This window comes from Hemitrygon akajei, chromosome 2, assembly GCF_048418815.1.
Source record: "Hemitrygon akajei chromosome 2, sHemAka1.3, whole genome shotgun sequence".
Classification (NCBI taxonomy): Eukaryota; Metazoa; Chordata; class Chondrichthyes; order Myliobatiformes; family Dasyatidae; genus Hemitrygon; species Hemitrygon akajei.
Window position 1 is genome coordinate 60265153 of NC_133125.1, and position 576716 is coordinate 60841868.

The following is a 576716-nucleotide window of genomic DNA, read 5'->3' on the forward strand; positions in this document are numbered from 1 at the left end:
AGCTTCAAGTTACAGAGTGTCAGCATCTCAGAGGATCTGTCTGGAGACCAACACACTGATGGAATCATTAAGAAGACATGCCAGTGGCTCTGCTTCATTAGAAGTTTGAGGATATTTGGTATGTCACCAGAGATATTACCAAATTTCAACATATGTATAGCAGAAAGCATTCTAGCCCGTTGCATCACCATCTGATATGGAGGTTCCAAAGCACATGATCGCAAGAAGCTACAGAAGATTGCAGGCTCAGACAGCAACCATCAAGGCCATCTTCCAGGAGCAGTTCCTCTAAAAAAAACAGCATGCATCACTGAGAATTCTCACCATCCAAGACATGCCCTCTTCTCATTACTACCATTGGGGTGGAGATATAGGATACTGAAAACCCAAATTCAGCAATTCAGGAGCAACTTCCCCTGCTCTGCTATCAGATTTCTGAATGATCCATGAACTTGTGAACAATACTTCATTATTCCTGTTTATTTTGCACTATTTAATATTTTTGAAATTTATAGATTTGTATGTAGTGCATATCTTGGACTGTACTGCTACTGCAAAACAAAAAATTTCACATAACATGTCAGTGATAAAAAATCTAAATCTGAATCTAATTTCAAGGAGATCAATGTACAAACGTTTGTACTATGTGGCAGAAAATTGGATGAAATCCATTTCTGTTGCTTTTTCTCCCTTTAAATCTCTTCACAAATATCAACCTCCTCCCTGCCACTATCACCACCGTGACCACTTTCCCCTCTCCAACACTGTACAACCTCCTGTAATTTGTTTACTCTGTAATTGCATCCTGTTTAAATGCATGATGTGCCATTTGAGAGAGGGATGTGGGGTTTCAGGATGGTTAAAGTTGGTGAAAAGGACAATATGGAGCTCGTGTTGGGGAAACCAGAGGGACTACAGAACCAGAGCACTCTGCTTAGATCAGGGACAAATTAGATGTAATAGGCCAGCCTGTGGAAATTGAGTCAGTTGCCCATTTCTATAAACGAGCCTTAGCTATACTGTAGATGATACTTCTTACATTAAGCACCATTAAGCACAGGCACATTCTTTTTTCTCTCCATTTTACAAACTTTGTTTGCTCTTAACTTTCTAATGTTTTTGCTTTGTCCCTTCTGCTCCTTTATGCCTTCCACTAAACCAGTTTAAACCCGCCTCAAGAACACTAACAGACCTACCCATGAAAAAGCTGGTCCCAGCCTTGTTGAAATGTAGCACATCTGACCTGTATATCCCCAGCTTCTCCTGAAGCTGTTGTGAAGGCTCAAGAGTCTAAAGCCTCTTTCTTAAATTCCTGCTACAAATCCAAATGTAACTTTTTTTAAAATTTCGGTTCTTCCTCGCACGTGGCACTTTTTGTAATCAGGAGATGACTGTTCTCGTGTTTCTGCCTCTATCAATTTCCCAACTCATTAAAATCTAAAGCAACACACCAGACTGTTGATACTGGAGGAACTTAGCAGTATCTATGAAAAAGAGCAAACAGTTAACATTTTGGGCCGAGATTCCTCATCGGGACATTAAAATCCGCCTGTGCTTCTGCCTCATCACATTTTCTCATGATATACTTTACTTATTTAGACGCGCACCATGCCCCTGCCTGCCTGTTTAAAATAAAAACAGAAAATGCCGGAAATACAGGTCAGGCAACGTACACATGTGGAAGAAGAGTTAATGTTTCAGGTTGATGATGAATCCAGGGCTTTGAGTAATTTGTTTAACAGATAAACAAAAGAATTAAAATCCTTCTTTGAGAAACAGGAAATGGCAGATGCTGGAAATTGGCAGCAACTCACAAAATCTTCGGGAGAAACTCAACTGTCAGACAGCATCTAGGATGGGAAATTAATTTTGGGTCGACTCATCAGACAGAAAATCCTGGTATTACTCTTACTGTGTTTCAAAAGTTCAAAGTAAATTTATTACCAAAGTACATATAGGTCACCACATACAACCTTAACAGTCAATTTTGTGGGAATACTCAATAAATAACAATAAGAGAATCAATGAAAGACTGCACCAACTTCAGCATTCAACCAGTGAGCAAAAGACAACAAACTAATGCAAAAAGAAATAAATAACAATAATAAAGAAACAAGCAATAAATATCGAGAACATGAGATGAAGAGTTGTTGAAAGTGAGTCCAGAGGTTGTGGCATCAGTTCAATGATAAGGTAAGTGAAGTTATGCCCTTTGGTTCAAGAGCTTGATGGTTGAGGGATAGTATCTGTTCCTAAACCTGGAGGTATGAGTCCTGAGACTCCTGTATCTTCATCCTGAAGGCAGCAATGAGAAGAGAGCATGTCCTGGGTAGTGGGGACCCTGGTGATGAATGCTGCTTTCCTGTGACAAAGCTGTGTGTAGATGTCCTCAATGGTGGGGAGGCCTTTACCTGTGATATACTGGGCTGAGTCCACTACTTTTTGTAGGATTTTCCATTCAAAGACATTAGTGTTTCCATACCAGGCTGTGATGCAGCCAATCAATCTACTCTCCACCACACATCTATAGAAGTCTGTCGAAGTTTTAGACGACATGCCAAACTCCTAAGGAAGTAGAGGCACTGCTGCGCTTTCTTTGTAATTGCACCTACATGCTGGGCCTAGGACAGGTCCTCTGAAATAATAACACTGAGGATTTTAAAGTTGTTGACCCTCTCCATCTCTGATCCTCCAATGAGGACTGGCTCATGGACCTTGGTTTTCCCTCGTCTGAAGGTTAATTGGTCCTGCTGACATTAAGAGGTTGTTGTCATGGCACCACTCGGGCAGATTTTCAATCTCCCTCCTATATGCTGATTCATCACTACCTTTGAGTTGGCCAACAATTGTGGTGTCGTCAGCAAGCTTGAATATGGCATTGAAGCTGTTCTTGGCCTCACAGTCATGTGTAAAGTGAGTAGAGCAGGGGACTAAGCACACAGCCCTTTGGTGCACCTGTGCTGATGGAGATCATAGAGGAGATTTAAACCATCTCTTTAACCTCACCAACCATCTGTTTCCCAAGATCCTTTTAAACTCTTTAAATAAGTAATGTTCCACATATGCCAATGAACAACAGGAATATCTTGGACCAAAACAGGTGAATATTTTATTGTTTAGTATAAGAATGAATTTAGTCAGGCAAAACAGGATGGTGGTGTAGGTTAGTCCTGATGAAGAGTCTCGGTCCAAAATGTCGACTGTGCTTCTTCCTATAGATGTTGCCTGGCCTGCTATGTTCCACCAGCGTTTTGTGTGTGTTGCTTGAACTTCCGTCATCTGCAGATTTCCTCGTGTTTGTGGTGGTGTAGAAACATGGCTTGGACCATGATTCAAGAAAGAAGCAGGAAAAAATCAAGCCATGCTGGGTATGTAGTAGGATTGGACGTCCATGTTGAAAAGAAGTTGATTCTAATCTAAAAGACCAAGACAAAATCTATGGCCAGATCGGGACTGAAGGATCAGATTTCTGATAATTAATTCTCCTAAATTCTCAGCCCACTTTTCTTTTATCATAAGTTCCAAATGATGTAATCAATGCATACTCCAAGGACAACACAACTCTACTCTGGTGTCTTTCATCCAAGTCTCACCATCAAGACAGCAAAAAAAATATTCTTCTCTTGATCTGATACCCGCAACTACCATCTCCAAATCTGGATGTAGTAAAGACAAGAGTGGTGTGTGAATCATCAGACACAAGTGGCTTGCAAGTGGAAAGAGTAGACTGTGCAGAGATCAAAGAAATTTGATGCTACGGATTCAGACAAGGAGGTCCATATTATATCCTACAGGTGAAGGCTGGGGGCATGTGGATTGATTGGTTTAATGGATTGACAGTCCTGCCAGAATACATATCTGTGATGTCAATCAAGCAGAAGCTGTGATTGTCAGCAACAAAAGGAAGATAAGAAGTACCAGGAGATAGGGGATTATGATTTCTTGACAATATGATCTGGTGTCCAACTAGAAAGGAACTCTCTACATTGGTTTCTTTCTTCTTTCTTGTCCTCCTCTTTTTCCCTCTTCAGCTCCTTCTTCAACAGTTCCATGGCTGGTGGCAACAACTGTGGCATCTGTATGTCAAATTCCTCTGCTCATCCATCACACTGTGATTCTTATATACCAATATGAAACATCCTTATATCTCTTATCAAGATATAATTGTACATACTGATACTTATAGAAATAAGCTTGTTGGTTATACTCCCAACAAGTTTATTAGTATCTTGTAATTTGCTGAGCTATATGGTCTAACCTCTCAACATGAAAGTATTTTTACTTGATTCTAGGAGAAGTTGGCACATTTAGTAGGGATGTGAAATCACAAGATCACAAGATGAAGGAGCAGAAGTAGGCCATTCGACCCATTGAGTCTGCTCCGCCTCTCCACCATGAACTAAACTATTCTCCCATTTAGTTCCAATTTCCGGCTTTTTCCCCCAAATCCTTTCTGATGGATTTCCTTTTCAGTCCTTGTCCAATAGAGTGCTTAACAACAGAGTGCAAAGGACAAAATATAACTCCATTATCAATAGTAACAACTATCTGAAGGATCTTAACATGTGTATTGACATCCAAACCGGGATGGAAAACACTATTATCTTCGTCAACTTTATATGAAACCTGAACTCTCCAATACACTCCCTACTGATCTTCAGTGTGCTGATGACTGTGCCATTCTAACACTTGCTGAGGATGGCCTTTAGTCTACATTAAATCTTTTAGTACAAACTTTCCACAGCCTTGGATTCTCACTTAAGACTAAGGATATCCAATCAGCCAAAGTTGACTTTGCACACAGCCTACCCTAAAGCACCATCAAGGGACCAACATTGGAAATAACCACTTGTTTTGGCAACCTACTGAAAACACATCAACAGTCTGGAGAAGTACCACCACAAGATTCCTTGTATGAAGTAGAAGATCACCAGCATTAAAAAGGGAAGATCCCTGACACCAATCCAATGGGCCAGACTTTAAGAGCAGATACTAGGTTTGCAATTTTCCAGGCAAGCCTCAACTCTCAGCTGATCATTATTCAGATATATTACAGTGATCAGTGGAAAACCTACAAGGACACACTAAAAGGCCTGTTTTGGAGTATTGTGCCAAGTTATGGTCACTTACATACAGGAAGATATAAATAAGACTGAAGTGTACAGAGAAAATTTACCAGGATGTAGCTGGAACCTGACGATCTGAATTATAGGGAAAGGTTGAATAAGTTAGGACTTTATTCCCTGGAGTGTAGGAGAACAAGGGGGTATTTCAGGGGTATAGACAGGGGAAATACAAGCAGGCTGTTTCCACAGGTTGTGTGAGATGGATTATACAGATTAATACATGGCTGAGAGGATGGTGCAGGAGGGAGGGCTTCAGGTTTTTAGATAATTGGGCTTTGTTCCAGGGAAGGTGGGATCTGTTCCGACGGGACGGTTTACACCTGAACTGCAGCGGTACTAACATTCTTGCAGGGAAGTTTGCTAGTGCTTCTTGGGGGGGTTTAAACTAAATTTGCAGGGGGCAGGGATCCAGAATGTGAGAGAGGATAGCGAGATGAAGAATAAAGGACAGGTGGGGACTACACGGTTCCGGAATATTAAGTGTGTAGTAGAGAAAGGTGAGGCGGAACAAGTGATAAGGAGGATACATGTACAGAGGGATGGTCTGATGGAACATGGAGTTAAATGTGCAGAAAGAATAAGTAAATTTAGGAAGGGCAACAAAATTCAAGGGGCGTATAGCCCGATGGGAGTTCGGGGAGCTGGGTTAAGCACAATAGGCAGCGATTCAAACAGAGAGAGGAGAAATGGGCTAAAAATTCTATATCTGAATGCACGAAGTGTCAGAAATAAGGCGGATGAGCTTGAAGCCCAAGTGCAAATGGGTAACTATGATGTTGTTGGGATAACGGAGACATGGCTGCAGGGAGATCAGACCTGGGAAATGAATGTACAAGGGTATACGTGCTATCGTAGGGACAGAAATGTGAGCAGAGGGGGTGGGGTGGCCCTGTTGGTAGGGAATGAGATTCAGTCCTTTGCAAGGGGGGACATAGGATCAGGAGAAGTAGAGTCTGTGTGGATAGAACTGAGGAATAGTAAGGGCAAAAAGACCCCAATGGGTGTTGTCTACAGGCCCCCAAACAGTAGCATGGATATTGGGTGCAAGTTGAATAGGGAGTTAACATTGGCATGTGGCAAAGGTAATGTCGCAGTAGTTATGGGGGATTTCAACATGCAGGTGAACTGGGAGAATCAGGTTGGTGCTGGACCCCAGGATAGGGAGTTTGTAGAGTGCCTACGGGATGCATTCTTGGAACAGCTTGTATGAGAGCCGACCAGGGACAATGCTATTCTGGATTTAGTGTTGTGTAATGAACAGGATTTGATAAGTGAACTTGAAGTAAAGGAGCCATTTGGAGGTAGTGACCATAATATGATAAGTTTTTATCTGCAATTTGAGAAGGATAAGGGCAGATCAGAGGTGTCATTGTTGCAGTTGAACAAAGGAGACTATGGAGCCATGAGGGAAGAGCTGGCCAAAGTTAAATGGACGGATATCCTAGCAGAAAAGACAGTGGAACAGCAATGGCAGTATTCTTGGGAATAATGCACAAGGTGCAAAATCAGTTCATCCCCCGGAGAAGGAAGGATTCAAAGGGGGGAAAGGGGCCACAGTGGTTGACAAAGGAAGTCAGAGATTGCATAGCATTAAAAAAAAGGAAATATGACAGAGCTAAGGTGAGTGGGAGGACAGATGATTGGGAAATTTTTAAGGAACAACAGAACTTAACTAAAAAGGCAATATGGGGAGAAAAAATGAGGTACGAACGCAAGCTAGCCAGGAATATAAAGGAGGATAGCAAAAGCTTTTTAGGTATGTGAAGAGAAAGAAGATAGCTAAGAACAATGTTGGGCCCTTGAAGAATGAATTGGGTGAAATTGTTATAGGAAACAGAGAAATGGCAGAAGAATTTAATAAGTACTTTAGATCTGTCTTCACTAGGGAAGACACAAGCAATCTCCCAGATGGATGGATGGGCCAAGGACATAGGGTAACAGAGGAAATGAAACAGATTGACATTAGGAAGGAAACGGTGATGAGTAGACTGATGGGACTGAAGGCTGACAAATCCCCAGGTCCAGATGGTCTGCATCCTAGGGTACTAAAGGAAGTGGCCCTGGAAATTGCAGATGCATTGGTAATCATTTTCCAATGTTCCTTAGATTCAGGATCAGTTCCTGAGGATTCGAGAATGGCTAATGTTATCACACTTTTTAAGAAAGGAGGGAAGGAGAAAACAGAGAACTATCATCCTGTCAGCCTAACATCAGTAGTGGGGAAGATGCTAGAGTCCATTATTAAAGATGAAATAGTGGCATATCTAGATAGCAGTGATAGGATTGGGCCGAGCCAGCATGGATTTGTCAAGGGCAAATCATGCTTGACTAATCTATTGGAGTTTTTCGAGGATGTAACCAGGAAGTTAGACAAGGGAGATCCAGTGGATGTAGTGTACCTCGATTTTCAAAAGGCATTTGATAAGGTCCCACATAGAAGGTTGGTGGATAAAATCAGAGCTCATGGCATTGGGGGGAAGATATTGACATGGATAGAAAACTGGTTGGCAGATAGAAAGCAAAAGGTAATGGTGAATGGGTGTTTCTCGGAATGGCAGGTGGTGACTAGTGGGGTGCCACAGGGCTCGGTATTGGGACCACAGCTGTTTACGATTTACATCAACGATTTAGATGAAGGCATTGAGAATAACATCAGCAAGTTTGCTGATGATACTAAGCTGGGTGGCAGTGTGACATGTGATGAGGATGTTAGGAGAATTCAGGGTGACTTGGATAGGCTGAGTGAGTGGGCAGACACTTGGCAGATGACGTTTAATGTGAATAAGTGTGAGGTTATCCACTTTGTGAGTAAGAACAGGAAGGCAGATTATTATCTGAACGGTGTAGAGTTAGGTAAGGGAGAAATACAAAGAGATCTACGAGTCCTTGTTCATCAGTCACTGAAGGTGAATGAGCAAGTGCAGCAGGCAGTGAAGAAGGCTAATGGAATGTTGGCCTTTATTACAAAGGGAATTGAGTACAAGAGCAAGGAAATCCTTTTGCATTTGTACAGGGCCCTGGTGAGACCACACCTGGAGTATTGTGTACAGTTTTGGTCTCCAGGGTTAAGGAATGACATCCTGGCTATAGAGGAAGTGCAGCGTAGATTCATGAGGTTAATTCCTGGGATGTCCGGACTGTCTTACGCAGAGAGGTTAGAGAGACTGGGCTTGTACACGCTGGAATTAAGGAGATTGAGAGGGGGTCTGATTGCAACATATAAGATTATTAAGGGATTGGACAAGATAGAGGCAGGAAATATGTTCCAGATGCTGGGAGAGTCCAGTACCAGAGGGCATGGTTTGAGAATAAGGGGTAGGTCATTTAGGACAGAGTTAAGGAAAAACTTCTTCTCCCAGAGAGTTGTGGGGGTGTGGAATGAACTGCCTCAGAAGGCAGTGGAGGCCAATTCTCTGGATGCTTTCAAGAAGGAGCTAGATAGGTATTTTATGGATAGGGGAATCAAGGGATATGGGAACAAGGCAGGAACTGGGTATTGATAGTAGATGATCAGCCATGATCTCAGAATGGCGGTGCAGGCTCAAGGGGCCGAATGGTCTACTTCTGCACCTATTGTCTATTGAGACTAGAATTAGAGGTCATAGGTCAAGGGGGAAAGATGAATGTTTAAGGGGAATAATGAAAGGCAAAAATCATAAAGGCAAAGAATACAGGACTGATGGTGCTGTATTTAAATGCACACAGCATCTAGAATAAGGTGGCCAAACTTGTGGCACAATTAGAGATTGGTCGGTATGACATTGTGGGCATCACTGAGTCAAGGCTGAAGTAAGGTCATAGTTGGGAGTTTAACATCAAAGGACATGCTTTGTATCAAAAGGACAGGCAGGAAGGCATAGGTGGTGGTGTGGCTCTGTTGGTAAGAGATGGAATTACATCTTTAGAAAGAGGTGACGCAGGGTCAGAAAATGTCAAATCTTTGTGGGTGGAGTTAAGAAACTGCAAGGGTACAAAATCCATTATGGGAATCATATACAGGCCTGCAAATAGTAGCCAAGATGTGGGGCTGAGATTACAAAGGGAGCTGGAAAAGGCATGTAATAAGGGCAATGTCACAATTGTAATGGAGGACTTCAACGTGTAAGGGGATTGGGAAAATCAGGTTGGCATCTGATCATAAGAGAGGGAAATTGTTGAATGCCTATGAGGTGGCTTTTTAGAGCAGCTTGTGCTCGAGCCTACTCAAGAAAAGGCTATCTTAGATTGGGTGTTGTGCAATAACCCAGATCTTATTAGGGAGCTTAACATAAAGGAACCCTTAGGAGGCAGTGAACATAATATGATTGAATTCATACTGCAATTTGAAAGGGAGAAGCACAAGTCACATGTATCAGTATTGCAATGGAATAAAGGGAATTACAGAGGCATGAGAGAAGAGCTTGCTCAGGTGGATTGGAGGAGGATACTGGCGGGGATGACGGCAGAACAGAACAGGCAGAAGTTTCTGGGAATAGTTCACAAGGCACAGGATAGATATGACCCAAAGAAGAAGTAGTTCTCAAATGGCAGAGCTAGGCAACTGTGGCTGACAAAGGAAGTTAAGGACAAAATAAAAGCCAAGAAAGGGCATATAAGGTAGCAAAAATGAGTGGGAAGTTGGATGATTGAGAAGCTTTTAAAATCCAACAAATGGCAACTAAAATAGCTATAAGAAAGGAAAAGATGAAATATGAGGGCAAACTAGCCAATAATATAAAGCAAGTTAAAGTTTTTTTTCGGTTATATAAAGAATAAAAGGGAGGTGAGAGATGAGGTTAGACCACTGGTAAATGATGCTGGTGAAGTAGTAATGGAGGACAAAGAAATGGCAGATGAACTTAATAAGTACTTTTACTTCAGTCTTTACTGTGAAAGACACTAGCTGTATGCCATAAGTGTCAGGGAACAGGAGTGAGCACCATTGCCATTACAAAAGAAGAAGTGCTTGGGAAACTGAAAGGTCTTAAGCTGGATAAGTCACCTGGACCAGATGGTCTACATCCCAGAGTCCTGAATGAGGTTGCTGAAGAGATAACAGAGGCATTGGTCATGATCTTTCAAGGATTACATGATTCTGACTTGGTCTCAGACGAATGAAAAATTGCAAATGTCATTCCACTCTTTAAGAAGGGAGGAAGACAAAAGAGAGGAAAGTATTGGCCAGTTATCCTAACCTCAGTGGTTGGGAAAGTGTTGGAGTCCATTATCAAGGATGAGTTGGAGACGTAAGATAAAATGTCAAAGTCAGCATGGTTTCTGTAAAGGGAAATCTTGCCTGATAAATCTGTTGGAATTCTTTGAAGAACTAATTCACAGGGTGGACAAAGGAGAGGTAATAGATGTCATTTATTTAGTTTTTCTGAGTGCATTTGATAAGGTGCCTCACATGAGGCTGCTGAACACAGTAAAATCCTGTGGTGTTACAGGAAATATACTGGCATGGATAGAGGAATGGCTGACAGGAAGGAGTTAGTGAGTGGAAATAAAAGGAGCCTTTTCTAGTTAGCTGCCAGTGACTAGTAGTGTTCCTCAGGGGTCAGTATTGGGACTGCTACTTTTCACATTGTTTGTCAATGGTTTAGATAATGGAATTGATGGCTTTGTGGCAAAGTTTGTGGGTAATACTAAGATAGGGGTAGGTAGTGCTGAGGAAGCAATGCGATTGTAGAATGACTTAGACAAATTAGAAGAATGAACGAAAAAGAAACAGATGGAATACAATGTTGGGAAATGTATGATAATACATTTTGGTAAACAGAACAATAATGCAAACTATTATATAAATGGGGAGAAAATTCAAACATCAGAACTGCAAAGGGACTTAAGACACCTCATGCAAGACTCCCAGAAGGTTATTTCATAGGTTGAATCCATGCTAAAGAAGGCAAATTCAATGTTATCTGTTATTTCAAGAGTAATAGAACATAAAAACAATGAGATAATGCTGAAGTTTTATTCCACACTAGTCAGGCCACACTTGAAGTATTGTCAACAGTTTTGGTTCCCTTATCTCAGAAAGGATGCATTGTCATTGGAGAGAGTCCAGAGGAGGTTCATGAGGATGATTCCAGGAATGAAGGGGTTAACATATAAGGAGGGAGCATATGGCAACTTCGGGCCTGCACTCACTGGAATTCAGAAGAATGTGTGGGAATCTTATTGAAACCTACCAAATGTTAAAAGGACTAGATAAGGTGGATGTGGAAAGGATATTTCCTCTGGTGGGGATATCCAGAATTAGAGGGCTCAGCTTCAGAATTCTTTTATAACAGAAGTAAGGAGGAATTTTCTTAGCCAAAGAGTAGTGAATCTGTGGAAGGCTCTGCCACAGGCAGCGGTGGAGGCCAAGTCCGTGGGTATATTTAAAGCAGAAGTTGATAGATTCCTGATTAGTCAGGGCATCAAGGGATATGGTGAGAGGGTAGGTGTATGGGTTGAATGGGATCTGGGATCAGCCAGGATGAAATGCTGGAGCAGACTTGATGGGCTGAATGGCTTAATTCTCCTCCCATGTCTTATGGTCTTACGGGAGGGGGGGAGGGGGGCATTTTGTTCACTTTGAGGATGCTGAGAGTGCGGAAGGAGCTGCCAATGAAGGTGGTGGGTGCGGGTTCAATTTCAACATTTAAGATAAATTTGGATAAGTACTTGGATGGGAAGAGTATAGAGAGTTATAGTTCGTCCAGGTGCAAGTGGATGGGACTAGGCAAAATAACAGTTTAGCACTAGATGGGCCAAAGGTCCTGTTTCTCCGCTGTAGTGCTCCATGTTGACTATCCCTAATCAGGCCCTCTCTATCCAAATACCTATACAGTATATGCAGTTCCTTAGATTAGACCTTTGAGCCTAATGTCAATAGTGGTTAAACGTGTAATTTTCACTGACAGTGTATACATTTCTTCCATGTATATCTTTTTCCTTTTTCTTTCTTTTGAATATACAGTACTTAGATTATTTTAACAACCTCTTGGTAATATCCCAGAGCTACAGATCACTAATGTGTTAATCTGCCATTAGGTAGTCAAGTCGCATCAAAGTCTAATAGATAGGATATGAATTTATATCTGTATTCTTTGCGAGCATGACTCATCTGCGTTACTGAATTAAGCTCCATTTACACAGAAAATAAATTAGCAGTCAAAACTATTGTCAAGTAATAACAGTTGGATTGACCATTCTAAGATCAGAACATTTAAATTAGTGATTTATTTTAAATGGATCATTATTTCCTCAGAATATGAATGATCCTATTATTTTTATTTTGGACATCCAAGAGCTCTGTTAATGAATGACTCATCTTTTCTTCCCCTGAGTGTAATATGACTCATGTTAAAAACTGTTCGAATATAATTTTTCTGCACTTATTAATTTAAAAAATAAAAGTGAACTATGCAGGATAAAGAAGAATCTTCCTTTGAGTGTAGCTTTTGCTTTAGATAATTGTCCCATGACCAGAAAGGACTTGTTTGGTCTTCTTGCTGTCTGACAGTTTCAGTGGTGTCACTGATAGAGAGGTATCCTTAAGATCTTCAAAGCCTCTGAGAACTAAACCACACCCAGTATACTATCTGCAAATTTATGTCCGACTTAAAACAACTCAGAAAGGAATTTAAATATCATAAGGTGGGCGTTGGGAACGGACCCGAATGCAAGACACTGAAGTACTAGGGAGGGGAATAGCTGTATCAAGAAAGGAAGGGAAGAAACAATGCTTGACAAGACACAGGCCCTGGACAAGACTAGGAGACAGGGCATGGGCTAGGACTAGAGTAGGAAAGTGGGACCTGGATGAGGAACTAGGAAGCTGGGCAAGGACTCCAAGCCAGAGACTGGACAGGGACCCGGGACCTGGGCCTTGACTCGGGCTCGGAATCCAGATCCAGGCGAAGACTGGATGTGGGGGCAGGACACGGGACTCCAAGGCTGGATGAGGACATGAAGCTCAGACTTGGTCTTGATCGAGGGAGAGCAGGAACGCAGAGCCTAGGTCGAGGGAGAGCAGGAACGCAGAGCCTAGGTCGAGGGAGAGCAGGAACGCAGAGCCTAGGTCGAGGGAGAGCAAAGCAGAAGTGGGGAGAGGCGTAGCTGGACACAGACACTAGCCCTGGATGAGACCAGAACTCAGGGCCTAGGCTATGACTTGGACTTGGACACGGACTGGAACCTCCTCAGAGCCTTGGACACGGAGCACAGGAGCACTGAACACTCTGAACAAGGGACCCCTCCTTGGGGACAGGACATTGGGCCGGGACTCATAAACAGACACTAACACGGGGACACAAAGTGACAGTTCCAAGCTCAATGATAGATAGTTCCTTCTATTGGCTCTGGTCTCACTCCAACAGCGATACAGGTGAGGACGCAGGCGAGGATGCCAGCAAGGCTTCAGGCATGGGTAGCCAGCAGAGCTTCAGAGGGAATGAAGGGAACAGTCCAGCCTCAGGGTAACAGCAAAGTCAGCCAGACTTACCCCACAGAGGCAAGGACAGGAAGGGACAGATCCCACCATAGGGTAACAGCAAGAACAGCCTAACTTACCCCACAGAGGCAAGGACAGGCTACCAACAAGACAAGCCAGCCACCACACTTGAACCCAGGGCCACTTATATTCCAGCCCCAATATGAGAATCAGGTGCCTGTGATTAAGTCCAACTGAAACAAGGGACAGCCAGAAGACCCGGAGTCCGGAGTCCACCAGAACATGGACTTCACGGACCAGACCATGACATTAAAACCATGTTTTAATTTTAAAATGCTCAAGATTTTAGGAAAATGTATTTAAAATAGAAAATGGGCACGGTATATTAATTATAAAAAGAACCTTAATTTGTATTCCATTTTAAATGTATAACAAAAGTAATTTTTTAACTGTAAAAAAATAAAAAAATACTGCTGGAGGAATAATGGCACTTTCTCATCACCAATTTGTGGCTAAAAAAGGACTTACTACAAAGTTACAGGAGTATTTCTGTTCCACTGTTAATCTTGCAAAAGTGGGAGTTCACCACCACTAATTTTGTTTTAACAGATATTACTTTATTTGCTTTATCCTTGCAAGTGAAGCATGCAACATTCTTGTTGTCAGGAATGTATAATTGATATTATTAATGGTTCTTAAACTCAACCTTGGCCCAGATAAGGAAAGACTGAAGCTGAGAACTTTCACTTCTACAGACAATATTTATTTCATTGAGATATTTTAATTATTTTCTTATTTTTCATTACTTCCCATTTGTCTCTTTATTTTACTTTGTTCATCACAAAAGGACAAAATGCTGTTGAATAATAATTATCCCTGCTGCATTTTTTCGCTTGCAATAAAAGAGCCTTACCATCTTAACCAACTAAAAATGCACAAATTCTTTAAAACAGTTTGAATTTTAGCAAACACAAGGAAATCTGCGGATGCTGGAAATTCAAACAACAACACACACAAAATGCTGGTGGAACACAGCAGGCCAGGCAGCATCTATAGGAGCTCCCTATAGGTGCTAGCTGGCCTGCTGCGTTCCACCAGCATTTTGTGTGTGTTGTTTGAATTTTTGCATATGCAATCATGAGATACAAGTAAAATAAAGAAATCAAATGCCAAATAATTAAAGCATTGCAATGATTTGAAATGGTATTGATGTAAATGTATATTTATCTGTCAACATGTACTAATTGTAGGACAGTGTGGTGTTATATCTGTTGAGTTTCATGTAATAGACTTTGTAATATATCAAAGTATGCAAAAAGTGTTTGCATTTACACCACCAGTTCAAGACATTCTGAAGTACTTTACAGCCAATGCAGTTGAAAAGAGAGTTAGAAAGAAAGATGAAATGCCACCCTGCTGACGTACAAGGAAATACTTCTTCCTTCACCAGGTGAGTTTATAGTTCCAGAGTCGGGACTGGTGTGCAAAGCTGTCCTTCCGTCCCCCGCCGGGTGCCCCCCTTTCTGTCCGGAGGAAAGCGTTCTCGAATGGACATACCCTTCAGGGTTGCGACTGGCTGAATGGGGGATTTCCAGCTGTCAATGTCAATGATCTAAACTCAACAGTTAGGTTGAAATCATCCACTTAGGATAAACTATTCTCCATTCATCATTTAAAATGGTCACAGGGCTACCGGTGATATTTTTGAAAAACAGAAGTGCTCGTGTAATCCTTGTTTGAACGCATATACGGCACGATCAGTGCAGGCAATATTTCTTTTTACCAGTTCGGACTTGCTCACTCATAGCGTATTGGGGTTTCTTTCTTCCGCTGATCCAGAGCTGTCTACGGAGACAATTCTCTTCTCCTCCTGCCGTTGCCAATGTTCACACAAGTCTAGAATGCTCAGCCAGTATACTAGTGGTCACCAAAGAAATACGATAAAAATTGATGATCAGGTAACAGTCTTGTGTTTTTGTCTGTCCATTTAGTTATATCGGTGGTCGGCACAGAATTGTTGGGCCGAAAGCCCTTTTTCTCCGCTGTATCTCTGTGGTTTTATGACACCATAACAAATGCACAAAATAGTTAAAATATCATCATCGTGTAATGTTGAGTTCAGATGTTCAAAGACAACGTCCGTGCTGCATTTACTAGTCAAAAATAGCCACATCAGCAGCCTTGTTTCTGTTACTTGCTATTTTGGTGGATTACATTCTTGAGAAAATATAGTTATGAATATTTTCTCTCTGAACCCTTCAGACACAAGCGCGAAAGTCCTCTGATGTTACCATTTATATTGGCCAGATGTAGCCAGCCGATACCAGCTACATACGAATGTGGTCATTCAATCTAAACATAGATAAAAACTAGAGTTACTGTCTCATCTGAGATAAGGCAATTTCATTGTCCGTGGTTTCCTATTTGCTACATTTTATTATATCTACTTAAACAACATCGCAAATTTAATGTGTGTTGTTTTCATTGTTCTACAAATATCCTTTTCAAATAAGTTTCAGTAGGAGAAATCATACTTCAAAGCAACCAGAGAACTTCCGTTATTCCATTGATAAATTAGCTTACCTAAGTATTCCCCAATTTAGAGCAAGCTTGAAGTGGCGCAATGCCATTAAGATTAAATCTTCAATTCTTCCTCAAAGAAGTCCACATTAAAGACTAAGTCCTTCAGAAAACACACTTCTACCATACGTTTACAAGCAGGACTGCGCGTCCAAGTGTCCCCGTGTGTAGGAGCCAGAGAGTCGACCCTAATCATTCGTAAATTCGGTTGCCCTCTGTAATCTACCATAGTTTGCGACACAATAACGTACAAATTGTGATCGTAATCAATGCATCCACGACATACTCCACCCGATGCAAACTGGGATTAAGCAAGGATGTGTTGTCGCACCAATGCTCCTCTCAATCACACAAGAAACTGCAGGTACTGAAACATGGAGCAGAAAGATTAAACTGCTGCAGGAACTCGGCGGGTTAGGCAGCCTCTGTGAAGGACCACACACAATCGAATATTCATCGAGACTATTCATCGGAGTCCAGTCCATTTCACTCCAAATTTGTTGCCTTCAGCAGCTTGTGTTTTTTTCCCGCTTCCCCGTCTTAATCATTTCAATGTTGCACCTTACCTCCAAGGAACTTTTGCTGGAGTGCAGTTAATCTGCCAAACGAATAGGAAACAGTTCAACTTGGTTGTCTCCAACAACTCCACCCGACCTCAGTCACCAGTTTACGATCCACAGATTACACGGGTACATGCACTCAACTCTCAATCATCGAGGACTCCCTTAATGCTCCTTTTATACAAGACTATAAAAGTCAGGCGGTAACGTCGCAGCCCTTAGTTAGACCACTTTTGGAATGTTTGTACAGAAATGATGAGGAGCCTTCAGAAAGGGTGCAGAAAAGGTTCACCGGAATGCTGTCCGGATTGGAATGTAGGTAGGTTGGATAAATGTGGATTGTTTTCTATGGGACAACCTGAAAGAATTATGAGATAGTGGATAGTCAGCGCCTGTTTTTCCCAGGTTGGAAATGCCAAACAATACAGAGGATGGAAGTTTAAAGGAGATTTTCGAGATAAGTTTTCTTACGCAAAGACTTGAAGGTTACTGGAATGAGGAATGCGTGGCCAGTGAAAGTGTGAGAAACAGATCAGGTAACGACATTTAGGAGGCATTTAGAAAGGAACATGAACGGACAGCGAAGGGAAGGATATACTGTACTTTATTAGGTATAACTGTACATTTGCTTGGTATCTAATCAGCCAACCATGATGCAGCAACTCTATGCATAAAATCATGGTCGAGAGGTTTAGTTGTTCAGACCACACATCAGAATGGGAAGAATGTGATCTTAAATTATTTTGACCGTAGAATGAATGTTGGTGCCAGATGGGGTGGTTTGGGTATCACAGAAACTGCTAATCTCCTGGGATTTTCACGCACGACGGTCCCTAGAGTTTACAGAGAATGGTGTGAGAAACAAAAACACACACAAAAAAAAAGATCCCGTAAGCAGCAGTTCTGTCGGCGAAAACGCCTTGTTAATGGGGGAGGGCAGAGGAGAGTGGCCAGACTGGCTCAAGCTGACAGGAAGGCGACAGTAACTCAAATGACCACGTGTTACAACCGCGGTGTTGCGGAAGAATGCAGAACACGCCGATCCTTCAAACATTGGATGGTCACTGATTGCAGATCATGAGCAGGTAAAGGTGATTGGTTAAACTGGCAGCATTGTCGCCACAAACTTCCCGTTACTATGTTCGACAGTTCTACGTTCTAGACTGGATCTTACACAAATCATCACCAGATGTAATCGTCATATTGGTTGGGGGGGGGGTGTGCAGAATTTCGAAGCTCTTTATTCAGACATTCAACTGAATATGTTACTTCCATTCGAAATCGAGTTGGGACCTCCATTTAAGTTCTTATCTGAGGGACGGCGTCTGATGGTGAAGGAGATTCACAGCATTGCACGGAGTTACCAAATTCGATATAGAGTTTTAAAAAATCTCTGCTTGAAAAGAATTTCCTTGACAATGGCAAGTAAAGATTGCAATCGATTAATAGTACAAATAGTGTAATTTACAGTGCGTGTGAACTTTCAGTTGTTCCCCGTACCTCGCAGTATCTTTCGATAAAAACTGGATTTCGGATGTCCGAGAGATTCTGCAGTGACTTTTAAACGAGCATCGACGGCCATCTGGCCACGATTCACTACACTACCAATTTACCGGCTACATTTCCAGTTCCAGCACCAGAATGAAATGGGTTTGCCCCATTCGTCCACACTGAATTACATTTGAAAAGTAACGTGTGTCTTTTATTTGACGTAACTATAATTATTTCAAAAAATAGTGCAACGCAGGACCTCATTAAAGGATGACAATGAGCGGTGCCTATACAAGAAAATGGGGATTCAATCCTGTGAAAATGATGCATTGATTCGTGGTGGCCATACCATAATTCCATCGCAGAGCAGATTTAGTTAAAATGGGAAGAAGCATAGCAGTGGAATATCATGTATTTGCATTCCGGCTATTAGGGATTGGAAATATTCTTCAGTATGAAGAGGAAGGTGACACCTACAGATAATAGCTTGACTTTCCAAAACCAATTTCGCAAATTACAGATTACAATGTCGGGTCAAGTCATCCGGGGCCACCAGAGTCAGAGACTGAGCTATCGCCACGGTGTGCGCAGGGCTCTTAATGATTACGGGCCACCTTGGTCAATTCAGAAGTTTTTGTTAACAGGCATTTCCAATAAAGACTACAAAATTGCCCAAAGCAGGAATTGCTCAGAATCGCGTGCTGGGAGACCTGTGCGTATTTTAAAGGTAACGAGTATCGTGTGAAATGGGAGTATGGAACTGGTGAAGAAATTTTAACTGAAGTTTTTAACGATCAAAAGAATGAAGCTTGGACTGGTCCTTAAAGCTTTCAATGTTGCATTTGCCAGTACGGTTAGAACGAGGCTGGAGTCGAACTTTTGGGAGTTTTAAATAACACACGAAGTGCGTCAGGCAGCATCTATGGAAATAAATAAACAGTCAACGTTTCGGGCCGAGACCCTTTTCAGGATTGGAAAGGAAAGGGGAAGTCGCCAGAATAAGAAGCGGTGGAAAGGCTGGGGAGGGGATAGTTAGAAGGTAATAGGTAATACCAGGCGGGTAAGAAAGGTAAAGGGCTGGAGAGGAGAGTGGACCATAGGAGAAAAGGAAGGGGTAGACCCTAGGCGGGATATAGGCAGGTGAGAAGAGGTAAGAAGTGGGAGAGGGGGGGATTTTATTTACCAGAAAGAGAAATCGATATTCATATCATCAGATTGGAGGCTTGGGTGTTGCTCCTCCACCCTGAGAGTGGCCTCATCGTGGCACAAGAGGAGGCCATGGACCAACATGTCGGAACGGGAATTGAAATCGAAATTAAAATGTTTGGCCACAGAGAAATTCCGTTTTTGGCGGATGGAGCGGAGGTGCTCGACAAAGCGCCCCCCCCCCCTCAATTTACAACGGGTCACACCTGCATCGGGAGCAGTGAACACAATAGAAGACCCCCAGCAGATTCGCAGGTGAAGTGTTGCCTCACCTGGAAAGACTGTTTGGGGCCTTGAATGGAGGGGAGGGGAGTTTTTATCAGTGTTGAGGAAATCCGACGACGTTTTTCATTGGTCTTGCTGGGCCCTGAGGGAACGTCCACAGGGCACTCAGCTAAGTTCCAGTGAAATTGGCTGAAGGAGGCAGAGTTAGTGGGCACGACGACCCACCTTGATTCCTCCGCTCTAACCCGAAAGGACGCCACTGCCGGGTTTCAGTGTGTCGACGTCACCCTCCGGACACCTTCCAAGATCCGGGGCGCAGAGAGCAGCGGGAACCTGGCCAGTTTCCTGTGCAAGAATACTCAAGGGCAGGTGGAAGAGACACCTCCCTCTCCCTACCATCGCGTGGAGGTGGGGTGCTACATCCGCCGGACAGAAAGGGCAGTGCTTGGTAGAGGAGGAAAGGACAGATTCGCTTTCTGAACTAAGTGTATGGGATTTTAAGTTCAGAAGATTCGGATATAACCCCTTTCACTTCGTTTTTGATTTGATTCCACATATACCTGGAGAGGAAATTCCTGCTTTCCAGCGAGCAGAGATGAAGAGAGCTGTGTCTGCAGGCAGACTGAAGGTGCAACAAATGAGCAGAGTAAAGCTAGCGAGTCCTTAGCATTCACACAAAGACTCGTTGAGTGTAAGTAAAGATCATTTTAATACCAATCGGAAAAACGCTTCGGTTGTGGTCTCATACGTTTTAAAAATAGCACGGCCAGGAGAAGTTACAACGCGCCACAGAAGTTTGGGTCGCAGGTTCACACCGCGCAGGATTAAAGGTAGGTTTTCTGAAATCTGCATTTCAGATCTGAGGCTTCAGCTGAGCTGTGCCACTGTTTTGATCGATCTGCAGAGTCTCTTGTGTCAGCGATTGTTAAATATTGAAATGGCCATTGAGCTAAATCGCGTAGCGCTGATTTTAGATTCAGATTCGGGTTCAGGTGTAGTTTTATACGTATATTACCGTTTATAGTTCGAAACGCATTTGATTGCAAAACATGGGATCGTGAGATTGTTTTAGTTTGTAGCTTTAACCAGGTAATAATAAACTGAAATATTTAACTCTAAAATTTGAAAAACATCAGCCCGGACGTAGGTACGGTGTCTCAGGTGTGCTCTGAAGTGTTGCGCCGTTACTCAGTGGAGTTCGTATTAGTTTTGGGATGAACGAAGCATTCATACTGACCTAATCAAAGACAAGCCTCGGTTGTACAGTATCCAACGCCCACCAAGCTGTCCGTTTCAGATCAATGCACCATTCACTTTTCACATACTTTTTAAAACTGGTGGGAAAATCGGATTAAGGAATCGGTTTATAGATACCTACCCGCCGATTTTCGGCTGCAAGCACACAAAAAAAAACATGAAAAACTGTCTTCTTTATTACAATATTCTGTCGATTAAAAAATGAAGGATTTCGTGCGCTACCTGCAACACCGACCAATAGGAGCCCCGGGGTCTCCACCCGAAACGTCAACTACTTCTCTCCTCTCCCAGAGGCTGCTTGGCCCGCTGAGCTGCTCCAGCAGATAGTTGCTCCAGATTCCAGCATTTGCAGTCTTTTATGTCTCCGTTGAACCAAACATGGCTGAAGCCTTTGGTATCGGCACTTCGGGCGTGTGAAGGAATTTGCTTGCCGCCTTATTTTTTTTTTAAAAATGACGTGTTGCATTTAGTTAACAGACTCAAAACCATCATACAGACTTATGAAAGAATGTAGGGACATTTGCTGAAGTCAGCACATTTAAGCACTGATGTCTTTTGAGCTCTTGAAGTAATTGCATGGAATCTGAGGCATAAAACAGGGTCAGGGATTCCTGGCAGAGATGAAATCCATCAGGGCCAACCCCTTCGTCATCCACTTTATTCTAGCAATTAATCCCTCCGTTCCAGCATTTCCAACAACTTCTGTTGTTGTTGATCTGCCTTCTTCAAATGGTGGTTAGAGCACCTGATATCTACTCCTCTGTCTTCCTTAATAAAAGTTTTTGTTTCGTTAGGGTAGTTGACTTATTTATTCCTGCTACCGAAATACACCACATCACACTCCAAAACAATACCCTTTGCCATGTTCGCAACTATACAATGTCATCTCTTGAGTCACAATATTAAATATTATTTTCACCATTACAAGAAATTCAGAGTAATTCTTAAATTGTGATATGGAATATCCAGATTATCAACTGAAACTATAATAATAGCTGCCCCACCCAGCACCAGTCCTGCCAGTTCACACCCCCATCCATCTGTAACCGTTTTTAACACCCCGCATTCCATATTGTTTTGTAAATAATTTATTGTTCATGACATTGCTGTTTCTGATTCTACTGCATAAGCATCTTTAATTTTTTGTCCAAAAGTGAATTCAGTTATTAAAGTTATTGTATATAGCTGCCATTTCCTCAAATTAGTTTTGCTTTGACTGAAGCTTTTCCTCTGTTCTAGATAACACGGGACTGAGATACTTGACTTTTTAATGGTCAGTTTACGGACCAAGCTTTGTTGTTGTAACAATGGCATACAAATTGATAGAAATCGTTTTAAAATGATCATTGCCAGATTCATACCAGTCACCGACAATATGTCTGCCTACAGCAAAAGTATTTTAACAAAAAAGGCTCAGTTACTGTTAGTTCAGATGCCCTTTCTTCACCCAATTTTTAGAGTTTGCAGTTTTCACTTATCTTAGTTCTGAATAAGCACCTTAAGTGTAACAATGGCATCCAATTGACATGTAAGGCACAATATTGTTAAGATTCATTTAATCTTAAAGGCTAAGAGGAAATGTAATATATTGTGATTCACTATCCAGGATGTGGATTCCATAAGAGATTAGAGCTCTGCTTTCCATGGTACAGGAAGGAACATCCAAAGAACATTACAAGGACCCTACATGACTGACAGGAACTTACAGATAGTTTGCACTTGGGTTCATGTTGAAGAGGAAGTCGGCAAATTTCCACACACAGGAGGAAAGTAAGATGACAAATTTCCTGCTTTTTTTCTATAAACCTCTATTTTGCCAGTTCAAGTTGTATGTAATGTGGTTTCAGTTTTGAACAAAATATGAGATTAAATAATGCAAAAGTACTTTGCATATGCATACAAATGGCTCATTGTCTTGTCGGCTAGCATTTTAATATCTTCTTAATGTACACTTACACTTAAGGTCAAATTACATTCAACACAAATAAAGCAGGAGTTAAAGAATCTGTTAACTGTGATGCTGAACACACATTTATATGTTATGGAAGAATAGTGTTCTACATTATACATTACAACCAAGATGAAAAAAACTTATCATTTAACAAAAAATATAACATATAACAATTACAGCATGGAAACAGGCCATCTCAGCCCTTCTAGTCAGTGCCGAACGCTTACTCTCACCTAATCCCACTGACCCGCACTCAGCCCATAACTCTCCATTCCTTTCCTGTCCATATACCTATCCAATTTTGCTTTAAATAACAATACCGAACCTGCCTCTACCACTTCTACTGGAAGCTCATTCCACACAGCTATCACTCTCTGAGTAAAGAAATTCCCCCTCATGTTACCCTTAAACTTTTGCCCCCTAAGTCTCAACTCATGTCCTCTTGTTTGAATCTCCCCTACTCTCAATGGAAAAAGCCTATCCACGTCAACTCTATCTATCCCCCTGATAATTTTAAATACCTCTGTCAAGCCCCCCCTCAACCTTCTACGCTCCAAAGAATAAAGACCTAACTTGTTCAATCTTTCCCTGTAACTTAGGTGTTGAAACCCAGGTAACATTCTAGTAAATCTTTTCTGTACTCTCTCTATTTTGTTGACATCTTTCCTATAATTCAGTGACCAGAACTGTACACAATACTCCAAATTCAGCCTTACCAATGCCTTGTACAATTTTAACATTACATCCCAACTCCTATACTCAATGCTCTGATTTATAAAGGCCAGCATACCAAAAGCTTTCTTCACCACCCTATCCACATGAGATTCCACCTTCAGGGAACTATGCACCATTATTCCTAGATCACTCTGTTCTACTGCATTCTTCAATGCCCTACCATTTACCATGTATGTCCTATTTGGATCATTCCTACCAAAATGTAGCACCTCACACTTATCAGCATTAAACTCCATCTGCCATCGCTCAGCCCACTCTTCTAACTGGCCTAAATCACTCTGCAAACTTTGAAAATCTACTTCATTATCCACAAAGCCACCTACCTTAGTATCATCTGCACACTTACTAATCCAATTCGTGATAACTTCACTGATGCACGGTGTTATGTTTGTCTGTACCAGAAATACAAATTAATTCGACGTTACTGGTTAGACCTGTAAGTAGGTCTGATATTCCTTGTGACCTGAAATTGAACTCTAACTGCCACGTGGAATGATATAGATGATAGAAATCAGTAAGCATGGAATGGATTATAAATCTATGACTGAAAGACACAAACTCCTCTCCTTACATGAGATTGAAACACTATCAAATAAGACGAGATAGTTTCAAACCTGCTTGATTTATTTGATTAAACATTACAAGGTTTCACAATGTGAATAGTCCTTTTTATATATTCCAAGTTTAGCTGTTTTTTGTGATCTATTGCTGCTAGACTATACATCTTCTCAGTTTGTGAGTGTGAGAGAGAACAAGAGAGAGTGTGAGAGTGAGAGTGAGGTAGAGTGAGAGAATGAGGGAGAGTGAGAGAGTGAGAGAGAAAGTGAGAGAGAGAGACAGGCAGACAGACAGATAGAGAGGCTTCAAGTAATTTAAGGTGCACTGTTTCAACCACATCAGTGAAAGTTGCCATTATGGCTGAAAGCAGACAATTGAAAAATTAATTTATTTTCAGGTAGTTATGAGGGAATAATTATTATGAAATGATAAAATTTTAGACAAAGATTGAAACTGATTTAGTGTAATTTGAAACCTGAGCCTTAAATTAGAATAAAGAAAATTATGAAGAATAATTTGCTTATGGTAGATTCAAATACTAAATTAGCTATTTAAGCCTCTGATAACTAACTTTTGAATAATTGATATGTAGCTCACATATTTTATATAACCCTTTGAGGCAAAAAAAGCAGAAATAATCCAGCAGCAGCTATTAAAAGACAACGTTACATCAAACAAAAGGAGTAAGCAGAAACAGAAGCTGTTCAGAATTCAGCAAAGGAGAACTAATACGTTGATGAAGAAAAAGAAAGCTGAGGATGAGTCTAGGCCAATGACAAGCACAGAAACGCATTGTAAGAGCTAGAAATGTGAAAATATAAACATTGAGAGAGGAGAAACTATATTGGGGGAAATAAGGATATTTTAGAGAAATTAAACAAACATTCACAGTAAAAGACACAAATTATCTCGAAAATAGTAGAGACGTGTTCTAGGACATATGTGCAGCTTGAAGAAGTTAGAATAAATAAACATTTTATATTGGAAATGTTGGTTAGACTGAACGCCAGTAAGCCTACTAGGTTTACATCTTAGATTTTTTGAACGAGGTGACTACGAGGTCAGTAGACACAGTGGTTGACATCTTCCATAGATTGTGGACTGGATCCAATGGACTGGATCCAAATGTAATCCTGTTATTTAAAGAATAGGGATAAAAGAAAACGGGGAACAATTACATCAGTATTAAGGAAAATGCTGTGAGACTTTTAAGCTGCATTAACATGGCACAATGTAAAATAATAATAAAATTGAACAAAGTAAACTAGAATTTATAACAGAAAACCATTTTGACAAATCTCTGAGTTTATAACTAGCAGAAAGGGTCAGAACAACACGGATGATATGGCGTAAATAAACTTTCAAAACACCCTCCAAATGCTGTCACACAAGACGTTATCATTATGTCTCATTAACATAATGAGAGTGTATGGTATTGTGTCTGTGTGTGTATGTGGGGGGGTGATATCGGCATGGACAGTGGATTAACGAATGACAGAAAAGAGAACATAGGGAAAATTAGTTATTTTACAGGTTGGGAAGCTGTGAAAATAGGGATGAGTGCTGGGACACAGCTGTTCACAGACTCTTTTAACTTGTATGAGTAAAATATTTGCATTTGATTACAGTAGTAAGCTACGTACCATTGTGGGCTAAGATAAGGACACAGCGAAGCTATAAGGAAGAAATAAGGTATAGGGAAGAAAGAGTAAATAAGCAAAGCAGTCATAAGGAGGACAAGAGGGAACATGAAAATGCAATGGCATTTCCCAAAAAATGTCCCAAAAAAAATTGACTTTAATGTGAGAATAATCAGGGAAAGGTTGGGGCCCATTAGTGACCAAAGTGGCTATCTGTGTGTGGAGCTGGAAAATGTATGTGAGGTCTTAAATGAATACTTGTCAGAATGGAGAAGGGTATGGTGGTTGCAGAATTCAGTGGAATCAAAGAACAAATTATCATAATAAAAGGAAGTGTTGGCCTTGGCTAATCTGTTTAGGATGCCTTAGCAAGTTTAAAGCTAGATAAATCCTCAAGGCCTAGTGAGACGTAACCAGGCTGCAATGGGACGTAAGGGAGGAGCTTGCTGGGGCTCTGACAGAAATTTCACAGAACAGGTTCTAAATAACTGGAAGGTAGAAAATGTGGCATCGCTATTCAAGGATAGACAGGTCATTACAGGTCAGCAAGTCAAACATTAAAGGCAGAGAAGTTATTGAGGAAAAAAAAACTGAGCAACAAGATTCAACTGCATTTAAGGAGACAGGGAGTAGTCAAGGGCTGTCTGTGTGGCTTTGTGAAGAGAGGTTCCTACCAAACTAAATTGATTGAATTTTTCCAAGAGTTAACTGTGCCAGTCAGGGTAACAAAATCAATGTAGTTTACATGGATTTCAGAAAAGCCTTTGACGAGTCCCACAGGAGAAACTGGCCCATGAAATCCAAGGGAATTTGGCAAGTTGGATCCTAAAGCTTCTTGGAAATAGGAGGTAGAAGGTATTGACTGATGGATTGACTATTGATTTACAATTGGAAGCTTGTGTTCAGCGGTATAACGTAGGGATGTTGTTGGGACTCTGCTGTTTATTTACATTATGGTACAATAGGGTTCTGAAAGAGGTGGCTGAAAAGATTGTGGAGGCATTATTAATGATCTTTCAAGAACCACTAGATTCTGGCATGGTTCCAAAGGAATGGAAAATTACAAATGCCACTCTGCTCTTCATGAAGGCAGAGAGGCAGAAGAAAGGAAATTATAGGCCATTTAGCCTGACCTCAGTGGTTGGGAAGATGTTGGAGTTGATTTTTAAGGATATGGTTTTGGGATACTTGGAAACACATGTTAAATAGGCCATAGTCAGCATGGTTTTCTCAAGGCAAAATCTTGCCTGACAAACCTGTTGCAATTCTTTTAAGAAATAAGCCCATGGTATTACGAGAAAGATACTAGCAGTGATAAAACAGTGGCTGATTGGCAGGAGGCAAAGTGTGGGAATAAAGGGAGCCTTTTCTAGTTGGCTGTCGGTGACTACTGGTGATCCACAGGGGTCTATGTTGGAACCAGTTTGTTTTATGTTATATGTCAATGACTTGTATAATGGAACTGATGGGTTTGTGGCAATGTTTGTGGACATTATGAAAATAGATGGAGAGGCAGGTAGTTTTGAGGAATTTGAGAGGCTACAAAAGGACTTAGATAGATTAGGAGAATGGGCAAAGAAGAGGCAGATGGAATATAGTGTTGGGAAGTGTATGGTCATGTACTTGCCAGAAGAAATAAAAGGGTAGACTATTTTCTAAATGGAGAAAAAATTCAAAAGGGACTCAGGAGTCCTTGTCATAGAGTCATAGAAAGGTACAGCACAGAAATCTAGTTAATGCCAAAACCTTTTAGACTGCCTACTCCCAACAACATGCAATGGGACCATAGCCCAACCATTCATGTACCTATTCAAACTTCAGTTAAATGTTGAAATCAAGCTTGCGTGCACCACTTGTGCTGGCAACTCATTCCACACTCTCACAAACCTCTTAGTGAAGAAGTTTACCTCATGTTCCCCTTAAATTTTTCACCTTTCACCCTTTACCCATGACCTCTAGTTGTAGCCCCACCCAACCTCAGTGGAAAAAGCTTGCTTGCATTTACCCTAACTATATCCCTCATCATTTTGAATAACTCTATAAAATCTTAACCTATTCAATCTTTCCTTATAACTCAGATCCTTCAGAATCGGCAACATCCTTGTAAATTTTCTCTGTACTCTTTCAACCTAGTTTACATCTTTCCTGTAGGTAGGTGACTGAAACTGCACACAATGCTACAAATTAGGCCTCACCAACATCCAGAGGAAACCTACATGGCACAGGGAGAAAGTACAAAGTCCTTACAGTCAATAGTGGAATTGATCCCGGGTCACGGGGACCGTATTAGTGTTATGCTAAGTGCTCTGCTACCAAATTGCCCCTATGATTAGTAAGTTTGCAGATGACATGAAAATCTGTGGTATTGTTGATAGGTATAAGAGTGGTTGTCATCTGCAGAATGATATTGATGAGTTTGATTGATGGATAGAGAAAAGGCAGATGCAGTTTAGCATTGAAATCTATGAACTGATGCATTTTTGGAAGGACTAGTAAGACTAGGATACACAAAATGAATGGTAAGAAACTTGGAAGCTCTGAGGAGAAGAGGGACCTTGGAGTCCTACTTGTCTAAACATTCCTGAGGGTAGCATCATAGTTAGATAAGGTGGTTAAGTAAACCTACAGGATAGCTGCTTTGAACAGCCAGGGCACAGAATGCAAGAGCAGGGAGGTTTTGGCACAGCAATATAAATCAATAGTTAGGGCATAACTGCATGTACTTGTGATGATCACACAATGGGAAAGATGTGATTGCACAAGAGGAAGTGTAGAGGACTTTCACCGGGATGTTTCTTGGGAAGAAACATTACAACAATAAGGACAAACTGGCCAGGCTGGGTTTATTTCTCTTGGAGTGGAGGAAACTGAAAGGGGACTTGGAAGAGTTGTAAAAAGTGATGAAGGTCAGAGGAGGGATATGTTCAGAGGGCTAAGGTAAGGGATAGGAAATTTAGAGGGGATTTGAGGAAAAATGTTTTTCACCCAGAAAATGGATGAAATTTGGAACCGGTTAGATGTGCATTTGAAACACATTAACATAGAGGGCTATAGCTGAGTTATGGAGGTGAATAGTAGGGACAAGTACTTGTCGGCCAGCATAAACACAGTTGAGCCAATGGTTTCTTTCCATGCTTTATTACTCTATGACTCTATAATCTGGAAGATGAGTTATCATTCACATTGTTAGAAAAGAAATTGAAAAGTGGATTATTTAATGCCAAGAGATTAAAAACGTTGGTGTTCAGAGGAACCAGAATGCTGTTGTTCACAAATCAGTGCAAGTTAAAATGTAGAATAACCAAGTAATTAAGCAGATAAACAGTATGTTGCCCTTAATTGGAAGAGGATTTGAGTACAAGAGTCTAAGTGTCATGTGTCATACTTGACTTGTATAGAACCCTAGTGTGACCATGTCTGGAGTATGTGCACACAAATATTGTGATAGAGAGAGTGCAGTGAAGGTTCACCAGTTCATTCTTTTAATGACAGATTGTCATCTGCAGAGAGACCAAGTCTGTACCCTCTTGAGGTTACAAGAATGGGAGGTGATCTCGTTGAAACATACAAAGTTCCTACAGGGCTTAACAGAACATATGTGTTGATGTTTCCCCTGGCTGGATATTTGGAATCAGAGTAACACACACAAAATGGAGGAGGAACTCAGCAGGACAAGCAGATCTATGGAGATGAATAAAGAGCCAACACTTCTGGCCAAAACCCTTCATCTGGACTAGTGTTTGGAACCAGGTTGTGGTTTCAAAATACAGGGTCATTCATTCATGGTTAGAAGCTCAAATAAGTGTCTTCACCCAGTGGGGAGAGAATTTACCCCGCCCCCCAGGAGAACTCTTAAGGTTTAGTGGCTGGATATATTCAAAACAGGGGTCAAGTTGCTTTTAGTCATTAAGGGAATCAAGGCATATTGAGTTAATGCAGGAGAGTGGACTTAAAGTAAAAATCTGCTATGATCTTATTGAATGATGGAGCAGTGTGATGAATTAATTGGCCTACAGCTCCTTCTATTTCCGATACTACATTTTTTCTTAGCTGAACCCATGTTGTTAAGTATCCATTAAGGCATCACCCATCCACTGAGGAGGCTAAAAGATTATTTGAGAACTGCAAGACAGTATTTAACAGTACTAGCATACTGATTGAAACAAAATTTAAATTAATGTTACAGGCATAAAACAACATTACCCAAAATACTCAGACTATTGGAATGAATTGTATGATGTCTAAGATTCCAGAATGAATTTAAGGCTAGTTTCTAATCACAGTTCAAAAAAAGTTTTGTCATCAGAAACTTTCTATTATTGCAACTAACTACAAACATCATCTCAGGCAGACTGAATATTACTTCATTTACACCACAAGGCTGTTTTGACACTTTATAACATATCCAGGGCTGTCTGAATCTCAGGAACTTATTTGCTGCTTAAAGTACTGCAAGAGTATTGTAACAACTTAATACATTAGAGATGAACCTACACACATACTATGACATTGCATGTACAGACCTCTCACAAAAATTCATATATGATGTGCCTTCAAGTTTTAGAGCCTTTTATTCTTTCTTTAACTAGAAATACATGTTGTAGTTAGCATCCCTAGATTTTAATCAACTGGAAGCTAATATCATTCCAAAATAATCAAAATGGACATGAGCTGGTGGATAAGCATAATTCATGTCAAAAACAAATGGTGACAAATACAAATATGTGTAATAAATGGTGCCCCATTCATTATGTGTCTCAAGCCCATGTAGAAACAATCTCAGCTTCATCATCTCTATGTCCTCCCTGGCTAAAGTTATCCACATGATGTTATTGAACTTTTGCAGTGATGGGGAGACATATTGGAATACTTCTTGAATCCAGCTTAACTGCTCTAAATTGATCAAAGTTAACAATCTGTGGAAACACATGCAAACATTCACTACAGGGACTTAAGAACTTGCGATGCTTTAGGCTGAAAGGTATTTTGGAATTCCTGAAAAGAACTGGAAAAGAAAAATACATAAAGAATATTAGACAAATAAACCCTTTATTGTATTAATTTCAGTTTCTATTTTGAAGCTTAAGAGCTAAACAGATTTTTTTTTAAAAATTGCATAAACTGAGGATACCACAAATTTCTTCATAGCCATTTAGTTATAATATTGTAGTTAGCGATGTCAGAGTGTGCACAGACCTCCCCAAACAACAAATGAACAAATAATCTGTTTTTAACTTTGTAGTTTGAGGGATTGGTAGTTTGCTGAGGCAATAGTGTGATCCCTCCAGCTCTCTTTCACAACAGTGCAATGAGAGATCTTTTATACCCATCTGACTCCTAAAAGATCTTCGGTTTAATACCTCATCTAAAATATGTTGGTTATCGGTTTACTCAAGTCCACTATCGACTGAACTTAACCCAGAGTGTGAAATACATTCCGAAGACTACAGAGGAGATGTAAGTGTAACTAACCACTGGTAAGGGTCACAGTGACCAGGTGAATATAAACTCACATCCAGTACACACATTCCTTTCCTCTTTTGTACAACTCTATCTCACCAAACATCAAATATTTTTCAGTGATGGATTTAGAAATGTAAATGCTAACTGCTTCTGCAAATCAATCCTTTTGAGCAATTTTTTAAAAACAATTTTAAAATTACTTTACACTAAGAGTGTATTTGTGGGAAACATTTTGCTCATGAGTTCACATGAAGATTGACTTTTTTATTTATTAGTATATTAAAATTCGCTAAACTGAGTCTGTTATTGCTTGGTTATATAGTAGCTAGGGTGTAAATAGAATGTACTGGTTGTATTTTATATGATCTTCTAATGAAGATGTTGTGTTTTCTCTTGCTCTGAGCTTCAAAATGCAATAACATTTGAATACATGAGTGACTTCAGTCCATTGCTGGGGACATGATTACTTTGCTCACAAATGTTTTTTCCAAATCAACTTCCAGTGCATGTATGTTAGAAAAAATGCCAGCGTTTTAATGTTGGCATATTCTCAGTGCTTTAATTAAACCCTTGCAGTTCAGTTTAGTGTGGATAATTTCTGAAATGACTCCAAGCTGAATGAAAACTCTGCTGAGCTCCATTGTGTTAGTCAGTGTCATTGCACCCAGGGAGCCTTTCAGTCTAAAAAATCTGATTTACAGCAAAACATGCAGTTTCCATTGTAATTCATACAAAACAAAAGGAAAATGGTCAGTAGGTAATCCCAGTGAGAAATTGTTCCGCATATTCCTAGGCGTGTCTTCCTGATCAAAAGTTAAAATAATCTGAATTTATCCAGAGCCCTTAATGAATTTAACAACAAGACATGCCACAGCTGATGGTCACTGTGGAACATCAAAGCCACACCAGCTGGAGCTTGCATCCATTGTCTTTCTCTAGACTTTGCCCTGTTTGTCCTGAATAGCTTCAGAAGAATCTTTCAGAGATACAGAAGGTTCGGAACGTGAATGAATGAAAAGGCAGAATTTCCTTAAAACCCCATTAAACATTGTTTCAATGGAGAGCAGGGGGAAAGAATGGGAGCAAAATGGAGTTAATGCATGCCTTAACTTGGGGAAACAGATACAGCTGAAGCTGGAATGTGAAGCAGTGCACAGCCTGCTGGAGGATCTCAATGGCTGAAGGAGCAATGGTGGGCAGAAAGGAATTGACAATGGTTTGGGTCAAAAACACACATTCAAGATGGAGATTGGGAACTTGGGGATTGCTCTAATGACACCAGTGTATGAATGTTGTGTTGTGGAACAGACACTCCTGAGCCCTGTTCCTGGTTATCTCTACATGCTCTTATCGCCTTGCAAGAGTTGTACACATCTCACTCTTTACTGTCCTTCGCAGTTTCCAGGGGCCCCAACCTGCTATCATCCTGCAATAGTTATTGCTACCTTACTCCCACTCCCACCATCTTGCTCCATCTGGCTTTTTTGTTTTGTCTCCCTCCATTTACCATCTAACTGACACTCTGTCTTCAAACTGTCAAACTCTACCCCCACCCCCGTCCCAGCTGGCTCTCTTGTCTGCCATCCTTTACCCCACCCCAACCTTGTATTCATCCTCCTGGCCCCTGATACTGCTGTCTGCTTTATACTGGCAGTGGGGGTGGGGGGGGTGAAGGAACTTAACCTTTTCCGCTGGGGATTCTCCAGCTTCTTACATCAACCCCTCCCTCACTACATCTTCCCTCCTCGCCTGGTCTCACCTATCACCTGCCAGCTTGTATTCCCCTCTCCCCCACCTCCTTATTCTGTCTTCTACCCGTTTTCCTTCCAATCCTCATGAAGGGTCTCAGCTCAGAACATCCCCTCCATAGCTGCTGCCTGACTTGCTGAATTCCTCCAGCATTTTGTGTGGCAGGATGAGTGTGGCTCTGACAGAACTCAGGAACTCAACATTATCCAGTACACCCAGCTAGATTGATCAAAACCTCATCCCCACACTCAGCTGCTGACACAAATGGCTGTAGCCTGTATGGTCTACAAATTTCTCTGCACAAGACTTCTCCCAAACCTGCAACTTTTACCATCTGCAAAGAATTAAAGAAGTTGCATTGAAGTTCTGCGAGTTGCTAATTCTCTAAAGACCCTAACACATAGGAGCAGAATTAAGCCATTTGGCCCATTGAGTCTGCTCCACTATTCCATCATGGCTGATTTATTATCTCTCTCATCTCCATTCTCCCTGTAACCTCTGCTTTACATGTCCCCAATGACTTGGCCTACACAGCTGTCTGTGGCAATGCACACAGATTCACCACCCTTTCTCTAAAGAATTTCCTCCTCATTTCCATTCTAAACGGATGATCCCTCTATTCTGAAACTGGTCCTAGATTTCCCCACTATAAAAAATATCCCCTACATATCCACTCTATCTAGGTATTTCAATATTCAATAAATTTCAGTGAGATCCCCCCTCCCCCCAATTCTTCACTGAGTACAGATACAGAGCCATCAAACGCTCCTCTTAACCCTTTCGTTCCTGGAATCATTCTTGTGAATCTCCTCTGGACCCTCTCCAATGCCACCATATCTTTTCTTACATAAAGGGCTCAAAACTTCTTGCAATACTCGAAGTACAGTCTGACCAATGCCTTATAAAGTCTCAGCATTACGTCTTGATCTTATACTCTAGTCCTCTCAAAATGAATGTTAACATTACATTTGCCTTCCTCACCACCAATCAATCTGCAAGTTAACCTTTAGGGAATCTTGCACGAGCACTCCCAAATCCCTTTGCACTTTGGATTTTTGAAATTTCTCCCCATTTAGAAAATAGTCCATTCCTTTATTCCTTCAATTAAAATGCATACCAGTACACTTCCCTACACTATATTCCATCTGCCACTTCTTTGCCCATTCTCTCAATCTGTCCCAGTCCTTCTGCAGACTCCCTGCCTCCTCAATACTACCTGCACCTCAAACTACCTCCGTATCATCTGCAGACTTGGCCAAAAAAATTCTGTCATCCAAATCATTGATATATAACATGAAAAGAAGCACTCACTATCACCCCTGCAGAACACCACTAGTCATTGGCAGCCAGCTAGAAAAGGTAACCAAGTAAAGTCAACCTTTATTGCCACTCGTTGCTTCCTGCTAGTCAACCATGCTAGTATATTTCCTGTAATACCATGGGCTCTTATCTTGTTAAGCAGCCTCATGTGTGGCAGCTTGTCAAAGACCTTCTGAAAATCCAAGTGAACAACATCCATTTACTCTCCTTTGTCTATCCTGTCTGTTATTTCCTCAAAGATTTGACAGACCATATTTCCCCTTAAGGAAACTATGCTGACTTTGCTCTATTTTATCATGTGCCTCCAAGTGCCCTGAAACGTCATCCTTACTAACTTCTTCCCAACCACTGAAGTCAGGCTAACTGGTCTGTAGATTCCTTTCTTCTGACTCCCTCTCTTTTTAAAGCATGGAGTGACATTTGCAATTTTCCAGTCCTCCGGAACTAATCCAGACTCTAGTACTTCTTGAAAGATTGGTACTAATGCTTCCACAATCTTTTCAGCTACCTCTTTCAGAGCCCTGGGGTGTAGCCCATCTGGTGACTTATAGAAACATAGAAAACCCACAGCATAATACAGGCCCTTCGGCCCACAAAGCTGTGCTGAACAGCTTCAGATCTTTCAGCTTCCCAACCATCATCTCCTTAGTAACATCAATTACACTCACTTCTGCCCAATGATGCTCTCAAATTTCTAGCATACTGCAATCTTCAACACTGACGATTGACACAAGTTTATCCTCCATTATTACCTGTCCAGAGTCATTTTCCAGAGATCCAATATCCACTCTCGCCCCTCTTTTACTCTTTATACATCTAAAAAAATAACCTTTGGTATCCTCTTTTATATTATTGGCTAGCTTGCCTTCATAATTCATCTTGTCTCTCCTTATGGATTTTTTAGTTGCCTTCTGTTGGTTTTGAAAAGTTTCCCAGTCCTCAAACTTCCCTCTTACTTTTGCCATATTATATGCTCTCTCTTTTCCTTTTATACTGTCTTTGACTTCCCTTGTCAGCCATGGTTCCTCATCTTGTCTTTAGAATACCTCTTCAACTTTAGGATGTATCTATCCTGTGCCTTCCGAATTGCCCCCAGAAACCACAGCCATTGCTGTTTTGCCATCATCCCTGCTGGTGTCCCTTGCCAATCAATTTTAGACAGCTTCTTGCTCATGTCTCTGCAATTTCCCTTTAGAACTTTGTAATACTGATACATCTGACTTTCTCTTCTCCTTCTCAAGCTGCCAAGTAAATTATGATCATTGTCTCCTAAGAGTTCCTTTACCATAAACTCTCCAATCAAATCTGATTCCTTCCACAACACTCAATCCAGAATTACCCTCCCCTAGAGGGCTCAACCACAAGCTGCTATAAAATGCCATCTGGTAAGCATTCTACAAGTTCCTTCTCTTGGGATCCAGCACCAACCTGATTTTCCCAATCTACCTGCATATTGAAATCCCCGATGACTATCATAACACTGCCCATTTCACATGCCTTTCTATCTTTCATTGTAGTGTGTATCACACATCCTGTCCTTTCAACATAATGGTTATTTATTCATTGAGAGGCAGCACAGTGTAGGCCCTTCCAGGCCTTCGAGCCATGTCACCCATACTACTACTTATTCACTCTTATTCTTATTCACTTATACTACTCTTATTCACTCTTCCTGCAGGCAGCAGCAGGAATTGAACCCAGTTCACCTGTACTGTAAAGTGTTATGCTAACCACTACACTACCATGCCACCATTATCTTTGGATGTTAAACTTCCAACTATGATCTTCTTTCAACCGTGACTTGGGGATGCCCTCAAAGTCATACCTGCCAATTTCTAACTGTGTTACAAGATCGTCTACCTTATTGCATATATTGTGTGCATTCATATATAACACCTTCAGTCCTGTTTTCATCACCCTTTCGATTTTTGCCTCAATGTTACACTTCAAGTCATCCCACTACTGCAATTTTATCCTGTCATCTGTATGTAATTTCTCACAGTCTCACTACACACTGCATCTACTTGTATACCAACTCCTCTGTCCTCAGCCCTATCACTCTGATTCCCATCCTCCTGCCAAATTATCTTAAACCCTCCCCAACAGCTCTCACACACCTGCACACAAGGATATTGGTTCCCCCTTAGGTTCAGGGGCAACCTGTCCTTTTTATACAGGCCATGCCTTCACCAGAAGAGATTCTCAAGTCACACAGCAACCTTACTTGAAAATCTATCATTATTCTGTAAATTGTTTCTGAGTAAGAACACTAAACCTCCCTGTGAAGATTATTGTTACAGGACCTTAATAACAAAGGCTACAGTGACTCAAGAAGATAGCTCACCAATTAGGGATGTTTTCTGTGCTACCTTGCAAAGATTGCCTAGATCTGGGAAATAATTTTAAAAATATAAAATACAATATTTTATATTATTTTCTTACTTGGGAATTATAAAATAGCTTATTAAAATGCATAAAGTACAATAATTGTAAAATATCATCTGGTAAAAATATTTTATTCTTCAAGAGTCAATCATCTGACAAAGGTTATATGACTATATGTATATTTGTACACTAATGATAATTGTCACATCACTATTGCCAGACTGTCAGTTCAACACGGCCAGTTACTTCTATTTCCTACATTTTTTCTGCATGGGTTACCACTGCCCAACGTACAGACACCCTTTTATAAGAATGAGCTGCCATCACATTATTAGATTCAAAAGACTGACTTAACGTACATACAGAGATATTTTCTGAGAAACAACAGAACTTATTTTCTCTCTTTCTCCACTTTTTCTTATTAGCCTTATATGCTTTTGATGTCATTTATTACAATTTGTAGAGGTTACCATATTGAGTGATTTTTGTATACTTTCTGACTTATGGACGAAATTAACATGGATGTGTGTAAAAATGGAACCCGTTTGTTGACCAGGGATGGCCTGTATTAGGCTTGTGTTTCTCAGTATGGCCACTTTTCTCTTCATCCGTGCGAACATCATCCTCATTTGCCTTAGTCTATTAACTACTTATTCACTCTTCTTCTCAATGGTTACAAGAAACAATGAATTGCAAAATACCCACCATTTTGATGCATATCAGTTTATTCCACTTGATGAATTGCCTGTTCTGTACAGATGTCAGAATTCCAACACAGCACTTTTACATTAAGAGCTCGAGGGAAGGCAAGATGTTGGCATAGCAGTTGTGTTCATAACCTGCTATGCCTACATACTGCCATCTTTCTTGTCTAAATGCTACTAAAGCAAGCAGTTTTCAGTCTCTCCAAGAAAACCGATGTAACTTCATCACTTTCATACCTATTTTTAAAAAGAAATGGATAGAAGGTGAAATAGAATATAATGAAATATAAGATTGAATGTTCCCATATTCATTAATATAACCAAGTTTATTTGACTGTTTGTAATAATTGCTGTAAAAGTTTACATTGTATAACTTTGTCTTGAATTAAAACTCGTTCCAAAACTGAGACTTCTTTTCATCACTTCCAGAAAGGAATATTTATTTTCTCAGTTCTGTCCTTATGAAAGCTGTCCACCTGGATGAGTTTAAGGAACTGAGAGCACTGAAAATGCTGTTGAAATTATTGGTAGTTTAAGGAAGGGCTGCCAGTTTTCTGTGACTAACTACAGAATGAGTAAATCATCCAGTAAATTGCAGCAATGAAGAATTCACAGATCAAGATTCCAATTTATAAAGTTGCTGAACAACTTGCATTTTAATAATGGTGTCATAATTTGCTGATGATTTTGACCTATTGACGCAGCACTCAATGCTGTTCATAGCAAACATCGAAAGGTGACCAAACAGAACCTTTTCTACTTTATTCTCGTTAATAAAATGAATGGAAATTTGCAAAATGTTTAGCTTAAATTTATTAGACTTGCAATAAAAGGAGCCAAGTGCTAGGACTGTGTAATTGTGTAATGATTGAAAAGCTGTAGGAAATGGGGGTGGGCAGTTAATCATATTAAAATCATGCTATTAACAAATACTTAAATATTACTCCTTTGGTTCTTTTGACTTGTTAATATTGAAGTTTGAAATTAACAGAAAACTTCTACAGATTTCAGCGACATGAACACTTTAAAGCTAAGCATAGCGTAGATGCCTTTAAAGGTGCATCCATCACTTAACTTCTAAAGGCTTCGAGCGATTGTTAACTTAAGTGACAATGAGCTCTAAGTTCTGTGCTATCCTATTCAGTGTACAATGAATTCAGTACAAAATCAGTCTTAAGTAGAACTGCCAAGGCACAATTTAGCATTTGTTTAATACTATTCCTGTAGATTTCATCATTCATTAATTTACCACAAAAAAGTGGCATCAACGATCTTAAGGTGGATAAGTCACCTGGACCAGATGGACTACATCCCAGAGTTCTGAGAGAGGTGGCTGAAGAGATAACAGATGTATTTGTCATGATCTTTCAAGAATCACTTGATTCTGGCGTGGGTCCCAGAGGACTGGAAGATTGTAAATATCACTCCACTCTTTAAGAAGGGAGGAAGGCAAACGAAAGGCCAGCTAGCTTAACCTCAGTGGTTGGAAAAGTGCTCAGGTCTATTATTAAGGATGAGATTTTTGCTGTACTTGGTCTTATTATGATAAAATAAGTCAAAGTCAGCATGGTTTCTGTAAAGGGAAAATCTTGCCTGACGAATCTGTCAGAATTCTTTGAGGAAGTAACCAGCAGGATGGACAAAGGAGAGGCAGTGGATGTCATTTGCTTGGATTTTCAGAAGGCATTTGATAAGGTGTCACACATGAGGCTGCTTAACAAGATAAAATCCTATGGCGTTACAACAAAGATACTGGCATGGATAGAGGAATGGCTGACAGGCAGGAGGCAGAGAGTGGGAATAAAAGGAGCCTTTTCTGGTTGGCTGCCTGTGACTAATGGTGTTCCTCAGGGGTTTGGTATTGGGACCACTACTTTTCACATTGTTTGTCATGATTTGGATAATGGAATTGATGGCTTAGTGGCAAAGTTTGCAGATGATATGAAGGTAGGTGGAGGGGTAGGTAATGTTGAGGAAGCAATGCGATTGCAGCAGGACTTTGACAAATTGGAAGAATGGGAAAAAAGTGGCAGATGGAATACAGTGTTGGGAAATGTATGATAATGTACTTTGGTACAAGGAACAATAGTGCAGACTATTATCTAAATGGGGAAAAGGTTCAAACATTAGAAGTGCAAAGGGACCTTGGGAGTCCTCGAGCAAGACTCCCAGAAAGTTAATTTACAGGTTGAGTCTGTGGTAAAGAAGGCAAATGCAATGTTGGCATTTATTTCAAGGGGAATAGAATATAAAAACAAGGAGATAACACTGAAGCTTTATAAGACACTAATTACTCTGCACCTGGAGTATTGTCAACAGCTTTGGGACCCATATCTCAGAAACTGGAGAGAGTCCAGAGGAGGTTAACGAGGTTGATTCTGGGAATGAAGGGGTTAACAAATGAAGAGCATTTGACAGCTTTGGGCCTGTACCCACTGGAATTTAGAACAATATAGGGGATCTCATTGAAAACTACTGAATATTGAAGGAGTAGATAAGGTGGATGTGAAGAAGACGTACCTGTGGTGGGACTATCCAGAACTTGAGGAACAGCCTCAGAATTGAGGGGGTGACCATTTAGAACAGAGGAAAGGTGGAATTTTTTTAGCCGTGGAGTGGTGAATCTGTGGAATGCTCTGCCACAGACTGTGGTGGAGGCCAAGTCCGTGGGTATATTTAAGGAGGAAGTTGATCGCTTCATGATTGGTCAGGGCATCAAAGGAAATGGCAAGAGGGCAGGTGTATGGGGTTGTGTGGGATCCAGGATCAGCCATGATGGAATGGCAGAGCAGACTTGATGGGCTGAATGGCCTAATTCTGCTCTTAGGTCTTATGGTCTTATCTGGCATTTACTATATTTAACATAAGCATTCAGAATTCAAATGTTAAAGTTAATTTATTATCGAGATATACATATGTTGCCATATACAGTACAACCTTGAGATTCATTTTCTTGCAGGCATTCACAGTAAGTACAAGAAACTCAGGAGAATTGATGAAAGACCGCTCCCAGCAGGACAAACAACCAATGTGCATAAGACAACAAACTGTGCAATACAAAAGGAAAGAATAAAAAATAAGAATAAATATCAAGAACATGAAAGTGAATCCATATTTTGTGGGAGCAATTCTGTGATGGGGCGAATGAAGTTGAGAGAAGATATCCCCTCTGCTTGATGGTTGAGGGGTAATAACTGTTCCTGAACCTGGGGTGTGGGATCTGAGGCTCCTGTACCTTCTTCTTAATGGCATCAGTGAAAAGGGAGCATGACCTGGATGATGGGGGTCCTTGCTGACCCTCTCCATCTATGATTCCCCCAGTGAAGACTGGCTGATGGACCTCTGGTTCCCTCTTTCTCATCAGCACCTTGTCCTGCTTTCCTGCAGCAGCACTCTGTGTAGATGTGATCAATGGTGGGGAGGGTTTTACCCGTCGTGAACTGGGCCATATCCACTACTTTTTGTATGCTTTTCCATTCAAAGGCATTGGTGTTTCCATATCAGGCTCTGATGCAACCTGTCAATATACTGTCCACCACATGTCTATAGAAGTTTGTTGAAGATTTAGATGACGTGCTGAATCTTTGCAAACTTCCAACTAAGAAGAGGTGCTGCTGTGCTTTCTTTCATATGGCATTTACATACTGGACCCAGGACAGATCCTCTGAAATGATAACACAAAGGAATTTAAAGTTTCCGACCCTTTCCATCTCTGACCCCCCCCCCCCCCCCATGAGGACTGGCTCATGGACCTCTGGTTTCCTCATCCTAAAGTCAGTAATCAGCTCCTTGATCCTGCTGACGTTGAGTGAGAGGCTGTCGTGGGGTAACAGTCAACCAGATTTCAACCTCGCTCCTATATACTGATTCATCATCATCCTTGATTTGGCCAACAATGGTGGTGTTGTCAGCAAACTTAAATTTAGCAATGGAGCTGTACTTAGCCACACAGTCAAAAGTCTAAAGTGAGTAGAGTGGTGGGGGGTGGTAAGCACACAGCACAATGGTGCACCTGTGCTGATGGAGATTGTGGAGGAGATGTTGGATCCAATTGCATAAGAGTGTTTGAGGCCCAGGACTTAAAGCTTAATGATTGGTTTTGAGGGAAAGATATTGTTGAATGTTGAGCTCTAGTTGATAAAGAGCATCCTGATGTATGCACCTTTGGTGTCCAGATGTTGCAAGATTGAATGAAGAGCCAATGAAATGGCACCTACTGTTGTGCCTGTAGGCAAATTGGAGCAGATCCAATTTCCTCACTGTCATTGAAGCAGAATACCGCATTCTTCTTTGACACTGGTGTAATTAAAGCCTACCTGAAGCAGGTGGTTACCTCAGATTGCAGAAGCGACTGATTAAAGTTATCAGTGAACACTCCAGTTAGTTGATCTACACTGGTCTTTAGTACTTGGCCGGGTACTCTGGCTGGGCTGAATGCTCTCTGCAGGTTAACCCTCTTGAAGTTGCTCTCACGCTGAGACAGAAATCACAGGCTCATTGGGTCTGTGGGGGGGGGGGGGGTTAATGAATGTGTCTCCATGTTTTGATGGTCAAAGCAAGCTTAAAAGTTGTTGTGGTAGCTAATGGGTTAATCCTATGCCACTTACACATAGGAGTTCACATAATGTTGCAAAGTACATAGATGTCATCACATACAACTCAGATTCATTTTTCATGCAGGAATTCACAGTAATATACAACTACACTTTTAAAAATTATAATTAAATAAGCGATAAAATATTGAGAACATGAGTTGAAGAATCCTGAAAGTGAGTCCATAAAGTTGTGGGAACATTTCAGTGTTGCCGTGAGTGAAGTTATCCCCTTTGGTTCAAGAGCCTGAGGGTTGAGGGTATTAAGTGTTCCTGAACCTGGTGGTGTGAGTCCTGAGGCTTCTGTACCTCCTTCCTGGTGGCAGCAGTGAGAAGAGAGCGTGGCTTGGACGGCAGGGCTCCCTGATGATGGATGCTCATTTTCATCATGCGAATAAAATGTATAATTCAAATTCCTAGCCAATCAGCTGAGGCGTTCCAAAGCCAAACAACATATTACAAAGATCTGGAAGGAGAATGGGAGACTTTACATCGGATCATTTAGAAATTAATGACGCATTTAAAATTTTTTATTCTCGGCTCTATTCCTCTGAATCCTGAATGACAATATCTCTGTGGATCAATTTTTACAGAACCTGAATATCCCCTCACTTTCATCTGATTTCAAAGCCAAACTCAATGCGCCTATATCACTAGAAGAAATATCTTTTGCAATTTCTGCACTGTCCTCAGGGAAATCTCCTGGACCTGATGGGTTCCCTGTGGAATTTTATAAATCATTCTCCTCACTTCTTTTCTCCTCAGTTACTTTCAGTATTATCTGACTCGTTTAACTACAGCAAATTGCCACCCTCTTTCAATGAGGCATCTATTATTCTTTTAAAAAAGGGCAAAGACCCAACAGAGTGTTCCTCGTACAGGCCGATCTCTCTGCTCAATGTTGATGTAAAGATCTTAGCTAAAGTGTTGGCTCATAGATTAGAAACTGTTATTCCCTCCATTATCTCTGATGACCAAATAGGCTTTATTAAAAACCGTCTCCCTTTTTTTAACATTCGGCGTCTATTTAATATCTTATACTCAGTTCCAACTGGGACTCCTGAATGTGTTATCTCCCTTGATGCGGAGAAAGCATTTGACCGTATAGAGTGGAACTACCTTTTGCAGTCTTAGAAAAATTTGACCTCGGCCAAAGTTTCATCTCTTGGATCCAATTGCTGTACCTGTGTCCTACTGCTTCTGTTCTAACTAATTTTCAAAAAATCCCAAGTATTTAATCTCAAACGTGGCACCCGTCAGGGATGCCCCTTAAGTCCCTTTCTCTTTGGTTTGGCTATAGAACCTCTGGCGATAGCATTTCGAAATTGTCCTGAATTGACCAGGATTTGGAGAGGTGGAGTGTTGAGCATAAAGTTTCTCTCTATGCTGATGACTTATTACTCTTTCTCTCAAATCCGTCTACATCCTTACCTCTAATGTTTTCACTTCTTGACCAGTTTAGCCAGATCTCTGGCTATAAACTCAACTTACATAAGAGTGAACTTTTCCCAATTAATAAGAAGCACAAGAACTAATATTTCGTGATCTCCCTTTTAAAGTAGTCCATAATCAATTTACTTATCTCCGAATTACAGTCACAAGGAAGTTTAAGATCTCTTTCGTGAAAACTTTGTCAATCTTTCATATGCTATAAAACAGAGTCTGGTACAATGGTCACCTCTATCTATGTCCTTGGTAGGTCGTATTAATGTTGTTAAAATGTATGTTCTCCCCAAATGTTTATACTTATTTCAATCTATCCCAATTTTTATTCCTAAATCTTTTTTTGATTCCTTAGACTCTATTATTTTGTCATATCTGTGGCAGAATAAGTGCTCTAGAATTAATAAAATCCACCTCCAAAAATCTAAAAAAGAGGGTGGCATGGCTTTACCTAACTTTCGCTTATATTACTGGGCAGCTAATATACGTTGTGCTGCCTTCTGGTCTTTCTTCCACGGTCAACCCGAGTGCCCTAACTGGGTGGCAATGAGTTGAACTCCACTAAAGAATTATCTATATCTGCACTTCTTGGCTCTGCACTCCCTAGCAGTCTGCCCAGATCAATAGCTAATCCTCTGGTCAGACACACTTTGCGTATATGGGCTCAGTTCAGGAAATGCTATGGTTTCCAGGGTTTTCCGTTTCTAGCCCTGTCGCACATAATCACCTTTTTTACCTACTACATACGATTCAGCATTCCATGTTTGGTACAGGAAGGGCATTAGACATTTTGAAGATCTCTTCATTGATATTGCTTCACTTCTTTTCAGCAGCTCTCCATTAAGTTCAACCTGCCTAACGCTCACTTTTTCAGATATCTCCAAATCCGACACTTTACTGCTCCTTTAATTCCTAACTTTCCTGAAATGCCTGCGAAAATGCTATGGACCTATTTTTTTCCATTAATCCACTAGGTAAAGGTTTAATTTCAATTATCCGAGATAAACTAGCAGCCTTATGACGGGCCCCTGTGGATAAAATTAAAATGACCTGGGAGCAGGATTTAAATATCTCCTTATCCGAGGAGAGCTGGACTCAGTTCTCAAATCGGTTAACTCAACCTCCCATTGTGCTCGCCATTGCCTCAACCTCCCTTTGTGCTCGCCATTGCCTCTTACAGTTTAAGATTGTTCATAGAGTCCATATGTCTAAATCTAAACTATCTCGATTCTACCCTGGCATTAGTCCGCTCTGTGATAAATGCCAGAGGGGCGTGGCCTCTCTCATCCACATGTACTGGTTCTGTTCTAGCTTGGAGAAATTCTGAAAAGATGTCTTCACTACATTATCGGGTATTCTGAATCAGCACCTAGAACCTAACCCCTTAATTGCTCTGTTCGGTTTTTGGGGCGAGACAGATTTATGTCTGGGTCCGACCAAATGCCGAATACTATCCTTTGCCTCTCTCCTGGCGAGACGCTTGATCCTCCTCAGATGGAGAGATGTTGCCCCGCCCACTCATGCACAATGGCTTAACGACATTATGGCCTGCTTGGACCTCGAAAAAATTCATTATTCAGTTCTTAATTCGGATCTAAAGTTCCATAAGGTCTGGGGACCTTTTATCGAGTACTTTCATAACCTTCCTCTTGACTAGGGTTTTTTTTTCTTTTTTTTTCTTCTTTTCGGTCCCTTGCTTCAGCTCCCTTTTTTTTCTGGTAGTAGGCATTATTATCCTCTGTTGCTAAGTGTATTCACAGTCTGGGAGTTTGACTTATACTCTTTATACTGTGTGGTGGTTGGTCTGGAGTTGTTTTTTTCTTGTGTTGTGGGGTTTGGGGAGGACACTAAGCTCACTTGTCTTTAATTTAGGTGCTTTTTTGTTAAATTCTCTTCGTTTGTAGCATATTGTTATTGTATGCTTAATCTTGCAATGTATTAATGCTCCCCACTGGGATTTGGGGTTTTAATTTTGTAAAATGTTTTGAAAAACTAATAAAAAAAAAAATTTTTTTAAAAATGTATAATTCCAGCAGAACAAGGTAAACTTAAATAAGTCCAAAAGGAATTTGGCAACTTTAAAAAAAGAATGATGAAGAAACTAATGGGGTTTCAATATCATGCAGATCCTTGTGGTTTACATCCAGAGACACAGGAGGGATATTTTTAATTTAAAAATCATCATTATACACATCTCTCTAAAATTGCCAGTCACTGTATTTTTGAGAAGAGGAATAAAGAGACTGGTTGAAAATAGGCTAAGTTGTCAATTTGTCATCTTTTGTGGGGAAGTAACCAGAACTTAATTTCAAAATTGAAATGACCAAGGATTTGGCTAAGAGGTGGTGTAAAGTTCTGGAGGGTGGGCCATGTGTGAGGAGTGGGAATTATTTAATTTTCAGGAGTCAATGCAAAGAGCAGCATGCCAGAGGTTAATTATCTGGGTGGGCCTCCAGAAGGCTTTTTGGTAATTATCTACCCATGGGATTATCAAAACAAAGTCAATCTCCCATTATAGACTGGAAAGTGACAGGAATGGGGGGGGGGGGGTGTCAATAATTGAAAAAAGTAATCAGGGTTCTGCTGATGGATGTAACTAACAGTATTCTTCAGATGCTTGGTCAATTTGAAATTCACGACTTGAGATGAGTGGGTTTTTTTTGTTGTAATGGTACCAAAGGATATGGGGAAGATATGGATAGTTTTTAGCTACAGAGCAACAATAAAAGAATAGATTGATGAAGTAAATGTTGCTAGAGAATACTATCAGGTCCAAGTTCCTGATCATGACACTACCCAACCTCCCAGCTTGACACATATTGCTTTTCTTTCATTGTTGCTGGGTCCGAGTTCTCCAATTCCCTGTCTCACATTTTGAGAGTCCCTTCATCAAGTTGAGCACCGAGACTATATGCCCCTGCCTTCAGATTAAGGACCAGGATGGATATTATTCACTCTCTCCAACAAAGCCTGCACCCCAATGACAATAATTAGAAATTGTGATGTGAGGGTCTGAGCAATCCACCACTATTCTTTTTCTTATATATTAACTTTTAAATGTGTTGTAATGAGACAGAATTTGTCATGAAATGCTGGTAGCACTGTGTTGAACTGTTGACAATCTAGCTCCTCTCGCTTGGGAACTGTCAGGAAATTTGCAATCTGTAACTGACTGCTTCACCTATGACTAACTTGGGACTCCAGTGAACAGGGGAAAATTAATTAGTTGAATTCAGCCACAGTTCCATAGAGGGGAGTCTGAGAATCAACAAAGTAAACCTATGCCAGGTCAAACCTGGTGTAAGAACAACAAACCTATTTGAATGGAGAAGAATAGCTGCATTGGTGTCCAGATGCTGGAGCAGGGATCCAATCACAGATCCAGTACTGTGCACACAGTGATACTAATTGAGTAACAAATCCCAAGGTGCAAACAAAATCAGCATCAAAGTTCAGGCAGAGATCAAAACATCCAGAGAAATCCAAAAAACAAAATCAGGCAGAGTATAAATACAAATACTAGAAAGGCTCAGGAAAATTCACTGGCATGATTCAGCAACAAACAGGTGAAAACACAGGACTGAAATACACTGAGCAATAAACAGAGAGGCAGATGATAGGTGGAGCACAATGAAACACAGGTGGCAGCAATACAGGTAATGATGAGAAACAGGTGAGAGATGGAGTACTCAGTAATACAGGGGCCAGAGTAGAGCAGGAGAGGGGACAGGAGCACATGGCAATACAAAACCACAGACCAACAGCTAGGGGGAAAACACACAAAAAGACAGAGTTCAACTGGAGAAGTGCAGGTGGATGGTAATTTGTGTTTATATTTATGCAATCTTCTTGGATTTGCTGTAGTATTTTAATTGTTTAAAAATGCTATCAAGTGATTTTTCTCAAAATATTATTAATTTTTTTTTAGAATACTTTAATAGTTGTTTAACCGATTTGGAGCATTTGGAAACATTTGATCTTTGACAACTTGCAAAGCCCAGAGGTGTCGCTTCATTAGCTGTCAAGATTGTTTTGGCTATTTTATACCAGCCATACATTATATATTGTATCATGCCCTGTCATCCTGCATAGCATCCCTATTCACAACCGAAATGATGCTCAGAAGCAAGTCAACTTTTGTGCAAAAGGTAAAACTGCACATTAATCTATGTCTCCAGTGAGGACATGTAGCTTGCTGATTGATGGTAGCAAATTCTGATCTGTTGTTTGCCTGATCATGGGCAGGTGATTGTAGCACCTCCTTCTCCCATATTTGCTGTTGAATAACTCAGGTGGTTTTAGTCATTCATAAATATAATTCTGCCTGTTGATATATACCAAGCTGTTTCTAACTCTCTCACTGCTCGACATTGCCTGTGTCTGGTATCATGACATCAGCATGCATGGCAATGGGCCAACGGTTGATAAGTAATTCATGTATTAAAATCTGAATTTTAATCGAGGGATTCATACTGCATCAGGAATAATCCCTTCACTGAAGCCCCACAGACTGGTAGCAGACAAAACTCTGTTCAAAATCCATTTAATTACTAGCCTTAACAATGCCAATAGATTTAGCTTGCAATTATAAACCCACTGACTCTCACAGCGACCTGGACTGTACCTCTTCCCACCCTGTTGCTTGTGAAAGTGCAAACCCTACATTTTTGGAGATGATGAATTTAAATAGACTTTAGATCAGCTTTTTGTTCTTTTTCCAGTTGTCTTTCTCACAATGCTGAAGGAATACTAGTCAGCTTCCCTGGAAAGTTCGGCTTCAGAGAAGAGAGGGAAGGTAGTTTGGGGCCTGTGATACCTGTATAATCTGTGGGGCAATGATGATTTTTCTGTGGATGCCTCTTTCTGTTGTTCCAGCTTGCAGTTTCAGCTCCATACAGTATACTCCATCACAATTAGCATCCTACACTCCTTCCTTCCACCACACTGGTTAAACTTTAACCACTTCACTCAAGGTGCACCCAAAAATCAAGAAAGCTGAGCCTTTGAAAGCATGTGTTGAAGTTTTAAATTTCTCCTAGTACCATCCTGAAACTGCAGAAAAGCAGGATAAATATTGCACACTGTTTATTTACAAAAGTTGGCAAAGTGTGATCAGACTGCATTGGTGCTGCTTCCTGCACCTATGCAGAGCTCGTCAACTTCATCAACTTTGCCTTCAACTTCCACCAACTTCCACCTTGTCCTCAAATTTACCTGGTTTATTTCCAACACCTCCCTCCCCTTTCTTGATCTCTCTATCTCTATAACTGGAGACAGCTTATCCACTGATGTCTATTATAAACCCACTGACTCTCACAGCTAACTGGACTATTCCTCTTCCCACCCTGTCTCTTGCAAAAATGCCATCCCCTTCTCTCAAATCCTCCGTTTCCACTGCATCTGCTCTCCAGATAAGGCTTTTAATTTTAGAACGAAGGAGATGTCCTTCTTCTTCAAAGAAAGGGGCTTCCCTTTCTCCACCATCAACGCTGCCCTCAGCCACATCTCTTACATTTTGTACACATTTGCCCTCACCCCATCCTCCCACCACCCCACCAGAGATAGGGTTCCTCTTGCCCTCACCCACCACCCCACCACCTCTGCATCCAGCGCATAATTCTCTGGAACTTCCGCCATCTCCAACAGGATGCCACCACCAAGCACCTGTCCCCCCACCCCCCCATTTTCTGCTAACGCAACTCCCTTGTCCATTTGTCCCTCCCCACTGATCTCCCTCCTGTCACTTACCCTTGCAAGCAGAACAAGTACTACACCTGCCCCTACACTCCTCCCTCACCACCATCCAGCGCCCCAAACAGTCCTTCCAGGTGAGGCAACACTTCACCTGTGAGTCTGTTGGGATCATCTACAGTGTCCAGTGCTCCTGATGTGGCCTCCTGTATATTGGTGAGACCCAGCATAGACTAGGAGACCACTTTGCCAAATACCTACACTCCGTCTACCAGTAAAGGTGGGATCTCCCAGTGGCCACCCATTTTAATTCCACCTCCTGTTCCCTTTTAACCTGTCAGCTCTACTGTCTTGATGTGGCTACACTCAAGTTGGTGGAACAACACCTATATTCCATCTGGGTAGTCTCCAACCTGATGGCACGAAAATCAATTTCTCTAAATTCTGGTATTGACCCCCCCCCCCCCCAACTTCATCATTCCCTATTCTCTTGTCACTTGCACCTTATTTCCTTTTCTTCCCATCATCTCCCTCTGGTGCTCCTCCTCCCCTTTTCTTTCTTCCATGGCCTTCTGTCCGCTCCTATTAGATTCCCCCTTCGCTGGCCTTGTATCTCTTTCACCAATCAATTCCCCAGCTTTTTACTTCTCCCCTCCGCCCACCACCACACCCCCCCCCCCAGGTTTCACCTATCAACTTGTGTTTCATCCTCCCCTCCCCCCCCCACCTTCCTACTCTGACTCCTCATCTTTTTTCCCTTCAGTCCTGATGAAGGGTCTCGGCCCAAAATGTCAACGCTACTCTTCTCCATAGACGCTGCCTGGCCTGCTGAGTTCCTCCAGCGTTTTGTGTGTGTGTTGCTTGGATGTCCAACGTCTGCAGATTTTCTTTTGCTTGTTATCAGAAATAAGAAATGTGCAGGAAGAGGTCATGAAGCTAAGCAGATCTGCTCCATTTCTCAGTTTGGGGCTAATCCTTGGTGTTAATTCAACATTCGCAACAGAATCCAATTTATTTCAAATTATTCGATCTCAGCACAGAATATAGCAGAGGGCGGCATGCAACATTCCCTCTAGTTTTCTTTTCGCAGCTGTGCAGACCAACTCTGAACAGGAGAACGTGCAGCACTGGAAAATGTGCGGCACGTTAAATTGACATTACGTAAAAGAAAATCCCAGCTGCACAGCAATAAAGCCTGTCTGCTTGGGAGCATTTCAGTTACCCCAGCGTAGCTTCAGGGGAACAGTGGTGGCTCAGCAGTGCGACAGGTTCAGTTCCCACCATTGTCTGTTAGGAGTTTGCACGTTTTCCCTGTGACTGTATGGGTTTCCCCTGGGTGCTCCGGTTTCCTCCCACATTCCAGAGATGTCCCTGGTCACATGGGTTCAATTGGGTGGTGCGGGCTCATTGGGCCAGAAGGGCCTGTTACCAACTGTATCTCTGAAATAAGAATAAATAGTTAGCAAGTGACCATCCACATTTCTCTAACCCGGAGAATTCTCAAGAATCATCTTGGTCTAGGTGACCGATCTCTTTCCTGTGACAATACCTCCTTGTTCTAGGTATTTCAGATTCAGCTTTCTGCTGTTTGACCACTACATTTTATTGTAGCCATAACCCCAGTCTCTTTAAATAGAGTCATAAATCTGTATTAAAAAGTTAAGTGAAGATTAAGTTACAAACAAGAAGATATCTGCAGATGCTGGAAATCGGAGCAACACTCGCAAAATGCTGGAGGAACTCGGCAGGTCGGGCAGCATCTATGGAAAAGAGTATAGTCAACATTTTGGGCTGGGACCCTTCAGCAGGACTAAGTTTAAGTTAATGAAGTTTAAGTTAGTTGCTTTTTTCCCCTTTATAACTCTTGATATTTACTTTGGTTTAATGTATTTTGAATCATTTTAATTTTTCTAATTAATTTCATGTACTTCCTTCATTCATAATCCGCTCTTACCATTTGAGACATGTAGAGCTAGTTGGCAGCTACACTACTCTAAAGACTATCCGGATGATTGGGCTCTTGGGCTCTCAGGTTTGACCAGCTGTGCTCTGATCATGAATCATTGGCCATCCCAACTTGCCGTTTCTTCATGGCAATGAGGTCTGGTGCATTTTGAAAAGAAACTAAGTGTCGCCACAAGACATGTGTTCAGGAAAAAATGGAGGCAGTGGCCACCTCGGGCATGATTTACATCAACATATATTTGCATAAATAACTATTGATTGAAATCAGATTAATTTGATAATTTTTTCCCAGAAAAGTGGTGCGGGCATTTCTATAGATATTCTGTGAATCTTTGATAAAGACAAACATGTAAAGCACATCATAGTGACTAACAGCCACAATGCAGGAAAACGGCCAATGCAGTTGTGGGGACAAAATGGCGGTCAGTATTTCTGCCAAGATCATCAGACAATAGCAAATCCAACCAGGATTAAAAGATAGTTCTATGTTTATTTAAACTGACCACAGCTATCACCTGTCAGCCTCTAGGGAGAAATGTGCATGGGAATTTTGGTTGTGTCCTAACACATCCTGTAGCAATCATCTTCAACCTGCTAGAATGTTTAGACCCCAAGCCCAAACATCCAGACTGAACCCTGTGCATGTTAGAATGAGAGCTCATGAAAGTTCCAACATATCTTGAGTCACAAACAAGAGACTCAACTTCCCAACTAGTTACTTCATCCCTCCCGAGTTCACCTATCACCTAGTGTTTCTCCCTCCCCTCCCCTACCTTTAAAATCTACTCCTCATCTTTTTTTTTCTCCAGTCCTGCTGACGGGTCTTGGTCCAAAATGTCTACAGTACTTTTTTTGCATAGATGCTGCCTTGCCTGCAGAGTTCCTCCGGCACTTTGTGTGTGTTGCCTGCCCCTTTGTGTTAGCCGCTTCAGCTCTGGATGAAAGCCTCCGGCTATCCACATGATCAATGCCTCTTATCATCTTATAAACCTCTATCAGGTCACCTCTCATCCTGCATGGCTCCAAGGAGAAAAGGCCAAGTTCACTCAACCTATTCTCATAAGGCATGCTCTCCAATCCAGGCAACATCCTTGTAAATCTCCTCTGCACTCTCTCTATAGCATCTACATCCTTCCTGTAGCGAGGTGACCAGAACTGAACACAGCACTCCAAATGGGGTCTGACCAGGGTCTTGTATAGCTGTAACGTTACCTCACAGTTCTTTAAACTCAGTCCCACAGTTGATGAAGGCCAATGCACCATATGCCTTCTTAACAACACTGTCAACCTGCTCAGCAGCTTTGAGTGTCCTATGGACATGGACCCCAAGATCTCGCTGATCCTCAACACTTCCAAGAGTCTTACCATTAATATTCTATCTTCAAATGTGACCTACCAAAATAAACCACTTCACACTTATCTGGGTTGAGCTTCATCTACCACTTCTCAGCCCAGTTCTGCATCCTATTGATGTCCCGCTGTAACCTCTAACAACCTTCCAGAATATCCACAACATCCTCAACCTTTGTGTCATCAGTAAACTTACTAAGCCACCCTTCTACTTCCTCATCCAGGTCATTTCTAAAAATCACAAAGAGGAGGGGTCCCAGAACAGATCCCTGTGGAACACCGCTGGTCACCGATCTCCATACAGAATACAAACCCTCTACAGCCACCCTTTGTCTACAGTGGGCAAGTCAATTTCAGATCCACGAAGCAAGGTCTCCTTGGATCCCATACCTCCTTACTTTCGAATGAGTTTTGTATAGGGAACCTTATCAAATGCCTTACTGAAATCCATATACACTACATCCAGTGCTCTACCTTCATCAATGTGTTTTGTTGCATCCTCAAAGAATTAAATCAGGCTTGTAAGGCATGACCTGACCTTGAAAAAGCCACACTGACTATCTGTAATCAGATTATGTCTCTCCAAATGCTCATAAATCCTGCCCCTCAGAATCTTCTCCAACAACTTGAACACCACTGAAGTAAGACTCACTGGTCTATAATTTCCTGGGTTAACTCTACTCCCTTTCTTAAACAAGGGAACAACATTTGCAACTTTGCAATCCTCCAGTACTTCTCCCATCCCTGTTGATGATGCAAAGATCATTGCCAGAGCCTCAGCAATCTCCTCCCTCGCTTCCCACAGTAGCCTGGGGTACATCCCATCCGGTCCCGGTGACTTATGTAACTTAATACTTTTCAAAAGCTCCAGAACATCCTCTTTCTTAATGTCTATATACTTAAGTGTTTCAATCTGCCATAAGTCATCCCCACATTCGCCAAGGTCCTTTCCACTGGTGAATACTGAATCAGAGTATTCATTAAGTGCCTCCGCTACCTCCTCTGTCTCCAAGCACACGTTTCCACTATCGCACCTGACTGGTCCTATTCCCACACGGCTCATCCTCTTGCTCTTCACATACTTGTAGACTGCCTTGGGGTTTTCCTTAATCCTGCTCATCATCAAGGCCTCCTCATGGCCCCTTCTAGCTCTCCTAATTTCATTCTTCAGCTCCTTCCAGGCAACCTTGTAATTTTCTAGCACCTGATTTCTTGAATCTTAACTAGGTTTTCCACATCCTTTGTATACCATGGTTCTTTTTACCTTACCATCCTTTCCTTGTCTCAATGGATGCCAGGTAGTCTCAGACAACAGATCTTCAAATCTGAGTTTAGGATGAAGGATAGTAGATGGGAAAACAAACTCCTATCTTACTGACAGAAAGTTATCAGTGGGATAAAGGCCATGACAGTGATATGCGTCCCTTTTCCTTCCCTGTCGCTGCCACAGCAGACATGTTGGAGGAATGGGACGCCTGGCTGAGGCTAAATGAATACTAAATGATGAGCTTTGTGAGTGATTCTATAATCTTGCAATAATGAGCAGTTCATAATTAACTTTATGATTCCCTTAATAGAACTACAATTGTTGTTAAAAATTGATTATTAATCACTATTTTCACAATGATATTTTGCCCCATCAGAGAATATTTTCCAGTGAAAGGCAAACCTCACAAAATAACATAAATACTTTTCAGTCTTCCTTGATGATCAAACTAGTTTGATATGACATAATTGAAATAAGCTTTCACATTAACTTTGAAGTGATAAAATAATTGTATCTCTTCCTAGGACTGCTGAACATCATTCCGTCAACTCATTTTAAAAAAAAAAAGATTGAACAGAAGGATTTTAAAAACCCATTGCATAGAAATTAAATTTCATCCTCACTTAGTGTGCTAGATCTGTTTTGGTTACATCAGTGGTGGATCAGCAAATCAAGAATGTAAAACTGGGATGTATATTGGTTGAAGGAATTATCTGTGTGGTTCTGGTTAATTTAGAGTTGCTGAAGTGCAGCCCGTACTTAGCAGGAATTTCATCCTTATTGAGAAGGAGTTCAGTTCAGTTAAAGTGCACAATTATGCAGCCTGGCATGGAGATAAGGGGAACGGACTGGTTTGGGAAAATATGGGAAGAAGGGGTCAATAGGGCAGAGAGACCACGGAGCAGCCCAACTGTGCCCGGCATTCCAAGTGGCTTCAGGCAACAGTGGATGATGGGACTAGTGGGGGATGCGCACAGTTCCCACGTTCTTGTACTAAAGTGCACACCACATAGGTACTGTCCCCTGTACTGAAGTGAGCAATAAATAAAAGTTAAAGTGGGTGAAATCAGTGCTTATCAAAATAATAAAAGTTTCTTCAGATACATAAAGTGTAAAAGAGAGGCAAGAATGGATATTGGACCATTGGAAAACAATGCTGGAGAGGTAGTAATGGGGGACAAGGAAATGGCAGACAAACTAAATAAGTATTTTGCATCAGTCATCACTGAGAAAGACACTATCAATATGGTGGAAGTTTCAGGCATCAGGGGGCATGAAGTGTTAGCATAAATATAGAGAAGGTTCTTGGGAAAATGAAAGATCTGAAGGTAGATAAGTCACCTGGACCAGATGCTAACATCAGGGTTCTGAAAGAGGTGGCTGAAGAAATTGTGGGGGCATTAGTAATGATCTTTCAAGAATCACTAGATTCTGGAATGGTTCCAGAAGACTGGAAAATTACAAATGTCACTCCACTCTGAAAAAGGGAGAGAGGCAGAATAGAGGAAACTACAGGCCAGTTAGTCTGACTTCAGTAGTTGGGAAGATGTTGGAGTCGATTATTAAGGATGAAGTCTCAGGGGCACATGATAAAATAGGCCGTAGTCAGCATGGTTTCCTTAAGGGAAAATTTTGCCTGACAAATCTGTTGGAAATTCTTTGAAGAAATAACAAGCAGGATAGACAAAGGAAAATTGATTGATGTTGTGTACTTGGATTTTCAGAAGGCCTTTGATGGGGTGCCAAACATGAGGCTGCTTAACAAGGTATGAGCCCATGGTATTACAGGAAAGATTCTAGCATGGATAAACCAGTGGCAGGTTTGCAGGAGGCAGAGAGTGGGAGTAAATGGAGTCCTTTCTGACTGGCTGCCAGTGACTAGTGGTGTATCACAAGGATCTGTGTTGGGAACAATTTTTTTTATGTTGTATGTCAATGATTTGGATAATGGAATTGATGGCTTTGTTGCCAGGTTTGCAGATGGTATGAAGATAGGTGGAGGAGCAGGTAGTTTTGAAGAAGTAGAGAGGCTACAGAAGGACTTAGACAGGTTAAGAGATTCGATAAAGAAGAGGCAGATGAAATACAGTGTTGGGAAGTGTTTCGTCATGCACTTTAGTAGAATAAATAAAAGGGTTGAATGTCTTCTAAATGAAAAAAGCAGGAGTGTAAAGGGACTTGGGAGTCTGTGCGCAGGATTTCATAAAGGGTAATTTGCAGATTGAGTTGGTGGTGAGGAAGGCAAATGCAATGTTAGCATTCATTTCAAAAGGACTAGAATATGAAAGCAAGGATGTCATGTTGAGACTTTAGAAAGCGTTGGTGAAGCCTCACTTGGAGTATTGTGAGCAGTTTTGGGCCCTTTACCTTAGAAAGGATGTGCTGAAACTGGAGAGGGTTCAAAGGAGATTCACAAAAATTATTCCAGGATTGAATAGCTTGTCATATGAAAAGCTTTTGATTGCTCTGGGCCTGTGTTCACTAGAATTCAGAAGAACGATGGGTGACCTCATTGAAACCTATCAAACGGCGAAGCACCTTCATAGAGTGGATGTGGAGAGGATGTTTCCTATGCTGGGAGAGTCTAAGACCAGAGGGCACAGCCCTAGAGCCCTAGAGGGGTGTCCTTTTAGGGCAAAGATGAGGAGGAATTGCTTTAGAATGAGAGTGGTGATTATGTGGAATTCTTTGCCACAGGCAGCTGTAGAGCCCAAGTTCATTGGGTGTATTTAAGGCAGAGACTGGTAGATTTTTGACTGGTCAGGGCATGAAAGGATACAGGGAACGGGCAGGAGATTGGGGCTGATTGAATCAGCCATGATAAAATGTGGAGCAAACTCGGTGGTTCAAATGGCCGAATTCTGCTCCTATATCTCATGGTCTAATAAACCTTAGGGGATCTTTTTAATTCAAGTATTGGTTATGAATGACTGCATAGTCTGCTTTTCAAAAATGAAGAAGCCAGAAGATTATCTGAAGACAATCCTAACAATGCCAGTGACCCAGCTTTGATCCTGACTTCTGTGTGCAAAGTTTGGATGGTCTACCGGAGACAGTGTTGGTTTCTCTCACGTGTTCCTGTTTCCATCTACATCTCAATGATGTGATGATGTAGGTGGGTGGGGAGTTGAAGGACATGTGATAAAGGAAAAGCCTGTAAGCTTCTATGTTTCTCTGTAACGCAGCTGTTGCAGGTTGTTCAAACCTCACGTTTCTTCCAACTCTGGGCACTTATGTTGCAGTCTTATGTGCTATGGTAGTTAATTCAGGTTGACAAATCAGAGAACACTCATATGAGTTGGGCAGTAAACTGCATCGGGAACGTTCAAGCAAAGAATTTTGAGATCAATGGATATATCACTACGGTAAAACTGAAAACAGAAATTAAGAAAGTAACTAGCCAAAATTATCTCCAGCTTGTGCACACTTATGATTCTGGATATATTCTAAACTGGTAACAAAAGAGTTCTGTCCTTGTTTGCTTTATACAATGGCTGAGTATGAACTGTGTGGAAGAATTGCTGGCACTCCTAAATTCAAAGTGATCATAAACCATTATGATTTAAACAAAAATATCCCTGAGTGAACAAAAAGGAATAGAGAACATTTTCAATTTCATCTTCTTCCTTGGGGGCACATCCTTCAAGTGGCTACTAGTCCATGTCAGTCGCTCTGTGTATTCTTTTGTGCCATTAGGCAGAGGTTAGGTATTTTTCACTTTGAAGCACCTCCAAAAGTCTTTCAGTCATATCTTGTTTCTTCACCTGAATGCAGTCACCTTAACACAACTAACCAAAAGACTATTTAGAATACATGTCACAAGGTCTAGAATCAAGTTCTGACTGGCTTAATCTAAGTCTCTATTCATAAGCTACTTTCAAAATCATTATTGACACGCTCATAGTAGGAGTGAATGATGTGCATGAGCACTGAAGCAGTGACTAACACATAAAATTTGCAAAAACTTTTTAATCTCCCTCTAAAACTGGTCTTGAGGCTGCCTGATTGACAACTGCTTCCAGAAGAGAGCTGGCAATTGTCTCTTCTGGTTGCTTTGCCTCCACTGGGTTGGACTGAGCTGTTTTTCCTACCCAGTTGCAAAGTCAAATGTCTCACATTCCCTGGCAGGGGTGACGCATACAACTGGAAGCTTATGATCAAGAATATCTTGTCCTCTATAGGTGCAGGCACGCAAACCACAGGAAAACCAGCTGCATGAATAAAGAACATAAAAGTAATATAAATAATGAACAACTTGGTCTATGAAGTCTTCAGCACTAGAAGGACACATTATACAAGTAGTGTGTGGCATGGAATGACTATTGCAAATCCCTATTGTTTAGAATGCCTAAAGAGATTGTGGACCGTGGGGAAGACAGACTGGGGTTGAGAGAGCATTTGGGATCAAGTCCATATGTGGGTGGAATGTACGGAGAGGGAATTTATGATCTGGAGATTTGGGTTACGCCATGGGAGGGTGGCTTGCAACCAGCTGCTGGCGAGGAGGGGTCAATATTTGACATGATGAGGTTGGGGAAGGAGTTGAGCTTGTGGGAAGCTGTTGGGAGAAGTTAAGTTTCTATACCAGACTATGAGACCATGGTTTTGTTGACGACTTCATCAGGACCAGAATCAGGCTTAATATCACTGGTGTATACCATGAAATCTGTTGTTTTTGTGGCAGCAGTACATTGCAATATATAAAAGTTAAAAACTGTGAATTACAGTAAGAGTGTATCAAATTTGCAAGTGTCTTTAGTGACATACCAAATCTCCTCAAACTCCTAATGAAATATTGCTACTGTCATGCATTCTTTGTAGGTACTTCAATAAACAGGATAGATCTTCATAGCTATTGACACCCAGGAACTTGAAATTGCCCATTGTCTCCACTTCTGATCCCTCTTTGAGGATTGGTGTGTTCTCTCATCTTACCCTTTCTGAAGTCCACAATCAGTTCTTTGGTCTTACTGATGCTGAGTGCAAGGTTCCTGTACACCTTCTCGTCACCATCTGAAATTTTGCCAACAATGGTTGTATCATCTGCAAATTTATAGATGACATTTGAGCTGTGCCTGGCCACACAGTCATGGGTGTAGTGAGAGTTGAGCAGTAGGCTAAGCATACGTCCCTGAGGTGCACCAGTGTTAATTGTCAGTGAGGTGGAGGTGTTATTTCCGATCCACACAGATTGTGGTGTCCCAGTGAGGAAGTTGGGGATCCAGTTGCAGAGGGAGGTATAGAGGCCCAGGTTCTGGAGCTTTTGATCAGAACTGTAGGAATGATTGTGTTAAATACTGACCTGTAGTCAATAAACAACATCCTGACATAAGTACTAGTCTTGTCCAGGTGATTCAAGTTCGTATGAAGAGACAATAAGATCACATCCACAAATTGCAGTGGGTCCAGGTCCAGGTCCAGGTCCTTCCTGAGACCAGTTAATAACTCTTATAATAATAACTAACCTCTCAAAGCACTTTGTCACTGTAGATGTGAGTACGACTGGATGACAATAATTAAGGCAGCTCACCCTGCTCTTCTTGGGCACTGGTATGATTGCTGCCTTTTTGAAGCATGTGGGAACTTCTGACTGTAGCAGTGACCTGCCAGTCAGTTGGCACGGGTTTTCAGAGCCCTACTCCATTGGGGCCTGTTACCTTGCAAGGGTTCATCCTCTTGAAAGATAGTCAGACGTCTGGCTCCGAGACAGAGATCACAGGGTCACCGGGTGCTGCAGGGATCCTCATAGGTTTAGTTTTATTCTCCCTTTCAAAGTGAGCATAAAAGGCGTTGAGCTCACCTGGGAGTGAATCATCACTGCCATCCGTGATGTTAGGTTTCGCTAGGATGTAGGAAGAAATGGCCTGTAAACCCTGCCAGAGTTGACGTGTATCCGATTCCGCCTCCAACCTTGTACAGAATTGTTCCTTTGCTCTTGAGATCAGATCTGTGATTTATGAAGAATCTTTCTGCTTGAACACATAGTAATTACATTATGTGATTTGGTCTGAGATGTTATCATTGAATAATTATGACACAGAGGAAGCTCTGCGCCCAGTGAGTCATGCAATGGTATAGTAATACAGTGTAGAAACAGGCCCTCAGCCCAATGTGCATCCACCCACGTTCAGTCCATAATCTTTCAAGTATCTCCACCCGTGTACCTATCCAAACGCTTCTTAAATGTTGCAATTATAGCTGTGTTCTCTAGTTTTGGACTCCTCACCCTCTGAAGAAAAGGCAAAGGCCACCCATCTTATCCCTATCCCTCAGGATTTTGTAGTTTTCTATGAGGTCAGCTCTCATTCTCTTACACTTCAAGGAATAAAGATCCAGCAACAATGGAACGACATTAACCAACCTCCAGACTTATGGAAATTAGTCAGTGGCTAATAATGAAGCAAATATTACTACAAGGGACACCTTGATTCCCCCCACCCACAGGTCGATGGGTGCATTTGGTTAGGCCCTGGGGACTTGCTCACCTTAATACGATATGCCTTCCTCATACAGATCGACTGTCCCTTATCAGGAATGCTTGAGGCCGGAGTGTTTTGGATTTCCGATATTTTCTGATTTTGGATTATATAATGAGATAACTTGGGACTGCCATCATTTTCAACTCTGAATCTATTACACCTCTGTACTTAACAGTAAAAAATACTACATACCATTAATAGAATGAAAATATAATGTGTGCAGGGTAACAAAATCAGTACAGCAGCATTGGGAGAATACCTGAATCAGCTGTTGAACAACACTAGGCTCTCAATCTCCACCTACAATGCCGTGTTTTGATTAAAAGATCACAGTACACTGTATTTGTGTGTTACATTTTTTTTAGGTTTTATGTAAGGTATAACAACCAATCAGCATTGTAGACTTGCTCTGGTGTTAGATTTTCATCAGCAACGATCTTCACAAATTCATCAATGAATTTCTCTGCTGATGCTTTAATTTTTTTTTAAATCTTTAAGAACTCTACCAATATTTGTGTCTTCTGCAAACTTGCTAATCAACCCATTTACAATTGCACCCAAATCATTTATATTCAGAGTTGGAGGCGGGGTTACAATGGCGTTCAATGGCGACTCCTTTGTGTCTATCTATGAAAGCAGCTTATGATGCCTGATGTCTCTCAGTGGATGGGGCTGAAGACCCTGACTTGGAGTTTCACTGACTTGGGTTCTTTGCGCTCTTGTGGGCTCACGACCAGCCACATTTCAATATCACAAGGATGCGGCCTAGAAGACAAGTGTGCTCTCGGGGTTCTGAGCACTTGCGGCACTGGGGATGGGCCAATTCTAAGCCAGTGCCGCAGACTGAAGCATAGGGAGAGAGAATGGAACATCAGGAACAGCAGATCAGTTGTCGGAGGCTCTGTACTGTCCTTGGTGGGGGAAAGGTTGTTGCCAATCATCCGGGCAGAAAACTCGGGGGGAAAAAAAGTGCGACAAACTTTTAACACCATAAATCAGCAAGTGGTTTTGTTATGTCTCCCCTCTCGCTGTGAAAGGGGACACCGCTTTCTCCCTTTATTAGGGAGAGAGAGGGCCTGTGTAGGATGGCCATTTCCAAATTTCCACAAAGGAGGACATTGCATACATTGTCATTGGTTACCATATATACCATGCATTTCAAAAAAAAAAAAAAATTTTTTATAAAATTTAAACCATATTGCAAAAACAACAAATACAAACAGATGTCTACTTTAGATATTTTATTAAATAAAAATTTTAACATGATACTTTTTTTTGCCTACATAAATCCAGCAGAAACCTAGCTATTTCATCGTTAATCAGTGATTTTCTGCCAGAGCCCTTTTTCCTATTCAATGATTCATCATTCTGCATACATGCATTCATACAGTATAAATAAAGAACTGAATGAAATGAATATTCGGTTTTACTCCTGCTGAAGCAGATATGTTAACCAAATTAACTTCACAAACTAAAGGAAGTAGCTTACTTAGGCCTACCATGGACTGCCAGGGATGGATGTCTATTCTTTGTATTTCTGCCCTTTACTTCCCATCTCCAGCAATTGGCCAGGATGTTTTCGTACGTGGCCGGACACTCTTCTGAGAAGTTGTTACATATTTGGAGCTCTGCTTTGACCGAGCCCACTTGCAGACAGTTTCTCTCGTCTCTCCAAGCTGAGGTCATCATAGAAAAAACTCGTTCTGTGTGAGCACTGCTGCATGGAATAGAGAGGATATAAGCACTCACCTTCTTCAGGTTTGTAAAAGAGACCTCAGATTTACCGAACAGCTTGAGATGACGTTCTTCACTCATCTACCATCTACCACCTCAGGAGTATTGATAATTGCCTCCACAATCCCTTACTCTTCATATAGTTCATCCATCTAAATATCTCGAAGGTTACAGGCCTTGACTGCATCACAGAACTCTCCAAAAGGTATGGTACTTGTTAGGCTCAATTTTGACACTTTGTTATGTAAGCTGGTTTCCGAGCAGTCATACCTGTCACTTAAGTACTTTATGAGTCTTTCATAGAAAACAATGAAGTCTGCTTCACATTTCTTAGACACTTCAGGGGTAAGCTGGCTAGGCTTGGTGTTCACTGCAAAGCCAGAAAAGCAGTCCCTTACTCTTCTCTCGTTTGCTTTTCGGTTCAGCCATTAGCTCAAATACTGAAATTATGCTGAATGACTTGGTTTCTAGTGTTTCAATAGTGTCTGAAAACAATTTAAGAGAGTAACTGAGGAAGAAGAAATGGATCTCTGACGATTCACAGGCATTTCCTTCATCTCCAAACCACTTCCACAGTACCTTGGGACACTCCTCCTTGCCTAGACTCTGAAAATAACTTTTTAGGACTTCCCAGCACTTAAATATTCTGTCAATAGATGGCAAAAGAGAGAGCCATCTAGTCACAACATGCCGTAAGATTACAATTATCAACATCCACAAATTCACAGGATTCCCTTAACTGTGCTGTTCTTTAAGCTGAGATGCTGAAATGGTTGTACACTTTGAGCACAATATTTTCAACATCAATTTCCAGTTTTCCTGTAGCAAATCTTGTTGCATTGTACAAAATATGGGCCAGACAATTTGCAGCAATAATATTCTTCTGAGCCATTTTCAGTCTTTGATAAACACTGTTGTGCTTTCCATAGTTTACAATTGCAGTGTATGCAGACCCTTTATTCAGATCCAGACCTGACAACTCTAACCAGTAGCTGATTTGTTAAGTCCTCTGATGATTCATTGTTATCGCTGTAAAAGTCAAGTAACACATGATGCACTCCCTTCTCAAAAAGAAGATATCTCAGAAATATTGGGAAACACTTTTGTTTGAAGCATCAATTGCTACTGAAAAGGGCAAGCTGTGTTCTTTGGTATACTCCACATACTTTTGTACAGTGCTAGAATATTTTCACACAGAGCTTTTGCTTTAATTTTCCCACACATTACACCTTTTACTATCAATGAGTCACTGTATGTTTCTTTGTCAACTTTTACTCCACAATCAACACTTCTGTATGACTGATGATGCTTCAAGCATGATACACTTTACATAGTTCTGCAGCCAAGATTTTGTCATCTTGAGTTGATTGAGCTGGGGAGAAAAATAACATTGATGGTGTACCAGCAGTATGAGTGTTAACTTTATGTTCATCTGTGGTAGCATGTTGTTCAACTGCACTTATTCCCTTAATCTCCACATCACAACGGCATAGTGTACGAAAAACATGAAAGTCCCCTTTTCAGCTTTTAGCAATAAATCCAAATTCTTTGGCCCATTCATGGTTAAATACAGTCTTTCTTAACAGCATTTCTTTAGGGGCTTGAAACAAGAACAAAAAAGTCAACTACTGCGGCAGTGGCCTTGGGCAGACTGACCCTCTCGGACGCGCTGATGTGACTCGTACACTGCATCATCAGCAGTGTTGACAACGGCAACTACATATAATAAAAATACATTAACGGTTGTTATAACTTTCAGTTCCCACTGTTTAAGTATATATGAGGTAATTTATGTAAGTTTTTTAGTCTGACCCAAAAAAGGAGGACAAATTAACGTCTGGCTCGAGGTGGCACCGGACGGAGGACAGGGTGTTCAAAAGCCGGAGTGTCCGGCCTAAAGCCGGACATCTGGCCTCCCTAGGCTTGTGGTAGGTCAAATTGTTGGGTGAACAAGTAGATTTTGTTGTACTGCAGATCATGGCCTTTACTGGGGGCCTTGCTATTGTTTGCTTGGTGGGTGAAGGGTGCTGACGATTTTCTGTGGAAGTGGGGGAGGGCTGATGCTTTGCTGCTGCTTGTGTCTTGGGGGAGTAGGGGGGCTTCGGGGTTCTAACATTTTAACTGTCACTCACTCATTGGGACACTCTTCTGTTTTCATGGATGTCTGCGGAGAACAAGTATTTGAGGATGTATATTGCACACATTTCTCTGATATTAAATGTGACTATTGAACTCTATGTATCTGAAACAAACAACAAGGTTTCAGAACTGATTCCAGCATTGAATCCTACAGAACTTCACTGGCCACAGATCTCCAGTCACAATAATCTTCTCCTACCGTTACCCTCCATTTTCAGCGGCCAAGCCAATTTTGAATCCAACATGTACAGCACTGCACCAGAATGTCAGAGATCAAAGTCAAATTTATTGTCATATGCACAAGTATAGGTCCAATGAAAAACTTACTGTCCTTGCCAAAGTTTCACAGGCACATAGCATTAAATAAGAAGCATTCATAAGAAAATCATCAATTAAACATAAGTTATACACAGTTTTTACAAGAAAGAACACAATTAGAACAAATTAATTCAATTTTAGTGCAAAGCGGTCAGGGTTTTGCCCAGTGGTTCAAGAACCAAAGAGTTGATGAGAATTAACGTTCCAGTGTAGGACTTCAGGCTTCTGTACCTTCTGCTCAATGGTAGATCCAAAGAGATGGTGAGGATCTTTCAGAATCAGATTAATTATCATCGACATACACTCATTGCTACTTTATTAGATACCCCCTGTATCGAACAAGGTGGCCACTGAGTGAATGTTCACAGACGCCTGATGCTGTAGCCCATCCACTTCAACGTTCAATGTGCTGTGCATTCAGAGGTGTTGTTCTGAACACCACTGTCGTAATGCACGGTCATTTGAGTTACTGTCATCTTCCTGCCAGCTTGAACCAGTCTGCCCATTCTCCTCTGACCTTTCATTAACAAGGCGTTTTCACCCACAAAACTGAAATTTTCTCACAATTCTCTGTAAACTCTAGAGACTGTTATTTATGAAAATTCCAGGAGATCAGCAGTGTCTGAGATACTCAAACCAACCCCATTTGACACAAACAATTATTCCATGATCAAAGTCACAGATCACATTCTGATTTTCGCTCTGAACAACAAGTGAACCTCCTGACCATGTCTGCATGCTTTTATCCAGTGAGTTGCTGCCATATGATTGGCTGATTAGGTATTTGCATTAATGAGGTGTACATATGTACCGAATTAAGTGGCCACTGAGTGCATGTCATGAAATTTATTGTTTTACAGCAACAGTACATTGCAAGATATAAGTTACAAAAATAAATGCTACATAAGATGAATAGCCAGTCAGTATTCAAAGTTTCATGGGCCATTCAGAAATGTGATGGTGGAGGGGAAGAACCTGTTCTTAAGAAAGTGAGTCTTCAGACTCCTGTACCACCTCCTGATGGTAGTAATGAGAAGAGGTGATGTCCTCGATGATGAAGGTCTTTAATGGTGGATCCACTGCCTCGATGGTGGGGAGAGTTCTGCCCGTGATGGAGCTGGCTGAGTCTACAAACTTCTGGGGCCTCTTGTGGTTCTGTGCTTTAGAGGCTGTGATGCAACCAGTCAGAAATCTCGTCAATGTTCCCGAACTGCACTTCCTCCGTAGCTTTTACACTGCGTTGTTATTGTTCTACCTCAGTCCAGCTCAATGTACTCTGTAACGATGTGATCTGTTTGAGCAGTAGGAAAGACAAGGTTTCCATCTGGCAATAATAAACCAATAGCAATGCACTTCTCGCTGCCTCAGTAAAGCATCCAGCCTAAACAAAGACCTCGGCCACCCTGGACATTGTCTTTTCGTCCCCCTCCCATCAGGTAGAATATTCAAAAGCTTGAAAGCATGTACCACCAGGCTCAAGAACAGCTTCTATCCAGCTGTTGAATGGTCTCCCAGTACAATAACATGGACTCTGGGCCTTACAACCTACATCGTTATGGCCTTGCACCTTAGTGTCTGTCTGCACTGGACTTTCTCTGCAATATTCTCCGTTCCGTTATTGCTTTTCCTTCATACTCCCTCGATGTACCAATTTGATGAAACAATCCATATGGATTGCACTCAGAGCAAAAGATTTTCACTCCTTCTCGGTGTGTGTGACAATAATAAACTAATTTACCGATTTACATCTGTAGTAATTTGCCGCGGTCTTTGATGAGATACCAAATCTCCTCAGACTCCCAGTGAAGCAGAGCCACTGGGGAATCCTCTTCATGTCTGTGTCAATGTGTCATCTTTGATGACAGGTGTTTTGTCTTACAGGCATTACCAGTGGTGGGGAGGATGTGCCCGAGATATATTTGGTAGAATCCATGACTCCATGCAGCTTCCTGCTGTCCTTTGCTTTCAAGTTGTTCTACCAGATCATGATACAACCAATCAGGATATTTTCTACAGTACATCTACAGAGTCTGTTCGAGTGTTGGATTACAAGCTGAATTTGCTTAACCTCCTAAGAAGGTATAGACACAGGCGTGCTTTCCTTGTAGTTGCATCTATATGCTGAGCCCAGGCCAGGTCATCTGGTATGTGAACACCCAGGAATTTAAAGCTGCTGATTTTCTCCTCCGCTGAATCCCCAGTGTAGGCTGGCGCGTGCTTGTCCTCTTTCCCCCTCCTGAAGTCAACAATCGGCTCTTTGGTTTCGTTGGCATTGAGTGAGAGGCTGTTGTGTGGCACCGCCACACCAGGTATCCGTCTCACTTCAGAAGCCAACTCATTGCCACCTGTGATTCATCCAGCAACAGGACTTCTCGACATCGGCAAATTTGTTTTTGAATTTGTCAGCCTGAAATTCTGTGCTCACATACCTGGAGATGCTGACTCTTGAGAAAGAAGCACTATCAGCTCAGCCCGGAGACGCCTAAGTGGGGTGGCATGGTAGCGTAATAGTTAGCACAACGCTTTACGGTACCAGCAACAAGGTTCAATTCCCGCCACTGTCTGTAAGGAGTTTGTACGTTCTCCCCATGACCATGTGGGTTTCCTCAATGTGTTCCTGTCTCCTCCCACTGTCCAAAGTCATTGTAAATTGTCCTGTGATTAGGCTAGGGTTAAATTGGGGGTTGCTTGCATAAATAAATAAATGGAATGTCTAACATACAGCTGGCCGGCTGGTGGTGTAGTGGTATCAGCACTGGACTTCAAGGCAGGTGGTCCTGAGTTCAAACCTGGGCAGCAGCAGTATCTGTGTGGAAGAATGGCCTGGCAATCTACTTCCGTATCTTGCCATGAAAACCCTAACCACCCTATGGTCCATGAGGTCATGAAGAGTCAAACTCAACAAAACAAACATCCAGCGTCTGTGACAATAACTTTCTGAGACTGCGGCTGAACTACTCAGTTCCTGTAGTGAATCAGCGAATTCACTACACCAAACCTCGAATTTGCTCAGTATTATAATCATCTCATATTTATTACACATCTGATGCTGTGTCTGGTTGAGGTGGATAGGACAAATATAGAACACCAGGCAAAATAGCTATAGGTCAGATTTATGTTCAGAGAAGCTGAAGGAGGACAAAGGTTAAAATCACCTCACTGCGGGTAGGAAGGAAGCTGAACTAACAGTGTAAAGTCTCCGAGAAAAACACTGTCATCCTGTGAAACTCTGGATAAGGTAACTTGATAGAGGTGTATAAGATGATGCGAGGCATTGATCGTGTGAATAGCCGGAGGCTTTTTCCCAGGTCTAAAATGGCTAACACGGGGGGGCATGGTTTTAAGTTTGAAGTAGGTACAAGGGGGACGTCAGAGGTGGGTTTTTCACACAGGGAGTAGTGGATGCGTGGAATGCACTGTCAGTGAAAGTGGTAGAGGTGGATAAAATAGGGTCTTTTAAGAGACAATAGACAAGACCAGCAGATTCACAGGTGAAGTGTTGCCTTACCTGGAAGGACTGTTTGGGGCCCCGAATGGAGGTGAGGGAGGAGGTGCATGGGCAAGTGGAGCTCTGAGGCCACTTGCAGGGGATAAGTGCCAGGAGGAAAGGGAATCACAGGGGGAGTGATCCCAGTGGAAAGCGGTGGGGGGGATGGTAAGATGTATTTAGTGGTTGGGATCCCTTTGGAGATGGTGGAAGTCGCAGAGGATGATGCATTGGATGTGAAAGCTGATACGGTGGTAGGTAAGGACAAAAGGAACTCTATCACTATAATTTTTCTATTTTGGTAACCTCACAAATAGGGCCAATTACTTTGATAGTGATTAGCCAAATATCAATAGGATCAATCTAAGTTACCTAAATAATGGAAGAACCCCACTGAAAAGACATCGCCATCGCCATCATCATCTTGGATACTCGGATGTGGCCTGAGACCGTGTTTCTGAGCAGCTTCAGTGCCTAATGATCAAGAAACTGACAACAAATCATTAAAGCTGTTGCATTCCTATTAATTTAGTAAGAGTATCATTGCAATTAGAATCATTAATGATTAGAATCAACAATTTTTTTTCTCTATTATTGATATCTTACAAAAAATGTAAGGCTATGTGTTAAAAGTATGAAAGCATTAAGACAAAAAGTAGAAAACAGATCAGGACACTTAGCCCTTCAATAGATCAGTAACAAGTGAACTTTTAGTGATGCATGTACAAGTACTCTCAGATGCACCTAAACAGCCCAATCGTTCAATCTTTTATCTTTTAGAAGATGCTCTGGTTCTGTTTCTCTTCTCTACATATATTTTCTGTGTTATATCTTATTCGTCATGTTTATATCCCTTTGAAGCCTCTCTGATTCCTTCTCACAACTCGTACCACCATCACGTTGCAAAGAGGAACTGGATCAGACTTGCCAACTCTGCTGATCTGAGCCCAAGTAAAGGATGTTGCTGTGTTGTCTCTGTTGACACCTCATTGCCTCTACACCACCTTAGTGCCACTGCAGCCACATACAGGAAACCAATCCCAGCTACATACCCTGGGACTTCTAAAGGCCACGACAACAACATACCCATTGGCTCCTCAGGGCCACTACAGCCACATTCAAAGAAACTAGAGGATGGATTACTGAAGTGCAGTATGCCCAGACTGAATGACGGTGAAATGTGTTCCATCAGTGAAAAACACAGGAAGATAGAAACAAAGACAGGAAGTCCATAACTTAAACATATTCCACTGTGCCCTCAAGTCAGAATGACTTGAAAAATAGTCCAGAAACAACCTAATCATGTTTTACTTTCTACCATTCATGCACATTGGTAAAAATATAACTCCAATTGGAGCTAGAGGTGGAATCAGAAGCACGTTAGCTTTGGCTGGGTTTGCAGGCCATTCCTTCCTACAAGGCAAAACCTAACATCATGAGTGGCAGTGAAGATTCACTCCCAGATGAGCTCAATGCCTTCTATGCACACATTGAAAGGGAGAATAAAACTACACCTGTGTGAATCCCCACAGCATCTGGTGACCCAGTGATCTCTGTCTCGGAGGCCGACAGAGATCACAGATCAGAACATCGTTCAAGAGGGTAAAATCATGGCTAGAATTAGATCCTGTTTAAGCAAGGACCCGGACCCACTGCAGTGTGCCTATCACCACAATAGGTCTACAGCAGATGCAATCTCACGGGCTCTCTACTTGGATCACCTAGAAAACAGTAATATCTATGTCAGGCTACTGTATATTGATCACAGCTCAGTGTTCAACACTACCATGTCCTCAGTACTAATCAATAAGCTCCAAAACATGGGCTTCTGTACCTCTCTCTGCAACTGGATCCTTGACTTTCTCATCAGATGACCACAGTCAGTGTGGATCAGACATAATACCTCCTCACTGACAATCAACACGGGCGTGCCTCAAGGATGCCCACTGCCCTACTCTCTACACACCCACGACTGTGTGGCTAGTCACAGCTCGAACGCCATTTGCCAATGACTCAACTGCTGTTGGCAGAATTTTAAATGGTGACAAGGAGATGTATAGGAGTGAGATAGATCACCTGGTTGAGTGGTGTCACAACAACAATCTTGCTTTCAACATCAGTAAGACCAAAGAATTGATTGTGGACTTCAGGAAGGGAAGACAAGGGAACACACAACAATTTGCATCGAGAGATCAGCAGTGGCAAGGCAGTTTCAAATTCCTGGATGTTGACATCTCTGAAGATCTATCCTGGGCCAAACATATTGATGAAAATACAAAGAAGGCATGGTAACAGCTGTATGTCATTAGGAGTTTCAGGGGATTTGGTATGTCACCAAAGACTTGCAAATTTCTACAGATGTACCATGGAGAGTATTTTAACTGGTTACATCACTCCTGGTATGGAGGGGTCATTACACAGGATCAGAAAAAGTTGCAGAAAGTTGTAAACTCAGCCAGCTCCATCATTGGCACTAGCCTCACCAGCGTTGAGAACATCTTCTAAAGGTGATGAGTCAAAAAGCTGGCATCCATCACCCAGGACATTCCTTCTTTTCTTTGCTACCATCAAGGGGAAGGTACAGGAGGCTGAAGACACACTCTCAACATTTTATGAACTGCTTCTTCCCCTCCACAATTAGATTTCTGAATGGACAATGAACCCCTGTACATTATTTCATTTTTTCCCTCTTTTTGCTCTCTTTTTGGACTAATTTTATTTCTTTTTATATGTATTTCTTATTGCAATTTATAGTTTTTTAAATTATTATGTATCGCAATGTACTGCTGCCGCTAAGTTAACAAATTTCACAACATATGCCAGTGATATTAAACCTGATTCTGATTCTGATTCTGACATCTGCTTCCAAGAACATTTTCAAACAAGGGCAGAAAATGCAGCAAAAGCAGATGATTGGCAAAAAATACCCACTGACAATCTGGAAGTGCTTGTAAATAATCACCTTAAAAGGTTAATGCGGCCACATCTTAATGTTATCCTTCAGCGTGGATCTGCAACCATTTCAACAGTCTCCATTTCAGACCATTTCATATTCATTAAATTTGCTCTCATCATTTCTTCCATTTAACAGTAAGGTTTTCTTTTTTTTTGCTCAGCATAACAAAACTTCCAATTTCCAGATACATTTACATTTACATTTCTTCCCCTCGCAGATATCAGCTATCAGGACACTTCCATCAAAGTACACCAACATCCATCACCACAACATCCTATACAAAAGCCCTCATTAGTATAGCAGACAGGTTTACATCTACATACTGTAGAAAAGGTTGCCATGTTTTATGAAAACTATTTGTTTTTGAGTGTACCATACATGTCAAAAAGTCCAAAGGAATGTATTCCATGATTAATTTACGCCAACCAAAAAGTCCAGGGGCCTTATCAGATATCCAACAAAGTAAAAGGTTCTTCCTCGCAAAAAGTTTTTTCTGATATGCATTAATAATATGACTGCTGGGTAAGCCTAAGAGAAAAGACACTGGGTCCAGTTCAAGCTCCATCTTCAGAATCTTTTCCATTTCTCCCAAAATATCACTCCAATATTCCTGAAGTTTGGGACAAGTCCAAAAACAGTGAGTGAAAGTTCTAGTATTTACTTTACATTTAGAACACATTGGAGAAACACCCGTCTTAAATTCTGAGAGACAGTCTGGAGTCAGATGGGCTCTATGCAGAATTTTGAGTTGCAATGCTTTAGTTCTATTACAAACTGAAATCTTCTTTTCATTATCACAGTTTGCCCTGGATTTGAACTTTGAGCATTGGTGGTGCTGGAAGACCAATCCTGTTTTCCTAGTTGTGATTTTGGCTAACCAGAATTCACCATCATTAAAACAAAACACTGAAAGCAGCCTCTGGAGTCTGCACACACAATTAAGCTTCTCTTCTCGTCTACAGATGTGCCGTTAAAGCCTTCACACTTCTGAACTTATGTGAATTTTACACATGTAAATATTCTTTCCACAAGACCTGTTTGTAGAATGATGAATAGCTAAATTTTAACACATTGTACAGCAACCACTCTAAACTTAAAACAAGTAATAAAATCAAATTACTTATTAATAATTCCATTCCATGCTAAAGTTGTAAAATAATATTTTATAACTATGTTTATAATCCTGCTTTCTGTGTGGTGACAGTTGAGTTGTTTCACGGTAACTCAGTCAGGACTGCCAGTGCTGCAGATCATTCATGAGCTTACTATTTAATACAGGATGAAATTCATCCTCAGACAAGTGAACTAACTGCAAGATATCGTTGTTGTGACTGTGATCGAAGTCACCGGGAGGCACTGAAGCTGGTGATTCAGAAGTCTTTATTCAGCAGAGAAGCAGGCTGAGGAGAGTGGAAGCTATGACCCCCATGGATGGAAGGGGATGTGGGAATTGGGAAGGCAGTGAGTGAAAGGGGAATACAGGAGCCTCCGCTCCACTGAATAGAAAGGAGCAACGAAGTGTGTGGAAGGGAATGTAGGTACCGTGGCTCCACTGCGGCAGAGGGGAATGCAGCAAACATTACCTGGTGCCACGCCAACAGTATTTGCAAATAGTCAGAAAGCGAATGATCAATTATCTCCACTCTGCTCTGTTGAAATCAATGGAATCAGATTTTACATATGTCATACAATGGACCACTGCCACCACACTGAACACTTATCACTCCCACCAGAGTATTTCCAATTCCATATTTTCACTATGAATCAGTCCCTTGTTGTACTGGAATGAAGAACAGATATCTCAAGAACACGGGCCCTATTTTAGTGTGGTTAATTAAACTTTGCAGGACCTCCAACACCAACAGTGCAGATTTTCTCACACGGCAAATGTTGCCCTCTCATTCTGTTGATTATATCAGTGATGCTTTCATTAACCTAGATCTTCCCAGCCCTGATATTTCTGCTGCTGTTCACTTGCTCATAGGCTGTTGAATACTTTGGGCACTAAAGTGTTTTGGAGTATTGTGAGAGTTTTAGGCCCCTTATTTAAGAAAGAATGGGCCAGCGTTGGAAAGGGTTCAAAGAAGGTTCACAAAAATGATTCCTGGATTGAAAGGCTTGTCATATGAAGAGAGTTTGATGGCTCTGAGCCTCTGCTCACCGAAATTCAGAAAAATGAGGGGAATCTCACTGAAATCTATTGAATCTTCAAAGGCCTTGAGAGAGTGGATATGGAGAGGATATTTCCTATGGTGGAGAAGTCTAAGTCCAGAGGGCACAGCCTCAGGACAGAGGGGCATCCTTTTAGGATGGAAATGAGGAGGAATTTCTTTAGGCAGAGAGTGCTGAATCTGTAGAATTCTTTGCCACATGCAGCTGTGGAGGCCAAATCATTGGGTATATTTAAGGCAGGGTTGATAGATTCTTGATTAAGCAGGGCATGAAGGGATATGACGAGAAAGCAGGAGACTGGAAATGGATCAGCCATGATGAAATGGCAGAGCAGACTCGATGGGCCAAATGGCCTGATTCTGCTCCTATACCTTACGGTTTTATGGTCTTATAACAAGCCCAGTTGCAGAAGCTCCTGTGGCCACCCCGAGCGGCACTATTTAGTCTGTTTCAAATCATCAGGTAGTTGCTGGAAGCACTGGAGACAAAAGGGGAAGCTTTGAGAGCTACATAGAATTTATGTTAGAAAGAGTATCTCAGTTTTCTAGGCTGGGAGGTACAAGGCCGACTGAAAGAACTGGGGAATTTAGAGACCATTGGGCATAAAGACTGGACTTGGAAATAGGCTGCTAACTTATCCTTGGACATATGAGCCCTATGAATCACCTTAAATTGTATCGAAGCGTTACAATTTACGATAAATTATCATTTATCCTCATCAGATTGTCGTCTAATTGCATTTGTTACATTAATAACCAGAAGATCCATTTTACTTAAATGGAAAGATTCCAAACCCCCTACCACATTTCAATGGTTTTCCCAAACGACAGCACGTTTAAACTTGGAAAGAATTAGGAGCGGTACCATGGATGCTTCGGTTAAATTTGAAGAAACTTGGAGGCCATTTATTCAATATTTTCATGTGATGTAAGTTGACCCTCTCTCAATCCTTTTTTAGTCATTTTTTGCTCATGTATACAGGAGCGAAGTTAACAACAAATTATAATTTTAACCAATGAAATGTGGCAGCCCAATTTTTGTTTGTTTTTTTTAGGGGTTTTTTCTTCTCTCTTTATAAAGTAACTTTTTCATGGTTAGTCACTAAGAGATTGGGAGGCTAAACTCCATTTGTTACTTGGAATCTGTGTTTGTACATGTTAACTGTTATTAATGTAATCCCAACCTCTACGTATTTTTATCAATATTGCTATGTTTATTCATTTGAAACTTAATAAAAAGATTGAAAAAGGAAAGGAAACAGGCTGCACTTGCCACTGTCAGTAATCGTACAGCAAACTTTCTTCAAACCAGGTAGAGCACAGGCCAGGAATGGAGTCTGGCACCTTCATGCTAGCAAAGCATCCAGAATAATGGGTGAATCCATCACCCATAGTCCTGCAGACTTGGTGGGGGGGGAGGGGGGGTGGGCTGCTATGCCGGGGGAAGGCCTCAGGTGATTCTGCATGAGAAATGGCATTTAGACGAGATGAACTGAGCAGCTGGAGCCCTCAATATCACTAGGAGCTTGGAGGAACAACACTGCTCTCCCTGGCTTCACATTTAGCAGGACATTTGTAAAAACATCTCCTTTGGTATTGTCTCTCAACAATCCCCTTTGGAGGAAGTGATTTCCAGTTTATCCCCTTGATTAGTATTTCATTGCACTAACTTGCAACCAATGCCAATTTACTTTGGTTTCTTTGATGCTAATTATGTCACCGTCCACCAATGGTACACAACAAGGGATATTTCAGTTCAGTCTGTGCGTTGCCTACACTGGCATCTCCCTTCCTGTACTTGTTGGAAGCAAGCTCCCAAATCCGTCTACAGATTGCCAATACCCAGGACTACATACAGCCTTCCTGCTACAAGCTTCCAGGCCTGGGAAACACCTCACCCTGGTAAGGTTTAAGCTTCACCCATGGCTTACAAATTGTTTAAACCATCAAACAGCCAGAACGTTAGAGTGTCTCCAATAATTAGACAAACTGAAGGGTATTCAAACAATATTCAAATAATAGGACGATTAACTTTTGAAAAGCGCTTGTATTTTAAGATATTTTTAAAATATTTTAAACAAAAGACTTTTAAAATTCATAGTTATAATGAAATATATTTAAGTTAATTAATTTAAACATAAATTATATGAAATATAATTGTCTTTGCAACATTCCCATCCATTGAATTAAATGGAGTCTCTGAACTTGTGCCTCATCCAACTTGCAATCAGTGCCCAGATTCCCTTAAAATTCTGTGAATTCCTTCATTCATTCATTTTTGTCTGTCGCTTCCTGAAGTACAGATAAGCTTTTTTATTTCAGTTTTGGAGTCTTATTCCAAATGACCTCCATTGTGTTCCATGATGTGTCTGCATTTATTTTAATCAAGAGATTCTAAAGCCTTTTCTGCAATGAACCAGTAATGTCACAACAGTAAGATTGTTATGGAATGGATTTGTTGAGACATTACTGAATTCAATCACCTATTCCATAAATATAGATGTCTATATAAAAAAAGATGAGTATTGAAAATGTAGTGACCTATTATGAAATGTTCTTTTCAACATATACCTACTGACTGTAGAAGACTCAGCTATAGATATATATTCTTTACTTCAGCAGTTAAAGTAACCAGTTCCTTCTGAAATACAAAACAAGAATTTTGCAAACACTGTTCTAAAACTGGGAATAGAGATTCTTGTTATCATGTAGTTGCTGTTTGAGATTGTCCTCACAAATTGTAGGAGTGCTGTATTTTATTTTGCTTTTGACTCATTAAATTATTTATCAAGGCAGATATTGATGGATATATCTGAGTGCCAGGAGAATCAGGGTGAGTGAGGGGTGAGGCAGGGGATCAGATATGATCATATTGGATAGCAATGCAGGCGTGGGCAGCCTTCTGGCCCTCTCCTGTTTCTTATGCTCTAAAGCTCATTTGAGCTCATTAGATCATAGCGTGAAGAGAGAAGTGAGCCTGATTGTTATGGCTGCCACACGGATTTCCCCATCACCCACAGCAAAGGGGCAGAGACACAGCTCTCAGCCATCCGGGCAACTCAGTTCATATTACTGAATCATCACTGTTGCTGTAAGCACTTTTATATGTTCTCTGGTATCCAGAAGACAACCTTCCATTTACAAATTTCATCTAATTAATGAAAATACCTGGCTCAGAAAGCTGTTCATCTGCATTACTTCTAACCATTCACCCATGCACTATCTTCTTATTTAACGCGTGTTTATACTGGCTTGAGGAAGCGACCGGTAAGTTGCAAGAAAAAACCTGACTGTTTGCATTACACCTGGCTGCTATCTGCATTAACAACTTCAACATTATCTGCAGAATATTAGGGGGGAAAACTGGGTCATAAGATGGACCAACTGGCACAACACTGTGTTCACTTTGCACTAAAATAGACTTCTTGTTCTAATTGTATTCTATCTTGTAAAACAAATGTGCTTAATATATGGCATATGTTTCCATGCAGCTTATATAATGCCATATGCTTGGGAGGCTGCTGCAAATAAGTGTTGCATTGCACCCATGCATGCATGCACTTCTGCATATGACAGTAAACTCAACCCTGACTTTGACGATTGGGATGTTCAACATAAAAACAGCAAGTGCTCAAAAGCTCAGCAGGTCAGGACACATCTGAGGAAAGAGGTGTCCAACCGGTTTACACTTTGTCTTTTTTTCTGTTCTGGGACTGGGGGGATAGAGTCATTCAGGACGGAAACAAGTTCTTCGGGACCCACTGTCCGGGCCAAACATGGTGACTACCAGTCTAATCCCATTTTCCTGCCTTTGGCTGATATCCCTCGAGTTGGGGGAACTGAAATAAGCCACATAGCCGACCATAACATCGAAACAGTGAGCTGTTGGTCTCCGTCTCATCTGCTGCAGAAGTGGTCTCTCTCTCTCTCTCCCACGCTAGTGAGAGCGAGGGCATGTCTGAGATGTAGAAGTGCTGGGGCAGACAGTAGTTTTTAATGGACTCTATATCATGGTCTGGGGGGCTTTGCCATGTGCACAGTGGAAGACGATCATACCTCATTTTGATCTCAATGGAGATTGAGGAAAACTGTAGCCTCTGCCTATGGCTGTCTCACCTAAATTCCCCTTGTGCAAATGGATCCTGGATTTCCTCACTTGCAGACCCCAGTCAGTTCAGATCAGCAAAAATATCTCCTCCACAATCTCCATCAGCACAGGAGCACCACAGGGATGTGTACTTAGCCCCCTGCTCTTCTTGCTTTGTACCTATGACAGTGCGGCCAAGTACAGCTCCAACACCATATACAAGTTTGCTGATGAAACCACTGTTATGGGCTGTATCAAAGGGGGAGATGAATCAGCATACAGGAGGGAGACTAAAACTTTGACTAAGTGATGTAATAACAACAACCTCTCACTCAATGTCAATAACACCAAGAAATGGATTGTAGACTTCAGAAGAGGAAAATCAGAGGTCCATGAGCCAGTACTCATTGGAGAATCAGAGGTGGAGAGGGTCAGTAACTTTAAATTCCTGGGTGTCACTATCTCAGAGGACCTGACCTCGACCCATCATATAAATATTATTGCAAAGAAAGCACAACAGCGTCTCTACTTCCCCAGGAGTCTGCAGAGGTTTAGCATGTCATCTAAAACCGTGGCAAATTTCTGTAGATGTGTGGTGGGAAGTGTGCTGACTGGCTGCATTACGGCCTGGTATGCACTTGAGTGGGAAATCCTACAAAAGGATGTGGACCAGTGGATTCGGCCCAGACCATCACGGGTAAAACCCTCCCAACCATTGAGCACATCTACATGAAACGCTGTCATAGGAAAGCAGTATCCATCATCAGAGATCCCCACCACCCAGGCCATGCTCTTTTCTCACTAATGCCATCAGGTAGAAGGTACAAGTGCATCAGGACTCACACCACCAGGTTCAAGAACAGTTCCTACCCCTCAACCATCAGGCTCTTGAGCAAAATGGGATAACTACACTCATTCTATTACTGGTGTCCCCACAACTGATGGTGTCACTTTAAGGATTCTCTGTATTGTTATTTCATGCTCATTATTTATTGCTATTTATTTAAGTATGCATTTTCACAGTTTGTTATTCATTGATCCTGTTTACAGTTACTGTTCTATAGATTTGCTAGGTATGCCGCAGAAAAAGAATCTCAGGGTTGTATGTGGTGACATGTATGTAATCTGATGATAAATTTTACTTTGAACTTTGTATTCTCTTCCCACTGTCCATCCCAGTACAACTCACAATCTCCATCCCTGGGCAATATGCAAGCCATTGGGTACCAAAGGGATTTTCTTCCTTCCCACCCCACTTATGAGACTTCCTAGAGACACTACTAGCTATTTGACAGTATTCCTGAAAAGTAAAGGTCCTCGTCGAAGATCAAAGAGCACATTGTGGTTTTCTCTCCCCATAGTCAGCTTCAGACACAGATGGCCCACTTACTACACGTTCTGTTGATTGTGATTTCTACTAAACTGGGTGAAGAGTAAAAAGAGATGAAGTAGGACCAGTGGTTTCCATCCTTTTCTTGTCTGTGAGCAAAGGTATCAACAGCCACAAAGTTTATTAATTTTCCAATTACTGACAAAGATTGCATTAATCTTCTGCTGAATATTCAGTAACTTCTCCAAAGTTACCGTACAAGGACAGGAAACAAATCTCCATGTATAGCACGGGCTGGGATTAAGATTCACCTCCCCAGCCACAATTAATAGATTTTGTCACCCTCAAAATTGTGAACAGGACTCTTCGGTTACACAAATCATAACTTAATCTTCATTGTTAAAGCTCTCCCAAACACAGTAAAACACAATTCTAATCTTGACATTTGATTATAGTAATACACCATTGATAACTAGAAAGTCTTTAGAGCAGCACGTAAATCTTGCTGGTTTAGGGATGAAAATAATGCAATGGCAACAAAGAATATTTTATATCAGAGGTTCCTAACCTGGGGTCTACAGGTCCCTCAGTTAATGATAAGGCTCTGTGGCATAAAAATGGTTGGGAACCCCTGTTTTATATGAATAGTAAGCACAATGAGGTGAAAAGATTTTGACATTTGTCAAGGGGTAAGTTTTTAATCTTCTTTAAAAGACTAGGAGATAACTAAAGATAAATCAAAAGAAATCAGTCTAATTTACGTAATTCTAGAATTCATTTTCAACCGGGGCTCAACACAGTGGCTGCGCCATATTAGTCATACCAGTTTTACAGAGACCAATATGACAAGGACCTGCTCCTCAATTTAGGCAGCAAAATCCTTTAAAAATAGGATGCATGGGGTCCTGATTTCCATTTTAGGACAGGGCACACTTTGCCTAAACACATTATTGCCCCATAAGAAATCAGCTCTAGAAGCAGAAGCAAGCCATTTGACCCCTCATTCAAACACATCATTGTGACCATTCAAAGGCTGATCTTTTACCTCAGCTCTGCTTTCTTACACTATAGTTCAATAGTTCCATTTAATATCAGAGAATGTAGACAATATGCAACCTGAAATTCTTGTTCTTTGCAAAAGGGCGTGAAAGCAGAAAGTTGCCCCAAAGAATGAGTGACCGTTAAAATGTTAGAATCCCAAAGTCCCCCCCACTCCTCCCTCCCACACACAAGCAGCAGCAAAGCATCGGCCCTCCCTCTCCCCCACCCACTTCAGCAAAAAATCATCAGCACCTCCACCCACCAAGCAAGCAATAGCAAAGCTCCCCTTAAAGACCGATCTGCAGTACAACAAAAACTAATCGTTCACCCAACAATTCAACAGAAAGGGACAGAGAGGTATCACCCATTCACAGTGAGAGGGGAGACCAACAAAGCCAAACAACTCCCGAGTTCTCCCATTCGAGAATCGGCAACAAACTCTCCCCCACCAATGAGGGAAAGAGAGGGAGAATGCACAGACCGCGTACAGAGCCCCCAGTAGCTGATCCGCTGTTCCCGATGTTCCGTTTTCTCCCGCAGCGCTTCCGTCTGTGGCACTGGCATAGATTTGGCTCGCTCACGGGGCCACAAAGCCTCAGAACCCTGAAGGCACACTCGTCTTCTAGGCTGTGTCCTGAGCTTATTGAAAAGCAGCCAGTCAGTGAACCCTGGGACCGAGGCCCTTCACCCCAAAGAACGGAAGATTGGCTCTAGGTTCCGGGTCTTTGACAGAACCCCATCCACCTTGAAAAGGAAAAAGAGAGACATTAAAGGTAGAAATTAAGTTGTTTCCCCAGATGAGCTTGAAGGAGTCACTGTCGGGCATCATCTTAGCTCCACCCATCTGAGAGCTAGTCCCATATTGCTTGAATCCTTCACTATTAATCTCTGTCTTGAATAGATTTGGAGATTGGACCTCAACTGCCCTCTTGAGTAGAAAATCCCAGACAGTCCCCACTTCTAAATGAAGGAGTTTTCCACAGACCTCATCCTGATTGCTGACTCCTGGTTACAGCGACCTCAGCCAGTTTAAACATCGAGCCCACATCTATCTTGTCAAGGCTTTAAACATTTATTTCAATCAGGTCATTTCTTATTCTTCTACACTGGAGAGCATAGGCTTAGCAGTGAGGAAAAGCCGTAGAGGCACAAGAGGCTGCAGACGCTGGAATCCGGAACAACAAGCTGCTAGAATCAGCAGTGGGTCGAGCAGCAGCTGCGGGAGGAAGGGAGTTGTCGACAGATCGGGTCAAAATCCTGAATCAGGGAAAGCTGTGTGTTTTTTTTGGAAAAGGAGCTACGTAGATGTACTTCTGGATCTCATGGCTGGGACCTTACTCGCTCACTTCTTGCCTGTGGAGAAAATTTACCTTTTGTGCATCTCATGATGTGAACTTGAGCTCAGGAGTTCACACTGCTCAGGTAAATCTGATTTCTTTTTAATTGTTTGCACGATTAGATCTTTTTTTCACACTTTGAATATTTAGCAGTCTTTGCTGTGTGGGTTTTTTTTAAAAAATGGGTTGGATGGTGTTTCTTTGTTTCGTGGCTGCCTGCAAGAAGAAAAATCTCAAAGTTGTATACAACATAACGCACTTTGATAATATACGTACTTCGAACTTTGAAATTAGTTTTATGTGCATGTCATCAAATACCCTCAAAACTTACTTCAGATTAACATATGATTCAAAATAATAAAAGGTATATTTTACCAATTTGATCCATGTGTTTGCTATATTTTCTTCACTCATAAAATGGTTTAAGGAGTTACAAAACAGAGGTTTTGCTTCTCGATTTGATGTCTGTCAATTCTTTAATTTGATGAGCCACACACCTAGCTTAATGACATCATTGTGGACAGCTGCCTCAGATCCCCTGAAGCAGGCAACAGATTTCCAGTATCTGCCAAATTTTCTTCTCTAACTACCAAAATTATACTACTTTACATGGGTTGCAATGCCTTTTTTCTGGTGTCCAAATGTTCATGAGCGTTCTTACAATCCTGGAAGTTCGACTAATGAATTGAGGTATTTTCCTGAAGCGGTCAGAGCCTTCATCGCTAACATCTCATCTGCATGAAGCACGTCAGCGATGCAGCCCCCCAGTACTGCTAGAAGCGAGTGAGATCAACTGAGCAAAATCCAACCTGTTTTCTGTCCTGCAATCCACCCTCAGTTCCTGTACTGAGAAGCAACATTTGGCATCCACAGCAGTCTGCCTAATGGTAAACATTTTGTGGATTATAAACCCCAAAATTGAAATGATATCACTGGTTGCTCAACAAATGCTTCTCCCTCCCTCCTTTCTTTTAAATTGCTCTAACATCAGGTATTCTTTGCCAGAACTCCCACTCACATACCTATCGAAAGAGGCCCACTTCTAAAAGCTCTCAGAACCATCATTGCTTTAAATTGTCACTCTCTCTGAGAGGTAAATTCCTGTAATCACACAAGAGTCACCAGATAACTCTATAATTCTGCTATTTTATTCCAAATCATTCAAGCATTGGAATTGCAGCTGTTTTAACTTAGCATCTTATTGGCTCGGACATTCCCAGCAGTTTGCTATCATATTTCCATAGGTTGATAAGAAGTTTTAAATGCCTCCACGTGTAATATTTTCAGTGTTTTTTGACTGGCAGACTTGTATGTGATTTTCACAGCTCAATACATTCCAGTTTTATAAACAAAACCATGCTGTGTGCAAGAAGCAAGTTATTTATTTAAAAGTGCATTAAGTTCTGACAAGTGACACTGTTGATTCACACTGCAGGATTAGGGATACTGCTGGAGAACCAGCTAAATAAACACTAAACACTTGAAATGAAATTTGCTCGAGGCACACAGCACAGTTGCAACGACTCTTTCCTGGTGACCCAAATGTTAGTGAGCTTTCTTACAATTGAGTGGCACAGCAGCGTAGTGGTTAGCACAACCCTTTACAGTACAGGAATAGTTGTAAGTTCAATTCCTGCTGCTGCCTGTAAGGAGTTTGTACGTTCTCCCTGTGCCTCCGTGGGTTTCCTTTGGGTGCTCTGGTTTCCTCCCGCAGTCCAAAGATATACCAGTTAGTAAATTGTCTTGTGATTAGGCTAGGATTAAATCATTAAATTGCTGGGCAGCATGCCTCAAAGGGCTGAAGAGGTTTATTCTGTACTGCATCTCAATAAAAAGTTTAAAACAATCTGTAATGGAGAGAATGAAGTGTAAGTTTTGCTTGTAATCATCAGAAATGTTTTAAAGAAGTGCTCACATATGATAAAATAACTCCTCACACAGATACTGTCTCATTTAAATATTTGATACTTTCAGTATTTAGGTTTCTGACAATAAAAATAGGAGCAGAATTAGGCCATTCAGCCCATCGAGTCTGATCCACCATTCCATCATGGCTGATCCCAGATCCCACTCAACCCCATACACCTGACTTCTGGCCCTATCCTTTGATGCCCCGACAGATCAGGAAATAATCAATTTTCGCCTTAAATATCCCCAGGGACTTGACCTCCACCGCAGAGCATTGCAGTGATTCCCGACTCTCTGGCGAAAAAACTTCCTCCTTACGTCTGCAATGCAACTCTGCTGGAGTAGCTGGGGGCGGGGGGGGGGGGGTGGGGGTGGAGTAGCATAGGGGGGAATTGCTGACATTTCAGCTCAACATTCTGAGGCAGGTTTGAACCCAAAGCATTGACAATTCTTCCCTCCTCTCACTCACATGCTCTTCCTGCCGTAGGTTTATCACTCCAGATTTTAGCATCTGCAGTCTCCTGTGTCTTCATCTCCAATTCTTTGTTTTTATTCATGTTTTCAATTTTATAAAATACCAGGACAACAAATTTAAGTGGTAAACTCTTAGTGTCAGTATATGCAGAGCAGTTTCACAACCTACACGAACCTGGGGATCAGACCAGCGCTGGTAAATAAAAAACTGAGAAAATGGTAAATATTGCCGAATCAATTTATTAATGGTAAGTGAAATATTGTGCCGGCAGGACAAAATAAAATCCTTTCCCAAATGACAAAATGAACTACGCTCTGGCTGAATACAAGCCCACTTACACAGGATTCCACTTTCCAGACAGCGCAGAAACCAGTATAAATCAGTGCATCCAGGATTGAAATCGCTGAGTCGGGTGCGGAAGCGACTGGGTGGCCAGCGCCGTCTGCCAGCATGTCGCCGGCTGGGGTCGGGGGAGGTGTCTGCGCCCGACGGAGGGTCCTTCGGGTGATCGCTCTCTCCCTGGACGCTGTTGGAGAAAGGTGCTGGAGCAAGGTTTAATCGACACGGATTGTAGATTTAATCAGGTTTTAAAGGAGTTCCAGTTCTAGTCCCTCTTATTTTGATCAGACTTTTTGGGTTATTTTTGAATCGGGGCGGCCTGCGGATAACGAACTCTGCGCGGAACTGTACTGAAACATGCCTGTGTGTTTGTTCGTGTATTATTTTGTTGCTATTTGCGCGATTCTTTGTGCATTCAGAGGAGGGAGGTTTAGTGTTTGATGTGTTTCGGGTTGATTCCACGGTTCTTTATTTCGTGACTGTGGGAAGACGAATCTCGGCTGTATACTGCATACATACGAGAATAAACGGATTTAGAACCTTTAAACCTTTGAATTCAGCACAGTGCCATTCTAAGCCTAGGAAAGATGGGAAATTAGCAATTTCACTTCAAAAGGGTCTAAGGTTACTGCAAATTCTTGCTGTTTCTTTCCAGTGCATCTCACTCACACCCCTGCAGTGCGGTGGCTGGATTATTTAGTAAACGTTGATCGGAGAGTGAACAGCAAAGCGTCATCGCTCAACCAATGCCAAGTCCTGTTGTTATATGCTGGCGTATTTAACAACACGTATGCGTGTCTGGCACTTCGTCATTTGACAGGAGGAAAACGACATTAATTAATTTCAAACTTTTTAATTTTTATTTTACTTAAGTATCTTGAAGAGATACCAGTGTTTATGTATATTTCAAGTGCAGTTTATGGGATATTTGTAGATACTGTATAACTATTGTAAATATAACTAAAACCAAAGAGAAAATCAGCTTCCTGGTAACATATTCATGGGCTTCTAAGTGACCTGGGTTAGATATTGATGAAGGAAGACTACCAATGCATCATGAAAGATGTGTGTAACCATTATAGCCATCTTTCACCTAGGTAACTATCATAACCTATGTGATCTTCTTTCTAAGTGCTATGTTTTGAACTTTTCCTCAAACATTTTATATGAAAAAATTTTAAACTGTCCTGAAGTGTGCATGGCCATACACACAAGATGCTGGAGGATCTCAGCAGGCCAAGCAGCATCTATGGAAGGGAATAAACAGTCAGCATTTTGGGCCAAGACTGGGGAAAAAGATGAGAAGTCAAGAAGAGGGGGAGGGGAGGAGGAAATACAAGGCAGAAGGTGATAGGTGAAACCAGGAGAGGGGGAGGGGCACCAAGATCTGAGAAGCTGATTGGTGAAAGAGATTGGGAGTGGATCTGAAATATGCATTGTGGTTGTTTCTTGTATGTGGGTCCGAAAAAGTTACAGTAAATATCTAGAAGAGCAAGAAGAAAACCTACTAGTCTTTTGGTCTGTACTTACTCCTTGCTCAATATTTCTAGGCTGTGATTATACCCAACCACACCAGCACAGCCCAATACTGACAGTAATGGCAATTTACTCCGCCTGGGAACAAGCTCCATTTATTTTCAGTGGTTTTGAACAGAGAGAGGTGGCTCTAGGAAGTGAAAACAGTGGTTAGATATGAAATACAGTAGATGAATGATCGCTCAGCATTTCACTGCAGTTTTCACTCATACGGTAAGTACATCTTGCAGCTTAAACCCTTGTGAAACAGCTTTGCTGAGAGTATCTATAAAATGTCGGTAGGAAAGTGTAACAGTTTTCAACGTATCATTTAAGGCACTGCAGACTGGTGTGTGTTTTTGAAACCAATGATTTTCTTAGTGTTCATTGTGCTGTTTAATATAAATCCTGAAACAAAACTAAAACAGCTGAGAAGCTTTGTCCATTGCTTTGGTTTAGCAATGCTGCCTACAATCATCTAGCCAGACATCCTTTAATTATTATCTTTTATTTTCTATTCAGTTAAAGTAGATCCATTGTTAGCAACAATTATTTAGCATATTATGTTAAATATCACACATATTTCATTACTAAAATAAAGACCTCCACTGCTGAGCAGGATGCATTGTGTCCAGAACGGACCGATTCAACATCAGTACTGACCACCTATTTCCTATTTTCTTGTAAGTAGGATCCTGGTATCTACTCATCAGTGTAGAAAATGGCCCAGGCTCACCCTGTTCACAAAATACAGGACAAATCCAATATTGCTAACCGGTCTACCTTTCAATCCTCAGCAGGTGTTACAGTGGCATTGATCAGATTTTACTTAGCAATAACCACTGGCCATTTTCGATTTACTCAGGTGCACTCACCTTCAAGCACATCACGTTCCTGTTCCAAACACAGACCAAATGTCTGAACTGTAGACGCGAGGTGAAGGTGACTGAAGGCAGCATTTAACCAAGCATGCATCGAGTTGCCCTGGTAAAACTGAATCAATGGACAGCAAAGGGATAACACTCCAGTGGTTAGAATCCTACATCACTGAAAGGAGGATGATTGTGTACATCAGCATTGCAGGACTTCCCCTGGGCAGCATCCAAGTCCCAACTATTTTCAGCTGCTGTGTCAGCGATCTTCCTTTCATCATAACGTTTGAAGTGGGGATGCCCAGTGTTCAATTGGATTTGCAGCTCCTCGGCAAAGGAGGCCGTCCACACCTACAAGCAGCAGGACAACATTCAGGCATGGGCTGCTAAGTCATAAATAATACACAGGTCCAGAATCCCATCAAAGGCCATCTTCAACAAGAGAGAGTGTAACCACCTAGCCTTGATGTAAGTGGCATCACCATGTATCCCAATATCAACAGTCTGGGGTTCACCATTGACCAGAAACTCAATTGGACCAGCTACATAAACATTATAGTCAGAAGAGCAGGTCAGGAACTGTCTATCCTGCAACAAAGACTCACTTCCATGACCCAAAGATTTTCCACCAACTACAAGGCATAAATCAAAACAATGATGGAATACTACCCATTTGACTGGATAGTTTCTTGATTATCAATTCTCAAGAAACTTGACACCATCCAGGATGAACTAGTCTGGTTGATAGGTGCCCAGCCAACTACCCAACATATCTGGACCTCCACTCCATATACAGAGAGGCATCTGCAAACTGGACCACAAAGTCACCTTAAAAACAAGCCCACAAACAAAACTAGCCTAAGGTAAAAGCCAACAGGCAGATGAGACAACCACCAACAAATGCAAGTGCCCCTCCAAGATGCATACCATCCCAACTTAGAGTTCATTCATGGTCATTATCTCCAATTCCTGAAACCCCATCCCCCACATCACTGTGGAAGCACCTTCACCAACATAACTTTAATTCAAGAAGACAGCTTGTCACCACCTTCTCAAAGACAATTAGCGACGGACACTAAACACTGGGCTCAACTGTAACAGACCGATCCTGGAGCCTGGGTTCAGGGAGGGGAAGAGAATTTTTTTAAATTCCTTAAGTACCTTAAATTTGAAAATTCCACCAAAAATATAAGCAGCCACAAATCCCTGCATGAACACGCATTCCCCGCATGACAGTTGACCCCACCCCACTTCCTATGCACAGGGCATGTGAGTTACTCCTGTGATAACTGATTCCGGGAATTTCTTGTCATTCCTTGCGAAAGTGCTTCAGATTATGGATATGGGTAGCAACATTCCTAAAATGGCAACATTCTGTTAAGCCCTCTCCAACAGTGATATTCAATCATGAACATGGCCCAAGGCACCAGGGAAAAGTCTGTGAATAGTGAACAACCTGCAAAGTCTTCCCTGAGTGAGCCCTGCCACTGGGGAGAGTGGAACTGATGAGGGAAGTCAGCCTGGTTCTAGACCAGGGAGAGAACAGGTGTTTACAGGAATGAGAAATCAACAGGAGACAGAAGGTTGCCAAGGAACAACAGGTACAAAAAGGAAATGTACTTGGGGGGGAGGAAGTCAAGATTCTTGTGTTCAAGGAGTAGATTAGAACCTGAATTATAGGGAAAAGTTGATTCAGTTAGGACCTTATTCCCTGTAGCACAGGAGAATGAGAGGAGATCTTATAGAGGTATACAAAATTGTGAAGGGTTCACTCATGCGCGTTTTTTTCCCCGAGGTTGGGTGAGACTATAACTAGAGATCAAAGCTTTAGGGTGAAAGGTGAAATATTTAAGCAGATCCTGAGGGGGATCTACTCCACTCAAAGGGTTGTGCGAGTGTGGAACAAACTGCCGGAGGAAGTGGTGGATACAGGTTCAATTGCAACACTTAAGAGAAGTTTTGATAGGTACCTGGACAAGAGGGATATGGAGGGTTATGGTCTGGGTGCAGACAGATGGTACTAGGCAGAAAACAGGTCAATATTGACTAGATGGGCTGAAGGGCCTGTTTCTATACTGTGGTGCTCTATGACTAAAGGGATTGAAGACAAGACTGTGGAAGTGAGGAACGACCCTGAGGAAGGGGTCCATGGAGAGAATTTGGGGGAGAGGGCCAGTGATTGGGTGGGGAATGAGTGAACAAGCAATCACCAGGAAAGAAAAACTTCCTGGAAGAAGATTAATGCCGTGTGTTCCTCACCAGTGGTCTAGACACAATCAGATATAAAACACACTTTAATGTATGAGACTTGCCCCATTCATATATACTACTGTTCAGCAAAGTCCAGTTGCACATATATTGTATGCAGATACGACAAAAACAAGAGTAGAGAAGTCCACTGCCACACAAATACATAATAACATTTAATGTCAAGAATTTGACATGATATGATAAATATGTTCTGTGTTATATTTCTTAGCATCTTTATCATACCTACCCTTCTCCAATCTGTCCCTCACAAAGTTATTGAGTTACCAGTTGCACACTAGGCTGGTAACTTGCTATGAACATTTAGCAAGCCAGTTCTAGAGGAAATTGCATCAATATGGGGTGGAGAACTTCCAGCAAGAAATTAGCCCACCGCCCTATTTGTGTTTCTAAGCCGCAGGCCACATTCTCTTCACAATTCCACTGAATATGATAGTTTGAACAATAAACATGAGGGACGTCACGTGGGTGCCGGGCAAGATGGCTGCATTATAGTGGAGCTCCGACAACCCACCATAAAATTCTATCAGTTAGAGCATATTTATCCCGCCTTATTCGGATACAGCTGTTCTACAGTTAAAAACTGTTTGTTTTGTTTGCCTCTAAAAAATAACAACTTTGTGAGGTAATTCGGTACGATGCCAAGACCTTCGAAGAGCGCTACAGCGAGCCACGTGGCTACAAGACAGGGCCCGCAATCCGAAGCTAACGACGCAGACGGACCAGGGCTCCAACATGGACAATTTACTGGCTGAGGTTAGTCGTGTAAGTTCCATTCTGCCCGGGGTGGCTACCGATGTATCTACAATTAAAGAAACGACAGCGGAGTTGAGGAACTCCGTCAATGCCATTCGAGAGAGGCTGACGGAAGCCGAGGGTCGCCACTCCAGTGTGGAGGACACCACTGTGGGTGCCAGCCAGCAGAATAATAAGCGCTTGGAGCTGCTGTGGAACCGTGTCGAGGAGCTTGAGAACAGGAGCAGACGGAACAACGTCAGGCTGGTCGGTCTAAAGTGTGGAAACGGGCGGTCTGATTAAGTGTGTGCAAAGAATCATGTCCGAGGGATTTGGCATCGAACTGAGCGCAGAGTTTGACATTGAGAGGGCACACCGGTTCCCGGCTCCGGGGCCCCCCAGGCTGGTCTTAATACGATTCCTGCGCTCTTCGGCCACAGACAAAGTGCTGCAAGTGGCCAAAGCAAAAAGAGGAGTTGAGTGGGAGGGATGCAAAGTCTCCTTCTTTCCGGATATGTCCAGAGAATTGGCTGAAAAACGGAGAGCATTTACTATGGCTCGGAAAATGCTGCAAAGAGTCAGCGTGAGGTATACACTCGCTTATCCAGCAGTTCTACGCTTCACGTGGAAAGGAAAGAATAAGTTCTTTACTACTGCTGCAGAAGCAGTGAAATTCATTCAGGAAAAGTGCGGCGCTGGCATTGACTGAGAGACAGTAATAGGTGGAGATAACCTTTTAGGTACAACAGGGTGGGTGGGGAGCTGGATAAAGCGGTCTGTTTAGTGCTAGGCTTACTAGCTGGCACGGTACTTCGCGGACCATATCATGTGTCTTTTTCTTTTCTGTTTCTTTGTAGAGTTTATCCTGCCTATTTGTTTTTATTTGTTAGTTAATCTGGCAGGAATATATTATCGTTATGTTTTTGGGTGATGTTGGTTGTTTAATTGTTTGAAAGCGCTGCATTTGCAGTGTTTCATGAAACGTCTCATTTTTACTATGCACTGTACCAGCAGTTATGGTCGAAATGACAATAAAAGTGACTTGACTTGACATTTTTGTTGGTAATAATTGAGCATGAGGATAGAGTACGACAGGTTTTTCTTTGGATTTTTTTTTGAATTATTGCATTCCAAATTCAGTCATCCAAGAAAATGTATATTTTTGCACATGTGTGCATGAAGTTTAGGACATGAAAATGGTTAATTTCGTATCATGGAACATTAATGGGTGTGGAAACCCAATCAAGAGGAAAAAGATTTTACCATACCTTAAAGGTAAACAAATTGATGTTGCATTTGTCCAGGAAACACATTTTAAAGATGTTGAAGCACTGAAATTTAGAAGAGATTGGGTGGGCCAGGTATTCTATTCATCATTTAATAGCAAACAAAATGGGACAATGATTTTAGTTTACAAAAAACTTAATTTTATCTTAAACACAAAGTGCACTGCAGATGCTGTGGTCAAATCAAGACGTACAAAAAAGCTGGATTAACTCAGCAGGTCGGGCAGCATCCGTTGAAAGAAGCAGTCAACGTTTCGGGTCAAAACCCTTCGTCTGGACTAAAGGAGGGGGCAGGGGCCCTATAAAGAAAATGGGGAGAGGGTGGAAAATCAATCAGAGGAAAGATCAAGGGGTAGGGGAGGGGAAGCAGGGAGGGGATAGGCAGGAGAGGTGAAGAAGGAATCTAAAGGGATAGCACTATGGGCAGTAGAAGAAGGCAGAGTCATGAGAGGTGATGGGCAGCTAGAAGAGGAGACAGAGTGAAGGTGGGATGGGGAAGGGAGAGGGAGGGAATTACCGGAAGTTGGAGAACATCAACATGAACATTGAATTCTCCAACTTCCAGTAATTTCCTCCCTCTCCCTTCTCCATCCCATCTCTACTCTGTCTCCTCTTCTAGCTGCCCATCACCTCTCATGACTCTGCCTTCTTCTACTACCCATGGTGCTTTCCCCTTAGATTCCTTCTTCACCTCTCCTGCTTCCCCTCCCCCATCCCTTGATCTTTCCTCTAATCGGTTTTCCACCCTCCCCCCACCTTTATAGGGCCCCTGCCCCCTCCTTTAGTCCTGACGAAGGGTCTCGACACGAAACGTTGACTGCTTCTTTCAACAGATGCTGCCCGACCTGCTGAGTTCATCCAGCTTTTTTGTACGTCTTAATTTTGTATTGCTTGGAGTATTTAAGGACAAGGAAGGCAGGATAATTTGTATAGATGCACTTATTAATGGGGTGAAGGTAGTATTTTGTAACTAATAAGGAAGACCTTATTCACCTTTTCTTAACAAGGTGAACAAAATTTTAGGTGCCAAGGAAGGAAAAATAATTTTGGCAGGAGCCTTTAATCAAGTAATGGACCCTGTTATTGATAAAAGCAAATTTCAGACATCACCTTTACCTAGGGACAGGGCAGCCTTACATCAACTCATTGAGGATATCGGTCTGGTGGATATATGGCGATTGGTGAATCCATCCGGAAAAGAATATACGTTTTTCTCTCATCAACGTAAGTCCTACTCTAGAATAGATTTTTTTCTAATATCCAACTCCATTGTTGAACAGGTGATACACTGTAAAATTGGCCCAATAGCATTATCAGACCATGCACTGGTTGAAATTCAAATTGATTTAAATACTGAAAGGGGACGGAGGGGTAGATGGCGAATGAATATTATGCTGTTAAAAGATGAGGATTTCAGTGATAAGTTGGCTGAGGATCTGACTTCATGTTTTGAATTGAACGTAGGGAGCACAGTAAAGCTGTCCTTGGTATGGGAGGCATCCAAGGCTTATGTAAGAGGAAAATTAATAGCACAAGCATCTAAAAGGAAGAAAGAAAGTATGGAGCAAGTAAAAAATCTGGAGGCAGAAATAACCACATTGGAAAAGGTCTTATCGAGACAATATACCGATGACTTATACAAAGATCTGTGTAATTTGAAATTCCAGCTAAATAACATATATAACAAAGAAGCAGAATATGCATTATTTAGATTAAAAACAAGTTTCTACGAAGGCGGTGACAAAACTGGTAAGCTGCTGGCACGATATTTAAAGCAGCAGAATACAAATAGTGTTATACCTGTAATTAAGAAAGGGGATACATTAGTGTCATCATCTAAAGAAATAAACGAAGTCTTTCAACAGTTCTATGAACATCCATATGCATCACCATTTAATCATGACCAGGAGGAGCTGAATCAGTTTTTTGCTAACATAAAATTGCCTACATTATCCCCACAACAAGCTGAGTCCTTGGATGCCCCAATTACTGAGGATAAGGTCAGATGGGCTATTGCGGCTATGAAAATGGGGTAATCTCCAGGTATGGATGACTTCCCAGTTGAATATTATAAGACATTTCTGGACATATTGGCTCCTATTCTAACAAAAATCTATTCAGAAGCATTTAATTTGTAATCTTTACTTAATACATTTAATGAAGCATTAATATCGTTGATCCCAAAAAAAAGACAGGGATGCAATAGACCCTTCCAATTATAGGCCTATAAGCTTAATTAATGTGGACTGTAAGATACTGACTAAAATACTGGCTTCGCGATTAGAGAACGTATTGCCATCTATAATTAACACTGACCAGGTTGGCTTCATTAAAGGCAGATCCCCAACTGACAATTTAAGGAGATTACTGCACTTAACATGGCTGAACTCCCCAAGTAGTATCACAGTTACTGCCATCTCCCTGGACGTTGAAAAGGCCTTTGACAGGGTTGAGTGGAGATTTTTAACCACAGCCTTGTCATTCTTTGGGTTTGACTCTATCTTTAAATCATGGTTTAGAATTTTGTATAAAAACCCTAAGGCTGCAGTTATTACAAATGGTATCATATCCCCATTTTTCAACATTTCACGGGGTACACGCCAAGGCTGCCCCCTCTCCCCACTCTTATTTACAATTTTTTTTGGAACCGTTGGCAGTCATGATTAGAGCAGATCCAATATTAGAGGGGTGAAGGGAGGTGGAAAGGAGCATAAGTTGATGCTATATGCTGACGATATTACTGATTAGTGACCCTACTAATTCCTTACCTCCACTAATGAAAACAATTCAATTATATTCTGAAGTGTCTGGTTATAAAATCAACTGCAATAAATCTGAGGCTATGCCAATGTCAAAATTGTGTTATTCAAATTCAGTATCTCAGTTTAATTTCAGATGGGTGCCAGTTGGAATGAAGTATCTAGGGGTCAAACTCAGTCAGAATGTGGATGAAATAGTTACTTTATGATCCATTATTGAGTAGGATAAGAAATAATCTGGATAAGTGGGGGGCACTGAGACTGTCACTCTGGGGTAAAGTCAATGTGGTTAAAATGGTCATAGCACCTCAGTTTAACTATCTTTCTATGATGCTTCCTTTAAATATTTCAGATTTGATCTACAAGCAATACAACAAAATTATTAGTGACTTTCTATGGGATAAGGAGAAGCCCAGAATTAAAATGAGTAAGATGTGTATGTCCAGGGACATGGGTGGGCTCAGTCTACCAGATGTCAGGGCATATAAATTATCCTTTGAAATGACCAAGTTAGCTAAACATTGGGATGGGGCTGATGTTGATTTAGACTGGGTAGTTATGGAACATAGCTTGGCTGCACCACATTCTCCCCTTAACATTCTCTCACAACATGTGGAAAACAAGACTAATCTAAATCGATTTCACTCAAGGAGTGTGTGGAGTTCAATTCATAAAGCTTGTAGAATGTCACATTTAAATCAGTTATACTCCTTGCTCTGGAATAACCCTGCAATACGCATTGAGAAAAGAATGGTGTACTGGAAAGAATGGAGGGTTAAAGGTGTAAATACAGTAGGTGATCTCTATGAGAATGGGATTTTTATGTCATATGTGGATTTGCAGAGGAAATATAACTTTGTAGATAAAGGGAATTTCTGGAAGTATTTACAAATAAGACATTGTGTTGGTAGCATATTCAAGAATGGTGGCCCACAAAGTAACCCTTTAACTGAATACACTACCACAGGAAGTTCATAAAGCATCAGTGTTTTATAAAATGTTCAAGCACTCTGTGGGTGAACCGTGTAACAATCACAAAGCAGTATGGCAGAAGGATCTTGGAAGTGATATTGAAGATAATGAGTGGTCAAATATTTTATCAAATGTGGGTAGACATATTAGGGAAGCAAGAGGGAAATTTATTCAGTATAAGATAGTACACAGATATTATTGGACACCAGCTAGACTCTACAAAATGGGGATTGTTGATAATTATTTATGCTGGAAATGTAAAAATGAGGTGGGCACATATTTTCACATGATTTGGGAGTGTTCCATGGTTCGACCATTTTGGTGTAAAGTTCTTGATTTGTTGGTGAATTGGTCGGGTCCTACACTGCCCTTGTGCCCACGGCTTTGTCTCCTGGGTGACAGGACAATGATACCTAATGTAAACAATGACAAATTTACTATTTTAAAGGTGGGTCTCATCACAGCTGCAAGAATTATATTGCAAAACTGGAAAAAACCCAGATGTCCCACTGTGAGGGAATGGACTGAGGAAATGGTGCAGATTTCATCATATGAACCCATGTTGGGAAGAATTAACAGTGAGGGAAAAGTGCAAGACGCGTGGGATCAATTTTGGTTGTATGTTAATTTAAACTTAAATTAGAAGTTTTTTTCTGTTTCTTAGTTTTATATGTTTTCCTGTCATGGGATGGCTGTGTAAATATGCTGTACTGTATCTGCTCTATGATATGCTGTGCCGCTTTGTAAAATACGAATAAATAATAATAAAAATTTGAATTACAAATAAAAACATGTACCATTGCAGCTAGATCCTGGAAAACTCGAACATGGTGGAATTGTGGATCAGATTTTGTAAAGTTCCCCTGTATTGTTCACTTCCTTTTTCTCCCTCTATATCTGGTTCTGAAAGTCTCATAATTCAGATGATCTGAAGCTTGGAATAAGCAAAAAAATTTAAAGCAATTCAATACTGAAATTTGTACCATGAGTTACAGCTGACCTGTCTTGCCAATCAGTTAACCAGCAGCCTCATCAATGATAATTTTTCAATGAAATACCTTCCATACTACCAAAAATGGCTTCCATATTGACTAATACATTTTTTAAAAAAATTAACCATTAGTTACCTTGGATTTTGAGGAGTAGTTCCCAGAATCTCTAACTCCTCTGAACAGCAAGAACATTGTTCCAAAGTCATCTAGATTTAGAAGGTGGCCACTGGGAAATCTCATTTGTTCTGGCAGATGAAATTCTGTGAAACAGTCTCCCAGTCTACATCGGGTCTCACCAATAGACAGGAAGCCACATGGGGAGCGCCACATACAGTATATGATCCCAACAGACTCACAGGTGAAGTGTCGCCTCACCTGGAATTACTGTTTAGGGCCCCAGATGGTAGTGAAGGAGGAGGTGTAGCACTTGTTCTGCTTGCAAGGATAAGTGCCCGGAGGGAGACCAGTGGGGAGGGGTGAATGGACAAGGGAGTTGCGTAGGGAGTGATCCCTGCCGAAAGCAGAAAGTAGGGAGGAGGAAAAGGTGTGCTTGGTGGTGGGACCCTGTTGGAGGTGGCGGAAGCTGAGGACAATTATGTGCTGGACGTGGAGGTGGGTGGGGTGCTAGGTGAGGGCAAGAGGAACTCTATCCCTGGTAGGGTGTTGGGAGGATGGGGTAAGAGCAGACCTGCGTGAAATGGAAGAGATGTGGGTATGGGTAGTTAGTTACAGAAGGTGGGGCCACACAGGAAGGGCCATTTCACTGCCTTTCTTTTATTTTGTTCTGTGAACCTTAGAAAGTCAGACACAGTCTGTAGTAAAGAAATCTGTCAGTGGTCTTAGCCACGTTTGAATCTGTGATTCATAACTCAGTGCAGTTTGTGAAACAGCTTGATCCCCAACCTTTGGCCAGGCTTTCTGCTTGTGTGAGACACTTTGGCAGTTCTGTTACACCTTATCCGATGTCCACAAATGCAGGGAAACTTAGAAAGACAGCACAGTAATTGTTAAAGCATTACTGGGCACCAAACGCTTTCAGTTAGGAAGCATCTTCCACCTGGCCAGCAACTTTGCCAATGAGATAAAAATTCTGCAAAAATATCAGAAATGAAAGCAATGAAAATTGATATCAAAAAGATAATGACTACTTAAAATCAGACTCGGTGAAAATCACAACCTTTTCACTCCCAAGGTAAGAGGGAAAGCCTTCCTGAAATTTGATGGTGTCACCAGTGCGCCATCTTGAGGTTATATTGAGCTAAAGCTAAAGTTGCTGTTCAACTGAGCACCAAGGATTCCCTCCTACTGATAATCCAATTATTAATCTCAGTTATTGGAACAGCTGGTGATCTCCGTGGGATAGTGCTCATTATATTCATGTCAAGTTCTCCCATTGTCTGGTTCCACCTCAATACCTGCAGACCTCACCATGATACCATCTTTAGTAACCAGGATTTCAGCTTTTCCCTGTAGCACTGATGAAGGAACCAATGTCTGAGCATTACAGTAGAAACACATTCTTCTGTCAGAAGCACTCAGCCCTTTGCCATACCAACAATTCAACATTCAAAGGGCATTTGAGTGCAGCAGTTCAGCAATCCGCCTTCCTCGCAGACAACCACAACTCCTCCCAACTGCCCTCGGAGAGGAGCATTGGCAGCTCTATACAACAAGCACTGACTGCCCTCTCTCGGTGTGCTGGATCCCACCACTGCTTGACTACCAGCTAGCCCAGCTTGTGGCAGGAGGATGCAGTCTGCCCTGGGCCAACTATAACTTTTTTAAAAAACTTTTACTTTTAGCTGTTTGAGGTCAACTTCCAAAGTCATCTGTAGCCTCCTCTGCCACAAGTGAGCGGTCTTCCACCAGCCTGGCTCTGGTATCCGGACTGGCTAAGGCACATGGTAGAGCACGAGGACTGTCTGCTTTCTCAGCAATAAATGTGTTTTATAACATAGACATGGTTGTGCCTTCTGTTCATGCTTTGTGGTTGAGCAGAGGATGTTATGATCAACTGTGGAGGGAAGGAAAGGCAGAAACTGTGGTGCAATGGGGACCTGGCTTCCTCTTTATTTTCATATGGTAGATACGTATCTCCACTTGGATGGAGATACAGCCTCACCAAAGGAGGTATAAAGCAACTCTTTCCCTCGGCTAGCCTGCAGGTCACCCTTAGGCAAGGTGTAGCACTCGCTTAGCCTCCCCTCCCCCCCCCCAATCAAGGTCATGTGAAGCCATGGGAGTAGGTGGTGGATGGTCGTATGAGCAGCTGGTGCATATCACAAGTCCTGGTTATGCGACCACTGATGCCAGGCAGACAATCTCTGAAGAGTATTGATCATGGCTGGGGTCACCCATCTTGTAAAGGCACCACGAAAACAATGGCAAGCCACTTCTGTTGAAAAATTTGCCAAGACCAATCATGGTCATGAAACCATGATCGCCCATGTCATATGACAAGGCGCATAATGATGATGGTGATATTTTCATAGACTCTTGGGATTTCCATATAGCACCAGGTCATCATTTTCAGATTGGTCTGAACTGTCCTTCATGTCACGAGATGGTGAGGGGACGTACACTCCTCCCATGGCTGTGTTTATAGGGAAACCCAGTGGTGTTGGGTAGTAGGATGTTCCAGGATTTTGACCCAAATGGGAATCAGTCTGAATATTTCCAAAAGGTTGGTGTGTGACACAGAAATTACAGTAACTCCAGTGATTATGTAATTTCACCCAGTTCCCAGGGGCTTGGATTATTGATCTGGAAATCAAAGCAAAAATGCAGACAACACACACAAAATGCTGGTGGGATGCAGCAGACCAGGCAGTATCTATTGGAAGAAGTATGGTCAACGTTTCAATAGACAATAGATAATAGACAATAGGTGCAGGAGTAGGCCATTCGGCCCTTCTAGCCAGCACCGCCATTCACTGTGATCATGGCTGATCATACACTATCAGTACCCTGTTCCTGCCCTCTCCCCATATCCCTTGACCCTGCTATCTATAAGAGCTCTATCTAACTCTCTCTTGAATGCATCCAGAGACTTGGCCTCCACTGCCTTCTGGGGCAGAGCATTCCACATATCCACCACTCTCTGGGTGAAAAAGTTTTTCTGCATCTCTGTTCTAAATGGCCTACCCCTTATTCTTAAACTGTGGCCTCAGTTCTGGACTCACTCATCAGCAGGAACATGCTTCCTGCCTCCAGTGTGTCCAATCCCTTAATAATCTTATATGTTTCAATCAGATCCCCTCTCATCCTTCTAAATTCCAATGTGTACAAGCCCAGTCGCTCCAATCTTTCAACATATGACAGTTCCGCCATTCCGGGAATTAACCTTGTGAACCTACGCTGCACTCCCTCAATAGCAAGAATGTCCTTCCTCAAATTTGGAGACCAAAACTGCACACAATACTCCAGGTGGGGTCTCACCAGGGCCCTGTACAGCTGCAGAAAGACCTCTTTACTCCTATACTCAATTCCTCTTGTTATGAAGGCCAACATGCCATTAGCTTTCTTCACTGCCTGCTGTACCTGCATGCTTGCTTTCATTGACTGATGTACAAGAACACCTAGATCTCGTTGTACTTCCCCTTTTCCTAACTCGACTCCATTTAGATAGTAATCTGTCTTCCTGTTCTTGCCACCAAAGTGGATTACCTCATATTTATCCACATTAAACTGCATCTGCCATACATTTGCCCACTCACCCAACCTGTCCAAGTCACCCTGCATCCTCATAACATCGTCCTGACATTTCACACTGCCACCCAGCTTTGTGTCATCAGCAAATTTGCTAATGTTACTTTTAATCCCTTCATCTAAATCATTAATGTATATTGTAAACAGCTGCGGTCCCAGCACCAAACCTTGCGGTACCCCACTGGTCACAGCCTGCCATTCCAAAAGGGACCCGTTAATCACTACTGTCAGCCTGCCAATTTTCAATCCATGTCAGTACTCTGCCCCCAATACCATGCGCCCTAATTTTGCCCACTAATCTCCTATGTGGGACTTTATCAAAAGCTTTCTGGAAGTCCAGGTACACTACATCCACTGGCTCTCCCTTGTCCATTTTCATAGTTACATCCTCAAAAAACTCCAGAAGATTAGTCAAGCATGATTGGATATATATTATGATATATATATATATATATATATATTCATAAATCCATGCTGACTCAGACTGATCCTTCTACTGCTATCCAAATGTGTTGTAATTTCCTCTTTTATAATTGACTCCAGCATCTTTCCCACCACTGACGTCAGGCTAACCGATCTATAATTCCCTGTTTTCTCTCTCCCTCCTTTCTTGAAAAGTGGGACAACATTAGCCACCCTCCAATCAGCAGAAACTGTTCCTGAATCTATAGAACATTGGAAAATGATTACCAATGCGTCCACGATTTCTAGAGCCACCTCTTTAAGTACCCTGGGATGCAGACCATCAGGTCCCGGGGACTTATCAGCCTTCAGACTCAACAGTCTATCCAACAACGTTTCTTGCCTAATATAAATTTCCTTCAGTTCATCCTTTACCCTAGTTCCTTTGGCCACTATTACATCTGGGAGATTGTGTCTTCCCTAGTGAAGACAGATCCAAAGTACCTGTTCAACTCGTCTGCCATTTTCTTGTTCCCCATAATAAATTCACCCGTTTCTGTCTTCAATGGCCCAAGTTTCGGGCCGAGACCCTTTGTCAGGACTAACTGAAAGAAGAGATAGTAAGAGATTTGAAAGTGGGAGGGAGAGAGGGAGATCCGAAAAAGACGCAGATGTTGGTATTCTGAAATAAAAACAGTTAGTGTCAGAAATGTTCTGCAAGTTAGGTAACATCTGTGGAAGGAGAAACAGAGTTAGTGTTTCAAGAAGGGTCAATTATGTCTTCAACAGGAGACACGAGTTTGAACCTTGGTGTGGCAAGTGAGGGATTGATAGAGTCATACAGCACAAACAGCCCTTCAGCCCATCTAATGCTTATCTATACTAGTCCCACTTGCCTGCATTAATTCCATACCCTAATTCTAGTAATTGTCTTAATGCCTCTTAAAGGTTGTTACTGTTTCTGATTTCACCACCTCCTCTAGCAGCTCACCCCGACTTTGACTGCTCCTTGTGTGAGAAAAGTACTCCTCAGATGCTTTAAATCTTCCCACTTTCACCTGAAACCCATGCCCTCTATTTTAGACGCCCTTTCCATGGCAAACATAAACTGTCTACGCCTCTCATAATTCTACACATCTCCATCACGTCACCTCTCAGCTGCCTACTCCAGGGAAAATACATCCAATCTTTTCACTTGCTCCTTATAATTAGAACTCCCCAAACCAGGCGACACCCTAATGAATCTTCTCTGCATCTTCTCTAGCTTAATAACATCATTCCCATAGTGTGGGGACCAGAGCTACACAGCATACACAATCTGATTTGACCAACATTATGAACAGCTGAACAGGACGCCCAGCTTTTGTACCCAATGAATGCAAGCACATCAGTCGGCTTCTGCATCCCCAGGTCTACCTGTGTTGCCACATTCAGGAACCTGTTTCCCAAGATCTCTCTGTTCATCAACGTTCCCCAGGGCCCTGTAATTCACTTTATAATGTCCTGCCCTGGATTAACCTCTCAAAATGAATTATAAGAAATAATCATAGGCATGCAAACTCTGCTAGAGCTGACTTGAATCCGATTCCATTTCTAACTTCACACAGAACTGCTTTTTCCCTCTCACTAAGGCTGCACCTTGACTTCTTGTAGGGTTCTGGACCACTGGCCTTGAATCCACAGACCTAGCCCTCAGCAGATAGCAAATCTCCTGATTCCTCAAGGGATTTTAATTTGGGAAGACTTTGTATTTTCTTGAAGGCACACACTCATCCACACAGGTCTCGGCGAAGGCAGTGACAATTGTGGTGTATTCATTCAGATCTGAAGATGAATTCCAGTCCAGTCCACCAATTCGAAGCAGTCCTGTAAGCGCACCTCAACCTCCCTTGGCAGTCCTCACCACTGGTGCTCTGGTCTTTTGTCTCTGTCTATGTGGCAGGACTAGAAATACAGCCAAATGTTTAGATTTGCCAAGGCTAAGCCTTGAGGAGTGTTGTGGAACAGATGGACTAGGAGTACATGTGCATAGTTCCCTGAAAGTGGCACCAGAGGTAAACAGGGTGGTGAAGAAGGTGCTTTGCATCTAGCATTCATCAGTCAGGGCATTAATAATGGGAACTGGAACATTAAGTTGCACTTGTACAAGATATTAGTGAGACTGCATTTGGAGTACTGTGTAAGGTTATGATCACCCTGTTATAAATTGGGGCTACCAGGGGTGATTGATAAGTTCATGGCCTAAGGTAGAAGATGTCAATTTTAGAAAACCTAGCACATTTATTTTTCAACGTGGTCCCCTCCTATATTTACACACTTATTCCAGCGGTCATGGAGCATCTTGGACCTCCAGAAAGTGTCCACGGCATGGGGTGATTGATAAGTTTGTGGCCTAATGTAAAAGGAGATGAGTTATACAGCTCTCGTTACATGCACGTGCAGTTCAACTCTTTGAGGGATTATGCAGAAAGTTTGAAGTTATTAACTCATCAGGGGTGATTGATAAGTTCTTGGCCTAAGGTAGAAGGAGATGAGTTATTAACTTCAAACTTTCTGCATTTTCACTCAAAGAGTTGACCTGCATCTGCATGTAATGAGAGCTGTATAACTCATGTCCTTCTACAGTGGGCCAAAAACTTATCTATCACCCCTGCTGTGGACACTTTCTGGAGGTCCAAGATCTGTATGCTCCACGACCGCTGGACTAAGTGTGTAAATGTAGGAGGGGACTATGTTGAAAAATAAATGTGCTAGGTTTTCTAAAATTGACTCCTTCTGCCTTAGGCCATGAACTTATTAATCACCCCTCGTATTGGGCCTCAGGGGTCTAATACCCCTGAGTAGATGGGTAGATGGGTAGACCCCAGGTTACTAGAGGAAGGAAAGGAAAAGATTGCTGAATCTTTGTGTCCTCACTGGCCACAGGAGTTGTACCAGAGTATTGTGGGATTGATTCCAAGAGCCGTGAGTTAAGGTTACAGATCTATAAAATTCTGGTTAGATCACATTGGTATTTTGTGTTCTGTTCTGGTCAAGGATGTGGAAGCTTTAGAGAGGCTACAGGCCCTTTGGCCCACAATGTTGTGGCGACTTTTTAAGCTACTCCAAGATTGATCTAATACAGCCCACCAAACACAAGCACAGCCCACCAAACTTCTTTTATTCACAAGTCTCTTAAATATTCCTAATGTCAGAATCAGGTATTTTATCACCGGCATGTCATGAAATTTGTTAACTTAGCAGCAGCAGTTCAATGTAATACATAATCTAGAAGAACAAGAAGAAAATAGACTAATAACAATAAATAAATAAATAAATAAATAAATAACTCAATTACAGTATACATATATTGAATAGATTAAAAAACATGCAAAAAAGAGATTATATTAAAAAAGTGAGCTAGTGTTCAAGGGTTCAATGTACATTTAGGAATTGGATAGCAGAGGGGAAGAAGCTGTTCCTGAATCACTGAGTGTGTGCCTTCAGGCTTCTGTACCTCCTACCTGATGGTAACAGTGAGAAAAGGGCATGCCCTGGGTGCTGGAGTTCCTTAATAATGGACACTGCCCTTATGAGACACCGTTCCTTGAAGAAGTCCTGGGTATTTTGTAGGCTAGTACCCAAGATGGAGCTGACTAAATTTACAATCCTTTACAGCTTCTTTCAGTCCTGTTCAGTAGCCCCCTCATACCAGACAGTGATGCAACCTCTCAGAATGTTCTCCATGTATTTCTATAGAAGTTTTTTGAGTGTATTTGTTGACATACCAAATCTCTTCAAACTCCTAATGAAATACGGTCACTTTCTTGCTTCCTTTATAGCTGCATCGACATGTTGGGAGCAGGTTTGGTCCTCAGAGAACTTGACACCCAGGAACTTGAAACTGCTCACTCTCTCCACTTCTGATCCCTCTGTGAGCATTGGTGTGTGTTCCTTCATCTTACCTTTCCTGAAATCCACGATCGGCTCTTTCGTCTAACTGACGTTGAGTGCAAGGTTGTTGCTGTGACACCATTCCACTAGTTGGCATATCTCACTCCTGTACACCCTCTCATCACCACCTGAGATTCTACCAACAATGGTTGCATCATCAGGGAATGTATCTATCTCTTCCACTACCCCTGGCAACATGTCCCACACACCCACCAAGCTCTGTGTAAAAAAAAATACAACTGACATCCTCCCTGATACTTCCCTCCAATCACCTTAAAATTGTGCCCTCTCGTATTGTGCCATTTCTGTCCTAGGTGAAAGGTCCACTATCAGTGACCCTTATACACATCTATCAGGTCATCTCTCATCCTCCCGTGATCCAAAGAGAAAAAACCCAAACTCGCTCAACCTTTCCTCATAAGGCATACTCTCTCATCTGGACAGCATCATGGAAAATCTCCTCTGCACCCTCTCTAAAGCTTCCATATCCTTGACCAGAACACAACACAACACACTAAGTGCGATCTCACCAGAATTGTATAGTTCCGTAACATTAGCTCACGGCTCTTGAAATCAATCCTCCAATCTTCAGGTAGTACTCTTGTGGCCAGTAAGGGCAGAAGGATTCAGCGATCTCCTCCTTCACTTCCTCTAGTAACCTGGGGTATATCCCGTCCACCAAGTGCCTAATAGCTCCAATGTTGTGAAGCTCTGCAGAAAGTCCTGACGGCCCCACTCACTGACGGCAGTAGTCACCTCCAGCAACAACCCCTGTGACCTCAAGCTGTTAAGGGAAAGAATAACATTCAACTGCAAGGAGTTCAGAGAAGATTTTTGAGGATGCTGGCAGGACTCGAGGACCTGAGTTATCGAAAGAGATTAGACAAGCTGGGACTTTATTCCTTGGAATATAGGAGGAATGCTGGAGTGGTGACCTTAAAGAGGTGTGTGGACCAGAGGACAATTGGGACTAACATGGTGGGCACCTTACTTGGCTAGGAAGAGTTGGGTGCTGTATTACACTGTGACTCTATGGTAAGATAAAGCTTCCAGTGCGTGGATGATATTGTGTTTCACCAATGTTAGCTCATGACTAGCAGTATCGACAGTCTCCCCCGTCTAAACACAGAACTACATAACTCAATGTGTAATAATTATAACCACATGACTGAAATTTTTGAATAAAATTGCAAGCAATTTGCCATTGGTAACATTAAAATCAGGGCATTCTGTGATCAGTTCAGGGCCAGTGAATCTTCATACCTTGCATTTATCGTACATTAGTGCAGTTACACAAGACAGTATGAAGATGAATTATTCCCAACACTCCACTTCATACCAAGTAGTGACAAGTTTTGAAAAATTCAGTGACTTACAAGTCTTGGCTTGATAAAACTAATAAAATTCAGATAAAGGCTTTACTACTGGTACTCATTTATAGTTCTCAATGTTTAGTGCAATTTACAGCATTGTTTTCAAAAAATATTTTGTTATCTTTTCCACTAAAGCAATGAGTGAGAGACCCTTTAATTGCTGCAACTACTTACTCTTCTCCCTTTTGACGATTGTGGATCATATCCATCTTTGATAAAAGAACACCAAATATTTTTTTAAATTAATTTTGAATACCAAAAGGCAAAATAGTTTCTGTATTTTTTGAAGTTATCAGATTTTATATTGAATAATAATGTTGGGAAATACTGAAATATTTTATAATAATTCCAAATTCTTTATTCTAGTGACTTTCTTAAGCAGCTTTATAGTTGTCTGCCATTTGGAAATTCATCCCCAGTCAAGACTCTGGATGCATAGATAAGTATGAAATATGGACAATTTTCAATGCTCCAAGCCCTTCCACCACTTAACAAGGAGCATCCGCTGATGTAAAATTGCTCTTTCAGGAATCTTAATGCAGGTTATTCATGTTTTTCTTTCTAGTTTTAATCCTTGCTCCATAACCCAGCTATTAGAATATCATCAAGAACATTGGGCTCTGTGAAAGGCAGTGCTGTGAGTTCTTTCTGCCTCTGGCTTTGAATGCCTGCCAGATTCTAAAGTGGGTGTTGTGGTAAGAGACCCTTGTTGTTTAAAATTTAGTTTGAAAAGTTCACATAATGACTATTTTGAAATAAGAACAACGACGGAAGGATCCACTGATTCCAAGGACAGCACAGCCAACCCACTCTCTGCACCTCTATGGGAATGTACATGAATCTATCTCCAGTATTGTGTAGGCTGAACCAAACTGAAAGCAGCCCCATGCTATGGGTCTGTACTGGAATTACAATTGAAGCAGACATCACCACCCCCTCTGCCCTGCATTACCTTACTCAACCATTCAATAAGACCATGGCTGATCTTTCACCACAGCACCTCTTCCCTCCACTAGCCTCATATCCCTGGATTCCCTGATTATCTGGCTAAAGAAATTTCTCCCGATCTCTGTTTTAAATGGAAACCCTTCGAACCTGAGGCTGTACCCTCTTGTCCTAGACTCCCCCACCATGGGAAACATCCTTTCCACATCTACACTGTCTAGGCCTTTTAGCATTCAAAAGGTTTCAATAAGATATCCCTCATCCTTCTAAATTACAGCAAGTACAGACCCAGAGCCATCAAATACTCCTCGTTTGATAACCCTTTCATTCCTGGAATCATCCTTGTGAACCTCCTCTGGACCCTTTCCAATGCCAGCACATCTTTTCCTAGATGAGGAGCCCAAAACTGTTCACAATACTCAGGGTGAGGCCTCACCAGTGCTTTATAAAGCCTCAGTGTCATATCCCTGCTCTTGTATTCTAGATCTCTTGAAATGAATGCTAACGTTGCATTTGCCTTCCTCACCACTGACTCTATCTGCAAGTTAACCTTCAGGGTGTTCTGCACAAGGACTCCAAAGTCTGTGCAGAAGTTTGTTGTCTTGCAGGTTGGTCCTCTGTCATGCGTGATTTTTCATCAATTCTATTGTCTTAATTGTTATTAATTGTGAATACCCTCGAGAAAATAAATCCCAGGGTAGCATATATATACTCTGATAATAAACTTACTTTGAACTTTAAGATACTAAATGTGCAGATTGGTGAGTTTGAGGAAGTATTGTGAAAAGTGGAAGTGGCAAGTTCTAAGAAATACTTATTCTAAATACTTTTATTCATGATTTTAAAAAAGAGCTTAAAGCATCCAATGCCATAAGTTAATGAAGAGGAAAAATACTTAATAATACTTAAGTTTTTTTTATTATTTTGGGTAGACATTTCCAAGTCAATTGAGCAGATAAAATTTTACAAAAGCAGGAAGTCCAATGAAATTAAATCCCCCGGCACTCTGAAGGAAATTTCTGGCCCTTGATTTAAACGATTCAAGTATTTGTTGGAAATATGTAATTGAAATAATTTATGTCAGTGGCACAACTTTAACATACAATGTTTCAAGACAGAAAATTATACAGACTTCCTGCGTGTGTATTTATTTAATTAATAGTGTGTAGTTCTTGCACGTCCATATTCCCACACCTTTTGAAAGCTGTTACAGAAGGAGATCTGCCAGATTAATTCCTGGGATGAGAAGCTGTTCTAGCAAGAGAATCTACTTTAAATGCTTCTTGCAATCAAAAAGGAAATAAGAAATTGTTTGGACAACACACACAAAATGCTGGGGGAGCTCAGCAGGACAGGCACCATCTATGGAAAAGAGTACACAGTCGACTCCTTTCCACAGATGCTGCCTGGCCTGCCGAGTTCCTCCAGCAATTTGTCTGTGTTACTTAGATTTCCAGCATCTGCAGATTTTCTCTTATTTAACAAATCATTTGGGAAAGCTTAATATCATCAAACCAAGTCAAAATGGTTATAAGACACTCCAGGCCAAAGTGTCTTACTCAGTCCTGTCACACACCTATTGGGCAACACACCAGATTAAGTGCATAGGCATGTGTTGAAGTAACTGGGCCACAAATATTAAACTTTTCATATGGAATTTGAAAGTGTGGGTATTATGTGACATACCAGATAGACAACAATCAAATAACAACTGAGATTCAGATTGTACACAATCTGTAAAGGAGGGCTGGCAGAGAGACAGAGCAGAATAAATCTGCTAGCTCACAGCACCAAGACCCTGTGATTGGGTGCCGTGTGGAGTTTGCGTGTTCTCTGCCTGATCACCTGGGATTCTATTGAGTGCTCAAGTCTCCTCCCACACCTCAAGGATAAATTATTGTAGGCAGGTGGCATAAAGAATCAATGGATGTGTGCGAAGGAGAAAATGTTGCAGAGGTGCTGAGAAATAAGAAAGGGGAAATGAGATTGATGGGTATTCTCTGGGAACAGATACAGGACAAAGGACTGAATAGACTACTTTGTCATTATAACATGAGGCATTTTTATTGTAACTGGTTAAAGTCATTCGATGAGAATGTTAGTCAAGTGGCAATTCCACAGTTATGGAATAAAAACTGTTATCTGCTGGTATTTGCCAGCCAATCAACCAGTTAAAGCAAAACAGGATAATACCAATAGCTGGCACTAGCAGAACTTGAAGGAGAAAGGAAAAGACAAATTCTTGGAAAAGCCATAATGAGTAGGTTTTTTGAAGTGATGTTTATGTTACGTACTGAAAACACAGCATTCCACAGTCTTACAACACAATTCTACACATGAGTACATGAACATAGGCAGTATTCAGCAAACACAATGGATGTGTTCTTCCTATCAACTATCTGGGGGAGACTGCAGCCCATCCAAGAATGAATAATCACACTTGTGCCCAAGAAGAACGCGGTAACCTGTCTCAATGACTATTATCCAGTAGCACTTACATCCACTGGTATGAAACGTTTTGAGAGGATGGTCATGAAGCAGCCAAAGCAGTGACCTGAATCCACTCCAGTTTTTCCACCGTCACTACAGGTCAACAGTAGACACCATTTTGTTGGCTCTTCACTAGCTCTGGAACACCTGGATAGAGGAAATGCCCATGTCAGGATGCTCTTCATTGACTACAGTTCATTCAGCTCTACTATCCCCCTGAAGCTAATCACCAAGATGCAAGAACTGGGCCTCGATATCTCCCTGTGCAAACGGACCCTTGATTTCTTCACTGGCAGACAACATGACCCCCACACTCACCATCAGCACAGGTGCACCACAGGCGGTGTGTTTTGCTCATACTGCTTTACCCACTTTATACCTGTGATTGTGTAGCTGAGAGCAGCTCCAACACCATATCTTAGTTTGTGATGACATCTCTGTTGTTGGCCAAGTCAAAAGTGGTGATGAGTTGGTAGATAACAGGAAGACTCAAATCTGGTTGAGTGGTGTCACTACAACCTCTCACTCAATGTCAGCAAAACCAAAAAGCTGATTATCGACCACATGAGGAAAAAGCTGAAGGTCCATGAGCCAATTCTCATTTGGGGATCAGAGGTGAAGGGGGTCAGTAGGTTTAAATTCCTCGGAGTTAACATAGCAGAGGATTTGTCCTGGGACTAGCATGTAAATGCTGCCACGAAACAGTACCTCTACTTTCGTAGAAGTTTGTGCAGTTTCAGCATGTCGCCAAAAACTTTGACAAACTTCTACAGACCGGAGAGTCTCACGTCAGTTGTGGGGAAATTGTTGGAGAAAATTCTTAGAGACAGGATATATGAGCGTTTAGAAACCTATGGGCTAATTAGGGAGAGCCAGCGGGTCAAGTTGTATCTTACCAACTTGACTGAGTTTTGGTCAAGGTGACGAGAGAGATTGATGAAGGCAGGGTAGTGGATGTTGTCTACATGGATTTTAGCGAGGCACTTATTTTGGGCTGAGACCCCTCAAGGGTCTCACCACGAAACATCAACTGTTTATTCATTTCCATATATGCTGCCTGGCCTGCTGAGTTTCTCCAGCATTTTGTGGGTGTTATTTAAATGTCATGTTGATTTTATTGTGTCTGTGAATGTTTATGTTAGGACGGTGGTGAATATTGGTAACTTGTGTTGAGGCGTTTAATATTACGGTGTTCACCAAGCTTGACAATTAGCTTGCACACATTTCATTGCCAGTCAAAGTGACATATATATGACCCTGTTCACTTGCCTTGGTCCTGATTGGCTATCCCTTCAGTTGACCTTGAATTCTATTGGCTCATGTTTCTTTTGCTCTTAGGGGTTGGTAGATGACATCTATTTTGCTGTGCTTGTTTACAGAATTATCAGAAGAGAACCACACTTATAAAAATTCTCGTGCCTGTTTTGTGTTTGTCTGTGCCAGAACCTCCACAGGTCCCAGTTAAAGTGATGTCCTTCTCAAAGGTTCCAGCACAGGCAGGCAAGAATCAGGCACAAGAATTTTTAGAAGGCTGGTTCTCTTCTGATAACTCCATCAACAAACATATCAAAATAGATGCCATCTACAAACTCCAAAGAGCCAAATAAATGCAAGCCAATAGAATTCAAAGGTCAATTGAAAGGGTAGCCAATCAGAACCAAGGCAAGTGAATGGGGCCTCTATAAACATGAGCACTCCCAGAGAGAAACACCAACAACTATGCACTGGGGATGTCACTTCTACTGGTGATGAAACATCTGCAAGTTAATTGTGAAGGTCAGCAGATGCTGCAACATCAGTGTTTATATTGTCTGAGCCCATTATTTAAATTTCTGCTTCTAAACTGAAGATTTTTAAATACAGTCATCACAGTCAGTTCTCAGCATTTCACTATTCTGATATATTTGTTTTTGTTTAGGGTAGATATTCATCACTGGTTTTGCTGTAAAAAATCCAAACTTAAAAAATAAATCAAAATAGCACAGGAATGAGCACAAATGGAGCAGGGCATTTTTAAGGATTGATTGGTTTCCTTAGGAGTTCTTTGATTTTTTTTTTTGAATTTTGAACAGATAAGCAGAAAACTAAGTTTTCTTTCCTGTCTTAACATGATAGAAATTCCACTTGGTTAAATGTATACATGTTCAGAAGACTTTTTGATATGGTCTGCACAAGACTCCTGAACGAGGTTCAGAAATAAGAACTTGAAAAACTTAAAATATTGAGTAAATTAGTCATTCATAATACCTTGGGGAAATTTGGCACCACTATCTACAAAAGATAAGATTAAATATATAGGTCCTTTGAAGATAAAATTATAGTAATTGGGGAAAGTGAAAATAAATATCAAAATTATTTTGAACTCCATGGAGCATGAGGGGATCCTCCGATATCCAGGCAATCCTTCTTTCTTTCTTCTTTCTTGCTTTTTTTTCTTTTTTCTTTTTTTTAGATAGGGATGTTAAGGGGGGAAGGGTTAAGGGGAGGGGGAGGGCTAATATTAATTTTCATTACTCTATTATTCTATTCATTTTATGTAATTCTCTTAAAAATTTAATAAAAAATATATATTAGAAAAAAAGAAATAAGAACTTGCAGGTATTAAACTAGTGTCGATTCAGAGTTGGTTTACAGATAGAAAACAAATCATGGGAATAAACAGGCCCTTCAAAGGCAGGGTGGCCTTTGACTAATAGGGCACCACAGTGATTGCAGGTTAAGGTCCAAATGTCAATATCACCACTTTTCATGTGGAGGCAAGTTCAACACTGGCAATAGACAATAGGTGCAGAAGTAGACCATTCGGCCCTTCGAGCCTGCACCGCCATTTTGAGATCATGGCTGATCAATTCCTTATCAATACCCGGTTCCTGCCTTGTCCCCATATCCCTTGATTCCCCTATCCATAAGATAACTATCTAGCTTCTTCTTGAAAGCATCCAGAGAATTGGCCTCCACTACCTTCCGAGGCAGTGCATTCCAGACCCCCACAACTCTCTGGGAGAAGAAGTTTTTCCTTAACTCTGTCCTAAATGACCTACCCCTTATTCTCAAACCATGCCCTCTGGTACTAGACTCTCCCAGCATCTGGAACATATTTCCCGCCTCTATCTTGTCCAATCCCTTAATAATCTTATATGTTTCAATCAGATCCCCTCTCAATCTCCTTAATTCCAGCATGTACAAGCCCAGTCTCTCTAACCTCTCTGCGTAAGACAGTCCAGACATCCCAGGAATTAACCTCGTGAATCTACGCTGCACTTCCTCTACAGCCAGGATGTCCTTCCTTAACCCTGGAGACCAAAACTGTACACAATACTCCAGGTGTGGTCTGCAAGTTTGGAAGTAACAAAACTGAGCAGGAACTAGAATAGCGATGAGCATATAAAGAGTGTTCAAGTGGACAAATACAGGCCAAGTTAGTAGGCAACAACATGACAGTAGATGTTGGGGAAGAAATTGAGGTTACCCACTGAGACAGAAAAACAGAAATGCTGAGTTTGAGCTGAAGTTCAAGTAAAACTTGGTGTCCTTGTATACGAGTCATTCAAAGTGGGGGGGGGGTTTATGGTTCACTCTCCTCTGCTATCAGATTCCATCTTCACCAGCGCTTTACCCTTCCCACCCACCTGTCTCCCCCTATCACCTTCCCCTCCACCCCCATTTTTATTCTGACATCTTCCCCTTTCCTTTTCAGTGCTGATGAAGGATCTCGGTCCAAATGTCGACTATTTATTCATTTCCATGGATGCTGCCTGACCTGCTGAGCTCCTCCACCATTTTGTGTGCGTTGTTTTGGATTTCCAGCATCAGCAGACTTTCTTGTGCAGATAGATGGTATGCTGACTTTTACCGCTGGCAGATTTTAGTATAAGAGTGAAGAATAATTACTATATTGAGTATCGGTGAGTAGTTCTGGTCTTATCTAAGAAAGGATATAGAGGGGGTGCATAAAAGTTCACCAAATTGGTTTCTGGGGTGGCATGTCTGCCATATGAGAAAAGACCGGGTTTGCTACAGCTCTATTTTCTAAAGATTAACAGAATGAGAAGTGCTGTCAGCATTGACCTCTGGCTAAGGAACTGAGAACATGAGGTCATGTTTGTGAAATAAGATGTAAGTTTGAGATGAGTGAAACATTTCCACTCAAAGTATGGTGCTTCCTTGCACACTTCCACCCAAGGAGACCACAAAGGCTCAATCATCCAAAATAGAGAGTTACAGATTTTTAAATATTGAACAAGTCAAGACATTTGAGAGATAGGCCAAGAAAATAAGGTTGAAGTAGATCAGTTATGTTCCCATTGAATGACAGGCTGCAGCAACAGTGATGAGGAGAAGGTATGGCCAAGGGAGATTGGAAGTATTTACAGGACGGCTTTGTGTCAGTGGGCTGGACAATATGAGGGATTTATCTTCAAATACGCATGTTACGCCACAGTTGTCACCAACTTCATCAAGACCCATGAGGAGGAGTGTGTGCCTTTGGAAACATACTGGACATACCCGAACAAAAAAGCCATGGATGAACCAGGAGATTCATGGTCTGTTCAGGGCTAGATCTGTGGCATTCAAGATTGTTGATCCAGAACTATACAGGAAGTCCAGGTACAACCTATGGAAGGCTATTTTAAGAGTAAGAAAACAACTTGTTGAAGTTAGAGACAGAATTGGATGAACATCTGCTCTAATAGGGTTTGCAGGCCATCACTTCCTACAAGGCAAAACCTAACATCATGAATGGCTGTGATGCTTCATTCACAGATGAGCTCAATGCCTTTTATTCACTCCTTGAAAGGGAGAAGAAAACTACTCCAGTGTGAATCCCTGCAGCTTCTTCTGGTCCTGTCTTGCAGGCTGGCATCAGAACATCTTTCATGAGGGCAGATCTTCACAAGACATCGGGCCCTGAAGATTTACTTGGTAGGGCTCTGAAAACCTGTGCCAACCAACTGGTGGGAGTGTTCAAGAACACCATCAATCTCTCCCTACTGCTGTTGGTGGTCCCCACCTGCTTCAAAAGGGGTGACTCACATCTACTGTGATGAAGTGCTTTGAGTGGTTGGTTATGGCCAGAGTCATCTCCTGCCTAAGCAAGGACCTGAACATATGAAGTGTCTAAAATTTATAGCTCAGTTACTTGAGGGACAAATACTTCCCATTGGGCTTAGGCATATGAGTAAGTTATCTTACATTACATAGTCTTCCTGCTGATAAGAGTGAAAATACCAAAGCAGAACTTGGTGCGTGGTATCAGTTGCCTGCACGCCTGCAGTAAGTGTTTGCTTATTGTTATAAGTGGCATCTGTGTCCGAGGCGATGAAATGGATGACGAATGATGGCTAGAGAACAACACTTACAATGTTATAAACACACACGTTTTTAGTCTCAGCACCGAATTCAGGTGGGGAGCAAGTCCAGCTTCAGGCACTCGCTGCCTGCAAATGGCTCCGTTCCAACTACGTTTAAAATGGTCATTCTTTTATTTTCAAGATCTGGGCATTGTCAGTAATGTGGATTTGGTTGAGCCACATGGAGACCAGAGTTACTGATAAAACAAGTTTTTACTCAGCTCAGCAAACATGCAAATCCTGGTGTAATCTCCCTGAACTCAAAGCACATTGAGTTTCTACGATATCTATACCAATCTCATTAATCAGCACTCGGTCCAAAGCCTACTAAGCCTTGGAGATTCAAACGCTGCTTAAATCTTGTGAGAGAACCTTCTTCCGCCATCTTCATGCAGTGTGTTTTAGATACAGCCACCATCTGGTGATGGGATCCTCTCTAAACCCTGAACTCACCTTGCACCCTCTAGTCTTAGCTATATCTATCATGAAGAAAATTTGCTTATTATCTGCCCATTTATGCCATTCATAATTTTGTACACCTCTATTAGGACTCCCCTTAGTTTTCTCTACTCCAAAGAAAACAAACCCAGATGATTCATCTTCTCCTCATAATTGTAACATTTCACCTCAGGGAACATGCTGGTGAATCTCCTCTGCACCTTCTCCAGTGCAATTGCATTCCTTTCTATTGTGTGGACCAGAATTGCACATGACGTTCTAGCTTTAGCCTAACCAGTGGTTTATAAAGTTGTACCCTGCTTTAAAACCCTATGTTGTGGCTAATACCAACTTCAGGGATCTTTGGACTGAAAATTGAGGTGCATTCATTCCTCAGTACTCCTTAAGGCCCTATAGTTCATGATATATGTGCTACTTATTTAACCATCTAAAATGTATCATCTCATGCTAATCAGGATTAAATTTCATCTACCATTGTCCAATTTATCAGTGATTAATATCCATCTATAATCTAAGACCATTATCCTTGCAATCAACACCAACTTTTGCATCATCAATTTACTAATCATAATTTAACATTCACACAGAAACTGTTGACATAAATAATAAAGGCAAAGATCCCCACACCAATTCTTGTGGTACACCACTGGTCAACGTCTTCTACTCTAAATACAATCCATGACCACCACCATCCATCTCTCATTACCAAGCTAGCTTGTTTAGCATCTCTTGAGTCTATAATGGGTCCCACTCTTTCTCTGGCTCCTCTCCTGATCTTAATATACACAAAATGCCTTGAGGTGATCTTTAATTTTGTCTGCCAGTGATACTTTGTAGTTGCATTTTGTCCTCCTAGTTTTTTTAATACTCCCTACACAGTCATTCTACTTCTGATGTTCCCAGAACCAATGGTCTCAATTTAAGAACTTTTATCTTGTTACTTAATGCTCATTATTTATTGCTATTTATTTATATTTTCATTTGCACAGCTTGTTGTTCATTGATCCTGTTTACAGTTACTGTTCTATAGATTTACTAAGTATGCCTGCAGGAAAAAGAATCTCAGGGTTGTATGTGGTAATATGTATGTACTCCGATAATAAATTTTACTTTGACCTTACACTCCCCCATTCCTGAAAGGTTTCTCCCATTTGCAATGCTCTATACTTACCATGTGCTTTCCTCATACGTATCTTTATCAAACTCTCTGATCTTTAATGTGCAGAGTTCCTAGACTTGTTACCTTTACCCTTCACCTTTACATTGGCCTTGCGCTGTCACTTTTAACGGATTCCACTTCCTGAAATAGATCTACCTCATTTGCCAGGTCCTATCTAATGATATTGAAATTGGCCTCCCCCCTCCATTCAGACAGTTAATTTCTGCCCTCTTCTTAACCTTTTCTGTAACTGCTTTGGAACAGCCCAAGTTATGATCATTGTTCTGTAAATGCTTTCTCACTGACACTTCATCCACTTGCCTGGCTTCATTCCCTTGGATTCGGTCTTGGGCTGCCCCAGCTCTCAAGACCATCTATAAACTGGCACAAAATGCTCTCCTGGATGCTCTTTAAAAAGTCCACCCTTATCAGCTTCCCCAATTTTGTCTTAGTGTGAAAGGATTAGACCGAATAATCTTAGTGTCTGTTCTTTTCACACTAAGACAATCCCAATTAATATTGTGGAGGCTGACATTCCCTATTACTAGAACATAGAACAGTACAGTGCAGAATAGGCCATTCAGCCTATGATGATGGCCTGACGTTTTCAACATCAATCTAACCCTTCCCTCCCACATAGATGTCCAATTTTGTTTCATCCATGTACCTATCTAAGAGTCTTGTAAATGTCCCTAGTATCTCTGCCTGTACACTACTCCCAGCAGTGCACTTACTTCTCTCTCTGTTAAAAATCTACCTCTGACATTCCCCCATACTTCCCTCCAATCACTTTAAAAGCATGTCCTCTTGTACTAGTGCCACCCAGGGGAAAAGGCACTGGCTGTCCATTCTATCTATGCCTCTTATCATCTTGTATGCTATTGTGCTATCAAGTCACCTTTCATCCTCCTTGTTCCAAAGAGAAAAAAACTCTAGTTTACTGAACCTTTCCTCTAAGGCATGTTCTGTAATCTAGGCATCATCCTGATAAATCTCCTCTGCACCCTCTCTAAAGCTTCCACATCCTTGAGGCAACCAGAACCAAACACAGTACTACAAGTGTAGTCTAACCAGAGCTACAACGTTACCCTGTGGCTCTTGAGCTTAGTCCCCCAACAACTGAAGCGAACATACATACACTTTACCTTTCCCTGTGATTTGCCCACAAATCCATTCTTATATCTCTTGTTGAATGTTCAGAAGCTTGTAATATAATCCCAACAAAGTGATCACCCTTTTGTTTAAGATCTATTAATATAGCCTCAATTGTAAAACCTTACCCTCCCTCATTATTGGAAGAAGGGCCACCTCGATTAATAATGCAACTCCCCCCTCTTACATCCCTGCACATTATCATATCAGATGACTTGTCCTGGGCTCAGCATATAGATGCAATCGCACGTTTGATACAGCAATGTAAATGTACAGGAATGTAAAATTCTGCAGAGAGTAGTGGTCTCGTACATTAATATACATCACAGACTCCACCCTCTCCACTGTTGGTACTATTGTCTACAGCAGGTGCTGCCTCAAAAAGGTAGCATTCATTATCAAAGATCTCCACAACCATCTTCTGTCAGCTACCATTGAGCAGGGGATACAGAAGCCTGAAGCTGCTCCACCAGGTTTAAGAACAGCTATTTCCCTTCTACCATTCAGTTCTTAAATCAGCCTGCAGAACCTTGATCACTACAGATTAGTAACATTATGACAACTTCATTTTCTCTTCTCGCTGCTACCTTCTGATGGAAGGTACAAGAGCCTCAGCAATCACACCACGAGGTTCAAGAACAGTCACTGCCTGTCAAACATCAGGCTCTTGAACAAAAGGGGATAACTACACTCATTTGTCCCATCATTGAAATGTTCCTACAACTAATTATCTTACTTTAAGAATTCTTTATCTCACATACTCATTATTTATTGCTATATTTGCATTTGCACTTTCTCTCTCACAGAAGAGAAAGTTTGTTGTCTTCTGATCTTCCACTGATCCTATTGTAGTTACTATTCTATAGACTTGCTGAGTATGCCCAGAGGAAAATGAATATTGAGGTAGTATGTGGTAACATATATGTACTTTGATAATAAAATTTACTTTGAATTTTGAACTTTGATCACTTTGCCCTTTTTTGTTCTAACTACATTCTGTCTTGTTAAATTTGTGTATAGTTTATATTTAGTTTGTTTTTCTTGTGAACATTGCTTATGTGATGCAACGTTCCTGGTATGCTGCTGCGTCAGTCTTTCATTGAACTTGTGCATAATATACTTGTGCTTATGACAAAAGACTCTGACTCTTGCCTAAAGTGTCTATACTCCAGAATGTTGAGATCTACCCTTCATCCATGTATCAGTGGCTGTCACACTTTCATATTCCCACCATGAAGGGCTTTCAACCTGAAATATTAGCTGTTTCTCTTACCAGACATGCAGCCTGTCTTGCTGAGTAGTTCCAAAAGTTTGTTTTAATTTCATAATACCATGTGTTGATCTTCCTCACCACTCAGTTCCTCACAGTAAAATGGATGCAATTTAACATTCCACCCTCTCATGACCCTCTGAGTGAAGAGTTTTCACCTCATGTTCCCTTTAAGCTTTTCGCCCTTAATCCATGACCTCTAGTAGCAGTCCCACCCTACTTCAGTGGAAAAGCCTATAGCCCTCAGTTTTGTATATCTCGATCAAATCTCCGCTCAATCTTCTACATTCCAAGGAATAAATTCCTAACCTATTCAGTCTTTCCTTGTAACTCAGGTCCTCCAGTCCCAGTAACACGCTTGTAAATTTTCTCTGTAATCTTTCAACTTATTTACATCTGTCCTGTAGGTAGATGACCTAAATTGCAGACAATACTTCAAATTAGGCCTTACCAACATCTTACAAAATCTTCAACATAACATCCCATCTCCTGTACTCAATACTTTGATTTATGAAGGCCAACATGCCAAAAGTTTTCTTTATCACCCTATCCACTTTCAATGAGTTATGGACCTGTATTCCCAGATCCCTTTGTTCTACCACTCTGTTCAGTGCTCGACCGTTCACTGCATAAGACTTGACTGGGCCTACCAAAGTGCCCCTTGCAATTATCTGCATTAAATTCCATTTGTCATTTTTCAGCCCACTTTTCCACCTGGTCTAGATTCTGCTACAAGCTCTGATAGTCTACCCTGCTATCTACTATGCCCCAAATCTTGATGTCATCAGTAAATTTGCTGATCCAGCTAACCTCATTATCATCCAGATCATTGTATAGATGACAAACAGCAATGGACCCAGCACCAATGCCTGCAGCACTCCACTAGTCACAGGCCTCCAGTCAGAGAGGCAACCTTCTACTACCACTCTCTGGCTTCTCTAACAAAGCCAATGTCTAACCCAATTTACTATTTCATCTTGAATGCCGAGCGACTGAACCTTCTTGACCAGCCTCCCATGTGGGACCTTGTCAAATGCCTTGCTAATGTCCATGTAGACAACATCCACTGCCTTGCCTTCATCAACGTTCCTGGTAACCTTCTTGAAAAATTCCATAAGATTGGTCAAACATGACCTGTCACACACAAAAGCCATTCTTACTATCCCTAATCAGTCCATGTCTGTCCAAATACTCATATATTCAATCCCTTAGAGTACTTTCCAGTAACTTTCCCACTACCTATATCAGGCTCACTGGCTATCATTTCCTGGTTTAATTTCAGAGATTTTCTTTAATAGTGGAACATTAGTTATCATCCGGTACCTCACCTGTCACAAAGGATGATTTAAATATTTCTGCTCGGGCCCCTGCAATTTCTGTACATCTCCCATAGGGTCCAAGGGAACACCTAGTCAGGCCCTGGGGATTTATCCACCCTGATTTGCCTCAAGACAGCAAACATCTCCTCCTCTGTAATCTGTATAGGGTCCAGAACCTCGCTGCTGCTTTGCCTCATTTTTATAGACTCTGTGTCCATCTCCCAAGTAAATAAAGATGCAAAAAAATCCATTTAAGACCTCCCCACCTCTTTTGGCTCCACACATAGATTAACATTCTGATCTTCCAGAGGACCAATTTTGTCCCTTGCTATCCTTTGTTTCTTGCAACAGTCATCAATCTCTCTGAAAATGTGTTCCTCTAGATCCTGCAGACTACTGTATGGTCTAGAATATAGCCCCATTAACATGGTCACACCTGTCTTATTCCTCAGTTCTTCCCATAAAGCCTCACTAGAGAAATTCTCCAGTCTGTCCTGACTGAGCACTGGCATGACATTTTCCCTGACTAACTCCACTCCTCCCCCGTTAATCCTTCCTGTCTAAAACAATGGAACCCTGGAATATTGAGCTGCCAGACCTGCCCCTCCAGCAACCAAGTCTCACCAATGGCTACAATATCATAATTCCACATGTTGAACCATGCCCTAAATCATAGTTCCTTAGTGTTATGCATTTGTAATCAGAGCATAGTCAAATAAATTCACATCAACATTCTGAGAACAAATCCCAACAATCAAGTATTTTTCTTTTGTTACAGCATTGCAAGGAATGATTCTCTGGACACACAAATGCTCCAAGATTGGACTGAGAGAACAAAAGTAATAGTGAAAATGTTTAATGCTCCAAGTAGCAAAGTAGCAAGTTTGAAACTTTTCTCAATCCCTGTCGCACTGGTGAAAAACGCCTTAGTTCAGGACATATAATGCCTGTTTGATATAGTTTGATTAAGATAGCCCATTGTCTGTACACTTGGCCAAGTCTATGGCTCATGATCATGCCAGTTTCCAAACTGAATTTCACATGTAGTCCTCCACTGTTAGTCAGTGGCCTGGTCAGCTCACAGGCAATGCTGATTTGTTTACAAAACTGTTGTTGGTATTTCAAGACTGATTAACATAGAAAAAAAACAGAAAGCCTACAGCACAATACAGGCCCTTCGGCCCACAATTCTATGCCGAACATGTACTTAATTTAGAAATTGCCTGGGGTTACCCATAGCCCTAAATTTGTGAGATTACCCTAAGATTGATAAATTTGTGGCCTAAGGTAGAAGGAGTCGATTTTAGAAAACCTAGCACATTTATTTTCCAACATAGTCCCCTCCTACATGTACACACTTAGTCCAGCGGTCGTGGAGCATACGGATCCACGATAGATAGGTACATGGAGCTGAGTGAAATAGAGGGTTATAGGTAAGCCTAGTAATCTCTGAGGTAGGGACATGTTTGCACAACTTTGTGGGCCAAAGAGCCTGTATTGTGCTATAGGTTTTCTATGTTTCTATCCCTTCTTTGTAGAAGTGGTCCACAGCAGGGGTGATAAGTTTGTGGCCTAAGGTAGAAGGAGATGAGTTATACAGCTCTTGTTACATGCACATGCAGTTCAGCTCTTTGAGTGGAAATGCAGTAAGTTTGAAGTTAATAACTCATCTCCTTCTACCGTAGGCCACAAACCTATCAATCACCCCTGCTGTGGACCACTTCTGGAGGTCCGAGACACCGACGTCTACAAAGAAGGATCTGTCTGCTCCACGACCGCTGGACTAAGTGTGTAAATGTAGGAAAAATAAATGTGCTAGGTTTTCTAAAATTGACTCCTTCTACCCTAGGCCACGAACTTATCAATCAGCCTTTGTACTTGATTACAATTACTTCTCCCAAACAGCTGGCTAATAATACCCATTCCTGCTTCACTTGCGGAGGAGTTGTGAACATTGTGCGAGTATTTGCAAACAGCCCTACCTCTAACCGTATGAAGGAATTTACGTCACAGGTGAAGCAGTTGAAGATGTTAGTGTGAGGACACTGTCCTGAAGATTTCTTGCAGTGATAGCTCGTCTTCCACTAGTCTGCAATTCCTTCAGCCCCATTATCCAAAATCTCCAGGTTTTGCATCAACACAGTATGTTTTTCTCTAACTCTCATACACAGAGAAAACACCAGAACTGAAAGATACTTCATTTCAAAATAGTAACTTGGCAAAATGTCAGTTGAAAAAACCTTTAGAAATTTGAACTCTAGCTTTTCTTCAGTCTATATTTGAGTGTTAACTGATTAGAAATGGTTAATAGTGACATACCGTGGCATGCAGAAGTTTGGGCACCCCAATCAAAATTTCTGTTACTGTGAATAGCTCAGCGAGTAAAAGATGACCTGATTTCCAAAAGGCATAAAGTTAAAGATGACACATTCCTTTAATATTTTAATCAAGATTACTTTTTTTATTTCCATAGAACATTACAGCACTGAAACAGGCCTTTTGGCCCTTCTTGGCTGTGCTGAACCATTTTTCTGCCTAGTCCCACTGACCTGCACCTGGACCATATCCCTCCATACACCTCTCATCCATGTACCTGTCCAAGTTTTTCTTAAATGTTAAAAGTGAGCCCGCATTTACCACTTCATCTGGCAGCTCATTCCACACTCCCACCACTCTCTGTGTGAAGAAGCCCCCCCCCAATGTTCCCTTTAAACTTTTCCCCCTTCACCTTTAACCCATGTCCTCTGGTTTTTTTTCTCCCCTAGCCTCAGTGGAAAAAGCCTGCTTGCAGTCACTCTATCTATGCCCATCATAATTTTATATACCTCTATCAAGTCTCCCCTCATTCTTCTACGTTCCAGGGAATAAAGTCCTAACCTATTCAACCTTTCTCTGTAACTCAGTTTCTCAAGTCCCAGCAACATCCTTGTAAAGACGTACAAAAAAGCTGAATGAACTCAGCAGGTCAGGCAGCATCCGTTGAAAGGAGCAGTCAACGTTTCAGGTCAAGACCCTTCGTCAGGACTAAAGAAGGAGGGGGCAGGGGCCCTATAAAGAAGGTGGGGGGAGGGTGGAAAACCAATCAGAGGAAAGATCAAGGGGTGGGGGAGGGGAAGCAGGAGAGGTGAAGAAGGAATCTAAGGGGAAAGCACTATGGGTAGTAGAAGAAGGCAGAGTCATGAGAGGTGATGGGCAGCTAGAAGAGGAGACAGAGTGAAGGTGGGATGGGGGAAGAGAGAGGGAGGGAATTACTGGAAGTTGGAGAATTCGATGTTCATACCAAGGGGCTGGAGACTACCCAGACGGTATATGAGGTGTTGCTCCTCCAACCTGAGTTTGGCCTCATCATGGCAGTAGAGGAGGCCATGTATGGACATAACTGAATGGGGAATGTGAAGGAGAGTTGAAGTGGGTGGCAACCGGGAGATCCTGTCTGTTGTGGCGGACGGAGTGTAGGTGCTCGACGAAGCGGTCCCCCAACCTGCGTTGGGTCTTGCCGATGTAGAGGAGGCCGCACCGGGAGCACCGGATGCAATAGATTACCCCAACAGACTCACAAGTGAAGTGTTGCCTCACCTGGAAGGACTGTTTGGGGCTGTGAATGGTGGTAAGAGAGGAGGTGTAGGGACAGGTGTAGCACTTACGCTTGCAGGGTTAAGTGCCAGGTGGGAGAAGTGCGGGAAATGGAGGAGATGCGGGTGAGGGCATCATTGATGACGGCAGAAGGGAAGCCACGATTCTTAAAGAAAAAGGACACTTGGGATGTCCTGGAACGGAAAGCTTCATCTTTGGAGCAGATGCGGCGGAGATGGAGGAACTGGGGATAGGGAATAGAATTTTTGCATTTGGCAGGGTGGGAAGAGGTATAATCAAGGTGGTTATGGAAGTCAGTGGGTTTATAGAAGATGTCAGTGGACAGTCTGCCTCCAGAGATGGAGACCGAGAGAAATTTCCTCTTTCTTTAAGAATCGTGGTTTCCCTTCTGCCGTCATCAATGATGCCCTCACCCGCATCTCCTCCATTTCCCGCATTTCAGCCCTCATCCCATCCTCCCATCACCACAACAGGTATCGTGTCCCCCTTGTCCTCACCTATCACCCCACCAGTCTCCGGATCCAGCATATTATCCTCCGCAACTTCCACCACCTTCAACAGGACCCCCACCACTAAGGACATCTTTCCCTCTCTACCCCTCTCTGCTTTTCGCAGGGATTGTTCCCTCCACGACTAGCTGGTCCACACGTCCCTCCCCACAGATCTCCCACCTGGTACTTATCCCTGCAAGTGTAAGTGCTACACCTGTCCCTACACCTCCTCTCTTACCACCATTCACGGCCCCAAACAGTCCTTCCAGGTGAGGTAACACTTCACTTGTGAGTCTGTTGGGGTCATCTATTGCATCCGGTGCTCCCGGTGCGGCCTCCTCTACATCGGCAAGATCCGACGCAGATTGGGGGACCGCTTCGTTGAGCACCTCCGCTCCGTCCGTCACAACAGACAGGATCTCCTGGTTGCCGCTCACTTCAACTCTCCTTCACATTCCCATTCGGATATGTCCATACATGGCCTCCTCTACTGCCATGATGAGGCCAAACTTCGGTTGGAGGAACAACATCTCATATACTGTCTGGGTAGTCTCCAGCCCCTTGGTATGAACATCGAATTCTCCAACTTCCAGTAATTCCCTCCCTCTCCTTTCCCCCATCCCACCTTCACTCTGTCTCCTCTTCTAGATGCCTATCACCTCTCATGACTCTGCCTTCTTCTACTTCCCATAGTGCTTTCCCCTTAGATTATTTCTTCACCTCTCCTGCTTCCCCTCCCCCACTCCTTGATCTTTCCTCTGATTGGTTTTCCACCCTCCCCCCAACTTCTTTATAGGGCCCCTGCCCCCTCCTTCTTTAGTCCTGACGAAGGGTCTCGACCCAAAACGTTGACTGCTCCTTTCAACGGATGCTGCCTGACCTGCTGAGTTCATCCAGCTTGTTTGTACATCTTGATTTGACCACAGCATCTGCAGTGCACTTTGTGTTAACATCCTTGTAAAGCTTCTCTGCACTCTTTCAACCTTATTAATATCCTTCCTGTAATTTGGTGACCAAAACTACACACAATACTCCAAATTTGGCCTCACCAATGCCTTATACAACCTCACCATAACATTCCAACTCTTATACTCAATACTTTGATTTATAAAGGCCAATGTGCCAAAAGCTCTCTTTACTACCCTGTCTACCTGTGACACCGCTTTTAGGGAATTTTGTATCTGTATTCCCAGATCCCTCTGTTCTACTGCACTCCTCAGTGCCCTACCATTTACCTTGTATGTTCTACCTTGGTTCATCTTTCCAAAGTGCAATACCTCACACTTGTCTGTATTAAACTCTATCTGCCATTTTTCAACCCATTTTTCTAGCTGGTCCAAATCCCTCTGCAAACTTTGAAAACCTTCCTCACTGTCCACTACGCCTCCAATCTTTGTATCATCAGCAAATTTGCTGATCCAATTTACCACATTATCATCCAGATCATTGATATAGATGACAAATAACAATGGACCCAGCACTGATCCCTGTGGCACACCACTAGTCACAGGCCTCCATTCAGAGAAGCAATCCTCCACTACCACTCTCTGGCTTCTCCCATTGAGCCAATGTCTAATAGAATTTGCTACCTCATCATGTATACCTAGAGACTGAATCTTCCTAACTAACCTCCGATGCAGGACCTTGTCAAAAGCCTTACTGAAGTCCATGTAGACAACATCCACTGCCTTCCTTTCATCCACTTTCCTGGTAACCTCCTTGAAAAAGTCTAATAGATTTTTTAAACATGACCTACCACGCACAAAGCCATGTTGACTCTCCCTAGTAAGTCCCTGTCTATCCAAATGCTTGTAGATCCTATCTCTTAGTACTCCTTCCAATAATTTACCTACTACCAACATCAAAATTACCAGCCTATAATTTCCCAAATTACTTTTAGAGCCTTTTTAAAACAACAGAACAACATGAGCTATCCTCCAATCCTCCGGCACTTCACCCGTAGATACGGACGTTTTAAATATATCTGCCAGGGCTCCTGCAATTTCAACACTAGTCTCCTTCAAGGTCCAAGAGAATACCCTGTCATGTCCTGGGGATTTATCTACTCTGATTTGCCTCAAGGTAGCAAGCACCTCCTCCTCTTCAATCTGTATAGGTTCCATGACCTCACTATTTGTTTGCCTTATTTCCATTGACTCCATGTCAGTTTCCTTAGTAAATACAGATGCAAAAAACCCATTTAAGATCTCCCCCATTACTTTTGGTTCTATCTTTTACGGTTTCAAAATAACAAAAAAGGAAAAGGGCCCAAAGCAAAAGTTTGGGCACCCTGCATGGTCAGTACTTAGTAACACCCCCTTTGGCAAGTATCACAGCTTGTAAACACTTTCTGTAGCCAGCTAAGAGTCTTTCAATTCTTCTTTGGGGGATTTTCGCCCATTCTTCCTTGCAAAAGGCTTCTAGTTCTGTGAGATTCTTGGGCCGTCTTGTATGCACTGCTCTTTTGGGGTCTATCCACAGATTTTCAATGATGTTTAGATCGGGTGACTATGGGGGCCATGGCAAAAGCTTCAGCTTGCGCCTCTTGAGGTAGTCCATTGTGGATTTTGAGGTGTGTTTAGGATCATTATCCTGTTGTAGAAGCCATCCTCTTTTCATCTTCAGCTTTTTTACTGATGGTGTGATGTTTGCTTCCGGAATTTGCTGGTATTTAATTGAATTCATTCTTCCCTCTACCAGTGAAATGTTCCCTGTGCCACTGGCTGCAACACAAACCCAAAGCATGATAGAACCATTGAACCATAGAACACTACAGCACAGTACAGGCCCTTCAGCCCTCCATGTTGTGCTGACCCATATAATCCTTAAAAAAAAAGTACTAAACCCACACTACCCCATAACCCTCCATTTTTCTTTCAGCCATGTGCTTGTCCAAGAGGCTCTTAAATACCCCTAATGTTTTAGCCTCCACCACCATCCCTGGCAAGTCATTCCAGGCACTCACAACCCACTGTGTAAAAAAAACTTACCCCTGATGTCTCCCCTAAACTTCCCTCCCTTAATTTTGTACATATGCCCTCTGGTGTTTGCTATTGGTGCCCTGGGAAACAGGTACTCACTATCCACCCTATCTATGACTCTCATAATCTTGTAGACCTCTATCAAGTCCCCTCTCATTCTTCTACACTCCAAAGAGAAAAGTCCCAGCTCTGCTAACCTTGCTTCATATGACTTGTTCTCCAAACCAGGCAACATCCTGGTAAATCTCCTCTGCACCCTCTCCATAGCTTCCACATCCTTCCTATAATGAGGTGACCAGAATTGAACACAATACTCTAAGTGCAGTCTCACCAGAGATTTGTAGAGTTGCAACATGACCTCTCTACTCTTGAACTCAATCCCCTGTTAATGAAGCCTAGCATCCCATAGGCCTTCTTAACTACCCTATCAACCTGCGCAGCGACCTTGAGGGATGTATGGATTTGAACCCCAAGGTCCCTTTACTCATCCACACTCTTAAGTAACTGACCATTAATCCTGTACTCAGTCTTCTGGTTTGTCCTTCCAAAATGCATCACCTCACACTTGTCCGGATTGAACTCCATCTGCCATTTTTCTGCCCAACTCTGCAGCCTGCCTATATCCTCTTGTAACCTTCGACCACCTATAGCTCCATCCACAATCCTCCAATCTTCATGTCATCCGCAAACTTACTCACCCATCCTTCCACCTCTACATCCAGGTCATTTATAAAAATCACAAATAGTGGGGGTCCCAGGACAGATCCCTGCGGCACTCCACTAGTCACCGACCTCCAGGCAGAGTATTTTCCTTCCACAACTACCCTCTGCTTTCTTCCTTTAAGCCATATATGTCAAACTCAAGGCCCGGGGCCAAATCCGGCCCGCGGTGGAATTATCTTTGGCCCGCAAGATAATATCTAATTACTATTAAAGCTGGCCCCAGTAATCGAAGTGCCTATGGCGTATGATATGGCTAATGCTGAGTTTATTCAGGTACCAGGTTTATGACACTATGAAACGAAACACCACGACAAATACAAGCATCTGGACAAGAAACAGAAGCTCCGGAAGGTAGAAGAGTTGAAAAGAAGTCTGGCGTCACAGCAGGCTATGTTCACAAAAGCCAAAACACAAAGTGAGGCTGCTGTAAAGGCTAGTTTTATTGTGGCAGCAGAGATCGCTAAATCAGCCCGGCCCTTTACCGAGGGAGAGTTTCTGAAGAGCTGCATGATGAAGGTGTGTGACGTTGTGTGTCCAGACAAAAAGCAGATGTTGGCTGATGTAAGCCTGAGGAGAAATACGGTTGCTGATCACGTTTGTGAGATAGCCACTGATTTACGAACACAGTTGATTGAAAGAAGCAAAGACTTTATTGCATACTCGCTTGCTGTGGATGAAAGTGCTGATATGACGGACACTGCACAGCTGGCTATCTTCATCCGAGGAGTGGACTCCAATTTGTGCGTTACAGAGGAAATATTGAACATTAAATCGATGCACGGGACAACGTTAGGTCTACATTTGTGTTTGCTAATGCTTGATTTCAAACGGTTTATTAATGGAAAAGGTATGGCTCCCAAAACAATCTTAGCCGAAATAGCATTGTTTCTTTCTCGTTGCCTACTTTCTTGTCATCTACAACTGTAAGTTAATACCAATCATAAAAAGAATGCTTGCTAGGCAATCTGCTTCACAAAAAACAAAATTCGTAAAGTGAAACAATTTTAGATATAGCAGAGACTGAGATACATGAGAGCAGGTTGAAAAAATGAAGGCAACGAAAACTGTGGGAGCACGCACGCGTGCATTCGCGCGTGCACAACTGATCCGGCCCGCATGAAGTCGCATTTTTCTCAATCCGGCCCGTGACCTAAAATGAGTTTGACACCCCTGCTTTAAGCCATTTTGGTTCCACTTATCCCATGCCACATGACTTTCTGGATGAGTCTCTCATGGGGGACCTTGTCAAATGCTTTGTTAAAGTCCATGTAGACCACATCCACTGCCCTACCCTCATCAATTTCTTTTATTACCTCTTCAAAAAACTCAATCAGGCTCATGAGGCATGATCTTCATGTTGACTATTCATGAGTAGACTGTACTTCTCCAAGTGCTCATAGATCCTATCCTTAAGAATCCTTTCCAGTAGTTTGCATACCACCGATGTAAGACTCACCGGTCTATAGTTCCCAGGTTTCTCCCTATTACCTTTTTTAAACAAGGGAACTACATTTGCCATTCTCCAGTCCTCCGGTACTTCCCCTGCAGCCAAAAGGATTCAAAGATCATGGCTAATGCTCCTGCGATCTCTTCTCTCAATTCCCACATCAACCTGGGGTGTATCATATCCGGCCCTGGGGATTTATCAATCTTAATGTTTTTAAGAAGATCCAGCACTTCTTCCTTAATCTCCACATTGTCCAGCACACAGGCTCGCTCTACTTTGACCTCATCCTGATCGAGATCCTTTTCACTTGTGAATACTGAAGCAAAGTATTCACTTAGGACCTCCCCAACCTCCTCCGCTTCTAGGCACATGTTGCCCTCTTTATCCTTTGTTCTCGTCATCCTCTTATTCTTCACATACGCATAGAACGCCTTGGGGTTCTCCTTAATCCTACATGCCAAGGCTTTCTCATGCCCCCTTTGAGTTCTCCAAAGTCCTTTCTCTAGCTCCTTTCTGGCTACCCTATATTTCTCATAAGCCCCTCCTACTTCCTGCTTCTTATATCTAACATATGCTTCCTTTTTCCTCTTGACGAGTTGCCTCACATGTTTTGTCAGCCACGGTTCCCTTTTCCTACCATTTTTTCCTTGCCTCAGTGGGACAAACCTATCCTGAACCCAGCTCAAGTGGTCCCTAAACTTCTCCCACATTACTTCTGTGCTTTCCCCTTTGAACATCAGTTTCCAATTTACTCTCGCTAGTTCCTGCCTCATCCCTTCAAAGTTAGCCCTTCCCCAGTTAAGCACTACCATTTCATCTGATTTTATCCCTTTCCATAGCTATGCTGAAGCTAAGGGAGTTGTGGTCACTCTCGTCAAAATGCTCCCCCACCAAAAGGTCTGTCACCTGACCAGGTTCATTACCCAGAACTAGATCCAGTTTAGCCTCTCCTTTCGTCAGCCGGTCCACATACTGTGTCAGGAATCCTTCTTGAACACACCTGACAAATTCATCCCCATCTATTCCCCTTGCACTCAGGAGATCCCAGTCAATATGAGGGAAGTTGAAATCACCCATAACTACTACCTTGTATTTCCTGCTCCTTTCTAAAATCTGCCTGCTTATCTGCTCCTCGGTGTCCCGAGGGCTATTTGGGGGCCTATAGACTACTCCCAGCACAGTGATTGATCCCTTCCTATTTCTGACTTCCACACAGACTGACTCCATGGACACTCCCTCTGCAGCGTCCTCCCTTTCTATAGCCGTGATACTATCCCTGACCAGCAATGCCAACCCCGCCTTTTCTACCTCCCATCCTATTCTTTTTAAAACACCTGAACCCCGGGACCTGCATCATCCAATCCTGCCCTTCCTCCAACCAAGTTTCAGTAACGGCCACAACATCGTAGTTCCACGTACTAATCCATGCTCTAAGTTCATCCTCCTTGTTCCTAATACTCCTAGCATTGAAATAGACACATTTCAACCCCTTTAACTGGCTACAATTATGTTCTGTCCCCTGCCCGTCCTTCCTCATCAACTCAGAACTCTTAGCATCATGCCCTTGTCCTTCTACCTTAATCCCTGAACTCACATTCTGATTCCCACCCCCCCCCCCCGCCAAACTAGTTTAAACCCTCCCCAACAGCTCTATCAAACCTGTCCGCCAGAATATTGGCCCCCCGGGATTCAAGTGCAACCCGTCCTTTTTGTACAGGTCACATCCGCCCCAAAAGAGGTCCCAATGATCCAGAAATCTGAATCCCTGTCCCCTGCTCCAATCCCTCAGCCACGCATTTATCCTCCACCTCATTCTATTCCTATTCTCACTGCCGCGTGGCACAGGCAGTAATCCCGAGATTACTACCTTTGAGGTCCTGCTTTTCAACTTCCTTCCGAAGCCCCTGTAGTCTGCTTTCAGGACCTCCTCCCCTTTCCTACCTATGTCATTGGTACCAATATGTACCACGACCTCTGGCTGTTCTCCCTCCCACCACAGGATATCTTGGAGGCGATCTGAAACATCCCGGACCCTGGCACCTGGGAGGCAAACTACCATCCGAGTATCTTTCCTGCATCCACAGAATCAGCTGTCAGAACCCCTGACTATAGAGTCCCCTATCACTACTTCCTTCCTCTTCCTTTCCCTACCCTTCTGAGCCACAGGGCCAGACTCTGTCGCTTCCCCCAGGTAGGCTGTCCCCCCAACAGTACTCAAACAGGAGTACTTATTGTCAAGGGGTACAGCCACAGCCACATGATCAATCCAACCCCGTGCTTAACAGTTGGAGAGGTGTTCTTTTCATGAAATTCTGCACCCTTTTGCTCATGAGCAAACATACCTTTGCTCATTGTGGCCAAAAAGTTCTATTTTAACTTCATCAGTCCACAGGACTTGTTTTCAAAATGCTTGTTTAGATGTTCCTTTGCAAATTTCCTATGCTGAATTTTGTGGTGAGGACGCAGGAAAAGTTTTCTTCTGATGACTCTTCCACGAAGGTCATATTTGTGCAGGTGTCACCGCACAGTAGAACAGTGCACCACCACTCCAGAGTCTGCTAAATCTTCCTGAAGGACTTTTGCAATCAAACCGAGGTTTTGATTTGCCTTTCTAGCAATCCTATGAGTAATTCTCTCGGAAAGTTTTCTTGGTCTTCCAGACCACAACTTGACCTCCACCGTTCCTGTTAACTGCCATTTCTTAATTACATTACGAACTGAGGAAACGGCTACCTGAAAATGCTTTGCTATCTTCTTATAACCTTCTCCTGCTTTGTGGGCATCATTTATTTTAATTTTCAGAGAGCTAGGCAGCTGCTTAGAGGAGCCCATGGCTGCTGATTGTTGGGACAAGGTTTGAGGAGTCAGGGTATTTATAAAGCTTTGAAATTTGCATCACCTGGCCTTTCTTAATGATGACTGTGAACAAGCCATAGTACTAACAAACTAATTAAGGTCTGAGACCTTGGTAAAAGTTACCTGAGAATTCAAATCTCTTGGGGGTGCCCAAACTTTTGCATGGTGCTCCTTTCCTCTTTTTTCCACTCTAAAATTACACAAAGGTTGTTTGACAAACCTTATTGAATTTTTTGAAGTAGTTACGAGGAATGTTGACGAGGGTAAGGCAGTGGATGTAGTCTATATGGACTTCAGCAAGGCCTTTGACAAAGTTCCACATGGAAGGTTAGTTAAGAAGGTTCAGTCGTTAGGTATTAATGCTGGAGTAATAAAATGGATTCAACAGTGGCTAGATGGGAGATGCCAGAGAGTAGTGGTGGATAATTGTTTATCGGGATGGAGGCCGGTGACTAGCGGGGTGCCTCAGGGATCTGTTTTGGGCCGAATGTTGTTTGTAATATACATAAATGATCTGGATGATGGGGTGGTAAATTGGATTAGTAAGTATGCTGATGATACTAAGGTAGGAGGTGTTGTGGATAATGAGGGGGGTTTTCAAAGCTTGCAGGGAGATTTATGCCGGTTAGAAGAATGGGCTGAACGTTGGCAGATGGAGTTTAATGCTGAGAAGTGTGAGGTTCTACATTTTGGCAGGAATAATCCAAATAGAACATACAGGGTAAATGGTAGGGCATTGAGGAATGCAGTGGAACAGAGAGATCTAGGAATAACAGTGCATAGTTCCCTGAAGGTGGAGTCTCATGTAGATAGGGTGGTGAAGAAGGCTTTTGGAACGCTGGCCTTTATAAATCAGAGCATTGAGTACAGAAGTTGGGATGTAATGTTAAAATTGTACAAGGCATTGGTAAGGCCAAATTTGGAATATTGTGTACAGTTCTGGTCACCGAATTATAGGGAAGATATCAATAAATTAGAGAGAGTGCAGAGACGATTTACTAGGATGTTACCTGGGTTTCAGCACTTAAGTTACAGAGAAAGGTTGAACAAGTTAGGTCTCTATTCATTGGAGCGTAGAAGGTTGAGGGGGGATTTGATCGAGGTATTTAAAATGTTGAGAGGGATAGATAGAGTTGACGTGAATAGGCTGTTTCTATTGAGAGTAGGGGAGATTCAAACGAGAGGACATGATTTGAGAGTTAGGGGGCAAAAGTTTAAGGGAAACACGAGGGGGTATTTCTTTACTCAGAGAGTGATAGCTGTGTGGAATGAGCTTCCTGTAGAAGTAGTAGAGGCCAGTTCAGTTGTGTCATTTAAGGTAAAATTGGATAGGTATATGGATAGGAAAGGAGTGGAGGGTTATGGGCTGAGTGCGGGTAGGTGGGACTAGGTGAGATTAAGAGTTCGGCACGGACTAGGAGGGCCGGAATGGCCTGTTTCCGTGCTGTGATTGTTATATGGTTATATGTTATATGGTTAAAACAAAAATAATACACTAATCTTGCTTAAAATGTTGAAAAGAATGTTTCACCTTTAACCTTACGACTTTTGGAGATCAGTTCATCTTCTGCTCACTTAACTATTCACAGTAACAGAAATTTTGACCAGGGGTGCCCAAACTTTTGCATGCCACTGTATCCTAGCAGATAAAGTATACTACATGATCCCAAGTTAACTCCTGTCTCACAGATGACAGCCAAGGCATAACATCCAAATACAGGTCTACAGAAGGAGATGAATGCCCAATGGCCACCATAAAAATTTCATTTTTTTTCTCTTTTAAAAACTTAACTCCTGTTACTCTGTCATTTAGAATTTTAGAGAACATAGTTACTGAATAGTGAATGAAAGTTTCTTCAGAACCCATTTGGTACAACTTAGAAAGCCAGTAACAAGACAGAGAACAATGCACCTGAAAGTACATGAGATGCCCTTCAGCGAAAAAGAGCAGGGTAATCAGGTAAACTGGTAGTTCAGCAGCCGAGATCAAGGCCAAAACAGCTGCAAGTAGCTTACTTCATATACATGGTCCAGTTCACTACAACTAAATCCCACCACCTGCACTTAAAGCCCCACATTAAAAACACTGCTCAATTCACCCGACTCACATCACCAGCAATCTCTGTCAATCACAGCTGACATTCATTCATACCTCGTGACTTCTCAGCCTGTGTCACAGGCTGAAAATATGATCAATCCTGACCTCCATATCCCCTCAAACAGTAAATGTGTCACTCGTAGACAAGTCCTGTTTCAAAGCTGCTTCTCAGTGGGAAGTGACAAGATCTGACCAAGTGGAGAGAGTATACCCTCTGGAGAAAGGATGCTGGCCATCAAGGTGGCCATAGCTGAGGATAGCATCCTCATATCTAATCTCACCTCCTTCTCAAACTATACTCTCTCATCAGCTTTATAAATTGAGCTGTAAGAATGTATCACTTCCTTTCCCATCTTCCTTGTCCCAGAAGCACATCATTACATCTTTTCCATTTCAGATACCAAATAAATGCAACTGGACAAGAAATGGAGGGATGACAGGAAGACTGAGAAGATGAAGGTTCATTGTCACTCGATTTCTCATTCTCAGGTGCTGATACCACATATGATTTGGCGTGTGTGTGTGTGTGTGTGTGTGTGTGTGTGTGTGTGTGTGTGTGTGTGTGTGTGTGTGTGTGTGTGTGTGTGTGTGTGTGTGTGTGTGTGTGTGTGTGTGTGTGTGTGTGTGTGTGTGTGTGTGTGTGCGCCCTGAGCCAACAGGCTGGTCCTGAACTTACTTCCACTTGGCATAATTTACTTATTATTATTTAATTTTTTATGGTTTTATATTGCTATATTTCCACACTATTCTTGGTTGGCGCGACTGTAAGAAAACCCAATTTCCCTCGGGATCAATAAGGTCTGTCTGTCTGTGTACGGTAGGGCACTGAGCATGAGTGGCCCACAGATTGGGCAAAGAACAAAGGCAGTGCGAGTATCTGCTTCCTAGAAGTCAAAATCTCTGGCAAGGTGAGGACTTTAATGAGGCAGGCTACTAAGGAAAGCTGATTGGTTTGCATAATAAAAGGTTTGGTCTATTGGAAAGCTTGCTAGAAAACCCATGTCTAAAGTCTAGGACCATGGATGAACCCAGGTACAAATTGGTATGCCAAGCCCAGAGCTTTCCAAGGCTGAAGTGGAGGCCATGTCTTGTCATTTATTTGTTGGCCCAACCATAATGCAGCAACATATGACTGATATCACATCTTCTACTGCAACAGAAGTACCAGCCACACATTCAAACTTTGACAGAAGCTCAGATGCCATCTGAGTTTATGTTGCTGCTGGCATGGCTCGGGTCACTAAATATTTTGATGGATTCCTAACACTGAGTATGATATCCACCACCAGATTCCCTGCTAGAGTACTCATCTCGGAGGTCTCGAGACCTGAATCGTCCTTCAAGGTCACTTGTAGCTTCTTCCACTGAAGATTAAAAATCCAGTGGCCTCTGAGGCAAAACTCCACAGCAGGTAAAAGTACGTGTAAGATAGCACTAGCAGTATAAAGGTGGTTGACAAGCTTTTGAATACAAAGTTATAAAATTATATTTGTTATCAATTTGGAATAAATACTTTGTGGTAGGCTATTTATTTCTTCTATGGTGGTCTGTGACAGAGGGATAGTAACACTTTGAACTTCAAATAAATGGGGAATTAGTGCTACATTTAGACATATCTTTATGAACAGTTCTGGCACAAAATAAATATATTATGTTCACTCTCAGGATATAATGTAATGATGAGTGCAAAATTTTTTTAAAAATGTATATACATATATATACACACACAGAGTATGCATGTGTGTAGCTAGGATTCACTTCATTTATTTGGGATACTATGCTGCTTAATTGGGGCAGGAAACTGGTGACGAATACTTTCTAACTCGTATCAGATGGGTGCACTTGTGTGGACATTAGGAACAGCACCATGCCTAGAGTGACCCATTTTTAAATAGCATCAGTTGCGTGTGCTTGTCTTCAAAAATCTGTGATTTTTCTTTCACTGCTTATTATTGACAAATAAGTTGTAAGAACTGTTCTGCTCATTGCATTTTTCAAGCATTCAGACTTGGAGATGCCAGAAATGGCCGGGAGTGAAAATGAAATGATTTCACTGCTTCAACAAGTTAGGAACTGTGAAGAATTTGAAGGAATCAACAATCATCTTGAACATTACAATGAAAATGAAGGTTTGGAGGATGCATTCGTTGATAGCACTCAAGGCAGTGCATTATCTACACTGGGTGTATGTACTGATTGTACTCACTTACAGTCAATCAAAAGACCAGAGTTCAAAGTAAATTGATTATCAAAGTCCATAAATGTCAATATATACAACCAGATTCATTTTTTGTGGGCAAACTCAGTAGATCCAAGAAACACAATAGAACCAATGATAACCACACCCAACAGGAAGGACAAATAGGCAATGTGCAAAAGACAAGAAACTCTATAAATACTAAAGAAATAAAAATTAATAATAAATAAATAAGCAATAAATATTAGGAACATAAGATGAAGAGTTCTTGAAAGTTTGTCCATGGGTTGTGGGAACAGTTCAGTGATGGAGTGAGTGAACTTGAGTGAAGTTATCCCCGCTGATCCAAGAGCCTGATGGCTGAGGGTAATAACTGTTCCTGAACCTGGTGCTGTGGGTCATGCGGCTCCTGTACCTTCTTCCTGATGGCAGCAGCAAGAAGAGAGCATGACCCGGGTGGTGGGAGTCCTTGATGATGGATGCTGCTTTCCTGAGACAGCACTCCATGTAGTTGTGCTTAATGGTGGGGAGGTTTTACCTGTGATGGACTGGGCCATATCCACTGCTTTTTGTAGGATTTTCCATTCAAGGGCTTTGGTTTTTGTAGGATTTTCCATTCAGCACCAGGCCATAATGCAACCAGTGCCTATATAAAGTATTCACACCCCTCCCCGGAAGTTTTCATGTTTTATTGTTTTCCGACATTGAACCACAGTGGATTTAATTTGACTTTTTTTTGACACTGACTGATAGAAAAAGAAAGTGAATCTCTACAAATTGATCTAAATTAATTACAAATATAAAATATAAACTAACTGATTGCATAAGTACTCACCCCCTTCAAGTCAGTATTTAGTAAATGCATCTATGGCAGCAATTACGGCCTTGAGTGACATGGGGATTGTGAGTGAACAGCCATTTTCAAGTCCAGCCACAGATTCCTGTGTAGCTTTGGCTTTACGCTTGGGTCATTATCTTGCTGGAAAACAAATCTTCTCCCAAGTCACAGTTCTATTGCAGACTGTATCAGGATTTCCCTGTATTTTGCTGCATTCATTTTCCCCTCTACTTTCACAAGCCTTCCAGGGCCTGCTGCTGTGGTATCCCCACAGCATGCTTCACGGTAGGGATGGTGGGTTTTTGATGATGTATGCCAAACATAGCATTTAGTCTGATGGCCGAAAACTCAAGCTTGGTTTCATCAGACCATAGAACCTCCTTCCAGCTGACTTCAGAGTCTCCCTCATGCCTTCTGGCAAACTCTAGCTGAGATTTCATGTGAGTTTTTTTCGACAGTGGCTTTCTCTTTGCCACTATCCCATAAAGCTGTGACTGGTGAAGAACCCGGACAACAGTTGTTGTATGCACAGTCTCTTCCATCTCAGCCACTGAAGCTTGTAACTCCTCCAGAGTTATCACAGATCTCTTGGTGGCCTCCATCACTCATCCCCTTCTTGCACGGTCACTCAGTTTTTGAGGACGGCCTGCTCTAGGCAGATTTACAGCTGTGCCATATTCTTTCCATTTCTGGATGACTGAATTAACTGTACACCAAGGGATATTCAGTGACTTGGAAATTCTCTTGTGTCCATCTCCTGACTTGTAACTTGTGCTACCAGAGACCCAAGATTAAGGGAAAAATACAGATACACACCACCACAAGGGGTGAGAAAACAATATAAAGATTAAAAGTAAGGTTTATCTATTCGCTACCTTATCATTTTATAAATGAATGCCAACCCTCATGCACACCCCCCCCCCCCCCACACCATCTTCCACAATTGGGACTTGCCAACTCTTTTGTCCAGCGATAAGGGACGATTATGGGTGCGGCTGTAAGAAGCCCTGCCATGTGAAATAAAAGTTCGTGAGATCAAACAGGCTTGAAGAAGATAAGCAGGAAGCCTTTCATAACTGCCAGATACTCCGAGACACTTTACAGTTAAATTGACTTCTAGCTCAGTGCAATCATGGTTTTAATACCAAAATTAAAATAGAGCATTAACTTGTGTGTCTCATACTCAAGTCGACAAAGGAGCAAACGTTTCTCGGGATACCGGATAGTTAACTCTAATCTTCTCTAGGATCGTGCTGTGTGATCTTGTATATCACCTTACAAATTTAGGGGGATAGCTTGCATTTCGCCCAAAAGGCAGCACCTCCATCAACTCCGAGGAACCACCTCTGCAGGCGCGTTCGCCTCCTGTCCAGTGCTAGAGTGTCTGCGGAGACAAAAACCTTCCCCTGATATAGGAAAAGGTGTTTCCACCAATAAAGTACACCGGGCTTGGAACCATTTCACCCCATCGAGCACATAGACTAATTTGTCTCAAGTCTTCAGTTACGACTTGTTTTGTTATTTAAAAAAGGACTTCGTTCCTTTCAGGCAAAAGGCAGACAACTATAAAACATTAAGCTATTCGCAGGACAAATTAGCTGTACCAGCAACTTTATTTTCACTGTTATTTATTTTTTTTTATCTCTTCTGCAATTTCCTCTGCGTGAATTCTCGCCCTGGACCAACATTGGTTCCTTACATGGGAGTCCTGACGTCAGGTTGCCTGCAAACTGAACAGCCCGTACTTCCTCAAACGCTTCAGTTCAGACAACAACTTTGCTTGGAGTGTGGAGCCGGGAGGTCCCAGCGGAGCGTACAAATGGCCAAGAGTTACATTCCTCCCGAGACAAGGTAAACACCAAGCGTCTGTGTGACACCTCGGTAGCCTGCCCCGTTATAGGCAGCTGGGCACATTTGCTGTGCTTAATCCTAGAAGAATATCGTCGGCGGTGGGTGAGAAGGGGGCGGGGATGATCCGATGTTACCGTCTATCATGTTTCCTGTTATTGACGAAATCAGGAAAAGGAACGCGCGGGTGGGAATGAAGGGAAAGACAGCTGAGCAGACAAATTTAAAGATGCGGTGCTTGTCCGTTACGTCTGAAATCCAACAACTCGTCACAGAGCAACACAATCTGGAATTCTTTGAAAAATGTATTAAAACAAAATAAACACGAGTCATATAAAGCGCCACAACTAATTTATTATAAAATATTACAAGAAACTGCAAACTTAACTTTACCCACACCTATGTACGTTGCTTTAATTCCCAGTAAATTTTAACTGGGACTGACGAGTAATTAATTTGATTCTAAATGCACAAGGCCCTGACGATCACACAAAGCAGACCATTTCTGACTGGGCAGCCGATAGGTTCTGTCTGCAGTCCCTTGAAAGTTGCCTTAAACTTTCACGGAAATGATTCCAGGATTGAATGGCTTGTCATATGAAGAGCATTTGATGGCTCTGGGCCTGTATTCACTAGAATTCAGAAGACTGAGGGGTGACCTCATTGAAACACATGCCTTTTGTAATATAAAAATCATACTCATGGCAATTGATTATATTGTTGGTGTAGTTTCTTCCTTCTGTCCATGCATAGACAGTCCACTTTCACAGAAAGAAGTTGCTTGAGTGAACAAGAAATCTGACTTCATTGGCACCTTTGAAGCATTCATTCTCCACTGAACTCTTGCCTGTTGAAAACAATGTACGTAGCACAGAAGCTCGGTGGTGTCCAAATGAATAAGTGAATGTGCCCTTGTCTTAGTCTTGTAACAAATTCTGACAATCTTTCTTAAGTTTCTTTAATGAGTTTTTTATAGAACATAGAATATTATAGCACAATACAGGCCCTTTGGCCCAAGATATTATGCCTAGCTTTTAGATCAATCTCACCCTTCCATCCTACATAGCCCTCCATTTTTCTATCAACCATGTGCTTGTTTAAGAGATTCTTGAACGTCCCTAATGTATCTCTACCAGCACCCCGGCAGTGTGACCACCAGTCTCTGTGTAAAAATACGATCTCTGACATCATGCCTATACTTTCCTCCAATCAGCTTAAAATCCTGCCCCCTCAAATTAGTCATTTTCGCCTTGGGAATAAATCTCTGGCTGTTTACTTGATATATGCCTCTTACCACTTATTAAGTCAAGTCAAGTCAAGTGAAGTTTATTGTCATTTAACTATATACATGTATATAACAAATATATAGAAATGAGACTACTTTTCTCCAAACCAGGGTGTAAAATACATAACACACATAATACACGACAACTAATGATGGTAAGGATAAAATGTACAGATAAATCATACATAAATAACAAACTATAGAGTATTAATATTAAAAATTGTAAGGTACGGAACAGGTTAGCCAGAGACACTTTGAATATGATGTGGTCGGGAGTTCAGAAGCCTAATGGCCAGGGGGAAGAAACTGTTTCTCAGCCTGACCGTTCTTGTTTTTATGCATTGTAGTCTCCTGCCAGTTGGTAGAAAGTCAGAGAGGATGCTGGATGCATGGGTGAGATCCTTAATAACACTAAGGGCCCTGATAAATGTCCCTGATGGATGGTAGGGAGACCCCTATGATCCTCTCAGCTGTTCTCATAATCCTTTGTTGATGCTTGACTGCCCCCATACCAGATGGAGATGGAACTTGTCAGGACGCTCACAATGGTGCCCCTATAAAACGCCGTTAAGAGGGAGCCTTGCTTGCCTCAGTCTTTTTAGGAAGTGGAGGCGCTGCTATGCCTTCTTGTTCGAGTCACCTTGGTTCCATATGGGAAGGTGGAAGAGAAATTTCAATTAACATTCAGTCATTGATGGTTTACCATGCAGATTTGGTTACAAAACGTAACATCACTGACACGTAGACCAGGAGGAGGTTTCAGAAGTGGAGGGATGGGGGGAAAGGAGATGATGTAACCTATTAGAACTTCTTATCATAAGAAGATAACGTATGAATCAGGACAGGAATAACCCATCTATTCCTTTGAATTTACTTCCCATCTAGTGTAATCATCGCCGATGTACCTGACCGTTTCCCAGTACTATCTTTAATCCGTTCATTCCCTTAATGTCCAGAGATCCATTGACCTTTGCTTTGAATGAACACCACTGAGGCTCTGCAGCCACCTGAGGTGTACATCTTAAAGGTTCGCCATTTTCTCATTGAAGAAATTTTACCTTGTTTCAATCAAAATGGCTCATCTCTTATACCCAAACTGCATCTTTTCCCCATTTTCCAAAAGCACAGCTCACTTTGCAGAATAGCTGGGATTCATGGACAATGATGTATTTATGTAAAGTAATTGCTGAAATGAAAAGATTTAACAGAAACCTCATCAAACAAAATCTGCCACTGGGCCAAATTGCAAAAAAGACAAAAGTTAATTTTTGGAGAAAAAGGAGGGGAAGTTCAAGTGAATTCCAGATCTTTGGGCATTTGAAAATATCAGACCTGTGCATTTGTACAAGAGAGAGAGAGATTGCCAAGAATGAGTATACATGATGTCATAGAGTTGCAAAGGTGAATCTAATATTATAACTTAATTTCACAAAAGAGTTTATTAATTGTAATGAACTAAAATATGCACAATTAGATTTAATGCACATTGATAAATAATCCAAAACAGTGCCATGATCATTAGTTATAGTTTTTAATAGTAAAATACAAGTATGATGGGAACAAACATTCAATTGCATTTATTACTAAGTATGATAATTAAAAATGAACTTTAGTACTGAATAATGAAAGAGATATTGGCTTACATTAGAAGTTAAAATGGATTCAAAGTGTCGTAGCACTTCAGATATTTTGATGTGATAAAAGTGCAGTTGTTTTGCTGGTGGTATTATCATTTATTAACATGGATGATAGACTAATAAAATAAGCAATTTAGTCATTGTAACAATGACATCAGAATCGATCCTCCTTACAAAAAGCTGCATTGTTTCCTTTTCATGCAGTTGGTTAAAATTCCATCTAAATGAAGTTTGTATTTGAATTACGTTTAGATCATGAGATCTTATTCATGGTGACAAAGTTCAGCTACGCCCACAACGAGGGATGCTAAACAGTTCAGGCGTATAATGTGAGCTAGTCCTGACAAAGATTGCCTGAGAGAGTATGTTGTCATGCACAAAAGGCTCCTTCTGGTACATTGAGAGTTGCGTAAGCACAGGATCCAGTCTCTCACGTGGTATTCATTTATCAGTTCAAGAAGGGCTGAATTACACCTCACATTTGGCTATAGAAAGCTTTGTAGTAGTTTTGCTTTAACTCAGGGGTTCTAGGTTCATATTCTAAGCCAACATTTCAGCTGACACTTCAGAGTAGAATTGAGGGAATACTCCACTCTGGGAGGAACTGTTTCTGTACGGGATTTTTTTCTTTATTTGATGATACTGAATGAGTAGCAATTATTGCAGTTGGTGGTGAAACACCTTTTTGAATTACTCTTCTTCTGGTGGCCGTACCCCCAGTGTTGTAGGGGAGAAAGTCCAAGATTTTTACATAGTCGTCACGAAGTACCGAGGGCCCCAGATAGTGTGGGACTGAAGGGAACCTGCTGGTGGTGGTGTTCCCATGTGCCTACCACCCTCGTCAAGATAAAAGCCCACGGTATTACAGGAAAGACACCTGCATGGAGAGAAGATTGGCTGACTGGAAAAATGCAATGAGTGGGAATAAAGGGGGTTTTTTTCTGGTTGATCTGCAGGGGTCAGGGTTATTGCTTCTTTTCATGTAATATGCCAATAATTTGGATGACAGAATTGATGACTTTGCAGACAATACAAAGATAGGTGGAGGGCCAGGTAGTGATGAAGAAGCAGGAACTCTGCAGAAGGACTTGGGTAGATGAGCAAAGGAGTGGCAGATCAAAGTTCAAAGTAAATATCGAAGTACATACATGTCAACACATCTTCTTGTGAGCATACTCAGTACATTGAAGAACCATAATAAAGACCACACCCAACGGGCAGACAAATTACCAACTTGCAAAAGACAACAAACTGTGCAAATACAAAAGAGAAAAGTAATAAGAGGAAATAAAGAAATAAGCAATAAATATCGAGAAAGTGAGGTGAAGAGTCACAAGATCACAAGACAAAGGAGCAGAAGTAGGCCATTCGGCCCGTCGAGTGTTCTGCCACTCCACTATGAGCTAAACTATTCTCCCATCTAGTTACAATTTCCGGCTTTTTTCCCATATCCCTTGATACCCTGACTAATTAGATATCTATCAATCTCCTCCTTAAACACCCTCAATGATTGGACCTCCACAGCTGCATGTGGCAACGAATTCCATATATCCACAACCCTCGGGCTAAAATAATTTCTCCTCATCTCTGTTTTAAATGGGTACCATCTAATTCTAAGATTGTGGCCTCTTGTCCTGGACTCACCCACCAAGGGAAACAGCCTTTCCACATCTACTCTGTCCAAACCTTTCAACATTCAAAATGTTTCTATTAAATGCCCTCTCATTCTTCTATACTCTAATGAATACAATCCAAGAGCAGACAAATGCTCCTCATATGTTAGCCCCTGCATTCCAGGAATCATCCTCGTAAGTCTGTGAGCTCTCTCCAACATCAGTACATCCCTTCTAAGATAGGGAGCCCAAAATGGCACACAGTATTCCAACTGAGGTCTCGCCAATGCCCCATAGAGCCTCATCGACACCTCCATACTCCTTTTGAAATGAATGCCAACATAGTATTCGCTTTCCTTACTGCCGATTCAAACTGGTGGTTAACCTTCATGGTATCCTGCACGAGGACCTCCAAGTCCCTTTGCACTTCAGATTTTTGAATTTTCTCCCCATCAAAATAATAATCTGCCCGATTATTTCTTCTTCCAAAATGTACAACTGTACATTTTTGAACATTGTATCTCATCTGCCATTTCTTTGCCCACTTTCCTAAACTAACCAAGTCTCTCTGTAATCTTTCCGTTTCTTCAACACTTTCTGCTCCTCCAACTATCTTGGTGTCATCTGTAAACTTAGCCACAAAACCATTTAATCCATAATCTAAATTATTGATATACAGTGTAAAAAGAAGCGGCCCCAACACCGACCCCTGCGGAACACCACTAGTAACCGGTAACCAACCAGAATAGGATCCCTTTATTCCCACCCTTTGCTTTCTGCCTATCAGCCAATGCTCCACCCATTCCAATATTTTTCCTGTAATTCCATGGGCTCTCATCTTATTAAGCAGCCTCTTATGCGGCACCTTATCGAAGGCCTTTTGAAAATCCAAATACACAACATCCACAGCCTTGTCAATCTTATTGTAGGTCATTGAAGGTGAGTCCATAGGTTGTGGGAACAATTCAGTGAAGTTGAGTGAGCTACCCCCCACTGGTTCAAAACCCTGATGGTTGAGGGGTAGTAACTGTTCCTGAACCTGGTAGAGTGTATCTTGAGGCTCCTGTACCTTCTTCCTGACGGCAGCAGTGAGAAGAGAGCATGGCCTGGGTGGTGTGGATGATTATGACAGTGTAGGAAAGTGTATGGTTTTGCACTTTGGTAGACAGAATAAAGACATAGTCTATTTTCTAAATGGGTAGCAAATTTAGAAATCAGAGGTACAAAGGGACTTGAAATTCCCTAATGGTTAAATTGAAGGTAGATTTGGTGGTAAGGAAGGCAAATTTATTGTTCCCTTTCATTTCGAGAGGACTAGAATATCAAAGCAAGGATGTAGTGCTGAGTCTTTATAAGGCATTGGTCAGACTGTACTTGGAATATCATGAGTAAGTTTGGATCCCTTAACTAAGAAAGGATGTACTGTCATTGGAGAGGTTCCAAGCAGATTCACAAGAATGATCCCAGAAATGAAAGGGGATATGAGGAGTATTTGACTGTTCTGGACTTGTACTAGCTGGAGTTTAGAAGAATAAAAGATGGATTTTATTGAAACCTATCAAATATTGAAATGCCTAGATAGAGAGATAAGGCAGGGAGAGGATGTTTCCTCTAGCGGTAGAGTTTGGGACCATACAGCACAGCTTCAGAATACAAGGACGTTCCCTTGGAATGAAGAGGAGGAATGTTTTAGCCAGCATGTGATGAACCTATGGAATTCATTACCACAGATAGCTGTGGAAGCCAAGTCACTGGGCATATTTAAAGCAGAGGTTGATAGGTTCTTGATTAGCCAGAGCATCAAAGCTTATGGGGAGAAGGCAGGTGAATGGGGTTGAGAGGGATAATAAATCAGACTTGATGGAATGGCAGAGCAGACCCGATGGGCAAAATGGCCCAATTCTGCTCCTATGTCTTATGATCAAACACTCTTCATTTTATAAGCATGCTGTAGAAACTTTGAGATAACAATACGGAATGATGCTGAAGCGAAGAAAGGCAAAAGTAAATGTTAACCATCAGACTGTCGGGTTGATTGCTTGCTTATTAATTATAAAAGTTTTGCTTCAGACTTCTCATTATGTTTCAAACTTAATTAGCTTGGAAGAAAAGTCTAGAAAGTAAAGGAAGAAAAACAATCAACTTCTACTTTTATTGCATTTCTTGTAGAAAAGCCCAAGTTACCAAGTGGCAGAAAATACTACAATTTATGAGTATGTCTCTTATATTTTTCTGGGATGTGATGACCACTGTATTATAGTTCCTTGAAAAGATGGCAACGGCTGCTTTTCTGAACTGTCATGGTTTCTGTGGTGACACCATGTTGTTCTGTGAAGAATGTCATTGCCAACGAAGGAAGAATTATATTCTTCCAAATGTGTGATTTGAATAATAGCTTGCAGGAGTTATCAATCGTAATCATCTACTGCCTTTGTTCTTTAGCGATGGTGGAGGACATGGCTTTAGTTAGCACTACCAAAGAAGAGTCATGAGTTGTTGCAAAGGAACTTTGGCTATAGGTGGGCAATGTATCTTAAGATGAAAATCAAAAAAGCTTCAGTTGATGAAAACTTGAAATAAAAAGAGAAAATGCATCTCAGCTATTTTCAACATGCAAAACCTGTGATAGTTCTTGGATGCCCAATCTCTATTTTTGACAGTGTGATAAACAGCAGGCAACAGTCGGAAGAAGTATAACTTGAGAGTTTATCTTTTTCCTGTCAGTTCCACTACCAGCTATTTGATGATTAACCCTTGTGTTGTAAGGATGCTGCTGTAACCCACACTGCTGCCCCTTACTCCGCCATTGTTACTTTGCCAAACCTGAACTTGGTAACACATTTTGTTGAGTTATTTCACCAAAAAAATACACAGAATTCATATGATAGAAAGCTAAATTTTTGATCTTCAAATTACGCCAGGACAAGCTTTTGGAAAATATAATCTTCCCAATGCTTGTTCAGGCTAACTCATGAATCAGTATTCATTTATGCAAGGTTCTGTTGCACAAAAGGTTTGTATTTTTTTTTAATTACAAAAAGAATGCCAGTAAGACTATCTTGTGGGATCTGCAAGGTAAATGTCCAGTTCGCATCAATTCCAGTGGGCAGTGTAAATAGTTTCTTGTTGGCAGCAAGTTTTGGCCCATTTTGGGCCAACTTTGTATTTGATCTGAATAGAATTCGCCTTCATGAAAAGGAAGTTAATTTTACAAAATCCTAGTTACTTTTTATTATTCTTATTCATATTGTTTGAAAATGTGCAAAACATTATACTGGATGATGTTGAACTGGAATTCCTTAAATGATCTTTGAAATATGTGCTTTGCTATTCATTCCTTTCCATGTCTTTGCTATTGAACTTTTTCTTCCGGAGATATCCTGGGAAACGTTAACCATTGCCTGTTGAGAGTGCAGACACAATTTATTGTAAGGGTGGATAATCTCCAATCTTCCAAACAGCAAGGAAAACTTAAGAGTTAAATAGTGAACCATTAATTTCACCAGTCAAGCTTCAGGCTGCTGTGAGACAACTTTTCAACAGTTCAGATGCTAATCTTGTAATTTGGCTTCTCGTATTCAAATACAACAAATAGGCAGTTTTGGCTGAATCATCACTCCAGTACTCCAGAATGAAGGTATTAGAACCAAGTCCAGAATAATTGGAAAAACCCACTTTCTGATTTTGTTTCTAAGATGTTGCCTTAGCCATCTTTGAGAAACCGTAAATTAGTTTCACCAATTCCAAGGACAATTCCACCCTTTTATCTGAAAGAAAATGGATTATTAAGTTGGTTATGCCAAAGGTATTAGAATATGTAAATAATAGTCACAATATGCCAATAATAATAGGTATTTTACTATCACTGTGAAGAAAGGAGTCAATGCCTAACTCTACTATTCCAGTCCCTAGCCCTATATTTTGCTGAATGAATTTAATGGCCAGCTTAAAGGTATCTTTGCTCTGTTTGCTGCAAAATGCAGGATCTCGAGGTGGCTAACATTTCAGTTCAACTTCCCATTTCCATTCTGACACGTCTATCCATGGCCTCTGTCTACTGCCATGATGAGGAACAATACCTCATATTCTATCTAGGTAGCACCCAACCTGATGGTATGAAAATTGATTTCTCTAACTGCTGATAACTTCTCTGCTCTTCCTCCATTCCCCATTCTGGTGACCCTCTCACCTCTCTTCTCCTCACCTGCCCATCTTTTTCAAGTTCATGTTCATTGTCCTCTGACCATACATAGAACTGTACAGCACAGAATCAGGCCTTTCAGCCAGCAATGTTGTGTCACACTAGCTAGAACACAAATCAAAAAACACCCAAACATCAAACCCTCTTACCTACTCAATGTCCATATCCCTCCATCTTCCTCACGTCCACGTGCCTATCTAAATGTCTCCTAAAAGCCTCCAATGTATTTGCCTCTGCCAGCACACCAGGCAGTGCATTCCAGGCATTCATGACTAAATAAAAAACATACCCCTCACTTCCCCCTTGAACCTATCCCCTGCCACCTTCAATGCATGCCCTCTGGTATTAGACATTTCAACTCTAGGAAACATACTCCCTGTCCACTCTATCTATGCCTCCCATAATCTTATAAACCTCTGTCAGATCTCCCCTCAGCCTCCGGCACTCCAGAGAAAACAACCTAAGTTTGTCCAGCCTCTCATGATAGCACATGCCCTCTAATCTGGACAGCATCCTGGTAAACCTCTTCTGTACGCTCTCCAGAGCCTCAACATCCTTCCTATAGTGGAGCGACCAGAACTGTACGCAATACTCCAGACATTGCCTAACCAGAGTTTTATAAAGTTGCAACATAACCTCTTGTCTTCTGAACTGAATGCTTTGACTAATAAAAGCAAGCATTCCATAAGCTTTCTTAAACACCTTATTAACCTGCGTAGCCACTTTCAAGGAACTGTGAACTTGGATCCCAAGATCTCTCTGCTCAGCAACTTTTGACGGTTTTACCCTTAACAGTGTACTGTCGCCTTGCATTTGCCCTACCGAGATGCAACACCCCACATTTATCTGGGTTAAACTCCAATTGCCATTTCTTGGCCGATATCTGCAACTGATCTATATCATGCTGTATTCTTTGCCTATCTTCTACACTATCCACAACTCCACCAGTCCTGGTATCATCTGTAAACTTACTGATCCACCCATCTATATTTTCATCCAGGTCATTTATATTCATCACAAACTGCAGTGGTCCCAGCACAGATCCCTGTGGAACACTATTAATTACAGACCTCCAGCTTGAATAGGTCCCTTCAACCACTAGCCTCTGTTCTCTATGCGCAAGCCAGTTCTGAATCCAAACAGCCAATTTGTCGCAGACTCTGTATATCGTAATCTTCTGGATTAACCTCTCATGAGGGACTTTGTCAAATGCCTTACTAAAATCCATGTAGACAACATTCACTACCCTACTTTCATCAATCTCTCTTGTCACCTTGTCAAAAAACTTAATCAAGTTGTTAAGACACAACCTGCCCCGCACAAAGCCGTGCTGGCTCTCCCTAATTAGGCCATGGATTTCCAAATGCTCATATATCCTATCTCCAAGATTTTTTTCCAGCAATTTCCTCACAACTGATGTGAGACTCACCAGTCTATAGTTCCCAAGGTTTTCCCTTGTTCCTTCTTGAACAGAGGAACAACATTAGCAACTCGCCAGTCCTCTGGGACCTTGCCTATGGCTAGGGAGGACACAAGGATACTTGTCAAGGCCCCAGAAATCACATTTCTTGCCTCCTTCAATAACCTGAGGTAAATCCCTTCAGGCCCTGGGGACTTAACAACTTTAATACTCATTAGGAGACCCAACACTTCCTCCTCCTCGACCTCTAAATGCCCTAACACATTTATACACTCAGAACAGATCTCCTGATCCTCCCTATCCTTTTCCTTGGTAAACACAGAAGCAAAGTGCTCATTAAGTACCTCACTCACATTCTCCACATCCAAGCAAATGTCCCCCCACCCCCACTTTATTCTTGAGTGGTCTCACCCTGTCCCTAATTATCCTCTTGCTCTTGATGTATGTGTAGAATGCCTTGGGATTCACCTTAATGCTACTTGCAAAGGACATTTCATTGCCCCTCCTGGCTTTCCTAATACCCTTCTTTATTTCTTTTCTGGGTTTTTCATACTCATATGCACTGTTTGATACTAACTTCCAAAACTTTACAAACTTTTCCTTTATCTTCTTGATTAAATTCATCACCTCTCTGTACATCCTAGGTTCTCTTATCTTTCCATCCCTGCCCTTCCTTCTAACAGGAACATACTTTTCCTGTTCTCTGTGCAATCGATTTTTAAACATCCTCCACGTCTGATGTGGACTTGCCAGAAAAAAAGACGTCCCCAATTAACTCTTCTTAGTTCCTGCCTAATGCCCTCGCAATTTGCTCTACTCCAATTTAAAACTCTCCTGCAAGGACCAATCTATAGCTGTCCTGAAGGTTAAGGAGTTGCAGTCACTGTTTCCTAACTGTTCACCCACTGAAAGGTCAGACACATGGCCAAGCTCATTACCCGACACAGGGTCCAATATGGCCCCTCCTCTCATTGGGCTGTCCACTTATTGCTTTAAGAAACTCTCCTGGATACACTTAACAAATTCTGCCATCTAAACCCTTTGCACTGAGAAGGTCCCAGTTTATATTAGGAAAATTGAAATCCCCCATGAACAACAACCCTATTATTTTTACACATTTCTTTAATCTGATTACATATCTGTTCCTCAATGTCGTGGTGTCTATTACGGAGTCTGTAATACAACCGTTGTGGTGGCACCTTTCCTGTTCCTGAGTTCTACCCAAATGGACTCAGTGTCTGAACCCTCCATATTGTCTCCCTTGAGTGTAGCTGAGGTATTGCCCCCCGATTAGTAGTGTAACCCCTTCCCTCCTCCTTTTACCTCCTTCTCTATCTTTTCTAAAACTTTGAAAACCTAGTACATGAATCACCCAATTTTGCTCCTCACTCAACCAAGTTTCAGTAATGGCCTCAACATTGTAGTTCCACATATTAATCCATGCTCTTAAGTTCATTGCCCTTACCCATAATACTCATTGTATTAAAATATAGGCTCTTCAAACAATCCAATCCATCATACCTGTTATTTTGATTTTGCTTTTCAATGCTTTCCCTGACATCCATCTTCTGGTTCGATCCTTCACTTACTGACCTGGTGCTCCGGTTCCTAGCCCCCTCAAAAACAAGTTGAAACTCCCCTGAGTGGCATTAGCAAACCTCCCAGATATTTGTTCCCCTCCAGTTCAGGTGCAACCTGTTCCTCTTGTACTGGTCACCCCTTCCCCAGAAAAGGTTCCAATGCTGCCAGAAATTGAACCAAATAAAATGTTCCTCCGCACCCACAAAATATATATCACACACAGCACATAAAGCAAAATATTACCACAAATATGTTAAGAAAATATAATTCAAAGCGCATGTAGAGCGCAGCACAGGCAAATAGTTCACTGTTTTACTGGTGAGACCTCAGTGGTGGCAGGGTATTCATTACTCTCACAGACTTGAGGGAAGGAGCTGTTACCCAGTCTGGCAGTCCTAGTCCTGATGCCCCTGTACCTCCTTCCTGATGGTAGTGGGTCAAAGAGATTGTGGTGGAGATCTTGAACAATGCTTCTGGCCCTTTGTAATCAATGCTGTAAGTAAAGGTCACTAATAGGAGGGAGGGAGACTCCAGTGATCCTCACGGCAGGTTTTACTACCCTCTGTAGGATCCTGCAGTCCGATGACTTGCAGCTTTCTTAACATAATAATACAGCCAGACAGCACACTCTCAATAGTGATCCTGTAGGAAGTTGTTGAAATAAGGGCGAGGAGCCTCGAGCTCCTCAGTCTCCTCACAAAGTGTCAATGCTGCTGTGCCTCCTTGAATAATGAGGTGTTGTGGGTCAAGGTTCCCCTCATCCTTCACTTCCTTCCCCAGTCCACTGTCCTCTCCTATCAGATTCATTCTTCCTCAGATTTTTACCTCTTCCATCTTTCCCCTCTCAGTTTCTTACTTCATCCCCTTCCCCCACCCATCTTTCCCCTCACCTGGATACACCTATCACGTGCCAGCTTGTGGTCCTTTCCTCATCTTATACTTCCTCCCGCCCACAACATTCTTATTCTGGCTGCAGCTCCCTTTCTTTCCGGTCTTGATGAAGGGTCTCGGCCTGAAACATTCTCTGTTTATTCCCCTCCATAGATGCTGCCTGAATTGCTGAGTCCCTCCAGCATTTTGTGTGTGGTGCTCAAGGTATCTTACATTGCTTTTGTTTTCTTTTTCTCAGGTATAGATTGAAGATTTTGTATCTTTTCACATATTACTTGATACAGTTCTGTGGACACTCGTGGATATCTTCAAACATAATTGCCAGGTTCTTAACATTTGGGGAAGGTAAGTTTTTTTCTGGTGCAGGTACAAAACAACAATGCATTTGGTGATTCTATTTTCCGGAGAGGGTGGAGCTTCCTTTTGACAGGGGAAGAGATTTCCAGTTGTTGTCTCACAAGTGATAAAATAAATCCTCAATGTCTTCAGGCAATAGCACAGACACATACAAGTGGAACACCAAGTCTAAAAGGTCAGACACAAAAGATCTGGGAAAATGAGGTAGTGGGGAGGGTTGCATGCAAGATTGTTGGTAAGCCAGCTCCTCCAGTGTTTGAACTTCTGGTTTGAAATAGAGTGTGTTAGGGACATGCATATTTCAGTTAGTGACAGGAGTTTCTTACTAATATGTCATTTGCAGCAACACTGTAAACACAGTTTGATAACCCCTCCCTAAGCCATTACCTCAGCCACCAAGGATGAAAGAAGCCTAAAACTTGCAAGAGGCAGTACCTACAGTGTATATTGGCTGTGTTTCTTGGGATGTCAGACCATGAACACTTCAATTGACTGAGTTTCTCAGGAATGATAGTGCTGATGTTGGTGCCTCTGACTTGAAAACAGTGTTGACCTGTTGTACCTGTGGCCACAAGCGGTCACCATTGCCCCTGATATTTTTCACTTGTGAATCATTGTTGAGCTCTGCCAGAGTCACCTCTGGGATCTCCCAGCTTGCAGCCTGCAAATGCACAAGACAGGCTTACTTTGCCGGGTAGGCAATTACTTGAATTTCACCCTGGTGAAGAAAGGCCTTCACTACACGCTGTCAGATCAATTTGCAAAACCAGGGGTTTCCATCCATCCTGGTGTAAGGAGATATTTTCATAGGTATGTTTAGGGTTTCTGAAGAGCCACCATTAAACACTATCATCACAAAGAGCCAGGAGATGAATCATTCATCCAATCTTGCTCTGGATCATAGTATTTAACTTGCTGATAGTCTGATGAATGTGTAATCATAACGAAGCCGGTCTACTTTGACCCCTATAGAGTGCAGCCTATTCATGAAACAGTTGAACGTGGTTCACCCACCAGATCTATGCCATTTTCCAGCAGATCAATCTCATCTATTCCCCTTTTGTTTGGTTCCCTGGTTTACTCCCTCTCTCCCCTGTAATTATCTTGTCACAATATATAGCTAAGTTAACCACTTAGAAATCAGCTGACATCACTGAGTCAAGATGCCATCAGAAGACCCAATGTGCCATTTTAACCTTCACTCTGTGCCTATAACGAGATTGTCCACTTCAGATAGTGCTTCTTCACAGGGAGTTTCTCTGCCGCCTGACCTCTGTGAGCACATTTCTGTAACCAAAGGTTCAGAGCATTGGTTTCAAAATTTATTTTTGACTCTAGCCACAGTTGAAACCGGAAAATAACATTGTGTCTTTATTTAAGACAGTCTCGTGGACACGTATTATGCCATAGGAGCTGTGATGTGTTCCTGTCAATTGCTTTCGAATCTGGAGTTGATCCATCTAATCACTGGCATTGAATGTGGCCCATTCCTTCCCCGATTCTTACAGGTAGGAAGTGAAGCTGATATACCTGCTTGTTTGCTTTTATCAAATCCATTGAAAGACTTTGCTGAAATAGTCACTTTGGACAATGTGGAAACCACTATAAACTATGTGACTTTAAATTCTTATCTGTTAAAGTAAAACCAAAATATTTTGCATGGTGAAAATCTGAAGTGAAACAAATATGCTGGAAACATTCAGAAGAGCTGAGCTTTTCTGAAAGGACTTTATTCCCTGGATGTAGGGGACTGAGGGAAATCTGACAGAGGTAAACAAAATTATGAGGGTTATAGATCGAGGGTTATACATGAGATTGTGTGACTAGCACTCGAGGTCATAGGTTTATATTGAAAGGTGGAATATTTAAAAGAAATATAAGGGAGAAATTCTTTACTCAGAGGATGGTGAGAGTGTGGAACGAGCTGCCAGTGAAAGAGGTGGATGAGGATTCATTGCAGCATTTAATAATTTATTTATTTATTGAGATAGTTGGAATAGGTCCTTTCAACCGTTTGAGCCATGCCAACCAGCAACCCCCCATTTAATCTGAGCCTAATCACAGGACCAGTTACAATTTGGATAGATATACGGAGGAGTGGGGTATGGAGGGCTATGTCCAGGTGTGGATAGACGGCAGAAAGACAGTCTGGATGGGCCGAAGGGCTTGTTTCAGTGTTGTAGTGCTCGATGACTATAAAACTTCAAGGGGGAGAACACTTCCAACATACAGTCTCCTGGAATAGCACAGGATCTTTTTCTTCCTACAATGGTGTATATCATTGAACCTCCAGTCTTTGAAAAAGCAAGACAGTTTACTCTTTCCTACAGTTTATCCTACAAATCCCATTTGAAGCTACAGTCGCCTTTTGAAGGATCTTATCCATCCTGCTTCATTCTTTAGGCAGTACATTCCAGAATCATCATCTTACGTTCTGTCTGCTTCAGTGATTTTGCCAACTAACTTAAATGTGTGTCAGGTTACTGACCTTCCTGTCAACAGAAATAATTTCTCTCCATCTATCCTGCCAGAACCTGCTCAATATGAAGCTGTAACTGTTTGTTTCAGACAATGGAGATATCCAGTCAATCAATTCAATTACCTTTCCATCACTGGTTTAAAGTAACAGTGAACTTCAATTTGGTCCTTTATGGCTGGCCACACTTTAAGTACAATTCTTACTGATGAGGTTAGGCTAATTTGTGAATAAAATGTCACAGCAAGGGAAGCAGGTCTGGGATAACGCTCTCATTTAACTCATTGAATGTTACTCTAGTTACTTCTCCAGACAGATTGTCGTAACAAGCTTTCACAGTACTCTCCCAGCTGGTACCACCCCGTTTACATCCTTGAACTCTGTCTCCACTCCATCACAAACATGACTCTGCTCTCTCCACCTCTCCCCCTTCTCTGCAACTTAAAAGCACAGTTAGCCATACAATCATTGAAAGCTACAGGACAAAAACAGGCCCTTTGGCCTACCGAGCCTGCGCCAACCATCAACCACCCATCTACGCTAGTCCTACCTTCACCCCACTTTTTTATTCTTCTCACACTCTCATGAACTTCACCAGATTCTACCACTCATTTACATATAGGGGCAAATTACAGTGGGCAATTAACCTACTGACCCACTGTTACGTTCCCCAGTAACCAGGTAGTTTTCCAGCAAAGATAGATGGATCCACCGAAGCCTGATGCTACTATTTTCAAACGTTTTTATTTATAAAGGGGCACAAACGTATGGTTAATACAAAACATTCAGATCGTATACGTCGTCACAACTCAATCTAAAGCACAGGTATAGTAATAATCAATCAGAAATAAGCTCTACAGTTGTCTAGGGGTAATGTAGATATATACTGTTTACTGGATATTTAAAAGTCTTTTTGCGGTCACTGCAATTTCACCCGTTGCCGTCGTTGTGGTGTCGCGTTGGTGCACTTTTGTTAGAAAGAGAGAGAGAGAGAGATGTCATTAAACAGCTTCACCTGCCCGGGTCCCTACGGAGCACCGCCGTGGAATCAGAAGAGCAGGCTTCCCGGTTGTTAGTTAAAAGCGATTGTCCGTGATTTCATCCACAGACTCCCGATCCGGAGTCTAACGCACGTGGCTTCCTTCAGAATGGCGTCCCGCTCCGACGGGAAGCACTATCGTGTCTTCCTTGTGTCTCTCCTTGGTGCGTCTGGAGCCCCGCCTCGGCAGCCCACCTTTTATCTGGACTGGCAGGGTTGTAGATGTCCATCAGGGTAGGGGGGGCGAGGCAATCCTTCCCCCATCACCCATCTCACATTGCCCTGAGATTTTGCACATAGGCCAATTCCTTATCCCACAAAGGTGTCTCCCAAGACAATGGCTATGTCCGAGGCTTTTGTCTTGTTGAGCGACCAGCCCACCTTGCCCAAGGGCTTTACACGTGGTTTTCATGAGACAATAGTCAAAGAGTCGCTTTATTCTGCTTCCCTGGGGAACGTGGTCTTCAGCACGTCTCCCTCTCTCTCTTGGTCATTTGACCCCCCCTTGACGAGGGCTCTTGTGAATCTCACAAAGGAGGGGGCTGGGGTCATAACACCCACTCAACTTTGTGATGCAGAGAGAAACTGGAGCACCTGCGAGAAACGCATGGTCACAATGCAGGCACCCCTTAGACAGCACCTGAAGTCAGGTTTTAACCCAGCTCTGTTAGACAGCAGCTCTATGAGCTGGGCCACTGTAGTATTTTTCCTAGTTCTGATAAGATGTCTAAAGAAACTCTCTTTCTCTCTATGGACGCTACCTGACTGCTGAGTATTTCCAGTGTTTCCTGGTTTGAAAAATTGTCTTCATTTCTAATTGCTTGATCATTAATGTAAACTTCAATTACAAGCTCAATGAAAAGACAGATTCGTTAATGCAGCTGTTTTCTGTTTTCAGATGACTGAAAGGAATGTGATCCTTTATGTGGTTATAGCTAGTCAAGAAGAAATGCAAAACAAGAGCATTGTTTGGGCCTTGTTTTTCTTCTGGAACACTCTGGATCTAATCAAGTGAGTAATTGGAGTACTCGTTTGACCATCAGCACACTTTGCAAAATCTCTATTTGTGTTTCCACAAGCAAAATTCATAGCTAGCAGATAGACAGAGCACAGACTCCAAAGGAAGATCCTCGTTTGCCTTGTAGAACTGACAAATCATGTGATTTTTTTTTGTAATTTATTTTTTATTGAAGTTCATCATCAAACAAACATTTCCATAAGATGTATTTCAGACATTGTACATATATATCATATAATCATATATATCACAAATCTCCACAATTTATCTGAGGTATACACTTATAGAAAAAAGTGGAAAGGAAAAACAAGCGAAAGGAAAAACTATGTACAAGTAGGGAGTGATTTTTTTTTTACAACAGATTCATTGATTTGTGAGAATAAAAATCAGGCCTATGAGGCATTATGTAGTTAAACCATTTTTCCCAGTATGAATCAAATCGTTCCAGCTTATGATTAACAGATGCTGTTATCTTCTCTATTTTGTAAACGTCCATTGTAATTTCCATTCATGCATTTAAAGTTGGGCTCTCCTGTGATAACCATTTCCTAGTAAGAGTCTTTTTACCAGCCACCAACAGTGTATTCATTAAATATTTATCTCTTTTCAACCATTCATGAGGTATATATCCAAAATATATGGTCTTACTCTCTAAGAGTATTTCACATTTAAAGATGTCTTGTAGGGCATTGTGTATCCCCCTCCAATAGTTTTTAATAACAGGGTAGTCCCAAAAAATATGATAATGATTTTTTTTTGCACCAATGTCTTGGAAACCAAGTCAAAATATCCACTACTATACCTGAAGAGGTACAGGATACTTCCTTCATTAACCCCAGAAAGTGTTGCAAACACACAGCAGGTTAGGCAGCATCAGAGGGAGGAAGAGCTAATAGTTCAGAGCCAGGGCCCTTCTAGACCTGAAATATTAAATGTCTCTCCTTCCACAGATGCTGCCAGACCTGCTGTGTGCTTCCAGTATTTTCTGTTTTTAGTTCAGATTTCCAAGTCTGCAGGTTAAAATATTTTTAAACTATTCTTCCTCTAATAGTTTTGTCCCATATTTGCCTCCACATGGGCAAATGGAGCATCACAGTAGGTGTCATCTTATCTCCATTGTGGTAATGGATAATGAAGAAAAGGGAGATAGTGAATTAATATCAGTTAAATCAAAGGAGTAAAGGTTCATGATGGTGAAAGACAGGAAAGAAGGGACAGCAGTGTGGACTACTAATGAAATACAATGAACAGGGAATTCGAGTTCAAATGAAGGGGCAAAGGAGTGGAAACAATGATCTTGGTAAACGAGAGAGGAGGATTGTAATGGAAGGAGCAACACACACAAAATGCTGGAGGAATTCAGCAGGCCAGGCAGCATGGAAAAAAAAAGAGTACAGTCGACATTTCGGGCCGAGACCCTTCATGAGTCCTGATGAAGGCTCTCAGCTCAAAATGTCAACTGTACTCTTTGCAGTTGTTTTGGTATATTCACCCCGTGACCATGTGGGTTTCCTCCGGGTGCTCTGGTTCCCTCCAAGAGTCCAAAGTCATTGCTTGGATTTCCAGCTTCTGCAGATTTTCTCTTGTTTGTAGTGGAATGAGAAGTGAAGAATCTGAATGTGTGTCGAGGGAATGTAATTGTCAGCATGAAGTGAAAGATGTGGAGACTGATGACTGGATTAAGCCCATTAAAGGAGTGGGCCGGCTGGACATTGGTAGTAAGGAAGGCTAAGGCCAGCAGTTCCCTAATGAAAGCTGAAGGCATCCTTGAAAAGCTGAGTAACAGCAACCCTGGTCTGTTGGGAGTCCAGTCCTAATAGTACTAAAGCAGCCACTGAATCCTTTCGCAGATCACTTGCTAGGAACCCCACTGTTTGAGCCTCTCTTGCTTGAAGCCACGTGCTGTTATCATCATCAAATTCTGCCTTTTATGTGTTAATTAGGTCCCTTGTGACTTTTGTGGGAACATTATCCATGATCTTACTTCAGTACTGTAAAATTTAAGGGAACAGGAGTCACATTGTGTTAACCTAATTTTTTTACTAACCACGTCCTGTCTGGAGAAAGGACGATCATTAAAACCAGGACAATGGTGGCTTAGTGGTTAGCACCACACTTTACAGTACTGGTGACCCATGTTCAATACCTGCTGCTGTCTGAAAAGTGTTTCTATATTCACCCCTGTGACCACGTGGCTTTCCTCCGGGTGCTCCGGTTCCCTCCCACAGTCCATCATTGTACAGGCTGCTAGGTTAATTGGTCATTGTAAATAGTCCCGTGATGCTGGGGTTGCTGGATGGCTAGGCTCAAAGGGCCAGAAGAGCCCAAACCATGCTGTATGTCAATAAATAAAATATTAAATAAACAGTGCTGTTTCATGAAATTCCTTCATCACGGATTAACTGCCTGGCAAATTTTGACACTATCCACAGTGGAGGGAATTTAACCCATTCCACTGTAAGTCATCTCTTGTTCTATTTAGAGATACAGCATCGAATAGGCCCCTCTGGTCCTTCAAGCTATGCCAATTAAATTCTAGCCTAATCACAGACAATTTACAATGACCAATTAACCTACTAACCGGTACATCTTTGGTCTGTGGGAGGATACCAGAGCACCCGAAGAAAACCCACACATTCCACAGGAATTTTCCACAGAAAACTCCTCACGGAGAATGCAGGATTGAACTCCGATGTCCCGAGCTGTAACAGCATTGCACTAACCCCTACGCTACCCTGATGCCCTTAACCAATGCTATCTTATATTCCCATTCTTTCTAAAGTTTATTTATGATTCACAACACAGGGAAGTCCACTTAGTACATAATCTGTTTGATAGCTCTTTCACTGAACTTTTCAATAATCTTCCTTCTGCCCTTTCCCTTAATTCTGTAAATAAAACATGCTTATCTGCATAAAAGTATGAAGGCAAGTTTCTTTTGGAAAATTATTGCATCGCCTACCATCTGCTTCTGAAAAAGTGCTAAATTTTTGTGATCTGGAATGCATATTTATAAAAAAAAATCTCAAGTTATCTCTACTTGTATATTAGTTACCTTAAAGCAATGTGGAACCTTTCAGAGAAGATCGCACATAGAGGAATAGAGTATTGAATATTGGCAAGTTCAATGAGCAAGCCATATATTAGAACTTCTTGCAGTATAGAGAAATGTTGAGAAAAACACTTCATTCAGAAATGCTTAAAGGAGTTAACTTCATAATTACTACTTGATTACATTTTTAGAATGTTCATTTTGCTTGCTTAAGAGACTATTATCTTTGCACCAAAATAATGTTTTAGTACTGTTAGTATGAAGCTTTGTCTAAATACAAGTGCCTCTCTTCTGAGTCTATTATAACAATGATTTTGGAAAAGTGCAAGATTTTCAAATCACACTTAACTGTACAACACATTGAAAAAAAATATTTTTGTTACTTTGTGAGGTAGGCTGCTCAATTCAATCATCATGTCCTTGTAAAATTTAAGAGGAGAAATTTCAGCATTTATGTTAGTGTTTGCTTGTTACTGCCTGTTTAAATCAGGGGGCTGATATTTTGTGTGACGTCTTCTGCCCACTTAAGCCTCTGCTTTAATTAAGTTACCATGACTAGTCAATAATTTGTAAGTTACTCATTTGGGCAAAATATTAGCTGCCAGCCTATTAAAGGAGTCATATTCCAAAAAGGATCATTTTGAGATTTGAACACAGAATCAAGCTCAATTAAAATTGTCACTTTACTCCATTGGAATCTGTTCCAATATCTCTTCATTTTACTGTATCAACACCTCTTTCCATTCCCTCCCCTCTCTTGTACTGATCTAGCTTCCTATTACTATGCCTGTTCTCATACAAGTGTTGTCGTCTTCACCTCCTCTGTGCAGCAGTAAGTTTCACGTTGTAACCACTCTAGGTTAAAATGTTTGTCCTGAATTACCTAATGGACCACAGAGACAATAACTATTAACTTCCACTTAGTGAAAACATCTTCTCTTTGACTACTCTATTAAACTCCTCAACTTGAATATGTCCTGGGTACTTCGTAGGCTAGTACCTAAGATGGATCTGACTAAATTTACAACCCTCTGCAGCTTCTTTCCATCCTGTGCAGTAGCCCCCCCCCCCCCCCACCCCATAACCAGACAGTGATGCAGCCTGTCAAAATGCTCTCCACGGTGCAACTACAGAAGTTTTTGAGTGTATTTGTTGACATGCCAATTTTTTTTCTAATGAAGTATAGTCGTTGCCTTGCCTTCTTTATAACTTCATTGATATGTTGGGACCAGGTTTGGTCCTCAGAGATCTTGACACCCAGGAACTGGAAACTGCTCATTAGTGTAGACTTTTGGTTCTGTTGAAGATATGAACAAATAACAAAGAGGAAAATGGGCAGAACAAAAAAAGGGAACTTTTAATGTTTGTAAAAAAACAAGGGCCACAATTTACATTTGCATCATTTGCAATTTACCATAATTAAATCTGCTCTAGCACAGTAAGATTTCTTTTAATCTTGCAAGCTGATGAACATTTGAGGCAATCGTGTCAAAGTAAATTTGACATCTAGAACTGCATGAACAAGATGTGCAACTGGGTATTTCTTTCATCAATCAAACTGAAGAGTACAGCTTTTAACAGAACAGGGGCTGGTAAGGATCTACACATTAAAGTGTATGAATTAAATATCAAAGTCAGTACAGACAGAAAATGGGAAGTTGAGTGGAGACCTAATTTAAGACAGAGTAGACAAAAGACACAGAATGGACAAACATATTTGTAAACAGTTAACTGTCAATGCAAATAAGGACTATTAACAGTAATTAGCATACATAATTTTAATGGTAGTTGCAAATTAGTTTTTATAATGCAACATGTTATTCAACAGATTTCAATGATAATGCAAATTATACAAAAGTTGATTAAAAACTAATAGTAAAATGGTGCAACTTAGACAAATTCTTGTGTTTTGAGTTTCATATTGTAACTACCTGCCACTGAAAATGTATCTTTTCTGCTTAATTAACTGCAAGTGCCATTATCTTTACTGTATGCATGAATTTATTTTTTGAAGTTATTTTAGGCGATGAAAACAAAAACATATCAACTAAACAGGGAGAAGGCAGGAGAATGAGGTTGAGAGGGATAACAAATCAGCCATAATGGCAAGGAGGAGCAGACTCAATGGGCTTATTCTGCTTCTACGTTCCAAATACTTAATTAGATTAATGTCATAAAATGTGAAGAAAATTCAGATCAAATTAATACAACTTTCTAATAACATTCTTATGAATCTTGTATTGTTTCCCTGTGAAGATAGAGGTGCTTTGAAATTACATTATAACCTGTGATTGGTCCACTGTTAAATTTTGCATTTAAAATACATTTTGAAATAACTTGTATAATTTTCTTGTAATTAACAGGTTTACACATAACATGTTAACAAGTATTGGAAGTGATTTTTATATTTTGTCATGGATTCATCATTCCCTTTGGGCGCCACTTTACCCTTCAATAGTCCTGGCTGAAGGTATATTTATAAATATTTGTCTATTATCTTTGGTTACATATAATTGCTGTGGAATTTAATTTGGGCCTATATTGAAATTGAAATTGTTTTCATCTATCAGTCATCAATATTTTATGCTATTCTCTCCCTACTTTACCATGGGCATATCTACTCCAAAATCTTTGGTCTTGCTGAAGAACCAGTTATAACTCTCCTGAGGGAAGATCCTTAAATTTTCAAATAAAATAGGATATTTCTCTTTAAAAAACTTAGTTACTTCAATAAACAGATGGAACTGTAAACAAAAGTGTGACTTCAAGTCTATAAGATAATGTAGGGATGAAATTGTTTGTATAGAATTGAATTGAAGTAAATTATTGGGCAGTAAATGGTTCCTCTAGGACAGGGGTGTCAAACTCATTTTAGGTCACGGGCCGGATTGAGCAAAATGCAGCTTCATGCGGGCCAGATCAGTCGGACGCATGCGAACGCAGCTTTCGTTGCCTCCGTTTTTTCAGCCTGCTCTCATGTGTCTCAGTCTCTGCTATAACTACAAAGTGTTTCACTTTACAAATTCCGTTTCTTATGAAGAAGACTGCCGAATAAACACTAAAAACCCTGAAAACCTGGTACCTGAATAAACTCAGCATTAGCCATATCATACGCCATAGGCGCTTCGATTACTGGGGCCAGCTTTAATAGTAATTAGATATTATCTCGCGGGCCAAAGATAATTCCACCGCGGGCCAGATTTGGCCCGCGGGCCTTGCGTTTGACATATATGCTCTAGGACATTAGGCAGTGTCGTTGGAAATGGCAAACTATTGAGACTGATTTTTCCATAATCAAACTCTATTTATTGATTGTAAATTTAATGGTGGATTAGGAATGTGTGCCTCATTAGTAACATCTTGTGCCACTGGTAAGGATGTCAAAGGTGATGGGGAGAAGACAGGAGAACAGAGGTGGGGGGAGGGAATAAGTCAGCTATAATTGAATGCTGGAGCAGACTAGGTGGGCCAAATGGCCTAATTCTGCTCCTATGTCATATGGTCTTATGGAAATCAAAAAAAGTTTGAAAGATATGGAAGAGATTAGTTATGCTTTAGACCTATTTGCAACAAAATGGCAAATGTAAATTCAATGTTAGGGGAAAAAACCTAAAAAGTTTTAAAATTTCACAAAAATATTACTTTTCTCCCCATGCATCAAATGAGAAAGTGGCAGAATTTGAAGGTGAAGTTGAAATGTGGCACCTGGACCACAATTACAAGCAGCAAAGGGAAAACTGCAAAAGAAAAGGGAGTAAATAAAACCAAACTAATTATTATTTTATTTACTTCTACTGCTGATATCTTAGATTTTTTTTTGTGTGGTTGGCCTCAGTTGCATTGCCCTGACCTATCAACGTGATTGCTTTTCAACTTATGCTTCAGAAGAGTACCCTCTACTATGCAAGCATGACATTTCAATTCTCCACAGTCTGGGCCTGTCAACTGAGACTTGTCATATTCAACAGTCAGTTCTGTAGTGTGGATTTATACTGACTGGAAACTGGGTGGAGTCTGTCACAATTCATTTGTGACTCCGAGTGACAAGACTTTCATCCTTTATTTCTGGCCAGGATCTCAACCAGCGGTGAAAGGCCCTTTTAAATACGCTGTGTTGCTCAGTAGCCATAAAATGCAAAATGGAATTTGTACAAATCCTTTAACTTTGCTCTGCCCAGAACTCTAAATCAGATTACTGCAGCCAACCGAGGGTGGCTATCCCTCAAATTATTTTAGTGTCTCCCCTGCAGGGAAATGGTGAGCAAGTTCTTTGTACATATCTCAGAGACATATAACTATTTGGATGGGGGTGGGGAAGAGGTAAGCAAAAGCAGTGCAGAAGTGAACCTATATCCAACCACTTTGCACCATAGTATACTTTGCCTCCAGAACCATAAATTTTGCATGAGCCCACTATTTTCTTTATTCCATTTTATCAGAATAAGCTGGGAGATCTTGATAGCCTGTGGACCACAAATAATAGTTTCACTGAATCTGTAAAAGATGCATCTTTATTTAAAAAGGCAAAATATAGACTATTATTACAGAACAGCCTGACTAAACTTGCTGTCACTAAGTTATTGGAAACACAAAAATCATTTGGAAGGGCAAAGATTGATCAAGACAGTGAAGGTTCTGTGTGATGAATTTGTTTAAATTTTTTTGAGAAGGTAACAAGATAATGGGTCATGCAATTAATGTGGTCAGTATGGATTTTAATAGGATGTTTGGCAAGTGGCACATGGGAGATTGATCAATTAAGCAAATGGCCATGTGATCCAATGGATCCAAAATCAGGAAGCGAAGGATAATAATGAATTACGGGCTCCAGTGGTTTCACTTGTCTTAAGCTACTTCCCTTTAATTATTTATGTCAATGAAATAGCTTGAGCCTAATAAAGAGAACTGGCTAGACAATGATACAAAAATTGACCTAGAGTACATAGGAAAATATCAGTGCACTTGGTCATGTGATGAGAAAAGTGACAAATGGAATTCAATATAGGGAAGTGTGAGGTACAGCACTTGAATGTATGGGATGGTCTTCAAACAGGTCAAGCAACTAAACAAAGGTTACATGTCCAGGAACAGAGGGCTCTTTCAAAGCATAGTAATAGAAGATATCAGGAAAAGTTAATAAATTTGCTGTGGCACAGAATAAAGCTCAAAGGTGATGCAAGAACTGTAAAGGAAAACTCATACGGCACAGTAGTGATAGTACGCATCGGTTTGGTCTTTACAATAAGGGAAGGAAAGTACTGCTCTGGAGTACGTACAGCAGAGACATGAGAGGCTGTTGCTAGTGGAGGAGTATATTAGGTGAAAGGTAAAGTGAAAAGGTGCATTCTTGACTGCAAGATAAGATTTAATTGAGGTGTACAACAATTTAAAATGTTCTTTGTAACAGATTGGAAAATAGGTGCTTTCTTAATAGGGAGATCCTGAGTCAGAGGCATAATTTTACAGGAATTGGGAGAATGATCACAGAAGAGCAAGAAGAAATCCAATGGAAATGTCAGTGATAGTCTGGAATTCTAAGTACAAAAGGATATTGGAAGCAAAAACTCATTAGTACCCATCAAACTGATCCAAATAGGACTTGACTACACAACATGAGTATAGGGCAAGTATCAAAAATAAGTTCTTGGGAATGAATTGGATTCTAATTTACATTTGAGCAGTTCTTTAATCTTTGTTACATTTAAAATGATGTGGATATGAGTGAAACCTTGTAAAATACAACCAGCTGAGAACGAAGATGTAGTTAGCATATTTATTTCTGCAGCAAATGGGCCCAATGGTCTCCTACTGTGCTACAGACCTCTAGGAATTGAAGATGTGTAGGTCTTTACTACCCAAGTCAGATCCGGTGTTCGGGTTACTAACAGACTCTTTCTTTGTCCGTAGTAATTGCCATTTATCAGTCACTGCCCTATTTTGAACTTTATGGAACTTACTCCTTTGAATTACCTGGACCCATTGGCATTCCAGTGCATTTTCCTTATGTGTTGCAGCTCTACTGTCTAATCCTTGTTGCTGGTAAGTGAGAATTTATCCTCCTGTCTAACATCCGTATGAAAATAGCATAGTATCAAATAAAATGCACAGGCAGTGAATTCTGGTACTCAAAATCCTGTGTCATGGAGTAATCTCACTCTGGATTAACTGCTTTTCTCAATCTGATGGCTGTGTTTTGGAAATATAAAGATAGGCTAAAGAGCTTCCTTCATTCATTATTATCCCAAAGGAGAAATTGTGACCAGAAATCGCAGAACAGGAAACATTCATATCTTCTTTGCATGCCAGAAAACAGGAACTTCTTTCACTGCAACAATTACCAGATTATTTTAATAATTTAAATTAGGCATGAGGGAAAGAAACTGATGGAAAGTTTAATTGACAATCACCCACACTCCCCACTCCTGTATCTGTCTTAAGCCAATGGCCTAAATGGCAGAGACTGAGGTCCAGGTGTTTGGCTCTATAAATTGATTGAAATTCATAATACTGGAGAGCTAGAAATATAAATAATATTTTTCATTGTCACATGTTCCATACTACTCAGAAACCACCACATAGAATGAGACCAGTCAATCCAATTCACATCTATAGGATGTGCAAATTCTGGCGACAAGTTACCAGGTGAAAACAATGCGAAGAGGCTGAACCAATACTTAAACTACATTTCAGCTTGTTGGGTGTTTCCAGCCTTACTACACATGCACAATTATTTGGCTACCACTGTGGTGGTGGCATAAAAGTATTTATCCTTTTTAGTGTATTTGTTAACATTTCTTGGCTTATCTGTGTTTAGGTATGTACAGCAGCTGCAAACAATTTTATGAAGAACGAAGGCAATTCACAGGAAAATACAAAATTAAAGAGCAATAAAATTAAATGAAACCGATTCAGATCACCATTCACCTCCATCACAGGAATCTACAATACTGCTGAAAAATTGAGTTAATGCTTCTGTATGCTCATATAACATTTGAATGCAATTAAACTAAGAGTAAAGCAGAGCTCAGTATATGGCAGAGTCACGTACAAAGGGTTTGATCTTAACTCCCAAAGATGAATGGGTTGCTGTCAGGTCAAAGGTAAAAATTAAAATAGCATGAATCAAGAAGCCAAGTCACCTCGAACCAACACATTTCCAGTTTCACTACAAAACGGGGTATTGTTTGGATGACCAATCTGCTCACAAAGAGCAAGGTAATCACTTTAATATTTATAACACATTCTGGGATTTTAAACCACAGAATGCCACATTTCCCAGGTCCCACGAAAACCAAAAAGTTGAAGAGATGTGTGACGTAATTCCTTTGCAGAACAGTTTATGGGCTAGGAAGAGCAGGAATGCTTTCCCAAGTTCAATAAGCAATCCATATTTACCCTGCCCCCCCCCCATCACTATCTACTTCTCCTGCTTGTCAATCAGATAGGCACTCCTTCCACTACGATGAAGAAGTTTCTGACCATCGCACCTTTTCCCCAAATTTCACTGGACACCCCAACCACAGATCACCTCAGTGCCTGTCCTGTGATCTACATCCTTCAGGTACAAACTGTGGGCTTTTTCAATTGCGGGATGCTAGTATCTTAATCAGGCTACCTGGGAAAAGAAACAACATAGAAATTGCAAGAGACAAAGCAGGAAATTTGGGAGAAGCATTCCTTCAGCTTTCCAGACCTCAGGTGAAATCTGAAACCTGGAAGCAGGACAATGGACCAAATAGCAAACCACACTTTTAAAATAACCTAATTTTAAAGAATCTGAAATATAACCATTAGCTATTACAATAAAAATTACAATAAAGCTATTACAATGTTTCTATAGTGCTCTTGAGACACTAAATATATAATTGTTTAATGTGACTATTATATAGCAAGGTGCTGTTATATAAGGGCATCAGTAAAGTCTACATGCAGGAGGGAGTTAGAAGCAATTAAGTATTTCTCATAACTGGACAAAGTTGTTAACTGAATTGAATTGTTTTGTTTGCACACACATCGTGTGAAGCATTTTGCCATCCTGGACCGCAGTGAGGTGCTTTTTGGATGCTTGTCTTTATTTTTGAAGAAATTGGTTTATTATTCAACAGGATCTGAATATATATTGAAGTCATACTAGCTATAAATTAAGTTCAGTTATGTCATGTCAAGATGAACAGTGAGATTCTATCGGTAATATCTGGTTAACTCAACAGCACCAATATTTAACATCATTTTGTTGAACATTCATGCAATACTCTCCAGATATATTTGTTGTTCTGGTCAGTTTGACTGGCTTTCATTAGAATGGAAATAGTTAAGCAGTCGGACAGACAATAGTTAGGCCTCTACATCCCACTTATACTGGTTTAAAGTCCACAAAATGAAAGTTGCAAATTTGCCAGTTTTGGGGGAGGGTGTTAAAGCAAGCAGAACAAAATGAAGTGGTATGTGAGAATATTCAGTTCAAAAAACATACATTGTTTAATTGATTCATTGAACAGGTATGGGAAGTGACTATAATTCCACACCAAAAGTGATACAACAGCTGAGAATAGAGAACCAACAGACTTTATACATACAACAGCTAGTGTGAGGCATGAGGTTGCACACTGAACAATAGTTGGAATGATCTTGTTTGCACTGCGTACACAGGCTGCATTTCAAAATGCACGGTTCATCAGGAAAGAGGTCTCTATTCCTGCCTGGATACTTATACATACAAAACTCTTGATATGTTGCTGAAAATACAGTTCCACAGAAAAATGTTCCACACGCACCACTTATCTCCACTTCCCCCACATTTAAACTGGCAAAACATTTTTCAACAAAAATGCTTTGAGGTTCCAACTAACTTCCTTCTGAGCACTTGATATACAAAGTTAACACCACATGAAACTTGCACTGTGTGCTACCACATCCTGTTATCCATCATGCAAATTCATAAAATAAAGTATAAAATCAGCGGCAAATTTTATGTTGAGCCAAACTAAAATAAATGGGAAAATGTCTCAGAAAAAAACCAGAAGATTTATGGTTAATTTGCTTTCTCATTGGAATGCCAACCACAGATTACCACTAACTCACAGTAATTCTCACTGAAAGCATGTATTTGCTGTATTTTCTTTTCAACTCTGTAGTTCTGCCTTGTATTTTATTTTTAACCCGTGCAAAATAGAAACCAGTAAATAAAATATTTGTATTATTAAACTTTTGACCTAATGGATACTTTACCTAATATGTGTGTAATTCAGAGTATTTTCCAGAATGCAGAGTGGATCCAGAAGTGATTAGAGTCTTGAATGAGTCTCGTCATCAATTAACATCATGCTTTGTAGTTCTTTTATAGAAATATTGTTATCTCTTCAGTTCAAGTTTAATTGTCAATCAACCATACATAAATACTCATGAATACAGCCAAATGAAACAGCATTACTCCAGGGCCAAGTTGCAAAACACAGTACCAACAGTCACACACAGCAAGCACATATTGGTATCACAGCTATGTAATAAGATTCCAAACTCTAGCCATCAATCTACAGTCGACCACAACAGAGCTTGTCTTCTGCTGAGCGAACACTGGGGGCGGCACCGACTCTAGCCTGGACACCACTCCCCCCCCAGTGGAACGCACCAGTTTTGACGCCTCTCTCCTGGCAGCTGTAAAATCACAACACCACTGCTTGAAGCCTAGTCCTCGCATATACAAGGCAACAAGCACGTATAGAATATCAGTAAATTATAAATATATAAATAATCAGACCTTTCAGTCCATTGAATGGTGCAGGGATCAGCAGTCAACCACAATAGAGCTTGTCCTCTGCCGAGTGAACTCTTGGGGGGGGGGGGGGGGGGTGAATAGCAGCACTGACTCCAGCCTGGCTGCTGCCCCCATTGGAGTACACTGGCTCCAGTGCCTTCTCCTGCCCGCTGTAAACAGGCAACACCCTGATGCCAGGTACATATTGGTACTAACAACATGGGCAGAAAAAGGGAGAAGGTCCTGAAAACAGACTACAGGGAGTTAGGAAGGAAGTTGAGAAGCAGGACCTCAAGGGTGGTAATCTCAGGACTGCTGCCTGTGCCACACGGCAGTGAATGTAGGAAGAGAATGAGCTGGCAGATAAATCTGAAGAATTGGAGCGGGGGGCAGGGATTCATATTTCTGGGTCACTGGGATCTCTTCTGGGGCAGGGGTGACCTGTACAAAAGGGATGGGTTGCACTTGAATCCGAGGGGGACCAATGTACTTGTGGGCAAGTTTGATAGAGCTGTTGGGTGTAGTTTAAATTAATATGGCAGAGGGATGGGAACCCCAGTATGAAAGAGCTGAGGATGAGCGGGCTGCTTTACAAGTAGATGATGGTGTAACATGAATGTAGGAAGGACAAGTCAATGATTGGGTACAAATGCAGACAGTGCAAAGAGTTAAATTGTGCCCCAATGGCAAAATTCAAAAGGGCAAATAATGCAGGACTACACGTGCTGTACTTAAATGCACACAGTATTTGGAATAAAGTGGACGAACTTGTGCAATTAGAGATTGGACGGTATGACATGAGCATCACTGAGTCGTGGCTAAAAGATCATAATTGGGAGCTTAATATCAAAGGATATACTTTGTATCAAAAGGACAGGCAAGAAGGCATAGGCTGTGGTGTCATCTGTAAACTTTTCCACAAAGTCATCAATTCCATTATCTAAATAATTGACAAACAATGTGAAAAGTAGCATTCTCAATGGGCTGAATGGCCTAATTCTGTTCCAATGTCTTATGGTCTCAGACATCGTGGCTTGAAGCCCTGAATCCATTGGGTGCCACCAAATCTGCAGTCGACCACAATAGGGCATGACTTCTGCCGAGCGAACACTGGGAGGGCAACACTGACTCCAGCCTGGACGCTGCACCACACCGCCTCTGGTGGAACACACTGGCTCTGACACCCCTCCCCTTCTGACACAGTGGCTTGAAGCCTACTCCTCACTATGACTGAGGCAACTCAGCTCCCCGCCATCTGTCAATAAATCAATTAATCAAACTTGCAGCATTCCACATTAACAACGTTCAAAAGAGTCTTGCGATTCCAAGATGGTCACTCGCTATTAAGACTGTAAGCCTCCCTCGACTCAGGCAGCAGCACAATGTGCAGGTCCTTCATGTTCTCCACCAACAAGCAACTCACTGATGGTATAGATCTGCAGTACTTTAAGTGCTTAATGTGTAACAGGATCTTGCGATTATTAAAAATACATTTAAATAGGACAGCAGCACCTTTTGTTGACCCCATAGAAGCCGCTGTGACTGAACACACCACCATCTTACCGGAAGTTCTCATCTCTGAGTAATGCATGAAACCTAAACAGTTAACTTGTTTAGGTTAACTGTTAACTTGACGATAATACGATAATAATAAGTCAAACTTTTAACTTGTTTCCAATGCCAAAATAACAAAAGCTAAAGTTTGAAAAGAGTTTGAAAATATGAATGAAATTCAATTTCTCCTTACTGGACTGTGAACACAGGCTGCATTTCAAAATGCATTACCAGCCTGAGGGAAAGACATATGGTTTTGGATTTCATCCAAGCTAAGAAAGGAATGTAATTCAAGTGATTTTGCCAGGTGGGTGCTGTTGGGAGTCAGAAAGTAATCGGTATTGGATAAAGAGGCAATTGATTATGAAGACAGTACCAGATGAGCAAGTTACCTCCAAGTGCACACAGGGGTCCCTGCCACAAACTCTGGCCACTAACCACCAACTTCCTCCCTCTCCTGGCCACAGTTGAATGCGGAAGTTGACTCTTCAGAAACTTAGAACCACGTTGAACCACAAGATGAATTTTTGCTCCCATCTGTTCTATCTGAGCCTGCTTCACAATTCAACTCTGCCTTGCCCTCTGCCGATCTGCTACTGGAAACCCTAATTTATGCCTTTGCCTCAATGGGTTCTTGGCCAGCCTCCTATCTTCCACAAACTTAAGATTATCCAAAATCCTGTTGCCCATTTCTTAGTTTATACCTCTCCAGTCGCGAAATCTGCTCTACTCTATATCTGATCTTTAGTACACTCTTCATTTTAATTACTTTATCATCAACAGTCATAACTTCAGCTGCCAAGGCTCTAATTTCTGGAACACCCTCTCTCACCTTTTACTTCTCTACATCTTTTTGCTCATTAAAATCTTAATACAAGTTGCCCCAAGAGAGGTTCAGAGTTGAACATCGATAATAACACTTCTGCAAAATACCATCTGATGTGGTCTTGTGTTCAAACTAATATACAAATGCGGGTTTTTAAAAAAAACCCATCTTATCTGTAAAGCACTGAACACAAAACTTGAAAGGTCCAACCTGAAACACTATATTGCACAAAATTTTTGGGGTTGAGATGGTTTTCAGTTACACTGAAACAAAGCTAATGATACAAGACCTTCAAGCGTACATTTTCTGGAAATGAACTGCTATTTTTATTTCATCAATTTTATTTGCAGAAGCAGTTTTTTTTTGTAGTACACACATCTTGTCATGACATAACAGAACAGCTCTTCCAGGAGCTAATATCGTAAATGACAATCAGGATTTTATGAGGTCAAGCAACAAATCTTCAAATCACAAGGTAAATTTGTCCATTTTCAAGTGTATTTCCTACACACTTGTGAGGCTTCAGGTGGATTACATTTACATCATTTAAGTTATATAAACTGTTTAAATATCTCTTCCATACATATCCAACTTACATATGACAAATGTGCAGTTTTAGTACCAAACAGCTATGGCCTGGATTGGCTTTATGCCATTTAACAGCATCATCAAAAATCGATACTTCCTCTAATTTGCACCCACAGAGCCTTAACTTGCTGGCAAAAAAAGGCTAATCTGATCAACTTCAAACAAGAGACTGTGAAGAAATTAGCAGCTACCAGCCGTATGTGCGGGTCCAAACCGCCTTCTTCTTGTACTCAGGCAAAAACCGCAGAGCCAAGAGCGTTGCTATAAAAAGAAGAGGACACTTATTAGAATGTATTAAAGATAAAAGCCCCAAATGAACATAAAATCATCTCCCAAGGCAGTATTGCACCAGCTTGAGAATTTAAGGGAAGTGCAGTTAACTAGTTAACATAAAGATTTCTCATCAATTTGCAAATAAGAGCTATACTGCAAATTTGGAAAAGAGATTTTAACCAGTTTTTAAAAAATACAAAATGCAATTAAAACCATTTTTATTTTATACTGATCAAATTATTCTTAGCCCAGGCATACTTCATATAGATCTATTTAGTTAACTTCCTCCTGCAAATGCATCGCTATTTTTTGATTTACTCAATTTGGTTGAAATACCTTGTTAAACTTCATAGCCTTATACCAGGAAAAATCATATAACAGCAATGATGTGTACCATCAACAAAGGATACTGCATTAACTTGCCATGTATCATTAGGTATCATCTCCCTCACCTTCACCTTTTTGCATTAAGAACAAGTGTAACACACGGAGGGGAACACCACCGTCTGCAAGTTACACACCACTTAGAAATGGAAACCTATTGCTGTTCCTTCATTGTTGCTGGGTCCAAATCTCTCAACTCCTTAAACAATATTATTGAGTACCATTACAACGAAGGACTGCAATTTTTCATGATGGTTCACCATAATCTTCAAGCATGATGATGGAGGAACAATGGAAGTACCTCATGGATAACAAACAAAATGTTACACTTTTAACAGTTAATGTGCTACAGTCAGTATGCATAGAATATAGGTCCAGTAACATTCTGATAACAGTCTAACTTAATAGATGTGCAACCCAGTAATCGTCCAGGACAGTAAATAACTTTAGCTAAAAAGGAATTCTGACTGTGACTCAGGGCCAAGGCAACAATTACATTCCTAGAGAATAAATGATGATATTAGAAATTCATTCAGCGTTATTTGACAAATTTCTCCCTCCTTTATTGAAGGAAAAATCAAAAGGCTCTCCATGAAGGCAAAGCTTATGGTGGACTCAATTCAGTACAAATAAAGCACTGAAAAATAAACTACCAAAGCTTTACTTATTTTAGATTTTTCACAAGTTTTTATTTTAAAAAATGGGTATACTATGGAGATCTAGGCCTCATATGGAGCCAGTGATCATTAATGGAGAATGTGTGGAGCAGGTTAAGACCTACAAGTATCTGGGAGTACAGTTAGACGAGAAGCTAGACTGGACTGCCAACACAGATGCCTTGTGCAGGAAGGCACAGAGTCGACTGTACTTCCTTAGAAGGTTGGCGTCATTCAATGTCTGTAGTGAGATGCTGAAGATGTTCTATAGGTCAGTTGTGGAGAGCGCCCTCTTCTTTGTGGTGGCGTGTTGGGGAGGAAGCATTAAGAAGAGGGACCCCTCACGTCTTAATAAGCTGGTAAGGAAGGCGGGTTCTGTCGTGGGCAAAGTACTGGAGAGTTTAACATCGGTAGCTGAGCGAAGGGCGCTGAGTAGGCTATGGTCAATTATGGATAACTCTGAACATCCTCTACATAGCACCATCCAGAGACAGAGAAGCAGTTTCAGCGACAGGTTACTATCGATGCAATGCTCCTCAGACAGGATGAAGAGGTCAATACTCCCCAATGCCATTAGGCTTTACAATTCTACCGCCAGGACTTAAGAACTTTTTAAAAGCTATTATTAATGCTTTTTGAGATAGTGATTTAGATGCATATCATATTTTTTACTGAGTTAAGTATTGTATGTAATTAGTTTTGCTACAAGAAGTGTATGGGACATTGGAAAAAAGTTGAATTTCCCCATGGGGATGAATAAAGTATCTATCTATCAAATGATCAATTGCTACTGGTGAAGTTTTCTGATGTGTCCAAATTCTGATTCCAATAATTTAATTTAAACTGATAAACACAAAGCAATAAGATGAGCTTCCTTCTTTTATTTCATGTAGATTAAACTGAATAATAAAATAGAAACAATGGTATTATCAAGTGCTAATTAGGGATTTAAATTTACTATCATCACCATACAAACTTAACGAATGGATTCAAAACACTGTGCTGGAAATACTCAGCAAATCAGGTTGCTTTTTCAGACAGAGATAATGTTTCAGGTCAAGGATCTTTAAATCTGAACAATGTAAAGTTAGAAATCAAACATACTTAAATTGTAAAGAAGGGAAATGGGTGAAAGGGGAATGTCTGTGATAGAGACTGAATGACAAAAATGGTCCTGGTTTTGGATGAGAGAGGATGGTGAAGCCTTTAAAAGCACTACTTATCCACCTGGAAGTGACGTAGAGAGGTCTGAAGTGACACCAGTATTAGCTTTCAAATGAAAACAATGGGAATGTGGGCTAAGCAGGCAGGCTAGAAATGAGAAGAGATAGTCTGGTTGTCAAATGAAAATGCTCCATTAGTTCCTCGTAACATACAGATCAAAACTGTTACACTCAATATCATTAAATGTAATTACCACATTTACTTGAACAAGAACCTTATCACAAGAGCTTTGTACATTGACAAAAGACTGAACAGAGACAGAAGCCACACACGAGGAAATCTGCAGATGCTGGAAATTCAAACACCATACACAAAATGCCGGTGGAACACAGCAGGCCAGACAGCATCTATAAGGAGAAGCACTGTCGATGTTTTGGGCCGAGACCCTTCATCAGGACTAACTGAAAGGAGAGATACTAAGAGATTTGAAAGTAGTGGGGGGGGAGGGGGAAAATGCGAAATGATAGGAGAAGACCGGAGGGGGTGGAATGAAGCTGAGAGCTGGAAAGGTGATTGGCAAAAGTGATACAGAGCTGGAGAAGGGAAAGGATCATGGGACGGGAGGCCTCGGGAGAAAGAAAGGGGGAGGGGGCAAAGCACCAGAGGGAGATGGAGAACAGGCAAACAATTAAATATGTCAGGGATGGGGTAAGAAGGGGAGGAGGAGCATTAATGGAAGTTAGAGAAGTCAACGTTCATGCCATCAGGTTGGAGGCTACCCAGCCGGTATATAAATGCAGGGTAACTTGGACAGGTTGGGTGAGTGGGCAAATGTATGGCAGATGCAGTTTACTGTGGATAAATGTGAGGTTATCCACTTTGGTGGCAAGAACAGGAAGGCAGATTACTATCTAAATGGAATTAAGTTAGGAAAAGGGGAAGTACAACAAGATCTAGGTGTTCTTGTACATCAGTCAATGAAAGCAAGCATGCAGGTACAGCAGGCAGTGAAGAAAGCTAATGGCATGCTGGCCTTTATAACAAGAGGAATTGAGTATAGGAGTAAAGAGGTCCTTCTGTAGTTGTACAGGGTCCTGGTGAGACCACACCTGGAGTACTGTGTTCAGTTTTGGTCTCCAAATTTGAGGAAGGACATTCTTGCTATTGAGGGAGTGCAGCGTAGTTTAACAAGGTTAATTCCCGGAATGGCGGGACTGTCATATGTTGAAAGATTGGAGCGACTGGGCTTGTATACACTGTAATTTAGAAGGATGAGAGGGGATCTGATTGAAACATATAGATTATTAAGGGATTGGACACGCTGGAGGCAGGAAGCATGTTCCCGCTGATGGGTGAGTCCAGAATTAGAGGCCACAGTTTAAGAATAAGGGGTAGGCCATTTAGAACAGAGATGCGGAAAAACTTTTTCACCCAGAGAGTGGCGGATATGTGGAATGCTCTGCCCCAGAAGGCGGTGGAGGCCAAGTCTCTGGATGCATTCAAGAGAGAGTTAGATAGAGCTCTTATAGATAGCGGGGTCAAGGGATATGGGGAGAGGGCAGGAACAGGGTACTGATTGTGTATGATCAGCCATGATCACAGTGAATGGTGGTGCGGTGAATGGCCTACTCCTGCACCTACTGTCTATTGTTGTTCCTCCAACCTGAGTGTAGATTTAGGAGACAGAGGCCTGCTCCTAAACTGATATGCTCATTGGCAAAATTATGTAAAATGCTGTAATATAAATATATTTCCTACTTGATACAGAAAGTAGTTCTGCTTTCATGACAGCAAGAATCTGAATTCCCCAAGTTTCCTACATTTTGTTCTCGTCTTATACAACCCCTGTTGTGGGTACAAATGCAGATTCTCACTATGCTCTTAATTAAATGCAGTTACTTGCTCCAACACTGTTCTGGTGGCAAAAAGGTATCCTCACAGATTAAAAACATCAAAATACTGTATAATCTTAAATCTAAAAGGACCTAATCCTTTGATTAAGCAATCTACTAGAATTTACTCTTAATTCAACACAAATTTGGAGAAACTGATCCAACTATGCACATCTTGTACTTCATTTATCAGGACTTATTATCCAGCATGACTTCGCAATTTTGAAGAACAGACTGGTTTAAACATATTGATAAAGATATACACTAGTTTAGGGAAAAAAGATCAGTAAGCTACCTTTGATCGTATTCAATGTATTCACTGGTACCGATCCTTGTGGGCTCTCTACTATAACAAAGAACCAATCGATGAACTGAAATGAAAAACAGAATAATAAAAATTGATTCAATATCCTACAATCAATCATATTTTTTAAAATAGCCACCTCCTTGATTTGAGTCCTTCCAAAATATTTACTAGTGTGCACATTTAAACAACATTTCTCCTTAAATTCTGAAAATTTGTATTTGCTGCTGCTTTTCAATTCGTTATTTCCAAAAATCTGTAAAGGGCGCTAGTAGAAAATTATTTTCTGTGTTGATTGAGGATTCAGCGTCAAAACTAATGGTTCATACAATTGTTACGAGCTAATCAAAACTTCGGAATACAATGCTATATCATTCACATTAGTTTTAAAGTTTTGCATCTAATAAGTAGCCCTTGAAATGGAACTTAGATGGTCATATTTATAAGCTACATCTTCAGGGTAGGTGGTGCTGTACTCCCATATTTTGCTTATTTATGAAGTCCTCTCCCTTTCCCACAATTCTGCATCCTACTGCCTGATGTTTCCAATGGATTTATATTTAGTAATCAACAATACAATTGTTTATGTATTTTTAAATTAGTTCTTTGACACAGCAATCACCAAGGTGAATATTTATTGCCCTATCAATACTTATATCTGATTTAAATTCTGAGGCACGGTATAAATCACGTACCCAAAGATTAAAACGTAGCTGAAACATTAACTCACTTTTTGTGTTTGTTCCTTCCATGGCTCTTTAGACAGAAGTAATAGAATGCTTTGTGGTAGAATCTGAAAACACTGCCGTACAACGAAGGAATCCAAGGAACTTGTTCCAATAGGAGATTGCATCCTGTTGGTAAGATGCTTCCCTTCTATCAAGGATAGTGAGGTGGCTTTAACACCCAGCATCAGTGGTGTGGCGTGATCACTCCATGCAGCAACAGCAGCTGCAAATATGTGCAGCACAAAGTCTGTGGCCTTAACAAAAAAATAGAAGAAACCTGGTGAATATACTGGATATTGTGAACTACTACAGCAGACAAGGACAGATTCTCTACACCAATGCAGCTTTTAAAAATGAAACTTCCAAAATAAACAGTGATTTCAGTTATTACTTTAGGAATGATAGCAGTAATAAATATAAATTTATGGTTTTTATTTGATCCATCCAACAATACCACTGAAGGAACAGGCAACTAATCTGCTGACTCTTTTGTTACTCTGAGCAACACCTTTGCAAAGGATTAATTATATTTAAAAGTAACATTAAGACTACATTATCATGCATTAATGTATTCAAGCCTTCTAGTTACTAGATGATGCAAAGTATTTTCAATTATTTTACAGAAACAGCATGCCATGCTATGAACTATAAATGAACTATGTTCTGTCTTTAGCTTACATTTATACATCGTGACTCTGCTGAGTATTTTCATACAACAGAGACCTCACTGAGGGACAGTGTTAAGATTTTAATTCAGTAGCTCCTGGCACATCCCTTGTGAATGTACTCCAGTACAAATGTATTTCAATGTCATAGGGTTAACATTAACTTGATGACATAGATAATGGTTGGCAATTTTCATAGACATTCCTTGAAAGAGGGAATACTATAAATTTAAAAAGAAAATTTCCAAAAATACCTCTTTGGAGTTGGGATTCTGCGTGGGAGCTGACCCATATGCAACATTTCGAATATGTCCCATAAGCTCCAATAGCCATTCCATCCGTTTTGTTACACCTAAACAAGAAGCAATTATTTCTTAAACATCAATAGCACTTCTACAACCTGTTTACTTTGCTTCTGCGAGATCACACTTACTGAATTATAATATAAAAATTCACTTTATAAGACTGCATCTGCTTCCTTCTTCACATATTATTGTGCATTGAAAACGTGTTTGATTACTGTTTATTCCCATGCTGCAGCACAGATGGTGGAATACGGATACAAGGCACAGAGATTTGCCTATTATAAGACCATACATACAAAGCAGAAGGAATCATGACTTAAAACTCTCACCAAAAGGCAAAGTGTATTATGTTGCAATGCTACTCGCCTCTACTATGTAAGATTATTAATGACAGCTGATATACTTACTCTCTAGTGGATACAGAAAATAAATGTAAATAATTAGATGTAGTGGGTACAAAAATCTTTACATGCATGCTGTAGAGAGATCAAGAGAGATAGATAGAGATAGAAGACTTTGACGCTGAATGCTCAATCAGACCAGAACATTCGCCTAGATCCAAGTGTCTGTGCATGTGCAACCACCGACAAATGAGAGTCATTTTTAGTACAATTTTATTATTTTTAAGGATGTTTTCATCATGGACACTGGAGCACCCTGAACTTTCTCAGGGTAGAAGCTTGTGAGAGGCAGTATCTTAACAGTTCTTGCAAGTCCAACACTCTTCAACTAGACTATCCCATATAGAATGATGCAGCAATAATGATGTAGATGCCTGCCACTGTATATGCTTAATTAACAAATCACACCATTCACTAAAAAAAAAATACACTGAGGTTAAGACAGTCGGTGGTTCCTAGCTGATGGAATCTTAATGTATTTTCCATTATTGCACAGTGCATCTTCATTCACATGATCTGCTTCTACTCTAAAATCAAATTCCCACACATGCACAGCTTTTCTCTTTGAAAAGGTATAGTCCGATTCCTGGTCCATCAACAGGACCAAGAAAACCAATTAAACCTTCAACTGTACTTTAACTGGTAAACAAAGAACATAAAACATAGCAAAGTACAAGACAAAAGTACAGGCCCTGTGGCCCACAATGTTGTGTTGAATCCATTAAATTAATAATCAAATGGCCATCTAAACTAATCCTTTCTGGCTTCATAACGTCCACATAGTTCCATTTCCCTCACATTCATGTTCCTACCTAATTTTCTCTTAAAAATCCCTAATGTACAGTATCTGCCTCCATCACCACCCAAGGCAGCTCATTCCATGAATGCATTACACTGTGTAAAAAAACTTGCCCCTCACATCTCCTTTGAACTCACCCATTCTTACCTTAAATGCACTTCCTGCTCCAAATCCCTCATTTCTGTTTTCTGGACAGTTGATACAATTGAAGTGTACTACCAAAGCTTTCAATTCATTTTATAAAAGAAATATACATTTTAACAAGAAATAAAATCCTGCACTGCATCAAGAGCATACAAGGAGCAATTTATTTAAATGTTGAATGGTGTGAAGATTTGAAAAATATCCAAGATTTTTCATAATCTCAGATAATTGCAACCAAAACTCTTTGAAGGAATGAATAGGCATAGCATTTGTTCACACTTTAGTTGAATCTAAATGTTATAGCCTGGCTGGTTTGACCCACTATGTTAAACATCCGATCACACTAACAACACTTAATAGCACAGGGCACTTAGTCTACTTTGCCTTGTTGATTCAAGTGCTCGTCTCGATAAGAGTTGTGAGAATATCTAGCTCCACCAACCCCTCCGGTACAGCATTCCAGAGGTCTCAGAAGGAATGAAAACACATTGCTTGTAATATTGGTTTTTAATTATAGGTATCCAGTAAAATTATGTACCATTGACAGGATACCATTGCATTTGATGCAAAGATATGGGAATTAACGTTCTCAAGCCCTGGGGCTCTCTGTCCAACTTACCTGTGTTGTGGTGGCTGACAAGCCGAGACTGGTAAAAGCTCTGCAACATAATCCAGGTAACAGCCTCCAACCAACAGGTACCTATTGCAGTAGTGATGATGTCATTAAAGCACAGCAGTGGAACTCGGCCCTGGGAAACTAAATATCCCCTGACAAAGGTAACCTTCACAATTGTGTCCTGCAACAAAATTTATTCAGAATTACTGAGATAAATATATTTTAAATCATTAAGCAATATCATCACACAACAACTTATGTATTAATTTATATCAATTTTATTACATGATTATTCACAGAAAATTTGCAATCTAGAAAGATATGCTATAAAATTCAACCTCTTCAATTATGATTCCCTTAGCTATTTGAATGCCTACAGCCAAGCAATGAATTTCAAATTGTGTTTATGCACAGTGCTTAGTGTAGCAATATGCCTCAAGGTTCAGTGCTGGGGTGTCATAAAGTAAAACATGACATAGGAGCTCAGGAAATATTGGGGCAGGTGACCAGTTACACAGAAAAACAGTGTTATAAATTTCATGAAGTCCACTGCAAGACAGATCAAAGAGCTCGTGTGACTTTGCTAATAAAATGTGAACGGTTTCCAAAAGCAGCTAATACCATATGATGTGTTCAAAATTACCCTCACTCTCCAAATTCCTTCTCAGACCAACTGGAAATTAGTGAACAAATCAATTTTGTTCCCATATTTATATGATACCAGCAAAAAGTTTGCAAACACAAGAAAGCCTACAATGCTGGAAATCCAAAGCAACACACACCAGATGCTAGAAGAACTCATTAGGTCAGGCAGCATCTATGGAGAAGAGTAAACAGTTGACTTTTTGGAGAAGAAGCTTCCTCAGGATTGTGAAAGAGGAGAGAATGCCAGAAGAAAAAGGTGGGGGGAGGAGAAAGAGGCGAGCTGGAAAGTGATAGGTGAAGCCAGGGTGTGGGAAAGGCCAAGGACTGGAGAAGAAAGAATCTGATATGCAAACTGACGGTACTGTATTTAAGTGTGCGTAGCAATTGGAATAAGGTGGATGAACTCGTGGCGCAATTGAAATTAGTCAGTATAATGTCGTGGCTGAAAGAAGAACATAGTTGGGAGCTTAACATCAAACACATACTTTGTATTGAAATGACAGGCAGGAAGGCATAGGCTGTGGTGTGGCTCTGTTGGTAAGAGATGGAATTACATCTTTAGAAAGAGGTGACACAGGGTCAGAGAATGTTGAATCGTTGTGGGTGGTGTTAGGAAACTGCAAAGGTAAAAAGCACATTATGGGAATCATATATAGGCCTCCAAATAGTAGTTAAGGTTGAGATTGCAAAGAGTGCAACAAAGGGCATGTAATCAGGGTAATGTCACAAATTGTAATGGGGGACTTCAATATGCAAGGGGATTGGGAAAATCAGGCTGTTGTCAAATCGCAAGAGAGGAAATTTGCTGAATGCCTACGAGATGGCTTTTCAGAGCAGCTTGTGTTTGAGCCTACTCAGGGAAAGGCTATCTTAGACTGGGTGTTGTGTAATAACCCAGATCTTATTAGGCAGCTTAACGTAAAGGTATTCTTAGCAGGCAGTAATCATAATATGATTGAATTCATACTGCAATTTGAGAGGGAGAAGCATAAGTCACATGTATCAGTATTGCAATAGAATACAGGCAGTCCCTGGGTCACGTATGAGTTTCGTTCCTGAGTCCGTCTTTAAGTCGGATTTGTACGTAAGTCGGAACAAGTACATCCGGTATTATTTAGCGTCAGTTAGTCAAACGTTTGTCTTAGTATATAGTATATGTTTTACCTTTCTATGCATATAAAACACTTAAGAAACATATGTATTCCAATAATTAAATCACTGCATTGCTTAGTAATTATTGTAGCTTTCATCGGGGCAGGGCCTTTCACATGCTCCATTATTCTCAATTTATCTGTTATCTTTTAAAATTGTTCCGATCGTTGACCGACTGTAGCCTAACGCTTTTCCAATGACTGATGGCGTTTCACCTCTTTCCAAATGCTTTATTATTTCCACTTTATTTTCAATCGCGATCACTTCCCGTCAATGGAACAGAAACACTATGGGCAGCGGGTCCCAAGCTGCACTGGCTTCTGCGGTCCGCTGGGTCCTAAGGACCACCACACTGAATTACCCGGGTCCAAAACTCTACCGCACTGAGACAGGTTAAATGGGACAAGTGGGGGCTGTGCTGGGTTTGGGCATTTGATCCTCCATAATATTCCGCGTGGGAATTTAAACTGGAGGTGGCAGTGGTTTTTTTACGAGATCGAGTTGCGAGCTCGACATCAACCCAGCACGGGAGTCACTGGATTGACATCAACCCGGCACAGGAGCGGTCTGTCACTAAATCGAACTCGGGAACCTCCGTTCTCCAGCCCAGTGCTGATCTCATTGCACCACCAGCCAACCGGAACCAGTTGTGGGGGGGGGGGGCGGGGGGGGGGGGAGAAATCAGGGTGAATCTTACTAAGAAACATTTAAGCCAAATACAAAGTTAAACACTCAACACAGTGTCAATGGCAACAACTTAAAATGGTGGACGGCGTCGCGATCTGACTTAAAATGGCAGACGGCGTTCTCCTTCCTCGGTTCGTAAGTATGAGTTGTCTGTAAGTCGGACGTTCGTAACTCGGGGACTACCTGTAAAGGAAATTACTGAGGCATGAGAGAGGAGCTTGCTCAGGTGGATTGGAGGAGGATACTGGCGGGGATGACGGCAGAGCAGAGATAGCTGAATATTTCACAATAGTTTACTAGGGAATAGTTCACAAGGTGTAGGATAGATAAGTCCCACAGAAGTAGTAGTCTCAAATGACAGTGGTAGGCACCATGGCAGAATACGGAAAGGCAAAAGAAAGGAAATGATAGGCCAGTTAGCCTAACCTCAACGGTTAGGAAAGTGTTAGAGTCTATTATTAAGGATGATGTTTCAGGATACTTGGAGACTAAATAAAATAAGTCAAAGTCAGCATGGTTTCTGTGAAGGAAGATTTTGCCTGACAAATCTGTTACAGTTCTCCGAGGAAGTAACAAGCAAGGTGGACAAAGGAGAGGCAGTGGATGTAATTTTCTTGGATTTTCAGAAGGCTTTGATAAGGTGCCACACATGAGGCTGCTTAACAAGATAAAATACCATGACATAACAAGAAAGATACTGGCATGGATAGAGGAATGGCTAACAGGCAGGAGGCAGCGAATGTGAATAAAGGGGGCCTTTTCTGGTTGTCTGCCAGTGACTAGTGGTATTCCTCGGGGTCAGTATTGGGACTGGTGCTTTTCACAATATTTGTCAGTGATTTAGATAATGGAATTGGTAGCTTTGTGGCAAAGTTTGCGGATGATGCAGCAGAACTTAGACAAATTGGAAGAATGGACAAAAAAGTGGCAGATGGAATACGGTGTTGGGAAATGTATAATGCATTTTGGTAAAATGAACAATAGTGCAGACTATTATCTAAATGGGAAGAAGGCTCAAACATCAGAGGTACAGAGGAACTTAGGAGTCATCGTGCCAGACTCACAGAAGGTTAATTTACAGGTTGAGTTTGTGGTAATGAAAGCGAATGGAATGTTGGCATTTATCAAGGGGAATAGAATATAAAAGCAAGGAGATCATGCTAAGCCTTTATAAGACACTAATCAGGCTGTGTTTGGAGTACTGCCAACAGTTTTGGGCCTCATATTTCAGAAAGAATGGCTGTCATTGGACAGAGTCCAGGGGAGGTTCACGAGGCTGATTCTGGGAATGAAAGGGGTTAAGATATGAGGAGCATATGGCAGTTTTGGGCCTGTACTCACTGGAATTTAGAAGGAGGCAGGGGTATCTCATTGAAATCTACCAAATGTTGAAAGACTTAATAAGGTGGATGTGGAGAGGATGTTTCCTGTTGTGGGGGTATCCAGAACTAGAGGGCACAACCTCAAAACTGAGAGGCGACCTTTTAGATCAGAGGTAAGGAGGAATTTTTTTTTAGCCAGAGGGCGGTGAATCTGTGGAATGGTCTGCCACAGACTTCGGTGGAGGCCAAGTCCATGGGTATATTTAAAGCAAAAGGTGATAGTTTCCTGATTGGTTGGGGCATCAAAGAATATGACGAGAAAGTAGGTCTATGAGGTTGAGTGGGATCCAGGATCAGCCATGATGGAATGGTGGAGCTGACTCGATGGGCTGAATGGCCTAATTCTGCTCCTATGACTTATGGTCTGATAGGAGAGGTAAGTGGACAATAGGAAAAAAGAAAGGAGGAGGGGACCCAGGAGAAGTAATAGGTAGGTGAGAAGTTAAAAGGTCAGAGTGGGGAATAGGTGGGAGGGGTAGTTTGCTCACTGGAAGGATTGCAAAGATTTTTCTGGCAGCATGTTGATGAGTATTGAAAGACTCTAGCCAATACTTACATTTAGACAGATCTGTTGGATGACGCAAAAAAATTAGACATGAAGATAGAAATAATTATTTTTCTAGTCTGTATTGTTGGAGTCAGCAGCATATAGTATGGAAGGAATGTGTTGAAAGAAATGACCTTGAGTCACAAGTAGCAAGCTCGGGATATAAGGGATGTATAAATTAGAAGTACAACATATGGAAGTTTCTTTGGTTTTACCTGCTTCTGCAAGCAACTCTTTCAGACTTCACGTACATGTAAGCCAGATTTGGTTTACACTTGTTCCTTTTTCAGCAATCTTTTTCTGAGCAACTACTTTTTTTTTGTTCTTCTTTACAACACCAATTTGAGTTCTACTGATTCATATCCAATGTTGAGATTGCTTCTCAAGTTACAAAAATGTGGCTGTGATTTCAGTGTTTACAGCTGAACGTGGTTGAGGCTTTCTTGTTTACAGATTTGCTGAATAGAGTGAATAGACAAATTGCATCGAATACTGCAGAGCAAGTACAATAACCTAGCTTTGAAAGTCTGAAAACAGCTTTTAGCACTGCTGAAAACTTTGGGTGTGATCCAGAAAGGAATCAGAGCACAGAACTTTGTAACACATACAAAATACTGGAGGAACCCAACAGGCCAGGTAGCATCTATGGAAAAGAGTACAGTCAATGCTTCAGTCTGAGAGTTCTGATGCAGGGTCTCAGCCCGAAATGTGAACTGCACTCCTTACCATAGATGCTCCCTGGCCTGTTGAGTTCCTCCAGCATTTTGTATGGGTGTGGTGTTTAATCATGGTAACATCCTCAATGCATTTTCCGATGTAGCCAGTCACCAATCTCACAATGTTGACATGATTTTCTCTTGTTTATGACATAACTTAATGATTTCAATGGGACAGCAGGAAAGAGGAAACTAGATTCTACATGGAGTCAGAATAAGCATCAGGATGCAAGATGGTGTGAATACTGGGCCATAAAAATAGGAAGTTTAAGAAACACAAGACAGAAATTATTGTGGTTCCAGAAATGTATCAAATATAATGTATAATTGTACTAACTGTAGTAACTCAAAGTTATTGGCCTGAGTTAAGTTTGATATTAACAATTGATGTTTCGAGTTTCATTGAGGTGACAATTATAGAATAGGATGTGAGATGACATGTCTACAAAGTTGATCGATTGTAATGGTCAGAACCTGAAGAGGATAATTTAAAGACACCAAAATCAGGTCAATGTTAAGAATTCTGTAATTTGGGGTGACCAAGAGGTTAGATTTATAACTATACATATAACCTGGTAAATATTAGTCAACTGCATAACTTTGTTAAGTAACACTGTAATTTTTTTACACTTAAATAATTGATCATTTATAAAGTTTTGTTAGGTAACTTTAAAAAAACAGAAAACAATGTAATCCACATAAACATTACACAAAGAATTAAGCACACCACGTAATACAACTTTTGGCAGATTATCATGAGCTAAGTGTTGCCTGCTTTCAATAAGGAAAGTTTTGTTTGTATCATCTTTGTTATAGGCCTTATGTTATAGGCAGCATCAAACTCTACAGGTACTTCAGTTACCAAGAGAGAAAAAAAAAAAGTCAAGAAATATAGCAGGCAAGTCAATTTCATAATCTCTTCATTCTGGTCTGGAAAAACTTTATAAAAGTACAGTCGGCCCTCCTTATCCACGGATTCCATATGCACGGATTCAACCAACCGCGGATCGGGAAAACCTGGAAGTTCACTCTCCAGCACTCATTGTTTGAGCATGTATAGACTATTTTTTCTTGTCATTATTCCCTAAACAATACAGTATAACAACTATTTATATAGCATTTACATTGTATTAGGTATTATAAGTAATCTAGAAATGACTTAGATGTACAGGCAGTCCACGGGTTATGAAGGAGTTCTGTTCCTGAGTCCGTCTTTAAGTCGGATTTGAAGTCGGAACAGGTACATCCGGTATTATTTAGCGTCAGTTAGTCAAACGTTTGTCTTAGTATATAGTACATATTTACCTTTCTATGCATATAAAACACTTAAGAAACATACGTATTTCAATAATTAAACCACTGCGTTGCTTAGTAATAATTGTAGCTTTCATCGGGGCAGGGCCTTTCACATGCTCCATTACAATTGTTCCGATCGTTGACCGACTGTAGCCTAATGTTTTTCCAATGACCGATGGCATTTCACCTCTTTCCGATCGCTTTATTACTTACACCTTATTTTCAATCGTGATCATGATTATTTTTAATGAACAGAAACACTGCGGATTCAGAGCTGCGCCGCCAGGTCTTAATGTCCACCGCACGGAGACAAGTTAAATAAAGTCCGGGGTTCTGCTGGGTCCTAAAGACCACTGTATTGATACGTTAAATAAAGGGACTTGAACATCCGCGAATTTTGGTATCCACGGGGGGGGGTCCTGGAACCAATCCCCCGCGGATGAAGAGGGCTGACTGTACTACGTTTTGGCACCGGTCCACATTTAGCAGATAATTCAGACCTTGTCTAACAGAATAATGAAAAATGGGCAAGTTGTTCACTAGCTCTTAGATTATATCTTCTGTACATTCCAAATTACCTTAGTTGCCTGGGTCACTCTGTCTATCTCAGTGTCACCAAACTCAGAAAGGCATTTGGAAATTCCAACATAAAAATTAAGTTCATTGACCTAAGAACAAGAAAGATGAATATAATTAACTGATGAATTACTAAGTGGGAATATAGTAATGCTTCTTAACTACAAACTGATATCATTACATTTTTGATTTTCCATCAATGTAACTATATATACAACTGTATATAATGTACTTAATATTTCAATAATATTTAAGCAACATTGTAAATATATTGACAAAACATTTTTTATTTGTTTAATTCATTACAGGTTACGTGTAATAATACATAAATGGCATGTCATCACACCACCACATCATACGTACATGTGTTGCTAAAAGTAAAACTAAGAATGTATATGAATTATATCCCGGCTCATTGTTTTTATTTCGATTCAATTTTATGTTTTGAAGTTAGAAAACATAACAGGGGCGATGAGTAAGTTAGAAATGAACCCAAGACTACCTACCTACCTGTTGATGAGCAATGGGACATTTGAGTTTTTAAAAAAATGCAGCCTTTTTTTCCTTATCAAGAGGAGAAAGAACCTTAAGTTTTTGTAAAAAAGGCAGAAAACAGTCAGAAAACAGTTCATGAACAGTGAGTATTGGGTGATAATAATCATAAATAAAAAAACAGAAGTGGCTGGTTAAAATTGAAAGATTGACATATCAATTGCACAAAAGATAACTGGATTTTGTATACTGCGTGAATTAAGCAGTATTTTAAAGCAAATGGAATTGCGGATGAGAAGTGAGTGCCAATTTTGCTAAGTGCATTGGATTTAAAGGCATACAGTTTATTTAGGAGCTTAATTGTTCCAAGCAAAACAAGTGAATTGAGCTTTGCTGATATAATGAAAATAATGTAGGATCATTTAGAACCAAAACCATTACTGATTGCAGAATGCTTTAGGTTTTATAAGCTGAATCAAAAAGAAAGGGAGTCCATTTCAGTGTATGTGGCTGAATTGAAGAGATTAAGCATTGTTAGTTTAGTCGTGAGCTTAATGAGATTGTTCAGTTTGTGGAATCTAGAAGAAAGCATTCAAAAATGGCTAACTGAAGGACAACTTACGTTTAAAAGAGCGGTTGAAATACTGCAGCTATTTCAATAGAAACAGCAGACAAGAAAGCAATTGAGTTACAGTCAGGAATGAAAGTAAGCGTGAACAAAATTGCAACACCGAAGCAGAAACCTGCCTGGCCAAACAAGTTGTGTTACAGTTGTGGTAGGACCTCATGCACCAGAACAATGCAGATTTAATGGCAAAACTTGCAGAAAATGCAATAAAGTAGGACACAGACAAACAGCATATCAGGCAGACAAAAATAAACTGTACATAGAAGAGCTAAAGATTAAAAAGTCAAGTTGCAGTATCAGAAAAAGCAATAATCTGAATGCTGTTGATGAAAAATCTGATAATGATGTGAGTGACAAAGGACAGCTAGTGATTTACTGTACAATGTAAAAACTAACAATGGATAAGCAACACACACAAAATGCTGCAAGAACTCAGGCCAGGCAGGATCTACGGAAAAGAGTAAACAGTTGACGTTTTGGGGCAAGACCCTACATCAGAACGAAAGGGGGAGGGGAGGAAGTAGTACAAGGTGGTAAGTGACAGGTGAAACTGGGAGAGGGGGAGGGGTGAAATGAAGAGCTGGGAAGTTGATTGGTGAAAGAGATATAGGCTTGTGGCGGAGGAGAGGATAGAAGACCATGGAAGGGAAAAAGGAAAGGAGGAGCACCAGAAGGTGGTGATGGGCAAGTAAGGAGGTAAGGTGCGAGAGGCAGAAATGGGGAATTGTAAGGGTGGGGGGAGGGAGAGAGGGAGAGAGAGAGAGAGAGACAATTACTTAAAGTTCAAAAAATCAATGCTCATGCCATCGGGTTAGAGGCTACCTAGACAGAATATTAGGTGTCCCTCCAACCTGAGTTTGGCTGCATCACAGCAGTAGAGGAGGCCATGGACTGACATGTCGGAATGGAAATGGGAAGTAAAATTGAATTGGGTGGCTTCTGGGAGATCTCATTTTGTCGGGTGGATGGAGCGTAGGTGCTCAGCGAAGCAGTCTCCCAATCTACGTTGGGTCTCACCGATATATAGGCCACACTAGGAGCAATGGATACAGTAGATAACCCCAACAGACTCTCAGGTGAAGTGTCGCCTCACCTGGAAGGATTTTTTGGGATCCTGAATGGTAATGAAGGAAGTGGTGTGTGAACATGTGTGGCACTGCACATGTTCTGCTTGCAAGGATAAGTGCCGGAAGGGAGATCTGTGGGGAGGAACAAGTGGACAAAGGAGCAATCCCTGCAGAAAGTGGGAAGTGGGGGGGGGGGGGTAGGTGTGCTTGGTGATGGGATCCCATTGGAGTTGGCAGAAGTTATGTTGAATTATATGCTGGGCGCAGAGGCTACTGGGGTGGTTGGTGAGGACAAAAGGAACCCTATCTCTGGTGTAGCAAGAAGAAAGGGTGAGGATAGACTTGTGCAAAATGGAAGATATGCAGGTGAAGGCAGCTTTGATGGTTGAGGAAGGGAAGCCCCCCTTGCGTTGATGAAGGAGGACATCTCATTAGCTCTGGGATGAAAAGCTTCATCCTGAGAACAGATGCAACTGTAGCAGAGGAACGGAGAGAAGGAGATAGCGTTTTTACAACTGACAGAGTGGAAAGAGGAATAGTGCAGGTAGCTGTGATAATCAGTGTGTTTATAAAAGATAGAGAGAAACAGATCGAGGAAGGGGAGGGAGGTGTTGGAAATGGACCATGAAAATTTGAGGCCAGGGTGGAAGTTGGAGGCAAAGTTCATGAAGTTGTTGAGCTCAGTATGTGTGCAGGAAGCAGCACCAATGCAGTTGCTGATGTAGCGTAGGAAGTGTTGGGGAGTGGTACTGGTATAGGCTTCAAACATGGACTGTTCCATGTAGCTGACAAGTAGTTAGGCCTAGCTGGGACTATGGCTATTCCATTAGTTTGAGGGAAGTGGGAGGAGCCGAAGAAGAAATTATTGAGAGTGAGGACCAGTTCCGTCATTTTTGAAGGGGCGCTTCAAGGGAGTGGCACTTGTTCCAATGGCAAGAATATATACCAGGAGGGACATCAGTGGGGACAGACAATTGGACAAGGGCGTCATGTATGAAGTTGGGGGTGGGGGGTGGGAGGTTTTTGTAGGGCAGGTGTGGCAGTTGTTTTTTTTGTGGGGAGAGCAAGTTTGTTCGGGTTATCTACTGTATCTGGTGCTCCCGGTGTGACCTCCTGTATATCGGTGAAACCCGATGTAGATTGGGAGACTGTTCTGCCGAGCACCTACGCTCCACCAGAAAAAGCAGGATCTCCCGGTGACCACCCGTTTCAATTTTACTTCCCATTCCCATTCCAACATGCCAATCCATAGCCTCCTCCCACCCCTGTTCACCATTCCCCATTCCTGTTTCCCTCTCTCACCTTATCTCCTTACCTGCGCTTCACCTCCCTCTGGTGCTCCTCTTCCTTCGTTCACTTTCTTCCATGGTCTTCTATCTACTCCTAGCAGATTCCCCCTCCTCCAGCCTTTTATTTCTTTCACCGATCAACATTCCAGTGTTCATTTCACCCCTCCCCCTCTCCCGGTTTCACCTATCCCCTACCATCTAGCACTTCTGCCTCCTCTCCCCCAACCTTCTTACTCTGACTCCTCATTTTTCCTTCCAGGCCTTGTGATGAAGGTTCTCAGCCTGAAGCGTCCACTGTTTACTCTTTTCCATAGACGCCGCCTGGCCTGCTGAGTTCCTCCAGCATTTTGTGTGTTGCTTTGGATTTCCAGCATCTGCCATTTTCTTGTGTTTGCAATAGACAAGCAATATGGCTTACACCAGAACTGAACAGCAAATTAGTAAAAAAAAAAGAATTGGATATTGGCTTGGCTGTCTCTTTCACTCCACAAAATGAGTTGGAATTGCACTTCAAATATACTGAACTGATGCATGCAGATATCCAACTAAGAACTTATACTCGAAAAAAGATAACTCCTGCGGGAATGACATTCGTGACAGTGAAATACAACCAATATGCCACATTGGGCTTGTATGTGATGAAAACAGGAGGGCTAGCATTGTGGGGGCATGATTGGCATACACAACTACAACCTGATTGCAGATCCATCTACCATTTGCATGCCACACCCCCTGTAAAAGAGTCAACTGAAAGCAACTAAAGAAAGGTGCCACAGCAAAGTTCAGAGATGGTATTGGAAAACTCAAACCTATCTGAAGTAAAATTGTGTTAAATGATATTGTCTCACCCAAGTTTTACAAAGCCCGTCCAATTCCTTATACCATCCATGATAAAGTAGCCAGAGAGCTAGATCGCAAGAAGGATGAAGGAATTCTTTCCAAGTTTGAATGGCACCCATGGGCAACACCAGAGGTCCCAATAGCCAAAAAGAATGGGTCTGTCAGGATCTGTGGTGATTTTAAGGTCACCATCAACCCAGTACTGAAAGTAGATCAATACCCTCTGCCCAGGATAGGGGATATCTTTGCAAACCTTTCTGGAGGGAAACACTCCAGCAAAGTAGACTTCGCTGAGGCCTACCTACAGACAGAGATGGAAGAAGAGTCCAAAGTGTCTCTCACCATAAACACTCACTAAGAGCTATAATAGGTTTATTTTTGGAGTAGCAACTGCACCCACAGTCTGGCAGAAAGCTATGGGCCCATTGTTACAAGGCTGTCCAGGCATTCTGCGTTATCTGATGATATCACTGCCACCAGTAAGGATGACAAGGAACACCTCCAAAATCTCAAGACAGTGTTAAAAAGATTATAAGGCTATGGGCTTAGAGCAACAAGTGTGGATTCTTTAAACTAAGTATCACTCACTCTGGTCATACCATCGACGCACAAGATTTACACAAGTGGGCTGAGAAAATTCAAGCAATGGTAGAAGCAGTGCGAGCTGGCATTTGAAAAGGTAAAGGAAATGGTGAAGTCAGTCACTGTACTCACACATTATGAACCACATCATCAAGTGAAACCTGCTATGCACTGTTCAAGATGTCAACATGTCCAGAAGAAAGGTGCATAGAGCTGTCAGAACCACTTCCAGCAGTCCCAGAGTTCACTGTTACAACCACCACAGAGGAGGCCCCAGAACCAGAGATTGTTTCACAGCCACAAGTCTCAACTGCCAAGCAGAGTGACCCCCAAATCAAGAAAGATTTTATCCCACAAGAGTAAGAAATCCTTCAGAGCGATTAAATCTTTATAGGCCTGAATGGGACAACTTAATATTTACTTTGCTGTGGATGCTAATATAGTAGATGTATAATGTAGTATATTGTTTATATAGTTGAGATGCATTCTCTATTGAGTTGGAGTTAACAGTTAAGCAGGGAGGCATGTTGTGTATTTATCAGTAAATTTTGACTAATATTGTAAATATACTATTTGATTAAACATTCTTTGTTTGATTAAGTAATTAATTTTATTGAATTACAGGTTATATACAGGTTCGTGAATGCATTCGTGTCTCGCTAGAAGATAAATGAAGAACGTATACGAGTTATCTCCAGGCTCATTGTTTCCATTTCAATTTTATGTTTTGGAGTTATAAAACAAAAAAAATTATGTAAATTTTCATTAAATGAGAGGAGCTAGCTTGAAGTAGAAGTTAAACTCGAAATGAAGAAACTAGTTATTAGCAGTGGTAACATTAGTTATCCAGGCAGTTTCTTTATTACACACAATTCATTTTCAGGAATGTAATAGTTATTGGCAATTATGACACTTACTGTCCACTCCTAATTACCCTAAAAGTTTGTGGTAAGTCACTATCTTGAATTGTTACATTCTTTCTGATCAGAATCAGAATCAGAATCAGAATCAGACTTTAATCGCCAAGTACCTATGCACATACAAGGAATTTACTTCCGGCAGATGTTGTCTCTCTGCTCATAACAATAATAATGATAAATATAAATGAAAATATAGATTATACATACAGGTAGTGCAATTCAAGTAATAGTTAGCCGACAGTTAACCGGCAGTTAACTGTTCAGCAAAGTGACTGCAGTAGGGAAAAAACTTCTCCAGTACCTATTAGTCTTAGTCTGGAGGGATCTGAAGCGCCTAACAGATGAAGGCACTCTCAAGATATTGTCACTTGAGGTTCCAGAAGTTGGACTGTGAAGGATTATATCTTTAACTTATAATGGCAGGGAATCTGCGTGTAGTGATATTTCCTCACACGTACTAACCTTGACTGTCTTGGTGCTGAAGGTTATGGATTTGGAAGGAGCTGTTGGAATGGAACACGTGGGCAGCTGTAGATGGCACACAGAGTAACCATGTTACATTTGTGGTGGTGGGAATGAATATTTAGGGTGGTGGTAGGGGACGAATGCCGATCAAGCAGTGCTACTTGCCCTGGATGTTATCAAGCAACACACACGAAATGCTGGTGGAACACAGCAGGCTAGGCAGCATCTATAGGGAGAAGCACTGTCAACGTTTTGGGCCGAGACCCTTCGTCAGGACTAACTGAAAGGAAAGATAGTAAGAGATATGAAAGTAGGAGGGGAGGAGGGACATTAACGGAAGTTAGAGAAGTCAATGTTCATGCCATCAGGTTGGAGGCTACCCAGCTGGTATACAAGGTGTTGTTCCTCCAACCTGAAGAACACCTTATATACCGGCTGGGTAGCAGCCACACTCAGGTTGGAGGAACAACACCTTATATACCAGCTGGGTAGCCTCCAACCTGATGGCATGAACACTGACTTCTCTAACTTCCGTTAATGCCCCTCCTCCCTTTCTTACCCCATCCCTGATATATTTAGTTTCCCCCCCCTTTTTTTCCTCACTCTCTGCCTGTTCTCCATCTCCCTCTGGTGCTCCCCTCCCTCTTTCTTTCTCCTGAGGCCTCCCGTCCCATGATCCTTTCCCTTCTCCAGCTTTGTATCCCTTTGGCCAATCACCTTTCCAGCTTTCAGCTTCACCCCACCCCCTCCTGTCTTCTCCTATCATTTTACATTTCCTCCTCCCCCTCCTATTTTCAAATCTCTTACTATCTTTCCTTTCAGTTAGTCCTGACGAAGGGTCTCGGCCCGAAACATCGACAGTGCTTCTCCCTATAGATGCTGCTTGGCCTGCTGTGTTCCACCAGCATTTTGTGTGTGTTGCTTGAATTTCCAGCACCTGCAGATTTCCTCCTGGATGTTATCATTTTGAGTGCCATTGGAGGAAACAAACAAAATGCACCAAGGAACCAGAACAAAAAACAGTATCTGGTCATGTCAACAATTGGGCTTTTGATTAAATTCCTTTGAGTAGCACACATAAACATTACGACAATTGAAAAGATTTTTAAGAGCAAGTTATATAAATGATGAAAGAGATCCACGGCAGTGTGTTAGAACTGTAGAATGTTGTGTAATTGTACTTCGCTTTTTAAAAAATAACTCTGTGATTTTTGAAGAACAATGTTATTTGTGGCTACATTATTATTAAATAAACATGTTATTAAACAACACCATGTTTGGCCATTTAGCAAACACCCCATCCATACCACGTGGTGAAGGAGCCAAACAATACTTCCATTCATAGGAAGGGAAAAAAAATCAGACTTTGGGACTCTTCCTACTGCCTGGTTATGTAGCAGGTGAAGGTGGGTTGTGAGGAGTGCAGTAGGCAGAGCCTAGCTATCCAGACTATCTCCAAGAGCACCTGAGTACACGTGTTTTGACTTTTTCATCTCATACCCGATCATCAGTACGAAACGCAAGAAAAATCAACAAGTTGGATTAAAAACAACAGGTAAGCATTTAATTAAACATCACTTAACTTAAAGTTGAAGTGATTTGTTAGCAAGATAAAAACAATCTAAGAAGTTGATTAAATGCATAATAAACAAAATTAACCAGGGGCAGCATTACAACTAGTTTCCCTCAACAGTAGCTTGTGAGAATAAGGAGTAAACTTTGGATCATTGGCTGAACTAAGCACTGGTTAGGAAATTTCATGTGAGGTCAAAACAGAGGTAGCTGGCACTTAAATTAGCCTGTGACTATTGTCCTCCTCAATTAAAAAGCCAGGACAGTACACATATTACATATATGTGTTCACAATGTAAATTTTGGTGGCGACAGAGTAGTCAGGGGTATTGGAACAACTCAAGTAAAAGTGTTCAAAGGAAGAGATTATTGAAGCTGTAGAACAGAGAGTTGGTAAGAGTAAAATATATTTAAGAAAATAGGAAATTAATATCTCCAAATGGAAGAACAAGAACAGAGGGAAAAAATTAAAGTTATAAGTTACTGCACCTGAATTTCCAAAACATTCGTTTAAAATTTGGATACAGATAGATAGAAACACTAGGGTTAACCTTAATGCTACTATAAAGATACAACTATATAATGTCCAAACCTGGGAATGAAATGAGAAAGATTTAAGGCTGTTGCCAACAACTGAAAACAGAAAGGTTGACATTTAATTGCCAAATTGCATGAAGTCCCAGTCTACAAAAAGGACGGGTTGCACTTGAATCCCAAGGGGACCAATATCTTGGCGGGGGGTTTGCTAAGGCTGGGGAGAGTTCAAACTAGAATTGTTAGGGGGAGGGGTAGGACCTGACTGAAGAGACTGGGGAAGAGGAGGTTAGCTCACAAATAGAGAAAGCTTGTAGACAGCGCGAGAGGGAGGATAGGCAGATGATAGAGAAAGGATGTGCTCAGACCGAAGGTTTGAGATGTGTCTATTTTAATGCAAGGAGTGTTGTAAACAAAGCAGATAAGCTTAGAGCGTACACACACGAGGAAATCTGCAGATTCTGGAAATTCAAGCAACACACCAAAATGCTGGTGGAACGCAGCAGGTCAGGCAGCATCTATAGGGAGAAGCGCTGTCAACGTTTCGGGCCAAGACCTTTCGTCAGGACTAACTGAAAGGAAAGATAGTAAGAGATTTGAAAATAGGAGGGAGAGGGGAAAATTCGAAATGACAGGAGAAGACCAGAGGGGGTGGGGTGAAGCTGATCTTAGAGCGCAGATCAGTACTTGGAGATATGATGTGGTGGCCATACAGAGACTTAGATGGCTCAAGGACAAGATTGGTTACTTCAAGAGCCGGGTTTTAGATGTTTCAGGAAGGACAGGGAGGGAGGCAAAAGAGGTGGGGGTGTGGCACCGTTGATCAGAGATAGTGTCACCGCTGCAGAAAAGGTGGACCCCATGGAGGGATTGTCTGTGGGTGGAGGTTAGGAACAGGAAGGGGTCAATAACTTTACTGGGTGTTTTTTTTATAGGCCGCCCAATACTAACAGGGATATTGAGGAGCAGATAGGGAAACAGATCCTGGAAAGGTGTAATAACAAGAGTTGTTGTGATGGGAGATTTTAATTTCCCAAATATTAATTGGCATCTCCCTAGAGCAAGGGGTTTAGATGGGATAGAGTTTGTTAGGTGTGTTCAGGAAGGTTTCTTGACGCAGTATGTAGATAAGCCTACAAGAGGAGAGGCTGTACTTGATTTGGTATTGGGAAATGAACCTGGTCAGGTGTCCGATCTCTCAGTGAAAGAGCATTTTGGAGATAGTGATCATAATTCTATCTCCTTTACAATGGCATTGGAGAGAGATAGGAACAGACAAGTTAGAAAAACATTTAATTGGAGTAAGGGGAATTATGAGGCTATCAGGCAGGAAATTGGAGGCTTAAATTGGAAACAGATGTTCTCAGAAAAATACGGAAGAAATGTGGCTAATATTCAGGGGATATTTGTGTAGAGTTCTGTATAGGTACTTTCCAATGAGATAGGGAAGTTATGGTAGGGTACAGGAACCGTGATGTACAAAGGCTGTAATAAATCTAGTCAAGAAGAAAAGAAAAGCTTACAAAAGGTTCAGAGAGCTAGGTAATGTTAGAGATCTAGAAGATTATAAGGCTACCAGGAAGGAGCTTAAGAAAGAAATTAGTAGAGCCAGAAGTGGTCATGAGAAGGCCCTGGCGGGCAGAATTAAGGAAAAACCCAAGGCACTCTACAAGTACGTGAAGAGCAAGAGGATAAGACATGAAGGAATAGGACCTATCAAGTGGGACAGTGGGAAAGTGTGTAGGGAACCGGAGGCAATAGCAGAGGTACTTAATGAATACTTTACCTCAGTATTCACTATGGAAAAGGATCTTAGTGATTGTCGTGATGACTTGCAGCAGACTGAAAAGCTTGAACATGTAGATATTAAGAAAGAGGATGTGCTGGAGCTTTTGGAAAGCATCAAGTTGGATAAGTCGCCAGGACCAGACGAAATGTACCCCAGGCTACTGTGGGAGGCGAGAGAGGAGATTGCTGAGCCTCTGGCGATGATCTTTGCATCATCAATGACGACGAGAGAGGTTCCGGAGGATTGAAGGGTTGCGGATGTTGTTTCTTTATTCAACAAAGGGAGTAGAGATAGCCCAGGAAATTATAGACCAGTGAGTCTTACCTCAGTGCTTTGTAAGTTGATGGAGAAGATCCTGAGAGGCAGGATTTATGAACATTTGGAGAGGTATAGTATGATTAGGAGTAGTCAGCATGGCTTTGTCAAGGGCAGGTCGTGCCTTACCAGCCTGAATGAATTTTTTTGAGGATGTGACTAAACACATTGATGAAGGAAGAGCAGGAGATGTAGTGTATATGGATTTCAGTAAGGCATTTGATAAGGTACCCCATGCAAGGCTTATTGAGAAAGTAAGGAGGCATGGGATCCAAGGGGACATTGCTTTGTGGATATAGAACTGGCTTGCCCACAGAAGGCAAAGAGTGGTTGTAGACGGGTCATATTCTGCATGGAGGTTGGTCACCAGCGCAGTGCCTCAGGGATCTGTTCTGGGACCCTTACTCTTCATGATTTTTATAAATGACCTGGATGAGGAAGTGGAGGAATGGGTTAGTAAGTTTGCTGATGACACAAAAGTTGGAGGTGTTGTGGATAGTGTAGAGGACTGTCAGAGGTTACAGCGGGACATTGATAGGATGCAGAACTGGGCTGAGAAGTGGCAGATGGAGCTCAACCCAGATAATTGTGTGGTGGTTCATTTTGGTAGGTCAAATATGATGACAGAATATAGTATTAATGGTAAGACTCTTGGCAGTGTGGAGGATCAGAGGGATCTTGGGGTCCGAGTCCACAGGACGCTCAAAGCAGCTGCGCAGGTTGACTCTGCAGTTAAGGAGGCGCAACGTGTATTGGCCTTCATCAATCGTGGAATTGAATTTTGGAGCTGAGAGGTAATGTTGCAGCTCTATAGGACCCTGGTCAGACCCCACTTGGGAATACTGTGCTCAGTTCTGGTCACCTCACTACAGGAAGGATGTGGAAGCCATAGAAAGGGTGCAGAGGAGATTTACAAGGATGTTGCCTGGATTGGGGAGCATGCCTTATGAGAATAAGTTGAGTGAACTTGGCTTTTTCTCCTTGGAGTGAAGGAGGATGAGAGGTGACCTGATAGAGGTGTACAAGATGATGAGAGGCACTGATCGTGTGGATAGTCTGAGGCTTTTTCCCAGGGCTGAAATGGTTGCCATGAGAGGACACAGGTTTAAGGTGCTGGGGAGTAGGTACAGAGATGTCAGGGGTAAGTTTTTTTTACGCAGAGAGTGGTGAGTGTGTGCAATGGGCTGCCATCAATGGTGGTGGAGGCAGATACGATAGGGTCTTTTAAGAGGTTTTTATGTAAGTACATGGAGCTTAGTAAAATAGAAGGCTATAGTAATTTCGAAGGTAGGGACATGTTCGGCACAACTTTGTGGGCCAAGGGGCCTGTATTGTGCTGTAGATTTTCTATGTTTCAATGCATATGTTCACAAACAAGGAAACCTGGGATTTACTAACAAGTTCACAGAGTATGGTATCAGAGTGTAATCATGCAGCAGTATACCCAGGAGACCTCTCTGAATGGGGATTAAAGGATATCAGATTAAGAGGCAACAGGAAGGAAGTTCCTTTTGCATAATTGCCACTTTGGAATAATATGTTAATTATTTACTATCTAGATGTTGTTATTTCAATTCCTTTTTACTGCATCTTTACTATGATCCTCCTAAGTTTCAACTCTCCTTACCTTGCTCCCAATTGGTATACTCTCTAGCATCTTTCTAAGATGCACCCAGAATGAACTGCATGGCTAAAATTAAATCTATTACTGTTAAAGAAAAACTGTACCTGGATTTCACTGGGCAGCATCTCAAATATCTTCTCAACACTTCTGCATAATATGCCCCAGGTGTGCTGTATTTGGTTGGGCACCTTCATGGCTTCATTTATCCCTTGCAGAACTGCAGTGCAAAGTTCTGGGCTTCTCTGCCTGTTTTCTGTTGTAAAGTATTGGACTGCCAGGACTTCAACAAATGTCTGAAGTTTATCCTCTGGCACATGTTTCATCCAAGAAGCAAGAGATGTAAAGAGGTATTTTCTCATTCCCAGCTACAGAAAGAGGAAAGAGCACACATTTTAAAAAATGTACTTAAATACTGTTGTTAAAATAATACTTGTATTGCTTATATTGTAATTCTCTTTTGGAATTCCTCACAGGGATAGTAGAGATATACAGTACTTTGTAGCACAAAATATATTTGATTCCACTTGTAATCTGTATATTGTATATAATTATTAGCCTCCTGATGAGTTTAGTGCCACCCAGTCTGTAGGTTTGCTCTGATTATTTAATGTATTATTGGTAAGGCCAGTTAAAAGGGTGTGAACATTGTGGCTCAGCAGTTTCTGCTCCCGTAGAGTTTCTCTCTACATTCCAAATAAATACTTCCTTATTTATTTTTTGTATATTTTCCAACATAATTTCAGAACTTCAATAATGTCAGAGTACTACGGAGAGGGAATAAGCACTCTGGGAATTACATGTGAAACCATCCATGCATCCAGCTGAAATTGGCAACAACACCACAGAAATGTGAGGGCATGATTTACGACCACAGACAGGGTGCAGACAAACCAAGGCCCTTAAAATGGACCTGGAGGGTTCTTTTTGCTTGAACTACAGAGTGACAAACATACGTGGACCTGAAGTCCACACCATACAGCAAAATCTACACATTTTTCTACACTTCAAATACTTTAAAAAAAAAATTAAGTTGACTCTTTTCTTATGACATCAAGGTTTAATTGCTGGTGGGTTCACAGAATGGTCCAAAGAATGAACAGGATTGGTAGTAAAGATCACGTCCACTCAGGTTTCAAGAAGAAACTGTGAAAGCCCTGATCTGATGGCACCAGGCTCCAATCAAAAGGGCTTGAGATAGTGGCCCAGACTTAAATTTTTTTTTTTAAAGAAGTTTGTAGGGACGCTTTTGAGGACAGAGAGGGAAATTGGAGGTCAAGTTAGGTTTTAGGGACAGTGATTTGGGGAAGTTAGAGTTAAGGACAAGGATGTGGAGGAGTTAGAGATTAGGCCTCTGTTTCTTGCTCTAAGTCCAGAAACATAGACTGGTGACAAAGGACATCTGTAGTCCAGGCATCTGCTCCACATTCAAAGTCCAGCCACGTGGACGGGTGACAACAGGTATCCACCATCCAGGCCTCTGATCCGCACCTGAAGTCGCTCTGTGCTCAAAGGCCACGAGGACCTGTCACTTGGTATGCCTGGGGCTCACAGTCCCATCATCAGCTAGTCCAGGGGCGACACTGAAGAACAAAGGGCAACCAGAAGTCTGAAAAACAAAGCCTAAAGACCCGAGCCTGCAGACTGGAGTCATCTGGAGTTGGATGACTGTCCGTGTGTGTGGGATGGAGGAAAGGGGCTTGTTTTGGTGCTTATGGTGTTCTGTGTTGCTCTGCCGAGCATTGTGGGCATGCTATGTTGTACTGCAATGTGAGGTGACACTTGTTAGCTGCCCCCCGGCACACCCCTAGGTTATAAACACCAATGACGCATTTCATTCTATGTTTCGGAGTACACATGATAAATAAATCTGAATTTGGAGTCTTCTTTTGCTCCTTACGCTTTGTTTGATATGCAACACAGATGTACAGGCATGATAAGCAAGAAATTATGTGCTTTCATGGCTAATTGTGTCCAAGCTGGGGGGAAAAGCATGTGGCGGCGTGACAGTCTGAAGGTTCTGGTGCTTCTGTACCCATCCAAGTACTTTGTTAAAATGTGATTAGGATTTTAGCCTCCATCATCTTTACAGCCAGTGTGTTCCAGGCTGAATTCCACTTTGGGTCAAAAAGGTTTTCCTCAACTTCCCTCTCATACAACCAATTAATGCAAACCCATGCCCTGTCTTTTCCTTGATAATTGTGCAATATATACTTCCAACATCTTTATGACCAATGTTTTCTTCACTTATACTTTAAGGGTAAATAAATCAACATAAATAAAGTTGCAGATTTATTAGAGGAAAATAAAGAGATTAGTAATAATTTATACCCACATTAAGGCCATACACTAATGGCGGTGCTATCCATGTTTCTAAAAACATTGCAGCACTTTGGGATGTCTGAGCCTGGGTCACGGCAATTTCAATGCAATATTGCTGGACATCTTCACCTGCAGTCAGGGAGAAAAAGTTGTATAAAGCTGGAGGACTCCAATATGACCACTATGTGGCACTGTTGGCTGTAAGATCAACGTGGAAAATAAAGCATCCAATTCCAATTTCCAAATTTTCTTCCTCACATAATTTCAGATGCCAATTACTCATTCTTTTTTGCCAACTTAACAGTGCAACAAGCATAAGACATACATTATAAAATACATGGGAACTACCTTACAGAAACCTTGTGGTACAGAACTGTGGCATTTGAAATGACATAACCTAATCATAGACAAGGAGGGGTATGTTGTGGAATTACAGAGTAATTTTATGCTATACTGCAACTACAAAGAAGGGCAGCTTCTGCTCACTCCTATGCCCATTACAAGAGATTCTGCTTTTTACAACAGGGTCACCATCTGAACATGTGTTACAAAACACAATACATTGGGAAGTTCCACTACCCCAAATTGCTCGTCTGGCAAGCATTGTATCAAAGCCAACAGACAGATACAGAAGCTAACCTTGGATGACCTCAGACTGCTGGACATCTTATTGCTTCAGATTTGTTTTCAGAACGTAACCAATAACCTTGGTCATTGATCAGTTCAGTCTAAATTCTATTGAAAAGCAAAGCATATTTTCATTTTTATGTAAAATTTGAAGGAATATTCAAATTAAAAATCTATACTTTATAATCATCTTAAGGAAATAAATACACAACCAAAAGTATTAATGCTTTGAAACTACTCACTAAATTCACCAGTTGATAGGTGACCACCCAATTAGAAACGTTCTTTGAAACATTTTGAAAATTAATACAGAAATTAAACATTTTGACATCATTTGAAACTCTTTCTAATATTTTCAGCATAACCCTCCATCACTAACATGACAACTCCTTCAAATTTCTCACTGCTTTCAGCATTAGCAGTCATCTAGAAGGCATCTCTCCAGTGCACAGTGGTAAAACTGTTGAAAGGGAGGGCTTCATTGTTTTAACATTTTAAAATTCAGGAAGGGAAAAATATATTACCTTACAAAAGAATAAATATTTCCAACATCTTAAAATCAATCTTGCTCTCTTTTATAGCTTACCGAAATTCAATCTCTTAAGTGGAGTCAGAATTGAAGCCCAATTCAAGGGTGGATATTGATAACTGTTCCCACATCCAGCAATAGGTGCCAACAAAACCTTCACTATCTGGGGAGGAATTGACTCGGGACCTGAAAATGACAAAACTAGATATGAGAAAAGTATGTTTCAGTAGTGTGTAATGATGTGCATTATGAATGTTTCCTGTTTAATTTTGTCCAGATTATGGATTGATATCTGGTACACAATACAATTACTAAAAAAAAAGCAAAAGAAATCTAATAATGGATCAATGCAAGTTAGTCACATTTTCACGGGAATAAAGTGTGTATCATTCTACTATCACTTTCGACCTACACTATGAATGTAACACGTCAATGACTCAATGCACTGAAGGTGCCTTGGATAATATGTTTGAACTATTTTATACATTTATTTCAAAGTAGTGGGTGAATTTCAGAGGTTCAATCACTATTATATTATGTGATAACTGCATTCTGCAACAACTTAGCTACCCAACAATCAATCCCAAATATCCAAATTAAAGCGTCTTAAACTAATCATTCAATTTGTATTCAGTCCCAGGTGATGTACAATATCCATTCAGGGGCAGAAGCCAGTGACTCTTTCTTGTTGAAACCTATATATAGGTCTCCATCCACATGATCAGACTCTTGAAAACATCTGATTTACAGGGCTCATTCATTATCTCAGGAAAGCCTAAGGGAACAATTTAATTTATCCAAATTAATCTTGCCACCTCAGAAATACCATAAAAGACTCTGCATGCACAGTATGTCTTGGAAAAATTCTACTGACCTACAGAAAAGACTGTTGTTTACAACACTGAGTTAGTGCTTTTTTTAAAACTACGCTTTTGGATTTGTATTTTTTGCCAGCCAAAGCCACTGTTGTGGACTGGGAATGTTGGCACCATCCTCAGTGTCAATGTATGACAGTGATCAAAAGGCGCGTTAATAACAATGCCATTTGGTCCTGTCATATCCACAGCCAGTACTAACTTTTCATAACATTCTCATCTCAAGATCAGCATCCCAGCTGTGCTGGTGAATGGAGCTGTTCAAAGAAGTCGGCAAGCTGCCCAATAACCCATATCAGATGTGCAGCTGTGGGTCTCTCCATGGGAGTGAAATGAGTTATAATAACTGACGTATCCTACAGATACTTGTGGCTTTATTTAGCAAGTTAAACAGATGTGGGAGCATCTTGTACCACGATCAACCCCCAGGCTTTCGATCACTTGGAGCAAAACAATACCTTTTTTTTTGTAGTTAACAGACTATGCAAGTGTAAGGACTCAACCTACAGACATTCCAGTTGGGAGATTTCTCTGCTGGGTTAGAACATCAAGGTGAATAACAAAAAGTGGATTCATCTAAAGTTCAAAGCAAATTTTATTATCCAAGTTCATATATGTCGCCATATACAACCCTGAGATTCGTTTTCTGCGGGCATACTCATCAAATCAGTAGGATAGAAACTATAACAAGATCAATGAAAGATCAACTTGAATGCAGAAGAAAACAAACTGTGCAAATGCAAATATAAATAAATAGCAAGAAATAACAAGAACACGAGCTAATGAGATAAAGAGTCCATAAAGTGAGATCATTAGTGTGGGAACATCTCAATGGATGGGCAAGTGAGTGTAGTTATCCCTTTTGTTCAAGTGCCTGATGGTTGAGGGGTAGTAACTGTTGTTGAACCTGGTAGTGCCAGTCCTGAGGGTCTTGTGCCTTTTGCCTGATGGCAGCAGCGAAAAGAGCATGGCCTGGGTTATGGGGATCTCTGATGACAGACGATGATCCACTATCATTTGTCCAATGAAAGAACTATTGTAGTACACAATAATATTTTCATTTCAGGATCTTAGATCCCATTATTCTACCTGAAAAGTTATACCAGGCATCATTTAAGACAATTGGTTTTGCATCTCCACCAATGCAGGACTCCTGCAAAATCGAAGGAGTATGAAGCTTCATTATTCCAACCGTTCACAGTTATGCTCTAAGTGGATACATACTTTTTAATAGAAGTTCTCAACTTAGGCTTCCCCAGTTCGGAACCAATGTTACCCTTTGCCTTGTTGATTTGAAATCAATGCTTAATGGTTATGCATCCTACTTTAATTAACAGGCAAGCCTGATAAAACTCTTCCTCAACTGTCTTTTTTTAAAGCTAATCTCTATTCAAAGCCTTTTACCCTAAAGCAGTAGGTGATTCTTCTCTGAAACACTACCACAACTTGAATGCTTTTTTTTTTATTTTGGAAAAGTTGTATTATTGCAATTATGAAAAGTACAGCATATTTCTTGCTTTAGCACAGGGGACCCCTCAGATAATTGTAGGGGTCCATGGCATAAAAAAGATTGGGAACACCTACTTTAGCAGAATCTTCACTATTATTACTGTACCGTTTTTACAGGGAACTTTCACATTCAATTAATCTGATGAATACATGTAATAATAACTACTAATAGCATAAATAGATTTAGAGTCAGTAAATTATGAATGCAGTTTCTAGCAGTCTAATAATTTGTCAGTTTTTCATGTGCTCATAAATTGCCAAAGAACTATATCCTGACGATAACACTGCTGAAGTAAATCTACCCAAAAGGTCAACTCATCACTTCCCTCAGCAGATTCAAGATGTTTAATGTCATTTTCATAACACAAGAGAAAAGGAGAACAAAATAATTGTTGCTCTGGATCTAACGTGGCATTAAAAAAAACAGCAAGATAAAGAACACAATATAAATACTTAAGATAGTGTGTATGCATATGTGTGTACACATACACACACACACACACTATGTCCAAGCTGCCTGATCTTTTTCCTGTAAACAGCCATTATTTTTTCAGACTAAAATGATCTCCACTGCCAACATTTTGGCCCTAAGAATCTAAAAGATAAAGCTACATAAGATAATAATGAACAATTGAATCTTCTTGAGAAGACACCTCATTTGCTTTTGATCCTACAGCTCATATATTATGAATGTTTTAATCACACTTCAAATGTTCCATTACACGACATAGCTAATGATCAATTAAAAGCCAAATGGATAAAATAGAATTGACCTTACTAGTGCTAAAAACTTTTCTTGTGTTCTAGATTTGTTTGTATTGGGGTTTTTGATAGAGAAATTGAGCATGATCCATTTACATTCATACTCTATATTCGCTTGAACAAGTTGTTTATGTCCTATATAAGGAACTATAGTATAGTGATACATCCAAGATGCTTCTTGACTGCGCATCAGTGCAAGTTTCAGACAGATTCATTCTAGAGTGCCATTTTAAATATTGTGGAACCAGCTGTTAACATTAATGCTTCCACTGGGGAAAACCTCAGCTCAGTGACTGTAGTCACAATCCTCACGTAAAATAATGTATGTAATTCAGTAAGAGTTCTAGCAATGATCTTTAGAAATCAGAATCAGGTTTATTATCACCGGCATGCGACGTGAAATTTGTTAACTTAGCAGCAGCAGTTCAATGCAATACATAATCTAGCAGAGAAAAATAATAACAAGTAAATCAATTACGTATACTGAACAGATTTTAAAAACGTGCAAAAACAGAAATACTGTATATATATTTTTTTAAAGTGAGGCAGTGTCCAAAGATTCAATGTCCATTTAGGAATCCGATGGCAGAAGGGAAGAAGCTGCTCCTGAATCGCTGAGTGTGTGCCTTCAGGCTTCTGTACCTCCTACCTGATGGTAACGGTGAGAAAAGGGCATGTCCTGGGAGCTGGAGGTCCTTAATAATGGACGCTCCTTTCTGAGACACTGCTCCCTAAAGATGTCCTGGGTACTTAGAGATTTTTTTTACTTCAGATGCTGTAGAAATTCAGCCCAAAACTCAGTGCTACGCCTTCCCATAAATAACCAAAAAAAAACTATTAAGCAAACTTTATAAAAGAAAAATAATGCTGATGGAAATGGATATTTTCCATGAAATACCTTTTTTTCCTGCTTCAATAATATAATCAGTTGCATTTCTGAGGACACTCTTCTCTGGCAAATACCGAAAATCTGGAGGAACTAGAGAAGCAATTGATATTATTAGATAATGAGCCTCCACAGACAAAGACCCCTGATGGCCCTGGTCAACATGTCATTTACAGGCTGCAAATAGTGTGAAATGCCACTCAGGCTAAGTGAGTTATACATAGTGCTTGCTAACCAACCAACAAAGCAATTAAAGAGAAAAATAAAAAAAAGTGACTGAGATGTGCATCAAAACTGTTGGGCAGAACACAGCACTTTCACAGAGCTGACAGACTGTCTTCTTTTTTAAACACAGTTGTAAGTAGATGACAGATAGATGGTTAAAAAAATACATCGGTAACATCTCAAAGTTGATGTTAGCTGACAAGCAAAACCCTGCTGTCATATTCATTTTGCTGGATTGCTTTCCAAACACTGTCAGAATGTATGACTCCATCTCCTGGCAACCAGCTAAGTAGTCTCAGCATCCTGGTAGGTTAATCATTTGAAAAATGTGGCGTCTATGGATGCACAGCGTGTATGTTGTACTGCAAGACACAGTCAAAGAGAGGCTAAGTGGGTGGGGGTTGGGGGGTAGAGTGGGGGAAGATGTGATAATTTTCACTCTGAAATCTCAATCAAATAAAAGTATTTTAAACGATTTTAGAAATTGTTAAAGCTTTCTTTATATAAAAGGAGTATAGCTGTCAAATAGCCATCAGAACTCATGTCATGTCAGAACTTAGTGAGATGGTATTCTTTGCCATTAGTGATGGGACTAGCAAAGAGCTCCAAATGAAATGATACAATCAAAATTTCTGCTATTGCTGATGCCATGTCAGATTTGTTTTCAAGGTAGGGACTGGAAAAGCTGGATGTTGTTCTATATTCTTGCCTCAAAGCTATCTTAACTTCTGACAAGGTAAAAGTAGCCTCGCACATATATCTAATAGTATCACGCTGATGTTACTTCAGTGATTTGAGTTTGACTCTGACCTTGGTTGCTCTCTCTGTGTAGTTTGTCTATTCTTTTTGTAACTGTGTGCATGTTACAGCTTCCTCCCAAATCCCAAATGTTGTGCTGATAGGTTAACTGGCCACTGTAGTTTGCTCTTACGACTGGCAGATGGTAGAAGAAACCAGGATGGGGGGGGGGGGGCGCGGGGGTGAGTGTGAGGTTCCTGATTATATAAGAGAGGCGACTATAGGGAAATAAATGGGGGTTCTGGGAGTGACGGTATTGCTCAGAGAGGCAGAATAAACTTTTTTTGCCAAATGGCCTCTTCTAATTTGCAATACCAAAATATTCTCCTTTAATATATTTTGTCTTACCTTATCAACAGCTAGAGTTTCTATTTTGATGATATTTAAGAAACAAAAGCTCACAACACAGATCAAAAATTGCTACCTTGTCAGTATCTCACAAATCACAAGAAAATTACTAACCTGATGTCCGACTTTGACAAGATGACATATTGGTCAAATGAAGATGACCTAAAACATATGCAGCATTGGACTGCAGTCCAATTACTCCAGAAAAACTAATAATCTATGGTAAGACAGAACATTAACAGATAAGTAAAATAGCACACAAAATATATCATCATTGAATTAAGTGTAATACATTTCAGTAGAATTTCAAAAAGCTTTTCTTCACATCATGCATAAAACTATATACTCTTTAAATTCCTTGTCCTCTTCAATTTCCTATTCTAGTATCTCAAAATGTGGACAACTTAAAAAACAATTTTAAAAAATTGAGAAAAATGTGCTTGGATTAGTACCTGGCTGGTCTCAAGAATAATCATAGCAAAGGCATCCCAGCTTTCAGCTAATAAAGCATGAAATAACATGAGAGGCAATTCATCCACATTCGAGGCAGCCTAGTCCAGTTGCCACACAGAGGCACTTAACAATAAACTCCACTGTCACATAGCTCATAAGGAAATGACTCAAGCCAGTGTCATAGATATCTAATGAATAAATGCTGATCAGAAAATGATCTAAAATTCAATTTCACTAGTTTATAACAAACATAAGGCCCATGAATGTATTATCAGATTAGTTTGGGTTAAATTGTTGAATTATCAATATTCAAAATGATTTCTCTCCAATTTTGGTGCCTTAAGTTATTCTGATATCAACATATGGAATAAATCGATTGAATATCAGATCTGAAGCAGGTGGGGAATACAATTGGGTAGAGGCTGCAGGGTGTTGCTCGCATTTCGGAAACCAGGAGAATGGGTTTTCCTGGCTACTACTAGGCAAGTTAAGACACAGCTGCCTGCTGAACGAGGATATCTTTGGCAACAAGGAACTGCCAGAGCCAAGGGAACAAAGCCAATGAAAGGGAGAGACACTTAAAAACCATATGGTGGGAGTGATCAGAAGGCTTGGACAAGGAGATGAAAGGTGGTGGTAGGGATCACTGAGCAAGCATGAAACCACTCAGCAAGATTTAGCCGGTACATGGCAAGGTGATCACCTTTAAGACTCAGCAGCTCGATCCTTTCTTTAACAGAGGTTCAGGAACGAAGTGCCCAGGATTAAACTAAAAACGGCTATTTACATTAAAGTATACAACCATAATATACAAGGATCCCACAAGTCTTCTGCAAGAAGGTTGGTTCCTTGCCTCCCGAGAAACTGGAAGTGAATTGGCGTCCAATTTAAAAAATTTATACATTTCACAAGATTTAAACCACTAGTAGTGGGGGATTAAAATTTCTAATATTTTCCCACAGTTTAAAACTGCTACTTTACTTCTTTCTTGGTTAAATTAACTGTATGTCTAAGGGCCACACCCAAGTGCAGGCATTATAATGACTTTGGGAATTATTAAAAATACTGCAATAACAAAGTGAGATAAATTATGAAATACAATTTAATGTAATCAGGATAAAAATTGTTAAGCCAATAAAACGTGGAACACTGGAAATATGGAAAATCCCTGTAGTAGTGAGTTCACAAGAATAAATAGAGATATAAGATATATATTAATACACACAAACTGCTGGAGGAACACAGCCAGTCAGGCAGCATCTATAGAGGAAAATAAGCAGTTGATACTTTGGACTAACACCCTTCATCAGGACTTTACCTGCTTAGATGTTTGCCTGATCTGCTGAGTTCCCACGGCAGTTTATACATCTTGATCCAGTCTCTTTTGTGTCTCAATTGTAGAAATATACAGAATTGTTCAATATTGTCTTCTCACTCAATGTTGCAAGATCAAAGGAACTGGTTGTGGACTACAGGAGGAATGGAGACGGGCTAACCCCTATTGGCATCAATGGATCTGGGGTTGAGAGGGTAAACAGCTTCAAGCTCCTCAGCAACCACATCATTGAAGACCTCACGTGGTCTGTACACACCAGTTGTGTGATGAAAAAGACACAATAGTGCCTCTTTCACCTCAGACCGTTGAGGAAGCTTGGTATAGGCCCCTAAATCCTAAGAACTTTCTACAGGGGCACAATTGAGAGCATCCTGACTGGCTGCATCACTGTTGGTATGGGAACTGTACCTCCCTTAATGGCAGGACTCTGCAGAGAGTGGAGCAGACAGCACAACACATCTGTAGTTATGAACTTCCCATGATACAGGACATTCAGCAGGGCAGGTGTGTAAAAAGGGCCCGTAGGATCATTGGGGACCCAAGCCATCCCAGCCACAATATATTCTAGCTACCACCATTTGGGAAGTGGTTCCGCAGCATAAAAGCTAGGACCTAAAGGCTCCGGGACAGCTTCTTCCACCAGGCCATCAGACTGATGAACTCACACTGATTTGAGTGTACTCTGTATTACATTGACTGTTCTATTTATTATAAATTACTATGATTGCACACTTAGATGGAGAAGTAACGTAAAGATTTTTACTCATGTACGTGAAGGATGTAAGAAATAAACTCAATTCAATTCACACAAGTGCCTAACATAAGCACTTGGAAACGATGCCAAAAGAACCAAAATGGCAGGAGGAAAAAAGAAGAGGAGAAAAATGGCAGGGGAACTTGGACAAAACAATGTAAAAGTTGCAAAATGTAGAGGAACATGAGGACCTGCCAGCAAGTCAATATAGGTATGTTCTCCACAGCCAGAGAGCAGAAAGGGATGGAAAAAATGCAGCATCTTAAAAACTCTGAAGGGTTTCCAATCCGAAACATTAACTTGCATGTGCAGCCTGAGCTGCTGAATATTGCCAGCAGTTTCTAATTTGTTTTAGATTCTCAGCCTCTGCATTTTCTTTTAGTTGTCAAATGACTAGAGTTTGTTTAAAATGCTTTTTTTTTTAAAAAAAAGAGCTATTCATGTTCATGGCAATAACTAATCAGTTCACCTAATGTACAGTGGATGATGTGGGGAAAGGGAGTCTAAAGCCATATAAGCATTCTGATTTAATGATTGCTCATTGCCCTCACACTTCTACTGCTGATTGGTTCAATGAGTGTTATTAAAATTTTATCTTAGCAAACTCCGTAAACATTACCTGTGTCACTGCTCTGATAACTTCATTCATCTTTGATTGTAAGTGGGATGACTGGATCACATCTGACTTCAGCTGTGTATGGAAGAGTCAAAACAGATTAGGCAGCAATAGATTAGATTCAGTAGATTAAATGGTAGCTGCAGGAGCTTGACAAATTCTTATCTGTACTTCTGTTTCAGAAACTAGATTTTTATGCACTTCAATATTCTACATAAAGATAATTTTTAAAAATGTTTTAGCTGAAAATGAACTGGGATATGAAGAACTAAGGATATGGATCAATCTGAAAGTAAGGACAACAGAGATGACAGAAGAGCTAGACAATGACAGTCAAGGTACCAGAAGCTGAGTTTTTGATGAATGTAATTTTATGAGGAGTCAGCAAGGTGAATTACTAAATCACTTATACTAAAGGCTGCGTAGGACATGGCTTCTTTCAGAAGTAAATCTACTTATCAAATACTCTGTCTATTCTGATCCAACTCCTCTCCAATAACCTATACTTCATTAGTGCTATAAACAAGTTGTCAAATATGGGGTGGCAAGCAATATTCCACCATATAAAAGAGTACCACAGACTGAATTTCACTTCTTTAAGTTTCATCATCTTCTCATACCATCCTATCACTTGACTGAATGAACATAATTTTATCCTTTAAAATCAAAGTGATTAACATGATCCTAAGTTACCTGTTACCAACTATCTTTGGTTGCTTATTGATTTCAACAGGAGTGCCAAAAATATACAGTCACTATCTGGGGACCTAAATTACCCCACAAGTGGCTGAAGAGATCTGCATTCACATTAAACTAATCTAATTTTTTACATGTGGCTCATTATTACCCCAAAATCATTGCTAACGTGAGTGGCAAACAGCTTCACCCTAAATTACCGGTTAACATTTTTTCAGTTGTGCCTCATACTTGTGCAACTTATCCTAACCTGAAAAGCACCAATTCTCACACAGTTCAAACAATGCACTCTGTGCAGTTCTACTCCACCAATTTTTTTGAGATAATTGACTGCTTTTTAACTACATTTCAATAATTCAGATTTTCATCAATACTCTGAGAAACTCCATCCATCAGATCATGTGGTCAGTAAAATAATAGTCTTCAAATGATGCCATCTTAAGCCTTGTAGACAATAAAAGATTAGAATGTAACAACCTCTATTCAACATGAATGGTAAAGAATGTAACTTTTCCCAAGTTCTGAAGAAGGGTTGCTGACCAAAACTATTGCCTGATTTCTCTTTCCTTGACTGCTGCTTCTCTGGCCGAGTTCTTACAGTACTTCTGGTCCAATGTTACCCTTTTAGCAAACCTTTTATTTAATTCCATGGGTTGTTGTTGCCTTAAACACTTTGTATAACCTTTTCACATAATTCAAGTCCACTCTCTATCTGGAAACAGCAAATCTGAACACAGGTCTTTTTTATTTATATTCTTCTCCCAAAAGTTATTTGAGAGCTTGAATAAAAATGTACCTTCTGAGTTTTTTCCTAATGTAAATTTTCGAATACTTAATTCACACCAGTCATTGCGAACAAGGCAATTGAGAAGGTCAAGTGGGAACCTGGTTTCTAATTACTGTTTCTTCTCAGTAAACTAGAGACTAGTCCTGCTACAAAAACGTGGCCAGCCCAGCAAGGTCTGGGAATTTAGGAGCATACACATCAGACAGTTCTGAGTGGGAGAGTCAAATTTGAGATAGAAAGGTTATGCCAACCCAAAAAGAGACTATTTCTGAATGGAGTCTCCTTACACTTCCCTTAAAGATTTTACTGATTCTTATCTTTTTTTTAATTACAAAGTTGGGAAAAACTGATTGATCAATTCCTCTACTTTGAGGAAACCAAATAACCAAAAAAACCAAATGAGTTTTTGCTACAACAAGTGTATGGGACATTGGAAAAAATGTTGAATTTCCCCATGGGGATGAATAAAGTATCTATCTATCTATCTATCTATCTACAAATTTGGGGACTGATTTGCAGAATATTTCTATTCAGACTTTGAGGCTGACCCTAAGCTTAAAGTTGACTATCTATTATTTTAATTCCCCACCCCATTATGAGCTCCCTTTGGCTTCTCTTTGGCCTCCTACACCATTCAAGCAAAGTCCAATGCAAACTTAAACATTAGAAATTCACATACAATATATGTGCTCTGAAGTTTTGCAATTGTAGTTTGAGGAGGAGTTTGCACATACAGCTTTTGGGACACAGCAAAAGAATTAGTCATATACTCACCACTTTCAGAATGTAGTTTAATTGCTTCCCCCCCCCCCCTTCTGGTAATGCAAATATTATACATCTCATCCTAGTTACACATCCTTCTGACATGCATTTACCACCCTCTTTGAGCAGGCACCACCATCACAATTGCGTCATTCAGTATTTTCTCGTCTCCACCCATCACTAAACGTTCCTGTTGTTTTCCCTGACCTCTCTTTTCTTCACAACTTGCTTCATTTCTATCTTTTCCCAGTTCTGATAAAAAGTAATTGACGTGAAACAATAGAAACAAAGCAACTGCAGATACTTGAAATTTGACCCGAAATGTCAGGAATTCCCCTTCCCTCCCCCACAGATACTACTTGATCCATTGAGTTCCTCCAGTAGATCGTTTGTTGACTTGAAAGATTAAATCTGGTCCTCTAACCACAGCAGCTGCCTTATCTCTTGAACTTTTCCAGTATTTAGTTTTTAATACTCAATTATTCAATAGTCTCTGAACCCTTGATCAGATTTCAGATTGTAGAGGGAAGTGAAGAGTGATGCCACGTGTTTGAATCCAGCACACAAAGGTTAGGCAGCAGTGATTAATTCGATGCAATGTTTAACTGGCACTACAATTGCAAAATTTCAGTGCACATATATTCTCTGTGAATTTGGTGGCCTAAAGTTAAACAGCAGGCCTTGAATAGGAGGAGAAAGCCGGCTCCATAGTTACTCAAAGGGCCAGCACCTACGGTTGCAATTATTGGGGAGACATATGCAAAACCAAACTAAAATCAGTCCAGGTGGTTCTAAAGTTGCATATCTCAGCTTTAAACCTTTCTTCTTTGTAACACTTGAACAATGATAACCCCTGCAACCAATACCCTCTTTGTATCTCATTGGCATCAGAGAGATGTGATACATCTCTAGCGCTCATCTATTAGCAGCCCCACTATCTAAAGTGAAGATTCCCAGTGAAGAACTCTGACCAGGAATTACTGAACATGGCAGTTGTCTGAAGTGACTTTGCTACTAATGATTGCTATACATACAGAAGACTGAAGATTTACATCTCCATAGTGCATGAGATAATTGAAACAGATCCTTACACGCTGCTGCGTTAGCGCAAGAATTTATAGAGCAGTTTCCCACCACGCTGCTTTAATCCTACAGTCAATCTCCAGAGATTCTGAACATTCTGCTTACTGACACACAGCAAGAGCCAACCCGAACATTCTCTCCAGTCACACAGAGGAGAAACCTACTTGAACTTTATAGTTATTTCACATTACGGTTAGCTAAATAACTGCACTGGCCTACAATGTCTAGTGTACCCTAACAGGAGCACTGCTTGGGCTAAACTGCAGAACAATACAATCATTCTTCACCAGAGGAACTGGAAATCCCTAGAGTTTTAAATGGTTCCAGGTTATCAGTTAAGAGTGGTGGCGGTGGGGGTGGGAGGGGGGGGGGGGAAAGAGGTCAGAAGAGTCTTGAGGAAACATCAGTATTGGAGTTTGATCATGAACGGGATAGAAACAGAACCAAGGTGCAGGCACAGTGACAGATGGTGGCAAGTCAGGAGTAGGGGAGTCCGAGTCTCAGCCAGAGGGAATCTGTATATATGGGCAATCAGAGGTAGACATCAATGCAGTGGTGTGGCAGTTATCTAATTACCAGTTAGTTATCCAGCTACAGCCTAGCCTCAACAAAGTTCAGTCCCACAATGTTTGGGAAGCAGCGCATGTAGAAATTTACGTCATTCCAAGACACTTACACATGGAAATCCTGTCAGGGCTACAAGACAGACACACGACAAGAAATGTCCAGTTATATTCTAGAGCAATACAAAAGTGACCCAGAAATAATGTAACTGAGTTTCTAAGATCCTCCACTGAATTATTTTGTTTTCTAATCCATTAATTCTAAAAATTTAATGTATAAGTAAATTCATTTCAAGCAAAAGATCTACCTGTATCACAGAACTTTCAGATCCCACCAATGCAACGAGCCCATTTATTGCAGCTAATCGATGCATCGTTGGGCAACCCTTTAAATGAAGAATAGAAGAAATGAAAATAATTAGATAAAGTTACTAACTATTAACATACTATGAACAGTGAATGCAATAGAGTCTGCAAAAAAAATGTTTTTGGAATATTATCTGCAAATAATGTACTAACTGCAAGGCGTCTGAAGTTTTAATTGAGTTAAGACTTAATGATATCAAAACACCAATAACATTAGGTAACTTGTTCATCTACTAACCAAGAGAAACTACCTGGGTTATACTTGGAAGTTTAACTAATTATTGGAGGTCAGGATAAAATGTTACAATTATTGACGAGTCTGAATTATTGAAAAATTTTAATAGGTTCAAAGATAAAATAATGTACTTATACAGACACCTATTGAATGCATTGTTGTCATTAGTCAGTAGTTCTGGAAATCCATTGTATATCATAGATGATAGAACAGCAGAGAAATTTATGTTAAAAATGTGTATACTATCCTACAAATACTCTCTGTTACGCATTACAGGAAGTGCTACTTTTCTATAATAATATTGATACAAGTAATCATTAAGAAACCTTGTGCCAGTTAATTCAATCACAAATAAGAGAAAATTTGCAGATGCTGGAAATCCAAGCAATGCACACAAATTGCTGGAGAAACTCAGCAGGCCAGGCAGTATCTATGGAAAAGAGTACAGTCGACATTTTGGACCAAAACCCTTCGGCAGGACAGAAAAAATGATGAGTACAGTTAAAAGGTGGGGGGAGAGAAGAGAAGCACAAGGTTATAGGTGAAACCGGGAGGGGGAGGAATGAAGTAAAGAGCTGGGAAGCTGATTGGTGAAAGAGATACAGGGCTGGAGAAGGGAGAGTCTGATTGGGGAGGACAGATTCCCCTTCTCCAGCTCTGTATTGCTTTAACCAATCAACTTCCCAGCTCTTTAGTTAACCCCTCTGCTTCCCAGTTTCACCTATCACCTTGTGTTTCTCCCTCCCCACTACGTTTTAACTCAAGTCATCACCTTTTTTTCTTCAGTCCTGCTGAAAACGCTTAGCCCAAAACGACACCTGAACTCATTTCCATATATGCTCCCTGACCTGCTGAGTTCCTCCAACATTTTGTGTGTATTGCCAGTTAATTCACTTTGTTTAACTTTATTACCTTGGTCATGCCTATTGTATTATTAATCCATTAAATTTATTTCAAACTGTGGTAATGTGCTCAGATGCTCAACGGCTATAAGATTGTTTCAAGTTGGTGGACAAGGCCATGGTCAAGGACTCAGGGTCACAGACTTTATTAAAAACAGTCATAGATGAGTGTTTCCCCACAAACTCATTCCATCTTCCCTAACCTGAAGCTCTGTGTAAACCATGAGATCCACAATCTGCTGAGGGCTAGATCAGTAGCACTTAGGTCTGTTCTCTGTTTATTACAATGTTGCTAAATGTAAAAGAATCACAGAGTCATAAACTACAGAAACAGGCCCACTGGCCACTCAACACACACAAAATGCTGCTGGAACGCAGCAGGTCAGGCAGCATCTATAAGGAGAAGCGCTGTCGACGTTTTGGGCCGAGACACTTCGTCAGGACACTAGTCACTCTGTCTTTTCAGATACCTCCTTGTATTAATCTAATCGACTACCACTTGGTGTAAAGACTTGGCCAATCAGGTGGTCATCTGGATGCTTTTTAACATTGTGGAAGTTCCTGCTTCCTTCACCACTCAGGCAGTATATTCTAGATTGCAAACACTTTCTGGGTGAAAAAAAACTCTTCCTCAGATTCACTCTAAACCTTTTACTTTTCACCTTAAACCTATGCCGTCATGGTCTTAAGACACCTGTCATGGTGGGAAAAGATTCTTACTACCTACCTGACCTATGTCTCTTAGAATTCTTAGATTGCAAGAAAAACAAACCCACTATGTCCAACATCTCATAAGAGAAATGCTCCATCCCTGGCAACATCCTGGTGAACTTCTTCTGCACCCTCTCCAGTGCAATCACATCCTTCCTGTCATGTGATGACTAGAACTGCGAACACTTTTCTGGCTGTTGCCTATTAATAACATTTTAACAAGTCCCCTCTGTTCTTATATCCTACGCTCTGGCTAATAAAGGCAAGCATTCCAAATATCTTTACACCATCCAATTCACCTGTGCTACCAAGATCCTTTTGTTCTTCAATTCTCCCAGGGATTCACTATTTATGGCATATACCCAACACTTATTTGAAAAGGCATTCCTCACCTCACCAGAATGCATCACATCATACTTATTCCATCCTACCTGCCTAACTTACCAGCTGAACATTATCATTCTGAAGCCTGACTCCTTTTATAATTATCAACACCTAATTTCATGTCACCTCATCCTTCATTTTCACCCCCCCCACATTAATGTCAATGTTGTTCATGTAAATAACATACCACAAAGAAAAAGTTTCTTTTAATTCTAACAGAGCCATCAACGAAATTGACTCCAACCAATCAAACTTATTACAAACTGTTTTCTTTCATTTAAATTACTTTACTTTCTTCAATTTACTGAACTTCCTTTCTCCTGGTGTGATTCTAACAGGTCTCTTTCTGTCTATTCCTGAAGGCCTCGTCACACTTCCTAAAGCATGTTTCCAAGAATTAGTCACAATAATTTAGCTGGTGCTTACTACAATTACTTTGCTCTTCCACCAAATGCCTCTATTTGTAAAGTCAAGACCACCAATGAACCTTGGGACTTTATTTTAGCACTTTCACAGTATTATGGATATCCAGATCTCACTGTTCTTATTCTTCCTAAAAAAAAATATCATTTTGCTTTATCTTGTCTCTTCCCATTTTTCCTACCAAAAAGATATTACTTCACATTTGTCAGTGTCACTTGTCACGGAATCTATCTGCACTTTTTAACATATTAATTCATGAGATGTAGGTTTATCTGGCAAGGCCAGTACTTACTGTCATCCCAGAGATGATGGTGATGAGACTCCCCCAGAACTGTTGCATTTTGTGTTAATAGTGCCAGACCAAAGCTTACAGCTTGTCTCCCTCACTACTGATCACTATTTTTCCTCAGTTTGTATATATGGAAGATCTATGTGCTTTTGCAGACAGATAAACACCGACATCAGTTCTTTTAACTGTTAATCATTTATCCATAACACCTAACCTCGGCTAGAAGGATCTTCAGCCAAGCAGATAGCAGTCGATTCCGAAGATCTTCAGCCTTGCCATGACCAGAAACAGCCAACCCATGGACTACAGTTCCCAGAGCCATTGCAAAGCCAGGAGTCTGAAAATCAAATAGAATTTCATCCTTAATATCTCAGGTACACAACATACATGGTTTGAATCAGATTTAAAGTAGAATGTGAAGCAGAACCATAAACTTAAGGAAAAGTTATTTCCTTCTCTGTGTTACACTTCCATAATTAATTCTGTTGTGATCTGCTCTCTAATTCGCTTGCATATGATTAACTAAAGATACACATAATCAACATATTTCAATGCAGATGCTTCAAATTTCTACACAATATTGTCAATGATTTCTCTGTGTCTACAGCATATAATAATGTGGTAAAATCAAGAGTCTTCCCACACAGACTCTGAGCTATTAATCAAAATTCTTGATCTCTTCACATAACAGCTTCAGACCATAATCACAGGCCTTGGCTCAATTAATTCCAATTGCTTCAAAGATATTGTCACCTTAACAAAAACATTCATACTTCTGCTGAATTAACTCTGGGTGATTTAGATGATTCATTAGCCTGGTATGGATGGGAATTTCCTGTAGTAGTTTTTCTGTTTTTATGTTTGGATTTTCTTCCCTACATTTTTGTCTTTCGCAATAATTACACAGCTGTGGGTAGTAGTTGGGAAGGAATGTTTTTATTTTTGGAAATACAGAGGAAGAATGATTTGTGCAAGCTAGCTGGTCACAACAATATGTTACCTAACAATTTGGAAGACCATGATATTGAAATCCGGTGTAATGCTGTTTTCAGAAAGACCTTGAGCTCCTGACTAACACTGGTCTTACATAAATAACTCCACACATCTCAGCTCTACTTTAGAGAGCTTTTTTAAATTTTATGACATGAGAAAAAGAAACATTTGGAGTGAAAGCTAAATTAACAGATATTCAACGAAGATTATCTGACCATACAAGTTGAAAACATTTATTATTACAGCATTATTACCAACATACCAGTTTTGCTTAAATCAATGGCTCACTTAAGATCAAACATTAGCTTCTCTTAGAGTTCACATATTTATTGTATATAATTTCTTTCAAGAGCAAGAACTCTTAAGAAATTTATGAGAAACTAATGTGAACTAAATTCACAAACAAGCCAAAATCTGCAGATGCTGGAAATCCCAGGAACACACACAAAATGCTGGAGGAACTCAGCAGGCCAGGCAACATCTATGGAAAAGAGTACAGCCAACATTTCGGACTGAGACCCTTCATCAGGACTAGAATTCTCCAGGCACAATTTCCATGAAGGATTTCAATATTTGAAACAGATGTTTCCCTGAATAACTGATACCAAGATTAAGGAAGGCATTTTTGTCAGTCCGCAAATCAAATAGGTCATCAATAACAGGCAATTCGAAGAACTTTTAGTGGGACTGGAGAAAATCGTATGGAAGAAATTCAAGGACATTGCTGAAAATTTCCTTGGCAACTGCAGAACACCAATCTACGTGCAGCTGTTTGACAACATGCTTCAAGCATACAAAACCATGAAGTGTAACATATCACTAAAGATTTATTTTCTGCATTCCCATTTAGACTTCTTCCTTGCAAATTTGGCACTGTCAAGCATGGTGAAAGGTTTCAACTGGGACACTGTGGTCATGGAGGAACAGTATCAGGGCATCTACAATCCATCAATGCTGACTGATTATTGTTAAGCAAGATGCCTCAGACAATGAATACAAACAAAATTCATCAACAAACATTTTTAGCTCAGTTAAACTATTGGGAAGTGTCAGCACCATTATACAATTAAATGCATTATATTCAATAAAAGTAAATGTTTGTCCAAATCCCTATGTGATACAAGTAGTATGAAATTATATTCGTGTACAGATACAAGCGGTCTATTACAAACAGAAGATTCCAAGAAAGCAATGCTTTCAAACAAATTTGCTCTCTAGTGTTATGTTTTACATTTATACACTCATGTTTGCATGCCTAACAAGACCGTCACATAAGTGATACAAGTAAGGTAATTGCAGTGACGACAAATAAGTGAGCATTATAATCAATGAATCAATGACAACATCATTGATTTTGACCACAGGGGAAATAAAACTGGCCATTACTTATGCGTCTCTTATTATCCAGTGACTTCTGCTGGGTAATACCTGCATGCTTTGCCTGTAGGAAATGGCCTATGTTCACCTTTAAAATAATGAACAGCTTTTCAAAACACTACATGAATTAATGAAAAGTGGTTATTTAGTTGAATATCATACAGCTGTCAACATTTAAGGGATAATCCACTGAAAGACTATGTAAGAAAACACTGGATTTACATTAAGTCTAATTACATTCTCAGTATATCTCAAAGCATTGCAAAACTTTATTAGATGAGATGAGATGAATCTGTTTATTTTGCAGCCATCAGTTGATGCAAGAATGCTAGACTTCTATTCTCCTAAAAAGAGTCAAGCCATCTTCTTATCTTCACATGAATGAGTCAACAAGTTCTCTGATTAATGCTTCATCCAAAAGATAACATCTCCTACAAGAACAAACATAGGCACTAAAGGCTGACTCTAGAATACAAGAGGCATATGTCTCAGCAGCTGGATTCTAAATGCTAGCCCTGAGGTGATATATATGTGTGTGTGTGTGTGTGTGTGTGTGTGTGTGTGTGTGTGTGTGTGTGTGTGTGTGTGTGTGTGTGTGTGTGTGTGTGTGTGTGTGTGTGTGTGTGTGTGTGTGTGTGTGTGTGTGTGTGTGTGTGTGTGTGTGTGTGTGTGTGTGTGTGTGTGTGTGTGTGTGTGCACGCACACTATATATACACTTATTATATAAAAGTCCTTTAGCATATCAACCTTGCAGCACAAGATTTATTCTGTCACAAATATTAGCTGATTGAGTTGTACAGAAAATTGGCACACCTACTGTGTGCAGTTAGTTCTGTTGTGGATCAAGAATTTATTTGACAATCTCTTCTTAGAAAAACTATGTTGGTAAAAATGTTGCTTTGAAGTTATAAAACAAGCAAATCTGAATACAGTTAAAAGGACAGGCAGGGGTTACAATAACACTGTTAACTAGGACAACTAGGAACAACAAAGGAGCTGTTTCATCATGCCAGCAGTTGCCAATAAACAGCCATAACTTAGGGTATTGGAACATCTCTTTCCACTGAACTTTGGGAAGGTAATTTTTAAATAGAAAAAAGACTTTATCCCACATTTGATTTACAACTTATACCAATGTCTGCATGCAGGTTCAGGTCATAAACAAATCCCCATTCCCATGGACAAAAATCACAGTTCCACAAGTTTCAAGGCTACAGAAATTTTGAGAAAATCAGAAACATCGGTGGTAGAACTAGCAGACAAGATACTCAAGTCAATTAGGATTACCCACTGATAATGGAAACTTACATTATTTTTAAATTTATATTGTTATACAAAGATAAGTTGTACTAATCATACTAACTGAATCATATTCATTGGTGTTAAAAAGAATAGCTGGTTATTTGCTTGAATCATTACTTCAATAATCCTTTGTTGACTTTCCTAGTGTATTTTCAGAATCAGATTTATTATCATCAATATATGATGAGCAAGAGGTTATTTTATCCAGCAGCACTGCAAAAAGAGAAAAATCTATAAATTAAAAATTAAAACAATAGTGCAACAAAAACAAATAATGAGGCTGTGTTTATGTATTCATGGGTTGTTCAGATATCTAATGTGGAGGGGAAGAAGCTGTTCCTAAATAGTTGAGTTTGGGTCTACAAGCTCCTATACCTCCTTCCTGATGGTAGTAATGAGAAAAGGCTCATTTCCCCCAGCGATCCAGATGGTGAGGACCTTTAATGATGGATGCTACTTCTTGAAGATATCCTCCATGGTAGGTAGAGTTATGACTATGATGGAGTTGGCTAAGTCTATTACCTTCTGCAGCCTCTTGCTGACAAGAGTCTAAAACTCCCTATAATTCACTGCAGCCTTCTCATCGCCATGTAAGATTTTATCAACAACAGTAGCGTTTTTGGCAAATTTATAGAGGGCGTTTGAACTGTGCTTAGTCACACAGTCATGAGTATAGAGACGAGATCAGTGGGCTAGGCATGCATCACTAAGGTGCACTGGTGTTGACAGCCAGCAAGGAGGCAGTGTTATTACCAATCTGCACTGACTGTGGTCTCCTAATGACTAAGTTGAGCATCGAGTTGCACAGGGAAGTACAGGGGTCTAAGTTCTGAAGCTTTGTTATTATTAATGGAGGGAATGACGACCTTGAACACAGAGCTGTAATTAACCAGCAATAGCCTGACTTATGACTTGTGGTTGTCTAGGTCCTACAAAGCAAAGCGGAATGCCAGTGAGATTACGTTGGCTGTAGACCTGTTGTGTTGGTTGGTGAAATGCAGTGGCTCTAGGTCCTTGTTCAGGCAGGAGTTCATTTTAACAATAACAAACTTCTCAGAGCATTTCATTATGGTAAAAGTGAATGCTACAGAAACAGAAGCACATTGCAAAAGCCACATTTGCTTTCTGTCAGAACGATAGACTGTCATTATGTGTCAAAGGGTGAATGATCATAGATTTGGACATGTAGGACCATGAGCTGAGTCCCATGAACAGCGAGGAATTAACATTCTCATTAGCAATTACCTTCACCGTGAACTCAAGCTGCTATGTATCTGGAGCTGAATAAGTCAAATCAGCGGAAAAGAAAAACATCGGGTCAGAGAATATCAAATAGCAGCAAAAATCAGTTAAATAGTAACGTGAGAGAACCATCTCACCATGTGTACAGAGTTCAAATTCTATTAAAACATATAAACAGTAAAACTTGAGATGTTGTTGCCAATCTGAACTGACTGGGGTCTGCAAGTGAGGAAGTCAAGGATCCAATTGCACAAGGAGGTACTGAGGCTAAGGTCTTGAAGCTTATTGATTAGTTTCAAGGGGATGATGGCATTAAATGGCAAGATGTAGTCGATAAAGAGCAGTTTAATGTATGCATCCCTGCTGTTCGTATGATCAAGGGTTGAGTGATGAGTCAGTGAGATGGCATCTGCTGTGGACCTGTTGCTCCAGTGGGCAAACTGAAGCAGATCCAAGTAGCCCCTCAGGCAGGAGTTGATGTGTTTTATCACCAACCTCTCAAAACACTTCATCACTGTGAATGTTAAGTGTTACTGGATGATAAATTCACTGAGTAATCAAATACACACAAAAAATAGATAAGACCGTAAGGCACAGGAGCAGAATCAGGCAGAATTTGACCCATCGGGTCTGCTTTGCCATTCAATCATGGCTGATCCTTTTTTCCCCTTCCTCACCTCTCCCTTGCAATAGTAACTGCACTCACTTCTCTTCCTTCATACACTACAACATCTGGCACATGGCCAGTGTCTTCCACAGTGAAGTCTGATACAAAGTACTCATTTACTTCATCTGCCATCTCCTTGTCTCCCATTATTTTTTCTCCGGCCTCATTTTCTAGCAGTTCTATATCCACTCTCATCTCTCTTTTACTTTCTTTTACATACTTGAAAAAGCTTTTACTATCCACTTTGAAATTGTTTGCTAGCTTGCTTTCATATTTCATCTTTTTCCTTCTAATGATTCTTTTAGTTGCTCTCTGTAGGTTTTTAAGCTTCCCAATCCTCTATCTTCCTGCTATTTTTTGCTTTATTTTATGACCTCTCTTTTGTTTTTACATAAGCTTTGACTTCCCTTGCCAGCCATGATTGTACTACTTTGCCATCTGAGTATTCCTTGTTTTTGGAACACATCTTTCCTGACCTTCCTCATTTTTGCCAGAAACTCATAGCATTGCTGCTCTGCTGACATCCCTGTTGGCAGCTCCTTCCAAATTGCTTTGGCCACTCCTCTCTTATACCACTGTAATCTCCTTTACTCCACTGAAATACTGCTATGTCAGACTCTACTTTCTCCCTATCTAATTTCAAATTGAACTCAATCATATTGTGATCCCTGGCTCTTAAGGCCTCTTTTACCTTAAGCTCCCTAATCGCTTCTGGTTCATTACATAACACCCAATCCAGTATAGCCAATCCCCTAGTAAGCTCAACAACAAACTGTTCTAAAAAGCCATCACATAGGCATTAAACAAACTCACTCTCTTGACATCCATTTCCAACCTGATTTTCCCAATTGATGTGCATTTTAAAATCTCCCATGACTACCATAACATTGCCCTTTTGACACATCTTTTCTATTTCTTGTTGTAATCTGTGGTCGGCCTCCCAGCCACTGTTGGGAGGCCTGTACATAACCGCCATCAGGGTCCTTTTACCCTTGCAGTTTCTTAACTCAACCCACAAAGATTCAACATCTTCTGATCCTATGTCACATCTTCCTACTGAACTGATGCCATCCTTTACCAGCAGAGACACACCACCCCCTCTGCTTATCTTCCTAGCCCTCCAATAAAATGCGTAACCTTGGACATTCAGCTCCCAATTATAACCATCCTTCAGCCATAGTTCAGTGATGGTCACAACATCGTACCTGACAATCTGTAGTAGTGCAATAAGATCATCCACCTTACTTCTTAAACTCTGTGCATTGATATATCAGGCTTTGAGTGCTGTATTTGCTACCCTTTTTGATCTTGCATCCCTAATGCACTGATACTCACCCTGCTGACTGCAATTCTGTCCTATCATCTGCCTGTCCTTCCTGACAGTCTAGATAACATCTGAGTCAATGACTTAAATTTATCTAACCTGAACTATTTCAAATTTCAAGTCCAAGTCCAGTTTATTGTCATTAAACCATACACATGTATACAGCCAAACAAAACATTGTACCTCCAGGCCAAGGTGCACAACATAGTATATATAACTCACACACAACATAAAGTAATGTTACCACAAATAAGGTTCATTTACGAAACAAGTTAAAAAGTGAACAGTATTACTCTATTTGTGCTTCATACTGGGTGGAGGCAGTGATTACGGTACTCTTACAGCCTGGGGGGTAAGAAACTCCTTTCAATCCAAGCCATTCTTGTCCTAATGCTACAGTACCTCCTGCCTGATGGTAGGGGGTCAAATACACTGTTGGATGGACGGGGTTGGGGGGGGGGGGGGGGGAATCACTGATTATGTTAAGGGCCCTGGATTCGCAGTGCTCCGATAAATATCCCTGATGATCCCCTCAGCAGTCTTCACAATCCTTTGTAGGATTGATGTGATGATTGCAGGTAGCCGTCTCCCCAGAGATATTCCAGTCTGTTTTCATTACAGTTCCGCAATACAGAGGTTGCTCCATCTGGCCAGGTCTTCATCTCCCTTTGAACTGGTTTCACTCATTTAATCAGTGGGCGTTATGTAGGAAATAGCAAAACAGATAAGTGGTCAGAGAATCAGAGGAGCGGGCAGGAAACAGCTTTGTATGCATCGGGGATGTTAGTATAAACCAGGTTTTATGTGTTCTCACCTCTGGTAGCAAAGTCAACATACTGATAGGATTTGGGCAGAACCGTTTTTAAAGCAACACACACAAAATGCTGGTGGAACGCAGCAGGCCAGGCAGCATCTATAGGAAGAAGTGCAGTCGATGTTTTCGGCCGAGACCCTTCGTCAGGACTAACTGAACGAAGAGATAGTAAGAGATTTGAAAGGAGGAGGAGGAGGGGGAGATCTGAAATGATAGGAGAAGACAGGAGGGGGAGGGATGAAGCTAAGAGCTGAAAAGTTTATTGGCAAAAGGGATATATGGCTGAAATAACGGGTCTGGGTCAGAGTGTGGTCGAAAAGTTGAAGGGCCAAAGAAATTATAGATGGGGAGCAGTGAGAGAAGGTTTCACTAAACTCTCATCAAACAGAAGATTTAAACTTCTTCAGTGTAGACATCACAGGAAGAGGCTTCGCAGTACTGGATTTAAAAACGCAAACAAGAGGAAATCTGCAGCTGCTGGAAATTCAAACAACACACACAAAATGCTGGTGGAACGCAGTATAAGTTAGTACGTTTGAAGTCTCCGGCAACATTATAGAAACCATCGGGGTGTGTGTTTTGCAGGTCACTGATGGTGCTGTAGCTTCCCCAGCATTAGCACGGGTGAGGAGGGTGGTGGAGGTGTACACAGACACAGTTACAACAGCAGTGAAATCCCTCAGTAGATACTTCTCCATTAAGAACTTTACCAGAGACAAACAGTGGGTTGTCACTACCAAGGCATTCACACCCCAGTTCTTAGATACATACATCTGCAATGCAGGTCTTGCTAGAGATTGCGAAAATTCAATTGGATGGAAAAGAGATGAAACCCTCTAGCTGGATGCCGCTTCAGGGGTGGGGTCCTTGAGCTATGCTTCTGTCAGAATGAACGTGCAGCTGCCCTTCATCTCAAGCTGATTCAGTCTCAGACACAGGCAATCTAGTTTATTTTCTAATGACTGAACATTTGAAAGTAGAGTTGACAGGAGATCTGGCTTGCAAAATTTCACCTTTAGTTTCGCACGAAGACCAGCACGCTTTCCACATTTGTTTACTTGCGCGCCGTTTCCAACTATGTTCAACCTGGGTGGCTGTAGCGGGCAGTAACACGGTATGCAACAAGCCCATGCTGGGTGCTTATCTGCTATCCAACAACCTGCCAGTGAGGTAGACTTGCAGTACTTATCCTTAATAGGAAGCAGTGTCACGTCATCTCAAAAAAGATACAAAGTTTAAGTTTAAGAAAGAAGAGTTCGGCCACTCTTCTTATCTTTTAAGAACAGTAATATTGAAATTGCTTTGTTTACCAATGAAGGTGCAGAAGGAAACTTAAAGAACTCCAGTTTTGACTTAATGCTTGAAGATGAGTTTGTAGACTTGTGTGTGTATCCTAACTTTGACTACATGAAGGCAGCTGATAAGTTACTGACCTGTTGGCTCTGTTCTGTCAAAGTCCGGAGCTTGCTCATGATCTCCTCAGCCTCATTTGGCTGTATGATGTCAGCTTTGAAAGCAGAAACACACACACATGCCACTGAATAAGCCAGAACCTGAAAAAAGATGATTTTTATGACCATCTTGCACACTCACCTATCAATTTAAATTATTCATGTGGCAAAATCAGGAGGATAATCTTTTTATGGACATCTCTTATAACTTCACATTATCCAATAACAACTGCATTTAGAAACTAAAATTTTGTGCACTTGTGGACATAGAGCAGATCCACGCTTTTACAGCACTAAATATAGATTAAACATGCAAAACCTTGCATATCGACATTGCAAGAACAAAGGATTAATACAGAAGTGAGAAGAAATAAAACATTACAGAAAATAAAATTTGGGAATTTTTCAGTGGAAATTTGACTTGTTGAAATAAACAGCTGGAGTAACGTGATAGTCAGGTTAAAGGTAACAAAACATCAGAGAAGATTGTGCTTGATCCAACTTATTTCTGTTCTCAGCACTACTTGCACCCCCGCCCCCCACCCTCCCAGCATTAATCCATGACAAACCCACTACTTCACAAACCTCCTGCATTTGATGCAGGAGCCAAATCACATTCCAGACCCTATAGTCATAGCTGTCCAATGAAGTGGAGCTGCCTGCAAGTAATGACTAGACATCAAGTGGTGGATCCTAAAGCCCCATCCCAGAATCCATAATGGTCCTCATACTGAAGTTACAGAAGTGAAATGAAAATATGGAGTAAAATTTAAAAAGAATATACCACATACTTGTATTTCCATTGCCTTCCCATGTCAAAGAATCCATTCATATCAGTAAGGTAATGCTACAATTGCCAGCATATTCAATGTACTCAGAGGCCACTTACAAATCTATTTTCTGCTTAGGATGACTGAATTACTTGTCTGGATTTGGAACAGCAAGGTGGAATGTGTGCTGAAATTTAACAGGGCTAGGAGCAATTATTTGTGAACAGAGAATGGTAGCAGACCAGAGACCTGAAGTTCAATCAAAGTAGGGAAAGTGGTTTAAAAAAAAATCACCTTTAAGTCCAAGTTCAAGGAAGTCATAATGGATGCCCGTCAACTCCAGTTTCATTACTATACTATACTTTAGGAAATACAGAATGCAAAGGCGGAGGGGATGCAAAAAGGACTGACGGAAAAGAATTCATGGTTGAGAGACTTCTGTTACTTGGATTGGATAACTTTTGTGTTGTTCTGAAATCAGAGGTGGTGGTAAAGAGAAGGGAAGGAGCGAGTTAAATTAATCTAGAGCAAGGACTGACTGGAAACTGAGTAGAGAGAAACCATTCCTACTGGTAGATGGGCTAAGAAATAGCAGACTTAGAATGACTATGGTTGGCCAAGGAACCAAAAGTAACATAAGAATTTTTTTTTAAATCAACAATTGATTAGGTTCAGGAATGCATTCACAGGGAAGTTGTGGGGGATGGATTAAAACGGTAGTTGGATTAGTAACTAAAAGGAGAATTTGCTAAACTTTGGGGGGGGGGGGGGAGAGAAGGCAGGAGATGATGAGATTGCTCTTACACAGAATTGTGTGGATTTGCTGGGACCTTACAGTAGCTATTCTGTTATTCTATGAGATGATCATGTCAAGGCACTGGGTGCCTCAGGCCTTTAAAGCACCTTGCTAATTTGAAGAAAAACTGGAGTTTCATCATCATGTGTAAAATAAAGCTAATCTAATACACAGGGACTCATGGAAAACCACAGAGTTGGGCAGGACACACGAAATTCAGCCATCTCCGCCTATCTAATTAACTACCCACTAACCTCACAAAATTATGAAATTTTGACTCAGCAACAATGAAGCAATTCAAGGGTAATTGAAGGACAATATTGCTTTGACCTGGTTTTCTGCTGCTTTCTGTGACAGCTCAGTGTTGTTAGAACAATTATTGAAATGCTGGGAAGTTCAAATCCTCATTCATGAAGTGAGGGAGTCATATGAAAAATAGGGTTAACCAAGTAGCACATGTTAAGAGAGGCTGAAGATGCTTTGGAAGGATAGGAAAAAGGTGTCATTATTAGTAAAAACACAAGTTTACCAATAAAAACCATAACTGCAACAAAGTCTGTAAAAATCTGTTTCAAGAAATTTCAAGTTTTTACCTATACCAGCTGCAATGTAATTTCAGTAACAGGGTTAATTATGTGGATTTGAGTGAGCTGCCAGTGATCAATAAAAGCATTTTGACTGGGCCTACCCTTGTTAGTGGGTTTGTGGGGTGAGGAGGAAATAAGGCATAGAGTTCAAGTCATCTTACTTTCTAGTCTTGCCGCCATCAACTCCCACTCCAAAGTCCCCACTCACGTATCACTTCCAGCAAAAAAACAGCAGAATCTTGGGAAACTGCACCCTGTGTGGAGCTGAAGCTATATTTTACACCCAGACCATCATTATTGATATTTTACTTCAATTCTATTGCAATGGAGGCAAATATATCTGATAGTGTGCAGATTCAAACAACAACTCTGAGCCAACCTACCTCTTGTAATACTCTGCTCTGAGTCAGACTTTCATCCAAGCTGGTACAGAGTTTCCCAAAGGTGACAGAAACATGCACACGGGACTCTGTTTGGCTGCTGTGACTCATGAGAGAAAGAACCAGGCCAACTCCCAGGATACATCCTGCGCTGTAAAAACAATAAACAACTTGAATTATCACTGGAACCTTAAACATTGTGTTCTCTCCACTGGCACTTTCTTATTCTATGAATAAACTACAAAATTAAACTTAAGAACTGCTATATTAATCTATTCCAGTAGCATATTATATTACTAACTAGCCACTATTCCTATGAGATTATTGTTGAGTAACTTTACACAAAACTTTCACAACAAAATATAGAGCATAAGGCTGGAGTAGCAGAGCAATGGAGCAGAAGCTGTGGGTAATGTAGTCTAGAGTGTCATTAGAATAGGATGAGGAAGAGTTATATAAACAAGTAATTGCTCATTAGCAACATGAGTGAAAAGGGTTTGATAGGTCAACATTTTCAAAATAAACTTTGTGTTCTTGAGTGCAAAAGTTCCACTTTATCTAAATCTTCTGCATGACACATTAAAGTGATGATTTGGCAGTAATAACTCTGTCAAAGGCTCTGGAAACTCCTAAAAGACGAGCAGTTAAACATGCCTGGATTTCCATTTTCTGTACGTGGTCATTGTAGGAGCTTTAAACCGTTTCTCTTGCCACAGATACTGCCTGACCTGCAGAGTGTTCTGAGCAATCACTGTTGTTATATCAAATTTCAGCATTTGTAGTGCTTAATAATTTCTATTAACTGTTTTGTACGCTGTTTGTAACAAATTCCGCCTCCCCAGATTTCTCAGAAGTACATCAATAAAGGGGAGGGTGGAAGTGGAAGGGGGAGGTATGCAGGGTGTTGGTGATGTGCTGGACTTTAAAAGATGATACAAATGCAAGAATACATGGAGGCAAATTTCCTCTCTAAGCCATTAAGCTTCACTGAAGCTTGAAATATTACACACTGTTTCACAACGCTCTATGCACAATTAGGAAAAAATTCTCAGAAATGAAATGAGCAACATGGTTGTGGCTACAGAAACAAATTTCTAAGAAAAGTAAAACATGCAGCCTGTACTTTATCAGTTACCCTGCTTTGAAAATGCATTCAGCCACCACTACTATTTTCACTTTTTACCGTCTCATTTTCGAAATTAAAAATGTAGTGAAGTATGATTTTTGAGCTAATCTACAAAAAAAAATTGTGCATCATGTCAAAAGAAAAATTCCAAAACCTGTAAACAATTTACTAACAATTAAAAACCAAAATTGTGAAAGTGAAAAAGTATTCATCCTCTTTGTAATTACTATGCTAACTTCCCTCAGGTGCAATACTGTGCACTACCTTATCAACTCACCCAATTTGTTGATGTAGAAAATTGGAGGATCACTTGAATATTTATCCCCTCTCTCTGTAAGGTCCAACAGTATGGTAAATTTTCAACAGACCAAACCAAAATGAAGCTAAAAGAGCATCCGTCAAGTCGGAGAAATGATAATAAAGAACCATAAATCAGACGAAGTATACAAGACCATCTCAAAGGCACTGAACATACCTCAGAGCTCAGTGCAGTCCATCAGGAAAAAGTGGAAAAACTATGAACCCACAGCCACGTGGTCTAGGTTATGCCACCCCTCTAAATTTAAGTCTCTGGAGAGTAACGGCACTTGTAAGAGAGGCTGCTGTGATGAAGGTCATGGCTCCAAAATCTCTAAGGCCTTGCACAAAAGGGTAGTGATGTAAGAGGGGCAAGGAAGAAGCCTGGCTAAAAAAGAACAGTATATCCTTGCCCATGAAGGCTTTCAAAGCATCACTTAGAAGATACTGTAGAGATGTGGAAGAATGACTTGTGGTCAGATGAAATTAAAATGGAACTTTTGGTCTCAACACTAAACAGTACATGTGGCGTAAATCTAATACTGTGCACTAGCCAGGTAACACTATCCCTACTGTAAAATATGGTGGAAGTACCATCAGGCGATGGGGATACTTTCCAGCAACAGGGACTGGAAACCCAATCAGAATTGATAGAAAGATGATTGCTGCTAAATACAGAGAGATCCTGGATAAATTCCTGGTAGCCTCTGCCAGAAAGCTTAAACTAGGGAGGAAGTTTGTCTTTCAGCAGGACAACAGCCCAAGCACACTGCCAGAGCAACCGTGGAATGGCTTCAAATGAAGAAAACTGATGTCCTTGAGTGGGCCAGTCAGAGACATGACCTTAGCCCAAACAAACAACTCTGGCAAGACTGTAAGATTGCTATCCACCACTGCTCCCAACTAACCTGGCATAGCTTGAGCAATTTTGCAAGGAGGAATGAGCAAATCTTGCTCAATCATGTTGTGCAAAGAACAATTTTATCAAAAAAAAAGACTACTGGCTGCCATAGCTCAGAGAGGTGGTTCAACTAAGCAAAGGGGGATGAATACTTTTGAAATGCTGCCGTTCCAGTTATTGAATTTATAGTATTTCATGTTTCCAATTTTCCCTGATTTTTGGGCTCTACTATGTAAAAAAGGAGCATGTGATTCACAAGATTCAGAAATAAAAATTCTCAGTTAAATTAGTCTAAATCCCTCATTGTATTACTCATTTACGTGACCAAAGGGTTGGGGCTGAATACTTTTGCAAGGCACTGTATTGGTGATGGAATATTGAATAAGTTTCCATCCCACTGCCTTTTTAAATTATTCATTCAAATATAAAAGCATTTTCCTTACTGCACAATTGACATCATTTGAAACTTCCTTACTCAAAGGTAGCCAAGGTAAATGTCTATTACAGCATATTCAGACAGAAAACTGCATTTTCGCACAGTCTCCGAGAAGAAAAGCATCTAAATTATACTAACTGCATCTAGGTCATCACTTAACAGCATGCTTTCAACTTTATGCAATTGAAGACTCAATTGCTGATTGTATTTTTAACAAGAATAAGCATAGTATGATCTGGTAAATTCTCTCTACATTATTGTAAAGCTATACAGAGAACTACCCAAGTATCATCCTATAAAAAACTTAACTTGCTCACTTTTTAGGTATATTCAATTACATTATTTCTTACAGAAATTTATAAAGATCTCTAAACTGTACTTGTATTCCAGGTTCATATCAAAGCAACATTTTTCCAATGTGTCGAGGGATTTCATGAGCAGCAAATTCATCTTCTGTGCTGAAACGTCACTGCAAAAGAAACCATAGCTGGCTTCAGATTTGAATGGATCTTTCATATTCATAATGTACATTCTATAACTATTTTTTATTTTTATCTATTTTTTATTTAACAATACAGCACAGACTAGGCTCTCCTGGCCCATCGAGCTACATCACCCCAGCAGCCCGACAAACTTGATTAACCCTAACCTAATCACGGGACAACTGACCTACCCAGTATGTCTTTGGACTGTGGGAGGAAACACACACGTAATAGGGAGGACGCACCTGAGACGCCTTATAGAACAGCCCTGGAATTGAGCTCCAATGTACGGAATGCCCAGAGCTACAATAGCATCGTGCTAATGCTATGCTACCATGGCGCCCATGGAATAGCTCAAAGCAATGTACCCTGTGCTTGTAAACCCCAGATGGACACAAGTTAATTTGGACAGGATGCAAAAGGTAAAGTTCAAATAAGTTGACTCCAAATAGATGCTCTTGCAAATATTAACTGCTGTTTCATCCAAAGTCCAAGACCGTTCATACATTATTGAGCATTGTATTATTGAACTCTCAAAAAATTCCAATAGAATATTTAAGCAATGTGTATCTAAGATGCTAATTTCCTGCTGATCTTCAGTACTATAATTTTGAAGATATGCTTCAACTGCATTTCCAAGTTACTATAACAACTACATTTCAGATTTACAATCCTTCTTCTGGTTAATTTTAACAAAGTATTGTGTTTTAACTTGAAATCACAGTGACTTCAAACAACACCATGTAATAGTCCTATTGAAATCATTCAATCTTTCCACCTGAATTGCAGGTCAAACAACACATAGATAAGCAACTCTGCAAATGTTGTAAAGTATTTCTTCATCAAATACCTCATTCGTTCTTCATATAAATGGGATAGGAACATTCCCATGGCCAGTCCGGTATGAAACTGAACAGCCTGAGATTCATCAGCACTTGGTTTTCCTGGTAAGCCTGCAGTGAAAATGCTGAGGACCTCCTCGATAACTTCTTTGTGCGATGTGATGAAAACAGGAACAAGAAGAGTTAAAGCTGTAGCAGCGCAGGAGCGAGCTATGGCACTGGCTGTGCTCTCTCCAGAATAAGATTTCTGTGAAAGCCATAAAACAGTGTTAGTGAAGTACTCTTTAAAAGTTGCTCTTTCCAACTGTCATTGCATCAAGACTCTTTGTAAATGCTTATTATGATTTTCTGTTTTGGAGGCACCATTACAGTCATTCTTCAGAGAACATTCAAGCTCATTAAGGTTCCTCCCCATGCCAATTTGGCATATCAGGAGGCAACCTTCCCATTTCTTTAGCATTTGTCTGTTTTACCAGACTGAGGTGCTAGGTCAATGCTCAACACGGCATGAGTAGAACTCGGCAAGAGGCTGGCCAGATTTGAACCCGGGACTTGTCACTCTGAAGTCTGGTGTGAATGACACTGCACCACTGGCACAATGCATGCTTATTAAATGGAAGGTAAATAATTTACATGATTATGACATTCTTTGTATTTCCTCATAACAAAATGCTACCATTTATGGTACTGCTTCTTCTTTCTGAGATTCTCCGATGACAATTTATAATCTCTAGTTAAGGTGAGAACTAGACCACAAGACCTCAGTGGCATATTCTACTGCAAGCATGTTCTAGGCTGAGCTTCCATGCTGCACTAACAGAAGCCTTTGTCAGAAAAGGTTAAAAGCAAACAGTATCTCGCTGTTTAAGGAGATACAAAATATTTCAAAGCGTGATTTAAAAAAAGAACAGGATTCTTCCTGTGTACTTGTTAAAATTCCATCCTCAACCAAAACAGTCATGAACAAATTTTCTGATTGTTCACTTGCCTTACCATCTGTAAGCAATGTACTATTTACATATTTACCGTAGGGTGTCTTGATAGTACCTCTATCTACACTTCAGATAGGAATCCACCGATTTTAAGTCACTTTGGGAAGTATACTGCCCCAACTTGGTTACACATTACTGAACTGATAATCTTCGATTTAAAACTCTAAGTTTACTAATGTAATGAGCTGAATAAGTTGAAATGTGAATTCATGAACAGTGAAAATGATGCTGCAGACCAGGATGGGCGAAGGTAGATGACATGATGCACTAAAAAATAAACAGAGAATTTACCCTGTATAGAAACTCTCTGAATTCCATACACCAACTGTGAAGAAGGCTAAGGGCAGTAAGGTTTCCATTCCTTAACTTGGTGCCAAAAGAAATTCTATGTAATTAGAGAGTCACATACAAAGTGTTTGGATTGGTGGCTACAAATAACCCCTGGATAAATAAATTAAGCTCTCAGCCAGAAAGCAGAGATACCTTGCAGCACATTCCCAATATTTGCATAAAATACAAAACAGTGAAACTTCCTCAAAGAAACACAAACAACACTTGATGGATTGAAACAGACAAAAATGAATAAAATTTCCCATTTTACTCCTACACCATTTAGTATCCACTTCCATAATGTTATTGCAATCAATGTATTATCAAAATTATATCCCACAGATAACTATACTTACTTCTCTTTCCCTATCTGCAGTTCACAATAATATGGTGACCAAGCCATTCTCCTTCATTCAGGTGTGTGGAACTGCACACACATGGTTTTATTTTTATTTATCCAGTCACAGCTGAAATTAATACATAAAGGCTTCCTTTATTCCTCTTCAGAATGTCCGCAAGGATCAATCGTTTTCCCTTCCAATTTCTGATGTGTACAGTGCCTCTCACCAACATCAAGTGAAAAAGCGGTATTGGGTTTTACTTCTATGCTGGCAAAACCCAGCTATTTCACTACCAACTGTCTCTAATTAAGCATATTGCTCGTCTTACAGAACTGGATAAGAAGAAACCACTTCCATGAAATATTCTTAAATCCAAAGAGATTGACATCAGACGCTGATATCAACTGTATTCTCTAGCCTCCAATTCAGACCTTCTTGCCACTTTGAAGTATTTGACCCTGACTCCAGCTCTGGACCCACATCCTCTATATCACTAAAACCACCAGCTTTTCTGCAAAGTCTATCTTAGTTTACCTGCTTCCAAAAGCACTAACCAGGACTTTGTTTCCTCTGAAACACAACTATTCATCTGGCAAGCTTCCCAATTTACAGCTTTACAAGCCTGTCCAAAACTCTGTTGTCAGTGTCCTAATTTGCACACATTACTCATATATTTAATAACTTAGTGGGTCCTGGTACAGCAGCAACTTGGCTTTGAAATTTTTAGTTCGGATCACCCCATTTTCTCACCCATCTCCCCAGCTAGACAAGCCTCCAAATTATCTGTTCTCCTTCAATTCAGACCTCTTGAAAAGCACTAATTTCCTCTTTTTTTGTGACTGCCTTCAAATGTTAAGGCTCTAAATTTTGGGATTCCCTCCCTTATCATCCCAGTACCAATCTCTTGCTATAACTCACTTTTTAAAAATCCATTTCTTTTGACTAAGTTTTGGCTCACCCACATTCATGGCTTTGTTAATCTCATCGTGCTGGTGTGTTCAAAATGTGATACAAATGCAAGGTGTTAAAATAATGTCAACCAAGCAGATTGTGTAAAAATACGATTTTTTTTCTGTGAATTTCTCAAAAGAACATTTGTAAAAACAATTTTTTTCATTATATAAACTTGACCCATAATACTCTACAGTAAATAAACTAATGTTTAACTTTGGTAGTTTGGACAATGACAAAATAGTCTGTTTTTAAACAACTTAATGTCTTTGTGCTAATTTTTAATTCAAAAGCACTTTCACAATTGTGGATGGGATCCTCCTTGTACTTATAATGTTATGGTTAATAGTCACTGTATACAGAGCCTAACTACTCATTCCTACCCTCAATATTCAGGGAACTCCTTAGAAAAGCTCAAGCATCCTGAACAGATAACAGATTTGTAGACCAATCCTCCTTTGGAAACCATTTTGTTTGCTTAAACAGCATAATTTGTTAACTTTTGAAAATTTACAGATCTCTGCTGGGGGGGAGGGGAAATGTTCATTTTTACCACGAACTGAGAAAAACTTGTAAGCACCGGCTTAGGAGTTGATTTAATGCTAAACCATGAAACTGATATCTCAGCTCACACACCTACTTCCCAGCGTCAACATACCAGAAGCAACCTCAAACTGACAAATTAAGTGACTAATCCTTTTCCCCAATCCCCTGCTAGCGTAACATACAAAAGGTGTCAATCTGCCATCAACAATTTCACTTTCATGTCTGAGTCAGGACTCATAACAGGACATGAGCAAAGCTAGTGCAGTTGTTTGAAGTGCTGTATTAAAACGTGCCTCTAAAATCAATGGCCAAGATCTTTTAAGCTCTGATTTTCTTGTACTTAAAAGTATCTTATATTTGGATGAGTGTCTTATCCTTCATGTAAATAAAGAGTCTGATTTATGTGTAAAATAGAATGTAGAGTGAGACACATTATAGAATGAACATAGTTTGTTCACTAGTGGAATGGGCTGCCGGCAACGGTGGTGGAGGCGGATACGATAGGGTCTTTTAAGAGACTTTTAGATAGGTACATGGAGCTTAGTAAAACAGAGGGCTATAGGTAAGCCTAGTAATTTCTAAGGAAGGGTCATGTTGTGCTGTAGGTTTTCTATTTTTCTAGTTTTGTCTCTCTTCAGCTCCAAAATTACCAATGTCCTCAAGTGCAAGAAAATGATTACCAAATTTGTTTCTTTAGGCATCTTTGTTTCTGTGACTAAGTTTAAGTGAACAACAACAACATAAAAACTAAATAAAGATGTCTCATTTTGCTTGGAAACTTAATGCTTTCACCTTTATGCGGTATATTTGCAATTAACACATTCTCTACTACATAAGGGTATTATATTCAGAGGTCCATTTTTGGTCAATACTATTCCTCAAACAAGTGTCTCCAAAACTTTCTATTTCACTTTTCAGCTTTCTTCTCAGAACCTCAGAAAACTTTATTATTTGGCTTTAAAAGATGTTGCAAAAGTTGATGTAAAACATGACACAAAAATATTTTTGCTATGGTAAGTTATACAATGTATTATTGTTCGTACTAGAAAAAGACTTACATGTTGGAACCAAGGGAAGATGCGTCCCTTTGGACGGTAACGGTTGTCAACAATACTTAGAAGTGTCTCCACCACCATGGATATCCAGTGCTTTGTCGGCAAAATTTCAGCCCCAATCTACACAAGAGATAATTGCGAATGTAACAATGTATGGATAACAATCAAAATATCCTGCATCTCCTCTCCCATCTCTTTATGCTTATTGATAATATATAATAATTTGAGAAACACTTTACTTTTATTTAAGTTCACTTGGACTCGATTAATTATTGTTAAAATATAGAAAGATACATACATATCTGAAACATACAAGATGGATTTCTACATTAGAGTGCTGAGGAACTGATTAGGTAAAAGGCTATTTTAGGTCTAATATCATGCAGCAATAAAAGTCAATTAATAATCTTATTGTGAATGGACTTCAAAGGAAAGTATGACTATAATAAAATTAAGTTCAAAAGTGCTGGAAATTAATTCTGAAGAATGAGTTTTCAACCTACACCCCAGGAAGAGGAAGTTCTGAGGGCAAGATTAGCTGGGATAGATTGGGAAATTACATTAAAATTGACAGGCAATGGAGGCATTGAAATAAATATTGCATGACTTGTAACAAATATGCATTCCTCTTAGTCACAAAACCAGATCAGAAAATGTTATTCATTAATCAGTGGAAAAAAATTAAAGATAGTATAGTATTAAGTAAAGAGCTTATAAAATTACCAGAAAAGCAGGAAATATTAAGATTGGGAGTATTTTAGAATTCAACATAAGATGACCAAAAACCAACTAAAGAAAGGGAAAGTAGAACAAGGGAGCAAACCAATGAGAAATGTAAAACAGTTAACAGGAACTTCAAAAGATATGTACTCAAAAGGAAAGCACTAGCAAGGGCAAGTATGAGCCACTTAAAAAGAGCACTTACAGGGAACATTTATAATGGGAAATAGGAAGCAGCACAAAAAGTTATGCAAATTTTTTTTGCCTGAATTCACTGAAGACAAAAGAAAAGACTCTCAAAGTTATTCTGGAAATCCAGGTCCATGTAAAAGAGGAAGTAAAAGAAAATATTATTTGTGAAGATACATTACAAGAGCAGTTAATTGGCCCAAAAGCCAATAAATCCCATGGAGCTGATGATCTACATTCTAGGATTTTGAATGAGATGGCTACATTCTCAAACTCCAGAGATTTTGGACTGTTTTGTGTAGGTTGGACTGGCCCCACTTTTTAAGAAAAGCGGGAGGAAAAACGCAGAACTATCAACCTTTATTCTGACATGTACTTAGGAACATGAAGTAATTTATAATGAAGGATCCAATAGTAAAGATTTTTAAAATATGATACAGAGTTCAGCAATGATTTATGAAAGGAATATCAATTTTGACTAATCATTTGAAGTCAAGTGTGCATTTGGATTATAAGAAGACTAGAGGTTGTTGAACAAGATCAGAACACATCAAATTGCACTATTCATGTCTTTTGTAATTTATCATAAGTATAAGTTTGCACAAATGCTGCAAAACAACAACTCTGATGTCAAATAAGACAGTGATAATAAAACAGATTCTAATTCTGAATATACCAGTGTGCATAGATTTCCATCTACTCATAATCATATATCTGGATTGGCTGAGAGATCCAAGTGTCACTATCTTCAAACTAAACTTATGAAATGGGAATGATGTTAAGGAGGCAAAATGCCTCAAGTGAATGGTTACACATGATAGTTGGAGCACCATATGGAAAAATATTGTTTTCCACTTTGGTGGAAAAAACAAGGATGCTGATGACAGAGTGGGAACTGATAGATAGATAGATAGATAGATAGATACTTTATTCATCCCCATGGGGAAATTCAACATTTTTTTTTCCAATGTCCCATACACTTGTTTTAGCAAAACTAATTACATACAATACTTAACTCAGTAAAAACATGATATGCATCTAAATCACTCTCTCAAAAAGCATTAATAGTAGCTTTTAAAAAGTTCTTAAGTAGTTTACTTAGATACATTAAATACAATCAACCCCGGCACTTTAACATATCTTACTCCTGGCGGTTGAATTGTAAAGCCTAATGGCATTGGGGAGTATTGACCTCTTCATCCTGTCTGAGGAGCATTGCATCGATAGCAACCTGTCGCTGAAACTGCTTCTCTGTCTCTGGATGGTGCTATGTAGAGGATGTTCAGAGTTATCCATAATTGACCGTAGCCTACTCAGCGCCCTTCGCTCAGCTAACGATGTTAAACTCTCCAGTACTTTGCCCACGACAGAACCCGCCTTCCTTACCAGCTTATTAAGACGTGAGGCGTCCCTCTTCTTAATGCTTCCTCCCCAACACGCCACCACAAAGAAGAGGGCGCTCTCCACAACTGACCTATAGAACATCTTCAGCATCTCACTACAGACATTGAATGACGCCAACCTTCTAAGGAAGTACAGTCGACTCTGTGCCTTCCTGCACAAGGCATCTGTGTTGGCAGTCCAGTCTAGCTTCTCGTCTAACTGTACTCCCAGATACTTGTAGGTCTTAACCTGCTCCACACATTCTCCATTAATGATCACTGGCTCCATATGAGGCCTAGATCTCCTAAAGTCCACCACCATCTCCTTGGTCTTGGTGATATTGAGACGCAGGTAGTTTGAGTTGCACCATATCACAAAGTCCTGTATCAGTTTCCTATACTCCTCCTCCTGTCCATTCCTGACACACCCCACTATGGCCGTGTCGTCAGCGAACTTCTGCACATGGCAGGACTCCGAGTTATATTGGAAGTCTGATGTGTACAGGGTGAACAGGACCGGAGAGAGCACGGTCCCCTGCGGCGCTCCTGTGCTGCTGACCACCGTGTCAGACCTACAGTCTCCCAACCGCACATACTGAGGTCTATCTGTCAAGTAGTCCACTATCCAATCCACCATGTGAGAGTCTACTCCCATCTCCATTAGTTTGTGCCTTAAGATCCTGGGCTGGATGGTGTTAAAGGCACTAGAGAAGTCCAGGAATGTAATCCTCACAGCACCACTGACCCCATCTAGGTGAGAGAGGGATTTGTGCAGCAAATACGTGATAGCATCCTCCACTCCCAACTTCTCCTTATACGCAAACTGAAGAGGATCCCGGGCATGCCTGGTTTGTGGCCTCAGATTCTGTATTATCAGCCGCTCCATGGTCTTCATCACGTGCGACGTCAAAGCAACAGGTCTGAAGTCATTCAACTCCTTTGGTTGTGGTTTCTTCGGTACCGGGACAATACAGGATGTTTTCCACTGTCTGGATACTCTTCTCTGCTCCAGGCTCATATTGAAGATGCGCTGTAGTGGTTCTCCCAGCTCAGTTGCACAGGCCCTCAGTAATCGTGGGGAAACTCCATCCGGTCCCGCCGCCTTGCTGGTACAGATCTTCCTCAGTTGACCTTCCACCTGTGCAGCCATAATCCTGGGCGTGGGCAAGGTCTCCTGTGAGTGGCTATTTTCCTGTGAGGTTCAAGGGGACCTGGGTGTCCTAGTACACCAATCACTGAAACCCAACATGCAAGTATAACAGCCAGTTAGGAAAGCAAATGATATGCTCTTCTTCAGTACTGAAAGGATTGTATACAAGAGTGAAGGTTTGCTGTTGTAATTACTTAGGGCCTTGCTGACACCACACCTGGAGTACTATGTACGATTGTGGTGTCCTTATCTAAAATAGGGATGTGCTTCCAATATCTGCAGCAAAGATTTACTGGATGGTTTCTGGGATGTCAGGTTAATCTTATGCAGAGAAGTCAAGTAAGTCAGGGCTCTAATCTTAGCAGTTTAGAAGAATGAAAGGTGAACTCTTTGAAATGTACCCATTTCTTAAAAGGTACGGAGAGAATAAAATTCCTTCTCCAGGACTGTAGAACCATGGGTTATAGTCTCAAAATAAGCGACAGGACATTCAGGACAGAAATGAAGAGAACTCTCTTCATCCAGAGGATCACAAATTTTCGGAAGTCTTTATCAGAATGCTAAGTATCAGTCATTGAGTTATTTCAAAACTAAGATAGCCAGACTTTTCAATATTGTATGAATTGAGAAATATGGATACAGCAGGGTATGACCAATTAGATCATCCATGAATTTCTTGAGGGGCAAAGCAGTCTGCAAGGACCAATATCACCTATTTCTGATCCCATTTATGTTCTCACATGAAATTTCATATATTTCACTCTATGTACTGTAAATTAGAAATTATAATAAAGCATAAGGAAATTTTTGCTTACTTGATGTGCTGTCTGCATTCCAGTTTTACTCCCCGCCTGTTTTTACCTAGGTTTTGTGGGTAATGCATTAGCAGGGTCCTTCTCAATCCCAAGTATGAATTGCTCTTCATAGAACTGCACTTACCACAATTTGGATGACTGGGAGCAAATGGTAGCAAAGGACAACTGCATTCTTTTGGCCTCCCCCCAAAAAAAATCTATCCTCAAATACTGAAGCAGAAAAATGTAATAATAACTGATGAAACCACTAGTGGAATATACCTACCTCAGGGGCATCATTGGCTTCGGATGGCAAGCTACTTTCGTGTTTGGCTACTGTCACAGCAAGTCCTGTTAAGGCAAGGATGGAATTTCCCTGTACAACTGGGCTGTCCCTGTTAACCAAATAAAAGATCAACAGGAAATATATATTTTTTAAAATTAAGCTACTACCATCATATGTAGAAGCCAGTCATTATGCAATAGTTGATTGATTATTCCCCTTAAAATGTCAAACTGGGAACTTTGTGGTGCAATGGGCAATTTAATCACTTGAAACACAAAGATCTCAATTCAGACAGACTGAAGGATCTAAGCCTCTTCTTGGTCACATTTCTAAAGGAGCCTTTGTGAAACAAGGATAGGCAACTTGCAATTAAGCTCTTACTGGTATGAACTGCACCAAACATTGTGCTTGCAATTCAACTTCATTACTCGAGTATTGGAAATGAATTTTTTTTTTTTTTTACACACTATTTCAATAACAGAATAGAGTTAAGATAATTGTTCAGATAGAGCAGAAAAATATTTTAAAACCTAGAGTTTGCTTGAAGTTGACAAAAGGTGCTTAAAAGAGAAGTTTACAAGTTTAGTCATTTGTCCATAATAGTATAAGTGAGAGGCAATAGTCAAGTATTTCAATATACCAGTATTACTCAGTAATATTAGTTTCTGAGGAACACAGTTTCTTTGAATATTTGTTATCTGGGAAAAATCAGAAGATGTAACATGCAGAGTTTTATTCGTAAAGTAAAAGAGTTATAAAGATATATGATTAATATTAAAATCATAGGTGGTATCAAAAGTCAACAGTCATCATGAAACTTTAACCTTGCAGATGAATGAATATCCTAAAAATGTAGTTAGATTGATATGAGCAATCTTCAAAACTACCTGACATTATTTTTTCCTGAGGAAGAGTTTTTTTTTTGGATGTATTTTAAAGACCAACTTAGCTCACAATAATTTTTATATCCTGAGTATAGGAAGTTTATTTAGAGGGGCCAATGCCACACAGGAATCCTAAAGGGTACAATGTGCTTCGATAACATGGGCTTTACTTACTTTGATGCTGATTTAATTACATCAGTTAGCATGTCTCTGGCCCTGTTGAAGAGAAGGAACATAAATAAAATCAAAAGTCACAAATTGCAGATGATGAAATCTGAATTGGACAACTGTGTCCAATATGGGAGCCCAGGGAGAGATGTCCAGGTGACCCTGTTTGAGCTTGAAGGTAGTTTGGCAAGTGAAACCAGAGGTGTCTTGCTTAGGGTGAACAAAACAGCCCTGCATTGCAGTCTCAATACTCCACAGGAACCAAAACTAGAGAATGCTTAAAACACCATAAGCATGCATAAAAAATAAACAGGATTCATATAAAACAAGAAAAAATATTTGATTAATATTGGTTTTAATTACTTTCCAAAGTCAAAAATATTCTTAAATAAAAATCCATTACTACATATTCGATACAATCAATATGATTTTGGGAACTTAATAGTCTTCAAAGTCACTCAAGTTCTAGTTTTGCATATACTAGCATATGAAAAGAACATATTTGTAGCTTGTCTTCACAAGCCTTACACATTCAAAGACCAGACAGCAGGAAAATAAGTCCAAAATAGTATTCTCAGCTGGATGTGTTGAATTATGACAAGCATGAAATCTCTTTTTGAAAAGACACAAGCTGAAGGACATGCTCAGAAATTACCACCACATAGGCTCAGGAGATTCTGTAGATGCGGGAAATCTTGAGTAACACACACAAAATACTGGAGGAACACAGTCTGATGAAGGGTCTGAACCCCAAACGTCAACTATTTATTTCCCTCCACAGTTGCTGCCCGACCCGCTGAGTTCCTCCAGCACTGTCTGGGTGTTGCACCACATAGGCCCAGTTGCATAAAGATCTGTAGTTAACAGATTATTGTATAATATAAAGTGGTTTAGAGAATTCTGCAGAAATAGTACAATTGACGGAACAAGTTGGGTTTCACTGAGTGCATATTCATGTTTGCCTCTTTGTATCATCAGGAATTAGTTGGGGCATTATTATTTCTGGGGATTCTAAACTAAGTCCAATTATATTGTATTTATAAGATAACACATGATCCTGGAGTTTAATATGCAAATTAAATAAATAGATGGATAAATAAATACTCTTTAAATTGTTCCTACCAGAGCCAAGATATGAACTGCTTATACTGGAGCTCCTCTGGATCATCTTTCCCATGCTTCTGCTGCATCTCCAGCTCGGCCTGTCTCCCCTATAGACAAAGTCATCAATCAACAGTGTCACCCCACAATGAAGCTATTAGCAATCAGTGAGCACAGGAAGGAGGAAGTTATATATCAGTTCACACTGAGAGAGGAATTCTGCTTGCAGTAAATTTAAAATAAGACAACTATTTAAAAAGCAAATTAGTGTGCAGCTATTTCCTAAAACACCCCATTCTTAAGCAAATACCATCTCTTCAGCTGGAAATTTAGGGCACCAATTTATTGTATAAGGCATACCAATATCATTCTGCAATTTGCAGCACAGAGGTACACAATGTGCTCTGATATTGGCGTTGCACAAGACCGCAGAGGCTAGAAATAGAGTTACAAACAATCTGCTGGAAGAACTCAGTGGGTCAAATAGTATCTGTGGGAAGAAAGGACTCCACCAGGACTCAGGTGTCACCTTATAAATGCAATATAATTTGCTGTAGTTTAGAATTCCCAGTGCAATAATATTGCAACTGACTCCTGATATTAACATTTTTATAGCAATGCTTTATTCCCAGAGATGTTGTTCAATCCAATTAGTTCCTCTAACAAATTGTCTAATGCTCTTACACTGTTTTTTCTATACCTGCTTTTGCAAAAAGGCTTCAGACCAGGTTGAAAGCTTTCCAGTGGCCCAACTTTAGTCAGGGCAAGGAATACGCTTTCCCTTAACTCAGGGCAAATGATACATCCCCCCCCCCACCTTGCTCAGCTGAATAAGGAGTGGGAAGTAAAAGAAATGCAAGAACTCCACTCCAAGCCTTAATAATGTGTCCTTGTTCTTATGTTCTTTTCTTGAAGAAAACACTTGGATTCCAACATGTCTTCAGATAATGTCGACACATCATTTATTGCCTTTATGGTAATAAAAAAATCATAAAATCATGGTGAATCATATCTAAACTCTAGCCTTGAGCAAAGTTGCTTCTAGATCCAATGCTCCACATCCATTAGCTTTCCACTTTTCTCCCTTCCTTTACACTACTAAATTTGGTTTCATTTTAATTGTTATCTGCTGGAATGTGGAAATGCCACAACAGGTTCAGAAAGCAAAACACACCATGAAAATAACTAATAAGTGTTAATGTTAAATGACTATCAAGTACAGGCTACTAATGTAACAACCAGAAAATAAAGAATTAAGGCGCACACCGCTTTAAAAATAACTCTGCTAGGTGTCTCAGTAAAAGTAAAACGAAAAGCAGAACTTGGGACTCCCTGGATAAGACAAGTCAATGTTGGAAGTTAATCCTTAGTATGCCCTGAATAATGTGGCTTCAGATACAATTTCCATCTGTGATCACCAGTAAGGGAATGTGCAGATGGCTTTTCAACAGTGCTCAGTAAACTTGCAGACACTGACTTTGGCCTTTGGGTCAGGATGTCTACCATCACTGAGACTGCTGACCATCCCTGACAAAGCTCAATCACAAACTTAGATCAAAAGTGGGAACAATAAGATGGTGCACCATAGCTTTGGAGAAGCAAAGCATGGCTATAAAAAAGTGAAACTGTAGACGATCACTGTAATTTGGGGGAAGGGGTGTTCCTCAGACTGGCTTCATTCAGAATTTGCTCATTTTGGGCTGTCTTATAATATTCTATTTCAATGTTCAGTGAAATGTTTGCAATGTTGGGGCTGTCAATCAGCTACTCTCACATTTAACAGGATATTAAAAATTATAATGGGATAGAAATTCAAGCACATTGACAGAATTACACTGGTTGCACTCACCATGTCCCTGCAAAATTATTGAGAGTGAATCACCTATTTTGGGCTTATTTTTAAAAGCAGAGCTACTCCTTTTCTCAATGGACCTGGAAAAATTGCCTTGGAATCACAGGCCAGAGAGGGAAATCCATTTTAAGAGGATCAGCCGAGAAATGTTTGAAGAGAAAATCAAGGAAAAAAAAGATGAATTATTCATTAAGGACAGAAAAAATTTCTTAAAATTTTAAAACATCTGCCAATGAAACTCTACAAAGCACTGTGCAAATATATATTTTGAGAGCGGAAATTTTAGCAGACCCCTATAGCTGACAATGAAATTGAGTGGGGTATCTATACAAGGAGTTACATTAACAATAGGCTCCCTTCCACCATATGAAATCAAATCAATAAAATAAACAAACTAATGATAAATAAAGTAACTGCAGAACATACAGAGCAATTAATGGTTATTTAGTTATGTAATTGCTACAGCCTGCAGACAAACCTGACGATACATTTGCACGGAACAACTGGATTGCTGTGGGCAGCACCATGCAATGATTTCAGACTCTTCCTGTCACTCTCCCTAGGGGTCTAATCTCAGTAAATAGGAGAGAAAATACTAATAGAACTACAAAGACAATCATCCATTCAGCGAAACACATAAATAAGGTTGTACACTTCAAAATGTTAGAAGTAAAACGCAGCTTCTCAAAAAGCCACATCCTAGAATGGGCAAAATGGCTCATAAATCATCAAGCAAGATTACAGTGATCCTTCTACAGCTATAGCAGATAATTAAGAACAAGCTTCCCAAGAAATTTAGGCTTTTATTATTTGGTAATGTTGCTGCCTAAATCACAACAGTGCGTGAATAAGCCCCAGTAATAATGCCCCAGTCTAATGCTATAATTAAGCATCAGTCACCTGATCATTCTTATATAGGATGCAGTCGAATCCCCCACTGCTATCATAAAGATCGGTGTGTTATTCGCTGATTAAATTTGACTTCAATTCATTTGTGACAAAGCATGTCTGTTTAACTTGAACACATTTGATCTCACTACAAAATAACATTCCACAATGTATTCACTACTGTGCATTTTTTCATTGCTGAACTGCACGTAACTTCTACGCAAAGGCACTGCATATCATTCTAGTTATTCAATACTGCACCATGGTTATGCACCATCAGCCTCATGCTTCTTCTTGTCAATCTTTGTCAATCGAACAGATAAAAACAATGTTCTTTATCAATTTTATCATACAAGACTTTGCACTAAAGAGAAAACCTGCAGAATGGATGTCATTATGTATGGGGCGATTTCCTTCAGGAACAGAGAAAGAAAAATCAAGCTAGTTATCCAAATAAATTTGATTGCAACACGTATTCTGTGCTTAAATGAAAAAATATGCTGGAGGGACGGCCTATCTGGAGTCACACTGATGCATTGTGTAAAAATTATTACTGTAGTTTTTACATGCACAAAATTTGAGACAGAGAAATAATCCAAGATTTGATTACTAAATATGAATGCTCAAAATAAGACAATAAAACAATAAAAATCAGCAGAAAATGCTGGAAAGACTCAGTAGGCCAGTTGTTTTCTCTCTCTCCCTATTCTGTTTTGATTTGTAAGAGTGTTGTTGACCTGTTGAGTACTTCAGCATTTTTGTTTTTATTTCAAATTCTCATCATCTGCATTATTCTGATTTTAAGATTTGAAGTTAAACAAATACTTATTGCAAAAATTCTAGAGGCAAGATTCCAACTTAATGTGTTACTGCACACTTTGCACTATTAGCAATCATTTTAAACATGATAACTCATAACATTTTAAATACACTAGTCTAATTTAGTTTAAGCTTTAGGAAGCACAGCAAGCTCCATTATGTGGCCTCAAAATATTTCATGTAAACTATAAGATAAATCTTTGTTTGACAAAGATTTCAATCAAATTAATCATACTAACATTTTCTCATAATTAAAGACATAAAGGGATCTATAAACACAAGAGAACCTACAGATGCTGTAAATCTTGAGCAACACGAAGTGCTGGAGGTACTCAGCAAGTCAAGCAACATCTATAGAGAGGAATAAACAATTGCGTTTCAGGCCGAGACCCTTCATCAGGTCCAGAAAGGAAGGGGGAAGAGAAACTAGAAAAAGATACCTATGTTTTGCACAATTAACAACATTGAAACACTAAAAGACCAAACTACGTGGATGCTTCAAAATGTTTCCTATTCCTTGAATCGGTTAAAACAGGTTAAAGCAGGCAAAGGTAGCATCATATCTAGATATTGCCAGCTAAAAACACCAATATGGGGATCTGGAACTTAAACAAACTAATAAAAAAATGTTCAAATCATTGAAAACAGTTAAGGAATATTATGTCACAAAAGGAGATCATTTGCGCCATTGAGTCCATGCTGAATCCTTGTAAGGCCCGTTCCAATAGCTTGGTGAAAACCCTGACAGGTTGTGCTTCCGTCACCAGAATATGCAATGAACTTCAGTCATAACCATTCTCAGCACAAAATCATTTCCTCACGTCTCCTGTGCCCAAAACTTTAAATTTGGGCCCACTCATTGTTAACAATCTGTAAAAGCTACTGTCTGTCAACCCAATCTAATATCTTATGTAGCCCATCAAGTCTCACCCTTCTTTGCTCAAGGAGAAAACCCATTTAGAAACTTACAACTTGTATAAACATTAACTATAAATAATGAAATAAAGCAGAAAATGCTGGAAACACTTGGAAAGTCAGACAGAGAATATGGTCTGCAGTTTAAGTTGAAGATACATTATCAAATCTAATTTTTATTTCCTTACCTAAATATTGCTAGATTACCTGAATTTTACAGAATAAATACCACTGTTTAAAAGATATACAGTACATTCTCATCCATCAAAGTGGTTTGTAATGTTTCTGGTGTAGAATTACTGGATATAACCAGGAGACTAACTTTGGAACAGGGAAGGAATTCATTGCAATCAAAATGGTGAATTTACCTGCAGAACAGCTTGATATGTTCTACTCATAAATCCTAGCCAGGCTTGGGGCATCAAAATTGATTTATGCCATTCAGAAGGTTGTATAGGCACCTATAAATTAAACAGAGATTGCGATATAACCAAATCTTAATTGAAATAACTAAGATCTCCAGAAAAATATGAAATTACTGTATGCATTTTTTCAAATAGTGGAAACCTTCTCAACGCCACTGACTAAAGATTCAATAACGTCTCAGGAAGTACTTGCTCTTATTTCTTCCACAAAGTCTCAAAGAGTGCTACACGGTTTGACAACCCTCCCCAACAAATGTTAGTTACTCACTTAACAGAAGAACAAGCCTGTCATTGTTTTTATGTGAGACAGAGGATATCTCACAAACTCACTGGTGCACCTCAGCAGACATTGCCAGAAATGTCCCACTTCATTGGGAGCCATGGCAGGGTGACGGTTAGCACAGCACTTATACAACTCAGGCTGCTGAAGATCGGCATTCAATCCCGAAAGGAGATTAGAAAACCTTCTGTGATTCAGTTTCCTCCCACAGTCAAAAGACGAATCAGTGATTGGGTTATTGGGTTAGGGTTAAATCAGAGGTTGCTGAGCACAACTCGAAGGACTGTAAGGGTTGATTCCATGATGTATTTCTAAATAAATCAATAAGGGGAGGGGGAGGGGAGGGAGAGGGAGGGTGTGGAGAGGGAGGGTGTGGAGAGGGTAGTGGAGGGGTTAGAGAGAGAGGGGGGGTAGAGAGAGAGGGGGGTAGAGAGAGAGGGGGTTAGAGAGAGAGGGGGGTAGAGAGAGGGGGGGTAGAGAGAGGGGGGGTAGAGAGAGAGGGGGTAGAGAGAGAGGGGGTAGAGAGAGAGGGGGTAGAGAGAGAGGGGGTAGAGAGAGAGGGGGTAGAGAGGCGGGGGTTCTGGGAGTGGGGGGCAGTCCGGGAAGGGTGGGGTCAGTCCAGGGGGAAAGTTCGGTTTGGGGGGGGAAGGTCTGGGAGGTTGGGGGGGAAGGTCTGGGAGGTTGGGGGGGAGGTCCGGGAGGTGGGGGGGCAGTCCGGGGGGGGGTGTTCAGTCCGGGAGAGGGGGCAGGAGAGAGACAGACAGAGAATATGTGTCAGAGACAGAGACAGAGACAGACACAGAGACATAGGCAGAGAGCCCATACCCCAACAAAAACATGATTGAAGATATTCCAATGAATCGTGAGTGAATAAAGTTGGAAAAACAATAAAGTTCCAGTGATTCAATGATGCATAGATGTATTTGTTTTGTGGAGGAAAGGTATCCAATATTCATCTCATTTCTGTTTGGTCCTGCTTCAGCAAATATTTTTGACAAAGAGAGACAAAAGATTAAAAGCTAATTAGAGGAATTGATGCTCAAGACAGTTTCTGTAAGAGGAATGTCTTGAAAATAAGGTGGCATAGATGGATGCTGAACCGTGATAATTGTAAAAGAATATCAAAACTGGGAATAATTCAGTTCATGTGAAGGGTACTGGAGATGGCAATACGGCAGGTTTCAATTGCCTGAGGACAGGAAATTGTGCAGCTCAGAACAGTGATTATTCTATCAACTTTCTACTGTGTTTAATTCTTAGGAAAATGGAGAAGCATTGGACTAATTAAGTCCAAATGATGCGTGCAGCTACAGCTCATGCAGTGAACAGGGCTCAAAGGAACCCTTTGCAAGAAGCCACATTAAAACAGATTTTTTTTTTAATGTGCTGTACTTTGTACTCCTGATTTTCTCCTTCCCAGATGAATTCCCAAGACTTTCCATAACATTGGTTTAACATAATGTAGAAAGCACACAAACCTACCTCATGGATTAGTGCTGCAAGCATCTGCTGATAACTACGACCTCTACTAACAAGAAAGCGATTAATTGGCTTGCCATCTTTGTCAGTCTGAATGTGTAGATCATAACAAAGTAATAGACCAGCTGCAAAAAACACAAATTATGAAGAGTTTAAAAAGGAAAACAAATATTCTAAAGAAAATATTTGACATGCCAGTGCTTAACAACTTCACTCAACAGTGTAGTCTGAGTTATGAAGCTTCCCGTCAGGTTGTATAAACGGTAAATCTAGTCTTAATCATGAACTTTTCATCAATGTAATCTTCTTCTCCTTTGCTCACCTTCCTTCCAGGAGGAAAGCAAACTAGATCTAGAAGCATGCCTCTAAGAAATTAGTATTACAGAGGATCAGAAGATCTCCCACATTTCTCTTTTTTAAGTGATACGATGAGAATGTACCTTAACCTTTAATGCAATTTTCTGAAGATTTTTGGTTGTGTGATTCCTTCCCACGTAAAGTACTATCATGTAGCAATTGCTTCATCAGCTTTTACTGCAAGCACTGTGCTGGGCAGAAGCAGTGGCACTATCTGATGCTAAAAAAGTTGGGGCTGTCAGAGGCAATCGGTGACATCAGAGAGCCAGCAATGCAGTTCTGCCTCAGTGAGCCAACGCATTTTCAGTCGTCAGAGGGCCAACAGCGCTGCCCTGTTCTGGAGGATTAGAGTAGGGGGTACCACCTTACCCGTATAGTAAGTGTGGATTGTGATATTCAATTAATATTACTGGTGAACATCTGCTCCATTGCAGATCCTTTACAAATTTTGCGACCCATATCAAGGACTTCACATTAAATTTCTGGAGTAGAAGTGTCAGGAAGGGAAGTGTTGAGTAACATTTTTGACTTCCGGGAGACAATATCTCATCAGGTATGCCTATTAAGCTACATGAATGAATGCCAAATGGCCAGTGCAACAACTGACAAGTTGCATTTGTGAACGTTCTGGGAATACAGATGAGTTCACAACACCAAAGAACACTTGTCAAAAAGATTGATAACTAATTCACCTGCCAGCCCAGATTTTAGTCCAGGTTGCTTGTTCTTCTCATAAGTCTTGAGCATGAAATTGGGAATCCCTGCTACTGCTTTCCCTTGGTCAGAACGTACAATTCCACCACGCAGTGCTGAGTAATATATCCCACGGGGCATTACAGTTAATTCCTGTTTCACAAGGGATGACAAGAACTCTTCAAAAGCTGTAAAAAAAAAGGTCAAAGAAGTGTTACTTTGGCTGTCACTAAGAACAAAATTAGTAATTGCAAGTTCAAATTTAAATAGCATGGCCAAGACAATCACTCCCATGTGTCATCATGACTTTGAGTTCACCTCTGCCTAAACTTTTATTCAGGAAGCTGCCAGTAAGCGATGTCAGATGCTCTACTAAAGAGACAAATGCTTTTAACTCTTTACTCTTCTGGTGATTAATAACCATGTTGCCAACACTGGCCTCAGGACAAACAATTAGTATTAGACACAAAGAAGAATGACTGCTCTGCCTTTTGGGGCAATCAGGAAGAGAATTAGTTGCAAACTTTAGAACCAAATAATTTATGATCTAGACTTGAACAGAGCTGCAGATCCAAAGGGTAAAGCCAATTTAATTTTCAAGGTGTGCTTACGGTTATCAAAATTAGGAAAACAATTCCTTCTGTTTTATTGCAGAATTAAGCAGAAAAGAGGAAGAACTGAGGGATCGTTTGACAAACACTGGCAGGGTTATTGGTATAATTTGTTGAAAAAAGAACTTTGGTTGCAGTTGCAATAACTGGCACTTCAAGAGAATTTAGTGAATAAAATAGCAGTCTACAACTGCTAAGAATTTAAAGAAAAAAAATGAGAGGAACTTTAAGGTAACCTTCATGGGAAAAAATCTCAGATGAAAGCCTCAAATTGATTTTTTTCATTGATATGGTGCTATGTTTACATTAGTTAAGGAGAGACTGTAAACTTTAAAGATAAATACACAAGTTTGGATCTCCCCAAATCAAACATCATCTTCAGTAAAACAGCAGAGGACTGATTCAATCTGATGCTCTAAATCTACAATTTGCACAGATACACGGAAACAGAAGCAACTTACTGTGTTCCAAGGTATCACACCCATCAAACAAGATGCAATCAAGGTGCATCTTTTATTTTTTCACGTTTCCCATTACTGCCCAATTTTCTCTTCACTCCTCAACACATCATCACGTTAGTCTTCCTCATGAGCACATTTCTTCTCACATGCCTTAAGACCCTCACACACCTCACCAATCTTTGCTCTGACTCTGTACTTGCTTGAAAATGAAAATTTTCAAATCCTTCCAGCTCCTAAAAAATTAAACACTCCCTCTCCTTATCAAGTTATTACTAGAATAACATGTTTTATAATATAATATCAAATTATAATATAGTGGAATCTAGTTAATTGGGACAGCCACTTATTTGGGAGAACTCTTAAAGAACAAAAATTAATTGAAAAAGTAGCCAGTTCACCCTTTGTTTACTTGGGACATTGACTGGGTCAGCAGACTGTTGTCAAACAGTTTCTAGCCAGCGTCAGCTGCATGAACTCATGTGGCAGTTAGACGCTACACCGTGTTTATAGTGAACAGTTTTAAATTGCATCAGTTACGTGTGTTTGTGTTCGAAAAGCAGTCACTGATCGTTGCTGAGAAATAAGCAGCAAGACAATTTAGAATTGTTTTTCTCACTGCAGTTTTAAACATTCAGACTTGGAGCTACCAGAAACAGCTGGGAGTGAAAATAAAATGATTTCACTTCTTCAACATGTTAGGACTTCAAAGAATTTGAAGGTATTGACAATCATTTTGAATGTTACAATGAAAATGAGGATTTTGAGGATGCAATCATCAGAAGCATTGTATGAAGGCGGTCCATAATTTGCACTAGGTGACTGTGCTGATTTTGCTTATTGACAGTCAATGAAAAGAATATGGCAGCACGTTGGTAGTCCGTGGTATCTGACAGAACAGTGAAATCTGTGCAAGAGTGTTGTTAAAGTGGAAAAGCTGTTGCACTGGGACAGTTTCACTCCCTGGTTCTCAGAAGTCCGGGTCCAGTGGTACAAGTAGTCATCACAAACTGGGTCTTCCTTGGTAGCAGTGGATGACCATGATTTTTTCTGTGCCATATGCCCTTCACTCTCCACAAAGCATTGGAGAACTGCCTTCTTGGCCGCTGGACCTCACTGTTGATCTCATCCAGTCAGTCCACCGAAGCTGACTTCACATGACAGGACAGACTTGTCCCTATCTCACTAGAGCGCGGGGCCAACCGGCTACCCCACCAGGCTTAGCCCGCCTGTCGAAGAGGTGTACCGGGATGTGGCTGCAGTTGCATGTAAACAGCTACTTGGGGCAACAGGTGAAAGCTGAGTGAGCAGTGGGGACCAAAGGTGAGTGAGCTGCCCCAGAATAGACACGACAAGCCCCTTCACCAGAGGAGCTACCTCTCTCTGGAGACCCCTTAGAGGGCAACATACACTGGATGAATTACTCTGATAACTATTAGGAACTAATACACAATTTTATAGTACTGTGGTTGAATTGGTAGTGTTCTAATTTGTTCTGTATTTCACTCAAATACATAATTTCTCACTTAGTTAAACAATAGTTTGTCTTTTTCATACCTTTTTAATTATTTCCAGGAAATTTTGGCTAATTGTGGCAGCCGCTTAACTGGGCCAAAATATGCTAATCCCAATGTGTCCCAATTAATTAGAATCCACTGTACGTTATAAAAATCTGTTAACTTCTTCATTATATCGAAGGAGTCAGACTTAAGCAGCAGAAAATGCTGAGCCAGTGGACTTGGTCTAAGCACAGATGGAAGTGGTGGTTATGGAGTGCAGTGGTAGCATGGTGAGTTAAGAAATTGTTTCCTTAATATTTGTGGTAGTTTCATACTTAGAAACTTTACATGCACAAGGACAATTCAATTGGAAGTCCTTTCTTATATGGCCTGGAGTTAACTCCAATTAATAGCATGATTTTCACATTATGCCTATCTGTTCTGAGCCTTGATATTCAAAAGAAGTTATACTAATTATGAAATAACACACACAAGTTTTTTCAGTAGGTGGAGAACAAGAGATTGCACAGAACCTTCATTGCCCAAAACATCTAGATATAGGTCCTCATTTATTTCTTGATCTCTTTCAGTTTTCCAAACAAGAATAGTTGAGTAGCACGAGTTATTAGTGATGACATTTGGAAGTCTTGAATCTGATCTGCCAAAATCAATATGTTAACCCTGCTTCATGCTGGGCATTATTCTTCAACTAATAATGTTGCCACTTAAACTTTAGATAAAATAATTACCACCCTCATACATACCAGACAACACCAACAGAGGGGTCCTTAAAAGCAGCTTGATATATGATGCACCTGGAACTGTAAGATCTTCCTCTTTTTCCTCTTCTTCTGCATTTAATTCCATCTCATCATCCAGTTCATAATCATCTTTTCTCTCTGGCCGTACCTAAATAGTAAATAGAGCAGTACAACTAGTCATCGTTTAACCAATTTTCAAAAGATAATTTAGCCAAATAAAGGTCTAGTGTTTGAAGGGGATAGCTATGGCTCAGTTGAAAGCACTCTGGTGCACATCAAAAGTTTCCTGATTCAAAACATACTCCAGACATTTGAACCAGCAAAAACATAGGCTGATATTCTAGGACAGTATTAAAAAGAGGTGCTGCACTGCAGGAGGTGCTGTCTGACAGATGATATAAGCATCCACATTCAGGAGTTTTAAGATCCAATGTTATTGATTTGAAGGAAAGCAGTGAGGTTATTTTCCATTGGCCTGGTCAATATTTAATCAGAATTCAACATTTCTAAAATAGATTATCTAGTCAGGATCACAGTGCTATAGATCGTAGCTTTCCACATTACCAGTCATGCTTACACTCCTAAAGTACTTCATTTGCTAAAGCATGTTATGACAAAATGGAAGTCAGCTTTTCTTCATCTTGCAATTTGATAAAAAAAATGTCCCTTTTCTGTTTCACTTTGTCAGTGATTGCCATAGAGTATCAAGGAAATGAAAGAGGTACTGCAGAATTCCTCTAGAAATGGAGAAGCGGGGTTAGAGATTGTAAAATTCCTGTAGAAGACTGTCAGAAATCCTTCACCTGAAGTGTGGTTACTTTTTGAAAGTATATAAATGCCCTTGAGTCCTTTGGGTGATATTGAGTTTGCAATAGTCAGTATGGTCCCACTTGGTGCCAGACTCTGGAGAGAAGTTTCCTGAGTTCGAATCCAAGTTGGGTTGAGCATTGAGCTAGCAACTCAGCCTCATAAAAACAAGAACAGCTTGCTAAGGAAACACCGTCGTGACAGTACCCCGATAACTCCACTACCAAGTTAAGGGCTATTCTTCTTCTTCAATAGTCAGCATATAAATGTAAATTCTCTCTTTCTCCTCAACAGCCACACTAATCACCCAACTCGTGCTTGTTTTCTCATTATTAGTGCCATATTCTTTATCTTTAATATGGCAAACAAGCTAAAGCCAAAAGTGGGAGTTGATAGTGAGGAATAAAATTTACGCTGACTTTGTCCCATGGCTTATGAGCTTGATTTAGTCTAAACTTCCATTCCAGAAAAAAATAAGTGGTAGGTACAGTATGTCCCTTGTCACTGTGGAGGTTTACATGGACATAAAAATGTCCTGTCCCAATATTCAGTCTTTGAAACAATACAGTGCAACCTAAAACAAATGTCAGGATCATCAACATGTATACCTGTCCCTTGACACAGAAGCCTTGACAGTACCAACTGCATTAAACCCTCACATTCAGATAGATTACTATTTAAAGATAACAATAAAATGGATTTGGAGTTCATCCCTCCTGTGTTGGATAGACAAAACCAACCTACGGACTGGATTTGGATGTGGGCTATACAATAGATTCTACAGAACTTTCCTCCAAGTTAGAAACATAAGGAAACAGAAAAGAATGACACACCTTTCTTAAATTTAAGCAACATGAACAGATCTGTTATTTTAAAGATTTAAGTATATATATTAATCTTGATACTTGCTGTCATGATTTTCAAATTCAGATGCCACAAAGTACTTGGAAAATAAAAGTGGATTTTGTTCTATCATTCCTTGTACATTTTTATTTGATTAACTAATGATATTCAATAACTTAGCTGACAAGAAACAATTAGCTTCCAGACATGCATCAACTAAGAATCCCCTTTTTGTAAGTTGCTTTTATGATTTACTCTGAAAATACAATGGACAACAAAGTCAGAAGCTCTTGATTATCATCAATCATTTTAAAAAACTCCAATGGAATTCACCAATTCCTACTACTTAAGGTACCATTTATTTCAAAGTTTGTACTTTATTCTCTTTTTTTTCTGGACAATATCACCTACTGACAAAACCTAATGATCCTTAAAGCTTACATGAAGGAACATAATCTTGTATTGGTTGAAACAGAAGATATCACTTCAACAAGGCCAGCTTCTCAACTACATGCTACAATAGCAACTTCTTTCTTAAACACAAGAGATTCTGCAGATGCTGTGAATTCAGGGAAATATACACAAAATGTTGGAGGAAGTTGTATGAACTTCCAACTTCCAACAGAAGAAATTTTGGAGAAATGTTGGACTAGCGAGAGTAAATTAGAAACAGATGTTCAAGGGTGAAAGCACAGAAGTAATGTGAAGGACGTTTAGGGACCACTTGTGCTGGGTTCAGGATACGTTTGTCCGACTGAGACAGGGAAAAAATGGTAGGAAAAGGGAACCGTGGCTGACAAAACACGTGAGGCAACTCGTCAAGAGGAAGAAGTAAGCATAAGTTAGATATAAGAAGCAGGAAGCAGGAGGAGTTCATGAGAAATATAGGGTAGCCAGGAAGGAGCTTAAGGACTTAGGAGAGCTTGAAGGGGGCGTGAGAAGGCCTTGGCATGTAGGATTAAGGAGAACTCCAAGGCATTCTATGCGTATGTGAAGAACAGAAGGATGACAAGAATGAAGGTAGGACAGCTAAAGGATAAAGAAGGCAACATGTGCCTGGAGGCAGAGGAGAATGGGGAAGTCCTAGATGAATACTTTGCTTCAGTATTCACAAGTGAAAAGGACCTTGATCAGGGCGAGGTCAAAATAGAACAGGCCTGTGTGCTGGAAAATGTGGAGATTAAGGAAGAAGTAGTGTTGAATCTTCTTAAAAACATCATGATAAGTCCCCAGGCCTGGACATGATATACCCCAGGTTGCTGTGGGAAGTGAGAGAAGAGATCACTGGAGCAGTAGCTATGATCTTTGAATCCTCTTTGGCTGCAGGGGAGATGCCAGAGGATTGGAGAATGGCAAATGTAGTTCCCTTGTTTAAAAAAGGTAATAGGGAGAAACCTGGGAACTATAGACCGGTGAGTCTTACATCGGTGGTATGCAAACTACTGGAAAGGATTCTTAAGGATAGGATCTATGAGCATTTGGAGAAGTACAGTCTACTCAAGGATAGTCAACATGGCTTTGTGAAGGTCATGCCTCATGAACCTAATTGATTTTTTCAAGAGGTAACAAAAGAAATTGATGAGGGTAAGGGTGGTAGATGTGGTCTATGTGGATTTTAGCACGGCATTTGACAAGGTCCCCTACGAGAGACTCATCCAGAAAGTCATGAAGCATTGGATCAGTGGAACCTTGGCTGTTTGGATAAAAAATTGGCTTAAAGGAAGAAAGCAGAGGATAGTAGTGGAAGGAAAGTATTCTGCCTGGAGGTCGGTGACTAGTGGAGTGCCGCAGGGATCTGTCCTGGGACCCCCGCTATTTGTGATTTTTATAAATGACCTGGATGAAGAGGTGGAAGGATGGGTGAGTAAGTGAGCAGATGACATGAAGATTGGAGGAGTTGTGAATGGAACTGCAGGTTGTTGAAGGTTACAAGAAGATATAGACAGGATGCAGAGTTGGGCAGAAAAGCGGCAGATGGAGTTCAATCCGGGTAAGTGTGAGGTGATGCATTTTGGAAGGACAAACCAGAAGGCTGAGTTCAGGGTTAACGGTTGGTTACTTAAGAGTGTGGATGAACAGGGGGACCTCAGGGTTCAAATCCATACATCCCTCAAGGTCGCTGCACAGGTTGATAGGATAGTTAAGAAGGCCTATGGGATGCTAGGCTTCATTAATAGGGGGACTGAGTTCAAGAGCAGAGAGGTCATGTTGCAACTCTACAATTCTCTGGTGAGATCGCACTTAAGAGTATTGTGTTCAGTTCTGGTCACCTCATTATAGGAAGGATGTGGAAGCTATGGAGAGGGTGCAGAGGAGATTTACCAGGATGTTGGCTTGATTGGAAAACAAGTCTTATGAGGCAAGGCTAGCAGAGCTGGGGCTTTTCTCTTTGGAGTGTAGAAGGATGAGAGCAGACTTGATAGAGATCTACAAGATTATGAGAGTCACAGATAGGGTGGATAGCCCGTACCTGTTTCCCAGGGCACGAATAGCAAACACCAGAGGGCATACATACAAAGTTAAGGGGGGAAGTTTAGGGGAGACATCAGAGGTAAGTTTTCTTACACAGAGGGTTGTGGGTGCCTGGAATGACTTGCCAGGGATGGTGGTAGCGGCTAAAACATTAGGGATATTTAAGAGCCTCTTGGACAAGCACATGGATGAAAGAAAAATGGAAGGTTATGGGGTAGTGTGGGTTTAGTACTTTTTTTTTTAGGAATATATGGGTCAGCACAACATCGGGGGCTGAAGGGCCTGTACTGTGCTGCAGTATTCTAGTGTCCAGTGTCTAAGTCAATAGGTCAGGCAGCATCTATGGAGAAGAATAAACAGTCAATGTTTCAGGCCAAGACCCTTCATCAGGACTGGAGGGGAAGTGGGAACAAGCCAGAATAAGAAGATGGGCTGGAAGGGAAAGAGTGCAAGCTGGCAGATCATTGGTGAAACCAGGTGAGAGGGAAGGTAGCTGGGTGGGTTAAAGTGAGAAGCTGGGAGGTGACTGATAGAAGAGGTTAAGGGCCGAGGAAGAAGGAACCTCTTAGAAGAGGACAGTGGATTATAGGAGAAAGGGAAAGAGGAGGACATGAGAGAGAGGTGATGTGCAGGTGAGAAGGGGTGGGAGGGGAGACAGAATGGGGAATGGAAAAAGAGATTACCAGAAGTCAAAGATACCAATGTTCACGCCATCAAGTTGGAGGTACCCAGACAAAATACAAAGTGTTGCTCCCCCAACTTCTTTCTTTGCTGCTTTCCAGTACCATCATTGTCCTGTTAAGATGTCAATATCTGGTCTACCAACTTCAAGCAAAATATCTTTGCAACGAAGCTAGCAAAATCTTTACAAACACAGTGACTACAATAATGATGACCTTGCTTAAATACTTAAACAGAAGCTTAAGCAACTAATTTCTAAGTTACTCAGATTCCACCAGTTTAAGTAGTAATATCAATTAATGCTTAAACTGATGTTAATGCTTAAATTGATAGAATCTAAGTAACTTGGAAAATTGCTACTTGGGCTTTTGTTTGAGCATTTTAATGTTTAGTAGATCAACAAAATGCCACTTTATATTTGTGATTGCATCTCATCCATTACTGTGAGATGCTGGCATGTTGCTATGGCTAACAAACAGAAGAATCAGGGGATACGTAGAAAAAAAATACTCAAATCAATATCTGTGAGCTCCAGGAGTTCCATTAGTAAAGACAAGTGGCATCAGGAAAAGTGAAATGAGGATGAAGAAAACAGTAATAAAACAGGAAGTACAAACGGATAATCAAAATTCAGATTATACCTTTACACTGAACTACACAATAAAAGAAAGGAGGCTTCATCTGAGAAAAGCTTTTTGCTGTTCTATACAAATATAAGGCCATGAAACAGATTAAAAATAAATCCAAGAGTGACGGAACTTTCCTCACCAAATTTTTAAAAATCCATAATATCCCAAAGCAGGCTATGAAGTCCTACATTATATTCTACGGATTGGATTTATAACTACTGACAACACTGTCAAAAGAAATACACAGCGTTTCAGGAGTTGGTGTTATTGTCACGTGTACCAAGGTACAGGGAAAAGCTCGTCTTGCACACTGTTCATACAGATCAATTCATTACACTGCATTGAGGGATTACAAGGCAAAACAATTACAGAATGCAGAAAAAAAGTGTAATAGCTACACAGAAAGTGCAGTGTAGGTAGATTATCTCATTATATTGAGATTTGCTCACTATGGTGGCATCATTTGCAAATTTGTAGATGGATTTCGTACAGCATCAGGCCACAGTCATGAGTATACAGGAGTAGATTAGGGGGCTAAGGAAGCAACCTTTGGAGCATTAGTGTTGAGAATAATCAGTGCCAAGGTGTTACTGCCCATACTTACTGATTATCCCTATTAGTAGTAGTGCGATCACTCAGGTCTAGTATAATGCTTTCCTTAGGGATTGTCTATTGGTGGGTCCTCAGGTGGCAGTAGAAACCAATCCAGCATCCATATTCTGGTGTAACGTGGGTAAGAGTAAGTGGTGACTGAGATTAGTGATCAGATCTTTTGGTTGTTCGGTCTCTCCTTCCCCATAGTACAGTGGAGGTTGCTCCCTCTTGAACAGATTACCTCCAAGTATATTTATTAAGTGTAATGTCTTCCCAGTTTTTAGATGTAATGTTGAATTTCTACAGGTTGATTTTGATATTATCTTTAAAGTAATTGCTTTGACAACCAGGGGCTCGCTGACCTTTCTTCAACTGGATCTGTCTGGAGAGACGCCAGTTGGGCATCTGGATGTCAGGATGTCTGGATGTTAAGTTGGCATTGCTTTATTGTGGTGGAAATGCTGTTCATGTTCACCTCCTTTGGTACGCTGGTGGTAGTACATCTCCCCTTCCAACTGACTGTAGTCTGTAGGGCAGGGAATCAAAAATCCAGTTGCAAAGGGAGGTATTGAATCCCAAGACTTGATGTTTGGTGATGAGTTTGCTTAGAATAATAGCATTGAAGATGGAGTTGTAGTAAATAAACAATAGCCTAATCTAGGTGTCTTTACCATCCAGATGCTCCAGGGATGAATACGATGCCAGAGAGAAGGCATCTCCTGTAGACCTGTTTTGGCAGCAGGTGAATACAATGGGTCAACTTTGTTTGGGAGGCTGGAGTAAATGTGTGCAATGGTCAGCCTCTTGAAGCATTTCATGATAGTGGATGTGAGAGCCACTAGGTGGTAGTCATCAAAGCAGATTACCTTGTTATCCTTACGTATCGGATTGACAGTGGTCTTATTATCACAGGTGGGAACCTCAGATTGAAGCATGTGAAGGTTAAAAGAGTTTCTATCTCTACCACCTGATCTACACAGGATCTAAGAACAGAGCCAGGGTTGCCATCCGAGCCAGATGCTTTCCAAGGGTTCACTCTCTGGAAGACTAATCTTGCAATAACAACAATCTTATGTCCACAAAAATCTACTATTTAACTGGTCTGAACATAAACCAATAACCAGCAATTACCATGCCTGTGAAGAAGTGCATACAATGTCAGTTGCTCCCCCTATTCCCATCTACCTCAGAAGTCACTTATATTTGTTACGGGTTAGCAAACTTCAGAATCAGAATCAGATTTAATATCACTGACATATGTCATGAAATTTGTTAACCTTATGGCAGCAGTACAATGAAATACATGATAAGTAAATGTAGAGAAAAAATTGAGTTACATTAAGTATATATATGTCTATTAAATAGTTAAATTACAATAAGTAGTGCAAAATGACAGAAATAAAAAAAAGCAGTGAAGAAATTATTTAGTGACTTTTCAAGCTGGCCTGGTTAAAATCCCCCAAAATCTACTTGGGCAAGTAGATGAGTATGTTGTTGCTGCAGATGTGTAACCCTGAAGTTTGGACTAACAATCCAGTGACCATAATCCAAATCCCACCATATAAGAATGAACTTCATACTGTCCAAACACGAGGAATCTGCAGATGCTGGAAATTCAAACAACACACACAAAATGCTGGTGGAACACAGCAGGCCAGGCAGCATCTATAGGGAGAAGCGCTGTCGACTGGTCAAGAGGTTACTAACCACAGCACTTGTACGTATCACTTTAGCTCGCTCGCTCACAGTGGCTGGCATGTATCCACTTATTTTTGCTTCTACCTTCACCGCCGAGTTGGTAATTAACAGCACTTCATAAGGACCTTCCCATCGAGCTGCCAGTGGATCCTTATGTGGTTTCTTAATCAGGATCCACTCACCAGGAATCAGGGTGTATCCTCCTCCTATTGAATGTTCCGAAACAGCAGAAACCTGTTGAGAAGCAGACTGGACAGCTTGGTTTAATTTCACACAATAGTCAACTAAACCACCTGCCATAATGTGTACATCAGCCTCTCTGAGTTCAAGGGCTCCCGGCAGTGACACATGACACCCTGTAGCTCCTCAAATGGACTTCATTTAAGTTTTCTTGTTTGGGGTTACTCTGATGCTACACAAGACCACAGGAAGAGCCATAGGCCATGGTAAACCTTTCTCACCAATACTTCAGTCACTGATAATGGTTCCATTTATTTGTTCGACTGAAGACACTGGGTGACGTGAACAATGAAAACACCAATCAAACGTTCATTTGTTGACATAATTCCTGGCAAACATTTCCAGTAAGATGTGTTGTGTTCATAGGGCAGAGTCAATGTGACATGGCATCCCTATCTAGGAATATAGAACTTAATCAGAATTTTTACTGTGTGTGTAGCTGTAGCTATTACCAGTGCATCTGAGTATCCTTGACATCTTAATTATGAAATGTAGATGACATGTAAATGTAAATATGGACCAGTTGGGCCAGGAGCACTTAATGTGGTAGCTTTCCTGCTGCTCCAAGATTTGTTTTCTGGGAAGTCATACATCTTTCAAAAGCTTGTCAAGCTTATGCCCTAACTTTGGATTCCTTAAGTTCTTGTACTAGTTGATCATTCTTGATTGGAGTTCCCACAGTCATAAGAAATCCTCTTAGTCTCAACCACTGGGAGAATCTGTTCATCATCTTTTGCGCTTCAATCTGTCCTAAGGAGTGTATCTGCTGTGCCAGATAAGGAAGCAATGTAGTTGTAGCTACTAATCTATGACTAGAGCCGTATCTCCATACTCCATCACTGTTTGAAATCCCACTATTCTCCATCCAGATCCACTTTGTATGGCTAGTGAATTGAGCTTGCATCTCTCGAATATCTTGTACGTTCATCTGTGATACAGAGTTCAACTTTGTTTCCAAAATTCCAGTAGCCGAGTTCACTGCAGATATTCTCAGAACTTATTTTATTTATTTTGCTCCTTCCCACGCTGCCCGCTTTGCAATTCTATCCACGAATGCATTTCCACAACTTTCCATTTAAATATAGCAACTTCTGTCAGCAGTTATATGACATCCATAAGTTCTTGTACTAGCTGGCCATTCTTGATTGGGGTTCCTACAGCCATAAGAAATCCTCTGTCTCTACAAGTCTCCAAAATCATAAACAACTTCAAAAGCATATCAAGAATCAATGTAGATATCAGCTGATCTTCCTTCTGTCAACTTACAGACTTCAATCAGAGCTTTAGGTTCTGTCTATTGCAGAAATACCAGGAGCCATGCTTCCTGATGCCGGCACTCCAGTTCCAGAAACAATGGCCCATCCAACCAAACAAATTCCTCCCTTAATCATTGACAAGCCATCAGTGTACAGCATCAGATCTGGGTTCTATGAAGGCACTTCTTTGTAATAGTTTGCATCTTCATGTCATGTTATTGTTTATTATTATTTTTATTATTATTTATTATTCAGTCATAGTCATCATAGTCTTCCATGTCTGATGGTAACAATATAACTGGATTCACTGGACTCACTTGCTGAATGATGATATTAGGTGCATGACGTGCAGTAGACCACTTGGACCATCGAGTAGCTATTACCTGAGAGGCCCTATTCATAGTCAATAAATTGTGTACTGAGTGTGGATGTTGAATATTTTGAACTTGATCAAGCAGATAGGTTCCCTGCATTGCAAACATATACCCCATACCAATGCTACATTACCCAATTTAGCAAAGTAATAAACAACAGGACGCTGTATGTCTATATCTTCTTGGATTGTCATCAGAATCAGAAACAGAATCAGGTTTATCATCACCAGCAGATGATGTGAAATTTGTTAACTTAGCAGCAGCAATTCAATACAATACATAATATTGAAGAAAAAAACCTAAAGTAATAATAATAAATAAGTAAATCAATTACAGTATGTGTATATTGAATAGATTAAAAATTGTGCAAAAAACAGAAATAATATATACTAAAAAAGTGAGGGAGTGTCCAAGGTTTCAATATCCATTTAGGAATCAGATGGCAGAGGGGAAGAAGCTTTTCCTGAATGGCTGAGTGTGCCTTCAGGCTTCTATACCTCCTTCCTGACGGTAACAGTGAGAAAAGGGCATGCCCTGGGTGCAGGGGGTCCTTAATAATGGACACTGCCTTTCTGAGACACCACTCCTAGGAGATGTCTTGGGTACTTTGTAGGCTAGACCCAAGATGAAGCCGATTAGATTTACAACCCTCTGCAGCTTATTTCAGTCCTGTGCAGTAGCGCAACCCCCCCCCCCCCCATATCTGACAGTGATGCAGCCTGTCAGAATGCTCTCCACAGTACATCTACATAAGCTATTGAGTGTATTTGTTGACTTACCAAATCTCTTCAAACTCCTAATGAGGTATAGCCATCTTGCCTTCTTTATAACTGTATCGATATGTTGGGACCAGGTTAGGTCCTCAGAGATCATAACACCCAGAAAATTGAAACTGCTCATTCTCTCCACTTCTGATCCCTTGATGAGGATTGTTATGTGCTCCTTCGTCTTAGCCTTCCTGAAGTCCACAATCAGCTCTTTTGTCTTACTGACGTTATGTGCCAGGTTGATGCTGCAACACTGCTGCACTAGTTGGCATATCTCGCTCTTATACGCCCTCTCTTCACCTTCTGAGATTCTACAATCAATGGTTGTATCATCAGCAAATTTATAGATGGTATTTGAGCTATGCTTAACCACACACCCGAGGAGCACCCGTGTTGTTAGTCAGCAAGGAGATGTTATCGCCAATCCACACAGATTGTGGTCTTCCGGTTAAGGAAGTCGAAGATCCAATTGCAGAGGGTAGCACAGATGCCCAGGTTCTGCAATTCCTCAATCAGGAATGTGAGAATGATGGTATTAAATGCTGAGCTATGACATCCTGACATAGGTGTTTGTGTCGTCTAGGTGGTCTAAAGCCGTGTGAAGAGCCATTGAGATTGCATCTGCCATTCACCTATTGTGGTGATAGGCAAATTGCAATGGGTCCAGGTCCTTGCTGAGGCAGGAGTTCATTCTAGTCATGACCAACCTCTCAAAGCATTTCATCACTGTAGTTGTGACTGCTACCAGGCGACTGTCATATTTCTTGTTGACATTGTTGACCTGTATCGGGGATTCCTAATGCAGGTGCAGTACACAGTGCCGCTTTTAAAGTTAGAAAAGCTTTCAGTTGTTCTTCATTTAAGAGTCACAGAGTCATCTGAGTGGTTTGCTGCCCTTCAACAGATTGCTGACTTCAGCATATAAAGTTGCACAAATTCAGAAAAGATTGGAGTTTGTGAACTATTGTAAAAGGCTTTGCTGACTTAATGGCTTTTGCACGATCCTCAGTGATTTTTCAATTTACCTTTGGAAATTGTCTGCCCCAGGTAAATTACTACTTGTTGCAATTGTGCCTTTTCTAGATCTACTTTGTGACCCTTGCAAGTGTAACACACTGTAACGGCTTCTCTGTAATGTTTCACTGCTAAGGCTAATGAAATGGCTTCTCTGTAGCAGCAATGTTTGGGTTATGGCTGGAGATAACAGGTCTGTGGTATGCATGTTAGCCAATCAGGATTTTGTTTCTCTGTCTTGTGAATCTGGAAGTAGATTTTTCGCAGGCTTTTGCTGGGGAGAGATGAGGAGAGAAGACGTGAATGGAGAGATTTGGTAGACCGCTGTACGGTGTGGACTTGGAGCAAGGGTCCAAAGGGCAGCGACAATCAGAGGAGGTTGTTGGTGAATGATCGACTTATCAGTGAGCTCCAACTTTGCGCAACAGACTGTTTAATAAGATTGGGCCCTTTTTTCCCTTTTTATTTTGTTTCTCTACTAATCAAAGTAAGAATTATAAAGCTTAATTGTTTAATCGCATATTGTATACTGTTTGTTATTTCGGGGTACTGATTTGTAACAGGGGACACATCGCACAGCATCCACCCAAGCGAGATTTCTTAAGTTTGGCCGAGCTGGGGGCCGTCACCCCTATATTAAGCTGCTAGCCGAAGCGAGAGTTGCACAAGATAGATAATCGAGCAAATTAAGCACATCATGTTCATGCTGGTCTGCAGCTTCGGATGCAATCAGGACATCATCTACATATTGTACAATAGTTGAATCAATGACTGGTAAGTCCCTCAGATGTTGTCTCAACGTCATTTATTAGACAGCGGGATTTATGTGATGCCTTTGTGCTGCCTCATCCACTGGTATTATTGACCATTAACTGAAAGCCAACCACAGCTGACATTCAGGCGCTAGTGATATTGAACAGAATCCACTGGCCAGCTGAATAACTGTAAACCACTTGTGTGATGGTTTCAAGGCTTTAAAAAAAAATAGTCACTAAATGGGGTAGCTTGTCAATACATTAGTTAGCAAAGGTTTCATCTTCAGTCCTATGCGTCTTCACTGTCTTGGTCTATTTGGAGCAAGCTGTGACATAGTTTATTGTTTCATCACTGACATCCTTACTTGAGTCACCAGGGGCCACTGTAAGGTCAATGCCATGTCCATCCTGTAAGTCTTCAGAGTTCAGATGGTGTCGCTTTCTCAGAGAACTGTCCAATTGAGGCTGTAATTCCTCAGAATTTGGATGCAACGTTCAGCAGAGCGGAGTTCAGAAGTAGGGTCACTGGCAGTGTTACTGGAAGTTTCACTAAAATCATCACTGGAAGTGTCAGTAACAGGACTGAACAGTTGAAGTCCCAGCTCAGTTTTTCCATATAGTTTCAGTTTGCATCTGAGCTCTGTACAATGCACTTCGATTGATTTACAATTACAATATTGTTTTTTCACTCATTCGGTTAATGCAGGGATTTGATTAGACTTCTTACTCTCAACCATGCTGTTTTTGTAGTTTATTGCAAATTTCACATTTCTTTCACAAACAATTAATATGTCTTTACTCACCTCATTAACCTTTTCACTTGCTTGCACATTCGATCAAACTGACCATGTGTTCTAATCTCCAGTAGCCCTTCCAGATTTTTCCTATCCTTCAGGCATTTTCTGGATTTTAATCAACACGGTTGGTATATTTTGTCTGGAATTCTTCCATTAATTTTATCAAACTGAAATGCTTTATTCAGGTAAGAGCTCTTAGTAAGTTTCATGACTTTGGTCATTGCTTAATTTGTATGCACATTTTATTACTTTGTCTATGAAGATGCAACCATTGGGTCATCCTGCGACCAACAGATTGCTCCACAACCAATGGGCTGTCCTGCCACTGAAATATTAATGTTTCTAGTAGGTACCAAATGGATTGATGTGCAACCGAAGTGGATTGTCCTGCAATTGAAATGGATTGTTCTGCAAATGATATTTTTACAGATGTTTTTATTAATAGCAACATAGTAGTTTTCTCACTCCTAATTTCGATCCAATAATATACTGAAGCTAAAACTAAGTTTTCTCTCAGATGAAATGGAACAGATGAAGTTCTTATCCCTTGTTGCAGATTAAAAAGTTCTTCCACTCTGTCTGTAATGTTCCATTTCCTTAAAACTTCACAATCATGTTCACTGACCACGCTAATTGTTGGACCCTGATGTTTTTGATCCAAGATTCTCTCTGAAACCAGGAAAGAGGCACAAAACTTGTGCTTCACAATCTTTTTAAGTGTTAACACAACATAGAAAATCTAAATGGGCAGTAACAGGAGTTGAGGCCAGCAGCAGAAGAGAGAGTGACAAAGAAAAAATGATGGCACTGGCCTCTTGGTCAGCTCTTTTATACTACATACTGTAGATGAGAAAAATTCCATTCAAATTTGCAGATTAACAGTCAGCCAGTCAGAAAGTTCTTAATCAAATAATGTAGTGCCGAGAAGCTTCTAGAATCATACAAATGATTCTGGGGGACATACTGAACAACCATAGATACACAGTGTCCACTGGGAAACATGCTAAGCAGTTATTTGCATATAAAAACTACTTAAAATGCAAATAGACTATTATTTGTTAAACAGCAAAGAAAACAGCAAATAAGCAGTCGGATCCAACACATCATAAAAAACCATCTGACTTAGTGGTGGATGTTCTTGCAATATCCCAAATCCTTGACTTCTTAGTGGCATGGCAAACCATTCAGCTGGCAAGGACAATCAGAATAAGCAATAAATCCTGATCTTGTTAGGGAAATTCAGATGCTTAAAATGAATTTAAACTGCAATCTAACAGCCATGATCTAGATGAGGGATGAGGGTTAATCTTATACTCCCCCCACTAAAGTGATATATCTCACTCCTATTCCTGTTCTGTTTGCTAGGAATTTGAAGGTGCATTAGACTAAGTGTATGCTAACTTTACCAACTCTTTATGCATTCTCAAATTGTCATTAGCCTTAGGAAACATCTTCCTTGTAACAATCTTTTCCACATGAACCTTATGTCATCCTAGTCTGAAAATCACTGTTGACATTACTAGTATTTCACGACATTCTCTCATCCATTATTAAATTGGATTTATCCATATAAATTAGATTTGATTAAAAATCAACAGTGATAATGTTATATTTATGGATTAAGTATCTAGTTGATAGTATTTGCTGTAATTCTTTTTTAAGCTTATAAAATCTAAGTAAGTGACCTTGTGTAATAAGGCCTGAAGACAAAAGACTTGGTCACTTTTATAATCGTGATATAATTGCAATAATCTAAAAAAGAGACAAATTAATTTGCTTTCAGTAAATGAAATGCCTATGCCCTCATTAAGGGCCAAGAGTATAAAAATGATCTTACAGTTCTGTAACAAATTATTCACACTAATCATGTAGCAACTAGTAAGCACCAAAAATTTAACATGTTCTCGGCAAATGGATTACTCTTGCTCTACTAAATATCTAACAGCACATTAAAAACCTTTTAAGAAATCTTTGGCTATGAAATGGGGCTATCCTTCCTTAAACATAATTTTTACATGATTCAACTATTAACCGAAGCGATACGGATCACCCAGCAATGTGAACAAAAATTCTTATCAGTACAGAATTCCTGCCAATATTACTCAAACCCCAGAAGTCATTCTGTTACTTCAGCAGGAGTGGCACAAGAAACAGGGGAGTGAAATGAATAAATATACGACAATGACTAAGGAGGAGAGCAAGGGAAAGGGTGAATAGGGGAGGAGTAACAACCAAAATCTGGGATGTTGCTGGGGAAAGGTAAGGGGGGGTTAGAAAAGAAAAAAATCTATCAACGTTAACAGAGAATGACAGTGGTGATGGTGTGTTAGCAGTAAGTACAGATTGAACTGGAAGAGCAGAAAAGATGTGTCATCATTAAGAGGTGAGTTAAAGATCATGACCTGAAAATGGATGGAAAGAGGAAAGTATACAAATTTGACAGCAGTGGTAGAAGAATAGGATCACACTGATTAGGTGTAGAGGCCAATAAAAATGTATTCCATCTGCAACATGCAGGGAAAATAAATGGATCAATGAAGCCCAATGCCTGTGCTAATTATCCATAAGTGGCTTCTTCAATGGAAAAACATATCCCAATAGATTAGATGACACGAATTTGGCCAGAACATACAACACTAACAATGCATTGCACAGGCGAACGAGCTTAATCTGATTTTAACTAGACCTTAATTCCTACATTACTCACCCTAATGTAAAAATTCCCTTTCTCCACTTATCACCTTCACCACTGCCTAGAAAAATTAGGCCTAAATACAATGCAATTCATCAACTCGTGACCAATTTGTGTGTGCCAGAGCTACTGGAGAGAGGTCACCTTGCTACATCGTTCATAGTTCAAAGAGGGAAGGGGCACCAGAGGAAAGAAATATACTTCAAGAGATCAGGGTCAAAACAAGTGGCAAAATCTCAAAGCAAATCATAGCAGTACAATCTTTTTCTTGCATCATATATAGGCTCTGAGTGAGAAAAGGATTGCTTATCAATGTATTGAAAATCTCTCATTCTCCGTATTGATGATTCAGCAGAAATATAATAGCATTGAAACAAAACATTTATCATAATGAATCCTTGTTTTATAGATTAATCTGAACACAGAATAGTACAGTACAGGCCCTTTGGCCCACAATGTTGTGCCAAGCTTTAAATCTACTCTAAGATCGATCTAACCCTTCCATCCCACATCGCCCTCCATTTTTCTTTCATCCTTAAGCCCATCTTACAGTCTCTTATATGTACCTAATGTATCTGACTCTATTACCACACTCCATGTACTCAACACTCTCAGTGTAAAAAGAATTACCTCTGAAATCCTTCCTATGCTTTTCTCTAATCACCTTAAAATTGCGCCCTTCTGTATGAGCAATTTCTGCCCCGCAAGAAAGTCTCTGGCTATCCACTCTATCTATGCCACTTATCAGCTCATACACCTATATCAAGTCACCTCTCATCCTTCTTCACTCCAAATAAAAACTGTAGCTTGCCGGACCTATCCTCATAAGACATGCTTCCTGACTTTCTGAATGAGCTTACAGTGGGAAACCTTGTCAAACACCTTACCAAAATCCATATACACTACATCCACTGCACCAGCTTCATCAATTTGTTCTGTTACTTTCTCAAAGAATTCAACAGGTTCATGAGGCATGACCTGCCCCTGACAAATCAGACTATGCTTCTTCAAATGGCTTATAAATCCTTTCTCTGAGAATCCACTCCCATGGTTTGCCAACCACTGACATTACACTCACTGGTCTTTACTTTCAAGAACAAAGGAATAACATTTGCCACCCTCCAATCTTCTGCCTTTACAGTGAGGACACAAAGATCATCAATCTCTTTTCTTACTTCTCGTAGTAATCTGGGGTATAACCCGTCTGGCCTTGGAAACTACTGATGTTTTTTTTTCCCCAAAACGTTCCAAAACATCATCTTTCTTAATGTCAGCATGTTCCACTGGATCAGCCTGTTTTATGGTGTCCTCACATTCTTCAAGGTTCCTCTCACTGGTAAATACTGAAGCAAACTATTCATTAAAGACCTCCCCTATTTCCTCTGACTCCAAGCATGTTTTCTCCTTCATCCCTGATTAGTCCTACTTTCTGTCTCATCATCCACCTGCTCTTCAGATGTGTAGAACTCCTTAGGGTTTTCCTTAATCCTACTCAATGTTTTCTCATGCTTGCTTCTAACTCTCCCAAGTTCCTTCCTAAGATCCTTCCCTCTGCCAGCCTAGGTTAAACTCTCCCCAACCCCTCTAGCAAACCTGCCCATATTGACCCCTTCAAATTCAGGTGTAACCTATCCCTATCATGCCTTCCCCAAAATATATCCCAATGATCTCCAAATCTGAAACCCTTGTCCCCTGCACCAATTCTCCAGCCACGCATTCATCTGCCATATCATCCTATTCTTCCCTTCACTACCATGTGGGAGAAGGAGCAATTCAAAGATAACTACCCTTGAGGACCTGCTTTTCAGCTTCCTACCCAGCTCCCTACATTTGCTCCTCAGTACCTCATCCCATTTCCTACCCAAGTCTGAGTACCACTATGTACCACAACTTCTGGCTACTCACATTCTTCCTTCAGAACACCATGGGCCTGATCTGAAATATCCCATACCCTGGCACCTACGGGACAACGTACTATCTGGGAGTCTCTGTCATGGCACAGAATCTCCTGTCTGCTCTCTCAACTACTGAATGTCCTGTCACACAGCTCTCCTCTTCCCTTCCCTTTTGAGCCCACAGAGCCAGTTAACTAACAGAGGTTCTAACAGATATCTTCAACATCTCTCTAGAACAGTGCACTGTCCCCACAGAATTCAAAGCAGCTACAATCATCCCGGTGCCCAAGAGGGTGATGATAACCTGCCTTAACGACTACCTGATCAGTAGCCTCATCAGTAGTGAGTGCTCTGAGTGGCTGGTTAAGAATCACATTAGTTCCCATGATTGTACTGCTAAATCTAGCTCAAACAAATGGTTCGTTGGTACTGAAAGTGGTCTCAATGCAGAAATTTGGCCCTACAACTAATCATTCAAAATTTGTCCCTTCCCCAGTCGATAAAAAACTATCCAGCAAACACCAGACATGAAGATTGTATTCATTTTAAAGAATGCAAACAATTTAACCTATACAAGTTGTTAAATTGTTAAAACAATTTATCCATCAATCTTATACGTTCCTCCTCCTTCACACCAAAGGACATTACAAATGAAAGCATAATTAAGACAAGGGAAACTTATAGATCAGCTAAAACATAAGCCATAGGTATTATTGTTTTTACTCCCTTCCTGGATTAATCCTCACACCTTCACTATGTTCAGTGTGAGGCTGATCCAGGAGCTCCTATGCAGTTGTTTGAGAGGTGCATCACTGGGCAATCATGGGGCTGTTGTTTTAACCCAGGGGTAGGCAACCTTAAGCACAAATGATTTTCTAGGATGCGTTATTCAATAATTTGAGGCAAAGCATAACTAGATGTATTTAAATGGGTAATTCCCATATTTCAAGTTTTTATGGCATTTAACAGGCCCACCGTCCGCTCATTAATACGCGATCCAGCCCACCGAGGCAAAAAGGTTGCCAACCCCAGGTTTAAACCTCGATTTCCATTGAGTTCCTTCCGCGTCAGATGTCAGCAGCAATAAAACATATTTGAACATCAGCTTAGTTATTTACTGACTGATAGTGCCATCAAAGCAAATCAACTCCAAGATTCTCAAAAAATGTGTGTGCAAGGGAAAATGTATCTTAGGATACTACATGCATAATTTTAGCTTTAACAGAATAGTTACAGATAAAACAGCAGTATATCTGCAAAATCCTAGAACAATTTATAATTGGAAAGGACTTTGTAAAGGAGTGAGATTAGTTCTAATACTGTATAGTCACAATTTTTAACAAATAAAGGCTCCAAGTCAAGAGACTCTGCACTGAAATAAAGGACAACCATGACACATCTTTGCAATAATTGATATTTAAATCAGAGGTTCAAATGGCAGCAACTTTAATGCACAAATTGTTCATTTTTGTTCACAATTGTTCATTTTAGGAATCAGTAAGTGTAAACCAAATTCCAAGATGAATCATCATTTTTATCAAAATGTAAATGAAATACATGATAATGAAATAGCTTTAAAAATTAACCAAATGAAGTAAGTTTTAAATGTGAATCTCCAAGTATAAGAGATGTCCTCATTGAGACATACATGATCCTAATAGGGTACAACATGATAAAAGCCGAGACGTTTTCACTAGTGGGAGAATCTTGTGTGAGGGACATCATTACAAGATATTGGGTTGCTCCTTTAAAATAGAGGGGCACAGAAATTTCTTTTTCAGAGGGTGGTGAATCTATGGATTCCTCCAGTCCAAAGGGTATATGACTGGTTCATTAGAATATTTAAGATGAAGGTAGATATATTTTAAAATGATGAGGGAATTGAGAATTTTGGGGAACTGGCACTGTAAATGAGCTAACTGCAGATCAGCCACAATTACACAGACTGGAGGGGCAGGCTTGTGAGGCCAAGTTGTTTAATCCTGCTCCTATTTTCTGATCTGACACTCCTTTAGAATATGTAGAAAAGCAAATGGCGTATGACTAAGTGAATGAGTAAAACGTTTTGATTTCTTATTTCCAACATATGGGCATAAAATGCAAGAAGAAAAGTGTAATAAAAAGAAAATATACTGTTGTCAGTTATTGAAGCACAGCAAACAGAAAATGCAATATGCAGGTATACTACTTAATTCATGAAGTATTATTGTAATTCTTTTTAAATAATATTATCTTGGGAATGGTGTCAGATATGCCTTTTTTAAGACAATGGACAGGAGTAGATCCTTTTAGGAGGAACAATACAATTTAGCACTTCATCTGTTTTTGAAAATTGCATGTATTAAATTGGATTATATTTATCAAACCAAAATGTATGAGCCATTCTTGTTCCGAACAACTGCATTTGTGATTTTGTACCACCAAACGAGTACTAAAGGTTTTAATCATGACTTGAGTGCAATGGAACAGAAGTACGTGAACTAAATTTCTATGAATTAAGTTATGGCCACACCAACTTGTAAATCTTCATTTAAGGAAGCCACAGAATATATGTGCACTGAGAAGGAACAGCAACATTTCCAGACTTGATCAACTGTGTCTAAAAACAAGGTAAGCCAAAGCAACACACACAACTATAGAGTATGTTAAATGCTACACAATGAAATACATCTCAACACAGAACAGAAAATCTCTTTAAATCAAACACCTCCCCTTGCTCGGGTTAGTCGCAACAACATATTATCATTTCCAAACAGCTTACCAGTTATTTTCAGAATACCTCAAGGGACAATTTCAGCTAATTGTTTTGGCATGCTATGCACAGTAGGATAAATCCCACTATAAATATACTGATCATAACCATCAAGTTACTTTGTAAGATCACTGCATGTAGCTAGAGATCACCACACTAGAACGTTTTGTAAGAGGAAAGCAAAAATTTTCTTTTATCAATATGAATGAGGTGCGTTTGTACCAATTTTATCAAGAAAGGAACTAACACTAGCGGCACCTAAAAAAATTCAAATTAAGAGATTCAAATGAGTGATACTCTATAATGTTAGAATAGTCACAATTGTCACTATTGTATTAAAGCAGTGCAACAATGTGTGATGTGCCGGGTGACAGATTTCCCACAACTAAATTAGAGTCTTTAACAGTATACTACACAAAAAATGTCCTTCAGTCATGCTGAACTCTTCTAGATCCCAACTGTGGTCCACAGACCCCACGGTTAAACGTAGTGGTCCATGGCATAAAAAAGGTTGGGAAGCTGTGTTCTAGGTGCAAAAACTCCTTCCACCATTACTTTCTGCTTCATCACTAAACCAATTGTGAATCCAACTTGGCTTTTCACCTTTGATCCCACTGGTTTTCACTTTTCTGATTGGTCTTTTGGGCTTTTATGTAAAGATCAAATACAGTACATCAAATTTAGTACCCTCAACAATTCTCCTTGACAGATTGTCAAAAAAAATCTGTATTTCATTAATTACAATCTCCGATTAAAAAACACACCTTTAAAATTATATGTGCTATCCCTTAGATTTTTTAGTGATAAGCCCATCACTGCTGAAATTATTTGCCAAATATGATTCAACGATTTAAAGCTATTGCTTTCGATATAAGCAGAAAATGTCAGCCTAACTTTTCATAAAATGGTTTTCCTGTTGTTGGCATCATCCTGGTGAGTATATATAATATGCCCTTTAACATGCTTTCAATTATGGAATTACCAAAATTGTTCCTATTTCTCTGTATGAGCTAACCAATTTTAGACATGTTCACAGTTACTAATTTATGTGTGCAATTATAATTGTTAATTATAAATATAAATTATACTAACCTCTTAGCCCACACTCACAGGAATTACAAAAAATGTTGACACTCCTATAATCCATGCTTGAGAGTCAGCATATAGTCTCTTCCCTATTTTTCCCTCACACTAAGGTCCCTCATGAAAAGCAAAATTAAAGTGCACCAGCTGCAAGCTCAGTTCACTAACATATTCATGTTTTATTGGTTCTCAGTTTACCAAATACATGCAACTTCTACATCATAAGCAAGCTTTGAGGTAATGCTTCCCTTCTCACAGTACAAAACCACCACGAATACCAGGCTGAGGTGACCGCTAGTAAACCAACAAACAACAATTTCTGCACAACCCTGAAGGCCATTCATTGACCTGAATTAGTTGCTGTGTCCCTCTCCATGACTGATGTCAGATCTGCTATAGTTTACTGTTTACCATTTGTCACTTTTATCAGTTTCTTATTCTTCCAAGTACTTACCCAGGCTGCAGCACCTCATCTCATGACCATGCACATCCCAAAAATGTATATACTGTACCTTCCATCACTTACAATTTTTTAGGGCTGTCCAATTTGTTTTGTTAATGTTCAGTTACAATTTGTCGCTAACAGATGTAATATTGGCCCATTCTTCCTTTAATCACTAAAGGCCAATTTTATCTCAAATTATGGATTCAATGATTTGATCATCAAATGTAAGAAATGCCCCACAATGCTACAGTTATGATTTTTTAAAATTTATTCAGAGAAACTACCTTAATATAGCAGCATAACAACAATTTAAGCTTCATTAGGCCAATTTTATATTATGGGCGCTGGCCATGAAGCGCAGTCATAATTCCTGCAGAAAAAAACTGACAAAGTATCAGCTCTGATGATTTCACAACCAAAGATAATACATGTGTGCAATAAATTATTATTTCTTCTATCTAAACAATACATGATATATATGAAAAGGGAGACACAAAAATCCAATGAAAGAAAAAGCTTGTGGAACCATTACCTCTTCCGGCAAGTGAAGAATTGTGTACTCCTCAGGGCTGAAAACTGAAAGAGCTTTGTATGCAGAGCTGGCTATGACTGAGTCCTGCAAGGAAGCAAAGTAATTCCTTCTTATGGACCATTTATAAAATAACAATTCTCTATGAAAGCACAATTACAACATAAAAATTAAGTCAAGAATTCCTTCTTGCTGATGAAGCTAGTTTAAAATATATCTATAAAACTTGCACAAAATATATTAGGACACCAGAAGGTACAACAGAGTGGAGGTTGTTGCTGGACAGGTAATTTGGAGGCCTGGACAATTAACTAAGGAATATATCTTCAGATCTCCTCGGCAACAAAATCATCATGTTATTTGGCATCAAGTGGATCTGTGGTTTATTCATAAACAGTTATACCCATGGAATCCTGTAATAAAGAAAGTGATGGCAGATAAGGTGCATTAACACTGGGTGAGTCCTATGAACTGCAACAGATTGAAAATGTAGGTTAAGAGCATCTCAATGAGTCAAAAAGCATAAAAAACTCAGTACATTCTGACTAAATTTTACCACTGTTATAGCTAAAGCAAGAAAGTGCATTGCATGTGTTTACATGGATAAAGGTTACTTGACCATAAGTACCTTATTCTGGGTGTGACTCCACAACATGCTGACAACTTGCTCTCTAAATTTCTGCAGAGAAAATAAGAAAAAAACTCATAAATTAATATAATCTAGAAATATAATCCCCAGGCAGTCCAAATACATCAGACATTGGTTAAGTTTTCAACAAACCAACAAAAGGCATTTCAAATCAAATTCACAATAACAAGAACCTTTCAGATACAGGCAGGCAGCAGCACTTTGGTAAATCCTCAAAGCTGAGTAACAATACACAAGGAATTAATCACTGTATTATTGGACAAAGCAAAACTCTGCTGCCATTCTGGAGAAACAATGATAACTGGCACCATGTTTAAAATTAATCTCTGGGGAAAGATGTCCTCATATCGATACTGTCCAGGAGAGGATTCCACAAGCAGAAGTGCTGTATGAAACTCAAGTCATCTGGGAACCTTGTAACACCCTGCATGATAATGACCCAGAGGAGCCACTCTGACCATCAACTATTACTCCACCTGGGCAAAGATGATCTTTACCTCATTCCCCAAAATATGTATAATGTGCAAATCAATTAAGTCTTCAGAAGTGACTTTCATTTTCCATCCTGTATGAAACATCTATCCTGCTTTCCATTTCAGATACTTCTCGAAATATTTTACCTAAAATAAGAAATCAATGCTTCATTTAATCTTTATTTAGTTTCACAGAGATTGTTGCGGAACAATTTTAGCAGTGTGGTCCAATCAACTCTCTTACCAAAATTGAGTATGGGTGTGCTGTCTCTTTCTGATGTGATCACTTTCAAAGTTTGGAGTGCAGTATGTCCAGATGCAAATCATCTGGCAAACCACAATGTCTCCACGATAGCACCCACACATGATAACATGCATTGGCTTGGAAGATCAAAATTCATGAAATAAAGAACTTCTCATTCTTTGGTCCTTTTTAAGCATTCTCTAGCCATGGGTTTATCTTTGAGTTATATTTGTATTTTCCCCTATCAAGCCATTGGCTGATGCTACTTACCTCATATTCTGTGGATTTAACATTTAGCGAAGGAACCAGAGCAAACATTTCATTTAGGGCTTTGACAACCAGAGGACGTGTGTCACAGCTGAGCTTCGAAGACAGAGCATACCACGTGGAACGAATGTCAACCACCTAAAGAACAGAAAGGATTCCCAATAGGATATTTGCTCTCCAGAACTTCATTATTTAACTTCTATGGTTCTCTTCTAATTGCTTCAAATTTCCTGGATCCACCTTCAATTCCTTTTTTTCTCTAGCAACCAGATTTTCCCTTAAAAATTTCCTAAGAAAAATGAGGGAACTTGAAAGAACACAGTACTGCTAAGTGCACCAGTAATCAATGAGATGAGCATGACACTGGGGAAAATTAACAGATTAAAGGAATGATGAGAAAAAACATAAGACAACAAATAAAAAAAGTTTAGTGGTGAGTCTTGGGAGGTTTAACTGTGTGTGGGTTGCTCAAAGAAACATAGGCATGGGAAAAGTTTCAAAGTCAAAGGAGTGGTGTTTCATTTTGAATTAATACTCCATCTGACAGTACTGGGAAAAGTTAGCATACAAATTTGAAATTCATTTACTCTATTTGTGTGCTGAAAGGGGATTCAGAGAACCACACACCAAATCAAATCAAGACTAAATACTTAATTTATGCCACAATTTTGAATTCACTGAATACCAGGAGTCCCATTATTCTCTAGGCATCAAATTGGTATACACACCATGAATGTCAATAAATAACCATGTCCAAATGTTAGTCAGTAGCTTCAAATTAGGAACCTTCCATCAGGAGAAAGAATGGGGAATACGTTTACTCTCAGCAAATCCTGCTATATTATACAATCAACAGAGTTGCTAAGAGCAGCCAGGACTCTGAGTGACTTTTAAGGCTTGACTGCTTGGATCAGCCTCAACAGAAATTAACTCGAATAAGATTTTGTGTGACGATAGTTTTTTATACTTTCCTACATAATAAGAAGGTATTACGCACAAGAACAGGCCCTTGCCAACCACAATGTAACTTTAAGATAATCCTATTGCCTGCACGTAGTCTACATCCCACTATCTCATGTCTATTCACATGCCTATCAAAATGCCTCAAGTCCCATTTCAACATGAATCAGCTTCCCCTTTATGGACTCTGTCTATACTTCTTAATGCCTCAGTGCAACAACCAGCAGAATCAAAGATCCCAACCCACCAGATATTCTCTCTTCTCTCCTCTCCTGTTGCACAGATGATACAAAAACCTGAAAGCATGTTCCACCAGGCTCAAGGACATCATCTATCCCACTGCTATCAGAATCTTACATAACAACAAGACTGTTGGCCATACAATCAACTTTGCCCCTATAATACCTCTCATAATTTTATACATTTCTATCTGGTTGCTCCTCAGCTCTGGTGCTGCAGAGAATGTGATCCAAGTATGTTCCTCCTCTGCTTATAGCTAATCCATGCAACGTCTTTATGAACCCGTTATGCACCCTCTCCAAAGCCACCACAATACTCCTCTATGCAGGAGGCCAGAACTACATGCAATACTCCAAATGCAGCCATTCCAATGAATTAATCAACTGCAACATGACTTGACACACAGCAAACTTGCCCTGACGATAAAAGCAGCAAGTATGCCATATGTCTTCTTTACCACCCTATCCACTTGTAATGCTACTTTCAGGAAGCCATGGGCTTGCATTCCAGGATTCCTCTGTCCATCAATGCTTCTGAAGATCCTGCCATTTTCTCAATACCTTCTTTTTACATCTGACTCCTAAAGTACATCTCAAACTAGTCAGGAATAAAATCCATCTGCCATTTCACTGTCTTAAAACTTGAGGGTTGTGATCACTGTTCCCAAAACGCTTTCCCACTGATCACCAAGCCAGCCCCATTTCCCAATACAAGGTCTACATGCCTCTTTCCCTAGTTGGAAAAGTTACATACGATTTTAAGAAACTCTCCTGAAACCTCTAACCTACAAACACCACACAAATAGCACAAGGCCGGGATTCAATCTGGGTTGCTGGTGGTGTGCAGCAGCAGCACTAAGCATTGCACCAATGGTTCAAATTTCATGGAACATTTGGGTCCAGTGTAAACTATAGTTTTTTACATTTTAAGTTTGAGCATGTCATTTCTATAAATTTAGACAAATGCTTACTACATTTAATTGTGCTCTATTAATGCAATTTCTTATGAACTTCAGAAAGTGTTCAGATTTTGTATGTCAACAAATACACTCAAAACCTCTATTGTTGGACTGTGGAGAGCATTCTGTCAGGCTGCATTACTGTCTGGTATGGGAGAGGAGCTACTACACGGGTCAAAAGAAGCTGCAGAGGGTCGTAAATTTAGTCGGCTCCATCTTGGGTACTAAAGTACCCAAGACATCTTCAAGGAGTGGTGTCTCAGAAAGGCAGCGTCCATTACTAAGAACCCCAGCATCCAGGGCATGCCCTTTTGTCATTGTTACCATCAGGTAGGAGATACAGAAGCCTAAAGGTACACACTCAGCAATTCAGGAACAGTTTCTTCCCCTCTACCATCCGATTCTGAAATGGACATTGAACCCCGAATACTACCTCACCTTTTTAATATATATTATTTCTGTTTTTGCACAATTTTACATCTATTCAATATACATATACTGTAACTGGCTTACTTATTTATTTTTCTTTAACATTTTGTATTGCATTGAACTGCTGCTAAGTTTGTTAAGTTAACAAATTTCACGACACAGGTCAGTGACCTTGATTCTGATTCTGAAAGTTGCATCACACAGACTGTGCAGTCATTTTTGCAGATTGGGTTTTTCCAAGCTGCAGGAATACACCATCATTATTGGAAGGCTAAACTGATGCTGAGTAAACTTAAAGCCTATCATTAGTTCTAGTAACATTCCCCAACAACTACCAACATATAATTTTGTGCATATTGCATATTTTCTTGTGCTACAGGAAAGTGGGTTAAATCTTTTTTTCAATTTGTAGTTGAATCATTTTGATTATCAACTGCCACCCACATTTCCAATGAAAAACAGAAAAGCTATTATGAGTTGCTTTTAAAAAACAGCAGTAGCATGATTCATAATAGTTTGTGGGCTGAAGGAAAGGAAGGATATTTCAAAAAGCCATATTTTACAAGCAAAGATAAATGCAGAAAATCTGAGAACCAAGACAGCACTCAGTTCTTGCACACAATTCATCTTGATTCAAGAGAAATAGCACATGAACTTAAGCAACCTGTGCTGATTGCTGCAGTAACAAAAAATAAAGTGCAAAATGACAAAAGGAAGGTAATGAGTCAATATAGACACTTTAAGATGAGGAAAGGATATCATGCCCCTTCACAGAGGATTTAAATAAATCCCAGTTTTTTTATTTTTTTCCAGCAACCCTTACAAGTAAAAAATTTTAAGTGGAAGTATGCTATAGAAAATATTGTTCTTATTTTCATACTCAAATTTTGGCACTATTCACTCTGTGTAAAACTAACCATCACATTGATCAACCTGTCACCTGCTAACCCTTGCTCCAGCACTTCCCTCCATCTTCTTATGCTCGTCTTCTTATCTGTCTTTCAGTCCAGATTAAGGGTCTCAACCCAAAACATCAACTGCCCATTTTCTTCCATAAAGGTTGCCTGACCCACTGAGTTCCTCCTGTATCTAGTGTGTTGATCTGGATTCCAGTATGTAGTCTCTGCTGTCTCATAATCAAACTAGTCTGATGTAGTAAAAAACAACCCTAAGTATGAAAGTTAAAGCTAACTTTCATAAAGCATTGCTTCAAAGTGAAAGCAAAATTTCATACTAAAGTACATTTACTTTCCATACCTTTTCAGTATAAAACACAGCAGTTGCTGAAAGTTGTAACAACTATTTCCCTTTTTTGAACCAATCTAATCAAGCTCACCTCAGTTTGGCACAATGCGTGCAGCCCTTGGAGTACAAGCACTGCAGGTGTAACCTGGTCTGGTTTTGTACATTCATTTAGCACCTTGGAGATCGCTGCCAACATATCAGCTCCATGCTGGTAAGACCTAACAAAAATGGGCAAAAACATGAAAAGAAACTGTCAAAGAACGTTAAAATATCAAAGATAATGGACTAAGCTTTCCCATCTAAATTTTTTGCAGTTTGAGAGGCAGGAACATCTGATCCCAGGGCAATACAATCTAAAATGGTGTAGCCCCACAATGTCTCAGTCCTTTAGGACTTATGAATTGCAATGTGAATTTATTTGGGACTGAATACTTACATTAAACTTCAGAAACTTTCTGTATGCAAAGTAGTAATTTATCCTATTGTGTTCATGCTGGAAATGGTTGAAAAGCATCGGTGACTATTTTACTTCAACATTGGTTAAAGAAATGAATTGTTTGAGTACCAGATTAATAAGTCTCAAGTAATGTTAGAAGTTGAAATTAAATTTTCTCCTGCAAATTGCTAAGTATATTGAGCAAAATCACAGTTTAAACTAATGTCAAACTGATAAATGCGTTCAAAGAACAACTGAGTTGTATACAGAAGAGGAATCACACCCATAAGCTAAGATCTGGCATTCATTCATTCACACTCTTTGCCAAATTCTTTTGCAGGTTTATGTAGATCAGTTTGCATGCAATGTGTAGAATGTAACATGAATTTTGCTGAAGTGCCATTCTCACCTCTTTCTGCAAATCTCCCTGATTGATGCAGCTTTGGCTATTAATTGCTCCCAGTTGTCTTCTTTTCCGCATGAGACGGATGGGAAATCGACTAATGCCATATATTTTTGTAGCTCTGGATACACACGATCCTAGCAAAAGAATGAAACAAATATGTATTTCTAATTAAGAATAAGATGCCAATTACTATGCATAATCAAAAATGGCATAATAGTTTAAAAATAAACATTTATAAAACTGCACTTAATTACAAAGAAAGAAGATTATAATTCAGACAGAAGAAACAGAAAAATTGTACTTTGTGAATGGTTGGAGAAAATATCTAAATTAACAATATGCCTTTAGATTCTTGGAGACCAATCATGCATTTATTTTTCCATAGTAATGCAACAATGCTACAGCTCACAAGATCTCATTCCGCAAGAATGGTTGGACACTCACTTTGCTATGTTACGTTCCCTGTAACCGGGTGACTTACCAGCAAAGATAGAGAGGTCCGCTGAAGTCTGATGGTACTATTTTCAAACGTTTTTTATTTATAAAGGGGCACAAACATATGGTTAATACAAAACATTCAGATCATATACGTCGTCAAAACTCAATCTAAAGCACAGGTATAGTAATAATCAATCAGAATTAAGCTCTATCGTTGTCTAGGGGATAATACTGAGTCCAATGGAATATAAAAGTCACTCAAAAATCTGCAGGCTTTTCCGTTTGGGAACCGCTGGCATTTCACGGGTTGGAGAGAGAGATTGGTGAGAAAAAGGAACACTTGCCCGTCGTCTTTGCGAAGCAAATCCCTGTTGTTAGCTAAAACGGTTTTCCTTTGGTTTCAGCCACAGACTCCCGATCCGGAATCTAACGCACGTGGCTTCCTTCAAAATGGCTTCCCGCTCCGACGGGAAGCGCTATCGTGTCTCCTTGGTGCGTCTGCGGGGCCGCCTCGGCAGCCCACCTTTTATCTGGACTGGCAGGGTTGTAGATGTCAATCAGGGTGGGGTGAGGCAATCTTTCCCCATCACCCAGCCCACGTTGCCCTGAGGGTTTGCACGTAGTCCAGTCCCTTATTCCACAAAGGTGTCTCCAAGAGACAATGCCATGTCCGTGGCTTTTGTCTGGCTGAGAGGCCAGACCACATTCCAAACCTTAAGGCTTCTCTCTTATTTTCCTGAGTCCAATTTCAGCACGTCGCTCTCTCTCTTGCGATTCTCACAAAGGAGGGGGCTGGGGTCATAACAGCTACCACATTAGGAGGTTCAGCAAGAATTATATACTACGCCAAAGAAATTAACCAGAATGGGATGTGGTATGCATGAGTATAAATTCATTAAGATAATGTGCCCAAGCTTAAAATATAAAAACATACCATTTGCACAAAACACATTTGAAGTAACTCGTGTTCAAAGTATATTTATTTTTACAGTACACATATTAGCATATGCTAACTTAAGATTAATTGTACTGCAAGCACTTACAGGAAAAATACAGCAGAATTTTACAAAAACTGTACATAAACAAAGAATGGCAAACACCAACATGAAGACAAACTCTGCAAATAAAAATAATATTGAGAACGAGTTGTAAAGTGTTCTTGAAAGTGAGCTAAAAGGTTGTAGAATCAGCTCAGAGTAGTGGTGAATGAAGTTATCCACGACAGTTTAGGAGCCTGATGTTTGTAGAGTAATAACTGTTCCAGAAGCTGAAGGTGAGAGACCCAAGGTACCTGTACCTCCTGTCCAACGGTAGGAGCAAGAAGAGGCATGGCCTGGATGGTGGAGTCTTTAATGATGGATGTTGCTTTTTTTGTGGCAGCGCTCTATGTAAATACATCCAATGGTGGGGAGAGCTTCGCCAGTGCTGAACCACTATAGTCACCACTTTCTTTTCTGTTCCTGCACATTGGCATTGCCATACCAGGCCATGATGCAACTACTGTCCAATATGCAAGTTATTGGTGACATGCCAAGTCTACCCAAACTTTAAGAAAATAGAGGCACTGTCATGCCTTCTTTATGATGACACTCATGTGCTGGTCCTACGACAGATCTACCAATATGTTGACGCCAAGATATTTAAAACTACTGATGCTCTTCCCCTAATGAGGACTGACTCATGAACCTTCGGCTTCTTTTTCCTGTCGCTAACATTCAGGTCTATGGTTCTGCTTAAATTTAGTGAGAGGTCGTTGTTTTGGCACCACTCAACCAGATTTTCAATCTCCCTTTTATAGGCTGATTCATCACCACCTGTAATTCAGCCAACAACAGTGGTATTGTCAGCAAACTTACATATGGCATCAGAATTGTATTTAGCCAAACAATCATAAGCATAAAATGAGTAGAACAGGGGTCCAAGCACAGAGCCCTGTGATTAACTGTAACCTAACTACAGATCCAAATAATCCAGCATAAAACATTCAACAATTTGACCAGTCACATTATACGGTGAAATATGTTAACTTTATAATTATTAGACAACAAACATGCATATGCATTTCTATTCTCCATTTTCTGAAATCAAAACTTATTAAAGTTCACCTTGGTATTCTATACACAATGTATTCTACTGAAACTCCACATACATAGTTCTGGTCTGGTGAGTTGCACATAATCAAAACCAGCAAAATCCATCTCACCTGATTTTCCCACAGACTTGTCATAAGACGTAGTGATATGGCTTTAAGTTTTGGTGTTTTCCACATCACTTGTAGGGCATGAATTATCTGAGAAACACAAACCTAACACCAGAAGGTAAAAGAATTAGAAATCAGTTTAGCAATAACTTCTTATGATTACTTTAAAGTCAGAACTAATGTTTGAACATGCTATGAAAAAGTTTTTCCTCATTTCATCTTCAACTATTCTTGAATTCTTCTCAAAACTAGACCGTATTTTCTAATCTTCAAGGAGCCAAGTGATCTCTCAATATAATGCTTAACATAATGTTTCTTATTACAAACCTTGTGAGTGCCCAGAGTAGGAAGAGTATAAAGGATAGCACGGCACAAAGCTGGTTCCAATGGCCTTCCCAATTTGAACATCAAAACAGAAATAAGGTGTGGTACCTACAATTAGAAGCAATTGAGAAACTACATTACTTGACTATACAAGGAAATATTGACATATCATCACATAAATGTAGATTCTTCCTCAACAGATAGTTAAAATTAAGAGATCAAAAATTCACTTTGTCAAAATAATAATTTAAATGGCTCATCATGAAGATGGTGAAATATTATAATAATAGAAACGTAGCACAGAAATAGGTCCTTTCCATCCAAATCATTCATGCCAACCATGAGGCCTATCAACAAGTCTCATTTAACTGCATGGCCTGTATTCCAATACTTAGCCTGTGCAAGAACTTATTCACATAACTTTTATGTATAGCTACACTGCAGTTGTATCTGACTCTGCTACCTCGTTTATTTTTTTTATTTATTTAGTTATTTAGAGATGCAGTATAAAACAGGCCCTTCCGGCACAATGAACCGCAACACTCAGCAACACACCTATTTTAAACTAGCCTAATCACTAGACAATTTAATTGACCAAGTAACCTATTAACTTGTACATCTTTGGACTGCGTGAGGAAACCCATGTGGTCACAGGGAGAACATACAGACTCCTTACAGACAATGCTGAAATTGTCCCGACCTGTAATAGCATCACGCTAACCACTATGCTACCATGGCGACTCTTCTGGCAGCTCTTTCCAGATATTCACAACCCTCTGTGTGAATACTTATCCCTTGATCTCCCTTAAGCTGCACTCTCACTGTAAATCTATGCCCTCTAGTTCACGGCTTCCCTGCTTAGGGAAAAAGACTGTGACAATCTATCTTATCTATGCACAGCATAATTTTATTAAATTCTATAAAGTCAATGCTCAGCCTCCTATATCTCAGTGAGAATAACTTCAGCCCAAACAATCTCTCCTGATGACTACAGCACTCCATTCCAGATAAGACCCTGAAGAACCTCTTCTACACTCTTTCTATGTCTACTACATCCTTTCTACGGTGTGGCAACCAGAGATGTACAAAATATTCTAAGTATGGTCTAACCAATGTTTTGAATAACTGCAACATGACGTCCCGACACTTGTACTGAATGCGCCAGTAAACAAAGGCAAAAATATCAAATGCCTTTTCCACTATCCTATCCACCCATGCCACCACTTTCAGGAAGCTATGATCTTGCACCTGAACATCTCCCTATATACGTATTATTGTCTCTATCATTTACTCTATACTGTATGTCCTATCAGATTTTAATCTCCTAAAGTACATTAACTCACATCTGTCTGGATTAAATTCCATCTACCTCCCTTCCGTCCAAACTTCCAGCTGACTTATGCCCTGCCATATCATTAGACATCCTGCTTCACTATTTACAACTCCACCAGTTTCTGTAACTGTCTGCAGGCTTACTAAGCAAACCCTCTCCATTCTCATCCAAGTTATTTATATATTATAAATGACAAAGATTCTAGCACCATAACATATAACAGACTTCCATTCAAAAAAACACCCATCCATTACTATCACACAGCCAACTTTGAATCTAATTTGCTAACACAATCCCTTATACCTCAACCTTCTGGACTAGCCTACCACCAGAAATCTGTGTAAAACCTTTATATCACTCTTTTCTTTAGCACCATCTCAAAAAGCTCCAAAAGATTTGTGAAAGGACTCCTCCATATACTATGCCAACACCTCCTAATCACTTGCTGCCTTTCCAAGGGAACCCTTCAGAATCTTCAACAATTTCCCAAACAGTATATTGGAAAGGATCACTGGCCTGTTGTAATTGACCTTTCCAACCAGGGGCTGTCAAAGTGATTGTTCTTTGTCTAACCCTAAGTTCTACCCATATAGCCTCATTGGTTCATCCCATCTGAATATCCTCACTGAATACTACCATAATGCTCTCCCTGATCAGCAGTTCACCACCCCCTGTAATGCCTTTAAGTTGTATATTTGGAACACTGAGTTGCCAGTCCTGCCTTCTCCAAACAACATTTCTATGATTGCAACACTACCAAAATCCCTTGCGCTGACCCATGCTCTCAAATCATCTGGCTTATTGATAAGGCTCATTGCACTACGATAAATGTAGTTAAGCCAACTGACCCCACATCCTTTCCTTCCCCTCTCTGGACTAGCCTGTTCTATTTTCTACATAGAAGTCAGCCTCTCTGCTGGCCACAATGTCATTCTGGATCCCACCCAACCACCTTCCCTCACAAGTATAAACCTCATCAAGTAGTACCAGCATACCTCCCTGCAAAAATATCCATCTCCATACAAATCAGGGGCTATCCCTCCATTTTGTACAGGTTAATGTTGCCCCAGAAGAGATCTGAATGATCCATCTACATGAAAGGGGCTGGTGTGGCCCTGTGTATATTAAATATTAAATCATTAGAAAGGGATGACATAGAATCAGAAGGTGTCGAGTCTCTATGGGTTAAGAAATGGCAAGGGTAAAAGGACCCTAATGGCTGCAGCTGGGATGTGGATTAAAAATTACAGTAGGGCATAGAAAAGCTGTGTCAGAAGGGCCATGACATGATCATCGCTGGGGATTTTAACATGAAAGTGGACTGGGAAAACCAGGCCAGTACTGGACCTCAAGAGAGAGAATTAGTAAGATGTTTCAGGAGTGGCTTTTTAGAACAGCTTGTTGTTGAGCCCACTAGGGGATTGGCTGTGCTGGATTGAGTGTTGTGCAATGATCTTGAGATCTAGAAGTGATAAGAGAACTTAAGGTTTAGGAACTCTTGGGGAACCAGTGATCACAATAGGATCGAGTTCACTTTGAAATTTGAGAAGGAGAAACTAAATTCCAATGTGTCGGTATTTCAGTGGAATAAAGGAAATTACAATGGCATTTGAGGAGAACTGGCCAAGGTTGACTGGAAAGAGACACTAGCAGGAAGGACAGCAGAGCAGCAATGGCAGGAGTTTCTGCAAAAAATGAGGGAAGTGCAAGTCTGATATACTCCAAATAAGAAGAAATTTTCAAATGGAAGAACACTACCGTGGCTGACAAATGAAGTCAGAGCCCAAGTAAAAGCAAAAGAGAGGGCATTCAAGGAAGCCAAAGCTAGTGGGAAGATAGAGGATTGGGAAGCTTTTAAAAACATTCAGAAGGAAACTAAGTAGGTCATTAGGAAGGAAAAAGATGAATTATAAAAGAAAGCTGGCGACTAATATCAAAGAAGATACTAAAGCTTTTTTAAGTATACAAAGGGTAAAAGAGAGTTGACGGTAGAAATAGAACCAATAGAAAATGACTCTGGAGATATTGTAATGAGAGACGCGGAGATGGCAGAGGAACTGAATGCATATTTTGCATCAGTCTTCACAGTGGAAGACATCTGCAGTATACCAGACGTTCAACAGTGTCAGGGACATGAGGTATGTGCAATGAAAATTACGACTGAGAAGGTGCACAGGAAGCTTAATGGTCTAAGGGTGGATAAATCCCCTGGACCTGATGGAATGCGCCCTGGGGTTCTGAAGGAAGTAGCTGGAGAGAATGCAGAGGCATTAACAATAATCTTTCAAGAATCGATAGATTCTGGCATTGTAGCAGATGACTGGAAAATTACAAATGTTACTCCGCTATTTAAGAAGGATAGGAGACAGCAGAAAGGAAACTATAGACCTGTTAACCTGATATCAGTGGTTGGGAAGTTGTTGGAATCGATTGTTAGGGATGAGATTACAGAGTACCTGGAGGCACATGACAAGATAGGCCAAAGCCAGCAAGGTTTCCTGAAAGGAAAATCCTGCCTGACTAAACCTCTGCTTTTTTTTTTTGAGGAAATTACAAGCAGAGTAGACAAAGGAGATGCAGTAGATGTGGTCTACTTGGATTTTCAGAAGGCCTGCTTAGCAAGATAAAAGTTCATGGAATTACAGAGGGGGGTTACTAGCATGGGTGGATCATTGGCTCATTGGCAAAAAACAGAGTGGGAATAAAGGGATCCTATTCTAGCCGGTTGCCAGTGATCAGTGGAATTCCCACAGGGTTTGGTGTTGGGACCGCAGCTTTTTATGATGTATGTCATAATTTGGACTAAGGGATTAATGAATTTGTGGCTAAATTTGCCAATGATACAAAGATAGGTGGAGGCGCGGGTAGTGTTGAGGAAACAGAGAACCTGCGAGAGACTTAGATAGTTTAGGGGAATGGGCAAAAAAGTGGCAAATGAAGTACAATGTTGGAAAATGTATGGTCATGCACTTTGGTGAAAGAAATAAACGAGCAGACTATTATTTAGATGGGGAGAGAGTTCAAAATGCAGAGATGCAAAGGGACTTGGGAGTCCTTGTGCATGATACCCTAAAGGTTAACCTCCAGGTTGAGTCAGTGGTGAAGAAGGCAAATGGAATGTTGGCATTCATTTCTAGAGGTATAGAATATAAGAGCAGGGATGTGATGTTGAGACTCTATAAGACACTCGTGAGACCACACTTGGAGCCCAAAACTGCACACAATACTCCTTATTTTCGAAAGGATACACTGAAATTGGAGAGGGTTCAGAGAAGATTCATGAGAATGATTCCAGGAATGAAAGGGTTACCGTATTAGGAACATCTGGCAGCTCTTGGGCTGTATTCCCTGGAGTTCAGGAGGATGAGGGGGGATCTCATTGAAACATTCCGAATGTTAAAATACCTGAACAGATTAGATATGGCAAAGTTATTTCCCATGTCGGGAATTCTGGGACAAGAGGGCACAACTTCAGGACTGAATGACGTCCACTTAGAACAGAGATATGGAGAAATTACTGTAGTCAGAGGGTGGTAAATCTGTGGAATTTGTTGCCACAAGCGGCTGTGGAGGTCAAGTCATTGGGTGTACTTAAGGCAGGGATAAATTAGTTCTTGATTAGCTAGGACATCAAAGGGTATGGGGAGAAGGCAGGGGGGGTGGATATGACTGGAAGAATTGGATCAGCCAATGACTGAAAGGCAGAGCAGACTCGATGGGCTGAATGGCCTACTTTGGCTCCTCTATCTTATGAAACCCTCCCTCCTGTATCAGCACAACACTCACTAGCACATGGCGCAGGGAGTAATACTGAGAACAGAACACTAGAGATCCTGCATTTCTTCTTTCTACTTAACTCTCTAACTTTCCTGTACAGGACCACACCTCTTTTCTTCCTTGTGTTTCTTGCACAAATATGGCTCGTCACACTCCCTTTTCAGAGCATTCACATCCCACTTCAAGACAACCTTGACCATACCACCAGGAAAGCAACACACTATTCTGACTTCGACAATTGCTCGGACACTGGCCTTCCCTTGCTTTCATGTGAGAGGCCACTCCTGTCCATAGCCTGCCCCAACAGTAACATGGAGCTATTCCCATCCTGACAGTACCTGTAGACAGGGAATAGTCACCGGGGAATCCTACTGTTAGAATCAGATTTATAATTATATAACATAGAATAGTACAGCACAGTACAGGCCCTTCGGCCCACAATGTTGTGCCGACCCTTAAACCCTGCCCCCCATATAACCCCCACCTTAAATTCCTCTCCATATACCTGTCTAGTAGTATTATCAATGATATATGTCGTGAAAATTGTTTTGCAGCAGCAGTACAGTGCAAGACAAAATTTACTACAAATTACAATATAGTTTAATAGTGCAAAAGACAAATGATGAGGTAGTGTGAATGGATTCAAAGACTGTTCAGAAATTTGATGGTGGCAGGAAAGAAGCTGTTCTTAAAATGCTGAGTGTGGGTCTTGGGGTTCCTGCACCTCCTTCCTGATGGTGGTCATCTGGCTACTCTCTGGCTGAATCATGATGTGACCTCTTCCCTGATGCTCCTACCTTTTTGCCTTCTATATGCTCCTTAGTGAGTTCAACTGCTACCCCAGTCGATTCATGGAGCTAAGAGGAGCTGAAGCTGAACATTTTCTTTATTGCTTTGTTGTAACTACAACAATGTCAGAAATTGCATCAGCAGAAGTGTCAGCTTGAATATTCTTCACAGGTATTAGTATCAGAATATTGGGGCTAGGTAGCATAGTGGTTAGCACAATAATTCATGCACCAGTGACCCAGGGTTCAATTCCTACTGGTGCCTGGAAGGAGTCTGTAACATTCTCCCTGTGACTGTGTGGGTTTCCTCCGGGTACTCACATTTCTTCCCACCTTCCAAAGACATAACAGTTAGTAGATTAATTGGTCATTGTAAATTGCCCTATGATTAGGCTAGGGTTAAATTGGGGGATTTTTATTCTAAATAAAAATTATTAAAAAATAAATTTATTATTTTTAGAATAAATTAGCAGCATGAATGCATGATATCTCATACATTCTTAAACTGGACAAATCCTCAGGTCATCTAAAGTACCAAAATAAACAATATATACAACAGCAACTTCCAGCAGCTATGGAAGGCATGTGAAGCATTCCACCCACCATGTACTTTTCACCCCGACTTCTATCGATACAGTTAATGTCCACTAAACTCCTGGAGCAGCACTTGAGATGCTGGACAAACTCAGTGGTCAGGCAACTTCTATGGAGGAAAATAAACAGTCAATGTTTCAGATCAACTGTTCCTTGTTCTCCATGGATGCTGTCTGAACTAGAGTTCCTCCAGCATCGCATGTCGCTCCAGATTCCAGTATCTTTCATCCCCAATAAATCCCTGCTCTCTTTAGGTTTTGCTTAGTAGTATTACAGTCTTTACCTGGGAAGCATCAGCTTTAGCTAGTTCTGCAACAGTTTCCAGAGCTTTCTGAAGGCATACTCCATCCTCTCTTAAAATTATATACGCAATCAGGAGAGTGATGTGTTCAGGAACTTTGTCATTTAAAGGCAGTGTTGATTTGACAGAAGACAACCAAACTAAAGTGGAGTCAGCATCTGCACTGAAACTATCCAGCAGTTTCCAAGTTACAATGAGAGTTTTATACTGACCAGTAATGGGAAATGCAAGCTCAGGTGAATACTGCAAAGGGGGAAAAAAAACAACTCTTGTAAAGTCACACACACAGAATAACAACAGAAAGCATTCAAGCCCATATAAACAAATGTTGAAAACAACTGTCTTTTAATAATATTTTTATAAGTTCTGTACTTTTTAACAAACTCATGCATTTTTCACACTGGCAGAAAGTGGTATAGCAGATTACTAACGGTTTATACCTTTCTCATTTTCCATTGGCTAAGTATTAGCACATTGCTTTGTTATCTTAGCTATAAAAGTGATAGATTTTGCAGAAGCACCAGTTTTATTCCTTTGTTTTACACTCTTTAGTATTAATTCCCCTCTAAGCATTGTCTCTCAGCTCTTTATTTAGTTTGCTTAGTATTTGTATCACAAAGAGAAAATCTGCAGATGCTGGAAATCCAAGCAACACACACAAAATGCCCGAGGAACTCAGCAGGCCAGGCAGTAGCTATGGAAAATAGTAGATGTTTCAGGGCAAAACCCTTCAGCAGGGCTGGAAAAAGTTGAGGAGTCAGACTTAGAAGGTGATGGAGGGGAGGGAGAAACACAAGATGATGGGTGAAACTGGGAGAGAGGAAGAGGTGAAGTAAAGAGATGGGGAGTTGATTGGTGAAAGAGACGCAGGGCTAGAGAAGGGGGTATCTAACAGAAGAGGACAGAAGGCCAGGGAAGAAAGAAAAGGGGTCAGAGCACCAGAGAAAGGAGATGGACAGGCAAGAAGATGAAAGAAGGAAATGGAGATGGGGAAGGGTGAAGGAGGGATGTGAGTGGGGGGGTGGTGGCCATTACCAAAAGTTCAAGAAATTGAGGTTCACACCATCAGACTGGAGGCTACCCAGACAGAATATAAGGTGTTGCTCCTCTAATGTGAGTGTGGCCTCATCATCACAGTAGAGGAAGCCATGGTCTGGCATGTCAGAATGGGAATGGAAAGTTAAATTAAAATGGATGGCCACTGGGAGATCCTGCTTTTCCTAGTGGACAAAGCATAGGTGCTTGGCAAAGTGACCCTCCAATCTATGTTGGGTCTCACCGATGTACAGGAGGCCACATCAGGAGCACTGGATACAGTGTATGACCCCAAAAGACTCACAGGTGAAGTGCTACCTCACCTGGAAGGACTATTTAGGGCCCTGAGTGGTAGCGAGGGAGGAGATGTCGGGGCAGATGTCATACTTGTTCCGCTTGCAAGGACAAGCGCCAGAAGGGAGATCAGTGGGAAGGGATGAATGGATAAGGGAGTTGCGGCGACGGAAACACTCAATCTATGGGGGCCAATTTGCTGAGCACCTACACTCTATTCGCCAGAAAAAGTGGGATCTCCCATCCATAATTTTAATTCCACTTCCCATTCCAATATGTCAATCCATGACCTCCTCTACTGTTGCAATGAGGCCACACTCAGGTTGGAGGAGCTACACCTTAAATTCCGTCTGGGTAGCCTCCAACCTGATGGCATGAACATTGATTTCTCCAACTTCCAGTAGTGGGCAACCACACCCCCATCTCCTTCACAATTCCCCATCCCCTTATCCCTCTCTCACCTTATATCCTTTGTATTTGTATGTTTGTTTGAACTCTAAAATGAATTGAAATTTTGGCACTATGGCTGCTCGTCATTCCTGACTCCTGAAAGAAACCCAAGGATCAGAAAATAAACAGAGATCCAACAAAACATAATAAATATTTTCAAGGGTTAGAAAATGTTATTACCCAGTAGCAAATTCCTAACAAATGAAAGTGTCAAGTGGAAACAGCTCTTCTCAGCTTCATCCATATTCAGAGAAACTCCTAACTGACAAGCACTACTGTGGGCTGTTTAGAATCATTTGTCAAATTAGTTAAGTGCGTTCCTTATTGATCAAAAAGAAAGCAAAGTGCACACCCAGAAACTTTCTCGACTGGACCAACCAATACACTTCATTGAAAATATCCAAATGTGAAGACCAAGGTAAAACAGTGGCCACAAGTTTTCAATGAGTGTAAATGTGAGATTGATAATGTTGGAAATCTGACAGAATGCCTCATATGCACTCATGGATAGTCAAAGCTGGAGTCCAGAATAATAGACAGTGATTCCCTACACTTCCAATTTGCTCTCTTTCTCTATGGATAACAGAAATTAATAATTGCACCTTCTACAAATTTTTCTTATTACAACAAAAAACAGGAAAGGTATTAGAAAGTAAGAAAGTCAAGATGTTTTAAAATCAAGTCACAAATATCAAGGAGTATGACTATCACTATAGTTCCATATTTATAGTTCCAGATTTATACTTTTGATGTGTCAAGGAGAAGGTACATGTAGCTACACTGTTTATGAGGAAACTTGAAATGAATACATAACATAACATGCAATGATCCTTTACAAAATATCACTTAACTGTGGATAAACTTTCTCCCAAAATATAAGGAAAATCACTTTACACGATATAGCAATTTGTAAATCAGAAGATCCAAAAAAAAATCCTTTTCCTACCTCCTGTCTGCTTACAAACTCAATCTTGTCACTCTGGATAATGTCAAGCAGTTTTACAGCTAATTGTTGGTTGTTCATAGTAACATCTGCATCTGATGTACATTCCATAGCCACTGCAGAAGATGCTATCTGCAGCAAAGGCATCACTAGGACCAGAGCTACTTTGGATGAAGTACTCAAAGGTGACAAAGACAGGATCTTCAATGCTGTCAACATTGGAAAAAACATTTCATTCTCCTTTATATTTTATTATACATGAAAAATTTGCAGATCACATTCATCTACACTCCATGTAAAAAATGCCTTCAAAATCCAAGCAGCAAGACAGCTTTGATATTCTTATTTTCGTAGACAAATTTCAAAGCAATAAACTTATTCTAGCAATGCAAAATACATGTTTCAAACATCTACCGTATATAATTGATTTGCCACAACTGTGGAGCTTAATAAGACTATGACATAATATTATTGGCATTGCTATACACTGGGTAAACTAGTAGGCAATATTCTGGGTGATTGATCCAGAGACAGAGTATAAGCCTCACCCTCACAGCTAAGAAATTAAGATAATTTTTTTTTAAATGGAATTTGAAAACAGAGCTAGTCTCTGTAATAGTTAGCCATGAACCCATCACATTCTCATAACGCCCCCCTGCCCTCTAGTTTTCACTGTTGTCCTTCAGGAAAGGAAACTGCCATCCTTACTCTTTCTGGTCCACATTCAACTCATGAATGCGTTAGACTCCATAATTCTAGGGCAACAAAGGGTAGACAATAAATACAGTCAATGCCAGTAATGTCTAAATTTTTTAAATAGAAACAATTTTTTAAAAATCTCAATAACATGCTAAGTATTGAAAATTTATGAAGACTATGATCAATACCAGAACAATGTTTATGATAGTTTGCCTTGCACCTTTTCCCAACATGAAATATACCATGAATTCCAATTCATTTGAAGCTTCCAGGCTGGTAAAAATAAATGCTTATTTTGTTCCATTTAAGTAAAATGCATTAACTTAGAAGGTTTGGAATGCCATAATCTTTGTCAAAATGATCTAGACCAATTCATAATTTGTCACCATGCAGGGAGAGCAATCTGAAGCAGTATGATTGCTCTCCAAATGGAATGCAGATTGACAGCATTTCAAATTGAACAGCAGGGATGCAACTGAAGTTGTCGCTTGAAAACTGAGGTGGGAAATTGGAGTAATTAAACATACTGGACTGACAGATTTCATACATTAACAGGGCAAATGATAGTGCAAATATATAATCCAATGCTAAAACAAGAAAATTATATCAACAGAACTAAATACATAAATGTATACGTTAACGTAAATTACTTGTTTACTTGGACAGTCATAAAACAAGCCAGCCCATTGCAATTTCTCTTCCAATATCAATCTTGCTAGTAGGCTTGTTGGAGCTTCCAAAAGATAATCCAAGAATTTTAAGAGCATGTGAGGAAGCAAAGGGATTCAAGGTTTATAAAGAAATGTCACAGGAACTATACTTGTAGGAGCCATGTATCTATTTTTTGTCTGTCTGCATTGTATTTCAGAATCAAGATTTATTATATTACTGGTGTATATATCTGTATATATACACAAACACACACTTAATTGAAAAATGGAGTGCAGAAAATAAAAATAAAGAAGTATTAAGGTACTGTTCATGGGTTCAATGCCCATTCAGAAATCGGATGGCAGAGGGGAAGAAGCTGTTTGTCACTCTGGGTTAAGGTAACTTGTCACATGGCTTTGGGTGGCAGTAAAAATAAATGAACCTAGTCGCCTGTTCACCTGGCAGACAGCAGTGAAAAGAGATGAAATGGGAGCACATATTTTTTGTTGACTGCTCATCTTTGTTTGAATATAATCCAATTATGCTCCTCTCACTTGTTTTTGTTTTACATGAATTATAGAAGAGTGGAATAATTTTATTGTTAGTTTTTTAATAAAGGATTAAACATACTTTTTCAGCTTGGAATTCGGCTATTTGGAAGTGTGTCATACAGCAAGATACTCCCTCACTGAGCCTCTCAGTGACTTTTAGTTTGTTTTCAAGTAGTTGCTACAATAGCAACTCACACAAAACGCTGGACAAACTCAGCAGGTCAGGCAGCATCTATGGAGGGAATAAATAGTCAACAGTTTGGGCTGAGACCAGAAGGGACGGAGGCAGAAACCAAAATAAGGTGGTGCAGGAAGGACGAGGAGTGCAACTTGCACGTATAGGTTAGATCAGGTGAATGGCTGGACAGGGGAGGAGGTGATACGAGAAACTGGGATATGATAGATGGAAGTAGTAAAAGGATGAATAAGAAAGAACTTTGACTATACTACCTCTTTTGTAAAAATGCTCTTCTCTCAGTTCTTCCACCTCCACCAGTTCAATTCTCAAGATGACAGTGTCCATTCAAGAACATCCAAGATGTCCTTTTTTTTTAGGATTATGGGGCTTCACTTCTACCATTATCAATTCTGCACTCACAGTATCTCTTCCTTTTTCTGCACATCTGCCCTCATCCCATCCACACCCCCAACTCCCAAAATAACAGGGAAAGGGTTCCCTTTTATCCTTACCTACCTTCCCACTAACTTTCTGCATCTTGCACATTATTCCCTGCAACTTCCAATATCTCCAAAAGAATCCCAACATCAGCACATCTTCCATCCTCTGCCCCTCCACTTTCCACAGAGATCACTCTCCACGTAACTCCCTTGTTACATAGAAAGTGGGGTTACAAGCTGGAAGGTGATAGGTGAGGCCAGGTGAAGAGGGAGGTGGGTAGGTAGAGGAGGGGGGATTAAGTGGAAAAACTGGGAGGTGACAAGTAGAAAAGGCAAAGGGCTGAAGAAGTAATCTGATAGGAGTGAAGAGAGAACCATGAGAGAAAGGGAAGGCAAAGGGGAACCACGGGGAGGAGATCAGCAGGTGAGGAGAAGAGAAGAGTTAAGAGAGGAAGATGGTAAACATGGATATCCAGGAAATGGAGGAGATACAGGTGAGGGCAGCATCAATGACAAAAGACTCATCCTGAGAACAGCCGTGGCAGAGATGAAGGAACTGAGAAAAAGGAATGGCCTATGACTTCACTGACTAGACAAGTTGCAGATTTGGGGGCTTGAGACTGAATTATCAGAGAAGCCTTTCCAGTTTGTGCCATGAATCTTGTTAACACAGATTTTCTTCTTTCCATAGATATTATCAGAGCAGATGATACTTCCAACATTCTCATTTAATTCAGATGTTAATCAACCACTCTGTCACATTTAGTACACATCAGTCCCTATGGCCCACCAACTCTTTGTTGAGCATCAACCACCCATTTTTACAATAATTCAGTTTGCAATCCACAACTGCAGCAATATTTTTATATTCTATCATCTTTCTCATTCATCTCTCTCTATTTAGGTCTCCTCCAAACACAACAACTATCATTAAAAAGCCTTGATGACCACTGTTTCTCAATTTCTTTCTTGGTCATCACCATAATGTTCATTTGATTCACTTGGTCTCTACCGTTACACTGCTAACACTGTTGACCTGTTGTTCCCTTTGTTTTATCTAGCCCTTCTGCTTTCTCCAGCAAAAACAAACCTTGTTTTCTCACTTCGTCCAATTCTGATTAAAACCCATTGACTCAAAATATTCTTTACTTCTTTTTCCCCAGGTGCTGTCTGACCTGCTGAGCATTTCCAGCACTTTCATTATATTTCTGAAATCCTTCTATGACTTCATTAAATCTCCAAATGAAGCTACTATCTTGTTTCTTAGTCAGTTTCCCCTCCATTTTTCATTATCCGTTAATTTCTCTAATCATTTATTTCTTATGATTCTTGCCCCTTTCTCACTCATTTCCTCAATCTGTTTCCTTAGCTCATGATTGAAAACATGTATTTGCTCTGCTATCTGAAGGCAATAGACAACATTGAGAGTTGGTTCATAAAGGCACTAAAGCATTTATATTCAGCAAAGAGTTTCCTATTTGCTCATAGTTGTTGATGCAGAGAATGGAGAAGGGCAAATCCTGGTTAACGGAGTCACCTGACAGAGATGGAACTATTTAAAGAAATGGACAACTCAGCAAAAGTAGCTTCAGTTCACACTAATTGATTACCAATAGTGAAATACTATGTAGATAAGCTTGGACATTAGAGAATCACTCCTAAAAGCTTTCTGTTCATTTGAAATGCTTCAGTAATCAGTTCAATCATTTATCAAGAAATACAATGATTCAGTACAAGGTACTCTTTACCATTGTTAGAGGACCATCAAGTAATCCCCAATATGAAGTGTTGTCTCTGTTAATTTCTCTAAGAACATGACTGGCCCAGGTCAGCTATCTGAGGTAATGAGGGTGAAGAAGCTTGTTAGCCCATTTCAATTCATCCAATTATTAAGTTACAAAGACCAATCACACTGTACAATGCATTTTTTAAATGTGAATAATGTCTTGCCTCAACATTCTACACTTTGATTACTTTTAGCAAGAATATGAATTTAATGCCATGTTCTCTAAAATCATCTTCATTGGACTGAAAATAATATATTTCCAGCTTTTGCTTCTGTAATTTATAGTAATATTCCAGATTTTCTTTGTCTATACAATTAACATTGAGACAAAAGGTTGTAATTCAAAACACTGAAACTAGGGGTCATTATTATTACTTCCTGCTGAGCAGAAACTGATATTGTATTTAACATACAATCAGGAAGGCACACCTATTCCATGTTTCCAAACTCAGCTCCAGTGACTTCCCTGGCCACATTCCCAGAATAGTGTAAAAGCTGTATCATTACTGTGCACTTCTTTTTTAATCTTTCGCATCTCTGACAAACTGATAGGCTGGAAATTTGAAATATAACCAAAAAAATCTGGAAATACCAACATGTTCGGCAGTATCTTGTGGATTTAGAAATGTAATTAACACTTCCAGTCAAAGACCAATTTTCAGTTGCAGAGAAAATGAGATAGGGATGTATAGCACAAATGGACTTTCTCTAATCGGCCGAAGCTAGTGTTGCCATAAATGAAGTCATCTTTTCAATAGCCTAACAGGGCCAGTCAGTTCAGATTCAGAGAAAAGCTGCCTTAAGTTGTAGAATTGAGATCAGAAGGCTACTTATCTCCCAGACAGAAGACAAGCTACTGTTCCTCAAGAATTGATTGATCTCGATATAACAGTACAGGAGACCACATTCAGTTATGTCAGAATAAGAGTGGGATAAAGAATTCAAGTGTCAAGTGACATCATCTATCTGGGAGTGTTGCAGCTCTCCATATTCAATATTGAAGTCTACAACAGAGCTGGTCATTTCTGTTTCTTCACTTGTCAGGGCAGTGAGTATAACAGTAAGGAAGGCAAGTTGCAGCTAGATAAAACTCTGATTAGGCACACTTCTGTACTGTGTGCAAATCCAGCCACTCCATTACAGGATGGACGTAGAAGGTTTGAAAAGATTTCAGATATGGTTTACAAGGATACTGTCTGGATAGAGAGTGTGGGCTACAAGAAGAGGTTGAACAAACTCAGATTATTTTCTCTGGAGTATCAGAAGCTGAGAGGAGGATGACAGAACTTTATAAACTTATGATTAGCATAGATAGGTATACAGTCAAAATCCCTTTCCTAGGGTAGTAATGTCAAACAGTGGAGGCCATGCATTTAAGGTGAAAGGTGGAAAGTTTAAATGTGAAGTGTAGGGCTTTTTTCTAAACAGAGAGGTACACACTCAAAACAGACTGCAGGGGTGGTGGTCTCCATCTCCCTCTCCTTCTCTCATACTTGCATTTTTTTAAGCTTTTTAAAAAAAAAATTCTGTACTATCATCCTATGTGCTTCAGAGCTATAAACTACCTCCAGAAGGCATCTCAAACTACAAGAGAGGTACCACCAATGATCATTCCACAACATCCTCCAAACCCAGTGCAGTACAATAGCATAGTAGTTAGCACAACACTTTACAGTACAGACAACCAGGGTTCAATTCCTGCCACAGCCTGCAAGAAGTTTGTATGTTCTCCCTGTGACCGCGTGGGTTTCCTCCAGGTGCTCGGATTTCCTCCCACAATCCAAATCTGGTTGGTAGGTTAATTCGTCATTGTAAACTGTCCTGTGATTACGGTAAAATTAAATTGAGGGACTGCTGGGCAGTGTGCTCAAAGGGCTGCAAGGGCTTATTCCTCACCATATCTCAATAAAAAAAAATGAAGTTAGCAGATATCAGCATACTCTTCCACTCAACAAGATAGCTCCAATGCACAGGCCACATTGTTCTTACAGCCGACACCAGACTCCTGAAACAAGACATTCTACTCTGCAATCTATTACTGGCAGATTACTAAATGAATACAGGAAATAATTAGGGATATTCTTAAAGTCTTCATGAATATATTTAACATTGCCAGAGATTCACGGGAATCCGAGGTCCATGGCCACTCACTCCAGCTGACACAGAAACTCTTGAATCTATTTAACAAGATCACATGTAAGTGATGCAAGCAGTACACCACCATTGTTTCCCTTCTTACTCCCCACCCACCTACACTAGCAAGCTCGTCAAAATCTGCAGCTTCTCACATTGGTCTCCTCAGACACCTCCAATCCCACAGAACTAGAGCAGAAACAAATCCTCAATTTAGAGGAGATGCCAAAGAAGAACATGCAAGAATTGCCCTTTTCCTTTGTCCACACTGTTGGAACGGTGTAATGGGTGCAGTGGGCACTGCCGTTGCTTTAGAGCTCTAGCAACCTGGGTTCAAGCTTACCCTTAAAGACTATCAGTTCTCCCTGTGATCTCATTGGTTTCATCTAGGTGCTTTGATTCCTTCCACGTGCCGGAGGTGTACTAGTTGGAAAGTTAATTGACCGCTTTATATTGCCCAAATATAGATGGCAGAAAAAAAAAGGAGAGTGGATGTATGGATATGCAAGAGGAAAAAAGATTACTTAGATGAGTGCTTGATGGTTATGCTTAGTGGTAGGCTGTTTCAATGCCATGCGATTCTCCAACTACTCTTATTATTGCTAAGACAGTCATATTCACCCTTCCTCTTCCCTCTTCTTCATTCACCACTCTGGCTCCCCTCTTTTCTCTTCTCCTCACCTGCCTATTACCTCCCCATAGTGCCCCTACTCCTTCCCTTTCTCCCATGGTCCACTCTCCCCTTTCAGATTCATTCTTCTTCAGCCTTTTAACCTTTTCCACCTACACCTTCCAGCTTCTCACTTCACCGCCCCCACCAATCCCCATCCACCTGGCTTCACCCATCATCGTCAAGCTTGCACTCCTTCTCGGCCTGAAACATCGATTGTTTATTCCTTTCCATAGATGCTGTCTGACCTGCTGAGTCCCTCCAACATTTTGTACGTGTTACATTGCTAAGATTGCCTTGTTTAAGAATCGCAAAGAAGCTGCAGCTAAACGATGTTATCTCAAAGTCCAAAGACATGGATTATGGAAAATATCATGAAAATGCCGATAAAAATAAGTGACATTACCCAGCCATCACTTCAATTCAGTCTCTATTGTTGACAGTTCAACTTCATCAAAAAAAATGAGGATTATGCTTATGAAAGAATATCCATCAATTTTGATTGCAACTTTAAATGCAAGGAAAATTGGATTTGTTCCTGACATAGGGATATTCCTGGCTTCTTCTTTCCTTCTTTCTTCAGCTTTTGTCTCTCCCACCTATCACCTCCCTGTTTCTCACATCATTTCCTTTACAACTCTCCCCCACCATCCTTTCTTACCTCCTCACCTGGATTCACCAATCACCTAGCAACTTGTGCTCCTCCCTCTTTCCACCTGCCCCCCCCCCCCCCCACCATTTTATTCTGACCTCTCTCCTCTTTTTTACTAAACCTGATAGTGTCTTGGCCCAAAACGTCAGTTGTTCATTTCCCTCCATATATGCTGCCCGACCTGATGAGTTCAACCAATATTTTAGGATATTGAACAGTACAGCACAGCACAGGTCGTTGGGCCCATGAGATGGCGCCAGCCTTTTGACCTACTCTAAGACCCTATCTCACCATTTATCTTCCATCCACGTGTCCATCTAAGTCTTTAAATGTCCCTAATGTATCTGCCTGTACCATCACCCTGGCAGTACATTCTGTGCACTTACCAATCTCAAAAAAAAACACTACCTCTGACACCCCCCCCCCCCCCCCATACTTTCCTCCAATTGCCAAAAACCTATGCCATCTCATATTAGCCATTGCCACACTGGGAGAAAGGTACTGGCTGTCCAGTCTCTCTATGCCTTTTATTATCTCACAGAATTCTCTCAAGTCACCTCTCATCCTCATTTGCTCTAAAGAACTTTTTCTCATCACCTTTCCTCAGAATTTTCTAATCAAAGCAGCATCCTGGTAGATCTCGTCTGCACCCTCCCTAAGGATTCCATATCCTTCCTACAATGAGGCAATCAGAAATGAACACAATATTCCATGTGTCGTCTAATCAGACATTTATAAAGCTGCAAAGTTTTGTGTTAGACCCCATTGCTGCTTAGTGCAATGTGCAATTCATCCCTTTAATCATCAAATAACAACTACAACCATGAGCAGGGCAGCATTCAAAAGCTACAAAAAATGCATTCCACATGATAATTTGTTTCTACAAGAAAAAAATGGAAGTTTGCAATGAGGAGGATCTACTTAAACCCCATTCTGCTTGCAGTGCATCGAAAACAACTCTGAAGCCAATGCATTCAATCAGATATCAATATGAAACCACACTGCACAAATGTTTTAGAAAATAATTGCCTTCAATATAACAGAGGTTCAATAGTAATAAGCAATCTTTTGCCAACAGTTTTGAATACCACTGAAATGCCTCACTGCCTTAGGATTCCCAAGTTCTTGGCCACCAACAATGTTCCAGTAACAAAGCAAGGGGGAGTTAGTTATTTTTGTCAAGAGTACCCATCGATGCAGAGAAGTGAAATGGCCCTTTTGCAATGAATAACATCTGACACAGGATTTTGACTTCACTTTTAAGAAAATATAGTTACAAATCTATTTCTGGTCCCATTGCACATAACCAGAATTGTTCTCTCAGAAACACACTCTTCCCAAGTCACCAGCTACAGTTTATGCTTTGATTAAAACTGTACTAGCTGTTGGGATAGCATAAAAAAACACAGAAAAAATATCTTAAAAATTAGAAATCAAAATATTTCGGCACACAAGTCAAATGCTTATAAGGTACTCCAACATTCGTGTTAAATCTGGGTTATTTACTGTGAATAATAATAAATGTCATTGTGTTTTATATGAGATCATAGGTGTAATCATCAAGTATATTGCAATTAATAAATACAAGACTTGTTTTACTGCTTGGCACAGATGCTTCAGAATTTAACTGATCCAAGTTAAGGAGTATCTGTAGGAAAATCATTCTACCCATTTCCATCAAGGTTAACTGAAGATGAAAATCTGTGTCTGTCATCTCTCATACGTTGCTTAAAATTTTATTTAAGATCCTAAAATGAGCTGGTCTTTTCTTTACAACCATTATTTAAATTCAGGCTTACCAAGCTCCAAAATGAAATGCTGCTGACACACTGGAGTATGGAGAAGAAGTAAGCTCAGTCCAACAAGCATCTCTTCAGCAGGAATACTCTGTAAAAGAACAGATTAATTTGTTTGCTTTCACAAACATAATCACAACTAGCTCCCAACTTCTCACATCAAGATGACACCAGTGACCAACGGTGCAATGTTACAGACAGCTCACAAAACTACTACATACTCTTCTTCTAAATATACTTCTTCTGAACTGCAATCAATTGCAGCCTGTAATTTCCCTTTTAGGGATGTACTTCTGAGCTGACTAAATTATCTGCAACTTCTGCGATCTCTTGAGGGATTCAGCAAACTAGACAATCAGGAGTGCAGGTACGACTGAGGTTGCCATCACGGAGGGTATACACTGCGTCGATACCTGATAGCAGAACATGAACCCACGGTCAGCTCCATTACTCTGTGCCGATTAAAGCACTGAGCAAGATTAAAATGGTCACGGATGAGAACAGAAAACAAACAAGTGTTCAGCACTGTCAGCTTACGTTTAACCAGTCTTCTTCTGTTCTCACTATTACCATCAAGCGGCAGGTGCAGGAATCTTCAGTCCAACACCGCCAGGTTTAGGAGCAACCGTTGCCCTGCAGCCATCGAGCTCTTCTACGGGCTTCACTCTTCCTCAGTGCTGAGCAGGCTCCGCAGCTGTGGTTCATGTTCCATGTGTTCTTGTTCGCTTTTTGTTTTACTATTTGAGTGACTTGATCAAGGAGCCTCAACATTAAACTGACTCTGCAACTGTAGCCCACACCCAATGGCATTTGCCTCAACACTGACTGACTCTGCAGCTGTGGTCTGTCGCTTTCAGGCTCCTGGGCTGGCTTTATTCAACTCAGCACTGAACCGTCTCTGCAGCTGTGGTCTGTTGCTATCAGGCTCCTGGGCTGGCTTTATTCAACTCAGCGCTGTACCGTCTCTGCACCTGTGGTCTGTCACCATTGAGCTCCTGGACTGGCTTTAGTCGCCTCATTTGGAGCACAATCAAGACTGCATGATGCATCTGACAAGTTTTTGAGAATTATTAAAGAAAACCGAAGTACAAACATAATGATGAACACAATTAGACAAATCCCCTCAAAGTACAAATGGGGATACAATTACTACTTTACTCTTTCCTGGACAATGAATATAATTAACAAAAAATGCTAAAAGAAATATAGCAAAGCTTGAACATTTTCAGATTCGCTCATGAATAATATGAATACTATAACATCAAATCACCTATGTGCATAATGAAATCTTCACAAAATACTGCACCTCAAAGAATATACACAATTCCAATTCACAGGACAAAATTTAAAACATAAAATATATTGCTGAACAACTGGAAAAGATGTTCCAATTCAAGACCTCATACTGCCTACCCAGAAAACAAGCAGATTTATGCTTTTGTAAATTTGGAGGACATGAGCAATTTTGTATGGGTGACTAATAAACTTTTCAATATTCAGTGATGCCGCTGAGATAGCAGCAAACAACAGAGTTTATGGGCACATCAATTTCACAGAACCCAAAGGAAATAAAAACTAAGTTACACAATCTGAAAGTTGGAGTTGGGCCTACAATTGTTTTATGAGAATAAACCATTAAGGAGGCATTTATTAGCTCAGATTTTTTCTAAAGCACAGTTCAATTCGTAACAAGAACCACTTCTTTAATTGAAGTATTTTAATTTGGAGCCAAGCACCTGGAGAGGCAGGCACCCTGCTTTCTAGACAACGTGAACCCAATGTTAATGTGCAAAGCCAGTGAGTACAATGTGACCGGTAGATTATGCCAGGTATTTGATTTGACTGAAATACCCACAGTACATTACTCAGTCTGGGTTTTTGATACCCTTAATCTTTAGTTGATATCCCTGTAACCAAGGGTTCCCAGTGTTTTTTTCACGCATGGACCAATACCATTAAGCAGGGGTCTATGGACCCCAGGTTGGGAACCCCAGCTGTTGTTGAGGCCTTCACTGGTCAGAGTTGACCATGGATATTGCATCCTAGCAGTCTAGGTACACAAGCCTGGGCAACACAATAAGGCAATGCAAGCAAGCTCCTCCTCTCCATGCATCTGATGAACCCAAAGGAACTGCAGAGACCAATACGTATGGTAAGGCACAGAAGCTATGGGCCAAATTCAGATAAATGGATTTTATATAAATAAGTACAATGGCCAACATGGACAAGGAAGGCTTCTTTTCAAAGTTTTGTGATTCTACCTTTGGTGAACCTCACATGCATATCATGCATAACACAAGATGCTTTGAGAAAATGCTGAACATCAATAACTGCAAATATTTGTCCAGGTGACTCAATACCAGGATACAGTATTTATTAGTGAGAATAGTGCAGTTTTCATTACACTCAAACATGACAATGCACTGGCATTTCTAACAGGAAATATACTTAATTGAATGATATGAATGGAGGGTGAAAATATTACCATAATCTGTCACAGTAAAGCTCCGGGACAAATTTTATGTTGTCCTCTACACAAGATCTGCACCACCTACCTTAGGAACAGTGCTGACAATCATCTGAATTTGATGAATAAGGGAAAAGAATTCTCCTGTAATATTTAGGCTAACTTCACAGACACATAGCAGTTGCAGAGAAAGCTGGGCCAACTCAGTTTTCCAAAAATGAGGATGGCGAAGTAAAGCCAGTGATAATGCCTTCAGAAAAATAGCAGCTTCCGTAACATGCACCAAACTGGTCACCTGGTGAGATAGGGCAGAAATTTTGACGTTAGTACGGCACAATCATTCCAGCTGCACACAATTTTTCTTTGCAATGTGCTTCATTGAAAACCAGACTCGTATTCTGAGATTTCACTTTTTAACATGGATGGCATTAAAAGTCCAATAGTAAATCTAGCTGGTGCATTAATGAAATGCAGAGAGAAGTTTAAGCACAGATGTACCAAAAAGAAACAGTCTTCTAATACAGTTAGTGCCTTATCTCTGCTCAAATTGATTTTTTACACCAATGTTTTGACATGCAACACCTGCTGAGCTGACAAATCTAGTAGGTGCTTTGTGAATGGGAAGAAACGGCAAAAAGGTCAGAAATAGAGATAAAACAACAAATTCTACCTTCTGTTGGCACAAATACCAAAAACTATCCCATTGTCAGATCTTCAAATACTAGAAGGTCAATTTTGCTTTCCCTCTCAAGCTCTTTGTTGAGAGATAAATCAAAAGAAAGGTAAATTTGACAAATACTTTGAATCTTCCGCTTCCAGAATTTCCCATAATACTCCACAGCTAATTAATTATTTTTCTGGCAAACACACCAAATAATTGGTAGAGTTCAGTCCCATAAATAGTATTAAAATAATTAACCAAAAGAAATTTATCTGTACAGATGTTGGACATAGAGTCCAGACAGGATATAAAGCATTTCCTAGATAATCTTGTGATGCTACTGTGATCCTATGTATCTGAAGAACAAATATTGTGATTTAATACATCAGAAAGCTGGCATCTCCAGCAACATAGTGGTCCCTAAACTCAGACTAGGGTCTGAGGTGGGCCTTGAAATTATGGCATTCTGTTAGTACAAACTGAGTAGCAGCTTCAGCACAGGAAGAGAAGACAGATGAAGAGAACAGAGAATGGTGGGGAATGAAAACAAGGGAGAAGGAGAGAGAATACAATGAGTGAGCAATCAAAAGGAAGACAAAGAAATGAGGAACAAGGGGAATCCGGAAAGAGTAAATAGGAAAAGAAACATGAACCAGAAGCAATTACAATAAGGAAGTGGAAATAACAAAATGGTTAGGATGAACAAAAGAAAAAAGCAACGCAGGAGAAAATATGGAATGTGAATGAACAAACTAAGCTGAAAATAACAATAGAGTGTTAATTATCGGATAATGGCAGGATCAACATAAAAATCAGCTATACAAGAAAGAGGCTCAAAACAGAGAAGTACAGTAAATAAAAGTGAAAGTAGAAAAAAGGAAAGAAAGCAAGAGGATAACAGAAAGAATCAACAGAGCAGAATTTAACAAGAAAAACTAAAAAAGGAACAACAAATGAAGTTAATTAAAATGCAAATTAAAAGAATAGATAGTGTCATGAACAGAAGTAGCATACAAGATGTTTTTAAAGATATAGAGAAAGATATACAGCTGAAACAAAAAGGGCAGACATAGAAAAAGGAAGATAAATACAACAGAGGTAGTTCACTAACTAATGGGAGGTTACAGCTTACCACCCTTATATTAGTACTTTGGAACAGCTACCAAATTAATTTCACTTCCCTGTTTGTTTACAATAATACTGCAAGCATGTTTTCATACTTGCATGAAGATGGCACCGATAACTGGCGCCACTTTGTGTACAGCTACAATGGTAATTATCAAATATTCCACAGTTATGGCTCTGGATACTTTAGTAAGCAGCATTGTTTTGATAGGTTTAAAAAAACAATCAATACTCTAAATCAACAGATCCTGGACTGCAGACTCAGGTCACGAGTGCAGTTCCCCTTTAAGAAAACACAAGTCAGCATGGCACACTGATTTATAGGTACGACTGAAACGTTAAGGCCTTAGACTCCGACTCTTGACTATACTGCTGGTGAATGTACAGTCTCTGGAAAATAAAAATGAAGTTCTTTGAGCAAGAATGCTGTACAGAGGAACGTAACTGACTGTTGTGTACTTTGCTTCACAGAAACATAGCTGTGTTCCACCATTTTGGACACAGCACTGCAGCCGTTGGCATCGCCATTCTCCATGAAGACAGCACAGGTCAGTCTTTTAAAGGTAGAGGGGGTGAAATATGCTATACGATTAACTCATCGTGATGCACAATGTGGCAGGTCTCAGCCCTGCTCACCCAACCTGGAACACCTAGCAGTCAAATGTAATTCTTTTTTTTAAACTACCAAGGGAGTTTTCCATGACCTCCTTGGTAATAGGGTAAATTCCATCTTAGGCCAACGTCAAGCAGGCACTGAAGGAGCTAACCACTGCAGGCACTGGCATCCTGTCCCACTCAACTCAATAATAAGCAAATGCTTTTTGAGGCTGGTCAAGGACTACATCTGCAGCATGCTACCACCCCCACTGGACCCCCTACAATTTGCCTACCGACACTACCAATAGACAGATGACACAATAGCCACAGCTCGACACACCGTCCTTACACACCTGGAGAAGAAGGATGCTTATGTGAGAATGCTGTTCTTGGACTACAACTCACCATTCAACACCATAATTCCCTTCAGGCTTGACAAGAAACTCAGAGACCTCGGCCTTCACCCTGCCTTGTGTAGCTAGATCTTGGACTTCCTGTCAGATCACCGGCAGGTGGTAAGAGTGGGCTCCTTCACCTTGGCCTCACTGACCATCAACACAGATGCTCCTCAGGGCTGTGTATTAAGTCCCCTACTTTACTCCCTGTATACCCATGATCGTGTCACCACCCACAGCTCCAATCTGCTAACTAGATTCGCAGATGCTACTACACTGATTGGCCTTATCTCAAATAATAATGAGGCAACCTACAGAGAAGAAGTTATCATCCTAACACAGTGGTATCAAGAAAGCAACTTCTCCCTCAATGTCACAAAAACAAAGGAGCTGGTTGTGGACTATAGGAGGAATGGCGACAGGCTCACCCCTATTGACATCAATGGATCTGGGTTTCAGAGGGTGAACAGCTTTAAGTTCCTCCAAATACACATCACCAAGGACTTTGCGTGGTCTGTACATAACAGCTGAGTGGTGAGAAAAGCACAATGGCACATCTTCCACCTCAGACAGTTGAAGAAGTCTGGCGTGAGTCCCCAAATTCTAAGGACTTTCTACAAGGGCACAATTCACAGCATCCTGACTGGCTATATTAGTGCTTGGTATGGGAACTGTACATCCCTCAATTGCAGGACTCTGCGGACAGCCCAGCACATCTGTAGATATGAACTTCCCACTATTCAGGACATTTACAGTGACGCGTGCATAAAAAGGGCCCGAAGGATCATTGGGGACCCAAGTCACCCCAACCACAAACTGTTCCAGCTGCTAACATCCAGGAATGGGTACCACAGCGTTAAAGCCAGGACCAACAGGCTGCAGGGACAACTTCTTCCACCAGGCCATCAGACTGATTAATTCACGCTGACACAATTGTATTTCTAAACAATACAGACTGTTCGGTTGTACATACTATTTATTACAAATTCCTATAAATTGCACATTGCACATTCAGACAAAGAAATAACAAAGTTTTTTACCCCTCGTTTATGCGAAGGACGTAAGAAATAAAGTCAATTCAAAACAGTGTATCTGATATTTTTCCCTAACATCGCAAGGAATTTAAACCAGCCCATTTGAAGAAGTTTCTGAAGAGCTACCACCCACCTATCACCTGTGGAACTAAAAAAACCAACACACTTGCCCGCTGTTATACCACCATCAAGAATGCTTAGCGTGCCATCCCACACCCACACTTTGAAATCTCCAATCACCTGGCGATACTTTTATTCCCAGTTTACAGGCATAAACTAAAGACTGCAGCACCAGTAGTGAGGACCAAGAAGGTATGATCAAGGAGGGTGGAGGACTGCTTACAGGACTGCTTTGAGTTGGAAGGACTGGGCAGCATTCAGGGATTTATCTTTGAATCTGAATGAATATATAAGTGCTACCATCTTCATCAAAAACTCTATAGATAATTGTGCGCCTTCCAGAAAATACCAGACAAACCCAAATCAGTCTGCTGAGGGATAGATCTGTAGCAATCAAGACTGGTGATCCAGAACTCTACAAGAAGTCAAGGTACAACCTACAGAAGGCTATTTTAAGAGTGGAAAAACTATTCTGATTGAGGTTAGAAACAGAATCAGAGGCAAGCCAGCCTTGACAGACCATTACTTCCTTCAAAGCGAAACCTAACATCATGAATGGTTCTGATACTCACTTCCAGATGAACCGAATGCTTTTTATGCACACTTTGAAAGGGAGAATAAAAGGTATACCTCAGCAAATCCCTGTAGCATTTGGTGTCTCTGTCTCAGAGGCCAACATCAGACCACCTTTCAAGATGGTGTACCTGGTAGGGCTCTGAAAACCTGTGCAAACCAACTGGCAGGAGTGTTAAAGGTCATCTTCAATCTCTCTTGCTACAGTCAGTGGTTCCCATCTGTTTCAAAAGGGTGACAATTGTAACAGTGCTCAAGAAGAGCAGGGTGAGCTACCTCAATGACTATCGCCCAGTGACACTCACATCTACTGTGATGAAGTGCTTTGAGAGGTTGATCATGGCTAGAATCAATTCCTGTTTAAGCAAGAGCCCAGACCTGCTGCAATTTGCCTATTGCCACGATAAATCTACAGCAGATGCAATCTCACTGGCTCTCCACTCAGCCTTGGTTCACCTGGAAAATAGTAATACTTACGTCAGGCTGCTGTTTATTGATTACAGCTCAGCATTCAACACAATCATAGCCTCAGTGCTAATCAACAAGCTCCCAAACCTGAGCCTCTGTAACTCCCTCTGCAATTGGATCCATAACTACAATCTGTCAGGATCGGAAATAACACTTCCTCGCTGACAATCAACACTGGCACACCTCAAGGCTGCATGTTTAGCCCACTGTTCTATTCTCTCTACACCCACAACCATGTGGCCTAAACAGCTCAGACCCCGCCTATAAATTTGCCAACAACATTACTATCATTGGCAGAATTTCAGATGGTGATGAGGAGGCGTACAGGAGCGAGACAGATCAGCTGGTTGAGTGGTATCGCAACAACAACCTTGCACTCATCATCTGTAAGACAAAGGAACTAAATATGGACTTCAGGAAGGGGAAATCTAGGGAACACACTCCAGTCCTCATCAAAGAATCAGCAGAAGAAAGGGTAAGTAGTTTCAAGTTCCTGGATGTCAACATCTCTGAAGATCTATCCTGGGCCCAGCATACTGATGCAATTAAAAAGACACAACAGTGGCTGTATTTCAAAAGGACTTTGAGAAGACTTGGTATGTCATCAAACACGTTTGCAAATTTCTCCATCGTTGCCACTAGCCTCCCCACTATCAAGGACACCTTCAAAAGGTGGTGCCTCAAAAAGGTGGCACCCATAATTAAGGACCCCCATCACCTAAGATGTAGCCTCTTCCCAATGCTATCATCATGAAGGTGGTACAGGAGCCTGAAGACACACACTCATTGTTTCAGGAACACTTCTTCCCCTCTGCCATCAGATTTCAGAATGGACAATAACTCCATGAGCATTACTTCACTATTTTTTCCTCTTTTTGCACTATAATTTATATATACATTTCTTATTGTAATTCACAGTTTTTAAATTAGTGTATTGCAATGTATTGCTGCCACAAAACAAAATTCACGACATATGCCAGTGATATTAAATCTGATTCTGAGTCTGATTCATTGAAAGAGGCCATTTGATTGCTTTCCTCTATCCCTACAAGCAGCACATTTCAGATCCTTGTCAGCTTAAAAAAGGTCACTTGTTCTTCAGCAAATCAGCTAAAATCGGAGTTCTCTGCTTCACCAACCATTTACTCTAGAATGCTTCCCTTATTTAATTTAACCATTTATGAATTTGAGCACCCTTGACAAATCACCCTTTGCCTGCTGCAAGCAATACAATCGAGTTTTTTTTCTATCAAATGTTCGACTGCTCTTCTAAAACATTCTGATGACAACCTTTCAGATGAAGTCCAAAATGTGTTCAATTTCAAGGGAGCAAATTTCAACAAAATATGAAGAATAAGCCCAGAGTTAATGTCTTCAGTCCCTGTCACAAAATCCACTCCTTAGCCAATGAGTCCATTGCTCTTCCTGGCACTGTCCAAAACCCAACTATATAATTGGAAAACTTCCAATTCCAACCTGAACACAAATTTCAAACCATGTCTCCAGATCAACACTCCGGTCACAAAATCCACCTCCAGAATATTCAACTCAACCTCTGACTATCTACAGGCTGTTGAAATCCTCTCCTTTGTCTGTATTAACTCTAGACTCAAACAAGCCAATGCATTCCAGGCCAAATGCTTTGTTTCATCCTTCATAAATATGAGGTAATTCAAATGCTGCTTTCATGTAAAGTGTCCTCTCTGACAGTGATGAGATGTGGAGCTGAGTGATCATGATGAAATCCAAACTGGGTTTTGCTGAGCAAGTTATCGATGAGTAAGTGCCATAGTCCTTCAATTCTGCCATATCTCTCTTTGCTAATGACTGAAAGTAGATTGCTTAGGTGATGTAAAGCAGGACTATATTTGTCCCTACATTTTCTGCTTAGGATATAGCTAAGCAAATCTCCACATTCTTCACTATATGCAGGTTTTAAAAATGAACTTGTTTTTGCAGTATTTTTTCTACAACTTTTTGATTTCATTGCGAATGAAAATTTGGTTTAAAAACTGGGCTCTGTATGTCATTGACCTCAAGGATACAAAGATAGAGGGATGGATAATTAACTTAGCACTACTTGCTGAAGGTGATTGCAAATTTGGCTTTGACATTCACTTACATGGATCTGTCAGTGAGGATTAAGATTTTTTTCAGGAGCCTTCTCCATCCATTAGTTATAATTTGATGAGGCAGGACGACATAGCTTTGATCTGATCCCTTTACTGTGTGATTCCTTTGTTCTATCTGGTACCGTCAATTTACTCTAATTCTTATTGACAATACTGTGATTTCCCTCAGCATTCCTTCATTTTGTCCAAATTCAGTAAAGATTTATTCTTATGTTCTCTTTATATGGTTCTTAAAACTGAATAACTTACATAAAGAGCAGTTAATGTCAACCATGGTATTGTGCATCAGGTGAAGATTGCTGTTTTTTTCCCTCCCAGAAGGACCCAAGTGAAGCAGTTGAGTTTGCAAAGCTGTTCTTTAACTTCATATCGATTTTTCCCAACAATGGATTATTCTTCCAATTATTTTTTGTTAACTGTATTTGTCTCCCTCAACTGCTGTTGTTCTGTTTGAACTCATTTTTTGGATGCAAAAATTTAATCATTGTGGCACTTCCTCAATTTAAAAATATCATCTCCACCAATGGCTCACCCCATGCAATGCAATCTCCTGGTAGTCAAAGAAAACTGAAGTTGAAGTTGACAGTGTGGGGGTTTAGGTAGAGGGTAGTTAAAAATGAAAGCCAATGGAAGAAAACAGGGAAATTCACCACCAATTTTTACCTAATCAAACAACATTACCTAATTCTTCCAAATCCCAGCTACCTCACAATTACTTCCAAAACTACAAAAACTGTAACTGTAACTTTTTTCTTAGAAGATATACATTCCTGTACCTTTAAATTTATTCATGAAGTTGAACAATCAGGGTAGGGAATAATTAAACTTTTGTGGCTTATAAAATGACTAAACAGTGAATGTACATTTTATTTTTAAGATTGTGGTAAATAATAAAAAAGAGTAGTGTCTTAAGTTCTTTAAGAATTTGAAACCCACAACCTTATCTAAAAGATCACTTTCTTGAAAAACAGTTGGTTTTATTTTAACAAATAAATTCTCTGTATCCTCTTGATCATAGTGAAAAACTTGGCATTTTCTTAAACTTAAAAAGTGCTTTACCATTACCATTAATGTGAATATTACAAAAAAAATTCTGACTCTACAATATTTATGGTGTGGGTAGTACTACTTCACACAGACAAGTAAAATTTTAGGTTTAAACACTGTGTTCATCCAGTTCATCAGGATGGCTACAGGACAATAATGAAAAAAAAGACAGCAATGATATTATCTTTATTCCTGCCGGACAGTTCACATATAGGCAGTGGATCCCAGATTTAATTTGTTAATGATGAACTCCCGATGGATTTGTGCTTTGGACAATAGATTAACAACAAAGACCCAGCTCTTTACTTCATCCCTCCCCCTCCTGATTTCACCTATCACCATGTGTTTCCCTCTCCCCTCCCCCACCTTTTAAATCTACTCCTCATCTTTTTTTCTCCAGTCCTGCTGAAGGATCTCAGCCCGAAACGTCAACTGCACTCTTTTCCATAGATGCTGCCTGACCTGCTGAGTTCCTCCAGCATTTTGTGCCTATTGCTTGGATTTCTAGCATCTGCAGATTTTCTCTTGTTTGAGAAGGGAAGCAACTGTTCCTGAAAGGTTGAGTGTGGGTCTTCAGGCTCCTGTACGTCCTTGATGTAATTTAATAACGAGAAAAGGGCCTGTGTCCTTCATAATGGATCCTGCTTTCTTGAGGCTCTGCCTTTTAAGATATCTTCAATGAAGAGAAGGCTTGCGTCTGTTATGGACCTAGCCTAGTCAACAACTTTCTGAAGCCTTGTACAGTGAATGAATTGACATTGACTCAGGTCAAGTGTCCAGAAACTGCACTATCATCATTTGTGTACTATGAGGAAGAAAGGTGGCAAGATTCGGGAAACTTGTATGATGAGAAATACTACAAATTTATTCAAAAAAAGAAAGGAAATACAAGTAAGGTTTAAGAAACTGGATAACACCTTTAAGGAAGCAGAATAGAACTTGAAAAGTGTCCTTTGTGAATGGAATTAAACAAAATCGTAAGGCGTTCTCTATATATATTAAAAGCAAATAAAATTGAGGGTAAAACCACTTAAGGACAAAGGAGGGAATTTATGCCTGGAGCAAGAGAAAGTGAGCAAGATAGTAAATGAGTACTTCATATCAGTATTCACTAAAGGACATTCCTCTCGTCAAGAAAGGGTATGCCAATATTCTAAAGCAGGGTTAGGCAACCTACGGCCCATGGGCCAGATCTGGCCCATGAAGGTATTTTGACCAACCTACGAGCAAATATTGGGATACTATGCTTATCCAGCCCGTGAGCAATTTTTCCTTATTCTGAGTGTTTCACATGACCACACTGATGGACATGCATGGAGTCTTGTTACACTGACCCCAGGTTCCGTTTTGTTCCAAACCAAACACTGGTACATACGAATGACGGGAAGGCAGACTACCTTATTAGATACTCACTGTGCACGTGCAGGTTTTCAGATGGGATCATTCAAATTTGTAAACAGAAACAGTGTCACTGTGTTTTAACAAGAAATCCATGCTAAATATCCAGATACTTACATGTACTACGCTACTTGTTGAATAACTCGTGATTCGAAATAAAATCGAAGAAAAAAATTCCAATGGCAATTATTGCAAAACGCAGGAAGATAGAGACTGAGTGTCGAAATTTCCAAGACACTTCGACACTAGATTACTTCTTCATTAAGCAAGCTGGAAAACCAGTTTGTCTCATTTGCCTAGAAAATGTTGCTGTGACGAAGATGGCAAATATCAGGCGACATTATGAGACCCGCCATAGTGGAAATTTTAACAAGTTTACTGGTGTTACGAATGTGGAACAACTCTGAGGGACCAAAGGGTACAAAGTCGCCCCCTCCTTTTTGAGAATCGCAAGATCGCTATTATTTCGGGTCTGAGACCCAGGAAATGAGAGAGAGAGACACACAGAATACACAACCAGGTGGAATGTCTCCTGACATAAGCGGAACGGAACCACTGATTACTGCCATTGTCTCTTGGAGAAGGAATTGTGTATTGAGTACTGTACTATTCATTGAAACCCCTCAGGGGACAACCAGAGTGGTCTGGTTGAGGGATTGCATCATCCCAACCTGATTGGCATCTGAGACCCCGTGAGTACGGATAAAAGAGGGGTCTGGGGAACACCCCTTGAGACGCACCAGGAGAAACGCTAGAAATCCAGTGACAGCGTTTTATAGCAAAAGCCGGTGGAAGCCCGTGTGCGTCCTCCCTTGCCTGGGTGGCGGGCTCATCACGGAACGGTCTAGCTAAAGGACGGATATGGATCAAGACCGTACCAAGGAAAGTCAGCAAGTTTTTCTCTTTCTCTCTCTCTCTCTCCAACAATTACAACACAGCGACGACCAAACGGCTGCAGCCTGTATGAACTGAAATGACCTTTAGATTTCCACCGGACAATTCATTAACCCCTAGACAACGATAGAGCTTGTTTCTTATTGATTATTATTATACCCGCACTTTTAGGTTTAGTATTGACGACGTATATTATCTGTATATTTGCATTGATATTATTTTTGTGTGTTTTTGCTAATAAATACTGTTAAAAATAGTACCATCAGATTCCAACGGACATCTCTATCTTTGCTGGTAAGTAACCCAGTTACGGGGTTCGTAACACTGGACAAGCAAGGAAAGATGAAGTTGAGCGAATGAAGGCTAGTTTTAGAAAACAAACGTCATTTTTTGCCAAAAAAAGCAGTGAAAATGAAGGAAATACCCGTGCCAGCTACAATTGTGGGAGTAGCAGCTTCAAAAAAGAAATTGTGCACCTTTTCCCACTTTTCAAGAAAGTAAAGCACAAGATCTAGGCATTTTAGTGAATATGGTCCAAGAATTGAGAAAAGAGTTTTCATCTCATTGTGCTGATTTTCACTTGCATGCAAATGAGTTCAAGCTGTTTGCTACTTCATTTGATGTGGAAGTGGACACTGCATCAGAAATTTTTCAAATGGAATTGATTAAGATGCAGTGTGACGAGATACTAAGATCAAAATTTCATTCTGAAGATGTGTCAGTGCTTGACTTCTATAGAAAATATATTCATCCAAGTGGGAAGTATCCTAACTTAGTGGACCATGCAAAAAAGATGGCGTCATTGTTTGGCAGCACTTATGTTCAATTATTTTCAAAAATGAAGCACACCAAGAACAACTTGAGAACAAGATTGACTGATGCCCATCTGGATAATGTCTTGCTCTTGGCATCAGCAAGTCTGACACCCAATATTGAGAAGCTTTCAAGCAACAAACAGCATCAAGTTTCATATTGATTTATCGACTGTTTGTATTAAAATTTTATTTTTTATGATACTTAATTTACCACCATTCAATGCATCATATTCAAACATTTTATGTTTAAAGATCCATTGTGTCCTTTTAATAGATTCAAAAGATGCCTTGACTGAAATAAACTGCAACTAAACTGAGTTTTTTGATTACTACTTGGCATCCTTGGTTAAGCACAAATGATTTTCTAGCAAGCATTATTCATTAGTTTGAGGTAAAACATAACTAGTTGTATCTAAATAGATAATTCCCATATTTCAAGTTTTTTATGGCATTTATCTGGCCCACCGTCTGCTCATTAACATGCAGAGGCAAAAAGGTTGCCGACTCCTGTTGTAAAGCATTTTGATATCAAGGGGTAATATCCAAAGGTGATATCAAGAGGTGTGGGGGCTTTGAAGAACATTAAAGTGGACAAATATTGAAGATTTATGGGATTAATCCCAGGTTGATAAATGATGCAAGAGAGGGGAGTTCTCTGTATCCTCTTTAGCCACAAGTGAGGTCCCCAAAGTACTGTAGAATAATCTATGTCATTCCTTACTTTAAGAAGGGCAAAAGAGACAAGCCAGGAAATAATAGATCAGTGACCTTACATTAATGGTAGGGAAATTATTGCAGAAGATTCATAGGGATAAGATCTACTCACATCTGAAAAAGCACTGACTTTATTAGGGATAGCAGAATGGTTTGTACAGGGAAAGCCATGCCTCACAAACTTGATTGAGTTATTTAAGGAGGTGATGAAGGTGATTGATAAGGGTAGAGCAGAGGATATTGTACACAGTGTGTAGATGTTAGTAAAGCTTTTAATAAGGAACCTCATGATAGGCTGATCCAGATTAAGGCACATGATATCCAGAGAAATTTCATGAAATGGCTTCAAAATTGGCTTCGTCATAAAAGACAGTGTTGTAGTAATGGAGGGATGTTATTCTGAGGAGAGGCCTGTAACCAGTGCTCAGCAAACATCAATACTGTGACTAATGTTGTTTGTGATCATTTGGATGAAAGTGTAGATAGGCTGATTAGTAACTTTATAGGCAACACTAAAGTTAATTTGGAGAGGGAGGGAGAGCAGGCCAATGTCTTAGTATATATTGGTACCAATAATATAGGAAGGAAAAGCAAAGGTCCTGAAAAGAGATTTTAGAGAGCTAGGTAGAAAGCTAAGAAGCAGGACCTCCAGGGTAGTTATTTCTAGATTGTTGCCTGTGCCACGCACCAGTAAGGTTAGAAACAGGATGAGCAGGCAGATAAATGCGTGACTGAGAAGCTGGTGCAGGGGGCATTGGGATCTTGGATCATTGGGATCTATTCTGGGGAGGGTATAACCTGTTCAAAAGTGACGGGTTGCACCTGAACATGAGGGGGACCAATATTCTTGCAGGCAGGTTTGTTAGAGCTGTTGGGGAGGGCTTAAACTAATTTGGCAGGGGGTGAAACCAGAGTGATAGGACTCAGGGTAGGACGAATGGAAAAAAAGTAAAGGTAGTATGCAGTCAGGATGTCAGGAAGGGCAGGCAGGTGATGGGACATAGTCGCAGCTAACAGGGTAAGTATCAGTACATCAGTAATGCAAAATCAAAAAGGGTAGCTAATACATTACTCAAAATGTTGTATCTCAATACGTAGAGTGTAAGAAATAAGGTGGATGATCTTGTTGCACTATTACAGATTGTCATCACTGAATCATGGCTGAAGGATGGTTGTAGTTGAGAGCTGAATGTCCAAGGTAATATTGGAGGGATAGGAAGGTAAGCAGGGGGATGGTGCGGCTCTACTAGTAAAAAAAATGGCATCAAATCAGTAGAAAGATGTGACATAGGATCGGAAGATGTTAAATCCTTGTGGGCTGAGATAAGAAACTGCAAGGGTAAAAGGACACTGATGGCAGTTATATACAGGTGTCCACCACTTTACAAATGTCTGCTTTATGCCACTTCGCTTTTACAAAAGATCTACATTAGTAATCTGTTTTCTCATTACAGAGGATTTTTGTTTTTACGAATATTTTTCCCATACTGAATTGGCTGTTATGTAATGAACCAGAGGCAATGAGGGAGCTTAAGGTAAAAGAACCCTTAGGAACCAGTGATCATAATATGATTGAGTTCAACTTTAAAACTGATAAGGAGAAAGTAAAGTCTGACATAGCAGTATTTCAGTGGAGTAAGGGAAATTACAGTGGTATGAGAGAGGAATTGGCCAAAGTAAATTGGAAGGAGCTGCCAACAGGGATGTTAGCATAGCAGCAACGGTGTGAGTTTCTGGGAAAAATGAGGAAGATGCAATACATGTGTATTCCAAAAATGAAGAAATACTCAATTGGCAAAATAGTACAACTGTGACTAACAAAGCTAGTGTAAAATCAAAAGAGATGGCATACAACAAAGCAAAAATTAGTGGGAAGAGAGAGGATTGGGAAGTTTTTAAAAACCTACAGAGAGCAACAAAGTATCATTAGAAGGTAAAAGACAAGATACAGATGCAAGCTAGCAAATAATATCAAAGTGGTCAGTAAAAGCTTTTTCAAGTATGTAAAAGAAAGTAAAAGAGAGATGAGAGTGGATATAGAACTGCTAGAAAATGAGGCAGGAGAAATAATAACAAGGGACAAGCAGATGGCAGATGAACTAAATGAGTATTTTGCATCAGTCTTCACTGTGGAGGACACTAGCAGTATGCCAGATGTTGAAGGGTGTAAAGGAAGAGAAATGGGTGCAGTTACTATTACAAGGGCGAAGGTGTTCAAAAAGCTGAAAGACCTAATGGTACATAAGTCACCCCGATCAAATAAATAGCACCCTAGTGTTCTGAAAGAGGTAGCATTAGAGATTGTGGCAGCATTAGCAATGATCTTTCAAAAATCATTGGACTATGGCATGGTGCTAGAGGACTAGAAAATTGCAAATGTCACTCCACTCTTTAAGAAAGGAGGAAGGCTGCAGAAATGAAATTATAGACCAGTTAGCGCAACCTCAGTGGTTGGGAAGATGTTACAGTCAATTGTTAAGGACTAGATGATGGAGTACTTGCTAACTCAGGACAAGATAGGACAAAGTCAGAATGGTTTCCCTCAGGTAAAATTCTGCCTGAAGAACCTGCTGGAATTCTTTGAGGAGATTATAAATAGGATAGATAAAGGGGATGCAGTAGATGTTGTATATTTGGACTTTCAGAAGGCCTTTGACAAGGTGCCACACATAAGGCTGCTTACCAGGTTAAGAGCCCGTGGTATTACAGGAAAGTTATTAACATGGTTAGAGCACTGGCTGATTCGAAGAAGGCAGTGAGTGGGAATAAAAGGATCCTTGCCTGGTTGACTGCCAGTGATGAGTGGTGTTCCTCAGGGGTCAGTGCAGGGGCCTCTTCTTTTTATGCTGTATTTAAATGATTTAGATGATGGAATAGATGGCTTTTTTGCCAGGTTTGCAGATGATACAAAGGTTGGTGGAGGGGCAGGTGTGTTGAGGAAACAGGTAGGATGCAGAAAGACTTGGACAGATTAGGAGAATGGGTAAGAAAGTGGCAAATGAATTATAATGTTGGAAAATGCATGGTCACACACTTTGGTAGTAGAAATAAAATGCGGACTATTTTCTAAACGGTGAGAAAATCCAAAAATCTGAGATGCAAAGGGACTTGGGAGTCCTTGTGCAGAACACCCTAAAGTTTAACTTGCATGTTGAGTTGGTGGTGAGGAAGGCAAATGCAATGTTAGCATTCATTTCAAGAGGTCTAGAATACAAGAACAGGGATGTGATTCTGAGGCTTTATAAGGCACTGGTGAGGCCTCATCGAGTACTGTATACAGTTTTGGGCTCCTCATCTTAGAAGAGATGTGCTGGCATTAGAGAGGGTCCAGAAGAAGTTCACAACAATTCCAGGAGTGAAAGACTTATCATACAAGGAACTTGTGATGGCTCTGGGTCTATACTCACTGGAATTCAATGAGGGGGAATCTCATTGAAACTTTCCGAATGTTGAAAGGCCTAGACAGAGTAGATGTGGAAAGGATGTTTCCCATGTTGGGAGAGTCTTGGACAAGAGGGCACAGCCTCAGGATAGAGGGGCGTCCATTCAAAACAGAGATACGAAGAAATTTCTTTAGCCAGAGGGTGGTGAATTTGTGGAATTTGTTGCCAAGTGCAGTTGTGGAGGTCAGGTCATTGGGTGTACTTAAGGCAGAGATTGATAGGTTCTTGGTTGGACATGGCATCAAAGGTTACAGGGAGAAAGCCAAGAAATAGGGTTGAGGAGGATTTTTAAAAAAGGTTCAGCCATGACTAAATGGCAGAGCAGACTCGATGGCCCAAATGGCCTAATTCTGCTCCTATGTCTTATGGTCTTAATGGGAGTTGTGGATCATGAGGAAGGTTAACAAAGAATTCAGTAGGATATAGAGTAATGACAAATGGAATTTAATCCAGATAAGTATGAGGTATTGCATTTTGGAAGATCAAACAAGCGGAACACAGGGTGTACATTGTATATTATAAGACCCTTTGCATTACAGAGACAGGTTGCAGTGCAAAATCAGCAACACAAGTAGGGTAGTATAACACACTTGCCTTCATCAGTCGGAGTGTTGAGTATAAGCATAAGTCATGTTGCAACTGTATAAAACTTTGGTTAGCATGTATTTTGAATGTGTGTCCAGTTCTGATCACCATACAAGAAAGAAATGTAAGCTTTGGAGGGGATACAGAAGAGATTCAGCAACATGACTTCTCTATTGTTTTGGCAACTGGACATACCCTTACTTGAAGATAGTTATAATTACAGCAGCTTTGACATTGCTGTTTCATACCCTTCTTCACAGGTTTTGACATTCTTAATCACCTGACAGTTCCCTTTTGGTAGAGAAGCCAAAAGCCTCTTCGCCAGTGGATTTCAGAGCAATTTCTGCCTTCTACTGGAAGGAAATTAACAAGTTACCTGTGAGGAACCATCTGAGAAAACCTACATTTGTGAGATCCTTGAAATCTTCCACATTCAGCTTTTCACTTCTCTTGATGCTGATGCTCTGAAGCCATGCCGCTGTAGCTATGAGATTGAATTTGGCACCAGTGGTTTGGATATCTTTGCAATCCCCTGATTGGACAATAAAATAGTCTCCAAGGTTTCTGTGTCAGACAACCTGCATTTGGCCTGCTGACAGAGAAAGGGGATCGCTATGATAAGATTCTGCTCTATGCATTTTGTTAAGAGAAGGACCTGTTCAGAGTTGGCCTTCTTCCCTATTAATCACAGTTCATCAGACAGTTGTGAGCCCAAACAGACTCAATCACATTCACAGCCACTGGCTGCAGCCTCACACCTAAAGACTTCCCCAGTTCCTGGTGCTGGTGGAGGATCGATATGTCTCCCAGTTCTGATGCAGACCAGGATTCCCTCAAAGTCATGGTACGAGCTATATTTGAAGCCTCTTAGGTTGTGGCAAATGCACTGATGACAAAGGTATATTGGTTTCCAGCTTGAGCAAGATGAAGAGCATAAGACGTCAAATAACTCCACAGGGTAGCTACTGAGACGCTGGAGAAGTTCATTCTTGATGATGAAACTCACTTTGTGAAGATCTGTCCTTCTGACTGGCCCTCCAAAGCTTATACCCACTGCTTTGTTCTTTAAACTGTCCATCCCCTGCTCTTTATGTCTCATTCAGTATAGCAATTCTAAATAACTGAATTCCTGACCTCTAACAGCAGAGCCTCTCAGTTCTGAGACGTTTGGACTTTTCCCAAGGGTCCCAACGGTCCAGGTCCCAAACTCCAATATTTTGGAGTGGAAGTTGCCTGTGCATGGCTTCTTTTCCCATGGAGTAGATTCCGGACACAGGCTACTACACTCAGCTCAAACTGCAAATATTCTGAGCCAACGGCAACAGGGACCAAGATATAACTGGGCTCTGCTGCACGGGAAGTAATGAGTGGTTAGACCTGCAGCCACAGGAGGGACTGGGAATGTACTTACATGTGAGGCTGCAGCTTGGAAGCAGGAACAGGGGTCAGTCCGGCTGGTGACCAGACTGCTAAGCCCAAGCAGGTGAGTGTACACATGGGTAACGCCTATATGTGTATACACCAGAATGTGCTCATAGAGAAACTCAAAAGGGTCTGTTTTTCTGCTGTACTATTCTACTCTATGATCTTCACGAATTTCAGAAGTTGGCAATATTGACATTCACTGCATACTGTTCACGCATAAAGATAGTACGAGAATCTACTGAACTTCCTAAATTGTGTGAATAATCTACCTATTGCTTTGGAAATGCTTCTTCAGAATACAGTATCTTATTTAATTAATTTACAGCAACTGTGTGATTTTCTCAACCCCAAATGGCATGCTGAAGCTGTGTCGAGTCAATGCTTTATTTAATCTCTGGAATTATTTCATATTCTTACCTGCAAGTGTGGAACAAAGTCAAAGAAGAGTCGGAGCACCTGCTGAGCAAACAGATTGGGTGCATCCTTTTCCTCGTTAGACTGAGACTGAAGTACAACCTGAAGAAGACCAAGTCGAAGCTCAGCGTTCTCTCGCAGACAGTGAGGTTCACAGTACAAATACTTGAAAAATGGTGTCATCATAAGCACAATGGATGGCTTTAGCCTTTAAAAAAATTCACAGAAAAATGTACAAGGTGAATATCATGTTAAACAGGTGGATAAGCAAATTAAATCGGAGATTATTTTTGTTTGCCTTTATTAGTTTGGAATTTTAACCTAGTCCCATATTTTTTTCTTCTAAGCAACAACAGCTATTCTGTTGCCATATCATATCATTAGTCGCGACAGACCAGAAGTCAATGAAGAGGAGTAGCATTGAGGGAGGCTCACAATAATGCAAGACTCTTCATGGCAGGCAGTTATCAACACTCAAGAACTTCACCAGCAAAGAGAAAGTCATGATTAAAAGTTCAGAAGGGAATGAATCAGTTGCTTGTAGGTCAATAGACCATAAAACATAGAAGCAGAATTAGGCTATTTGGCCCATTGAGTCTGCTCTGCCATTCCATCAACCCTCTCATCCACATTATCATGCCTTCTCCCTGTAACTTCAGATGGTGCTACTGAAGGCAAGCGACTGGTAGTTCAAAAGGCAAGGAAATTTGACTAAAACATTATTAATAACACCTTTTCTGAAGTAAATTGTTCACCTGACTCCAAATAGCTTTTGTAGAAGGCATTACTGCAGAGGTTTACATACTTTTTCAAAAAAATACATGTACCATTGGATCATTTTTCTCAATAAATAAATGAACACATATAATTGTGTTATTTATCTAATTGGGTTCTCTTTATCTAGTTTTAGGGGCTATGGGAAGATCTGATCACATATTAGGTAAAAACTTTATGCAGAAATAGAGAAAATTCTACAGAGCACATACTTTTTAGCAGCACTATACATTCTGGAAACTGGCATTATAGCAGAACTACCTCTACTTATATGACAGCCATTAAAATATATTATGATTAACTTGCACAATAAATACTCTGATAGGATCAACACTGCAAAATAAATTTACTTTTGATAAAACATATTTATTACTGATGTAACATTTTTTTTACCTTTCTGGAGGCTGTTGAAAAATAGATGATATCTGCTGAAGGAGATACGGCCAGCTATCGGGTCTATTTTCCAATACAACAATATATGGATGTGGAGGGTTCCTAAAACAAATTAAAGTACTTAACAGAAAAGATACTGCACAACTCAAGTCTCCACTAATAACACCTTTTTTGAAATACATCAATAAACTTGTACCAGTCATTAATTAAATTATAAGCAAATATATCGAATAAATACAACATACAAACTCTAGTTGATTAATTATACTGATTGTATCTTATTAAGGATGCCTCCATTTATAATGCATTAAACCATCTGCTCCCAGATTGCTGGCCACTTTTTCCAAGACCAGCATGGCCCTAGAAATGAGTAACACCAGAGGTCTGGCTCCCAGCTCATCAGCATGACTCAGCACACTGTCGAACTGCTCCCAAAACAAGTAGCCATTTAGACTCAGGACAGCTCAGACAACTACCGTAGATTCCGGACTACAGAGCGCACTTGATTAAAAGCCGCTGGCTCTAATTTTAGAAATAAAATCAATTTTTTAATTGTAAAAGCCGCATCGGATTTTAGGCCGCACCGGATTTTCGGCCGCAGGTGTCCCACGTTGTAATATGAGATATTTACACAGAAAGATATTACACGTGAGGATTTTTTTAACTTTTAATTAAATCCATATGGTAACAAAAACAAATACATATTGCAAATGCTTTTTTTCGAACCGTGCCCGTACGCGGCTACTTTTAAATATACGTTGCGTATACTTCTTTACTGAACAACATTCCAATATCTCCTAACAACTGGTAAAAAAATATATATATTGCAGCCTACCAGGAAAAGTTATTGATCACCTTTAACTTAAAAGCAGCGTTCGCTCAGATCCAAAGCCGCTCGCGTAATGCGCTCCCCCCCCCTTTCCGTTTATCGCAAACGGCATTTAAAAGCAGCGTTCGCTCAGATCCAAAGCCGCTCGCGTAATGCGCTCCCCCCCTCCTTTCCGTTTATCGCAAACGGCATTTAAAAGCAGCGTTCGCTCAGATCCAAAGCCGCTCGCGTAATGCGCTCCCCCCCCTCCTTTCCGTTTATCGCAAACCGGCATTTTCCCACAAGACACCGCGAAACCGGGTGTGACGTCATAGCATCCCACGATGTAGTACAGAAAACAAATATAGTTTAAACTAAGTAGGCAGCACAATGCTTCGAGTGTTTTCCATGTTGATGAGGGTGAGTACAAATGACTGATTTACAATAATTTAATTGTGAAAGTGCGCTTGATTTATCGTACAATTTCATTGGACCTCTGTGAACTACTCATCAATTTTATTGGTCTACTGTTATGAGGCAAAATGTTTACGAGGCGGCATGAAAAAAAATCATGCATTAGCCGCTTCGGATTATAGGCCGCAAAGTTCAAAGCTGTTCAAAATGTGGGGAAAAAGTAGCGGCTTAAAATCCGGAATCTACGGTAATAAGGCCCCACCAACCAGACTACCAGCTGTCAATGAAATGGAATATTTGCAATTGTCTGATATCAAAAAACACCCCAAACCTAAAGACATAAAACTAAAATGCTTTTATATTCTTTGCTTTCATTTTATAAATCAAAACAGACAAAAATCACTCATGCACTTCTAAAACCAATGAATTAAATCAATGAAGGTCTACTTATATGCCTTCTCCTATTGCTTTCAACAGGGCTGCCCTACTTGCACCAGATTTAACCAGGCAAGGGTTCAAGGGACAGATTTATCAATTCTGAATTTTGAAATCTGAAATCTGTGCTCTAATGTAAGTCAATCAATGTCGTACTTTGGCATCTGGCAGTCCAAGACAGATAGTATCATTGTTAGATGAAGACACATTAAGACTTCCTGAAAAGGTTCATCTCCTAGTACAAGGGGATGGGGAGGGCAGAGGACATGGTCAGCGTTGAGGGAAGACTGCCCCCAAGCTATTCATATTATGTGCAAGTTGATATGTTTTTATCTGAAAAGAAGTACTTGTCTTCCACCCCCCCCCAAAGCTGCCTAATATAGTAAAACCAAACTGACCACTTGCAGTACATACTTAGACTCTTTCAGTGACCTAACCTGTACATAATTACAGTCAATAACAATGGAGTGATATTGAACCACTCACTTAATTTTAACTTCTCCCAAAGATAAAACTCCTTGTCCAACACGACCGTGTAAGAGGAACTTCACCACACAAACCCCAACAGTTCAATATGGACAGCCACAGGCTCATAGCCATCAGAAATAACCAATAATTGAAAGCCAACGAATGTCAGCCACATACCTGAAACCATATAGAAGCAGCAACAAGTAGCACGTAACCAAATGCTTCTTACTTAAATATACTGTACTATTTCACCCTTCCTCTGTTAGCTGCAGCACTGATTGATTATTCATTTTGACTGAGACTGATACAGTCGTCTGAAACTAACATCTTAAATTTAAAGAACACAGAGATGAAGGGGAAGTTGACCAAAGTGGATTGGATGATTGGGTGATTAAATTAAAAGATATGACTAAAGAAAATCAGTGCCAAATGTATTAAGAAATTGTTTATATTTCCAAACAGGCATACATACCATTATGGAATACAAAGTCCACAGGAAAAGTATTCCTATCTTGGTGAAATAATGAAGTAACAACCAGGCTTGTTTGAAGAAAACCTTGCCCAATTACAATCAGCATATAACCTGTAGCACCAGAGGTCCCAACAAACGAGACCACTGTTACACTACATTAAGGAATGCCTACCATTCCATGCCCAGACCGTATTTCAGCAAAATGGGATCACTTGACCGTCCTTTTCCTATCCGCATACAAGCAGAGGTTAGGGCAGCAAAGAGGAGCAGCTATGAGGTGGACTGGGCCATGTTTAAAGACTTATCTGGGGATCTGAATGAATACATCATAGTTGTAACAAACTTTATTAAATCAGCTGTATTTGAGTGTGGCCCCACAAAATCATTCAGAGTCTTCCCCAATCGGAAGACCTGGGTGAACCACAAGATCCAAAATCTGCTGAGAATCAGATCAGAGGTACTCAAGTCTGGTGACCAAGAAAGTAACAAGAGGTCTAGCTACAACCTCCAGAAAGCCATCTTAAGGGCAAAATGGTAATTTTGATTCCAAACTTGAATCAACGAAGGATGCTCGACAGTTGTGGCAGGGCTTAAATACTATCACCTCTTATAGAATTAAATCCAGCGGCATAGGAGACAGCAGGGCTTCACTTCCAGATGAGCTCAATGCCTTCTATGCTCGCTTTGACCGTCAAAACATAGAGGAACTATCACAAACTCCCACATGCCACAGGGAAGACACACAGATGGAGCCGGAATTGAACTTTGAACTCAGGAACACATTGAGCTGTAATAGCATTGTAACCGCTACACTACCATGGTGCCCATTAACTGAGCTTTAGGGGAACAGACCAGTAATTATTATAAACAAAGACAAATACTTCATTAAAAGGGCATATGGTCATATTTGCATGGTCTATGCATACGCATATGGATATGCACATGGATTTCGACATTTTGTTGGTAAAAGAAAAGGGAAAGTGAGTCTCAGTTGCTTACTCATGAAATAGTGTGGATGTTTGTTAATTAAATAGAAGATTTACCTACATTATGTGAACATGCATGATGTTTTTGATACTAGTTTATCTACTTTGTCTTAACGCCTTCACCCCTACACAGGCCACTGACAGCAGCTTGCCAGAGTCCTCCATCAGTCTTTCAAACTGTCCCAAAGTGTAGCCCATTTTCTTGGTGTATCCTTCCTCTTCCAGGGATGAGGTCTTTGGAGCTTCTGTTGTTGTTTTTGGAGATCTGGGTTTTTGATGAGTTGTGGTCACTAACCCCATGCCTAGCCCTCCTCCTTGAGACCACCCATTACAGGGTTAATAGACTGTGGATTTGGATAAAATCTTCTCTATTAAATTGTTGGTCATTCTCTGCTGAGTTTTGAAATCCTGTTAACTGCTTGACAATATTAAGAACTACTTTTTGAATCTGATGTTATTCTTAACTTCAAAGTTCAAAGTAAATTGTATTATCAAAGTACATAATATGTCACCATATACAATACTGAGATTCATTTTCTTGTGGGCAAACTCAATAAATCTCTCAAATAATCATAACAGAATCAATAAAAGACTGCCCAATTAACGTGTTCAACAGAGTGCAAAAGGCAACAAACAGTCCAAATATAAAAAGAGAAATAAAAATAATAAATAAATAAGCAATAAATATCAAAAATATGAGGGTAAGAGTTCTTGAAAGTGAGTCCATTGGTTGTGGGAGCATTTCAATGATGAGACAAGTTAAGTTCAGTGAAGTTACCCACTCTGGTTCAAGAGCCCGATGGTTGAGGGGTAGTAACTGTTCCCAAACCTAGTGGTGTAAGTCCTGAGGCTCCTGTACCTTCTTCCTGATGGCAGCAGCAAGAAGAGAACACGTCCTGGGTGGTGGGTGTCCCTGAAGATGGAGTGCTTTCCGATGACAGCACTTCATGTAGATGTGCTCAATGGTGGAGAGGGCTTTAGCCATGATGGACTGGGATGTATCCACTACATTCTGTAGGATTTTCCATTCAAGGGCATTAGTTTTTACATACCAGGCTGTGATGCACCCAGTCAATATACTCTCCACTACACATCTATAGAAGTCTAAGTTTTAGATGTCATGCCACATCTTTGCAAACTCCTAAGGAAGTAGAGGCACTGCCATGCTTTCCTCACAATTACATTTATGTGCTGGGCCTCCGAAATAACAACATCAAGGAATCTATAAGTTGCTTATCCTCTCCACCTCTGATCGTCTGATGAGGACTGGTTCCTGAACCTCTGGTTTCATAGAACATAGAATAGTACAGCACATTACAGGCCCTTTGGCCCACAATGTTGTGCCGACCCTCAAACCCTGCCTCCCATATAACCCCCCACCTTAAATTCCTCGATATACCTGTCTAGTAATCACTAGTGTATCTGCCTCCACCACCGACTCAGGCAGTGCATTCCACGCACCAACCACTCTCTGAGTGAAAAACCTTCCTCTAATATCCCCCTTGAACTTCCCTCCCCTTACCTTAAAGCCATGTCCTCTTGTACTGAGCAGTGGTGCCCTGGGGAAGAGGCGCTGGCTATCCACTCTATCTATCTAGACTTCCTCCTCTTGAAGTCTATAATCTGCTCCTTGGCCTTGCTAGCATTGAGTATGAGGTTATTGTTACAGTGGCATGCAAAAGTTTGGGCACCCCTGGTCAAAATTTCTGTTACTGTGAATAGTTAAGCGAATAAAAAATGACAGACAGTGTGATGTTTGCTTCCAGAATTTGCTGGTATTTAATTGAATTCATTCTTCCCTCTACCAGTGAAATGTTCCCTGTGCCACTGGATGTAACACAAGCCCAAACATGATCAATCCACCCCCATGCTTAACAGTTGGAGAGGTATTCTTTTCATTATATTGTGCATCCTTTTATTCCCAAACATACCCTCACTCAATTGCAGCCAAAAAGTTCGATTTTAACTTCAACAGTCCACAGGACTTGTTTCCAAAATGCATCAGGCTTGTTTAGATGCTCCTTTGCAAACTTCTGAAGCTGAATTTTGTGGTGAGGAAGCAGGAAAGGTTTTCTTCTGATGACTCTTCCATGAAGGTCATATTTGTGCAGGTGTCGCTGCACAATAGAACAGTGCACCACCATTCCAGAATCTGCTAAATCTTTCTGAAGGTCTTTTGCAGTCAAATGGGGGTTTTGATTTGCCTTTCTAGCAATCCTACGAGCAGTTCTCTCAGAAAGTTTTCTTGCTCTTCCAGACCTCAACTTGACCTCCAACGTTCCTGTTAACTGCCATTTCTTAATTACATTACGAACTGAGGAAACAGCTACCTGAAAACTCTTTGTTATCTTCTTATAGCCTTCTCCTGCTTTGTGGGCATCATTTATTTTAATTTTCAGAGTGCTAGGCAGCTGCTTAGAGGAGCCCTTGGCTGCTGATTTGGACAAGGTTTGAAGAGTCAGGGTATTTATAAAGCTTTGAAAGTTGCATCACCTGGCCTTTCCTAACAATGATTGTGAACAAGCCATAGCCCTAACAAGCTAATTAAGGTCTGAGACCTTGGTAAAAGTTTTATGCGAGCTCAAATCTCTTGGGGGTGCCCAAACTTTGCATGGTGCTCCTTTCCTTTTTTCCCCCACTCTAAAATTGTACAAAACATAAATAATACACTAAGCTTGCTTAAAATGTTGAAAAGAATGTTTCATCTTTAACTTGATGTCTTTTGGAGATCAGTTCATCTTCTGCTCACTTAACTATTCACAGTAACAGAAATTTTGACCAGAAGTGCCCAAACTTTTGCATGCCACTGTATGACACCACCCAGCCAGGTTTTCAATCTCCCTCTTATATGCTGATTCAACACCACCTTTGCCATCAGCAGACTTGAATATGGCATTGGAGCTGCGCTTAGCCACACAGACATAAGTGTAAAGTGAGTAGAACAGGGGACTAAGCACACAGCCTTGTGGTGCACTGTGCTGATGGAGCTTGTAGAAACGATGTTATTGCCAATCCGAACTGTCTGAGGTCTGCAAGTGGAAAAAATCCAGGAACTGAACAAGTATTAAGGCCAAGATCTTGGAACTTATTCATTAGCTATGAGGAGATGATGGTATTGAATGCTGAGCTGTAGTCCAAAAAAAGCATCCTGATGTATACATCTTTGCTATCCAGATGGTCCAGGGTTAAGAGAAGAGCCAATGTGATGGCATCCACTGTGGATCTGTTAGACAGCAAGCAAAGTGAAGCAGCTCTAAGTCACTTCTCAGGCAGGAGTTAATATGCTTCATCACCAACCTCTCAAAACATTTCATCAATGCTACTAGGTGATAGTCACTGAGGCAGGTCACCACACTTTTCTTGGACGCTGGTATAATTGAAGCCTGCTTGAAGCTGGTGGGTACCAAACACTGCTGAAGTGAGAGGTTGAAAATCTCAGTGATCACTCCAGCTAGTTGATCAGCACATACCTTTAGTACTTAGCCAGGTACTCTCTGTCTGGGCTGGATGCTTTTCATGGGTTCACCCTACTGAAGGCTGCTCACTCATCAGCTTCAGAGACTAAAATCATAGGATCATTAGGGGATGCAGCAGTTTCTGATAGTTCTTCTATGTTTTGACAGTCAAAGCAAGCACCAAAGGCATTGACAAACAAGAGAAAATCTGCAGATGCTGGAAATCCAAGCAACACACACTAAGTGTTGGAGGAACTCAGCAGGCCAGGCAGCAGCAATGGAAAAAAGTACAGTCAACATTTCAGGCAAGACTGAAGAAAGAGAAGGAGATTTAAAGATGGGGGGAGGGGAGAGAGAAACACAAGATGATAGGTGAAGCCAGAGGGGAGAAAAAAGTGAAGAGCTGGGAAGTTGATTGGTGAAAGGAATACATGGCTGGAGAAGGGGACTCTGATAGGAGAGGACAGAATGCCATGGAAGAAAGAAAAGGGGGGGCGGAGGATCACCAGAGGGTGGCAATGGGCAGGTAAGAAGATAGCTGAGAGGGGGAATAGGGAATGGGGAATAGTGAGGGGAGGCATTACCGGAAGTTCAAGAAATTACTGTTCATGCCATCAGGTTGGAGGCTGCCAAGGCGGAATATAAGGTGTTGTTCCTCCATCCTGAGTGTGGCCTCATCGACAGTAGAGGAGGCCATAGATTGACATTTCAGAATGGGAATGTGAAGTGGAATTAAAATGGCTGGCCGCTGGGAGATCCTGCTTCTTCTTGCCGATGGAGCATAGATGCTCAGCAAAGCAGACTCCCAAGCTACATCGAGTCTCACTGATACATGGGAGGCCAAACCAGGAGCACCAGACACAGTATATGACCCTAACAGACTCACAGGTGAAGAGTCACCTCACCTGGAAGGACTGTTTGGGGCCCTGAATAGTGGTGAGGGAGGTGGTGTAGGGGCAGATGTAGCACTTTCTCCGCTTGGAAGGATAAGTGCCAGGAGAGAGAGATTGGTGGAGAGGGATGAATGGGTTCACTTTTCCCTCTCTCACTTTATCTCCTTGCCTGCTCACTGCCTCCCTCTGGTGCTCCTCCCCCCTTTTGTTTCTTCCATGGCCTTCAGTCCTCTCCTATCAGACTCCTCTCCTTCCCCACCCGTGTCTCTTTCACCAATCAACTTCCCAGCTCTTTACTTCATCCCTTCCCTCTCCCGGTTTCACTTATCACCTTGTGATTCTCCCTCCCCTCCCCCCACTTTTTAAATCCACTCATTTCTTTTGCCAGCCTTGCCAAAGGGTCTCGGCCCAAAACATCGACTGTACTCTGTTCCATAGGTGCTGTCTGGTCTGCTGAGTGCCTCCAGCATTTTGTGTGTGTTGCATAGAAGGCAATGACTCATCTGGAAGTGAAGCCCTGCTGTCTCCTAGATTGCTTTTTATAAGAGGTGATAGCATTCAAGCCCTGCCACAACTGTCGAGCATCCTTCACTGGTTCAAGTTTGATCCAGAATTGCTATTTCACATGAGATGGCTTTCTAGCAAAAAAGATGAGTAGGTGACAACGAATGCAGATGTCAAGGTCACTTCAAATTTGACAATCATATCCTCCAGAATATTCTTAATCCTGAGCAAATTCCTGTATCAGATGAAAATCCTTTAGAAGACTACAATAAATCTGATCCAGCAAAAATAGCCTGGCTAGATGCTGGAAAAGCTCTGAAATCATTTATTGCATTCTGAGAGACAAATTAAAGTTGTTCTCCAAACAATTGCATGACACCATCATAATTTTCTGTGGTAAAGACAGCTTACTTTGGGCAAAAACATAAAATGCTGGCAGAACTCAGCAGGCCAGACAGCATCTATGAGAGGAGGTAGTGACGATGTTTCGGGCTGAAACCCTTCATCAGGAGTGGGGTTTCGGCCCAAAATGTCGTCACCACCTCCTCCCATAGATGCTGTCTGGCCTGCTGAGTTCTGCCAGCATTTTGTGTTTTTATTTATTTCCAGCATCTGCAGATTCACTCGTGTTACTTTGGGCAATCACACATTTGAAAGTTGTGACAAATACTCCTGCAGCTAGTGCAAAATCTTCACGCATTTTCAATCATCCTCACCATCAATGTCTGGTATGGTACATTACCCTCCTGAGGCAGCAGAGCGTCAGTGCAGAGTAGAACTATAGCAATCTACAGAAATGTAGTGATAACTTAGAATATATATGGAAATGCAGTGATGTTACTCATAAAAAACATACAATATTAAGTTATTTTATACAGTTGTTTTTATACCGTTCTGTATAATACAGTTCACAGCTGAACCACAATAATTGGTTGACCACTCTATGGAATACACTATTTCATTTCCCTTATTCTAGAAACTTTATTCTTCATTTTGTGAAATTACTTTTCATGCTTGACTAACCAGCAAACCCAATTTCCTATAAACAAGATAGTAAAGCATTTCTTGCATTTGTTTGATTTCAGCTAAAAAAAAATACAAATACCTTATAGGAATATGTGGCAGATATTTCATATTTAATCTACAGAGATAAAACATCAAAAATATTTCAGGACCATCTTAAATAGCTCATGACAATTCTTGTTTCTTCTTTGAATACAATGCTTTGAAAGTAACTCAACCCACCATGCCAGTAATTCTCCAACCCAACATTGCCTGTCCAAGCACCATGAAACTTCATGTGCTTTCTCACTATGGTAGCCTCTTGCCTGTCTGCAAATGGTGAAACTCAGCAACACCAAGTTCTGACAGCAGTCCTTCCACATGCAAAATTGAAGTGCTGCTTGTCAAAGTACTGTACAGTATAGGCTATTAATTGGCACTGAAATCAAATCTTACTTCCGTAGTGAAACAGTCGAATACTTCAAAAAATACATGGACTAAATTTAAGTTGCAAACTAATTTATCAATAAAATTTAATGCTTACAGCCCAAATACCCAATAAACAAAAAAAAACCCTCAGATTTTCAAAGGTCAACAATACAGAGTTCAAAAGGTCATGTTCATCCAAAATTTATCACTTTGTATGACAAAGTAACCAGTTACAATCTGCATGACCATCTCTGTCCTCAGAGGTGTTTCCATGGAGACTTGTCACATTAAGCACGACAAACCTGCCTAAATGTCATTACATATAATTTATCAGATGCACATTTAAGGTAACTGCTTGAACAACATCATTTGTTGCCAATAAGTACTTTTGTGTTACGTTAACCTTGCCCTTTCACCGGTCAGATACAAGTTAGTATACAGTGCATTGATAGGGTTGAAGTACCACATGAAATGAGGCATGGAGTTCTTTCAGAAGTGTTTCAGTAACAACAAAACCTATCTACCAGACATGTTCAAAGTTAACCTGTTCCTTTCCATACTTGGTTAAGCACATGAAACCAAATTGCTTATTGCACAGCATGACATGGCTAACAAAAAAAATCAAAAATTCCTTAACTCTAACAAATGCATAAACCTCCACTTAACCAAATAGTGAATACACCTGTTGCATAATATCCGATTCCAAACAAAACACAAGATAAGGGGTTAAAAGAACAGCAAGTATTCAGAATTGCAAGCATTTAGACACTGTTGGTCTAACCTCAGCCAGACCATTTGCTGGATGTCTCTCAGGACTATTTAACACAATGGGGCAATTTGCTTTTGTCTCATTTATCCACAGGATAAAGTCATTACAGGTTAGATTGAGAGCCTCTGTCTGACAGGACCTTAATGATGCTTAAAACAGTGTCTTCTGAGAAATGGTACGGTGTTTAATTCGATGAGGAAACACTAACAAGACAAATGTTGAACTTGATTACACTCTAAGCTGAAATCAATAGCTAATTTTGCACATTAAATCTTCATATTATTTTCACCTCCCAATACACCTTACTGGGTTAATTAATAGGTTTTGTTGTAACAAATCTATTTTATTTCTTTCCATTTAAAAAAAGTGCAAGCCTCTTTTGTTGATCAGTTGAAGTTGAAGCAAAACCTTTTACATTTAAGGACATTGAAGTTTCAGAAGAGCAAGGGGGGAATTAATAATGCAGTATATATGGAAGAACTGCTGGTCTTCCCTACAACCTTGCCCAGGCCTGTGCCCTGGAAACCATTCCAGGTGCAAATCCATGGTCTCACAAGACTAACAGATGACACCATATATGGAAGAGAAGTTGTTAAAATTAATAGAATAAAAACATATTTAATCTAATATGGCCTGTAATACTAAAATAATGCAAAAGGAAGACTATAAAAAAGAATTTGGGAGTTAATATGTCCAAGCATTGCACAGCCAAAGACCTAGCAATAATGGCTTCACCTCCTCTATTATTACTTCATGTGCCCTTCAAAACTGTCAAAGGTCCCTACATCTGCACCCTTAGAAACATTATCCAATAAATTAATGTTGGTTTCTTTAAGTACTCGTGACACAGATTTAACTCATCACTGTTTCTTGACCTTTGCATTGCTTCCAACTTGTCAAACAACTTTTCCAATACCTAGATAAGTAGGAACCTCTTCTCAAACATACTGGAGACAAAAGCCACCGGCTTCAACTAAAGTCACATGCTCTAATCCACAACCCATATTTCCATCCTTTTCTTTGTAAACAGTCCAAAACCAATCAAGACTGCTCAGAATCTGGTGTCCAAGTTCACACAGAAATCAATTTTGGAACTCTTATTTTTGCAGCCTAAGGCTATCAATTTTCACCTCGACCCTGTCTCAGAATTGTCTCCCTCTTTCTCATCTTTCTTTAACTCAAGCTCGTGCCAAGCTCTGCTGCTCATGTCCTAACTAAAACCAAATCCCATTCACCATTCAGAGAAGATTAATTAGAGATATACAAGATCACGACAGGTGTAGATTAGTACGGTAAATGCAGTGTTTCCATTAGAAGGTAGCTTAAACACAATGAAACATAACTTTAAAAGGGATTGGCAAAATACATAAGAGAATGCATGACTATTTTTTCTAAATGCAACAATAGGCATTACCTGGAACATCATATCCACTATTCTTACAGACAGAATTACCAAGTGTTTCCAAAGAAAATCAAACAGCCAGGTATCAAATAATATAGTGGTCTAAAGGCAAGTGAGGGAATAGGACTGAACAGATTGCTCCACATGGAGATCTTTCCATAAGAAGTCAGGATGAACGACAGACCAAATAGCCTGCTTTCTCATGTGTAGAAGCTCCATGGTTCCATGCTTTTCTGCTGTTGACTTGCATTGGCTCTCAGCCAGGTAACAAATATGTTTTAAAATATTAATCCTTGTTTTCAAATCCTTCATGGTCTCAAGACACCATCTTCAAACTCACTCACCCTTTATCATACTGTGTATTTTGACTTTCTAAGCATTCCTGGATGTCATAACTGCATCACAGGTTAGACTGCTTTCATCTGTCAAGACTTTATGTTTTAGAATTCTCCTGATAAACTTCTCCTCCTAACTTTGTGTCCCTCTCTGAGATGCTCTGTGAAGCCTAATTCCGGATATCTTGTGATTATCTTCTCTGATACATCAGATTTTTGCTTGATAACCTTCCTGTAGTGTGTTCGGACATCTTGCTCCATTGCTCCATTGAAGGTGCAACGAAGATAGATAATGATATTATAATTTTTGATGTCAGGGTTGAGAACTGACCCTTTCCAAATAACTGGAAAATCCAAAATTCCACATACATCAGGGGAATGCTCATCCACAAAGGGAACCAGACATACTGTATAAGCCTTTGTTTCACTGAAAGATCGATCAGCAGCAAAACCAGCAATAAAACAGTGATACTATAGATAGCTAAGGCTATGTTGTTTTTGAAAGTGCAGCAATTAAGAGAGCCATGATATAAATAATACTTTTGATTTCCAAAACAATTTCAAAATTCTTATAAAAAAATTTTCAAGTCACGTGCACCGGCTTTGAGAATATGCTTTATAATGAAACAATCCACGAGATTCTTTCCGATGTGATTGTCACAGTCAAATTATAATTTTGACAGTTTGACTGCATTTACAGTTAAATACAAATGGATGAATACCAAAGGAACCAAAACAGGTTGTTTTTAATCGCAAAAGGCAAAACTAACTTCACTATATAACAGTCTGCAAATAAGTCACATTTTTAATTTTTTTCCACTTCTATTTCACTGATCAATGATTTAACCAAAACAAATAAATTTAGCATCATCCTGTAGTACTCTAATGCCACTTACGTGAGGAATTTGTTCCATCCAGATCTGACTCAACAAGGTTAGCAAATCGACTATTTATCATAATTTAGCCGAGGTGACTTAAAACAATATGACACGAAGCGTGCTCACTTATGGTCAGTAAGGCCACAGAGAACCATAAGCAATGACTTCCTCGAAGACAAGCTCATTATCATTATCAGCTTCGGTATCCTTCACATTACAATACAGAATTCACAGACAACCTAGAGGTCAGTTGGCAGGACACCCAACATCCTGTTCTACAGGAGTGCTCAATATTGACTCAGCATCCCCAGCAGAGCCACAAGACGTGCTTTATATCATGCCATCAACTTTACAGTAGCCAAGGCTGAAGTCAGAACCACAATTTGATTGATTTGAATGCAGTTTCTGCTGATGATTGTAAAGGTACGTAGCAGCAGGTAAGTGGTTTATTTTCCATCACTCTGTCATTTTGATTGATAACAAACTATTTTAATTATTTTTAACTAACTTAAATACTTAAAAATAATATTTATTTTATTATATTATTTATAATATAATAAATTATATTATATTATTGACAGATTTAAACACAATGACAGATTTAAACACAATGACTACACTGGCATGGACTGTCAATAGGCCATCAGACTCTACTGCCTGAGTTAGCAGTCATTCTATGAACTAGATCAAGCAAAATCTGATCCACTGCATTTAAATTCAAGCAAATTCCTCAAATCAAGAAACATCTGCACAATTCAAATGGAGATATCATCAGTTAAATTACTTGGTAAAAAAAAATTGCCCCAATATGACTTCCCTCCCTACTCTCAATCTCAGTAATGGATGCCTCTGAATTCTAATAGTTAATAGCTGGAGGAGCTGAGTGGGGGCAAAAAAATCAGATGCATTAATATGTATACCGGCATATCTCTTTCACAATTTCAGAGTAGGAGCAAGGTTGGACCAAAATCTTGCTAAAATGTTACGCAAGTCAAGGGGAAGAAGGAAAAAAGGAAGTTTCACCTTACAACACACGAACATGTTCAGAAAGCTAGCCCAAAAGGTTTTTAAATGCTATTCAGGGTCACATCCTTTACACTAATAACATTGCTAACACAAAACAGCACCATCATGATGTAATAAGTGCAACGTGAAGAGTGTTCTTAACCTCCAGTTCACCTTGATCTCTGGTTAAGATCTCAAAGCTTCTTCAGACACTGAATTTGATTTACGTTTACAGATCCCCCCAATAAATAATCATTAATATGGTTAATTATTATTTATAATACTGCTACTGAAACACAAAGAGAAACAAGGCATCCCTAGACACATGATGGTTCCAAGAATGTTTCTACACAAAATTTATTTTGTTGCTTAAATGACATTACATAGCATCGCACTAGATATATTTGTAATTAAATGCATCCAAAAATTACTTGGTTGTTTTTGCTACTATTTTATTTTGTTCAATAAAAATGTTCAGTATAATGAACTAATCAGAATTAAACCACAACATTTCAAAAGGATCTCAAACTGAATAATTCTGGAAAAAGGATTTGCAGCACCAACTGCTCCCCCAGGTCTTGCTGTTTGTCAGGTTTGCTTTCATCTCATCCAACTCCAAGTCAGCTAGCCAATCCATTGAACACTGCTATAGTCTGAAAACCTTGGAAAACTTCTAATCCCATACACTGCCTGCTATAAATATCATTACGTTACTGAAATACAGGAGAAGGCCATTTACGCAAGAGCTGTGCAGCTTGTCTCTTTTTCTCCTTTTCAAGTCAATTCCAAATTACTTTTGAAATGTTCTGTGGTTTAGCTTACACGATTTTCTCAGGAACTGCATGCCACTTTGAAGCATAAAAATTCTCATCTCCTCTCCAAGTACCCCATTACTGGCCTTAATTCTATTGAACATGTGTCCCTTCATCCCTTTCTGAATATAGTAGGAAGTTTTTCTTTTTCTACACCAAGAGCTCCCAACCTTTTTTATGCCATTGACTCCTACCACTAACCAAGGGGTCCATGGTTGAGAATCCCTGATCTACACCGTCCATAAAAATCATCACAGAAGTCTCCTTAACTTTCTCTAATCTACAGAAAACTATCAAAGCTTCTCCATTCTACTGACAAACTGAAACCTTCTTTGACGTCATTTAATCTCTGCACCATATCTATAAGTATGTTGCCTGGATATGAACACGGCAAACCGAGACCTAGCATAAAGATATTGCTTACAGTCTTGTTTTTGCACCCTTTATTAAGGATTCAAAATGCAACCTAGTCAACTTAACTTCTCAACTTTGGGTGTAACAATGTATAAGTATATTTGGTTTCATCGTGAGTTAACATTATGAGAATTATCTAAACTATTAAGATTCATTTTATTTCTTTAAAGTCTAGAATCTAGATTTGCTAACAAAAGCAAAAACTAGAAATCTGCATGACAGTTCATTTTTTTTTACATAGATGGTTGATTTAAGGAAAATTAGGTGGTATTTCTCAGTATATGAATTATGGGACAAAATATTCAGTTGAAGGTACTGGTACAACTACAGATGGTGTGCTGAATGAAGTCAATACTCATTGTTCACTTGTGGTACAGAACTGGGGCTGTAGAGATGATCAGAATGTGGGAAGGTGGGTGAGCATGACAGACAAGCAGGTAAACCTCAGAGCTCTTAGCTGACCAAGGATTATTTACTTTGGCGAAATACAGCTTTACAGGAGATAAAACTTTTTTTAAACAACAAGAAGACTGAATGCAGATCATTTAGGTGAGTTACTTGAAGCCAATGATAAAATTAAAGGTTATCCTGATACAATCTACAAAGATTTAGTTTCGATGTCAGGAAGTATTCTTTATAGGCAGACAGCCTTTGAAGCAAACTACAATAAGTAGCAAGTTTGGAGTCACAACAGTCTTGTAAACTGAAACTGAAATTCCTATGAAAATATACTATTTGCATTGGGAGGTACAGTGCCCATAATAAGTATTCACCCCCTGAAAGTTTTCATGTTTTATTGTTTTACAACGGTGAACCACAGTGGACTTAATTTGGCTTTTTGACACTGATTAACAGTAAAAGACTCTTCTGCATCAAAGTGAAAACAGATCTCTACAAAGTGATCTAAATTAATTCCAAAACTAAATCACAAAATAATTGATTGCAATAAGTATTCATCCTCTTTTAATATGTCACACCTAGTTATCACTGGTGCAGCCAATTGGTTTTAGGAGTCACATAATTGGTTAAATGAAGATCTGCTTTTGGAGACCTCTATGCAGTCAAGTTGTTTCAATTGATTGTAGTACAAATGCACCTGTATCTGGAAGGTCCAACTGCTGGTGAGTTAGAATCCTGGCAAAAACTGCACCATGAAGACAAAAGAGCACTCCAAGCAACTCCACAAAAAGGTAATTGAAAAGCATAAGTCAGGAGATGGATACAAGAAAATTTCCAAGTCACTGAATATCCCTTCCAGTACAGTCAATTATCAAGAAACAGAAAGAATATGGCACTGCTGTTAATCTGCCTAGAGCAGGCCATCCTCAACAACTGAGTGACCGTGCAAGAAGAGGATTAGTGAGGGAGGCTACCAAGAGATCTATGACAATTCTGGAGGAGTTACAAGCTTTAGTGGCTAAGATGAGATGAGATGGGAGAGAATGTGCGTACAATAACTGTTGCCCAGGTGCTTTTCCAGTCACAGCTTTATGGGAGAGTGGCAAAGAAAAGCCACTGTTGGAAAAGACCCACATGAAGCTAGAGTTTGCCAGAAGACATGTGAGAGACTCTGAAGTCAGCTGGAAGAAGATGCTATAGTCTGACGAAACCAAAATTGAGCATTTTGGCCATCAGACTAAACGCCACGTTGGGCACCACACATCATCAAAAGCACACCATCCCGACTGTAAAGCATGGTGGTGACTGCATCATGATGTGGCAATGCTTCACTGCAGCAGGCCATGGAAGGCTTGTGAAGGTAGAAGATAAAATGAAGGCAGGAAACACAGCAAAATCCTGGAGGAAAACCTGATGTCATCTTGTAAGAGAATTGCAACTTGGGGTCATTGCCTTGCTGGAAAATAAATCTTCTTCCAAGCATTAAGCTAAAGCTATACAGAAATGGCTTTAAAAACAACAAAGTTAGTGTCCTGGAGTGGCCAAGTCAGAGTCCAAACCTCAATCCAATTGAGGATTTGGCTGGACTGGAAAAGAGTTGTTCACTCACAATCCGACAGAGCTTGGAGCTTGAGCAGTTTTGGAAAGAAGAATGGGGTAAAATTGCAGTGCCCAGATGTGCAAAGCTGACAGAGACCTATCTGCACAGACTCAAGGCTGTAAATGCTGCCAAAGGTACATTCACTAAATACTGACTTGAAGGGGTGAATATTTATGTGTCAATTATTTTGTGTTTTATATCTGTAATTAATTTAGATCACTTTGTAGAGATTTGTTTTCACTTTGACACTAAAGAGTCTTTTTCTGTTGATCAGTGTCAAAAAAGCCAAATTAAATTCACTGTGATTCAATGTTGTAAAATTTTAAAAAACACAAACATTTCCAGGGGGGCGGTGAATACTTTTTATAGGGACTCTAAATAGTTAGTTAAATGAGAATACTAATGTCAAGTTTTATATCTCTTGATTCCCACAACTGGTTATCCATGTTGTCCACTGTCACTACCAGGTGATCCGAATTCACAAAATTTCAGGGTTTGAACACAACAAAGAGAAACATTTTCAAGTAGCAAGACGACAGGTTGAAAGCAATTGGCAAAAGAACCAACTGAAAATATTTGCTGTGATCTAAAAATGCAATTCAAGAGCAGGACCACAGGGAAAAGCAGAGAAGGCCAAATATTTGAATAGCTGATATTGACATGGTTGTTAAGTGGCCTCTTCTTGTACTGTATCGTAGCCTGCAACTTACTGTACTTGATAAAGACCATGGAGTTTACATAAATAATTACTTTCAGCTGACAAGTCATTTAACATCACATACATACCATTTGTTAGTTATAAACACCCCCCCCCCAACTTATGGACACCCGTGCATACAAATGGACTGCTATAATATTATTAAATTCAAAAATCTAACATACTGTTCATTCCTATAAAGAGCAGAATTAATTTCCTCTCTCCACTTTTAGCAATTGTTCCTAATCGCAATTGTGTGTGTTTTGATGCCATTCATTATAATACCATGGAAGTATGTAGGGTTACTATATCGAGTGGCTTTCGTGTATTATCTGACCTACGGACAAAGTTGACTCAAGGGCATCTGTAGTAACAGAACCTGTTCACTACCTGGAGATGATGCCATCTGCCACAGTAACAGCTGAAGGAAATGAAATATTGAGCAGAGAAATTCCAGAGGGGACATGACTCTGTCCTTGATATGAAAATAACACTGAGCAGCACCATGTGAAAATTAACCATCAACTTCATAAGTTGCACACTCATTGAGCAACAACCTGCCATTTATATCACAATTTCAAAGCAATGCAGACCACAAGTCACAAAAGAACAGCATAATCAATCAGAATTTCTAAGAATGAACCAGGAAATATCAAGTCAAGTGGCCAAAAGTGTGTACAAAGTAGAATGATTTAAGGGACATCTTGTTGGAGGAAAGACAGAGCATGAGGCAGAAAGGCCCAGGGAAGAAACTCCAGGAAGATGAAATTAGAGATATTGGAAGCTTTTAGGACTGGAAGCAGATATGGTAACAGGGAGATATGATGCCAAGGATGAATGTTGAAAGAATCAAAACAAAACTTTTAGATGAATTGTGTTAAGAAACACAAGCTGGTGGTCAGTTTTGTGCTGTAAACCCACATGCACTGGAAACTGGATGGACAGAAAATAAAATGATTAATGTAAATAAATACAGACTTCCTCCAGCAATTTAAATTGAATTCACTTCCTGTGCTATATTTAGTGAAAACTGGCAGAGCTTGAAGCTTGCCAAGCATTGAAATAGGCAAGATATCAAACAGTAAACAAGTTTCAACCCAAGAATTACCTGATGGCATAGGGGCATAAATATGGCACTTTTCCACTTTGTTCAGCACTCTGTACTTGCATCTGTAGCAGTTTTCCAATACTTCTGATCAATCCTTGTACATTTCTGAAAAAGAAAGATATCATTCCATACTATAGACTGTTAAAGCAAAATTAAGCAACTAAAATACCAGACCTGGAAGGAAACATAAATTCAACATTTCGATACTAGAGAGTCAACCTGGACACCTGAGTAGGAACAATTCTGCATGATTAGTGAGTAATTCTGCATTTCAACTCAGTGGAGAACCAAGTAGAGAATCTTCACTCTTCAAAAAGAGCAAATTCACTGAAAAGTTTCATCTTCTCTAGGCCTATCAGACAGGGCAGAAGATAGGCTTGCTCATAACAGTGAAAATGGACAGAGACTCCTTACTCAAAGAGAAGTACGTACATTCCATTCCCAGTTGCCAAAATCCAGAAGCAGAAGCATGCAAGAATTGCATGCAACCCTATAGCACACTAGAAAAAAGAGATAGCACGGTGGTCACATGAGACCTTCTTCATAAATAACCAACTCTGGGGACAGAGTTGCACTGATACGCTAAACAACAGATAGTCCTAACATCATATCAAATCCAAAGTTATTTTCAAATTACTTTTAGTATTTTTCAAGCACAGAGAAATGCAATTGGTGTACTTTTGAAATGAAACAAATCCCACTGGTAAAAGACCATTAGCCCTAGTTAAACAGTTACATCAATTTAATAGAAAGTTAAAGGAGCCAGTAAAGGAAGGAAGGAAGGAAGGAAAGAATCCAACACTGAAAACAAATAGATAATTAAATCTACACTGGCACAGTAAACCTAATCTGCCTTTAATTAAAATGAGATTGCAATATTCCAGGAAAAAAATTCTCATTCAAAGAACTGCTGTTCCAGGAAGATGACATTTTGCAGGTAGCTCACAAAATAACAGGATACTCTACTAGATACACTTCTTCTGAACTACGATCACTACAATCCACAGTCTGTATTTTCCCTTTAAGAAATGTACTTCTGAACCGTCTAAACCAGTGGTTCCCAAATGGGTTGATATGCCCCACCACCCCCCAGGGGCAGTGGGAGTTTCTAAAGGAGCGATAAAGATAAAGGGGGCTGTGAGGAGAGGGCAGCTGAGGAATTATAGGCTTATTTAAGAAATGAACTACTTATTATAAGCATTTGATCCTGAGTGCCTCAAAATTGATGACAATGATTACGTAATCACCTCATCTCTTGGTAACCTACCATTCTCTTAGACTTTGCTCGAAGCACATTATAGTTGTTGAAAAGCACTGTGAGACTTCTGTATTTGGCATCTCATGAGAAATCTGAAATTATAAATTGTGTTATATCCTAGCCTGTTCACTACCGTAGTATAGTGTAAGTTAGTATCATTCCCATACTCTAATCATGCAATGACACAATTCCTGTGAATTACGGTATGACGTTCAACACAGTAAAGTTCAGAAGCCGCCCTTTCGAATGGTCTTGGACTCATTTCTCTATCCCAGATATTGCTGCCCCATTTTACGTACTTTCAGGCAGAAGGTCAGGTGTTGCCTGAGCCATTATGACGTCATTCACCATTGTTCATTTAACCATATAACCATCTAACAATTACAGCACAGAAACAGGCCATCTTGGCCCTTCTAGTCCGTGCCGAATGCTTACTCTCACCTAGTCCCACCTACCTGCACAACCCACAACTCCCTATTCCTTTCCTGTCCATATACTCATCCAATTTTTTTTTAAATGACGAAATCGAACTTGCCTCTACCACTTCTACTGGAAGCTCATTCCACAAAAATCTAAGTCTAGAAAGCCCCATACAACGGGAGAAGAACTGATTCTGCCAGCAGTAAGGGAAGTTCTGAGAATGGTTTTGTATCAGTCACCAGATCAAATAATTAGAACAATTCTGCTCAGACAACTCTGTTCAAAGATGAATAGATGAAATGTCTGAGAATGTGGAAGATACATTGTGTAACATACTTAGGACAACAGAATTTGCTCTGCAGTTGAATGAATCAACTTTGCCAGGCAGCGAATCTTTGCTTCTTGGTTATGTTTGCTTCATAAAAGGTGAAAGTATGGTTCAAGAGTTATTATTTGCAAGGGGACAAAAAACAAATATGAAGGGGAAGTCAATATTTAGGTTACTGAGCAATTTTTCAAAGTGAAGAACATTCCGCTCACCAACATTCTTGTTTGTGCAACAGATGGGACACCATCAATGACAAGACATCACTGTAGGGTTATTACAGACTTGAAAAAAGCTGTATCTAACATATTTACCATTCACTGTGTAATTTACAGATAATATCGTGTCACAAAATAACCTAAGTGATCAGCTGCACAAATCATTAAATACTATTATCACAGCGGTAAATACAGTCCCATGCTCTCAATTCTTGACAATTTTGAGAGCTTTGTATTGGGAATGATGAACAGTTTGAATGCTTGCTGTTGCACACAGAAGTCAGATGGCTCTCAAAAAGAAACTGCTTGAGACACTTTCGCATGCTTTTCCAAACTGTGATAAAATTCTATGAAGGCTTAAATGCCTCATTCAGTAATCAACTCAAGAATATTAGGCATGGCATGAAATCAATCTTCAATTGCAAGGAAATGATGTGTATCTTATCAAAGTCAAATCAATCATCTCCACATTTCCGTCCAAGCTAACCCTATTTAAGTGCAACTTTGGTCATCACAACCTTTTTCCTACTTCTGAGCCTCTCTGCGTTGGATGAGAAAGAAAGAATACCAGATGATGATCTTCAAGTACGCTGTGCCAACCTGGGTGTGCTGCATAAATATATGTCAGAGAGAGTTTAGGATCTTCTCTCAATCCAAATTTCAGATTGGATAGTAAATCCATTTCTGAATGCTTGTAATGATGAACTAACAGGAAAGATGGAGGAAGAACTGATCTTGCTACGAAATGACTTTCTGCTTAAGCTGAGGTTCAGTAAGTCATATCACGACTTTTGGTGCAGAAAGAAATCTCTGAACATGGTGCTGCACTATGAAAAAAGTCAAGATGTTCTTTATTGCCTTTCCACCATTGTACTTAGTGGAGCATAGCTTCAGTGCAGTAACCCAAGTTCTTTCAAAGCAATGGAACAGACTGCAAATTACCAAACGTGGGGATCTGAAACTCATTCTGAGTGACATTCAACCTAAGGTTAAGAAGCTGTTATCACTGCACAAGCCCATCCATCTCATTAAGAAGTAGTGAATAGTTATACCAATAATTTACACTCTAAAATTATTGATAAAAATTCTTTAACTGTAATTAACCAAATAATTTTATTTGTAGCTTTAAACAGATCTGAATAATTTTTGCAACTACTGGTCACTGTTTGAATTTGCAGTTCTTATTTTCTTTCAATCTGCATCATAAATCAAAACTCTTTATAGTTTTTACGTAATGCCCAGAAAGGGAGAAGGAGGTGCTGGGAATGTGGTCTGGAAGCCTAGGGGGTAGTAACCCAAAAGCATATAGGTACCACTGGCCTAAACAAACTAGCAATTTTATGATCTCCTGAAGGAATCAGCAAACTTGAATCTCAAGAATACAGGCATGGCCACCGCTTGGTGGGGACACTGCATCGAGGCATAAGAGCAGAAAATGAACCCAGGCTCAGTTCGATTACTCCATGCCGATTAAAGAGTCGAGGCAAAGAGTGGAAAACACTGGTTCATATTCAATGTCGCCTGCCAAGTTTGACCCCTCTCTCTTTTCTCACTACCACGATTGAGCAGGAGGTGCAGGGGTCTTGGGTCCCATGCCACCAGCTTCAGAAACAGATGACCTGCAGCCATTGGGCTCCTTTACCAGCTTCACTCGGCTCAGCGCTGAACTGACTATGCAGCTGTGGACTCACGTTCAGGACTCTGCAGCTCATGTTCTCTGCATTGTTTGTTTACTTTATTTTTAGACTATTTGCATGAGTTGTCCTCTTTTGCACATTGGATGTTTGTCGGTCCTGGCTGTGTGTGGTTTCTGTGGTTCCACTATTTTTGTTTCTGTTGTGTTTCTTTGTTCTGTGGGTACCTGGAAGAAGATGAATCTCAAAGTTGTATATGGTATACATATTTTGATAATAAATTTGAACTTGGAACTTTGTGCAGTAGTGCAACATTGGTTCCTTAAGTGGTACAGCACATGTTCAAGATTTGGAAGGGTGACATATACAACAACTCAAGTTCTCTAGTTATATATCAACAAACATTATTCATAGCAGAGCAAACAAAGCTCCATTCCTGAGATTTTGATCCAATTTCCAGTTAGCAACCATGGCCCATTTTTCAAGAGTTCAACTACTGAACAGAGGCCAAAGCTGCAAGATCCACCTGCTAAGAACTTTTCCACCATTTGTAATTCAGGACTAAAGAAGAGGGTGAGGCTTCCCCCAAAGTATTTTTTAAAATAAAACTAACTTGATTAATCGCAAAACAATGCCAAAATCAAAAATGTTAACTACTCCTCTTTCCACAAGGGCTGCCTACCCTACAGAATGTTTGCAGTATTCTGTGTTTTAGATGTCAAGATTGAAACTGTGATTGAAGCATGCAAGGCTTGCATGCTTTATTGAACAAACACATATCTACAAACAAGCATCGGCTATCAGCCCACAGTTCACTGCACAATAATAAATAACTATATTAACAATACCAGGGGTAGAAGAGAGTTGGAGCAAGAGAAAGAAGAAACAAAGAGCATATACATACCATTACATACAAACACAAACTTACACATGATTTACATACTTTATATCACCCCTCAATGCAGTTTTACATCTATTTAAAATAAAATCACAATCCTCAGTAAATCAACTCAAGTCCTACATTTTACTAGGCCCCTCCCTGTATGGGCCTTTCACTGTGCCAGGTACACTATAACAGAGTTCCATCTTTCCAAGTAAGACTCCATTTGCAGTTGTAAACTTGCAGTGATATTTTCCATACAGTTCACTTCTTTCAATCTCTGTAATCATTGTTCCAAAGTGGGTGGGTGAGATTTAAGCCAATTAACAGTTATCATTTTATGAGCAATTAGAATCAAGACTCTTAACATGTATAGTTTATTCTTCTCTAATGCAGATTGCAGGACGTTGCCTAATATGAAATGACTAGGTTCAAAGGGTATACTAATATCTAAAATCCTTCTCATTTCCTCAGTGACCTTGTACCAAAATTCCCTTAATTTGGGACAGTCCCAGAATATACATGCAAAATCTCCCACTAGGCCACAGCCTCCCCAGCAAAGTCTGCTGCTTTCTTCTGTGTATAATATTACTAGTAGGATTTTAAAGTACCTCGTCCTTATTTTCCAACCAAATTCCCTCCAACTGGGACTAGTCAAGCATTTAGGCCATGACTCCCAAGTCCTCTCCCACTCTTTCTCTTCTATTATGGAATTTACCTCCAATTCAAACTTATGTTTAACATCTAACATGCTATCCATTGTATCCAGGTGTATTTTTTTATATATACAGGTAGTCCCCGAGTTACGAACTTTCCACTTAGGACAACTCGTACTTACGAACCGAGGAAGGAGAACACCGTCTGCCATTCGAAGTCGTTGCTGTTGACACTGTGTTGAGTGTTTAACTTCGTATTTGGCTTAAATTTTTCTTAGTAAGATTCACCCTGACCCCGCCCGCCCGCCCCCCACCCCCCCGTTCTGGTCGGCTGGTGGCGCAGTGAGATCAGCACCGGGCTGGAGAACGGAGTTTCCCGAGTTTGATCCAGTGATAGACCGTTCCCGTGCTGGGTTGATGTCGATCCAGTGACTCCGTACTATCTGGGCTGGGTTGATGTCGAGCTCACAACTCCACCTCATAAAAAAAACACTGCCACCTCCAGTTTAAATTCCCACGCAGAATATTGTGGATGATCAAATACCCAAACCCAGCACAGCCCCCACTTGTCCCATTTAGCCTGTTTCAATACAGTGGTCCTTAGGACCCAGCAGACCTCGGGAGCCGCCGCCTGCAGTGTTTCTGTTCCATTGACGGGAAGCGATCTCAATTGAAAATAAAGTGGAAATAATAAAGTATTCGGAAAGAAGTGAAACGCCATCGGTCATTGGAAAAGCGTTAGGCTACAGTCGGTCAACGATCGGAACAATTTTAAAGGATAATGGATAATGTGAGAATAATGGAGCATGTGAAAGGTGCTGCCCCAATTAAAGCTACAATTATTACTAAGCAACGCAGTGGTTTAATTATTGGAATACATACATTTCTTAAGTGTTTTATATGCATAGAAAGGTAAAATATATACTATTTTCTAAGACAAACGTTTGACTAACTGATGCTAAATAATACCGGATGTACTTGTTCCGACTTCCATACAAATCTGACTTAAAGACGGACTCAGGAACGGAACTCGTATGTAACGTGTGTGTGTGACACACACACACACACACACACAAGATACAATTTTCTGAGATTGCGCCCTACCCATGATGATCTCTATCCAAAATTTTTCCAAGTTATTTGGCCATATTTTATGATTGTTCCATTCTTTGTGTGATATAAGGTAATGTCTAATTTGGAGGAATCTATAAAAGTCATTTGATACAAGGTCAAATTCAGTTTGGAGTTGGGCGAAAGATTTGAGCGCCTTGCCATAAAACATTTGGTCCACAAGTACCAGGGCTCTTTGCACCCATCTATTAAAACCAGAATCCAGTCTTGCTGGAAGAAAATCTGAAATGAATGCAATTCTGGTTGTCCTTGATATAGTCCTTGGAAGATCTCATTTTTTCCCAATTCTATCCCATACTTTCAATGTATGGTTAACCCATTCATTCTGAGTCTCAACATTCTTCCACATGTTTGGATTTAAAAAGGGAAGAGCTGCTGAAGATAACTCACCAATTGAATTTTGTGAACCCATCTTGAATCCACGTCTTCTCTGATCGATGACACAATTGCTCTTAATTGGGCAGCCCAATAATAGGTCTTTAAATGAGGTAAAGTTAAACCTCCCTGTTTTTTATTTGAGTATAACACTTTTAGTCTCACCCTAGGCCTCCTTTTCTGCCATATAAACCTACCGATGAGTCTATCCAACATTTTAAAGGTAGATATAGGAACTATTATGGGTAGAGCAGCAGCATCTGAGCTGCCACAGTAAGACAAGTGGCACAAAGCCCCCTCACTGATGATAAGATGTATGACTCTAGCATGCAGCCCAAGAATGCACACATACAAAACATACACTGTATCCAGAACGCCTCCTCTTCCTCTGGATAATAATATTCTAGCTTCCTTTGTCAGTGTATTTGTAATCACCCATAACAGGGGTTCCTAACTGGGGGTCTGTGGATAGATTCCAGGGGGTTGTGGGGTTGAGTGGGATACAGGATCAGCCACGATTGAATGGTGGAGCAGACTCGATGCGCTGCATGGCCGAATTCCTGTCTTATGGGTCTGTGAAGTTGGATGGGGAAAAATTACATCTTTATTTTCACCAACCTGTAACTGAAATTTAGCATTCCCTTCAATTATGAATGTAAGCAACAAATCACAGCAGTAATAGCAGTACCTGTGACTTTGTCACCAATATAAGTCATAGATATTTTCATATCACATTATAGTTGTTACAAATATCTCAAAATATTGGATGAATGATTAGATTTTCTGTACTGCAGACCATGGTCTTTCTTAGGGGCTTTGCTATTGATTACTCGATGGGTGGAGAGTGCTGAAGGCTGTTTTGCTGACATAAGTTGGGGAAGGGCTGGTGCTTTGCTACTGCTTGCGTGTGGGAGAGGGGAGAAGGGGGATTTGGGGTTCTAACGTTTTACTGTCATTCATTCTTTGGGGTATTCTTCTGTTTTTGTGGATGTCTGCAATGAGCAAACATTTCAGGTTTATATTGTATACTTTCTCTGATATTAAATGGAACTATTGAAATATTGTTTACAACACACTCATCACTGCTTCAAAATTACTGAAGTTATCAAATGTGATAGCAGTCTTCCTGTCTGCAGATGCTCATGCAATGCAGCTAGCAAAATATTGGGCAGCCCTGCACCTCGTAAGCTGGCCAGTGGTGTAATGGCATCCACATCACAAGGTGAGTGGTCCCAGGTTCGAATCTGGCTGGCTCCTTCCACATTTTCCATCTGTGCTAGGTTGAGCGTCGAGCTAACAATTTGGCCTCAAACAAAAACAATGTTAAAGAAACAGCAAGGTTGCCACCTGATGCTCCACACTGCGCCTTCTACAAGAAGTTCATCAACTGGGCAAGGATGAGTTTCAAGCCCACAAAATCAAGATCATTGGTGTTGAGCAAGGACAGTCATTGACAGATTCTGCTTCAACATTGTAGGAACACTCATTCCAACCATCTCTGTAAAGCTAGTGAAGAGCCTTGGGAAGGTGTTTGACAGCAGCCTGATAGACACATTATCAATCCAGGCAACCTATTACGACCTGGAGGGCTGATTGAAACCAGCTGGCCAGGCTGGACTACTTGGCAAATTCAAGGCATCGATTCTTTGGACACTGCTGGTATATGAAGTTCCAATTTCCATTGTCAAGAACCTAGAGAGAAACGTCAGCAGCTTTCTTTGGAGGTGGCTGGGATTGCCCAGGACTCTCAGTAGCATCACCCTTTATGGAAAGAACACCAAGCTGCAGCTGCCCTTAAAATCCTTGGAGGAAGAGTTCAAGGTGACAAGAGCAAAAGAGGTGATGCAATACAGGGAATCCAGTGACCCAAAGGTGGCCCAGGCAAGGATCATTGTGAAGACCGGGAGAAAGTGGAGAGTAGAAGAGGCCATGCAGTAGCTGAATCTTCGCTGTGTCATAACGTCCTGGTGGGAGTGGTGATCCGAGGAACAGCTGGCCTGGGAAGCTTGCCAGTGCCCAGGTACGACAAGGCTAAAGGGAGGCAGAAGTGCAAGTTCAACCAGGAGGAAGTGAGCATCCATGGATGAAGAGAGAGCCACCAAAGCAGTGTGCATGAAGCAGCAAGGAGCTTGGATCAGGTGGGAGTAAGACATAGACAGGAGAGTGACATGGACTGATCTTTGGTGAGCAAAGCCACACCAAATCAAGTTCCCTGGCCAGGCAATATAAGACATCTTGCTCAGGCCATCCGACCTGCATAGCTGAGGGAAGGTTAATGCCTCCAGACTGTCTGTTGTGTTCCAGTAAAGGAACCTTGGAGCACACCTTGAGCTGCTGCCCAAAAGCTCCTGGAGACAGCTGACAGGGGGACGTGACCAGGTATCCTCGTGGAAGGAATCTTCTTGAAAATTAGTAACAGCAAACGAGCCCAACCCTGCCATCGAAGCATCAGCTTTGTGAGAGCAGGAGAGCAACCGGAAGCTAGAGAAAAGCAACCTTGAGGGATTCTGGCACCCGCTCACGAATGGCAGTTCATAATTGCCCTGAAGAAACAATGGAAGTTCCCACAGCACATTGTCAAGACCACCTTGAGACCAGATATCCTCCTGGTGTCAGAGGCATCCTGTTGGAGCTGCCAGTGCCATGGGAGGAGTGTCTGGAAGAGGCCCATGAGAGGAAGCTTGCCAGGTTAGAGGAACTAGGCAGCGACTGTCAGAGGCAGGGATGAAAGGCAAAGTACATGCTCTCTGAAGTGGGCTACCGGGGTTTTGCTGGACAGTCTCTGCACAGAGCCCTCAGCGCACTGGGCACTACTGGTACAAGGAGGCAGACAACCATCGGCAACATCACTGAGGCAGCAGAGAAACCCTCAGGATGGCTCTAGATGAAGAGAACAAGTCCATGGGGATCTGCAGCACATGCTAACTGTACACATCATTGCTTGATCAGCCATGGCTGGGTTACCTCTGATGTTAAAAGACCTGAAATTCCCAATGACCCAAAGTTACAGCACTAATGTGATACGAAAATCATGAGATATATTCTTCAAATACATCTAAAGGCCATTGAAAGTGTGAAAACATTGGATAAATTGTAAAACCTGCCTTATTTTACTTAGCATACAAATTTCTTGAATACCTTACACTACACTTAATTAACACATGATTGCTCATTTCTTTGTAGATTTATCAAAATTACTTAACAACCAAACAAAAATATGGTCTTTCAAAAAAATGTCAATTTAATCAAATATTTTATTTTAGCTTTATTTATGATTTTATTTGCAGACCCAATTTAAGTTGAATGGATCCATAGGCTTCACTGGATTGCAAAAGGATCCCATGGCAAAAAAAAACATCAGGACCCAAACTTTTTAAAACCACAAATTCCTCCTCATGCATTTAATGTCATAGTTCAATGATCCCTTGCAGAGTTTGCTGAATTGGAGACTGATAGTACCTAATGCAAGAAACAGAATTGCAGGCTAGCTTCAACTTGAATGGCCACTCACAAAAATCAACCTTCTACTGGTACATCCAGCTAAACTGTTGCACAGTTTAGATGCTGCAACCTTTGAATAGATGAAAGCCACAAAGCTGCACATTCTGCAGTTAATGGTTACAAGTCAAAGGAGCATCACAAGTCTTAACCATTTTCTGAATTGGCACATCCAAAATCTAGGGAACATTAATTAAAGGCTAAAGTCTCCATTTTCTTCATATACTGGTCAAATGCAATCATTGCTACTTCATAACATAATAATACATCTAAGATCCTTACTTTACATTGAACTTTGGTCTTACATTGTCTTAAAATATTAACTACTGTTTAATTGAGTTTTATGAGTAGCTGCCGTCAGGTAGGAGGTATGGAAGCCTGAGGGCACACACTCAGCGATTCAGGAATGGCTTCTTCACCTCTGCCAACCTAAATGGACATTGAACCCTTGGACACCACCTCACTTTTTTTAAAAATATATAATATTTCAGTTTTTTGCTTGATTTTTTAATCTATTCAATATATGTATACTGTATAAAGTATACTCAATAAGATTTACTTTTTCTTTATTATTTTTCTTCTCTATTATGTATTGTATTGAACTGCTGCTACTAAGTTAACAAATTTCACGTCACATGGCGGTGATAATAAACCTGATTCTGATTCTCATTAATAACAGCTGGGTTGTCAGTGCCAAACAAGTTCAACAGCAACAGCTCAACCCTAATAGGATTTTATTGGATCCAACTGTTTAATTTTAATTGTTGTTTCCTTTGTAGTTTAACAATCAATTATATGCACTTTCAGTAGCCTTTATATACATAACAGTTTAATATGCCTTTAGTTGCTGTCCAAAGTATAATTCTGGGAGCTTTTTAGCTTCTTTGTTCTGAATGAGTATTTTCTCATCCGCTGTTTTTACTACCGTATTAAATAAGAATAATCCAATCAGAAAATACTTATCTATGGAATTTTACTCATCTCTACAGTATTAAAGTAACTGTATTGTGCTAGGCACCATCTTTCTTTAGCTTCCCTTCTTCAAGCAGTAGATTTCTGTCCCTCTTTGCTTCAACTTTCCTTTGTCCTATTAATTCTTAATAAAATGAACATGAAGCAACAAGTTTTATGCCTCGTTCTTAACTTCTAAGAGATTTAAACACCAGAATCTGACAACTTTTATTCAATTTGAATTGTTGCATTTAAATTGGGAAATGTGTTATGTATGTATGATGAGCTTATAAGGAGTATCTGCAAAGCTTAAAGTCTGGAAGTATATATGGTATTAAATGACTTCAAAATTACATTTCAAAGCTAGATCGCAGGAAGAAACAAAGGCATTAATTGGAGAAGAATATTTTTGTAACGTAACTTTCAAAGATAATAAAGATCTGGAAAACGAGTATAACATGTTTTTGTGACTTAGTTTCAGATAATTGTTTTATGTCCCTTGAACAGCTGTCTAATAAATATAATTTGTCTAGAGCCCATTTTTTAAGATACTTACAAATTAGAAATTTTTTGAATAATATGTTACAGTCCTTTCCGAATTCACACCCAATTGATATTACAGAAAAAATTCTAGGTTTAAATCCCTATCAGAAAGGTTTAGTAGCCGTCATTTATATGATCATGAACATACAACCAGAGATGTCAGATAAAATTAAGAATGAATGGGAAAAAGAACTTCAATGTCCCTTACCTACAGAGCAATGGGAGAAAATTTTACAGTTAGTTAATTCCTCTTCTATTTGTGCCAAACATGCCCTAATACAATTCAAGGTGGTACATAGGGCTCATATGTCCAAGGACAAACTCACTCGATTTTATTCTCATGTAATCCAATCTGTGACAGATGCCATTCTGAAGTAGCCTCATTGACTCACATGTTTTGGTCTTGCCCTTGCTTTCAAAAATACTGGAAAGAATTTTTGGTATCATTTCAACAGTTCTGAGTATTAGCTTGCAACTTCATCCTATTACTGCAATTTTTGGCTTACCAATGGTGGATAACAGTTGTTTATCCCCCTCAGCTCAGCGGATGACTGCATTTGTCACACTAATGGCTAGAAGATCTATTCTACTGAACGGGAAAGAAATTAATCCCCCAACTACACTTCAATGGTTTTCCCATTGAAATTATATCTTGTTTGAGTTTAGAAAAAAAATCAGAAGTGTCATTTTTGACCCTTCGGTCAAATTTGAAGAAACCTGGAGACCATTTATTCAATATTTTCATATGAGTTAAAATGACCTTTCCCGAACCTTCTTCTTATCACATTTAGTTATTTGGATAGAGGAGTGGAGTTATTGACACTACTGCGTATACCTGATATGATACAATAGCCCATATCGGTTAGGTTAGCTGTTTTTTTAAATGGTTTTTTCCCAGTTTTCCATTTTTGTAATACACTATGAGTTTGGGAGGTTATTATATTTGGGTTATTAACTGTCTGTATTTGCATTCCAGCCTTATTAGTTATGTACTCTCAAGCTCTCTGTATTTGCTGTTTTCCTTCTTATGTTTGTTTGAAAATTAATAAAAAGGTTTTAAAAGAAAAGATCTGGAATAAACTGTCAGGAATGGGAGTAGTAGGAAAGGCTTATGGTCATTGCGTGATATCACCGGATGCCATGGTGGACAAGTTCAAATACTGCAGAGATGAACCTTTCTCCATTCTGTAGTGTTCAAGTATACAAATTAGAAAAATTTGCAGCTAAAAGTGAAGGTAAATTCAGTCATTTATACATTGTTGACAAAACATTCAAAAAATTATTTCATTCTCTCCTAAGAAATGCAACAGAAGATTTATTTAGCCACTTGCACTGAATCAGACAAGGAACCAGAGCTACTGAGTGAGGTGATCAAGTTCGCACAACTGCAAAAAACAGGTTCTCAAATTCAGTTTTGTGACTCAAGAGTATGCAACCACACATTCATATTTCAAAGGTTCTTCTTCCAACTACTGAGATAATAAGGATGTACATCTCACTAGCTCCCATTTTACCATCATGATGTAAAATAACCTACACTAAGCAACATGAGAAAATTCAACACATACAAGCAAGCTGGATGAACTCAGCAGGTCGGGCAGCATCCGTTGAAATGAGCAGTCAACGTTTTGGGCCGAGACCCTTCGTCAGGACTCGGTCCGAAATGTTGACTGCTCATTTCAACGGATGCTGCCTGACCTGCTGAGTTCATCCAGCTTGTTTGTATGTGTTGATTTGACCACAGCATCGGCAGTATACTTTGTGTTTACTATGAGAAAATTCAGTTCTTTGAGGAATAGTTGTCAGTTTTTCCAATGTATGGAGGCAAGTAACTCTCAAAATCTGATTTAAATCTGATAATATAGAGTAGAAGAAAGCACTTTATGGTCATGCACTCTTCTGCTTGCATGCAACAGAGCAAGTCTCTTTCCAAATTCAAGGCAGTTGAGAATAGGAAAACCCTAAATTATAAATTTTTTCAGTGAATCCTTTGTCAAAGAGTATTATTCCTGAAAGGAACTGAAATGTCTTGCATCAACAAGCTATGCCAAACCTTACTTAATTACTTCTAGTACCTGGCAGAGGGGATCAGATTCAAAATTCCATTGAGCACATAATTAAATTCGGCATGATTCTGTGCCACAAGGGCAACCAGTGCCTCACAGCTGGCTGTACGAACCACCACATTGTCACAGCAGCACTTCTCCCACAACAAGTTCAATGCAGGAGTCTGCAAGAAAAAAAATAACCATTTACAATAGTCAACTAAAATGCCTGGCTTATTGCTGCAGCATACTACATCAGAAAAGGAAACATATAAATTGAGAGCAACCACAATGTTAAATCAATTCTGATCATTTAAACTATGAATTAATTTATAACTTCCTAAAAAGTAAAATCATAAGATTAAAAATTTTCAGAGACTCTATTGATGTGGTCATATCATTTTCAAATTTTTAACAATGTTTTATTGTTTTACAGAACTGAGCAGCAGCACAAACCATTTGTGGGTAGGATTTTTTTAGTGTTTGTTTTCATGGAGCTCCCATTCCTAGGGATCTGCCTCCTCCTTCGTGAATGAGAAACTTATGATTTTGCAAAGACAACATGTGAACCAATTCACTTCCTTATTAAATACTATTTATTTGCAGCATTTTAACTGTTTAATACCAACATTTGTTCCCGGTTAGTTTTAATAACATTTTCTATCTATCAGCTGTGGTTCAACTTTAATTCACAAGAAAGGGGATGCATTTACAGTGCTATGACATTCATTGTACACCAAGGATAAAGAAAATATCACAGGTCTTTGAAAAGTTTGGCAAGTAACTGAATGTTGCCAGCAGAGGCAGCAAAAGGACAGGTTATAAGGTCCAGTCTCATTCATTCATTCCAGCACTCCACTGTGCTCATAAAAATACACCACTGCATGTGATTTCAAATATTCTGCTACACTGGATTACTTTCAATGTGTGTTTACCATATTGCCTACTTGATCACTAAAAATTCATTAAGATCCTCCAACAGGAGTAAAAGCCCAAACATTAAAAAACTTTACAATCATCACACTGCTGACAAGCACACAAAAGATGCTTTCTAAATGCACAAAACAGACACCAGATGTAAAAATATCTAATTACACCAAAACAGTACTAAAACTTCAGTGTGGTTTCTTCAAAGTAATAAATGAAGGCAGACTTTCTGAAAAATATCAAACATTACTACGAATGTTAAAAACTGCTGAGCAAATTTAACAATATGAAGTACAAACCTGATCTGAAGAATACTTTATCAGAGATGATGACCCTTTTTCTTTTAAAATGGCAGCAACCAGATGTCCTACAGCCTGTGCAAAGAGAGAAATTAAATTATATTGATTATGTACATATAGATCTAAAATTGTCATGAGGGAGTTAACCTATGATGAGAGATTGAGTTGCCTGGGACAATATTCACTGGAAAACATAAAGATGAGAGATGGGACCTTATAGAAACATACATACCAGTAATTATGAAAGGGATAGTAATGGACACAGCCTCAAGATTCAGGGAAATAGATTTAATATGGTGATGAGATGATAATACATAAGAGCAGAATTAGGCAATTCAGCCCATCAAGGTTTCTCCACCAGTCAATCATGGCTGATTCATTATCCCCCTCAACCCCAATCTTTTGCCTTCTCCCTGTAACCTTTGATGCCCTGACTAATCTAAATATGCCTAATGATTTGGCCACCAGAGTCAGTGACAATAAATTCTACAGATTCACTACTGACTGGCAAAAGAAATTTCACCTCATCTCTGTTATAAATGGATGCCACTCTATTCTGAGGCTGTGCCCTCTGGTCCTAGACTCGCCCACTATAGAAAATCTCATCTCCATGTCTACTCTATCTAGCCCTTTTAAATATTCGTTACTCCAAGTGCGATCTAGTCAATGCCTTATAAAGCCTCAACATTACAACTATGCTTTTATATTCTAGTCCTGTTGAAATGAATGTTAAGATTGCATTTGGCTTCCTTACCACCAACTCCACCTGCAAGTTAATCTTAAGAAAATCCCGCACGAGGACTCCCAAGTACACTTGCACCTCTGATTTTTAGATTATGTCACCATACAGAAAATAAGTCTGTGCCTTTATTCCTTCTACCAAAATGCATGACCATATACACTTCCCTACACTATATTTCATCTGCCACTTTGTTCCCTATTCTCCTGATTTGTCAAAGTCCTTCTGCAGACTCATTGCTTCCTCAGCACCACCTGCCCCTCCACCCACCTTTGTATAACCTGGAAAACTGGCCACAAAGCCATCTATTCCGTCATTCAAATCATTTACAAACATGAAAAGAAGTGGTCTAAACAACAATCCCTGCAGAACACCACTAGTCACCAGCAGCCAACCAGAAAAAGCCCCCTTTATTCCCACTCACTGCATCTGCCATTTTATTCCCCCATTATTACCCCTCCAGCATCATTTTCCAGTGCTCTGATATACACTCTCTCAGCTCTCTAACTCTTTATACTGTGTATCTGAAAAAACTTTTGATATCCCTTTTATATTATTGGGTATCTTACCTTCATATTTCATCTTTTCTCCCCTAATTGCTTTTCAGTTGTCTTCCGTAGATTTGTGAAAGCCTTCCAATCCTCTAATCTCCTACTAATTTTTGCTATATTATATGCCCCTCTTTTCCTTTTATGCTGTCTTTGACTTCCCTTATCAGTCACAGTTGCATCATCCTCCTTTTAGAATATTTCTTTGTCTTTGAAATGTATCTATCCTGCACCTTCTGAATAGCTCCCAGAAACTCCAGCCATTGCCGTTCTGCAGTCAATCCAGCTGGTGTCTCCTTCCAGTCAACTTTGGCCAGTTCCTCTCTCATGCATCTGTAATTCCCTTTGTTGTTTTTAAGTGTCATTGATTCGTCATCGACTCATGGCAACCCTGTAGATAGCTGCCCAAATATCATCTCTTGTGACCCAGGACAAACCAGATTTTTACAATCTACCTGCAAATTGAAATTCCCCCATTACTATCATAACATTGCCCTTTTTATGTCTTTTCTATTTACCGTTGTACTTTGTATCTCACATCCTGGCTACTGTTTAAAGGTCTTGTTACATACCCCGTAACTGGGTCACTTACCAGCAAAGATAGAGAGGTCCGTTGAAGTCTGATGGTACTATTTTTAATGGTATTTATTGATAAAAATACACAAAAGTAATATCAATGCAAACATACATATAATATACGTCGTCAATACTAACTCTAAAAGCGCGGGTATAATAATAATCAATAAAAAAATAGCTCTATCGTTGTCTAGGGGATAATGTATTGTCCGATGGAAATATAAAAGTCACTCAAGTTCATTCAAGCTGCAGCTTTTTGGTTGGAGAGAGAGACAGAGGTTTAACTTGCCCATTCCTTTTATGATGTCAATCCTTCGAGAGTCATTGGGGGCTGATTTCCCCTTTGTGGTTAGCTAAAGCCGGGCTTCCGTGGTAAAGGCCCCACCAGTTCCGAGGCAAATGGAAAAGGACGCATGTGGGCTTTTCCACCAGCTTTCGCTATTACACTGTTACAGGAGTTCTAGCATTTCTTCTGGTGCGTCTGAGGGCCTGTTCCCACAGACCCTCTTTTATCCTGACTCACAGGGTCTCAGATGTCAATCAGGTTGGGATGATGCAATCCCTCCACCAACCCCCCTCGGTTCATTGCCGGGGGGGCTTCGATGAATTGTACAGTACTCAATACACAATTTCGTCTCCAAAAGACAATGACCTGTTCCGTGGCTTTGTATCGCTGAAGGGCCAAACATTCCAAACGTCTCTCTCTCATTTCCTGGGCCTCCTGACCTGAATTAATAGCGATCTTGCGATTCTCAAAAAGGAGGGGGCACAGGCGTAACAGTCTATATTTAACTCTCATCATGGTCATTTTACCCTTACAGTTTCTTAATTCTACCTTCAAGGACTTTGCATCTCCTGATCTTATGTCACCTCTTTCTAAGGATTTGATTTCATGTTTTACCAACAGAGCCACGCAACCCCCTCTGCCTACCTGCCTGTCCTTTCCATAGTTATGCTCCCAACTACGATCTTCTTTCAGCCATGACTCAGTGATACCCACATCACATCTGCCAATCTCTAACTGTGCTACAAGATCATCTACCTTATCCCGTATACTACATGCATTCAAATATAACATCATCAGTCCTGTGTTCACCACCCTTTTTGATTTTGCTCCCCTGTAACACTTCATCTCATCCTAATGACTTCAATTCTGCCCTACCATTTGCCCATCCTTCTTTACCAATACACCACACAGTGCACCTGCTTGTATACAAACTGCCCCATTCTCAGTCCTAGCACTCCAGTAGCCACCTCCCTGCCAAATTAGTTTAAACCCTTCCCAACAGCGCTAGCAAACTTTTCTGCAAAGATATTGGGCCCCCTCAGGATCAAGTTAACACATCCTTTTTGTACAGGCCATTACTTTTTCAGAAAAGATCCCAATGATCTATAAATCTGGCACCCTACACCAATTCCACAGCCACATATTCATCTGCTAAATCATCCTGTTCTTACCCTCACTGGCACATGCCACAGGCAGCAATCCAGAGATTACCTGCTTTTCAGCTTTCTACCTAACCTCCCTATATTCGCTCTTCGGAACCTCCTCCTTTCTCCTACCTATATACTGGGTACTTATATGACCCATGACTTCTAGCTGTTCACCTTCCCCCTTTTATAATGTTGTGGATGCAATCTGAGACATCCCTGACCTTGAAAGCAATATATTATCCAGTTGTCTAATTCACATCCACAGAATCTCCTGTCTGTTCCTTTAACTATGGAATTCCCTATCACTACTTCACTCATCCTCTCTCCCCCTCCCCTTCTGAGCCAGAGCTCGACTCAGCTCCATTGACCTGACCGCTTTGACTTTCCTCTGGGTCACTCACCACCCCTACACGAATAGGACACAAGCTGGTACACCTGTTGTTGAGGGGAACGGCCACAGAGCTAGTCTGGTGGCTGCCAACCCCTTTTACCCCAACAGTCACCAAATTATCTGCATCCGCCCTCTATGCCCCGTTGATCAACCCCTCAGCCTCCTGAATAATCTGGAGTTTATCCAGTTCCAATCTTTATCATGATCTGGCAGAAAGCTTTCACTGGATACACTTTTTGCAGGTATAGTCATCAGGGTCACTGGAGGTCTCCCTGTCTTCCCACATCCCACAAAAGAAGCATTCCACTATCATGCCTGGTATCCCCACTGCATACCAAAGCCTCTAGGAGCCAACGCCTGAGCTCCCCACTCTAACACTGGCTGCTCCTCTTAAAGCTAACTTCTTTTTATTGGACAAGAGCAACTGTTCTTCCCAGAGAAGAGTGAATCTGTGGAATTCGTATTGCAGCGCACAGCAGCACCTCTACTTCCTTAGGAATTTGCAAAGATTAGGCATGACATCTAAAAATTTGACAAACTTCTGTAGATGCATGGCGGAGAGTATATTGCCTGGCTGTATCACAGCCTGGCATGGAAGCACAAATTCTTTTGAACAGAAAATCCTAAAAAAAGTGGATAGGGCTCAGTCAAACATGGGTAAAGCCCTCCCAACCATTGAACATATTTACACGGATGGACTCACTTTCAAGGACTCTTCCTCTCATGTTCTCAATATTTATTTCTTATTTTATTATATTAGTTATTTTTTCTCAGCTAAAGCTGGCAAAACCTGAGGTACAGGTATAGCCAAGCACGCTCATTTGTTAATTGCTAGGAACTTTCGGACTATTTTACTGGTGTTTAGTACTGTGGCTTTCTGAAGATTTACACAGATATTACTGTGTAGCCTTAACTGTTTAATGCTACTATGTAGTGACTTTGGGATGATACTATGTAGTGACTTTGAGAAATTACTATCAAGACAATGTATGCCCTGTTCATGTTCCAAAGTCTTTCTATAATAATAATTATTATTATTATTATTATTATTATTATTATTATTATTTCTTTTTGTGTTTGCAAAGTTTGTTGACTTCTACAAACTAGTTGAACGCCTATGTTGGTGCAGTCCTTCACTGACTGTTATGATTATTATTCTATTATGGATTTATTGAATATGTCCACAAGAAAATTAATCTCAGGGTATATGGTTGTATCTGGTGACATATATGTACTTTGAATAGAGGCTACCTCACTAAATATATTTAAACACCTGTTCCTATTTTTTATATTATGTTCTTAACATCATTTTCAAAAATTATGAAATATCATACCTGTGACTGGATTACTGAATTTTGAAATTCAAATCTCCTCTTCAGATCCTCTGACATTGTTGCTAGGAATTCTTCATGCAATTCTCAAGTAGTGTCTGTAAAATAACAAGCAAAACTGTTAAGACTGGAATCCAAAGAGGATGATGTTCTAGTATCTTGAAAACTATGTCATTAAAACTAGCAATCAAACCAATTGTTGAATGACCAATTGCCCTTTTTAGTGAACATCCTGCAATTTTCTATTTTTCAAAATGATCAGTATTCCTGTTCAAGTCAAACTCAAAGTCATATTGATTATCATGTGCACAAGCATATGTACGTACAGGTGCAATGAAAAGCTTGCAGCAACATCACAAACACATTGCATCACAAGAAAAACAAACTACAAATCAATTATACACAGCTGTTTTTAAAATAAGAAAACACAATTAGAACAAAATTTCCACTTTAGAGCCAAGTGGTCAAAGTGTTCATAGCATTGCTAAACTGTAGTGAACAGGATTTTGCCACTAGTTTCAAGAACCATTAACCATTGTATATGCTGATAAATCTGTCTTAAAATGTATGTGGAGTATTTCTTTTCCCACTTTTAATTTGTGTTTGACATTAATACACCTCTAGATCTTTTGAATTTTGGAACTGAATTTAGGATGCCAGGTCAAATACAGAGATCCTTAGATCTTCATAATCTTTAGGTTGCTGGATTATACCGAAATGTAGGTCCTAGGTTTTTTTGGTCCAACAGGGAAGGCATTCTTCTAAGAGCTTCAGAGCATTATCTTCTTCATTCCCACAGTATGGAACCAACAAAAGGATGATAACATGAATGAATTAGTGCCCCAATTCGTTATAAAAAATAAAATAAGAACCAGCAAGCTGCATTATATCAATTTAACTATTTGGTTGATTTTCTCACCTTTTTTTTTAAACTTGATGCTAATGTATAAATCAACTAGGTACAGGAAACTAATAAAGGTTTTACATGGTGACTGGAACCTTGACAACAGCGGAACAGCAGACATTTTAGAGTTAATGTTGAAGATCAGAGATCTGTGGAAATTAGGAAGCATGAAGTTTGTCTGGTACTTGTGTTACTGATTGTGATGTTGTTGACATTGAAAATAATGGTTCTGAAGCACATAGGACATAAAAACACAAGAAAGTAGGGACAGAAATAGGCCACCTGTCCTTTCAAGCGTGCTTGCATTTCAGTACTACTCTCAGCTTCCTCTCTGCCAGAGACCCACAGTCTTCATTATCTGATCTTTGAAATTTTCATCTACCTCCGTAGCCTGTGGGCTAGACTTTATCTTTTGTGACACTTCTTTAAGTAGGTATTAAATAAATCGCTGCTGTCAGTACTTCTGTGTAAAGAATAACACTGAAGTTAAGATACCAACAGATTTAAATGCAGCATATAGTTGCAGTCATTTCCTTTCAAGCAGAGAAATACACAATATTTGCAACAAATCATGTTTAGATTGGAAATGATTGGGGGGAAATGGTTTATTTTTAAATGGCACCAATTACTCATTCATAAAGAGAAATGTATATTCAATAAATCATCATTCACTGTCAATGATCAGAATCAAAATAGCTTCTAAACACGTTTCCTACAATCCCAACAAACATTCATCTCATTACTCCAGCTTCACTGGGAATCAAACCAACTGTTCGCTTTCTGGTCTCTCAATATTTCTATTTCAGATGCCGTGGAAGTCCATAGTGGGGGTATTCCCTTCTGCCGCCGGCGTGGGATGACGAGTCAGTCGGAGACCCTGAGGACTTGTGGAAACTGTGTGGTGGTTTCTTTCGAACTTATAGTCTTTTAACATCTTTGGAATATTTTTTACTGTGCCCATGGTCTGTTTTTTTTTAAATCAATTATGCTATTGTTTGCACTGTTGTAACTATATGTTGTAAATATGTGGTTTTGAGCAGGTCTTGTAGCTTTAGTTTTTGGTCTTGTTTGTCTGGTGGGATTGGAGCTCCTTTCTGGGGAACGTGCTAAGATGGTAGCGCGATATTAATACGCAGCAGCCTCTCCGGACTCTGGATTGGGGATTGCTAAACGTTATGCGGATTTTCTGGTGTAGTCTGTTTTGTCATGTGTTTTTCTGATATCATTCTGGAGGAACATTGTCTCATTTTTTAACTGCATTGCATTTGTGGTTTTTAAATGACAATAAACTGAATCTGAATTAGCAGCAAACTCATCTCAAAGAACAACAATGATGCAAATAGTATCAATAATAATAATGCTGCTGCCTGGGGATCACCAGGTTATGCCTGGAGCAAGGAATGGGCAGGAGAGTAAGCGAACCATTACTGGTGCACTGCTGAATAGGCGGGCAGGCACCGAGAAACCTGAAAAAATTACTGCCAGCATTCAAAGTAGCCCACCAACATCACAGGCTGCGATTCCTGCAGGTGCTTTTCAGGCGAGCAGTCCACTTACAACCGAAACCACTCAAGCGGTTAAAAGAAGAAAGACATGCATGAAGCGGTCATTAGAAGTAAACATATTCAGAATTTGTGCATGTCAACAACGAAAGATATTACCAAGGGAACTTGAAACTGATCTGACAGTATTCAAGGACATACTTCATCAACAGTTTTTAGCACAATATGCAAGTAAATGCACAATGCAAGATCAATGTAGAGTGATAGTAAAAGATTAACTTAATCTCTATAAACATGTTAAACCAAATAAAACATGAAGTTGCACAAGCGCTAGAAAGAGACCAACACAAGGACCACAACAATGCTATACAAGAAAAAAATGACGATGCAACCTCCCTGAAGTGCTGATGAAAATAGAACTACTTCAACAACTGACAACCTGACGGTAACTGCAACAACACAAATGTAGAGCCTCCACAGAATGCTAATGATGAAGCTGAGCTTACAGATAAAATTATCATAACATTTAACACCACACTAGCAGAATATATAGGCACTGACCCAGCAAGAGACCCTACACAGCAAAACAAAACATGTCATCAAAATTTGCAAAAATTGTTAATACTCAGCAATATTATATTACCACAATATTTAGAAAAACTTGAAACATTTGAAGAACTACACAGAATAACATAGGCACAACATTAACAGCAGTGCAGTGCAATGATTGCAAAATACAGGCATTGATAGAAACCAAAAACTGAGCAATGAAATGAGAACATCAACATAGCAGGAGAAATTAAGAAATAAAAGTGAAACATTAAGAACAGAAATAAATGTCAACAAGGAAGTGTTGAACACCTGGCTGAGAATTGAAGACCTCTTCCCAGAAAGAGGGCTTCCTTGTGGCAATACAAAACCAGCTGATTAACACAAATCAAAAAATTCATAATAAAAAACCAACAAATTCAAGACAATAAAATGCAGAAAAATGCCAAAAGAAATCAAACAATTCAACATACTACAGAATCATGTAGCAGTTTAACACAATCTGATTACTTACACAGACAAATCAGTGACCAAAATCTTGCTTTAAAATACAAACTCTTAAAAGACACCACACCTTCCTATAATTAAAAGTCTGATCCAGTTTTAGAGTCTGAGCCCTACAAATTATATTATGACCATTATTACTGATTGGACAATCCTAAATAACTGTCCAAGTATAATATTACAGAATCAACAACAACTTACTTGATATAGCCCTTCCAAACACACAAAACATACAGTTAGTAAAAAACACCAGAAATATGCTGAATTAAAATAAATTTTTAAAACTTTGGAAAATGAACAGGATGTACATTGTCCCAATACTAATATCTACAACTGGTGTCATCCCAAAGTCACTTCACATTATCATTAAACAATGATGCCTACACTGCAACATTTATCTTCAGCAAGCTGCAATACTAAACACCGCTAGAATAGTCCTCAAGTTCCTAGCAATTGAGAAATGAGTGTGTTTTATTCTGTGAATTTGTATTTGTGTATATTTACAAAATACAATTAAGTTGGTCAGTAAAACTATTGAAAATCTTTTCTTCGTACTTTTGTCAGTTAAATAAAGGTTCACGTGAATTAACATATCACAGATTTTTGTTTTTATTGCATTTTGGAAAATATCCCAACTTTTCTGGAAATGGGGTTTGTACAAACAAAAATAATTAACAAAATTACATTCATCAAAAGCAAGGTTAAATAAATAGGTTTTGAGCTGGCGTTCCAAAGTGTCAGCTGAGTCTGCATCCCTTTTATTTTTAGGTACTGAATTCCACAATTTATGAGCATAGTTAAAAGAAAGCTGCCCTGCCAACTTTCTTTTGAAGGAGTTTGTTAAATATAGAGTCTGACAGAAGACACAAGAGCTCAAGCAAGATTATGGAATGAAAGCAATTCTGTGATATACTCCTGCTCCAGAACATTGAGAGTTTTAAAAACAATTAAGAGAACTTTAAAATCAATTCTAAAAGATACAGAAAGCCAATGCAGAGTAGCTAGTACAGGAGTGATATGCTCCTTCCCCTGGTATTATTTAAAGTCCAGCAGTGGCATTCTGAACAAGCTGAAGTTTATCAAGATTGTTTTTGAAGGCCCGTAAAAAGTGCATTGCAGTAAACTGATCTATTTGACATAAAGACGTGAATTAGTTTTTCTGCATCATTTCATGACAGGCATATTTTAAAGTATAGAAATACTGCTCAATCACTTTCTTTCTGTGGGATTTAAAGTTCAAACCTATATCAAGGGTAATACATAGGGGTTGTTACATCTGATTTTACATGGGGAGCCAAGTTTCTAAATTTATGAAGAAGTTTATCTCTTTTGGCTTTGGAATCAACTAAAAGTATTTCAGTTTTATCTTCATTAAGGTTTAGGAAATTATTGCTCATCCAGTTGTTTATTGCAGCCATACCAGAAGTCAGGGTGCTTTATTGTTAGGCTCTACTGAGATATACAGCTGTGCGCCATCTACATAACTGTGGAAATCAAGTTTATGATGTCTAATAATGTTTCCTCAGCGGAGTATGTATAGGGAGAAGAGTAGGGGACTAAGACTGCTTCCCTGAGCAACACCAGAAGTTAAATTGTATCTCTTAAAAAAAATGGTCTTGAAGATTGACAAAAAACTCTCTAAGATACATGCGCAAAGCTGAGGGAACCACCAGAGAGGACAGCCCAGTTCTCAAGGTGATCTACGAGGATGGTGTGGTCAATTGTGTCGAGGGCAGCACTTAAATCTAAGAGAGTTAGAACTGAAACCCTGTTGGCATCAGTGATGAGCCTAAGGTGGCTGACAATTTTGGTAAAGGCCATCTCCGTGCTGTGGTTTGTTCTAATACCTGACTAAAATTGTTCCAGAATATTGCTCTCATTCAGAAAGTTGTCGAGCTGGTTGACCTTCTAAAGAATCTTGCTCAAGAAGAGAAGATTTGATATAGGCCTGTAGTTAGCTAACTGTTAAGTTCAGCTTTTAAAGTAGGGTTTGACAGCCACCATTTAAGGCATCTGAATAAACTCTAGTTTCAAGTAACAGAATTGAAAACAGTATTAAAAGAGTCCTTAAAAAGTGCGGTAGGGACAGGCCTGAAACAGTAAGTAGATGGTCACTCTTTTTACAACCTTTAGAGAGTATTGCATCAGAAATGTTGGCAAACTTTGACATGGTTGCCATCTTTTTATGAGATTGGCTGATGAGGTTACCAGTATCTGTGACTATGCTCTCCCTAATGTAAATAATTTTGCTATTAAAAAGAAACATTGTGAATTCCTCATATTTTGTGCAGATGCTTGACTGAGGACATTATTAGTTGAGACAGGCTTCAACAGTCAGTTTATGGTCAAGAACAATATTCTTGAATTGCTGTATAGCAGTGTTAAAAGAGGCAAGTTTTTCCTTGAAAAACTATGGTGGTCTTTCCACCATTTTCTCTCAGTTGCTCTGCATGATCTTAAGTTCACGGCCATGACAACATTTTACTAACTGATATTTCTAATCCTGAGGGGCTTCTGTGTTTAATATATTTGTCAAGTTATTGCTGAAAGAATCAACCATTTACTGAGCAGGTCACATAAACTAGCCAGCTCAGAGAATGTTGCATTGCAGCGTAGAATTGTTTTTAGCTATAATTTCTTTCATGGTGTTGGCTACCAAAAAGTACATAAAGTACATAAAAATTAGTAGAGACAATGGAATCAGAGACACATTAATAATACTCAATCCTTTTGTCATTACTATATTTCCCAGTCGATGGGTGGGCTCAGTGACATGCTCGGTAAGATCTAGGCTGTCTTGTGAATTCAGCTACCATAGAGTTCGCATTTGAGAGATCATTAAAATGAACACTGAAATCATCAGCGATGACAATGCTGGTAATTCTATGTGCGAGTTCAATACTAATAGAGGATGAGGATTGGGAATTCCAAGTGAAAGCAGGCATTGGGTTTAGGAGGGCAATAAAGCAATAACACACAGGACAGGATCTGTACCAAAAATTTTAAACATATGTACCTCAAAATTTGAAAACTGGTTGACAGACAGTAGATTGCACTTGAAATGCTTTCGAGATAGTCACAAGCTGGGCCCTGGTATGCTGAAACTGTCATGGCCAGGGAGACACAGTTCAAATAACTGGCTGTATTTGCTTAGCTTTAACCAAGTCTCAATTAAGAACATAAAATCAAGGTCTGTAGAGGTAATAAAATCATTTAAGATAAAGGTCTTATTTAAAAGGGATCTCATATTTAGAAGAGCTAGATTAAACAGAGTAGCCTGGAGTGATGCAACTGGAGAGTTATTTTAAGATTTTAGATTTTAAGAGTAGAAGGTTATTTCTGTTGACACCTTTTATAGGATAGCTTCATCTGAGGGCCCTTCCAGTGACAATGGTCTGAATCAGAAGGGTAACATTTAAAGGCTGTAAAATAGAATTGAGAGGATAGAAGTCAGGTCAGATCTGATGGGGAAACCACTGACAGAGGCAGAACATCGGAATGACTGTGAAGAAGAACTGGTGGAGAGTGAGATTCCAGATTCAAGAATATTTAATGTCATTTCCAGTACACAAGTGTAAAGGAGAATAAAATAATTGTTACTCTGGATCTGATGGGGCACAAAAAAATACACTAAGATAAAGGACACAATAATCTAAAAAAACACAATTAATATACCCATCAGATAGCTATGTACATAGCTTAATTGTATGCCCATAAAGTGACAAAAAGTACAGGAGCGTCTGCAAACAAGTTGATTCTGCTAAGAAATAATAATTGGGAGTTGTGGAGGGGTGGGTTAATGGGTGGAAGTCTTGATCAGCCTTACTGCTTGGGGAAAGTAACCATTTTTGAGTCTGGTGGTCCTGGTGTGGATGTTACATAGCCTCCTCCCTAATGGAAGCAGGACAATTAGTCCATGAGCAGAGTGGGTATAATTCTTCATGATGTTACTGGCCCTTTTCCTGGCAACTTTCTGTATTAACAGTACTGTGCAAAAGTCTTAGGCACCCTAGACTTTTATATAAATTTTGTTTTAGATGTTTAATTTTTGTCTTTTCAATTAGTGTGTCCACAGAAAAGAGTAAATTTTAGATTTGCAAAACAATTTTCCAAAAAATTTAATGTTACATTTTTGCATTTTCTAAAAGAAAGTAACATATTAAGTAATAGACCACTTTTCAAATAAAAATAATTACTTTGTAGGTACATAACCCAGTGCGTGATTAAACGAAGATAGCAAACAGGTGCTAATGATCAATGACAAAACAAGCTCAATGAACTAAGCTGATTAATTGAAACAGAAACAGGTGTCGTGGAATCCAAACAGGTGAAGGACAACCAAACTAAAACCCGAGGGTGTGACACATGTGAGAGTTCACCTTCAAATCATCAATTCTCACACCATGGCAACAGTGAGCATTGCAACACAACACAAGGTGGTCATCCTGCATTAGCAAGGTCTCTCCCAAGCATAAATTTCACAGCAGACAGGAGTTTCAAGGTGTGCTGTCCAAGCTGTTCTGAAGAAGCACAAAGAAACGGGCATGGTTGAGGACCAGAAACGCAGTGGTTGGTCATGGAAAATGAGTGCAGCAGAGATATGAGACCGTCATCTCTTCTAAATCAGAAATAGTACAGCCCTATTATCAGCTCTGAACTCACAGAAACCACTGGAACCCAAGTACACCCCTCTATAGTCTGAAGAAGTCTTGCCAGAAGTGGTCTTCATGAAAGAGTTGCTGCCAAAAAGCCATTCCTCCAAAGTGGAAACAAAGCCAAGAGACTCACTTCCGCACAAAAACACAAGGACAGAATAATGGCAACAAATGCTTCGGACTGACAAGTCATAATTTGGAATTTATGGCCCAAACAGGAGGCAATGTGTCCATAGAAAAGCTGGAGAGTGCTACATGGATGCGTGTCTGGCATCAACAGTGAAGCATGCCAGCAATTTCCTGCAGATTTGGGACTGCATTTCTGTAAATGAAGTTGGTGATCTGGTCAGAATTAATGGAATCCTCAATGCTGAAAAGTACAAGCAGATTCATATCCATCACACAATACCATCAGGGAGGTGTCTGATCAGTTCCAACTTCAGATTCAGTTTATTGTCATTTATAAACCACAAATACAATGCAGTTAAAAAATGCGACAATGTTCTCTGGAATGATATCACGAAAAAGCACAAAACAGACCGCACAAGAAAAACCACATAATGTTTGGTAATCCCCAATCCAGAGTCCGGAGAGGCTGCTGCGTATCGATATCGCACTACCATCTTTCTCTAGCAAAAACACTGACCCTCAAACACAAAGTCAAAGCCATAAAGAACTACCTTCAGCTAAAAGAAAAACAAGGAGTTCTGCAACAGATGGTATGGCCTCCAGAGCCTTTATTTCATCATCGAGGCTGTCTGGGATTATTGTACCTGGAGAGGTAGAAGCAAGAGAGACACCTAAAGTCCGCAGAAGAACTGTGGCAAGTTCTCCAAGACGCTTGGAACAACCTATCAGCTGATTTTCTTATAAAACTGCACCAGTGTACCTAAGAGAACTGACACAGTTTTAAAGGCAAAGAGCAGTCACACCAAATATAGATTTGATTTAGTTTTTATAGTGTTCACTGCTCTTTATAATTTCTTTTGATATTTGAAAACTTTTCATTTCATTACTTTTGAAAGCATCTTTGCTTTACAGAACTTTTTTACATGTACTTAAGACTTTTGCACAGCACTGTATGTCCTTGATGGTGGGTAGGCTGTTGCCAATGATGCGTTGAGTAGTTTTGACTTCCCGTTGTAGAGCCTTCCTGTCTGGAAAATGTTGTTAACTACACAACAGTTCAGGACACGTTGTTTTAATTTTCTGGAAGCTCTCAAATAGGGTAATAATTCATGTTACGATGTATGAAAATTTAGTAAAAATGGAAATGTTGATCTTTATAAAATAAAAATGGTATAAAATAAGTTTTGCAGCAATAGCTTAGGTTATTATTGAAACTATACTTGCAGTACTATGTTCACCTTTGCTCTGCTAATTTAAGGCAGGATATAAACAGCTTTAAGGAAGCTCAGAAAAGGATCATTAGATTGATTTAAGACCATAAGACATACAAGCAGAATTGGGCCATTCAGTCCATCGAATCTGCTCCACCATTCCATCATTACTGACCTATTACCCTTCTCCAACCCGTTCTCCTGCCTTTTCCCCGTAACCTTTGATGCCCTTTAACCAAGAACCTAAGCTTCTGCTGTAAATACACCCAATAACTTGACCTCCACAACCATCTGTGGCAATGCATTCTACAGATTCTCCGCTCTTTGGCTAAAGAAGTTCCTCCCCACCTCCATTCTAAAGGGATGTCCTTGTATTCTGAAGCTGTTCTCTCTGGTCCTAGACTCCCATACTATAGGAAAATCTTCTCCACATCCACTCTATCTAGGACTTTCAAATTTCAATAGGTTTCAATGAGATCACTCAGATGCTTCTAAACTCCAACAAGTACAAGGCCCAGAGCCATCAAATGCTCCTCCTATATTAACCCTTTCATTCCCAGAATGAAGCTCATGAACCTCCTGTGAACCCTGTGATATCTCTGCAGTGAAGGGATAGGTTGAGCAATTTGTGCCCATACTCATTCAAATTTTAGGAGATGTGATTATATTGAAACAAGATTCAAAGAGACTTAATTTCTGGAAGTTTAGAGGATCTTTCTCTGATGGAGAATTTAGTAATTGGAGATAGATCTAATTAAATGATTGCCCATTTAAAATGAAGATGAAAGGAAATGTCTTCCTCCGGATCATTCATCTTCGGAATTCTCTGCACCAATGCGCTTCAACAACCCAATCAATGGATATTTTAGGATATTTTTAAGTCCAAACTGTATCAAGGGATATAAAAAACAAGAAGAAACTGTGGCCAAAACCAAGATGGAACCATAAAGAAAGGAAACAGTCCCTTCAGCCCAATTTGACCATGCCAAACAAGATGGCTAACTGAACTAGTCCCATTTGCCTATGTTTGGCCATATCCTTCAAAAGCTTTCCTACTCATGAAACTGTCCAAATGCCTAAGATGTCCTAATTGAACTTACCTCTTCCACTTGCAAATATTGCCCCTCTGGTCCTTTTTCAATCTTTGTACTCTTACTTTAATCCTATGCCCTCTACTTTTGGCCTCTCCTACCCTATGGATAAAGTAATCATTTTAATTAATGACAGAACAAGTTCAAGGGGTCAGAATCACCTCACCTAATACTATTTCTTATAACCTTAAGAAATATATTTGACATTTGGCTTCCTTAACCAACAAAAGTAGGAAGTAATTTTCATATGTCAGGCACCAAGCTGATATGTTAATGCTTTTATAATGTGCAAAGTATTAAAATTGAGCTCTACTTTATCAGTGCCCCTCCTAATCCACTTACTTCCAGTGCTGTGCACTATAATGATTCACCACTCTTTTAAAAGAACATGGAATTGAGGGCTATGGGGAAATGACACAGAAGAGATAGGGGTCTGTGGCAGATATGTCATGATCATATTAAATGGTAAGACATACTTAAAGGACACACCACCTCTAAAACCCACAAGGTCAAAGTCAGCAGGCAATGGAAAAACAGCACTTGCACGTTCTCTTCCTGTAAAGGTTTGATTGTGACTTAACCCATCAACACCCTTCCCCCCCCTTACTCATAACAAGCAAACTAAATACATGGAACTCCAACTATTTAAAATTACAAAACACCACACCTAACAACACTGTGTGATAACCATCAAGCAAAGTACTGGTTCACCATCTCAAAGAGCAACTAGAGACGGCAGTAAGTGTCAGCCTCATAAGAGCCGTACGTAATCCTAAATGTTTATGTTTTATGTCACAATGATCCAGAAAAACAATTAGTACGGTAGTCCAAATTAACCTTTAGGTTTGTTTGTTTGCCTCAAAGGAATGAAAAGCACCAACTTCTCTTTGGGGATCTTTTCCTACATAATGTGAATTTTTGGAGTATGAAAGTATAAATGAAATAGAAACCTGAAGCTTGACAAATGAGATCATGTGCAACCCTCCCTAATACATGTTCGGAGCACTGAGATATTCTATACCATTACAGTAGGATCCTATGATTATCTGCAAGCATTCACTGGAATTCTTCAGAGCAACGTGCAAACCAGGTGGCTACTTCATGTGTGTGAATTTAGGGCCGTGCACATTTAAGGTAACTGATGTATATTATGCACATTACTTTTCTATAATCAGCCATATAACTCTTTTTCTCTGCATCCATTCCAGGTTACTTAACAAAAGGTCCACATGAGTCTAACAGAAAGCCTACAGTTCACTTCAAATGGCATCTTTTTTAAAATATCAGCTCAAGATTTCAATTTCAGCTTTCCAATCTACAGAGGAAAATTGAGAGGTGCATTGTCTCAAAAATGCCGATATATTAAATGCAGATCCTTCCTTAGCCCAAGGCCAGTAACTGCCATACAAGCCCCTCAACAGGACACACAGATGTGAATTTCACATTACCACTGGCACTTCATTCACCGAAAAGAGCTGTACAAGGGAAAAGCCATCCAATTTGTTCTAATGGAGAATAACTGGAATTGTCCGCACAATCTCACAAATGAGTAAGCTCCAAGTCAAAGAGCATATTATGGATTAAGGCAATTTCCTCTAAAACAAATACTTTGAGTACTATTTTCTGACTAATTTGATTGCATTGAAATTGTGAAGCTGCTTAACACAAGTATCTAAAAGATACAATGTTTGTGTCATGAGGTCAAAGCAGTAGTAATCACTAGTGTCGTTTAACAAAACTTTGTTAAATTTAATCTCCCCTTTTACACTACAAAAAATATTTGCCAACACAGCAGCATGAATGTAGAACACATTTGAAAAGCATATTCGAGTGGAATCTAACTGCCTCTCACTAATTTTGCAAAAAAAGTTTTCCAAGTTAGCTGGGGACTCCTGTTATGTTAGATCCATGTAGAATTGCATTTTTGTGACAGGCATTTAACATTTAACTGAAGTTCAATGTGGAATCTGCTAAATTGCAGGAGTTGGAGGAAACCCCCAATTACCCTGGAAAAGATTTAGTTTGAAGCATAATTAATAGGAAAATGCAAAAACCAGTGCTCATCCAGCTCTGTCTTAATTAGGTCCACATTCAGCACCTGGTCTGCTTTCCTTTAATTAGACTCTTTTCTTAAATGCTTCTATTTCCAAAGTAGAATACCACATATAAAAGAGCTGTTTCTGTTCTTTCAATAGCATATTTTTCACACAGCCAGTTAGACCTGGTTTTGTCTCAATGGAGGAACAGAAGATTATTAAACATCACATTTTAGTTGTTTTTATGAACTCCTAATATGACATTAGCCTTTCAGTTTTGAAATAATGAATTTTCACATTGCTATGGTAGAAGAGCAAGAGTGTAAACAGTGTTACAATAAATCACAAAGAACTAGAACCAAGAAACAATAAAATTCTAATAATACATATACACGTGACAATTTTCATCTTCCATAAAAGCAACTTCTTATGTCCATCAAGTTTGTAAGATATCATATTCATGCATATGAAAGATAATAAATGGTTTCTTCACATGCAAACAATAGGAAAAGCTATGCATTTCAAGAGGGGAAAAAAGTAACTATTTAAATCTTTCAAGTATGTATTATTATCACATCTCATTGTAGGAGTGTACATTACATAGATGAATTAATTATATTGTAATCATCATGGACAATGGCACTTCCAGAAACTTCTGCTAAATGAAAAATGTTTTCTAAACTTTGTAGTTGACACAAGAAGGTACTTCACGTAGCAGAAACCAAGCAATTCCTAGAAACTAAAATATTGTATCATTATTACAGTCTTCTGGAACAAGGCACCACTTACTTCTGAAACACACTGTCACAACAGAAGACTGCAGAAACATCAACAAAGCATGATTAAATCTAATTAGTGTAATCATGCCATCACATCCAAATTGCCACAAGGCTTCATAACTTTCTTTCAGAAATCTGTGCATTGAAAAGCTCTATAACTATCGCACTTAGACAAGGTTATAACAAATGTCTAATTACAGTGCATTCCGGTTAATCGGGCAATCGGTTAATTGGGGCAGCCGCTTATTCGGAACAACCCTGAAAGAACAAAAACTAAACCAAAAAATAGCCATGATTCCCTTTGTTGATTTGGCACAATACTGTTTAACTGGGGCAGGAGACTGTTGCCGAACAGTTTCTAATTAGTGCCAGTCATGTGTACTTGCTTGGCTGTTAAGACACTACTCCATGCAATCAGTTTCTAAATAGTGTCAGTTGCGTGTGTGTGCTCAAATAAAGCAGTGATTTTTGTCACTGATAGATGGCGAGAAATAATCAGTAAGACAATTCGGAACTGTTTTGCTCACAGCAGTTTCAAGCCTTCAGCCTGGAAATGCCAGAAACTGTCAGGAGTGACAATGAAAAAAATTCACTAAAGCAAATTAGAAATTACAAAGAATTTGAAGATATTGAAAATCATCTTGAATGTTACAATGAAAGTGAAGATTTGGAGGATGCAATCATCTAAATTTTTGTATGAGGCAGTCCATTATCTGCACTAGATGTCTACGCTGATTTTGTTTGTTTACAGTCAATCAAAAGAACACAGTAGATGAATTTCTCTGCCGATAACTATTAGGAACTAATATTTAGTTTTACAGTACTGTAGAGGTATTGCTAGTATTCTAAGTATTCTAATTTGTCTGTACTTCATTTAAATACATACATTGTTACTCAGTTAAATGATAGCTTTTGTCTTTTATCATGCCTTTTAACTGTTTCAATGAAACCAACTATTTGGAACAGCCACTTAATTGGGCCAAAAATGTACTGGTCCCGATGTGTCCCATTATTCAAAATCCACTATATTGGCATTTTAAGTGTGCCTTGGTACCTTTTTTTGGCTTTTAACTTGAAATAGGATACATTTCAAATTCAATGCATCCAATTCATTTCTTCATCATCAGCTCAAGTTTCCTTTCATCCAGAAGATTCCATATACTATCTTCTTAAATAGTCAAAATAAATGAATGTCTTTCTGCTGACTTAGTCTCCAATCTTACACAAAAGATCTATTGCTTTTTGCAAACAGCATTTACAGTTACTTCCAAAGATACTCTTCAACTGTGCAATCAGAATCAGAATTAGGTTTGTTACCACTGACATGTGTCATGAAATTTGTTGTTTTACACAACAGTACAGTCCAAGTTACAAAAATAAATAGTAAGAAGGAGGAACAGCAATGTCATGTTCATGGTTTCATAGATCATTCAGAAATCTGACAGTGGAAGGGAAAAGCTGTTCTTAAATCTGCCAGCTGAAGTGGCAGATGCGAGGTCAATTGTAACATTTGAGAGAAGTTTGGACTGGTACATTATTGAAAGACATATGGAGAGCTATGGTCCACTTGCAGATGACCAGACAGCACAAACTAGATGACTGAAGGGCCTGTATCTATGCTGTACTGCTTTATGACCCTATGACTCTACGGAAAGCAGCTGGTGTACCTTCCTCCTGATTGCATCAATGTGTTAGGCCCAGGATTGATCCTCTGTCGCCTAGAAACTTGAAATTGCTCACCCTTTTCACTGCTGACCCTTCAATAATAATGTGTTTTCCTGACTTCCCCCTCCTGAAGACTATAATCAATCTCTTGGTCTTGCTGATCTTGAATGCAAGATTACATGACAATGATTTTTACGCTTAGAAATTAAGTAAATTTTTTGGAAAGGAAATACAATCACCCTACCATGGTTCCATTTAGTGGAGTGGTGCAGCAAATATCCTACCTTGTTACAGAATAGTAAGACTAGTACAGCACAGAAACAGGCCCTTCATGCTAATGTACCCATTCATACAAATCCTACAGCAATACCATTCTGAATGCTCCCCAAATTCTTATCAACTCTGCTCCACATTCTACAACTCACCTACACACTAGGGGCAATCTATAGTTGTCAAACCTATGTACCAAACTTCCTTTATTCATTCAGGGATGTGGGTTTCACAGGCTGAGCCAGCATTTACGGTAATTGTCTATGAGCTGGAGGTAGTGAGACACCTTCTTACTTCACTGCAGTTCTCGAAGTGTGGGATTTGCTGCTAGGGAGAGTGTTTCACAATTTTTGGGCCAGTGCTGGTGAAGGAACAACAAAGTAATTGCAAGTCAGAAGGCTATGTGATTTAGAGAGCAACTTCCAGGTAGTGATGTTCCTATGCTTGCATCTGCAGATTTCTTCGTGTTTCCTATGCTTTTGCTTCCTTTGTCCTTCTGGCTGGTACAAGTCACAGACTTGTATGTTATGTGCTCAGTGAGTTGCTGTCATGCATCCTACAAACTGCTGTCATTGTGCATCAGTGGTAGAGTGGGTGACTGGTTACAGATGACGTGGCTGCTCATATTCTGTAGAGTGTTGGGCTTCTTAAGCTGCATTTATCCTGGCCAGTATACAGTATTCCTTTAGTCTTCTGATTTAACCTCACAGACAGTATATGGGGTAAATATTTCCTTAAACATGAAGCAATTGCAAATCTTGAAGCCAACATACAAGGAATGTTTATTATTTATAGCCACTTTTTAAATTATACTATAATGTACTTAAGAATATTAAATTTATTTACAATGTATGAAAATTATAGCACTTATAAACTATTTGCATAGAGAATTTGAACAGATATACTGCAGAGAGGTGTTTTAAGAAGTAGGCTTTACTTTAAGAGAAAAGCTCTGACTGTGAAGATTACTCCCTTAAATTGTTGAACTACTGTATATCTGTTTAATGAGATTAGGTCAGTGAATCATTCAAAAGCATTGGCAGAGATAAAAGAATTCTGGAAATAATGGAAGCAAAAGTGGTTCAAAACAGCTGCTTAGCTGATTTCTTGCAATTCTATCTGGCACCACTTTTCATCCCACTGGTACAGAAAATTTATAAGCAATTCCGACTTTTAATGTGATTTTGATAAAGTAACAAATAAAGTAACCAACACACAACAGTAATTTCTTCAACAGTTCAGATAATGTCACAAACCAAATGACAGATGGCAAAGTGATTTATAGTTACATTCCTCTAATATACAAAGCAACAGACCACTAACAGAGTTCAGATAAGGCTAGTATAAACCACCAAATCAGAAACAGATCCAGGCTCAGAAAATGTATAATTTTTCACCACAGAAATACAAGTATGTACATTAGATACATTACATCATTACGTCAGGGATACTTTGTACCTGATACAAAGCAAAGGTCTACTTGATCTTGCCAAATCATGTAACATCCAAAAATATTACTCCATATCTTCACTTGTCACACCATACTTCCTTCGAGCTTCTGAATGAGGTTACCAATTTAGATCCAACTGTAAAGCAATTTAAGTTGAAGCATCATCCAAGGGTTGGAGCTATCATACAACAACGAAGACACACTGATTTCAGCAATCTAGGCAAAGGAGAAATTCCAGAGGAAGCAGGACTTCATATTGACTTTCTTTGAGTGCATGTCAACTTTTGCAGCCAAGCAACATCTGTACTTCCATTATGCAAAATGAATCACATACTTGAGTAATCCCTATTGAACCATTAAACTTTACTTATCACACTGATATACCAGTAATTCAATTCAATGCTTGGTTAATTAAAAAAATCACTCTGTAGGCAACAGAGTAAAACATTATTAGCCCTAAAGGCAGATCAGTCAGAGAGATGGAAGGATTTAGCTGTTTGATAACATTCCATGAGGTAAATAAAGAGATTAATAGTGCATGTTATGTGCAAGAATTGCAATTCAAAATACTAAAAAGCATTACCCTTCAAAGCAATTCAACTACATATGCTGTTCTCAAGCATCTGGAAAACTCAAGAGTAAAGCAAACTTCCTTATAGCCGGTTAATTGGCTATATTTAAGAGGAAATTAGATATGGCCCTTGTGGGTAAAGGGATCGGGGGTATGGAGAGAAAGCAGGTACAGGGTTCTGAGTTGGATGATCAGCCATGATCATACTGAATGGTGGTGCAGGCTCGAAGGGCCAAATGGCCTACTCCTGCACCTATTTTCTGTTTCTATGTTTTTCCTCTCAAACTGTTTATATGCACTATTAAAACACAAAATAGCTTTGGTGTATTTCAGATACATGAAGACCCAAAATCTGCTGGAGCTGCAACATCATCTGCAATGAACTGGATATTTTATTTTGCCAGCAAAACAAAAGAGCTGGTCATTGACTAAGAAGGGGATGGTGCACTTGTTCATGTCAACATCAAAAATGTTGGGGCTGATAAAGGTTGACAGGTCCAAGTCCCTAGGTGTGACCATCACAAATAGCCTGTCCTAGTCCATCACTGCAAAGAAAGCTGAGAGACACCTCTTCTTCCTCAAACTGTTAAAGAAAATTGACATGTCCTTGTATTAATTTCACACCATAGAAATAACCCAGTCTGGGCACATTAATTGCTTGGTATGGAAACTGTTCTACCAATCACCGCAAACTGCACAGAGTTGTGGACACAGCTCCGAACATCACAGAACCAGCCTCTCCTCCATGGACTCCATTATATACTTCTCACTGTTCAGTCAAGCAGCCAGCATAATCAAAGATACCACCACCCTGGACATTCTATCCTCTCCCACTTTCCATCAGGTAGAAGACATAAAAACCTGAAAGTTAGTACCACTAGGCACCAGAACAGCTTCTACTCCACTGTTATAAGTAATCCCCTCATATAACAAATTGGACTCTTGACTTCACAGTCTACCTCTCTTTATGATCTTGTACCTTATTGCTTACCTGCACAGCACTTTCTCCGTAACTGTTAAACTTTATTTTGCATTGTTATTGTTTTACTTTGTTCTACCTACATGCATTCTGTAATGGTCTGATCTGCACTGAACAGCATGCATGAAAAGCTTCTCTTGGTTTGTCAGTACATTACCATAATAAACCAATTCCAATATTATTTTAATAGTTCAATAGTCTGTGTTATTAGGTGATGGAAAAGTGAATTGATAAGATGAGATCAAGAGCGTAATTGGAATTTCATGAATTTCCTAACTCTGCAAGGCCTACAACCTTGACCAATAAAGGCAATGATGGAAGAAGTAGACCAAATTATAAGCAAACAGGGTGGATGAAGAATAAAATTAGATATCAAAAACAAGACTGGATTAATTCTGACAGCAAAAAAGAAACTAGTTTGAACATTTGAATGTATTACTTTCTCAATTTTTTTGCCTGTATCTTAAGTACAAAATGTTGGATAACATTCAGAATTTAAAGTTTTTTTCAGTTATCTTGTAAGTAACTCAACAACTCAAGCATCGTCTACACAACATCATGCATAGAAATCTTTTTTTTCCCCCGGGTGGCACGAACAAGATTTCTATTCACTTGTTCCACTAAAATTACATCATGAGATTCAAAGAATCCCTCAGGATATTTTAAAACAGGTGTTCCCAACCTTTTTTATGCCATGGAGCCCTGCCATTAACCAAGGGAATGGTGAACCCCAGGTTGAGAACCCATTTTAAAACAAATCCTTTTCTGCTATTAAATTGCAATATCAAAGCAACAATGCTGTGACTAAATTGAGTCAAACCCAACCCTTGAAATGCTACTTAGGAATATACTCTGGTAATCAAATTTCATGCCGCTGTCCACTACCTTGGAGAAAACCATAGACTGGTCCTACTTTATTCCATGCACATTTTAAACCACATTTTTCACTTTCATTTTTTTACTGAATTAATTCCAAGTGCAGAGAACAGAATTAAATGTACAATGCTTTCATTGGAAGGAGTCTGGCTTTAGCTGCAGTTAAGGCTTTCCACAAAAGGAGTAGGTGCCACATTTTCTTGTAGCACTGCATGGGATGATTCTACCATTTAGATGATCTGACTAGAATGTGTTTCTGGAAGTTTTAACCAAAACTATGGTGTTGGTCCACCAATTCTGCAGTACCATGACCAATACACTGAGGCTGTCTACAAGAAGGGTCAGAGCCGTCTCTACTTCCTGAGGAGACTGAGGTCCTTTAACATCTGCCGGACAATGCTGAGGATGTTCTACGAGTCTGTGGTGGCCAGTGCTATCATGTTTGCTGTTATGTGCTGGGGCAGCAGGCTGAGGGTAGCAGACACCAACAGAATCAACAAACTCATTCATAAGGCCAGTGATGTTGTGGGGGTGGAACTGGATTCTCTGACGGTGGTGTCTGAAAAGAGGATGCTGTCCAAGTTGCATGCCATCTTGGACGACATCTCCCATCCACTCCATAATGTACTGGTTAGGCACAGGAGTACATTCAACCAGAGACTCATTCCACCGAGATGTAACACTGAGCATCATAGGAAGTGATTCCTGCCTGTGGCCATCAAACTTTACAACTCCTCCCTCGGAGGGTCAGTCACCTGAGCCAATAGGCTGGTCCTGGACTTATTTCCACTTGGCATAATTAACTTATTATTATTATTTAATTATTTATAGTTTTATATTGCTATATCTTGTGTGACTGTAACGAAACCCAATTTCCCTCAGGATCAATAAAGTATGTCTGTCTGTAATCCTCAGTTAAGGAAACCTGTGGGGCAAACACTATCATGGAGGAACAACTTGGAATTCAGCTAATCAGTAGGATAGGGAGCCTATTTTTAAGGTGCAGAAGCAATAAAGGGAAGCTTCATAGTCTGAGGAACACCTAATGACAAAGAACTAACCGAATTACAATTAAAAAAAACTAAAGTCCAGGCCACATTCCAAACTAGTGGCTATACAGAACACAATGCACCTTCCCAACTCTCATCACCTGGCCTTCACAAAATGCTGGTGGAACGCAGCAGGCCAGGCAGCATCTATAGGGAGAAACCCTATTGACACCAAAACACCGAAACGTCAACAGTGTTTCTCCCTATAGATGCTGCCTAGCCTGCTGTGTTCCATCAGCACTTTGTGTGTGTTGCTTTAATTTCCAGCATCTGCAGATCTCCTCATGATCACCTAACCTTTTCCTTTTTATCTTTCCCTTCCTTTTGCTCCCAGGCTTACCTCGATTCCTCTTAAAACAGATTCCAAACCTGGGGTCCACAGGCCTTTTACTTAATGGTACGGGTACATAGCATAAAAAGGGTAGGGAACCCCCTGTCTTAAATGTTCCTAAGCTAATACCACAACTTCTTGTAGCAGCAAATTTCACATTCCTAAGCATCATTACAGTAAATAAGTTTCTTCCAAATTTCTAACTGGATTTACGAATATATTATAATTTTGACCTCCGGTGAAAGTACCTTCTCAACATTTACCTTTCATTATTCTCAAGATTTCTAGCACTTCATACATTAGCCTTTCTAGTTCTGCAGAACTCATTTCCCAGCAATAAATTATATATTGGCAGGGAAGTTCAAGTTTAATTGTCATTCAACCATACATGAATACAGCCAAATGAAACAGTGTTCCACTGGAGCAAAACACAGCACAAAGCACATATAAGATAGCAGTAAATATACACTCACACAAAAAATATATAACATAGTCCAAGTCCCTGAATCCATAAATATTGTCGACAAGAGCAAGCCTACAGATTCAGATTCAGTTTATTGTCATTTAGAAACAACAAATGCAAAGCAGTTAAAAAATGAGACAACGTTCCTCCAGAATGAAATCACAAAAGCAAATGACAAAACAGACTACACCAGAAAATCCACATAACATTTGGCAATCCCCAATCTAGAGTCCGGAGAGACTGCTGCGTATTAATATCGCGCTAGCGTCTTAGCGCATTCCCCGGAAAGGAGCTCCAAATCCACCAGACAAACAAGACCAAAAACTAAAGCTACAAGACCTGCACAAAACCACATAGTTACAACAGTGCAAACAATAGCATAATTGATAAAAAAACAGACTATGGGCACAGTAAAAATAGTCCAAAGATGTTAAAGGACTATAAGTTCAAAAGAAATCACCACACAGTTTCCACAAGTCCCCAGGGTCCAGACAGACTCACCATCCCACGCCGACAGCAGAAGGGAATGCCCCCGCTATGGACTTCCACGGCGCCGCCCGACTCAGCCTCACAGACGCAGCACACTATGGAAGCTCCGTCGAAACCAGCCTCGCAGACACAGCACACACTGAAAGCAACCTGACCGCAGCGGACTCCAAGTCCGTCAAACCTCCAAGCCGACGACCATCCCTTCTGGCACAGCTTCTCCGAGCACCATCCTCTGCCGAGCGTATAAAGACGGCCCCGCCAACGGCCATCGGCAACGTGACCCCGAGGACTGGGGGCCTGTTCTTCCCAGCAGAGTCCTGGACCTCACAGCAGCAGCAGCAACAAAGAAGGTCTTCCTGGAGATGTTCCCAATGTTCCTCTGTGCTCCCACATCCGTTTTCAATCGATTATGATTGCGCACGGCACCCCGCTTCACAAGTAACAGATAATCAGCTCCGGAGTGGCCGCTGCAAGCTGCGTCGCGCCGCCATCTTGGATCATTAAAACACGATTCAGCTTGTCTTCCATGCAGCGAACTCTAGAGGACAGCACCAACGCCAGCATGGATGCTGCATAACACTGCCTCTCTCCTGGTTAGCTGCAAACAGTTAACACCACGGCTTGAGGCCTGGTCTGCAATAGAACAGAGGCCACGCAGCTTCTCCACCATCAGTTCTGCCCATAAACCAGTGAACTAGACTTGCAGCATTCCACATTACCAATGTTCAAAAGGGTCTTGACAGTACAAAATGACTAAGACAATCACTTGCAGTTAGACTACACACCGCCTTTGCACACCAACTCCGATGGCTCTCTGTAGCAGACAGCAAAATGGTCCACACCAAGTCCACCTCTTCCGCCAACGAGGTAGACCTGCGGTACCTGAAGTTCTTAACAGCCAGCAGTATCTTCTGATCATAAAAAAGATGTTTAGAAAAAGACAACAACATGTTTGGGTGGCCCCATAAAGGCTGCTATGTCCGAGCGTGCTGCCATCTTACCGAATATTTGTTGGTGCAACTTGGGAAAAATTTAAATTAGTCTGGCGAGGAATGGAACTAGAGTACCAGGTCAGAATGTGGAGTGATTGAGCAAAAGACAAATGCCATGACTAGGAAGACAGTAATGAAGGAGAGGTGGGAATGGGACAGAAGGGTTGAATTAAGGATAAGGGTGATGAACTTAAGAGCATGGATCAGTACATGATATTGTGTACGTTGCAGAGACTTAGTCAAGAAAGGGACAGCTCTGGATTCTTAATGTTTCAGGGTTTGATGTTTTAGAGGAAAGTAGGAGTGCACCATTAATCAGGACAATATCACACCTGCTCTCAAAGGGAACACAATGTAGGATGCATCCACTGACTAGAACATAAAAATAATAGAGATATAATTACTCTAAATGGGGTCCTACAACAGACCCCACCCCACAATCACCAGGACGATGATGAACAGATATACAGGATTCCCCCACTATCCGAACGCTATGAAACCGTTTGTAAGCCAAAATGTCCTAAAGCGAAGAAGCAATTACCATTAATTTATATGGGGAAAATTTTTGAGCATTCCCAGAACCAAAAAATAACTTACCAAATCAAACCAAATAACACATAAAACCTAAAATAACACGAACATATAGTAAAAGGATGAATTATATGATAAATACACAGCCTATATAAAATGGAAATATTGTATGTAAGGTGTAGTTTCACTTATCAAAATTGGGAAGACAGTGAGCCAAAATGAATTTGGAGGAAAAAAAATTGGCACGTACACACAAGTGCACGTACATGCATGCGCACGTACACACATGCACGCACAACTGCCCGCACAAGGCTTCACGGTCATTGTAGTCTTTCTCAGGGTAAACACACATATAAAGCAGGCGTCTTTTTTTCGTAAAAGCGAAAATCCTCTTCGGTTAGCGAAAACAGGTACTAATGTAGGTCTTTCATAACAGCAAGCTGTCGTAAAGCGAACATTCGAATATCGGGGGCCACCTGTACAGGAAGATTCAGGGAAGGTGTGAAAAAAAGTAACAGGGTTGTTGTCATGAGTGACTTTAACTTTCCAAATACAGACTGGGACCTACTTTAGTGCATGAGCTTTAGATGGACAGAACTCAGTATGCCAAAGAAGAGGAGGGATCACAAGGAAGCAAGTAGGACCATTAAAGGATAAAGGAGACAAACGATGTGGAAAAGGTCTCAAATGAGTACTTTACATCAGTATCTACCAGGAAAAAGAACATGGAGTATAGTGTGATCAGTGTAGAGTCAGCTAATATGCTAGTGCACTTTGAAATAAAGAAAGAAATGGTGATGGGTCTCCTGAAGAACATTTAAAGTGGTAAGTCCCCAGGGCCTGATGGGATATACCTCAGGTAATTGAGAAAGGAAAGAGATGAGATTGCTAGGGTCTTGACCATGATCTTAATATTTTCACTAACCACATGCAAAGCCCTAGAGGACTGGCAAGTAGCCAATATTTAGTTGTTCAAGAAAGGAAATCATTGATTGGTGAGTCTCAAGTCAGTGATAGTTAAGCTACTGAAGAGAATTCGTAGGAATAGGACTCATGAACGTTTGGAAAACCAAGGCCTAAATGGAGACAGTCAGCATGACTTGGCGTGAGGCATGTCATGTGTTACAAACAAGTGAATTTTGTTTTATGGGTTTTAGTAAGGAATTTGAAAAGATCCTCATGGTATACTCATCCAGAAAATTGAGAAGTATTGCATCAGTGATTCATACTGGGACCTCTGTTGTTTGTGATATATATACATATGACTTGAATTAATATATGGATGGGTGTATTAGTACAAAGTTGATACAAAGATTGGTGGTGTTAGTGATACTATTGAAGATTGCCAAAGGATGGTGGGATTAGTTACAGTTCTGATTCTGATTCTGGGATATGAGTAGAGAAACAGCAGATGGAATTTACTCCAGCTATATGTGGAGAGTTGCACTTAGGGAGCTCAAATGTAAAGAAACAGTAATGCAAATGTAAATTGCAGGACCCTTTACAGTGATGATGTACAGACAGATATGGGTACTAATCCATAGCTCCCTGAAGGTGGCTGCACAAGTTGATAGGGTGGTAAATACTACATGCTTGCCTTTATTAGCCAAGGCACTGAGTTTAAGAGTCAGGAAGTTATTTTGCAGCTTTATAAAACTCTAGTTAGCCCATAACTGGTGTACTCCATTCAATTCTGGTTAGCCCATTATAGAAAAGAATTAGAGGCTTTGGAAGAGGGTGCAAGAAGCTTACCAGAACGCTGCCTGGATTAGAGGGCAGGTGCTATAAGGAAAGGTTGCACAAATTAGGGGCTCTTTTCTCGGAAGTGGCAAAGGCTAAGGAGAGACCTCCTAGAAGTTTCTAACATTATGAGAGGTAGCAAAAGAACAAACAGCTGATAGCTTTTTCATAGTGTTGAAACGCCAATTACTTGAGAGCATGTGTTCAAGGTGAGAGGGCAAAGTTCAAAGGAAATATGCAGAGTGTTACGTACCTAGAATGCTGTTGAGGGTAGCAGTGGAGAAAAATTTGATAAGAGATGTTTAAGAGACTCTTAGATACATGAACTTGCAGACAGTAAAGGGATATGGAGCTTGTTAGGCAGAAGGGACTAGCAGAGTTAGGCATTTCAGTTAGCTCACCACAACATTTTGGGCCAAAGGGCCTCTTCCTGTGCTGTATTGTTCAAGTTCAACTATCATTCAACCATACATGAATACAACCAAATTAAATAACATTATTCCGGGGCCAAGCTGCAAAACACATTGCCAACGGTCATACACAGCATAAGGCACATATAGCATATTAAAAGACAGCAAGCACACATAAGATAGCAGTAAAACACAGTTACAGAAAAACAAACTATACTCCCAGTCCCCGAGTCCATGAATGTTGCAGCAGTATACAGTCAACCACAATACAGCTTGTCTTCTATCAAGCGAATACTTGGGGACAGCACCAACTCCAGCATGAACACCATGCCACACCACCTTCACCTCTAGTGAAACACCCAACTCCAACGCCTCCCCCGGGTGACTGCAAACAGGTGACAGTGTGGCTTGAAGCCTAGTCCTCACTATGACCAAGGCCACACAGTTGCCCCACCAATCCCCACCTCCCCCCTGCCCACTGTTGGCCAATGAATTAGGCTTGCAGCATTCCACACAACCAATGTCCAACAGGGTCTTGCAATTACCCACAAAGCTACTAAGATGATGCCTCGCTGTTAGACTGCACACTTCCTTCGCGCACCGATGCCTGGCTGTCGCAAGAAGAATTACAGTCTGCATTTAGGTTGAGCGCCTTCAGTTTCTCCACCAACAAGCAACTCGCTGATGGGGTACATTTGCAGTAGTTCAAGTTTTTTATGTCCATCCAGTAGGGTCTTGCTATTGTAAAATATATGATTAACACAGTTCTAGGAACTGTGCCCTATTCATTGGTATGAAGCAATTTCTTAGCCTGTTACCCTTCAAATTTTTTTCAACACCATTTTCAGTACCTCCATATTGTTTATATAAAATGGAGAACAGTATTCTATGCTTATTTCTTACCCTTTACCTATTCTAATTTACTACTAAAAAGTAGCAACACTTATCAGAGCCTGCTCCTTCAATCACTTCTAAGATTTAACTTGTCTGTAAAGTTATGGTGAGGAAGTTTTTGAGGCTAAGGATAAAGTTAGAGGTCAGGCACAAAGCAGATTTTCCTCTTAGCCTTACAGCTATGTGATAGAAGTTGTGGACCCCAAAAAAATTCAATTCTGTTGTAAGCCAGAATTGTCCAATCATCACACACAAAATGCTGGTGGAACGCAGCAGGCCAGGCAGCATCTATAGGGAGAAGCGTTGTCGACATTTCGGACCTGACGAAGGGTCTTAGCCCGAAACGTCAACAGCGCTTCTCCCTATAAATGCTGCCTGGCCTGCTGTGTTCCACCAGCATTTTGTGTGTGTTGCTTGAATTTCCAGCACCTGCAGATTTTATTCTTATGGACCGATGCTGTGATTGTTACCTCACTCTAAGTATCACTTAACCAATCATTGCTGTCTTTGCCACTCACACACTTGAGCTGACTCCCAACCTTCCTTGAAAATTCACATCTTTCCACGTAAACAAAGATCTTCATCAGCTCATCCTTCCCTCTAACTTTTTTGTGCTTCCTCAAACACACATTCTGGACTCTTGTGGATCTTTATCTCCATTTGTTCCATCATTAGTGACTTGAGTTTCTGGTACTTAACCCTCACAACTGAAAGTCCCTTCATTCTCCATTAAAAGCACAACTTCGCTGCAGGTAATTAGCTGAACTCTCTGAAGAGATTCTGTACCTCCTTCAATTAAAAGCACATACAAAATGCTGGAAGAATTCAGCAGGTCAGTCAGCACCAATGTACATAAATAAATCCAGGTTGGGATTTAAAAACAAGGATAGAAATTTTAAAGTATGTACTTGTTAGAAAGGAATGTTTAATTTCTCATTAGGAATTTTAAGATGTACACAAAACCTTCATATGTGTAGGTTCAAAGTATACATAAGAACATAATATACAACAGGAGCTAACAGAAATCTATTTACTGTTTCTGCAGATGCCATAACAAACGTTAGCTATTAATGAATATGAATGGCTACCTGTTTGCAACCTTTCATCTGGTGACACATTAGCAAATATTTTACAAATGTCAAGCAAATGGCACTGGGATTTTTTTTTAAAAACATAAAATACTGTAGATATTACAAATCTGAAATAAAAACAACAAATGCCAGAAACGTTCAGTGGATCATGCGGAAACTATGGAAACACTACTTGCGAATAGGGAACTAGAAAGCAAATTAGTTTTAAGTTGCAGAGGAGGTAGGAGAAGGATGGATAAATTAAAGAGAACATTTCTGAAAGGTCAATGTTGCTGTGGAGATAAGCTGTAGATAAAACTATCTGACTGACGGGTTAACGTTTGGAAAGAAATAATGGACATCAGAATATTAAACTACAAAATGTTGGAATAATAACAAGGGAATACAAGAGCTGAGTAATGTAGAGATGTAGGATCAATGCTACATGTAGAGATGTAGCAGATCAATGCATGCTAGCCTAGACAGAAAAAAATTAGGCATTTTCATACAGGTGACATAGCACAAGTGGCTGTTCTGATAGAGAGAGAGCAAACTGTAGAATTTAATACTGAGGCAGGAGTGTTGGAACATCCTAATACAAGATAAGCTACCATTCCTCAAGCTTACATTAAGCTTTGTAATAACAGTGCAAGAGGCCTCAGGGAGATAGATTAGAAGATTGATGGAATATTGAATTAAAATAGAAGTTCACAGAGGTCTCTGCAATCTGAATGCAGGTGTTCCAAAGTGATCACCCAATATGGTTTCTCAAACTTCAAGACCACATGCACACAAAAATGCAAAAAACTCTGCTAGAGTCCCTGTACAATGAGAAAGGAAGAGGTGAAAAGACAGGCATTATATCTCCAGCAAAGCTGCACCATTTATCCTTGCAAGCTTGACAAGTGCTATGTTGCCCCTATACCACCAGCCTCACCACCACTCAAGGCCCAGAACAGCCCTTCCAGGTGAGCCCTTCCAACTGCGAGTCTGTAGGGCTCATCTACTGTAACCAGTGCTCCCGATGCAGCCTCCTCTATATCAATAAGACCCAACATAGACTGGGGGACAATATCGTCAAGCACATTTGCTTCATCCACCACAACAGGCAGGACTTCCTGGTGGCTGCCCATTTTAATTCTACTCCCTACTCCCATTCTAATACGTTAGCCCATGATAAGGCCATTCTCAAGGGGAGGAGCAACATCCCATATTCTGTCTACCTGATTACATGAATATCAATTTGTCTAACTTCTGCTAATTTCTCCCTCTCTCCTTCTTTCTCCATTCCCCATTCTCCCCTTCTCATCCTCACCTGCCAATCACCACCCTCTGGTGGCCCTCTTCCTTACCTTTCTTCCATGGTCCACTCTACCCTGCTATCAGATTCCTTCTTCTCAAGCTCTTTATGTCTTCCACCCCAGCTTCTCACTTCATCCTCCCTCCCTGCCCCACCCACCTACCTTACCCTCAGCTGTCTTCACTAGCCAGCTTGTATTCCTTCCCCTCCCCCCCCCACCACTTCTTCCCTTCTTTCCAGTCCCAAAATGTTGACTTAAACAACCCCCCTATGGATGCTGTATGACCTGCTGAGTTCCACCAGCACTTTTTGTGTGTGTTACTTAGGAAATGGAAATGGTTGGTGGAGATGGACAATGCAGTTGCAAAGAAGCCATGAGAAAGCTGCATCACCATCTCGTATGGAGGAGACACCACACAGGATCAGAAAGAGCTGCAGAGGGTTGTAAACTCAGCCAGCTTCTTCCCCTCTGCCATCAGATTTCTGAACCCAGAAATACAAAGCATACACACAGACACACACACATATATATATATCTTAATGTAACTTAAAAGTGTACTTTACATATTGACTATTGCTGCCACAAAACAACAATTTCACAACATGCTGGTGATAACAAACCCGACTTTTGAGTGAGCCAGGGAGTTGTGAAGGGAATGGTCCCTTCAGAAGGCTGAAAGAGGTCACTAGCAGTTGTACTTCGAAAATGGAATTTTGCTGAAACTCGTGGAAATTGCAAAGGATGATCCATTGAATGCAGAACCTATTGGAGTGGAAAGTCTCATCAAAACAAATTGAATAGACACAGGAACTGGAAGAATGAAATGGAGTATGTAGAGGGGGCAAGGTGAGAGGGAGTACAGTTCAGATAACTGTGGGGGTTAGAAATTTGTAACAGATGTTTGTCACTAACTTATCCCTTGAGAAGCAAACACAGAAATTGACAAAGGTTTGTTAAGAGTCTGAAAAAGATTATATGAAGATGAAAGCTGGGTTGAAATCAGCAGCAAAAGTAATGGAAGTTTGACTTCTGCAGGACTGTAGATTGCTGCACTAATACAAACATTAATGCACCAACAGGATTTGAAGGGGGGAGCCTGGAGTTGTCAATTACTGCAGAGACAGTACAAAATGTACACATCAGTGCAATCTTGATCTTTACCTTAAACAAATAAACTTGTATTGACATTGAAGTCCAGGTCTGAGAAATGACCTCCCCATTTCTTCATATGACAAGCTCTATGTTGATTGTAATTCACAGGAAAGGTGAAATTATTCGGTGACTTAGAGAAGTTAAGTTTGCTCATTACACATGAAATTATGGAGTATAATTTTCCAACATTTTATTTAAACAGCAGGTGAGTGCATTTTCACTGTTTAATAATTTATATTGAGTAAATATACTTACCCACCCTTCTATCCTGTATTTCTTCCTTGTAGAGTCAGGAAAGAATAAAATCAGAAAATTCTGGAAATATTCAACAGGCCAGGCTAAAGCTGTGGGAAGAGAAATGAAGTTAATGTTTCAGGAGAAAGACCCTTCATCAGAATAGTCAGAACACTGAGAGACTAGGAAGTTGAACCCAAAACATTAACTGTTTCTCTTCCAACAAACATGTCCTTTATGTGCTGTGTACTTCCAACATTTTCCAATTTTAGAACTCCAGTACCTGCTGTTTTCCCCCCATTTTCACATACAGCACTGAAACAAGCCAACAGCCTTTCACATCCATACCATCATTACCACACTATACTCATCCCATTTATCAGCACTTAGTGCATTGTCCATCTATGCCTTGGCAATTCAAGTTCTCATCTATACTTTTTAAATGTTGTGATAATACCTACCTCCACCATCTCCAGATTCCAATCATCCTCCAAGTGAAAAAATACCTCCTCAGGTCCCTTCTAAAGCTCTTAAACGTCACCCTAAACCCTTTATTATAACTTATTGCTTTTTTAAGCACTATGTTGTTCAAATGTAATTCCAATTGAGAATTAATTTCTCCTTTCTGATGTTCAACCTTTTTTTTCCAAGTAAATATCTAACTCAAATCACTGCAACATCTCTCTTTCCCTTGGTCTCATTCTAGGAAGTATGTATGATACTGGCAGCAGAATCAATGCAGCATTAATAACAGCTCAAGATGTCTGGGCACCTCTAACTAATCTAAGTCATCAATTTGAAGCAGCCATTGGAAAGGACTCAACAGAATGAAGTGGCAGAGGAATCAACCCCACTTCGTCTCATGCCCTTGGTCAAATCAAAAGGGTCTGGTCGCTTTAATCACTTTAATGTTTTCTGGCCATTGAACAAACGCATTTAACACATGACTGAGAAATTTCAAATTAGACAATTCACTCTCCTGACTACTATCAAGTTATGTCAGTTAGAAAGTGTAAACTGTTACGAAAAGGCAAATGCAAGTTCAATACAGTAATTACTTTGTTTTTGAATAACTAAACACACAAAAATCTGTTTTTCATGTAGGTCTCTATACTTAGAATCTTCCTATTAGTAGAGTTTAGATAATAGCCTTCACCTTAAGGTTAGCTCAGATATGCCGGTGCAGTAAATACAACTGTCCAGAATGCAGTTTGCAGGTCATTAGAAATTACATTTTTATTGCGAATGAGAATTACCTAAAGGGCGTGATTTTATTATGAAATAAATCTAAAATAATATGCTTATTAAGAAGGTAACTTTACAAGATAAAAAAGTCTCACCAAACAAACTGTAGATAGATCCTTAGTACGTTAAGCTCTCAAAATAAGGGGTTGAAATTGGACAGGTGGCCAAATCAATTTGCTGACAACACTTATTGCCTTCAGCAGACAGCGGACTTAGAGGAAAGCTACCATCAGACATTGTGGAGCACCAGTACCGTGCAAAGGCCAGACAACCGAAGGAAGGCACGGTTCTCTGAAAGAAGCAGTGCCTTTTCAGACTTTCCGTTTCTCGCCGGCTCCACGCTGCACCATCAGGCCTCACTGCCTCTACAGCCCGCTCCGCGACTGAACACACACTCCCACCAGGCCCACAGGACTGCGCGACAGGCGAGCACCCGAACCTTCTGACTCTCCAGTCCGAGCGCCGGATCAACTCGCAGTCCTTCAGCCCGAAGCCGGGCGGCCCATCAGCCGCCTCTTTCCCGCTGCCGCCTGCCGGAAACGCGCCGCCCCTCTGACGAGGAGGAGCCACAAGTGAGGCGGCTCTCTGGCGGATTTTTTGCTGCATAAAGCTGCCGGCGTTATCTTTACTCTGATTAACGCAGAATACTGTACAAATATACCTAATAATATGGGCAGCGATTTCGTTAATTTTGACTCCTACTTCAAACTTTAACAGTTCCCAGAATTGAGTTTATTATAAATGACATGCGTCGTAAAATTTGTTTTCTGGCGGTAGTACAGTGCAAGACATTTAAAAAATTACAATGAAAATAATATAGTGCAAAAGAAGAATAATGAGGTAGTGTTCACAGACCGTTCAGAAATATGATAGCTGAGGGCAAGAAACTTCCTAAAGTGTTGCCGTGTTCAAAATCCTGTGGCTCCAACCTAATGGTGGTACAGTATTGGGAAAAGTGTGTTCTGGGATGTTGAGGGGGCTAAATGATTGGTCCTGTCTTCCTGAAGCACCACCTTTTGAAGATTCCTGTGCAGATAGATGGGACCAAGCAGAAAAAATGGGTTGGAACTGGGCTAGATGGGCTGAAAGGCCTGTTTCTGTGCTGTAGTATTCTATGTCTCTATATCCTAAATGGTGAGGAGACTGTGGCCATGATAGGGCTGGCTGAATTTATAACCCTTTGCTGCCTCTTTTGATGTTGTGCATTGGAACCTCAAAAACAGAAGAATAATGCAACCAATCAGAATGCTCTCCACAATACATCCTGAAGAAATTTGGTAGAGTCTTTGGCGACATATCAAATCTCCTCAAAATTATGACTGAGAAGGTGCTCAGGAAGCTGAGAGTGAATAAATCTCCTGGACCTGATGGTATGCATCCTTGGGATCTGAAGGAAGTAGCTGGAGAGATTGCGGAGGCATTAACAATGATCTTTCAAGAATCAATAGATTCTGGCATTGTACCAGATGACTGGAAAATTGCAAATGTTACTCACCATTTAAGAAGAGTGAAAGGCATCAGAAAGGAACCTATAGCCTGTTAACCTGACATTAGTAGTGAATTTAAAAACACAAACAAGAGGAAATCTGCAGATGCTGGAAACTCAAGCAACACACACAAAATGCTGGTGGAACGCAGCAGGCCAGGCAGCATCTATAGGAAGAAATACAGTCGACGTTACGGGCTGGGACCCTTCATCAGGGACCCTTTGTCCTGACGAAGGGTCTCAGCTCATAATGTTGACTGTATTTCTGCCTATAGATGCTGCCTGGCCTGCTGCATTCCACCAGCATTTTGTGTGTGTAACCTGACATCAGTGGTTGGGAAGTTGTTGGAATCGATTGTTAGGGATGAGATTACAGTGTACCTGGATGTACATGACAAGATAGCCCAAAACCAGCATGGTTTCCTGAAAGGAAAATCTGCCTGACTAACCTACTACAATTTTTTGAGGAAATTACAAGCAGGGTGGACAAAGGAGATGCAGTAGATGTGGTGTACTTGGATTTTCAGAAGGCCTTTGACAAAGTGACGCACATGAGGCTGCTTAGCAAGATAAGAGCCCATGGAATTACAAAGGGGTTACTAGCATAGGTAGAGCATTGGCTCATCGGCAGAAAACAGAATGGAAATGAAGGGGTCCTATTCTGGCTGCCGATTACAGTGGAGTCCCACAGGGGTTGGTGTTGGGACCGCTGCTTTTTAATGATGTATGTCAATGGTTTGAACTATTGGATTCATGGATTTGTGGCTAAATTTGCTGATGATACAAAGATAGCTGGAGGAACAAGTATTGTTGAGGAAACAGAGAGCCTACAGAGAGACTTAGATAGTTTAGGGAAATGGGCAAAGAAGTGATAATTGAAATATAATGGTCATGCACTTTGGTGGAAGAAATAAACGGACAGACTATTATTTAGGTGGGGAGAGAATTCAAAATACAGAGATGCAAAGGGACTTGGGAGTCCTTGTGCAAGATACCCTAAAGGTTAACGTCCAGGTTGAGTCAGTGGTGAAGAAGGCAAATGCAATGTTGGCATTCATTTCTAGAGGTATAGAATATAAGAGCAGGGATGTGATGTTGAGGCTCTATCAGGCACTCGTGAGACCACACTTGGAGTATTGTGTGCAGTTTTGGGCTCCTTATTTTAGAAAGGGTATACTAACATTGGAGAGGGCTCAGAGAAGATTCACAAGAATGATTCCAGGAATGAAAGGGTTACAGTATGAGGACCATCTGGCAGCTCTTGGGCTGTATTCCCTGGAGCTCAGGAGAATGAGGTCTCCTGGCCCAATGTGGGGCTCAATATTTTATATGCCCTATACCAAAAGACAATTCCATATTTACAATGTATAGACAATGCTTTCTTTGAAACCCATACAACCTTCATACCTCCTGATTCACATCCACACCACAGACATGCAAATGAATGTTAATTGGCATTGTCAGGGCTGGGATTCACAGCTTTCAGGCACCCATTGTACAGAGCTGCACTCCAAATTAAATGCACAATACATTTTCAGATATGAAAACTGGTAGCCAGTCAATTGCTAAATGTATATGTCCTAAACCCAAAAATCACTCTAACACCCTGTATGCACATTGCTAAGTTCTAGTGTATGCCCAAAAGTAATGTGTAGGTCAAGGCACGAAGCATGGTTCCTTGGTAAAGTGGAAATTGAAGAGAACAGAATTAATCCAGATTAGTGCACCTAGAGTTTTATGACTATCCATGCCATCCTGTGTTACACAAAGTAAAAGTATTACTTGCAAATTAATATTTGACATCATAATTCAATGAAGCATTCTCTGGATCCTTCAGGATATCTACTGATGGTCCAACATCCCTGACTAATCAGACTCTGATCTACTTCCCTTTTGCTCCAAGTACACAAGAACCAACACAAGTCAAGAGAATTGCATGAGAAAGTGACAAATATAAATATAGAAAAAGTTTGGAATAGCCCATTTCAGTTTGTTAAGATAAACCCCCAACTTCTGCATGGAGCAGGGAAGTGGAAAAATTTGTTTTATTTTTATTTCAAAAATGGAACTTGGAGTGAAAATCAGAAGAGAACTTAGCTTTTCTTAAGCTAATAGGATCTGAAATTTTCAGAAATTATATTCAGGAATAATGCATGGTGGGGTGTTTCTTGGTTGAAATTAGAACAGAAACTGCAGAGACTAGCAGAATTAATGGTTATTTAAAAATATATATATTTCCTTCAGTCCTTTTGTGAGATAATTTAATGTTTGAAAGAAATGTTAAATTGAGGCCCAGAGAGGAATATTATTGTAAAAACTGAGTTTAATGGTATCAGAATGGTCTGCCCTTTCAAATCTGCATAAAAGATTCTATGGCTTTCTGAAAGGGTGTTTTTTAAATGCGGGAAACATATCTCCTGAGGCCTGGTCAAAATTTAGTTTTAAACTAGCATCACTTTAAAACAAATTCTTAGGTCTTTATCTCAATGTTTTGATGATAAGCTGGTAAGCACAATTTTATTACAGATTTTTCTATATTAAAGTAATATCTACACTTCTAAAGTACCTGTGAATCTCTGAGATATCTTGAAGTTGTGATAGGAATTACCTAAATTATTTCTTGTCTCAAAAATAACATCAGTCCTATGGTACAGAAGATGACTGATAAATCTGTAATTGTTTAATGCCCAGAAATGCATAACTCCATAAAATATTAACTGAGATCACAGAACAACATCTTGTATTTATATGAACATTTTTTCAAAGAATATTATATTTTCAAAAGTATCGTAAGTCAAAGGAGATGAATATAGAATTGATGTAAAGGAATTCAAATGATGATGAATGACACAAAAGCTGAATGTCTCCCAAAAACAAAACAAACGAGCTTTCATGTGATAGAACCCAAATGTGAAATATTGAATTTAAAAGTTTTATTTCATCAAACCAAACTAGAATTAAAACATTGCTGTAAGATTGAGACTAGATTAGAAGTTCCCAGTTTTTCAAATTTTTTTTGCAGATCATCTAAAACAAGGTGTGACACCGGGTAATAGGTTCTTATATTTTCTGTCTGCGTCTAAGTAAATTTTTGAGAATTGTAGTAAAGTTTCTACTGTTTTATCAACAGACTCTGGGTGCTTTTTACTGTGCAGGTATGAATTATAGATTTTCAATACCAGCCACTCTTATTATTTGTTCAAGAGATGTACCCTTCTATACCTCTTGCCCATGAGCAACAAAAGAAGATTCTATATTTTACTCACATCTCAATTACACTAATTCATTTGTCTGTTCATTATCTGTTTAAGGAAGACTAGATCAGTATGACCACTCTGATACCATTAAACTCACTTTTTACAATAATATTCATCTCTCTTCAGCCTACCCTACTCCAATTTACCTGCTTTAAGAATACCACTATCATGGCTCGGTAAGGCATCTGCTCTGGCCAAGACCACAAAAAATTGCAGGGAGTTGTGGACACAGCTCAGTCCGTGTGCCTCTCTTCCATGAACTCTATCAACATTTCCATTATCTCGGGAAAGCAGGCAATGACGTCTTCCATGTAAGACACTCTCTCTTCGTCCCCCCCTTCCATCAAGCATAAGGTACAAAGGCTTGAAAACATGCACAATCAAGCTCAAGGACAGCTATCCTACTGTTATAAAACTCCTGAAAGAACTTCTTCTACAACAGAGATGAACTCTTGACCTCACAATCTACCTTGTCATGGCCCTTGCTCGTTATTGTCCAGCAGCACTGCACTTTTTCTGTAACTGTAAATGTGACGCTATATTCTACATACTGTTATTGCTTTTCATTTTATACTACTTCAATGTGCTTTTGTTTGAAATGATCTGTATGGATAGCATTCAAAGCTTCTCACTGTATCTCAGTAATAAACCAATGACCACATAGTCTGACTTTTTGTTTAACACATCTACTCAATGGCATGAGCTCACTTTCCTTTTCTGGAGCAAAAAAACACCATCACCTGTCTTCACATGTGGCAATTTTGTTCTTGCTGATATGCTGTCTGTCCCATAGTTCTCACTGTTTATTCAGCTTGATTGAGGAAACATTGGCCGTTGATACTTTTCCTTGCCATTAAACTACAGTGATACAGTGATGCAACATAAAAAAACACTTCCAGGAACATATGTTCCCAACAGATAACAAATTAATGTATGTTGTCTGCTGTAGAAAAGGTTGTGCATAGTTGGCAATCTGTGCAGACTGTTAGGAAGTGAATACTTTTTAAACAACCTCTGGTTCTCCTAGTAATGTGTGTAGTAATACATAATTAATGTATTGTAATTTTTTTGAAGGACATCCTTTGTGCAGTACATTTAGGGTACAAAATATCCCAACATGGCTTATGGAGGAGAAACAACATAAATAAACAGTGAAGGAAGGATTAGTAAAGTTGATCAAAAGAACAGTGGAAATTATGTTTCTAGGAGGTTGAAGAAGTACAAGAGAGATGTTAAGTGAAGCAGTTGGCAGAAGAAAAGGGATAAAGCCTGAAGACTTTCACCGGTGGTGAATCGTGCTGAGATTCAATAGTAAAGGTGAAAATATTAAGTTGTGATGTTTCAGTTATCATGAGTGTGGGGCAGAATTGATAAAGTAGTTTCTCTTTTCCTGTCTTGCCAGTAGTTTATGTTCATGTAGATAAAGTTTTCAGTGATGTTTGCAGAGACAGAGATAGATGGGTTTGTACAGCTGGTTTAGTGAAGGAGAAAGTATAAGACTGCTCTGAGTTGAACCTAGCACCTTCCAATCAATGCTGGAATCACATGCAATCAGAAGATAAAAGTTATGTGGAGACAAAGCAGATTACCAGAGAGTTGCCATCAGCCAATTCAAGTTCCCTGACCACATTGGACCTAGAACCAGATTTAAGGGAGATTGCTACGGGACAGTTTTGGCCAATGTAAGGCTAACGCGCTAGAAATAGATTGACCCAATGAAGAGAAAGATGGGAAACCTAATGTTCAGATGCCTGGAAATGCCTTTTAGTAGAGAGGTTCAGGTAGCCTTTAGCACTGAACAGATGAACATAGTATAAGCATTCTCCTCACCCTGTTCCAGTCAATATCCCCAGATTCAGTCAACAGTCATGGACAGATGGTATGGACAATCTCTCAATATATTGCAAAATTTTTGCTGTCTTCAACATTTTTTCTTTTTTTTAACCAAGTTACATCTATACAACTAAGTAAAGGTGAAGAATGACTGTCCATTATTTCCCCTGACACCATTGCCCGCTGTTGCTTTCTTATGAATTATGAGATAAAGATGAAATCTTGCTCAGTTGTCCAATAAAGTGGTACTGCATGCTCTATTAAAACCTTAGTGAAAAAGTTTTCAATGACGTTCAGTCACAATTAATGCTCCAACTCTAAATAATGAAAAGTTTATTAATATATGTCATAAACATTATCCCTCAGATAAACACAAGGCTTCCAAACTGTTGATTGTAGTGACATGTAAAACTGTAACAGTCAATCTGAATGTAGTAAGATCCAAAAACAACAACTTGATAATGATTAAATCTACTTTTTAACATTTGTTGAAGGGTAAAATTAGCCAGAACACTGGGAATCAGTCCCTGCCCTTCTTCAAAACGTTGCCATAGAAACTCTTGCACCTGGCTGAGAGAGCTGACAGGACACCATTTCAACATTTGCCTTAAAAGACAGCAATTCTGACATTGTAGGAGAGTCAATAAAAATCAACACAAGTGTAATTACTTCTAATGAACACTTTATTGAATCTGCCAAGAAATGGCAATGTCATGTATGTATACAGTATATGTGGGAAAAAAACACCCCAAAATGTAATAATGTACAACGTAACACGTGAATTCTGCCTAATGAAATTAAGGAGTCCCTACACATGCCGTCCCCAGAGTTCACCCTAGCAGACAAAGTCAAATGAACAGGAGCCTACAAAACTCAGCCTAACCTACTCCTGTCTTCATGGGTAAGTCCAGGCAGGAAGGACAGTCAATGTCAGAAGGTCTGGAGGTGGAAGTCCGTCCCCTCTGCGGGGGTTGTGTCACTTCCACTGGAGAGTCCAGGTCCAAATGGGCAGGCTTGAGACCATCGACAGAAACACTGTCCAGGATACCTCCAAAGACCGAAATAAAAAACTTAGCCCCCACTACCAACATGTGGACCAGGCCATCATAAGGCAGCCACAGGGGATCCTGATATCCATCATGGCACACAGACACATATTCCGCTTCCCGCAGACCCGGCAACAGCTGCAGCCGTTGCAGGCCATGCTGCGCCGTGGGCACCGGAGCAGAAGTTTTGCCGCTCTCCATGAAACTAACTGCTGCTGCAAAGCGGATCCACGGGATCTTGAACGTTGGGAGAAACTCTCCCGGCACCCACAGGGGTTGCCCGAAAACAAGCTCTGCAGGGGAGCACTGAAGCTCTCTCTGTCTTAGGGGCCATCCTCAGGCCCAACATGACCCACGTCAGTCTGTCCACTGAACAACTGTCACTGAGGCACACACACAGAGTGGCTTCCATTGAATGATGGAACTGCTCACACCGTCCATTGGCCTGAGGGTGATAAGCTGTGGTCCGATGCAGTCTGACCCCCAGATCATGGGCAACCACACACCAAAGCTCGGTCTGAAGAGATATCCAACAGGACGCTGAACCTAGCGAACCACGAGCTAACGAACGCTTGCGCCACGTCAGCGGCTGAAATAGACAATAGCAGCACTGCCTCCGGCCAACATGTGGTCCTATCAGCGATGGTGAGAAGGTGAGTAAACCCGCGGGACCAGGGCAACAAGCCAACCAAACCCACATTCCTGTGGTTGAATCACCACCCAGGAACTGTGAAAGGAGCTTTGGCATGTCAATGCAGCTTTGTGAGCTGGCACACCAATCAAGCAATCGCCCGGTCCCTGATGTCCTTCTTAAGCCCATGCCTCACAAAACTTTCTGCCACCGGTTTCTGCGATGCTCTCTGGCCCAGGTGAGTAAGCCTGTTGACCACATCGAAAACATGCTGCCACCAGCTCGCTGGCACAATTGGCCTGGGTCGCCCCGTTGACATATCACAAAGTAGTGAGATGCCACTGTCGCCAAATGCAACATCCAGCAGTTTCAACCCTGTGTCTGCTGAACACAGCGCCTGCACGTTCGGTCTGAAACCTGGCCTGCCACCATCTGAGTGTAGTCCACGCCCAAATGGACAGCACCAGTGAAGGGCCGGGAAAGGCAGTCAGCCACAAGGTTACGTTACCCTGCAACATGCTGGATGTCCGTGGTGATCTCTAAAATAAAAGAAAGATGGCACTGCTGTCGAGCAGACCAAGGTTCAGAGACCTTAACCATGGCGAATGTTCGGGGCTTATGATTCACAAAAGCCGTAAATGGCCCTCTAGGAGAAAACGAAAATGCCACACTGACAAGTACAGGCCAAGAAGCTCATGGATGAATGTGCCGTACTTGCATATGCAGGGGCGAAGTAACGGCTGAAAGAAAGTGAGAGGCTGCCAAACACTGTTGGCCAACTGCTCATGCACCACGCCAACTGTGCAATCCGACGTGTCTGCAGTGAGAATGATTGGCACGTCTGTCAGTAGCATTGCATTAGACAATGCCTGCTTAGTGTCTGAGAATGCCTTGGACCTTTCCTCCGTCCAGTCCACAATGTTCTTGGCCTCTTTGTCCTTAAGGGTCTTGTAGAAGGGGTGCATAAGCTGTGCCACTTTGGGGACAAAACAGTGATAAAAGCCCAAAAACTCCAGCAGGGCCTTAACAGTGACTGGCCAAGAGAAGCGCTTAATGGCCTGAACTTTAGCCGGCAGGGGAACTGCCCCTGCTGCATTGATGCAGGGTCCGAGGAAATCAACCATGGACAGTCCAAACTGGCACTTTGCTGGGTTGACGAAAAGCCTGAGCTGACTAAGGAGTTTGAAAAGGGTTCTCAAGTGTAAGAGATGTCCATCCCTAGAAGAGTTGACTACCAAAATGCCAGCTAGGTAAACAAACAGGAATGGAATATCCCCAAGAACACAGTCTACGAGGTGCTGAAAGGTTGGGCCGCGTTCCTCAGCCCGAATGGCATTCGAGGAAACTCAAACAAACCAAACGGTGTAAGAACAGTTTCAGGAATGTCATTTTGGTGATCAGGGGCCTGGTGACAACTGCAAACAAGGTCCACCTTCGAGAAAATAATTTACCCTGCCAAGTGGGCAGAGAAATCCTGAATGTGTGAGATCGCGTATCAGTCAGGGGTTGTGGCGGCAGTAATCACCACATAGACGCCGCCTGTCCCCCGGTTTCTGCACGATGAAGAGAGGGAAAGCCCACAGACTGCTGGACCGCCTGACAATGCACAGACACTCCATGGCGTCAAACTCAGCCTTGGCGATAGTTAGCTCCTTCCCATCGAGGCGCCTGGCACGGGTGTAATCAGGCGGACTGGTGGCAAGGATGTGGTGCTCCACCCCATGTTTAGCAGTGAAGGAGGAGAAGGGGGGAGGGGGCTCAGTCAGGTCCGGGAACTCAGTGAGGAGGCAGAGAAAGACGTCGGAAGCGGAATGTCACAACCACGGATTCAGCAGCGCAGTAGATGCGGCAGTTGCACTTGTGAATTTGCACTTTGATGCACCATCAATAAATCTCTGAGATGTGAGGCAAGATATCGGCTTTTATTGACTGGAAGAAAGAACAAGCAGCAATTGACCACCATGCTACATCCTGGAGACTGAGGGCCGGGCTCAAGCCTCAATCGCCTTTATACCGGGGTCTGTGGGAGGAGCCATGGTCAGTGGGAGGAGCCACAGGAGCAGTCAGCGGGGGGGGGGGGGGGGGGGCGTGTCCAGACAGGTATATGTAGTTCACCACACACTTATCAGCTAATTATTAGTTAATCATGATAGTATTTAACTCCATTCTTGTCGTCGCAGTTCCTGTTGAGACTTGAACAGAGCACAACAATGCTTTGCTGCCTGTTTGCTTTCGGCCTTCCCTGAGAAGTTGGACTTCTGAGTGAACTGACTCTGAAGACTAGTGGTATTCGTTTTCTTGGATTTTCATTAGATTTTCTTTTCAGCCGCACTGTAGGCTTTATTTTCCATTTGAGAGTTTTAGTTTACGGCCCTATTTGGCCTAGCATTTATTGTTTATTTTCCCTTTAACACTGTTCGCATTAAAGTCTGTGAACTATCCACCCGCTTTAGTGTCTCTCACTCCGCACTTGGGCCATATCCGAACCTGGTGACAGCAAGTCTCGACCAACAAAGATGGACCCAGCAGAGGGAGAGCAGCTGACCTTGGCCACGAGATTCATTGGTCAGGTAGGAAACATGCTACAGGTAATGGAATCTGTTCTTAATGAAGTTACAGAGGCTGTGAGACAGGTAATGACAAGCCCAGTCGCACTTGGAGGAACAGGTATCGTCCCTAGCTGCAACTGTTCAACAGCTCACCACAGACAATCGGACTCAGGTGTCTGCGATTTCCGCACTCACGGCCGTCGTCCACGAACTTACTGTGAACAGCCGGCATCAACTGACAGCCATTAACATTCTCGCCAGCTCAATTCAGCAGCCTCTAGCTGCCTCAGTCCCACTCCCAGCATCTCGTCGGTCCTCCTTTTCTGCTGCCCCGACAATCCCTGCTCCTGCTCCCGCGCCCGGACCAGAGCCGACTCCCACAACCGTTCAGGAACCGAGTATTCCACCACCAGTCAGGTTTTCTGGTGATCCCGATGATTACAGGTATTTTATTGCCCAATGCAAGCTGAATTTCCAAGCCCAGCCTGGTCATTTTGGTGATGATGCGCGAAAATCGGCGTACATAGTCAATCTTCTTGATGGACCTCCACTCAGCCTGTTCAACGCTTTACAGGAGCAAGGACACCCTGCAGCCCAGTCGTTCCGGTATTTCGTGGTGGAGTTAAGGAGGGTTTCTGATCTTCCAGCACAGGGTGAGGAGGCTACCCACTGACTCTTGGACCTGCACCAATGCAGAGCAACAGTGAGAGCCTTTGCAGTGAAATTCCATACCCCTGCAGTAGAGACATGATGGATTGAGAGATCTCTCATCACTGCCCTCCGGCGTGGACTGAACACAGGAGTCTGGCGTGAGATCGCTGTCTGGGATGAGCAGGATAGTTTGGATGACCTGATTAATCTGGCTATTCGAGCTGACGACCGGGTAACTGAGTGACACAGGGAAAGAATGTTTCAAACATCTTTCCTGATCACCATCTTTCCTCGCCCTCTCCCCCTCCCTCACCACCCAGCACCCAGCCCACGGAGGAGCCTATGCAAGTGGGGCGCATGAGCCTGTCTCAGGAGGAACTAGAGGGGCGTCAGAGAACAGGATCCTGCCTCTACTGCAGTGATCCAGGACACTTCCAGGCGGCATGTTCCAAGCATCCAGTAAAAGAGAATACTTGTCAGCAGGGAGGGGAATCCTGACGGGTCGGTTCCCTCTTCAGTCAGCTTCCCCTGATTCTGTAATGCTCGCAGCTTCCTCGTCATGGAGGTCTTACCAAGTACTTAAGGCGTTTATTGACTCCAGTGCAGCTGGGAATCTTATGGACATCTCTCTCACTCAGAGATGGGGAGAACCAACTCAGGAATTGAGAGGAAAGATCAATGTCAAGGCGCTGGACGGTCGACCTCTGGGAACCGGCCAGATCCACCTTTCCACCCAACCCCTCCAACTGGTGCTCGAAGGCAAACATCATGAAGAAATATCTTTCTATCTGGCTAATTCACCTGAAGTGCCAGTGGTACTTGGTCTCCCCTGGTTGTCCCGACATAACCCATGGATCGATTGGTCTCTGAAGGTACTCGAAGAGTGGGGACCGGCATGCCTGCGTACCTGTCTGGGTCCAGCTCAAGCTCCATTCCATGAATCCCCTCCTGTGTCAGCTGAGGATGTGGACCTGTCTGGGATTCTGGCTGAATATGTGGATCTCCTTGAAGTTTTCAGTAAAAGAAAGGCCACCACCCTGCCCCCAGACCTGTTACATGACTGTGCCATAGACCTCCTACCTGACACTAGTCCTCCCTGGGGCTGGCTCTTTTCCCTCTCTCATCCTGAAACCGTGGTCATGGAGGAATACATCAAGGAGGCATTAAGCATGGGGTTTATCCGTCCGTCAACCCTGTCACAACCACGGATTCGGCAGTGCAGTAGATACAGCAATTGCGCTTGTGAATTTGCACGTGTCAGCTAATTATTATTTAATTGTGATAGTATTTAACTCCATTCTTGTCATCACAGTGCCTGTCGAGACTTGGACAAAGCACAGCTGCCTGTTTGCTTTTGGCCTTCCCTGAGAAATTGCACTTTCAAGTCAACTGACTCTGAAGACTAGCGGTATTCGTTTAATGTTTAGATTTTCTTTTCAGCTTCATTTCCCTTTTGAGAGTTTTAGTTTACGGCCCTATTTGGCCTAGCATTTATTGTTTATTTTCCCATTAACACTGTTTGCATTAAAGTCTGTGAACTATCGACCTGCTTCAGTGTCCCTCACTCCGCATGGGCCATATCCGAACCAGGTAACACCTGGAGGTCTTTACGGGGAAAGCCAGACAGAGCCGACCGCACCTCGGCTGGCAGTTGTACAGCAAAAGCTCTCTGAAGATGAAACACGGCTGATGTCTGCCAAGGGGGGACAACATATGGTCCATCAACTCCAACAGCTTGGAGACGCCTACACCGGCAGTGAGAGGAGCTGACGGGTACGCTCAGACTAGGAACATTAAAAAGTCTCTAGAAAGAGTTGCTTAAGAGTCTCATACCTGCCAGCTTCCAAGGGATGCTGTAGGACGCTCATGACCCTGGTCGCCGTAGAGCTGTCTAACGCTGCGGCAACGTTATTTCACGTCATCTTGCGAGATTCCCCGCGCTGAGAACTGGGCCTCTGCCTGAATGAAGCAAACAGCAGCGTGTTCCTGCCAGAATTCAGGGAGCTTGAAGGCAACGGCATTTGCTGTCATGATTGTAAAATGAGCGAAATCACTCCGGAATCATCCGCAGGAGTATCAGGGTCACCAATGTAGGAGTGTTGACAAAAATCAACACGAGTATAATTACTTCCAATGTACACTTTATTGAACCCAGCAACAAATGGGGACATCATATATGAAAAAAATCCCACCCCAAAACATAACATACAACCTAGCACGTAACATACATGGCGAACTTAACCCTGAACTGTCTGGGTGAATTCTGCCTGATGAAATTAAGGAGTCCCTACAACATCACCAAACCTAATTTTTAAGGCTGGAAAGACGCAACTGCATTGGAATACCATAAGGTTCCGTCCTTGACCATTAGTTACAGTGGCATGCAAATGTTTGGGCACCCCTGGTAAAAATTGCTGTTCTGTGAATAGTTAAACGAGTAAAAGGTTACCTAATTTCCAAAAGGCATAAAGTTAAAGACGACACATTTCTTTAATATTTTAAGCAAGATTACTTTTTTATTTCCATCTTCCACAGTTTCGAAATAACAAAGAAGGAAAAGGGCCCAAAGCAAAAGTTTGGCACCCTGCATGGTCAGTACCTAGTAACACCCCCTGTGGCAAGTATCACAGCTTGTAAACTCTTCCTGTAGCCAGCTAAGAGCCTTTCAATTCTTGTTTGGGGAATTTTCGCTCATTCTTCCTTGCAAAAGGCTTCTAATTCTGTGAGATTCTTGGGCTGTCTTGCATGCACTGCTCTTTTGAGGTCTATCCACAGATTTTCAATGATGTTTAGGTCGGGGGACTGGGAGGGCCATGGCAAATCATTCAGCTTGCGCCTCTTGAGGTAGTCCATTGTGGATTTTGAGGTGTGTTTAGGATCATTATCTTGTTGTAGAAGCCATCCTCATTTCATCTTCAGCTTTTTTACAGATGGTATGATGTTTGCTTCCAGAATTTGCTGGAATTTAATTGAATTCATTCTTCCCTCTACCAGTGAAATGTTCCCGGTGCCACTGGCTGCAACACAAACCCAAAGCATGATCGATCCACTCCCGTGCTTAACAGTTGGAGAGGTGTTCTTTTCATGAAATTCTGCACCCTTTTTTCTCCAAACATACCTTTGCTCATTGTGGCCAAAAAGTTCTATTTTAACTTCATCAGTCCACAGGACTTGCTTCCAAAATGCATCAGGCTTGTTTAGATGTTCCTTTGCAAACTTCTGATACTGAATTATGTGGTGAGGACGTAGGAAAGGTTTTCTTCTGATGACACTTCCATGAATGTCATATTTGTGCAGGTGTTGCTGCACAGTAGAACAGTGCACCACCACTCCAGAGTCTGCTAAATCTTCCTGAAGGTCTTTTGCAGTGAAACGGGGATTTTGATTTGCCTTTCTAGCAATCCTATGAGCAGTTCTCTCGGAAAGTTTTCTTGGTCTTCCAGACCTCAACTTGACCTTCACCGTTCCTGTTAACTGCTATTTCTTATTTACATTACGAACTGAGGAAATGGCTACCTGAAAATGCTTTGCTATCTTCTTATAGCCTTCTCCTGCTTTGTGGGCATCATTTATCTTAATGCTCAGAGTGCTAGGCAGCTGCTTAGAGGAGCCCATGGCTGCTGATTGTTGGGACAAGGTTTGAGGAGTCAGGGTATTTATAAAGCTTTGAAATTTGCATCACCTGGCCTTTCCTAACAATGACTCTGAACAAGCCATAGTACTAACAAGCTAATTAAAGTTTGAAATCTTGGTAAAAGTTATCTGAGAGCTCAAATCTCTTGGGGTGCCCAAACTTTTGCATGGTGTTCCTTTCCTTTTTTTCACTCTAAAATTGTACAAAACAAAAATAATACACCAATCTTACTTAAAATGTTGAAAAGAACATTTCGTCTTTAACTTTATGACTTTTGGAGATCAGTTCATCTTCTACTCACTCAACTATTCACAGTAACAGAAATCTTGACCAGGGTTGCCCAAACTTTTGCATTGCACTGTAAGTGAATGCCCCATAACCTTTACATTACATTCCTTTATGGCTACAGAGAAAAATTACACACAGATTGACACAGGGTCCCTGAGTCTGGTTTGAGGTGTAAAGCATTTCAACCAGTACTTTTAAGGGAGAGAGCTTACCCTTGTTACTGTTACTGATTATCAACCATTCGTGTCCATCTTCAATCCACAGACACTAACAGCAGCAGCATGAATGCAGAGATGGGCTCTGTTTCTCGGAGGACACAATTATGAGATTGAATTCAAGAGAACAACTAATCATTGGAAGGCTGATGGATTGTCCCAATTACCCTTGGAAAAGCACATATCTGAAGAATTTACAAAAGAGGACACTGCATTCAATGTATTCTTCCTAATGGAAATTGAAAGTCTTCCTATTATGGCAGATATGATGCAAAGGAAAACCAGAAAAGATCCCGAACTGTTTCAGATCTACATGTAAACCAAAATGGCTGGACTGTGCAGCAGAAATCCCAGTTCCCCCATTTTTACCAGCGCTGGGATGAACTTGCCCTGTGTCTGTCTTATGTGGGGAATAAAAGTTGTATCATCCAGACTGAGAGAAAAAGTGTTGGACGAGCTACATGTCGGTCATCTAAGCGAGGTCAGAATGAAAACGTTGGCTCAAAGTTATGTCTGGGATAGATCAGCAGATTGCCATGTACTGTTTGGGATGCCAACACCTTCAGAAGATGCCAAGAGCAACGCCTTTCTATCCAAGGGAATGGCCTCCATTGCCCTGACAAAGGATTCATGTGGATCTTTCCATCTCTCTTGGTAGTAGGAGATGTAGCTACAAAGGAGCCAGAAATGTTTCTAGTAGCTTCCACTCCAGCCTCACACACTGTTGAGCCTTTTCTCAAGGACTGGTGTTCTAGAACACTTAGTCAGTGATAATGGACCACAGTTAGTTGCAGAACAGTTTCAGTCGTTCCTGAAAATGAATGGAATAAGACATATTACATCTGCACTGTACAACCCTGCTATAAATGGTTTGGTGGAATGGTTTGTCTAGAGTCCAAAGAACACACTGTGAACAATATCAGCAGAACACACCACACTGACACTGATTCAGAAGCTTGCTAATTTCCAGCTTGCATATCACAAAGTAGCATACTCCACAACCAACTATTCACCAGCTATGCTGTTCCTGCATCGTTCCTACGTTCACGCTTAGATCTCTTAAAACCCAATCTCAGAAGGGGTGTGCAGGACAAACAGCTGAGACAAACTGAGGGCTCCTCAAACAAGGAGATCTGATGTTTCACTCCTGGACAAGCAGTCCTGGTGAGGGACTACAGGGGTGATCAAAAGTGGGTACTTGGAAGGATTAGGGACAGACTGGACCACTCTCCTACACAGTGGAGATTGCGCCTGATATTACCCGAAGACAACACATTGATCAGTAGCAGAGTCGATTGTTAGAGAAGAAAGGTGTCCAGAATTGTCAGAAACACTTCCTGCAGTCCCAGAGTCAACTCCTGCAATAATCATGGAGGAGCCCCCAGAGGAGAGAAGAGTGTTATGTATTTAATATTTCAGTAATATTTGAGTAATATTGTAAATATATTATTTGATCAAGCCTTCTTTGTTGTTTATATAATTAATTATGGGTTATATGTAAAAGTACGTGACTGGCATACATCATCATGCCACCATGTCATAAGCGTGTGCCTCACTAAAGTAAAAATGAAACTAAGCAAATGCATCTCCTAGCGCTGTTTTCTTCACTCAGTTTTATGTTTTGCAGTTACAAGACATAGCAGGTATGGTGGGGGGCTGAGACTTCCATTTTGAATCTGGGGTCAATTGCAGAAGAAATTAAATCAAATTTCACAATTTTCACAAAGATCACTAAGCACTCCCAAGAAAAATGGTTTATCAACATTTAATGACACAGGAACAGTCTTTGTTATTTTGCTCTTCCTACATACTCTATGAATCAAAATCTATTATTTATTGCTCAACTCAGAGGGTTTGCCTCATATACTTTACTCATAACTTGTCTAATTGGAGCTGAAGTTACTCTACCAATCAAGATTGTAATCACTCACATCTAAATATATATGACTGTGTGGCTTCAATGCCGTATTTAAGTATGCAGCACTGGGGCTCCACAGGGGATTGTCCTGTCTCCCTTTCTCTTCACCATCTACACCTCGGACTTCAACTACTGCACAGAGTCTTGCCATCTTCAGAAGTCTTCTGATGACTCTACCATAGTTGGATGCATCAGCAAGGGAGATGAGGCTGAGTACAGGGCTACGGTGGGAAACTTCGTCACATGGTGTGAGCAGAATCATCTGCAGCTTAATGTGAAAGAGACTAAGGAGCTGGTGGTGGACCTGAGGAGGGCCAAGGCAGCGGTGACCCCTGTTTCCATCCAAAGGGTCATTGTGGACATGGTGGAGGATTACAAGTACCTGGGGGATACGAATTGACAATAAACTGGACTGGTCAAAGAACACCAAGGCTGTCTACAAGAAGGGTCAGAGCTGCCTCTATTTCCTGAGGAGACTGAGGTCCTTTAACATCTGCCGGACGATACTGAGGATGATCTATGAGTCTGTGATGGCCAGTGCTATCATGTTTGCTGTTGTGCGCTGGGGCAGCAGGCTGAGGGTAGCAGACACCAACAGAATCAACAAACTCATTCGTAAGGCCAGTGATGTTGTGGGGGTGGAACTGGACTCTCTGACGGAGGTGTCTGAAAAGAGGATGCTGTCCAAGTTGCATGCCATCTTGGACAATGTCTCCCATCCACTCCATAATGTACTGGTTAGGCACAGGAGTACATTCAGCCAGAGACTCATTCCACCTCGATGCAACACTGAGCGTCATAGGAAGTCATTCCTGCCTGTGGCCATCAAACTTTACAACTCCTCCCTCGGAGTGTCAGACACTCTGAGCCAATAGGCTGGTCCTGGACTTATTTCCACTTGGCATAATTTACTTATTATCATTTAATTATTTCTGGTTTTATTTTGCTATATTTCTACTCTAATCTTGGTTGGTGCAACTGTAACAAAACCCAATTTCCCTCGGGATCAATAAAGTATGTCTGTCTGTCTGTCTGACAACACCACTGTCGTACCAAATCAAAGATGGTAACAAAAAGGCAGGTAGGAGCAAGATTGTAAATCTGGTTGAGTGGTGCCACAACAACAACCTCTCACTCATCATGAGCAAAATCAAAGAGCTGATTATCGATTACATTAGGAAGAAGCTGCAAGTCCATGAGCCATTAGAGGAACAAAGGTAGAGAAGTTAAGAAATTTTAAATTCCTTGGTTAACATATCAAAGGATCTGTTTTGGGATCAGCACATAAGTATTATCACAAAGAAGGAACAACAGTGCTTCTACTTTCTTAGGAGTTTGCATAGATTTGGCATGCGACCAAAAATTTTGACCAACTTCTATAGATACACGGAGAAGAGTATCCAAGAGCATCATGGCCTGCTTTGGAACCACCAATGCCCAGATATGGAGAAGTCTATAGAACATGGTGGATACAGCCCAGTCCATCACAGGCAAAGCCCTTCCGACAATGAGTACATTTTCATGGAGTGCTGCCACAAGAGATCAGCATCCATCGTCAGAAACACCCACCGTTCATATTATGCTCTGTTCTCTCTAACACCATTGGGCAGGCAGCCTAATCCTTAGGTCCTACACCACCAAGTTCAGGGACAATTATTACTCTATAGCCATCAAGCTCCTGAACTGGCGTAGATAACTTCAATCCTCACTACTCTGAACTGTATCTATGACCTACTGATTAACTTTCAAGGTCTCTTTACAACACATGTTCTCAGTATTATTTTAAATTTGCAAAGTTTGACTTATTTTTCACTTTGGTTATTTGTCAGTCTTTATGAATAGATTTGCATAAAATTTTGTTGGATTTCATTTTCCTCTAAATGCCTGCAAGGAGATGAATTTCAAGGTAGAAAATGGTAATATGTACTTTGATAATAAATTTACTTTGAACAAATTTACTTTGAAGTACTGGTTCTTTGTTGCACCATCCACAGACATAAATGCAGTGACAACTTCCATTTATGTGCTAACTGTGAGCCCTCTGTTGGTTGGGGTCAAACGTGGATATGGCATCCTTGCTGTTTATATGATACACAAGCCAATATGCAAGAATGGTGTGAAGAGCGATCTAATGCCCATGCAGCAGGCTCCCCTCTCCATGCAGGTGAAGAGTTCAGAGGAAGAGCAGAAACAGTTTGGCACCAGTGGCATCACATGAGGTGCCAGTTAACGGTGAACTCAACGTAGGACTTCCTAATGGACGACAGCTCCGGAATTTTCCTCGGAGTTTACTCCTGAAGCCTTCCCCATGAGTGGGTATGGCCTCAAGGCAGCTGAGGTTTAAGATGATAGTTATCCTTCTCCTAGATGAGCTGCCAACCACGGTTGACAAGCCCCATCTGTCTGAAGCGAATGGTTTTCAGGTGTCAGTAACCTGCCTTTAGGGCCGGCTGGTGGTGTAGTGGCAACAGCACTGGACTTCAAGGCAGATGGTCCGGCGTTCAAACCCAGCCTGATCCCAATCTGGGCAGCAGCAGTATCTGTGTGGAAGAATGGCCTGGCAACCTACTTCCGTATCTTGCCATGAAAACCCTAACCACCCTATGGTCCATGAGGTCATGAAGAGTCAAACTCAAACTGATAACTGGACAACAACAACAAAAAAACACACTTTGCTCCTTCTCCTGTCAGTAGAAACTGTTCCAACAGGCTTATTAGCTAAGCCACATGTGTAGCCAGGAGCTGGACTTGGTTGCCAGAGGCTATCTGAGACACATACTATTGGAAGCATTTAATAGGTAGTGGGAACTTATCTCCACCACCTCCCCGGCTAGGACAACCTTAAGGAATCTTATATGCTAACAATATTCAGAAATTCCGGTTCTGGTGACCTGCATATATAAAGAAGGATATGCTTTGGAGGCAACGCAGAGGGGGTTCACTAGGTTGGTGCCTGGGATGAAAGGCTGAGTGAGTTGAGTCCACACTCCCGGAGTGCAGATCCAGTGGAAACTGACAAGATTCTGCGGTGGATTGAGAGGGTGGACCCTGAGAGGATGCTCTGTTGATGGTGGTGGGGTGGGGATAGCTTCTAAAGAAAATAATAAATCACTCATTTCAAATGGAGAAGGAGAGGACTTTATTTTCTCAGAGCATCAATAATCTCCAGCACTCTCTTCAAGCTAGAGAGGGTTCATAAAAGATTCACAAGGATGTTGCTAACATCACCCATAATAAAATAACTGGGCCCTGAACACATGCACTCTTATGACTCGAACACTCTCGTGCACAAGGAGAACAGCATGGACTCCTGTTACCTGCACTGTTCTGAAGTCTGATGCTTTTTATATACAGAATTAGCTTATCAGTTACTGACATTGAACATTGTAGACTGTATATGTTTCAATACCTTACTCGCAAAATCAATTACCTTTCACTATAGAGGTGTTAAAGTCAATCAAAACATCAAGCAGGCAGCTAACGATGTTTTCAAGTTAATAAAGACAATAGAGCCTTGGTTGTGGGTATATTTCACATTCTTCTGTTTCCTGTCTGTCTCCGGCACCTTCTATTGTGTAAAGAGATGCTATGTTATAGGAAGACCTTTCTGGAAAAGTCTCACTTGTCTCACAGAGGTCTCACTTGTCTGCTGCAGTCAACCCAGTCTATCTCCTTTGTTACAAACAGATGTCTCACTTTAAAGGTCTCACATGATTACAACTACCCCAGGCTATTGTCTTTACCCCAGGCTATTGTCTTTACTGCAACTTCCACATTGCCTGAACTGGAGGGTTTGTGTTATAAGGTGAAAATGGACAGGTTGGGATTGTTTCCCTTGGAGTGAAGGAGGCTGAGGGGTGTCCTAAAAGTGTTTTATAAAATGATGAAAGGATAGATAAGGCCCTATGCAATACAATCATAGCTGATCTGTCCCAGGATACATCTTCTGTGTCAGCCCCCCGTTTGAGACTTACCCACTGGTGAAAACAGCTCAATGCCTACCATGTTGTCCCCTTAGGATCTTAATTGATTCAATAAATTCAATATTTTTCTGAACTCACAAATAAGCATCTAATTCCTTTAGCCATTCCAAATAGGACTATCCTTTTATGTCAGAAATTGGGAATCTTCCCTACATGCCATCAACACCACTATATCCTTGTGCAGCTGAATCCTGGACTGCCTGTCAGATTGCTGGCAGGTGGTAAGAGTGGGCTTCCTCACCTCCACCCCTCTGATCCTCAACACAGATGCCCCTCAGGGCTGTGTCCTAAGACCCCTCCTTTACCCTCTGTATACCCATGACTGTGTTGCCACCCACAGCTCCAATCTGCTAATTAAATTTGCTGATGACACTACACTGATTGGCCTAATCTCAAATAATGAGACAGCCTACAGAGAAGAAGTCATCACCTTGACACAGTGGTGTCAAGAAAACAACCTCTCCCACAATATCGCAAAGACAAAGGAGCCGGTTGTGGACTACAAGAGGAGTGGAGACAGACTAACCCCTATTGACATCAATAGATCAGGGCTTGAGAGGCTGAACAGTTTTAAGTTGCTCGTCATACACTTCACCAAGGATCTCACGTGGTCTGTACATACCAGCTGTGTGGGGAAAAAAGCACAACAGTGCCTCTTTCACCTCAGACGGTTGAGGAAGTTTGGTATGGGCCCCCAAATCCGAAGAACTTTCTACAGGGGCACAGTTGAGAGCATCCTGACTGGCTGCATCACTGCCTGGTATGGGAACTGTACTTCCCTCAATCACAGGACTCTGCAGAGAGTGGTGCAGACAGCCCAGTGCATCTGTAGATGTGAACTTCCCGCTATTCAGTGCACTTATAAACACGGGTGATTAAAAAGGGCCCCAAAGGATCATTGGGGACCCAAGTCACCCCAACCACAATCTATTCTGGCTGCTACCATCCAGGAAACGGTACCGCAGCATAAAAGCCAGGACCAACAGGCTCCGGGACAGCTTCTTCCACCAGACTGATTAATTCATGCTGATGCAATTGTATGTCTACATTATATTGACTGTCCTGTTGTACATACTGTTTATTATAAATTACTATAAATTGCACATTTAGATGGAGATGTAGTGTAAAGATTTTTACCCCTCATGTATGTGAAGGATGTAAGTAATAAAGTCAATTCAATTCAATTATATTCAATATCCTCTCTTTAAAGTTTAAAGTTCAAAATACATTTATTATCAAAGTATGTATACATTATACAACCATATGATTTGTCTCCTTACAGGCAATCGTAAAACAACAAAACCCAAAGGAACCCATCAAGAAAAGACTTATAAACACCCAATGTGCAGAGGAAAAAAAGCTTCATGCAAACAATAAACACAAGCAAAGAGCGTTCTGAACTGAAGTCCACAAAGAGAGCCCATCCACAGACCCTTAGTTCAGCGCAGAGCCAAGCAGCGAGCTGAACCGGCCCACCCCTCGCCTTGGGCCGCAATACCCTGACCTTTTTAGTCTGGCCAGTGCCCAAATTGTTGTCAAAACATCTGGTTATGTTGTTTTGATATGCTCTGGGGCTTGGACCCCACTTCCTCAATTTACCTGTACACAACCTTTCCAATTCGACCTGGTGCTGAAATCGATCAAACTTCAGCTCTTCCTCACTCTTGGCAATAGGCCCGCTGCCTCACCTCGGTTCTGCCACATCAAATTGCCTCCAAGTCCCAAGGGGTCTGAGTTCTTTTGAACGCCATTCAGGCTGAAGAACGTGGCCCAGACCTTTCAACGCTTCATGGACAGTGTTCACAGGGATTTGCCATTCCTGTTTGTTTACCTAGATGACATTTTGGTAGCCAGCTCTTCTAAGGACAAACATCTCTTACACTTGATTGTCTACCAGAAAAAGATTGATTAACAAGGTATTTAGTTGCTTTCTTTGTTTCATTGACCACCAGCCAGAAGTTTTTGAGATTCACCAGTACCATCTTAAGCCAGAAGACAAACCGAAGTTCTAATTCAAAGTCGAGTTTATTGTCATGTGCACAAGTACAGGTATGCACAGGTGCAATAAAATAAAACTTGTTTGCAGCAGCGTCACAGGTATCATATAAGCAGCATTCATAAGAAAATGTAGATTAAATATTAATTATACACAGTTTTTACAAGCAGGAACACAACTAGAACAAAAAAAAGTTTGTTTAGTTGCAGTGATTGAAGTGGTTAAATACGTTGCTAAACTGTAGTAATTAAGATTTTGCTGATTGGCTCAAGAACCAAGTGATTGAAGTGAAGTAGTTGTTCTTGAACCAGGTAGCATGGAACTTCATGGTTTTGTACTTCTTACTTGATGGCAGCTGTGAGAATGGTCTAGATGGCAAGGATCTTTGATGATGAATGCTGCCTCTTTGAGGCATCACTTCCTGTAGATACTAGAATGCTGGGTAAGGATGTGCCTGAGACGTATTGGGCTGAGCGCACTGCTCTCTGCAGCTTCTTACATTCCTGCACATTCAAATAGCTGTACCAGACCATGATGCCATCAGTCAGGACACGTTCAACAGCATATCTGTAGAAGATTGTTAGAGTGTTTGGTGACAAGCCAAGCTTCCTTAACTTCCGGAAAGTAAAGAGATTGGTGTGCCTTCCCTGTGATTGCATCTACTGTATGTAACTTATAACATGCGATATGGCTGCACCTATACCATAACACAAGGTGTCACAGGCAAGCTTCACTGAACAATGTGGATCATAATTTGTGAGTACAGTGTCTGACATCACCACTTCCATTACCTTTTGGAAAGCCACCTCACACTGCTTGTCCATTGCCATTTCTTCCCGATCTCTAGCAATGAGTTCAAGGGTAGAGCACACGGACCTGTTATAATAATTGACAAATCCTAAAAGGACCACAACTGTAACACGTCCTTTGGCCTTGGGACATCCACCATTGCTTGAATTTTCTCAGCATACTTGTGTAATTCTTCAGCATCAATGATGTAACCACAGTAAGTGATGCTTGGTTTAAAGAATTCACACTTGTTGCATCATGCTCTGAGCCCATAATCTTCTAATCTATTTAACACTACATTGAGATTTTGGACAACTTCCTTGTCGTCCAGGTAACACTGAGTGTCTAGGCAGCCTTGCAGCACCTGGTTCATAGCGATCTGCTAGAGTTCAGGGGCAAATGCTCCTCTAAAAATAAATCCATTATAGTGATAAAGCCCTTTGTGAATGTTTATAATGTAAAACACTTTGAACTCATCTTTCATCTTCATCTGCACAGTAGGTAGGCCTCAGTTAAGTCCACTTTGCTGAAGTATTTTCTTCCTGAAATGTTGCAAAGATATCTTCTATCCTGGGTCAAGGGTATTGATCTACTTTCTGTACTGGGTTGATGGTGGCCTTAAAATCACGAGAAATTCTGACGGACCCATTCTTCTTGGCTGCTGGAACCACTGGTGTTGCCCATGGGCTCCCTCAAACTTGGAAAGAATTTTTTGCAAAACTTGGCCTTGATATGTTTGAGTTTTCCATTGCCATCCTTGAATCCCTGTGCGGTCCATTTATTTTTGTCTGCCTGACATGTTATTTTTATGTGTCCTACTTTGTTACACTTTCTGCAAGTTTCTCCTTTAAAGCTGCATTGATCTGGTGAGTTCCTGCCACAAAGGTACGCTGCCAGGCAGGTTTCTGTGTGAATGATTCATGCTCACTTCCATACCTGACTGCAACTCAATTGCATCTCTGGCTCCCATTTCTATTGATGTAGTGATTTCAACTGCTCTCTTAAATGTGGGTTCTGCTTCAGTTAAGAGCCATTTGTGTACAGTATTCTTACAAGATTTCACAAACTAAATGATCTCTCATTACATCATTAAACCCATCACTGAATTGACAATGCTCAGACAATCTCTTCAATACTGCCAAGTAAGCAGAAATGGACACCCCTTCCATTTGATTCTGCTTATGAAACCTAAAATGTTCTGCAATTAACAATAATTTCAGTTCTAAATGTTCCTGCATTACTTTCATGATATCAGCAAAACTCATTCAGCTGGTTTGGTTGGAGTAGTCAGGTGACATTAGTATAAAGAAGAGAATTGCTGTGAATAAAAATTAAAACATGTATTCTGTTGTTTCAAGTTTGTAGTTCATTAATTTGAATAGCAATGAATAAATATTGACTTCAAATTGATGAGCTGCTGCAGTTTGTGAGGGTACAGATTTTGACCTTGAATCTGACATCTACCCACACATTATTATTGTGAATTGAAATAGAGTTATAGATTCTTAGAGCACTGCAGCATAGAGACAGGTCTAATCTATTTTCCTTAGTCCCATCTACTTGCACCTGGATAATAGCCCTCCATATCCTTTTCATCCATGTACCTATCCAAGCTTATCTTACAGCTTGCACTCAAACCCACATCCATCACTCCTGCTGGCAGCTTGTTCCACATTCAAACCACTGTCTGAGTGAAGAAGTTCCCCTTAAATATTTCACTTTTACCCTAAACCTATGACCTCAGTCTGGTGTCATCCACATATTTGTGACATTATCATATAAATCATTAATGTAGATGATAAACAGCGATGGACCCAGTACAGATCCTTGCGTTACACCACTAGTCACACACCTCCAGTAAGAGAGACAACAGAGAGAAAACTCCCTGCTTTCTCCCACTAAACCAATGGTGAATCCAAGTCACTACTCCTTCCTGAATGCAAAACAATTTAACCTTCTGGACCAGCCTCCCCAATGTGATTTAGTCAAAAGCCCTACTAAAGTCCATGTAGACAGTGTCCACTATTTTTCCTTCATCAACCTCTTCAAAAAACTCTGTAAGATTGGTTAGACACAATTTACTATGCACAAAGCCATGTTGACTATTCCTATTCAGGTCCTGTCCCTTACAATATCTTTCAATAATTTACCCATGACTAATGTCAGGCTCACCAGCCTCTAATGTCCTGGCTTATTCTTAGATCATTTCTTGAATAATGGAACATTTGTTATCCTCTAGTTCTCCTGTACCTCACCCGTGGTTAAGAATGTTTTAAATATCTCTGCCAGGGCCTCTGCAATTTCTCCACTAACCTCCCAAAAAGTCCAAGGGACACCTTGCCAGACCCCGGGGATTTATCTACCCTAATTTGCCTCAAGACACCAATTACTTTTGTAACTCAGATACAGTCCACAACCTCACTTCTCTTTTGCTTCAGTTCTAAAGATCCTGTGTCTGTTTCCTGACTGAATACAAATGCAACACACTCATTTAAAATCTTCCCCATCTTTTTTTTTTCAGTTACATGCACAGATACTGTTCTTCAATTGGACCAATTCTGTTCCTTGCTACCCTTTTGCCCTCAATGTTAGGAGTCTCTGTCACTTTGCCTGCCACGGCAACTTCATATTCTCTTTCAGCCCTCCTGAGTTCCCTTACATTTCTGATACTTTCCAAGTACCTCATTTGATCCAAACTGCCTATGCCTGATATGGCCATCCTTCTTCTTCCTAACTGGGACTTCAATATACCCTGAAAACCAAGGTTCCCTAATCCTGTTGACCTTATCTTCATTCTAACAGGAGCATACAAATTCTGTGCTCTCAATACTTAATTTTTGAAGGCCTCTCGCTTAACATGGAAAACAGACTATCCCTTTGCTGGAAAACAAACTATCCCAACCCATACCTGCCAGATCTCTTCTAAAGCTGCCAAAATTGGCCTTTCTCCAATTTTGAATCTCAACCCAAAGACCATTCCTAACATTCTCCATAATTATCTTGAAACTAAAACAGCCACTCTGGTTCACACTCACTGCAAGACTAGATTAACCACACCCCCCCCCCCTCCCAGAAGCAGCACTGGCAAACCTTCCCACCAGCATATTGTGTGTGTTGCCTGAATTTCCAGCATCTGCAGATTTCCTCATGTTTGCTTCCCCCAATGATATTGCTCCCTTCCACTTCAGGTACAAACAATCCTGCTTGTACAGTTCCATCTTTCCAGCCACCCCCACCCCCCTCTCCTGCACCACCTCCAGGTCCATATATTAAACTGCATTATGTTCCTGTTTCTAGCCTCACTAGCACGTGGCACGAGAAGAAATCCCGAGATCACCACCCTGGAGGTCCAGTCCTTTAATTTAGCACCGAAGTCTCTGAACTCACTTTCTATTATCTGAGGATAATATCGTTTAGAAAGGAATTCTACATAAAAAGACAAAATCAGACAAATGCAGTGCCTTTATCTTCCATTCCGCTGCAACAGGATGATGAGGTGCAGCCCCCTGCGCTGCATCATACCATTCAAGCAGGATCTGATCTGGACGTTCAGTCGCGATATCCCCACAACGGGGCGGCAAACTCCAGCTGACGGCTTGGCCAGGACCAGGAGAACTAACAACACAGCAGATGCTGCTTGTAAAAAAAACCGAGTCCTTCCAATACGCCATCAGATTTCTGAATGGTCCACGAACACTACCTCAAATTCCTATTTAACTTTTATAACAAATTTCACGACGTACAGCATGTTAGTGATAATAAATCCGATTTTGATCCCGAGTCTTCGACCTGAAACATTAACCGGCCTCTCCTTCTATAAATGCTTCTTGACCGGATGAGTTCTTCCGACATTTCTGCTTTAGTTGTGGCTTCGGACAGTTTCAAGTTGAGGTCCCGCCCACAGAACTACCCTGACAGGTTGATAGCTTTAAATATCTCTGACATTGAGACACATGTTTCTCTCAACGCCACAGACATTCTTCAAAACTAGAGGCGTTGAATTTAATACTTCTGCTAACTTTTTAGTAATCCTATAGTCAATAAAAGGATTTAGAAATAATTCAAAACAAAAGCACTTTAAGCATTTCCCCTTTGTTTTATTTTAAATCTGCAACTTAGAATGATCATTGAAACCATGTCATCTCGGTCCCAGTGACAAATTTCACTGGCACATGAGCCAAGAGGCAATTTCCCCCAACGTAATGCTGGGGAAATCTAGCAAGACTGAATCAGCGATGGAAAGCATCGGCGGATTCGGACCAGGGAGTTATTTCACGTTGTTTGCCCACGTCCACTTCTCGTCTATTAGCTTTGCTTTCCGTGGCGTTAACTTTCCCTTTTCGGTATCAATCCCATTTCTGAAGCAAATGATCCAAAAATCAAGTTCTCCCTCATAACGCGAACAACTGACCTTAAATGACACAGCAATGCAGGCGATGAGACCGAGGGCCTTCTATCTAAACAATTGAAGGCAAAACGGGATGATGTGGGGGAGCAGATCTATGTTAGTAACTTTTTGGAAAGAGCGTAAAAACCACACCAACTTCGGATTCGCCCTCGGCTCAGGCGTTTGCGACCCTGAAGTGTTTATAAGCCCTAGAATTCACTGGAGGAATCCCCAGGATCTTGTTTGGCGTCATTTAGTTAGAACTGACGGAAAAAAAGTGAGAATAAAAGCATTTTTGGGAAGTCAGCTATCCCAGAGGATCACCGGGAGAGTCCCAGCGCATTAAAAATAGGTTTAAGTGGATGATTTATTTTACAAAAACCTGAATAAGGATGAGGTTTTAAATTTAAATGAGGGGGAGGGCGTGGTTTTAAATTCAAGCGAAGGGAAAATCACCGGCTAAATGCTCTCATCTGACTGTAAACTCGCTGATATTGCACTCCAGAAGTAATCACTCGCTGCAAACACATTGTTTGGAAGGTCCTAATGACTTGAAAGGCGCCACGTGAAAGTTTGCTCAGGGCGTGGCTGGACTGTGTGCTGTGGTTTCTGAATCATTTGTGGGGTTTTTTCTCTCGTTAACGCGCATTAGTGTATGTTATACATAATCAAAGTTATTAAATGGGGTAATAAGTTTGCTTTTCGGCACTGGACTGCATTTAACAATGGCCGAAGTGCTTTAAGAATAACCTCGAGAATATAAAACAGGCGTTTAATTAAGTAGCTAGAAGCAAAGGTTTTACGGTAAATGTTGCGGCAAGTTTTGTATTTGCATTTCACAAGTAACGAAGGGCGGCATTGACAGATCTCATTTCAAACTTATAGTAGGTAGGCGGCAGGAATTACATAGTACGTATTTGCTTTTGTCCTAGATCGCATCGCTACAGTGACATTTCTCCCAAATCTTATCAATAACTGTATACATCACGTGGTAAATGATAGAAAATGGTGAAATAATTGATTAGATGGATATGCAAAGCAAACATATGTAATACCATAGTTATATTTTTCAGATGGCCCTGGACATTCCCGTCGCTCAACTGCTCTCAACGAGCTGAAATATGTTCTGATTTGATCAACTTTTAACATTTTAACACAAAACTGTAAAATCACTTCACTGTAAGGCACTTCAACAGTGGTTTGCTCCTGTATCTAAATACTGTAATCAAATTTGCCAAGTGACCATTAATCTTGTAAAAGCCTCTTTTAGATTTCTTAAATTCTTTGTTGCCATTTAGATAAGGGTTGTGTGTTGTCAGAGCACCAGTTGTGTGAATCTATTTGAACATTCCAATAATCACTTCCTTGATTAAGGCGAGTGTTTATTCCACCAGATCTATCTCAAAGAAACATACTGTAAACGTGCACCCAAAAGTGTATTTAAATTAACCATCCAGTTACGTATTCAAGACGTTATATCAAAAACAGCCGCCGAGAAAACGCGTATTAGCCTTGCTTTATTCTTGTTCATGTGGATCCTTCCCCGCCGTGTACGTAACGCCCCCTGTTGGACGAGTTGCGGCAGAGGGTGGACAAATTGCAGCGCCCATTTCACCGGCTGGACCAGCACGAATAAAGGGCACTAGAAATGAATAAAGGCGTTTAACTCTGGCACTGTGCCGCGCAGTCCCATTTCTATTTTCACGGCGTGCATTTTCCTGATGCCTCCGTCACATGAATATTATTGATCACTTGGAATGACTTATACATTCGCCTTTCTACTTTAGCTGGCCCCATATTCTCTGAAACATAATCAGGCGCAATCTTCACTGAGAATTATATTTCTTCATATACTGGTACGACTTACTTTCCACTCGTTAAACTGCCGATGGTTCTTCTCTATCTGTGGACTTCCCAGCTCTACAATAATTCAGTGCTTGTGACGGGGGGGGGGGGGGGAGCGTGTATGTCGTTGAATATGTGAGCGCGTTTGCCGGACTTACTGCAAATGTGCATTGGCTGTGTATGTGGGGGTATTTGCGGTTCTTTCCCTCGTCTCCTGTGTTTCCAGGGGATCTTCCCGAGAGGCAGCACATTGAAGGTGCCGATCGTGCAGTCTGCTCGTTCGGGGGGGGGGGGGGGTGGAGAGGAGGAGGAGGGGCAGGCTGTGGGGGGGGGGGGGAGCAGCGCGCATGCTCGGGCGGCCGAATTCCCTCTCAGTAATAAGACACACACGGATACATACACACTCGTGTGTACAATGTCCGCCATCGGCGGGGATTGTGGCTCCACTCTCCCAATAAACAGCCGCAGCAACTCTGCTGTTTGTGCGGAGCGGTTGTGAGGGCTGTGGCTCTCCGCCGCCGCGCCCCCCCCCCCCACCCCTCCGTCCCCTACTCCGCTCCGCTCTGAGTGAGTGAGGAAGGGAGGATGGCCGCCTCGGTGAGTAACCCACCCCGCCGAGTCGTCCGGAGCTGCCACTGCTGTCTGTCTACGCACATTCGCCTAGAGTTTTGTAAATTTGTTTTACACACGTCTGACGATTGCATTAAGCATCCTAAACTGCATCTGTCTGGGTGGGAGAAAGAGCAGGGCACTTCCCGGCTGTTGCAGCTTCTGCTGCCGGCGCCCGGGCTGTTGCTATCCATGTTGACGCGCTTCTCTGTCTATGTGCGTGTGTTTCAGGCTGCCGCTGTTCAGGTTAAGTTGGAGCTAGGCCATCGGGCCCAGGTTCGGAAGAAACCCACGGTTGAAGGTTTCACCCACGACTGGATGGTGTTTGTCAGGGGGCCCGAGCACAGCAATATTCAGCACTTTGTGGAGAAAGTCGTCTTTCACTTGCACGACAGCTTCCCCAGACCGAAGCGGGGTAAGCAGAGGCTCGGATTTCTTTTTAGCATGTCGTTTCTGCCAAGCTCTATCTACCTTGCTGATTTTTAGGTGGTACGCTTTTAAGCTCAGATGCCTTAAAACAGTTCCTAGGGACCCAGCGATTTAAAAATGAAACAAGGCTGTTGTGTATTGCAGAGTCTTAAATATTGATGTTTAGGCCAGCGGTATTTTAATCGCTCAAACGATATTGCGATGCAACCTTAGCGCTTGAGCTTCATATCTTGGCTGCATAGAGCAACTTTCCGGTTATATTAAACACTTGTGTACACTTTCATTTGATTGAATTGGATGGAGATTGAATTTGGTGAAGGAAACAATTTTATTGGGATTCGCGTGTGTTTTGTCATATTGGCAGGTAGAGTCGGGCATCTCTCTTTGGAGATCTAAAACCTACCTCCTCACCCAAGGTTCTGCACCTTCTCTGCCATCAGCTCCTTTTGTATTTGCTCTCAGTTTGTATTTGGAAAAGCTCCTGTCAGGTGCCTTTGCGCATTATATTTTATTAAATTGCTATCGTTCCGCAGTTTCTTGTGTCTTGCTCTGTGGTGCTACTTTTTTTAGACGATTCGACTCTTAGGATAATTTTTTTCAGTAAACTGTGTCGAATTAATTTCGTAATCTACTTTAAGATGAACGCAGACAGTCGGCCAATGCAAACTTTGCTTCAGTTTTATACTTAGAAAACACCCACCTGCGGTTGGAAATTTAAGTTTAAATTAAACTAAGTGCGAGCAGTGGCAAATGCGAGCGTGGTGTTCCGTTCAAAAGAATTTTTCTGCAAACCCATCGAATCACAGATTACCGTGGGTGTAAATTACCTGAAATTTTAAGTGAAACTGGCGAAGATTAACATTTCAACGTGCAGGAGAAATCTGGTTAATTTATGGGTCTTCAATCTGACTCGAATCTTTCGATTTGTATGGTGTTAACACATTAAGCAAATCCAAATGAACTTGGCGGACTCGATCATGCAACTTTATAATTTTGAGTCTTGTTCTGAACCATATTTGGACCACTCGAATAATAGTTTGGTTGGTCTGATGGGGTGAAACGTTTATTAATTGCTTGCCGAAGTCACTTGGATCGCAGTTAGGCGTCGATATAACGGTATGAATGAAGTATACCGGGCGTTTTCAGCTGGCCCACAGCGGGTTTAATTCATGCAAGTTTGCCTTGTCTACTGGAGCATTCAGAAACTATTATTTACTGCACTTTGTGTTAAACAACAACCCGCGTTATATGTGTATGAGGACTCCTAGAGCCGGGTTACAGCGAGAAATTGGGACAGGATGTGGTGTGTGTATGTGTCTTGGGGGGGGGGGGGGGGAGAAGAGGAACACGACAACGGTTTGAATATCTGAATTACACTGGACCACAAAGCATTATTAAAACACGTGCCCAATCATCAGCCGTCAAAGTTAACGCACTTCTTGGGCGGAGAGGAAGTAAATTCTCCTTCGTACATCAGACTTTGCAACGCATCCTTCTGAATTCAGGCTGACCCCGTTAATTTTAAGTGATGTCTGTACTCTTCCCCTTGTCGTGCAGTCGGTTACACATTGCGGCAGTTACTCGCGAGAACTTGGAAGATGTATATTCATATAATTTTCACTTTGTATAAAATGCGAGAACGTGGGCGTGTTAGGTCTCATTCTCAAAGTTTAGCTTTGAGAAAAGTTTCGCCTTTTGAGACAACTGATGTGAGTGCTTTTGAAAGAGCTGAGGGATACAAATGTTGCATCCGATCATCTTTGTAAAATCAACAGCGGTTTTTTTAGATAACCTGTTAGTTTGGGTACAGTCGCATTCTAAGTATTTAAACCTGGATAAGCCTGTTAGAGACATGAAAAAAGAACCCGAAATGTGTTTGTTTATTCAAACATTTGCCCATCACATAAGTTGATGTTTGGCGTTCAATGCTAGACAGTCGCCGTGATTGATTGATTAATCAATTGATTTGGAGATCCCAAGAGGGATACAATAGCATTGTAAATCAAAAATGATTAACTCTGTATTTGCCCTAAGTTTGTCACGCTGGCTTAACTCTGAACCTGCCCAAGAACCTCTGGTTCTTCCAAAGTTGTACACTCCATAAATTGTATGGAAAGTGAGTCGGTCGCTGTCTTCAAATTAAAAGTAAGCTTGTAGTAGGATGCCTTGCAGTAGCGAGCCGACGCACTTCACAACTAAACATCTGGAAGGTGGGGTGGGGAGCAAAAGAACTAAGTCATGAAAATGAAGATTAGAAGGCTTTTGGGCAAGGTGGCTCGCAACCTGAAAATAAATTGGCCAAGTTCAGGAAGTTTTGAATCCACAACATTATAAGGGGGGAAAAAGTGAGATGAGTATTTGGTAGAGCTTTATATGTACAAGGAGAATCTGGAGCATAAGCACTCTGGTTATTGTGAGTAATAGTCTTCGTTTAAACTGGCATTTAACTCTTGCCCTTGAGATACCCTGAAATTCTTCATTTAGTTATTTTTGAAGAGTCACTGGCTCACACACTGCATTACAATGTGCTGTCTGTTGTGGAGGCACTCAGGGATGACTATTGGCTAGGCAACTCTGAGGTATTGCTCCTCACAGCTCTGCTACCCTGCTTCCCTCCAGCCCATCAAAGGCTTTTTTTATACATGATCACTTGTGTATTTCTAGGCTGACTTGATTTAACACTTTTGCCCAATTGACCGATAAGAATTCTGGGATACAATATCTGGGGTTTGCTGCTGGTAAATGCAACTGCAGTTTTGTGAGAAGTCCCTCTATTTAGGAAAAAAAATAGAAGTTTTTTCTTAAAAGGAGATATATATAGGCTTTTGGTGTTCTTGTAGTTTTTAATTAACTCCTCCAAAGAAGGAAGCAAAGAATATTCTGGGAAAGACATGAGGCTTGCTTTTTGCAGTGGAAAGTTCCTGTCACAAGTGGTTTATAAATGGTTGTTAAAAGGTATGGAAGGATTTCTGGCTTGTGATCTGGAAATGGAGATGTTGAAGTTGAACTGGGATCTTCATGGAGAGTTAGTGAGTATGGGGTAATGTAAGATAGCAACAGAATTTATGGCGTACATTATCCTACATTCCAACCTGTTCTTTCATGGAATATTGCAAACTTTGATTTAAAAATACTCAGTTAGTGACAGTATTGTTTTCTGTTGTTTCAAAAGGTCTCCAGTCAAAAGTTTGATTTCTTTTGTGGTTTGCTTTCTTGATTCTTGAAGAATGAGCCAATAAAATTGTCACAATTAGATTGGAATCTGGACTTTTTTCATTGATTCATTGTACACTTGCAGACTCCAAATCATTGTTACACACAAGTCTGGCCTAGTACTATGATCTGATACTGGTAATGAATGAACACAATTTTCAAGTACTTCTTTAATATAGTTTATTTTTACTTCGTGTGTGTTTATTTGGACACATGGTAGATTTGTCTGATTTTTTTTAAATCACCAGGAACAAACGACAAACTGTAGAAATACTCAGGCCAACTCAGCATTTGCAAGAATAAGTGAGATTTTTAGTTGTAACCCTTTCATTTTCTTGGGCTTGTTTTATGCTGCTTTTTTTTTGGTGCTGTAAATATTATGTGAAGCATAGACTAACTTGTATAAATATGATGTTTTGTATTTTTGAATTTCTGATCTTCAAAGTATTTGGAATTTGGCTAAGTAAATATTTATATTGAAACAGTACAAGTGTTCTAAGTAATCTGTGCTTTCTATTTTTATATTTGTACGATGATCTATGGAAGATTTTCAAAGAATTTAAGCCATACAGTATTCCCTTTGTGGTCATTGTCACAAGCAATGCAGTTGTACATGGAACATCTTGCCTTTTGAGCATTCTGTTGGTAATGAATGTACTCCGAACTACCACTGTGCAACCTGTATTCATGTAGTCATGGTATATGTGTGGTTGAATGACATTTAAACTTGAACCTGTCGCTGGCTAATTTACACTCGTGCACATAAATTTTCATCTGTAGTATACTGTTAAAAACTGTTAACACTCCTGGGAAAATTTAGGAGAATTACTGTATAACATTGCGTAAAGGGAAAATATCCCCTAGGTTCCCCTAAAGGACTTCAAACCAGAAGTTTGCAATTTCTGAGAAAGAAACGAAGACATAATGGCTTGTCTATTTAAAATAGTTTTGGTTTATAACCAAGGCTTTAACAGCAGCAACCTGAAATCCCGTTCAAATCAATGATAATTACATGACCTAAATCAGGGTAGTTATAATGAAGGAAGAAATGAATGCATTGGAGATTGGGTTTGATTGCAGCATTTTAATATAACAGCACATGGTCCTAAAGTCTGACACCTGCTCAAGCAATCTGTGTGAGGAAAATGAAATTTTAATGAGTATATCATTCTGTTCAGGGAACTGGGGAAGTTGCATATTATGCCTTCATGTGTAGAACAGTTTCCATAAATAGTGAGAATTTTTCTTTTACATTAACAGATATTAATAACCCTTCATGTCCCCTTCCCAGTATTCCCGGAGCCTAAACAGGTAATTGATGTGGCAGAACTTTTTTCCCCCCTATTGTTTGGAATTTTCAAACATTTACAAAAGCCCATGCCAAGTTCAAGTTCACTGCACTAGATGGCAGTCTTCTCCACAAATTTTGAATTTTAGGTGTTGTCCTGTGCATCATTTCCTGATTTACCATGGTTGATTTCAGAATGTTAATATGTTAATTGGTCCATCTTGAGGAAAACTTGTATTGTAGTGCCTATAATTTTTTTTAAGGGAAATCTGCCTACTTAGATGTGTAACTGGGTGACTTTGTCTATTTTCAGAACTAGTTGCATGTTACTTCACTTATCTATCTGCAAGCTGTTAGGGTTGTCTGTTGTATCCAGTGCCCCTGATGTGGCCTCCTCTACACTAGTGAGACCTGACATAAATAGGGGGACAGTTTTGTCAAGTACCTCTGCACCAAACGTGGAATTCCTCAGTGGCAAACCATTTTAGTTTGTACTCCCATTCCCATTCCAGCATGTCAATCCATGGCTGCCTGGATCCATGGATCCACTGTAGCGTGGGGGATCAACATGTAGCCTCCAACCTGAAGGCCTCAATATCGATTTCCTCCCCCCCCCCCAACTATTGTAATTTTTTTCCCCTTCCCCTTCTCTCTTCATCTATTCCCCACACTGGCCTCTTGCCTCTTCTTACCTGCCTTTCACCTTCCACTAGTAACTCTCCTTCCTTTTCTTCCATGGCCCAGTCTCCTCTCCTTAGCAGATTCCTCCTTTTCCAGCCCTTTACCTTTCCCACCCACCTGGCTTCTCATTTTCTAGCTATCCTCCTTCCTTTTTTTCTGGTGCCTTCCCTTTCCTTCCCAGTCCTGAAGAAGGATCTCTGCCCAAAACATCAAATGTTTATTCATTTTCATAGATACTGCGTGACCTGCTAAATTCCTCCTGCATTTTGTGTGTGTTGTTATCAATCTTAGTATGTTTTCAAAATTTTCTGATGAAATGACTTGGATGTTTCTACTCTTGATATGGGAAGGAGGTGTAAATGTTATTTTACAGTTTAAAATGCATATTTGTTGAACATTGTCCTTTCTGAATCTAGCAAGCTATTGTTTCTTTAACCAAGTTTAATCCAGGGTGCAGGTCCTTTTGCATTAATCAGTCTTTCAAGTTTAGTAGATTTTTTGGAAGAACTTTTGGGAGTGGATATAGAAATGTATACATTGGCTTGATAATCAACTTTTGCAGTGTCAGGGAAGAACTGCTAAAATATTTTTTTAAATTTCAACTTCAGTGGAAGATTTTGTAATTTCTGGATCTCATTGAATAGATAAAAAGGTTTCGGAAACTGAAGCCAACTTGTGGCTTATGTTTAAATATTTCCAGATGTTTATGACCTTGTTCATTGTGGCTAAATGAAGTAAAATTTAGTTAAGGTGACAGTTATGTATCAAAAAGGAATAAATAGTTTTTTTACCTTCCAGTCCTTGAAGTATTAGCTTGTATTGCATGTTTAGATACCTAGAGTAAGACTTGAACTTGGTTATCGTACTTCAGGCTAAATGTGATGCTACTCACTCATCAATGACACAGAGGCACTATGAATGCAAGTTAAAGATGAATTGTACATCAGAAATAGTTTGAGGGATGAGACCTGCTTTCAGGTCTTTGAGAAGCCTTTTAGAATGAATTGTTTCTAAATGCAAGTCTGAGAGTGGAGTTACTAAAATTGGATAAAGGGGACAGGATGGAAATCTGGAGTAGAGCTTAAATTTGAAGACTTTTGAATACAAGAATGAAGTATTACCTCATAGAACAACAGTGATGGGATTCTCAAGGGTATATTGTAGGCTATAGTATCTTAAGTTTGGATAATTTGGAAGTGGAAAAAATGCATTAAAATCAAATCTTGGTGGTAAGGACTTGGAGAGCTAGGATACTGAGCAACATTCTTTCTGCTGGGACATGGGATTTGAGGTTCATCTATACAAATGGGTTGTTAAAGTCCTGCAATTGGTTTAGCCTGAGATGCATCCTGGAAGGATTGTAATTGAGCAGGGGCTAAAAATTGGCCACCTTCCCCCTGCTATACTAGAGTAAGTATCACCTAATTCTTCATTTGATGTGGGACTAGGGTTAGAGATAGGTGACAGAACACAGTAACTTGTTGACAGTTATAAGTTAATGGAAATCAGTCTTGTTAATTAAAATCCAGCACTGAAGGTGAGCTGACTTTATGAATGAATTAAAAGCCTACCACCAGGAATTCCCTCCAACTAGAAAGTGGAGAAGGGTAGAGTGATTAACCTTGCTCAGTAGGAAGGCTTATGCAGGATGGTTATAAACGGTACAACAGGGTCAGAGATTTTAATTATGCTATAGCAAAATGGACATAGGGTGCCTTGGATATTTGGGTAAAATGGATCAGAATGAATTGATATAGCTAAAGGTGGAAGATGATGTTACGTTAGGTTGTAGTGCTGATACAGTGTGAAGAGAAAATTCTAGGTTATATTTCATGCTGGTAGGATATTACCAGCACCAAGAAGTCCACGTTTTGGAAGCTTGAATGGGAGCTGAGAATTAAATTTGACATGATATCCTTTTCCTGGTTGCCATTTTTGGAGAGCTATATACTTGTACCCCTAGGGGTCTCTCTTCTACAACACTTTTTGGGGGGCCTGTCATTTGCCATATGTTTAAGGTGGGAAAATGCACTACTTTGCACTTAAGTTAAATTCCACCTGTTTTTTCTTTGCCTATTTTCCCAGTTGATCTGGGTTCTGTTATAATCTTATTTGGTATCATCCCCAGACTCACTGATCATATCACCTACATTCTCATCCAAATTGTTAATATAGATGAGGTAGTGCAGGGGACTTCACATCAACCCTTGCAGTATACCATCAGTCACATGCCTTTTTAAAAACACCCCACCAGTACCATCTCTTGACTTTCCACCAAGCCAGTTTTCTATCCAATTGGCTAGCTTCCCCATGGATCTCGTGATCTCAGCAACCATGAGGGAACTTGTTAAAAGCCCATACCGATAATGTCGACAACCATGCACTCTTTGATCCTTTTGGTCACCTCTTCAAAATAAAATCAATCAACTTTTGAGAGAAAATTTCCCATGCTCAAAGCAATACTGACTGTCCCTCATCAGTCCTTGTCTTTCCAAATGCAGAGAAACCCTGTTTTCTTCAAATAAATTTCGGTAGCTTTCCCTCCTTTGATGTAAGACTCACTGTGAAGTTCCCTAGCTTATCCTTGCAATAGAAGCACGTTAGCCAACACCCAGTCTTCTAGTGCCTCTTCCATGGTCAATGAAGATTTTTTTTAAAAAATGCCAGTCCCCAGCAATTTCTTCCATTGCTTTCCACAATGTCCTTGTGCACTTGATTAAGTGCCGGGAGTTTTATCTCTTAAGACTGCCAACACCTCCTTTGTAATGCCCATGTGTATCAGGATATCACTGATCTCCTCCCTGAATTCCCTAGCTTCAGTTACCTTCTCCAGGTAAATACAGGTGAAATGTATTCATTTAAAACCGCAACAGTCGGTTGCTTCACATAGAGATGACCACACTGATCCTTGAGGGGATCTGTTCTCTCCCATCACTTTCTTCTCCAAATGCACTTAACTTTCTTGGGTTTCTCCTTTACCTCATCTGTCAAGGAATATCTTGTATCCCTTTTTGCCCTTCAGAATGCCCTCTAATTTCCCTTGTACTCAAGGCAAATGCTTGTAACCAGATGCCCGACAATGCTTTACAGTACAGGCGACCAGGGTTCAATTCCTGCCACTGCCTGCAAGGAGTTTGTATGTTCTCCCTGTGACTGCGTGGGTTTCTTCCCACAGTCTAAAGACATGCCGGTTGGTAGGTTAATTCGGTCATTTTAAATTTTCCTGTGACTAGACTAGGATTAAGTAAAGTGCACTTAAAACTGCAAAATAATTTCAGAAATAAAAACGGGATATTCATTCCTCAGAGCTTTTGATTTTTATCTATAGTTAAATAAAGGAATGAAATATAACAATGTAGTAATAAAAATAGATGTATAATTCTGTATGGTCTGTTGTAATTTGATCTATTGTATACAGGCATTTCCATTGTGAGGAAATGTTGTCTTGCAAGTAACTTACTTTCATTTGAAATTACTGCACTCTTCAGTCCTCAAGATTTCAAAAGTTTGAAATTGGGGACCTTAACCTGCACCTGTTTTAAATACAACCCGTATTACAGTCTTGTTTAAAGTTAGCTGTGTTTATAAGGTAACAAGCTCTTTGCATTTTCATGTCAAAATTTCTTCTTCACCAACTCATCAAAACTGCTTAGCTGGTTGGTTGTAAGTCCTGCTGCATGGACATTCCTTGTATGATTATATTGAACAAGTGACTGTGTCTTTGGGAAAAACTCCAAATCCAGTAACTCGCAGTTCTTATAACAAACTAGCAGATTTTTCAGACTGTTAAGGCTATTCAGTATTAATATTGCAAACACTTCTAATTGTGTTTTAAAAGCACAGTGGAATGATGAACATTTCTGGAACTCCCAGTGAGGGGATAGGGAGCAATAATCTGGTGAACCAGATTCCAAGTAATCAGGTAATGGGATCAGAATGTTGTTGTAAATAGTTTTGAAGAGCAGAATGGATTTTCAAAGGTGCTGTAACGTGTAACCTTTGTCCCTCTGCTGCCCCGCTTGCTACTGCATCTCGTCTCGAAACATTGCGCTTGCTTTCTCGATGTCATTTCATGAAATTTTTACATCTAATTTGTTTGTCAGTGTTGTGCAAACCTCCACTCTGGGCTGACCTATGCTCATACCAGATGAAAGGAAGAGGCAGAACTGTTTATGATAAAAATAATGGCAATAACAGAAGAGGAGCTGCAAGGTACTGGGTGCCAAGTTTTATTGGAAAAAAAATGTGAAACATGGTATCCAAGTTAGTTGAATGGAATATTTATAATTTCATAATGGAGAAACTTTTTTTTATTTGCTGTGGTACATCTCCATTTTATTAATTTAATTAATTGGTTTATAGTCTTCAAATATTGTTTTGAAGTATTCTTTTGAAATAATGAAAATTGTATAAATTGAATTATTAGTCTTGATGCAGGGTCTTGACCCATAATGTCAGCTCTGTTGATTCCAAAGATGAGGGGGTTAGACTGTGAGGAAAGAGCGAGTCGCTTGCGACTGTACTTGCTGGAATTCAGAAGGATGAGAGGAGATCTTACAAAAGCATATGCAATGACAAAAGGGATAGAAAGATAGAGGCAGGAAAGTTGTTTTCACTTGTAGATGAGACGAGAACTAGGGGACGTAGCCTCAGGATTCGGGGGAGTAGGTTTAGGGCGGAGATGAGGAAGAACTGCTTTTCCCAGAGTGGTGAATCTGTGGAATTCTCTGCCCAATGAAGCAGTGGAGTCTTCCTCAGTAAATGTATTTAAGACAAAGTTGGATAGATTTTTGCATTGTAGCGGAATTGAGGGTTTTGGGGGAAAAGGCAGGTAGGTGGAGAGGAGTCCATGGCCATATCAGCCATGGTCTTATTGAATGGTGGAGCAGGCTCAACAGACCGGATGGCTGACTCCTGCTCCTATTTCTTGTGGTCTTATTTCTTTCTTTCTTCTTCCCCCACTCCAGCGATGCTGCAGGTTGTTTCTTCCTTTAATTGAATTAATTAGTTGTGTAAATTATTCGTCTAGGGGAAATGTGTGCAACAGGCTTTGTCTATTACTTCTCCCAAGCATCCTGCCCACTCCTCCCAGCACCACTGTCAGAAGTTGTAAGTAGTTGCTGGTCTTGATGGTACAGATTTTGCAGCTTTCTGTAGTCTTTGAGCTTGAAGACAATGTTGCAGGTTTTAGAGCAGATTTCTGCAGTATTATTAACTTGGACCCATGTCCTTGAAACAATAACAATTACAATTACTCTGATTTACCCGAGACACTAGGAGCTGGAATAAGTCATCAGGCCCCTCAAGCCTGTGCTGTCATTCAATATGATTATGGCTGATCAATTCTTTGTCAGTTCCCCATGATCTTCGGTTTCTTCGATTTGATTTAGGGCCCTCCAGAAGAGATTTATGTGCACCCCAGTTTTAAATGACTGGTCCCTTATTTTGTAACCATGTCCCCTTTTTGATGGTGCCACCAATGAAAACACTTCTATATCTGTCTGCCAAACCTTCTTAGGATCTTGTATGTTTGCTTAAGGTTACATCTCATTCTCTATACCTGGAATACAGGCACAAACTGCCTGGACTGTTGACAGGACAATGTTGTCATCCCTGGTGAATCTTTGGAGCTGTCTCCTTTCGTAGGTAAGGTGAATAACATTCCAGGTGTGTAACTGTAACAATACCTCCCTATTCTTAAACTCCAGCCTCTTTTCAATAAGCAAAACGTAACATTTGCTTCAAACTGTTTGCTTCGGCTGCCTGCTAATTTTTTGTGATTTGTGCACTGAGACACACCATGATTTCTCCAGACTTCACTCATTTTCAGTCTGTCTCCGTTTAGGTAATCCGACTTTTGATTCCATTTACCAAAGTGCATGACCTCACTTACCATATTAAGCTCTTTGCTATGTTTTTTTCCAATCATTCAGTCAATTACTTCAGTTTAAATTACAGTGGGGCCAAGCAGACCCAAAGTTTTGTTTTACTGAGAACTTTCTGATTAGTTTTTTCATTTCAAGCTGATAGAAATAATTTTGGCTTAATTTTTTTAAATTTGGGCAATTGTCTATGTACATACAAAATGGCATTTATAACACATGAAAATTTATGTTGGATGTACTTCCATTATTAACAAGTTGCTTCCGCTTCAGATTGTCACGTTATCACCCTTTTAAGCTAATGATGAACGTGTCGATAACATTCTACTGACAAATTTAATGTCTGTTTTATGGGGCTAGTTTTGCTCTTTGTAAATTTGAAGTTTTATATATTTTGAGTAACTTGGTAATACTATTGTGTTAATTTTGTAGATTTTTTATTGTTCTAAATTCATTTAAGGGAACATTTATCTTTGAATCTCTCAAAGAACATAAAGAATTGGAATGGCCAGAGTAATATGTGGTGGAAAGCGCTTACCAATTGCTTTGAACCTCAGGGCAAGCCTAGAAATCAAAGAGAATGCAAGAATTTGGCAGTAATTGTTTTATGACTTGCCAGAAATCATACCTAACTTCTATAGGTAGAGCACAAAGAGTAGCTTTGAAGTGACAGGTTGGTGCTGCTAGCAAGAAACACAAGAAGAAATGGGAGAGCCAAGGGACCTGGAAAGAACGTGTAAACAGGAACTCCACCATAAATGCAAATTCTTATATGGTTTTCACAATGAAAGGGGTTCTCAGGAAGTAGTTTATTGAAGCATAGTTAATAAGTCTGTCTGCTGCTGGGTCACTTCCTCCTTGTATTGTGAGCTGTTGCAGATTACTTGTTGTCCTGCTTGTAGGACAGTGAGCATCTGGAGAACAAAAGCCCCAACCCACTGATGTATAAGTGTTAAGAAACAAAGTAGCCCAAATGGCTTCTAATTTGTAAATACAAAAGTTACTTGTAAGTTGCAGTGAACTTGAAATAATTTTCTTGATGTGCATTTTAAATAGCCCAACGCTGCACTGGATATTAGAGCATGCCTATACGTTACTAACACTGCAGAAATATTTCATTGCAGTGTCATTGATGGATCTAATCCAAATAACAGAATTTTCTACCAGTGTCCTTCAGGACTTTGGAAGGTAACCTTTTAAGTTGATCCTGTCTATCATGAAATACTGAGAATGTGAATGGCTGCGACGGTTCTGCTGCATGATCAATCTTGATATTCGAGTTTGCAGTCACTAGACTTGCCAGAAATTAAATCGAAGTGATGATTGCTGCAGAAAATGTGAATCCTGTAGCGAAACAGAACAGCCCAATGTGTCTTATTTTACAATACAATGAAATTCTGGGTGTTTTCCTGTGCTTCTCTGTACCACAGTGCAATTTCCTTTGCCAGCTGTGCATTTAAGTGCCATTTACTAGGCAATGCTCCTGGAGTGTTTTGATGAAATTTAGACCATATTCCATCAGGAGTGACCATCATTGGACATTGCCAAAATAATTAGGCTTTCAGAATCAGGTTTATTATCACCGACATGTGATATGAAATTTGTTAACTTAGTAGCAGCAGTTCAATGCAATGCATAATCTACCAGAGAGAGGAGAAAAATAATAATAAATAAAATAAAACATAATAATAATCAAGTAAATCAATTACATATATTGAATAGATTTTTTAAAAGTGCAAAAAACTTACGTACTGTATATTTTTAAAAAAGTGAGGTAGTGTCCAAAGCTTCACTGTCCACTTAGGAATCGAATGGCAGAGAGGAAGAAGCTGTTCCTGAATCACTGAGTGTGTGCCTTCAGGCTTCTGTACCTCCTACCAGATGGTAACAGTGAGAAAAGGGCATGCCCTGGGTGCTGGACATCCTTAATAACGGACGCTGCCTTTCTGAGACACTGCTCCCTGAAGATGTCCTGGGTACTTTGTAGGCTAGTGCCCCAGATGGAGCTGACTTTCACAACTATCCCTGAAGCACATCCCTACCTGTTCTGAAACACTTCCTTGGGAGTGTAAATTTATTGGCAGAATGTATAATGTAGCTGACAGTGTAAAAGCCTTGACCCGCACAGGCATTAGTGCACCAAATAGGGGTGCACTTAATTTCAGGGTCACTAGTTCTAGAGCCTGAATTGGCTGGTCAATGAGGTTCCAGTTTACAGCATTAAAGTCCAGCATTCTTTCCCTTGTTTATAACTGAAAGCTGCAAAAGTTATTTTCTTGCTTTGTAAACTTGGAAATGCAAGCTTTGAACAAAATGTCAGTGTGGTATGAAGTTTCTTTCCCCATAAGAGCAGGCCAGTTGTTGAGATTGGGGGGAGGTGGGGGAAGGGCGGCACTGCTGGAGGTGAAGACTTGAATTTAGACTTCCCAAATTAGGCTGAAATCTGGATATCAAATTTCACTTTTCACTAATTAGATTTACTGCGAAGTTTGATGTTTAATTGAAATAAGGTTCTGCCTAGCTTATGAATGCCAAAGTTGCATATGGGTCATACACTGAGTGCTTTGGAGAGTGGCAGATTGGGTTTGCTGGCTGCTGCAAGACTACAGCATTTTCTACTGTGCAGTTTCAGGTTATGAACAGCTTGCTAGAATGGAACTTTTGTGGGACGGAGGGAGAATCTGTAATGGTCTTTTGTTTTGTCAGTTACTGCTTCGTTTTGGCCTTGGCTTAATCTGTAAATCTCATTAACACAAATGAGGTGGAAATGATCCCAAGTACCCGACTTTTATTCTGCAGTAACCAAGCACTATCCTAGCCTAACTTGCCCCCTTGGGTTGTTTTTTTGTCATGAATTGGGTTTTTTTTAAATAGTGGTTCATATCCAGAAGCATTTTTAGTTGGACCCCCAGAACCTGTATGCTCCCACCAGCCAATTCAAATGGAAAGCAAGTCTTAGCTGCTGTTGAGATTGCACTATTACTCTTTGCTGTTGGTTCCCACACTTTCTTCTCGTTTGATTGCAACCACATCAAACAAGTGTTTCTAAATAGCATTTGTCAGGGCAACGTACATCTGTTTCCAAAAAAAACACATTCTTGAGCATAAGTGCAAACAGTACAACTTGTCAATGTGCAAGGTTTAACATTTCCTTGGCACCATTTTAGACAAGATGTCTGATTTTTGTGGGGTCTGATCATCCTGATGTACTTTAACCAAATGGATGCAACACATTGCAAAGTACAAAGAAATCATGTTTTTTTCTCCACACTCAATTCTGTGGTCCTTGCAGTTGCGGATGGCTTTCCTGTTTATCTGATTGTGTACAAAAATGGCTGAAAAATCTTATTGATCACTGTTTAATTTTACTCCTGTTTTTGAGACGGTGTGGATGAAAGGCATGGTGTTCAGGTTTTTACATAACAATTCATGAACATCAACACATTGCAAAACTGTGGTGAAGAAGGATACTCCAATGTCCTCCATGTCCAATAATCTTGTCACAAGTCATCTGCCTCCCATTCTACTGGGTATAAATGCTTGGCATTCCACTGCAGATTTCAATTGCAAAACTAGCAACTGGACTTGAAGCAATAATTTTTTTCCTCATGTAGCAATTTTTTTTCAGACAAGTCAGAAGGAATTAAATTAATTGGATTTGTATTGTGCCAAGTAGTTAATTTTACTGGTGCTTCTGTATATTCCACTATAGTACTGATATGACCAAAAGAATTCCTCCACCTTGGTTCCTTTCGGTAGGAGTGCTTTATTAAATGATTGACCATAAAACAGACTTGTGGGGAAACGTGGGGTGGCTTTACCCTGCCCCTGCACTGGCAGTTGAGTGCTCAGGAATTAACATGTTCCATTCCCCCAATACTTTGGCAGATGCTGTAGTCTCGGCATTAGTACTGCCAGGCTTAGCCCAAAAGGCAAATAAATATGCCAGTAGAAGAATCTATCAAATGGGATTCCTACAAATATGGGAAAACTCAACAATTCATGGCTATCCATATGGTCTTTGGGTTGGTGGTAAATTTAATGATGCCCTGTGATTTCTCTTTCGTGCCAGTTCTAATGCTGAGACTGGTTGCTAGTTATGCTGGGACTTCTGCAAGAAAACACAGGTCTAACCAGGAGGTGGCACCTGCAGCCCTGCTGTCAGGGCTACACTTGACTGCGCTGAATGGTTACACACCACATTTATTCCAGCTGTCGGACTGAGAAATCTGCACTCAGTCCTGGCATGAGTGCTGTATTCCTATTCAAGTGTTTGGAGGAGACCACATCGCAACGAGAAAGGATAGGCAGTTTGATTTCAATTATATTAGGCTTGATGTTTTGAACTGTTGTGTGCACACTTTGGTTCACACTTGTTACTCTTTTGTTCAATGGCTCTGATAAGTGGCAATGTTGATGGTCTGACAGTATTCCTATCTAGCTGTTTGTGGCATTTAAGTGCTACACTCCCCTGTACTGACCTGCCTTGAATCTGGGATCTGGCTGGAAGACTGGATCTGAGACCACACCAAAACAAACAGCATGGCCCAGAGGCAGACAGGGAATTCTCTTCGAGCAGTGGATGATCTACCCCAGGATGTTGACTCTATTCAGATTTCAGATTCAGTTTATTGTCATTTAGAAACCACAAATGCAATGCAGTTAAAAAATGAGACAATGTTCCCCCAGAATGAAATCACAAAAGCATATGACAAAACAGACAACACTAGAAAATCCACATAATGTTTGGCAATCCCCAATCCAGAGTCCGGAGAGGCTGTTGCGTATTAATATTGCGCTACAGTCTAGCATGTTCCCTGGAAAGGAGCTCCAAATCCACCAGACAAACAAGACCAAAAACTAAAGCTACAAGACCTGCACATAACCACATAATTACAACATGTAGTTACAACAGTGCAAACAATAGCATAATTGATTTTAAAAAAAACAGACCATGGGCACAGTAAAAATAGTCCAAGATGTTAAAGGACTGTAAGTTCAAAAGAAATCACCACAGTTTCCACAACTCCCCAGGGTCCCAACAGACTTGCCATCCCACGCCAGCGGCAGAATGGAGTACCCCTGCTATGGACTTCCAAGGCGCCGCCGGACTCAGCCTCGCAGACGCAGCACACACCGAAAGTGACCTGAGTCCGTCGAAAGGCTCTATTGTAGCCTTAAGTAATTATTTTGATGCAGATGTGCATTTTGTATTTTGATGGGGATGAGCTGTGTCTAGAAATATGCATCATGGCATTCATTGAATGGATAATTAAATATTTACTGTTAATGTGGTCTCAGTTTGTTGACAAGAGTGAATACAAAGCTCTGTGTTATTGTACTGAGAACCTCCAGAACAGGCATTGGAAGGGACATATGCTTGGTCCTGTAACTTAATGCAATGACTTTATGTAACTGAATCACTCCAGATGTGGGTCAGCATCTGTTGGATCAAACCTCACTTCTTCCCCTTCTCGTAATGGTAGGTTCGAGACAACACAAATTGAATCAAAAATCGGAACAATTAAGCACGTGTTGAACTGAAGTAAAACAAACTTGGTTGACTAACTTGTAAGGACAGCAAACCCACTCCAAGGAGTAGGACTATGCGAGATATATCAGTATGACTGATGTAAAATTGAGGAACAAATATGAAGTGTACCTCTGGACTTGTCTTACAGTGGATGAGAAGTCCAATATGCAGATGTCTAGAACATGTTGACTGCCCTACAGCTATCTGGAAGTTCATCTGTCATCTTGATCAATTACTGGTTTTTTTTGAAACAATAGTAAAGTTTAAAAAATATATATATACAATAAGAGCAAGTTTAAGAGTTGGCCAATGACTGCACAGTTTACCTTTTCAAATTGAATGTCAATGAAGTGCAATATTTTACAACTGTCTTCAAGAAGGGTGAAGGTAATCAAGTATTTAAATATGAATGTAATGAAAGAGGAAGGATTAAGGAGATTATCATTGTTGAAATGGATGTATCAGTGGGCTCGGATGAAATGTTTTTCAGGTGGTTCAGCAAAATATGGGAGAAAATTGTAGAAGCACCGACTAGTATTTCGAATCCTTACTGGCTACAGCAGTGGGGCCACAGGGTTGAAAGAGTTTTTTTTTATACAACAGAGCAACGTAGGGATAAATTGAGTCATGGCTGCCCAGTTAGTTTTTCATTAGTGATGAGAAAAGTATCTTTTTATTTATTGAGATACAGCACGGACTAGGTCCTTCCAGCCCTTTAAGCCATGCCGACCAGTAACCCCCCGATTTTAATCCGAGCCTGATCACAGGACAATTTACAATGACCAGTGAACCTACAACAGGTGCGTCTTTGGACTGTGGGAGGAAACTGGAGCACCTGGAGAAACCCACATGGTCACGGGGAGAACTTACGAATTCCTTCCAGCAGTGGTGGGAATTGAACCTGGGTCACCTATACTATAAAGCGATTCACCCTAAAGGAACTTTATTGGAAAGGCATGGATTATTGGGATGGTCAGCATGAATATAAGAGCAGATTGTGAGTCATAAATGTAATTGAACTTCCTTGCTCCCTCTTCAATCTTACTGAGTAAGTTTGGTTTCTTGTGATTAACATGGAATTTAGCCTTATTGATCCCACATGGTAAGCTGGTCATAAGGGCAGATTAAATTAGATCCAAAATGGACAGTGGCATGAAGCAAAGGTGGCTCTTTTGTAACTGGAAGGCTGCTACCCTTGGTTCACCACACAGCTTAATACTCAGCCCCGTGTGATTTTGGTCGTATGTGTTCATGATTTAAATATGGCTCAGAGAGAAATTTGCAGATGATTCGAAAAAAAACTGTGTGGTGAACTGGCTGAAGTAGATAAGGCATGCTACGACTGGGAAACGAAATATTATGTGCCAACTAAAAGTAGTAAGAAGAAGAAAGACCCCAATGCACCAAAGAGGCCTCCATCTTGATTATTTTTGTTTTGCTCGGAACATCGACCAAAAATCAAGGCTGTGAGTCCCGATTTGTCTATTGGTGATGTCGCAAAGAAGCTTAGTGAACTGTGGAATGCATGCAGTGAGGAGGAGAAGCCGCCATTCAATAGCAAGGCTTATAAGCTGAAGGAGAAATATGATAAGGACATTGCTGATTATCATGCAAAGAAACCCTCTGCCAAGAAGGAGGCATATTGTGATGATGAAGATGATGAGGAGGATGAAGAAAATGATTAAAATGAATATTTGCCTCTGCATAATTACTTGCTATGTAACTGAAAGCATTTAAACCCTGTTACAAGTGTTGCAACCTTTTAATTTTTTAAGTTGGTGTGTATATGGTCTAAGGCAAAAAGTAGCTTGAGTTTTAAACTGTACAGGCCTTTTTGTAATATTCACACTACTGCGGTGAACATTGAGCTATTAACTCTTCTTTCTGTAAACTCGCAATTTCTTGTACAGAAGGGAGATTTAACTGGATTAAACTGGATTAAAATGTATTTATGTGGTGCTTTGTGTTTAAGTGCAGTATAGTTTAAAGTGCCGTTGTAGCCAATTCAATTTGAGATTGCTGTAAATATGAGGAGAAATGAAGCAATCAAAGTTTAAAAGAAAATCAGTTGTCAGTAGGTATTTGAAGCCTACCATGCTTGTAACAACATCACTGTGTACTATACTAGAACGATCATCCAATGTGCTTTTGGCTTCATTCAGGATTTAAGGTTTGTTTGTTGAAGCAAAATAGCAAGATGGCAGCCACACTCTGGTAGTAACTACAATTAACCAAGACCTGTTCGATAGGAAAAGGAGGTAATCATTTAACATTGGCCTGCTGTGCCTACACATAGATGATCTCTGCTGCACTTCCAAGGGGTTTAAAGAAAGCAAAAGGCAAATCCAAATGGCTGTTAAAGGGCAAATGAATCTTCCTATTTCTGCGAACTGATTTTCATTTGTGTATTAAGAATAGAATTGCACCATTAAAATAAAAAGATTTGTTTTGAGACTAATTAGACCTACTGTGACTAGGTAATATGCATCCTCTTAAAATGTTTGCAACTTTACAGTTGGTGCAGTTTGGGAACAATTGAGCCATGGTGCTTTAAAACTTTCCTTTTTATATATTAAAAAAAATCAACATTAAATGTTGCTTGAGGTGCTACATGACCCTGCCTAAATACTTTTCAGGCTTAGTGGTGGCTCCCAGTGTTGCTTCATTGAAATCCTAGTGACAACCCTGAACATTCCGTACTTCAAATGATCTTGTAACTAAGGTATATTTTCTTTTTTGTATGTTTAGTATGCTAAAATGTGTTTTGAAGTAAATAAAACTGGATTAAATTTGAAAAAAAATTCTGTGGTTTAGAATGAAGAGGAAAGTCATAGAATGCTGAGCTAGACAAAAAAGAATATATTTTATTAATCTTGAGTAATGCAATGCAGTTTGATTGGGGAAGTGTCGCAAAGCAAGGAAATGAGCAATCAGTGGGAAGATAAGTGAAGGGGGAAGATAAGTGAAGGTGCAAGAAGATCGACCTAGGCGATTATGTTCTCAGTTGCTTTGAGTGCCATTAGAAAAAAAGCAGGACACTTTCTGCTCTCCACAGGGATCACTCCCTTGTCCATTCATCCCTCCCCACTGATCTCCCTCCTGACACATATCCTTCTAAGCAGAACAAGTGCCAATATCTGCCCCTACATCTCCTCTCTTACCACCATTCAGGGCCCCAAGCAGTCTGTCCAGGTGAGGCGACACTTCACCTGTGAGTCTGGGGTTATCTACTGTATCTGGTGCTCCCAGTGTGGCCTCCTGTATATTGGTGAGACCTGGCGTAGATTGGGAGACCGTTTCACCAAGCATCTATGCTCGGTCCGCCAGAAAAAGCAGGATCTCCCAATGGCCACCCATTTTAATTCCACTTCCCATTCTGACATGTCCATCATGGCCTCCTCTACTGTCATGATGAGGCCACCCTCTGGTTGGAGGAGCATCACCCTGTATTCCATCTGGGTAGCCTTCAACCTGATTGGTACGAACGTTGATTAATTGCCCCACACACTCCCCTCTTCACTATTCCCCATTTCCCTCTCTCACCTAACTCCTTACCTACCCACCACCTCCCTCTGGTGCTCCTCCATGGTGCACTTTCTTCCATGGCCTTCTGTCCTCTCCTATCAGATTCCCTCTTCTCTGACCTTTAACTCTTCAACCAATCAACTTTCCTGCTCTTTATTCCCCCTCCCCTGTTTCACCTATCCCCTCATTCTTTCTCTCCTCTTCCCACTTTCTTACTCTAACATCATCTTTGTTTCCAGTTCTGATGAAGGCTGTCTGACTGAAACATTGACTGTTTACTCTTTTCCATAGATGCTACTTGGCCTGCTGACTTTCTCCAGCATTTTGTGTGTGTTGCTTGGATTTCCAGCATCTGCAAATTCTCTTGTTTGTGATTAGACAAAGTGCTCTGTTAGCCAAGGCATGAAATATAAGAACAGCTGGAGCTGTATGCAACACTAGCTTGGCCATTGCTTGAGCATTTTTTGTATAGTTCTGGTGACTAATTGACAGGTGTGATTGCACTGGAGATGGTGCAGAGGAGATTTGATATTGGCAGGACTGGGACATTATAGCTGATAGGGGTTGGAAAAGATGGCATTGTCTTCTTTGGAATTGTAGCAGCCAAGTAGAGACTGCAGAACACAGCTAATGGAGCTGCTGTCACATAGCTTCAGTGAACCAGACTCGGTTCTGCATTGGGTACGGTCTGTATGGAGTCTGCATGTTCCATGTGACCAGATGGATTTCCTCTGTTTGCTCTAGTTTTCTTCTACGTACAAAGACATATACAAGTTGGGTTAGTAGAAACTGCAGATTGCCCCTGTATGTAGTTGAGAGGCAGGAGAATCAGATGGGATAGAAGTGAGAAGGTTTGGGTTTACTAGAGAAGAGTATTAGAGCAGATAGCCCCCACACTCTTGCAGTTAAGGCCAGTTTTGCTGTATAATATTGAGATACTATGGGTGTATACTACTTGAGATTGTTTGATGGAGTAGGTAGGTGGTATTTATTTCCCTTGGCAAGGGTTCATAAGACAATGGCACAAAATAGTAGAAGGTGGATTAAGTTGTTTTTTAGAGCCAGATTTATTATCACTCTCAAGACATGAAATGTGTTGCTTTCTAGTAGCAGTTCAATGAGACATAAAATTACTAAAATTACAAAATAGTGCAAAATAAAGAAAATAATGAGGTAGGGTTCATGAGCGTTCAGAAATCTTGACAGAGGGGAAGAAGCTGTTCTGAATTGTTGAGTGTGAGTTTTCAGGCTCCCACGTCACCTCCCCGATGTTAGAAGAGGGCACATCCCAGATGGTGAGGGTCCTTATTGATGGATGCCAGCTTATTGAGACAATCTCTTGATGTCCTCAGATGTTTAACAGTGGCGACAGACCTATGGACATAGTACTGAAAGTGGGATTGGATACTGTTACTGATTCAACAACAGAATGGACTTTCTACGATGCAGTAGTTTGGTGCCAGGGGCTGTGCATGACTGCTTGTGTAGCTCAGCCCATGGTTTCCCACACTTTAAACAGGACTGAACTGCCATGCTGTGGCACAGGAGATGAAAATTGAAGCTGATTTTTCCTTGGGTGTATTTTATGGTTGAGGAAGGGGGGGGGGAGTGGGAGAGTAATGGGTAGGGTGGGAGGTATGATGTTCAGAGAGGGTAAATAATTCAATCTCTACCAAAAACCACAGACAAATTTGATAATATAGTCCCATAACCTCCAAGTCAATGCATTCTCTTTTTTGGAGATTTGATCACTGTACTGGATAGGAAATGAAGACTGCTGCATGTCAGTTGATTTAAATAGTGGAGAATTGGGTCATCTAAACTGGACATGGCCAGCATTTTGGGCATGATTAGGTGAAGGCTGGTCTGCACCTGGGGGAGCATGAACCAACACGTTTAGGAAGCTGATACTTGGGTGGGACTACAGATTAAGGTGCTGCCAGTTCTGTGCAAGACTTAAGCAATTGTGTTTTCTTCAGTTTGCTGCAAATGCCATCTTGCACTTGGCATAGGACTCTGATTATTCCTTGTAAGCAGTTCACTGCTTAACTTGAGTTTATTGCTTGCCCATTTGAGACTGATCAAAACTTTTATACTCATGTCCATGGCGAAGGGAGGCTCAATTTCAGTGCTCTTTGTAATTTGATTTTTTGTTAATAACTAGTTAATAGTTTGATCTTTGTGAAGTGTGTTTAATTAAAGCATCTTTTTTCGGTGTCATCTAATGTCTTATTTAAGCCTATTTTGTAACACATTGTGAGAAATGGGTACTCTGTGGATTTGGGTGTTTTTGTTTTTTGAAGCCTCTCTATCAAAAAGGTGTGTTAAATTGCTTGGATGAAAAGGGCAGCCCATCAAACCTCACTGCTAACCGAGGTCTAAGGCAAGCAAACAGTGTTGTCATGTTTGAAAATGTGATTAGTTATAAGTGCGATGATGAACATGAATGTGGTGGGCTGAAAAGGCTTTTTATTCCCCCCCCCCCCACTGTTTGATTCTAGATTGGGGAAGCCTTGGTAATCACTGAGAATTCCTCTGCAATCAGATTTTTTTTCTGAGAGATGGTTGAAATTGTTCAGTTTTTCCTTTGTCCCTGTATTTTACTCTTCATCTTACAAATTGCCATGCTGGAATGCATAGCAAACTAATAGGAAAAGTTTGTGTTTATCAGATATGCATTTTTAATGATTGCAAATTTTTATTATTTTTAGCAATTTGGTATCATTACATCTGCCAGGTTGTGTTTGTTGACCAATTGAACTAACATTCTTCATCATCATTTAGGTTGAGAGTAGGTCTTTAAATCTTTGCACAATTAGATTAATTGTTCTGTTTAATTCTACAGTGTGGGGGTAGGTGACCAAGAGATACTTTATGCTTTTCTGGATGTGTGACTGGTTAAAAAAAATTACTTCTAATGAAATGCACACACAATTTTGGAGGAGCTCAGCAGGTTTGGCAGCATCCATGGAAGTGAAGACATTTTCTGAATACCCAAGTTTTGGTCGTTTATGGCCGTGATACGTGATAGGATGGTTTTTGGTGTGATCAAGTCAGTTACCAAGAAAGAGCTTTCCACAAAAGCCATCAAGACTGCCGGTTAAAAGAGAAGTGATTTATTACCACTGGCTTCCAAGATCCAGTAAACCCTGAAAAAATGTCGATTTATTTTTTTTAAGGCTGGGACCCTTTCCTCAGGACCGGAAGGGTCAAGATGGCAGAATACTAGAAGGTGATAGGTGAAGCCATGTGGGTAGAAAAGATAAAGGGCTGGAGTGAAAGGAATCTGATAAGAGAGGAGAGTGGACAATAGAAAGGGAAGGAGGAGGGGCACCAAGGGGAGGTGATAGGAAGGTGAAATTTTTTTTTACCTGAAGGAGAAATCTATGTTCATGCCATCAGATTGGAGGCTACCCAGATAGATTATAAGATGTTGCTCCTCCACTTTGAGAGTGGCTTCATCATGCCACAAGAAGAAGCCATGGACCGACGTGGCGGAACAGGAATTGGAATTAAAATGTTTGGCTACCAGGAAGTTCCACTTATGGCGGATGGAGCAGAGGTGCTTGACGAAGTGATTCCCCCTAATTTATGAATGGTCTAACCAGTGCATCAGGACACATTGGGAGCAGCGAACACAATGGACAACCCTGGCCAATTTGCAGGTGAAGTGTTGCCTCACCAGGAAGGACCGTTGGGGCACTGGATGATGGTGAGGGAGGAGGTGAGTGGGTAGCTGTAGCACTTGGGCACTGGATTCTAACGAGGTAGGTTCCACGTATGATGTGTTACCACTTTTTATTTGAAGCTTATTTTCAATTGAATGTTGATGTTAAGAACAATTTTGCCTTCTGATTTCACATGCTAAGTTAGCTTTGTCAGAGATCCAGGTTTTCATCCTATTTGAGGTTGTATTACCTGTGGAAATTATCTGCATCTTTTGCTTCTGTTCAGGATGTGTACGTATTTTGGCTCATACACAAAGGATTCTGTGGTATTTTGAAATTTGTATTGGTAGCCCCTAGGCTAAAAAAGGGTTCTCTTCCTGAGAAACAGCTGTGATGGGAGAGCAAGTAGGTGTGGGGAAGAGCAGCTGGATTCAGTTAGTAAGTCAGCTCAGCTCAACCCAGTCCAGCCCCCAGATGTTGTGTTACTGTTGTGAGGGGAGTGAAAGCTTGCAGAACTGTTTTTCCTAGAAGATGGCAAATCCATCCTGCCAATCTCTCAAATGTTTGTTCATGTGTATCGGATGTTCATGAGGTGGGTGTCCATGGCTCGGGGAGGACCTGTACTTACGAAAATTTGAACCTTGATAAGCTGTAGATTTGTAGGATATTATTATTGCATATAGGCTGCAACCAATCAAATGCCCAAGACACTGTGTTGCTCTATGAAACTTGTAACAAGTTTATATTGGGCTCTGGGATGGTAGCCAGTTAAGTGATCAGTAAGAATGCTGACCATTGGTTTTGACTGGGACTTTCCCCCCTACACTTCTCTTGGAATCATCATCATTATGTGTTGTGTGTATGACATGGGCGGTCATGGTCTGTAACCACGATCATTCTTGGCAAATTTTTCTACAGAAGTGGTTTGCCATTGCCTTCTGGGCCATGACTTTACACGATGGGTGACCTCAGCCATTGTCAATACTCTGGAGGTTGTCTGTCTGGCGTTAGTGGTCACATAACCAGGACTTGTGATATGCACCAGCAGCTCATACGACCATCCACCACCTGCTCCCATGGCTTCACGTGATGGGAAGGAGCACCTTACACCTCCTTTGGTAGAGATGTATCTCCACCTCACCACCAAACCCTTAGAATACAATATGAAAATGGTGAGAATGCAAGTTGTTTAAACAAATTTGAAAGAGCAAGGTGATTTTTGACTATGTAACTTGTTGCAATTTGACTTTGTCAGAACTCAATCCATTGTTTCAATTGTACACCTTCATCCAGGTGCATTTAAGGACCTGTAATTCTTTTTCATACTGCTTCCTAAATTTTAATCTTTGTTCAGAATTGATTGGTAATGAGTTGGATAATTTTTAAAAGCGAAACCTTGATTCAGTCTTTTCCCAAGTTATCATACAATTAAACTTTTTCAAGTCATATAACAATGCAAAGAATTTGAAGATCATATCAGAAACAGCTTTTAATAGAATTAACAATTTTGTACAGGAATTGAATGCTTCTGGAAGGAAATAGGATTGAGCTGATTAGATGCTAAAACTGCTTTAATTAAGCTTGTACAATTGATGTTTCTAAGCAACAGATTTCCTTAGCATGGTGCCAATTATCCTATGGGAAATTGGAGCTCTGAACAAACAGCCAATAATCATAGGTAATGATGTTTCAAAAACTGAAACTATGATAGCATTAATTCACTTTGACTCAAAGCAGTTTTCTAATTATAGCAAATGTGGTCAGTGCAGTCTCTGACTTTTTTCCAAAGTTTTTTCTTTTTGGAAATTGGTTCGAAATGTGTATAGATATGGCTTGGCATCAAAAGGTATATGTGTCAGTGTGCTTTACTGCCCCTTGCTTACTAAGCTCGTGCTCACACTCCCTTTCCTCTCCACGATGTCCACGGATTAAGTGCTACCCTGAAGTGTCACCATGCTGGGCATGGTGTGAATCTGATTTTGTTTCTCCCTTGTTATTAATGAATGAGGGTGGTGCACTTCCATATGGATTCCGACATGATGTTCACAGGAAGCATAGTGCTGTATATACCCAGGAAAACGGGGCCAATTGAGTTCCACTGAGCAAGGACAGCTCAATTGACAAGCCCTCACTTCTGGGAGTTTTATTTGTCTTGAAGGAATAGATAAACCTTGTCATCTCATCCAGGGGTTAATAAATGGACCAGACGCCAGTTTGCTCCAATTTGAGAGATGACAGAAAATTTTGCAAGGTTGGAAGGTTTTGAAGAATCATTTAATGTTTTTAGCAAGTATTTTTAAGGTTGGAAGGTTTTGCAAGGTTGGAAGGTTTTGAAGAATCATTTAATGTTTTTAGCAAGTATTTTTACAAAAATGTCTTTAATGTATGTTTGGTGATAATCAGGGCATTCACTATTCCAAACAATCCAGTGTGTTTAAGAAAAGCACCAGTTCGAGTTGCACGGGTGAAATGTTTGAGGTGCTTTTAGACAGCACTCGGCCCCTTCAGGTGCAATGGCATTAGGTTCCTAGACTCTGATCGTTCCCCATAGACCCTTTGCATAGAACATTTCTCAACACGTATCCTGGTGCGTCTTGGCTCTGTTCATTTACTTCATTATGTGCCTTGCAGTTGCCGGTCATACAGTGTCTGTTTTCCTTTGGCTGCTTTAAGTGAGTCTGACCAGGATTGTGCATGGTGGTTTCATAGTTACTCTTGTTTCTCTGAAAGAATATTGAAGTCTCATTATTTGTACCATTTTAAAAATAAAGCTTTACAAAGAATCTTAAAGCAACAGGAAACAAATCGATTGGAATCAAATTGAAGTTTTACCCACATAGCCACTGATGCTCAGTCAAAGCCTTCAGATCAATTATTTTACAGTTCAACTATAGTCTTGAATATTAATGCTCGACCAATAATAGATTTCTCAGCTCTATTCTCACCACCACTGTAAGAATAGATTCAAGTTGGAAATGAAATTCTGGATACAGAAATCTCTCTATCATTGTCCTGGGTTTTGTGAGTTCTGTTGAATGCTAAGCATTTATTTCAATAAGAGTTGATGCTTTCTCTTTCTCGTATATTGATGCGATGCTGTTAACAGGGCAATGGAGTATAGTTTCTCTACATAAAATATAAGTTTACAAAATCCTCATGACCTGCCATTTTTGTTTTACAAAGGATGGAGAAATATTATCTGGAACATCAACCTTGGCTTCTTGGTTTGTCATTATCATCTTGTATTAATCAGGTTTTCTTTTGAGAGGAAACTTGAATAGGCTGTTGCCATAGCAAGTGAATGCAGTGGATCATTGGGAGCCTCGCTTACTTATGATTGCGCCTTGATTGAACATGATTTGATTCCTGTCAGTAATGTGCTTGTGAGTTCAAGGACAGTTATAGGTGAATGTTTATTTGTAATGATGATGTCGATGAACGAAGTATACATAAATTGAAATTGTGGTAAAGGTAGAGAAGATAGGCTTGTGTTTCTTCTCCTGTGATGTAAGCATGCTAGTTTCAGATGGCGGTTACTGTTTGATTTCCATGTACTGATAGTTAAGAAGCCAGTGCTGAGCATAACTAGTTAATTTGGGTCAAATACATATTTCTGTGTCTGAACATTGTACAGGTTGAGGGCAAACCCAAGGTGGCAAAGATCCAAGAATGGATGTCATAGCTTTCAAGATTTGGTCAAGTTTGCTTGTGTTAAGCTAGTGCTTACACATGGAGGTTGAAATTAAATGTATTATAAAAATAAATACAAAAATCGTGGTCATAAATTTCACTGCCAAATGTTACTGAAATCTCTAATATGAGTTGAGGTGACATAAGTAAGTAGACATGCTGCTGCTACCTTCACCAAAACTGGAATCCAACCCATAGAAATAGTTTTGGTGCTTTCTACAGATGCAGACTGATTTGGCATTTCATTCCCATGAGTGCAGACTTCATCTGTGCACCAGGGTAATGGCATAGCAAACTTACTGACTTCTACATCGACACTTTGAATTACAATTGGAAGCAACTGGAATTGATCAAGTCTGAGAATGCTATTTCCTTTTCTACAGCTGGGTAAAATCCCAGACAATTGGAGGAGAAACTGGGTGAATGTTAAAGATCTTCAAATGGCACACAGTTACATCATCTAATTTAACTTCAAAAGTTTTTAATTGTTGCAAATTCTGAACTGTGTGCAATTTACAAGGAGAGCAACTTTAAGTGAAGATATTGGGACTGAACAAATTGCATGTCCTTGTAGATGGTTTTGACAGCTTAAATCAAGTTGGATGTAATCTTGGCAGCAATCTTTTTTTAAGAGTAAGTGTTTTAGAAATGCAGATTTCATGAGTGAGTCAGGCATCTTTGGACAGGGTTACTGACACTTGCTTTTATGAATAGAATGTCCCAGGGGAGAGAAAAGTGTTTCCTGAATTGTTCAACTGTTGAAGTCACAAATTCACTTCATTAGTTGAAGATTTAACTTTTTTTAAACGTCTCCAGTTAATCAATTTTTAAGTGCATTATTATTTGGAAGTGGATATACATTAAAGTGATTATTGATGTATTTAAAATCCTCAACTGCTGAAGTATTTGATTAAAACAAGTGTTAAATTATATCATATTTCCAGCATGTTGTTTTTGATTTCTCAAATAAGATTGTCTTTATAAATCCTAATTCTGACTTTTACAGACTAGCAACTCTGCATTACTTTGTTTTATGTTTGTGTCTAGCCAAATGGAAACAAGATTATTCTCTCCCCCCCCCCCCCCATCCCCAACCCCAAACTATGGCGACTGGAAGTGAAATAACTTTACAATAGTCTACATTTCTTGGTGTGCATTTGTTAGTTTTGATTCTAATGCAGTCAAGTTGCCCACTGGCGATTCTATTTCTCAGTAAGTTCCTTTCCAATATTCTGGTTAAGGTTAGGTGGGGTGCACTAAGGTGCACTCCTCTGTGTCTGTTGAAAATCAGCATTGATCTTGCTAAATGTCTGAAAATTGGAAGTATTCCAATATCCAGCTGATTGTTCCTAGAACATTTTCAAAGTAAATTTTGAATTTGCATTTAATGTTTCTAGCCTTGCTTCCCAATAGGTCAGATAGATTTTCTAATTTAAAATTAGCACCTTTTCAATGCCAAGTTTATAGTGAAATGAGAAGGCAAAGGTTCTGTTCAAATGGGAATTGAATACTTTAAAAAATGCAAAAAATGCTTCTTCACGATACTGGAGGAGGAGGAGGGCACGTCTGTTTAGGAATTGGTTAAATTCTCTGATAGGTTTTGTGTATGCATTATCGAATACATTTTAAAAATAAAACTTAGCTGTGAAATTGTTAGAAATGAAAGATTGCCACAGTTCCTCAAACTGATCAGAGCTCTGTTTTATGGGCTGATACAAATTTGTCTGTCCTTGTATTAAATCAACAATTTATGCATCTGTGCAGGAATGGGGTGTAACTTATTGGCCCTCTAAGAAGCAAGTGGATTTTGAGCCCTAACATTACAGAGTCATAGAGCAATACAGAACAGATCCAACCCCTTCAGGCCATGGAGTCCATTCCTACTACAGTGCCCACCCAACTAGTCCAAATGTAAGTTATGTAAGAACTGTGAAAATATATTTACACTTAAAATGTTTAAGTGGTAAAACATGCATGTTTGTGCTGTTTTCAGTTGCATTTTGCCTGTTAATGGTTTATCATTATGCTCAATTTTGAGGACGAAGCCTAATGGCAGTTGTGATCAAGCTGTGGAACTTGTGATTGACGAAAAGAGATGATGAGCTTTAAAACGGTAGGTAGTGGGGTGGGAGAAATCTACTTGAAACAAGCCAGTAATCATAAAGCAGTAGAAAACTGTATTTAAATTTGAGTAATATTGCAAGTATGTTGTTTAAGCATTATTTGCGCTTATAATTCATCATGGTTTTATGTTAAAGTACGTAAATTGCATACATCATGGTGCTGCAATGCAATACATGGGCGCCTCGCTTAAAGAAAGCTCAAAGTTAGACTCACATTTTGTACTCCCATGTCTCCCTTTGAATTAGTTTAATGTTTTGAAATTACAAAACTTAACTGGTGATACAGTATTTTAAAAACTTATCCAAGTTGGCTATCAACTGGCTGAAGTGCAGTGAGATGGTTGAGTTAAAAATAAAACGGTTTAGTGTGTGTTCTTCAGAAGGGAAGATGTGATGGGTTTTTAAAAAAATATAAGGCAGATAATGAAATAATTCACTGGTTCATAAACGGTAGGTAACAGGTGATGACAGTTGTTTTTTTAAAAAAAAGAGCAGAAATAGCTGGCTACATCGGAAAGATTGGGTAACTGGCTCATGAATACTGAGCTAATTGAACAGTGTTTTGAAGGAAATTAAATGACCAATAAAAGAAGTACCAATTTTGCTAAGTGCATTGTGTTTAAAGGCATATAGTATGCTTCAAAGTTTAACTCTTCCAGCCAAACCAGTTAAAGTGAGCTTTGCTGATACTGTGAAAGTAATGCAGGAACACTTAGAACCAAAGCCGCTGTTGACGGCAGAATACTTCAGGTTTCATAAGTGAAATGAAAAAGGAGAGTCCATTTCCGTGTACTTGGCTGAATTGAAGAGATTGTCTGAGCATTGTCAGTTCAATGATGGGTTAATGGTACACTGAGAGATCATTTAGTTTGTGGAATCATACAAGAAATCATTCAAAAACTGTTCCTAACTGAAGAACAACTTGCATTTAAAAGAGCACTTGAAATTGCTGTATCAATGGAAACAGCAGACAGACACAATTGAGTTGAAAGTGAGCATGAACAAAATTGCTGTCTCAACAGAAACTGGCCTGGCTGAACAAATTGTGTTGGGTTGTAGCAGGGGTTCACATACATGAAACAAATGTGGATTTAAGGGTGGAACTTGCTGATTATGCAACAAAGTAGGACATATACAAAGAGCATGCCAGGAAGATAAAATAAATGGACTGTACAGAAAAAGATAAAACATCTAGTTGTAGTTTTAAAGAACACTAATCACATCTGCTGTTGATGGAAAAATCTGATAATGATGAGAATGACAAAGGACTGAGTAGCCTTGAGATTTACTATGTGAAAACTAACAATAGATGAGCAATATGGTGTACACCAGAAGAGAACGGCAAATCAATTAAAATAGAATTGGATATTAGCTCAGCTGTTTCAGTCATTCCATAAAATGAGTATGAGTAGCATTTCAAGGACACTAACTGAAGCCTGCAGATATCCAACTAAGAACATGAGAAAAGATAACACCTGTGGGAATGACATTTTTGATAATGAAATACAACAACCAGCAAGCCATGTTGGGTCTTGTATGTGGTTTAAAAATAGGTGGGCCAGCATTGTGAGGATATAATTGGCTAAGGCAACCATAACTTGATTGAATTTCCTGTCATCAGTTGCATGCCACATCCCCTGCAAGAGAGCTAACTGAAAGCAAATTAAGAAAGGCACTGGATGATTCCGCAACTGTATTTATACCAAGTGCCATGAACTGTTGCCCAACAGCGACAAGCGGGTGTTGGTGCCTCTGGTTGGAATGCATATTGGATCAAGCAAGGACCATGCTGCTCAGAGGATTTCTGAAAGTGATGAAAGCTGTGGTCTGACTACAACAGTTTTTTGTAGACAACATCTGATAAAGTTTCTGATATGTTAGTCAGGCAGTTACTTGCAAAATGTGGCTTGGTCTTAAGCTGGAAGAGTTCAAGGAGCTTCGGGAATGTTGCATGTGTTTGGGTTTTGTGAGTGTAAGGAACCAGAATCTACTCTGCGTGCATTAAGGTTATTGTATGAACTTCAAGTGGGAGACAGAAAGCTGCTTGTAAAAATAGATGCTAAGACCAAAGTCCATTTTTATGAACGGAAGGCCAAGAAGAAAGGAGTCAATGGAGATACAAAAACAAAGGATTCATCAGATGATTTTATGGATGAGGAAACAAAGAAGAGAGATTGGATCGCAGAGGGAACAATAGAAAATTAATAAGAGAATACTCCACTGCATTAAATAGACATTTCCAAGATCAAGATAACCTCTAAAAGGAGGAAAGGGAAGGAGAGGAAAGATGTGCAGAGCTATCAGAGTCACTTCTGGCAGTCTTGAGTCAACTCCTACAATCCACAGGGAGGAGGCACCAGAACCTGATACTGTTTTCACAGCCATAACTTTTACTTGCGAAGCAGAATGACCTCCCTTGTCAGGAAAGATGTTATTCCACAAGAGTAAGAAATCCTCTATAGCATTTAAATCTTTAGGCCTGAATGGGACAATGTAAAGTTTACTATGACGTGGATGCCTGTATATAGTAGATGTATTATATTGTATATACAGTTGAGATGCATCTCTATTGAGTGGGAGTTTATAGCTAAACTGGGAGGAGTGCTATGTATTTAAACTTCCAGTAATATTTGAGTTATATTATAAGTATATTGTTTGAGCATCTTTATTTGTTTATATAATTATGTGAATTGCAAACATGATGCAACTGTGATATGCTTGCGTCTCACTTAAAGTAAAAAATGAACTATGACTCATATTCCCAGCTTTCTCATTTTCCTTTTGAATTAATTTAATGTTTTCAAGTTAAAAAAACATACAAAAATCATCTTCATGATGCTTTATTGGTTGTACTGAGCATTGCAGGTACATTCTTTATAGATTTTGAGGTGAGCTGGAGGCTGTGGGAGTTTATGTGCAATTTGAAGCTAAAGCAATGAAATGAGCAAATTAGTTCTGATGATCAAAGTTGGATTCTGATGTATCACATGCTTACCATTGGCCACCTTCATTTACAACTGATACACAAATAAAACAAAACTAAAGTATGTAACTAATGCTAATTCTAGAAATGGGGCGTGTCTTAAGGCATCCAACATACTGTAGCAGTTCACTTTGCCTTCAGTCTTTTGGAGTCAAGACTTGGAGTCCTTCTGAATCTGCCTGACAGTCCAATCCCATCACAGCCTTTCCTACTGTCATTCTTACCAAATAAACCTGCAGATATTTATTTTGTTCATTTTGTACAAGCTTCTGACATTTCAGAACAGCTTATGGTGGGCCACAATATTTTACTGCTGTGCTCGGTAATGAACAATTGGCAGCAAACTTGATGTTGGTTAGAGTTTAAAAAAAGCACTTGTACTCTGAAGAATTGGTCTCTTATTGTATCAAGATGCAGTGCATATGGCAGAGGCTCTGAAGTTGATTTTAATGCGTTTAGTAATTTGCTAGGGAATTCTCAGTTTCGTAATGAATGAACATGTTTACATTTTGAGTGGATCTAGTGACAACTGCCAGCTGTGATAAGAAAATCAGATAATTCACAAACATTCTGATTGTCTCCAATTAATTTGAAACTACTGATTATGTTGCAGTACAAATCCACCCCCATTGCACTAACGTTAAAATGTGTTGGTGTGCCAGAGTAATGACTGATGTAAATCATTGATTTACCGTCAGAAAACCATTTAGAATACAAGTATGATTCAAAACTATTTGATTCTTGATATTACAGGCTTTAAAATTGAGTGTTATTGCTCTTTGATAAAGAATAATGAAGCAATTAAACCTAAAATTTACAAGGATGCTGATCAGGACAAATTGCCGACTATTAAAATGCATGTAAAATGATGGAGGAACTCAAGCAGGTCAGGCAGCAGCTATGGAAAGGAATAAACATTCGACACTTTGGCCTGAAACCCTTCATCAGTATTTTGATAAGTCCTGATAAGACCCTGATTTTGATAAGACCCTGATAAGTCCTCATGGAAACACTTCAACCCCTTCAGGGTTCGAGAGGCACAAATGGCCAAGCCAAAGAATAACTGGCATTTAGATCGTCAGAAGATCAATTGTGAATTTTCCAAATCCTAGATAACTAGCAATGTCTTTATTTAAAAAAAAATTGTACCTGCAGTCTTGTCACTTTTTACCAAAGAAAAATTGACAACTTTTTTTAAGCTAATCAAATTCTGACTAGCATGTTGATGTCCTGTCTCTCTGCCCCTCCCGCCCTCTTGTTGTATTCTGTCAGTCTTGGACAGTGAAACTAACAGTAGGGACTGTTTTCAAATTTTTCCTGTCGGCTTCTGTTATTTGCACTTTGCCATTTGCTATTTACTGCTGGTAAAATTCTGTGACTAAATTTATTTGTTGGATAAGAGTTTCTTTGCTTTTTGTACAAATCTCTTGATGTATCTGATGCACCATCAATAACTCTCGGAGACGTGAGTTGAGATAGGCTTTTATTAGCTGGAAGAAAGCACTGTCAGCAGCAAGAGCCCACCACACAACATCCTGGAGACTGAGGGAGGAGCAGTGCCTCCAATTGCCTTTATACAGGGGTCTGTGGGAGGAGCCACAGGAGCAGTTAGCAGGGGGGCGTGTCCAGACAGGTATATGTAGTTCACCACAGTATCATTCCAAGCATTTATTTGTAGAGAAACATTATGGTAACTGAATGAACTTGGGGCTTTCTTCTTTAATAATGTCAAACTTTGCTGTGGAATGTTAAGTCTAAACTTCAGGCAAAAGCCACAGGAAATATCCAAAGAATTATTCTTAAATTTTCACTATTACGCACTTAGAAGATAACACTTATTATTCAGAAGCTCTCTGACCTCCTGCACCCCACCCCAATTGTAATGCTTCAAATGCAAATACAGCTTCTGGTATCTGTACTTGCATACCAAGTTAGAAAATGTGCACAAGGTTGAAGACGAATTTTCAAATGCAGAGCTAGAAGGATGAGATTTGAAAAAAATTGTGAAGACCTCGGGTTAAAAAGTGGCCATCAATTATTTAGCCATAAGAATTGGAGGACACAGATAATAAAGAGCCGGAAATGACATGAGTTAGGATTTGGAACCCACTATTTGCAGTGGTTTTTAGTGGCATCCTTCAATAGGGAATTGAATTAATTATTGAAAGGGGGCTTTGGGAAAGACTAGTTACGTAGGGCTAACTAACCACTGGCATGCCCTGCTAGATTGAATGTGTACCCCATGAGTTGCTATACCAGCTAATCCTTTTGACACTATAAATTGCTGACCACCACCTATTGTACTACTAAAATTTACCTGTTGTAAATATGGAATCTCACTCCTTCAGGTTTCAATTACCAATTTTAAAGTATAATTTTGCTTTTTTTTTCTTATTCTGATTAATTTATCCCATTACTTGAATATGATACCAAGTTCATCTACTTCCATTTGTCTCTTCTGTCTTTACACTTACTTTTCCATCTGCCTTTGGTTGATCTGTGGAAGGAAATGTGCAAGTTGTTTACTCTGATACTTGGACCTCAACTTCTTTATCTGTTGTGGCGGCAGAGTGGATTGCATTTTAAGCAAGTTGGCATGTAAAGCATTTAGAAACAGAAAATGTCTGAAGGCATAGTCAATGGCAAAGAAGCTGGTCCACGTGGTTGCTGAACTGCAGCAAATGTTGGCATACAGAACTCCTATTTGTAATTTCAGTATCAGGCATAGAAGTGATGTATTGGGAGTTGTATTGGTGCAATGGAAAGAACATGCACAAAGGTATACTGAGTTGATGCCTTGCTTGGAATTTGATGCCATTCTTGATGTGTGTGACTGATTATGCAAAATAATCCTGACCTTGGAGCTCTACATTCACAAATGGCATTTGTTTCAGAGGCTTGTTTATTCAATGCCATTGTTATTGACAACATTTGGAAGGAGTGTGCACATTTTTGCCTTGTTGCATTGCTGTTATGCTTCAAGTGACCTGATGTGAAATACACAAACTCTATGCCTTGTTTCTGGCCTGGCCTGGACAGCATTCTGACTGGTTGCATCACTGCCAGTTGTGGGAGTACCAATGCATAGGATTGAAAGACCCTTCAGAGGGTTGTAAATCACGGGCTCAGGCCTCCTCACTATCAAGGACATCTTCAAAATGTGGTGTCTCAAGAATGCAAAGTCCAGCCTGAAGGACCCTCATCATCTGAGACATGCCCTCTTCTCCTTCTTACCATCAGGAAAGGAAGTTCAGTAGCCTGAAGCCCCACACTTCATGTTCTAGAACAGTAACTTCCCCTTTGCCATCAACTCATGAACACTACCCTACTATGCCTCAATCTCACAACATCGAGGGGGACATCTTCCTCCTCCTTTCCAGTCTTGACGAAGGGTCTCTGCCTGAAATATCGACTGTTTATTTCCATCCATAGGTGCAGCCTGACCAGCAAACTGTATGCATTGCTCGAGATTTCCAGCACCTGCCATACCTCTTGTGTCTTGCAATTATATTTTTATTAACTTGTGGTAATTTGAAATGCCTACACTGTACTGCTGCCACAAAACAAATTTCACAATGTAGTTGTGGCAGCACTGAACCTATAGACTTAACCCACAACCTGTGGACTCACTTTCAGAGACTTGTCTCATGTTCTTAATTTCTGGCTTATTTTGTTTGAATCTGCAGTTTGTTGTCTATTGTACATTGGTTATTAGTCCACAATGTGTGTGGGTTTTCACTGATTCTGTTGTTTCTTTGTATTTACTGTGAATGTTCACAATAAAATGAATCTCAGGGTAGTATATGGTGACATGTATGTATGCTGATAATAAATTTACTTAGAACAATAAACTAAATTATTTGCTGATGCCGAGCAGTGTAAATTACCATGAAATTCACTGTTCCTGGAGGCAGTTTCCCAAAGTAAAGTTCACATGAAGTCCCGATTAAGGGTCTTGGCTTTAATTCCCTCCATTGATGCTGCCTGACCTGCTGAGTTCCTCCAGCATTTTGTGTGTGTTCCACAAGAAAGCTGGCTCTGATCTGAATGGCAAGACAGGACCTTGTTGATCATCGGTCCCCTTGAGAATCATGATCACAGGCTAAAGTTGCACTCAGTAGCTGCTTGATTAGGGTACACCTGCTCTAATCAGCCAATTATGTGACAGCAGCTCAAGGCATAAAAGCATACAGACGTGGTCAAGAGGTCCAGTCAGTGTTCAGACCAAACATCAGAATCTGGAAGAAATCGAAGTGACTTTCACTGTGGAATGATTATTGGTGCTGGACAGGATGGTTTGAGTATCTCAAAGCTGCCAGTCTGGGATTTTCATGTACAACAGTCACCAGAGTTTACAGAGAATGGTGCGAAAAACACAAAATATCCAGTGAGCTGTAGTTCTGTGGGCAAAAATGCCTTGTTCATATGAGAGGTCAGAGGAGAATGGCCAGACTGGCTCAAACTGACAGGAAGGAGATAGTAACCCAAATAACTGCAAGTTACAACAATGGTATGCAAAAGACCTTTCTGAACATACAACACATCGAACCTTGAAGTGGATTGACTGCAACACCAGGGGAGCATGAACAAAGATTTTAAGCATAGGTGGTACTTAATAAAGTGGCCACTGTGTGTATAATGACTGTCAAAATATTTGAACATTTCTGAATGCCTCTAACATTTACAAATATTGAAAGTTAAGAATACTGTTTGGGAATATTAAAACATGTAGACTTCAACAGTGGTATATGTTTAAATGCACTAAATGAGCTTTAATTCAAATAATAGGTTGTAAATTGCCATTAATTTGACTTTCATCGCTGCAGACTTTCCATTTGAAATAAATGGAGCTGTTGAACCTCTGCCAGTTCTAACACAGGCCACATTCAGTTGGCACACCTGTCAGTGTAATTCCTGAGAAATCTGTGAAGGCTCAAATTTGACACCTTGGCTCAGGAATGCATTGGTCCTATCAGCAGCAATCAACAGTGAGAGTCTTCTGAACTTGAATGTTTACAGACTTGCATGTTCCAAATCTCTGCACAATTATTGAACTAAAGTCTGTATTTCCATACATGTAACCTCTTTAATGGAAAATTTGGGCTTTTTGTTTCCTTGTGAGAAAAGCAGTAAAGCATGTTAACAATCTCAATGATAATTAACGGGGTCCTAACAAGTTGTAATAGTTGGCAAGAAAATTAGAGGTGTAGGGTGCAGTTCTAAGCATCCCAAATACCATTTTGGCTCCATTTATACTATTGTATCCTGTGCTGTGCTCTTCAAGAAGCTTATAAAGATGCGGCAGAAGATTTTTTAAACATAATAGATTCACTAAAATGGTGCTGGTGTTGGAAGGCTGGGTTTCTGTCTGGTATTCAAAATTTTTAGCATGTGGAGTACTTGATTATCCAGAGGATGATTGGGACCTGGCGCAACATGAACACTTTTCCTTGTTCCTGCATTTAACTGGGATTGCACATTTAAGAGATGTCATAGTCCTCATAGGGCTGGTAGATTTATTTTTCTGTGCTGTGGGCTTTTACGTATTCTATCACAGACCATAGCATTAATATTATCCTTACTTTTTAATAAATCTCAACACTAAACTCCATGTAATTTTAGGAGCAATTGTCTGGTAAATTTGCCCTGATTATTGTTTTCTAGGAAAATTATGTAATAATGTGACTATCTTGTAAATTTAGATTTCACTTTTAGCCAAGTACATTATGTGCTTTCCAGATCTGTTAGAAACTAGCTTTATAATTGTCTTTGGCTGTACTTTTTAAAACTATACAGGAGATCAGTGCTAAGGGCTTTCCCTCCTCCCACTCTTATACTTAGTATTTCCACATGACATGCAGGCAAAGCTAATTAACTGGAGAGACTGAAATATTGTACTTAAGTTGTATATTGCTACCTTCATGTTGAGGACACACTCCAGTAGTAAGAGCACTAACGGAATGAGTCATTATAACAGAGAGATGTGTAACTCACAGGAATCTGGCTCGTATCCCTGTATTCTTTTTCTTCTGTGGCAGAAACCTGGCACGAATCAACCAATAAATCACCCCTCACAAAAAAGAAAAACTACAGATGCTGGAAATCTAGGCAACACACAAAATGCTGGAGGAACCCAACAGGCCAGGCAGCACCGACGGGGGGAGAAAAGAGTATTGTCAACGTTTCAGGCCGAAACCCTTTGGCAGGAATGGAGGGGGAAAAGATTCTGATCTTTAAAATCTACTCCTCAGCTTTTCTCCCCCTCCAGGACTGCAGAAGGGTCTCGGCCCGAAACATCGACAGTACTCTTTCCCATAGATGCTACCTGGCCTGTGGAGTTCCTCCAGCATTTTGTGTGTGTTGCTTGCAATAAATCACCCCTGCTTGGTGTAGTGACGCTGCCTGTGAGGGCTGGTGTTGTGTTGGCCAGGGTGAGGGTGCAGCTGCTTGGTGCTGAGATACATAAATGTTGACTTAATTTCTCTCATTTATATCGAAACATACAGCAAAATGCACCATTTTCGTCAGCGACCAACTCTTGAGGATGTGCTGGGAGCAGCCCACACTGTGCTTCCTGTGCTGGGATAGCATGACCGTAACTTACTAACCCTAGTCCGTATGTCTTCGTAATGTGGGATGAAACTGGAGCACCTGGAACAAACCCATAATGTCACGGAGAGAACTTACAAACTCCTTCCAGGCAGCGGCAGGAATGGAACCCGACTTGATTTTACAGCTGGTCCTGTGAATCACTGCGCTAATGGCTGTGCTGCCCATGTCCCCCCTCTGGCGTTCCTGAAGACTTGCAGCATTTGTTCCATATGTTGATACAATGCTTGGATCCGACGGGGTCTTGTCACCACATGGTGGGTGTGATGGAAGCTGCTGTCTACTCTCCATCCCCTCCTGTTTTGACTGCACAGCTCTTCCCATCCCAGAGTTCTCCATGGTGTTTGTTAGCTGTTGAGTTTGTGCACTCAAAACAGGGAGATGGTGTCTTCCATCACATCCACCAAGAGGTAATGGGAAAGAAACAGCGGCTCTTTGAATTTCAAAGCTTTGGAGTGCTGGGGAAACTGTCCATCCAAACTAAGAGGAATTTTCTTGCTTTGATAGGCTCTGTGGAGGGCAGGGATTTGTACCAGTGTGACTGCACAGTCCAAATAGTTATCTGGTGTTTGATCAGGTTTATTGAGAAGGTAATAATGAATTGACAGTCAATGGAACTAAGTGGAATACCTGTGAATGGTCAGAACCAATATAATGTTGGACAATTTGCTCCATTCTCGTGAAAGATCTAAAAATTTGTAGCAGAGTCTGTTTTGCCAACTTCGGGAGTTTTGTGCTTTGGTTTTAAAATGTGTGTCACTTTGCACTTATCATCTTGAGGGAAGTTTGTACGAGCAGTGCAGGTTTGAAAAATTTAAGTAGAAGCAACAATGAAGAAAACTGAAATCTGAAATTAACAAGTTAATATCTTCAGCTAATAATGACTTTGATAATTGAAAATGTTTAAGTGAGCGGCTGTAATTCTTTCACAGTTGTGTAATTGTATTCTTGCACAGTTAGGGATGTGTTTAAGATGGTGCTGGTGAGACAGTGACACCTTACTGACAGCAAACAAATTTTCTAGTTATTCTGCAAATCATGCTTTTTCTGGACAATGTTCACCTGCAGTCAATGCCCTGTAACATTCCTTTCGGATTTATGCTTTTGAATTGCCTGGCATTTTTTTGTGGTGTGAATAGGAGCCAAGGTGGGGTGTGGTGAGTACAGGCCAAGTCAAGGTGGCGGAGCCCAGACCTGAATGTAAGGACAAGCCTACGTTTGACCATTGCTGGAGTGGAATGGGGCTGAATTAAAGTGGCAAGATCTGGGTCCAAGAGCAAGGAACAAGCTGTTGTTTGACCGATTTAAGCACCAGGCCAGATTGAAAACGTCAAGATGTGGTTGGGGCTGGAGACGAGGGATGGGCTGGTGTTCAGCTTACACCTCCATGAGGTTTACTCATCTGTGCTGAACTGAGGCTGTGGCCTGCAACTGACAGGCTCCTGGACCTGTTGCAATGATGAACTGGCTTTGTGGAACTCACTCTTGTGCACTATAGTTCTGAGTGTTAGTTGTTTAGTTTTTGTTTGCACGATTTGTTCGTCATTTCTCACATTTGTGTGTTTGACCATCATCTTTAAATGAGTTCTATTGTGCTTCTTTGTTTTGTGGCTGCCTGTAAGAAGATGAATCTCAAGGTTGCATAAAGTATACATAGGTTGATGACACTGGACAGCAAATTTTTTCGAAAGTGTTGCTTTCTTGGAATTTTTTAATTTATGATGGTCTGCTTGAAGCTGAAAACATATATGATTTCAGACCGCTAGTATCACATAGGAATTTGGAGAAACAAGAAATTAACTTTTATTGAATATAACATGTTTAGTTGCATAATGACGCTGACACTTTACAATAGTTCAATTTAGCTAAAAATGTTTTGATTTTCATTTGTACACAATGTTTGAGGCCTCTCATTTAAGGGTCCAGCAATAATCAGCCAACACTAGATTCTTTTTCTCCATGACCACATCTCCTGGTGAAACCTTTCACCATGCTTGTCATTGACAGTGCGAAGATTTGCAGGGTAGAAATCTAAATGGGAATGCAGAAAATGACTCATTAGTGACATGTTGGACTTTATGGTTTTGTATGCTGGGAGCTTGTTATCGACCAGCTGCATGTAGTTTGGTGCTCTGGAGTTGCCAAGAAAATTTTCAACAACTTCCTTGATTGCCTTCATGGAAATTTCTGTGCCCAGTGACAGCAGATTCAACCCTTGCAGTCTTGAACCCAGTAATTCTACTTTTGCCTTTGACAAACTCAAGTCTCTGACCAGGTCATTTAACTCGTATTGAGTTATCGGTTGAGGCTCACTCAACATGAAGGGTTGAAAATCTGTATCAGCATCATTTTCCAATCCTGGCTCGTGCATCATGGTACCTTCATCTGTCTCTGATGGCTTTGATACTGGAAGACTATCATCATGTGGCACAGATCTCATGGCTGAAGGGAGATTGGGCTATTCAGTGGATTTCTTGTTTTTTAAGCAGAAAAACCAGACACTGGTCAGACGGAAGAAGCAGCAGTCTGTCACATGATTCTTTGGCTCTCGCCATATTATCAGGACAGCAAATGGCATTTTTCTTCCAAGTTCACCTCAGCCAACTCTAAGATTGACTGTGCATGTTGTGCAACAAATGTCAAGAGCCCACGTTTTGTCATGGTTGGCAATTTTACACCCAAGGTAGAGCTCAAAGGCTTAATTAAGAGGTGTTGTGCTCTGTCTTTGAGATTTAAGTGTATACTTGCCACAGATATACCAGAAAGTATCGCGGCTGTTACAACATTTGTGAGCCATTTTGCTATCGTAAATACTTTTGGAAATACAATTATAATGACTACACGCAATATGCTATGCGTGTAGAGCAGGTGCATTAATATGATCGCATCTGATGTACATGTAAGCTCAATACATAGAACGGTGTGTGCGTGTGGTGCCTTCGTAGCCGCACTAAAACCTGTTGTGCCATGCAGCATCCACCCTGCCTCAGCATGTCTGGACAAGATAGTCCTGCTGAAGGATTTCAGCCCGAAACTCTCTTCCATAGATGCTGCCTGGCCTGCTGAGTTCCTCCAGCATTTCTTTTGTGTTGCTTTGATTTCCAGCATCTGCACATCTTGTTTGTTAGAAAAATTTTCGACTGACATTGTGGGTAACATCTTAATTGAATTATGAATTGAAATAACAAATAATAGTAATTTTATATTTTTTAAAAAATGGTGCACCATGGGGAAATCTCATAGTGATTTTCATGATCAGCAGCCCAGAATCCATAAGATACATCCAAAAGTATTCAGAGAACAAAACCTTTGCTGTCCAGTGTAATAAATGTACTTTGAACTGTCTAAATGTTGAAGACCATTATAAAACTGCAAGTATGCTGTGTCAAAGCATAGCTCAGTTATGATATTGTAGCCATTAGTGAGACTTGGTTGCAGGAGGGGCCAGACTGTCAGCTCATTATCCCAGGGTTCTGTCGTTTTGGGTGCGACAGAGTGGGAGGCATTAAGGGGGGAGGGGTAGCGTTACTAGTCAGGGAAAATGTCATGGCGGTGCTCAGCCAGGACAGTCTGGAGAACTCGTTTAGTAAGGCTTTATGTGAGGAACTGAGGAAGAAGAAAGTTATGACCTTGTTAATGGGGTTATACCCAACAGTCCATGTGATTTAGAGGAACAAATCTGCAGAGAGATCGCAGACTGCTTCAAGAAATATCAGATTGTTATAGTAGGTGTTTTTAACAAAACACATACTGCAAAAGGACTAGATAGGATAGAGTTTGTCAATGTGTTCAGAAAACTTTCCTTAATCAGTACATAGAAGTCCCCAATGAGAATGAGTGTGATAGTTGATCTGCTGTTAGGGAATGAAACGGGGCAGGTGATAGATGTTTGTGTAGGGGTACACTTCGCATCTAATGATCAAAATGCCATTAGTTTTTAAGTAAATATGGAGAAAGATAGGTTTGGTTTGTGGATTGAGATTCTGGTTTGGAGAAAGGCCAGTTTCAGAAGGTATCAGAAAGGATCTGGCAAGTGTGGATTGGGACAGGCTGATTTCTGGCAGAGGTGTGCTTGGTAAGTGGGAGGCCTTCAAAAGTGACATTTTGAGAGTACAAAGCTTGTATGTGCCTGTCAGAATAAAGGGTAAAGATAACAGGTGTAGGGGATCTTGGGTTTCAAGAGATATTGAGACCCTGATTAAGAGGTAAAAAAGGAGGTGCATAGTAGATATATGCAAGTAGGAATAAATGAGATACTTGTGGAATATAGGAAATGCAGGAGAAAATTTAAAGAAATCAGAAGGGTTAAAAGAAGACACGAGGTTGCCCTAGCAGACAAGGTGAAGGAGAATCCCAAGGGCTTTGACAGATATGTTTAGAGCAAAAGGGTTACAAGGGACAAAATTGATCCTCTGGAAGATTGGAATGGTAATCCACATGTGGAGCCAAAAGGGAAAGGGGAGATTGTAAATGGATGTTTTGTATCTGCATTTACTTGGGAGATGGACCATAGAAGTGAAGCAAAGCAACCGTGAGGTCATAGACCCTATACAGATTACAGAGGAGGTGATCTTTGTGTCTTGAGATATTTTGGGTCATTAAATTGCCAGGGCCTGACAAGGTGTTCCCTTGGACCCTGTGGTAGACAAGTGCAGAAACTGCAGGGGCCCCAGCAGAGATATTTAAATCATCCTTAGCTGCAGGTGAGGTAATGTTGTTCTACTGTTCAAGAAAGGCTCTTAAAAATAAGCCAGGAAATTGTAGGCTGGTGAGCCTGCCATCAGTTGTGGGAAAGTCTGTGGAAGGTATTCACAAGGATCAGATAGGAGTATTTGGATAGGCATGGACTGACTAGGGGTAGTCAGCATAACTTTGTGTGTGGTAGATCGTGTCTGACCAATCTTCATAGTTTTTCGAGGAAGTTACCAGGGAAGTTGGTGAAGGCATGGCAGTGGATGTTGACTACATAGACTTTAGTTAGGCATTTGACAAGGCCCTACATGGGAGGTTAGTCAAGAAGTTTCAGTTGCTTCACATTTCAAGATGAGGTAGTAAATTGAATTTGAGACTGGCTTTATGGGAGAAGCTGGAGAGTGGTAGTAGATGGTTGCCTGGCTGACTAGAGGCCTGTGACTAGTGGAGTGCTATGGGTGTCATTGCTGGTCCTGTTGTTGTTGTTTGTCATCTATGTCAATGATCTGGATGATGTGTTTATCTGGATCAGCACATTTGTGAATAACACCAAGACTGGGGGTGTAGTTAACAGCGGGGAAGACTATCAGAGCTTGCAGTGGAATCTGGACCAACTGGCAAAGTGGGCTGAAAAATGACAGATGGAATTTTTAATGCAGACAAGTGCAAGGTTTTGCATTTTAGTAGGATCAACAAGGATGGGTCTTACACAGTGAACGGTAAGGCACTGAGGAGAATGGTAGAACAAAGGGATCTGGGAATACAGGTACATAATTCATTGAATGTGGAGTCACAGGTACTGTTTAAAACATCACTGCTAGGAATACTGAGCAGATTGTGCAACAACTGTGGACAAATATGGTCTGACCTGTTGAACCTCTTACATTGTTTCTGTATCTGCTGCTTTTGCTTTTCTAGTGCTGTTTAAATGTGAGGGTCGATAGTGTTACCACTCTTTGAAGTTCATAACCCTTTAAAAAGATTTTCCTCTTCACCTCTCCAGTCCTTTCAATCACATTAACACTGTCTTCTAATTGTATAATCCCTACTGAGGGAAGAAAAACATCTTTCCTCTTTGCCATCGGATGAAGGGTCTCAGCCTGAAACGTCGACTGTTCATTTCCCTCCATAGATGCTGCCTGACCTGCTGAGTTTCTCCAGCATTTTGTGTGTGTTTTTCTGGATTTCCAGCAGAGTAATAAAACACTAGAGCAGAAGGAGGCCCTTCAGCCCATCTAGTCTGTGCCTAACTATTATCTAGCTTGTTCCTTTGACTGCTAGCCGGACCATAGCCCTCCATATTCCTACCATCCATGTGCCTATCCAAATTTCTCTTAAATGCTGAATTTGTACCTGCATCCACCACTTCTGCCAGCAGCTCATTCTACACAGTTGCTATCCTCTACGTGAAGATGTTCCCGCTCATGTTCCCCTCAAACATTTCACTTCTCTCCCTTAACCCGGGATCTCTTGTTCTAGCCTCACCTAATCTCAGTGCAAAAAGCCAACTTGCATTTACCCTGTGTATACCCCTTATTATTTTATACACCTCTATCAAATGTCCTCTCACTCAACTACGGTCCAGGGAATAAAGTCCTAGCTATCCAACCTTTTCCTTAACTCATCCTCAAGTCCTGGCAACATGCTTGTAAATTTTCTCTGCACTCTTTCAGTTTTATTTACATCTTTCCTGTAGGTAGGTGACCAGAACTGCACACAATAATCCAAATTAGGCTCACCAGCATCTTGTATAACTTTGAAATAACATCCAACTCTAGTACTCAATTTATGAAGGCCAATGTGCCTAAAACTTTCTTCACCACCCAACCTGTGATGCCACTTTCAAGGAATTATGGATCTGTGTTCTCAGATCCCTCCGACCCTTCACTGTCTAAGTGTGTGTTTGATCTCCCAAATTATAATACCTCACACTTGTCTACATCAAATTCTATCTGCCAATTTACCAGCTGGGATAGACTCTGCACCAAGCTTGTGGGCCTTCCTCTCTGTCTGCTACACCCCCAGTCTTGGAGCCATCTGCAAATTTGCTGACCCAGTTAACCATTTTATTGGCCAGGTCATTGATAAAGATGAGAAACAACAATGGATCCAGCACCGATCCCTGTGGCACTCCACTAGTCACAGGCCTTCAGTCGGAGAGGCAGCCATCTGCTACCACTCCCTGGCTTCTCCAGTGAAGCCACTGTCTAATCCAATTTACTATCTGATCTTGAATGCCCAGCAACTGAACCACCTTGACCATCCTCCCATGTGGGGCCTTGTCAAAGGCCTTGCTAAAGTCCATGTAGACAATATCCACTGCATTGTCTTCATCAACTTTCCAATAACTTCATCAAAAAAACTCTTAAGATTGGTTAGATCTGACCTACCACATACAAAGCCATGCTGACTATCCCTAATCAGTTCCTGTTTATTCAAATACTTTTATATCCGGTCCTTTAGCATACTGCCAGTAACTTTCCCACTATTGATGTCAGGCTCATTGCCTATAATTTCCTTGTTATTCTTGCAGCCTTTCTTAAACAACAGAACAACATTAACTATCCTCCAGCACCTCACCCATGGTTAAAGATTTAAAAAGAAACCTGTAGGAGCCCCTATAATTCTGCACAAGCCTTCCATGGGGAGTGAGGGAACAGCCTGTCAGGCCTGAGAGATTGATCCACCCTAATGTGTCACAAGACAGCAATCTCCTTTTTAAATGCTCTGTAAACTGTACAGGGTCCATGACCTCGCTGTTGCTTTGCCTCACTTCTATAGACTCTGCCTGTCTCCTGAGTAAATGGAGATGAAAAAGACCCATTTGAGATCTCCCCCATCTTTCAGCTCCATATTTAGAGGACCACTCTGATGTTCAAAAGGTCCAATTTTTCTGGTCTTAATATATTTATAGAAGCCCTGAGGATTCTCCTTCACCTTGTCTGCAAGAGAAACCTCGTGCCTCCTTTTAGCCTTCCTGGTTTCCTTCTTATGTGATCCCTTGGATTTCTTGTATTCCTTTGCTCCTTCCAGCTTATACCTGATATGCACGTCCACAACCAGAGGGCCTCAATATCTCTCAAAACCCAAGGTTCCCTAAACCTGGTATAGTTGCTGTTAATTCCGATAGGAACATATAAACGTCAAATTTCACTTTTGAAGGCCTCCCACTTATGAAGTACACCTTTGCTAGGAAGCAACTTATCCCATTCCACACTTGCAGATCCTTTCTGATACCATCAACACTGATCTTTCTCCAATTTATAGTCTCAACCAGACGACCATAAGACACAGGAGCAGATTTAGGCCATTCAGTCCATCGAGTCTGCTCCACCATTCCATCATGGTTGATACCAGATCCCACTCAACTCCATCTTAACCTTTGATGCCCTGACCAATCAGGAAACGATCTATTTCCGCCCATGGACTTGGCCTCCACCGCAGTCTGTGGCAGAGATTTACTACTCTTTGGCTAAAGAAGTTCTGCTGAATTTAACAAGATAAATGGTGTTACAGGAAAGGTAATGCTATAGATAGTGGAATGGCTGACACGCAGGAGGCAGCGAGTAGGAATAAAAGGGGCCCTTTCTGGTTGACTAGCAGTAACTAGTGGTATTCCTCAGGGGTTGGTATTGGGACCACTACTTTTCACATTGTTTTTCAATGATTTGGATAATGGAATTGATGGCTTTGTGGCAAAGTTTGCAGATGATATGAAGATAGGTGGAGGGTTAGGTAGTGCTGAGGAAGCAACGTGACTGCAGCAGGACTGAGACAAATTGGAAGAATGGGCAAAAAGAGACAGGTGTAATACAGAGTTGGGAAATGTATGATAATGCATTTTGGTAGAAGGAACAATAGTGTGGACTATTATTGAAATGGGGAGAAGGTTCAAACATCAGAGGTGCAGAGGGACTTAGTAGTCCTCGTGCAAGACTCCCAGAAGGTTAATTTACAGGTTGAGACTGTTGTACAGAAGGCAAATGCAATGTTGGTATTTATCTATCTCAAGGGGAATAGAATATAAAAACAAGGGAATAATGCTGAGGCTTTATAACTCACTAGTCAGGCCGCACTTGGAGTATTGACTAAAGTTTTGTGCCCCATATCTCAGAAGGGATGTGTTGTCATTGGAAAGAGTCCAGAGGAGATTCACGAGGATGATTCCAGGAATGAAGGGGTTAACATCTGAGGTGTGTTTGGCAGCTTTGGGCCTGTACTTGCTGGAATTTAGGAGAATGTGGGGGGGGGGAGGTGGGTGGAGGGGGAGGAATCTCATTGAAACCTACCAAATGTTGAATGAACTAGACAGGGTGGATATGAAGAGGATGTTTCCTGTGGTGGGGTGGGGTCTCCAAAACTAGAGGGCACAGCCTCAAAATTGAGGGACTGACCCTTTTTAAAAAAAAAAAGAGGTATCCTGTCCTTCCCCCACACCCCCCCCCCCATTATCTTGAAAACATCTGTGGAATCTCGCATTGATGATCTACTGGACCCTTTCTAATTCTGTTCATATTTGAATGCAATACTCCAGTTGACCCTGGAATATTTTATAAAGTTGATTGTTTATTTGCTTTTCTTCTTTACTTCTAGTGATGAAGCCCAGAATTATTTAAGCCTGATTTAACTATTCCACCATGATATCCACATGTATCAGTTGGTCCCTCAACTTGTGCACCTTTCCCAGGATGGTCTTCTTTCATACTTGGTATTAAAGAGAATGAGGAGACTCACTGCACATTTCTTTGCATGAAGCTTCACTTACCAATGTGTGCTGGTTCCACCAGTCTATTTGCATGCTGCGGATACCTCAGATAATCCTCTTTGCAGTTCACAACTATGCCAAGCTTTGTCATCTGCACATTTTCAATTGAGGCTAGGCTATTAATGTAAATTTTAAAGAAAAGCAATGATCTGATGGTTTTCCTGTCTTGATGTGGGAATAAACAACTGAAGCTGAACCTATTGAAATAAAATTTTAATATCACAAGTGGGCCATACAGTCTCAAAAAAAAATCAAATGGAATGACAAGCTGTAGAGCCAAAATCATCCAAAATTTTTGGTGCTTTATTTTCTGGTCACAGTCCTGTGAGTTGAGGAGAAAATTCCAAGTATGATTTTTAAAACAAATACTGAGAAATAAGGAAAGATAAAATTGTCTTCATTTTTTTCATATTCTCTTCCTTTATTATATGTAAATAAATTCAAAAGTGACTTTATTTCTCATCTTGCATACCTTGCAAGATAGAAAACCAAGATGAGTGAAACACTGGTTCTGTTGGCTACGCAAATCTAGGGGAGACGATCTTCAGCCCCGCCAAACATGTGAGATTGAGGTGTCAGCCCACTTCAAAGCCTGTTTGTGAGGATGCTGTGTGTTTCATTACCTTGTTGCAAATAAGTGCCATGAAACACCAGACAGTGCACCGCATACAATTGAAAGATTAGCTTTATAATTCTTAATTTGACTAAAGTGTTATTAAAGAAAGAACAAAGAAGAAAAGGGCCTATTTTAATGAAGCAGTCTAATGTGCACAAGTTGAAGCTCATGATTCCCCCTTCGCCGACCCTCCTTCGATCTCATTCCGGGCTTCATCGAATCACAGCCCCTCTCCAGGTCGAATCCTACCACCTCTTCTTCCGGCAGCTTCTCTCTTCATCTCCCTAACAAAAGACCCCAAGCCCAATTTTGGTGTCCCTCACCAGAGAAAAGTCCCCTTAATCTGGCCATCCTAATTGAATGGCACACAATTCTCCTGTCTCTTATCTTCAGCAGTCACCCAAACAAGCAGCTTACACAATGAAATACAGAACAGCATAACAGTACAAAAAAATAAACCAGTGCAATAAGATTAAACCAAGCCAAACAGAGGGGAGAACGGTTTTGACAGCAGATCACCTTGGGATATTCTATTGGAAGTGCATTAGTGGATGGTGAAAGGATAAACTATAGTGTGCCATACATCTTACCTCTGACTTAATCAGCTTCTTGAGCTTAACTTGCCAAACCTCACTTTCAGAACATGTCCTCCTTGAAGTCAACAATCAGTTCTTTGGTCTTATTGATGTTGATGCAAGGGTGTTGCTGTGACACCACTCGACCACCTGATCTGTCTTGCTCCTTGTCACCATCTGAAATTCTGCCAGCTTTTGTTAAGTCTGAAAATTTTTGCTGATGTTTGAGCTGTACCTCTGCACACAGCCGTGGGTATCGACAGAGTAGAGCAGTGGCCTAAACACTCAGCTTAGATTTGCGCTCGTGTGAATTGTCAGCAAGGAGATGTTATTTCTGATCTGCAAATACTGTGGCCTCCTGGTGAGTAAGTTTAAAAATCCAGTTGCAAAGGCCCAGATTTTGGAGACGTTTTTGATTGGAGAAGAGGGTATGATTGTGTTGAACGCTGAGCTGTAGTCAATAAACAATGACGTGAGTGATCTGTGCAGTACTCATTGAGGCAGCTCACCCTGCTCTTGGGCAATGGTATGATTGTTGTCCTTCTGAAGCAGGTGGAAACCACCGACTGCAGCAGTGAGAGATTGAAGTGTCCTTGAACACTCCCACCAGTTGTGTACCAGGAACATCATCAGGGTCTGATGCCTTGTGAGTGTTCACCCTCTTGTTAGGAGTTACTTCTGAGACATCACATGGTAACCGGATGCTGTGAGGATGCACATACATGTAATTTTATTTTCCCTTTCAAAACGTGCATAAAAGGCGTTGAGCTCATTTGGGAGTGAAGCGTCACAGCCATTCATGATGTTAAGTTTCACTTCGTAGGAAGTAATGGCCTGCAAACCCTACTGGAGCTGATGTGCATCCAATTCTATCTGACTTCAAACTAGATTGTTATTTTTTTGCCTTTAAAATATCCTTCCATTGGTCATACCTGGACTACTTGTACAGTTCTGGATCACTAGTCTTGGATGTCACAGATCTAGCTCTCAGCAAACCACGGGTCTCCTGGTTCATCCATGAATTTTGGTCTGGTATGTTCTTAAAGGCACACACTCATCCACATAGATTTTGATGAAATATGTGGTGTACTCATTCAGATTTGAAGATGAATCTCTAAATATCGTCCAGTCCACCAACAGAAAGTTGTCCTGTAAGTGCTTAAATCAGAAATGAGAGAATCTGCAGATCCTGGCAATCCAAGCAACAGGCACAAAATGCTTTCCACCTCTCTTGACCGTACCTTTTTGGTCCTCACCACTGGTACTGCAGTCTTTAGTCTCTGCCTATATGCTGAGAGTAAAAGCACAGCCAGGAGAAGTTTCCAAAACTTAGGTGTGGGATGATGGTATAACAGTGGTCAAGTGTATTGGCCCCTATGGTTCCACAGGTGATATTTGTTCAAAGACTTATTCAAGCTGGCCTGGTTGAAGGTCCCTGCAATGGTAGTGAAGGGTTTCTTAAATACCCTTAATGTATCTGTCTCTACCACAACTCCTGTCAGGGTGTTCCACACACCCACTACTCTCTGTATTAAACAACCTAACTCTGGCACTCTTTCCCCCCCCCCCCCCCCGCGCATTTTTCCAATCAACTTAAAATTATACCCTCTCATATTAGCCAGTTCTGCCCCTAGGGAAAAGTCTGTAGCTGTCCACTCTATCAGTATTGTACACCTCTATCAAGTTACTTCTCATCGTCCTTCACCCCAAAGAGAAAAGTCCTAGGTTGCTCAACCCATCTCCATAAATGTGAATACCTATGTAATTAGAAGTAAATCTCTTTTGCACCCTATCTGAAACTTCCAAATCCATCCTATAATGAGGCAACCAGAACTGTACACAATATTCTATATGTATCCTAGCTAGAGTTTTATAGAGATATACCATTACCTCCTGGTTCTTGAACTCAATCTGGACTAATCAAGGGTCAACACCCCATGCGCCTTGTCAATCTGGGTGGCTACTTTGGATCTGTGGAAGTGGATCCCAAGATCCCTCTATTCCACCACATTGCTAGGAATCCTGCCTTTAATCCTTTATTCTGCCTTCAAATGCGACCTTCCAAAATGAATCACTTCACTCTCTTCAAGGTTGAAGTCCATCTGCCACTCCTTAGCTCCTCTCTGCATCCTGTCAATGTCTCCGTTGCAACCTACAACAACCTTCCACACTATCCCCCGCTCCACTGACCCACGTGCCTCCCCCTCCACCGACCCGCGTGCCTCCCCCCTCCACCGACCCGCGTGCCTCCCCGCTCCACCGACCCGCGTGCCTCCCCCCGCTCCACCGACCCGCGTGCTTCCCCCTCCACCGACCCGCGTGCCTCCCCCCGCTCCACCGACCCGCGTGCCTCCCCCCGCTCCACTGACCCGCGTGCCTCCCCGCTCCACCGACCCGCGTGCCTCCCCGCTCCACCGACCCGCGTGCCTCCCCCCGCTCCACCGACCCGCGTGCCTTCCCCCCGCTCCACCGACCAGCGTGACTTCCCCCGCTCCACCGACCCGCGTGCCTTCCCCCGCTCCACCGACCCACGTACCTTCCACTTCCTCATCCTAGTCATAGACTGATTAAGGATATTCAGCATGGCTTTTTGAGGGGCAGGTCATGTCTTATGAGCCTTATGGTACTCTGTTAAACTTTGACCTTCAAGTTCTCACGTATTATAGTTTATTATCCTTGTACCTCCCGAGTGTGTGATCTATTCTGAATTGTTTCATTATCTTTTTGAGTGCAGTGTGCAAGGATCCACCATACAAAGTGGAAGAGTCGGGATATGCTGGTTTTATAATGCCGATTGAAGTGTATTTCAGAAACAAGGTAAAGTACCTAACACCTGATATTTTTGTATCTGCTGTTGTGCTTCTTTGTGGTAGAGCTTTTAGCACAGAGGTTGCAAAACACATTTTGCCGTATAAAACGTGGGGAAATGATAGTTCAAGTTTGTAATGCAAGATTGCTTTCAGTAAGATTAGGCTAGCAATTTAACTGTGAACAATTTAAATTTCTTGGCCACCCCCAGTGAAATTGGTTGAACCCATTCAATCTGATACAAAGCAAAGTAGTTTTAGAAGGGAATCAACCTACTGTGATTGGGGGAGGGTTGAAAACTTTAAAATGGCACTCCATCAAATTTTGTTGTTAAGTAACCATCACAAAGTAAGGAGAAGCATCCCATACATTCTGCTTTTAGCCAAGTAGCACTTGTGACCCCCAAGCTTTGTCACTTTGTATAATCTTGATGAATGCACTCTGAAGTTGCAGCAGTATTTCTGGTGATGTCTGAGGAGGAAAAAATAAAAAAAATTATCAAATTACAAATCATTATAATTTTTTTTTTACAAAACTGATATGGGTGAATAGTCAAAGCTCAGTCAACGTTCCACATTTCTGCAATTCACAAGCGTAAGTTTTCTAATAGAGTCAGGATCTTGTTGCTGTGGTAGTTTAGCTTCGGATTTGCTTAGCAGACCAGAACGTCGGCAAGCGGGAACAAAAGCATTGGAAACAGCAGCAATGGACACCTGGAGTTTGTCTAAATTTTTAATAGAACTCTAAATTTAAATGGCTGGTTCAAAAAGTCCGGAAAAAGCCCATGGAAGGAAGTTTGGAAAAGACTTTTTATAGTTGATTTTCAATTTGTCTGGTCTGTGATCCCCTGCTCTCCCCCCCCCCCCCCCACATTCAGTAATTGTCCCAATTCAAGTCTCTCATCCGTGGTATCATTCTAGTAAATGTAACCATTCCAATACCTGATGTTCATCCTGAAATGTATGCAATGCTCCAGCTGAGACTAAACTTATGATTTGCAAGTGTTTACCATGCCACCCATGTTTTTGTACTGTTGCCCTTATTTACAGACTAAACATCCCATCTGTTTTGTACATACATGGATTTATTAAACTTTACTCCAGGTTTCTTTTCTCTCAACCTGTCTACTCCAAAGAAAAAATACTATTTACATAGTTTGTGTTGTCTCTTGTGAACAGGAACACGTAATGTTATTGAATATTATCTGGTAAGAGTTTACCCATTTCTTTCTGTATCCCTCAAATTGGCCATCACCCTGCTTGCAATTTAAAAACATGGTAAACTTCTGTGTTGTTTGCCAGCTGTGAAGTTGTGCTCGGTGCTACGTTATTCACGTGTAACCAAAAAAAAAGGTCATAATTGACCTTTGGAAGCTCACGCTATTTCCAATTGGAGAAGCAATTGTTTTCCATTAGCCAATAATGTATTAGAATAATACATTAACAGGAATATTTTCATGCACTAACATTGAAGATGGGTATTTGGTATGCATGCTAAGATCAGGGGCTTGTGTTCATGCTCTGTGTACTGATTTAAAACAACAGCCTGTAGCTGCTAATCTTCTTCGTCCCTTGAATAAGAGTTACCTGCTTCCACTTTTTTTTTATTAGGTTCTAAGGTAGCTGATGAGCCCAATGTGAGAACTGCAGATTATTCTACAGATATGTTAAACCTGGCCAATAATTATTCAGTATATTTCTCTGAACTGTCCTGGCCACTTGGTAGTCTATTATGTCTTTCAAGTTTGATTTTCTTTTATTTTGTAATTTTGTGACACTTTAGTCCAATTGAGGTAAATTTTATCTTACCTTTCTAAATTGAGCATATTGAATAACAAATCCAATAGTTGTCTTGAGATTGGAATGCCAAAACATATCTGGGTCAAATTAAATATCTTGCATCTTTTTGTTCAGGAAGAGCCCAAGAAGGTACGCTTTGATTATGATTTATTCTTGCATCTTGAGGGGCACCCACCTGTAAATCATCTCCGTTGCGAAAAACTCACCTTCAACAATCCAACAGAGGAATTCCGTCGAAAATTGCTGAAAGCAGGAGGGGTAGGTTCTTTAATTTATTATTTGTGAGGCTGGGAGGTTGGTTGTAGTTGTAAATAGAAACATACAATTCTCTGACAGTTAATGGTGTAGACTTTGTAGTCAACAGCAAAGAGACTGCTTGCTGCTGTACCTGGGGGGAGCGGGGAGAAAACAGTTGCAGACTGTGAATTCAGTGGTGATCTATCCTAACCTTCACTGATGGTGAGAATGGAGTTTGGCAGAACATTTGTATCCAGCAACGGCAAAATCATCAACTAATCTTGAGTAATCAAGCTGATTCTCACAGAGAGCAAGCCAGGAGTTGGGCAGCACAATTTTTAAACTTTAAATAGAATATGCAATAAGGATTAGAATTTTCATTGGAGATTATGATAGCTGAAATATCAAATATTTTGGAGAAAAAATTGAAATATAGAATCATGAAATATGAAGGAGTAAGAACAGTACTCCCTATACAGAATTTGTTTCCTCCAGGTCCAAAGTAGTTGAGCAGCAATCATCACTGAGCAGCCTCAAAACTCAGTTATACAATGCAGGGAAGTGTAAGCTTTTCAGTACTTATTACAATGTTGTTATTAATAAATACAGAGTCTTTCCAGAAATGAATGATCTAGCAATGATCCAAGTGAACACTTTAGCACAGTACAACAAGAGGGGTATTGGGACACCACTGGCTGGTTTAACTGGCTTATACACACTTACTTGAAGTTGTTAAGTTTCATAGTGTGAAGGGAGTGACTGCTGGCCATTTCACTGCTGTTCCAACTGCAAAATCTGGTCCATTGCAATCAATTTTGAAGTGCGCAGCATTAGCCTCTGACAGACGTTGTCCGAATCAAGGTGGACTTTGACTTGCTTGCTTGGGTTCTGTTCATTCACACAATGAATGTGGAGGAACATCAGTAGTAGTTCCGTTTCATTCAGCTGCAGTAGTTGCATTGCAAAAGAGTTGCTTTTTCTTGCGTTGATCTGTAGTGCATATACAGAAACACATCTGTTATGAAAATCTTCTTGTATGCCAGAGTTTTAGTTTATTAGCTTTTCCCATGATATTTGCACCAAATTGTGTGAAATCTCCCTTAAAATCATGTTTGCTGGGGCTCTGAAAATCAAACTGTTACGCAAATCTATCCCAGAACTGCGCAAAGGATCGCATTGTGCACAAGGAGGAAAGGGGAATTGAATATGCACCGTCATTTTCCCTCCATCATTACCATTGTTCAACAATGCCTCTGAATTCTGCTGCTCTTCTGGTCGGTCTCTGTGTATGTCTGAATAATCTTCAGCTAACCGTGCTGTTCATCAGTCACCCATGTCCTTGCTGACTCCTGATCAGCATTTAACTAGATTCTGCTGATGGTCAGCATCATCTTTGAGGCTCCCTAAGTTACGTCCACATCCGGGGTTTTCCCCTTTCCCTGTTGTTGAACATCCTTTTGTTTACTGGGGTCCCATATTCTGAAATTCATTCCTTAAGGTATAAATAAAGCGATTTAAAACTTATTACAATAAAGCAGGGTCTTTAATCAAGACTTGTGGAGGTGAGATGGGAAAATGAAATGTAGCAGCCAGGTCCAACAGACTAAAATAATGAAATTTGGCTTTTGTCTATCCTAGTTTTAAAAGCACAAGATGATACTGGTTTTTTTTTAAAAAACTGGACAATGTTGATTTTCATAAAACTGACTGTTCCTTCCAGTAGAAATATAAACATCTTTAAGATTGAGCTTTATTCTGCCTTGATCTCACATGCTTTTCATTATTGTTTACGGTGAGGGGCAAATCTGCCATGCAATCAGGATTGCGCGTTGGAATTTCTCAGACTCCTGTGATATGGAGTTGGATGCAATGTTAGTTCTCTGAAATTGGGAAGAACCCTTTCAGGTATCTTACAAAAACAAGCCATGTCATTTCATGGAGAAACCTCTGTTTATTACAGATGCAGTTCTGGCGAATGTTGCTGCCTGGCTAAACACTGACTGAGGTAGTTTAATTTTGAGATTTTGCAGTTCATACATTAAATCCACAATTATAATTTTATTTCAAGATTAATTACTAGTAAGAATAATCAAGATTTCAGGGAACGCACCTGGTAAGCTACATGTCTGCATAAACTAGACAAACAGCATGATCGCGGTATAGAAACGCCTAAGTTAAAGGGAGTAGGATTCTTTAATAAAAGCGTAGAAATAAAACAAAAATAAATACTTTAATGGTTAGAAAAGCAGTAGAAGCATTGGAGAACAGCAAAACATTACGAGTAGCACCAATCAAAGGGCTGTGCCAGCTCATGAAAAATCATGCAAGCTGCAACATTTTGCCCTGTACGTTTTGGGCTACAGTGATCCAGCTCAGACATGAGGGGCTTGTGCTGGGTAGACACTGCTAAAGCTCACATCAGATGTGTCTGTGAACTATAAAAGATCCATCTCAGCCCTTTTCCACTTCCCACTTCTGACTCTGGTGCTCTTTAGATTAAGATAGTTTGAGTGCTTGTCTAGATACTACTCAGCAAGAAAGTTTCTACTTGTACCTTTCTTGAAGTGATTTGTTCCAGCTGCTATTGCCTTTCTGAATAGAAAGCAAAAAATCCCCTTACCACATCTCTAGACAATCATTTAAAAACTATGCTACTGACCCATTCCCTCCCAGTGCCCAGTTATTGGCCTCCACTAAATAAAATGTCTTCTTCCCATTCACTCCACTTGGGCTTTTTATATACATCTCGACTAAATCTTGTTCCAACACGACTTGGCCAATCTTTCCTCGACTGAAATCCACCAGACCTGCAGGCAATGTCCTTTTGAGCACTCACCTGTGCCTTCTCTAAATCAACAAATCCTGTAGTTTACTGGCAAGAACTGTATACATTTTCGAGCTGAATGCTACTTTCAAAGTTGAATACTTCCAATTTCTTAAATACAGACTGGTGTTCAAGGTTTTGCTTTTAACGCACACTTATATGAGTTGAGAGTGCCTGAAGCAAACTTCGCTTCCCAAAGGAGTAGCTTCAGGAACTGGGTCTTGGACCACCTTTACTAGGAAGATGTCAATTAGCTGGAGTTCAAACTCCCATTCCTTTCCTTAGCACTTTTTTTTTTGATGTTTCACATTCTCAGTCGGAATAGGAAATGCTTGGCCTTGGAAAGACAAATCTTTTGGCCACTTTTGAAATATTGATAATAACCATGATGGAGGTGAGTTACTCTAGTGGTGGCCTTAGTGTTGAGCTAACTGTTGCCAATTTTCTTTCTTTTGATAATTGAGATTTAAACCTTGAGTTTCCGCTGCTTAACCTTTTTAAGGGGCTAATTGGAATATGCTAAGTTTAGTATTTTCTGTACCTGCATTAATTTGTTTTAAAATGTAGGGTTTTTTTTAGATGTTAAAATGAGCTTGGTCACTATAGATGCAGCCTACATGTAACATTGGCTTCTACTGTCAAGCTGCTTTATCCTGGGAGCTTCTTGCTTCCTGCAGATTGGTGCATAAGGGAGAGCCATCCATCATAATAAATAGGGCAAAGGAGGTGGGAATGAAGGGCTTGTTCCAAGACCACCCTAATGAAATCCCACCAGGTCATGTTATATACAACTCCTGTAAAGCTTGGGAGCCAGGTGTGAAGTGTGTAAGACAAATATTGGATGAGGAGGTTGGATCCTTTGCCACCTAACCTTGAGTATGTTGCATCCTTTTACATTATAATGCCTAGGTGTGGAAATCTGGAAAAGGTTGTCAAGCACATTTCAAGCAGTTAATGGTCATCCTGCATTGGCTCAGCCCAACTCCGATACTGTGGTGAAGACCTTACTAACATCATTGAAGGTTTTCATTGCAGTTTGGTACTTTTCACAATTTTGCTTATGAGATCTGTTATGGAAACACATGCCAGTATTTTGGGGAAAATTACTTATTTGAGTTGTCTCGTTTGTGGAGCAGAAAACTTTAATGGCCACATCTTTGAGTTTAGTATTATCTACATGAAGTAGGAAACGAGTTGTGTATGATTAGGAAAGTTTTTTTTTCCCCAAGCAAAATATCTGCGTTTGTGTCATTTTTGAGTTGTTCAATTTGCTAAGCTACCCAGAATTGGATCTTATTTATTTAATCCATTAAAATACATTTTTCTCTTTAAGTGCTGTCATACCACAATTAACTGCATTTAAGACATTTGCAGTTTACTGATCTATGAACTATTCTATATTTATGCTTTAAAGTTGTTGAACAAAACTAGTACTCTGGGAAAAAAAACATTATCTTAAATAGTCAGCTTGCCTCTTTGTACCCTTCAGGTTTAAATGAACTGCATCTCTTTTTACAATTTGGCTTTTAAATGAAGTATTCCATTTAAAAAAAAAATAGTTCTCTATTTTCAGCTCTTTAACAATCCATTATCATGATGTTATTATAGTCTTTGATTTTTTTTATTAGAAATCCTAGCACAGTGCAACAACTGTGTTCCACGTGTGTGGTCTCATGGCTGGTGGTTTATTACCAGAAGGATACTATTCAGGGGTATCATCCAGATTTAAAAGCTTTAGGATTTTGGATAAAGTGATGGGGGCTGGTACTAAGAAGGCAAAATTTTTCCACAGATTATTTGCACAGATGTGAAGAGTGCTCAGTTTTATTGAAAGTGATAGAGGTTTAGAATAAAATTACATGGAATTATAAAACATACTTGTCAGTTTAAGTTGCAAAATGTTTAATATTTTAATATGCCAGAAATATCCATCATAGACGTTAATCTCAGTTGAGCTTTTCCCTACAGTTTTTTTTGAAGTTGCAGACCTGATATTGAAGCACCAGTCAATTTTCTTCCCCATTTTCTTTAGTAATTTTGTTAACCATTTGACATGATTACAGTCCAACTGTTGTATTTTAATGCTATCTCTTGCAATGCTACCCAATGTTGGTTAAGTATATAGGGCATTATAATTGTATAGGAGTTGGTCTCTTTTACCCCCTTACCCGTACCTGTCCTTAACACTGAGTTCTTAAAAGTATCTTCCAGTAACTTGACCTTGTGAACATTTATTCTTATTTTTTTTAAATGTGTGTGTCATATTATCCCCCCTCTTCCTTGCATTAATTCCCGGATGAATAAGAATATAGCAAGACTTTATTTGCTTGTATCGTGGGATGAAAATCTAATTATGATTCTCTTGCTGCATCCTCATTGCTTAGCATATTTAGTTTTTAAAGCTTTGGTTGAAGAAGATGACTTTTTCTGATTTCTTTCCACCTTGTAGGATCCAAATAAGAGCAGCTCTAACAGTTTCTCGAAGTCCCACAAATCCATGAAAGAGCATAGAGACAAAGCATCTAAAGACTCAAAGGAGCACAAAGGTGCCTTCAAAGAACTTCCCAGGGAACACAGTAAAACTTCCAAAGAGTCCTCAAAGAAACCCAAAGAAAACAAGCCACTAAAAGATGAGAAAACTGTTCCTAAAATGGCATTTAAGGAACCAAAACCAATGTCAAAAGAGCCAAAATCATTGGAAAGCAGCATGGTAAGTGGAAATGGAGGCAATCAGCAGGATGTTAAGCCTCTGAAGAGGTCTGCTCATATAGACACTGATGAACTCGTAGCAAAGAAGAAGAAGAAAAGCAGCTCTGACTTTTTGTTTAGAAGTTTTCCCAGTGCTTCTCCACAGCCACTTTCTTCTGAAAAGAAGCTCAATAGGGACCGACCTCAAGCTAAGACAACGAAAATCAAAATGGAAAGTGAAGTGATAGAGAAAAATAAGGCGAGTTTATCACCTTTTGAAGATATTGTAGATCCAAATGACAATGGAGTAGACGATGCCATGTCTTCTAAATCTGAGGTGAGTATAATTTGTGTGGGGGCAACCTATTTCTAAATATAAATTTAGTATCTCAATGTGATCAACCAAGAACTTTACATTCTGTGAAGCCAAAGCTATTTAAAGATATTATAGTAATTTTGAAAAAAAACATTGAATTTGTTGAAATCGATGCAATATGAAATATTGATTATCCTGAAATTTTAATGGAAGTGATTTGAAATTTTAGGGAGGGGAGGAAAAGGGGGAAGGACATATATAGTTCGTCCTTTGGTTAGTGACCAGAGGAGGGAGTTGCCAACAAGGTCATTACTTGTTGCTTGATCCTCAGAAGATGGTGAGCAGCCTTCCTGTCGTGAAGTAATGAATCTACATCCACAGTGCTTTTGAGCACAATGTTCCTTAATTTTAGACCAGCAGTGACAAAAGTATCAATGTAGTCCTGACACGAGGAAATCTGCTGATGCTGGAAATTCAAACAACACACACAAAATGCTGGTGGAACACAGCAGGCCAGGCAGCATCTATAAGGAGAAGCACTGTCGACGTTTCGGGCCGAGACCCTTCATCAGGACCCTTCATCATGTCCTGATGAAGGGTCTCTGCCCGAAATGTCGACAGTGCTTCTCCTTATAGATGCTGCCTGGCCTGCTGTGTTCCACCAGCATTTTGTGAATGTAGTCCTGAGTTGAGATTGAGATGTCTGAAAATCTGGCAGATAATGTAACCCATGCACCTACAGTCCTTCCAGGCAATGAAGCGCATGTGTTTGGGAGGAGTAATGAAGGTACATCTAAGTTGTAGTAGTATTCAGTTGTGTACACTAATGACACTGGTGGTGGATGAGGTGCCAGTTGAGCTGGCAGCTTTGCTGTGGATCCAATTAAGGTTGGGTGTTGGAATTGCACTGATCCCAGCGAATGGTGAGCCTTGGCGGGGAGCATGAAACACCAAAGTTTTTGGAGTGCAGCCATTTTTTCAAAAACAGGATTTTTTAAGTGCATGTTAGTGTGAGGAATTAATTGCATAATTGATGTAATGCATTATCTTTATTAAATTGCTATTACTTGTGTTCTGAATATAATTGTTCAACGATTTGTCCGATGCATCACATTCAATTGAAATGATGGGCAGCTTTAGATAAAAGCTGTAAGATGGAGCAAATAGGTGACTGAATGTTGGCATGAACAGTCATAATTCAGTTGGGAGACTGTTAGAAACCAAGATAATGTGAGACCACACTTTGATGTTTGGGAAAAAATCGTACTGACTTCATTATAAATCCCAGCCTACAGATCATGTTTGCATTCCCATGATGGAGTTGTACCAGCTTGGTATTCTGCCAAGAAAGCTGTGTTTTTTGCAAGTGCCCAGAGCTAAATCTGAGAAGTATTAAATGCTTCAAAGTAGTATGCTGCGTGACTCCACAATGTTTCTGAATATCGACCTTGACATGGATACCTTTGTGATAAACGGACAAATTCCAGTGACTTTAGTCTCAGGCCCTTTTACTTGAGTCTTTGTGACTCATTTCTGTAGCATTCATCATTGACTAAATGAAATCATGCCTGGATAAAGTCATTGGGTGAAGTATTCCATCTGTTCAGTAACTAACTACAAATTCCCATTAAATTAATTCTGGAACATGGTGTTCTTTTGCTGACTCGATTTAACCCAGAAGTGTAAGAATGAATTGTAAACGAGGAACGCAATGTTTTGGGCAATGGAATGGTTAACTCATTAAGATGGCCTATGGTTTGAGTTTTAAGTGTCCCATTCCCAACTTTCCCACAAAATTAGGCATTTCATAGGGTGGGAAGGTAGATACAGGGTTAACTTGTCAAATATGTGAACCAGAAACATGATTAGTGATGAATGAGCCAACTTGCAGTTTATTGCAGTGTGTCTGAATAACCTGCTCCAGAGAGCCGGTTTCATGATCTTTAAAAGAGGCTTTATTCCTCGGATCTTGGCAGCCATTTCAATTTATTGCTGGCTCCTTTACCTTTGGCTTGGGAAATCTACTTGGCAAATGGGCTGGGAGTGGTTGATGTGGCATTTAGTACCTTTTAGAGAAACTCTTCTAACAAAGAGGGCTTATAGGTAAGCCTAGTAATTTCTAAGGTAGGGACATGTTCGGCACAACTTTGTGGGCCACAGGGCCTGTGTTGTTCTGTAGGTTTTCTATGTTTCTAACAAAGAAGAACATTCAGCCAACATTGCTCCGTATCAGTGAACCTGAGCATACCTAGCTATGGTCTCTGTTCCAGTCCTTGGTGCCTGATTTCTGGTTGCTGTTGGTATTTTCCCTCATGTTGCCTTTCCCGTATCCTCTGCCTAGTCTGATGATTCTGTCTGATGTTCAGCCAGGCTCTGACAGCTCAGCTGCTGGGAAAGAGGTCAGCATAAATCATGAGGAAATCTGCATTTCTGTCCATTAACATTTATTTAAAGCTTTCTAAATTACTGGTGGTACTACTCCCCCCCTCCCCCCCAATTACAGACACTTCTCCTAAAATATTAGAGGTGGGGTTGTCTAAGCCTAATATCAGATGAATATAACAAAACTGGTCCCACGCAAAACTTTTATTCTTGGGCTTCAACTTGAATCAGTTGTTTCCCTTCAGAGATTGACTTGAAACAATGCACTTGTCTCTGATGGGTTTGCTATGAAACAGCAGTCATCTAAGTGTTTTGAGATCCCGCAGGCTTTGTGCTTGTGTTTGAAGCTCTAACCTGAGAGTGAGACACAGTAGTTAGCTTTCAACACAGGGCCCTGGTGAGTGAAGAGACGGTTTTCCAAGCAGTTAGTATTTGTAGTCTCTGTAAATGATAGCCACTCGTAATGAGTAATAGGCTAAAGCAGTGGAACAGCGTGCAGTCAAGTGGAGTAGAAATGCAGTTGAATTACAGAAAATATCGATGATATTTGAAGGTCCCTGTAAAACTATAACTGTGAAATTTGTTTCTGAATGATTAAATAATTCTAAAGCATGTAGGGTTGGCGAGACATTTTGAGTTTAAATTGACATGAACAGCCAACTCCTTTTTCTTGGGAAACTTGAAGTATTTGTGTGGATATTCTGCAGCTTTACACACACCCCAAGCTCTTGAGATTTTTGTTGCTTTCATGCCATCTACAAAGCTCTTCCATTTGATAGACCAAAAGGGCTTAAGAAAAAACATTTTTAAAAGGTTGTTGAAATTAGTTGTACCGCAGTTATCTCTGTTGTGTAGATCAATGGGTTTATCATCTGTTTCCCACCCCAATACCCCTCACCTGATTTTAGTTATAAAACTGCAGACCAATTGAGCTGCATTCTGAATTGAAATAAGGTCAAATCATTTTACTTTTCCACATCAGTTAGAGATGAAGTTTGTGGTTGATTCCATGTCCTTTTTTTTTTGGGAACTGTGGCAAGAAAATCCTAAAAAGATATAGAGGAAAATAAATGTCAGTAGATAAAAAGCAAGAAGATATTTATATCTTTTTCTGGTGAACTTTTAATCCAAAAGCACCATCCTGCTTTTGCTTACGGTGGAAGACCTTTCTTAATTCTTAACAGATAGTTGCTAATGCCAAACGTGACTGATGTGTTGATCTTTTTTAGCAAATATACAGTAGAGATCCATATGTGTTACTTCTGAAAATTCGAAGACAACTGGTGGAAGATGAGAGAATGTTAAATTGGTCTTGGTTAAATAATTGATAATATGTAGCAGTAGAGTTGTCAATGAGTATTTTGACTCTTTACTGTGAGAAGGGAATTTAATGTGGTTGCATGTCCCTTGTTGACATTTCCCCTTTGGCCACACTAATAAATGGTATTTTTTTTAAATGAGAAATTCAGATTGACCATGAGTTGTGTTCACTTGAGAATCTATTGCAAATTGAAACTATTTGGACATCCAATTTGGGATTAGTAGGCTCTAAACGCAATGTAAAGATTGTTCAACCTTTTTAGTAATAACTGTAGAATTTTGAACTGGCTTTGTTCAAATGGTATCATTTTCTGGTATTCCTCTCTTGGTCCATTTGCACAGTCTACAACAGAAAAATGAGCCAAGCTTCTGTCAGATTAATAGTCTTATCTGATAATTCATTGTTGTTGTGACACTCTGTGAACATTCTATTAGTTTTATAGTTGTAGAAATTTGCCTTTGGGTTTATTTGAGCAGTGAGTGAAAACAGGGGCAGCAATGGTTGCATATAATGTGAATTACTGATTTTTCTAGATGAAAGAAGCAGGAGAACTGTTATATGGTTTCATAGTTGTACCTATTTTTTTGAGTTTTATTATTGAACCTCTATGATGTTTTCCATTGGAATAAAACATACTCGGATTCCTAAATTTATGAATTTAATGCTTTTAGTACTTACATAGTTTAATCATAGACCATATAGCTAGTGACTAACATAGTCAGCTGATATTTTCCCCCCAACATAATTAGAAGAACATTTCATGAAACAAAGGTGAAGCAGTTGAATGATTTGCTAAAACTGCTGTAACCTTTCTTTAGCTAGAATAGTGAGTGGTGTTAAAGTAATCCTCATTAGTAGGACCGTAGAACAGCAAGATCCAAATGAAATGTATTCATTTTGTTCCCAAGTGACTACTGCCTCTGAAATGCACCTCCAAAATTATAGGAAGCTATTGAATTAGTTTTGATTTTTAATTGAACAATTATTTTTATTGTTTTCAGTGTTTTAAGTCCTGTTTAGAAATTGAGCCATACACGTGTGTAGGGGGACAGGAAGTATTACGTGAATAGGAAATCTGATTAGACAGACTAATGATTTTTCCTCTTTTGAAACTCACTCAGTTTTGATTCTGTGAAGTCTGTTTTTGTGTTAAATCTTCTATTTTTTTTATAAGGTGTATGCACATTCTCCCCATGACCAAGCAAGGTTCCACTGAGTGCTGTGGTATTTTCCTACATTCTGAAGATGTACAAGTTTGGGTTAGTGAATTGTGGGTGTACAGGTCAACAATTCAGGCTGCACCCAGCACGATCCTCGCTGATTTGATGCAAATGACGCATTTCACTGTATGTTGTGACAAATTAAGTTAATCTGATCTCTATCTTCTCCTCTAGTCACCAATTAACATCATGCTTAGTTTTATTACTGTAGTTTAGTGTGTGTGTGCGTGCACATTGGGGTACAATGTTATTTGAGAGTCTGGTTTAGAACTATTAAGTGAACGATTGTAGCTGTTCAGAATCATTTGCATTCAAGTAAGAATAAATCATTTTGGCTTGCACCTGCACGTTATTGAATTAACTGCAATTCAAACTAGTTAATGTGAATGTGGACAGTGAACAGTTTTAAAATTGCCAGTCCCTGTAAAATAACTTTTTGGTTTGCTATCATATCTACAGTATGAATATTGAATCATTACATTTGTAAATGGAAACCATATGCTTCAAGTCTCCATTGGTGCCGAACTAAGCAGTCATCCATTCCATTCCCCAGCTCTTTCCCAGTAATTCTGTAACATTTTTCTTGCAATCTATCCAGTCCCATTTGGTAATGATGTCTGTCTACTATAACCACACATTCTGGCAATGAATTCCAGATTGTGACTACTTGCTGTGAGGAAGATTCTGGTTATCCCTCCTTGCTAATTAATTTAAATCAATCACTTCCAGTTTTTCATCCCACTGCCAATTTACTTTGGCTAGGTTTTCATGAATTTGAATTGCCATCAAATCAAAAGTGAATTGGTGCTGGAAATCTGAAACAGAAATCCACAATTCAGAATCTACTCTGCGATTGGGTGGCACTTCAGTGTTATTTTTCTCTCCCTGAAAGGATGCATACATGACCTCCTGAAAAGTTTCAGCAATTTGCTTATATTCCAGACTAGTCCTGCTTAAGTTGAGATAGTTGGAAGATTTTGATTGGGCCAGTAACTGCATGGCAATCTTTCAATGCTAGTTGTACATTTGTGATCCAACTGTGTTAAAGGAGTGGGGTATTTATAAATCAACTGGTGAACCATTCTCACAACTGGTGAGCTAACTTGAAAGTGAATTACAATATTCCAGAATCCATTGAGGTTCATTCTGTAGTTTATTTCAGATATAAGCAAATTTAAATCTAACAAGGTGTTTCTGGTGCATGCTCTCTATTTGTCTCTCTTTTTAATGGAGCAACAAATGTGTATGCTCATGAACATTGTCCATTTTTTCACACATTTTATTTGCATTCTGAAGAGAATTATGTTCACTTTTGTATTGGCATTAAATGAGACCACTCGGTCTCTTTTGAGCCTCATACATATGAACAAGTTGTACTGGCATGTTAATGTTTTCTCAGTAACAGGGATTAGAAACACAACATTTGAGGCAATTTTTGTCCTCTGACTCTGTATAGCTTTCATTTTTTTCATCAGGGAGATGTATTGAATTTTAAACCACACTCTTGGAGATTTTTTTTCGTACATGAAATAGTTTGTTAAACGTTTTCATACAAATGACTTAATTCCTAGCTATTTAGCTAGCAGAGATTTATGGTCTCCACATATGAAAGCAAAATTCAAGTTTTAATCTATTGCAAGCAACTATATTTTTAAAAAGTAAGAACAAATTAAGAATCTGAGTTTTGTTATGTGGGATAACTCCAAAATTAGAAGGAATGTAAGAGATCAGAGAAAATGAGGAAATGTGATTTTTAAAAAAAAAATGTAGGCTTGGGTTTTAAACTACTGCATGATCGAGGCAAAGTAGCAAGAGAGTTTCTCAAGTTTTGAGATCCTGAAAGAGCCAAAAGTTGAAGAGGCATTGCCTTATTTAAGATTGTTAGGTGAAGGAGGACTGGAGTTTAAAGGAATGAAAAAAGAAGTCTTGTGGGCACTGCACATGGTCGTACAAGGTGGAAGACAAAATAGTTAGCTATGTAGTATGTGAGTGCAAGGAACTGATTTCCAGATACCAGATCTTTTCAGTAGAGCAGTCTAGATGGAAAAAGGTAATTCCAGTGGCCATTCCTGAGTTTGAAAATAGCTCCAAAGCCACATTAAAAAATTGCATTGTTGCCTAGGTTTTGAAATTGAAAACAAAAACTCAACCACAACTTGCATATCTGTCTTCATTGAGAAGTTGTATTTTCTCTCTGCTCTACTTTTAAGATCTATAGATTCAAAATCAACGTTACATTTCCCATGAGGCAAAAGAAAATAGCTGACTAAATGTTTTGAAGTTTTGTTTGAGCTGCAATGTATCATGAGCTTTTTAAGTACCATTCAGAACAGTATAAGGACTTTGTTTTAATACAAAAATGCCAGTGATTGCTTTTGAGAGTTCATTGAAGCTGCCAAAGCATTGGCTTAGCTCCTCCCTGATCTTCACCTCATTACTCTGGGGGCCAGAAAGCTTAGCAATTACAACTAAATTCACAGAGAAAAGACACTATCATGGGTTTGGTTGATCTGTCCTTTAACTTGGCAAGTGATCTGATGTTTACCTCCATTTTACCTGAGTAAGCTGTTTCAATGTGCCCTTGTGCATATTGTCAATTTTTCAGTTGTTACACTCCCTGATCCTTGGGCTTAGTGGAAAAAATAACCCAGATAGACTATAAAATCAAGTGTAGTGATGGAGGCTGGGGGTGTGGTGTGTGTAATATGTGAGGGAACTGTTCTTTTAATATTCTGCCAATTTTATTAACTATCTCGATGAGGAAGTGGTTGGAGCAGTTTAGCGGTCTCTTGCTCCCCTTCCTTACCACAGCCTCTGATCTCCTAATGGAGAGTCTCTTTATACAGAAGAATTGTTTTTAATATTGTGTGCTTTGATTTTTTTTTCCTTGACTACTAGTATGAAATAATTCTTCCATCCATTGTAATTTATCAATGTGTGGATCATGGAAAGATTTTGTAGCTCAACAGTACAATCAAAAACAGAAATGTTTTCTTAATTGTAATACCTTAATATATTCAACTCAATCTTGTAATATTAAAACTGCAGGGTAAGGAATATTTATTTAAGTTTAAATTTGGATGTCACTGGATATGAAAATGTTAACTATCAGTTTTTAAATGTTTTGTGGAGTTACACAAATGCTAAAGCTGGTTATATTTTAATGTCCTTGTTTGCATTGTAATTTTCTATTTTTTTTATTTGAGCTTGAACATTCGGACAAGATAAATTGGCAAAGGCATTCTACCTCGTGGCATTTTTACCAAAGAATATAAATATTTTTCAAATTATAATGCCTTGAAGAATTGATTCCATTACTTGAAATCCCAAAGCTAACATGTAAATCGTTTGGATTTACTGTTTTGATAGTTAATGCATGCTAAATTTAGTGCTTCAGCTTTGCAGTTCTGAATAATAAGAGCATCTGACTTGTTATTAAACATTGCTCTGCTCACAATCCCTTGGTTAAGAAGTTAAAATTCAGGTAGATCTCGACCAATCCAAACTCTACTTGAACCCAAAGTTGTGGATGATTTTTTTAATGCCCCTGTGCTATTGGGTGCAAGTCTGCCAGCCAGTTACTAAATGAAATTATTGACACTTTGTAATTAACAGCCCAGCTCAGTCCGTGGTTTGAGATCCTGATGCACAAAATTAAGTTGTTCCGTCGAGTTCTGACCTGTTACAAGGGTGGAAAAAGAAATACAACATGACAGTAATTGATTAATCGCGAAGTGGTTGGTTAGGAATGAATATCTTCTGATACATGAAGTTTGTGAATATGAAGTATTTTATGCAAATTGATGTAAATACTCTATTGCATAAACTTGTTGAATTATGTAAAGTACTTTGAAACATACCCACTACATTTTGGCTTTCTGAAATGTTATTCACCTTTCGATTACTCTGTAGAAGCAATCAGAATAAGACAGTGTCTTAATACATCTTTCAAGACTTGTCCAACCAATTTTGTTGATATTTTGTCCAATCAATTGCTGCAAAAGCCTACATCATCATCAATTCAAAATTGTGTAGTTTGCTTGTTGATAGATTATAGAACTGAAGTGGTTACTTAACCAAGCTTTGTATATCTTAAAATGAGGGACGGGGAGAAATCAACTGGTCTTGAGGTGTGTTGTGTGAATAATGCTATTTAGGATAGTAAGCTTTGTGTGGCAGAATTGTTTTAAATCATATTAAAATTCTCAAGTTTTAATGTCTTGCTATATTAAAATATTTAATAGTTTGTCTTGCTATCTTTATAGTTGTGTAGGTATTTCTAAACACAATTAATTAAAGGCAATACTTATGTTTGAACTAATTTTCTTTTGCTTACCTGTAAATACATAGTTTGCAGCTAATTGATCAATGTGACAACTTGGACTTTATGTGGCATGTTAATTTGACAAGGGTTAACTGTATGGTGATATTGAAACATAGCTAATATCTGCATACCCATGTGGTATGTGTTCAGTGGTTGTGTGTAGTGGCAGATGTGCTGACAGACTCCGAGGTAGAGTTAGCAATATAGGCTGAGTATGATGTCCTGCGTCTATGGACTGTCACTCTTTACCAATAACTAGAGAATACGAGGCTGTCTATTTTTCTTGTTTCAGTGTTCCCAATTTGTTCAATTTGAGTTATGCAATTGGATCAGTCGCATGTTGTAACTGGAACCATACCTAAAGAAGTAATTCCCTGGACCAATCCAAAATCAGATAAGAATTCAAGTATTTAAAAACAAAATAGTACTAGTTGGAACTGTAGTCTTTTCCTCAGAATAACTTACTGTTGCTAACAATGTTTTGTGGAAATAAGTTTTTTTTGTAATGATGAATGATGCTTGCGTTTTCACTGACATCAAACAGTGTCCTGCAGGTGCAAGCTTTTATGATCCAGTTAGCCATTAATGTGCCTTTTGTTGGCAGGAAACTTGCATGGCCACCAAAGAGTATCATGTTTATTGCACCCCTTTTGTTTTCCTTTTGTTTATTTCAGGAAATTGATAATTGCAGTTTCTAATTATTTCCTGTTTATATTCCTGCTGACATGAGCAATCTCTGTTGCAAATGGGGGTGATAATTTTCAAGTCTAGTTGGCCCCAAATACCTACTTTAAATATAACTAGGTGAAGTCTTAACTAGATTTAAGAATGACTTCCCTTACAAAATCAGATTTCTTACCCATTAAAGATAAACTAGAGGAGTCTTCACATGAGACAGTGACAGTTTTATTGGTCGCTACTTTGGAGATTTATTGTTTTATGGCACGAGTAGAATAATAGTGTAGTCTGTGTGAAAACCAAAGTGTTGGCTTATCCTTTTCTTTTCCACACTCCCTTCCTCGAATCTAGACCCCTTAGGCACTAGGAGCAAAACCTCTTTTTTGATAGCTTTATTGATCTCTCATTTCTTTTTAAAAGCAACTCATCTGGTTCTGGTAACTTGATTGAAGCTTTCCTCCTCCTTCCTCCTCGATACTTTATGTAATGCATTATGAAAATGGGCTAAAGAAAATGCTTTCAGGTGACTAAAAATTCACCAGGGTAAGCTTCAACCCTGCCTAATGGAACTGGGCAAGAAGTGAAATGTTTGTTGTGATGAGGTCTGCTGTAAGAACGATACTTAAAATGTCCACACCTTTTAATTATATTGCCTTAAGTGAGAGGAGGCAAACTATGTTAATATCTTGCATGTGAAACAACTTTTCTCCCAAGTTTGGGAGGGTTATTCCTACAGTACAGTACATGTTGATGAGTTGACTTGGCAAAGATTTCAGAATACGCTTTCACCTGTTCCTCTGTCGTTGTGAGGCTGATGAGGTCATACTCTCGATGGTGTTTTTTAAACATTTGCATAATTCAGCCACAAAGTTAATTTGTAAAAATAAAGGGATATGCTTTCTATTTAATATGAAGGATTTTTACTGGTGTTTGTTTTTTCTGAGTGTCGTAACTTTCTTACATGGTCCCTTGGAGTCAACAATGATTCCAGGTGAATTGTGGCCAAAATTTGTGCATGACTTACTTTAATTCAGAGTAGTCATGGTTACCAATTGGATTGACAGAGTGAGGCCTGGATCCAGTGGCAAGATGGTTCAAGGTAGCTGAGGACCAGATTCTGTTGAATAAATGGACGAACAGATAACTGCTTGCACTGCATCTCATGAGGAATCGCACTAGTCAGAGATGCCACCTCACTGATGGTTCATTGGCTGCTACATTTCTTATCTTGTAACAGCTTGCAGAGCAAGCTCTCAAAGTGATTATATCCTGGTAATTGTTAATATTTTATATCTGTCATGCAACAATTGAAGAGTACACAAATCAATACTTTATATTCATTGTTTTTGGTTCTCACTCATTGGATTGATAACATACAGGATTGTGAATGGATTGCAGTTTTTTTTTTAAATTTAGCAAACGCTGGAGTGAATCTTAGATTTTGTGTAGTGGATCAAAATCATTGGGAAGGAAATGTCTGAATCTATAAGGTTGGTTTGCAAGTCCAGTGAATTTGGTGGTTTTCTGTATGGAATTCACATTTCAGGTGGCTAGACATTTGCCTTTACAAGTTCCATAACTGTTCTGATATTTTTACAAATACAAGGGGTGACTGCTAAGTTCGTGGCCTAAGGTAGAAGATGAGTTATTAACTTCAAACTTTCTGCATTATCACTCAGAGTTGAACTGCCCATGCACGTAACGAGAGCTGTATAATTCATCTCCGTCTACCTTAGGCCACGAACTTATCAATCACCCCTGCTGTGGACACTTTCTGGAGGTCCAAGATCTGTATGCTCCACGACCGCTGGACTAAGTGTGTAAATGTAGGAGGGGAGTATGTTGAAAAACAAATGTGCTAGGTTTTCTAAAACTGACTCCTACTTTAGGCCATGAACTTATCAATCACCCCTTGTACTTCCAAACACTTAGTTAACTTTGAAATACTACAATATAATTTAAAACTCTTTAAAAAATGGCATCTTTCTAAACTCCTTTAAGTTGTCAACCGCAGCTCCATATGAGCAATTCAAAGTTAATTTATTATCAGAGTCACTTTTTATTGTCATTTCGACCATAACTGCTGGTACAGTACACAGTAAAAACGAGACAATGTTTTTCAGGACCATGGTGTTACATGAAACACTGCAAAAACTAGACTGAACTACGTAAAAAAACAACACGGAAAAAATCTACACCAGGCTACAGACCTACCCAGGACTACATAAAGTGCACAAAACAGTGCAGGCATTACAATAAATAATAAACAATCCATTTGGGCAGTGCATACATGTCACCATATACAAACCTGAGATTTGTTTTCTTGTGGGCATACTCAGTAAGTAACAGAACCATAATAGCATCAATAAAAGACCGCACCCAGCAGGGCGGACGAAAAGCCAATGTGCAGGCGATGACAAACTGTGCAAATACAAATGAAAAAGAATAAATAAGCAATGACTATTGAGAACATGAGATGAAGGGTCCTTGAAAGAGAGTCCAGAGGTTGTGGGAACAGTCATTGCTGGAGTGAGTGAAGTTATACCCTCTGTTTCAAGAGCCTAATGGTTGAGGGATAATAACTGTCCCTGATCCTGGTGTCGAGAGTCCTGAGGCTCCTGTACCGCCTGCAGCAACACACACTAAATGCTGGAGGAAATCAGCAGGTCAGGCAGCATCTATGGAAATGAATAAACAGTTGACGTTTTGGTCCTAGACCCTTTTAAGACTGGAAAGGAAGGGGGAAGATGCTGGAATAAAAAAGGTGGGGGCAGAATAGCTAGAAGGTGATGGGTGAAGCCAGTTGTGTAGGAAGAGGCTGAAGAGGAAGGAATCTGATAGGAGAATGGACCATAGGGAAAAGGGAAGGAGGAAGGCACTGGGGGGAGGGGGTGCGAGGTGATAGGCAGGTGAGAAGAGGTAAGAGATCAGAGTGTGGAATAGAAGAGGAGGGAAAATGATTTACCAGAAGGAGAAATTGATATTCATGCCATCAGATTGGAGGCTACTCAGGCACTGAGGGTGGCTTCATCTTGGCGCAAGAGGTGGCCTTAGACCAACATATCAGAATGGAAGTGGGAATCGGAATTACAATGTTTGGCTCCAGGAAGTTCCGCTTTTGGTGGATGGAGCGGAGGTGCTGAATGAAGCGATTTCCCCCAATTTAATGGCTGCCTTCATTATGGCAGTGGCAGCAGCAGGGGGAGACGTGAGTGTGGTGGGGGTGCTGTCCTGGACACCGCTCAGTGGTGGGGAGACTTTACCTGTGATGGACTAAAGCGTATCTACTACTTTTTGTAGGATTTTCAGTTCAGGGGCATTGGTATTCCCATATCAAGCTGTGTTGCAACCAGTCAAGATACTCTCCTCCGTGCATCTATGGAAGTTTGTCAGAGGTTTAGATGTCTTGCCGACTCTTCACTATTTTCCAAGGAAGCAGAGGTGTTGGCGTGCTTTCTTTGTAATTGCACTTGTACGCTGGGTCCAGGACAGATCTTCTGAAATAACAGCAAGGAATTTAAAGTTGCTGACCTTTAATCCCCCAGCAAGGACTGGCTCCTGGACCTCTGGTTTCTTCCTCCCGAAGTCAACAATCATGGTTATTCATCACCAAGTGATACATTAAAATAAATCTCTTCTAACCTATTTACAACATTGATCTTCCTTTTTGTGTTGTATAATTGGTTTCTTTCCTCATTTTTGAGGGATTCCCTCACTCATATCCTTTCTCTAATAGGTTGCTCAGCAATATAGACAGTATTAGAGTATTAAGTCAAGCACTGAGCAGAACAAATTTTCAGTCATTCATTTGAGTGAAACTCTTATAAAAGCTTGGAACTCCGGAACTCTGTTAGTTTTAATTTATTTCTTTGATTAGTTTTCTCATGAAACCCTGAATTCTAAATGTCTTTTGCATCGATCGTCAAACTTTTAAAGATGGTAGTTGGCAAGGCAATTTTTTTGATTCCTCATTGCCTAGCATATCTTTTGATGTATTAATTTATAATTCTGCAATGTAACTTACAAATATTCTTAAGTGTGTTATGTCTGTGGTGCTTTTAGCTTGTTTTTCTCTTAATTTTCCTGGAATAAGTACATTCTGAAAACCCTAACTTGTGTAATATCTGACCAGTTTGAACTTCCTGATTTTAAGCTGAAGGGGGAAATCTTCATACATGATGAAAATTCCACACTGTTTCCATTGCGAGTATTATTCTACTTTGCCTGTTCCCTGAAGTATTTCATAATGCTTATTATTTGTTCATTAGTTTTTGTTTTAAGCTTTTTCTTTCTTCTTGGTTCCTGTCTCTTGCACTGAGTTGATAGGCTGTGCACTGGACACATGAGTAGTTCAAACTATTCCATCATCTAAAATATGCTGGCAAGATTTACTTTTTACACTAAAAAAATTATGAGCACAATTAAAATTGTTTTTATTGTGTGATACTTTATCCACCTATGCATTTTAGTTGGTGCCCAGATCTCCCCATCTACAGGTTAGAAGCACAGTGAATTGTGATTCATTGAGCCATCAGTTAGCTGGGGCAGCAGCTTACTTGGGACAACTCTTAAAGAACAAGAGATAATCAAGAAAAAAGCCAGGATTCCCACTAGTTGTGACAGGTGATATTGCCAGTTTCTAAATGTCAGTCGTGTGCACTTGCATAGCCATTAGCCACTACACCCATGCTTTCAGCAAACAGTTTTTAAATGGCATAAGTTGCGTGTGTTTGTTTTCAAAAAGCAGTGATTTTTGGTGCTGATAGTTGGAGAGAAATAAGCAGCAAGACAATTCAGAACTGTTTGCTCACTGCAGTTTAAAACATTCAGACCTGGAGAAGCCAGAAATAGCTGGGAGTGAAAATTGAACTACTTCAAGTTAGGAACTACAAAGAATTTGAAGGTATCAACAATCATCTTGAATGTTACAATGAAGCTGAAGATTTGAAGGATGCAATCATCAACAACATTGTATGAAAGCAGTCCATTATCTGCACTAGGTTCCTGTGGTGATTTTGTTCATTTACAGTCAAAAGAATGCAGCAGTGTTCACTGGATGAATTCCTCCATTCTTAACTGTTAAGAATTACTACGGTTTAATAGTACTGTAGAAGTATTGGTAGTGTTCCAATTTGTTCCGTAATACATTTAAATACATAATTTGTTACTTAATGAGCCTTTTTAATACCTTTAACGATTTCCATGAAACTTAAGCTAATTGGGGCAGCCACTTAATTGGGCCAAAGTGCACTGGTTCTGATGTGTCCCAATTAACCAGAATCCACTGTATTGAATAACCCCATCAAAGTCTGTCTTGGGCTTGCAGATATGAAGTTTCCATTGAAGTATATACTCAATGACATCACCATGCAAAGGTGGTTTAAGCAATTGTTGTCAGTAGGTGTGCGTCAGTTGCTGGTGAGGGCAAGTGATTTGTACTTTGGTTCACCTGTGAACTGATGATTTTGCAGAGCAGAGTTTCATCAATAAGGTTTTGTGTTTTTAAAATAGATTGTGGAGTAGAAATAGATGTAGCGCCTGAGCAAAAATATTGTATTTGTGCGTGTGGCAACAATTCTTAACTTTGCAAGATAATATTGATTAGCTCTGCGAGATAATATTGATTAGCTCTGGGAAGAGGAATGTTATGAATGCTGTCACTTCCTAAGAGTGGCAAAAAAAGGTGAGTAGGTTGGTAAGGAAGGTGCAGAGCATGCTTGCTTTCATTGGTCAAGGTACTGAATATAAAAATAGTGAAATCATGTTGCAACAATATAAAACTTTGGTTAGGCAACAACTGAGTATTGTGCTTGTGTTGATTGTCTTTCAACAGGAAGGATGTGGAGGCTTTAGAGGCAGTAGAGCAAAGACTCACCAAGATGTTACCTGATTAGGAAGCATTAGCTTTAAGAGGAGGTTGGACAACTTTTGTAATTTTTGCTGAAGGTTCAGGGGATTGGGGGGGTGGGGGTGGGTGAGACTTGATCACAGTGTATAAAATTGAGAGGGATTGACAGAGTGGTCTTTTTCCCAGGATGGAAATTTCAAAAATCAGTGGGAGCAGGTTTAAGATGTGAGGGAAGTGTAGAGGAGTTGTATGAGGCAAGCTTTTATTTTGAAACCAGAGTGGTAGGGGCCAACACCATTACCAGGGGAAGTGGCAGAAACCAGAGTGGTAGGGGCCAACGCCATTACCAGGGGAAGTGGCAGAAACCAGAGTGGTAGGTGCCAACACCATTACCAGGGGAAGTGGCTGAAACCAGAGTGGTAGGGGCCAACACCATTACCAGGGGAAGTGGCTGAAACCAGAGTGGTAGGTGCCAACGCCATTACCAGGGGAAGTGGCAGAAACCAGAGTGGTAGGGGCCAACACCATTACCAGGGGAAGTGGCAGAAACCAGAGTGGTAGGGGCCAACACCATTACCAGGGGAAGTGGCAGAAGCAATCTGATAGCAATGTTTGAGGCATTTAAACAGGATCAATCCGGGAATAGAGAGATATGGACCTTGTGGGCAATTGGTGTCGATTGGCACCATGGTTGGTACAAACATTATAGGCCAAATGATGTACTTGGAGCATTGTTAGAATATTTCCCTTGAATCAATTATTCAGAGACCTATGAGCCAAAATAATTTACTCTCTACCCGATTTGTTCATTTTGTTTTTTGTAGTTTGATAGATGAATTGGGAAAAATAACAGGACTTGAAATTGCTAAAAACCCATTTTTTCCCCCCTCAATCTGAGCAAAACTGATGTTTCTCAGAACCTCACTCTTTTTATTTACTTAGAAACATTAACATTGAATGGGAATGGATCAGATATTCTTGATAACTACTTCAGTTATGATGAGACAATTGCATCTAAAAATAATTTTTGGTGTGTATGTTGAAATTGGTTTGGGTTATTTTCCAATTTCCTTACTGTTTAGGCTGTGTTCACTAATATTTTGTCTACCAATGTAGAAGTACTTCACTCCACAATCAGCTCAAGTCATTTTGCATGCTTTGAAAGGGAGAATAACACACCACCTGTGCGAATGTGCACAGTAACCCTGTGATCTCTGTTGTGGAGTTTGATGCCCAAACAGCCTTCAAGAGGATGAAGCCTTGCCCACAATGGCATACCTGGCCAAGTACTGAAAACCTGTGCTGACCAACTGACTGGGGTATTCAAGGACATCTTCAGCATCTCACTGCTTGTGGTCGGCTTCAAAAGGGCAGCAGTCATAAAGGTGCCCGAAAGGAGCAGCGTGAGCTGCCTCGATGACTGTCACCCAGTTACAGTCACATTCAAGAGGCTGATCGTGGCCAGCATTAACTGTTGCCTGAACAAGGACTTGGACCCACTGCAACAGGTCTACAGCAAACAGGATCCCACTGGCTCTTCATACTTTGGAGCACCTTCACAACTGCAAGCCATACATCAGACTACTGTTTACCAATTACAGTTTCAAAACCTGGATCCCTACGACCTCTGCAGCCGGATCCTCAGCTTCCCTATTGGAACGTCACAGCCATTGCAGATCAGTAATAATACCTTCCTCTCGCCGACAAACAACACAGGCGAACCTCCAGGGTGTGCTCTACTCTCTTTACACTTATGACTGTGTGGCTAAGAACAGTTCAAATATGATCTAGAAATTCACCTATGATACCACTGTTGGTAGACTGTCTGATGGTGTCGAGAAGGCTTACAGGAGTGAGATAGATCAGTTGGTTAAATGCTGTTGCAATAACCTGGCATTCAATGTCAGCAAATCAAGGAACCGATTGGGGACTTTAGCAAAGGTAAGTGGGGAAAAGACACGCCAGTCCTCGTTAAGGGGTCAGAGTTGGAAAGAGTGTGTAACTTCAAGTTCCTGGGTGTCAATATCTCAGAGGATGTAAGCTGGGCCCAGCATATTGATGCAATCATGAAGAAGGCATATCAGTAAATCTACTTTATTAGGCATTTGAGGAGATTTGATACATCACCAAAGGCTTTCAAATTCCTATGGATGGTGGAGAACATTCTGACTGGCTGGTTGGAGATTTTTCAGCTCAGTATGGAATTTCCATGCACCAAGACCACAAGAGGCTGCAGATAGCTGTAGACTCAGTCAATTCTATCACAGGCACAACTCTCCTCACTATCAAGGACATCTTCAGGAGGTGGTGCGTCAAGAAAGTGGCATCCATTATTAAAGATTCTGTCCTGGATGTGCCCTCTTCTTGTTACTACCGTTAGGTCAGGCGTACAGGAACATAAATACCAACACTTAACAGACGGGAAGATGATGCTCTTAAATTGTTATCAGATTTCTGAACAATCCTTAAACGCCACCCTATTGTTCCTTTTTGCTCTGTTGTTTTTGTAATTTATAGATTTTTGCACCTTTTGGACTACTGCTACCACAAAACAACAAATTTCATGCCGTTTGTCATAATAAATCTGATGTGAAGTAAAATTGTTTTGTCGAGGAATACATTTTAGTTAAAGCTACATTGATACTTGAGTACTGAGCTAATTCTTAAACATCTGGGAAGTCTTGATCCATTAGAGAGTATGTCCTATGTATATAGATGCTGCCTGGCCTGCTGTGTTCCACCAGCATTTTGTGTGTGATGTGGCTAGTGAAGTAGTTCTTTTCCCAGAGTGAATGTAGTATACTAAATCAGTCTTGTTATTTATTCTGTTGTCATATTCTGCATAACTTGTGTCAATTATTATTGAATAAAACTAATTTTCGTTTATTTGTGTGCTCCCTCTTGTCCTACATGGCTGACTGCCAATATTTCTTAACATCCTTTTCCACCCCCACATACTGACAGTACAGGCAGCCAAAGATGTCATTTTCCCCAGTACCTCTCTACCAACTACCTTCTTATGTTTTTTTTCGGCTGAGCAGCTTTCATCTACTTGTTACAGTAGAAGAGGAAATACTTTCCATCTTTGTCTGAGATGACTTAATTTGGCCTCTGTGTCTTGTGAAATGGATTGACGCAAGGAAGTTATTCAGCTAGAACAGCAAGTTTAGAATGACTGGGTAATATTGTATCTTTATTCAGGTAGCTGCCTTAAAACACATTACTCCACATATCAGAATCATCCTTATCAAGCTCCTCTGAACAAAGTTCTAATATTTGATGAGCAGAAAATGGCTTAATGTAATTTTGTTCATAACTTCTCTGGCTTGAGCATGGCACATTTACTGGTGTTGGTACTTGGTGTATCATAATACATGATTTTTATTTTTCAATTATTATATCAATTCTTTTCAGTATAAAGTTTTCAAATACTTTGGCCAATACAATATTACTTAAAATGTGCACTTAATTGAACCTTGTTTTCAGGATTCTTGGTGCACAAATGTGTTTTCTTTAAATGCAACCATCCTTATTTGTTTTTAAAAAAACAAGTGAGTGTCCGGAAGAGAGATAAGTGTTGGGTTCTGTTTTTATGAGTTCCTTAGTGGTGTGTGGCTAGCCAGAGCATGTTAGGGGATTGTGATTTATTGAAGACTCTTGAGCATGTGTTTACTGTCAGCTAGACACCCAGACAGACAACCAGGCTGTAAATTGCATTAACAAAAAACTTCAAAGTACATCTCATTCTCCCCAGAAACCTATAGACTTAACTACGGTTTACCACCCTAGTTGGTCTTTTAGTAGCATTCTCCATCCGTTCACAATGGGCAGAGCTGGGTAATGGCCTACTTTATCACCATTGTACTTTGTGTTAGCTTTTGATCACCTCAAGTGCATAATCCACCTTTCATGACGAGGCCCGTAGTTATAAAATGGAAGATCTTTCAATCTGTTTAGAGGGGCATTCATTTATTTACAGATGGACATAAATTAGCTCATTTCTCTTTCCTCTTCGCCCCTCAATTGTTGGAAGCATATAAAAAAGGGTTTTAAAAAAAGACCTTGTGAAGTAGTAACTGATTCCATAAAAGTCCTCAGTCACTGAAGGAAGGAATAATCTTGCTTAAATAATCTTAAATGTTTTCAGTGTATTTGACCAGGAATCTTTGTGCTCTTTATTGAACAGGATGTTCACGGAAATCTTTCGGAATTCTGGGTCCATTGTTAGCAGACATAATCTGAATTAATTCCATTGAAAAGATTTAAGAAAATGTCAGGATGAGCCATTGGCTAGCTTTAAGTTACCAGGAAGGTGCCAAGGGAAAAGCATATCTGGGATATAATAAATCGTGTAACAATCCAGAAGACAAATAAACCAAAAGGGAGGCATGTACAGGACAGCAAAATAAGCATTTAGTTTTTGTGGTACACTGCGACTTGGTTGGAGGGTGGGGGTGGCGCAAGGGAAGCAAGTCCTCCTTTGTTGCAGGGTACCTTCAGGCTAATTCTGCTCTATGAACGAAATATTCAGCGATTAGTTACCACAGGGTAAGTGGTCAAATGCCCCAAGTAAATGATGCCATAAATAGCACAGCCTTTGGAATAACAGCTTGTAAAACTGTCAAGAAACACATTTAGTGCCAAAGATTGCCTCTGCTCTCCAGAGGTGTCAAAGCCAGCAAGATGCTAACCCCTTTTCAGATATCGAATGAGTAGGACAGCTTTGTATTCTGAAAGAGAATGCGTGCTGAATTCGTAGTGGACCAAATTTTAGCATGGTTACAACTTGGGCTGATCTTCATTCTTTTAAGTTTGGCCCATTTAAACAAAAATCATGTATGTAGAGCAGCCAGAAAAATTAATGCCATTTAAATTGAGAAGGAAATGAAAATGAATGCTGCTTTCCTCCCCCCCCCCCCATTTTATTCAAAAATAATTCTCAAAATTTACAGCTTTGAGTTGAGGCTTTGCAAATCATTAGCCAACAAATAAGTGATTATCTTATTTGTAATTAAAGTAAGGTGATGGTGTCTTTGTAAAGATGGGTATTTTGAAGAATCTTGGGTTACAGTCACTGGGCGAAGATGAATCCCTCTTTCGTCTTACATGCTATCTTAGTGCTTTTGTTTTTAACTTCTCTTGCTTTTGTTAGATTTACTTGTGATGTGGAGCACTTAGTTACATAATCAAATCCTGGTTTCTAAGCAGTCCACTTTGCACTGAGTTATGAATATCTTTGCTATATAAACTAACAGGATACTTATTTTCATGAGTGTTGCATTGTTACTGTTTTATAACCATTGTTCGCAAGTCTAAACAAAAAGTGCATATTTTGGCAGAGGATAAACAATTCCAAGTTGCCAGTGAAGATTTCAGATCATTGGGTACACAGGACCCAATCAGACTTTGGTCATTCCTTTTAATTCTAGGTCCAGGAGGAGCAAAAATAAACATACCAACAGCAGTTGTTTTATCCATTCTGATAGCTGCTTGGCTACATCAGTCTGTTGCATTTGTTGTTTTCAAACTTCTGTATGTGTTTATTTTTTCAGTCCCCAAAATGTACTGCAATAATTCAGTTGCATTTGCTGCCTTTTACCACTTACCAAATCTCTTGCATAAGTTGGAACACCTTTACCCACATCATGAATCCCCGTTGCTCTATTTTCACCCCATCCTTTGAGGTAATTTTATCCTTTGGAAAAGAACCTGCTCCACTGCATGTATGTTCTTTCAATTCTTCCGTGCCTATTAAACAGCTTGCTCCCAAACTTTACAATATTGACTCGTGTTATGAAAGGAAACATTCCCCCAACCTCTTATTCAATACTCACAAAATGCTGGTGGAACACAGCAGGCCAGGCAGCATCTATAAGGAGAAGCACTGTCGACGTTTCGGGCCGAGACCCTTCGTCAGAACTAACCGAAAGGAAAGATAGTAAGAGATTTGAAAGTAGTGGGGGAAGGGGGAAATGTGAAATGATGGGAGAAGACCGGAGGGGGTGGGATGAAGCTAAGAGCTGGAAAGGTGATTGGCAAAAGTGATACAGAGCTGGAGAAGGGAAAGGATCATGGGATGGGAGGCCTCGAGAGAAAGAAAGGTCGGGGGGAGCACCAGAGGGAGATGGAGAACAGGCAAACAACTAAATATGTCAGGGATGGGGTAAGAAGGGGAGGAGGGGCATTAACGGAAGTTAGAGAAGTCAATGTTCATGCCATCAGGTTGGAGGCTACCCAGCCGGTATACAAGGTGTTGTTCCTCCAACCTGAGTTTGAATTCATTTTGACAGTAGAGGAGGCCATGGATAGACATATCAGAATGGGAATGGGACGTGGAATTAAAATGTGTGGCCACTGGGAGATCCTGCTTTTTCTGGCGGACCGAGCATAGGTGTTCAGCGAAACGGTCTCCCAATCTGCGTCGGGTCTCACCAATATGTAAAAGGCCACACTGGGAGCACTGGATGCAGTCTCGGACCGAAACGTCGACAGTGCTTCTCCTATAGATGCTGCCTGGCCTGCTGTGTTCCACCAGCATTTTGTGTGTGTTGTTTGAATTTCCAGCGTCTGTAGATTTCCTTGTGTTTGCTCTTATCCAGTACTGTAGCTTTCTCTATTCCAAAACAATCCTATCTTCAAGAGAAAATAATCTTTGATATTTAAATGTATGCCTGTTTTTTTTAACCAAGCTTGCTTAGAAGCCTTGATGATTCAATCCAAGTTCACATTTCCTACTAATTGAAGCTCTTTGTCCTTTCTTTCATTAGATTTACTTTCAGCCTTCTGTATATGTCTACATTTTGTCCTCAGTTTACTACATTAATTTAAAGTAAGATGCTATCCAAACTAAGCTGTTCAGATAAGGTCTACCTAGCTTAGTACCTACGTTGTGTAAGCTTCCTTATGGGCTTGTATCTGCTGCAATTCAGAAGAGTGAGAAGGGACTTGGTCAAAACAATGATCTTGAGTATTGCCAGGGTAGATATGAAGAGGATGTTTCCACTTCAGGGAGATTCTAGAAGTAGAAATCACTGAGTTTAGGGTCACCCACTTAAGGCAGATGAAATACAGTCTTTCTTTCAAAGAGTTGTGGGTGTCTAGAATCCCAAAGGATGTTAGAAGCTATGTCTTTGAATGCTTACAGTCAACAGGCAAGGGGATGAAAGGTTACCAAGGAGACACGGGAATGTGAGTTGAATTAACCATGATTATTGTTAAAGTAGTGGCCTGCTGCTCGACATAATTCATGGGTTCATAACAATTATGTTTAAATATATTTGTTTTCAATCTTTTCTAGTGTTTGTGTTTTAATATTTTTTTCCATTTTCAATTTTTAAAAAATATTTGATGCAGGCATCATGTTATCTTTTGATGTTTGAGTAAACATGGGGAACTTGTTTATCCCTCTGAAGCATTTTTAGAGCCAGGGCTTTTACTTGTGGTGGTTCTTGCTAATTGGGAGCTAGCTTTGAGTCCAAGCTGCACTGTGGTAAAAACTGGTAGGCTGAGAGCGTGCAGGAAGATGCGGTGTTTCATGAGCCAGGACTGACACTGGCATTCTATTGTTGGACTGAGAGTTGCAACTGTGGGTGGTCTTATTTTCTGTAAGCTTCAAGGTGACCGATAAGAACAATGTGGGAACTCATTGACATTTCAGGCAGATGGTTATTTTGTGAAATGGTTTCCTCCATCCAATCCCCATACAGGGTTCTGATGCACCGGTTAAGTTTCCTAATGTGTTCTTGATGGGGCCACTTCCATGTTGGACAGTCACTGGTCAGAGTTCCAGGGGCCAATGGGAGTGTTACATTTTTTTAAATTTTGGGTTTCAGTATGGGAATTTGAATGTTCTTCTGTCCACCTTGCAAGATCTTTTCTATAAGAGACACATGGGAGTCTGTTGTTGGACATGCAACTAGCTGTCATCTGTGTTAAGCAGACTGAAAAATATGACCTCAGTGTTGGGACTTGTCCTTGGAGAAGACACTGGCATTGTTTCATTTATCATTCTAGTGAATTTGAAGGATTTTTGTAGTAACAGCTTTAGTATCTTTCCAATGTCTTGAGATACCAGCTGTAGGTAGTACAAATCTCAATAGCAAGTATGAAGATGAAAGATTTTGGTAGCTTTGTGCCATGTCTGAAGTTTTGATTTTCAAAAACTATTTTCCACAACTGATCAAATATTTTGATGAATCTCATCATGCCTGATTAAATTGGGAAGCAGCTTCCTTCCTAATTGTGAGAAGTGGTCCATCTTCAGTGTTTTGCTGTTGAGCAATAGTCTGTTGTAATACAATGTGTCAGCTAGGAAACAGTCTTCATGAACACAGTGAATATTTTGAGTAACAAAACTGGTTCAATGTCTGCAATTTAATTTGAGGAGATTTAATGAGATTTACTCAGTGCTGGAGAACTTTGCAGAAACTGGAAAGGATAATCATTGAATAGAGAGGGGAGGAAGACATGACATACAAAATACTGGATGTATTTTTTTTAAAAAGTAATATTTCAAGTAAAAAGAAAAATTGACAACTCAAATTGGAATGTTGCTAGTAAGGTGGTGCCGCACTCAGACGCAGTGGCTTTTACAGGGCCAACTAAAGGAGTTATTGTCATTTATTTAAACTTTTTTTTTGCTCCAGACTCTTCTGGACATTACAAGCTTAAAGTACTGCAGGTCTAATCCGACAGCAAGCTACTGATTGCTGAAGGAATTGAAGGAGCTGTGATGCTACTTCCGACAGAGAGGTGTTGGATTGCAAAGGAGGTGTGCAGTCTAACAGCGAGTGATTATCTTAGTCGATTTTGTGACCGCAGGACCCCATTGGACATTGGCGTCGTGGAATGCTGCAAGTCCAATTAATTGGTTTGTGGGTGAACGGCAAGGGTGGACGGTCCAGAAGCTGCGTGGCCTCAGTTGTAGCAAGCTGTAGGCCTCAAGCCACGGTGTTGTCTATTTGCACTCGGAGTGGCATTGGAGACGGGTGCTCCACTAGAGTGCCAGAGGCGGTGTGGCACGGTATCTATGCTGTGATTGGTGCTGCCCCCTAGTGTTCGCTCAGCAGAAGACAAGCTGTATTGTTTGCTGCAAAATTCTTGGACTCGGACATGGACTATGTATTTTTTTGTGTGACTATTTTACTGCTATCTTGTATGTGCTCACTGTCTTCTATGTGCTGCATGTGCCCTGTGCTGTGTGTGACTGTTGGTACTGTGTTTTGTTCCAATGGAATGCAGTTTCATTTGGCTGTATGCATAGTATTCATGAATGGTTGAATGACAATTCAAGTTGTACTTGAACCTATTGCTATACTGTAAAACTGTACTTTCGTTATTTCTGGATGTAGACAAATAATCTGTTTTAATCATACTTCGGTTTTAATGATACCCTGTTGTTGATCCACATTTTAGTTTAAGAAATGAACTGATATTAACTTCCAATTCTGTTGTGTTTATATTTTCCAATAAAGCAAATAATCCAATAACTATCTGATTGCCACATTTGGTCTACTTCAACAATACTGACTGTTTTCTTCTTGTGTTTTTCTTTTAAGTCTCAACAGCCAAGTCCTGCTGATTCTAGTTCCAGTTCAAGTTTTACACCATCTCAAAACAATAGACAAGGTAAAGATTTAAAATGGTATCCATACATTTTTTTAAAATCTCTTTTAAATTTTCTATTTTGTGTAGCTCTTTTTATCATCTTCATTTAACTTCTTTATAAAGATATTGCGATTCTCCTGGAGATCAGTAAAGACTTCCGTGTCTTTCTAGTGACTCAGACTGGTCACATTACTTCAGTGTGCAAGGTGGTGCTCAGCTGCAACGTTCGTTGATGTCCTGACTCAGAGTTGCTTTTCTTTCTTGGTTCATACTGATGATTTTGGGGGCAGTGTGGGGAGTTAGGGGTCAGCTTTAGGCTCATGGAAAGGAATGGGTGGAGATGAGAGGTCAAGGATAGTAAATGAGTTGGGGTGGGAACCGGGGTTCAGAGTTCAGGTCAGAGTGCTCCATGGTTGAAGGTTAGAGATCCTGGAGGTCGGGTCCGCAGGTTCTGAGGAAGACCAGTGATCCCCAGGCTGATGAGTCCCGAATCAGAGGCCCAGGAGGGCAGTAGTGACAAGGGCTGGTAACCTCCCTCAGGTTGCTGAGGTCAAAGGTCTGCAATTCCTAGGCAGATCAAACTTGTGATCGGCGAGTCCTGGGTTTGATGCCCAGAGATCGGCAAAGTCTGGAGGGCAAAGCCAACAGTTGAAACTTGGTGTGTCCAGGGCTAGAAGCCCCAAGATTGAGGACCAAAGTCGGTAGGTGCAGAGGTAGAGGCCAAAGGTTGAAACTCCTGAGTCAGCTTGTCTGGAGGTAAATGGCCCCATGTCTAAGAGCCCAAGTCCAAGGATTGGAGGCCTGGAGACAGCCTGTCCTGAGGTTGGAGGTGGGTGAGTGGGTATATGTGTGTGTTGTTGTAGTCACTGCTTGTGTTGTTCTGCGGAGCATCGTGGGAAAGCTGTGTTGGCAGTGGAATGTGTGGCAACACTTGTGGGCTCCTCCCTGCACATCCTTGGTTGTGCTGGTTGTTAATGCACATAACATTTCACTGTATGTCTTGATGTGCATGTGATAAATCTGAATCTAAAATTTCAGCTACCTCTAAGTTCCCTTTCCCCCACCCTCATAATCTAGTCCTCCATTTCAAGAGATTAGGCCATTCTCAATCAGCATTCTAGGTATAACTTTGTCTGATTCAATTGTTTACATTGCATTGTTCTGGTCTTATTGAGCCTACCAGAATTTCTGCCCCCGTTCAGCTACATCTAGTTCACATATATTGATTGTTTCTTTTTGCACTGGTGTACATTAATTGCCATGTTTCATTTTGACTAACACTTCCATCACTCTTATTTTACTGAACTCTTAATAGTTATAAAAATTATGCCCTGATCCAACAGCCACTTTTTGCTTTCCCAGCATCTAGAAACCAGTGGTGTTCCTTGGAGTATGTTGTTCAGGTGCTATTTGCTGTTCTTCCATTAATCCTTGTGATTTTAAATCGTGGCAATCTGCAGAGGTGTGAATGCTTTTAGGAAGAGGAGGCAAGGCCTTGATGCCAAGTTCAACTGTTCACATGATAGGTGCCCAGCCGCACTCGTTCATCTCCCGTGCCCCCTCTCACCCCACTTGTCTCTTCCTCATTCCAGTTGCTCCAAGAATCTCCTTTTCAAGCATATTGTTTATAGTTTCACCACTTCACCTGTGAGTCAACTGGGGTGATGTACTGAATCCAGTGCTCCTGATGTGGCCATTTATACGTTGGGGAGACCCGCCGCAGACTGGGAGACCGTTTCGCCGAACACCGGCGCTCAGTCCTCCAGCAGTGGCAGGATCTCCCTGTGGCCACACACTTCAATTCCACAGACCACTCCCACTCCGACATGTCTGTCCATGGCCGCCTCTACTGTCAAGATGAGGCCACACGCAGGTCGATGGAGCAATACCTTATCTCCTGCCTAGGTAGCCTCCTACCTGCCGGCATGAACATTCAACTCACAGACCTTCGTTGATACCCCTGCCCCCCACTTACCCCATCCCTATCTATAACTTTAGTCTGGTTCTCTTTCTCTCTCTTTTTTCCCCCTCATTATAATCTCCCCCTAGCCCTACCTTTCTTTCTCTTTTATTTCCCATAGTTCTCCACCTTCCCCCTAGCCCATTTCCATCCAGCCTATCACTTCCCAGCTCTCTACTTTATCCCTCCCCCCCACTTCTTATCCCCCCTTGACCATCCCATGTTACTTCACTCCTGATGAAGGGTTTCGGCCTGAAACATCGTCACTACCTCCTCCCAGAGATGCTGTCTGGCCTGCTGAGTTCTGCCAGCATTTTGTGTTTTTATTATATTGTTTAAAGTGCCTGGTATGGCTTGGTGGTTTTGGTCCATCTTACTCTGATTTTTTGTATTCATCCACTTGTGCTCATGACTTTGTTATTCTTACCAGCCTATGGGGTATCTTCCACACTTTGATCTATCCCCTCCCTGCTCTCTGTCAAATTTAAACCATTCCCAACTACAGCTTCAGTATTGCTTTCTGGGGATGCACCTAATAATTCCTGTGCTTGTCATTTTTGTCGATACCTAGTTGATTTTTTATAAGATTTATTTGTATGTATCTTATTAAATATTCTAGACTTTGGTTCTAAGTTGTTTCTATCCGATGGTTATCTTTACTTTTACAAGACACTAAAGGCCCTCCAGTTACTGTTGCATTTCTTTGCACTACATCCAGATGCAATTATCCCAGAATGGGAACAACAGTTGTAACTAGGAATAGACCAGCAAGCAACGAGTCTAGAGGTTATGTGGCAAACATTTTGTCACCAGTCGGGGTGACATAGTCAGTGCATGATTGAGTGTTGTTTCTGCCAAGTGCTCATCATTATAGTGGTCTGACTCCTTGTTCTGATTGGTTGGCTGTCGCAGTGGCCGCTACTCTCTGCTGGGCCCTGGCCAACCAGATAGCTGAGTGATCTCTGCTGGTCTGTATCCCTGGTGTCAGTCATTGTGAGCATTGGTTCCTTGGGTGTCTGCGGCTCACCCCTCGACCCTAATTCCGCAGACGTAAATTGCATCCAGTTGAATATGCTTGTAACAGCGCCTTTCATTGAGAACTAAGCTTCAAAGGAATCTCTTGATTTCTTATTTTGCGCTTCTGTCAGGATTTTTGTGGTTTCCCAGGCAGACTCCTGTCCTTGGTCTTCATGTAGTGAGATGAGTGACAGAGGATCGTGTCTGCTTGCGTCTAGCTGACATTCGCGTAGTCTGGTGGGTAGCTTTCTTGTCTGTTGAGTAGAAGTTAAAAGGTTTGTCTGGCGCGACATCTTTTGATGAAGTTTTTTGGATAGCCATTGCATGTGAATACTTTGAAAAGGTAAACGCAGACAAGAACAAGGCTGCCGTACATCAGGGAAATTTCTGAAATGACGGTAAGATTGCTCCAACCACACGGAATAAAGTAGCACACAAACCCAGCACAACTATCAGAATGCTCGGCTCGAGCCCCAAAGATCCAACAGCCCACGTGGAGAGAACAGATGTACTATAGCAAATCCAGTGTGGAGACTGCCCCAGACACCATGTAGGACAGACAGGGAGAAAACAATCCACGAGACTACATGAACATTAGCTAGCTGTAAGTAGACGCTATCCTCTGTCACTCATCTCAGTACGTGAAAACCAAAAAGGACACTAGTTCATCTGGGAATCTTTTTTAAAAAAAATCCTGGCAGAAGCACAAAACAAGAAATCAAGGGAATTCTTAAAAGCTTGGTTCTCGATGGAAGACTCTATTAACAAACGTAATGAATTGGGCATAGTTTTATGAACCTATGCGTCTGCAGGATTGAGCTGAGGGGTGAGCCGCAGACACCACAGGAACCAAAGCTCACAGCGTCCAGGGATACAGGCCAGCGGAGATCACTCAGCTATCCTGTTGGCCAGGACCCAGTGGGGACCAGCAGCCAGCTCGATAGCCAACCAATCAGAACAACAGGTCGCACCAGTATAAATGTGGGCACTTAGCAGAAACAACACGAAATTGCACACCGATGATGTCACTGTCTGGTGATGAAACGTTTGCAACCTAACCACCTGATTTTGCAAATAACCCTGCAATCAAGCAGCCAACTCAAGCTACCAGCAATGGAAGACATTTGTTCTACGTATTGAAAGTGTTGGTTTGTTTTCAGGGCAAGAAAAGGAAAAGCAGATACCAAATACTATACAGATTTGTAAGTTTTTGACAACAGATATGGAGGAATTACTTCATCTTTGATAATTGCTTAACAACTAACTTTCATGTTTTTAAAGTAATTAGCAAAGGAACTAAAGGGGAAATCAAGGAAATGTTTTCCCTTTGAGAACTAGTGTCGTGAGAGATGGTCTCCTGAAAGTGTGGAAAATTCAGGCTCAAAATCAACCTTCAAAAGGGAATTTGAAAATTAATAGGAATCTGACTTTTGGGACAAAAAATGAAATTTTGAATTCTTTGCAAGTGCAGACACAGCCACTAGTGTAAGTGACAACTTCCTCTGCTTTTAACACTAGATGAATTCAGGTAATATGACATGTGCACATACCTTGGTCATTTCTCATTTGCTGCTGGTGACCAAGTAAAATTTTGATTGAGTGAACGTTGACCAGGTTATCAAACTGAGATCTAACAAGTTCGTTAGCACACAGAGTAGTCAGGCGTTCACCTGTCACTCAAACCCCAGACTTTGTTTACATCTACGGCATTGGGTTGCTATGACAGTTTGTTTCTGACTAGCTTGAAACAGAAGCAATCAGGTGATTCATTAAATGCTACTCATGCATTTTGTACACGCCATGCTTCAAAACAGGTAAAATGATTGGTGTGGAGATAAATGGTACGAGGATGGATTGTTCTAGTTCTCATTCCAGATCAGAAGGATGGCATACTGTTGTTTTTAATTCTCAGTACATCAGTTTGGATATTTTAAATTTAGTGCTCACGCTATTCATCTCAGAATTAGGTTTATTATCATTGACATAGAGTAAATGTGAGGCAGCAGTACAGTGCAATATTTAAAATATACTGTAAATTATGAACTTATATAATGTGCAAAAAGCAAAAAAAGGTGTTTGTGAGTTCATTGTCCATTCAGAAATCTGATGGAGAGAAAAATGCTGTTCCTAAAACAGTGTCTTCAAGCTCCTGTAACACCTCTCTGATCTTTGTGGCTATAAAATAAATTTAACTTGAATGATGCTTGTTATGAAGCTTTAAATATTTAAGCACTTGCATTGAGCTCAGAACTCTAGTAAACAATGCATGCTGTGATGTGGGTCTGTGCGTGACAAGTCTGACCTGTCCTGACCTGCCAATCATCAGCTTCTGTAGGCTAATGAGAAAAGAAGCAAAACAATTTACCTTTTGGCACTGAAGTTAATGATGGACCCTTGTTATTGAACACATGTGAAATGACTTTAATTGTGTCATGGACCCTAACCTTTACCTAGGATTGCCTTTAGGTTAATTGCTGAGCCTTTAAATTTGACCCTGAAGGAATAAATGGTAGAAAATAAGAGTACATGATTTATGACAAATTGATAGATGTAGTGCACAATAAACTATATTAAATTCAGTTGTTTTTTTTTTCAATCTCAAATCTTCCTGATAAAGTATTGCCAAACGCTTTGCAAGGTTATAATAAGCAGCACACCCAAAATGCTGGAGGAACTCGGCAGGCCTGGTAGCATCTATGGAAAAATGTAATAAACAGTCGACTTTTCCATAGATGCTACCAGACCTGCTGAGTTCCTCCAGCATTTTGTGTGTGTTGCTTGGATTTCCAGCATCTACAGATTTTCTCTTGTTTGTGCAAGGTTATAATAGACAGCACTCTGCTGCCTCTTGCTGCTGAATTAAGTAGCCTTGGTCAATAGTGTACACTTGATCTCCGTGCATGTTCATGGACCAGAGACAACATGGTAACAAGAATCTCTGATCTTGATCTCCAGAGGCAGACCTCTAGAGGAGGTGCACGTATGTAGTTATAAGTGTACATTGCACCAGTGAAGTGTCAGCTTTGTTCTTCATGCATGACAGTAACTGTAACATGTAGGTGCGTTTGTCTTCAGGTTGGGGTAAGGTGAAAGATCTGAATTGTTATCCATTTGTGAGTCTGGTTGTGAATTTCTTTTGTATTTATCTTTTAAACAGGTCCTCTGAGATCTATAATGGAAGATCTCCATTCCGAAGACAATGAGTCAGATGAAGATGAAAATGGAAACTTGTCTGATGTAGAGAGATCACTAAATTCTCACTGTGGAAGTAGAGGACACAGGTAGTATAGCAATGAGAAAATTACTGTGAATCACTCATTTATTAATGTCTGTTCTTATATTTTTAAAAATTAGAGGGCATTGAGTACATCAAATCAATGCTGGCTCCTGAAGCAGTCCCATCAAAGCTAGTCCCCCAGATCGTGTAACCTATTCTCATCAGTCTCTCCCTATCCACCTCATCTGGTGATAATTAACAGTAGCCAATGAAACTGCTAACCAGCATGCCTTTGGGAAGTGGGAGGAAGAGTGAAGCAGATTGTATCTTTATTGGAAGCAAGTTGGGTAGCTTGGGAAAAGGTAGGTCTATTCAGGATAAGGAAGGAATTTATACATAGGACCAGAACAAATAAATTAGGTCCTCAGTGATTAATTTGCATTGATATTCACCAAGAAGGACATTGGATGGTGGAGGGGTGAGGAAAGGGAATGTTGATAATCTAGGGCATACCTTAACCAAGGAGGAGAAAGTATTGAGTGTCTTGAAAAGCATTGGAGGTGGTTACCTCCCCCAGGTCCCAGGATACTGAGTAAAGTGGGGGAGGAGATTGCTGAAGCCTTAATAGATCTTTAACCAGAAGACTGGAGAATAACCAATGTTCCATTGTTTAAGAGCAGCAATGGGGGCAAACCAGGAATTTACAGGCCAGTGTGCCTTGCATCATTGGTAGGGAAATTATTAGAAAAGATTAGGGACAGGGTTTACCCACATTTAGAAAAAAATGAACATACTTGGGATAAATAGCATAGATTTGTTCATGGGAGGTTCCATCTCAATGTTTATTGAGACTTTTGTAGAAGTAACAATGATGATTGAGGTTATGTTAGTTAAAACTGTCTAATGGATTTGAGTAAAGTATTTGACAAGGCCCCTCGTTGTAGGCTGATACAGAAGATTAAAGTACATGCTGAATTGGTATGTTGGGCACCAACTTGGCTTGGACATAGTGATAGTTGTTTCTTTGGCTGCAGGTCTATGATCAGTGGTATTGCGCGAAGACCTCTGTACAAAGTTCAAAATAAATTTATTGTCAGAGTATGTGTATGTCACTATATACAACCATGAGATTCATTTTCTTGTGGACATACTCAATATATCTATAGAACAATAACCATAATAGAATCAATGAAAGATTGCACCAACTTAGGCGTTCAATCAGTGTGCAAGTACAAAAAATGAGAAATAATAAATAAATAAGCAATAAATATCTAGAACATGATATGAAGAGCTCTTGAAAGTGAGCCCATTGGATATGACAACATTTCAACGATGGGGCAAGTGAAGTTTAGCGAGGTTATCCCATTTCATTCAAGAGCCTGATGGTTGAGGGTTAATAACTGTTCCTGAATCTGGTGGTGAGAGTCTTGAGGCTCCTGTACAGCAGGGTGAAGAGAGCATATCTTAGGTGGTGGAGGTCCCTGACGATGCTGTTTTCCTGTGACAGTGTTTCATGTAGATGTGGTCAGTGGTGGGAAGGGCTTTAGCTGTGATAGACTGGGCCATATCCACTACTTTTTTGTAGGATTTTCCATTCAAGGGCATTGATATTTCCATACCAGACCATGATGCAGCCAGTTAATCTACTCTCCACCACACATCTTTAGAAGTTAGTCAAAGTTTAGATGTCATGCCAAATCTCCACAAACTTCTAAGGAAGTAGAGGTGCTGCTGTGCTTCATAATTGCAGTTATGTGCTGGGCCCAGGGCAGGCCACTTGAAGTAATAGCACTAAAGAATTTAAAGTGGATAACCCTTTTTAACCTCTGATCCTTCAATGAGGACTGGCTCATGGACCTCTGGTTTCCTTCTCCTGAAGTCAATAATCAGCCCCTTGGATTTGACATTGACTAAGAGGTTATTGTTATGTTTCTACTCAGTTAGATTTTCATTCTCCCTCTGCTATGCTGATTCATCACTGCCTTTGATTCAGCCTATGACGGTGGTGCCATCAGCAAACTTGAATATGGCTTTGGAGCTGCACTTAGCCACACAGTCGTCAGTGTAAAGCAAGCAGAGCAGAGGGTAAGCACCCAGCCTTGTGGTGCTCCTGTGCTGATGGAGATCATGGAGGAGATGCCAATCCAAACTGACTGGGGCTTGCGAGTGAGGAAACCCAGGAACCAATTGCACAAGGAGGTATTGAGAGGCCCAGGTTCTTGAAACTGAACAAGTAGTTTTGAGTGAAATGTAGTACTGACTGTTGAGCTGTAGTCAACAAAAAGCATCCTGATGTATGCATCTTAGCTACCTAGATGTTCCAGGGTTGAGACTGTATCCACTACGGACCTGTTGCTCTGGCAGATAAATTGAAGCAGATCGAAGTTGCTTCTCAGGCAGGAGTTAATGTTTCATCACCAACATCTCAAAGCACTTAATCACTATGGATGTACAGTAAGTGCTACTGGACAATGGTTATTAAGGGAGGTCACCATGTTCTTCTTCAGCTCCGGTATAATTGAAGCCTGCGTGAAGCAGGTGTGTACCTCAGACTGCTGAAGCTGGAGGTCTAAAGATCTCAGTGAACACTCCAGCCAGCTGACCAGCACAGGTCCTCAGTACTTGGTCAGGTACTCTGTCTGGGTCGGATGAATTTCTTAGGTTCACCCTCCTGAAGGCTGTTTGTTATCCTCAGAGATTGAAATCATAGGATCATCAGGGGCTGTGGGAATTTTTGATGGTTTCTCCATGTTTTGATGGTCAAAGTGAGCATAGAAGGCATTGAGCTCGAGCTCATTTGGAAGTGAAGCCCTGCTGTTGTCTATGTAATTTGATTTAACTTTATAAGAAATGACGCTAGTCTGGAATTGCCTCTTTGCCTGTGAGATGGATTTTCAGAGATCGCATCTGGAGCTCTTTCTTGGTCTCCAGATTTGAATGCCTCTGATCTGGCTCACAGCGGATTGTGAACCTCCTGGTTCATCCAGGACTTCTAGTTCAGATGACTAAATGCTATTGTGCGGACACGCTCGTCTACAACTGTTTTAATGAAGTCTGTTACAACCGTGCTACATCCATTCAGATCCACAGATGAGTCCTTGAACACAGCCCAGTCCACTGACTCAAAACAATCCCACAGCCACTCCTTGCCTACCGTGACTACCTCTTTGTTGTCCTTGTCTCTGGAGCTTTGCTCGTTAGTCTCTGCCTCTATGCTGGTAGGAAAAGGACAGCCAAGTGATCAGATATACTGAAATATGGTCTGGGACTGGAACGGTAGGCAGTCTTTATCTTAGTGTAACAGTGGTTTAGTGTGCTGGGACTTCTGGGTCTGCAGGTTATGCGCTGATGGCAATTGGGCAGAGATTTCTTCAAACAAGCCTGGTTGAACTCCCCGACTATGATTTGAAATGCGTCAAGATGGACTGTTTCTTGTTTGTAGACGGCATTGTGCGGTCTCTGAAGTGCTTGATTATAGTTGGCAGTTGGTGGTATGTAAACTGTGGTCAGGATTATGGAGGAAAGCTCTATAGCTAAGTAGAATGGATAACATTTGACTGTTAGGTAATATGTAATAATGGTTTTGATGAAAATGTAGGTGGGCTGATATGTAACTTTTTAGATGAGATGAAAATTGGTGGAATTGTGGAAACTAAGGAAAGGTTATCAAAGGGTGAAACAGGATATATATTTGAAAGTGGGAGGTCAAGTGCAACAGCTGTAAAGAGAATTTGAAGAGGTATTCAAACAGTTGAACAGGCAGGGATTAGAGCAATGTGGACCACGTGCAGTTTAGATGACCATCATGGGGGGTGTGGAGCGTGAGGACCTGTTACTATCCTGAACTGCTCTGGGATCAGCCAGAGAAGAGCCACATGGTCTTGGTGAGAGCACAGAACTTTACAGTGTTCCACATCAGCATCAAATCCCAGTAACTGGAGCTCTGATGTGGGAGTGCTGTCTGCTGAGCCACTAGACCTTCAATTGTGTTTTATGGATCGTTCTATACTCTCTACAACTTGGTTTGTAAAATGATTTCTTTTTGCTGAACTTGTGGTACTGCAGTGATTTGTATTTTGCTGCTAATTATGATCTGCTGAGGCGACTCAGTTTTTCAAAAGCATAACAAACCATAGCTTAAATCCTCATTTGGACCTGATCATCACCCTTCTTAAATGTGTCAGTGCGAGACTGTCTTTTGGCTCTAGACTGATTTGACTCTAGATTAAATAAAACTACAGAGTTCCTTTGAGTTGAGGGCCGTGTCAGTATTCTGCTCATCGCTTTTGTTCCATGGGTTGTTCGGCGACTTGTTGTGCACTTTGTTGTATAAAATATTATGGTAGTGGTTTCGGGTGAATGTGCCTGCATTCTACTGTGCTTGCAGCCTGAAACAATGATAGGTCCATTATATGGAATTTCCAAAGGAAATAAACAAAAGCAACTACTGTTTTACAGTAGATTTTACTGGAATTACAATCCACTTGTATGCAAAACTCCAAATGAATTTCCAGTTTGGCATTTGTTGTAAGTACTTTTTTCCTTATATTGTTTTGTGAGGTGATTTGAATTCCAGTCTTAAAGCAACCAATCCTTCCTAATGCTTTGCATCTTTCTGAAAACATTTTGTCCTCTCAGTTTTTAATTCCTTGTACTGTGGTGTCTGTTATATTAAATTGTCAATTGCAGCCACATTATTTACTAAAAAATGTGTCATTGGGAATTGCAAAACTGGTACGGGGAAGAGAGCTGTTCGGCCCGCTGAGCGGGTGCTGAACACTGCATCGCTCTCCAGTCAGCTGAGTTTCCCCTTACACTTGCTGTCTACTGTTAGCTTTTGAAACCCTGGAGTGGCTCCGTTTTTGCCTCTTTTAATAGGATCGCTGGTGCAATCTCTCTGCTCAAGATTTGTATTCCTACTTTCCAGATTTATGAAAACTAGCAGTTTTCATTTTGCTGCATTTGTTACAAATGCAGAGTTTATTCTTGGACAACTTACTGATTTGTTCATTGTGTATGCTGCTTGCTGCCTTCCTTTCCCATCTTGTAGGAAGCTAGCCCGTATGTATTGATAATTAAACACTATTTTCACCGTTGATTAAAATCAAGACCAAAAGGGATGTAAGATCTGTGGCTGGGTTGTCAGTCACAGTGGTGAAGAACTAAAGCAGTCTGTTCCTTGATGGCATGAGGTTAAAGAGCCTGCCTGCTCATGCAATATTTACACACCACTAACTAGTTTTATTGCATGTTAGAAAATTGAAAATAAAAAAGATTTCAACTCAGCGCCTTTGATAAAATGCATTCCTGCAGGTGTTTTACAAAACCTTCAAAAAAAATGTTTTGACCAAAAATTGATTAAGAGGAAGATGAATTGCCCACTTGATCAGAAATATGAGGTAGGAGGAAATGAAGCAACATTGTATACATAACTAATAGTCTTTATAATGTAGCTTCATTGACATGAGAATGAATGATAAAGAATTAGATTCATTCTCGCCTTCAGTTTATCCCCAAGTATTAGTGCCTCAACCTTTTGCCTAATTGTTATTCCAGAATGAGTTTGAGCGATGGCAGTGACAGTGAGAACAGTGGCGGCTCCACCCCACCCAGAAATGAAGCACCTCCACTCATAAAAGCCAACAACAGCAATAACCAGGTATGGTATGAGGCTGTGTAAAAGCTGGAACATGCAGAAAGCTAAGCTTAAATATGATGTCTGTTAATGTTTTTCAAAAGTATAAAACCTAATTTTGTGAATATGGAAGATATATTTTAGAAATGTTATAAAATATGAGTAAAACATTCCTGGAACACAGTGCATTTTCAAGCTTCTGTTCCTTTACCTCACTTCCTTCTTTGACTCCCTTCCCTCGACTCCCACTTTGTGGGTCCTCCCCGTATAGTTTTCTTTGCTCTTCATATTCTACCTCTCATCCCCTACCCCCAGCATATAACTTTGGTATACTAAAGTGTCATTATTTTGTTGCACAGTTGTTTAATACTAAATATGAGACTTTGGAGATGAACCTTGCAAATGCAAATATGGGTTGATATAATGGAAAGTAGATTGCAGAAGAAGGTTACATATCCTTGCCTAAGAAATTATTTAAACCTTCACTGGAACCTTCTGAATATAAGTTTGATTTATGTGGGTTTTTTTTTAAATTTGATCTCTTGCACTCCTGTTAACTTGTTTGTTAAGCCTAGAAGACCATGAGAATGGTGTATTTTTGCAGTCAGCAAGATTTATTTCAATGTAGCCTTTTGGAGAAGGTGTTAATCACACAAAATTAAACATAAATGTTTTACTTAAAAAGAAACACATTGCTGAAAATTATGACTCTGAATGTTGTGTGTCATTAGATACATCTGCATTGCAGTTGCATGTTTTGAGACTAAAGTTGCAATTCTGGTATTTACTTCAATAAGTAAGAGTTTCTGCTTCAATTCTCCATCCTGTCATTGTGCGGGATACCAGATGCTCACTGCATCTAGCTCTATACAGGCATTTTCAAAACTGGAAAATAAGGCTTCTGATGAATAGTGTAGCTGAATTAGTTCTTAATAGAAGGTCCATTTTAACCACGTGTTCCCCAGTTTTCCAATACTCAGATGTCCAAGAGTTGTGGCCAAATATTACATTTCAAAAATTGTGGCGTTACCTGCATTTATATAACCTTTGCTTTGTACAGTAAGGTGCAAGACTTGTAGGCACATACATAGCTAAGGTGTCTAAGATTTTTGCACAGTACTGTAGTAATTTTAGGAAATGTACTGTACTGCCACAAAAAAAATTCATGAAATGTGACTGGTGATAAACCTGGGTCTCTATCGTGGACTGAGAGTGGGAATGGTGCAGGGAGAGGTGGATCATGGTTGGGAAAAGAAGATGGGAGAGTGGAGGGAGCGGAAGCACGAGAGACATTCTGTAATGATCAATGAACCAATTGTTTGGAATGAAATGGCCTTGTCTGGTGTTTCAGGGCTGGGTGAGTCTGCACTATGAACCCCCCCCCCCCCCCCCCCCAACCCTGGCTCTCCATTTCTACCACCTGTCCTACATCTTTCCTGAGGCGCTCCACCATCATCATTCCCAACATCCTTTGCTTCGGCCAGATTTACAGATTGTGCTCTCTGCTCCACGTTGACAATTCAGTACTGTGCAAAAATCTTAGGCACCCTAGCTTTTGCACAATACTGTAGTCATGGTCAGCTGAATTTTATTTTCAGATAGCCAGTATCACCAAAGAGCATAGATAAAGGCAATCCCTTGCCTGGGGACAGGAGTAACAATGGAAATAGCCATGATGCACTTTCCCCTCCTGTGAGTATGAATACAAATTATTTAGCCAAGCATTTTTACATCAGGGATGGGTTTGAAGTAAATACACAGACCGTATATTTTTTCTGAAAGATTCTGTCCTCTCAGTTGGTCCTTCAATTAGTAAATGAAAAGAATAAGCTATTAAAAGGTCAGAAACTGCCTCCAAATCTTTTGCCTCAATTGAGTCTCAGTGATCCATTCAGTAATTAATGGTAAAGAGCGATGGCTTTGAACCTGTGAGATTCCCGTGAAACCCTGCGAGAGAAGTCCTTGAAGATGAAATACAGCCTCCACCTCAAATTTTAATCCAACTGCATGCATTACTAATTACTAAAATTAATGTATTTCACCAGCTGTCCAAAGATCACAGCAGTGACCCACCATCCATTCTTGTACTAACACGTTCATTCATAGCCAAGCACACAGATAGTCTGCTGTGTAGTGATTAGAGCCCACGTCTGCAAAGAGGAGCGTTGACTCGGAATATTAGATAATAGAAGGGTCTTGCAAATGGAAGATGTGTGAAGAGCCAGAGGTAACTGTGCCCATCATTTAAGCTCTGGATGGAAAAATTCAAAAAGTGACACGGTTTGGAGAGGTGAAGAACTAGTCAAAGGCAGCACTTTTTTTTTCATTAAGTGTAGCTATTTTTATTGAGCCTGCGTACAGCCAGAAGAGAGAGCACTGAGGATGCCTGTGGCTGAAGTATTTACGCCTCTGTTACAACAGGTGTTAGAAGTCAAAAGCCCATTAAAGCAAAGCAAACCTGAGAAAGCAATAAAGAATGCTGAATGTGACAAGGTAAGCTGTATTTCTTGCATTCTTGGTTTTTTCATACAACAACAAATCGCAGCCCTGAGTTCTTAGATACAGCAAATTTGAAAGCATAGAAGTTTTCAAGACTCACTCAAAATAACTTGGCAAAACACTAGCCCATTTCTCGTTCCACCGACGTGTTCAGTAGCTGAGGCAGAGTTCTTGGATGGTCCAACTTTTTAAATGTTGATTGAGCTCTGTCTCTCTCTCCAGCCCATTTCAGCTGACAAAGCAGTCCCTTCTGGGGCTGTGGGAAGCTGCTGAATACTGCACTGTTTCAGAATGAGACCACTTAGACATCACTTCTCTTTTCTGAAGCATCATGTCTGCCCTGTTAAATGATTAACTAGTTTGGAGCTTTTTGCAATCACTTCTGAAATGGTTCCATGGCAAAGTAGGTTCCTGCTGTAATCACCTTGCAGTAACACTCCACTGAAGTGGTCTTCCATGCAAGGAAATTATTTTTAAACAAGGACTGTAGATCAGAAGCTCTTGGGTTAGAATGATTTATCCTATGCAAGACTCAGGAAAATGAGTGAGAATGAACTTGTTTCAGTAGTACCACAGACTCCAAAGCAAGTATTCCAAAACTTTGGCATTCATGCCATTATTGAAGTATTTGTTGTGTAGAGTTGGAAGACTATTTATATTTCAAAGTTTATATAGGAAAAAAGAGTTTCTTCTAAATTGGCTCTAGATGACACTGTGGTCAGATAAGTTTTTATTCTGGGAAAATGACTTCTCCAGCTAGCACTAATGATTCAAAAGTAGCTTTTGGATATTAGATAAAATGCATCTACAGAAACACCAAGAAGTATTTTGGTTGAAGCATAGTACCTCGGGAGTTCCCTTAACAGGGAGCAATGGAAGTTGGATTTGGTTACAAGAACTGGGTATCGACTCTGAAAAGAAACTGCAAGCTATGACAAAATTCGATGCAATCGTCTAGTGATAGTGATTCAAAAAGTAAATTGGTTTATCTGTACAGAATCATCTGATCATTTGGGTTCTCCAATGGATTTTGAGTTTGTGTGTGTCTTGTTTCTGTCTGTTGTTCTATTCCTGCTGCACTCAGTCAAATAATTTCAGCCTATCCTTCTTGATATTTCGGCCTGTGACTCATATCAAAGATAATTGCATGTTTGAGTTTCTTGGACCCATGGGAATTTCTTTCATGTCTTGTTTGACCCATGTAATCTTGATTTCAATTCCTGCATTCCAAAATGGGTGACACACTTGAGCTGCAGTAGCCAAATGCATAGAAGTAGATTATTTTTGATGAATTTTAAGAGGCATTTTTGCAATTGGAATTGTATATACAGCATCAGATATTTTATTTGGCAAAGTGGAGTTGACAGGGTAATAAAAATGAAATGTGTCTTGTCAGTTTTGCATCCCAGTATGGCTCACTCTTTCTGCGGACTTCCATGTAATCTCTTTTATCCTGTGGTTCAGAACAAATCCAGCCTAATTAACCCTTAACATGGTATTTATACTATAGATTTAGGGTATTTGTATTAATTCTAATTTAAGCAAGGATATCTTAAAGAGTAATAGCTTGGATGATTTCAAAACAAATCTGATTAATGTTCAGAGTTGGGTAACCTTTGGGTAGCAGCTGAAGTTCTGGGTCAGTGATTGAACTACCAAAAGCTGCAATAAAATAACAAATAGGTAAATTAAATTTAATTTAGTCAGTATATCTTTTAACTGCGTGTACCCAAATTCTGGAATTTTTAAAAAAATGCCTGATTCAATTGAAAGGGGCTTTTAAGAATGTGTGGTCTGAAAGCCACTTGAAGATAAACGTTCATAAAGAATCACAGCCTTGTTTGGCTTCACCCTTTATTAATAAATCAAAGAACATCCTGAACATCCTTGTACATTTTTCCTCGGAGTGCTTGGATTCAGTCTGGAGAGAGTGAGCAGCTTCAAGTTCCTGGGTGTCGATCTCTGAGGATCTAATCTGGTCTCAACATATTGATGAAGTCACGAAGAAGGCAAGACAGCGGCTATACTTTAGTAGGAGTCTGAAGAGATTTGGCATGTCAACAAATACACTCAAAAACTTCTATAGTTGTACCGTGGAGAGCATTCTGACAGGTTGCATCACTGTCTGGTATGGGGGTGGGAGGCTACTGCACAGGACTGAAAGAAGCTGCAGAAGGTTGTAAATCTAGTCAGCTCCATCTTGGGCACTAGCCTACAAAGTACCCGGGACTACTTTAGGAAGCAGTGTCTCAGAAAGGCAGCGTCCAGCACCCAGGGCATGCCCTGTTCTCACTGTTACCATTAGGTAAGAGGTACAGAAGCCTGAAGGCACACACTCAGCAATTCAGGAACAGCTTCTTCTCCTCTGCCATTCAATTCCTAAATGGACTTTGAAGCTTTGGACACTACCTCACTTTTTTAAATATACAGTATTTCTGTTTTGCACATTTTTAATAATCTATCCAATATATGTAATTGATTTGTTTATTTATTATGTTTTATTATTATTGTTTTTTCTGTCTGCTAGATTATGTATTGCATTAAACTGCTGCTGCTAAGTTAACAAATTTCACATCACATGCTGGTGATAATAAACCTGATTCTGGTGGTAGAAAGTTGTGCTTTCTTGAGGAGTGGGTCAATTCTTAATTTAGCATTTTTGTTTTCCCCACATCAGTTTTTGAAGGACAAAAATTGTCAGATAAGAACATGAAAACTGATTCAAGCTTGTGCTGTTTCCATTAATTAAGGAACCGCACTTTAAATCCTTGCTGTAAATGGCAGGTGCTTATTTGAAATTAATATTGAGGGAGTGCAAGAATCAGATCATGTCGATCCACGGCTGCTCGGTGATTTCAGCTGCTAGTGCCTTTTGAGAGGTAGATCTGCATTGGTTGTTGCAGCTCAGTCTCTTTTGTTAGTTATAATTAAATGCTAAGGAGCTCCAGCAACTTCTTGACTGGTTAGAGTTTAATAGTAGCGTATAGTGGCTGAAGAGTAATATATCACAATGAATATTACTGATTATCTGAGTGTTATCATCTGCTTGATTAATTTCAAATACTTAATATTCCTTCCGTCCTTAAACTCGATCAGTCGTAAGCCTTGCCTCCATTCTTCTGTGAGTATCTCCATTCGCTAATCCCCTACCATTGACCAGCAAAACCATAAACTCTCTGTACCCAGCTGACCAATCCTGTTGCTATTGTGCCATCCTTGTATTGCAAAATTTAATATGCATTCAATAAAATCGAATTACTGGACTGTCCGTGTGTCAGTTTTAGCTATTTCCTAATTAGTTTGCAAAAGAAACCTTTTTGGGTTACGGTTTTGGCAGCGAGAGAATGAGAAAAATCTTCGGCAGCTCCAACATGAAATTTGGTGAATTTGAGTAAGTTTGACGGTAATGCAAACGGAATTATTTGAAGCAAATTGAATTTTTTTCCACATCAAGTTTTACAAGTAAATACTAATATTCCGTGTTGCAATATTCTTGTATTGTCCAGGAAGGCCAAAAGCAAAGCTTTTAAAGCTTGTAAGCCTTTCATTAATCACTTTGAAACTTAAGAATTCCAGGTCTGTTTTTAAGGAAAACATGACACAACAGATGAAATGGGTAAACTTCCCCCTTCCCTTCCAGTCCTGATGAAGGGTCTCAGCCCGAAACGTCGATGCTTTACTTCTGTCCATAGATGCTGCCTGACCTGCTGAGTTCCTCCAGCATTTTATGTTTGTTACTACAGATTTCCAGCATCTGCAGAATCTTTTGTGTTTATGAAATTGGTGAAACAGTTTGTTTACTTTGGTGCAGATGAGGCTGAAGGGGAACCTGATGGAGGTATAGAACACTACAGCCCAGTACTGGAGTGTACTGTGTACAATAAAGTATACATAGCCCTTTGGCCGAAGATGTTGTGCTGACTTTTTAACCCACTCTAAGATCAATCTAATCCTTCCCTCCTTAATCCTCCACTTTTCTGTCATCCATGTGCCTATCTAAGAGCTTCTTAAATGTCCCTAAAGTGTCTGTCACCACCCTGGTAGGACTTTCCATGAACCAACCAGGCTCTGTGTAAAGTACCTCTGACAACCCCTCTATCCTCTAATCACTGTGCCCCCTTGTATTAGTAATAAGTTATATGAAGTTAATCAGAAATATGGATGAAATATAGGCTTCTATGACCGGAGAGCATAGGTTTAACATTAGGAGCAGGAGACTTAGAAAGAATTTGAGTAAGAATTTTTTCATCTTTTTTAAAAAAAATTACTTGAAACCTGGAGCTCACTTATGGTGGTGATGACATGTTCTTCCACAGCATTCAGAGTATTTGGGTATGTACTTGAAATGTTGTGACAGGGAAGGCTGTCGACTGTAGTGAGAAATGAGATCCATAACGATGAATATTACGGCTGCAATGGATATACTGAGCCGAAAGTCCCGTGTTCATGCTATAGAAGCCTACTGTAAAAGACCACAACTGCTGACATTTCCTGCTCTAATTTAATCCATTGATTTAATAAGGATTAAACGGTGTCCTTGCCAAATTGACTTAACTTCAGGCATATTTTCTGTCCGTAGCTTGCATAACCGAAGCTTGGGGTTTCTGAATCCAATAAGTACATGTAACTATATAACAGATGTTTTGGCTTCCTTAGTACAACTTGCATAGAATGGCTCTATTTCAGTACTGAGGTAATCCAACTGCCAGAAGGGATATCTTGATTATAATTTCATATACGAGGCTCAACATCTTCTGAGCTTTACCAATGTTGCAGCTAAATCTATAACACTTTTGTATACCAAATATCTTTCACAAAATGCTGGAGGAACTCAGCAGGCCAGCATTTTGTTCCTCCAGCATTTATGTGTGTTGCTTTGGACTTCCACCATTTGCAGATTTTCTCATCTTTTACAAAACATTAAATTCTTACAGGTTTTCTGGTTAAACTATGACAAGCTATACTGAGCATCTTTTTTCTTTGGAATTATGTGTTTAATATCTGCTCTGCTTTGGCATTCAAATGGAAGTAAAGTGTAAGACTGAAGTAAAAATAATACACTTGCGTGTGTCTTAGGCATACCTCGATGAGTTGGTTGAACTTCACAGGAGACTAATGACGCTTCGTGAAAGGCACATACTACAACAGGTAAGAACATGACAAAGCCTAGTTGATGATTAAAATGGACCTTAGTTTGTCACTTTTAAGCACTGTTCATTCCATAATATAAGCTATTGGTACTTGAGTTGAACAAGAGCTTTTTTGAAAGGAACACGCTCTAAAAGTCCTGCCTTCCCCTCTGATTTTCCAGTCTCTTTATAGGGTCATTCTCCTTTTAAAGTACCCATTCTATTTTTCCCCATGGAATTCCTGATTACTGGTCACATAAGTGTAGAAAGTTTGCTTTAATAGTGCATCTCATTTTCAAGCCAAATTTAGCAGACATTTTGTTCTGCCAACAGCAAGTTTTGTCTTGATACTCATGAATAATACTGAAGTGAACCACATTATTCTAGACCTACCTTGGCTGCTGCTTTTCACAGCATCCTGACTATGGACACAGTGTAAAGTCCAAGCTATTTAAAGATGTGCTTTTTATAGTTAAGGATCATGGTATATTAGGCCTTATGTAATTGTCCCTCGCTTCAGGAAAAGCAGTCAAGAAATACTCGATGGATGAACTCACTTTACCCTATTGCTGCTTGTCCTATTTCAGTAATTGCATCAATGATTTAAAACATCTTCTGCCTGGATGTAACTGAGAATTGTTCCAGGCTCTAGGACTGGCAACTATAAACAAAATTGAGGATGTCTTGGCAAGGCACTGAGGTTTCATTTGTGATTTCAACAATGATCTCACTTTGAATCTGTTGGCACTTTACAAGAGCAGTTCATACAATTATTGTCTTTGTTCTCTAGAATCTCTACTGTGGTTCCCCATTGTCATTAAAAGATTAAAAATGCTTTTTAATCAGTTTTATCAGGTGTAATTATAAAATAAAATTGTAATATCTTGTACCACTTCAACAATATCCTGCCATTTTCTACTCCTGACCAATTATGCAGAAGACGCTAAACAAAATAGTTTCTAAGCCCAAAATTGAATTGTATTTCCAAAGACTTCAAAGGAAAGATTGCAAGCTTCTGACCAGTACAGGCATCCTTAAATTTCACAGATTTATTGTCATTCCATGTAATAGTGCTAAATGGGCTGAGTATAGATACAAGATGCTGCAATTTCATCTACAAAGACCTGCAATAAAATTTCATATTATAGTGCATGTGTTCCTTGCAGAGCATTGATTCAAGTTGTTTGCGTACTTCAAGAGAAACAAAAGCCTTAAGTGTCATACAAGACTCTTGAAACTTCTTAATGTCTGTGTTTTCCAGCCAGTAAATCATTTTTGAATTGTCACTTTTGCAATGTTTGAAAGGTGATGACCAAATTACATAGAGCAAGTTTGCAGTATTATCAACTTTCTTTTAACTGATCTTCTGTGAAGGGTAAATCTTGGCCAGGACAACCTGCCTTATATTTTTGTTCCTTCTCCATTTGTGAAGTTCTTTCAACTCTTGCAAAGTATCACCATTTCTCCCCTTGTGGAATCAAACTGGTACTTTTCAAGCTCCCAAAATCTATGATAAATTTGCTTCTAGATAATACTGTTGGCCCAAAGAAATCAGCTTTGCCATTTCTAGAAACTTACTTCCACTAACTGGTTTGTTGTACACCAAAAGATAAAGATGTGTTGTGTGCTATCCAGTTTACTCTCACTGTTAATAGGACTACTGTATCATTTTGAATGTAAGATAACATAGTCACTAGGGTCATGGTTTTGCAGCATGAAAACAGACCTTTCTGCTCAACTCGTCCATGTTGAATGCTACCCAGCTCGTCCCACCTGCCCGTGATAATCCATCATCTACATCTCTTCCATCCATGTACTTATCTAGATGGGTTTTAAATGCTGCTAATGTACCACCTTGGCCAATATTTCAGGCAATTCATTTCAAATGCACATATCCTTTGCGTGAAGAAGTTGTCCCTGATGTCCCTTCAAAATTTCTCGCCTCTGATCTGAAACTTGTAACCTCTTGTAGCTCTCCCTGGGTGAAAAGGACCATGCTTTTAACTTGTCTTTGTCCCTGATGATCCTGTGAATTTGTTATGCAATAATAAGACATTTAAAATTAATCCGTGTACAAATAGAACAGAATAGCTGTGGAAATCCTAAAAATAAATCAAAGTTTCATCTTCTAGAATGATTTTAGTTACGGTGAATTGCATTGATGCCATTAAGGGGAAGCTATTGGGTGCATGATGGAAAAGGGGAAGGATGGTTAAGATGATGAAGTAAATAGAACAACCAGACTAATATAATAAGCCAAGCAGGCTGATGCTGTGAGGTCTTTTGAACACTAGTCACTCACAAGTCTAGTACTCAGATTCTGCCTTAGTGGGCCAGTTGCTGTTCTCCCCGAAGACCTGCAGCCCACAATGTCAGAGAGACGGTGCGTTTTTGCTTTGGTCTGCAATGTCAGAGCTTCTGAAATACGCAAAGTAAAACAGGTATGTCTGGATTCAGTGTAGTGAGGGGAAAAAAAGTGTTTGCTTCAGTGGGTTAGGAATCTCAAGTGGGTTTGAAACTTTTAAGTCAGTGGGGTTGGGTCAGGGTGAAGGTTGGTCAAGAGTTACAAAAGAGGAGAAATTGACCAGGTGGTGTAGTTGGTCTTTGGAAGTGCAGAATCACAAAATTTGGCATTAAGATGTGTAGAATCTGCAAATGAGTGGGTTTGAAGAGGTTGGGGCTCACTTTACCTAAAGCAACCCTAGGAGGCAGGTTCCTAGTACGACTGAAGCTGGCCTCAACAATTTGATGTCCTAGACAGTGAGCAAGCAGTTACAACATAATTTTAGAATTCAACTTCATCCACTGCAAAGCAGAGAAAATTTGGTCTTCACCAAAATGCCATTAATTGTAGCTAAAATTAAGTATTGTTATTATGTATCACCAGGACTAAACATTCCACAAATAAAATTTGGTTCAGTGTCACAGTTTAAGCAATAGATGAGCTTGGAATTCTGCTAACTAGTTGTCTATTTATTTCCAGATTGTTAATCTGATAGAAGAGACTGGACATTTTCATATCACTAACACAACGTTCGATTTTGACCTTTGCTCGCTGGATAAAACCACAGTTCGCAAGCTGCAGAGTTACTTGGAGACTTCGGGAGCTTCCTGAGGGGGAGAAATGCAACCTCTGGTCACAAGCCGGAGATGCGGACTTTCAATGATGCAGCTCAGACAACCAGCCCTATAGAGTAATTTACTGCAGCTTCTCTTCAGTCAGACTCGCTTCTCATCCCTGTAACATGTTGCAGGGGTGAGTCAATGCAGAAAGATTCAACAGATCCTGGTCAGCCTAAGGAAAGCTCTGGGAATATTGGACTGAGGTCCATCGTCTCCTTTACCTTCCTTCCCTGGACACTTGCTTTTTAATGTACGTGTGGTGTCCAAGTTCACATGGCAACCTGATGCATGTGCAACACTGCCTTAGTATACAATTGATCTATTTATTGAAGTAAACTGAAAAATATTCTTGGAACTTTGGAACAACACTACCAGACGTTAAGCACTCTGTAATGACCATGGCTTGTGAATTCAGTAGGAGTTGTTCACCAGTTGCCTGGTGAATTTATCTACCTTTTTAACTTTCTTTTGTAAACTAGCTGCGATAGTAGGGACACTGTGACTACACAAAAAGTAGCCTTAGTAATTGAAAACTGTAGTGCTTTAAAATTATTATTGTGCACTGTTCTTTGAAATGTTACCAGCTTTCTTTTAATTAGTGATCAATCAGGATGAATATTATTTGCAAAATCAAGTCAGATTTTTTTTCTTTTCTGGATTGTTTCAGTCTTTAATTGGGAAAGGGATTTTTTTGGTGGGTGTAATTTTCCTCAAACTTTCTAACGTGCACTGCATCTTTGTCCTTGCACACTTTGGTCACCCAGGAGTAAGACTGCATCTTGGGCTTTGTTCACAGTGGTTCTCTGGTACAGACAGGTTCTCTCTTGTTGCTCAATGCCACAGTCACATGCTGACTCACACAACCAACTAATGAAGTACAGAAGAGAGCTCTTGCCAACCAAGCTGGTTGATCACTAGTTTAAAGCTTTTGGCATTTCAGATGTATTTAATTTTTTTAAATAAGAAGACTCTATGTGGGATTGCCTGAATATTCTGTTGCCAATTTTCTGTAAGTTTGTTGTAGAAAATTCTTAATTTGGGTTTAATTATTTATTTGAAATGCACCCTTCACTGCCAAGTCTGTTTTTGCTGTATTTACCATTCTGGTAAGGTGTCCAAGCAGATCTGTCCATCCTTTGGATACTGTTATGAATAGGTTTTTCTTTAATAATACATGGCTTCAATGGAGTCTTTTTTGAGGAGACCTTAACTGTTACTTTCAGTCCAAAGAGGGGATGAATTTTTAGTCCTTTTTTAATTACCGAAGATTCAGAAGTCGCTTCCAACAGAACAAGTGTACTTTCCAATGATAACGAGGTTCAAATAAGTCATTGTGATCATTTACTTGAAATGTTACCTTGTTAGAATACTTTTAATGTGCAATTCATATCAGAAGAAATTTTTTTTAAATAAGAATAGGGAAAAGGACTATTTCTCAATTTCATGTATATAATGTTCAGTGTATGTATTCAATTGCCAGTTCAATTAGATTTTTGTTGTGTACATGGTAAAATCCACGTTATTTCTAGGAGAAGAAAAATCTCTTACCAATCCTCAGAGGTTTAACTTGGTACTTTGAATCCCTTTTAATTTAATATAGGTGTTTGGTCCATCTTAATTGTTGTGGCGAAATTACATGGTACAACTCCTTTAAAAATTTAAGAACTATTTTTTACTAAATTTGAATGCGACTCAGTCATTTGATTCCATCTAACGTGTTCTTTATTTGAATGTACTCTGTACATCCAGATGTTAAAAGGCAACACAGTGAGAACCTTTGTCTTTTTAGTAGGACTGGCTTCGGAAGAAGGGTGGGTTTCATTCCTTGCTTCAAAGAAAATATTTATGGTATCAGAACATTAATGGTTCAAATCAAATAGGTTTCTTTGTAATCAAATAAGAATCAAAATGAATTGGTCTATTGTACTGCTTAAATGTGGGACACCAGTCTTAAGATCTATTGCAAAAGGCATGTACACAAAGTAAACTGAACAACATATCAGCTTGAATCTCAAGCAGAACATGTTAGTGTTGAGTCTGCCACAATATTCAATTAGAACAAGTGTCACACTCCCAAAACAATTTTTTTGCATTATATTTTCCATCACTTTTTTTGTATTTAGAGTACAAAATAAATCCTCTTTTTCCAAATAACTAACACTTGTGTATATACTTTCTATGGTCGAATGGTAATGTTTCTTTTGAGGTATCTATTTGTTTAGGTTATGTCGGTCATCTCTGTAGCTATATTAGATTGTGACTTTTTCCCTTAAATAGCCACAAGCATTTTACTCTGTATCAGAGGATATTAAATTAAAACTGAAATTTCTTAATGTGCCGTTTTTAATACTTATTCAATGCATTTATTAAAACAGCACCCATGGTATAGTGAATTAAATCCTTTGGAGATTCTGTTCAATTCAAGAATTGCCAGTTATGGATGATAGTGCACTGTCAAGAATAATAAATGTAGAACGCTAGAGTGTAGGACACGCCTTTCTGACAACACTACTGACCTTTTAACCTACACTCAGTCTAACCCTCCCTCTTACATAGCCTTCTATTTTTCTATCATTCATGTGTCTAATAAAGAGATTCTTAAATGTCCCTGAAATATCTGCTGGTATCACCTTGCTGGCAGGGTGTTCTGTGCACCGGGCACTTCCTGTGAAAATAATTTGCCTTTGACATCCCTCCACTATACTTTCCTTCAATCACCTTAAAACTATGCCCTTTTATATTCGGCAAATTCCACTCGGGTGGGGCGGGTCTCCAGCTATCCGCTCAATCCATGCCTCTGATCATCGTGTACACCTCTATCAAGTTGCCTCTCATCCTCCTTCACTACGAAGAGAAAAGTCCCAGCTTGCTCTGCCTCTCTTCGTAAGACACTCTCTAATTCAGTCAGCATCCTCTGTAAAGCTTCTACATCCTTCCTATACTGAGTTGACCTGAACTGAACACAGTTCTCAAAAGTGTGGTCTAACCAGGGCTTTAGAAACCTGCACTGTAAACTCATGACTCTTGATCTCAACTGCCTGCCTAAAGGAGGCCAACACCATATGCTTTCTTAACAACCCTATCACGCATGGCAACATCGAGAGATCTAATGATGAGCACCCCAAGATGTCTGTATCTCCATATCCTGCCATTGACCTGGTATGCTGCCTTCAAGTGTGACCTTCCATTTTCCTGTTGAAGTCCTTTCCCAGCCCAGTTCTGCATCCTGTCAGTGTTCCACTCCAGCCTATGATGACATTCCACAACTCCACCAACCTTCATGTTATCTGCAAACTTGCTAACCCACCCTTCCTGTTCCTCATTCGAGTCATTGATAAAAAGCACAAAGAGCAGTGGTCCCAGGACAGATCGCTGTAGAACACCACTCATCACTGACCTCAGGCAGAAAGCACTTCATCTACAAACAGCATCTGCTTGCCTTCAGTGAGCAAGCCAACTCTGAATCCCATGCCTCCAGTTGCCCTGAATGAGCCTATCATGAGGTACCTTATCAAAGGCCATCCATAGAGCCACAGATGTAGTGTATATCTTCATCAAAGAGCTTTGTTACTTCTTTGAAGAATTCAATCAGGCTCGTAAGACATGACCTGCCCCTCTCAAAGCCATGATGACTATCTCTGATCAGACTACGCACCTCCAAATGCTCATAAATACTGTCTACAAGGACCTTCAGTAATTTTCCCACCATTGATGTAGGATCCGCTGGTCTATAATTCCCAGGGTTATCCCTACTCCCTTTCTCGAACAAAGAAATAACATTTGCCACTCTTCAATCATCTTGTATTACTCCTACAGCCAGTGAGGATGCAAAGATCATCACCAAAGGCACAGCAATCCCTTCACTTTCCCAAAGTGACGTGGGGTATATCCTATCCTATTTTTCAAAAGTGCCAGCACATCCTTTCTTAATGTCAAGATGTTACAGCATACACTGTCCTCACAAATGTCAAGATTCCTTTCACTGGTGAAAACTGAAGCAAAAGTATTTATTAAGGACATCTCTACCTCTGCCTGCAGGCACACGTTTCCTCTTGCTCATCAGTCCTGCCCTCACTCTGGCCACGCTCTTGTTCTTCATACATGAATGCCTAGAGGTTTCCTTAATCCTCCTTGCAAAGGCCTTCTCATGCCCCTTCAGGCTCTCCTGAGTCCACCTTTAAGCTTCTTTCTGACAATCCTGCAACTCCCTAGAACTCTTGTCTGATCCAATAGGAAGCATCAGCAGTAGTGAGTATATGGTCCTCTACCATTTAAAAAAAAATTAGTTTGTCTCCTACGTAAACTCTATTTTTCTATCTGATTCCTTTATGCCATTAATGCCCTGCGTGTCATAAACTCCCTTAATCCAAGCTTTGAAATACTCAAAAGCAGCGCATCCAGTCTGCTGAGGTACAGAATTTACTTCCTTCTGGAAAAAAAAATTCCCATTTTATACCTAATGTCTGATCCCTCCATCCTCCACCCTGCTCTGTACCTTTAGATTTTCCATTCTCAGTACCTACCTTGCCCTCTTCTCGGTTGTGCATGTTACAATGAGACCCTCGTACCTGAAGATGTGTTGATGCTGCATATAAGGTACTTAACTTGGTTGAAAGCCTGAGCAGGCACTGTTCTAGTGGCCTCTATCTTAATTATAGCCCTAGTAGTTGTAGAATATTTGTCTTCATAAGATGGACATCTGCATGCAGAGCAATGGCTATCAAAGGCCTTTATAAATCTATCAAAAATCTGCAGGTAGTGTCTGTGGGACTCCGACCTTTCTGCTGGCCCCTCTTTGTGCCATAAATAAATTGTCAGTGCATTCTTGGATTGCGTGGCTACTGCTCGTCCTCTTCTATTTAGTTTCAGGAAGAAATCAGTTCCATTTAATTAATGCAACTGATCTGAATCACATACAATGCCAATGAAAAGGCCATCCTGTCTGGCACTGACACTCAGTGGCCACTTTATTTGCTACACCTGCTTATTTATGCAAATGTCCAGTCAGCCAATCACTCCGACATTCATTTTATCAAGTATACACGCAGAATACAACTCTGACTCGTCTTCTCCAGATAGCCATGAAAGTCACTGAAAGATGAGACATCACCCACCCCCTGCACACAAGAGATATTGAAACAAAACTAGCAATCCCTGCCTTCGCACAAAAACTAACAGATTGCCCACCCAGACATGGCAGCTAAGACCTCAAACCCCGAACCCCCAAGCACCTTTCCACACAAATAAGTGACAATAACATCAAACCCAACCTCTCTCCACATGAAAGTCTAATAGATTGCTCACACAGGGAAACGTCAACAAGTATATCAGACTTAAAATCTCCAACCCCTCCCTCACCTTAAAAAAAGTAATATATCATCCGCAACCCACCCAGCCAATCAGCAATAAGAAAGAAAACAGAAAAACTGAAGGAGACTCAATATAAACTACAGTTCACACCAATAATCTTGAAATTTCAAAAACATTCTCCATCAGCACTGAGGAGAGTAACATCTCACTTAGATCTTCTGTGAGTTTCAATCGCCGACCTGTGGCCTCTTGACCTCCGGCACAACCCATGAAGAGTGACCATCGACCCAGCCTAGAAAAAGTGAAACACTGGACTATCTGGAAGATGTCATCTGAGGAATCGTTCACTGGCACCATCTTGACTGAAAGCACGCAGACATGGTCAAGAAGTTCAGGTATTGTTCAGACTGAACATCAGAAAAGTGAAGAAATGATTTTCATCATGCAATGATTGTTGGTGCCAAACAGGGTGGTTTGAGCATCTCAGAAGCTGTTGATCTCATGGGATTTTCACACACAGTCTCTAGAGTTTCCAAAGAATGATGCAAAAAACAAAAAAAATCCAGTGAGCAGCAGGTCTGTGGGCAAAAACGCCTTGTTAATGAGAGGTCAGAGGAGAATGGCCAGACTGGTTCAAGCTGACAGGAAGGTGACTGTATTCATATAACCTTGTGCTCCAACAATAGACAGTAAGTGCAGGAGTAGGCCATTCGGCCCTTCTAGCCAGCACTGCCATTCACTGTGATCATGGCTGATCATACACAATCAGTACCCCGTTCCTGCCCTCTTCCCCATATCCCTTGACCCTGCTATCTATGAGCTCTATAAGAACAGTAGTGTGCAGAAGAACATTTCTGAATGTTCACCACGTCAAGCTTTAACGTGGATGGGTTACAGCAGCAGAAGACTACTGTTCTTAATAAAGTGGCCACTAGAGTGTAAATTTTAAGTCTTATGCCTTTGAAAGTAAGATTTGATTCACCATTTCAGATTCTGTATGTTAATGAGTTGTTTATCAACAATGCGCTTCTGATCTTGATGGTCTTTATGAACCTTTCTCCCTCTTCTCAGAAAGGATTCACAGCCTATTGAATTAATCATCTGTGCTGCTATGTAAAGTGGATGCATTTAGCAGCAAGTTAACTGCTTCATATTTTCTCTTGGACATGGGATACAGGATCATTCCAAGCTACCAGATGGAAACAAGTGTTTTTGAAAATTTGTTCCAGTATGTTGATCTGCAGCTGCTTTTGTCTAAAATAACAAAACAAAACCTTCCAAATGAATTCAGACTGTGGCTCACTTGCTTAAGAGCTTTCATAGTTAGAGCCTTGCACACAAGATCTTAACTTCACAGCAAATGAAAACCATACCTTAGAACCTCCAAAACACTGAGTCAGAGATGATTATTTTCAAAATAGTTTCACATAATTGTTAAGGGCTTATCAAATGTCAAAACTTCTCAGACAATGTTTCTGAAAGCCTTTACCTGGAATATTTACCTTCATCATCCTGTGAGGCTACTGCCTAAATTGGGCACAGACCCCTCCATGCTTAAGTTTATAAGCTTGAAAATATGCAATGCTTTTTCTATTTAGAGGAAAGCCGTGTGAGATGGAGTCTGGAAAAATGTTTAAAGCTTGCCAGTAAAATTCAACATGTTGAACAGCACCTGTTCTGCCTTCAATACCATTTTATCAGCACTAGGAAATGTAGAAAATTAGTAAGTTTTGCAGAGATGGTGTGGATCAAAGTGAGAAAAGGGATGTCATTTTTCTAAATTGTTCCAGTACTGCTTTTTTAAAAAAATCATCAATCTGAAATGGTAACATTCTCTCTCCAGATGTCTGGCATTCCCCCCACTTTCTTTTTCTGACCTCTCCCCTTCCAGACCTCTTGAAAGGTCTCCACCTGAAACTTTGACTGTTTATTACCTTCTTTGAATGCTGCCTGACCTGCTGAGTTCCACCAGCATTTTGTCTGTGTTACTCAGCTTTAGTGTAACTGTCTTTGACTTTTCCATGTAAAATAAGTTATTTGCCATTGATCTTGTAAATGTGATATCACCTGAACTCAAGGGTGCTCCCAAGTTCAGACTTTCAAAAGAAGCTCAAGAACTTAACCATTTATTTTCTGTTGAGCAGTATGCCTTCTGGGAAATGCAATGGCTCTGCTAGATGCAAGACTTGATGAGTGTCCTCCAGTATCATGGTCAATAAAGATTAATTGGTCATCAGAGACTCACACTAAGAATTGTTCCAAGAGCAGATTATATTTTGAGAATAAGGATAATAGGTTTCACCCCAACATTGATGTTATAGACGGACCATGGGAAACAGACTTAAACTGGAAAGACGTTGCATTGGCACTGACGGCCTGGTCACATCCAGCACACGGTAATGATCTGAAATGGCTGGAGCATGGCTCCTTAGGGTTTAAGTATCTGTTCTCGTGCCTTCAGCTCAGGATCTGTTTGCAAGTTGTGCTGGTGAATGAGTGAGGTAGGTGTTTGGGAGCTGGGATTCTGAGCTAGGATGGGGTGAGAGGGGGTTGGTAAGATGGGAACTATTTCCTGTCACTTTATCACATTCAGTATTAGAGAAATCAGAAGAACAATTGAGAATATAATTTAAATCAATTTAGACATAGAGAAGACTTTCAAACTTGAATTCAGAGGGAAAGAAAATAAAACTTTCTGGATCAAAGACATTGACAATGAAGGAATAATATTAGACGGAACTTATTAGGTGTAAACAAACATGTTTTAGTAATAAATTGGAAAAATACACACCTGTGTTCAGTGCACAGGAGTGGCTGTGAACTGATTGCTTACCTCTTTAATTCTCTATCCCACTGCACTGTTATGAGGGTCAATGTAAACTTGAGGGACGACTTCTGCTGAGGTATGTTGCAGCCTTCCAGTTAGTGAATTCTTTCACTTCAGGTAAATTGCTTTCCTTGGGTTCAGAAAAGACCATTTTTGTCTGTCATCTCTCTGTGATTTGTTTTTTGCTCAATTTTTTTCTCTCTACTAGTGTAGTGAACACTCAGACTTATCTCTCTGTAGTCTCCCACATTGTTACGATCACACCTAATGCAAACTTGAGGAAGAGTGTTTCATCTTTCATTTTGGATATGTTGCTTCTTTCAAACTCATTACCAAACAGAGCAGCTTTATGTAACACACTCCTTCTTTGTCTATTTCAGAAGTGGTCATTTCTGCCAAACATACATCTGTGATGTTTCCATTGTCTTTCTGTTAGGCTTGCCTGGTGTCAATTACAGCCACACTATTGCTGCCATATAAACACAGACCCAGAAGCCCCTCACCCTATAAAAAATATTCTCTTTGTCCTGTTCAACCATCTCCATCTTCTCTGCAACTTAAAGTTAGGGTTTCTCTTTGTTTTCTAGTTTTGATGAGGGGGTTAGTGACTTATTTCCTTTCTGCATAAGCTGCCTGAACTGTGAAGTGTTTCCCAGCATTTTTAGTTTGATGGGTGCCCAATCAACCATTCTAAATATTTAGTTCTTGTGCTAAAGGTCACAGCGCCGCACACTATCTTACTTTTCCCAGCTACTCCAATAGCGTTTCCGAGTAGGAAATCTACTGTCAAGAAGGCCAGTATTAACCTACAGATTCTTATCTAAGTTGCAAATCATCCTAGCTTTGAAAAACATCTAGATGCGTCATTGTCATTTTGTCCAAATCTTGGAACTCTCCACCCAAAGCTTTGAGTGCCAGAAGGACTGCAGTGGTTCAGTTTGGCTGCTCATCGCCATCTTCTTGGGGGCAATTATGGATAGTCAATGCTGGTCTTACCTGTGACATCTGAAACAATGATTTTGTGTCATTCTTACGATTAGAAGACATTTAGGAGAGAAGCTAGTTGTGTTTTGGACCTCAGTATGTGAAAAGATGGCAAAGGCAAAACACTTATCATATTTCAAAATGTACTTGGATGAGAACCCCACAGAATTATAGCACAAAAGCTTGGAAGTGGGACCACATTAGAAAGAACTTCTTTTTGCTGGCATGGACTCAATAGGATAAACAATCTCAAGCTGAAAATGTATTAATCATTAAATTATCACAGAGTCCAAGTCACAATGCCACACATTGCCAGTAAAGAGTAAAATAACAGCTGCTCTGAGATACTGCTCACAGATTTTTTTCACAGATTTTACTGGATCATATGTAAATTTTGTCTGTGGCAATGAATTCTACTGATTCACCACCATCTGGCTGAAGAAATTCTTCCTCATTTCTCTTCTTAAGGGACATCTTTCTATTCTGAGGCTGTGCCCTCTGGTCCTAGTCTATCTCCTCCACTATAGGAAACATCTTCTCCATGTCCACTCTATCTAGGGTTCAAGGCCTTTCAATATTCAATAGGTTTCAATGACATTCACATCTCATGCTTCCTTACCAATGACTCAACCTGCAAATTAACCTTTAGGGATTCCTGCACAAGGACTCCCAAGTCTCTCTGCTCCTCCGATTTCTGTATTTTCTCCCCATTTAGAAAATAGTCATTATTCCTTCTACTAAAGTGCATGACCGTACACTTCCATGCACTGTATACCATCTGCCACTTTGTCCATTCTCCTAATCTATCTTAGTCCTTCCAAAGACTCCCTGCTTCCTCAACACTACCTGTCCCTCCACCTGTCTTTGTATCATCCACAAACTTGGCCAAGATGTCAATTCCATCATCCAAATTATTGACATATAACATGAAAAGAACCAGTCTCTGTAGAACACCACTAGTCACCGACAGCCAACCAGAAAAGGCTCCCTTTATTCCCATCCTTTGCCTCCAGTCAGTCAGCCAATCTTCTATCCATGCTAGTACTTTCCCTGTAATACAATGGACTGTGACCATATTTGACAGTCCCATTTGTGGCACCTTGTCAAAAGCCTTCTGAAAATCCAAGTAAACAACATCAACTGACTCTCCTTTGTCCAGCCCTGCAGTTGGCAAAGTGAACAGAGGACTATCATTTGCCCCTACAGCTATATTTGCATTGTTAGTGTTACCTTATTGGGGAGATTCTCTTTGTTCTACTCACTTGCTATCTGACTCATTGCTTTGTTTTCTTGCCCAGTTCTGACAGACTCTTGGACCCAGATCATTATCTTACCAGTGCTACCACACCTCCTGAATAATATGTTTACATTTCAGTTTTCTTTCTTTTTTGTAATTTATTTTTATTGAAGTTCATCATCAAACAAACATTTCCATAAGATGTATTTCAGACATTGTACATATATATCATATAATCATATATGTCACAAATCTCCACATAGTATTTATAGAGTGGAAAGAAAAAACAAGCAAAAGGAAAAAACTATGTACAAGTAGGGAGCGATCTTTTTTTTTTTTTTATAAACAGCAGATTCATTGATTTGTGAGAATAAAATCAGGCCTACGAGGCATTATGTAGTTAAACCATTTTCCCCAGTTTGAATCAAATTGTTACATTTCAGATTTCTAGCAGCTGCAGTTTTTGTTTTCGCTCTGTTTTAATAGTGAGTTCCTTTTATCGCAAATTGCAGATATCAGTGTTAGGGCAAATTCTCGTGATTTACAACTTGTTGTTCATCACTTCCCCACTTTAGATTGCTAGGTTAGCTGCATCTCTTAAAGGTGTACATCAAGCTTGCTGGCCTTAGAACTCAAATATGTCTACAGCACCAATCGCAGCCCTAATGAAATTCTGGACCATCATTAATTTCTTGGCAAATTCAGTGCCAATATGTTTCCTTTGTTGTGTCCTCTACCCTGCTCCCTGATTCTACATTACATTGCATTGCATGACCAATGGCTACTCTGCTGAATAGAGACAGATTTGAGGAGCAGTGGTTATTGCCAACTTTGCCTCAATGCGCCAAAGTCCTCTTCCTGACTTGCACCACTTCAGCCTCCAACTAATCATCATTGTGCTCGGCCAATCTCTTGGCTGACTTGGTGATTCCCTCCTTCTGCTGCTTTACACCTGGCCACATTTAAAATTCGTCTGTCACCTCACCAAGGTTCAAGCTCCACTCTGTTCTGTTTTCCACAGAGACAAACAGCATATTTGTTAACAGATAGTTGGTTCAGACACAATAGGCCAAACATTTATTTATGTTAATTCTGTATTATTCTTTGCCACATTCCCATAAGCTTCCCCTCAGTTCTTACTACTCATCCTTGCACAGGGCCAATTTACAATGGCCAATTATACTTGCACGTTTCTGAGATGTGAGGAGAAATCAAAACATCTGGGGGCAGCCCAGGTACTCACATGGAAGAACCTGCAAACTTCACACAGGCAGCTCTGGAGGTCAGGCTTTTTGGGATTATCTTTTTACTTCAAGTCCACTCTCCTCCCTTCAAGGAATATACAAAAGTTTCTGGTGAATAGTTTGTGGTTGTTGTTCAGTTCATTAAGTTGAGTCCAACTCCTTGTGACCCCATGGACCATGTTTCATGGCAAGATATGGAAGTAGATCTTCCGCCCAGGTTGGGACCCAGCTGGGTTTGAGCTCTTGAAGTCCAGAGCTGATGCCACTACACCACCAGCCGGCCCCTGGTGAATAATACAGTATGTTAAATTGATAGTGAAGCTTCCTGTTCTGCTGGATGGAAAAGATGAATGGGAACATCCCCCACACATACTCAACTTATGCCATAGCCAATACAACACATTGATTTCATTCTCTGTGTGTGGGGCTTTGCCTGTACGTTGTTCCAGTGCTTTTGCCTGCAGAGCTGCTAGTATTTCTAAAGTCAATCAGTGACTTTTCAGACATTCTGAGAGTATGAAAGGATCTATGTGAGTATACCTTTTCAAGAAGTACACTCTTCAAAATGTACGCATTAAATGCAATCAAATCATGTCCATCTCTGCTATCAGTCGTTAATTCAATGCATTGTAAGATAGTGTCAAAGCTGTTTGTGTTCCCTCTTTAAGCAATACACTCTCGAATGTTTGCGAGGTTACTGTGGCCCTCGGGGCCTAGCGTCAGTAAGAACCAAGACCACGGCCTTTGCACCAGGCTCCACTGCACTCCTTAGCACATACTCCTGCAGTCTAGAATGGGCAAATAACCAATATTCACTTGCATCTTGACAAATCAATAAACCTCTGGCAAACTAGACTTCTTTCACAAATGGCCTTCTAGCAGCACACAATGTTTGTCTCTGTATGCTTCCCTGAGAAAAGTGTGGAGGTTGAAATTTCTGTCATGCAGCTGCGCAGGATGCAGAGCACCCCTGCATCTTTTCTCCCCAAAGCTGAACAATGGCTTCATCCTCCTTGCAGCCCTCTCGAGAGCAACGCGCATGGGAAGTTAGAGTCTGAGCATGCAGGAAGGATCTGCTGCGGAGAGCCACTCTCACTGCCAGCCAAGTGAGGTCTTGGTGCTTGTCAGTGAGTTCTGAAAATGAGGCATCCTGTTGAATGGTTTTGATGGACTTTTCTTACTCCTGCAGGATAGCCCACGTTGGTCACAGCTGATAGACTTGTGGTCACAGGTGTTTTACCTCAGACACTGTACTACAAAGCGCAGCAAGGAATGGAACATTGCCTGGAACCATTTGATGGGATCTTGTGGAGACTGGTTGGACAAGATTGTTTGCAGGGAAGGGAGCATCTGCCAAGTGTGAGGCCTTTAAAAATGTGATGTCAAGAGTTCAGGGCCTGTATCTTCCTGTTAGGGTGAAGGGGAAGGCTGGCAGATTTCATGAACCCTGCTTCATGAGAGATAATGAGGGCTTGATTAAGCAATAGAGAGAGATGTACACTTGAGCATAAGCAATTAGGAACTAGTGAATCTTCTGATGACTACAAGAAGTGTAGGAGTGCATTTATGAGAGAAGTTAAGAGGAGCATGTGAGAAGGATCTGGCAGGCAAGGTGATGAGAAATCCCAAAAGGTTCTATAGGTACATTAAGAATAAGTGACTAAGGATAGAATAGGTCCCCCTTAAAAATCAGCAAATGGAGTAGGAGATCTTTTTAAATTAATATTTCTCTGCAGTTTTTTCTGTGAAGAAAACAATGGAAACTAAGGAAATATGGGAAAAGTGAGGCAACGCCGTGGACCATGTAAGGATTAGCAGGAAGGAGGTTTTGGTGAGATGCAAGTGAATATTGGTTATTTGCCCATTCTAGACTGCAAGAGTATGTGCTAAGGAGTGCAGTGGAGCCTTAAGTGCACAAAGGTGAGTAAATCTCAAGGGTCTAACCTGGTGCATCTCAAACCTGGTGGGCAGCTAGAGAGGAAATTGTGAAGGCCCTTGCAAAGGTTTTACTACATCTCTGGCCACAGGTGAGGTTCCAGAAGACTGGAGAATAGCTAATATAATCTCATTACTTAGAAATGATAGCAGAAACAAGGAAACTGCAGGAGAATTAGTTTGACATCAGTGGTGGGTAAATTGTTGGAGGGAATTTTGAGAAACGGTCTACCAACCCAGAGGCAAGGTCTGATTTAGAACAGTTAGCAAGGCTTTATGTGTGTGAATTTGTGGCTAACAAGTCTCTTGAAGCTCTTTGAGGAGGTAACCAAGACAGCAGGTAAGGATAGGGCAGTGGATGTTTGTATATGGACTTTAGCAAAGTATTTGACAAGATGTCTCATTAGTAACACATACAAAATGCTGGAGAAATTCAGCAAGTTGGCAGCATCTATGGAAAGGAATAAATAGCCTAAGTCATTTGGAGGGTTACATTGATTTCATAGTTGGTTCAGTGGTAGGAAACAGGTGTTGATGGTTGAGTGTTGGTTCTTGGACTAGGCACCTGTGACTCGTGGTGTGCCATGGGGGTCAGTGCTGGCAAAGGGATTCACTTTATCTGCTATTGTCAACTATCATGTCTGTCACAGTCAGCTCCAGGAAGTTTATACATTTTGAAGAAATTTCAGATGGTATCCAAGTGATAGTGTTTATGTACACTTACCTCAAAAGCTACCAGTGAAATCAATCCTCCTCACCCCTGGGTTTTGCAGGTATCCCATCAGAGAAACTTTCTGTAAGGAAAAACTCTGTAAACTACACTTGTTCTTTGAAATCAATGGACTGCAAATTAGTAGGCGACATAAAGAAAGATGAACTTAAAAATACAGAAATTTGGTTAAAAGTTAATGAAACAATAAAGACTAATTTGCAATAAAATACAGCAGTAATTTGTAATATACAGCACAAATTGAGCAGAAAACTCAATAATGCAAAGGATGGGGGGGGGGGGGGGGGGAAGTAACTTTTCCTACCTTAAAACTTAAAAATACATTCTTTTCAAACACACTTAAGATTTCAATGGAAATAATACACAGAAGAAACTGGCTGCAGATATTAACATAGTAATTGATCCTCCTAATGAGAAGAAAACTCAGAAGGAAAGCACATTCCTTAAAACGTCATCAAAGTGTATTAAGTGATGTGACGGCACCATTTTCTCATATTAGCGCCAGCAGTCAGCTAGAATTTAAGATCTGCATTATTTGTCAAATAAAACAAAACAATGAACAAGTCCCTCTTGCCAATTAAAAGGCAGGTATTTAATTCCCATTTGTTTTTAAATTGCTCTTTCCCATCAGAATTTGCCAATTATGTGGAGATTTTCCCATATGTTTTTGATGAAGCTGAGGCCTATTAGTGTTGACTGGTGGAATATTTTCTGTTGCAGGGAACCAATATAAATAGCAAGCATTTCAGAGTTATTTTTAATAGTTGAAAGTAAAGCTGTTTTCCTGGCTCAACATTCCTTGTAACACAAATGTATTACATTTGTGCATTTCATGAAAGAGTAATCCTGTGGCCCTCCTGAGTAAAATTCTTAACTTCATGCCAAATGTTTGTAAGTTTGAGTGGTTAAGTGGAATGATGTATCAATTTCAGATTCCATGAAGCAGAATACCCCAGGTTTTTTCCCCCAGTTTTGACATTTGCCCAGTTATTCATTTCATTTTGGCCCCTGTAGACTTAATAGAAAGAACTCATCCTACCTCCTTCAGATCTCCTTACGTTTAGCAACTTGGATTGAATATAATAGAGAGGTTTACTGTTAGAATTGCAGTTTCTACACAGAATCTTCCAGGAAAAGCTACATTGATCACCCTGAACAATATAAGTTGATGAGATACAGACATGAAACATGCATAACAATGGGAAAAAGTTTTACAGCAATTAATCAATTCTGGAGCTGATACACTTTATTGTAAACTTACAGGTACAAATATTTGTAACAAAATGCAGAAATTGCCAAGATTCATCTGCTGACCTTAAGCTAGATAAACAGATACACCAGAACTAATGTCCAAAACAGGGGAAAAAGCTGCCATAATTTTTGAGTTAGTACTACTTAAGTTGTTTTGAGCACAAGAACATATTTTAGTGTAAAAGGCATGTTTAAATACTGAGTATTACTATAGCATAAATTGTAAGTGTATTTTTACTTACATTTTTGGAACATAAGAAAGTATAGAATCTGGATGGGATATCAATCGTTTGCTGGTTGCATAATTTGTCTCCACAGGCAAGATATCTTCTGCAATTAGGTTTGCTGCTGTTACAGAGAGTGGAATGAAATTGTAGATCGATTACTCTCATTGAACTAATCAAAAAGTGTCAATGCCTGTCACATGCAATAATTTAACAACTTTTACAAGTTTTGAAAATGTGGCACAATTTGAGACGCCAAGTGATATGACCAATTCCTAGTTCCATGGAATGGTGTCTAGTATTTAAGACAGAGCAGATACTGACTGATCTTTTCTGTTGCTCAGGATGATCAGTAGGTATCTTTGCAAATTGCATTTAAGAACCTCTCTGTCTCAACAGAGTCTGGCATTAGCAGGGGGTAGGATGCTACATAATGTGCTAAATCTGATGGATTCCAAGAAGAAACAAAATATTCCAAAAGGAAATAAAATTATTTTATATTTGCATTTTGGTTTTAAAGCGGAACATTGCAACTCTGGGCAGGTAGCTTTTCACGTTTGTGTGATGATTCGATATCTCAGGTGCAAGATCACCATTTCTATCCTGCTTGTTCACATACCAATTTTGTACATGTTCACATTTCAGAACAATTACACACTGTTCAAATAATGGCTGACTTTTCAGAAAACTACCAAATACAATGGATAGCAAGTAGAATGGATTGAATAGAAGGAAAATATTTAATGTTTAGAGAAGGGATTTAGTTGAAGTTCCACTGGTAATTTACAGTGAGGTCTGGTGCCAAATCAATTCCTGGTGGTGGTCCTGTTTACATTTAGAAAGCATAAATCTTGATACGGTATACTTTCAGTGAACGAGCGTCAAATATTTTTTGGGATCAATACGCCCTCTGACCATTACAGCCACATCAAGGTGCCACAAAATAAGAATCTAACATATACCTTTATCACAAAAAATCTGGAATTGATTTTACTCATTTAATCAGTTTTGCATTGCAATCCCTTCACCCAATCCCCCTGTAAATCATACTGGTGTGCAAGGGTTTCTGAACTGTATCATTTTGGCATCGGAAGTAGAAAAGCTGATGTGACTTTTTGATGTGCTGAATGTGAGGATGAGGGAAAGACAAAGAACGCCCAATATGCCAACCTCGCTCCTTGATGCCAGGATTCAGATTGAAACTACCACATTGATCTGCCGCATTGGAACTTCACAAAGTTGAATGTAGTACCTACCCACATAACAAATTTCCAGCCTCTCTGGAAAGTTTCCAGGCAAACTGGACAGTTTCTTCAGTTTCGATGTTAACCAGATTATTAACTTAACTGAAAGAAGTTGATCATAAAATATACTGTACAATTTCTGAGTGAAATCCACCTGTTTTTCTCCCTGAACAAATACGCCTCATTGTTGCAATAGATTTTTGGAGGCACTTCATAAAGAGGCACAAGAGGACAGAGACACTTACCATCTGTTATCACATGTTTTGAGTTATTAACTTTTAATAAATCAGAAATTTTGAAGTACATTAAAAATCTTGTACTCTCAACAGTGTGTAAAGAGGTAATTAAATCAATTGATAAATAATTGGTATAAGGTTTCAAACAACCATTATTTGCTCTTTGATAAGATACCAGCAAGTAAATTGTGTTTACATTCAACCATATAAAACTAGCTAATGGTACCTGAAAGAAGAAACAAGTGATTTTGTCTGTGAGCCAGTCTGAGAGTATAATAGGGCTGTAATGCTGATATTGATTTCCATTAACAGCAGACATTCCGTACACATGTGGTTTTTGTATGTACATCCATGTGGGTGGTCTGAAGTGTGCTAAGTGCAGCAATATGGCTTAGTTTTGCAGAACTGGTATAAGATGCTATTAGCAGAACTTCAACAGTGATACTGAATCCCAAAAAGCATAAAACAGATTTTTGTTTCTACTCTTTGTTGCAAAAGCTTTTATTTTAACTTGTGTTAATCCCTTAAATCTTAAAAAGACCATTACTGCACAGGCTCTCTTACTTTGACAGGGTTAATGTTTCTTTCTTTACTTTGACAATTAATGCTTTTGTTTTATTTCTTCTTAAAGTACCTGACCTTGTGGAATGCTGAGAACGCATAAATCCCCTTTAAAAGCCCAGTATTCAAAAATTAATAATCTTTCATGGGAACTACATTTTTCAAAGTCTGTATTCTTCTTTCCTATCCATAATTCCAGAGAATATGGAATGATAAATGATAATAGAAAGATGTAAGGCAGGTGAACTCCAGCCTCTCATGTCATTTGGGTTTCTGTCTAGAATCTATAGGGCAATTTTCATACAGGACCCAGGCAGACTTTTACCTCCTGCTTTACATCTCTAAGCCACAATTGCATTAGAAAGTTTCAGCCTTGTCTACATTTAATATAGTTAGTGTTCCTGCCTGTCAACCTTGTTTGAAAGCTGATATTATATTGTTATATTTGAGTGTGATCTGAGTCTTCCTGACAATTACAGGAGGAGAGATCCACACATCCGTTGTTTGAAATTTTTCTGGCCAGTTTTTAATGTTCACAGAAAGGCAGCAACATCTGTTTCCTCTTAACATTAAAACAAAATTGTTCGAAATTTAAAGTTTCCTAACTACCCCAATAGGCTGCTTTAGATCTCTTAGAAATTCAGCTTCCCACCGGACAGGAGTTTAATGGCAGCTTGTATAAACTCAGAATTATATGTGATACACCCCCAGAGCATCAAAGAGCAATTTATTTTTTGCCTTGAAAATGCAGTATTTTTTCCTATATTTCTCCAAATCTTACCAGCAGCACACTGCACGCCCTAAGATTGAACCCATGAGTGGAATTAACCCCCGTGTAAAAGATTAGTATTATAAATTTGATATGTGTATGGGTTTGTTTGATATACTAGTCGACCTCCCATGATGTTGCATGAGAAGAAACTGACTCATCATAGTTTTCAGGTGAAGTGTATTTCAGACAACATTTGTTCCAGCAGATGGTGTGGACTGAAATCAGTCTATTTTGAAGTCATACTTTCTCTGCTTATTTTTATATTTGCTTTGGATTGCTTGTTGTCCACAATTAAAATGGAAACTATACCCATAAACCTGTTACATACTCCTTCAGTGGTTGAATGGTTCAATTTAATATTGGAGAACGTATACAACCTGAAATTCGTACTCTATGCAGATGTCCACCAAACAGAGGAACGTCCCAAAGAATGAATGGCAGAAAAATGTTAGAACCCCAAAGTCCCCCTTCCCTCTCCCACACACAAGTAGCAGTAAAGCATCAATCGTGCCTCTCTCTCCCCCCCAACAGGAAGCATCAATGCCCACCAAGCAAAAAATAGCAAAGCTCTCAGAGATCCAGTGATCTGCAGTCCAACAAGAACTACAGTCCATAACCCAGCACTTTGACATTGGAGAGGCTCTCTCTCTCTCACTAACAAGGGACAGAGAGATATCACCCATTCTACAGTGAGAGAGGAAACCAACTGATTGCTGCTTTGCTGTTACCACCTGAAGCGACTTTTATTCGAGCTCACCCGACTCGAGAACCAGCAGCCTCTTCCCCCCCACCCCCACAGAGAGAGATCTTCATTGACAACAGCTCAGCATTCAACATTATCATCTCCTTGAAACTACGTAATCAATAAGTTCCAAGACCTAGGCTTTGATATCTCCTTGTCCAATTGGATCCTCGATCTCCTCACTCATCAGTCATTTTGGATTGGCAACAATCCCCATCAGCACAGGTACACCACAAGGCTGTGTGCTTGTCCCCCGCTCGACGAACTTTATATTTATGATTGTGAGGCTAAGCACAGCTCCAGTGCCAGATTTAAATTTGCTGATGATATCACTGTTTTTGGCTGAATAAAAGATGCCACCAAATTGGCATACAGGAGGAAAATTGAAAATCTGATTGAATGGTGTTGCAACAACAACAACCTCTCATGCAAATCAGCAAAACCGAAGAGCTGATTATTGACTACAGGAGGAGATAACCAGAGGTCCATGAACCAGTCCTCATCAGGAGGCTGGAGGTGGAGAGGGACAGTAATTTAAAATTCCTTGGCGTTATAATTTCAGAGAACGTGTCCTGGGATCAATACATAGTGTCATTACAAAGAAGGCTTGACAGCGCCTCTAATCTCTCCATAGTTTGTGCATATTTGGCATGTCCTCTAAAGTTTTGTCAACCTACTATAGACGCCCAGTGGAGAGTATATGGACTGGTTGCATCATGGCCTGATGTGGAAGCACCAATGGCCAAGAATGGAAAAGTAGTGGATACAGACCAGTTCATCAGAGGAAGAGGCCTCCCCACCATTGAAAACATCCACAAGGGGCACTATCACAAGAAAGCAGCATCCATCATCAACGACCCCCACCATCCAGGCCATGCTCTCTTCTCATTGATGCCATCGGGAAGGAGGTACAGGATCCTCAGGACCCACGCCACCAGGTTCAGAAACAGTTATTACCCCTCAACCATCAGGCTCCTGAACTTCACTCACTTCAACACTGAACTGATTCCACAACCTATGGACTTTCTTTCAAGGACTCTACAACACATATTCTCAGTATTATTTATTTACTTATTATTATTATTATTATTATTTGTATTTATACTTTTTTTTGGCACATTGGTGGTTGTCAATCTTTGTGTGTAGTTTTTCACTGATTCCACTGTACTTCTTTCTTCTGTGTGAATGCCTACAAGAAAATGAATCTCAGGGTGATATATGGTGACATATACTTTGATAATAAATTTACTTTGAACTTTGAAATTTGATGACCCGATTAAGGGTCTTGGCCTGAAGCATTAACTGTTCCTTCCTTCCATAGTTGTCGTCTGACGTGCTGAGCTCACTCAGCGTTTTGATTGTGTTGTTCAAGATTACTGGCCTTTGCAGTATCTCTTGTGTCTGAAAATTTTCTTCACTGTTCACTGTGTGATTGAGGATTTCCTCACATTTTATTACACTTACATGTTATTACCGTAGTGCAGACTTTTGTTTAAGCAGAACCCAGAACATTATCATTTGCCTGGATAACTGGAAACATTTGTGGTTTGCCCAAAGAAGTAACTGCAAAAGCTTTTCAGTTTGTGCAGTCGGCACTCATATCCTGTGCTTTCATGAAACCCATCTTGTTTTCAGAAGATAACATTTTGGAACTGCATAGCATAAAGTTCAGCAGCCAAACTAATAAATTAAAGTATATTAGTACTGAAGAAGTTTAACTATTTATATTTCAATCTCCTTGTGTATCAGAAACAATTCATAATTCACTATATTTGTGATGTAAGAGGTATTCATACATTGTGAATATTGACTTTGGAGTGAATACAGCTGAATGATACCTAGAATCTTGAGATAAACACTGATTATAGAAACTGATTTTGTTTTCTGTAAAGTTTAGAAGGTTGAGGGCTGGTGGAGAAAAAGGGGAGCCTTGTATTAAGAAAAATAACAGAAATCTAGCAGTAGCTCTTTCAAGAACCAAATACTCAATGTTCAAAGTACATTTACAACCTTGAGATTTGTGTCCTTACAGATAGTCACAAAACAAAGAAACCCAATAGAACCCATCAAACTCCCAATGCACAGGGAAAAAAAGAGCAAGCAGTAAAAGTAAGCAAACAACATTCAGAGTTAAAGTTCACAAAAGTGAGTTCACAGCCACGAAGCCAGTCACAGCCGATCCAGGAGCCTGCCAGTCACAGGCCACAGCCTCAGTTCAGCACAAGGAGAGGTAAACCTCACAAGGAGCGAGCAGAAAACCAGCCCACCCTTTGCCTCTGGCCCCGACAACCTGACCTTTTCAAGCTGGCCCGGCACTTAAATCAGCAAAACGACGGGCAGTTCCTTGCTCTCGGGCCCAGGCATTGCCACTTTGATATGCTCTCGGACCCGGGCATTGCCACTTTGATATGCTCTCGGGCCCGGGCATTGCCACTTTGATATGCTCTCGGGCCCGGGCATTGCCACTTTGATATGCTCTTGGGCCCGGGACCCGTCACCTCGATTCAGTTCGGTGCTTAATTCAGTCAAACCTCGGCTTGTCCTTCTCTCTGAGGGCCAGGCCTCGCCACCTCGACTCTGCCTTGTCTCAGTTCTGCCGTTTCAAATCACCTCCAAGTCAACTCCAGCAGTCAAACATTGGCTCATTCCCCTCTCTCGGGCCTGGGCCCCGCCACCTCAATTTGGCTCGTACTCACCACACCTCAACTGTCCTGCACCTTCGAGACTTCAGTTCACACCACAAAAATGCAGGTTGTACAGGCAGTTCAAAAGCTCGACTTTGAAAGGGAAGTTATTGGTTATTGATTGCAGCAAGGAAATGTGGGACTAATAAAGTACTTCGTAGTTGTTCTTGCTGCCAGCGACTCATTGCTGTGCTTCACCAGAGCCTTGTGCAAATGGCAATTAAATATTAACTTTGATTCTGACAGATTTTTTTGGTCAGTCATAAGTATTTAAACACAATAGATAAGGAAACATATACAGAAATAAGTTACTATGATTTGACTGAATGGTGGAAAAGATTCAGGAACTATGTGAACTACTCTTCCCTCTGTTCCTGCACACTCTACTATGGCATTTAGTGTCCAACTGAACTGGCATCCAAATGGTTAATATCATGCTCGCAGACATTGACCCACTAAAACACAATGTAATACAGCACAACAGGTTCACAGTGAGACAAACTGACTTGACAAACGTACCATCCCTCTTGAAATCACAGGGCCATTTACATCAATACCAAAGTTCATTGGCAATTTTCCTTCATGCAAGGCATCGAGAAACTGTTATATACCAAACAGATTCCTTATGGAGAAATGTGTATACAAGCTGAACACCACAAACTTCTCTGCAGAAGAAAGATTAAACCATCAGCAGCACATCCAGCATCGATATATTTATGAAAACTGAGTGCACGGCATAGTATTTGGAAGGATATAGAATAATTATACTTAAACTTTTTCTTTGTGAGCCTCAGCGACCTCTTTTTTTTCCCAAGTGGTTGTCTTGGAGGAAAGATTCTGTGAGTGGTCCCCTACGTCCCTCTCACAGTGCAGTGTTTTTTTAACAAGGCCGAGTTGCGAGCTCGACACTCAACCCGGTACGGATGGAAAGCGTGTCCGGGAGCGGCCCGACTGGATTTGAACTTGGGAACCTTCACTCCGGAGTCCGGCGCTGATGTCACTGCACCACCAGCTAGACAAACTTATTATACTTCAGTTTAAATTGAACTCTAGTACATTCTGAGCACCTGAGGCCAATGTAGTATATCAGCAAGAAGATTCTTATCAGAGCAACAGGGGTAAGGACTTTTTGACAATTTTATCAGAATCAAAATCATTTAGTATCACCGGCATATGTGACGAAATTTGTTAACTTACGGCAGCAGTACAATGCAATACATGATAAATAAACCAAAAAATGAATTACAGTAAATGCATATTAAATAGTTAAATTAAGACAAGTAGTGCAATAACAGCGCAAACACAAGGAAATCTGCAGATGCTGGAAATTCAAGCAACACACACAAAACGCTGGTGGAACGCAGCAGGCCAGGCAGCATCTATAGGGAGAAGCGCTGTCGACGTTTTGGGCCGAGACCCTTCGTCAGGACTGATGGAATCCTGACGAAGGGTCTCGGCCCGAAACGTCGACAGCGCTTCTTCCTGTAGATGCTGCCTGGCCTGCTGCATTCCACCAGCATTTTGGGAGTGCAATAACAGAATTTTTTTTAAAAAGCAGTGGGTTCAATGTCCATTCAGAAATCGGATAGCAGAGGGGAAGAAGCTGTTCCTGAATCACTGAGTGTGTGCCTTCAGGCTTCTGTACCTCCTACCTGATGGTAACAATGAGAAAAGGGCATGCCCTGGGTGGTGGAAGCCACTTTTCTGAGGCACTGCTCCTTGAAGATGTCTTGGGTACTATGGAGGCTATATAACTCCTGCTTGTCTTTTCTGTAAGGACCCAGTCAAGGACAAATGGAAGGTTTCTGTTCAACTTGAGTAAATCTGAGTTTTAGTCCGGAATTTTAAAAAGCCCTATCATATATTCCTTGTCCTTAAACAATTATGCTTGCAGTCTTAGTATGAAGTCTTGGTTTCACCTTCCTCCTTTAGCCAATCAGAAGAGAGATGTTTCTGGAGAGTCCAAAGGAACATCAGCACTGAAATACTGGTTGCTGTAACGTCTCCTTTCCGTAAACGGTTTCTTAACATGTTGAAGTCATCAAGGTGGGTGCAGAAGGCTTGAGAGTTTTCAGCGCTGTCAACTAGCCTCTCACTCGCTGCTGCCAGAGAAGGTATCTGCATGTGGTAATCTCTCAGTCTCTCTCTCTCACTCACTGCTCCCGAGGGAAGGTCCTTGTGTTCGAGTGATCTCGCTTGCCCTCGATGCTGTCAACGGATGATGCCGGTTCAAGGTTCCAGGTTTAATGTAGAATTGGATTCTAATTCAGTTTTTATGATGTGCTCTAGTTCTGGCCAATCTTTTCTGTTACTACTTTTGGGTGATTTTTGAATCATGGTGCCCCGCAGACAACAAGCGCTGAGCTGAACTGTACTGCAACATACCTTTTGATTTTGTGTTTTATATTCTGTGTTTTTCCTCGCTTTTTTTTGTTGCCATTTGTGTGATTGTTTTTGTATGTGGTGGGGTTTAATGTTTGATATTTTTCTTTGAACGTGTTGGTTCGTTGGTTCTTTGTTTTGTGACTGTGTGGGAAAGACAAATTTCAGAGTTGTATACTTTGAATATAATTGTATTTTAAATCTTGAATCCTTGAATCTTGTCACATGCATTGACTTTTCATAATATATTAATATAATAATATACTCCATATTATATTCTAATATAATCTTATTTTTCTTATTTTTCAATGTTCTTTGGCAGCCCCATGTTGACGAGGATGACGCGCTTCTGTTCCAATTCAGAAATTATTAATAAAGCCAAGTTGAGACCTGCAGTTGCTGCCACAGGTGAGGCAAGAGGGGTATGAGGGGTGGGTAGGCAGTGCACTCCGTCCACTGTCCACACTAGGCTTTTGTGTGCTTCTAAGGACCCAACATTCTCAATACCATCCAAATTGTTCCTTCACTATTCTGTACAGTCATGAATCACAGAATTAATGGGATATTCAATAACTATTATTTTAAGTGGTTCAATTTTTATTAAAATTAGCCATTGTAATACATTAATAATTGAGTTGTTATGGCTTATTTTAAAATTAGAGCATTCTGTTTCTACAGAAAGATTTGAAAGTGCCCGATGATGAGACTCACCCAGTCCTCTCATTAATCTGCACCATGCCACGTTTGTGAACTTCATCTCATTAACCAAAACTTACTACATTGTTTAATGAAGTTCCCCACAAGTAACAGGACTATATCGGTCAACAGAAATTGGTTGCCATTTAAATGCATTGTGAAGCATCGTACACGTTTTTAAGTCTCCTGGTTTAGTTCCACATCTGTTTTTCCTTTATATTTAATATGAAAAGAGTAATAAAATGTTATTGCAAAATAAACAATAAAATAGTTCAGAGAGCCATAAAATTGTATTCAGCTAAGTAACAAATTTAACATATTGAAGCACGACTTTAAGGACTTATACATATTTGTTTTGTCATTGACAGCAAGTAATGAAACAATAATACCACTACGAAGGGTCATTAATTTTCATTAAACTTGTAGAGATAGATTTGATGCAGAATTGCTCATTTCCTTAACGTATTTCATTATTTCCCTGCAATACAGAGAACTTCCTGAAACAAAGGCAAAATATGGGAAAAAGGAAAATGGAAAATGGCTTAAATGCCGATAAGTTAAGTAATACTCTATAAAATTACAGTGTAACTGCAGTAAAGCATAACATAATTTAAGACAAGCACTCCCATTCTACGTGAGATCAGGATGATGCAGGAAATAGGCTGCAGTGTTATACAGTGCTTTCGGCATTTAGCACTGTGGCGATAGAACTCCAGTCCAGCACAATCTGAATTTCACCCAGTTGTGTGTGACTATTGTCATGCCCAGTATTGATGACATCCTTCAAACATATGAGGTCATGAAGCATGCAGTGAGTTCATGAAAAGTCATTGACGTGATACATCAACTCTTGTTTTTTTTTTCTCATCACAGATGCTGCCTTTCACTCTGCTCTGGTGGGTTTTAAAAGTCTCTGGACTCAATCCTCTTGACAAACCACGTTCATTTATCAGCATTTTAGCAATTCTTCATTACGTTCCCACAATGTACAACATTGACAGGGTGGAAAGTTAGTGAGACGTACAAAAAAGCTGGATGAACTCAGCAGGTCGGGCAGCATCTGTCGAAAGGAGCAGTCAACGGATGCTGCCCGACCTGTTGAGTTCATCCAGCTTGTTTGTACGTCTTGATTTGACGACAGCATCTGCAGTACACCTTGTGTTTAGGAAAGTTAGTGAGACTTGCTGATTGCCAAGTCTGTGGTAAATCTAGCAGGGGTTCTGACCTGGGATCCACAAGACACCTTGCTTAATGGTATTGGTCCATGGCATAAAAGAGGCTGGCAACCCCTGATCGAAAAGTATGTTCTGTAAGACACGCAAAAATATCTCCCTATTCACATTGAAAGCTGACAATAAAATTTTAGAAGAATATTGTGGTCCAGGAGAAAATGGGCAGATCCATTCAGTCCAGTTACTGCCCAGTCCATTGCCCAAGCAGTGACTGAAGGTAACTTCAACAATGCTATCAAATGACACTTGCTAATAGGTGTTTGCTGGTGCTTAGTTTGGGATTTGCCAAGAAGACATGGCTCTAGCCCTCATTTAACCTTTTGTCCAAACAAAAACCAAAGAGCTGAATTCCTGAGGCGAGGTGAGGGTGACCACCATTGATACCAAGATACTATTTGACTGAATATGGCATTGAGGAATGCTGATAAAGTTGAATCCAATGGGAATCAAGGAGAAAACACTGCAGTGCTTGGAGCTGTACTTCACATGAAGGAAGATTGTTGGAGTTGTCGCTGACCAATCCCACAACATCACAGCAGGAGTTCTCCAGAGCAATGGACTAAGCCCAATTATCCAGTTTCTTCATCAATTACCTTCCTTTCCTCATAATGTCAGAAATAGGAATGTTTGCTGACAATTATACAAAGTTCAGATCAATTGGTAAATCATCAGCAAATGAAGCAGATCATGCCCACATACAGTTAAGACCCCAAACAGCATTTAGGCATCGGCAAGGACAATACTTAGAAATGACCATCAGCACAAAGAGAACCTAATCATCTACCTTTGACATTTAATGGCATTGCCATCATTCAAAGCCCAGCAGTGTCTCTACTTTCTGCGAAGGCTGAGGAAAGTCCATCTCCCACCCCCCCATCCTCATCACATTCTACAGGGGTTGTATTGAGAGCATCCTGAGCAGCTGCATCACTGCCTGGTTCGGAAATTGCACCATCTTGGATCGCAAGACCCTGTAGCGGATAGTGAGGTCAGCTGAGAAGATCATCGGGGTCTCTCTTCCCGCCATCACGGACATTTACACTACATGCTGCATCCGCAAATCAAACAGTATTATGTAGGACCCCACACCCCCCTCATACAAACTCTTCTCCCTCCTGCCATCTGGGAAAAGGCACCGGAGCATTCAGGCTCTCATGACCAGACTATGTAACAGTTTCTTCCCCCAAGCTATCAGACTCCTCAATACCCAGAGCCTGGACTGACACCAACTTACTGCCCTCTACTGTGCCTATTGTCTTGTTTATTATTTATTGTAATGCCTGCACTGTTTTGTGCACTTTATGCAGTCCTGGGTAAGTCTGTAGTCTAGTGTAGTTTTTTTCTGTGTTTTTTTTACATAGTTCAGTGTAGTTTTTGTACTGTTTCATGTAGCACCATGGTCCTGAAAAACACTGTCTCATTTTTACTGTGCACTGTACCAGCAGTTATGGTCAACATGACAATAAAAAGTGACTTGACTAGACTTGACTCAATGCTCAATGCTCAATTCTGGGAGGGTTCACCATGGCCCAAAATTCAGCTGCTCCAACCATGTAAATGCTGAGACAACAAGAGCAGATCAGAGATAAGAGGCACTTCCCTTGACACCTTAGAGCCACCATCTGCAAGGCGCATCTCTTTCCCACCTTGCACGTCTGAAGGAGTTATGTCAGGCAACAATCCACAGCTCATATTCTTTCATTTAAATTAAATACAGTACCGTTTCACTTCTTTTTACCTCCCAATTCAAACTGGAAAGCAGAAAGTTCAGTTCACGCAGTAAAAGGAAGTATAGAAGGTTATGGAGGGTCAATCGAAAATGAATATAAAAAAGAATTGCAGCATTTGTTCTAAGCTTTGGAAACACAACAGAACTTTGTACGTCTGCTGGAATGTCAATGAATGGGAGACTAAGAACAAGTTTGAATCAAGTCCAATCCAATTCAGAGGGGAAAGTGGAAGGGAAGAAATGAACACAATGTAACTTGATGACTGAAGCTGGAAGGGGAAGAGATCTGAACAAACAAACTTGTGTGCTGGGACCTTCTGGATCCAGGAGATCCAGAGAAAAGACTTGGAGGAGATAGTGGGTCATTACAGTATCGCAGGATTACAATATCACAGGATTATAGGATCACAGGATTACAATATTACATTACTTCATATTACACACACTTGACAGTTTCAAGTTATAACACGTTTGAACCCGAGGTGTGCAATGATCCAGCAAATCCTACTGTATCCGGGAATACCACGTGCTCCTTCTGCAGGGACTCACAGGCATGACCAGTGCACTTCTTGGTGTCTGTCAGTAGAGCATTGACTGTTAACATGTTCTTGGTCTTGGAGTCTGAACACTCATCCATATGTTCATTAAATGGGACTTCCACAGTCTATGCAAGGCTGCAATGGGACCCAGCTGGCCTGCAACAGGGAGATGGTATCTCATCACCACAGGCCCTTTGCACTGAGGTCCCAATGAACAATGAGACTGCTCTGAATAGATTGAAAAGAGCAGGGTGGCCGCCCAGCAGTGAGGGGGGTGAACCCTGATCACCAAACACTGACAATAACGGCTCCATTTGCCGATCCCACAGTCTCTCTCACCTCCTGTCTGACTGAAAGCTGCAGTCTATCATATCCAGCAGGTGATGATGAGAGACTCTGAGACCCAGGAGGTCTGGCAACACATTGGAGGAGCTAACAATGGACTACACTCACCACACCAGGCATGCCACTGCTCTGAGCCCCACAACTTACCAGTTAGTTGCCACTTGTTGGCCCAGTTCACCCAACAGTCCTCACACACATACATTACCCAGCAACTCACTTCAGTCACTGAAAATGCAATATCTCTCTCTCCCTCCCTCTCTCCCCCCCTCCCCATCTTGAATCCTGTCAAGATGGTGCCAGTGTTTCTCTCTGGATGACTTTTATGTTCCCTCTTTGTTTTGTGGCTATCTGAAGAAGACAAATTTCAGAGTTGTATATGGATATATGCTTTGATAATAAAAGAACCTTTGAACCTCTCTCCTCCTCTCCCTCCCTCTCCCTCCTCTTCCCCTTCCCTCTCCCTCTCTACTTTTCAGACTGGGTCCCTGGAACACAGAGTTCCAGGGCATGATAGAGGACATGAGGAGGCATTTGGAACAGGTGATCAAGGCCAAAACATTTTGACAGGTGCCCAATACAGCTGAATTTGCAGTTTCCACAATATCACAATTCAGTTAGAACCTTACTCCTGTTTTTGTCTATAGACTTTAGGAACAGGTTTTGTTGGATGTTAGAAGTGTGCTGAGAACACATATCGCACACACGAGAGAGCCACAAGAGACTGTAAATGCTGAAGTCTGGAAGATCAAAATCTGCTGAAAGAGTTCAGCAGGTGGGAGGAACGGAAATGTAGATGCTTCAGGTTAAAACCCTGCAGCAGCACACAGATGATTCTGACTAAGAAGTAGCCATTTTGTCAGGTACACCTTACACCTGCTCATTAATGTAGATATCTAATCAGCCAGTCTTGTGGCAGGAGCTCAGACATGGCCAAGAGGTTCAGTTAATGTTCAGAATGGGGAAGAAATGTCATCTGAGTGACTCTGACCATGGAGTGATTGCTGGTGCCAGACAGGGAGGTATGCATACTTCAGAACTGATGATCTCCTGGGATTTTCACACATAACAGTCCCTAGACTTTACAGAGAAAAACAAACAACAATGAGAGAGGTCAGAGAAGATTGGCCAGACTGGTTTAAGCTGACGAAAAGGAGAGAGTATCTCAATTAACCACCTCATGACCATGTCTGCATGCTTTTGTGCATTGAGTTCCTGCCACGTGATTGGCTGATTAGATAGTTGCATTAACAATCAGTGGTGTGCAGAAGAGCGTGCAAAGCACGTTAAACCTTGAAGTGGTTGGACTGTAGCAGCAGAAGACCATGAACATAAGTTCGGTGACCACTTTATCAGGTACAGGAGGTAGTCTGCACTCTCAGTCCCGTTTTATTACTCCTGCTGTGTCTAAATCCTGGAACTCAGCATAACCGTACTGTGGGGGTACCTTCACTGGAATTCAAGATGGCTGCTCACTTTTTCTTAAAGGAATTGGCAATGGACAACAACTGCAAACCCACACCTCAAAAACAAACAAAGTTGTTCAATATGCATGTAAAAATGCAAGTCTTTTGCTGTGGGTCCAATCTAATGGTTGCAGACAAAATGCTACAAAATGAAACATTGGCAAAGTACAAATTTAAAGATATAAAATGCTAAAATGCACATTTTTAGTTTGAGATGCTGTGAGATTCCAAGAATTCACTTGTTTCCTACCTTAGAAAATGAGGTAAATGGAACACTTTTGCTGGGCTAAAGTACTGTATAATATTCTCAGCAAATACAATTCATTCCATACAATTTTCTGTCAACTGAAACATAATTTATTAAAAATGAATTGAAAATTGTCAAGTAGAGCTCCCAAGAAGCAATCTATAAAGTCCATGGGCTTTCATCTAGAGATTGAAGTTTTTCCAAACAGTTGTAAGTGGAGAAAGGCAACAGCTGTCCTCTTGACTCGGAAGTAGCAGATGGATGGGCAGAGAATGTCACGGGGTGCAGACAATGACCTGCAGTTGTAATCAAGTTTAACACGCCTGTCTGTCCAAACTTTCCAAATTTGAAACTGTACAAATTCATGCACTGCATTAAACCTTAGACTTATGTACTAATTAAGTTTAAGTTAATCTTGTTTTTCTTTTTCCTGCCTTCTTTTCAAGAGACCAATGGGATACAAGAACTCTTATCCTCTCTTAATGTGTCTTGCTGTTACAATTGTGAAGCAACCTTCTGCAGAATTTATTGGCAGCAGAGTGTATTTATGGCTGAAGTGAAACTGGTTATTACCTTTGTGGTGTGTAAAGGAAGAAGATTTTGAAATCCTCCAAATACAATACTGAAACTTTTTTTACTTTTAATCTCTGTAAGTAAACTGAACTACTGATAATCTCACTGAAATTATGTGCATTTTGTAAAGAAAATGGTACTTATTGGTGCATTTACAACAGTTTGAAGAATGTGTTATTGTTGCAAAATCACACTATAACATAAAATGGTCAACTCTAACCCAAAGGAACTGGATTGGAGTAATTGGTATAAATAATAACTAGATGGACCACAGTACATGTTTTGTCTCAGAAACTGTTGCCTTTACTTCAGTTTAGTTTGAATATGCAGTATATACATCAAAAAACATGTGGTGCTCTCGTGATTGTGGAAGACACCAAATGAACAAGAACAAAAGAATCTGCAGATGCTGGAAATCCAAGCAACACACACAAAATGCTAGAGGAATTCAGCAGGCCAGGCAGCACCTATGGAAAAAAGTACAGTCGACATCTCAGGCCAAGACTCTTCGGCGGGACGGGCAAATGAACAGGCACTGCTGCAGAGCTGCGATAACTGCTTTGCTCATGGATCCACTGCAGATTTCCATTGCAATTTATTGCAGATGAATCCAGGTTGCCTTGGCACTGGGACAGCGGTAGGGTTTGTGGAGATGGCCAGCAGCCACAGGCTTGATCAAGATCTCTGCTATGGTTGCTTGGAAGTAAGAATAATTAGGTCTGTACTGAGGCTGGGATGAAGGAGAGGAGCTGCAGAGATAGGCTGAGCAGTAACTACTCCATGTGTTGACAGACTGCCGGACCCTATGATCTCTCTCAGCACCTCCTGCTGGATGTGTTGGGAGCTGCTGTCCATCAGAAGTCAATGGTTCTACACATTAGGCATTGGGTTCGTTTTCTACGCAGTGTCTTCCCCATATCCCAAAGCACTTCACAAGGGTAATTAAACAAAACACATGTACAAGGCCCAGATAGAAATATTGCAATCTGGTCACAAATTTCTGTCAAAGAGTAAAAGAATATAACAAACCTCACATAGGAGGAGAGGTTGGTGAGGGAGGACGAGGAGTGAAAATGGGAATTCCAGAGCTGATGACATTAGAAACAGGATTGAGCCACATTTCAAGGACAGCTATGATTCAAGAAGGCAGCTCATCAACACTATCTCAAGGGCAACTGGGGATTGGCAATTAAATGCCAAAAGCCCACAACTCCTCAATGAATATATGTTAAAAAAAAATTCACTCTGGTACACACCCCACCATTTTATTATTTTAAGACTGTGACACTTTGTTCTGCACAAACTAACCAAGGAAGTGTTATTTATTTATTTATTGATTTATTGATTGATATACAGCGTCGAATAGGCATTTCAAGCCTCGCTACCCAGCAACCCTCCGATTTAATTCTAGCCTAGTCACTGGACAATTTACTAATAGCCTACTAACTGGTACATCTTAGGACTGAGTGATGAAACTGGAGTACCCGGTGGAAATCCACGCATCGTGGAGAGAACGTACAAACTCCTTACAGGCAGTGGCGGGAATTGAACCCAGGTCACAGGTACTATAGAGCATCGTGCTAACCACTGCACTACTGTGCACTCTCTCTGGATCCCCCCAGTGAATCACCACAGGAACTGTATATGTTTCAATGAGATCACCTCTTATTCTTCTAGGCTCTAGACTCTGTAAACAAAGTCTTTCACCTCACAGGAAAATGCCCCGATACCAGCAACCATTCAGTGAATCATCACTTCATGTCTCTATCACAACAATAGCAAAGGAAACCAGATCTGCACTCAGCATTCCAGTGTGGTCAAACAGAGACCACATAATTTTCGTGAGATATTTTATTGTTATACTCAAATCCTGCTGCAATAATAATGTTTTCCATTTTAATTGCATGAAGCACCTGCATGTTAACCTTATGTGATTTGTGGAGAACGATACCCAGATTCCTTCAAATACTCTGACTTTTCAATCACTCACTACCTAAACATCACTCTGCCCTTTACTCCCTAAAGGTGGAGGTTTCATTTTTGGAGTAGATGGCCTAGTGTGTAAACTCCAAATACAGGAACGCAAGACGCTCCAGAGAATGGTGGACTTGGCCAGTGCCAGTTCCATCGTGGGTACAGCTCTCACCACCATTCAAGATGTCAACAAGAAGTGATGTCTCAGGCAAACATCATCCATCGTTAAGCCTCCCTGCCATCTGGGGCACGTTTCCTTCTCATTGCTGCAATCAGGCAAGAAGCCTGAACACCTTCTCCTCAAGGTTCAGCAGCAGCTTCTTCGCCAAGGTTTGAGCCAGCCTGAGAAACCCCAATTCTGCCTCAACTTGCACTCATGCCATTATTGTTTTTGTTTAATTTGACATGTAAGTAATGTATTATTGAAATTTAGGTCATTTATGTTTATAAAGTGCTGTACTGCCACTACAAAAAACTAAGTTGCCTGGTACTTATGCGATGACAATAAACAGACTTGAACTTGCAACGCTATTTTTGATGGTATGTTCCTCTGATTCACTGAGAACTATGTGACACAGTAGTTTTGTGACTGCTTCATTTGGGAGCTCAGGCTTCCTTCTCACTTCTGAAGACCTGCTGGTTACTAGGTTCATGGGTCACCATAATTTACCCCTAGTGGGGATCTTGATGGGAGAGGAGTGAGAATAGATCTCAGGAGAATTACTGCAAGAATGGGATTGATGGAATTGCTTTGGGTGGATTTGGGTCAAGATTTGGTGGGCTAGACCAGTCTTTTTCCATGTTGTAGGAAAATACAGAAGAGGTTCATAAGAGACTATACAGCCCATTGATATTCTACTAACACTTTGGAGGCAGTCATGCGTTCACACAATATCTTTCATTTGCTCAGAACGTCCCAAAGCATTTCAAAATCGATGAATTACTTTTCCTACACAGCTATGGTTTCCTATGTAGGTGAACATCACAAACTGAATATTGGCCAGCCAATTGCCCGTGTCAAATTATGACTGAGGCTCTACATTCATCTCTGATATTTGCTCCAAAGGACAAACATCTCCAACAATTCAATACTCCATCGGCAGCACACTAAAACATGCTTTCTTGATACTTTCCAGTTCTGCAGTGAGCCTAATACTCGCAAACTCTTGTAATCATTAGCAGACATGCTACCAATTCAGCCCAGCTGGGTGACTAGCTGGTAAGCTCATCGGCAGATTATATGACTTGAATCAAACTGCTACTGTCACACATGATCCGATCTACTAATTCAGGGTGTCGTGTTCTAGTCGCATTGATATATGTTATTTAAAAGAACAATATACATGACACTGCTTGCCACACAGAAAATAATAAATCAAAGAGCAACTGTGACACTGGGCTTTCAGAGACTATGTTTCACCTGTAACAGCTCAGTTCTTGTTACAATCCCAATACAGATCTGAATTACACAAAACATCTTTTTCAGAGGAAGTGCAGTTAAATGGGAAGAAAGTAATTTGTAGTCAACTGGTGACTCCATTTGTTTGGGCGTAATTTCTCTTTTAACTTGATATTTCTAGGTTCTGAAATTCCAGAATGATTTATGAGTAATTTGCATATTTATTGGAGCTGGAAGAATTTTGTATTAACAAACAAAGTCTTGGTATTGGTTTTGTGCACACAACTTATTTTTGCTTGCACTTCTTAGAGAGTTCCTTTGAATGTCCTTGTGTGAAGTTTATTACTATGTGGAATGTTGGGATGTTATGCTGTGCTGGACTCCCTGAAACTGATGACTAATCAGACATCAGGCTGTTAATGTTGAACACCTCCTCCTAGGTGCTTCATTGGTACTACCATTTTCTGCCTTGTGTTTATAAAAGCTGTTGCACACACTTTCATTTGGTGTTGATTTGCAACTTTGAAACTTGGTTTAGCTGATTTGATTGTCTCACATGACAATATTGCAACTGTGAGGTAAATCAAACAGAACAAGTGATATTTGCAGAAAATCAGAATTTTGACATTTGAAATTTAAAATAATACCTCTGATATTTGATGCTAACCTACATAATCAGAATAAAGTACAACAAAATTCACTTTGGAGAAGGAGGGATGGGGAGAAATTCACAAAGAACAATTCATTCACTAGTATTCATATAATTTGTATAGAGTTGCTCCTGTTGTGCACACATATTAACCCAACTGTGCTAAGACCAATCTACCAGACTTTGAGTGCCAGTGCACCTATTCTTGGTTCAGTGAATATGCCAAAACAGCTGAAGCAACTGCAATGAGTTTGCCCTGCAATTATGATGTGATTCTCTATGGGTCAGCACATTACAGTATTGACTTCAAAGGCAGACACTGACAGACCTGCTCCTGTGGGATTCTTGTCACTCACAACCACCCATTGTTTGCTAACTGGAAAGACTTCTATCGATTCTTGGATAGGCTACTAACCCCAAGCAGTGTGGACAAAAAAAAAAATGCTCGTCAGGCATTTTCTACTATGAGTACGTCTCTCAACAGTGAGTCACAAGGCAGATGATGTTTGGCAGCCGTCATGGAGAAGTATACAGCCTACATGAATCCTGTCTTTACAGCTGAAAATGACTGAGGCACTTTTGGAACTTAAAGTGATGAAAATAATGATATGTGAGAAAAATAGTAATATACTGACTCGAGAAACTGTTTATTTACTCCTTTCTCTTGCATTAATTACCACCAGTTCTGGAGAAGACTAATGGAATCTTAACTTTGGGCATTCACTCAGAAATCTTGCATAAAAATTATGTTAGAACTTTGATGATAGACAAAAGAAAAACTGATCGACTGAGATAATATTTCTTGGACTATCAGTCACAACTGCGAGCCAGTGATGCATGTTCTTGTTGAAAGTGCGTAGAGTTATTGCTGTAAGTGGCTTGAGCCATGGCACAAAAGCTTATCCATAATGCCAGCCTGCATTCATCCCTGTTATAAAAGAAATCTGCAACTGCGATGTACTCGTACCCAGGATTAAGCTAAGCCATTTTACAGAGCCTGCACAGCTGAAAAAAATGGAGCCTTTCACAGCCTGAGACATCAGCAGGACATCCTGTTTCAGTTTAGAAATAACCCCGTTGCCTAATAAAAAAAAACTCTAGAAATAATCTCCAACAGAAGAGTGGGCTCAGTTGTTGATTGTCATACTGGCAAAGGTCCAGCACTGTAGAAAGAGGTCCTGTGGAGCTACTGGAAAGCAGTCAAACAGCACCTAAGGAAGTCATTAAAAAATCTCATTTATTTAGTTCACATTTTATGATAGTTTGGCCTGCAAAAACATCCTCTAGGCTATTAAGGAAGCAGTACAAATAATTATGCAATGAAGAAATATTTCGTTTGAATTAAAATAATCTTAACAGTGCTAGCTTTGGCAGAAGTTTTGAATGTTTGGCATAACATCATGGGGTAGTTCATAAATGATTATGTTATGATGTTTTTATGATGGGTTAAACTGTTTCTTCGTGTACTTTCTTACTCTAAAGGGCTTTGAGCTGTCAGTTCAAATGAATAGTGCACTTTAACATGTAAAGATACAAGAGGTGGGAAAGAGTTTAACAAGAAGGAAAATTAACTGTCTTTTTCAAAACTGCAGCAAATGATAAAGGATGGATATCGACAATGTTCACACAATATAGAAGCATTAATTAGCACTGAAGTATCATATTGTTAACGTTATTGTCTAGGTGGAAGTATATGCTGATACAAGATAAGTGTTATTCTACAAATTATAGTGAAACATTTCTAAATGGTTAATTTAGTATTAACAAGAAATAATCAGAAGACAATTCTGGGAGTGGTTCTGGTACTGTAATGATAATAAAGCAAATATAATTTTTAAATATAATTTTGAAAAGGAATTATGAAACCAAAATGAAAAACAACTATGTTCATAAAAGGTTTTTAAAAAGTTGCAGAGGCCGAGGACCTCTCTAATTTCAAAGCATAGACTATTAGAAAGAATGGATTAACATCAGTGGTTGTACCTTTAAACATTTAGCACAGACTTTGTAATTAGTGCATTTTTGACATCTGACATGAACATTTACAATTGCTTTATAAACATGTTATGTAAACAATTATATTGAAAGGACTACTGCAAATCAAAGCATCAAGTGAACCATTAAAACATCTTTCTTTTTAACAGTGATATCTTCAAGAGGCCATTACTTTAGTAATTATTCCAGCCAAATTTTACACACATAGAAACTAGCTAGTTTGCCATTGGTCACAGAAATCTCAATGCTACATAAGAGGTAATGGGATTAGCAGATACTAGGTCTTTTCTGTAGTAAATAAGGAACTTTTTAGAACAAATCATGATCAAAACATTTTCTTTGATTTTGTTTTCACGATGACTGCTGTTCGAGGCACTTTGTTCTCATCAATATTTCTCAGCTACTCACTGGTGTGTGAGCATTCCCTGCCCACCACGTCTGGCCCAGCTAACAGACAAAAAACAAAAATTGCAGCCAGCAAATCTACACCAGTCGGCTTTGAAGCAATCTGGCTCCCTTCAGAAAGATTACTGACCTTGCTAGGTCTCCTTCTTCTTTCTTCCCCCCTTCGTTCCTTTTTAGTCAATCAGTGATGTGTGTACCTCCAGTACTGAAAATGTGAGTTCACAAAATGTCTGGCATAATTTACATGCTTGTCCTCCTTTCAGACAGACAGTGTTCAGCAAAAGATTTAAAAAGGAAAAAGGAAAGAAAGGACTTTGGTGTGGTCTATGTAAGCAACAATTTCTATAGAAACAGAGAGAAAAAAAAGCAGAAAATAGTACAAAATAGCTCCCAATTCCCATCATCGCTACTGAATTGTAACTTCTCAACCTTTAGTTTGTTTTTTAGTCACTACCCTTTTCCTGTTGTAAAACCCCTGTGATAATTATAAATTCCACAAAGGCATGAAAAGACAGATATGGTAATAGACAAGTGAATGGGCTTGATTGGCAGAAATGAAATCTGATCTTTTGGTCTGTCTCTTCCATGTTCATCTTTTTAATGATCTGCAATGCATTATTAAAATCCAGTCAAATAAGTTAAGATTATACGGAATATTGGGATTTATTTTACATATTTTTAATTAGAGTTATTTAACTCTCTTTGTTGGGTTATTTAATACAAACTGGAATAATCTTTAGTTATACTGAAAAGGCATGACTTTAGATTCATCCAACAGATATGTTAAACAATTCTTTCTGGTCATTTGTGCAAATTTATTTTCCCTCTTTCCCCAGTGCCCACTGTGATCTGTGGCACTAGTTCGAGCAGGAAGAAAAAAATATCCCTGCAGGCATCTTTCATGAAGGAACAGGCAGAAAAGCAGCAGATCAGTCAGCTGAGGACAAAAGAGATTGCAGATGCTGGAGCCTGAAACAAAATACAGTATGCTAGAGAAACTCTTTGCTCAAGCAGCAAAAGGGGTACATTGATATTTTGGGTCAAGGTTCAGTGTCAGTACTGAAAGGAGTGATAGCTGGTATGTAGTGATGCAAGGGAAGTAGGATAGAGGTTGGTAAATGATGGGTAGAACCCAAAATCAATGCCTGACTCTCTCGGTGGCTTTGACTTTGACTATATCCCCGAGTTCTGAAACGAGGTGGCTGAAGAGC

General features: G+C 40.4%; 3 protein-coding genes across 11 annotated transcripts; 2 read left to right on the forward strand and 1 right to left on the reverse strand.

Moving 5' to 3' along the window:
- Positions 1–137247: 137247 nt before the first annotated feature.
- On the forward strand, positions 137248–167285 carry hacd4 (3-hydroxyacyl-CoA dehydratase 4). Its single transcript, XM_073072754.1, has 7 exons — positions 137248–137514; positions 150378–150484; positions 151877–152004; positions 154910–155022; positions 160445–160551; positions 163989–164120; positions 164896–167285. The coding sequence occupies exons 1-7, from the start codon at positions 137363–137365 to the stop codon at positions 164970–164972; spliced, it is 816 nt and encodes a 271-aa protein (XP_072928855.1). The 5' UTR covers positions 137248–137362; the 3' UTR covers positions 164973–167285.
- Positions 167286–170517: 3232 nt separating this feature from the next.
- On the reverse strand, positions 170518–398426 carry focad (focadhesin). Of its 7 annotated transcripts, none has more exons than XM_073072700.1 (45): positions 398316–398426; positions 396657–396741; positions 366808–366902; positions 361786–361860; positions 360590–360744; positions 346626–346730; positions 327341–327442; positions 326177–326381; positions 308422–308628; positions 305870–305957; positions 296314–296519; positions 293571–293831; positions 286799–286903; positions 286475–286576; positions 283837–283967; positions 283083–283209; positions 279163–279297; positions 278155–278205; positions 277530–277613; positions 255207–255351; positions 251874–252062; positions 250828–250949; positions 249009–249101; positions 244188–244276; positions 243072–243113; positions 242014–242122; positions 237496–237612; positions 233286–233524; positions 232333–232422; positions 229197–229344; positions 226643–226762; positions 217705–217827; positions 214489–214566; positions 210293–210364; positions 207245–207347; positions 205772–205852; positions 201785–201913; positions 200585–200700; positions 198357–198617; positions 186138–186227; positions 179138–179315; positions 177124–177221; positions 176207–176458; positions 175468–175543; positions 170518–171064 (listed from the first exon to the last, which is right to left on the reverse strand). In XM_073072700.1, the coding sequence occupies exons 3-45, from the start codon at positions 366862–366864 to the stop codon at positions 170991–170993; spliced, it is 5430 nt and encodes a 1809-aa protein (XP_072928801.1). In that variant the 5' UTR covers positions 366865–366902; positions 396657–396741; positions 398316–398426; the 3' UTR covers positions 170518–170990. The 7 variants fall into 7 exon arrangements, with proteins under 7 accessions (XP_072928801.1, XP_072928784.1, XP_072928777.1 ...); XM_073072683.1 differs by having other exon boundaries at positions 396653–396741; XM_073072676.1 differs by having other exon boundaries at positions 396653–396741; positions 398130–398418.
- A 30353-nt stretch (positions 398427–428779) lies between these two features.
- Positions 428780–540229, forward strand: mllt3 (MLLT3 super elongation complex subunit). Of its 3 annotated transcripts, XM_073072741.1 has the most exons (12): positions 429278–429408; positions 458667–458813; positions 458941–459015; positions 482000–482082; positions 483987–484130; positions 489383–489958; positions 515268–515337; positions 521451–521574; positions 527067–527169; positions 529567–529638; positions 534721–534792; positions 537757–540229. In XM_073072741.1, exons 4-12 carry the CDS (start codon positions 482053–482055, stop codon positions 537886–537888), a joined length of 1323 nt encoding a protein of 440 aa, XP_072928842.1. In that variant the 5' UTR covers positions 429278–429408; positions 458667–458813; positions 458941–459015; positions 482000–482052; the 3' UTR covers positions 537889–540229. The 3 variants fall into 3 exon arrangements, with proteins under 3 accessions (XP_072928823.1, XP_072928833.1, XP_072928842.1); XM_073072722.1 differs by lacking the exons at positions 458667–458813; positions 458941–459015 and adding an exon at positions 428780–428981 and having other exon boundaries at positions 429225–429408; XM_073072732.1 differs by lacking the exons at positions 458667–458813; positions 458941–459015; positions 529567–529638 and adding an exon at positions 428780–428981 and having other exon boundaries at positions 429225–429408.
- Positions 540230–576716: the final 36487 nt, after the last annotated feature.

Bases quoted from the DNA above. Each gene is read 5' to 3' on its own strand.
- hacd4 (XM_073072754.1), top strand. From the start codon at position 137,363: ATGGGAGTCCTGACGTCAGGTTGCCTGCAAACTGAACAGCCCGTACTT. The intron at 152,005-154,909 runs GTAGGAAGTGAA...TTCTGTTTTCAG, and splicing joins TCCTTCCCCGATTCTTACAG to ATGACTGAAAGGAATGTGAT. The intron at 155,023-160,444 runs GTGAGTAATTGG...TGTAATTAACAG, and splicing joins AACACTCTGGATCTAATCAA to GTTTACACATAACATGTTAA.
- mllt3 (XM_073072722.1), top strand. The intron at 489,959-515,267 runs GTGAGTATAATT...TTTTCTTTTAAG, and splicing joins CCATGTCTTCTAAATCTGAG to TCTCAACAGCCAAGTCCTGC. The intron at 527,170-529,566 runs GTATGGTATGAG...CTGTTACAACAG, and splicing joins CCAACAACAGCAATAACCAG to GTGTTAGAAGTCAAAAGCCC.
- focad (XM_073072700.1), bottom strand. From the start codon at position 366,864: ATGTCAGAGGATCTGAAGAGGAGATTTGAATTTCAAAATTCAGTAATC. The intron at 327,443-346,625 runs GTAATTCTTGGG...AATTTGTTTTAG, and splicing joins TTATGCCCCTATGCCATCAG to GAACCCTCCACATCCATATA. The intron at 200,701-201,784 runs GTAAGCTATAAA...CCCTGACTGCAG, and splicing joins ACTTAAGAGATTGAATTTCG to GTGAAGATGTCCAGCAATAT.